Genomic DNA, 576,716 nt, shown 5'->3' with positions numbered 1-576,716 from the left:
CATGGGGGTGGAAACATCATGCTTTGGGGCTGTTTTTCTGCAAAGGGACCAGGACGACTGATCTGTGTAAAGGAAAGAATGAATGGGGCCATGTATTGAGAGATTTTGAGTGAAAATCTCCTTCCATCAGCAAGGGCATTCAAGATGAGACGTGGCTGGGTCTTTCAGCATGACAATGATCCCAAACACACAGCCAGGGCAACAAAGGAGTGGCTTCGTAAGAAGCATTAAGGTCCTGGAGTGGTCTAGCCAGTCCCCAGATCTCAACCCCATAGAAAATCTGTGGAGGGAGTTGAAAGTCCATATTGCCAAACGACAGCTCCAAAACATCACTGCTCTAGAGGAGATCTGCATAGAGGAATGGGCCAAAATACCAGCAACAGTGTGTGAAAAGCTTGTGAAGAGTTGCAGAAAACGTTTGGCCTCCGTTATTGCCAACAAAGGGTACATAACAAAGTATTGAGCTGAACTTTTGGTATTGACCAAATACTTATTTTCCACCATGATTTGCAAATAAATTCTTTAAAAATCAAACAATGTGATTTTCTGGTTTTTTTTCCCCTACATTCTGTCTCTATTGGTTTAGGTTTACCCATGTTGACAATTACAGGCCTCTCTAATATTTTCAAGGGGAGAACTTGCACACTTAGTGGTTGACTAAATACTTATTTGCCCCACTGTGTGCTTATGGGAGTGATGTCATGTCATTGCCTGCCAGTGTTACCTGGTGTTTTGACGCCCCCTGTCTGCCCTGTCTGTCTACTTTTGAAAATTTCCAGCAATTTCTACTGACGTAGTCATACGTCGACATGAGCTTATTGCGAATAGAGAGCGCTAAATGGACGCGCTAACGTCTGCAGACAATGTACCATAGCAGTTCTTGCCATCTCCCTACGTTATTTGTGGCTTATACAAGCATAGCTTTTAAGTTATATTCTACCTTTGTTTTATATTCATGACGTTGTGTAGTACATTAGAGATGTGTATATTTTTTTTTGTTTGTATTTGTGGTAAAATGTGCTTACATTATTTCATTGGTTGCAAGCTGTACTACAACCTGCTTTTCAGATTGACACGTGGTGTATAGTTTGCTTTATTTGTGACCTTATTTCATCTTTTTGGCACAATGTTATTTTAGTTTTTAAAAAAAAGTACCAGTGTTCTTGTCAAGGGAAAGATGACCACAGTAAAGCTAATTCAACTTTACTCCAGCGTCTGACTTGTCTGTCGATTTGTGTACCCATACACACATTGAAGATAGACTTAGTGCCTTATTAGCACTTTCCACCGCACTTGATCCAAACAACTGATGTTTGCACTATTTTGATTTCAACAATATATGTGGTGGCGCTATATAGGCACTTTTTCTGATAACTTCAGTTGAAGTGGTTCTCTTATTTTTAACAGAATGTTTATTTGGATAACCTTGAAGTTGTTATATTTATCATTACTAAAGCATCCAAGGGGGCATCACAATACAAATAACCATATTATGTTAAGTCTCCACAACCGTATTTTTGGAGTTGGACAAAATTGAGATATGTGTTAAACAGTGATTATCAGACAACGCTACTAAATATGTCACAGCGCATCACCAGACAAAAAATGTCACAAAAATGTATACAGAGCAAGCTGTAAATTTAAAAACTTGTGAAAAAATTTATGTTAGAAAATTAATTGTATTCATGCTCTCCAAAGGTCCATAGGGAACCGGAAACCAAAATAACATCACAAATTTGTAATTTGGGCCGTGCATGGTGTCAAATTCCAATGAACATGTTGTGATTTCCTAGAAAAAAAAAAAAAAATGAAGCTAGGCGCCATTCTTTCTCTCAGCCTTTGTTCCAATGGATCTACTGATACCGTCACTCCCACAACATGAAACTAAAGAATTATGGACCATCGATCGGAGGCAGCAGTATTCAAAAGAGGTGAGCCGCTGCCAAAATGATGAGTTCACACATTTTTCGATGGGTCAGACAGTATCTGGTGGTGCTGTTCTATTTGGAAGCCACTTAAAAGCTGCGGGGGACTTTCTCAGAGAGGAGACTATTGATTGAAACAAGACGACAAAAGGACGTTTGGATGCCAACATGATGGAGTGTAACGTTAAAAGCATCTGCTGATAGGAGGGATCTGCTAACATATAAACAGACATTTTGGTGCTGTACAAGCCATATAATTTTTGGATTCTGGATTATTTTACATCTTTCTTATCTCTATTGGGTCATGATATGAGCACAATTTCTTCTATGACAAAGCTCATAACGTGAATGTGCTTTATCATGAATGTACACTACAGTATTATTTCCTTAAGAAATAATTAAATTCCAGTTAATGTGTGCAACACTTCCCATGATCCCCCTATGCTTTTCCTAAATTATAATTCAATGGCATCATTTTTTTTCAGTTAAATAATCTGAAAAATAAATAAAAAGTATAAAATCAATGTTATTTATATTCAAGCACTTGCGGACCGCGGTCCATGACAGGACCACGGCACACCTCTCTGCGGATCCAGAGCAAATGGCACATAAAAAAAAAAAAAAAAAAAAAAAAAAAAACTTTTTTTAAAATTATATTTTTATGAATCGCCAATCTATCGCTATGTGCTACTATTCTGTCGCTAAATTCTGTTTCATCTTTTGTCAAATATCTTTCACATTCCCACTTCTGTTGTTATCTCTATGACAACGATGCGCTGATTGGTTGAGAGAGCCTGATTGGATGCGCTGATTGGCTGAGAGAGCGTGCATGGATGTGCTGATTGGCTGAGAGAGTCTGCATGTGGCAAGCTAGAGTTGACAGACCGCAGCAGTTTGAAACACAAGTCGTACCCGGCACTTTGCAATCTGTTTATATGCCACCAGTAGAAGACCGAATCTAACAAAATGTCGTGCTCAAAGTTGACCAAGAGGAGAAAAGCGGAAAACGAAAATCGCTGTTTCAATGAGGAATGGACTGACAAATATGCGTCCATTTTACCAACTGCTAGTACCAAACCTATGTGCTTAATATGCTTAAAGACATTTGTGCTGTTTAAAGTGAAAATGTGAAACACCATTCAGTTAAAGAGCACAGCTCTTTTGAAGTCAAGTTTCCTCCTAAATCTGAATTGAGAAGGCAAGAAATTAACAGGTTGAGGCAGTCATATCAAGAGTCAAGCAAGGTTGTTGTTAAATCTATGACACAACAACAAATTGCAACGGAGTGCTCACTCAGAGTATCGTGGGTGTTGGTCAAACATAAGAAGCTGTTCGCTGATGTAAAAATAATAAAAGAGTGTATAACTGAAGTGATGGCAGCAATGTTTGAAGGAAAAGAAAAGGAGAAAATGACAACAAAAATCAAACAAATCTCACTCCCAGATTCATCAACCACAAGACGCACTGAAGTACTGGCTGATGATGTGAGTAAACAGCTTTGTGATCCTCAAATACCATTTCTCTCATTGAGCAGTGTTTTGCAATTACAGTTACTGTCAATAATTATTATGTTTGCACCTTAATGACAGAGCTTGTCATTTATGTTCTGTACATGTGAACATGTACTGTACTACTTGCACGTTTTCTTTTTTGTCCTGCATTGTTTTACAGTTACAGAATGTACTGTCAATAGTTATTGTTTGTACCTTTATAACAGATCTTGTCAATTATTTAGTGTCCATGTGTAAACTTTGTACTTGCATGTTTTTGTATTTCTATTTTAAGTCAAGAAAATGTTTTGTTAATGTATTTTTATTTAATCAGAATGTGTGTTGTATTTTTATTTGGTCAAAAGAAAACCACCTTTACCACTTTGGACCTGCCTTGTACCTGATATTAATAAACTGACCCATGCTTGTATGAAAAAAACAATTGTGGACCTTCAAGATTTGTATTTGAGGACCCCTGACTTACAGTACGGGCTGGATTCTTGCGATGTAACAAAAGTCCGAGCCAGCTGAGTTATAAAGATCACTAACACGCATATCTTTTCGGATTTTTTATTATTTCTTGCTTTGTCTCAATCCCGACTACTTTTTTCTTATCTTAGGTCACCCTATTGCTGGGGGACATGGTTAATGTTCACTTGTAAGCACAAATGATTTGGATGCACTTTGATGCCCAATCAGACAGGATTTTTTTGATGTGATATGCTCGAATGCCCCCAAGCGGATCGTTGAGACACTTAGGGAGACAAAGCAAGAGAGAGGGTTTTCTGGCACTGGTACTGTATGGTAAAAATTTGCTCACATCAGATTCATTTTCTCTCGTGACATTTCATATTGTGTAAAAAGTGAGATGTTCGGATGATAGGGGTCCACTGTATATACACCTAGTCCTTCTCAAAAAATTAGCATATTGTTGCATAAGGTTCATTATTTTCTGTAATGTACTGATAAACATTAGACTTTCATATATTTTAGAATCATTACACACAACTGAAGTAGCTCAAGCCTTTTATTGTTTTAACATTGATGATTTTGGCAAAAAAGTCAAGAAAAAACAAAAATCCCCATCTCAAAAAAATAGCATATTATGAAAAGGTACTCTAAAGAAGCTACTAACCTAATCATCTGAATCAACAAATTAACTCAAAACCCCTGCTAATCCCTGAGGCTTTCAAAAACTCCCGGCCTGGTTCATTACCCAAAACCGCAGTCATGGGATAGACTGCTGACCTGACTGCTGTCCAGAAGGCCATCACTGACACCCTCAAGCAAGAGGCTAAGACACAGAAAGAAATTTCTCATCGAATAGGCTGTACCACAGCACCTTAGTGGGAAGTCTGTGGGAAGGAAAAAGTGTGGCAGGAAACCCTGCAAAACCAGAAGAGATGACGGCACCCTGAGAAAGATTGTGGAAAACGACCGATTCCAGACCTTGGGGGACCTGCAGAAACAATGGACTGAGTCTGGAGTAGAAACATCCAGAGCCACTGTGCACAGGCATGTGCTAGAAATGGGCTACAGGTGCCGCATTCCCCAGGTCAAGCCACTTTTTAACCTGAAACAGCGGCAGAAGTGCCTGACCTGGGCTACAGAGAAGCAGCACTGGACTGTTGCTCAGTGGTCCAAAGTACTTTTTCAGATGAAAGCAAATTTTGCATGTCATTCGGAAATCCATGTGCCAGAGTTTGGAGGAAGACTGGGGAGAAGGAAATGCTAAAATGCCTGAAGTCCAGTGTCAAATACCCATAGTCAGTGATGGTTTGGGGTGCCATGTCAGCTGCTGGTGTTGGTCTACTGTGTTTTATCATGGGCAGGGTCATTGCAGCTAGCTATCAGGAGATTTTGGAGCACTTCATGCTTTCACCTGCTGAAAAGCTTTATGGAGCTGAAGATTTCATTTTTCAGCACGACCTGGCACCTGCTCACAGTGGTAAATGGTCTACTGACCATGGCATTACTGTGTTCAATTGGCCTGCCAACTCTCCTGACCTGAACCCCATAGAGAATCTGTGGGATATTGTGAAGAGGAAGTTGAGAGACACCAGACCCAACACTGTGGATTAGCTTAAGGCCGCAATGGAAGCATCCTGGGCCTCCATAACACCTCAGCACTGCCACAGGCTGATTGCCTCCATGCCACACCGCATTGAAACAATCATTTCTGCAAAAGGATTCCCAACCAAGTATTGAGCGCATAGCTGATATAATTAATTGAAGGTTGACTTTTTTTATAAAAAACAAAACACTTTTTTGTATTGGTCGGATGAAATATGCTATTTTTTTGAGATAGGGATTTTTGGTTTTTCTTGACTTTTTTGCCAAAACCATCAATATTAAAACAATAAAATGCTTGAACTACTTCTGTTGTGTGTAATGAATCTAAAATATATGAAAGTCTAAGGTTTATCTGTACATTACAGAAAATAATGAACTTTATCACAAAATGATAAGTTTTTGAGAAGGACTAGTATTATGAGCAAGAATGGGGTGGAAGAGTGGTTAGTACTGTATGTCCGCCTCACAGTTCTGAGATTTTTGGTGCAATCTCGGCCTCCCTATGTGGAGTTTGTATGTTCGTCCCATGTCTGCGTGGGTTCTCTCCGGGTACTCCGGCTTCCTCCCGCATCCCAAAAACATACATGGCATGATTGAACACTTCAAATTGTCCATAGGTGTGAATGTGTGCATGGATGGTCTCTATGTGCCCTGCGACTGGCCGGCAACCAGTTCAGGGTATACCCTGTTAGCTGGGATGGGTGCATCCCTTGTGAAGATAAGCAGTTCAGAAGATGAATGAATGACCAAGAATGCTCTGAATTTCCTTGAATCTGGTGGTTGTATCTAATGTTTCTGTTCATTTCACTATTGGGTTAGTGATTATCATCTGAAACTTGTAAGGAACGAAGGATCAAGATTAAATAATGTCATGTCATTCTGTTTGTATCTATTCGTCATGTTGGCAGTTTCTCATAACGTTGCAGTTAAGGAGAAATCCCCAGAGTGGAAAGTGAATTGATCACATTGATGAACACATGGACTTTCTTGACTCTGAAGAGCTATATTTATTTATATGGTGGATTTCATATTAATTTTCAAGTCAATGTGTTTATGTCTATAGTGCTAGGTGGTATGTATCGATTGACAACAATCTTTTTTTTTTTTAACCTCATTCTATCTGTTTGGCAGCTAAGAACACACCCAAAAAAGTAGCCTCACACCTGTCGGTAATCTTTACAGCCAATCTTCGCTTCAATCCAATCCAACGACAGGCTGCCAATCTCGCCGCGTGCTGGATTTTAAGCGTCGGGAAAGGTCGGGTAGATGGACGTGATTCATACGATGCGCTGGGAAACGTTCACTTGTTATTAGGAAGGACACGGTGGAGGAGGCGGCCGAGGAGGAAGAGGCGGGAATGTCGGCCAAGCCAGATTGTGTGGTCTGAGTGGCTATTAAAAGTGACAGCACTGAGGCCTTGGAGTCGGCGAGGCGCCTGATTACACCTCACCTCCCCTCACCCCCCACCAACCCTCCTATTGACTGTGCTTAGGATGTAGCTTTCCATTTCCTGCCCAAATAAATTGAAAGTCAGAAGTAATTTGCCTGATGGGGGGGTGCAGGTGTGTTTGCTACCCCACCACCATCCCCCACTTATTTGATCTTCAAAGTTGCTGAATAAAAAGAAAAAAAAAGAAAGAAATCCCCCAGCCTTGGAAATCAATTGAACCCGTGGCTCTTTGATAAGGACGGGCCTTATTCTCAGGCTGCTGACACTTTTGTGGTGGGCAAAAGCACAAAAAAAGGTCGTGATTTGATTAAAGGGGAGATAGGCGCAGATTGAGGTCTTGTTATTTGCCTCAGGACAGATCAAACCCAGCGATTGCTGCTGCTACATGGCGGCCTCCCACGCCCATCGCGCACACATTACTACACACAAATGCATGCAATGTAGCCACATTTGATAACTTTTTTAACCACTTTTTACCTGAAATAACTTGCAAGGTGCTATGAGAGTGACTATGTCCAGAGGTGGATAGAATGGCCAAGAAAGAGTAGTGTTACTTTAAATTAGATTCAATTCAATAAACTTTATTTATGCCTTGTGTAGGCCCTATCTATACCCCTCTGTATGTACAACAAGCTGCAATCTAGGTTCGGCTTATTGGTTTTGATACGATGACCACTATAAACATCAGGTTTAGGCAAGTGGAACTTTTTTTGTATATTTTTAATGAAAAAAAAAAAAAAAAAAAACAATTAACACAATGAACTATTAATAACACACTATAAAATTAACAACAAGAAAAAAATAGTCGTGTTGGGTCTCAGTCAATTATTCGTCAAAGTCAAAATTGCCCCTTATTAGTTGCAATGGCAACCAATTAAATGTCTCAAGTTTTACTTTTGAAATAGTTTTCCCAGTTCGTTGGAGTGCCCTCTTTGGAAGAAAAAAAAATAAAAATGTAGGTATCAGTCCAATGACGGATACAATCCTACCACACAGACAGTCTGTCTGTTATTCCAGAATTTTACGATGTTCTTGGTCCCTCAAATCACTCTGGGTTAGCTCTAGAGCTGGGAATCTTTGGGCACCCAACGATTCAATTACGATTCAGAGGCTCCGATTCGATTATAAAACGATTATTGATGCACCCCCCTCCTTTAAAATTTTTTTTTTTTTTTTAATGTTTTGTACATTAGTTCCAAAATTGTTCAAAAATACTCTCAGGCTAAACCAAACTACTATTTCAGTATCAAGTTAACATATAGCAGTAAACACATATACAAAAATAACAGTAAATAAAAAACTCCAGTCCCCGTTCTGTATCAGCAGCTTTAAACTACATTCAATTAATTTAATGTTGTGAATCAACTGTTAAAGTTGTTAAAGTTGCTCCCGTTATTCCATAATTTCCCTTTTGTCTACTTTCGACATGTGAAAGTTTTAAAACTATTTTAAAGATAGATTCAAGTCAATATTTTACCGATTTGGGAGTATTTTAGATAAAAAGTTAATTAGGTCCGCTACAACAGCCTTGCAGGAAAGTGTACTGCTTTAAGATGGCGGCCGTTTACTAACGCCCGCATCTAGCTTTTTGTAGATGTGCTGCTAACGCTATCAAATCTATAATGCATCTAGTCCTATACAAATGATATCTACCGTAACATTATGCGGATGTACTTTGTAGCAGCTTTTCGGCAGCAGTCAGGTATGTTGTTGTGTTTTTTATCTCGTGGCATGAGTTGAGCTACAGCCATGAGTTGAGCATTGGCATTACCCGAGGGGCCGGGTAATGAGAAGCATGATGTTTAGCTACTCTCGCTCCGTTCTTCATTGTGCCGAAGACCGCGCGGCGCGCTGAGTGTGTTGTACTTTCGCTTTACTTGGCATATTTCAATAATCGGAATTTGGATGTTTGTGAATCGTTCTCGAATCTTCCACGGCCGAATCGCGAATAATCTAAGAATCGGAAATTTTGCACACCTCTAGTTAGCCATCGTTGAATCCAATCTGATGATCTCTTTTTTTCCAATCAGAAAAAAAAAAAAAAGCGAGCTGTATTTAACACAGGTCCTGCGTTACAATCTTTTCAGTTTCAGTGTTCCAGTTTCATTTACAGGGTGACCCAAAAAAAAGTTTACACTCAGTTGACCGCTTGTTTAAAAGCCATTGAAACATATCTAAATAGGTTGACATGCTTAAGTGATTCATTAAGGTCACTCATTGCAGCTGGTAATCTCTCGTCTCCACAATTCCTGTGCTTCTGCTGAAAATGAAGAAAACTTTAGCTGTACCTGAATTGCTGCGTGTCGGTCTGACACCTACTGAGATTGCAGCAAATCTGTGAATATCCAGATGTGCAGTCTACAAAGTTAAAAAGAAGCTGAAGATACTGGAACAGCCTCACGAAAACCTGGGTCTGGAAGTGCCGATCTGTGCGGACCAAAAAGTTGATTGACAAGGTGATATGTGGCCACCCCAGAGTCCAGATCTCAATCCCCTGGATTATAGCATATGGGCAACTGTGGAGGACAGTGCCTGTAAGAAGCCACAAACTTCTGTGGCAGCCTTGGAGAGGTCCATTGTTAGATCTTGGGAAAAGATGACAGCATCCTACATAAAGAAGACCTGTCAAGCGTTCCACAGGCGCCTGGAGGCTGTTGTGACACTTAAGGGAGGACACATTGAAAAATAGAGTGTACTGTACATGTTCTTTACAATAATGTATAATTTGTGATTAAATTCTAATTCTAAGATGAATAAACATGGCATTTAAGTTGTATTATGGCAGTGTAAACTTTTTTTTGGGTCACCCTGTATGTTGTCCAGCTTTTTCAAACATTACTCAGTAATCACTCAAAACTATTATTCATTCCTAAGCATTTTGTCAGTAATAAATGACATTTTCATTACAAAAATGTTAATTACGCTTCCAAAAGCATTTTTTCATGCAATACTGTAGATGCTACATTTTCCATAAGCAAAAACATAAATTACATCTCTTTTCCTTTCAAATGGAAAATATATTTTATAACATCTCAAACAGCAGTGAATCTTAACAAAAATATCTCATCGAACAGTCCTAACTGATGACCCCTGGTCCTCTTTCTCTCACACAAGGCTTTTGGCCTGCATGAATAAGGAGCTAACAGTTAGCCATAAATGTAGATTTAGCTTTAGCGAATTTGCGAAGTGTATTTCCACATCTTACCGAGTGGTCTCCGTTCAATATTTCCACCACGCGACTGTCTGAATTCGCTTTAAGCAACAGACGCCACACAGCAGTGGTTGTTGCATTCGTCAATTTGCTTTTCTTTATCATTTTTTATTTCTTTCTGGGGTGAACAAAACTTTTCCCCCTCAGTAAGAGAGGCCAACGTTCCAAAAGGAAGTGTGCATGTGCTGACGTCACAGTTGTGAGTCTCTGTCTTCCTTCAAATGTCGCTCTTGCCCTCTAGTGTTGTTATTGGGTATAATGCGTCAATATTTTCCTCTGATCTACACTTGGAAGACTTCCCTCAGGGAAATTAGTTTCCAGTACGTTAAAGTTGTCATCCCGAAAATTTACTCAAGAGCAGGTAAAAAGTATTTGGTGAAATAATACTCACTGAGTAAGATTGTGAGTAACTGCCTACAATGTAAATATTTTCATAAACAACGTATTTTTTTTCGGTATGCAGAGTTCAAGCTAGGCACTTACGCGTACTCTTACACTGCCGTCCTGCCTGCCGCTCTCGCCCTTTGCTGGCGTAATTGTTGCATGAATCCTGATTTGGGGGACTTGACAGTTCAGACCACCGCCACATTCTGGAAAAATGTGGCCCAGATCGAATTTAAACCGCATATGAAAGGCTAGGTTCATACTACAGGTCTTAATGCACAAATCTGATTTTTTTCGTCATATCTGTTATTTTTTCGGTGTGCCCGTTCAGACAGCCTTTGTCCATTGACACCGTTCAAGTATCACACATGCGCACTAATTCGCAGGCCGACACGTGCTCAGCAGAGACCCGCATGCGCAGAAGCATCATAACAAATTACACATGCTAGCTGTATGTCATTCCTGAGTGATCATATTTTGATGTCCAAAAAGAGGACACAAATAACAGACATTAATATTCCCCATTTACGCTTTCAAATTCATATTCAAAGTTTATATGGACTGATAGAATGCATACACGCACACACATGAGCCTTGACGTGTGTGCGTGAAATGACGTCAGTGCGTCAGTATGCCCCAACTCGGCCATGTGTGCAATAATGAAATATTGCTTGTTCGGCGCACACAATGAAAATCGAAAATTGTAAAGCTTATTCTTTCCTTCATTTTATTTTTTTATGACTGTGGTCAAGCCCGCTTCGTTCTTAAAAGCAGAATTAAAACTGGGCGCTAATGCCTACATGGCTGACGTCCTTCGTGCCTCTTGCTCTTTGCTGACGTAATTGCTGCATGAATTCTGATTTGGGAGTCCTGACGGTTCAGACCGCCAGTCACGTTCTGAAAAAATGTGGCCCGGATCAGATTTGAACCATATACGAAAGTGACTCAGATCGGATTTGAAATGGTCCATTTCTACGCGACTTGTCCAGTTCAGACCATCAAGTTAATGCCTGACTCAAGTCGGAAAAACACGAAAAAATCGGATTCGTGCATTAAGACCTGTAGTATGAACCTAGCCAAATTGACCCAGATCGGATTTGAAATGGTCCACTTCTATGCGACTTTTCACTTTCAGACCGTCAAGTTAATGCCTCACTTGAGTCGGAAAAACACGAACAAACCGGATTCGTGCATTAAGACCTGCGGTCTGAACCTAGCCTTAGTTACGTGCGGTATTACCGGGAGAGCACGCTAATGCCACCGCTGCTGCTGGGTTGATGGTTACTCCGGAGCGAATCAAAAATGCGACATTCATTTAAAGTTATCGTGTGTGCAAATGCTTTTGCATATTAGTAGTTTTTCCTCCTTTTGAAGAAATCTCCACTTTGCAAGTATTCCAAGTTGCCCTATTGTCATCCTTTCTAGTATATAGCCAAACTTTGGAGCGTTTGTGCCGCTTACGCGCCATGTTTCCTGTTGTTTGCACGGGTAAATGATGTCACTACGCATGTTGTGTAGCTTGCATAGTTTTCGTAATTTATGCACTGTGTGTGGTGACGTCATTTGCGCCGATGGGAATCGATGTGGGCATCGTTTGCAAAATGGAATGAAACAATGGGAACCGATTCTCAACAAGAACAGTTTTTCGATTTCCATCCCTAACTAAAATCGATTACATGACCATATTAGGCAAAAAAATACACAAAAATCACTAAATTCCGACAAGAAAAATCTACAGAAATGAAACATCACCCACCAGAGACCATGAGAGCCCTCTTGTGGAGAAGACATATTTCCTATTATTGATTTAAAAACAAGAATATCTCTGGTTTTCCATGTTTTATCGGTGGCAAATAAAAATGGGGACAGTGATTGAAATCCAGGCTTTCGAGTAAAGTTAACGCCAGTTCTCTATGTTCTTTACGGTGCTTTTAAGACATCACGTGTTCGTACAGGCCGGCGTGATCATAGAACTGAGCGACTGCAAGCTTGAGTGTGGTCATGTAGCTGTATTGTTACCTCTGATTGATATAATTGAGTCATGTGATTATTGTTGCGATGTCTCATTGGTGAAACTGGTAGAGCCATTGTGGGCATCTCTGGCAAAAAAATTCTTTTTCAAAGAGGACAAATGTAACGACTCTAGTGTAGCTCAAAGTAGTGTAGTTAAGAGTAGCGTTTCTTCACAAATCAACTCAAGTAATCAACTCAATAAAAAGTATGGCACAGTGAAACTACACTTAAAAGAGCATTTTTCGCAAAATGTTACTCAAGTAAATGTAACTGAGTAAACGTAACATGTTACTATCCACCTCTGTCTATGGCACACTGTTTGTTTCTATTGTACAAGGTAGAAGGCAGCGAGTCACAGTTTTCAGTACATCTGACACTTGTGCAAATATTGGCATATCCTGATTTTGTGCTTGTGCAATCTGGTAGACCGGTCTGTGCCCAGCTGGGAATTCCAGAACAACAAGGGTGTTTCCTTGGAAAGTTGGTGTAAACATTTGCCTGCTCAAACCAAAAAGTGTCTAAATATGAGCCATTCTGATTCTCGCTAACTTAGATTGGTTGTGAACACCCTATTGAGGTACAGCCCCCCTACCTACTGATCCGCAGAGCAGCACTCATTCAAGACCTAACCTGCCTCGACATAGAATTATACCACCCGCTGCGCGAGATTTATGCCAGTCGCGAAAATAGACCGCCATGAATCTGAAAGTCTTATATGACCGCAACTCTAAAGTTCGATTTTAAATAGCAAATAATCACTTTTAAATAATCCTTGGAAAGAGTCACACTAAAAATGAAGTAGGCTGCTAGTATTAGAGGAGTGAAGGTGAGACTGGGGTCTGTCTGTTCCCCAGTAGGAGCTGTCAGCCATCAAAAAAAAAAGACTTCAAACAAAAGCATGTTTCCATGCTTAACAAGCGCAACAGGACATTCAACGGCGAGACAAGTAAATGGCTCGCTCTGCATGAGTCTGGAGGTTTAGAGGGGGTAAGTGGTTGGCATCAATCAGTCAGACGTCTTGGCAAGGACACATCTAAGTTGTGCCTTGCACTATAATAAATGCACTTCCAGTAAGATTCCCATTCAAATTGTATGGTTGCACGAATCAATTTTCATTGTGTCTTATAAATAACACATGCCTTCTCCTTTCGTGGTGACATTTGTCAAAACGGTAGCTTACAGTATCTGCTGATTACTGACTTACTCATCATCAGAGTGGCCTGCTCTGTGTTTAGCCACATGAGCTAAGCTAGTAGGCAGGCGAATATCGTTTTGTGAATGGAAGAAGATGAGTTGCCAATGCCAGCAAAGAATATCATGACTGGTTAGTACAGTTCAAAACCTATGTAACTCAACCACAAGCCACAGTATTTGCTTGCTTCAGTGCTAGATGGTAACAACTCTTCAGCTCTTCAATGGGCAGAGACGCCAGCAACCCCAACAGTATAATCAACCCAACATTTTAGATCTACCGTAATTTTCAGATTATAAGCCGTTGTTTTTTCCCTTCATTTTGAATCCTGTGGCTTTATAGTCCAGTGGGGCTTATTTGTTGATTTATTTGGGTTAATTGGTAACACTTTATTTGACAGCGGCGTCAGACAGACACATCATTTCCATTCCATTCAAAAGTGAGATAATTTGCCGGTAACATTAAATGCTATCTGTCATAAGCATTTAAAAAAAAAAAAAATTATTTATATAGCCCTTTATCAAACCCGAAAGGTCCCCAAAGTGCTTTACAACAAAGACAAACATGTCTCATAGTAAATAAAAGGCAGGAAAGTATTATACAATGACATTAAGAAAGAAAAAAGAAACAAAACAACACATCACGATAAAAGTCAGACAGAAAATAAAACATAAAACAGATAAAATCTGAAAACATTAAAAAACATTAAGAAATAAAACCAGGCTACACTAATCTGGGGGAAGGGCGAATGTAAAAAGATGTGTCTTTAACAGAGATTTAAAAAGGCCTAAATTTGGAAGACTATTTCACAACCTGCGGGAAGCAACCGCAAAACATCGGTCTACCCACTGTTTGGGTTTGGACCTCGGAACGTGCAAATGAAGTTGGCTGGTAGAACGAAGAGTCCTGCCAGAATTACGGATGGTTAAAAATTCCAATAAGTATGAAGAAGCCTGGCCATTCATAGAATTAAAACAAACAGTAAAAGTTTGAAATCAATTCAAAATAGACTGAAAGCTAGTGGACCGATGATAGCACGGGGGTAATATGTTCACGTCTAGGTGTATCTGTTAAAAATCAAGCAGCAGCATTTTGAACAAGTTGGAGACGAGAAATAGAGGACTTGGGAAGATCAACATAAAGTGCGTTGCAGTAGTCCAGCCTTGAGCTTATAAAAGCGTGAATAGCTTTTTCAGGGTCGTGGCGACTAAGAAAAGGCTTCACTTTGGCCAAGAGATGGAGCTGGAAAAAACTTGCTCTTACAACAGAACTAATCTGTTTTTCAAAGTTGAGCTTGCTATCAAATATCACTCCAAGATTTTTAACATGTGTCTTAAAAAAGGGAGCCAGAGCGCCAGAGTTGGGCTCAAGGGCATTCAACATAGGTGTGCCAAAAGTAATATATTCAGTTTTGCTTTCGTTAAGATAAGCATTCATTAATGCTCATTACAGTCTTATGTCATAATTATGATGACATATTATGAGAGTCGTATAGCGCCACTGCCAAATAAAGTGTTACCAAATACCGTAACTAGCAATTAATGAAACAACTGGAACAGTAACTGAAGAAATAATTAGCACAGAACATGAATTTTGATTGTCATTTACATCTGTAGCGCTGCAATCATAGGCGGAGTTTGACTTTTGGGGCAGTAGGAGCACAACAAGTTGATGACCCCAAAACGCAGTGTCAGCAATAAAATTAACTTACAAGAATAGTTATAATAATAAGTTGACAATGAGCGTTTTTTGTTTCCCATCATTCTTGAGGGGAATTCTAAATCAGGCTGCTAGGCAATACTTTACGCCAAGATTATCATCCATTGAGTAGGGTACGCCCGCCAGTATCGTGCCAATGTAGTTACCCCAGTCAAAAATTGTATCCCCTGGGCAGAGCCATATGAAGGTAGATTTGTGTCTTTATTATTCAATCAAGAAAAAGTTGCTTCAATTAAAAAAAAAAAAAAAAAAAAAAGTTGCTTCAATCAAAATATATATTTTCAACCCCCCAAAAAAGTTGCTTTAATAAAAAAAAAAAAAAAAAAAAAAAAACAGGTGTTTGAATGCAAAAATAAATTTGAAACACAAAAACCCCAAAAATGCACGTGAAAGCTATTTTTCTTTGATTATTATTTATGTATTTATTTTATTTTATTGAAGCAACTTTTTGATTGAAGTAATGTTGATTTGTGTTTGGGCCACATTTTGGCTAGGCCGTTTTTTTCTTTATTATTCAATCGAAAAATAAGTTGGTTAAAAAAAATATAGGTTTTCAAAAAGAAAAATCACTTCAGTCAAAAAGAGAAAAATTGCAATCATAGAAAAAAAGTTTTTGAATGTGAAAAGATATTTGAGATTTAAAAATTTGCATTTGAACACTTAATTTTTCATTTAAAAAGTTTCCTTTGATTGAAGCAATCCTTTTTTTATTTGGGCCATATTATGATAAGTACATTTGTTTCTAAATCATTTAATCCCCCCAGAAAAGTTGCTTCAATCAAAAAAATATATATTTTCAATCAAAGAAAAAAATCATTTAAAAAAAATATTTTTTTCTCTAATATGTGTATTTTTTTCAAATTATATGCAAAGCAATTGACTGCCTAAGGTTCTCGACAAAAAAAAATATTTTCAAGAAAAAAACACTTAATTTTTTTTTTCTCTAATATATGTATTTTTTTCAAATTATATGCAAAGCAATTGACTGTCTAAGGTGCTCGATAAATAATTTCGACCCATTATAAAAATGTTTTTTTGTTCATTTCATTCATTTTTGTTGCAGTTTTATTGTTTTACATCTTATATATATATATATATATATATATATATATATATATATATATATATATATATATATATATATATGTATATGTATATACAGGAAAGTCAATTAGATGCAGTGACACTTTTCGGCCACCAGGCCCCCCCCTTAAAATCTGCTTATGGCTGCAATGCTTGCCATGTGGCATGTTGGACAACAACAGTGCTAACAACAGGTGGCAGCAGAGGTTGACTGTCTCCCCCTAGGGAGCAGTGATGGCCAAATGAAGCTTCTTGAAGCAATGAAGCTTTGCAGCCAATTGCTTCAAAGCTTCATGGTGGTTCATTTGGTCTAATGACAGTCGTATGATGCCGCTGTCAAATAAAGTGATACCAGTTAATATCTTTTGTTGTAAATATCCCATAATACAGTGAGGACAGCTGCGGCCTGTGGTCCATTGCGTTTATCTATGAAAAAATGCTGTTTTCGTGTCAAATTTAAAATTACGATACTCTTCCCACAATACACAAAATGATCTACAGTATAGTACACTGAAAGTTGTATAATTTGCAGACATAATCCTGGTTGCATGCAGTTAATAGATCGGTTTCCACTTCTGTTTGCCTTCATAATCAAGTTTTCACCCACTTTTACATGCAAAAAAAAAAAAAAAAAAATCTTGAGTAGGCCTAAATAAGACCATTATGTGTCAGTATACCAGAGCCATATATCAAATTTCGCCATATGAATGTTAGGTGACTAATCCAGTGCATGCAATATGTCCTTGTCGCTCAATTTGTTCGAACGCATGCTATGTGGCCTAGTCACGTAATTTGGTCGATTATTTTCTATGTGGCTGGTTCAATGTATGGCATGCTATACGGAACGTACGTCTCACTTTACTTTTGTTTGCAATTTTGTTCTTGAAGAGCTGTCATTATGTTGTGCCGTGTGTAACACTTGTTTGTCAACGTCTGTCCTGTTTATGCTTTGATCAACATAGATAGCATCACTCGGTGGAGGAAGTGCGACGTATGATGAAAGTGTCACAAAGTAGTTCCAGCATCTCCCCCGTGCAGCTTAAAATAATCACTCCATGTCTTCCACCCCCGCACGTGTCACCGCACACTCTCATTGTCTCCCCCCCGTTGATTTTCTCCTGACAAGCGACAAAATGGCTTACAATCGCACAATAAAAACCTCTTATACGACCGCGGGTAATTTACACGCGTCGACGTCCTGTGATCAGTGTTTGATCTGGCATGTACCACACTGATCAGTCACTTTGTGTGCGTCTTACAAGTCAACTTTTTACAATCAACGTGCATGTGTCGCCGCTGGCGTGAGAAGGCCCACTTAAACGTTCATGTGAAATGTGTCACTCTACTGTATGAATACAGTAGGCTACTTGTGTTTGTCTTTACAACTGTATTTTTTAAAAGCAGAATGATTAATGAAATAGGCTTATATTTTACATTACTTTCCTCATCTTATAAAACATTCATTGTTAACTTTGTGACAGTTTTTTCCATTACGCTATTGTGCAGTCTGCCTTTCCTGGGATGCAACCATGTCACTTGTTCAACTACTATAGGCGGATCCATTCATGTTGTGTTTATATCACTCAAATGGGGCTATTTGGCTAATCTATGAAGCATACCTCAAATAGAACATTCATGCAGGCAAACAAACTGAATGAGACATGAATTTAAACACATGAGGTAATCAGGGCTAACGAGATGCAGGTGAGAGAATGCGCAATCAGGAGCAGGTGAGCACAAGACAGGGCCTTTAGGCTGTGTTCAGACTGCAGCCATATCTGATTCCAATCGGATTCCTTTCCAAGTTAGGTTTTTATTGCTGACTGTTTACACTATTTTTAAGTGAATTCTCAAATCGGATCTGGACCTGTTCAGACAGGGCAGCATTATTGACAAATTATCTGACAGCTTGCTTTGGCAACAATCCAGCAGAGAGTGGCATCCCTGACATTCAAAACTACTCTTAGGTGTTCAGACAGAGAAGCTTCTTGTCCATATTGAATATGAAACCACTCACACCCTTGTTTGTGGTTTCAATACGTCTCGGATTTTTGTGTTTTTTTTACTATTACAAATACGAAAGCGCCATCCAGCCATCTGGATGGGCTAAAAATCAGATTTTGGCTGACAGTCTGAACAAGACCTCATAAAATCCAAAAAATACAACAGAATGACTCAAAATATAATCAACAGGGTTAAGACCAGTACATGCCAAGTCCAGTCATAAAATGTACCATCAGTATTAATGCAAATGATCCAGTCACTTGCCACGTTTACATGGAGCCAAATATTCCAATTACAATCGGAATATTTGTTCAAACCGAATAAATGTGTTCCATATAAACACCTCATTCGGAATGAACAGGCCCAAACCGAATGGAATTTCATTCCGATTCACAGGGGTGGAATATTCCTTTTCCCAAACCGATTAGAAGTAAAATTATATCATGTAAACAGGGAAGCGGAATGGTGTCTGGTTGCGTTCTTTCTGCGCATGCTCCGTACTGACGTGGTGACGTCACTCGGTGACGTAAGTAACGTCACTTGCAACATGGCTTCCAAGCACACGCACAGCGCACCCACACAACTTTTTAAATGAACGGCGTATCATTCTGAAGTTTTGTTTCCACTCGAAAAGTTAAAACAGCAGCTGATCTGACGATCGAGCTCCATGTTTTGCAACGTGACGCTTTGTTTTGATTAATCAGCGCATGTCAGACGGCAGTTGTCAAACGTCCTTTCGGAATAAAGGCAGTCACATGTAAACGCTGGATCGGAATAGATGAAGTGACATGTAAACAGCTGATGTGAAATTTCCATTCGGAATGATTTGAATCGGTATGAATAAAAGTCAGCATGTAAACGTGGCTACTGATATAATGATAGTGACATGAGATTATTCACATTGACATATGATTCTGATCAAAGCAAACGAAAAATGTATTCATTCATTCATTTTCCATGCTGCTTATCCTCACGAGGGTCGCAGAACAAAACATTTTAAATAACAATTTAAATGCAATGCAAAGAGAACGGACATTCACAAATTCACAAAATAGATATGCAAAATACTCATAAAACTTACTCAGACTTCGGTCAGACTCTGTTTAACATTTTAGCAATTTGTTTAGCTCAACAAATACACTGGATGGCAATATTTAGTCACAATGTACAAACTATGATGCTAGGAGCCATTATCAGGATTCTTGTTTGTTGTGAAGACAACACTCAAATGAACGTAAATCACAATGGGTCACAATGGGCCCGCACTAAACAGGAAACAACGGCGTCAGTCGAGGGACAAAACGCAATCATTTGCTTGATCTCTTATTAATTTAAAACTCACCATTGACAGCTTATGGTGTATTTAGATCACTACCTTACATAGTTAAAGAGTGACACTGTGAAGTACGGTTGCATGGCTATGTGACGTCACCGCTGACGTCAACAACAATGGCGAGTTACTAGATTTTTTTAACCCTATATTGCCAAATGTATCACATTTGGTACACCTAAAATTTCATGATTTTGAGACATTCAGAATTTTGACATATCTTTTTGGAAAAATAAAATGATGGCTGCAAGTCAACACATGCATCTGCAAGTTCAGGATTTAGCAAGGGTTATAGATATCTGAGCACTTGTTACACATATTCATTTTGACTTTTCTTTTTACAAATTTGAAAAAAAAAGTTTTATTAGGACCTTATTTTTCAAAGTTTGGGATTCTCTGATAATTGCTTCAGATTGCTGGCATTAAAGGGTTAATAAAAATGTTACAAATTTTATTAAAATGAAAACATTAACGGGGTTTGAATAGCAAATTATTATAACTCGTGCTATCAATTATCTTTTAAGAACTACATGTCTGTCTATCCGTGGTACCCTTTTAATGAACATCTTGTGAATGAGCTTTAATTGTCACTCTCGCTACCAACACTAGCACGCTAATCTAATTAAAGTGCTTTGCTTTAGGTAAAGCCATATTTCTCATGCTTCATGTTAGCATGTGTTTGACCACAGGCATGTTCTTGCCGTAATGTAAACACTTTTTGTTTTTTTTTACTGGTGGTCATGAGATAATTATGATGATTTTCTAATGTTGGTTATAAAACAGGGTATTTAATGAACGCCACTGTTAGAGAATGGGGAGCAAAATCCGAAGAGTAACTGTCCCAATTGCTATCTGGTCTGTCTTTTGCATATGTTATTTAGCTTGATCAAAAGCAATCCATGCAGCCTATAGTCACCGAATTTGACTCTGTATTCTCAAAATGTGGTTCAGGTAACGGTAACACTTATGGTACACACTAGTGGTAAGCTACAGAAGACTGTGACTAGATAGCCTTAAAAATTCCATTTGAAAATACTTGTCGTTTTAAGGGTTGAGTCTTGTATATAGCACTTTTATTTACATACTAGAAGATAAAGGAGCGAAAATCAGTACCTTTCTTGACCAATCTCAACAGAAATTCATGGTTCCAGTAATCCATGTGCTTTGTTGACATGTCTTCAGCAAAAATTTTGCGGGCTTTCTTGTGTACCGTCTTCAGGAGGGGCTTCCTCCTGGGGTGACAGCCATGCACACCAATTTGATGTAGAGTGCGGCGTATGGTCAGAGCACTAACAGGCTAACCCCCCACCTCTTCAATCTCTGCAGCAATGCTGACAACATTCCTGTAACGAGGCACATGACATTTTGGAGGGAAAATGACAAGCAGTACTCAATTTGGACATTTAGGGATGTATGTAGTTTCTATGGGGTGTACTCACTTTTGTTGCCAGGGGTTTAGATATTAACTTGATTATATAAGCTGCACAAACACTACTTCTCAATGTGTCAAAGTGTCATTTTGTCAGTGTTGTCCCATGAAAAGATATATTTAAATATCTGCAGAAATGCGACGGGTGTACTCACTTTTGTTATACACTGTATTTGAGGCACTGTCTGTGGAAGGCATCCAGCTTAGTGGTGATCCTGGCTGTCTCATCCACGTCTTGCAGGCGAAGGTCACTGAAGGAATGACCACTGACCTATACAGGCGCAGCTTTGATAGATTTTGATAACCACATGTTCCGGAGGCATTGGAAGATTCCTTCGCCTATGATGCAAATTTGTTGAATGTAGCCTAATTGCTTACATTTTTAAACATTTTTAGAATTTGGCTGGGGAAATTCATACTCTATAACTGAGGCACTTAGCTTGCTCAAATCCTCGTTATGTGGGCAGGTTAAATGTACCTTATTTACCAAATTTGATTTCTATTCTGTTTAGACTCTCCTGTAGAGCATTTCTTTGAACACGTTTTGACAAGCAGCGGTAACCGTCAGTTTGACTGTGTACTCTGCAGGCAAGAGTGACACTGACTTAACAAATGAACTCAACTTTAATATTGCCATTCTCTTCGCTGTCATACTTGCTTTACAGGCAAATTAGTTCCATTAAAAACACAACAACAGCAGCAAGCTGCCTTCGTTTAGCAGTTAATGCACATGCTAAATAAGTTGAATTGATTCCAGTTGTGGGAGAGAATCGAGTCGAGTGAGTTTGGGGAGTTCGTTCGTGAAATGAGTCTTCTCACTGACATGGTAGTTATTAAAAAATCTGATGAGTAGCTAATCTGCCGTTCAGTCTCTCTCTGTGTTCTGGGAGCAGCACCTGCTAAAAGTGCCTTGCGCATCTCGATCTTATCACGAGTACACCTAGAGACATTTTAATTCATTTTTAATACTCCGGACCAATCCCAGTACAGCTTAAAACTGATGCGAATCAAAGACAAACTAAGTGTAGCTCTTGTCCAGTATCTTAATCATGCTATTTTAATCTTGTCAACACTTCACATCACTATGGAGAATGTGCATGTTCACTTCTATGGTACTCGGATTCCCCATATCATAAATATCATGGACAAGTATGAATTAAATGATGTGAAATGCAGTTGCATAGGAATAAAAACCTTGTAAGAGCATATATACGTATGTATAGATATATATTATACCCAGCACATTTATACCTCTAACATATTAAGCCACAAAAAATGGCAAAATATTAAAGCACCCCAGAAGACTTTCACTGTGCAATTTTGTTAGCAGCTCAACCTAATCAAGTCTGCCTCTGTCGTACGACGATCCCCATGGAAATATGGAGATTCATCATCTTTTATGCTCCACGCTCTACTGTCCCCGAGTACGAGGAAATAATTTCAATTTCTCCCCTTGATGAGCTTCGACTGCTGGGCAATTATGTGTGCACAATAGACAGCACCTGGGTGAACAATTTGGCGGCTGCCGGCCGGCCGCAAAATGATGCAGATGGCCGACAGCAAAGGAAAAAGCTTGTAAGTGGCTAGAGGTCTGCCGAGGGAGCTCCAAGACTTTGCAGAAACATGACTGAACCACAAGTAGGACACACTTCAGTGCAACTATCACACAATATAAGACTAAAAAGACACAAACCCTCCACCATTTAGGTGATAAATTCCCAACCTAATGTACCGTATTTTTCGGACTATAAGTCGCAGTTTTTTTCATAGTTTGGCTGGGGGTGCACGACTTATACTCAGGAGCGACTTATGTGTGAAATTATTAACACATTATGATATCATTTCACATGTTATTTTGGTGTTTTGGAGTGACACTGATGGTTTGGTAAACTTGTTAGCATGTTCTATATGCTATAGTTATCTGAATAACTCTTAATAGCAATGGCCACGTTCGCGTTCTGCCTTTGGCAATGTGTGTTCAATTGTATTATTGACTTTTTTTGGGCCCGAGCACCAACATGGTGCGAAGGCCCTATTGTTATGCTAAAGACTATTATTATTCTTTTTTTTTCATGGCAAATGAAAATCGCTCATTTGGAGGTCTTAACATGCTCAAAAACTCACCAAAATTTGCACAAACATGCGGATTCACGAAAATTTAGATAATTTGGCAACGTTGTGAAAAAATATGAAAAAATGGCTCAGTGGTGCACCCTGTAATTTTAAAAAAAGGACTATTCATTTAGGTTTTTTCAACGTAGAGCAATGAAATTTGGGGAGTCGATACCTTGTGTAAAAATGCTTCAAAAAGTCTCTTGCACCCATATTCCAAACCCAAAAGGAAATCGGGTATTTTGGATTGAACATAGAAAAACTTCAATTTTTGTCGAAAACCAGGGTGCACGTTTGAGGCCATTGTGCCGAGGCAGTTAGTTGGATCCTCCTCAAAATTGGTGAGACTCTTCATGAGACAAATGAGATGTTAAGTTATCAACATGGTGAGTTTTCATTCACGGGCCTGACCTGGGCGGAGTACCAAAGTCGGGCTCATTTGGGGATTAGGGTTAGGATTTAGGGTTAGGGCTTCTTCAGGGCAAATGAAAATGGCCAATTTGAAGTTCTGAACATGCTCGAAAACTCACCAAAATTTGCACATATGAAAATGGTGACTTTTCATTCACGGGCCTGAACTGTGTGGGGCGTTTTTTTTTTTTTTTTTTTTTTTTTTTGTGTTAGGGTTTAGGGATAGGTTTCACACTCTGCTACTTCTTTTGTGTTAGGGTTAGGGTTTAGGGTTAGGTTTCACACTCTGCTACTTCTGTGGAAGGAAAAGATACTATGTATTTTTTGATTAAATATTTGAGGGATAAAACTACTTCTTCTGTGGGAGAAAAAAAATACTATGTACTTTTCACTGAAATATATTAGGGATAAATTGGGTGATCTGATGACAGCAGCGAAGAACTGCTTTGACTCATTAAGGCTGTTACTTTACACTCTGCTACTTCATCTGTAGGAGAAAAAAAGATACAATGTATTTTTCATCGTGCCAAAGTCGATGGGGTTCCAAAGTCGTACATTTTTTTGACAAAACTCCAAATTCAGAAAATGACTAATAACTCCCCGATACAACGTTCAATCTATTTCATATTTGGCATGTACGTGATGTATCCCAGCCTGAACTCAACTTCATTGAAATATCACCCATTCGGCCTGGCGCCCTCTGCTGGGAACAGGAAATGTCCTTTTTTACGAGACCGACTCCTCCTGGAAGGGAAGAAAAACCTAATAAGCCCCAAAAAAATTACCGAAAAGAAATTGGAGAAATTATTATTATTATTATTAAGTGGTTGACATGTCTTATTTTCTTGTATTATTCTTTTTTCATGGCCTACATTCATTGTTTATGCTTGTAAAATATCTCTACAGAGGCAACGCCTGTGTGTATCATCTTTTCTGTTGTTGTTGTGTGTTTTCCACCCGCGATCGGACACTTAAAGCCAGTTGTGTGGTTGTTTGAACGATGTGCTAATGCTAGCGAACGTATGCTAACCGTTTGTGTCATTGCTGTAACAGCACCTAATTATCATTTATTTATGTTGATGCGAACCTGTTTGGTATCTACGACGAAATTGATTCCGCAAATTATACGGATGTCAAGCATCATCATTTGGGAGTTTAGCTCGCTGTATAGCCAGGACCGAGCCGTCGCGTCCTGGTGAGGACGGTATATTTGAATTTCGTTGTTTATGCACTGTACACTTATTCAGCATGTTGTTCTTTATTGTATTTTTATATTAAATTGCCTTTAAAGATGACAGATCTGTTCTATGTGTTGGATTTTATTAAGTAAATTTCCCCCAAAATGCGACATATAATCCGGTGCGATTTATATACAGTATGTTTTTTTTCTCTTCGTTGGGCATTTTATGGCTGGTGCGACTTATACTGAGGTGCGAGTTGTAGTCCGAAAAATACGGTAACTTTAAAGCATCGTTTAAAAGCAAACATATACATTTCAGCCACAATATCATGTCGCTGGGCAACACAGAACTTGTTATGCTATAGCTTCGATTAAAATACGTCCAGAACTTAGAATTTATGTGGGAAGTACGTGCAAGTTTTCATAATTTTTCACAATTTTTTTCTGATTTTGGATTTAAACACCATCAAATTATAGCTAAAAGTCAATAGTTTAGTATCGCATTTTGGTCATTTAATTTCAAAACCTTTGTGGTGATGTTTGAAGCCAAAAATATGATCATTGTCACAATATTTATGGAACCAATTATAATTATTGTTTAATGCTGGTAGTGGTGTCTTGTTGTAGACATGTATTGCTGACAATGGAGTTGGTCCCCTTATAAATATTGATGACGTGACTAACCATGGCATCAGAATTCATTCTGATGTGTTTTGGGCTATATCATCCGCTAATGTTCAGCCCCCCAAAAATCTGAATTCACTGGATGGCACTTTGCGGTACACAAGGTCAATGACCCAAAGCTTACTGGAAAAGTAGCCAGTTTTAAGGCAAAGAAGTGCTCTGTTATGCAATGTCCAAGTCATCTACCTTGAATCTGACTGAGCATGCATTTCACTGTTCAGGACAAAACTAAAAGAAAAATACCCCACAAACAAGCAGAAACCGAAGACAGTTGCGCCAGAGGCCTGACAGTGTATCACCAGGCATGAAAGCCATATGTGAACTCACAAGTGCGAGCCTTAGAATGTTCCAAAATGGTTTAATGTGTGAGGATAGGACTTTCAGCTCCAGTTGGCCATGTACCATGCAGTTCTTGATCACATTTGCAAATATTTTGGTTTAGTATTTTTGTGATTGACTGTCACACTTTTTTGTTTGTTTGTTTTGTCACTTCACTCCGGTAGCAGCACATACACTGGTGGCCAAAAGTATTGACACCCCTCCAATTCTGTCAGATAATGCTTTTCTCCCAGAAAATTATTGCAACTACAAATGCTTTGGTAGTAATACCTTCATTTATTTTGCTTGCAATGAAAAAACACAAACGAGAAAAAAATAAATAAATAGATAATAATGATCATTTTACGCAAAACTCAAAAAATTGGCCGGACAAAAGTATTGACATCCTCAGCCTAATACGTGGTAGCACAACCTATAGACAAAATAACTGCGAACAACCACTTCCGGAATCCATCAATGAGATTCTTACAAAGCTCTGTTGGAATTTTAGACCATTCTTCTATGGCCAAATGCTCCAGGTCTGTGAGATTTGAAGGGTGCCTTCTACAAAATGCCATTTTCAGATAAATCCGAAGGTGTTTTATGGGATTCAGGTCTGGACTCATTGCTGGCCTTTTTAGAAGTCTCCAGTGCTTTCTCTCAAACCATTTTCTAGTGCTTTTTGAAGTGTGTTTGGGGTCATTGTCCTGCTGGAAGACCCATGACACCTGAAGAAGACCCAGCTTTCTCACACTGGGCCCTACATAACGCTGCAAAATTTGTTGGTAGTATTCAGACTTCATAATGCCACGCACATGGTCAAGCAGTCCAGTGCCAGAGGGAGCAAAACAACCCCAAAACATCAGGAAACCTCCGCCATGTTTGACTGTGAGGACCGTGTTCTTTTCTTTGAAGGCCTCGTTTTTCTCCCCTGTTAACTCAATGTTGATGCCTTTTCGCAAAAAGCTCCATGTTTGCCTCATCTGACCAGAGAACATTCTTCCAAAACGTTTTTGGCTTTGGCTCTGGGTCAGAAGTGGGGTTTTCCTGGGAATCCTACCTTATAGTCCCTTTTTATTCAGACGCCGACGGATAGTACAGGTTGACACTGCTATACCCTCGGACTGCAGGACAGCTTGTACTTGTTTGGATGTTAGTCGAGGTTCTTTATCCACCATCCGCACAATCTTTTGTTGAGACCTCTCGTCAATTTTTCTTTTCCGTTCACATCTAGGGAGGTTACCCACAGTGCTATGGGCTTTACACTTATTGATGACCAGTGTTGGGAGTAACGCCGTTATAAATAACGCCGTTACATAACGGTGTTATTTTTTTCAGTAACGGGGTAATCCAACTAATTACTTTTTCCGCCGTTACAACACCGTTATCGTTGCTGACGGTCAAAAGCGGTGCGTTACTTACTCTGAATAAATTGAAGAAACTACCAGCCGTGTCGAGTCGACTCTCTGCTCTGTTGATTTGTCATCCAAGACTTGGGGTGCGTTCAGGTTCGAGAAGAGCGCATGTACTTCTGACTCCAAGCTGTTTGTCCCTGCTCATTCAATTAGACAATGCTTTCCAAAGTTTGGTAACGTTTCTGTGTTTGCTATACCTGATGCTAGCCTCGTTCCCATCTCCCACTGTCAGCCAGCAATAATTCTGCTTCCATCTTGAGGACGGCAGACGCTTTGAAGGTGACGTGAATTGTCGGGAAACGAGCCTACCTGAATGCTGCCCCTCGAGAGATGCGATGGAAGTGATTGTGATTGGCTGAAGGTTAGAGTCATGTGTTGTGGTAAGCCAATCAGAGCCGGTGATTTCACAAGCAAACCGGAACAGCGCGTGCGGCAAACACACACACGCAAAACAGATGCAAAGGGTCGGGATGGCAGAGCATTCAGAAGAAAAATTGTCCTTTAAGAGGTGGAGATATAGACACTATTTCAAGTTTGTCGAAATTTAAGGAAAGAACCTGCATGTAATGTGTAATTTATGTCCCGGGGCAAAGCTTTTGTCGCCATCTGTGGTAAACAATTAAATCTGCTGAAGCACCTAATAAGTTAACTACCTGTCTGTTCTTCTCTATTCCACTGACTCGAATACTGCTCAGAAAATGTCAAATTCTTTGACATACAATAAGTTCTTTTTAAAGTAATGGAAATTGTTATTTCCCTGGTAACTAGTTACTTTTACTATAGAGTAATTCAGTTACTCAGTTACTTTTTGGAAGTAGTGAGTAATGTAACTAATTTTTTAAAGTAACGTGCCCAACACTGTTGATGACACTGCGCATGCTAGAAACAGGAACATTCAGGTCTTTGAAGATTGGCTTATAGCCTTGAGGTTGCCCATGCTTTCTCACAATTTTGCTTCTCAAGTGCTCAGACAGTTCTTCTTTCTTTTCTCCATGCTCAATGTGGTACACACAAGGACATATGACAGCGGTTGAGTCAACTTTAATCCATTTTAACTGGCCGCAAGTGTGATTTAGTTATTGCCACCACCTTTTATGTGCCATAGGTAATTAACAGGTGCTGTTAATTACATAAATTAGAGAAGCATCACATGATTTTTCAAAGACTGCTAATACTTTGTCCGGCCCAAGTTTTGTGTAAAATGATAATCATTTAATTTTTTTCCCCCATTCTCTTTTGAGTTTTTTAATTGCAAGCAAAATAAACGAAGATATTACTAACAAAGCATTTGTAATTGCAATAATTTTCTGGTAGAAATGGAACATTATCTGACAGAATTGCAGGGGTGCCAATACTTTTGGCCAGCAGTGTACTATGCTTTCTCAAACTAAGAAACCCATCAATAACAGCTTGTTGTTCAGAACTATATTAGTAAAAGACAAAGAATGTGTATCATACTGTACAGTGTACTGTTAATGAAAATATCAGCATAGATTATTAGATGAAGACACACTTTGACAGTTGGTAGAGGATAGATGTGATTGTGCAACACACTTGTTTTTTAATATTATTATTTTTATCGAGCGATCCGTCCCATCACCAGTTGGGTGTCAAAAGAGCATATGATTATTTTGTTGTGTGACAAAGCCATTCGCCAAAGGGGGACAGTAATTACATCGTTGTCTGCTTTCCAGTCGACTCGCAGCATGGGAATTATTGGTAATCATCCATGTAATGCTCTGCCACTCAGCTTTTGACAGCTGAGTGGAGCGGATGGCGGAGAACCCGCAAGCAACGGCGTGACTCCATCTGCTCCTCGCGCCGTTTGCTGTGTTTGATGTCCCCCGGAGCGGCAGGACGACACGAGGACGAGCATTTCTACTGTTCCGGCAGCAAGGACGGTTTGTCGACAACTGGCAACAAACAACAAGAAACTACATCTTGAAAAGAATCTCACATCACTGGTTTTGTTGTCAAAATCAATAAATATGGTTCGTTTTATGCTAATGCTAAATAAGTAACATTTAGCTTGCTCTACAGTATGTTGGGACATGATAATGTGCTTGTTGTCTATGTTGACCAGGGTTAAATCAATCAAAGCTTATGTCTTTTTTTTTTTACACTGACCCTTTTGTTCTTACCGACCAATTCCTACCTACTACTACCTTTGCAAATGTCTACCGATCTAGCTACAAACCCAACAAACAATGACAAAACCTACCCTCTTTACTTACTTAATCTTTCCACCCACCTACCGACCTACCTACAGTGGGGCAAATAAGTATTTAGACAACCACTAATTTTGCAAGTTCTCCCACTTGAAATTATTAGAGAGGCCTGTAATTGTTAACATGGGTAAACCTCAACCATGGGAGACAGAATGTGGAAAAAAAACCCAGAAAATCACATTGTTTGATTTTTAAAGAATTGGTTTGCAAATCATGGTGGAAAATAAGTATTTGGTCATTACCAAAAGTTTATCTCAATACTTTGTTGTGTACCCTTTGGTGGCAATAACGGAGGCCAAACATTTTCTGTAACTCTTCACAAGCTTTTCACACACTGTTGCTGGTATTTTGGCCCATTCCTCCATGCAGATCTCCTCTAGCGCAGTGATGTTTTGGGGCTGTCGTTGGGCAACACGGACTTTCAACTCCCTCCACAGATTTACTATGGGGTTGAGATCTGGAGACTGGCTAGGCAACTCTAGGACCTTGAAATGCTTCTTACGAAACCACTCCTTTGTTGCCCTGGCTGTGTGTTTGGGATCATTGTCATGCTAAAAGACCCAGCCACGTCTCATTTTCAATGCCCTTGCTGATGGAAAGAGATTTTCACTCAAAATCTCTCGATACATGGGCCCATTCATTCTTTCCTTTACACAGATCAGTCGTCCTGGTCCCTTTGCACAAAAACAGCCCCAAAGCATGATGTTTCCACCCCCATGGTTCACAGTCACTCTTTCCCATTTTCAGGATATTTACAGGTCACTTTCTGTTCATTTTATGGCATTTACAGGTCACTGTGTTGAATTTGAGTCGCTGCCTATTCATTCCTGGGTCACATCTTGTTCTGTAACGCAAAATCAACAGGAAGTGACTCACAAAATGCCCCAAAATCAAAAGGAATGACCCATAAAATTACCCAAAATCAACAGGTAATGACCTAAAAATGCCCAAAATGACCTCGTTGCCTGGCATTGGCTGCCACTAATGGCCATAGTGGGAGGGGCCCGTTTGAAGAGGCCGGGGGTTCATTCACTGCCACCCTCCCAGTTCAAAAAGATTGGACGTCTACTAGTGATAAACCTACAGCAATAAGATGAAGAAAGCTTGTTTTTCTGTTTATTAGTTGTTTTGTACAATATCCTAGAATTATCTCCTAACCAATGTATCGATAATTGTTGTTTCGCCATATCGTGAGATGATCGTTACTGTGAGCTTTTTATCGCGTATCGTATTGTAAGGTACCAAGAGGTTCCTACCCCTGAGTTCCAGGCAGTTTGTGCCGCATTCACTTTTTTAACAACAGCGGAGCCTTGGTGGGGGTTGCAGGCAGTCTGGCGGCCTCCCGAAATGAAGCATTCGACGGATCGCAAAGGGTTTGGAGCAAGGGCGTAGGTTTGATCTCAACATTGGTAGGGACAATATAACAGCATAATCTGCATGTACACTTTTTGCTGGGGACAGGACATTAATAAGACCAAAATGATTGGGTGAATGGGGGTCAGGGCTACATTTCTCATGAATATCAACCTAATTAATTGATAGGCTAAATTATCAATGCAAAATAAATCTGTTTGACTTATGCTAACTTTCAAATGTATTGGTTCAGGTGATAAACGGTTCAATTCAAACCTTTGTTTTTAAAAACTACTAAAGAAACATTTTGAAAACATAAATGTCTGAATTTATAATGAATTTATTAGCAAATTTAAATTGCAATATTTGAACATAAATTGCATTGACATACACAATAAATACAAAATTGTTAACAATCTGTTAACTATCCAGAAATGCAAAAAAAATAAACATTTGTCTTAAGACCACTCAACATTGTCTGTCTCCATAAATTAATGAAATATAACTGAAAAAAACTTCTTAGTCAGAGAATAACGAAAATAAATAAAATGGAGCCTTCCTTCAGATAAAACACTATTGCTTTTGTCTACAAACAGCCAAACTCAACAGAAAATGAAAGCTCCTTTGGGCTGCTTTCAGGCCACATAAATAAAACAAAAAGGACGATTAGGGAGAAGTGAGTAAACCTCGGTTCACTACATTTCTCACAGTTTAAGGAGAAAACACATACAGGAGGACACCTCTCTAATTAGCTTCCTACCCGAGTTTTTCAGGTTAGCACATTCACACAATTGAATGTTAAGCTAACTCTGATGCATGTCGGCTTTTCAATTGCAAAAATTTGGAGTGTGTTTCCCACCTCCACAACATTGACATCTTTTTACATTACTTACAGTGGCTGCTGGTGCTGCTGGCTGAAAAAAAACTTCTAATATCCCTCCTCTTTGAAGGGGGCGGAGGAGGCGGCATGTTGTCAACATGTTGTATAAGTAATCAACCAATCAAACATGCGTTTAAGGGGAAAAAATGGGCTGGCACATTTAGCAGGTGAAAAGGGGTACATTTAAGTCTGAACATAATGAAAATAATTCACTTAATAATGGTAGGGTCAATTCTATCCTTACGGCATATGGGAAGACAATCTAAATGACCTATATAACTGAAGTCATTATATAATGCAAATAAGGTTGCTTAAAAGTTGGTGGGGACAATGTGATCATCCAAAAAAGTTGGTAGTGTTATGTCCCTACCGTCCCTATGCAAACCTACGCTCTTGGTTTGGAGATATTTCAAGACTTACACATGTGTAGGAACACGGAGGTCGAGAACCTGTCCAGAGGGCCACCAATCAGCCACCACTTCGGATCACTTTGTCGGTTCATTGTGGGAACGCAAAATGAGATTACAATCATGGAGGACGCGAACAGCAATTGCATACCGAATGGCACCAAACTTCACACAGATGTTTTGTACCTAAAGATGGACAAAAATAGCCTTGTGGAGGAGAAATTCAAAACTTTGAAAAAATAACCAGTATCTGATGGACCGGTCTAGTACACACACTAGATAGATAGGTAACAAAACCGCCTGCTTTCACTCGAATAATAAGTTTAGAAAGAAAGGTAGCGTGAGGATGTACGCATTGCGTAAACCCTTCCAGACTCTCAAACACTGCTGGGCTTTAGTGATTTGGTTTGAGTTGGATTTGGCACAGGATCACAGGGGAGCTGACATCCAATTCTCTTTTTCTTAACACATTGAAGGTGAGTGGGGAGAAAATGGGCCGTCAACAGGTGCTCAACTTGTCATAAAAGCAAGTTTGGATTGGTAAACAACCTGACAGGATCGTACCATCTTTATTCTGGTGCGGGGGGATGCATACTTGCTTCCTTTCATTACCATTTCAAAGAACCTTTGGTGTTTTTTTTTAAAAAAAATTTAATCTTTTTTTATTTTTATTTTTAATGTTTATTTACAATTTTTTTCAATGAACAACAAACAACAAACAGTGACTACCAATTTCTATCAGTTGTTGGCATATTCTACTATCACCTTGACATACAGGAGATGAGATACACACATACATAAATAAAAAATAAACTACAAAAAGAAACAAAACAAAAAAATTCACCACATGAAGAAATGTATATCAAACTGTACAACTGTATACACGTGTACATTTCCCCAAAAATGTGTGCTATATACAGTATATTGCAATACATACACACAAAAACACAAACACCTTGAAGTACTCATCTTTTCTTTTTTTGTTTTTAACCATAGTCTACTTATACATCAAATGAACACAGGAGGAGAGGAGTAGGGGTCTACTATAAATTCAAGTGTTCAAAAATTGGTTGCCATACAATAAGGAACGTTTGAGGATTGCCTGATACCTCGTATCTTAGTTTTTCTATGTGTAAAACTCCTGTAAATTCCCTGAACCAGGTTTCAAAGTGGGGTGGGACATCAGACTTTCATAATTTTAGGATACACCTTATGGCTATTATCATGCCGTAAGCAACCACAAAGTCCTATCACGACCCAATTTTTGCAACGTTTCAGAGAACCCAAATAGAGCAATTATGGGGTCAGGATCAATTGGTGTTTTGAATACTTGTGAGTACTGTTTAAATATTTAAAACCAGAAATCTTGAATCCTTGGGCAGAGCTAAAATTGATGTGCTAACGTGCTATCCATTATCTTAAATCTTTTACACAAAGGTGATGTTTGTGGGAATATTTTGTTGAACCTCACCTTTGAATAATGTAACCTAAGAACTACTTTATACCGAATTATATCTGTAGCCTGGAGTTAACAGAACATTTTTGAATGTCACTCAGCGCTTTCTGCCATATATCCTCCCTGATTGTAATATTGAAATCCTTTCCCATTTTTCTTTTGTCAAAGATGTGGAACGATTATATTTACTCAAAAACATTTTTACTCATGAAGAGAAATGTTTAGATTCTGGGGGCCCCATTAAGATTTGAAACACGCTTCTCCCGCCCTGCAGCTGGTGGTTCTGGTGGACGGGGCCACGCCCGCAGGAGCCTGCCTCTTAACTCACGCACTTCTCACTTCGTCACTGTAAATATCTTTCACTCGGGCATTTACATGCTCATACATTTCTCCGGGGAGAGTTGGGACGGGACTTTACAGTCCTAGCCCGGCTCCCCCCTGGTTTTAATGCACCACACACCAAGGTTGTGGGATGGTTGGGACCTGTTGGGGGGGGGGGGGGGTACCTCACGGTTGCCCCCTCACGACAGGTCCCACCATCCCTGCACCTTTTTTAAATGCACCACACACATCATACTCCACAGGAGAGCTCTGGCAAAGGGCGGTGGGACGGGCGGCTGGGCAGAAATTCCATGCGGCGGTCCCACTGCCCCAAGCCAAGCTCTCCTATTTTAATGCATACATTGCACTACCCTCCCCTCACAATCCCATCACGGTGCTTGGTGATGACTGCCAGCCGGGAACCTGGCAGCCACAGTAATAGGGTGGTAGGTGGGTCCCACACTTTTTCCTCATGGCGTGGCTCCTGGGGTGCGGCCTCCCCTCTGCCTGGGCTGCCGGCCGCGGGAGTGGGGTGGGGGGTTGGGGCTTCAATCTTGCATCGCCCCATTACAGTTCCTCGGCGTTCTCCTGCCTCCGCCTTCCCCTCTTCTCTGACTGGACATCCGCCCTGCGCTCCGTCGCGGGTTGCTGGCTGGGCGCCGGTGTATCAGCAGGGTGTTGCCTGCACCGGCGGGGGGCCCTGTCCTGCCTTGGGCTTAGTGGGCCGCTGGGGTTCCCGTGGCGTGCCGTGCCGGTTGGGGGGCTGCGGCTGTGGATCGTGGCCAGGGGTAGACGTGGGGTTGGTGGTGCGTCCCCTCCTGCCATCTCTGAAGGCCGGTTGATGGGTGCGCGGGTGGCCCGGGGGACCACCCTGGATCGGGGGGGGTGGATGGCTCCTTTGCTGGGCTGCGGGAGGAGGCTGCGCTTGACTCCCCGGCCCCCCGACCACCCTCCCTTCCCGGACTGGCTGGGTGGGGGCCGTGGCCCTGGGTTGGCTCCCGCGCGGCTTCTCCGCCTGTCTGCGTGGCTGTCGCGCGTCCGGTGGGGCTCGCGTGCTGCTGGATGCGGTTGGGCATGCTCGGGTTGGGGGTCCTGGTGCCGGGACTGGCGATGGGGTGGCGTAGTGTTGGTCGCCAACGGGCTTACATTCATAAGAGATTCACATGATTACTGGGTTCTAGATCACAGAACTGATTTGTGTACAGCCTACCTCCTTCAATCACTGAGCGTATAGACACCCCCACCCCCGTCCCCCTCTTTCACTGGCCAATAGGCCCCCACATGGTGTAAACTGGAAATACATCTCGCTGACGATGGCACCAGCATATTAATAATTAGTCTAGATGTTCTATGTATTTCTTGTTGTTGTTTGTGTATGTGTTTCTTTTCTTTCTTCTCTTGTGTTGCTTTTCTTCTGTCCCCCCATAATCCCTTCCTGTTCGCTGCTTTGTCATAATAAAAAGGTATTTTGAATGATCACAATGGGAGTATATCAGACTCTCAATGTGAAACATTAAAACTGTTCAGACAACCCGGGCACTTAGACTTCCATTGTCTGCGTCAAACAGCTGAACAGGACAGGTTAAAAAAAAAAAAAAAAAAAAGATTTGAAACAAATCATTTCCCAAAGGGAGACAGTTAAATATTGGGATATTTTGTTTGACATAACTCCTCACTTGTAAAAATCTTTAAAAAATGACCTTTAGGCAAATTACATTTTATTTGTAATTGTTCAAATGAACATAATTTGTTGTCAATGTATACATTTTTAATTGACTCTATACCAATCTGACTCCATTCCCTAAAAACCGGATCCGTAAATGAGGGCGCGAAAGCATGATTATGCCAACAATGGAGCATGTGCAGCCATAATGGGGAGATTGCAAAATTTTTGAATCTGCAACCAGGGTTTCTGAGCGTGCAGCATAATAAAATGTTCTCCTCTCTGAGATGACAATCGTCTAGGCGAGGATAAAAAGAATTGCCCGGAGAGATGTTTTTGGGACTAAACTATGTTCTATTGTCAACCAAGAGGGAGGATTCTCTAACGACACCAAGTAAGGATTAATTTGCCAATACACCATGACTCTTACATTGGCGGCCCAATAGTAGTGCAAGAAACATGGTAGGCCGAGACCTCCACATTCTTTGGCTTGTTGGAGGTATTGCTTTGCAATTCTATGCGCCTTATACCCCCAAATGAAAGGCAAAATAACCAAACCGAACCAACCAAATATACCTTTTGGGGATGTATACAGGAATGTTCTGAAATAGGAAATCTTAGTAGGGAGACCATCTTAACTGTATTTGTCTACCAATCATAGATAAAGGTAGCATTCTCCACTTTTCTATGTTCTCCTTTAGGGCATTTAATCTTTTTGTAAAATTTTGTTTAAATAGAGAGTTTGAAATTTTTGTAACCTAGAGAGAACCTAGAAGGAACCTTAGGTGTTTGATTCATTTTTAGTGGCAGCTTGTTCAGTTCGCACACTTCACCATGCCTAAGTAGTACTTACTGTATCAGACTGGTGCAAAAACTGATTTGACCCAGGGCAGATTGGGATGGACATCTGGTACACTCGTTAGGGGCTGCCCTGCTTCTCCTTTTCAAATGAGGGGTCTTAATGATTTATCGATGTTTTCTTTAAAAAGTCATCTGCATTAATCCCATGGCTCATTAGGCATTTAATTAAAATTAAATTCTTTGTGTTAGGATTCCACAAGATGGAGTGTTTTTCCTGCTGGCGTGAGGCTGTCGATTTGCCCTTGTTTTCCTTCGGAAGTACTATATTTTGAAACCCCACACAGGTCTGGATATTGTAATTGTAAGACAGAACGCTGGCTTTAAAGACCAAATGTGAAGTAATTTCATAAAATGCCAAACAGGGTCATGATTTAAGTAATTAAACATTGCACAACAAATAAAGCATGACAAAAATCATTTATATGTTGTATAATTGACAAAATAATCGCGTTTCCAAAGTTCGAGCCTGAAAGGGGATAAACCCGGAAGTGATACGTCACACAGAGAAGAGAGATGGCTGCACTCCATACGACTGCCATACAAAGCCCTTCAAACAATGATTCAAACAGCGATATAAGCGATAGATCGAGCGCAAGTGAGGAGATCCAAATTTTTGAAGTTTTGGGGGAGGTTGGAATTTTATGTTGGACCTTACATGTATTAGCCAGATGCTAATCAGGATGCGAACAATGTGCCCAGAGACTACCTGACACCTCTGACAAAGGCGGAAGTGTTCGCCGAAACATATCAGGTAAATAAACCACCTACTATTACCTGGGATAAAAGTTTTGACGAATCCCCGATCATGTTGTGGAATGAACAGTAGAAGCTAGCGACGTTAGCTTTCATTTACCTGACATGTTTCGGCGAACACTTCCGCCTTCGGAACCTCTGAAGAAGGTGGAAGTGTTCGCTGAAACATGTCAGGTAAATAAACCACCTACTATTGCCTGGGATAAAAGAAAAGTTTTGACGAATCCCCGATCATGTTGCGGAATTAACAGTAGAAGCTAGCGACGTTAGCTGTTATTTACCTGACATGTTTCGGTGAACACTTCCGCCTTCGGACCCTCTGACGAAGGTGGAAGTGTTTGCCAAAACATGTCAGGTAAATAAACCTCCTACTATTGCCTGGGATAAAAGAAAAGTTTTGACGAATCCCCGATCATTTTGTGGAATGAACAGTAGAAGCTAGCGACGTTAGCTTTTATTTACCTGACATGTTTCGGCGAACACTTCCGCCTTCAGACCCTCTGACGAAGGCGGAAGGGTTCGCCGAAACATGTCAGGTAAATAAACCACCTACTATTGCCTGGGATAAAAGAAAAGTTTTGATGAATTTATAAGTGTAGGCAAAATGAGCTCAATACAACTATGATCGGGGATTGCCAAGAGTTAGCTTTCGGCTAACGTCGCTAGCTTCTACTGTTCATTCCACAACAGTTGGCAGCTCTGCTTTGACAAAGTCATCAGTCATCTATTCAAAAATCACACTTACTTTTTTGCAAATCCTTGATCATAAGCAGACCAGTTGAGGAAGCAGGAATCTTCGAAGTGTTTGTAGCAGAAACGCAACTCGATGATGGCGTGAAATTCATTCGCTTCGTGCGAACGAAATATGTCCATTACTGCAATCCTTTGGCCACTCATACAACTTTTCTTTAGATTGAGAACAACACATCGCCACACACCGCCGTGGCATCTTACCGAGAAGCAATGCAACAATATTGTTCTATGGCGGACTTCCCTCACAGTTCTCTGTGTGAGGTCATTTCCGAAGACTGTCGAAGAAAAGCATTTTCGTTGTCAAGGGCGTTGCTATGGGTTAACCCTTTAACACCGAACGTGTCGGCAGCGACGCGATTACGCATATCGTCTTTGAAGCTTCGTCATGCTGTAATTATGTCACCCACGTGCCGGTGGTTGGTCTCGTTTGAAAGTGTGGAAGTTGATGTCCACACCAGTTTTTTTTTTTAAGTCAATCGGCCAAGAAAAACGGGAGATAATGTCATTTGAGTTTTATAGTTTTATTGCACTCATAAATATGCATCAAAACGCTGCATGGACCATATATCCATCTCCATATTTCCATCATTTCTTGTCCTTTTTCAAAACCGAAAGAAGCACAAAAGACTACATATCCCAAGAGCCGTTGTGATGTCAAGAAGGATGAACCGAATGTGATCATTTTTAATAAATTTTTGAGCGAGGCGCCAACTATTGAAAGGGAGGCATGCGAAGCAAGCAACGGCTGGTTGGTTTGCGCGAGCGACTTTGAAACGTGCAGTATGAATGTAAAACTACATTTAGCGCAAGCTCATGCATTATTTCATTAACTCAAGGAAGAAGATGAGCCGTATTTGTCGTTGTTTTCTTGGGATGAGTCGGTGTCTCGGCGAGTAGAAGTGACAGCAGCGCGCAAACGGCGAAAGAGTAGGCTATGTGACGTTGTGTGTGACGCAGCTCCGTGACCTGTTCAAGAAGAAGCTTTATTGAGTGCGCAAAAAAAAGGAAAAAAAAAGAAACTTTATTGGGTCGCATGCCTGAAAAATTTGAATTGAACTGAACTACTTGTCAATATTTTTTAAAATACTTTTTTTCAATGTTATATATATTTTTTCTTCACTATAATCTTTTCAATTTTTATGTAGATGTGTGTTGGAGAAGCTTGATTGCATGTACGTATATACTTTTGATAAGGTGATGGGTACAAAACCTAACTTCACAAAGAGATATCCTCCAAACCCTTTTTGTTTTAGATGATATATATAATTTTTTTCTCACTATTTTGAACTGTATATAACCTGTTTTGACCATAGTATGTGTTAAGGCCAAAAACGCCTATGACCATACCTGCTGTTTGTGTTGAATTGTCAAACATAAAACTATTCAATCTTATTTTTTTCTATTGAATGTTTATCCTAACAAGTTGAATAAATATTATCAAGCTTCAAAACGGTTGGTCGAGCATGTTTGGCTGTCAATGGGACATCAGCATTACAAATTTTGAAAAAAATTTTTTTTGTCTTTTTGGGTCCAAAATGTGGATTATAAATGGGCAGTGAAGAAAACAGTTCAGACATGAAGTTCAAGGTGTCCTGACAAAAGGGACCCAACTTGGCCATTGTAAACAATTTTTTCTTTGAAATATAAAGGCAACATAAAATGCATGCAAATTCGACCAAAATAGGCTTAGGTGTTAAAGGGTTAAACAAAGAATCTGGAAGGGTTGCGTTAAAAAAATAACGAAAATATGCTTATAATTGTTTAGCCATTGATATTATTCAAAAACAAGGTTGGCCAACCTTACTTCACATTCGAAACCCTAAACATTATTTTTAAACCCATCCCATCATGAAAGTCTAATTTGGAATCCTAAACCGGTGTTGTCCAAATTGTAGTCTGTATGAAAATTAACCTTCAGTGATCAGGGTGGTCCCCTCACATGACCAAGTTCATGAAATTTGGCCATTGGGTCTTCTTACATCACAAATGTCAACCTTCCACCATGCAAACCTGGTCTTAAAAACCCCAGGCGGGGAAAATACGGTTTGCGGGCCATGTTCTTTTTAATACATTCCAACCACGGGCTGCAAAAAAGGATGGTGGACAGGCCATAGTTTGAACTTTAAATGTTTTGGGGTTTTTTGTTATTGTTTTTTGGAGGGTTGGTAATAAACGATCACATTCTCACTTAAGCATCCTTGCCTCCATAGTCTTTGTGCAGTGACCACCATTTACGAAGTGCTTGAACAAAGCTGTGTGATACAACGCAATTAAGAGGCACTTCATCACGACGTGGCATGAGGATGTGTGTACTCATCTAAATGGCTTTCTAAATGCGTCTGTTACCCAATAGGTGCTTTCAACCTTACAAAATCAACTTAGTGGGACAGTGAAAAAGATTGATTGTAATGCAACCCCATTTACTTTTCTCTGCTGGATTCTTCACCATTTTAAAATAGCCATACAAATACACAAGCATGTATGCACTTTACAGGAGAAGGTGGGCTCTAAAAGTGCTGGGAATTGAAAGCGGGTCAAAAGGATTAACATCTCTGCAGGAAATAAGCATTTCTACAGGAAGTGTTCTTCTTCACAACCTACGTATGTAAGCTGAGATACATACTAAATGCACCGAGACCCAAATTTTAGCTAGTAATTTAAATCCATCACATTTTTCCAACCCGAGCCCTAGCTTTAAATTCTAATTCGTAACTCTAACCCAAGCTTGAAAGCTTAATTTTCCAATTTAACCCTCAATTTGTATGTGGAACCTTACTTTGAAGCCGTAGTGTGATCTTTACTCACTCATTAAGAAATAATACTCTGCTTTGAAGAAATACTTTTTAACCCTTGCTTTTTCTTTTAATTATACTATTCTTTGAAAAGCCAATCTGCTAAAAATCGCATTTTAAAAGTCTAGTGACGTCACGAGGTGTGCCGAGTCTTCGAAGCGTGTGTCGAGTAATGAAGGGACTTTTCTGCGAAGCGCGTGCCGAGGCTCGCTTCATTAAGGGGAGGTTCCGAAAATGATGACGTCCGAAGCCTCGCTGCCAAGCTGCACCACATGATCGCTTCATGGAGTGCTTTAGATTTGCTGCGCGGTATGACAGCTCGCTTCCGTCTATCAACACCTCTGCCTGCATTCAAAATGTGGGTGTTAGCAGGAGAGTTATGATCAGGCAAGAGTTTGGATAATTTGGAGAGTAAAAGGTTTAAGTGAGTTGAAAGAAGGATACAGTATAGTTGATAGTAGGATGAAGCCAGCAAGAAAGAGGACTTTTTCTCTGTGGGAAAAAAAAAAAAAAAAAAATAGTAAAACAATGAACATCCACACCATCCTGTCACTACATCAACCTTTTTCATGTTACACGAACATGTTTACTGTTCTCTCTGATTACGTGTAATGGGTTCACGCAAGTCCATTGTGTCGAAACCTCCCTTTCCTCATGAGACAAAATGGGTAGCCCGGGCTCCTGGCTTGGTGGTCGGAGCATTTGCCTACCGTACTGGACACGTCGTGCGAGTGAGTTCGAATTCTGTCCTGGGTACGGATTGCGTCGCGCGGCCCGGATCCATGCAACACCGGCGACATACGCACGTGTCATTATCAGAAAAAATAACATTGCACAATCTACCATAGTGCTGCAACGATTAATCGATTAACTCGAGTATTCAATTAGCAAAAAATATTCGAATTAAATTATGTTGCTTCGAGTATTCGTTTAATTAAAGTGGCGTTGTAATGGTTTATTTTGAAAGTGTTTGCATTTAGTTTTATTGATTAGGGAGGAAACACTGCCCTCTGGTCTGCCTCTCTTCACATGGCTGAATCCAACTGCTCCCTGTTAAGACCAACGTAAGCTTTAAGTTTTTGTTTGAGCTATTGTTTTTTTTAATGCTTTCATAATTTAGTTTATAGGTATATTTAGCCGTTTTTTGTGGGAATATGTGTCTGAACCATTTGTTAAGAGCATTGTTAAAAAAAAAAAAAAAAAAAAAAAACTAGCATTTTATAGCATTTAAGCTAGTGGACTTTTTTTTTATGTAAATTAGCCAATTGTTCTTTTGTTGTACATAGATCGTCATTAAAAAAAAAAATAATAATACAGTTTGGGGCTCAGCTCAGGTATTTTAATTTTTCACGTCCCTTATCCGATTACTCGATTATTCGAACGAACTAGTACATTGATTAATCGACTGCTAAAATATTTGATAGCTGCAGCCCTAATCTACCACTTTATTACAATGCCATTTATGAAATTATTTTCACACATACACAGACTACATTAATAATGTATTCATATAGGTTTTACTTCATGAGTGACATTTGAGACTGTGACTGTATGTGGCAACTCCTCTTACTGGACCCAAAATTTCAAATGATTATATGTGTAATTTGTTGTACGTTGATTTTTGGGGAGCTGCTTGGCACTGCTGACCTACAGGAGACATCATATATTTTATATGACTCTGAGGTGCTGTTTGTGCGTGCATTTTGGTTTCATATGTATAGGTCTTTTATTTTTTTAATATATGACTCAGGGGGTACTGATCCCCCCCATCACCCTATACACCCTATACATCATTGTCACTCAGGTTATGAGTTTGATCCCATTGCTGAAGATGTATGCCAAATTTAACTTCTGTGACTGGAAAACAATGAAAAGAAAGTTGAAGAAAAAATATACTATACATTATACTTATGTGATAATCTATGTACATCGAGGATTCGGTCAGACAATATTTTGCAAAATAATACCTTCCCAACAGACACACACACAAAAATTAACGAATCCCTCATGTGTTTGGGAGACAAATGATTGTGATTATACAGTTAGCCAGTAGGTGGTTCCGTGGACACATGAAGCTCCAAGAAATGAACCCTTTCTTGAACCAATTGGCTCAAGTGGTGCGATGCCTCATGAGGCTTCCTCTCACCATCAGGGGTCGCGTTAACCGAATATTTTCCGTCGTTGACCGGTTTTTTAAAACGGTGACGGAAAAAACTGAAGTCCATCTATCATTTTGACAGGTTGCAATTCACACCCCAGACCACAGGGTGGCGAGTGACTATATTAATTCGCTATTGTCTCTCTTGATGCATGACGTCGTTGGCTTTACTCCGAAAAATGTCAAGGCAACTGAGTGTCCGAGGTTTCTTCAAAAAGCCCCAAAACGACGATGGTGTTGATAAAAGAGGTGAAAAAAGAGGGACTGATGCAGTGGAGGATGAATGATGACAACGAATCAAGTGAATCGCCGGTTCACTCCTCACTGCGGCGAGCAGTTGAAAATGCTGCCAATTATCAAGAAGGGCAGAATTGGTAACACGGTGAAAGCGGCATAAAGCCAAAAAAGCGGACCAGACTAGCCAGAGCCTGAAATTATTTCAAGGAAAATATGGAGGGTGCCACCACTGTGTGTACTCTTTTTGCTAAGCTGAGCTCGCATACCACGGTAGCACGTCGGCTATAAACGAACACTTGACGTGCCGTCACCCAGGTGTATTTCGGAAGACAGCAGGAAACAACAAGCTAGCGGACAACTTTGTAACGATTTTTTAAAAAATTGAAGTTTCCTTTATGTGCGTCGTATCAACGTGCATTTTTCTTTAATAATAATAATAAAAAATGTAAATATATATATATATAAAATGGAATTATATAATATTTTATTATTATTAAATGTATTAGGATCATGGAAGGTCCCACTTTGGGGGGGTATATATCCTGTATATACATAATATAATAAAAATATATATTGAAACACAGCACTGGCCTGCTTACTGTAATCCATGACTGCAGTAATGTTAGTTACTCTATATTATAAAGTATTATTGTATTATTGTGTATATACATATAGTGACTGCATCAAGATATAGTCATTTTAAAAATTTAAGTGACGGGTAAAAATAGATTATGACCGGATTTTTATGATCCTGTCAGTCAAAATGACAGACAACGAAAAAGTCTAGCGCAACCTCTGCTCACCATCAATACTTGAAACCTTGGTTTAAAAATAAAATGTGGTGGTCCTAGCCCAGACTCCCCTGTACTTATTTATTGTTGTGAACCTTCCTGTTTTGACATGTTGCATGAGTTCAACCTTGGCAGGCTGGGTGTGGCAGACCTGGGAGTGCACCTGCAGCTCATCAGCAATCACCAATGTATTTAAGGAGGGGCCTGGGCAGCAAGCAGGTGCCAGATGATTCTGCCTTTTCCAAGCGGTACTTTGGTCAACTAAGCCTTGATATTTTTGTGAACTATTGGTTTTTGTAGTGTTACCTTGTTTCAGTTTTTGCCATCAGGAAATCCACCCTGCTATTGAGCAATCAACCCGCCAGCCGTTCAACACCTTGCCTTTGCTTAATAAAATGTCTTCACTCTACATCTGTTTCCTTGTCGCACTTTGGTACCCATCGGCTTCACCTACCTTTCCATAACAGAAAATCCCTTATTTGAAACTCCAACTCTGACGTGGCTTCACATCAGATTTATAAGGCTTCTTACTTTAAATTCTAACCAAGGCCTAAAAAATATACTTATCTAACAATGTAACTTTACATAAACTCTAATCCTACCGCCCCCCTCCCCCCACCCCCCTTCTGAGCATTCACCCAGACATGGAACACTAGTTTTAAATCCTAATTCTCAGTTTGAAACAAACTCAAGTTTGATACCCTACAATTAAAAACTACTACGACTTGAAACTTCCACCTAATCATGAAACCAACATTTTAAATTGTAATGTGATACATTAACTGAAGCTGTAAACCAGGGGTGCCCAAACTTTTTCCTGTGAGGGCCACATAACTTTTCCCTTCTCTGATGGGGGGCCGGGGTCAGTCTGTAACAGAAAAGGTGTGATGATTGCAGGAGTGCCTAAATGTAAATATGTATTGTTTTTAAGAAAGCTACAATCAAATAACCCTTTCTGGATTCTTCACGGAACAAAAGTAAATAAAATAAAAATAATAATAATATAATATAATATAATAATAAAACTATTAATTAAATAGATAATAACCAAATAACCCTCTCTGGGTTCTTCACAGAAAAAAAGCCAGGAAATAGATAACACTATTGAAAAAAAAAAAACAATTTTTTTTTTTTTTGTTCAGGGGGCCGGACCGAACGTGGCCACAGGCCGTAGTTTGGGGACCCCTGCTGTAAACCCTAATCGTAAATTCCAACATGAATAAACTTCCTTTGAATTTGGAATTTAAAGTTGGTCAAAACAATAAATTCAGGTCATACACTTCATAATGATATTGACCAGACACTGGGCGCAGGGCCGATTTAATAGGGGGCCTGCATTGCTGGTGTGGCCGTTAAAGCTGACCGAGAGGAATCAAAGACAGAGCTTTTTTTCGTTGAAAATTCTTGTGAATAAATGCTTAAGTCCCTTAATTCTTTATAGATGTGGATGTAAAACGGTCTCAATTATTGGTTAGAAGCAGAAAAAAACTGTCAGCAACAGTCAGCATTTATTTTACGTAAATATGTTGAAATGCGATGATAGTCTGTTAATCAATGTGGCGGCCGCTATATGTAAACAGAGCTTTTCCGGTGAAAATTCTTGTGAATAAATGCTTAAATCCCTGAATTCTTTATAGATATGGACATAAAACAATTTGATTCTTGGTTCACTCATTCACTCCCAGCCATTTTCACCAGAGCGATGCCCTTTTTAGGCCGTTTTACTGGATTTTGACTGATTTTGCAAGGCCCACAGAAAATTATTTTCTATTGCTATATAAACGTGGAACTCACCAAAAGAAAGATTACTCTCTTCTTTAAGCAGAAAAAAAAGTTAGTTCATATTTTTTTCTTTGGAAATAAGCATTAGAAAGTAGCTTAGTTTGAGCAATTTTCCAATTTCTGATGAAAAAACACAGTAATTGAGCTTTTTGTGAAACTTAACTTTGACTTTAACACAGCTATTTTTCGCTTATGTGACATACCAAACATCTGAATGTTTTCGTTCTACAAAATAACAAACAACAAGACAAAAAGAGCTTTTCATCGCAAAGTAACAATTTATTTACACATAACTAATGTATTGAACTGTTGAACTATTTGCGCACATAACAACGGGGAAGGCTCTTGGCTGCTCCCGGTTGAATGAGGTGGCTCCCAGTACGGTAATCGGATGAGTCCAGATCAAGATCGGTCTCACTTTTTTCATCATCTTCATCGTTGGCTTCAAACTCTGGCTAAAAAGTAACACAACGTTAGCTCCACAGAATGCTTGTGGAACCTGACGCTGTTGTGAACGTCACTGTCTGGCTCAAGATAGATTTTTTTTTTTTTTTAATCGTTCTTTGACGATGGTTTCGTTTTCTTTTCAAAACACTCCTCCAGTGTTGTTTGCCTTTTTTCCCCGATCGTTCTCCACATTTTTCTCAAAATTCTCACGCGTCTTCACAAGATCCCTCCAACTTCCGTTTTCCTGACTACCTTTCTTCACTTCCTTTCTTGGCCCGAGATGAGTTCTCACCAAATGCGTTACTGACCCCCAGTGGCCAGTTTTGTTGCTTTAAAATGGGTTTTGAGCTTTGTGCACTGTATCTTAGATACATCAGAACCAATAGATGTCTTTTATTAAAAAAATATGTTTTTGGGACAATGAAGCAATTAAAAATAGAACGTATTCATACGTTTTTGGGACACTGAAGCAATTAAAAATAGAACGTATTCATACGTTTTTGGGAGCAATTCAGTTAAAAGCAAAAAAATAAATAAAAAAATGCAGTTAGCATTTATTTTAATGTAAATATGTCGCAGTACGATGCTAGTCTGTTAGTCAATGTGGCGGCAGCCTTACAATAAAGAGCTTTTGACATTGAAAATTTTGGTGAATAAATGCTTAAATCCCTGAATTCTTTATAAATATGAACATAACAGTTTTGATTCTTTGTTAATATAGCAAAAAAAAAAAAAACGGGCAGTTAGCATTTATTTCATGTAAATATGTTGAAGAATAATGTTTGTCTGTTAGAAAATGTGGCGGCAGCCTCACAATAAAGAGCTTTATACGTTGAAAATTCTTGTTAAAAAATGAAAAATACGAGGGGTATTCAAAAAGTAATGCACCTACATTTATTATGTACAAACAAATTATAATAGCAACATGTAGTATACATCAAAATAAAGGTACAAGTGTGAGGATTACATTTTTACTCCTCCACATAGTCTCCACCTCGCTCAAGAGCTACAGTCCACCTTTGAACGAGGGCATGTATACCAGTGTTGTAGAACTCAGCCGGTTGATCTCTAAGCCAATTCTTGAAAGCAGTTTTCACTTCATCGTCATTGCCATATCGGTTGCCCTGGAGTCCTTCTTTCATTGGACCAAAGAGGTGGTAGTCTGACGGTGCTAAATCAGGAGAATATGGCGGATGTGGTATCGCAGTCCATCCAAATGAAGTGATGACCTCCATGGTCCTGATGCTTGTGTGAGGACGTGCATTGTCATGCTGGAGGAGCACGTTTGCCATGTCCAAGTTGGGCCGAACACGTCGAATTCTTGCTCTGAGCTTCCTAAGAGTCTCAATGTATACCTCCACAAACCCTAACCCTCAGAGGGGTTTCTCCCTCTGCAACAAGGAATTTGATTACAGCTCTTTGTTTCTGACGAGCTTCAAGAGGGGCAGCCATTTTGAAAGCTAGTTTAAACTCTAAAAATCTGAAAATAAGAAAAACACATATAACAATCGCAAAAAGGTGTCTCCTATCATGCTTGTGACAGCTTTCGTACTTTTTCAACCTAAATCTGGTGTTGGATCGGTGCATGTGTCGCTGCGACTGACTGCGAATAACTGAAGCGGATTATGGGATGGCCCCCCACTTGAAGGCGTGGCACAGTGAATGTCGAATCTGACCCGTCAATATTATTATGAAGTCTATGTTCAGGTGTTCAGGAATTCTGCATTATGGTGATCTGCTCACATCTCACTACTTTGTTTGTGTCGCATAGGAAACTGAACTCTTATCCCCGCTTAACACTTGAGATATGGTCCATAAGGCTAGTGTATTTACAAGCTCACTCATTCAAAATGCCATAAAAGTCAAACGGTGAGTGGCATGCCGCAGGAACAGAGTGTTGCATAGGTACAAGACAAGATGACATTTCCAGCACTTTAAACACATCCACAATGTTTTGTTCAAGTGCTGTTGTACAAGCATCAAGGATAACACAGCAAAACTGATGCATAGCACAAGTGCGAGGAGTACTTTTATTTGACCTTTGCAATAATATGTGGGATTTACACAAGTCTTGTTTTGAAGTCAAAACATTTGAAGGGATTTATGGTAGTCTTGTTTCAACAAGAGCAACTACTTGCTTTTAGATAGGCAAGTAGTAGTGATACTAGTTTTATTTCGTCTTGCACATTTTGAGTTGGATTTATAGTGGTCTAATTTTTATTTGCGCAATATTTGGGAGTTTTAAACTAGGTTCATACCGCAGGTCTTAATGCACAAATATGATTTTTTTTTTTTTTTTTTGACTCGAGTGAGGCATTTACCGTTTCGGCCTGAATATAAGACGACCCTGATTATAAGACGACTCCCTCTTTTTCAAGACTCAAGCTTGAAAAACTTTTTGAACACCAAATTAATTTTTATACAGAAAATAATTACAGTACATCCGAAACAAAATATTTGAGGAAAAAAAACATGTTATTTTGCCTTATTCAAATCTTAATATCTGAACATTTAAATATGTAAACTAAAGTGCAATCACATTCGTAAATGAAAGGCTTCTGGGTTTTGAAATGTAAATAAACCAATCTAATTGTGATAAAACAACAAAATTGCAATAACTGCATTAACCATCAAAGTGAAGTCTAACTGTAACTGTCGTCTTAAAACAAATCTGAATAAGGAAAACATTGCAATAAAATAATGCAAACTGGTTAAACTTGAGAGTAGCTGAGATCTGTCATGACAGAACGTTGCTTCAATGATATCTGGCACCATCTAGCATCAAGAATGGGAAGAGTAGCTGAGATCAGTCATGACAAAACGTCGCTTCAATGATATGTGGCGCCATCTAGCGTCGTGAATTGGTATAATGTTTAGACCGCGAATATAAGACGACCCCTTCTTTTTCAGTCTTATTTCAATGCAAAAAACACTGTCTTATATTCGGGCCAATACTTGACTGTCTGAACGGGACAATCCACATAAAAGTGGACCATTATAAATCCGATTTAGGTCATTTTCATTTGTGGTTTTAAATCTGGGCCACATTTTTCAAGAATATGGCTGAAGTTTAAACTCTCAAGTCACCCAAATCGGAATTCTGGCAACACTAATGACAATACTTTCTGTTGCTTAGTGTTGAGATAATTATCGGGGTTTGATTTATTAAATGTTTGCTTGATTGGTTGATTGAATATTTGCTTATGCTCATATATACCATGAATAATACATATTGCCATATTTTTCTTACGTATATAACCAGTAAATGATTATTGCTTGCTATACCAGATTGTAGTATAATGCTTAAGTGTTACAAAGTGTAGAAGAGGGTCGGGGTGGCTTCATGGCCGCGTCGTTGCGTAACTAGACCTTCCAGGCATCCTCAGCACCTGGGGTTTGGACTTTCGCCTAGCCCTTCGAGGACGATTTTCTATCCGAGGACATCTTCCAGGGCCACAGCGGTGCATAGCTGGAAGTGTTTGGACTATTTTGCTGATTGTTTTAACGTTGCATAACTAAAAGTGTCCGCATTATTTTGACGGTTTATATATTATTTTGACTGTTTATATGATTGTTTTGATTGTTTACATAAGCTCTTGCTCCACACACGTGTATCACTTAATTCCACCTACATGCAAACACATATCCAATAAAAAACCACATGGGTGTCGCCAGCTTGCTTTTCCCTTCCCCATTAGGACGGCATCCATCTTGTTTAGGGAAAACCCCTAAATAAAAGGACCAAGGAGGTTTTTTGTCCTTTAGATCAATCTTGGTGGCTCATGAGTCACATGTTTGACCTCCTTGGCCAAGAAAACTGAGTGTCTTCTCTCCTTATTTTTGGGCAATTTTACAATGTCTACCTAAGGATCTAATTTTGAACTTGACACTTAGCAACAGGTGATTTCACGCGATGAAGTAGTGCGGGAAATAAAAACAAACATTGAGGGCGGAATGGACACAGATGCCAATGCTCCACAAAATGATACGAAAAAAAGTTTGACTCTTTTTCTCCTACTCCCAGACATCTGTGCAAGCATTCGGCTAATTCCATAACTCAAGAGTTTCAACATAAATCCATTAACAGTGACACTACAGACCTTCATGTTAATTGTGCTAGCATGTTGGCGCTTCTTTCTTGTAATGCATTTTTCAACATGTGTACCTTCGGGACACTTTACACGATTTTGTGACCTGTCTATTATTGGTCTTTTATGCATGCGCAAGATTTTTCGGGCCACGTTTGAAAATGGTAGTCTGAAGGGGCATAAAGACCAGATGCTGTATGACAAAAAAGTCAGATTTGGGCATTTAGACCTGTGTTATGAATAGGGCTGTGAAAATTATCGCGTTAACTGGCGGGAATTAATTTTTTAAATTAATCACGTTAAAATATTTGACGCAATTAACGCGCATGCCCCGCTCAAACAGATTAAAATGACAGCACAGGGTCATGTGCACTTGTTACTTGTGTTTTTTGGAGTTTTGTCGCCCTCTTCTGGCGCTTGGGTGTGACTAATTTTATGGGTTCAGTACCATGAGAATTGTGTAATTATTGACATCAACAATGGCGAGCTACTAGTTTATTTTTTGATTGAAAATTTTACACATTTTATTAAAACGAAAACATTAAGAGGGGTTTTAATATAAAATTTCTATAACTTGTACTAACATTTATCTTTTAAGAACTACAAGTCTTTCTATCCATGGATTGATTTAACAGAATATTAATGTGAATGCCATCTTGTTGATTTATTGTTATAATAAACACAGTACTTCTGTACAGTATGTTGAATGTATATATCCGTCTTGTCTTATCTTTCCATTCCAACAATAATTTACAGAAAAATATGGCATATTTTATAGAAGGTTTGAATTGTGATTAATTGCGATTAATTACAATTAATTAATTTTTAAGCTGTGATTAACTCGATTAAAAATTTTCACCGTTTGACAGCCCTAGTTATGAACCTAATCTTATACCCCTTTCCCACTGGCCAAAACACCCATGTCAACCCACTAACAATCGGCTTTTGGTGGCAGTGGTGGGGCGACCCGCTTCGACCCGTGTCAATCAACCCGCCAAGCGACCTGCGTTAAAATCACCTTGGCTCTGACCGTCATGCAGTGTGAAAGCAAAACCCCAGGTCAACAGTCAACACCCTAATCTACGTGGTGACGTTGGCTCTTACGTGATGCGTCATAACAATTTCGACCATTTTGAGGGCAATAAAAAGCATGAAAACGGATAACACAAACGGAAAGGAGGCTTCCATGTTGCTCTGCATTGTTTACTTCCTTAAACTGAATGAATTCGGTTGCACTTGTGTCGACGTACATCTTAGTGTGGTGACGTTACATAACCTTACGCATGGCTGAGGAGGGGTGGGTGGTTAGACGGGTGAAAAAAAAAAAAAAAGACGTAGCTTTTTTTTGTCAATGGGAAAGGTGCCAAATGCTAATTGCTAGTGGGTCGCATCGGCTTCGAAAAAACGCGCGTTGACCGACTAGTTTCAATGGGAAAGGGGCATCTGTGTAAACAGTTTAACCGGTACAAATTGACATTGCACATTTTGCAAGATTTAAGTCTCACAATATACGATGTGTTATGGCAGGCTTTTATTTATTGTCCTTTGGGTTTGCATTGATATTCCTTTTTGATATCTATAGCATACAGTTGCAATTTTTTTTTTTTTCTTCCAACTATTGTCATTTGTGTGACTTGCTGGTAAACGTCACTGATGGAAACCTGGCCTCCTGAGCAAACTTCACCTTGACAGGTTCACACATTTCTTGCTAACAGGCAAGATTGGCACATGGTGCCACATCAATATCCCAAGTAGCCACCAGAGCCTCCAAGTGGTTGTGGTGGTGGTGGTGGTGGTGGTGGTGGTGGTGGGTGAGTGAGTGAGGGGATAGAGGCTACAGTAGCAGCTGGCAAGACGATATGAGGCTTTCCACAATTTGCCGAGGGGCTTTAGATTCATTTAAATGATAGAGATTACTTTAAAGCACTACACACATTAATTGATGTTGAGAAGAGGCGTCAGAGATGGTGGCTGGAGGATATCTGTGAGCTGCGATGAGAACACCAATGGCTTTGTCTGCTCTCTTTGTTTTACTGTGACTAACAGTCGTAGATCGTGTCCACATACTCACATGCACACGCACACACACACCCACTCGCCACGGGAAAAGAAATCTCAAGGACATTTTGCCGCACCTCTTAACATCCATCAAGATAAACAGTGATCCTCAAATGTTCTGCGAGGAGGTTTTCTGAACCCTTCATCTCTTGACTGTCGGAGGAATTTTATTCATTGGTGTGCTTTGGGCAAAGCGACCATGTAAGCATTGTAGTCAACCAGCCTCACTCTGTCTGGCCCCTCATTAAAATTCTTCGCGGGCCCGAGAGGTGCTGCTACCTCCCCGAGGAGGCTGCTGGCTGCCGCTCAGAAGCCCTTTGAGCTGCCAAATCAGCGGAGGCTGCCAGTGGCCCGACGCGCGTTCCCCCGCTCGGGCACTGGCCCATTGATTTAGTGCCGTGGGCTAGAAAGCTCTCCGAGGAGTGCTAGCCATCCTGACTGGAATCTTATTTATTCCCGCGATGCGTTTGGCCAGCCGGCCTATCTTGGCCCTCCTTGAAATGCATCACGGCGAGACAAAACAAAATGAAGACTATCAAAAACTGTGACGCAATTTTCGTGAGGGATGACTGAATAAGACCACCCCCGCCAAAGCAAATCTATACCATGTTTCAGCTGCACTATTTTCTTATTTGTACTGAAGGAGTTTGTACCGTTTCCTGTAGGCACCATCTAACTGTTTGCATGACTCCAACACACTTAATATAATCAATCAGGGAATAATATCATTTTTCATATATACTGTAGGACTGCTTGTATTACTCTGACACACCTAATATAAAATAAATAGCACTTAAACAATAGTTTAATGAAAACAAGCAGAATATAGGGAATAAAAGATACACAACGCCATCTTAGCACAGAAGCCCAACATGTGCGTCATGAGCAAGACTGACTCACCAACTCTCGCAATCAGTTCTTCCGGGCACTCCAGGACAAAAAGCGGGGCGTTCTGTCCTAAAACAAGTAGCATCGGAGAACGCCCGATATCCAACTGATAACACAACTGACAAGACTCCAAGAGCCCCATTTGATGCTGAGGTGGCAGAATCCACATCCTCGTTGCCCGGACAACAGTTACTCCCGAATCCTCCAGTCCAATCCATAAAAGACAATAATCCCAAACACAACCTTCTTCTTCCTTCTTCACACCCTTCTTCCTGCTCACAGCTCGCCCGCGAGAGCTTTAAAAAGACTGAACATTTAGATAACAACTGTCGCTTCTCGGTGACATTTCGATGTATCTGTTGTTTTGCTGACCCTGAATCCAGTATTGCCTCTCCGTCGTCTGTTTTGCCTTGTTTTTTGATCACTGTCGACGAATAAATTGTCGACCTGGCGCCCGAGATCCCGGAAATCTAGCATATTGTGTGCGTCACGTCACAACAAGGAAACAACCGGCTCAGTGCTTAGTACTGAATGGCGGCGATGATGGCGGACAATTTTGTTTCTAGTTGCAGCGATGAATCCGACGTGACGAATGTTCTTCTAATGGTGACGAGGAGAGTTATGAACCTTTCTTTGGTGTTTTGGGTTATCAATTTGAGCCCAAACAAAAGCGAATGCAGCTTAATGAAAGGCTCATTGAGGGGAGCAATCACACTGATGAAACACCGGCAACAGATCGTGTGGGAAACACCGAATGGTTTGTTTTGCATTTCTTTTTGTGAAGCTGATACACCGTGACCGCAAAATAAAGTAATATATAGAATAATTATCATTTATCATAGGTTTTCGCTCTGCCAACAGACACAAATACGAATGGGATTAGAGGATTTGTTCTATATATTTTACGAGCGATAATTTGTACATGTGTCCAGTCGATATATCCAATGCGTAATATGTTTTTTATTATAAAAGAGTACTCTGGCCATTTCGAGCTTGGCTGCTTCGCTCCTTTGGTTAGCCTGGGGTGGTGGGGTGGTCTCATCAGAGCCAGTCATCGTCCTCTTTCTTGATATCTCGGGACTTTTAGGTGACTGCGCGTGTATGGTGGGCACCGCATCTGCTTTCAGCAGCAATTTCTTAACAAAACCTGATTTCATTTGTCGATAGTTCGAATAGCTTTCAGGTGTAAAATGCGCACCACACAAAACCGTGCCGGAGGCTGGGTCTGCAAAATTAGCCCGCTTAGCAACGAACTTTACTCATTGTCTGCGTAGTCCAGCTCTTTTTCTCGCGTTCGGGAACTCATGGGTACTACATTGTGACAAATGGCTATTTGTACACCACATACAGTGCCTTGCAAAAGTATTCGGCCCCCTTGAACCTTGCAACCTTTCGCCACATTTCAGGCTTCAAACATAAAGATATAAAATTTTAATTTTTTGTCAAGAATCAACAACAAGTGGGACACAATCGTGAAGTGGAACAAAATTTATTGGCTAATTTAAACTTTTTTAACAAATAAAAAACTGAAAAGTGGGGCGTGCAATATTATTCGGCCCCCTTGCGTTAATACTTTGTAGCACCACCTTTTGCTCCAATTACAGCCGCAAGTCGCTTGGGGTACGTTTCTATCAGTTTTGCACATCGAGAGACTGACATTCTTGCCCATTCTTCCTTGCAAAACAGCTGGAGCTCAGTGAGGTTGGATGGAGAGTGTTTGTGAACAGCAGTCTTCAGCTCTTTCCACAGATTCTTGATTGGATTCAGGTCTGGACTTTGACTTGGCCATTCTAACACCTGGATACGTTTATTTTTGAACCATTCTATTGTAGATTTGGCTTTATGTTTTGGATCATTGTCCTGTTGGAAGATAAATCTCCGTCCCAGTCTCAGGTCTTGTGCAGACTAACAGGTTTTCTTCCAGAATGTTCCTGTATTTGGCTGCATACATCTTCCCGTCAATTTTAACCATCTTCCCTGTCCCTGCTGAAGAAAAGCAGGCCCAAACCATGATGCTGCCACCACCATGTTTGACAGTGGGGATGGTGTGTTCAGGGTGATGAGCTGTGTTGCTTTTACGCCAAACATTGTTTTGCATTGTGGCCAAAAAGTTCAATTTTGGTTTCATCTGACCAGAGCACCTTCTTCCACATGTTTGGTGTGTCTCCCAGGTGGCTTGTGGCAAACTTTAAACGAGACTTTTTATGGATATCTTTGATAAATGGCTTTCTTCTTGCCACTCTTCCATAAAGGTCAGATTTGTACAGTGTACGACTTATTGTTGTCCTATGGACAGACTCTCCCACCTCAGCTGTAGATCTCTGCAGTTCATCCAGAGTGATCATGGGCCTCTTGGCTGCTTCTCTGATCAGTTTTCTCCTTGTTTGAGAAGAAAGTTTGGAAGGACGGCCGGGTCTTGGTAGATTTGCAGTGGTCTGATGCTCCTTCCATTTCAATATGATGGCTTGCACAGTGCTCCTTGAGATGTTTAAAGCTTGGGAAATCTTTTTGTATCCAAATCCGGCTTTAAACTTCTCCACAACAGTATCTCGGACCTGCCTGGTGTGTTCCTTGGTTTTCATAATACTCTCTGCACTTTAAACAGAACCCTGAGACTATCACAGAGCAGGTGCATTTATACGGAGACTTGATTACACACAGGTGGATTCTATTTATCATCATCGGTCATTTAGGACAACATTGGATCATTCAGAGATCCTCACTGAACTTCTGGAGTGAGTTTGCTGCACTGAAAGTAAAGGAGCCGAATAATATTGCACGCCCCACTTTTCAGTTTTTTATTTGTTAAAAAAGTTTAAATTATCCAATAAATGTTGTTCCACTTCACGATTGTGTCCCACTTGTTGTTGGTTCTTGACAAAAAAATTAAATTTCATATCTTTATGTTTGAAGCCTGAAATGTGGCGAAAAGTTGCAAGATTCAAGGGGGCCGAATACTTTTGCAAGGCACTGTAGCATGACAGGTTTGATTTTAGCGTTTTTTTTTTTTTTTTTTTTAAACACAAACGCAACTCTCTCGTCGATAAACAACGATGGCACCTGCCTCGACCTTTTGTTTCCTTGTTGTGACGTCTCCGCCCCATTCGGCTGTTTCCGGAATACTTTCGGAAATGTTCGTAATTTTTGATAATTGCTCATGAATGTGATTTATTTTTTTGTTAACTTTATTAGTATTTGTTATTTTGCCACATAACGGTTCTATTGATATCTCACAGCCACTTAGTATTATAATACCCTTTAAACCGTTCAAAATGGAGTCAGTACAAAGGGTTAACACCAGAGAGGACGCACGGAGTTTGGCCGCCCCGGCCAACTTGCTGGAGCTGCGCCAGCGGAATGCCTCCTGGTTCGGCTGTCGCTGTTCCGGCGGCTTGGCTGGGAGGCTGAATTCCTTCAGTACCTGGACTGCTCAGATGTATGAAAATACAAAATGATAATTTTTTCACCCTTTTTTTAAAATCTGGAACAGTTTTGCTGGGAAACAGTGACATTAAAAAAAATCTCTGTGTGATAATTTTTGTGATGTTTAATGAAAATTTAGCTGAACAGAAAAGGATCTGAGAGAACAGAGAAAATTATGTTAAAGAAAGACTTGGGGAATAGGAGTACATCCAGGTTTAGTAATGTTAGAAATGAATCAGGTTCTTATTTGTAAACGGAAGAGATTGCAACAACCAGGAAAGATGTGGGAGGACAGGAAATAAGTTAGAATAGAATTGGGAATCTTGAACAACAAAGTGCTACTAATGTGTTCTGGAGTACTTTTTTGTAGTGTCTGAGCATCTCCAAGATTCAAAGAGTATGCTGTTGCTGTGCCAACACTCTGAGGGGAGGTGATTCAGCACCACCCACCTGCAAGAGGAGCTAAGGCTAGGATACTGTATGCATCTATTCCATGGAGGATCAAGTCAAAGCGATACCACCCACACCCTGGGACCCGGAGTGGTCCCTTGGCCCCACTATCACCTACAAAGAAACACCCAGCCCATCCAACCTCTACCACCCCCCCAGAAGAGCAGGGGGGCCCAGCCAACCACAGGGCCTAAAGTGAGGGACTAATTATTGTACATGGGAAGGTGACTCCCCACCTCCAGTGAGCACACGCCACCCACCAACTGTAATTAAGGAAAGGCAAAGGCACCATGGGAGTGGTAACTGAGGCGGTGAGCACAGAGGGCCGCCTCAGGATGGGGACAGGGCTTCCTATCTACCTGTAATCAGCCAACCAAAGGGAGGGAGAGGGTGGCAGGCCCTAAGATTCAAGCCACGAGTCATGTGAATACTATGGTTACACGGTCCCCAACTAACAACCCGCAGGGTGCACGAAAGAGTAAAAAGTCCCAGACTTGACTTTCTCTTTTGACAAATTCTTTTAAATTCTGTTATGTAAATGAAAAGATGAAGACACACAATCCAGAGCAACAGAGAAAACAATAACTTATATATTTTTCTGTACACGTTTTATAAAATATTTATCATAGACTTCACTATCACTTGATATTATAGCCTCCCACAGACGGTACGACACGGCTTCCCATAGGCGGCAGGGCTGGCTATAGTGTGGTGACAGCTTTCACTGTGACCAACTCAAACACGCTGCGTTCTAACGCCGGATTTAGGTGGAAACAAGACGAAAGTTTTAGTGCATACAAACAGGCAGGAGTGTCTCAAGAATGATTTGGTCAAGGATTTAAGGTAATTATTGAATAAAATAGCACCATGCATTCATTTTGAAACGTTGTGAAAAAAATGAAATGAATGGAAAAAATTAGCGTAACTCTAGCTTGAAATATTTATGTAAAATTAGTGATAATTGCCCGCTTTTAACCAAGAATTTAGACTGTTTTACATTCAAATTTATAGAAATTATGTGCTTTATGCATTTATTTACAAGATTTTTCAACTTAAAGCTCTTTGCTTTGTGATGGCCCACATGTTGGATTTCTATCCACAATAGCGTAACTTTAAATTCAAATAATCAGATAATTTTTGGCCAGCTGCCCGTTTTTTGGCAAAAAAAAACCAAAACAGTAATTTAGACATTTCTGCATACATAAAAGAAAAAAATGTAACATTTCAAATCTAAATTTGACGGGGGCCAGATAGCTGGCAATACGTGCTGAGGAAATAGTGACATTGGAATTTAAATAAGTTGTGATTGTATCTAGAAAAATGCTAAATTTGCATTTGTTGAGTAAAATTAAGATGATTCTGAATGCTTTCCTCAATTATTAACCCTTAAATGCCTGCAACATGAGGCAATTATCAGAGAATCCCAAAATTTGAAAAATAAAGTCCTATGAAACTTTTTTTTCAAATTTGTAAAAATAAAAGTCAAAATGAATATGTGTAATAAGCACTCTAATATCTATAACCCTTGCTAAATCCTGTTTAATTTTCTCATGGAACCTGCAGATGCATGTGTTGACTTGCATCCATCTTTTTCTTTTTTTCAAAAAGAAATGTCGAAATTCTGAATTAGGCTCAAAATCAAGAAATTTTAGGTGTATCAAGTGTGATACATTTGGCAATAAAGGGTTAAGATTCTGATGTGAAAAGTGAGTAATTTATTAGTTGTTGAAAACGTGAAAATTGCACACACAAAAAATGAAGTCTCTTTTTCAGGCAAAAACTTCTATGATATGTTAAATATCGCTATTGATCACGAAAATGTAGGTGATTATCTCTGCATTTGATGAATTTTGTGCATCTAGCGTAAAATCTGAGAATTTTATAACCATTTTAAGTTTTGTTATACTAATATAAAAAACAATCTGGATTTTATTAGGGAACAACTTTGAATTTTTTGATGTTGCTTCTCATGGAGACTCATATATGCCTAAGGGAGGTGCCTGTTTTTGTTTTTTTTTTAGGTCACAAGCGGCCTTGGATTTGAAAATGTTTGAATTTTAAGTTTTTGGAAAATAGGCACCCTACGGATCAGCCCCGCGCCCAGTTTCCCGTCAACTGATAGTGAAGTCTATGTGTGTGTATATATAATATATAGAAAAAGTCAAGAAAATGTCCATTGTACTATGAGGAAGTTCATCCCAGCCTAAATGGAATCGCATACAGTAGAAAAAAAAGTAAACAATAAATTCCTATGTCGTCTTATTACAGTTTTGAAGAGGAGAGTTAAAATGTTTACAGAGAAGGGTGCAGCTACTTTATTGACTAAAATGTATAATTATACATGATTATGTGAAAATATATTCCTTCAGCATCTACCGTCAACTAAAATTATAACTCGCTCAATGATCACCTCCACAGAAGCAAGTTCATTTTTATCACTTTGGGGATAACTTATTTTAAACTGCATGCCTTTTGAGCTATTTAGCTTTGCTTATTTTTAACCTGTGCAACTTTGAGATTCATTTATTGTGGTTGAAGTTTAAACAGCACAACCTTTGTGAGATTTACAATAGTTTTATTTCAACCTACACAATGTTTACTCTTGACTTAGCAAGTTCAACAGTGACATTCTAATCAAGTGAGGGTGAGGCAGAGCCTCAACTGCACCTTGTGAAAAATTGGCTTTCCCTTCCTTAATTTTTTGAGAAAATGTACTTCTAAGAGTAGTTTTACTCACCCATACTTTTTACTTTCACTTGAGTAGACTTGTGAAGAAAAAATTCTACTCTTACTCTGCTACAAAAGAGTTGTTACGTTTTTCCTCTTCATTCTGCATATTAGATTTATTTATTTTTTGCTCGCGATGCTATTGCCAAGAGTAGCGCTACTAATTTCACCAATGAGACATCGCAACAATAATCACATGACTCCGTTACACCAATCAGACGCAAGCTTGGCTTTCTATGATCACGCTAGCCTGTTCAATCACGCGTCTTTAAAGCACCGTAACACATGAAGTATTTGACATAGAGCGCTGCCCTCAACATGAATCGAAAGTACGGATTTAAAACTCTCTACCAGTTTTTATTTGGCACCTAATGACCACTGAAAACCGGAGATATGATCCTTTTAATTTCATAATAGTAACTATAAAGGAACTACTGTATTCACTATTCGAACAAGGAACTATTTTCTCCACTAGAGGGCTGGGCACTCATGCTCTTGGGACGGATAATGGTTCATTACTGTTTTTTTTTCTCGACTTAATATGGTTATGTAATGGGTTATTGTACAGTATCATTATAACAAACGTTCATATAGATTGTGCTGAGAGAAAAAAAATCAAACAAAAATAAGCAGTTACTCAAAATGTTACTCATTGAGTATTCACTGGATACGTTTTTACTTGAGTACGTTTTTTGACTACTTTTACTCGAATAATAATATTTTGAAGTAACGCTTTTCCTACTTGAGTAAAATTTTTGGGTACTCTACGCACCTTTGGAGGTCGCAACAATAATGACATGATTATAGTATACCAATCAGACTAAAACTTGCCATTCTATGAACACGCCGGCCTATTCAATCATGTGGTGTCCTTAAAGCACCGTAAAAAATTTGACATAGAGTGCTGCCCTCAACATGACGCGAAAGCTTCTCTCCCTGTTTTTATTTGGCACCGATTGACCACGGACTAGAGGGCACTCATGCTCTTTGGACGATTGCTGCTTCAGTTCTGCAGATTTTTATTTATTTGATTTTTTTTTGCATTTCTTTAGGTTAGTGCAATTATGTAATAAGTTATAGTACAGTACTATATTAACAGTGCATATAGATAACTTTCTGCTGAGAAAAAACATGTCCAAAAAATTCATTTTACATTGTAAGTAGTTACAATGTTACTCATTACTTGAGTGTTCTTTCACCAAATACTTTTTTACTTCTACTTAAATAATACAAAATAAGCAGTTCCTCAAAATGTTACTCATTGAGTATTCTTTTCACTTGATACCTTTTTTACTTGAGTACATTTTTGGATGACTACTTTTACTTGAGTAATAATATTTTTGAAGTAACGCTCTTACTTGAGTAAAATTTTTGGCTACTCTACCCACCTCTGGATTTTACATAGGAGAGCAACCTTGCAAAATATTGTTGGGTGATGGTTACGGCAGTCATATCAAAAAACCTGTTGAACATTTTGGGGATATAACGTCAGCTCATTTTATTACCAAATATAAATCCCCAAATGCAAATACAGGCAGCCATCTTTCCACTCCACTGTTTTTCAGCCCGACTGCCTCGTGCCTCGGCCGGGGGGACGCGAGCACCGCAGTTGAGTGGCAGCATTTTGTTTTTGCATTTGTCTCCAAACAGACGCGTAGCTGTCATTCAAGGTCCCGCAGAAGATTGCCATCAAATGTAATCGCTTCAAAGCTTATTCCCACGGACGCGTGCTTACAAATACGGCTGTTTCAGGTGTCTGTCAAAGAGAGGTCACAGAGGGCTGTGCGGCGAAAAAAAAAAAAAGTTCAAATATAAAAATGTAAATATAGTTGGGACACGGGGCATTAAGATTCACGGCAGGCGCTCCTAAAGCAACCTAACACTTTGGTGTCATTGCATTTGTAGCCACAGTGCTCCATTATTAAAGACTTTTTGGGTTTGACTGAACTAAACAGGTGAAACATGGCCACGGTGGATCGGTTTCGTCAACTCCATCTTGAAGTGCGTCATGTTGATTTACATTCTGCTCAGCAATGGAAGTCAAAGCAGTTGAAAACAAATGGTTTGAGAAATTGTTAGAGGTTATTTTGAAGGGTGGATATTAGTGCTGCAACGATTTATCGATTAACTCGAGTATTCGATAAGCAAAAAATAGTCGAATTAAATTGTGCTGCTTCGAGTGTTTATTTAAAGTGGCGTTGTGATGGTTTATTTTGAAAGTGTTTACATTTAGTTTTATTGATTAGGGTGGATACACTGTCCTCTGGTCTGCCTCAATTCACACAGCTGAATTACAACTGCTCCCTGTTAAGACCAACATAAGCAAAGTTTTTGTTTGGGCTAATATTTTTTTTAATGCATTCGTGATCTTTTTAGGTAGATTGAGTGTTTTTTCTTTGTAAGAATATGAGTCTGAACCATTTGTTAAGAGCATTGTAAAAACAAAAAAACAAAACAAAACAAAAAAAAAAAACAACGTTAGCACTTTATAGCATTTAAGCTAGCGGACTTTTCCTATGTAAGTTAGCCAGTTGTTCTTTTATTGTACATTTATTTGTTTTTTTATACCGTTTGAGGCTCATCCCAGGTATTTTAATTTTTCATGTTCCTAATCCGATTAAATGGTTAAACCATGAAAATTAGAGGAAAACTTTGCATGTCGAGTTACATGTGCACCCCTAAAAGTTTAAGTTAGGAGGCACTGTGCTCCTAGTAAAAAATGTTAGTCTTTGGTAGGGTTGCCACCTTTCAGAAATAGAAATAAGGGACGCCCACCTCGCGCCCAAAGCCGTACAGGTGACGAAAAAAAGGGAGATCCCCAAAACTCCTCAAGTGTATAGAAATGTATCTTTTTATATATGGCGGAAAAAACAGACAAGGCTGAAAAAGCAGTTTTTGTCTTGAACCCCTCTTTAAAATAAACTGATGTACTTGAAGCCAAAAGAACTTTTGTGTTTGATTGAACAGTATGTCTATATGCTGCCATAGCAGATTCATGGTGCATTAAGTCCCCAAACTATTTGTAATTTGTCCGTTTTACCCTGGAAACCCACGTTTACAGACGTCGCACCACCGCTTTTGTTCCAACCCAGCCATAAAACGAAGGTAATTAAATACATTTATTATTCAAAATGTCTGTCATTTTTAGCTTAGAATCATTCATTTTTAAACAAATTTTGTCACAATGAAAAAAATGGCATCTGTAAAAAAAGTCTACCTCATACTGTAACTATTGTTTTTTTTTTTTTTGTTACTGTCGCATTTTTTCGATATGTTAGATAATTAATAAATGATCCAAACAAAGAAAAAAAAAAAAAAAAAATCTCGACCACTCCTTGATGTCTGCGATTTCTGCATCACGACCCTTTTTATATCACGATGTTTGACCCATAAAATCCCAAAAGAATCTAGCTGTGGCCATTCACAGCTGTGTCTTGACACTCTGTGATACATGCTACATGGAGTTTTTGAATCGAAAGAAAGTAAGTACGCGATAATATCTCGTTAAAGTCATGGCTTCTGTAATTCTGCTCTCGCGTGCTCTCGCCTCCAGATAGTTTTGCTGTTTTTTTTTTTTTTTTTTTTTTTAAATGCACTCCTGTTCAAAATTTTTCTTCCCCCAGAAAATTGAGATTTTAAGCTTTCCAGTGATGTATCAGCAGTGTTGGGAGTAACGCCGTTATAAATAACACCGTTACGTAACGGGGTTATTTTTTCAGTAACTGGGTAATCTAACTAATTACTTTTTCCGCCGTTACAACGCCGTTACCGTTACTGACGGTCAAAAGCGGTGCATTACTTACTCTGAATAAATTGAAGAAACTACCAGCCGTTTCGAGTCGACTCTCTGCTCTGTTGATTTGTCATCCAAGACTTGGGGTGCGTTCAGGTTCGAGAATAGCGCATGTACTTTTGACTCCAAGCTGTTTGTCCCTGCTCATTCAATTAGACAATGCTTTCCAAAGTTTAGTAACGTTTCTGTGTTTGCTACACCTGATGCTAGCCTCGTTCCCATCTCCCACTGTCAGCCAGCAATAATTCTGCTTCCATCTTGAGGAAGGCAGACGCTTTGAAGGTGACATGAATTGTCGGGAAACCAGCCTACCTGAATGCAGCCCCCTCGAGAGATGCGATGGAAGTGATTGTGATTGGCTGAGGGTCATGTGTCGTAGTAAGCCTATCAGAGCCAGTGATTTCACAAGCAAACCGGAACAGCGCGTGCGGCAAACACAAACACGCAAAACAGATGCACCGGGTCGGGATGGCAGAGCATTCAGAAGAAAAGTTGTCCTTTAAGAGGTGGAGATATAGACACTATTTCAAGTTTGTCAAAATTAAATGAAAGAACCTGCATGTAATTTGTAATTCATGTCCCGGGGCAAAGCTTTTGTCGACATCTGTGGTAAGCAATTCAAATCTGCTGAAGCACCTAACAAGTTAACTACCTGTCTGTTCTTCTATATTCCACTGACTCGAATACTGCTCAGAAAATTTCAAATTCTTTGACATACAACAAGTTCTTTTTAAAGTAACGGAAATAGTTACTTTCCCTGGTAACTAGTTACTTTTTCAATAGAGTAATTCAGTTACTAACTCAGTTACTTTTTGGAAGAAGTAGAGAGTAATGTAATTACTTTTTTAAAGCAACATGCCCAACACTGTGTATCACACATGTACTGTATATCGGACAATTTTGAAATTTGGCCAAATTGGGGGTCTAAGAGCGGAACTTCAAGTCACCTGAGTGTTTTCAGCCATATATTCCGTATTGGTTCAATACGGAACGCAAATTTTAATTCCTAATTAGGAACAATTCCTTATTTCAAGGGATGGGTGGCGAGCCTAGTCTGGGGCCCTGTTCACTTTTCATACTCGACTAAATATAAACTTGTCTTTGCTTTAGAGCTGTCTCAAATTGCTGGAAATAAGACTGTCTCTTTAGGAAACTCTCCCATTCCCCCTCTACAAGGTTTACTTTCATTTTTACTGTCCAGCCATTTCTGACAAAGTGCACCATTCTTTTGGAAGTGTAAATAGAGGATACTCTCCTTTGCATCCAAAAATACATTTCCTCTTTGACATTTTGGAAATTTATAAGATTAAAAAAGCTGGCGCGTGCGTATTTGCTCCCACTTGTAGTCTGCCTAAGCGCTAAGTGTTAGCTAAGCTGTAGCATTATTAGCTACTTGTCTTGAGGGAAATGGGAGGCAAAGCACGGGGGAGTTGAACGGTGCGGCACACCTCAGAGCAGAGGAGTAAAGAAGGTACCACTAAGCGTTTTGGGATTTGGAAGGAAACCGGAGGGGGGAGACCATGCAAACTCCACACAGGAAGGCCAGAACCCGGGATTGAAGCCTTGATCTCAGAACGATGAGGCAAATGTGCTAAACACTCTTCCCCGTGGCTCTTGCCGCCCTATGTTTTGACTTTTTAAGAAGGGATAATGGGTGGAGGGATATTATATAAAAGTATTATTACTAGAATAAAAGTACTGTATTGTTTTCTTTAATTATTGTTTCTCCCTCTAATCTATGTAAGATTGCACTTTTCTTTTGGAAGGCTTGCAAATCAATTACATGCGAACCCGGTGCTCAGCATTTGTAATACTTGGAATCAATCAGCTGGTGGCTTTGTATAGATTTACAAGAGTGCACCCTTCAGTCCCCTTAAGAGCAACGCTGGGCTTTCAATCATAGCCTGCCATCACCTCAGGCTGCAAAAAAACACTGAATCTGAAGATGTTGCCATTTAAAAACAATCACGTTCTAAAGTGCAGCAGATAAAGAAAATTGTTTTAAGGTCAAGGCTGGCATATAAAAAGCATGTCGACAAAGAGGGCGAGATGTGAAATGCCTGATAACCGGGTGAAATTACGCCAGGGCGAGCATGTGTGTATGAAAACACGAGAAGCTAGATGGGCCTGTCATCTAGCAACTTTTCGAGTTCATGTCACTATGTGAGTCTGGGCTGTGATTACCCGCAATTGACAGTGTGGCAATCAACACAATGGTTGGATATGACTGAAATTACCATTGATCCCTTTAAAAAAATTCATGTTTGATTTCCTAACAGGTATTGAGGCTTGACTAAAGTTGAACTAGAACTGTTTATAATTGTTGGAATTAGTTTTGAACCCTTTCATGCAAGAATTTTTATTTAACCTTTACAGGTCACTCAATTACTCATTGGCTGTCACTGATGGTGTTAGGCTTCCAATCCAGACTTGGCACTAATTGGACGTCTAGCGCCGTCAATGACACTGAAATGTGAGCATTCAGAGCCACTCTTTCCAGTTTAAATGGCATTGGACGGTGAGTTAAATACTATGAATAAAAAAATAAAAAAAATCTTCAAAGTGTTACTTGGAGCTGTACCTAGTGTGTTTTCTTTGCTTTTATTAATTTTCTTTTTTTTACTTAGTTTTTATAAATTAATGTTAATGAAAACTATCAAAATACAACAATGATGAATCATTTAAAAATATATAAAAATGATTGCTAATATTTAATTAAAAAAAAATAGTCACTTGATCTGTAAAGGGTGACAAGTCTTACGTACTGTAAATGTCAACTTCTGAATAGCTGTCTAGCAGTGTTATTTTTGACCGCCCTTTTAATTTTTGTCTTAGTCTTTTGGACGATAATATTTATTAGTCATAGAAATATTTTATTATTATCATTCATCTCACAATGTGTTTGACTTCCTCTAGTTTTTGTTGACGAAAACTCACGTTATGTTAAAAAAGTAATTAGTTATAGTAACTCATTACTTCTTTCAAAAAGTAACTGAGTTAGTAACTGAATTACTCTATAGTAAAAGTAGCTAGTTACCAGGGAAAGTAATTATTTCCGTTACTTTAAAAAGAAGTTGTTGTATGTCAAAGAATTTGAAATTTTCTGAGCAGTATTTGAGTCAGTTGAATACAGAAGAACAGACAGGTAGTTCTGTTATAGAACCTTGTAATATATATTGCACCTCACCAGCAAAAGATTTATCCTACACTTGAAGTGCAACAAAAAATAAACAGTAAACAATATTATAAGATAGCAATCAGCAGTAAACAATATAAAGTGAGTTTAATCAATTAAATCTAACTCTCATAACCTGAGACAACTGGTCAAGTAGACATAGCCTACTGTACTTCAAGTATTTTGACTTAAAATAGTGTTTACATCTCCACCTCGTAAAGGACAAATTTTCCTCTAAATGGTCTGCCATCATATCCCCCTGCATCTGTTTTGCATGTGTGTGTTTGCCGCACGCGCTGTTCCGGTTTGTGTGTGAAAACACCGGCTCTGATTGGCTTACCATGACACATGACACTAACCCTCAGCCTATCACAATCACTTCCATTGCATCTATCCAGGTGGTGCATTCAGGTAGCCTCGTCCCCCTACTCCTCCCGTCACCCTCAAAGCGTCTGACGTCCTCAAGATGGAAGCAGCATTCTTGCTGGCTGACAGTGGGGGATGGGAACGAGGCTAGCATTCAGCTGTAGCAAAAACAGAAACGTTAGCAAGCTTTGGAAAGCATTGTCTAATTGAATGAGCAGGGACAAACAGCCTGGAGTCATAAGAAGTATGTGCTGTAATATTCTGATGCAGAATTATCCGAGGCACCCTGAAGTGCACACGGCGCCAATATTGTTTTGCTCACATGATGCGGGAGTGAGTTAGAGACACGGCCTGCCGAGAGCCATACGTTTGTGTTAATGTTGAAGTTATATGTGCTATTAAAGAAACAGAGTGCCAGCACGTCCTGTGTGATATATCTTTGCTAAGAAAAAGCACAAAACAAAACATGCGTGCTATTCTCGAACGTGAACGCACCCCAAGTCTTGGATGACAAATAAACAGAGCAGAGTAGACTCGCTACGGCTGGTAGTTTCTTCAATTTATTCAGAGTAAGTAACGCACCACTTTTGACCGTCAGTAACGGTAACTGCAGAAAAAATAATTAGTTAAATTATTTTTTTAAATTATTAATAACGCTGTTATGTAACAGCGTTAATTATATCGGCGTTATTCCCAGCAATGCTCAAGACTAATTTTGTCTAGTTTTAGTCGACATTTACTAAAAATGTTTTCGTTTGTAAAATTGAAAAAAATTCCAAAAATGAATAAATAAAAGTTTCCATCTATTTTGAATGAAAGGATGACATATGATAGCGTCTACATTACGAGGACAATGCCAACTTGGTGATGATAATACACACTCACCCGTAAAACTCTACATTATTTTCCAATGCATTATACCCACCTGAACACCTCGAACTGTATGTAAAAAAAAAAGTTCTCCGAGAGTTTAAGAGGATGCTCTATGCTATGCTAATGCTATGAGTTACATTTAGTGTGTGGTGATCACACAACACTGACCTTTAAAGGCTAAAGCAACAATGCACATTCTCTATGGCCAAGATAAGAAAGCAAATCTTACCTTGTGTACGTGTGTGTACGCCTGGAGACCTGGGAGCAGCAGCACGTCACATGAGTAACACAACCAGACACTGCTACAATGCAGGCTAACAACATAAAATGTCACACATTGTGTGTATTGCGCGTTTTCATCTCGTTCTCGTTTTGTGAGACGAAAACTGGCATTAGTCATGTTATGTTATGTATCTCCCAAAACATGTTCTTAGCTCGTTATCGTCTCATTGTCATATAAAAATTGTTCTTGGACGAAATATTTTCGTTATAGTTATCGTTGGCGAAAACAACTTTTCTGTCTAGTGACCAGTGACCACTGTCCATGAAAGGGTTCAAAATTTAAGAATAATTTTTGATAAGGGCCCAGTCACTATCACTTTTGTTCAAAGTGCATAGGACTGTGGTCTTTGTATTTCTTTTTTTTAAAGAAAGATTCTATATACAGTGGGGCAAATAAGTATTTCGTCAACCACTAATTGTGCAAGTTCTCCCACTTGAAAATATTAGAGAGGCCTGTAATTGTCAACATGGGTAAACCTCAACCATGAGAGACAGAATGTGGAAAAAAAAAACAGGAAATCACATTGTTTGATTTTTAAAGAATTGATTATTTTTTTTTATTATTCATTCTTTCCTTTACACAGATCAGTCGTCCTGGTCCCTTTGCAGAAAAACAGCCCCAAAGCATGATGTTTCCACCCCCATGCTTCACAGTGGGTATGGTGTTCTTCGGATGCAATTAAGTATTCTTTCTCCTCCAAACACGAGAACCTGTGTTTCGACCAAAAAGTTCTATTTTGGTTTCATCTGACCATAACACATTCTCTCAGTCCTCTTCTGGATCATCTAAATACTCTCTAGCGAACCGCAGACGTGCCTGGACGTGTACTGGCTTCAGCAGGGGGACACGTCTGGCAGTGCAGGATTTGAGTCTGTGGCTGCGCATTGTGTTACTGATAGTAGCCTTTGTTACTGTGGTCCCAGCTCTCTGTAGGTCATTCACTAGGCCCCCCCGTGTGGTTCTGGGATTTTTGCTCACCGTTCTTGTTATCATTTTGACGCCACGGGGTGAGATCTTGCATGGAGCCCCAGATCGAGGCAGATTATCAGTGGTCTTGTATGTCTTCCATTTTCTAATAATTGCTCCCACAGTTCATTTCTTTACAGCAAGAGTTTTACCTACTGCAGATTCAGTCATCCCAGCCTGGCGCAGGTCTACAATTTTGTCTGGTGTCCTTCGACAGCTCTGTAGTCTTGGCCATAGTGGAGTTTGGAGTGTGACTGACTGAGGGTTGTGGACAGGTGTCTTTTATACCGATAATGAGTTAAAACAGGTGCCATTAATACAGGTAACGAGTGGAACCTCGTTAGAAGAAGTTAGACCTCTTTGACAGCCAGAAATCTTGCTTGTTTTTAGGTGACCAAATACTTATTTTCCACTCTAATTTGGAAATAAATTCTTTAAAAATCAAACAATGTCATTTTCATTTGTTGTTTTTTTTTTCCACATTCTGTCTCTCATGGTTGAGGTTTACCCATATTGACAATTACAGGCCTCTGTAATCATTTCAAGTAGGAGAACTTATTTGGTGGTTGACTAAATACTTATTTACCCCACTGTACCTGTGCATTTCTGTCTTCTTTAAATCTCTCACAAAATCATGACAATACTGAAAAAGATGGTCATCTTGGCAATGATAAATGCTGTATGGAATGTTCATTTCATTTCATATCTAATGCTCTATCACAGGGGCGTAAATTGCATGGAAGCATAAAGCCTTCTTTTTTTTCTCAGACGCGTGTAAGTCATCACAAATGCATTGCCCGAACACTTCCATGCATTTCTAAAGAGCCGTGCCTCACGAGGGACGAGCGTGATCAACAAGTCATTCCGAGCCTGAAGCGACTCCTTCGTCTATAGAAGACGGCTGGGCAGCTGCATTCCCGAGACGCTTGCTGCTCTCAGTCCAAAAAATGTCACATTGATGTGTTGTAACCCATGTTATTGTCATGACAATGTTGGCCTCGGCTGGTCAAGAAGTACCCCTGCAACCTTTCTACTTTGCTTGGCTCGTCACACTGGGCCACCCTGAAGGGGCTAATGCTGTATTAGCATTTTTTGATGTGGAGTAGAAATAGACAGTGTCAAAGTGAATGCCGGAAGTTTTACTTATCTTACTTAATTCATTCTCTTATTTAGGCCAGTGGTCGGCTGGATTCATTCAGGTTTTAAATGGTTCCCCAAAAAAACTTTTAGAAATTCCAACCTAATTGTTTCCCTGATATCATAAATCATGCCATCATTGTTTTCCTCTTTGATCAATGAGTTTTTATAAATATCTAAACAGCGGTCCTTATCATTACACCTTTAAAACTATCTTGAACTAGTTAAGAGTCAGAGGTGGGTAGAGTAGCCAAAAATTTTACTTAAGTAAGAGTCGCGTTAGTCAGAATAATTTTACTCAAGTAAAAGTAGTCATCCAAAAAAATGTACTCAAATAAAAGTAAAAAAGTATTCGGTGAAAAAGAATGTTTTGTAATGAGTAACATTATGCGTAACTGTTTGCAATGTCTGATTTTTTTTTTTTTTTTAAACAATGTTATTTTTCTCACCACGTGATAATTGTGAACTCGTATTTCTATACTGTAGTAGAAGCTATTGCATGGACATATTAAACCAAAAAAGACACAAAAATCCTTATCCCTATCCATATTAGGTAAAAAAAAAAAAAATCATCAAATTACGACTCGCAAAATCTACAGAATGAGACATCACCCATCTAAAGAGCATGGGTGCCCTCTTGTGGAGAAAATATGTTTCCTATCATGGAATTAAAAAACAATCATATCCCTGGTTTTCCGTAGTCTATTGGTGGTACTATTAAGGGTGGCACTCCATGTGAAATTAGTTATTTTTTACGGTGCTTTAAAGACACCGCATAATCGAACAGGCCGGCGTGATAATAGGACTTCCGACTGCATGTGTCATGGTTTGTGTTGCGTTCTTTCAAGTTTTTGCCCTAGTGTGTCTTGTTCTTGTGATCTCCAATTGATGTCGTTGCCTGCTCCTTGTGTGTCGACCAATCAGCTGCCTCTCGTGTCACCCACTTGTTCCTCATTGTCACGTTACTCCATGTTTGTGTATATAAACTCCCCATGTTTAGTTCCTTGCACATTCCTTGTTGCGTCAATGTCCTTTCCGTTTTCTATCGGTGACAAATAAAAACTGGGACAGGGGTTGAAATCCACGCTTTCAATTCATCTTGACGGAAGCACTCTATGTGAAATTGTTTATTTCTTACAGTGCTTTAAAGATGCTATGTGACTGAACACGCCGGCGTGATCACAGGACTTCCGACTGCAAGCTTTTGTGTGGTCATGTAACATTTGATTGGTATAATGCTGCCAGGTAATTATTGTTGTGACGTCCCATTGGTTAAGCTAGTAGAGTCACTGTGGGCATCTTTTGCAAAAATACAGTCAAATCTAATCTGTATAACAAAAAGGAAAAATGGAATGACTCTATTATAGCCCATAGTATCAGAGTAAGAGTAGCATTTCTTCCCAAGCCTACTCAAGTAAAAGTGAAAAGTAAAGATGTCCCGATCGATCGGGTCCGATCACGTCATTTTCAAAGTATCGGAATCGGCGATAGAATATCGGACAAGCCTTTTTTTAATATATAGATACTTTTTAATTAAATCGTTTTCTAATTGTATTTCACGTTACAGACAGAATGTCTTACGCACATCCAGAGTCTTTAGTTTTGGCTTAAAGTAGGACTGTCAAATTTATCGCATTAACAGCGTTATTTAATTTTTTAAAAAATTAATCACGTTTAAATATTTAATGCAATTAACGCATGCGCTGCACGACCCACTCACGCATTGTCGCGTTCAATCTATAAAGGTGCCGTTTTACCTATATATAGAGCTAAAAGGCAGTATAAAATGAGTAGATTAAATTTAGGCAGTCTTTGGAGCCTTTATTTAATTGGCTAAAGCCTTAAAATCCCCCTCTTAACAATTAAAAATATCGTGGGAAGCTATGTGGGGAAGAAAGGTAGTAGTTGATCTTTTTCTTAACACCATATGTTATTTCTCAACGCAGAGATGATATATCAATTGGTGTCACTACGCACAGTCATGGTTGCACTTCCCATCATGCATTTGGGCAGAACAGTTAAATGGCTACAGTATAATTTACTGAAAGCTCAACAAATACACTAGATGGCAATATTTAGTCACAATATACAAAGTCACATTTATCCTTTAAGAATTACAAGTCTTTCTATCCGTGGATCCCTCTCACAGAAAGAATGTTAATAATGTAAATGCCATCTTGAGGATTTATTGTCATAATAAACAATTACAGTACTTATGTACTGTATGTTGAATGTATATATTCGTCCAAGTTTTATTCATTTTTTTCTTAATGCATTGCCAAAATGTATATGATCGGGGAAAATTATCGGGAATGATTGGAATTGAATCAGGAGCAAAAAAAAAAAAGCAATCGGATCGGGAAATATCGGGATCGGCAGATACTCAAACTAAAACGATCGGGATCAGATTGGGAGCAAAAAAACATGTTCGGAACAACCCTAGTGAAAAGTATGGTGTGGTAAAACTAGTTTGGGAGGTACATTTTTCTCAAAAAGTTACCCAATTAAATGTAATGGAGTAAATCAGAGGTGTCAAAACCGGTCCTTACGGGCCACTGTGGGTGTTGTTTTTTGTCCCTACTGACTGAGCATGGACCGTTTAACCAATGTGGTTTCTGCTAAAACAAGCACAACCTGATTACAATCAACTGATGATACTTGTAAGACACCAGATTGGTGCGAAGGTGTCGTCCTGTTTTGTTGAAAATAAATCCTGCACCGACTGCAACTGCACCCGATGTGGTACAGTTTGGGAACCCCTGGAGTAAATGTAACGCAATACTACCCACCTCTGATAACAGTATAACTAAATTGTTCACACTCTCCTCCTTGCTGCCGTGCTCTATTTCTATAGAATTGAATGTTACTCCTTATTGTAGATTCACTTCCTAATTAGCAAATACAGATATGTTGAAGTTCTATATGTGTGTAATCAGTACGCACTGCATGGACCTTAAAGTAGACGTGCAAATCGAGCTTGTCTGACAAAGTAATTGCGCAGCGGAAAAATATTGTAACCTAATTAACACCGGACTGTGGCCTTTTGCCGCATCCCCCATCCAGCTTTGATATTTTTCGTGATGCGTTCTGACACCGTCGTTAGGGGAGTCGCTTCTGTGCACATGGTGGTATGAGCAGCGTAATTGCACTTTAGGGTTCAGACTTATTGCATTATGTAAATGACTTGCGGAGTCGTGCCGCGGATAACTTAATGATGTCCCTAACCAGTTGTACTTAGCGTGATAGAGGGGAGTTTTTAAGGTTTAAGCGTTGGATAATATTGCCTTTCCCGCAAGGAATTGTAGCTCAGAAGAACAGTTGGTTGGGATGTTTTGTCTTGCTTTTAAATGGAGCCATTTTGTTTTGAGAATAGCTGGACTATGAGGAGAAATAACAAACCGAACTTCCCGTTTAGGTTATATTTGCTATATAGACGTTTCTTCATTGTGTTAAAGTGATGCTCGATCTTTAAGACAAGTAATTCTTAAAAGATAAATGTTAGGATGAGTTATAATAATTTGATATTAAAACCCTTTTAATGTTTTCGTTTTAACAAAGTTTGTAAAATTATTTGAAGTGATAGGTCGCCATTTTTGTTACGTCGCAGTACGTGACGTTGCTTGGCCCGTTGCTGAACTTTCAGCGTGTCACTCTTAGCTACCCTAACATGTCGTCGGTTCTGCCCTTCCAATTTGAACCAGATCAGAAAAGTGAAGAGCAGGACAGCACTGTCGGTCGTTCACAAGATGAGCAGCAAAGCCTAAATGAGAGCAGGAAATACAGTACCTGATAAGACGAGTTGGGAAAAACTGGTGATGCAAGTGCGTCTAAATGACAATGGAGCTAGAGTGTGTATGCTGTTGAGAACACTGGTTTATGTTCCTCAAGGTAAGCTATTGCGTTTTCAAACTTATCCCAGTATAATTATGTAGATTTTTAGCATCCAGAGCTGTCGTGTGCTAACTGTCCTCATTAAATTCGTCATATGACGGGAACAAATCCTGGAATCGAGTGTAATCCATGTCTTGTACATTGTAACGCGTGATAGGTAGGATACGTGAATAAAAGTACCAAAAGGGGGAGACGCTTCCATTTATGGACATTTATTCACAAAAAATAATATTTTGACCTTGACCACTCGTCACTCGGGAGCTCAGCGGTACACACACACACACACACACACACACACACACACACACACACACACACACACACACACACACACACACACACGTGTTCCCAGACGAACTCCAACATAAAAGTAATGTCCATGTCAGAGTCACTGTCATCACTAGCGTGCCATAGCACTTTAATTACAGTGCCTTGCAAAAGTTTTCGGCCCCCTTGAACCTTGCAACCTTTCACCACATTTCAGGCTTCAAACATAAAGACATAAAATTTTAATTTTTTTGTCAAGAATCAACAACAAGTGGGACACAATCGTGAAGTGGAACAAAATTTATTGGCTAATTTAAACTTTTTTAACAAATAAAAAACTGAAAAGTGGGGCATGCAATATTATTCGGCCCCCTTGCGTTAATACTTTGTAGCGCCACCTTTTGCTCCAATTACAGCTGCAAGTCGCTTGGGGTATGTTTCTATCAGTTTTGCACATCGAGAGACTGACATTCTTGCCCATTCTTCCTTGCAAAACAGCTCGAGCTCAGTGAGGTTGGATGGAGAGTGTTTGTGAACAGCAGTCTTCAGCTCTTTCCACAGATTCTCGATTGGATTCAGGTCTGGACTTTGACTTGGCCATTCTAACACCTGGATACGTTTATTTTTGAACCATTCCATTGTAGATTTGGCTTTATGTTTTGGATCATTGTCCTGTTGGAAGATAAATCTCCGTCCCAGTCTCAGGTCTTGTGCAGATACCATCAGGTTTTCTTCCAGAATGTTCCTGTATTTGGCTGCATCCATCTTCCCGTCAATTTTAACCATCTTCCCTGTCCCTGCTGAAGAAAAGCAGGCCCAAACCATGATGCTGCCACCACCATGTTTGACAGAGGGGATGGTGTGTTCAGGGTGATGAGCTGTGTTGCTTTTACGCCAAACATATCGTTTTGCATTGTGGCCAAAAAGTTCAATCTTGGTTTCATCTGACCAGAGCACCTTCTTCCACATGTTTGGTGTGTCTCCCAGGTGGCTTGTGGCAAACTTTAAACGAGACTTTTTATGGATATCTTTGAGAAATGGCTTTCTTCTTGCCACTCTTCCATAAAGGCCAGATTTGTGCAGTGTACGACTGATTGTTGTCCTATTGACAGACTCTCCCACCTCAGCTGTAGATCTCTGCAGTTCATCCAGAGTGATCATGGGCCTCTTGGCTGCATCTCTGATCAGTTTTCTCCTTGTCTGAGAAGAAAGTTTGGAAGGACGGCCGGGTCTTGGTAGATTTGCAGTGGTCTGATGCTCCTTCCATTTCAATATGATGGCTTGCACAGTGCTCCTTGAGATGTTTAAAGCTTGGGAAATCTTTTTGTATCCAAATTCAGCTTTAAACTTCTCCACAACAGTATCTCGGACCTGCCTGGTGTGTTCCTTGGTTTTCATAATGCTCTCTGCACTTTAAACAGAACCCTGAGACCATCACAGAGCAGGTGCATTTATACGGAGACTTGATTACACACAGGTGGATTCTTTTTATCATCATCGGTCATTTAGGACAACATTGGATCATTCAGAGATCCTCACTGAACTTCTGGAGTGAGTTTGCTGCACTGAAAGTAAAGGGGCCGAATAATATTGCACGCCCCACTTTTTAGTTTTTTATTTGTTAAAAAAGTTTAAATTATCCAATAAATGTTGTTCCACTCCACGATTGTGTCCCACTTGTTGTTGATTCTTGACAAAAAAATTAAATTTCATATCTTTATGTTTGAAGCCTGAAATGTGGCGAAAGGTTGCAAGATTCAAGGGGGCCGAATACTTTTGCAAGGCACTGTATTTGTTATGATGTGGGGAAAACTCCCATGAAGAATAGTCAACAAGAAAGATAACAATAGTAATCCAAATCCGCGTTTTTTTCACTCTATCGAAGATCCAGGAATTAGACCAATCCCATGATAACGTTGCAGCCGCGATCAGGCCGTCGAATTCACAAAATAGACGGATCCGAAAATCCGCAGTGGGACCGTCGAATCCAGAAAATAAATAGACAGATCCGAAACCAATATTGCAGCCGCGGTGGGCCTGTCGCATCCAGAAAATAGACTGATCCCTTACTTGACTAAGGATCCAGGGAAAATGTTCGTGCGCTAGTTGTAACGCGCGGTAGGTAGGATACGTGCATACAGGGACCAAAAAGGGGAGAAGCTTCCACTTATGCACATTTATTCACCAAAGATAATAATTCCACCTTGACCACTCGCGTCACTCCCCTTGTTTCAATTTGACTGGAATTTGCATTCAAAAGCAGCACATCGTGGTATTTTACTTCGCGAGTTTAGGCAGCAATACGCAATTGTTGTATACGCTACACATTTGGAAAGATCCCCTTTACGTCATCACTGCGAGCCCGCAAGACATGGCGCCAACTATCGGTCAAAATGTGTTCTAAATATTATAAAATATTGCCATTGATTTAAGATTTTATGTGTTTCTAACAATATATTTTAGTAAAAGAGAACAATTGTGGTTAATTAGAGCCTACATGTATTTAAGGTAGAGGATCACTTTAAGATTTTTAAATCAGTCTATCACTCCTAATTATCTGTCATTATTGTACAACATTTAGAAGTGAATTTCTCTGTAGAGTCTTGCCTTGACTGTTCCAAAAAAATCTCCAAATTTCTAGTGGAAATAATTGCCGGCATACCGAGGGGAAAATGTGAGATCACTTGTGATTTCTCAGAGAGATGAGAGTGAATACATGTTTCTAAAATTTACCTCCTTGGCTGTCGTGAGCGCTCTCCCAGTCTGCAGCCTGACAGAGGTCAGGCTTATGAACTTTGGCGTTTGAGGCACAGTAAAGAGCACTGCCGTATGCACTCCCTCCCACTCTGTCCCGTGCTATTACCGCCGCTGCATGGCGGACCCTCCGCCTACATTTACATCAAGCTCTGTCTGATGAGAACAGCTGCTCTCAGCCATGGTCAACTTGAGGATTTTTTTCCGTGTCTGTCGAGGTCCTTATGCCGGCTGGCAGATGTTCATTAACCAACCAGCCTTTCATCTTGGTATGGAAAACAATTGCCTGGCACTCTTTTGTGCTCTTTCATGGGCTAATAAGGCATCATATGTGACCTCAGACCAGGCAGTGGTCCAGTCTGCAGAGAACACCTGCAGAAATTTCATCACGGCCGTCAGTAAAACCTGGGCAACAGTTTGTCAGCAGAGATTGTGGGATTTCTGTATAGTAGCTAAGGTGATAACTCGTTTTTTTTTTTTTTTTAAGTTTTCCATCAAAACTTGATAGGAATTTCAGTAAAATAGATTGACTAATAATTTAATGTCCAACCTTTTTTTTTTTTAATTTCTTTTACGGCTGTCAAACGTTTAGAATTTTTAATCGAGTTAATTACAGCTTAAAAATTAATTAATCGTAATTAAGCAATTCAAACCATCTATAAAATATGCTATATTTTTCTGAAAATTATCTTTGGAATGGAAAGATAAGACACAAGACGGATATATACATTCAACATACGGTACATAAGTACTGTATTTGTTTATTATAACAATAAATCAACAAGATGGCTTTACATTATTAACATTCTGTTAAAGCGATCCATGGATAGAAAGACTTGTAGTTCTTAAAAGATAAATGTTATTACAAGTTATTGAAATTTTACATTAAAACCCCTCTTAATGTTTTTGTTTTAATAAAGTTTGTAACACTTTCAATCAAAAAATAAACTAGTAGCCCACCATTGTTGATGTCAATAATTACTTACACAATGCTCATGGGTGCTGAAGCCTATAAAATCAGTCGCACCCAAGCGCCAGCATAGGGCGGCAAAACTCCATAAAACAATTAACAAGTGGGCATTTCGGTGTACTGTCATTGAAATCTGTCTGAGCATGGCATGTGCTTTAATTGCGTCAAATATTTTAACGTGATTAGTTTAGAAAATTAATTACCTCCCGTTAACGCGATAATTTTGACAGCCCTAATTAAAACCCTCTTAATGTTTCTGTTTTAATAAAATTTGTAAAAATTTTCAATCAAAAAATAAACTAGTAGCTCGCTATTGTTGATGTCAATAATTACTCAACACTCATGTGGTGCTGAAACCCATAAAATCAGTCGCACCCAAGCGCCAGCAGAGGGCGACAAAACACAAAAAAAACACAAGTCACAAGTTGACATTACACTGTGCTGTCATTTTAATCTGTTTGAGCGGGGCATGTGCGTTAAATGCGTCAAATAGGTTAACGTGATTAATTAAAAAAATTAATTACTGCCCGTTAATGCGATAATTTTGACAGCCCTAATTTCTTTATATACTTATTTATTTTTACAGAGCACTGGCGCATAGGGAAACTTGTTGAGTACAAGCATTCACGAAGTTGTCAAAATTGGTGAAACTAAGGCCCTTAGTGGTTCAATACATAACTTTTTATGACTACCCCATCATGCCAGCACACCATGTCTTTGAGTGAATATGACACATTGATGTGAATGGTTGTGGGTGGGTACGGACTTTAAGTAATAATGCAGCACAATGGATGTGTGGATATTTGACGTTTTAGACCGCAGAGGACGGCTGCTCGGAGCGTGAAATATTGCGTTGTGCTGCGGGTATGCTTGCCTGCAGTCGTGACCCCTCTCTCAGCCCAGAGGCAATTACAATGGTTGACAATATTAATCCCCCATCAACTATCGCCCATCTCCCACATGAAAAAGCTTCCTGCTCTAACGACACAATAAGGGTTGAGTTCTGATTCCACCTGTGTATTGAAAACAGATTCTAACCTCCAAAGTGCCCTACTTTACATGGCATGTGCTCAACTGAATCCCAGCTTACTCTTTTGGGTGCTTGTTTCAATAAAAAGGAGGCGTGCTGGAGCACAATTTGAACAATAAACTGCACTGATGCAAATGGCAGGCTTTGTAGTAACTCATAGTTTAGTTGGTCCTGTTTTTCGTTTCTTTTGTAAACTTACTCGTGATTTGAAAATTAATTGCAACTTACATCCTGGCATGTGACATACTAATTGGGCCTCACACATTTCTCGCGTTCTGTCAAGGACTTATGCCAATGAAAAGTGGACGCCAGACAGCTTAATAACATGGTTATGGCTAAGGAAAGTCAAATGAAGCTCACCTGTCAGGGTCTTCAATATATGTTTTAATGTTAAAGGGAACCTTGTACTTAAAGACTTGTGGGCTCTAATAAGCCATAATTGTTCTCTTTTACTAAAATATGTTATTAGAAACACATAAAATATTGCCATTGATTTAAAAATCTATGATATTTAGTACATGTTTTGACCTACGGAGGGTGCCATGTTTTATGTGCGCAATGGACGCTCGGGGTGATGACTTAGTTTGTCACTGTCACTAGACGAACACTACCGGTGTACTGCAATTCCTTTTACGCGGTGAGACGTCCAACACATGCGCACATCGATTAAAAGCAGCAAGTACTTACTATTAGAGCAGGGCGGTAAACCGAAAATTTACCGTCACCGAAATTCTTAACGATGACCGACGTAATTTTGACCATGTCGGTAAATTCGGTAAATTAATAAAACAAGAAAATATAGTCTTTTCATCCCGCTTTGATTCTGTGTTGTTCGTCTATGTTCATTCCCCTTTAAGAAAGCAGTGAATGTGCTTACGTAGGGAGTCACGTGATCATCAGGAAGCCAATCAAACAAAAGCCCGGTAAGCTAACGCTAGCAGCTAACGCTACAAGCAAGACGTGATGGAGTGTGGCTTAAGGGAGGTTCACCAAACTTTCAACCGACATTTAATAGACTCTTGGTGGCATCCAGACGGGCTTTCACCCGCTGTCCTCCTTTGTTCTCACGATTTCCGGAGATGGTGCTTTCAGTGCTTTCTACTGGTAGCGAGGCTAACGCTAGCTAGCGGCTAACGCTACAAATGAACGTTATGGAGTCGGATAGCGGCTCTAACATTGTCGAAACCGCTGAACTTAATGAGTGGATTGGGCACGGACTGCATCTAGCAATTACTATGTGGCGTTATTTTGTATCTGTCTGTGTGTGATTCCTCTGATAGCTTTTGTGATGGTAAAGCATTCAGCATAAAGTAGAATCCAACGGCAAAACTTATAATGACCGAGAAATGGCCCCAGCTATTTTTATTGTGCGTGCATTTATTAAAAAATGCACTGGGGGGGGGGGGGGGGGGTGACCCTTAAACCATAAAGTAAACACTTGTATTTAATAATTATGTCACAGCAGCCATTAACAATAAGTTGTCTTTTTGAAGTGTACTGTTCAAGCTGCAAGTCATTTGTGTTACAATTACATGTTTGCACAGGCATATTGATTTTGACAATGTACATTGTTCAAGTCATACATGCTGTTATAAATGCTCATACTTGAATTCTTATTGCTTACAATACATTTTTATAAACTTAATGTTTAGACTGCATGTACAATTGTTAAATACAGTATATCAAATTGAATACTGGTAAATAAATCAACAAGAAATAGTTAATCTGTATTTCATGCATTGATTCAGATTTTCAAATTATATAACAGTCCGCTTGGGCGAATTTATCGGCATTTATCGTTATCGAGATAAATCTGCTCAGTTTATCGTGATACATGTTTAAGGCCATATCGCCCAGCCCTACTTACTATTTGTGTTTTTATTGAGTCTTTTATTACCTTTTATCTTATATTACCTTGTCATTGCCTCAAAGTACTTTTTTGCCTTTGTTTCCCTCCCATACTTTTAAGCATTGTGTTTTCTGGTTTAAAGCAGATTGTTGATCTGTTGACCACATTAGTCACGTAACGTATTTAAACCGCCCATATTTGATATTACAACGTTTAAGTATTTTCTTAAGGCATCTTTCATATGTTCTGTATGTATGTATTTAAACAAAACAAGCTGAAATGGTACTTTGGGTGTCAAATTTGCCTCATGTTTCGCCGGTGGAGAACATTTTGGCAGAACACTGGTTTTGGTCACACTCTCGTCTCATCTCATCTCGTCTTTCCTGTTCATTTTGCTTTTACTGCTCGTTTTGTGAAATATCGAAATTGCTGTCATGCTTATTACTGTTCCTCTCGTGTACAAATTGAAAGGGTTGTAGAATAGAACTTTGTTGCCATTGTCAGCAAGAAGATGACATGTTTATGTCGCTAGAGTCTTACTCTGGAAGCCCGGCAGCGTAACCATTTGACGTCACTGCCCAGCGACGTCAACAACAATGGCGACCTACTAGTGAACTAATTTTATAAATTGTATAAAAACGAAACATCAAGAGGGGTTTTCATATCAAATTATTTTACCTCATAACGTTTATCTTTTAAGAACAATAAGTCTTTCTATCCGTGGATCCCTTTAAGAACAAGTCAACAAATCTTGTATATAATGGTACTGTTTATTGAAAACTAAATATCGTGATTAAGTCAGTGCCCATTGTGGTGGTCCTAGCCCAGACTCCCCTCAACTTTGACTTTTATTTTTGTGATCTTTCCTGTTTTGAAATGTGGCATGAGTTCAACCTTGGTAGGTTGGGTGTGGCAGACCTGGGAGTGCACCTGCAGCTTATCAGCAATCACCACTGCTTTTAAGGAGGCCGCTGCCTGTTACAAGTGGTACTTTGGTCGACTGAAGCCCAAAGTATATCGGATGCAGTCGCGGTCTGGCAAGCTATAGCGCCGGAGCCAATCAGTTTTGAAGTCAGTATGCATCTCACCTAATGCAATCATGTCCATAAATGGAGTTGTTTTTCACAGAAAACTGCTGACAGTTAGTTTTGCCTCAGATAATCATGGACTTTTAACAGCCAACCAGCAAGGCTCATGACCTATTTTGCATGATCAATTAATCACCAAACAGACACACATTCTTTTAAGTACAGCATTTAAGCAACGCCGAGCTCACTGTTTGGTGTGCATTTATATACACAGCTTTGTTCTGTCATTGAATGCTCCCAGAAATTTCTGAAATTAAAACTGCGCAGTAATGATCTCTTGCCTCCAGTCTTTTATTCAACAATCCAGTCTAGCCGTCTCACCTGAATTGGAAACGAACACGCGGAGGACCTGAAAGACTGCCTCCAACAGTTTCCATTCTATCCTATTGTTCAAAATATACCAGCCGCGTCAGTGCTCCGGATTGACTGCGGACCATCTCCGGCGTGCAATGTTATTGTTATTGCAGTGTTTTTCCTTATTCAGATTTCTTTCAAGACTACAGTTACAGTAAGACTTCACTTTGATGGTTAATGCAGTTATTGTAATTTTGTTGTTTTATCCCAATAGATTGGTTTATTTACACTTCAAAAACTTGAAGCCATTCATTTACGAATGTGATTGCACTTTAGTTTACATATTTAAATGTTCAGATATTAAGATTTGAATGAGGCAAAATAACATGCTTTTTCTCTCAAATATATTGTTATAATCATTTTTTTCGGATGTACTGGAATTATTTTCTGTATAAAAATTAATTTGGTGTTCAAAAAGTCTTTTTTCAAACTTGAGTCTTGAAAAACAGGAGGTCGTCTTATATTCGGGCCCATACGGTAGCCCGCAGCCGTTTTGCCAATTTTGGACGTATTGCGAAGCACGCACTCAAAAAAGAGCTGTGCCGCACCCGGACCGCATCCGCGTCCGGTATACTTTGGGTGTAAGCCTTCTTGACGTTGAAGAGAAATTTGATTTTTGAAACATTGCTTCTTTTCTGTTTTTGCTATCAGGACACCCAACCAGTAAAGCCCTCGAAGCTACCTGCCATAGACGGAACCTCAACACCTTACCTTGATTAAATAAAACCCCTTCACTCCACATCTGATTCCTGATCAGTTTGTTCCACATTAGCTTTGCCTTCATCAAACTTGTATTTGTACATCACAAGAAGATTGGGAAGATGAGGAAAATGCCACGGACAAAACTGATTATCCACTGGCCAAGTTAACATGACGGCAGAATGTCGCACCTGCCCTCCTCTCTCAGGGGGTGTCGGTTAGGGACTGGCGACATTTGTGGGTTACAATATGGCGTCAGGCAAGGAGGTAATTAAATCCACTCGAGCAACATCGCCTTCTTTTCCAAATCTAAATGAGCCACGGATAGTCATTATGTTTGCAAGATGGGAACATGTTGGCAAAGTCCGTTACAAATTTGGGGCGGATGAAGAAACAAAGCTCTCCATACACAGACACAAAAGAAACAAAACAAAATAAATCTGTGTTGGCTTTTTGCTCGTGATTAGAATGTAAAAATAACTTTTCAAGAATCACTGAAAATCCAACGAGCAGGCCGATACAATTGGGAACATTTCATTAGGTGCACCATTACCCTCAAATGCATTTGTTCTCAAAATGTAGTTTATGAGTCCACATAATAATGTGCAAAAAATTATTATTACAGGAAGTTGCGAATTTGTAAAAAGCAAACACAAGGAGCACAAAGTTTTCCGATCAACATGGCAGCTGCAGTCACACAAACCATAAACTGGACTGTGACCTCATCGCTGAATTTTGGACAGTTACTTGGGACGAAGAGTCCAAAAATAACCTCGAACAATGAACCACATGCGGCTTCACCATCTGATCACACATCTCAGTCTGTTCTCGTAAATTAGTCAGAATTAGAAAGGGCTCAGAGAACTTTGCCTGGCAGCTTTATCCAGAGCTGAGAAATTCAAATAATACTAAACTGCAGCTACAAATAAAATGATATAAGACTCAACAAATATTGCTGTCAAAAAAAGTACAAACTTCTGTATTTGACTTTCTCCCAAGTTCAAAGACACTGTGAAGTCATGTTTATCATTTGTGTCTGCATGAAATACATTTGAAAATTGCTTCTGACAACATATTAGTTCTGAATTGCTGAAATATATCTATAAACTCTTCTTCACCTTCTCACTTGGTCAGGTTTTTTTGGGTGGGGCTTAATGTGGGCTAGATCAACAACGTCAAACTCATTTTGGTTTGCATGCCACATTTAGGCATTTAGAGCTCATGTCGGCCGGACCAGTGTACAGTTGTGGTCAAAAGTTTACATACACTTGTGAAGAACTTAATGTCATGGCTCTCTTGAGTTTCCAGTTATTTCTACAACTCTGAGTTTTCTCTGGTAGAGTGATTGGAACAGATACTTCTTTGTCACAAAAAACATTCTTGAAGTTTGGTTCTTTCATGACTTTATTATGGGTGAACAGAAAAAAAGTGATCAAATCTGCTGGGTCAAAAATATACATACAGCAGCGCTAATATTTGGTAACATGTCCCTTGGCCATTTTCACTTCAATTAGGTGCTTTTGATAGCCATCCACAAGCTTCTGGCAAGCTTCTGGTTGAATCTTTGACCACTCCTCTTGACAGAATTGGTGCAGTTCAGTTAAATTTGATGGCTTTCTGACATGGACTTGTTTCTTCAGCATTGTCCACAAGTTCTCAATGGGGTTTAAGTCAGGACTTTGGGAAGGCCATTTGAAAACCTTAATTCTAGCCTGATTTAGCCATTCCATTACCACTTTTGATGTGTGTTTGGGGTCATTGTCCTATTGGAACACCCAACTGCTCCCAAGATCCAATCTTCGGGCTGATGACGTTAGGTTATCTTGAAGAATTTGAAGGTAATCCTCCTTCTTCATTATCCCATTTACTGGACTGTCTCAGGAAATTAGAATACACAATATTCTAATTTTCTGAGACAGTCCTGTATATTGTTCTATGTAAAGGACGTCAGCCAAGGTCGGCCCCCCACATTTTTACCACGCCAAATCTGGTCCCCTTTGCAAAAAGTTTGGACACCCCTGCTTTAAATGGTGGATTAATGTACAGGACTGTCTCAGAAAATTAGAATATTGTGTATTCTAATTTTCTGAGACAGTCCAGTACACTCTGTAAAGCACCAGTTCCATTGGCAGCAAAACAGCCCCACAGCATAATACTACCACCACCGTGCTTGACGGTAGGCATGGTGTACTTGGGGTTAAAGGCCTCACCTTTTCTCCTCCAAACATATTGCTGGGCATTGTGGCCAAACAGCTTGATTTTTGTTTCGTCTGACCATAGAACTTTCCTCCAGAAGGTCTTATCTTTGTCCATGTGATCAGCAGCAAACTTCAGTCGAGCCTTAAGGTGCCACTTTTGGATCAAGGGCTTCCTTCTTGCACGGCAGCCTCTCAGTCCATGGAGATGCAAAACACGCTTGACTGTGGACACTGACACCTGTATTCCAGCAGCTACTAATTCTTGGCAGATCTGCTTTTTGGTGATTCTCGGTTGAATCTTCACCCTCATGACCAATTTTCTCTCAGCAGCAGGTGATAGCTTGCGTTTTCTTCCTGATCGTGGCAGTGACAAAACAGTGCCATGCACTTTATACTTACAAACAATTGTTGTCACTGTTGCTCTTGGGACCCTTCAGCTGCTTTGAAATGGTTCCAAGTGACTTTCCTGACTTCTTCAAGTCAATGATTTGCTTTTCAGATCCATGTATGCATATTTTTGACCCAGCAGGTTTGATCACTTTTTTTGTTAACCCATAATAAAGTCATATAAGAACCAAACTTCATGAATGTTTTTTTGTGACAAAGAAGTTGTTGCTGTTCCAATCACTCTATCGGAGAAAAATCAGAGTTGTAGAAATAACTGGAAACTCAAGAGAGCCATGACATTATGTTCTTCACAAGTGTATGTAAACTTTTGACCACAACTGTATTTTGGGCCAAATAAGTTAACTCACTGGCTACCATTGCCTGTATTAGACGTCCAATCTATTTTGACTAAGAAGGGCCCCCCCTCCCAGTCAAAATGGATTGGACATCTACCACCGTTATCAATATGAGCCTGTCTTTACAGTTTAAGTGAATTGGACGTCTGTTGTTTTCAGTGGAATTTTTGGGTCACTTTTTTGTCATATTTGGCTAATATGGGTCAATTCCTGTATATTTTTTGGCATTCCGAATCATTTCCTGTATATTTAGGGGCATTTCCAGGTTACTTCCTATTGATTTGGGGTCACTTCCTGTTCATTATGGGGCATGTTTGGCATGTTTACTTGTTGATTCAATGGCAGCCATTGCCTGGGAGATGGTTAACAAATGTGACTGCACTGCAAATTTATAATGTCTTAATCAGATTATTTTTCTTAAATCTACTCAAATAATTTTCTCCGTCTTGTTTTGAGTGGGAAAGAACATTTAACAGATGAATGTGTCATATTATTCAAATTACCTTAGGTAAGTATTACTATTTTTACTTAAGCCCATGCATCTTGCAAGTTGGTCATTTTTCACCTAAATCAAGAAAAAGTCGGTTTAAATAATGTTTAAATCAATATATAATATTGAATTAAGAACATTCCAACATTTCAAAGCTTTTTTTAAAAAAAGATTGAATATACTAATTTATTGCTATAAATATGTCTGTTAAAGGGTATTACAACACCTGGGGAAATGCTAATATTCCATCATTTATCCATAAGCGCAGGCCTTTTGGATTCATATCATGGCACTTTGTGTAATTACACACATCGCAACACCAAGAAAATGATAGAAATTTGAATCGATTGACAAGCTAAAACGACCGGTGCCCGAGAACCCGGAAATCTAGCATGTTGCATGCGTGATGTCGCAACAAGGAAACAACTCAGTGCTTAGTACTGAATGGCAGCGATGATGGCGGACAATTTTGTTTCTTGTTGCAGCGACGAATCCGACGTAACGAACGTTCTTCTAATGGTGACGAGGAGTGTTACGAACCTTTCTTTGGTGTTTTGGGTTATCAATTTGAGCCCAAACGAAAGCCAAGCAACCTAATGAAAGGATCATTGAGGGGAGCAATCACACTGATGAAACACCGGCAACAGATCGTGTGGGAAACACCGAATGGTTTGTTTTGCATTTCTTTTTGTGAAGCTGATACACCGTGACCGCAAAATAAAGTAATGTATAGAATAATTATCATTTATTGTGCTATCATAGGTTTTCGCTCTGCCAACAGACACAAATATGAATGGGATTGGAGGATTTGTTCTATATATTTTACGAATGATAATTCATACATGTGTCCAGTCCTATATCGAATGTGTGATATGTTTTTTATTATAAAAGAGTACTCACTCAGGCCATTTCGAGCTTGGCTGCTCCGCTCCTTTGGTTAGCCTGGGATGGTCTCATCAGAGCCAGTCATCGTCCTCTTTCTTGATATCTCGGGACATTTAGGTGGCTGCGTGTGTATGGTGGGCACCGCATCTACTTTCAGCAGCGATTTCTTAGCAAAACCTGGTTTCATTTGTCCATAGTTCGAATAGCTTTCAGGTGTAAAATGTGCACCACACAAAACCGCGCCGGAGGCTGGGTCTGCAAAATTAGCCCTCTTAACATGGACGACCTTTACTCATTGTCTGCATAGTCCAGCTCTTTTTCCCACGTTCGGGAACTCATGGGTACTACATTGCGACAAATGGCTATTTGTACACCACATAGCATGACAGGTTTGAACCATTTTAGCGATTTTTTTGATAAAACACGAACGCAACTCTCTTGTCGATAAACAACGATGGCACCTGCCTCGACATTTTGTTTCCTTGTTGTGACATCTCCGCCCCATTTTGCTGTTTCCGGAATACTTTCGGAAATGTTCGTAATTTTCGATCTGTTTTCGATAATTGCTCATGAATGTGGTTTATTTTTTGTTAACTTTATTAATATTGGTTATCTTGCCACATAACGGTTCTATTGATATCTCACAGCCTCGTCTGACAAAGTTGTCAATCACTTTTACACACTCCTCTTTCGGGATGGCTCTTATTTTTGCTGTGATGGCAGTTTTCAGTTCCTCAATTGTTTGTGGATTTCCCTGGTATACATTGTCTTTGAGGAAACCCCACAGATAAAAATCTGGGGGGTTAAGATCTGGTGAGTGCGGGGCCCATTCCACATCGCATCTTCTGCTTATGAGTCTCTCTTCGAACCTCTGCCTCAACCAAGCAATGGTTTCGTTGGCTGTATGAGGTGGTGCCCCGTCTTGCTGAAACCATTGTGAAGCTCTCACAACCCTTCCCAACCCGAAAGAGGAGTGTGTAAAAGTGATTGACAACTTTGTCAGACGAGTACAGGTTTGCTTGCAACGGAATGGTGGACATTTGGAACACATCTTGGGAAAGCCATAAATTGACTAAAAATTGACAGAAATAGCTGAAACTCTGGTGAATGGTCTTCCATAAACTGAATAATGTGTGGTTGTAATTTGAAATAAATAGCTTTTTAATCAAAGTCACAATTGAAATTTTCATGGGTACGCATCTTTTTGGGTCACCCTTGTATATACACGGTGATTTTCTGGATTTTTTTTTTAGATTGTCTCTCACAGCGGAAAAGCACCAACCATGAACATTTCAAACCCGCCCATCATTTCTAAGTGGGAGAACTTGCATTATCGCAGGGTGTTCAAATACTTATTTTTCTCACTGTAGATATACACTGAATATGCTTTGTTTTTAACTCCCTTGATCATTTGTTGATGGCGTGCAGCAACGCTATGGAGGTTTTAGAAAGAGGCAAAATATAAACATCAGTGTTCTGAGACTGTTCAACATGCAAATGTTCAAAAGAGTAGTAGTTTGCTTACATCAAAACAGAGATGATTGTATATAATTATTCAATTATTCTAACATTTGTTGTAAATCCACCGTGCATTTTCCTGACACTGTTCCTCCTAGTGACAGTGCTGCCGCTAAAATTGGTAATTACAATGACAGGGGAGCTTTTTGTTGTCGTTTTATCTTTTCCTCTTTTTTTCCCCCCACTATTTAGACTTTGAAGGCGAGGACGAGCATAATGCCAGTGTTTTAAGTGTGGGTGAAAAAAAATCTCCAAAATATGGAGACGTCCAATGTCATATGAGAGTGTTAAGAATGAGTGACTCCCAGGGAGACAAATAGAGAAAAACGTGTTCAGCCCCCCCCAGGTATGCTGTTGCTTTGTTGCTCATTAAACCCGTACGTTGTTTGAAGTGTTTAGCCGGCGAGTGCGTACCGCAAACAAGTTCTACTGCCAAGCAGGAGCTGGTAATGAGGCCGCGGGAAAATGTAAAGCAGGCAACGATGAAACAGACTGTGTGATCCATCAGCTGTTCGGCCACGTGAAGTCCTAACAGCACCTCGATGCCTCCGGGAGTGGTCTCGAGACGACTTTCAAGGAAGCTCGATTGACTCAATTTAAGTACAACAGTTGTTTACTTTTATGTTTGATTCTAAATATCGCTAAAGGGATTTCAACTGGGGTCATGAAACTAACAGGTGTGATTTTTAAAAATTTTAAATTTAAATTAAACCAATAAATAATTACTTAACTCACTGACCAAGTTAAATACGTGCATTCAAAATTTAACAAAGATCCAATGTATGAAGCCTGGCCGCTAATAAAATGAACATGATAAACTAATTTCTGCACCGCATTTTTGCATTAGGCTAATTAAGAGTTCTTAAATTATAATGACATATCAGATACACTGTATCACAAAAGTGAGTACACCCCTTGCATTTCTGCAGATATTTAAGTATATCTTTTCATGGGACAACACTGACAAAATAACACTTTGACACAATGAAAAGTAGTCTGCGTGCATCTTATGTAATAGAGTTAATTTATTTTCCCCTCAAAATAACTCAAAATATAGCCATTAATATTTAAACCCCTGGTAACAAAAGTGAGTACACCCCATAGAAACTAGGTACATCCCTAAATGTCCAAATTGAGTACTGCTTGTCATTTTACCTCCAAAATGTCATGTGACTCGTTACAAGAGTGCTGTCAGCATTGCTGCAGAGATTGAAGAGGTGGGGGATCAGCCTGTTAGTGCTCAGACCATACGTCGCACTCCACATCAAATTGGTGTGCATGGCTGTCACCCCCGAGAAAGCCTCTTCTGAAGACCGTACACAAGAAAGCCAACCCGTCTAATCAGACCATAGGACATGGTTCCAGTAATTTTGTTGAAATGTGTTCAGCAAACAGTTTGCGGGCTTTCTTTTAAAGAATGAAAAGATATACTTAAATATCTGCAGAAATGCGAGGGGTGTACTCACTTTTGTGATACACTGTAAATCAGGGGTCCCCAAACTACGGCCCGCAGGCCAGATACGGCCCAACTCCACATTTAGTCTGGCCCTCTGAACAATACCAGAGAGCATTTTAACTTTTTTTTTTTTTTTTCCCCAATAGTGTTATCTATTTTCTGGCTTTTTTTCTGTGAGGAACCCAGAGAGGGTTATTTGGTTATTTATTTAATTAATAGTGTTATTATTATTTATTATATATTATTTAATATATTATGTTTTTAGGGGTGTCAAAATTATCGCGTTAATGGGCGGTAATTAATTATTTTAATTAATCACGTTAAAATATTTGACACAATTAACGCACAAATGCCCCGCTCAAACAGATTAAAATTACAGGACAGTGAAATGTGTACTTGTGTTTTTCAGAGTTTTGGCGCCCTCTGCTGACGCTTGGGTGTGACTGATTTTATAGGCTTCAGCACCATGAGCATTGTGTAAGTAATTATTGACATCAACAATGGCGGGCTACTAGTTTATTTTTTGATTGAAAATTTTACAAATTTTATTAAAACGAAAACATGAAGAGGGTTTTTAATATAAAATTTCTATAAATTGTACTAACATTTATCTTTTAAGAACTACAAGTCTTTCTATCCAAGGATCGCTTTCACAGAATGTTTTTAATGGTAATGCCATCTTGTTGATTTATTGGTATAATAAAGATACAGTACTTATGTACTGTATGTTGAATGGATATATCCATCTTGTGTCTTATCTTTCCATTCCAACAATAATATACAGAAAAATCTAGCATATTTTATAGATGGTTTGAATTGCGATTAATTACAATTACTTAATTTTTAAGCTGTAATTAACTCGATTAAAAATTTTAATTGTTTGACACCCCTAATTATATTATATTATATTATTTACTTTTGTTCCGTGAAGAATCCAGAAAGGGTTATTTGATTGTGGCTGTATGAAAAACAATATTTTTTTACATTTAGGCAGTCCAGCAATTGTCACACTTTTTCTGTTACAAACTGACCCCGGCCCCTCATCAGAGAAGGGAAAAGTTATGTGGCCCTCACAGAAAAAAGTTTGAGGACCCCTGCTGTAAGTTGTGGTCATGGTTACTCACTGGCTTAGGTCTTGGCAAGTGCCCTACCGTGGTTAACTTGTGAGCTGACACCAGCTCCAAAAAAGGTCTCAAAACAACGTATCTTAAAATTAGAACTTTTCTACAGTATATTGCTAAGGAATTTTAGGTTCCACATGGGAATAATTTGCATGTAGATATTAAGGAGAGTGCTCTTTGAAAAATAAGGGGGTCACTGAACTCAAAACGTTTGAGGAGCCCTGATGTAACATACATGCCAACACCATCATGTTGAGGATTAGGACTGGCTCGCCAGTAGATCCGCTCTATTTGCCGTGCAAGTTTCTTGATGATAACTGCAGGGCCTCCCCCGCCCAAAGGCAGACTCTGGGAATTGATTTCTGACAAGTCGAGATTCACTGGGAGGCAGAGCCAGACAGCTCTGCTAGTCACACTCCATACAAACATCCATTAGTCCTCCCGATAGCTCTTTTTGTCTTCTGCACGGCTTCGCTTTAGAAGGCAAGCAGCGGGAAGGTGAAGGCGTAAGAGCAGACAAATTACAGGGAAATTAAAGCTGCACTGAAAAGCTGATGAACTGGCCTTGGCCTGCCTGTTTTCAGGGCAAATTGTCAAACTAACAATCAAACTTTGATGCAATGCTGTGCCTGTGCCTATAAAATGGTGGGGGTTTGCCAAAATAGGGAGCACAAGGTTATTATACTTTAATTAACAAAAATATTTCAGAAAGGGAAGGGGAAAAACAAAAGTTAATAATTTAAAACATTGTCCAGGGAGCTCTACGGTGTCTGGGAAGTATCAAGGAAATTCCAAACGCTTTGCAAAACAAAACAAAAAAAGGTCTATTAGTAAGTAACTGTAAAGCCCATTTCAGACTTACTGTATATTCCAGTAAATAAAATGTAAGGTGATCTGGGATTTACCCGTGTCATTGTTCTCAGATATGGGGAAATGTCCCAGGTTGGACACTTTCAGACTTGTCCCATGTTGGCGACCCGACGCTCTCGACGGTATTTTATAACCCAGACATTACGTTATTATAAACCACACATATCCGAAGATGGATGATGGACTCTCTCTTCCTCGGCTCGAGTAAATTTATTTCATTATGTTTCCAGTTTAATTTCTCTGTTTTCATTTTGTCATGTCGATAATTGCGATGTTTGTTTACAACTTTTCATCTTACTGCGAAGAAAGAGGAAATGACGATCAGCCAGTCATGATATTTACGTCATCAGCTATCGCGCTGTGATCCGGGAATAAAACGGTTGCTTTCACACATACCACGTCCGGGTAAGTCCCGTACATTATACTAGGACGCGACCTGGTTAATGTCTGTGTCATCTCCATGTCAGTTGACCCAGGAAATTGCTTTCAGACATAAAGGCTACCCGTTTAATTCCCGGTAATAAATGGAATTCAGCATACAGTGGGGAATATAAGTATTTAGTCAGCCACTAATTGTGCAAGTTCTCCCCCTTGAAAATATTAGAGAGGCCTGTAATTGTCAACATGGGTAAACCTCAACCATGAGAGACAGAATGTGGAAAAAACAAAAACAGAAAATCATTTTTAAAGAATTTATTTGCAAATCATGGTGGAAAATAAGTATTTGGTCAATACCATAAGTTCATCTCAATACTTTGATATGTACCCTTTGTTGGCAATAACGGAGGCCAAACATTTTCAGTAGCTCTTCACAGGCTTTTCACACACTGTTGCTGGTATTTTGGCCCATTCCTCCATGCAGATCTACTCTAGACCAGTTATGTTTTTGGGGCTGTCGTTGGGCAACACGGACTTTCAACTCCCTCCACAGATTTTCTATGGGGTTGAGATCTGGAGACTGGCAAGGCCACTCCAGCAACTTGAAATGCTTCTTACGAAGCCACTCCTTTGTTGCCCTGGCTGTGTGTATGGTATCATTGTCAGGCTGAAAGCATGATGTTTCCACCCCCATGCTTCAGAGTGGGTATGGTGTTCTTCAGATGCTATTCAGTATTCTTTCACCTCCAAACACGAGAACCTGTGTTTCTACTAAAAGGTTCTATTTTGGTTTCATCTGACCATAACACATTCTCCCAGTCTTCTTCTGGATCATCCAAATGCTCTCTAGCGAACCGTAGACGGGACTGGACGTGCACTTTCTTCAGGAGGGGGACACGTCTGGCAGTGCAGGATTTGAGTCCCTGGCGGCGCATTGTGTTACTGATAATAGCCTTTGTTACTGTGGTCCCAGCTCTATGTAGGTCATTCACTAGGTCCCCTCCGTGTGGTTCTGGGATTTTTGCTCAACGTTTTTGTTATCATTTTTACGCCACGGGGTTAGATCTTGCATGGAGCCCCAGATCGAGGGAGATTATCAGTGGTCTTGTATGTCTTCCATTTTCTAATAATTGCTCCCACAGTTGATTTCTTTACACCAAGCGTTTTACCTATTGCAGATTCAGTCTTCCCAGCCTGGTGCAGGTCTACAATTTTGTCTCTGGTGTCCTTCGACTGCTCTTTGGTCTTGGCCATAGTGGAGTTTGGAAAGTGACTGACTGAATGAAGTGGACAGGTGTCTTTTATACCGATAATGAGTTAAAACAGGTGCCATTAATACAGATAACGAGTGGAGCCTCGTTAGACCTCGTTAGAAGAAGTTAGACCTCTTTGACAGCCAGAAATTTTGCTTGTTTGTAGGTGACCAAATACTTATTTTCCACTCTAATTTGGAAATAAATTCTTCAAAAATCAAACAATGTGGTTTTCTGTTTTTTTTTTTCCCACATTGTCTCTCATGGTTGAGATTTACCCATGTTGACAATTACAGGCCTCTCTAATCTTTTCAAGTAGGAGAACTTGCACAATTGGTGGTTGAATAAATACTTATTTGCCCCACTGTATGTCTGTAAGGGACTTAAGGCAATTACGTCTGTTATGGTCATTTTCTATTCGTGTTACGGCTATTTGTGTTGTGGCTAATGTCCGTTTTTCTTTTGTAATTTGGTCTCTGCAAATGGCCTGTCACTCAACCACTTGTGTCCTGTCCAAGTGTTGATCATTGTCAAATTACTTTGAAAACGTGCTAGGAATTACAATAAAACAGTCTATCATATACTAGTCCTTCTCAAAAAATTAGCATATTGTGATAAAGTTCATTATTTTCTGTAATGTACTTATAATCATTACACACAACTGAAGTACTTCAAGCCTTTTATTGTTTTAATATTAATGATTTTGGCAAAAAAAAGTCAAGAAAAACTGAAAAATCCCTATCTAAAAAAAATAGCATATTTCATCCGACCAATACAAAAAAAGTGTTGTTTTTAATACAAAAACGTCAACCTTCATTTAATTATATCTGCTATGCACTCAATACTTGGTCGGGAATCCTTTTGCAGAAATGACTGCTTCAATGTGACGTGTCATGGGGGCAATCAGCCTGTGATTCTGCTGAGGTGTTATGGAGGCCCAGGATGCTTCGACAGCGGACTTAAGCTCATCCTCAGTGTTGGGTCTGATGTCTCTCAACTTCTTCTTCACAATATCCCACAGATTCTCTATGGGCTTCAGTTCAGGAGAGTAGGCAGCCCAATTAAGCACAGTAATGCCATTGTCAGTAAACCATTTACCAGTAGTTTTGGCACTGTGAGCAGGTGCCAGGTTGTGCTGAAAGATGAAATCTTCATCTCCATAAATCTTTTCAGCAGATGGAAGCATGAAGTGCTCCAAAATCTCCTGATAGCTAGCTGCATTGACCCTGCCCTTGATGCAACACAGTAGAGCAACACCGGCAGCTGACATGGCACCCCAGACCATCACTGACTGTGGGTACTTGACACTGGACTTCAGGCATTTTGGCATTTCCTTCTCCCCAGTTTTCCTCCAAACTCCGGCACCTTGATTTCCAATTGACATGCAAAATTTGCTTTCATCTGAAAAAAGTACTTTGGGCCACTTAGCAACAGTTCAGTGCTGCTTCTCTGTAGCCCAGGTCAGGTGTTTCTGCTGCTGTTTCAGGTTCAAAAGTGGCTTGACCTGGGGAATGCAGCACCTGTAGCCAATTTCCAGGTTTCTGCCGGTCCCCCAAGGTCTGGAATTGGCCCTTCTCCACAATCTTTCTCATGGTGCGGTCACCTCTTCTGGTTTTGCAGCGTTTCCTGCCACACTTTTTCCTTCCCACAGAATTCCCACTGAGGTGCCTTGATACAGCACTCTGGGAACAGACTATTCGCTCAGAAATTTCTCTCTGTGTCTTAGCCTCTTGCTTGAGGGTGTCAATGATGGCCTTCTGGACAGCAATCAGGTCGGCAGTCTTGCCCATGATTGTGGTTTTGAGTAATGAACCAGGCTGGGAGTTTTTAAAAGCCTCGGGAATCTTTTGCAGGTGTTTTGAGTTAATTCGTTGATTCAGATGATTGGGTTAGTCGCTTCTTTAGAGTACCTTTTCATGATATGCTAATTTTTTGAGATTTTTGGGATTTTTGGTTTTTCTTGACTTTTTTTGCCAAAATCATTAATATTAAAACAATAAAAGGCTTGAACTACTTTAGTTGTGTGTAATGAATCTAAAAATATATGAACGTCTAATGTTTATTAGTACATTACAGAAAATAATAACTATCACAATATGCTAGTTTTTTTTAGAAGGACTAGTGTTTTCTTTTCAAAGTAATCCCTGGTGTTTTCCTTTTCTTTTGTTTTTACTTTGGTATTTTCAACTTGGTTTTAAATTAGTTTTTTGTTTACACCTTGTTTGTTTTGGTATTTCTCAGTTGTTTGGTATTTTCTCTTTAGGTTTTACCTTCCCCCTGTGCCTTGTCTGTCTTTACTCCGACCATTGGGTCCGCACTCACGCTTCACACCGTGACAAGTCTTGAGTTAGTCCAGCCATAAAATTCGCCAAAAATTGCAGGTCCAAGTTCAAATGGCCAACTTCCTGATTGATTTCAGCCTTGAAAAGTTGAGGATTTTATTGTATTAATAGACATGTTCACTCAATTATACAGTATGTTAATTAGTCAAACTAACGTCAAAGAAAATCTTTTTTCAGTGAGGGCTACTGTGTATTTATTTATTTATTTATTTTTTTAAATAATGTTGATAATGATGCATGCTTTTATTTTGGCGCAGGAAGCATTAGCATCTAGTACTTTATCATGCGAGGAAGAGCGCATGCGCACACACAAGGAAGAGTGCATTTGCTCCCACAAAGCACTCGCGCAGCTGAGAGAGTGAGATAGGGGAAAGATTACAGCTCCAAGCCTGTGTGCACATTTGTTTCTTGTGAAGCATCCACAGAGGCAACACCTGTATATAACACCTTTTGTACTGTTTATTGTGTGTTTTCAATTGTGGTCAAAGACTTGGGGCGAGTTTATGTCAGGGTCCGCAAACACGGAAACAAAGCTTGACCTCACAACATACAACAAACAACTCAGGGATGCTTACAAGGGTTTATTAAATACAAAACAAAACAACACGCGATTGATGAAAAAAGTTAACATAACAAAACGGTTCCATGACCGAAGGTTTTTTTTTTTTTGCTCCCGATTCAATTCCAATCATTCCCGATAATTTTTCCCGATCATATACATTTTGGCAATGCATTAAGAAAAAAATTAATAAAAGTCGGATGAATATATACATTCAACATACAGTACATAAGTACTGTATTTGTTTATTATGACAATAAATCCTCAAGATGGCATTTACATTATTAACATTCTTTCTGTGAGAGGGAGCCACGGAAAGAAAGACTTATGACTAAATATTGCCATCTAGTCTATTTGTTGAGCTTTCAGTAAATTATACTGTAGTCATGCCCAAATGCATGATGGCAAGTGGAACCATGACTGTGCGTAGTGCTACCAATTGATATATCTTCTCTGCGTTGGGAAATAACATAAGGTGTTAAGAAAAAGATCACTTGCTACCTTGCTTCCCATGATATTTCTAATCGTAGGGAGAGGGATTGTAAGGTTTTAGCCAATTAAAAAAAAGGCTGCCAAAATTCACTCTACTCATTTTACGCTGCCTTTCATCTCTCCATATAGGTAAAACGGCGCCATTACAGATTGAGCGCGACAATGCGTGAGTGGGTCATGCAGTGCATGCATTAATTGGTTAAATATTTTAACGTGATACATTTTTTTAAAAGTTAATTACTGCCATTATCGGGATAAATTTGATAACCCTAGCTTAAGTCTAAACTAAAGACTTTGGATGAGTGTAACATATTATGTCTGTAACGCTAAATACAATTAGAAAACAATTTAATTAAAATATATATATATATATATTAAAAAAGGCATGGCCGATATTTTTTTGCCGATTCCGATACTTTGAAAATGACGTGATTGGACCCGATCGATCGGGACATCTCTACTCACCTGTACAAGGTAGACAAATACAAAACTTAAAACGACACCCATAGCAAAAATTTTCTACTCATTTGTTGCTTAATCTCGTCTCGTGAGACAAATCTGATCATCTCAAATTTATCTCATTCTCTGCTTATTCGTTTCTGAGTTTGTGCTCCTAAGGCAGTGCTTCTCAATTATTTTCTGTCACGCCCCCCCAAGGAAGACGTAAATGTTTCGCGCCCCCCCCAAACTCTCTGCCGCCACTGTAAATAGTATCATTTGTCTATAAAATTACTATTATAAATACGCATCTGCCTAACATTGTGTCCCTTTTTTCTAATAAAGAAAAAAAGTAACATAGATCAACTTATAATAAAGTATAACTTTATTATAAACATTGTTTTGTTTGTAACAGAGAAGACTTGATGTGCATCAATTTGCCTGAATTTAAAAAAAAAAATCACATCCAAACTAAAAAATACACTCAAGGTACATTTTTGACCATTTGATACAGAAAAATAAAATGTCATAAAATCAGTAAATAATACCAAATTAAAATTGATTAGAAACATTCACTCATGAGGACAATGTGCCAAAAAATTTGACCGAAAAAACAAATCTGAATAAAAAAAAAAATGGTCTTGGACAGGACAGTTTTTATTTTTGCTGCTCACAGTATTTGCCTCCTTTGCAATGATGTGGAGTTATTTTTCAATTAACATGCTAACAATGCTCACTGGCTGACTGATATAACACTGACAAAGCAGGACGATTGTTGGCAATATTCGGCACGTTTTCACTGAAAAAATCAAGCGGCTTAACAATGAGATTGGGGTCTAATGTCTTTAAGTGGCGTCTTAATTGATTTGGCTTCTTGCTGTCTGCTATAATTATTTTTAGACACAGTAAACAGTGGTCTTTCATCATCACCCACTGTATTAAGCTAAAAGGCAAACGGCACGAAAAAAGCGCATTCACGGCGGCCGAGGTAGAACCGTAGGTGAGGGCAGTCGTCGTGACGATCCCAAGCCGAAAATGGCACTTCTCGGGCGGCGACGTGAGAACCGGACAAGACAGTGGGTCGCTGCGTGAGTGAGTCCGGTCGGAAAACGGCTTTCGAAAACGGCGGTGGCACACTGCTCTTCATATCTGTTGTCTGTGTGTGCTGAGTGCTTTTCCTTAGTTCAAAAATACTGCGCGCACTCTGAAAATGAGAGCGCCACTGCCACCTACTGAGTGGATGTGCAAGTACACTTTATTCCAGTACGGCAAAAAAAAAAAAAAAAAAACACATAAAACATGTTCCCCGATGTCACATGCGCCCCCCCCTGGCATTGCTCTGCGCCCCCCCAGGGGGGCGCGCCCCACTATTTGAGAAGTACTGTCCTAAGGGTACCCTTACGAGTAAGTGATGAGTCAAACTGAGCAAAGACATCATTGAGAAAAAGGAGTTTGATTTGAGAAAACCAGATTTGAGCAATAATTGAGAAGAGAAATTCTCTTGATTGAAAATTGAGTTATTCATGTACAGCACCTTTTGGGCACTCAATGCGCATTGACACTATATACTCATCTAGCTGCTGGTGACGCTTTAATGTGGGGTTCAGTGTCTTGCTCAAGGATACTTAGATGAATTCATCTGGAGAGAGAGTTGAACTCACAACCTCTGGGTTGGGGATCGACTTCTCTACCACTGAGCCACGCACAGGCTCAGATGCACTGTGCTCGATGTGACGCGGCACATCAATAGAAAGCAACTTCAGAAACGGCGTGTAGCAGCGATGAAGAAAATATATTATATTTTGGTTCTTTTAATAATTTATATATTTCTTTGATAATTAAAAAAAACTTCTGAATCGCAGACATGTTGCCTGTGAGCTAGTAGTTTTGGCGAGACAACGCCAGCCAGTGTGTTGCCTGTTTTGATTTCGTCATCAAAAAGAGGACTAAGGTTCTTCACACTATTTTGTGGTAAACTTTTGGTCTTCAAAACCAAAAACCGATAATGCATTTGTAGCGGGCGATAGTTTTCGGCGCTGAATTTTCGATCACATCTCTAATTTTTACATTGAACAAGATGGACCAAATGAACCAGATGTTATTTAATTATTTGACCAATTATAATATTTCTCGGATTTTGGCATGAGATGAATTAAGATGTGAATGGACATGTCATAGCAGACACTACTCTTTCTTACAATGAATGAATCTTGAAAACCCAAAATGAAAAATTACAGACTGGAAGGAGATCAAATTGAGAAATATTTGTGACACAATATAAGGATGTCCACGAGATCAGTAAAAGAGGCAGCTTTTAGCTAAGTTGAAGAAATAAAATACTTTGCTCATCCATATCTTTTACTGAGACATTACTGAGATCGTGACTACAAGTAAGGAAATAAATTGAGACGCATTTGAGATTGTCACAAGTACTCATAGTTGTCTCATGGTGAGATCTTGAAAGGAGACAACTATGAGACTTTCTGCAAAAATCGTGCCAGTAGAACTATTCTCAAGACCTTCTCATGTAATGCTCACTATGAGACTTACTTCTCATGAGACAAATTTGAGAAAACTGAGAAAACCACTCTGGTCTCGATTATTGCTGATTCATTTCTCAGAGATGTAAATGAGACATGAACAAGATCTCATCTTCAATTTTGCTTTGCTATGGGCAGACGACCAAAACCAAAGGCGGGGTGAAATTACAATATACAAAGGTACTCGAAAGTTCAAGATGTCGAATTGCGACCAGCGAGGTAATAGCTCGGCATCCTTCTCGTGGATTGCCTGCGTCTTTATACAGTTGTTGATGAGCAGGAATCAGCTGCAGGTGCAATGTTGGGAACGCTCCCACAGCCGGCTCTGTAACAACAAAAAATCTGACGAGCAGCAGAACGTGACAGTTTATGTGATTGTTTTTGATGATGTGTGGACGCTAACTGATACATGCTAATCGTTTGTGTAACCCGGTGGTTAACAAGTGACAAAGTTTTCCTTGTACCACTTTACGATGTCTGATTATAACTTGTCTATTTATTGGACCAGTGCATTAGAAGTTAGACTCGACTCACAGGAGACAGCGTGCACCCGGCAGAAGCAAATAAAACTCAAGACACAGATAATTGTGGGTTTTTTGTGTGTAATTAAAAAAAAAACAAAAAAAAACAATAATATTCAACTATTTACAATATGTAAATTGAAAAGAAAACCATTTAAATGCATGAAACAAATGCTCAATTTATCCCAAAACTGTTACTTTACACACCCTAACTTTACTATGTGCACTTAGTGTTTTTCCCTTTAACGTCTTATTGCAGTCCCAAAATGCTATTTGAGCTCACATGTGAATCACTGTTGAATATTATGGGAAGTTCCTACCAGATTCCCAGCTGAAACAAAAAAAGGTGTCCAGTTCAGGTTCGAAAATTGGGTTAGCTCGCCACCGAGCTCCCCTTTGACAACCACTCCTGTGGTTCGACAGGTCGAGAGCGGAAAAATAAAAGGAAGCGATCTCCCACGATGTCCTCAATGAAAGAAAGGCGACTCCCGCTTAAAAGACCCGGCCTAAACAGGCCAAGCTAGTATTAACATGATGCATATGAAAACTCACCAGAACAAGGTGATGACGGCACGCAGCTAACGTTTGTTAGCTAATCTACGCTGTCACAAATTGCCTTTCTAACGCGCAGTTTGCGGTGATGAAATAGCAAACATTAAATTAATATTAATATTCATCCTTTTGCTTCATAAAATGTCATATAAAACACTGACCAGAACAAGGTGATGACGGCACGCAGTCTTCGGTTGTTGGCCAATCTGCGCTGTCACAAACTGCCCTCCTAACGGCCGTTTTCGGCGATGACGTAGCAAACATCAAATTAAGAGTAATATGATCCCACTAAATTAGTGGCGATGCAATCGATTTTACTTACACTTTCAATAATGCACAAAGACTACGGTTGAATCCAGGTTTTTTTCGCAGTATGTTTGTAACTGTCAGACAAACCAAATAAGCTGCGTTTTCACTAACTCGCAATGAGAAAGCAAAAGTGAGAGAGAAGACCGGTTCTCCTGTCATTCTACCATCGGCCTAGAACCTGCTCACTCACTGGTTAAGGGAGAGTAATATCGCGACTTCCCATTGGCTTTTAGGTCGTTGACTTTTAAAAAGTAATTAAATCAAACGATTATTTTTTTTTCTAATAACCTATTTTTTCCCTCACTAATTTGATGTCATCAACTTTGTTTGAGTTAATATTTCTTATTATAATTCCTGGCTCACTAAATTTCCATATGAATCATGTTTAATGTTCTCCATCATCGTAACGTGGGTTACACCTGTGTGGTTTATTATTGCTGTATCAGCAGCTAGTTAAACGCAAATTTAAATTGCTGTTATTGAAGATTTAATTCCATATTTATTTTAGTTTCATTCTGCAATTGTTGATGTCATATGGAGCTGAATAATGTCAGCAAACCTGTCTGACATCGTCATTTCGGAATCTAGCTTGCAGTCTAGCTAGGACTTGGATACAATGTCTTAGCGAGGACAGTACAAGGATGTATAATAAATGTTTTTGGATAGTTATTTTGAGATTGGGGGGATATTTAGGGGTTATTAAAGAGTTCATTCCAACTTCCACGGAAATTGGGGTAACGTTGCCAGAGTAGGAACTAGTTCGTAACCCAGGGACTACCTGTATTGGAAAAATAAAATGTTTCACGAGAACATATGAGGCGATAAAATTCTAAAAACCATTTAAGACGAAAATGTGAAAAATTATATGTGTAGACCACTTGTAGCTTATCACTGATCATTGTCATTGATTGAGTCATATCAGCCAATTGTAAGACTAGACAGAAAAACAGCAAAACTGTCTTATCGTAAACTTGCTCAGATAAATGCGCTCTAATTGCCATTCATTTTTCTCCAAGCTGACTTCAGTTTATCTTGAATCACAGCATAAAACAAAGCAACACAATCCAGATCACAATCTCATGTTTTTCCCTACGTGCTAACGCTCTTGATAACGAGCCCCATCCGATGTTGTACGGCGGCAGCATTTTGTCAATCAGACACAGAATTTGTACTAGCGCCTACTCTTATTTGACAGCAAGTGTGTCAAAGACAGAAGGTGCAAAAAGTACTCACGCTCTGTTCTTTTTGAGACCGAGACTTACCAGCGCTGGTCAAGGGACATCGTGATGGATAAACATTGGGGTGATGACAAGTCTCCCTGCCTCTGGTTCAGCCCTGTGTGTATCTGACATAGTCATTCCGTGTCACGCGGCGTGACAAACGAGCCGGTCTGCGACACGCCAGCCCGCCATGAGGCCACACTTTATAAAAGGGGAACAGTGCACTCGAGGGGGGATTCCACTGGAGGGTTATGGCTTCTCCAGTACATCTCTGATAGATTGCACTAATATAACCTCAATAAAATAGTTTGAAAACAACTTTATGGATGTTTCCCATCTTTTGTCACCTCGTCCTCTCCACCTCCCACCCCTCTTTTCATCTCCTTGCATTTATTTTCCGTGGCACTCTGCCAGACTGTCACTCATGTCGTCGCAATGCATTAGTCGCAGGATGACAACTGCGGAGGGTTTCATCCCAAGTTTCACAAGGAGAACCTGGAGCAGCTCATTTTTGTTTGTTTTTGTTTTGGTTTTTTTTTAAACTTGAAGACACAGTGAATAAACGTACGTTCCTAAAAGAACCACCGCTTGGATTCCTGAGGGCTTTCTTCTCGGATCCAATATCAGCTGGAATTACTTCTCATAACAACATGCATAATATTTGAATAAAGCCGTCTGTTTCGCTTTGCTAGTACAGAGAAACATGCTGGAAAACGCATAAAAAACGAAAGGTAATTAATTCACTTGACATAAAAACACTATGAAAAATTCACTTTAACGTAATTTGTAGGGATTTGGTAATAACATTTAAATCACTCGTAGAAGATGAAAAGTGGTGTGTCTGAAAAAAAAAAAAAAATCCTGAATGAAATGTGTAATAACTAAGGGTGTAACGGTAGATGTATTTGTTTTGAACCGTTTCGGTACGTGGTGCTCGGTTCGGAACGGATGCATACCGAACGAGTTTCTGACTTAATGTAACCCTTACTTTTTGAGGCTTTGAGTTGATCGGGTTACAGTTTCTTTGTGTTGAAGGGAAAAGATACCGTCATCGCACACACCATATAATTGTTTGCATTAGTCTAACACATTCATCTGGCTATTGTTTGGGCGGACTCCACTACGTGCCCTTTGACACAGTGGGGTGAATCACCTTATCCGGGCTAATGAGGGGGAGATGAGAAAAATGGTACAGGTTCTCGTAGGCACCGTCTAACTGTTTGCATTACTCAAACACACGTAATATAATTAATCAGGAAATTATGGTAGGACTGCACTACTGATATAAAATAAATAGCACACTATAGTTTAATGAGAAGAAATAGAAGAGATACACAATGCCGTCTTATCACAGAAGCCCAACGCGTGCGTCACGAACAAGATTGACACACCAACTCTAACAATCAGCTCTCCCAGCAAACTCCAAGGACAAAGCGCTTTGTCCTAAAACAAGTACAGCCAGCCCGGACAGCAAAGTTGATAGCGGGCGTCCCATCCGCGCACGAACCTAAGCCGCCCAAAACCGGCCACAGAGGGGAAGACCCAAAAGCAACGCCCAGACACACCTTCGGACACGCCTTTGACACGGCCCGCTTCACCAAAGACTTAAAAAAGACTGGACACTGAGATAACACAAATTTTTGCTGCTCGGAAACATGTAGCCTTGTTTTGGATCCAGAATTGTCCCTCGGTCGTCTGTTTTTGCCTTGTTTTTTACCATTGTCGACGAATAAATTGTCAACCTGTTTTCGGTGAGTGTTCTTCAAACTTTTGAAACACGGAGTCAGTACAAAGGGTTAAAAATAAGAAGAGAACACGCAAAGTTCTGCCTTCCCGGTTGGCGCGCGTGGGGGCAGCATCGGCCGAGCGGCACTTGTTTTGGCTGTCGCTGTTTCCGTTCCGTTCCCGTCTTGGCCGGGGGGGCGAATTTCAACAGTGTAGATTATATTTACTCCGTCTTCTCTACTATAAAGAGGACCAACACGGTAGGACAGTATAACCCAGAAACATCAACGGCACGACAACGTGGCCGCCGCGAGAACGCAGTGAAATCCGGGCGTTAAAGTCAATCAGCCAATCCACACCAGCCGCAGTGCGGCCACGTGTTAGACTCATCCCAGATGCGGCTCAACACGACGCACGCGAAAAGAACAGCAGAGTTTATTAATTGACACGAGACGCGACCCTAGGATCGGGCAGACCGGAAGTCACTCGTGTAAAAATACGGTGGATTCGGTCGATTTTCAAACTAATATGCAATCGTAACCCACTTTTTGAGTCCATCAGATCTCTTGAGTGGTTGATCGGGCACAGTTGACTTGTCTTTTGTTGATTTACCGCTGTCTTCTCTGCTATAATAATAACCAACATGGCCCCGTGTTCAATACAAAACCCTCCTACCACAACAAAACAAGTAGGAACTAAAGTTATACAACATAAATGAATACTACATCACATTTATAAAGCATAAACACACAATAAAATAAAAAAATAACCCATTTAAATAGAAGAAATTGAAATGAGCTATGAATGAGCTAATGAACACCTGTAATTAAATAAAAAGAATAATACACAGATCCTGCTTACACAATTACATTTATTAATTTCTGTGTGGCGCTTTAACTTGAGAAAATCCACCAATAAAGCTTTTGAAAACCGTTCATAAGAAAAAAAATGTCTCACTGAGGCATTTCATTTGTAAAATACATGTTAAAATCTTTGTCATTGGGATTGCTTTTCTCTTTAGCACAGGACTTCTTCTTTCTTTCAGAAAGAAAGCTGACCAATATGTGGGGTCTGAAAGGCATATTGTTGTTGGATTATTTTTAAATACCCGCTACTTTCTGAGCAGAATTCTAGCTTTGTATAGGCTAATGTTCCTATTGTTGAAAGCACAAAGGTATGTAATAAACAACTAGCACATTTATATTTTGCATTTTGTTTTCTTACTGTACCGAAAATGAACCGAACCGTGACCTCAAAACAGAGTTACGTACCGAACCGAGATTTTTGTGTACAGTTACACCCCTAGTAATAACAGTACAAGGTAGTGCCTAATCGACATGGAAAGCTGAAGACAGCTGCAGTCTTCAACCTTGAATGAAAATCAACATGTGGTGATTTCGATACATTTAAGACTTGAAACTGCAATTGACCTTTCCCAAACTCCGCCTCCTAAACGGCCATTGACCAATCATAAGTCCTAGAGACCGTTGTGAAGGGAGCATGTCCGACACACTCTGGATGCCCCAATATCTGATTGATGTGGTGGATTTGTATGGAGGACCAAATGGGACAAAATAAAATATATAAATGCATCTTTAAATAAATACTTAAATTTGTCATCACGGCAACACTAACTCTTCAGTTTTGGTCGATTTTAGCGACGCCAATGGACAAAAGCGGTAGTGTTTTGCCTTAAGGAATACTGCTTTTCCCATGAAGACCAGCGGGCACCCACACAGTGTTGTAAAATCGTGATCTCTTGATCGCCTGCGGATGGGTTAAATGACATTTCTGTTTCCAGCAGTTCTGTGAAATGTGAATAGTAATAAGATACTGAATCCAGTTGTAGCTAAACAATAGTTTATGCAGGTTAGCAACCATGTGGCATTGTGTGGCTAACCCCCTCACCTCACCCGAACTCGTCAGCGTTGACGAGTTTGATTGGGAGGGTTGGATTGTCACGCCAGTGAGTGAAAGCTTTGCTGTAAGTGTTGTACCTGTTCTTTTGCCACAATAGTTTTATTATTGTTTTATATATATTTTTTCAATATAACCCTCGGCTGCATATATAAACCCTTTTGCCTCTATCTGAAGGACATAGCACTTGTGTTGTGCCACACTAAGCCATATGGTTGCTAACCTTCATCAACTATTGTTTAGCTACAACTGGATTCAGTATCTTATTACTATTCACACTTCACAGAAATGTCATTTAATCCATCCGCAGGAGATCATGATTTTACAACACTGTGTGGGTGCACACTGTTCTTCATGGGAAAAGCAGTATTCCTTAAGGCAAAACACTACCGCTTTTGTCCACCGGCGTCGCTAAAATCGACCAAAACTGAAGAGTTAGTGTTGCTGTGATGACAAATTTAAGTATTTATTTAAAGATGTATTTATATATTTTATTTTGTCCCATTTGGTCACCGTACAAATCCACCACATCAATCAGACATTGGGGCATCCAGAGTTTGTCGGACATGTTCCCTTCCCAACGGTCATGTGACTACCAACTTAGACGGTCATTTGCTTTGCATATATTTTTCAAAAAAAAAAAATAAGGGAGGGCAATTATATTTTTCAAATGATTTTTTTTCTTTGATTAAAGCAACTTTTAGGGGGATTAAATGATTTAGACACAGATTTCCTACACATAATATTGCCCAAACACAAAAAGGACTGCTTCAATCAAAGAAAACTTTTTAAATGAAAAATTAAGTGTTCAAATACAATTTTTTTCAATCTCAAATATTTTTTCGAATTCAAAAACTTTTTCTATGATTGAAGTGATTTTTTTTGAAAAAAAAAAAAATTTTTAAGCAACTTATTTTTAGATATGAATAATAAAGACAAACATGTCCCAGGCAAAATGTGGCTCAAACACAAATCAACATTATTTCAATCAAAAAAAGTTGCTTCAATCAAAAAAAAAAAAAATCAATCAAAGAAAAATAGATAGAAAAATAGCATTTTTTGTTTCTTTCAAATTTTTGCATTCAAACACATTTTTTTTTATTGAAACAACTTTTTTTTTATTGAATAATAAAGACACAAATCTACCGCCTTAAGGCTCCACCCAGGGGATACAATTTTTGCCTGGGGTAACTACATTGGCACGACACCAGCGGGCGTACCATTCAATGGATGACGATCTTGGCAAAAGGTATTGCCTCAGCAGCCTGATTTAGAATTCCACTCAAGAATGATGGGAAACAAAAAACGCTCAGTGTCAACTTTTTATTATAAATATTCTTGTAAATTAATTTTATTGCTGACACTGCGTTTTGGGGTCATCAACATGCTGTGCCCCCCCGCCCCAAAAGTCAAACTCCGCCCCTGCCGATAAGTGGATAAAATAAATTCAGAATTCATGTTTTTTTTCCAGCTGTAACATCATTCATAAATATAAGAGAACCAGTTCATATGATCTTGGCAGAACTGAGCGGCAATACTGCTGTAATTCCTACACCGCTCACCTGATTTAGATTTATACTCCCACAAATTAAACAACATATTCATACTTTCATTTCAATTCCATTGTAGTAGTCCTTGGAGAAAAAAAAAGAGAATTCAGGTCAAAGTTCTAATAAATGTGGAAATAAGGAATGGAAACAAAGTGTGTCAAGGTGAGCAGTGTCTCTGATTTGAATCTTGCGGATTTCCACAAAATGTCTGTAGATATTCTTTATTTTTCATCTATCGACTGCAGTTCAAGCTGCTACCCGGAGTTCTGTCTTCTTTCGAATCGACGACCATGCCACACAACCCCCACCCTCCATCGTCCTCTCCTCTCTCCTGCATCATTGTCCCTTGCTGCCCCCGTTCAATCACCTTCGACCCAGTGTCCCTTTAATGGTGTCTAGACTTTTCGAGGTGCACCTGCGCTCCATAAAAAGGCCCTTTGCTTCACCCTCACCACATCCCCTATCCTCCGAGACCTTGAACGGTTTTTGGGTTTGTTTATGAGCTCGTGTTGGGAGCGTCCGGAGGAGTAAGAGGCGTGTGCCAGGAAAAGCATATGGCACTGCTGGGATGCACACACCTGCCTTTGGAGCTCATCAGAGAGCACTCTCTCCGAATCATCAGGAATTAAAGCAATTTAATCACTTCACAGGCAATGCAAATTCATTTCCTTGGTGGTTTCTTTTTTTAACGCCCGAGTGGGTGACTTATCGCCGTTGTAATGAATCCCGCCTCGCCTCCAACAACCTCGACAACATCCCCTTCGATGCTATGAAACAACTGCAAAATTCACAACACTCCATGTCCCAGTACTCCCCAACTACTCTTAACTCTCCCGACGTCTGTAGATTGCCACAATCTATGATGCAGGGGAGAAATAAACAATGTCAACACATAGTTAGCACAAAACACTGATGTAATGGCTTCTCAGCGTGAATGGTCTGAGCCTGTGGAGGTTGAGCAACAGAAGCCTCATTTGACAGGCAAGGGATTTTTATGCTGCTAGCAATCGTGATCTTTGGGAAAACAGCACAAAAATGTTTTCAGTGAATAGCTGGGGATAAGGTGGTCTAATTGATAATATGAACATGGTTCTTACTTGACCATACCTCCCAGAAAGAAAGTTTGCTTCAGATTGGTTAAATGGGAAATATCATGAATAATTGAATTTTTGTTTATAGAGAAATTCTTGGAATTCCCGTCTCAAACATCATGTCAAATTGTGTATTTTTAAGACTAAAACTACAATACCACCATTGAATTTGAGGTACTATACGGAATTTTTAGTTTTTTTTTTTCTCGATGCATGCTCCACCAGTGCCCTGATAAGTACACAGAGCCGTGCCTTTTTAACTGAGACTGCCCCCAAAAGCCCTTTTTCTTCCCTTTAATAAGGAGTGGTCGGGCCGAACGCCCTGTGAAAACACGTGCCTGTGCACATCCACGCATGTCCCTGTAGCAGCAGCACTGTTTCACCGAGCCTCCACCTAGTCTCCGCTTTGCAAAAACACTTTTCTAGCCCACTTAAAGGGGAAGTTCAGATTTTTTTTTTTTTTACATTAGGCTTAACTCTTAAAGACCTGCAATATGAAGCAATTATCAGAGAATCCCAAAATTTGAAAAATAAGGTCATAATGAAACCTTTTTTTCAAATTGGTAAAAAGAAATGTCAAAATAAACTCCAATATCTATAACCCTAGCTAAATCCATTTTTTCCCCCTCATGGAACCTGCAGATGCATGTGTTAGCTTGCATCTATTTTATTTATTTATTTATTTTTCCAAAGAGAAATTTTTGGTGTATCAAATATGATACATTTGGCAATAAAGGGTTAACCTACCAGTTGGCGAGGGTTTAATTAAACGGTGGAGTTGATTTCAACAAATTCCGTGCAGTTTATCAGTTATTTGTTAGTATGAGGGCTCTGGAATGGCTAAGCTAGCGCCAGTCAATAGTCCAGTATTAGCATGCCAGTGAAAAAACAACATACAGTGGGCCAAATAAGTATTTAGTCAACCACCACCAATTGTGCAAGTTCTGCTACTTGGAAAGATTAGAGAGGCCTGTAAATGTCAACATGGGTAAACCTCAACCATGAGAGACATAATGTGTGAAAAAAAAAAAAAAAACTGAAAATAACATTGATTTTTAAAGAATTTATTTCCAAATTAGAGTGGAAATTAAGTATTTGGTCACCTACAAACAAGCAAGATTTTTGGCTGTCAAAGACGTCTAACTTCTAACGAGGTCTAACAAGGCTCCAGTCGTTACCTGTATTAATGGCACCTGTTTTAACTCATTATCGGTATAAAAGACACCTGTCCAAAAATTCAGTCAGTCACACTCCAAACTCCACTATGGCCATGACCAAAGAGCTGTCGAAGGACACCAGAGACAAAATTGTAGACCTGCACCAGGCAAAATGCTTGGTGTAAAAAAAATCAACTGTGGGAGCAATTATTAGAAAATGGAAGACATACAAGACCACTGATAATCTCCCTCAATCTGGGGCTCCATGCAAGATCTCACCCCGTGGCATCAAAATGATAACAAGAACGGTGAGAAAAAAATCGCAGACCCACACGGGGGACCTAGTGAATGACCTACAGAGAGCTAGGACCACAGTAACAAAGGCTACCATCCGTAACACAATGCGCCGCCAGGGACTCAAATCCTACCACTGCCAGATGTGTCCCCCTGCTGAAGCCAGTACACGTCCAGGCCCATCTGCGGTTCCCTAGAGAGCATTTGGATGATCCAGAAGAGGACTAGGAGAATGTGTTATGGTCAGATGAAACCAAAATACAACTTTTTGGTAGAAACACAGGTTCTTGTGTTTGGAGGAGAAAGAATACTGAATTGCATCCGAAGAACACCATACCCACTCTGACGCATGTGGGTGGAAACATCATGCTTTTGGGCATGACAATTATCCCAAACACACAGCCAGGGCAACAAAGGACTGGCTTCGTAAGAAGCATTTCAAGGTCCTGTAGTGGCCTAGCCAGTCTACAGATCTCAACCCCATAGAAAATCTCTGGAGGGAGTTGAAAGTCTGCGTTGCCCAACGACAGCCCCAAAACATCACTGCTCTAGAGGAGATCTGGATGGAGGAATGGGCCAAAATACCAGCAACAGTGTGTGAAAAGCTTGTGAAGAGTTACAGAAAAAGTTTGGCCTCCGTTATTGCCAACAAATGGTATATAACAAAGTATTGAGATGAACTTTTGGTATTGACCAAATACTTATTTTCCACCATAATTTGCAAATAAATTCTTTAAAAATCAAACAATGAGATGTTCTGTTTTTTTCCCCCACATTCTGTCTCTCATGGTTGAGGTTTACCCATGTTGACAATTACAGGCATCTCTAATATTTTCAAGTGGGAGAACTTGCACAATTAGTAGTTGACTAAATACTTATTTGCCCCACTGTATATCACAAAGTGTTCTTTTGTGTGTGTGTTTTTTTTCTGCCATTGTGTGGTTTTTTTTCTGCCATATTTTTGCATATGATGTGTTTTTTTTAAGACTAAAACTAAAATATCACCATTGAATTTGAGGTACTATACGGAATTTTTAGTGGTTTTTTTTTTTCTTTACTCCATGCATGCTCCACCAATGCTCTGATAAGTACACAGAGCCCTGCTTTTTTACCTGAGACTGCCCCCAAAAGCCCTTTTTCTTTCCTTCAATAAGGAGTATTCAGGTCGAACGCACTGTGCAAACATGTGCCCGTGCACATCCACGCACGTCCCTGCAGCAGCAACGCTGTTTCACCGAGCCTCTACCTAGTCTCCGCTTTGCTGAAACGCTTTTCTAGCACACTTAAAGGGGAATTTCAGATTTTTCTTTACATTAGGCTTAACCCTTAAAGACCTGCAACGTGACGCAATTATCAGAGACTCCCAAAATTTGAAAAATAAGGTCATAATGAAACCTTTTTTTCAAATTTGTAAAAAGAAATGTCAAAATGAACGGTCTAATATCTATAACCCTAGCTAAACCTGTTTTTTTCTCTCATGGAACCTGCAGATGCATGTGTTGACTTGCATCCATTTTTTTTTCCCAAAAAGAATTACTCTCAAAATCATGAAATTTTTGTTGTATCAAATGTGATGTATTTGGCAATAAAGGGTTAACCTACCAGTTGGCGAGGGTTTAATTAGAAGGTGGAGTTGATTTTAACAAATTCCGTGCAGTTTGTCAGTTATTTGTTCGTTTCAGGGGTCTGGAATGGCTAAGGTAGCGCCAGTCAATAGTCCTATATTAGCATGCCAGTAAAAAAACAACATATGCACGCATGAGAATCACCATTCTTATGTTTTAAGGATAACATTATTGAAACTTACCATTGCATGTCAATAATAGTATGGACAGCAACATTTGTAATCCAGCACCTCTGCAGGGAACAGGCTGCAGAGCAGAGTGATTTGTTTTCCACAGGTGTGTTTATGCCGTAGCCGGTAGCAAGTAACCACAGTTTTGATTGTTCCTGGTTCTTCATAGGGAATTTGTGGAAACTTTCATTTGGCCATTTCTTCTGTTTCCACAGCCTCTAAATGCACATTTCACCATGTTGCAGTTCAGTGTCATGAACTTTCTTATTCAATTTTTTTACATTTTTGAAAGTGTCATAACCAGCTAAAGTTGAAGCATTTAATTTTTTTATTAATCCAGCAGAGAGAGGATATAAAAGTTTGCGGATGCAAGATGGCGGCCGATGACGCGAACTTTGACTGGATTCTTTCAGTCGCGTCGGGCAAACTCATTTAGTAACGATGCGACAGTGCTGCCATTTGGTGTTGAATGAAACAGCTGCCATTGTTCTATATACTGGCCAAAAATTACGTCTTCATGACAACTACAACAGACATTATGGCCCACAGATATCAAGGGGACGCCGGCGTCCCCAAATGTACAGTGCAGAGTGTTATAGGTTAATATCGTTTTTTTTCATGATTGCTAAAATGGGATCATTGATTCGCGCTAGCTTAGCCACTCTGGAGCCCTGAAACTAACAAATAACTGACAAAATGCACGGAATTTGTTGAAATGAACTCCACCGTCTAATTAAACCCCCGCTAATTTTAAGATTAAGGCTAATGTCAAAAATTCTGACTCCCGCTTTAAGACTTGCTCCTAATGGTAAACAATCACGTTCATTATGATAAGAGGTGCTTGGAGTGCTGCTGGGTGTACAAAGTATACTTCTGGTGCTCTTCGGTGTGGGGATCAAAAAAGCTAATAATTCAAAAAACCGAGGCACTCAAGAAGTACAAAAATAAAAAGCCTTTATTTAGTCATGGCTTTGTATAAATTAAAAAATGCTGACATGTTTCGGCCGTGCAGGCCTTCATCAAGACAAACAGTAGCCATGTTTACATGCTGACTTTTATTCATACCGATTCAAATAATTCCGAATGGAAATTTCAGATCAGCTGTTTACATGTCACTTCATCTATTCCGATCCAGCGTTTACAAATGTCTGCCTTTATTCCGAAAGGACGTTTGACAACTGCCGTCTGACATGCGCAGATTAATCAAAACAAAGCGTCACGTTGCAAAACATGGAGATCGATCGTCAGATCAGCTGCTGTTTTAACATTTCGAGTGGAAACAAAACTTCAGAATGACACGCCGTTCATTTAAAAAGTTGTGTGGGATGGTGGAGGGATTCATGGATATAAACTTTCCGCCGGACTCCAATTAGGTGTGCTGTGCTTGGAAGCCATGTTGCAAGTGACGTTACTTACGTCACCAAGTGACGTCACCACGTCAGTGCGGAGCATGTGCAGAAAGAACGCAACCAGACACCATTCCACATCCCTGTTTACATGATATAATTTTACTTCTAATCGGTTTGGGAAAAGGAATATTCCACCCCTGTGAATCGGAATGAAATTCCATTCGGTTTGGGCCTGTTCATTCCGAATGAGGTGTTTATATGGAACACATTTATGCGGTTTGTGGCAAGTGACTCTGCTCTGACCACCTCTTAAAACTAGTGAACAATAAACAAGTTCAGCATATCACTTGATTGGGGTCAAAGGGCAGATCAGCTAGGAGCAGCAGAGAAAAAACATCCCAATAGCAGACCATCACAAATAGGAAAAGGAGGGTAGAAAATAAAAAACAAGCAAATTTTTACATACAACCAAGGACCTTTAAAGATGACTTCTCAAAAAAAATTTCTGCTGGTTCAACTTGAAATATCATCAAAGGCCATAAAGCAGAAAAACAACAATAATAATTCATCGTTAACTTTAAACTGGCTTTTCAAAATCTAACATATATCTATCAAGACTATGTTCTCAAAGACCTCTTTCAAACTTTTAAATGACTTTAACGTACGTATATTATTTTTAATAGCAAGAAGAGATAAGACACACTAAAAATTTATAGTGCATTGAGGGAAAAAAACAAAGGGCAATAAGCATAATACAATGAGCCCCAACACTTTACAAAAAAGGAGAAAAGTCCAATTCTGCATTTAAACCAGGATATTGGGTCGCTTTTAATGTATATATCCAAAAAGATTCTCTCTGTAGGAGCTTTTTCAATCTATCACCACCTCTTATGGAGTTTTCGATGTGTTCAATGCCAAAAATCTTTAAAGAATCGCACCTGCATGGTTAGCTTCTTTATAATGTAGAGCCATAGGATATAATGGATTAACAGTTCTTATGGCATGTTTGTGTTCAGCGAATCTGGCCTTCAATTTGCGTTTAGTTCTTCCAACATAAAAACGACCACATAGACACTCGAGTCTGTAAACAACAAAAGAGGTATTGCAATTAATGAATGACTTAATATTATATTTACGCCCTGATGAAACATCTGTGAAAAAAAATAGTTTTTGTCATGTTACTGCAATGATTGCAGTTACCGCACTTGTGGTTTCCTGATCTAATACTCAACCAGGTTTTCTGTTGTACAGGGGGGAGATGGCTCTTTACAAGCTTATCGTTAAGTGTTGGAGCTCTCCTCAAACTAATAATTGGAAGATCTGGAAGTGCCTCTCTGAGTAAACTATCATATTTCCTTTGCTTTGTTGCTATATTGTGTCACAAAATACACATGATTGGAACTTTCTTGTTGCCTCTGTTTTTAACCAGTAGATGTTCTCTCGTGACACTAATCACGTTCACTGTATTTAATTTTCTGTACCTGATTTAACGGGCCAAACGATGGTTGTTTTATGTTCCTGCTCATACAAGCATGCGCGCCATGCACAAGCTTAACACAGGCTGGTGTTACAAATTAGGCCAGAGGTGGCAGTAGCGAGTAAAAAGTGACAAACTCTATACCAACCTTTTTTGCACCACGGACCGGTGTTATTTGGGTCTTTTTTTTTTCACGGAACGGTGTTCTGACAAATTTTTCAACCCATCAAAAATTGCAACGATGCGGTTCTGCGCATCCGCGTAACGTTAAACATAGCCGCAAAATGCGCAAATGCAGCGATTCCAAAGTAAACACTACAAACTTTCTTGAAAGAAAGGAATATTAACTTACATTTGATCATGGAAGGACTTGTAGAAAAGTTCTCCTCAGGTTCATCCTGCCATGTAAGCTTCACACAACAGCTGCACACCGCGCTCACCATTAACGACTTCGCCTTGTCGTTAAACATTAATTAAGAAGCCCGCTTCACAAAGATACGATGTTGGAAATTGTAGCAAGGTTTTCAACGCTCTTGTTGCGATGTCAGGATATTCCAGAATGACTTTAATCCAGAACCTCAGTAGATTTGTTGTCTCAAATGTACGTTTAATAAGGTCGCCGTCATTTGCGATCTCTCTGTTTATTCACAAACGGGTCACGAATCCACTCCTTCGCAGTTCGTGGGTCTTTGAGGTTGTAGGCTCGTCAGGTGCCCTTTTCGCCGTAAAAATATCCTTTTTGCCGTAAAAATATTTCCAAAGACGTCTGTTTTCCTGTTATCTTCGCTCATGTGGGGGCTAATTATTTCCGGTAACAAATGTGCTGCGCCGCGGCGTAGTAATACGCTATTATCGAGGACAAGCGCACATAGATATATTATATACACAAACAAGGTGTACTGCTAGCAGTCCAATCAATGGACTTCTATGACAACATTGTAATCTATCCCGTAGTATTATATCTAGAGTAGACAGATATATTGGTGTGTTAAGCAGGGGCACAGGGTTAATTCGGCCAGAATGCGGTCGTTATTAAATTATTTTTTTCTTTGCGGCCCGGTCGCAAATGCGCCACGGACCGGTACCAGTCCGCGGCCCGGCAGATGGGGACCCCTGCTCTATAGCACATTTAACTGATTAAAACTTTTTAAGTATTTGTGGACTAAAAGAATCAAATTTAGAAACGACTAAAATATGTCTGTGAGTTAATTCACACTTTACTTGACAGCTAGGCTGCAAATGCAATTTGTGTAGAAATTTGGCGCGCAAGATAAGATCTGCAAATAGAACAGCCCCCCGACAACTAAAAAATGGAGTCAACTTATATGTAAATTTTAAATAAATAAATGAAACCATTCTAATGTTTAAGCATGTCTCACAAATGGCGGACCAGCAGTGCCAGACAAAACCACAGAGAGACATAGGTTATGTAAAATCACAGGGGTGAGGTTTCATTAGTGCAAGTCCAAGCAGGAGTGACAATGTAAAAACAATTTGTGGCTGTGCAGCACAGACGGTTGTTGTGAAACAGAAGGGGTAGTTGATAATGGATTGAATATTCATGTAGGCTCAGGAGGAGCCACTTACGATCAGGTCCTAATTAAATAAAGGTCAGATGCTCAAGTTTGGTTTATTGAAACTGCATTGTTTCCTGAAGCGAGGCACAGTGAATCACCTCACAAATACAAAACTTATTTTTCTCCTGGGGAAAACAATGAAATCATCCAAAGATTTCACTAATTATGTCCAGATTTCCAAGTAACTGATCAATGCCCTTTTGTTGTTCATAAACTCAATGACAACACTCCACAACAGTATTTTCTGGTAAACCCCTTGATGACTTTTATCCCAAATTAATGACATTCCAGATCAAAGCAGTCCTAATGCCTTTTTACTATACAGTGTAAAAAACAAGCTATAGAATTTACTCAATAAAATTGAGGTAACAATTTACACTCTGTTTGATTGTGTAAATTTTAACCAATTTTACTTAGTAAATATTACCTAAATGCGTTACTAATAATATACTCAAATAATTTGGGTAAGCTTTAATTAACCTTTTGAAACAGACTATATCACCTAATACCTTAAGTCATTTTTAATCATGATTGTAGCATATTTGTATTGTATATTCCACTAAATGTTTTTTAATTAGGGCTTTCAAACGATTAAAATTTTTAATCGAGTTAATTACAGCTTAAAAATTAATTAATCGTAATTAATCGCAATTCAAACCATCTATAAAATACGCCATATTTTTCTGTAAATTATTGTTGTAATGGAAAGATAAGACACAAAATTGATATATACATTCAACATACGGTACATAAGGACTGTATTTGTTTATTATAACAATAAATCAACAAGATGGCATTAACATTATTAATATTCTGTTAAAGCGATCCATGGATAGAAAGACTTATAGTCCTTAAAAGATAAATGTTAGTACAAGTTATAGACATTTTATGTTAAAACCCCTCTTAATGTTTTCGTTTTAATAAAATTTGTAAAATTTCAATAAAAAAATAAACTAGTAGCCCGCCATTGTTGATGTCAATGATTACTTACATAATGCTCATTGGTGCTGAAGCCTATAAAATCAGTCGCACCGAAGCGCCAGCAGATGGCGACAAAACTCCACAAAACACAATTAACAAGTGGGCATGTCACTGTACTGTCATTTAAATCTGTCTGAGCGGGGCATGTGCGTTAATTGCGTCAAATATTTTAACGTGATTAATTAAAAAGAAAAAATTACCGCCCGTTACCGCGATAATTTTGACAGCCCTATTTTTAATAAATATTAATTAAAATATCAACTTAATTACCATATTGGCCCGAATATAAGATGGCCCTGATTATAAGACGACCCCTCTTTTTCAAGACTCAAGTTTAAAAGAAGACTTTTTAAGCGAGCTTGTGGCGAGAGACGTGGGGAAGAATTACAGGAGATGATCTTTTTCTTAACACCCTGTATTGAACACAACGCTGAGAAGATATACCATTTGCAGCCACCACTGACAGTCATGGTTGCCCAACTTCCCATCATGCATTTGGGTGGAACAGTTAAGTGACTACAGTATCATTTACTGAAATCACAACAAAAATAATATTCCTATCTCTCAAAAAAAATAATGTTCACAAAAGTAAAAGCGCACAATGTAAAGAGAACTGGCATTAATAATCAAAATGGCTATGCAAAATAATATTCAGACTTTGGTCAAATTCTATTCAAACATTTCGTTTAGCTCAACAAATACACTAGATAGCAATATTTAGTCACTATATACAAACTATCAGAGGTCTCGTATGTTATGAAGTCAACATTTAAATGAACGTAAGGTACAACTAACCTGGAAACTATTTCGTCAGTCAAGGGACAAAACGCACAAGAAAAACTTTGCTACATCTCTAAGTAATTTAAAACTCCCCCTTGACACCTTGTGGTGTATTTTAATCACTACCTTCCACAATGGTGAGCTATTAGTTTGTAAAATGTTCAATCAAAAAAATACATTTTATTTAAACGAAAACATACAGAGGGGTTTTAATATAAAATTACTTGTATTCACATTTATCTTTTAAGAATTACAAGTCTTTCTATCGGTGGATCCCTGTCACAAAAAGAATGTTAATAATGTTAATGCCATCTTGTGGATTTATTATTATAATAAACAAATACAGTACTTATGTACGGTATGTCGAATGTATATATCCGTCTTGTCTCATTTTTCCATTCCAACAAAAATTTACAGAAAAATATGGGATATTTTACAGAGGGTTTGAATTGCGATTAATTACGATTAATTAATTTTTAAGCTGTGATTTACTCGATTAAAAATGTTAATCGTTTGACGGCCCTAATTTTGATTAATTTCTCAACTTAATGTAGCATCTATTTGAAAGCAAAAACATAGGTGACAGATTTTTTTAGTTTTAACTCATTCACTCCCATTTTCAGTGATCGACATTGAATCCATTTTAACTGGGATGGCTGGCATCAAGTCATCAAGCGCTGCTAGCCCCCCAGTCAAATTGGATTGGATGGTTATCCCTGTCAATGGCAGCCAATGAGTATATTTGATACATTTTGGTTTGAATGGTTTAAATGTACATTTCATAGTTATAGTTCATAGTGTACTCCAAATTGTGTTTCCAGTTAGAATGACTCAAAGTGTCTCATATTCGGCATTTATTCAAGGTTCTTTCTAAAAGAACTCGACTATGCATCTTAAGGCAATTAATAGCGGGGTGGATTATTATTTTTTTTTTTTTTGGGCGTCTGATGAGGATCAGCGCCTTATTTTTCTTAAGTGAGCACTTCTTTGCGTCATGAAGAGACGTGATGTAGCGTAGCGTTGCCTCCTCTTTTAAGTGCTCTCCTTCTCTTCTTGGAGTGTATAAAACTGATTCTTGATTAACAATTGTAATCAATGCCAGGCTGTCTCAAGTCCACTCTCGCCGGGAGCCAATCGAGATGGCCAAGAATACCCGCCGCCGCCACAAGCATTTGGCACCAATCACATGAAGGGTCATGGAGCTTGAATAGAGATAATCAGCAAAGTAAGGAATGCTATCTTGGGATCTTTGGACACTTATACTTCTGATTTTAAAGTTTTAGTTGAGTGAACTTTAGATAAGATTCATTCCTAGTGGTAGTATTACATCATGTATTTGATCACACTTTTCTGCGAAGGAGCTTTGGTGGGAGGTTATTTAGATTTTATTTTTATCTATACGTTACTGTGTTCCTGTTAATATTTTATTTTGACTACATAAATTTCAAAATATGTTATATCTATTTCATCTATCCCTCCATGTACATCATATAAAAAATGCAGTGCAGTCCATGACCCTATTTAAGATATCTTTTTTTGAATTTTAATTGTGTTGAAAAAAAGCAATATATTTCTGGCATTTAGATTAAATTGGTCTAGATTGACAGAACACTTACTGGTATGAAAAATGTTTTGTTGCCAGCTAATTACGATTATCAATGTGTCGCTTAGTTTGAGGAACCTAGCAATTCATTTACAGTGGGAGAAAAAAACATAATTCAAACAACATAAGTACTTGAAAACATTTTTTTATATGAGTACAAATAACTCTCATATCTATCATTAGTGTAAATATGGAACTTTTTCAACAATTCATTTGCAAGGTAGCTCTCCAACCGGACCCGGGTCCTCTAGTCCTCTAGTGTGAAAGCATCCTAAGTAACACAAATGAATTTACTGAAAGCTTTCTCTGCACTTGTTTGCCTACTAAACTTAGCACAATGTCACTTACAGCTACAAATCAAGTCAGAAACCTTGGCGTAATTATTGATTCAGACCTAAAATTTGATAGCCATCCAAAGTCCGTCACTAAATCCGCTTATTACCACCTAAAAAATATAACCAGAATTAAGGGGCTTCTGACTCAACAAGACATGGAAAAACTTATGCATGCATTCATTTTCAGCAGATTGGACTATTGCAACGGTATATTTACAGGTCTTGATAAAAAATCAGTCAGGAAGCTGCAGCTAGTACAGAATGCTGCAGCCAGAGTCCTCACAAATACAAGAAAGCTGGACCACATTACACTGGTTTTGAAATCGCTACACTGGCTTCCAGTGAGTCAAAGGATAGACTATAAAATACTACCGCTCATCTACAAAACACTTAATGGCTTTGGACCAAAATACATGCTTGACTTGTTAGATTCCTATGAGACATCTAGACCCCTAAGGTCGTCTGGAACCGGTCTTCTGCATGTTCCAAGAACAAGAACAAAGCAGGGTGAGGCAGCATTTAGTTATTATGCTCCTCACCTCTGGAACAAGTTACCTGAACGTCTGAAGTATGCTCAAACTGTTAGCTCTTTTAAATCAGGGCTAAAAACGCTTTTGTTGAGCACTGCATATCCATAACTGGCTATATATTTCAATCTACCTGTTTTCTATTCCTCTTGTGCTTATCTCCATTGCTGATTTCAATTATTATTAGTAGTAGTAGTTTTTGTTTTATTTTTATTTCGGTTTTATTTTTATTTATTTATTTTTATTCTATTTGTGATTAAATGCGATCTTTTGTCTTGGTTTTTACGTTGTATTGATTTAAATGTGATTTTTATGATCTTCATGTGATGTAAAGCACTTTGAATTGCCTTGTGTTGAATTGTGCTATATAAATACATTTGCCTTGCCTTGCCTTGCCTTGCCTTGCCTAATACTTAAAACTCTTAAACTGTCTTTAGAACATTCACCTTCTCATGACAAAGCATCAGATGCCTTTAGGTTTTAGTACCTTAAGGACAGTTCAACATGGTCTCAAAGACTAAGGGTCTAAACCACAACCTAAATGTAGTCTTAAGAGCCGAGTTATTACCCAAAATGAGTTTGGTTAATTTTTGGTAAGGAGCTTTTCTAACTGTATCACAGGTTTAATTTATATGCACAGTTCCCCATTATCCTCTCATAACTTAGCTTGAAGCAAAACTGTGTGCTATGATTTCTTTTCAGTATGAGCATGATGCAAGGTAATAAAAGAAAGGGGAAAATTGTGTCAGGAGAAGGGTTTTTCTTCAATGTGAAATTTCTTAAATCAGGGGTGTCAAACTCATTTTGGTCCACAGGCCACATTGAAGGCAATTGGATCTAATATGGACTAGTTTATTTTTGGCCAAATTAGGAACTGAGTGGCAGCCATTGATGGCACTAGATGGGACCAGTCAAAATGGATTGGATGTTTAGTGCCGTCATTGGCACTGAAAGATGACCATTCACAGCCCGTCCTTCCAGTTTAAGTGAATTGGACCTCTAACATTTTCAATGTCAGGCAATGAGTTAATTTTGCGTCCCTTCCTCGTAATTTTAAGATACTTAAGGGTTACTTCCTGTAAATTTTCGATCATTTCCTGTTGATTTTTCAGGAATTTTCCAGGGTAGTTTCTGATTATTTGGTGTCACTTCCTGTTGGTTTTGGGGCATCCTTGGCTCATTGGCTGCCATTGACAGTGTTAGCGTCCAGTCCATTTTGACTGGGAGGTGGGAATGAATGAATGTAACTTCGGACACAAAAGTGTGCAGTATTGCTCGCTCGATCACAAAAAAAAAAAATCACATATCTACAGTTTTACGGCGCCAATGTCAAAATAAAACCATTTGATTTTATATTGTAGAGATTTCCATATATTTGTTCATTTTACTAGAAATTTTCCTTTTTATATTGTTTGCTCTTCTTTCTGACTTCATTTGGATAAGACGAGCAGCTTTCTGTCAGGCTGTGATGACGAGGCGGACTCAGTTGCGGAGGTTCAGGCAAAAACTTATTTTGAAAACAGAGGCCGTTCTTCCGCTGACATGCGGGGATGAGAAAAAAGTACAAACCAAAAGCTCTCCAACTGAGGAATAAGTCAGGGCAACCACAATCAATGTTTAAAAAAAAATGCGCTCCAAAAGGGAGGAAAGGCAAAAACACAAAACACTCCAAATGGAGGAAAAAGTCAAGATGGCTAAGATCAAAAAGGTTCAAACACAAAGCGCTCCAAATGGAGGATAATATTCAGTAAAACTAGTGATGTCACGAGGTGCGCCGAGTCTTTGAAGCGTGTGTCGAGTAATGAAGGGACTTTTCTGCGTAGCGCGTATCGAGGCTCGCTTCTTTAAGGGGAGGTTCAGAAAATGATGACGTCCGAAGCCTCACTGCCAAGCTGTACCACGTGAACGCTTCATGGAGTGCTTTAGATTTGCTGCGCGGTTTGACAGGTCGCCTCCGTCTATCAACACCTCTGCCTGCATTCAAAATGTGGGTGTTAGCAGGAGAGTTGTGATCAGGGGAGAGTTTGGATAATTTGGAGGTGGTTTGGAGAGTAAAAATTTTAAGTGAGTTGAAAGAAGGATACAGTATAGTTGATACTAGGATGAAGCCAGCAAGAAAGAGGACTTTCTCTCTGTGGAAAAAAAAAATAAAATAAATAAATAAAACAATGAAAATCCCAAACATCCTGTCGCTACATCAATGTCCAAATTGCACAAACATCATCAGTCACCTTTTTCATGTTACACGAACATGTTTACTGTTCTCTCTGATTACGTGTAACGGGTTCACGCAAGTCCGTTGTGTCGAAACCTCCCTTCCCTCATGAGGGTGCGCTGGCAGGCAAAGTGGGTAGCCTGGGCTCCTGGCTTGGTGGACAGAGCATCCGCCTACCGTGCTGGACACGTCGTGCGTGCGAGTGAGTTCGAGTTCTGTCCTGGGTACGGATTGCGTCGCGCGGCCCGGATCCATGCAACACCGGCAACATACGCACGTGTCAGTATCAGAAAAAATAACATTGCACAATCGACCACTTTAATATAATGCAATTTATGAAATTATTTTCACACATACACAGACTACATTAAAAATATATATACTCTACGTATAGGTTTTACTTCATGAGTGACATATGAGACTGTGACTGCATGTGGCAACTCCTCTTACTGGACCCAAAATTTCAAATGTGTATATGTATAATTTGTTTTACATTGATTTTTGGGGAGCTGCTTGGCACTGCTGACCTACAGGAGACATCATATATTTTATATGACTCTGAGGTGCTGATTATGTGTGCGTTTTGGTTTCATATGTATAGGCCCTTTTATTTATTTATTTATTTATTCATTTATTTATTTTTTCTTTTCTTTTTTTGTGATTCAGAGGGTACTGCTCCCCCCCTCCCCTATACATCATGGTCACTCCGGTTATTAGTTTGATCCCATTGCTGAAGCTATATGCCAAATTTAACTTCTGTGACTGGAAAACAATGACAAGAAAGTTGAAGAAAAAACATATACATTATACTTATGTGATAATCTATGTACACTGAGGATTTCGTCAGACAATATTTTGCTAAATAATACCTTCCCAACAGACACACACACAAAAATTAACGAATCCCTCATGTGGTTGGGAGACAAATGATTGTGATTATACAGTTAGCCAGTAGGTGGTTCCGTGGACACAAGAAGCTCCAAGAAATGAACCCTTTCTCGAACCAATTGGCTCAAGTGGTGCAATGCCTCATGAGGCTTCATCTCACCATCACTAAGTATAACTAAGACAGGCTATGGCAAGAGGCTGACGTGACTGACCTTGGAAGAAAGACACTTCTGGACTAGACAGGGGAAACGAGGGCATTATATACACACACAAGGTAATGGGGAGGAATGGGCCAAAATACCAGCAACAGTGTGTAAAAAGCTTGTGAAGAGTTACAGAAAACGTTTGGCCTCCGTTATTGCCAACAAAGGGTACATCACAAAGTATTGAGATGAACTTTTGGTATTGACCAAATACTTATTTTCCACCATGATTTGCAAATAAATTCTTTCAAAATCAAACAATGTGATTTTCTGTTATTTTTTTCCACATTCTGTTTCTCATGGTTGAGGTTTACCCATGTTGACAATTACAGGCCTCTACAATATTTTCTGGTGGGAGAACTTGCACAATTAGTGGCTGACTAAATACTTATTTATACCACTACATATTGAGGTAACACTGTATTTTGGGTAGATGATTATTGCTTTCTTCTTGTTTCTAAATTCTGTGTCGTCATCTCCTGTTCATTAAAAGAATGAAAGAATATGTGAAAATAATATATATGTGTAGTATGTATAGTATGAGCTACAACATGCCTGTCATGCAACAACCCTTTGGGCCAGATTAGATCCGCTGGCGTTTCGCTTCCGGCCCACGGTCCTTAAATTTGACACCGCTGCCTTTAATTCAATTTTCGATTTGACTTAATTAAAAGTGTTTGAAGCATATGCTCATTTACAATGTGTGTTGATGTTTGCGTTTAATTTTGCCTACCGACCAAGTGTTAATGAGGACAGATTATCAATACCATACTTGACACCTTTTGTGTTTAAATCATGCAGCGGCGCAAGGATTGCATCTTACGGTTCTTTCATCTCTCGACTAAATTGACAGGTGGTACTTTTAAGCCTGCAATAAATCAAAAGGCATACGACACAGTGAGCTAGTTATTCCCAAGGTTTTTAGGATTCGTGCTTGCCATCTTTACGCATGCCCAAATATTTGCACAGCGGCCAGATTTCCTTTGACTTTATGGCCACAAACATTCTGCGTGTGCAAACAAATCGCATTTGCAGTACCAAAAAAAGCCCATCGAAATGTTGTCAGGACATAGCTTCCCCAAAGTTACCTGTACGACACAAAGTAGGCCGTAAATGGTAGATTAATTATGTCATACCTTCAAACGCAAGCCGCAGTGTTGCAGTGATACAGTATATAGTTGATGGCCTGAGGCTTGCCAGAGGGCAATTAGTCTCTTGAGATTTAATTTAAAGCTAAATCTATTTCAGAATATTTCCCATGCAAAAACCTTATTAACTGCTATTTCAGTGCTAGAACCTAAATGCCAGCCTCGGGCTGATTTAATAGCGTACAACCTGTCCAAGTCCAAATGATGAAGACATGTCAGTGGAAACATTGCTATTCATCCAATGAAAAAAAAAAAAAAAATGAATATGTCCTTTGACATTGGCAACTTCAGCCACCTGGAAGCAGAAATTCTAAAGAAGAAGCTTTAATCATCCCTGAGAGTGAACTTTTAATATAGTATATACATGAACTATTGGGTTTCCTAACCTTTTTTACCAATGGATGTGAAAGAAATTTGAGCACAAAAGGATGAAAAAAGTGTGCAAAATCTCACCCAGCATGCATACAAATGAAGCTCCCCTTTTGGTGCATCCTTCCTCCTCCCATCACCCTCAGCAACCTTTTGTCGTCTTTGCCATCTAAACATTTCACTTACATTTTGTTTGCGAGAGAGGTCGAAAAATCCCATTAATCGAGGCGGCGCGGCAGAAACTAAAGACGAGCGGGTCTATTTATTCATTTATTTTCTGGCTCGTTACAAATGAGTCTCAAGGATTGCCTAAGATTTGCCTTCAGAGGTGGCGTGCGCCCTTGGCAGCAACTAAGGTTCGGGCCGCTTTATCTTATGTACCTTCAATTACAATGTGTCAGAGCGAGTACGTGAATATTTTGCTTAACAGTGGCTTACAATGGAAAAACTCGGCAGTGTGTTGCGTTCATTTTTGCTTTTAACCGTGGTTGAGACGCTACCAGAGGTGGGTAGTAAATGTGTTGCATTTCCTCTGCTCAATTTACTTGAGGATTTTTATTTCTCTATTTTTTAAATGAACTTCTAAAAAGAAATGCGCTCCGCTACTTTGAGCTACACTTGATTCATTACTTTTGTCGTCTTTATTCTAAATATTAGATTTTACTTTACTTTTTCCACAGAAGCTCACAGCGGCTCTACCAGTTTCACCTATGAGATGTGTCAACAATGATCAATACTCCTTTATACCAATCTGGGTTTCCCCTATATAAAAAAAGATTGTGGCGCAAGGACCCACCAAAATAAAAGCCGCTACGCATTGCAAAAGAGATGTTTTTTTTTTTTTTTTAAGGCCGTTTTAAACTAGCAGCAGCCTAGTGTGAAAGGTTCACCGACAACCTATTCATTGTGTATTTTAATGTCCGTAACTAAGCGTGGCCCCCTTAAGAGACGATCAGACTGGGGAGCTGTGAGGTAGAACAGAGCGAGAAGGAGAACGGGCCGCTGTTATTTTGTTATTGTTTTTCTTTATAATTGTTGCCACAATAAAGTGGGTAAGCCAATACTGACTGCACTCTTTCTTCCCCACATCCGGGGCATTACAGTATTTTGAATCGGATTTTTCAGCAAAAGTGAGCGGTGGACGGCCGTATTGTTTGAATGAAATTGCGTCGTGAGGCGGGGCCCAAAATGTTCGGAGTGCCGCCGTGCTACCGTCAGCAACGCATTCAATAGCAGAGGGGCAGTCATACTTACATCTGTGCTATCAGGCTGTTTCGGCTGACGGATATGCACAATCATGGCTGACGAAACCTTGATAAAAGCGATTTTTTTTTTTCAAGTTTTGCGAGCTCTGGGACACTCGAAAAACGACTCTCATACCTCTCCTTGCTAGGCTAAATGGTACCTCGATGTGCGTTTGTGTGGAAAAAAAATATTCACCTTCTCACCAAAACTAGTAAAACTCCTTGCACGGCTATTAGAATTTCCCCCAACTCCTTGAAATGGGTCCATTACAAGGGAGTAGTTTTGGTCTCAATATTGGTAGGGATGATATAACAGCACAACCTGCATGAACACTTTTTTCTGAGGACGGGACAATAAGACCAAACAGATTGGGTGAACGGGGGTCAGGGCTACATTTCTCACCGATATGAACCTAATTAATTGATAAGCTAAATGACCCATACAAAAATAAATCTGTCTTGGCTTGTACTTTCACACTGCAAATTTATAACGTTTTAATCTGATGATTTTTCTTAAATCAATTCGAATGATTTTCTCCATCTTGTTTTGAGCGTTAAAGACTAGTTAACAGATTAATGGGTCAAATTTTTCCAATTTACTCCAGGTAAATATTACTAGTTCTTATTAAGCCCATACATCTGAAAGTTGGTCATTTTTCACCAAAATCAAGGGTAAAAATTCTTTCAAATATTGTTTTGAACAATATAAATTCTTGAATTAAGAACATTTCTGATGAAAAATGTTTTTTATATTTATATTAGATATACTCACTTTTTGCTTAAAATAAGTGTGTTAAGAAAAATAGTTAGCTGAAAATAATCTTATTTCAAGAAATATGAGTAAAATTTACTCGAAGCACTGGCAGATAATTTTACTTATGTCTATTAGATTTACACTGAAAACAAGGGAATTTAACAGTCGTTAGCCAATCGAACGTTTTAGGGAAAAAATGGTGTCAGTGTAAGTCTGAACATAATGAAAGTAATTCATTTAATAATGGTAGGGTCAGTTCTATCCTTACAAAATATGTGAAGACAATCTAAATGACCTCTATAACTGAACTCATTATATAATGCAAATAAGGTTGCTTAAACGTTGGTGGGGACAATTTGAGCATCCTGAAAAATTGCTAGTGTTATGTCCCTAACGTCCCTATGCCAACCTATTCCATTGTTCCATTAATAGAAGGACTATTATTGTTGCGGTAATGTAGTACGTATTAGGGCCAAATATAAGGAAAAAGAAGGACTATGAGATGTAAGTCTGGAGACTGGCTAGGCCCCTCCAGAACCTTAATATACTTTAAACGAAGCCACTCCTTGGTTATTCTGGCTGTTATTCTGGGCCATTGTCATGCTGGAAAACCCAGTCACGACCCATTTTCAATGCTCTAACTGAGGGGAGGAGGTTATTCCCCAAAACCTCACAATACATGGCCCTGGTCATCCTCTCCTTAACACAGTGCAGCCATCCAGTCCCATGTCCAGAAAAACACACTCAAAGCATGATATTACCACCACCATGCTTCACAGTGGGGATGGTGTTCCTGGGATGGTCCTCAGTATTCTTCTTCCTCCAAACACTATGAGTGTAATAAATATCAAAAAGTTCCATTTTGACCTCAAATGACCACATGACTTTCTCCCATGTCTCCTCTGGATCATCCAAATGGTCATTGGCAATCTTAAAACAAGCATGTGCTGGTTTAGGCTGGGGAACCTTTCGTGCCATGCATAATTTTAAACCATGACGTCTTTGTGTATTAACAACTGTAACCTTGGAAATGGTGGTCTCAGTTTTTTTCAGGCTATTGACCAGCCCCACCTGTGTAGTTCTTTGCTGATTCCTCACCTTTCTTAGGATCATTGAATCCCTACGTGGTAGATCTTGCATGGAGCCACAGTCCGAAGGATATTGACAGTGATGTTTAGCTTATTCCATTTTCTAATAATTGCTCCAACGGTGGATCTTATATCACCAAGCTGCTTGGGAATTGCCCCGTCACTCTTTCCAGCATTGTAGAGGTCTGCAATCCTGTCTCTGGTGTTGTTGGACAGCTCTTTGGGGTGTATGGGATGGACAGGTGTTTATATGCAGCTAACCGCTCAAGCAGGTCAAAAAAGTCCACCTTCGCTCCACATATTCAGGAGAACAAGCGGAGTGGAGGTGGACTTATTATTGGTGACAAGTCTTTGAGACTCAAAATTTTAGCTAACAGACAAGAGGTCAAATACGTATTTGCTGCAGTATAATACAAATAAATTGTTAAAAAAGTCAAATACTATGATTTCTGGATTTTTTTTTAGATTGTCTCTCACAGTGGATAAGCACCTACCATGGAAATTTCAAACCCGCCCATCATTTCTAAGTGGGAGAACTTGCAAAATTTCAGGGTGTTCAAATACCTACAGTATTTTTCATCAATGTATTTACTACTTTGCAGCAAGAGATGCCATCTTGTGGTGCAAAATAATAACTACATGAGGCAACATATTTGCAGCTCTGGCTTGCGAAAGTCAGCAATGTTCACCCCGCAATTTTGCAACGTTGGCGCTCAAAGGGTTAGGAGTATTTTAGTGGAGAAAATGGGGTTGGTGCTGCATCCCCTCTTCCCATCCCTGAAGGCCGGTTGGCCCGGGGGACCACGCTGGATTCTGGGGGGGTTACGATGGCTCCTTTGCTTGGCCGCGGGAAGAGGGATGGGCTGCGCTGCGCCCCCACCACCCCCCCGCCTCCCTCCCCGGGCTGGCTGGGTGAGGGCCTTGGCTCTGGGTTGGCGCCTCCGCTGTGTCTCCGATCGTCTGCGTGGCTGTCGCGTGTTTGGTGGGGCTTGCATGCGGCTAGATGTGGTTGGGCGCGCTCGGGTGGGGGGTCTCGGTGCTGGAACTGGCAGAGGGGCGGCGTTGGGTCGGTTGCCAACGGGCTTACACTCACAAGGGGTTCACACGATTCCTGGGTCCTAGATCACTGGGGTGATTTGTCTACACTCTACCCCTCCCAATTACTTAGCTTATAGACTTCCCCACGCCCTCCCTTTCTTTCCCTGGTCAACAGGCACCCCACATGGTGTCAACCGGAAACACATCTAGCTGACGATAGCACCAACACATTAATAGTTAGTGTAGGCGTTCAATGTATTTCTTGTTGTTGTTTGTTTCTTTTCTTTCTTTTCTTGTGTTTTCTTCTGTCCCCCCATAACCCCTTCCTGTTCGCTGCTTTGTCATAATAAACAAGATATGTTGAGTGATCACTATGGGAGTCAGTCATACTCTCAATGTGAAACATTGAAACGGTTCGGACCAACCGGACACTTAGACTTCCATTCTCCGTGTGAAATAGCTGAACAGGACAGGTTTAAAAATAATAATAATAATAATAATAAAATAATAATAAATTTCCACCTATTTGGCTATCCTCATGTTTCCATCGCCCTAGTAAACGGCAAGTGAAAGACCATACTATAATGAACTTACATACTGAAACGACAAAGTGTTTTCCAAATTATTTTGTAACATATTTAAGTTTTATCTCCACCACCTATCCTCACGAACATGAGTCTAACTTAAAGGTTAATCATATTTAAAGGTTAATCATATTTGAAAATGGTTACACTTCATCCCTAGGATTATGTACTGTGTCAATTTTATCTTGCCAGCTCACATCTTACAAGTCCCACTTATAACTGAAAAGTTATCTCCAAACATAGTAACCAGCAGAGATCTTGTGGGTGGAATCATGGCATTGACGTTCCTTTGGGATCCAAGTGTTTGGCTCGTGGCATAATGACAGAGTTGCGTGCTTTCTCTTGACTTGGACTGTTGCTCTCATTCGTATATTTTCCGCAACGTGTTGGCAGTCCCTGGAGTAAGGGGGAGAATTATCTCACTCCACTTGTCTGCAGATGTGATATGCGAGGAGTAAGTCAAGGCCAGCTAATTGATTTAGCTTGTTTCCCTTGGGTTTCTGTTTATCTTGAAAATGTTGTCCTTTAGGATGCCGGCATGGAGTCAGGCAGCTGCGGTGCTGATGTTACAGGTGTTTCCGTAAATCATCGGGACACATATGTCCGGCTGTCTCGGGGTTCCTTCTGGCAGTTTGGGCTCAGGTGGTGCAGACCAGTGCAATTCAACCAAGACAATTACCTCAAAAACCTGTCCCAGGCTCTGCATTGCTTCAGCAACAGCTTCTGCCTCGCAAAAAAAAGCAGATGAGTTCAATGGCCTGTAAGATAATTAATTAACGAACAGAGCGTCTGTATCCGATGCCCTTGGTTGTCGTTCAGTTTTGCGGTGTTTGACACGACATCCCAAAACAAAAACCTGGCTCAGGTTTCTTTCCCATCTGGGGAGAAAGGTGTGATTGGCACAGTTTAATTCTCACCAAGGTCTGCACAAAGCTGAGTGGCACTCTTGTAATTATGTTTGCAAATATCTTGGTCGCAAAGTCAAGCTTCTCGACAAGCAGAGGAAGTTCACACTTGGCCAGGGATGACAAAAGATGCTCGAGATGTTATTGCAATATCTTTTTAGTATTTCTCGACCTTATTGTTTGTTGGTTTGAGGTTCACCGGGTTAATGGATGGTCAACAAGGACATGGCAGATTGAAGTTAAATAAAGAGAATGAAGACATTTTCATCCAGAGCGATAAAAAGGTGCTCATGGTGAGATAAAGGGTGCTCATAGTTTGACAAATGTGAATAAATAACTGTGAATTTTTATGTTAGCATTTTAACAGTTTTCTTCTAATCATTTGGCCGTAGGTAATTGACTATAACCACATAGGATAACTGTAAACTTGTTGGATGAATGAATCTTAATATCTGGTGTTTAAAATTACTCTAAATAAATTCTGACATTGTAAACAGATACTTATGAATTGAATATTCTTTGTACCGAGTACGTTTTTACTTTTATTTGAGTAAATTTTTTGGATGACGACTTTTACTGGAGTATCGTATTGGCCCGAATATAAGATAATGTTTTTCACAGTGAAATAAGACTGAAAAAGTGGGAGTCGTCTTATATCCGGGGTCTAGACATTATACCTATTCACGACGCTAGATGGCGCCATATATCATTGAAGCGATGTTCTGTTATGATAGATCGCAGCTACTCTCAAGTTTAACCAGTTTGCATTATTTTATTGCAATCTTTTTCCTTATTCAGATTTGTTTCAAGACTACAGTTACAGTTAGACCTCACTTTGATGGTTAATGCAGTTATTGCAATTTTGTTGTTTTATCACAATAGACTGGTTTATTTACATTTCAAAAAACCAGAAGCAGATTGCACTTTAGTTTACACATTTAAATGTTCAGATATTAAGATTTGAATGAGGCAAAATAACATGCTTTTTCTCTCAAATATTGTTATAATCATTTGTTTCTGATGAACTGTAATTATTTTCTGTATAAAAATTGATTTGGTGTTCAAAAAGTCTTTTTTCAAACTTGAGTCTTGAAAAACTTATAATCAGGGCCGTTTTATATTCTGGCCAATACGGTAATATATATATATTTTTAAGTAACCTTACACTTGAGTAAATTATTTGGCGACACTACTAGGGGTGGGAACCTCTTGGTATCTCACAATTACGATATTACTTGCGATACTCAGCGCACGATAACGATGATCTCACGATATGGCGATGAAATGATTATCGATAAATTGGTCAAGAAATTATTGGAGGATATTCTACAAAACAACTAATAAACAGAAAAACAAGCTACAGTGATACCTCAGCTCACGAACATAATTGGTTCCCAGAAAGTGTGTGTAAGGCGAAAAGTTCGTCTTCCGTACATTTATTTCCCATAAGAAACCATTAAAATGAGAATAATCCGTTCCCAGGTCACCATAAAACATAATTTTCTACCAAATAAGCCTTAAAACTACACAAAAATATACCTTATTTTCTTTAATGTCTTCTTAGGCTTAACACTAGCCTGTGGTGGGGTCTTTTTCGGTCCCATAATAGCAAAAGTACACTCAATATGGTCCAAAATGTCTATCAAACACAAACCACGTCCGCACTCAACGAAAGGGAGGGGACGAACTGGGACGCCGTGAGCGTGCGTCAGCTTCTCGTGGCGCTGTTCGACCGCGTGGTTTGGTTCGTCTGCCGAAAAGTAGTTCGTCAGCAGAGACAATATGCTCGCGAATTTAATGTTCTGGAGGCGAAAAGTTCGTGAGCTTAAGCGTTCGTGAGCTGAGGTATCACTGTATCTTCATCCTTCTCCTGTAAATTTATACTAGTAGACATCCAATTCACTTTAACTGGGAGGTGGCAGCGAATGAACCCCTCCCACTTCAAACGGCCCCTTCCACTTTTATGGCCATCAGTGCCAGCCAATGCTAGGCAACGGGGTAATTTTGGGCCATTCCAGGTCATTAGCTATTGATATTCAGTCACTTCCTGTAGATTTTGGGGAATTTCAGGGTCACTTCCTGTTGATTTTGGGGCATTTTATGGAACACTTCTTGTTGATTTTGTATTGCAGAGCAGGAAGTGACCTGGGAATCTCCCAAATGAATGAAAATCAGAAAGAGTGACCGTGAATACTCTTGTTTCGAATAAACGTCATTCGCCCTTCCCAGTCTTAATGAATTGGGCATTGAGCACAGTCATTAGCAGCCAGAGAGTGAACTGAGACACTATTAAGGTTGAAGATTCTGGTAGCAACTTGTTGGTTCCTTATTTATTTATTTTTTTAAACATTGACACCTTTTTAAAATGATATCTCGATTCTAGGCATTAGCGTAGTGATGACCTTTCGGGATGCAAAGTATCACGACATATCACGACTCAGAAACCTTGCAGTTGTCACCTGAACTAAAAACTGTATTGCAAATATTTAAGCGGTGTTTAAAGTACTTACAGTGCCTTGCAAAAGTATTCGGCCCCCTTGAACCTTGCAACCTTTCGCCACATTTCAGGCTTCAAACATAAAGATATAAAATTTTAATTTTTTGTCAAGAATCAACAACAAGTGGGACACAATCGTGAAGTGGAAAAAATTTTATTGGATAATTTAAACTTTTTTAACAAATAAAAAACTGAAAAGTGGGGCGTGCAATATTATTCGGCCCCCTTGCGTTAATACTTTGTAGCGCCACCTTTTGCTCCAATTACAGCTGCAAGTCGCTTGGGGTATGTTTCTATCAGTTTTGCACATCGACAGACTGACATTCTTGCCCATTCTTCCTTGCAAAACAGCTCGAGCTCAGTGAGGTTGGATGGAGAGTGTTTGTGAGCAGCAGTCTTCAGCTCTTTCCACAGATTCTCGATTGGATTCAGGTCTGGACTTTGACTTGGCCATTCTAACACCTGGATACGTTTATTTTTGAACCATTCCATTGTAGTTTTGGCTTTATGTTTTGGATCATTGTCCTGTTGGAAGATAAATCTCCGTCCCAGTCTCAGGTCTTGTGCAGATACCAACAGGTTTTCTTCCAGAATGTTCCTGTATTTGGCTGCATCCATCTTCCCGTCAATTTTAACCATCTTCCCTGTCCCTGCTGAAGAAAAGCAGGCCCAAACCATGATGCTGCCACCACCATGTTTGACAGTGAGGATTGTGTGTTCAGGGTGATGAGCTGTGTTGCTTTTACGCCAAACATATCGTTTTGCATTGTGGCCAAAAAGTTCAATTTTGGTTTCATCTGACCAGAGCACCTTCTTCCACATGTTTGGTGTGTCTCCCAGGTGGCTTGTGGCAAACTTTAAACGAGACTTTTTATGGATATCTTTGAGAAATGGCTTTCTTCTTGCCACTCTTCCAAAAAGGCCAGCTTTGTGCAGTGTACGACTGATTGTTGTCCTATGGACAGACTCTCCCACCTCAGCTGTAGATCTCTGCAGTTCATCCAGAGTGATCATGGGCCTCTTGGCTGCATCTCTGATCAGTTTTCTCCTTGTTTGAGAAGAAAGTTTGGAAGGACGGCCGGGTCTTGGTAGATTTGCAGTGGTCTGATGCTCCTTCCATTTCAATATGATGGCTTGCACAGTGCTCCTTGAGATGTTTAAAGCTTGGGAAATCTTTTTGTATCCAAATCCGGCTTTAAACTTCTCCACAACAGTATCTCGGACCTGCCTGGTGTGTTCCTTGGTTTTCATAATGCTCTCTGCACTTTAAACAGAACCCTGAGACTATCACAGAGCAGGTGCATTTATACGGAGACTTGATTACACACAGGTGGATTATTCAACATTGGATCATTCAGAGATCCTCACTGAACTTCTGGAGTGAGTTTGTTGCACTGAAAGTAAAGGGGCCGAATAATATTGCAAGCCCCACTTTTCAGTTTTTTATTTGTTAAAAAAGTTTAAATTATCCAATAAATGTCGTTCCACTTCACGATTGTGTCCCACTTGTTGTTGATTCTTGACAAAAAAATTAAATTTCATATATTTATGTTTGAAGCCTGAAATGTGGCGAAAGGTTGCAAGATTCAAGGGGGCCGAATACTTTTGCAAGGCACTGTAATATCATGAATGCAGATGTGTTTTTTTTTTTTTTTTTTTTTTAGAACGTGAATGCCGGATGAGTAAACAGCTCGGCCAAAACCTTTTTCTCACAAGTGACTTGACTTAACCTGATAGCAGTGACATCGGATTGATGCTTAGTATTTTAGTTTCAGTGTTTTTTCCCCATGTCAATTTTCAGAGGCAATCAATGGACCTTCAAGTGAACAGAGAAGCAAATGCAAGCAAGAAATACAGAAAATAATAGGTGAAGCAATTTGTCCCGCCATCCTGATTGCCTGTTTACTTTTGTAGATGACACATACAGTGGGGCAAATAAGTATTTAGTCAACCACCTATTGTGCAAGTTCTTTTACTTGAAAAAATTAAGAGAGGCCTGTAATTGTCAACATGGGTAAACCTCAACCATCAGAGACACAATGTGGAGAAAAAAACTGAAAATCACTTTGTTTGATTTTTAAATAATTTATTTCCAAATTAGAGTGGAAATCAGTATTTGGTCACCTACAGACAAGCAAGATTTCTGGCTGTCAAAGAGGTCTAACTTCTTCTAACGAGATCTAATGAGGCTCCACTCTTTACCTGTAATAATGGCACCTGTTTTAACTCATTATCGGTATAAAAGACACCTGTCCACAAACTCAGTCAGTCAAACGCCAAACTCAACTATGGCCAAGACCAAAGAGCTGTCGAAGGACAGCAGAGACAAAATTGTAGACCTGCACAAGGCTGGGAAGACTGAATCTGCAATAGGTAAAACGCTTGGTGTAAAGAAATCAACTATGGGAGAATTATTAGAAAATGGAAGACATACAAGATCACTGATAAACTCTCTCGATCTGGGGCTCCATGCAAGATCTCACCCCATGCGTCAAAATGATAACAAGAACGGAGAGCAAAAATCCCAGAACTACACGGGGGGACCTAGTGAATGACTTACAGAGAGCTGGGACCAGAGTAACAAAGGTTACTATCAGTAACACAATGCGCCGCCAGGGACTCAAATCCTGCACTGCCAGACGTGTCCCCCTGCTGAAGCCAGTACACGTCCAAGCCCGTCTGCGGTTCGCTAGAGAGCATTTGGATGATCCAGAAGAGGACTGGGAGAATGTGTTATGGTCAGATGAAACCAAAATAGAACTTTTTGGTAGAAACACAGGTTCTCGTGTTTGGAGGAGAAAGAATAATGAATTGCATCCGAAGAACACCATACCCACTGTGAAGCATGGGGGTGGAAACATCATGCTTTGGTGCTGCTTTTCTGTAAAGGGACCAGGACGACTGATCCATGTAAAGGAAAGAATGAATGGGGCCATGTATCGAGAGATTTTGAGTGAAAATCTCTTTCCATCAGCAAGCGCATTGAAGATGAGACGTGGCTGGGTCTTTCAGCATGACAATGATCCCAAACACACAGCCAGGGCAACAAAGGAGTGGCTTCGTAAGAAGCATTTTAAGGTCCTGGAGTGGCCTAGCCAGTCTCCGGATCTAAACCCCATAGAAAATCTGTGGAGGGAGTTGAAAGTCTGTGTTGCCCAACGACAGCCCCATAACATCACTGCTCTAGAGGAGATCTGCATGGAGGAATGGGCCAAAATACCAGCAACAGTGTGTGAAAAGCTTGTGAAGAGTTACAGAAAACGTTTGGCCTCCGTTATTGCCAGCAAAGGGTACATAACAAAGTATTGAGATGAAATTTTGGTATTGACCAAATACTTATTTTCCACCATGATTTGCAAATAAATTCTTTAAAAATCAAACAATGTGATTTCTGTTTTTTTTTTTGTCTACATTTTGTCTCTCATGGTTTAGGTTTACCCATGTTGACAATTACAGGCCTCTCTAATATTTTCAAGTGGGAGAACTTGCACAATTAGTGGTTGACTAAATACTTATTTGCCCCACTGTATTTAGTTCTTCTCCGATTAATCCATATGAACAAATCTTGTATGTATTGTTTTAAACCATCAAAATCAATAGGATTTAAGGGAAATCAATGTCCAATCAAATATTCGAGGTTAGTAGTCAGGGTTTATTGAACTGCAAATATGATTTGACCATAATCAGCCCATAACTAGCGCAATATATTTTTTTCTACCCGCAACTTCTCTGTTGCTCTCTTAACTTTAGCCAATCTATCTGAGCTTAAGAATGAATCAATGCATTCCTAATGACCTTGGAGCCCCGTGGCGTCTCTGGCGGCGGTGCAACCAAATAGGATGCAAAGCTGTGATCCTCAAAGAATTTCCATCACAGAAATAATGCGCTCCCCAAAGGCACTGCCGCAAACGCTCCGCCCCAAGCACCGGGCCCAGATAATTTAAACACATAAGCAGGTTCTTAGCACACCTTTAATCAATGCCAACGGTGCCTTTTGGTCGGGAGGGAGGGGCGAGGCAATGAAAAGATAAAGCTGGTGTAACCCGGGGACTCGCTGCAGAGGAAACACGGGGCAGCAAAACCCTCTGGGTAATAAGAAACAAAACTCCTGACAAAGACTTCCCTTACCAGAGTTTGCTGCAGTAAAGTCAACTAATGAGCAAGATGTTTTGTTGGATGCATTTCCAAAAAGTTTGTAAAAAGCACAGCAAGTGGTTGGCTGACAACGACATGAACAGTTACATAAAGCTTCCACCCCCGAATGTCACTGAAATGTCACTTTAGCAGTCTCTAGGATGGATCCTTTGGACTTTTCAATCTATATTCATCTTTGCACTATAGCATTCTTTGGATTATTTCAGTTTTTGCCCAACTTTAGCAATAGAAAGTATTACAGTTGTTTTAAGATTGTGTAAGACTTCAAATTAAAACGTGTATCAGTCTCAACTTTGTGTCGATGGATCATAATCTTTATCTGTCATTAAAACTGATTGGAATTAGAATAGGAGTCAGCAACTCTGTACTGCTTATCTTCACTAGTTTGCAGCTTATCCTACCAGACATTTGTGAAAAGACTGTGGACTAAGAACAGTTGTATGAAAAAGTATCTGAACATTTTGGAATTTCTCAAGTTTCTGCATAAAATCACAATCAAATGTGATCTGATCTTTGTCAAACTCACACAGATGTAAAAACAGTGTCTGCCTTAACTAAAACGACCCAAACATTTCTAGGTTTTCATATTTTAATGAAGATAGCATGCAAACAATGACAGAAGGGAAAAAAAGGAAGTGAACCCTTTGCCTAAAGAAAATTAAAGAGCAATTGAAACCAATTTTTAACAAACAATTAAAGTCAGGTATGTGCCCAATCACTGATGAGAGGTTAAAAGCTACCCTGGCCACTATAAAACACACTTGTTAAGAATTGTCTTGATGAGAAGCATTGTCTGATGTGCATCATGGCTCGGTCAGAAGAGCTGTCTGAAAGACCTGCGATCAAGGATTGTTGATTTGTATAAAGCTGGGAAAGGATACATAACCATTTGTAAAAGTCCAGATGTTAATCAGTCGACAGACAGAGAAGTTCTTTACAAATGGAGAGAATTTGGCACTGTTGCTTCTCTCCTAAGGAGTGGCCGTCCACCAAAGATTACGCCACGTGTTCAGCACAGAATACTCAGATAGTTAAAAAAAGAACCCTAGAGTGTCTGATAGACTTACAGAAATCAATGGCACAGTCCAATATCTCTGTGCACACATCAAATATAGGTAAAACTATGACCAAGAATGTTGTTTCATGGGAGGACTCCACAGAGGAAGCCATTGCTGTCTGAAAAAAACATTGTTGCCCGTTTAATGTTCACAAAAAGGCACCTGGACACTCCACAGAAGTTTCGGCAAAATATTTTGTGGACTGATGAAACCAAAGTTGAATTGTTAGGGACTGATACACAACGTCATGTGTGGAGGAAAAAGGGAACAGCTCACCAACATCAGCACCTCATCCCCAGCGTGAAGTATGGTGGAGGGAGCATCATGATTTGGGGCTGTTGTGCTACCTCAGGGCCTGGACAACTCTCAATCATTAACGGAAGAATGAATTCAAAAGTTTATCAGGAGGTTTTGCAGGAAAACCTGAGGCCGTCTGTAAGACAGTTGAAGCTAAAAATAGGGTGGATGCCGCAAAAAAACAAATACAAAAAACAAAAATACACGTTCTGGAGTGGCCAAGTCGAAGTCCAGACATGAACTCCACTGAGATGCTGTCACATGACCCAAAGACACAGATTCATGCTAGACATCCCAGGAATCTGACCGAAGTACAGCAGTTTTTTAGAGAAGAATGGGCCAAGATTAATCCTGATCGATGTGTCAGACGGATCTGAAGCTAATGTGAAGGTTCACTTTTTTTCCCCCTTCTGTCATTGTTTGCATACTATCCTCATTAAAATGTAAAAAACTATAAATGTTTGGTTGGTTTTAGTTAAAGCAGACATAATTTTTTCATCTGTACGATTTTAACAAAGATCAAATCACATTTGATGGTTATTTTATGCCGAAATGTGAGAAATTCCAAAAGGTTCAGATACTATTTCATAGCACTCTCCAAGTCTTATTTTTGTATCAAGCTTCATAGAAAGCATTTTTTTTGCATTTATCAAGTTGTGATCTTGCATGTTATTCTCTGTCTAAATAGTCTGTATAAAGGTGCAGCTCATTTACGCCCAGATGTATGGCTTTTTATTATATTGTTTACAATAATGACCCATAAATGCTTTTTGTATAAACATTTGCAGTAATTATGACACTAGTAATGCATTAGGTTTATTTATTTCATGAAAAAAAACCCTTGAGATGTTTCAAATAAAAGCAGTTTATAATATTGTATGATAAATCCAAAAAAAGTCGAACACATTTAAACCCAATACATTTCTCACTTCAAGCATAATCACTATCACACACATTTCTGATGGACTGACCTGTGGTCAAATTTGGATGACATCAGCACCTCAACCATAGGGGCGAACCACTATTCTAAACCGAAAACCCCATCTTTAGTCAAGATTGTGTCAGTATCAGTGTCTTTTTACTACATATATTATACATCAATTGGCTATATCAGTCATTAGCAATATTAGATCACATCATTTTTAAATGAGTCTTTAAACTCTAAGTCTTCCTCGACTCTTTATGGTTTAATATGATTCGAATTACATTCATCTTACTACATTAGGCAGTAGCAATTTAGGGATCAGTCTTTAGGTAGTCTATAATTTAAAGCTGGCTATCTTTATTGGCCATCGGACAATATCACTCTTTCAACCAAAGTGGACAGTCCCAGTGTTCATTGTTTCGACTATAAAGGAGTTTTTTTTTTTTTTTTTGACATGTTGGGATTCAAAGTACATAAATGATCTGCGAGGGTGATTGTTTTTTATTTCCGGGGGCATTCTCAACTCTTACATACTCTCTTAGGTAGTTGACTTCCAAGTTTAGCTGAGTTAAGTAAGTTTAACAACACTGCAAGTAAAAAAAATAATCAGTTACGGTTACGAATTACCGTAATTTTCAGACTATAAGGCCCACCTGACTATAAGCGGCCACCCATCAAATATTACACGAAAACAGCATTTGTTCATAGATAAATCGCACCGGACTATAAGCTTCAGTTGTCCTCACTGTATTAAGGGATATTATGCTTATGACAGATGTTATTAAGTATCATCCGGCAAATTTTGTCACTAACTCTATTTATTTCCAGCTCGGCTCATTCACATTCATTTAAAAGTGAGATAATTTGCCGGATTCAACCGAGTTTAACCAATGAGGGGCCCGGGGAAACAAGAAGCACCTGACTGCAATCAACTGATTGTACTTGTAAAACACCAGATTGGTGAAAAAGTGTCCTCTTGATGGATTGAAACGAAAACCCGCACCCACTGCCACCCTTTGTGGAATAGTTTGCCGACTACTGCTGTCGTTGTTTTGATTTAAAAAAAACATCGCACAAGTTGGATGGATGGATGGATACATCATTCAAGAAAAGTTTAGGGCAAGGGACATTTATTACAGTATAGACCCGAATATAAGGCGGTGTTTTTTGCATTGAAATAAGAGAGAGAAAAAAGAAGGGGTCATCTTATATTCGCGGTCTAGACATTATACCCATTCACAACGCTAGATGGCGCCAGATATCATTGAAGCGATGTTCTGTCATGACAGATCTCAGCTACTCTCAAGTTTAACCAGTTTGTATTATTTCATTGCAATGTTTTTCCTCATTCAGATTTGTTTCAAGACCACAGTTATAGTTAGACTTCACTTTGATGGTTAATGCAGTTAATGCGCAGCCCATCCCTCCTCCCGCAGCCCAGCAAAGGGAGCCATCGTCCCCCCTGGGATCCAGGGTGGTCCCCCGGGTCACCCGCCACCCATCAACCGGCCTTCAGGGATGGCAGGAGGGGACGCACCACCAACTCCACGTCTACCCACACCCCTGCCCGCCCACCCGGGCCACAAGCCACAGCCGCAGCCCCCCAACCGGCACGGCACGCCACGGGACCCCCAGCGACCCACCAAGCCCAAGGCAGGGCAGGGTCCCCCTGCCGGTGCAGGCAACACCCTGCTGATACACTGGCGCCCAGCCAACGACCCGCGACGGAGCGCAGGGCGGATGTCCAGTCAGAGAAGAGAGGGGAAGGCGGAGGCAGGAAAATGCCGAGGAACTGCCACGGGGCGATGCAAGATAGGAGCTCCGACCCCCCACCCCACTCCCGCGGCCGGCAGCCAAGGCAGAGGGGAGGCCACACCCCAGGAGCCACGCCAAAAGGAAAAAGTGTGGGACCCAACTACCACCCTATTACTGTGGCTGCCAGGTTCCAGCCATTACCCAGCACCGTGATGTGATTGTGAGGGAAGGGTAGTGCAATGTATGCATTAAAATAGGAGAGCTTGGCTTGGTGGAGTGGGACCGCAGCATGGAGTTTCTGCCCAGCCGCCCGTCCCACCGCTCTTTGCCGGAGCTCTCCTGTGGAGTATGATGTGTGTGCTGCATTTAAAAAAGGTGCAGGGATGGTGGGGCTTGTCGTGAGGAGGCAACCGTGACAACCGTACAACTGGTCCCAACCATCCCACAACCTTGGTGTGTGGTGCATTAAAAACAGGGCCCCGATCAATCCCAGCCCCAGACCACCCACCGAGCCCCCACCCCGCACTCCGAGCCGGGACAGACCAAGGGGATGGAAGCACACCCCCACAACCCACCCCCGGGCCAGGAGGGGCGCGCGGTATGACACCAGAGGGCACCTCCACGGCACCCGGTACAGGGAGACAGGGCTCAGGCCGGGCAGACACGGAAGGGAACCATGGCCGCCGCATACACCCCCCGCCCCCACCCCAACTCCACCCCACCCCGGCCGGGGAAGGGCCACGGCCCCGGACCGGCACCCGCGCGGCACCCCCACCCACCCACGACAGCAGCGCGCGCCCGACGGGACCCCCACACAGCCAGACGCAACCAGACAAACCCCGGCCGAAAATCCCGGGGGACAAGACAGGCGACGGGACGGCCCAGGGCAGGACGCCAACAAACTTCACCTGTAAAGCTGACAGAAGAAGAGGTTTATCAAACACCATTAGATGTATGCCAAGGACCAGTGAAGTGTATTATTTTAGCATAATTCCTTAATTGTTCCAAGTCTGATAAGTAACATAATCATTTTTTTCAGATGTACTGTAATTATTTTCTGTATAAAAATTAATTTGTTGTTCAAAAAGTCTTTTTTCAAACTTGAGTCTTGAAAAAGAGGGGGTTGTCTTATAATCAGGGCCGTCTTATATTCGGGCCAATACGGTATTACTAATAATAATTATTATATTGTAGCAGCTACAAAGACAATGCCAACTTGGTGATGATAATGCACACTCAGCAGGAAAACAGTACATTACTTTAAATTAATTGTACCCAGCTAGATGCTACGAACTGTATGTTAAAAAAAATTGGCCAAGAGTTTAAGCTCCGTTATTAACAACACTTAGTACAGGATCACAGGAACCGTACAATTACTACCTTTTAAAAACTGAGTGGAGTGATACTGAGGAAAAATACACTTCACAAAAGTAACAACTCAAATTTTAATGGAATTCCCTTTTTTGATAAGGCTGTGCTTGATCTGATTCTGCTCATGTTATGTGTTCTTAAGATGAACTAAAAGCTGTAGTCCAGGGGTCGCCAACCTGCAGCTCTTTGAACCCTCTGATGCTGCTCAGATGAATATTGAATATATTTAATTCAAATTTATTCTTGTGCTACTGAAGTTTAACAAAGCTTCACTTTCCTTTGGTAGGTAGGCATATCAAGTCAAGCTCACTATTTAGTGTGTTTGTAGACAAAACACTCACACAGGTCATTTTTACCAACTATTTAATTTACCAACTATGTAAAGTCACGGTTACTTCCTAGAAGGCATACCCTCATCTGCTTGTGCCATTCACTGGTGCAAAGACTTGTGGGTGCACAATCTGAATAGCAAACTTGACTTTTTGTAGTTCAGTCACGCAAGTCGTGAATTCACCAGCTGTTAAGTAACGGTTTCCACTCGGAAAGTGTACCCACAAATCTTTGCGTAATTCACAGGCAAAAAGACACACTTTCTGAGTTGCGACTGTGACTTTACATAGTTGGTGAATTCATGAATTACTTGAGTGTTCTGTGGTTGAAAGCGTTTAAAAAATGAGCACTTAATTTGCTTACTAAAAGGAGTCTAATGCAGTGTAATCTTTTTAAAAATAGTTGCTAGTGGCACGAGTATTCTCCCTGAGATTAAAAGTGCTGTTCTTTTGTAAACTAGAACCTATTTGGGTGAGAACTGAACATAAATGGGATGAAATACAGAAGCATTAAATGTATTATTCAAATAATCCAGAGCTATGAATATGAATGTACAACTGGAATCAATCACCTAGAGTCCTAGACCTTCACCAATCACCATTTTGCACTGATTTTTCAAACTTGCTCAAACTTAAAAACCTTAGCAGCTTCACACCAAAGCAGGTGAAAGTTCCTCAGTGGTTTTCGGTCCACGGGTCCCCACCTCACCCTGTTTCTCCCATGAAACTGATAGATGAAACCATTTCCTCTGAACCAAACATGCCTGGAAACATTACGAGTGCCATTTCCTCTTCTCGTATGAGGCCGAGCAGTCGTGAAGGCAGCTCGTGGAGGGCCTTTCTAGGTGATGAAGTGCCTTCCCTCAGTTGCTCTTTCTCACATATCACTGTAGAAATGTGCAAGATATATCAGCATTGGCCCTCCTGAGAGCTCACATGCTTTTTTTTTTTTTTTTTCTTTTTATCCGGGAGCAGGTGTACCGCCGCTGTGTTGGTGCTTTGAATTAAATTAAATCCTTGATAGCATTGTCAGAAAACCCAAAATGAGAGATGGATAACTTGAGAGGCGCAGATGTGACAGTGTATAAATAGTTGACAGGATGAGTTGTATCTTTAGCACGACTCTATAGATATTAGTAGTGTGGAAACGAGACAAAATAAGAGCTGCCTGGCATAGTGGGTGGTGTCTCAAAATGCCTTAACCTTTTAGGAGCAGCTGTTTGTAACGATACCCCCGGCATGTCTGAGATTAAACTCGGTGTTTGTTTTTTGCTGCTTAATGACAAGCTCCACGTCGCAGCATGTGCTAAACTAGGCTAGCAGGGACTTGTACTAATAGGCAAGCAAGGGTGTAGGTTTGGTCTCAACATTGGTATGGACGATATAACAGCATAACCTGCATGTACACATTAATAAGACCAAACAGATCGGGTGAACGGGGGGTCAGAGCCACATTTCTTAAGACTATGAACCTAATCAATTGATAGGCTAAATGATCAATGCAAAATGAATCTGTATTGACTTATACTAAATTTTATGTGAATTTTTCAGGTCATATATCGTTCAATTCAAACCTTTGTTTCAGAAACTAAAGAAACATTTTGAAAACTTCCAGAAAAATTGTCTGGATTTTTTCTTTAGCAAATTTATTGCAATATTTGAACATAACTATTATATTAACATACACAATAAATACAAACCTGTTAAGAATCTCTAAAAAATTTGGGCATGCAAAAAAAAAAAAAAAAAAATTCTTAGGACTAGTCAACATTATCTGTCTAAATAAATACATTAAATATGATTGAAAAACTTCTCTGTCAGGGAATAACAAAAACAAGTAAAAATGGAACCTTCCTTCCAATAAAACACTACTGCTTTTGTCCACAAAAAAATAAAGGCTCCTTCGGGTTGCTTTCCGACCAAATACAGTGGTATGAGAAAGTATCTGAACCTTTTTGGAATTTCTCACATTTCTACATAAAATCACCATTGTCAAAATCACACAGATGAAAATACAGTGTCTGCTTTTACTAAATCCACACAAACATATATAGGTTGTCGTATTTTAATGATGATAGCATGCAGACAATGACAGAAGGGGGCAAATAAGTAAGGGAACCCTGTGCCTATGGAGACCTAAAGAACAATTGAAACCAATTTCAAAACCAAAATCAAAAGCTGTGCTGCTCAGTATAAAACACACACCTGGTAAGAAATGTCCTAATGAGAAGCATTGTCTTATGTGCATCATGGCTTGGTCAAAAGAGCTGTCTGAAGACCTGCGATCAAAGATTGTTGATTTGCAAAAAGCTGGGAAAGGATACAAAACCATCCCGAAAAGTCTGGATGTTCATCAATCAACAGTCAGTGAAGTTGTCTACAAATGGAGAGAGTTTGGAACACTTGCTTCTCTCCCAAGGAGTAGCCGTCCACCAAAGATGACGCCAAGAGTTCAGCGCAGAATACTTGGAGAGGTAAAAAAGAACCCTAGAGCGTCTACTAAAGACTTACAGAAATAACTGGCACAGTCCAATATCTCTGTGCACACATCAACTATATGTAAAACTATGGCCAAGAATGGTGTTCATGGGAGGACTCCAAGGAGGAAGCCACTGCTGTCTAACAAAAAAAAAAAAAAAAAAAAAAACAATGTTGCTAGTTTAATGTTCGCAAAAAGGCACTAGGACTCTCCACAGAAGTTTTGGCAAAATATTTTGTGAACTGATGAAACCAAAGTTGAATTGTTACTGAGTAACACACACCGTCATGGGTGTGGAGGAAAAAGGGAACAGCTCACTAACATCAATACCTCATCGCCACTATGAGGTATGGTGGAGGGAGCATCAGTATTTGGGGCTGTTTTGCTTACTCAGGGCCGGGACAACTTGCAATCATTACTGGAACAATAATTCAAAAGTTTATCAGGATGTTTTGCAGGAAAATCTGAGGCCATCTGTCAGACAGTTGAAGCTAAAAAGAGGATGGATGCTGCAATAAGACAATGATCCAATAAACAGAAGTAAATCAACTTCAGAATGGTTTCAGAAGAACAAAATACATGTTCTGGAGTAGCCAAGTCAAAGTCCAGACTTGAACTCCATTGTGGCATGACCTAAAGACAGCGATTCATGCCAGACATCCCAGGAATCTGACTGAACTACAGCAGTTTTTTTAGAGAAGAATGGGCCAAGATTATTCCTGATCGATGTGCCAGACTGATCTGCAGGTACAGGAAGCGTCTGGTTGAAAATATTGCTGCCAAAGGGGGTGCCACAAAATATTAAATGCGATTTCACTTATTTTTTCCCCCTTCTGTCATTATTTATATGTTGTCCTGATTAAAATATGAAAATATATCAATGTTTGGGTGGTTTCAGTTAAAGCAAACGCTGTTTATTCTTCTGTGTGATTTTGACAAAGGTCCGATCACATTTGATGACGATTTTATGCAGAAATTTGAGAAATTCCAAAAGGTTCAGATACGTTATCATACCAATTTAAATAAAATATATATAATTGAAAATTTACTGACACACACAGACTTGTGAGCAAGAAGTTGCTAAGAGAGAGGTCCAATTTTTCTGGATTTATAGTTTCCAGATTTCACTACATTTCTCATAGTTTACATGTTAACAGTTGAAAACATATACAGGAGGACACTTCTCTCTAAGCAGCTTCCTACTTGAGTTATGCTAACTCTGGTGCAGGTCGGACTTTCAGTGGCAAAGTTAGTGGTGTGCTCCTAACCTCCACAACATTGACGTCTTTTCACATTACTTACAGTGGCTGCTGCTGTTGCTGGCCAAAAAAAAAACTTCTAATATCTCTTTTCGAATCGGGCGGAGGAGGTGACATGACATTATTCTGTCAGGGCTGTGCTTGTGTGGGGGCATTAGGGTGGTTCCAAGTCATCAGCCAATCAAACGTGCGTTTGAGGAGGAAAAAAATGGACTGGCACATTCAGCAAGTGAAAAGGGGGAAATGTAAGTCTGAACATAAGGAAAATAATTCACTTAATAATGGTAAGGTCGTTTCTGTCCTTACAATATACAGTATGTGAAGACAATCTAAATTACCTATATAACTGAACTCATGATATAATGCAAATAAGGTGGCTTAAAAGTTGGTGGGGACAATTTGAGCATCCCAAAAAGTTGTGTTGTGTCGGTACCGTCCCAATACAAACCTTAACTCCTGCCTTCAAGCATCTGGGTCTGACCTGTTGGGGCTTTGCATTTGCACAAGACATGCAATGGCAAGGCAAGGCAAGGGCAAGGCAAATTTATTTATATAGCACAATTCAACACAAGGCAATTCAAAGTGCTTTACATCACATGAAGATCATAAAAATCACATTTAAATCAATACAACGTAAAAACCAAGACAAAAGATCGCATTTAATCACAAATAGAATAAAAATAAATAAATAAAAATAACTGCGATTGGCTGGCAACCAGTTCAGGGTGTCCCCTGCCTACTGCCCGTTGTTAGCTGGGATAGGCTCCAGCACCTCCGCGACCCTCGTGAGGAATAAGCGGCATGGAAAATGAATGAATGAATTAATAAATAAAAATAAAATAAAAATAAAACAAAAACTACTACTAATAATAATAATTGAAATCAGCAATGGAGATAAGCACAAGAGGAATAGAAAGCAAGTAGATTGAAATATATACACAGTTATGGATATGCAGTGCTAAACAAAAGTATTTTTAGCCCTGATTTAAAAGAGCTAACAGTTTGAGCATACTTCAGACGTTCAGGTAACTTGTTCCAGAGGTGAGGAGCATAATAACTAAATGCTGCCTCACCCTGCTTGGTTCTTGTTCTTGGAACATGCAGAAGACCGGTTCCAGACGACCTTAGGGGTCTAGATGTCTCATAGGAATCTAACAAGTCAAGCATGTATTTTGGTCCAAGGCCATTAAGTGTTTTGTAGACGAGCAGTAGTGTTTTATAGTCTATCCTTTGACTCACTGGAACCCAGTATAGCGATTTCAAAACCGGTGTAATGTGGTCCAGCTTCCTTGTATTTGTGAGGACTCTGGACAATGAAAGTCAGACAGTCCTTTTCAGATAAAACATGGTTTAATTTTGAAATTTTGGAACACAAACTCACCGAAATATGTGTTGCTTTTAAAAAAGGGTTTAGCTTCATCCATGCCCAGTGGGTGTTAGCTCTTTTTTGGTAAAGTGGTCAGGACTAGAGACACCTGGATGAATACCTCATTGCCAACCAGACTCCCCAGTTCAAATGGAAATGACGTCTAATAATGACAAACTCATTTTAATTTGCAGCAGAAAGAGGAAAACAGCTACATTGATTGGACGTCTCTCATCAATGACACTGTAAGGGTTAGATTTAATGTCAAAATGCTTGCCATGGCTTTGAAGCATCCTTTGAAGGTGTCCTAAATGCATGGATGGATTTTTGCCACACCATCTGATGCGATCAGAGCATACTGTCAAAACCTGATCGCGTTAAGCAAAAAGTTGAGCTTTTAATTGCTTTTATTTCTCGAATGACATCACATGTGATGATGTCAGGGCAGACTGGACTTTAAAGTTGTTCCATAGCAAAAGGAGGTGGAAATGCACTAAGATGCAATGAGCAAAAGGTTGTGCAGTGTCGACCGGATCAATATGCCACCTCCTCAGGGACTAATATGGCCAAACTGTGAAAATTGAGTAATATTAGCAGCCAGTCTATATAGCAAGCCTGCATCGACCTTGTGGTCAATATCAAAGAGCAAATATCTGAGGGTTGCAATCGAGTGCTCGCTCAGTGACGCTTGCTCGCCCTTTACCTAGCGAGTGCTCACATGGAAAGAATAGTGATCATAGAGTCTTTGTGTTTACTGTAAAGCTTACATTCATAACAGAATAACCTGCACAACAGTGTGGCACATTCATCAGAAAAGATTACATAATTTAATTCTAGTGTTAATAACATTACTATCCTGTCAAAGTCTGTTATAGAATACATTCATAATACAACAATGTTCACAGTTTTCATACATTCTGCTTTTGACAGTACTCATGTCATACACTTGAGCTTTATCCTGAGCAAGATCAGGCCCACAGTGTGTTGGTTCGGCGTCTTCACGCCTCCTAGGCAATCGCCGTTGGATGCTTGACTTCCGCCTCCTCCGTCAGTCAAATGTCTGCCAAGGGAGTTTTTAAAGCCCCCACATTCCTCTTCTGACTGACAAATTCCAGCAGCAAGAATGACTATGTTTAGAAGAACGTAGGCTGGCCGCGTCAGGAGAGGGCTTTAAATTCATGCTACGTCACAAGGGAAAATAACATTAATCTTTTTCTCCTGCCCTTCACGTATTGGGTTATATCGTCCCTCTAGCGATGCAGTTAGCTCATGAACCGGCGACAGGTTCATGTGGTTTGCCGTCCAGAGGTTGGTAGAGTAGCCAAAATTTTTACCCAAATAAGAGTAGCGTTACTTCTCAATAATATTACCCAATCAAAACTAAAAGTAGTCATCAAAAAATGTACTCAAGTACTGCACCTTTTTTTAACGCACCACACATATCATACTCCACAGGAGAGCTCTGGCAAAGGGCGGTGGAACGGGCAGCTGAGCTGAATTTCCATGCTGCGGTCCCACTGCCCCAAGTCAAGATCTCCTATTTTAATGCATACATTGCACTACCCTCCCCTCACAATCCCATCACGGTGCTGGGTTATGGCTGCCAGCCGGGAACCTGGCAGCCACAGTTATAGGGTGGTAGGTGGGTCCCACACTTTTTTTCTATGGCATGGCTCCCGAGGCGTGGCCTCCTCTCTGCCTGGGCTGCCGGCCGCGGAAGTGGGGGGAGGTCGGGGCTCTGGTCTCGCGTCGCCCCATGGCGGCTCTTCGGCGTTCTCCTGCCTCCGCCTTCCCCTCTCTTCTCTGACTGGGTATCAGCCCTGTGCTCCGCCACGGATCGCTGGCTGGGCAGCGGTGTATCGGCAGGATGTTGCCTGCTACGGCGGGGGACCCTGCCCTGCCCTGGGCGTGGTGGGCCGCTGGGGGCCCTGTTGTGGCGTGCCGTGTCGGCTGGGGGGTTGCGGCGGCGGTTCGTGGCCCGGGTGGGCGGACAGGGTTGGGGATGGGCGTGGGGTTGGTGGTGCGTCCCCTCTTGCCATCTCCGAAGGCCGGTAGATGGGCACGCGGGTGCCCCGGGGGACCACCCTGGATTCCGGGGGGGGGGGGGGGGGGGGGGGTCGAAGGCTCCTTTGCTGGGCTGCAGGAGGAGGGATGGGCTGCGCTACCCCCCCCCAGGGTCCGCCCTCCCTCCCGGGGCTGGCTGGGTGGGGGCCGTGGCCCTGTGCGGCTGGATGTTATTGGGCCCGCTCGGGCGGGGGGTCGGTTGGTGACGGGGCGGTGTAGGGTCGGTCGCCAACGGGCTTACACTCACCAGGGACTCACACGATTACTGGGTTCTAAATCACAGAGATGATATGTGTACACTCTACCCCTTTCTATCACTTAGCTTATAGACTCCCCCACCTTCTTCCCCATCTTTCCCTGGTCAACAGGCCCCCCACATGGTGTCAACTGGAAATACATTTAGCTGACGATATCACCAACATACAGTATTAGTAGTTAGTGTAGTTAGGCGTTTAATGTATTTCTTGTTGTTTGTGTTTCTTCTCTTTCTTCTCTTGTGTTTCTTTTCTTCTGTTCCCCCATAACCCCTTCCTGTTCGCTGTTTTGTCATAATAAATGAGGTATGTTGAATGATCACAAAGGGAGTATGTCAGACTCTTAATGTGAAACATTCAAACTGTTCAGACTACACTTAGACTTCCATTCTCCGTGTCAAACAGCTGAACAGCACAGGTTTAAAAAGAAAAAAAAAAAATGTACTCAAGTAAAACACGATTACAAACTATAATTATTTTATGTTACGTCCCAAATCGAAGCCCAGGCCAAAACAACAAAAAAAAGAAACTACTCTTAATCCTTACCCGCTAACGAATCGTAAAAAAAACAAAAAAAACAATCATAACAAAAAGACAGCCACTACCCTGGCTTCCTACAATAAACAAAACAGGAGAAAACGGGTTGAACAAAAATGGCAGCTTACCACTACAGCTGCGGTGCTCTCATGTACAGTGCTGAACAAAAACGATCCAATAAGGAACAAATAAAAAAGACCTCACCGAAAAAGTGGGAGTATAACAAGCAAGCGATCGAGTGCAAAGGCGGATGTATGTCGAGCAAACAGCTGGCGAGGAGTTACGCGGCACGAATGCTATCAAATGCGACCTCCATTCAAGCCCTGTTGGCAGGCAGGTTACCAAACAAACGGCACTTTGGTGCAAGTCAAACGCTCTAGCGGCTAGCCTAGATGAAATATAACACTTAATTGAATTCAAATGTACTCATTTTTTGCTCTCAGCCATACACATGAAATCCTGGACGCCACAAACTATATGTAAAAAAATACAAAAATGTCCGACAGTTCAAGAGGACTTTATGTTAGCATTAGCCTAATGTTAATGCGAAGGCTCTGCTAACGCTCCATTCAGGGCCGAGTTATGCTTCCGCGTCAGACCTGCGCCGTCAAGGAAGACCCAATTTACGACCCTGCGCCGTAGCCTGACGTGTTCCTATTGATTTTTCAAACCCTAGCGTCATGTCAACGCGTGTGACGTGGCATAAATGGACTGTGATTGGGCCGCTCAGACTGTTGTTTCCGGTTCAGCGCTAAATCACCGCCATTGTAAAACATTTTTTTTCTACATGCAAAAATGGACCAAGCTGACGGGAGTATCATCGAAGAGCAAAGTGTGTTCGGAATCGAATGGCCACACGGAGTGGTCGGCCAAAAACTGCCAGCTTTTTATCACTTTATGTCGTATTTTTGGTTGGTGCACTTCACCATTTATTGTGTACATATGTTTGCTGTGAGTCCGTGACTTATTTTCGTGTCACATTTCAAGTATATGAAGAATAAAGCACAGGTTTGGTGTAAAAACTGTTGTTTTGATGTTTAATTCTCAACAACAGACAGTTCACACACGATACATCATCACTGATAGAGAGTGCCTCGGTACTTTTATCTTAAGGTTAACACCAAGGCTTTCAACGCAGTTTTGGAAGTTCGATAGACGCCAGAAATCTGCTATGGCTTCCCATTGGCTGCTTGTAGAACAGTCAAACAAATTGGGCTGGAGGGCTTTGCAGACCTCGTACAAAACGCTGGACGAAGTGCTCGATGCCAGTTTGAAGCTAGCCGCCACAGCTAGCTGGTTTTCACCCGAGGCTAGAACTCTATGCGGCGTCAAAAGTTTGACAGACCGCCTCGAAACCATCTTCTGCGTCGCCTGCGCCTCAACATTTGTATGATCAACATTTATTCAATGTTGATGAGCTGAAGATCCACATTCAAGTGTTCCCTCTTGCATTGTTTATTTTTTTCTCCGTTAAACTAGACAAGAGGAAGTCAACAAACATGCCCCAAAACTGCACAAACATAACGCAACACCACTCTAGTGGCTTGGTGGTGAATTACAGAGCAACGCGTCACCTGGCCGGAGAACCATCGAATGTCGAGTGACGCCGTAGTCGCTGCGCCATCACCGCAACATGGGAGCATAACTCAGGCTTCAGTGTGTGTTCATCACTCAGCAAAGACCTTTAAAGGCTTAAGCAACATTGCATATTCTCTCTGGCCATGTTTAGAAAACAAACCTCACCATGTGTGCGTGGGCGCAAGCCTTGAGACTGTAGAGGACACTGCACTGGTGAGTGGGGGGGTGCAGCATGTCACATGAGTGACGCAACCAGACACTGCTACGATGCAGAATAACTACACATAAAATATCACACAATGTGAGTATGTGATGAAGACTATTGCGCATTTTCGTCTGGTTCTCGACGGACGAAAACTGGTATTCATCTCGTTATGTTTTAATCTCCCAAAACACGTTTTTAGTTTGTTATCATGTCGTCATTCTCTTTAACTCATTCATTCTCAGCCATTTTCACTGGTGCAAACCCCTTCGCTCCCGGCCGTTTTACTGGATTTTGACTGATTTTGCAAGGCCCACAGAAAATTATGTTCTATTGCTATATAAACATGGAACCCACCAAAAGAAAGATTAGACTGTCTTCTTTCAGCAGGAAAACAAAGTAAGTTCATATCTTTTTCCATTCTTTAGAAATCAGCATTGGAAAATAGCTTAGTTTGAGCAATTTTCCAATTTCTAATGAAAAAACAGAGAAATTGAGCTTTTTGTGAAAGCATACATTTCAAACATTCACATTCACATCAACATTTCAACCTTTGAATTTTACACAGCTATTTTTTGCTTTTGTGACATCCCAAACACCTGAATAATGTTTTCCTTTTACAAAATAACATAAACAACAAGACAAATAGAGCTTTTGATAGCAAAGCAACAATTTATTTACACATAACTAACTGAGAGATGATGCTGTTGTGGCTGCGACAGCCGTGTAAACTTTTGCCTCATCGCCGCCTCTCTCATAAAGATGGATTTTTTAGAGTCTCTGCGGGGTCTGCTCAGCGAGCAGCACGGACTCAACAGCATCGTCGCTGCACTGGTGGTCCTGGTCGTTCTGCTCTGTCGTCCAGCGCCCGGCATCCCGGGCGTCCTCTAGGTTGTTCTGCTCGGTCGTCCGCCGCCTGGCATCCTGGACGCCATTCGGTCGTCTTCCGCCGGCGCCCTGGCCATCGTTGCCATTGAATCGGGTTGCGGGTCTTACCAAGTGCGCTACTGCCCTCCAGTGGCTAGTTTTACTGCTTTTAAATGGATTTTCAGCTTTGTGCATTGGAGCTAAATTGAATCAGAACCCAGATATGTCTCTTGTAAAAAAAAAAAAAAAAAAAAAAAACATAAAAGATGTATAAACACGTCTTTGGGATACTGAAACAATTAAAAATAGAACGTATTTATACATTTTTGGGAGCAAATGAGTTAAAAAAGTGTTAGTTGACGAAATATTTCCGTTACCGTCATTGTTGACGAAAACAACACTGAGCAATATAAATCAACGTCATCAGCAGTCGCCCAAATTCCGATATGAGAGACTTGAGAGTTCAGATCGCAGCAACATTCCGGAAAAACGTGGCCCAGATCGTATTTAAAACCACAAATGAAAGTGATCGGATTTGAAATGGTCCACTTCTATGCGACTTGTCCCATTCAGACAGTCAAGTTAATCCCTCACTCGAGTCGTAAAAACACAAAAAATGTGTGTGTCTCTGTGTCTGTGTGTGCTTGAGATGTTATGTTTTGAGTCAAAATCTGCTTTTACGCTATCCTAGGTTGTAAACAAACTTTATATGTGTTGAAAGGACCTCCTAGGAAATGGCAGGAGGCATCTGAAGGAGCTCTCTGTAGAGAAAATAATCAACTACAGGAAAGATGTTTTTTTTTTTTCTCCCAGGTTGTCAATCTTGCTAGAATGCTGGATGCAATACTGGTAGAAATGGGTCAAGTTATTACTACTAAGTAACTCAGAATTGTGGCTGATAACCGCTGATGGAAGTAGGCTAACAGTATTTATTGTATATTGTGTGGTCGAAATCAAAACACCGCACCCAGGCTTGAGTTTAGACAAGACCCCAAAATCCGGACAAATAGAATTGTAAAAAGCGGTTTAGCAATCATCTTCAAACAAAACAAGCAAAAAAGAAAAAAACAAACCAATGACTTCTCTTCCCAAGGTCTTCAAGTTCTATTACTAGTATATTGGACAGTCATACACTGTAATAGCATAAAATTAGAGATCTGCTTTGATCATATCTGATGTTGGAAGTAATTTAAAATAAAACAGGTTCTTGCTCGAAAATACACGAAAAGAACGGAAAACTAACTTTTGAAAGCTCTGACAAGAACTACAGTTTCTCCATATCCTTGTAATCTTGTTTTACCATAACAATATTTTTTCTCTTTTGCAGTCATTCCACAAAGGTGTTTCGCAGTCAAGGAAACCAGTCGCAATAAAAGACTTATTCTTACACCACGATAGAGCTTTCTTCCATCATACACTCTCACTCCCTTTGCAGAACCTCATTATTGAAGCACTTTAGGAACTTATAGGAAACAGTCTATTGTGAAGACTCAATCACCCTTCAATTCATGGCGTTTTCTTGTTGAAAGGGATCTTTCAGCCTTATCCTTCTCAAGATTTCATTCACCTTTCTTGTTGGCACATTGTTTGGGGATTTCCGTATTGTCTGAGTGACTGCTTATCCTTCAGATTCAAACCTTTTTTTTTTACCCTGGGACTGGGAGGGCACTCACTTAACGCATTGGCTGCCATTGAAAGCGCACAACAACATTCGTTCAATGGCACTGAAATATGCGTATTTAGAAATAGCCTTCCTAGTTTAAATGAATTGGATGTTTATTACTATCAATGGAATACAATTACTAAATACTACCGTGGTATGAAAAGTAGCTGAACCTTTTGGAATTACTCTCATTTCTTCATAAAAACACCATCAAATGTGATCTGATCTTTTTCAAAATCACACAGATGAAAAAAGTTTTTTCCTTAACTAAAAAGACCCAAACATTTATAGGTTTTCATATTTTAATGAGGATAGTATGCGAACAATGACAAAAGGGGGAAACATTATTAAGTGAACCCTCTGCCTAAGGAGACTTAAAGAGCAATTGAAACCAATTTTTACCAAACATTTTAAGTCAAGTGTGTGCCCAATCAATGATGAGTAGTTTAAAGCTGCCCTGCCCACTATAAAACACACATCTGTTAATAAATGTCTTGATGAGAAGCATTGTCTGATGTGCATCATGGCTCGGACAAAAGAGCTGTCTGAAGGCCTGCGATCAAGGATTGTTGATTTGTATTAAGCTGGGAAAGGATACAAAACCATCTATAAAAGACTGGATGTTCATTAGTTGACAGTCAGAGAAATTGTCTACAAATGAAGAGAGTTTGGCACTGTTGCTTCCCTCCCAAGGACTGGCCTTCCACCAAAGATTAGGCCAAGAGTTCAGCGCAGAGTACTCAGAGATGTAAAAAAGAACCCTAGAGTGTCTGCTAAAGACTTACAGAAATCACTGGCACATTACTATATGTAAAACTACGCCCAATAATGGTGTTCATGGGAGGACCCCACGGAAGAAGCCACTGCTTTCTAAAAAAAAAAAAAAAAAAAAAATCATTGTTGCTCGTTGAATGTTCGCAAAAAGGCACTTGGACACTCCACAGAAGTTTTGGCAAAATATTTTGAGGACTGACGAAACCAAAGTTGAATTGTTTGGGTGTATCTCACAATGTCATGTGTGGAGGAAAAATAGAACAGCTCACCAACATCAACACCTCATCCCCCACGTGAAGTGTGGTGAAGGGACATCAAGATTTGGGGCTGGTTGCTTCCTCAGGGCATGGACAAATTGCAGTCATTAATGGAAGAATGAATTCAAAGTTTATGAGGATGTTTTTCAGGAAAACCTGAGGCCTCTTGTCGGACAGTTAAAGCTAAAAAGAGGATGGATGCTGCAACAAGACAATGATTCAAAATACAGAAGTAAATCAACTTCAGAATGGTTTCAAAAGAACAAAATGCACATTCTGGAGTTGCCAAGTCAAAGTCCAGACTTGGACCCCATTAAGATGCTGAGATGAGAGTCCTGATGGATGTGCCAAACTGATCTGCAGCTACAGGAAGTGTCTGGTCGAAGTTATTGCTGCCAAAGGGGGGGCACAAAATATTAAATGTGATGTTTCACTTACTTATTTTTCCTCCTTTTGTCATTGTTTGCATACTATCCTCATTAAAAAAATGAAAGCCTTTAAATATTTTTGTGGTTTTAGTTGAACCAGAGACTGTCTTTTCATCTGTGTGATTTTGACAAATATCAGATCACATTTGATGGTGATTTTATACAGAAATGTGAGAAATTCCAAAAGGTTCGGATATTTTTTCACACCCACTGTCTTTTCATCCGTGTGATTTTGATAAAGATCAGATCACATTTGATGGTGATTTTATGCAGAAATGTGAGAAATTACAAAAGGTTCGGATATTTTTATACACCACTGTATAAAAAAAGGGCCCATGACCAGTAGAGGTGTGCAAAATTTCCGATTCTTAGATTATTCGCGATTCGGCCGTGGAAGATTCGAGAACGATTCACAAACATCCAAATTCCGATTATTGAAATATGGCAAGTATACACACTCAGCGCGCCGCGCGGTCTTCGGTACGCAATTAGGGACGGAGTGAGAGTAGCTAAACATCATGCTTCTCATTACCCGGCCCCTCGGGTAACGCCAATGCTCAACTCACGGCTCTAGCTCAACTCATGCCACGAGATAAAAAAAACAACAACATACCTGACTGCTGCCGAAAAGCTGCTACAAAGTACATCCACATTATGTTAAGGTAGATATCATTTATATACGACCAAATGCAATATAAATTCGGTATCGTTAGCAGCACATCTACAAAAAGGTAGATGCAGGCGTTCGTAAACGGCCGCCATCTTAAAGCAGTATACTTCCCTGCAAGGCTGTTGTAGCGAACCTTCCAAGCGAACCTAATTAACTTTTTATCTAAAATACTCCTAAATCGGTAAAATATTGACTTGAATCTATCTTTAAAATACTTTTAAAACTTTCACATGTCGAAAGTAGACAAAAGAGAAATTATGGAAAAACAGGAGCAATTTTAACAACTTTAACAGTTGATTCACAACATTAAATTAATTGAAAGTAGTTTAAAGCTGCTGATACAGAATGGGGACGGGAGTTTTTTATTTGCTGTTATTTTTGTATATTTGTTTACTGCTATATGTTAACTTGATACTGAAATAGTAGTTTGGTTTAGCCTGAGAATATTTTTGAACAATTTTGGAACTAATGTACAAAAAAAAAAAAAAAAAAAAAAAAAAAAAAAAAAAAGGAGGGGGGTGCATCAATAATCGTTTTATAATCGAATTGGAGCCTCTGAATCGTAATCGTAATCGAATCGTTAGGTGCCCAAAGATTCCCAGTTCTAATGACCAGTGTGTATTTCTGTTTTTATTCATTTAAATTTGATCAACTTAATTTTTATTATTGTTGTATTCATTTATATGTGTTTATTTTGTAGGGAAAATAAAATATAAAATTTAATAATGATTAATAATTTTTAAAAAATAATGTTTTTTTAAATCACCAAAAGTAGTCACTTATCCTATATAGGGTTAAATGTCTTAACTTTTGAATAGCTGTCCACTGAAGTGACCATGAAAAGGTTCAATTAAATTTGGCAATCATGCTGATCATAAGTAGCCCCACAAAAAAAGTCAATTATGGAGGAAATTTGGGGTAATTTTTGCAAAAGATTTGATAGTTTGTGGGGAAAAAAACAACAACTATGGATAGCAGTTGGATAAATAATGCTAAATTGTCAAAAATTAGCATTTATGTCATTGCGCCTGGGCATAGTGTGTTTGATGACTCGCTATATACCGCGAAAGTCTAATAACTCAACTCAACAAGATCAGACGGAACAGTAATAAAGAGGTTTACTTACCACAAAATGTTGTCAAACGTTCACTTTTAATTTAGCACGGTGGAATAAATTGAACTATAAAATGCAAACAAGTAAAGCACCTGGATGCAAACGTTTTGATTATACGCACAGCGCGAAGTAATGTAGTTTTCTGGGAAGAGGAGGCACTTAAATATTAGTAAATTGGCGGGATGGCCTTATCCGTGGCAGCCCAAATGAGAAGGCAAACACAGAAAATTAAATTACCCAATGTAGGTTTTTGTCTTTATTTCCATAATGTGGCCCTTTAATGGAATTACTCCGCTAAGCACTGGATTTCCATTCATCATTTGAAATTCAGATAGGCGCATTATGGCAGACCTGCTGACAAAAAATGAAACACACTAAAGTGAAACGCGGAACTGCTTTGCTTGCATTTAATTACACAAAGAGAGCAAGTGACAGGATGGATATTTAATATTCTGCCACATCATTAAAGAAAAGAGTGATTATTAAGACAAAGTGCTGTGCTCTGTCTCTGTTATGTTGTCATTATTAATGTCGGGACAAAGTCAGCTTGCAGGAAAATGCAGCGACTATGAAGGCCAGCGCTTTAATTAAGAGTTAATGTATTGTCTTCTTTGCCATATTTTTGTTCATTTGCACATTTTATGAGTCTGATTTTAGAGGGCCCTGCATGCAAATTACTCATTTGTAGCATTTTATTCAGTTGAAATAGACTGGGTTATTTTTCATCGTGGGAGCTGATGTTCTCTCTGATGAGCTGCACTACAACGTACACTTCAAAACATAATGGCAGATATCTTTGTATTTTGCCGTATGGCTTCACAACATTTGTGTTTCTACTCATCATAGATATACGTACAATTGTGTTTCATTCATTTCAGCTGTATTTTCAAATCATTCTGTGAGGTGCCAAGTTGTTAAATGTTTTTAATATTAAGACCGTCTTCATTTGTCGTCTTGGTCTGAACACACGCTATGCACAAAACAAATCAAATAAATCATAAATACAAATCGGAATAATAATATAATACGGGTAATAATAATAACAAATTAACATAATGAATCGGGTTCTAATGTGGCAGTTGTGTTTTGCATGCTGTTCCTGAACACACCGTGTGACTGACGAAAGAGAGGTATTGTAGAGTGTGAAGTTCTTACTTTTGCTTTTAATGTTCTGTTGTTCTTGGTGGGAGTGGAGGGGACCGGTGAGCCGTGTTCTCTTGCCAGTTCACTTAAACACTCACCACACTCATATTTTTCTATCATTTTCTTCTTTACTTCTTTACACTTTTAACGCCAACCTTCTTGGAACTTATGGTGATTTCTCTCACAAGAAAATCCACCGTGCGTCTCTCTTGCGGGAAAACAATGAAATTGCAAAAAAAATCGTATTTTGAGTATGCATCATATGTCAAGACAAATGGCAAGTCAAATTTTACGTCAGATGTCGAAAGGTTCATATGTCAAAGTAGCACTGTTTATATGTACAGTTGTGGTCAAAAGTTTACATACACTTGTGAAGAACATAATGTCATGGCTCTCTTGAGTTTCCAGTTATTTCTACAACTCTGATTTTTATCGGATAGTGATTGGAACAGATACTTCTTTGTCACAAAAAACATTCATGAAGTTTGGTTCTTTTATGACTTTATTATAGGTTAACAGAAAAAGTGATCAAATCTGCTGGGTCAAAAATATACATACATGGATCTGAAAAAGCGAATCATTGACTTGAACAAGTCAGGAAAGTCACTTGGAGCCATTTCAAAGCAGCTGCAGGTCCCAAGAGCAACAGTGCAAACAATTGTTTGTAAGTATAAAGTGCATGGCACTGTTTTGTCACTGCCACGATCAGGAAGAAAACGTAAGCTATCACCTGCTGCTGAGAGAAAATTGGTCAGGAGGGTGAAGATTCAACCGAGAATCACCAAAAAGCAGATCTGCCAAGAATTAAAAGCTGCTGGAACACAGGTGTCAGTGTCCACAGTCAAGCGTGTTTTGCATCTCCATGGACTGAGAGGCTGCTGTGCAAGAAGGAAGCCCTTGCTCCAAAAGCGGCACCTTAAGGCTCGACTGAAGTTTGCTGCTGATCACATGGACAATAGACATGGACATAGATAAGACCTTCTGGAGGAAGGTTCTGTGGTCAGACGAAACAAAAATCGAACTGTTTGGCCACAACGCCCAGCAATATGTTTGGAGGAAAAAAAGATGAGGCCTTTAACCCCAAGTACACCATGCCTACCGTCAAGCACGGTGGTGGTAGTATTATGCTGTGGGGCTGTTTTGCTGCCAGTGGAACTGGTGCTTTACAGAGAGTAAATGGGATAATGAAGACGGAGGATTTCCTTCAAATTCTTCAAGATAACCTAATGTCATCAGCCCGAAGATTGGGTCTTGGGCGCAGTTGGGTGTTCCAACAGGACAATGACCCCAAACACACATCAAAAGTGGTAATGGAATGGCTAAATCAGGCTAGAATTAAGGTTTTCGAATGGCCTTCCCAAAGTCCTGACTTAATCCCCATTGAGAACTTGTAGACAATGCTGAAGAAACAAGTCCATGTCAGAAAGCCATCAAATTTAACTGAACTGCACCAATTCTGTCAAGAGGAGTGGTCAAAGATTCAACCAGAAGCTTGCCAGAAGCTTGTGGATGGCTACCAAAAGCGCCTAATTGAAGTTAAAATGGCCAAGGGACATGTTACCAAATATTAGCGCTGCTGTATAAATATTTTTGACCCATCAGATTTGATGACTTTTTTCTGTTCACCCATAATAAAGTCATAAAAGAACCTAACTTCATGAATGTTTTTTGTGACAAAGAAGTATGTGTTCCAATCATTCTATCAGAGACAATTCAGAGTTGTAGAAATAACTGGAAACTCAAGAGAGCCATGACATTATGTTCTTCACAAGTGTATGTAAACTTTTGACCACAACTGTATGTATGTATACACAGTAGGGCAAATAAGTATTTAGTCAACCACTAATTGTGCAAGTTCTCCCACTTGAAAATATTAGAGAGGCCTGTAATTGTCAGCATGGGTAAACCTCAACCAAGAGAGACAGAATGTTTCAAAAAAACAGAAAATCTCATTGTTTGATTTTTAAAGAATTTATTTGCAAATCATGGTGGAAAATAAGTATTTGGTCAATACCAAAAGTTCATCTCAATACTTTGTTATGTACCCTTTGTTGGCAATAACGGAGGCCAAATGTTTTCTGTAACTCTTCACAAGCTTTTCACACACTGTTGCTGGTATTTTGCCCAATCCTCCATGCAGATCTCCTCTAGAGCAAGTGATGTTTTGGGGCTGTCGTTGGGCAACACGGACTTTCAACTCCCTCCACAGATTTTCTATGGGGTTGAGATCTAGAGACTGGCTAGTGCACTCCAGGACCTTGAAATGTTTTTTACGAAGCCAGTCCTTTGTTGCCCTGGCTGTGTTTGGAATTATTGTCATGCTGAAAGACCCAGCCATGTCTCATCTTCAATGCCCTTGGTGATGACGGAACATTTTCACTCAAAATCTCTCCATACATGCCCCATTCATTCTTTCTTTTACACAGATCAGTCGTCCTGGTCCCTTTGCAGAAAAACTGCCCCAAAGCATGACGTTTCAACCCCCATGCTTCACAGTGGGTATGGTGTTCTTCGGATGCAATTCAGTATTCTTTCTCCTACAAACACGAGAACCTGTGTTTCTACCAAAAAGTTCTATTTCGGTTTCATCTGACCATAATACATTCTCCCAGTCCTCTTCTGGATCATTCAAATGCTCTCTAGCGAACCGCATACGGGCCTGGACGTGCACTGGCTTCAGCAGGGGGACACGTCTGGCAGTGCAGGATTGTGTTACTGATAGTAGCCTATGTAACTGTGGTCCCAGCTCTCTGTGGGTCATTCACTAGGTCCCCCCGTTTGGTTCTGGGATTTTTGCTCTCCGTTCTGTTATCATTTTGACGCCACTTGTTTGTCTCCCATTTTCTAAAATTTGCTCCCACAGTTGATTTCTTTACACCAAGCGTTTTACCTATTGCAGATTCAGTCTTCCCAGCCTGATGCAGGTCTACAATTTTATCTCTGGTGTCCTTCGACAGTTCTTTGGTCTTGGCCATAGGTGAGTTTGGAGTGTGACTGACTTAGTTTGTGGACAGGTGTCTATTATACCGATAGTGAGTTAAAACAGGTGACATTAATACAGGTAACGAGTGGAGCCTCGTTAGAAGTTAGACCTCTTTGACAGCCAGAAATCTTGCTTGTTTGTAGGTGACCAAATCCTTATTTTCCACTCTAATTTGTAAATAAAATTCTTTAAAAATCAAACAATGTGATTTTCTGTTTTTTTTTGTCCACATTCTGTCTCTCATGGTTGAGGTTTACCCATGTTGACAATTACAGGCCTCTCTAATCTTTTCAAGTAGGAGAACCTGCAGAATTGGTGGTTGACTAAATACTTATTTGCCCCACTGTATACAAAACGAATTTGGCACTGAAATCTGGATTTTTTAAAAAAACATTTAATTTTTATTCCACACAAAACAATGCATCAAGGAACGTTCACTTTTTTCAGCTATTCTTATTGTGACAGCACAACCAGAATTGATGCTCATATCTAGCTTTCGAGTGCTGTGCTAGCTAGTACATGTTGACAGAGTAACAGAACAGTCACAAGCGAATAAATAGAAAGTCAGTGGATAGCTTGTTAGCAGACTGCAAAAATCTGCATTTCATTCTAGGTGTGACATCATCTTTTGTTTGGATATTTTTTGTAAGTGAGGCCATGGATTACACTCGATTTCAGGATTTGTTCGCGTCAGATGACGAATTTAATGAGGACAGTCAGCCATGACACGACTCCGATCCTGACTATCACACGTGTGCATTCATAGTTTTATTACCTTCAGCGAGAGTTTATAATGTCAATAGTCAAGAAAATAAAAATTCACGAATGACAAGGTGTGTTCAAACTTTTGGCCTGTACTGTATGTAAAGCACATGACAGCTCTGGATGCTAACAATCTACATATTTATACTGGGATAAGTTTGAAAACGCAATAGCTTACCTTGAAGATCTGCTAACAAAAACCGGAGTTCTCAACAGCATACGCTCTCTCGCTTTGTTGTCATTGAGACGCACTTGCCGCAAGTACATCACCAGTTTTGCCCAACTCTTGTCTTATCAGGTATTTCCTGCTCTGCATTTTGCCTTTGCTGCTCGTCTTGTAAACGACCAACAGTGCTGTCCTGCTCTTCACTTTTCGGATCTGGTTCAAATTGGAAGGGCGGAACCGACGACATGTTGGGATATCTAAGAGTGACACGCTGGAAGTTTGGCAACGGGCCCGGCGATGTCACGCACTGCGACGTAACAAGAATGGCGACCTATCACTTAAAATAATTTTACAAAATTTATTAAAACGAAAACATTGAGAGGGGTTTCAATATCAAATTATTATAACTCATACTAACATTTATCTTTTAAGAATTACTTGTCTTAAAGACTGAGGGTCCCTTTAAGATGGAAGGACCTTTGAATACCTCAGTATAACCACAATTTATTTTAAACTAATGTCATTTTTGTCTGTTTTTTTTTTTTTTTTTTTTTTTTTCAAGAAAGGCCTACTCATAAGAGTTCAAGATGTCAACCTGGTTTTAAAGACCAGTTTTTCTAAATATTCCATTGGGAGTAAAATACCTTTTAGGACAATACCAGGACCGATTTCAAATTTAAATCTTTAACATTGCTTCATGTGGTAAAGTGGATGGGTGGTCTTTCCAATGGTCAAGGAGTGAAACAAATTCAAAAGGGGCTTTTTGGGGCAGAAAGTGGTCTGTCATTTGATGAAAAAAGGAGGTGAAATCACAAAAAGTTGTGGAGCAGTGGAGATGATAGCTCTCGTACGGATAGGTCTTTATCCATAAAGAGGCTAATGATTGGACTTGAAGTACAACCTCTTTGCTAATATGAACATGTAACTCTTCACCACTTTGTGAAACCCATCTCTTTTGCGTCATGTTTGTATGTATGGATCAGCGTCTTGTAGACTGGAACTGGTTGCTTGGAGGCAAATTCATCAAAAGCTCCCATGTATTTCCTTGTTAAGCGCAGAAAGCATGATGAAAGCTCCGCAGAAGAGGAATCGTACATCTGCTGTATAAACCATCCTCGTATGTTTCGTCTTCCTGCTTAACAAAATGAAAGATTCATCAAGCGGTTTGGTCCCAGCACACCCGCTGCGCGTCAGCGCAGTAGCTTCCCGCCATTTGCCAGCTCACCGGGGGTGCCTTTAGATCCCGCTCCCGGTGGCCATCTTGTAGGATATCATCTCTGGAATGGTAGCATCTTTTGAGATATGTTTCAATAAAACATGGTGACGTTTGATGGGAGTCATCAAACTGACTAAGAATAGGAGAACCCTCTTCAGACTGTCTCATAAGAGGGTGTCAAGGGGACTAAGGTCTTTTCCCCTATGACTCACACATCCCTAGTCAATGTGTGCATTGCCCATCGGTGGGTAGGGTAGCCAAAAATTGTACTCAAGTAAGAGTACCGTTACTTCAAATGATATTAGTCAAGTAAAAGTTGTCATCCGAAAAATCTACTCAAGTACAAGTAAAAGAGTATTTGTCGAAAAGAATTGGCAACTGCTTACAATGACTATAATAGGCCCAATAAATACAAAAAAAAAAATCAACAAATTCAGACTACAAAAATCTACAGAAATTAAACGTCATCTGTCAAAAGAGCATGAGTGCCTTCCAGTGGAGAAAACATGATTGTTTTATTTATTTATTTATTTTTCTAATTTCTTTTTCAGGCATGGACAGGCAACAATCCAAACGTACAGCATTCATTTGTGTTTACATTCAATTAAACCCGAAAAGAATAAGGCTGACGGGAGAAGCCGAAGATTATTAGATCCCGTCCCCAGTATACCATAGGACTCAAATTATCGAATAACAATTTTGACATTTGACATGATAATTACAAGTTTTTTTTAATTAAAAAAAATAATAATAAAAAATTAGGCTCCAGCACCTCTGCGACCCTCGTGAGGAAAAGCGGCATGGAAAATGAATGAATGAATGAATAATAATAAAAAATTCCCGGCCCCTTTATAGTGTAAATGTTCATCTTCCCTTCATCTTTCTTTTCATCCGCTTGGGGGGACGCACCCCACTATTTAAGAAGTAATGTTCTAGTGTAGCCCAAAGTAGCTGAGTAAGGGTAGAGTAAAAGTAAAAAGCATGGTGTGGTATCACTACTCATAGAAGTACATTTTTCTCATAATGTTTCTCAAGTAAATGTAACACGTTAATATCCATCTCTGGCATTGACCTGTTAATGGGGGAACACGTCCCCCTTTCAGTCTAGAATTGATTGTATATAGTGTTATAGTATATAGTTTTGTGTTTTAAAGAACAATATAGTCGCTTTTTATTCTTTTTGGCTGGCTATAGAGATTTTTTTCATCAATAAAGATACAGTGGGGCAAATAAGTATTTAGTCAAACACCAATTGTACAAGTTTTCCTACTTGAAATGATTAGAGAGGCCTGTAATCGTCAACATGGGTAAACCTCAACCATGAGAGACAGAATGTGGAAAAAAAAAACAGAAAATCACATTGTTTGATTTTTAAATAATTTATTTCCACATTAGAGTGGTAAATAAGTATTTGGTCACCTACGAACAAGCAAGATTTCTGGCTGTCAAAGAGGTCTAACTTCTTTTAACGAGGTCTAACAAGGCTTCACTCATTACCTGTATTAATGGCACTATCGGTATAAAAGACACCTGTCCACAATCTCAGTCAGTCAAACTCCAAACTCAACTATGGCCAAGACCAAAGAGCTGTCGAAGGACACCAGAGACATAATTTTAGACCTGCACCAGGCTGGGAAGACTGAATCTGCAATAGGTAAAATGCTTGGTGTAAAGAAATCAACTGTGGGAGCAATTATTAGAAAATGGAAGACATACAAGACCACTGATAATCTCCCTCGATCTGGGGCTCCATGCAAGATCTCACCCCGTGGCGTCAAAATGATAACAAGAACGGTGAGCAAAAATCCCAGAACCACATGGGGGGACCTAGTGAATGACCTACAGAGAGCTGGGACCACAGTAACGAAGGCTACTATCAGTAACACAATGTGCCGCCAGGGACTCAATTCCTGCACTATCAGACATGTGTCCCTGCTGAAAAAAGTACACGTCCAGGCCCGTCTGCGGTTCGCTAGAGAGCATATGGATGATCCATAAGAGGACTGGGAGAATGTGTTATGGTCAGATGAAACCAAAATAGAACTTTTTGGTAGAAACACAGGTTCTCGTGTTTGGAGGAAAAAAAATTCTGAATTGCATCCGAAGAACACCATACCCACTGTGAAGCATGGGGGTGGAATAATCATGCTTTGGGGCTGTTTTTCTGCAAAGGGACCAGGACGACTGATCTGTGTAAAGGAAATAATGAATGGGGCCATTTATCGAGAGATTTTGAGTGAAAATCTCCCTCCATCAGCAAGGGAATTGAAGATGAGACGTGGCTGGGTCTTTCAGCATGACAATGATCCCAAACACACAGCCAGGGCAAGATAGGAGTGGCTTCGTAAGAAGCATTTCAAGGTCCTGGAGTGGCCTAGCCAGTCTCCAGATCTCAACCCCATAGAAAATCTGTGGAGGGAGTTGAAAGTCTGTGTTGCCCAACGGCAGCCCCAAAACATCACTGCTCTAGAGGAGATCTGCATGGAGGATTGGGCCAAAATACCAGCAATAGTGTGTGAAAAGCTTGTGAAGAGTTACAGAAAACATTTGGCCTCCGTTATTGCCAACAAATGATACATAACAAAGTATTAAGATGAACTTTTGGTATTGACCAAATACTTATTTTCCACCATGATTTGCGAATAAATTCTTTAAAAATCAAGCAATGTGATTTTCTTTTTTTTTTTTTCCACATTCTGTCTCTCATGGTTGAGGTTTACCCATGTTGACAATTACTGACCTCTCTAATATTTTCAAGTGGGAGAACTTGCACAATTAGTGGTTGACTAAATACTTATTTTCCCCACTGTATAAGAAAGCAACTGTTGAAAGTGCAAGCCATCTTTTCCCAATTAACAGTACATTTTCTGGTCTTTTTATTGTTGAATAAATGAGAGTATTACTGTTAACCGTCTGAGGTCTTTTTGTGGCTTTACTAATTAGCTTTAATGATTAAATCCGGCCTAAAAGAAAAACGGTAATTAGTAACACTCTTGTCACCGCCGCAACGCTAAATAATGAAACATGATTCATCTCGCCTTAATTCTCATTTAAGTAATTAGCTTGAATGATTCAATGTGACAATTAGAGTACTATTCAAATGGACTTTTTTCGTGTTTTAGTTTTTTTTTTTTTTTTTTTTTGCATAAAGTATCAGTTTGTGTTATAGGTTTTGTTTGAAAGGAAACAATCCTTAGTCTTTAGAAAGTTATCAAATCTCACTTTGTCAGGATGGAAAAAGACTCGACAAGGACACCAAAGCCCCTCTTTTTCCAAATTATGATTGTGTATTGATCGTCTGTGCCTCATTAGGTAAATGGGTCTCGATCAAAGGAGCGCGTGCAACTTATGTGAGATAACAATGCAAAATAGAGCGTTAAAAGTAAATAATGATAATAATAAAAAATAACCCGCACAATTAATCACACTTTTCTCAAGGCCTTCATTCCTGGCACACTGGCTTTTTCCACTTTGCTGTGTAGGACACTGATTTGGGTTGAAGGTGACCCACTAATTTTCCTACTATTATCAAATGATCACAATATACAGTACACTTAATTCTGACACTCATGAGGTATTTTTCACAGCATAGGAAGACTGTACAGTGGTACCTCAAGACTCAAAATTAATTTGTTCCAGGGTGGCTTTCGTATCATCATTTTTTTATCGTACACTGAATCGCGTTTCACATGTCAGTTAGCTAAATTATTCCAAGCTCTACCAAATCAAATCATATATTAGTAAAACCAGAATAAAACAACAACTAAACACATTTGAATCATGCACCTAACCTAACCTTTATTAACTGTATTGAAGTAATAATAGTAGTAATAGTACATTGCCCCCTCGTGGCACTAAAATGTAACTAGTTTGTTAGGTTCCAGCTCGTTCTACAGATGTTATCACATGACTACTCAAACTCATAGCAAACACAGAGTGCTAAAAGATGAGCTAACTCCAGCAGTCATTGGTTACTATTTAATCTAGCTGTTTGTGCCTTGAAAAAGCATCACTAATATTAGAAGTTATATTCTTCTTGTTTTATATACAAACACATTGTAGTGTGTATATTTAGTTTGTTTACATTTATAGTAAAACATAGTTACATAAGTGCATTGCTGAGAGCAGGAAGTATCTAATACAGTACGTTTTCTTTCGAATGATGAATATTTTTCCGTAGTATTAAATGAACAAATCTTCATCTTTTCGTAAAATGAATTCTGCTGAAGTGTTTGTGTCTCAACTTTCAAGGTACCAATGTACATGATTTGTTGATGATAATTGACTAATAAGGTGAAGTCCTTGTCATAATAAGCCTGATCAGTGAGAAAGTTATAGTCAGAGGTGGGTAGAGTAGCCAAATATTTTAGTCAAGTGAGAGTGCGCTACTTAAAAATAATATTTCTCATTTCTCAAGTAAAAGTATAGTCGTCTAAAAAGAATTACCGAGGTACAGGTTAAAAAAAAAAGTATTCAGTGAAACAAATATTCAGGTAATTAGTTACTGTTTACAATGTTTGATCTATTTTTTTTTAAACAATGGTGCAATTTCTTCAGCACAACATCATACATATGAACAGTTATTATTACACGATATTTTAAATTATTACATGAACGTATTAGTCCAAAACAATAAACAAAAATTATCTAATACCGACAAGAAAAATCTACAGAAATGAAACGTCACCTGCCCAAAGATCATTAACGCCCTCTAGTGGAGAAAGTATTATTATTACAATGTGCTTTAACCTATTACATGACCAAATTAGGCAACAACAAAAAAACACACAAAAATCTTTGAGTTTCAACAATTAAAATCTAGAGAAATGGAACATCACCGATGCAAAGAGCATTAGTATCCTCTAGTGGAGAAAATATTTCCCGACCATGAATTGAAAACCGCTTTTCTGTGGTCCATCAGTGTCAAATAAAAACATGGAGAGAGGTTGAAATCCGATCTTTTGGATCATATTGACTCTGCTTTAAAGACACAACATGATTGAAGAGGCTGGCGTGATAATAGGACTTCCTACTGTAAGCTTGTGTGTCATCATGTGACTATGTGGATTAATGCGATTATTGTTGTGATGTCTCATTTTTGGAACTGGTAGAGTCACTGTCGGCATCTCTGGCAAAATCAAAAAAAGCAAAAAAATGTAATGAGTCTAGTGTAGCCCAAAGTAGTGGAGGAAGAGTAGTGTTTCTTCTTTACAAGTCTACTCAAATAAAAGCAGGGGCACTGTAAGTCACTCACAGCAGGGGGTGCTGAGGATCATTTTTAGGGGCCGTTTACATGGTGACTCTCCAAGAATACGAAAAATGTCAAATTTGCATTTGCATTTGCGTCTCCATTTGAACAATGTCGCGATTCCGCATGAAAACGATGTAGTATTCATGCCAGGCCCTAGGGGGCAGTGCAGATTTTCTGAGCGACAGAGAATGATGCACTTTGACCCCACCAAGTTCCCTCAGCTCGGGAAAAAAAATATGCCCGCCCACTCGAAGCAATGTCGTTTTTCTTTTGCTCAAAAAGGAGCAAACATTGAAATGTTCAACATATTTAATTTAAAATATTATATAAACAGTAAATTAAAGCCGACATTCCGCCATATTTGCTGTTTTTAATGTTTAGGAGCACCGCTGCGCACGCCGAATGTGACGTGTACGAGTGCTGACGTTAACGACGCGGTCTCGCGCCGCAGGAGCCTTTGATATGCATGCCGAGACAGCCCCCCTCAACCCCCCGCAATCGGATTCTTCCACTTTGGAGGCAGGATTCAGAATTTTTCGTCTTCGCCGACACCATATGCACGCGAGGCGAGTCCGCAACTCAGTCATTGCGTCTTTGTGTCGCAGAGTCTCCATGTAAACTGCCCCTTAGTTTTTACCATCCAAAAACAGCCATTTCGGTCCGAATTTGTCATGCTCGCTCGTTTTCTACCATCCAAAAACAGCCATTTCGGTCCAAGTTTTTCATCCTCGCTCGTTTTCCGCATTGCAAGGTGTGCACAATGGCAGTACACACGCATGCTGGATAGTTTACATACTACTACTTGTCTACAACAAAGACAGCATTTTATTTCACCTACAGTGTGTGTTGGAGTTTTTGTATTGGAAATAAAAATGCCCGTGTATTAAAATGCAAATCCCTGCAGCTTGATAGCACAATGACACACGACCACATTTGATAACTAAAAGGACCATTAAGCCTCAGTTTAACGCCCCCTTTTCTGAACACTATAATACTGTAAATTGCACATGAATAGCCAAAAGTGCTCTGCACTGCGGCAGCTCACCAGCAAGAACAAACAATAATATAGCTACAACGCAAGCATGTCTTACCTATTTGAAATCACCAAAGGATAATCATCTTCATTTTTGACCTCAAAATTAATTTTTAGAAAATGTCGCTGTTTTTGTAAAGAAAAAAATGCTAATTTGTTTTGTGCCATGTTAACACCTCCTCTGTCAACAGTTTACTTTTCCGTTCCAATAGCGCCTTACTCACCTTGACCCAGTAGCAAGCAAGGTGTCAGGTGGTGTTATTCACAAAAAACTTATTCAACATATACATTGAGGCAAATAAGTATTTAGTCAACCACCAATTGTGCAAGTTCTCCCACTTGAAAAGATTTGAGAGGCCTGTAATTGTCAACATGGGTAAACCTTAACCATGAGAGACAGAATGTGGAAAAAAAAACAACAGAAAATCACATTGTTTGATTTTTAAAGAATTTATTTCCAAATTAGAGTGGAAAATAAGTATTTGGTCACCTACAAACAAGCAAGATTTCTGGCTGTCAAAGAGGTCGAACTTCTTGTAACGATCTTTACCTGTATTAATGGCACCTGTTTTAACTCATTATCAGTATAAAAGACACCTGTCCACAAACTCAGTCAGTCACACTCCAAACTTCACTATGGCCAAGACCAAAGAGCTGTCAAAGGACACCAGAGACAAAATTGTAGACCTGCACCAGGCTGGGAAGACTAAATCTGCAATAAGTAAAACTCTTGGTGTAAAGAAATCAACATGGGAGCAATTATTAGAAAATGGAAGACATACAAGACCACTGATAATCTACCTCGATCTGGGGCTCCATGCAAGAACTCACCCCGTGGCGTCAAAATGATAACAAGAACGGTGAGCAAAAATCCTAGAACCACAGTGAATCCCAGGACCTAGTGAATGACCTACAGAGAGCTGGGACCACAGTAACAAAGGCCACTATCAGTAACACAATCCACCGCCAGGGACTCAAATCCTGCACTGCCAGACATGTCCCCCTGCTGAAGTCAGTACACGTCCAGGCCCGTCTGCGGTTCGCTAGAGAGCAGTTGGATGATCCAGAAGAGGACTGGGAGAATGTGTTTTAGTCAGATGAAACCAAAATAGAGTGTTTGGTAGAAACACAGGTTCTCATGTTTGGAGGAGAAAGAATACTGAATGGCATCCGAAAAACACCATACCCACTGTGAAGCATGGCGGTGCAAACATCATGCTTTGGGGCTGTTTTTCTGCAAAGGGACCAGGACGACTGATCTGTGTAAAGGAAAGGATGAATGGGGCCATGTATCGAGAGATTTTGAGTGAAAATGTTCCGTCATCAGCAAGGGCATTGAAGATGAGACGTGGCTGGGTCTTTCAGCATGACAATGATCCCAAACACAAAGCCAGGGCAACAAAGGAGTGGCTTCATAAGAAGCATTTCAAGGTCCTGGAGTGGCCTAGCCAGTCTCCAGATCTCACCCTCATAGAAAATCTGTGGAGGGAGTTGAAAGTCCGTGTTGCCCAACGGCAGCCCCAAAACAGCATTGCTCTAGAGGAGATCTGAATGGAGGAATGGGCCAAAATACCAGCAACAGTGTGTGAAAAGCTTGTGAAGAATTACAGAAAACGTTTGGCCTCCGTTATTGCCAACAAAGGGTACATAACAAAGTATTGAGATAAACTTTTGGTATTGCCAAATACTTATTTTCCACTATGATTTGCAAATAAATTAAAATTCAAACAATGTGATTTTTTTTTTTTTTTTTCACATTCTGTCTCTCATGGTTGAGGTTTACCCATGTTGACAATTACAGGCCTCTCTAATATTTTCAAGTGGGAGAACTTTTCAACAATTAGTGGTTAACTAAATACTTATTTGCCCCACTGTATATTTAATACCCAAAGTTAAATACGCTATTGTTTCAATGTTTCATTTATTTATTTCTGTATTTATTTTTAACACACACAAAATAAAAGAATGTACCAAAACACTTTTTTTCTCCCGAACACCAGGGGGTGCTGCAGCACCCTCAGCACCCCACTTCACGCGCCACTGAGTAAAAGTAAACATTATGGCATTGTAAAACTACACTTAGAAAAAAATGGTTCTCTATAAATTACTCAAATAAATGTAAGTTAGTACTAACCTATGCAATTTCCCTCACCTTATAAAGCCTAAAATTCTGAGAACTTTTCTTGTTGATATAGTGTTCTTCCTTTCTTGTTGAAGATGTTGAGTTTAGCATGAAATATTATTATTTTAATCTCTCTGTGATTCACATTTACCGCCACCGTGCAAATATGTTGTTGAACAAACATCTCTAAATACTTTGATGTCAGTCATAGTCTAAATGTGTCATTTTGGCCTTCAGCAAAGAGGCAGTTTTTGTATTTCAAGTGCATCAGTTTTGTCCTTTTTTGGCTTCAAATGATTCTAAAGTAGGACAAACACTAATACTGACGTGTTATTATTTGGATTAAAGGGGTTTTGTACATCAGATTAGCAAAGATACCAGCACTTATGTTCAACATAAAAGGATGGTGATAGCCAGGATTTTGGTGCAAACTCATACTTACTATTTGCAAGCAAATTTAGCATTAAATGTCAAAGTTTGCTGAGCTCTTGCCTTAAAATCAGTTTTGAAACTTTGTCAAAGCTCGCAGCTTTAATGTTGTTTGTTTGTAAACCCGAATGTCCTACAATTCACAATATTCAGCGCGTGTTCTACAAGGTTTGCATACAATGAAACAAGTTAATTAGCCTCCACCAGCTAATAAATTAAAAAACCTGCGTACTGATTTACGTCAACAAAACCTCTTTCTTACCTTTTCAGCATAATAATAACATCCCAGCAGAATTCTCAAATAAACCCCCCGACTGTTCTATATCCCTCATTACGATTGAACTTATTCAAGCAAGCTAACCTTCACGCTGGAATTCATCAGTGTTTGCGTGTCTAAATTGGTCCACTTTGATCTTTGCAGGAGAAACAGAAATATCACGGTAAACAATGGGATCAGGTGCGCTCCATTCGAAGAAGAAAGTTTGCTCCCATGGAGTGGACGGAGTTGTTGCGCCCTGCTTACTTACTTCCTCGGGCTCATATACACTAAAAAAAAATGACTCCAGTAGGTTGTAAAGTTTATGAAAAGACAATGTGCATCTCCAGCAAGAACACATCATGTTTCCAAGGTGAGCATGATTAAATCATGCAGTCCATACATATACGCGAACAATGAATGAGTAGCTAGATTAGATCATGTTGATGCAACATAATGTTAACTTGCCATTTCAAACAATTGCAAAAGTCTAGTCATTTCTCGTGAGATTTAAAAGTAGGGTTGCCAACTCCCTGAAAAAATAAGTGACACCTCATTGGTAGAGCCGGCCGGTCCAATAACCGTCACCATTTAATTATTATTTTGTTTGTAAAAAGTGATTTTTTTTATTAGATGGGGCTTTGCAAGGCACAGACCCAGCTAGTAAAATTCCTCAACTTTATTTTTATTTCTTTCTTTCATAATCTTATTATCCATGTTTTTTCAGCGCACTGGAGACTCCAAACCGTTTGACCAACCGGCACCGTTTAAATATCAAAATGACCGGAATTCCATTCATTTTTAATGGCAAGCATTTTCCCTTCATTTTCAATGACAGGAAAACATAGGAGGTTGTGATTTTTGACCACTTACCATTACAGCCCATTGACATTGAACTGGCACCTAAGTAAGTCAATACCACTCACAGCTATGTACGTCCATGCCATTGAGTATCATGAATGTCGCTACTATTGATGCCAATGTACTGGATTCCATTGAGGCATATATATTGTAAATTGATGCCATTGGCGGCCATTTACGTTAAAATTAGGGCTGTCAAACGATTAAAATTTTTAATCGAGTTAATAACAGCTTAGAAATTAATTCACCGCAATCAATCGCAATTCAAACAATCTCTAAAATGTACCATATTTTTCAGTAAATTATTGTTGGAATGGAAAGATAAGACAAAACGGATATATACATTCAACATACTGTACATAAGTACTGTATTTGTTTATTATAACAGTAAATCCACAAGAGGGCATTAACATTATTAACATTCTTTCTGTGAAAGGGATCCACGGATAGATTCTTAAAGGATAAATGTGAGTTTGAATATTGTGACTAAATATTGCTATCTAGTGTATTTGTTGAGCTTTCAGTAAATGATACTGTAGTGACTAAACTGTTCTGCCCAAATGCATGATGGGAAATGAAATCTTACAACCATGACTGTGAGCGGGGGCTGCAAATGCTATATCTTCTCTGCATTGTGTACAATGCAGGGTGTTAAGAAAAAGCTCGCTCGCTTCAATAGTAATAATTGTTGTGGGAGAGATGTCAAAGCTTTTGCCAATTAAAAGCACGGTCCAAACGAATGCCTGTATCCACTCCACTCACTTGTCACTGCCTCTTAGCTCTGTATATACGTTAAACGGCGCCATTGTCGTCTGTTTGCGGCAATGCGTGAGTGGGTCGTTTCAGGCATGCGTCAAATATTTTAACGTGATTCATTTTTTAAAAAATGATTACCGCCCGTTAACCCTATAAATTTGACAGCCCTAGTTGTGCCTTATGTTGGCTCAACATGTGTGCTTTATGCTAAAAGAACACAATCGCTAAATACTGAAGGAAAGCAATTTAATCAGGTGCAAATTATGTATTTCTTTAAAGTCGGTTCAACATGTATTTTGGGGTGAACATGAGTGCCTTATGTTGGCTCAACAAGAGTGCGTTATGTTCGCGAAACATGAGTGCCTAATGTTGGCTCGACATGTGTGCTTTATGTTAAATGAACACAATTGCTAAATGCTGACGGAAAGCAATATTATCAGGTGCAAATTATTTCCATAATTTTTTTATGTCAGTTCAACACCCCATTTTTTTGAGTGATATACGTCAATTTTTCACAGTCAATTCAAGTCCCATGTTAGGTATTGTTTATATTTTTGGTAAATGTTGGTCAATAGAAATCAAAGGAACAATGACAAATAATCTTAATTTGCAAATATTCCAAGATACACATTTTTTTTTTTTTTTTTTTTTTAACCATTACAGGGCACTCTTTAACGTTCATTCGTCCCTCCTATTAGTCACAATGGATGAGACGTCTAGTGCCATCAATGGCACTGAAAGATGAGCATTCACAGCCACTCCTCCCAGTTCAATTGAATTGGACGTCGATGGTTGTCAATGGCAGGAGATGAGTTCATTTTGGGTCACTTCTTTGTTAATTTTAGGGTACTTCCTTTTGATTTTGGGTTTTCACTGGTAATATCAGTGCATTCTATGGTCACTTCCTGTACATTTTGGATCATTCAATGTTGAATTTCCAGGTCACATTCTGTGAATTGATTACTTTTTGTTGATTTTAAGGAATTTCTGGGTCACTTCTAGTTAATTTTGGGGCATTCCGGGGTCGCATCCTATACATTTTGCATCATTCCCTGTTTATTTCCGTGCATTTTCGGGTCACTTCATGTTCATTGGTCACTTTCTGTTGATTTTAGGGCGTTTCTAGCCTGGTACACCAGACTCACCGCTGTTCCAGCTATTGAGTCTGGCCACCATTCAGCGGATAAAATTTCCAGGGCGGAGCAAGCCACAGCAAACAGACAGCGGAGTGGACCAATCAGCGACGGGCGGATATGACGTTAGAAACGCGACGAGGGACTTGCACGCGGAAGTAAACATACAAAGGGAGCGGAGTTTATTCAACATGGCTAGCGCGAGACAGACTGTTGTCGAAGACTTGTGTCGATGTGTTTTTGGTAATTTAAAACTGATTTTACCGTGGATTGGAACATATTCTCGGCTCTCCTGTTCACCATCTGTGTTGTTGTGGAGACGACTTCCGACGCGGAAGAGTGACGTTGCTCCTTAAGAACACGTCACACAAATAAACGAATCTGATTGGACGGTAGATTTTGTCCTTTGTCCAGACTATTCTCACAGTGTTTGAAAAATACAGGGAGAAATATCTGGCCGTGCCAGGCAAGGGCGTTTCTGTTTCACTGCCTGGTAATTTTTGGGTCACTATGATAATTTGGGTCATTGTCTGTTCATTTCCTGTTTTTAGTGAAATTTAAATTTCATCATTTAAATTTAATAAATTCTCATCAATAAAATATAAAAATACAAAAAATATTAATATTTACAAAAAATATATAATAATAATTAAAGTGGAGAAAATGAGTATTTGCTATTTTACAAGTTCTCCCACTTAGAAATCATTGAAGCGCCTGAATTTTTCATCTTAGGTGCATGTCCACTGTGAGGAAAATAATCTAAAAAGAAAAAATCAGAAATCACAATGCATGATTTTTTTAACAATTTTTTGTGTGATACAGCTGCAAATAAGTATTTTAACACCTGTTTATCAGCTAGAATTCTGACCCTGAAAGGCATTTTAGTCTGCCAATTAAAAGTCCACCTCCACTTTATTTATTGTCTTGAATCAGATGCACTTGTTTGAGTTCGATGGCAGCATAAAGAAACATCTCCACCCCATACAATCAGTAGGACTCAAACTTGTAACATGGTCAAGATACAAGAGCTGTCCAAAGACACTGGAGATAAAATTGTTCACCTCCACAAGGCTGGAAAGGGCTCCAGAGAACTTGCCGAGCAGCTTGCTTAAAAAAAAAGTCCACTGTTGGAGCAATCATGAGAAAATGGAAGAAGCAAAACATGACTGTCAATCTCAATCAGAGTGTGCCCCATGTGATATATCACCTCGTGGGGTCTCAATGATCCTAAGGCAAGTGATGAATCAGCCCAGAACTATAACACCACCCCTACTGTGAAGCATAGGGGTGGTAGCATTAAACTTTGGGGGTGTTTTTCTGCACACGGCAGAGGATGAGTGCACTGTATTAGAGAGAGGATGACTGGGGCCCTCTATTGTGAGAGTTTGGGGAACAACCTACTTCCTTCATTCAGAGCATTGATAATGGGTCTTGCCTGTCAATCTCATTTGGGTTGGAGCCCCATGTAAGATATTACCTCGTGGGGTCTCAATGATCCTAAGACAAGTGATGAATCAGCCCAGAACTACATGTCAGAAGTTGGTCAGTGACTTGAAAAGAGCTGATTACTGTTGGTAATACTCTAACATGTCATGGTTTGAAATCATGCATGGCACAGAAGGTTCCTATGCTTAAACCAGCACATCTCAAGGCCCATCTTAAGTTGGCCTATGACCATTTGGATGATGCACATGAGTCATGGGAGCAAGCTTTGTGGTCAGATGCGAGTTAAACAGAACTTTTTGGTCATAATTCAACTAACCGTGTTTGGTGGAAGAAGAATGATGAGTACTATTTGAAGAACACCATCCCTACTGTGAAGCATTGGGGTGGTAGCATCATGCATTGGTGGTGTTTTTCTGTGCACGGGACAGGACCAGTGCACAGTATTAAAGAGAGGATGACTGGGGCCCTGTATTGTGAGATTTTGGGGAACAACCTACGTCCTTCAGTCAGCGCATTGAAGATGGGTCGTGCCTGGGTCTTCCAACATGACAATGACCCGAAGCACACAGCTAGGAAAACTAAGGAGTGGCTCCGTGAAAAGCATAACAAGGTTCTAGCATGGTCTAGCCGGTCTCCAGAACTAAATCTAGTAGCCCTCCCTGCCTTTGGAGGGAGCTCAAACTTTGTGTTTCTCAGCGACAGCCCAGAAACCTGACTGATGTGTGGGCCAAGATCGCTTCTGCAGTGTGTGCAAACCTGGTGAAAACCTACAGGAAACATTTGACCTCTGTAATTGCAAACAAAGGCTACTGTACCAAATGTTAACATTCATTTTCTCAGTTGTTTAAATACTTATTTGCAGCTGAATCACACAAATGAATTGTTAAAAAAGCATACAATGTGATATCTGGATTTTTCTTTTTAGAATATCTCCCTCAATTTCAGAACCCACCATCGTTTCTAAGAGGGAGAACTTGCAAAATAGCAGGGTGTTAAAATACTTATTTTTCCTCATTGTACTAATATATATGGCGGAAAACACTCAGGTGACTTGAAGTTCAGCCCTGAGACACCAATTTGGCCAAATTTCAAAACTGTCCGATATGCATGTGTGATACATCATTGGAAAGCTTAAAATCTCAATTTTCTAGGGGAACAAACATTTTGAACAGGAGGGCATTTTCAAAAAAAAAAAAAAATTTTTTTTTTAAAAAAAGCAAAACCCTAATTGGAGGCGAGCGCACGCGAGAGCAGAATTAAAGACGCCACGATTTTAACGAGATATTATCTCGTACTTACCTTGTTTCGATCCAAAACTCCATGTAGCATTTATCACCGAGTGTCAAGACACAGCTGTGAATGGCCACAGCCGGATTTATTTTATTTTATGAGTGAAACATGCTGATATAACAAGGGTCGCGATGCAGAAATCACAGACAACAAGGAATGCCTGAGATTTTCTTTTTCATACAGTTACCCTTTTAAACGTTATTTTTCAATTTTTTTTGTTTGGATCGAATATTTATCATCTAAGATATCGGGGAAAATGTGACAGTAACAAAAAAAAATACAATTAAGTGATAGTTATGAGGTACAGTGCCTTGCAAAAGTATTCGGCCCCCTTGAATCTTGCAACCTTTCGCCATATTTCAGGCTTCAAACATAAAGATATGAAATTTAATTTTTTTGTCAACAATCAACAACAAGTGGGACACAATCGTGAAGTGGAACAACATTTATTGGATATTTTAAACTTTTTTAACAAATAAAAAACTGAAAAGTGGGGCGTGCAATATTATTCGGCCCCTTTACTTTCAGTGCAGCAAACTCACTCCAGAAGTTCAGTGAGGATCTCTGAATGACCCAATGTTGTCCTAAATGACCGATGATGATAAATAGAATCCACCTGTGTGTAATCAAGTCTCCGTATAAATGCACCTGCTCTGTGATAGTCTCAGGGTTCTGTTTAAAGTGCAGAGAGCATTATGAAAACCAAGGAACACACCAGGCAGGTCCGAGATACTGTTGTGGAGAAGTTTAAAGCCGGATTTGGATACAACAAGATTTCCCAAGCTTTAAACATCTCAAGGAGCACTGTGCAAGCCATCATATTGAAATGGAAGGAGCATCAGACCACTGCAAATCTACCAAGACCCGGCCGTCCTTCCAAACTTTCTTCTCAAACAAGGAGAAAACTGATCAGAGATGCAGCCAAGAGGCCCATGATCACTCTGGATGAACTGCAGAGATCTACAGCTGAGGTGGGAGAGTCTGTCCATAGGACAACAATCAGTCGTACACTGCACAAATCTGGCCTTTATGGAAGAGTGGCAAGAAGAAAGCCATTTCTCAAAGATATCCATAAAAAGTCTCGTTTAAAGTTTGCCACAAGCCACCTGGGAGACACACCAAACATGTGGAAGAAGGTGCTCTAGTCAGATGAAACCAAAATTGAACTTTTGGCGTAAAAGCAACACAGCTCATCACCCTGAACACACCATCCCCACTGTCAAACATGGTGGTGGCAGCATCATGGTTTGGGCCTGCTTTTCTTCAGCAGGGACAGGGAAGATGGTTAAAATTGACGGGAGGATGGATGCAGCCAAATACAGGAACATTCTGGAAGAAAACCTGTTGGTATCTGCACAAGACCTGAGACTGGGATGGAGATTTATCTTCCAACAGGACAATGATCCAAAACATAAAGCCAAATCTACAATGGAATGGTTAAAAAATAAACGTATCCAGGTATTAGAATGGCCAAGTCAAAGTCCAGACCTGAATCCAATCGAGAATCTGTGGAAAGAGCTGAAGACTGCTGTTCACAAACACTCTCCATCCAACCTCACTGAGCTCGAGCTGTTTTGCAAGGAAGAATGGGCAAGAATGTCAGTCTCTCGATGTGCAAAACTGATAGAAACATACCCCAAGCGACTTGCAGCTGTAATTGGAGCAAAAGGTGGCGCTACAAAGTATTAACGCAAGGGGGCCGAATAATATTGCACGCCCCACTTTTCAGTTTTTAATAAGTTTAAATGATCCAATAAATGTTATTCCACTTCACGATTGTGTCCCACTTGTTGTTGATTCTTGACAAAAAATTAAAATTTTATATCTTTATGTTTGAAGCCTGAAATGTGGTGAAAGGTTGCAAGGTTCAAGGGGGGTTTGCAAGGCACTGTAGATATCTGTGACTTTTTTACAGACGCCAAATTTTTCATTGTGACATAATTTGTTTAAAAGTTTAAAATATGCGAGTGAATAATTTTTTTAAAGTCTTTTTTTTTTTTTTTTTTTTACTAAATATTAGACCAATTAATGATTCTAAGCTAAAAATCACAGACATTTTGAATAATAAATATAATTACCTTCTTTTTATGGCTAGGTTGAAACAAAAGCGGTTGTGCAACGTCTGTAAACGGGGGTTTTCAGGGTAAAATGGACAGATTAGAAATAGTTCGGAGGCTAAGTGCGCCATGAATCTGCTATGGCAGCATATAGACATATTGTTCTATCAAACACAACAGTTCTTTTGGCTTAAAATACAGCAGTTTCTTTTAAAGAGGAGTGCAAGAGCAGAAACTGCTTTTTCAGTCTTGTCTGTGTTTTCCGCCTTATATTTTTAATAACCAAAAGAAGGGTTTAAAGGTCTTAAGGTGTCAACCTTTGAATAGCTGTCCGCAGTAGAGACCACTGTCCCTGAAAGAGGAAAGACAATCATACTGTTTTGGGCCCAATTTTGCCCTTTCTTTACTAAGAATCACAAATGCCAGATTATCTAATATCATAACTGCCACATTGTCTAATAGAAGCCAACAGAATGACCGCAAATAATAGATAATGTTAAAAAAAAGGCCTATTGCTAAAAGGTTTTTTTTTGTGATCAGTTTGATAGCTCCCTTCAACACAATGATTATGGCCATCTTGTGCAACAGATAAGACAGAACAATACAAGTAATCGATGGAGTGAATTTAAAGTTGACAACACACACACTGCTGTTGTTGTGGTAGTTTTACTTTAATATGATTAAAGCGAAGGCCACTGTTGCGCCTTCCTACGTAACCACCCCTATGCACAACAGAAATTAGCAGGACTTACGTGCATAGGCCTAACTGACTGACAGTAATGGTCAAAGTGGAAATGAAAGGGTGACATTATTGTTCCTTTAATTCTCATCACAGGCAAGAAAAGCTTTGTATAATTAATCAGAATGGTAATATTGTGTTACAGTACAACTCATCACCCATCCTATTTACTTTTCTGTGAGAAGAGGAGATTAGATATGATGCAATTTCCCCTGACTTACTTTTTTTCTGTTGTCATTTTTTTTTTTTTTCATTTGATTTCTATTTCTGAGCATGGTCTTGCCTCCCCACTAATCTTGTCAGGAGATTAGACTTTGTTGGCCTTTATCTGATTCTCAGCATTCTCATAAATAACAAAAGCTTCTGATGTTATCCATTACTGGCACACAGAATGGCTGCATGTGTGCTTATAATGGGCGAACGCACACACACGCAGACAGATGCGTGCACATGCACTTTTTTCCCCACAGTTTTTAAACATATGAACACAGCACATATTTGTTATCCATCTCAATGAGGCAAGGTTTTTCTTTCCTCAGTGAAAATGGGTACAAACTAGAAATAATCTGTTGGTCAAATGGTGTCCATAATAGACTTGGATTCCCCACAGTGAACTGGCAGCAGCATTAAGGCTAAACATCTAGGAATTAGTTGTGATATTACATCGTATGCCCACGTGTCCGCGTGTGGTGTAGACTTATTCCTCCGTAGTTTATTTCTTGCCCATTTCTTTCATTAATTGATTTATATATAGTACAGTATATGTATGTTTTTTGTGTATGCTGGCCATTATGAATTACTGTATTATGGAGGCAGATTAGGGCCACTGAAGAAAAAAAAGGTGGGCAAGATTCTGGGCGTATTCAAACTTGTTATGACCCTGTTGGTCAGTTGTTTTTGTGTAATCAACTGCTCTGTGTATGTATGTGAGTGTTGGGGGTGAGTTGATTTCCTGATTGAATGAATTAGCACCAGCCACAGGGATAGAACAATTTGTAGTTCTTTAAAGATAAACGTTAAAACGAGTTAAAATAATCTGATATTCAAACCCCTCTTGAAGTTTTCGTTTTTATACAATTTGCAAAATTAGTTTAACTAGTCGGTCGACATTGTTTTTGACGTCGCAGGGCGGTGACGTCACTTGGCTACGCTGTCTAGCTTGTCTAGCGATATTTACAGTGGGGCAAATAAGTATTTAGTCAACCACCAATTGTGCAAGTCCTCCTACTTGAAAAGATTAGAGAGGCCTGTAATAGTCAACATGGGTAAACCTCAACCATGAGAGACAGAATGAGGAAAAAAAAAAAAAACAGAAAATCATATTGTTTGATTTTAAAAGAATTGATTTCCAAATTAGAGTGGAAAATAAGTATTTGGTCACCTACAAAGAAGCAAGATTTCTGGCTGTCAAAGAGGTCTAACGTCTTCTAACGAGGTCTAACTCGTTACCTGTATTAATGGCACCTGTTTTAACTCATTTGCAAATAAATTCTTTAAAAATCAATGTGATTTTCTTTTTTTTTTTTTCCACATTGATTGATTGATTGATTGAACACATTTATTTTGAATACTTAATACATAGGTACCGAAAATCGGTGACAATAATGAAAAATAAGAAAAACAAAATGAGTATTCGAAAATGAGTGAGAAGAAGTAAAAACTTATTTACTCCCACCCCTTGTCCTTAAGTCCTGACATATCAGTTCCATTCCTTACATTTAAAAATATACATTCTTCTTCAACACATATACAATCTCACCATATAACCCTGCATATGACCTATACACAAATGTTGCAAAAGCCCAGTCCATTAAACAGCCCAGAAAACATAAATAAATGAATAAATGACCACAATGTCCCATATCCCAATAACCACAACACCCTAGTTGTTATCCATATTTCCATCATCCTTATATATTTTTTTTAAATCATATCTTTATACAGTTTCTTAAATTGTCCAATATTTATACATTGTTTTAAATCCACACGAAATTTCTTCAGTAGTCTCACCCCACATACTGATATGGTGTTATGGTGTTACACTTATATAGCGCTTTTCCATCTTTCAAGGCGCTCAAAGCGCTTTACACTATCTCACCATCCACCTACTGGTGACGCAGCACCATGCAAAAAACCTTTTCCTTGTCGTCCGAAATCTGGGTTCTTTGAAGTCCCAATATCCCCGTAAATTGTAACTTTTTTCGTAGTTTGCAAACAGCTGCTGAATATTTTGAGGTAATAAATTTCTTATAGCTTTGAACATTATTTGTGCTGTTTGGTATTGTACGATATCCGAAAGCTTGAGCAATTTTGACTTATGAAATAGTGTGTTTGTATGATCCTGATAACCAGCTTTGTGTATGATCTGTAATGCCCTTTTCTGCAGTACATTGACTGAATATAGCAAAGTTTTGTAATTATTGCCCCATACTTCGGCACTGTATTTGCCTGGTACACCAGACTCACCGCTGTTCCAGCTATTGAGTCTGGCCACATTTCAAGCGGATACAATTTCCAGGACGGAGCAAGCCACAGCAAACAGACAGCGGAGTGGACCAATCGACGACGGGCAGACGTGACATTAGTAAACTGACGAGGGAAGGACGAGGGACTTGCGCGCGGAAGTAAACATACGAAGAGAGCGGAGTTTATTCAACATGGCTAGCGCGAGACAGACTGTTGTCAATGACTCGTGTCGATGTGTTTTTGGTAATTTAAAACTGATTTTACCGTGGATTGGAACATATTCTCGGCTCTCCCGTTGACCATCTGTGTTGTGGAGACGACTTTCGATGCGCAAGAGTGACGTTGCTCGTTAAGAACACGTCACGCAAATAAACGAATCTGATTTGTCGATTGATTTTGTACCTGCTCGAGAGGCCGTTAATGGGATGGTTCCCAGACTATTTCTCTCAGTGTTTGAAAAATACAGGGAGAATAGTCTGGCAGAGCCAGGCAACCACTGTATTGCAAGTAAGGAGAGACTAGTGAACCAAATAGAGTGTGGAGTGATTTGGAATCTAATACCCACTTTGCTTTATTTATTATTGCAATATTCCATGAAATTTTGCCCTGTATGTGTTTGATATGTTTGATCCTGTCTGTTTCATTCGGTCTCTCATGGTTGAGGTTTACCCATGTTGACAATTACAGGCCTCTCTAATATTTTCAAGTGGGAGAACTTGCACAATTAGTTGTTGACTAAATACTTATTTGCCCCACTGTATGAAAAATCTTGGCGAAATCTTCCATCGTTTATGTGCTGCTTCTCTGACAGTCAATCTAGCAAAATGTGAATTTGGTAAAGCAACTATTACCTATCTGGGGGAAAAAAGGTCGGCCAGGGTTTGCTCTGTACTTACTGGCAAACGTTCAAGCCATTGTTCATTTTTCAGCTCCCCAAAACCACCGTGACCTCCAACATTTTTTGGGAATGGCTGGTTATTATTGGGCGTTCTGTAAAAACTTTGCTGTTTTTGGCCGCCTACTCGTTTGACAAGCACCAAATCACCTTTTTTTTTTTTTTTTTTTTTTGTCCAATAACTGTCAACTCGCGTTTGAAGCCACGAGAGTCCTCCTCTGACTCGGATTAGACCCCTGCTCATCCATGTCGAGAGAAGCGATTGAGGTGGTTCGGACATCTGGTTATGATACCCCCTGGACGCTTCTCTCTGGAGGTGTTTCAGGCATGTCCGACTGGTAGGAACCGACCCAGGGCAAGCTGGAAGGATTATATCTCTCGGCTGCCCTGGGAACGCCTTGGGATTCTCCCAGACGAGCTGGTGGAAGTGGCTTGGGAGAGGCCTGTCCGGGCCTCTTTGCTGCTGCCCCCGCAACCCGGATTCGAATAGTGGAATAGCAGTTTCCAAATTCATACCGGGGAGAAACTTAAAAGATATGCTCTGCATGCAAAAGGACAAGCTTAGTAACCTTTGAGTTGTCCTTCATCTTATGCAGCACATGCTCTGACTTCCCTGTAAATGCTTCATAATGTCAACCAGATAAAAAAAAAAAAAATCCATACAGGTAATAACTTGGAGGCATGAAAGACTCGCTCTGTGTCAGACATTTACTGGTTTTGCTTAGTGTCCAAGTGATAAGCTTTTTGAATATTTTTTTTCACAATCACATTTTTATTTGTGCAAAGCTGTAATCATAGAATGTCAAGTCAAGTGGATGAAAAGTCCAATTGGCTATTGTATATGTGGTATGAAAAAAATGATTTTTCAGATAATGTTTTTGTACATTTCTGTTATAATTTGTCATAAATATACTTAATGTCAAAGGTACTGTATATGGATATAATGTACATTAAGATGTATTAATATTTATATCCAATAATGAAAGTGGGCCAGAACGGTCAGGAACGCAGTTCCGGTATAAGATTCTGGACCAGAACGCAGCTCCATAAGATTCAGGATTGGAATGCTGTTCCGGTATAAGATTCAGGGCCGGAATGCTGTTCCAGTAAACGGTGCGAATCCGAAAATATGACTGCAATTGTCAGAACGCTATGTTAAAAAAAAAAAAAATGCTAAGCTGCCACACATGCATTTCATCTCCAAGAGAAAAAAATCTACCAAAATCAGATTTACATACACAAGTGTTAACAGCAAACGTAATAAAGTGCTTGTGTAGCGTAATCCGTTTCCACCTATATTTATTATTTATTTTATTCCACGGAGGGCATGGAGGTTTCCCCAGCTGCTGTTGAACTGATGCGACAAAAAAAGGGCAATGCAACATAAAATGGATCAAATCTTTAAGAGCAACGAAACAGTTGAGGAGGCTTATTGATCATATTTAGTTTCATTTGCTCTGATGGGGAGGTTCAGAACATCTTAGCTAGCAATGTGAACTTTGGACTTATATTTGTTCATTTATGTTAGGCTACCTATTCATTTACTTATGATTTAAAAAGTCAATATTTGCACGATCTTCAAAATATATTCCATTTCAAGTCATTTGTACTTATTTTTCAGAATTTATGCTACTTTTATGTTTATTATTAAAAAAAAAAAAAAAAGTTAATGTTTACATTAACTTCAATTTTAATATACATCCTATGTTCTATAATATACATTCTATGTTCTTAAGTCGTTAAAATTGAGATTTGGCATTTAGTATGTGAGGAAATTAGGGAAAATAAAAATTAGGAGATGGAGGTTGAGGTTATTGCTGTTTTTTGTTAACTGTTAACTTTGAATGAAAATCAGTTTTTGTAAGTGTTATAGAAATAACTGTGCTAAAACAAGTTTTCTTTGCATTTCAGTAGTTTAAGAGGTTTGACCCCCCCAAAAAAAGAAAAAAAAAAAGAAATAACATTTCTGGCTCCATGGCGACCTTCACATCGGGGAGTTCCGGTAAGAAATTCTAGCCATTTTCACCCCTGTTTAGTGGCAGTGCCTGTCGACGTACCCGCTTTTGCTGACGCTGTACAGAGATTTGTGTGTATATATATGTCAGGTTATTTTTCTAAGTTTTGACACATCTCCCTGAAGACTTTTTAAACAGTGTCACTGGCCCAAAAATGTATCAGCCCACCGGGAAGTGCCTGGGACCCCCGATGGCCAGTTCACCTCTGCCTATAGGGAAATCCCTCTCGACATACAGTGGTATGAAAAAAAAAAACTGAAACTATTAGAATTTCTCACATTTCTGCATAAAATCCCGATAAAATGTGATCTGACCTTTGTCAAAACCACACAGATGAAAAAAACAGTGTCTGCTATAACTTAAACCACCTAAAAATGTATATATATTTGCATATTTTTCTTATTTTAACGAGAATAATATGCAAACAGTGACAGAAGGAGGAAAAATAATTAAGTGAACCATCACATTTAATTTAGGCAAAACAGCCCCATATCATGATGCTCCCTCAACTATGCTTCGCGGTAGGGATGAGTTGTTGATGTTGGTGAGCTGTTCCATTTTTCCTCCACAAATGACCTTGTGTATTACTCCCAAACAATTGAAATTTGGTTTCATCAGTCCACAAAATATTTTGCCAAAACTTCTGTGGAGTGTCCAAGTGCTTTTTTGTGAACATTAAACGAGCAACAATGTTTTTTTTAGACAGCAGTGGCTTCCTCCGTGGAGTCATCCCATGAACACAATTATTGGCCATAGTTTTATATATAGTTGATGTGTGCACAGAGATATTGGACTGTGCCAGTGATTTCTGTAAGTCTATAGCAGACACTCTAGGGTTCTTTTTTACCTCTCTGAGTATTCTGCGCTAAACTCTTGGCGTCATCTTTAGTGGACGGCCGCTCCTTGGGAGAGAAGCAACACTTCCAAACACTCCATTTTTAGACAACTTCTCTGACTGTCGATTGATGAACATCCAGAATTTTGGAGATGGTTTTGTATCCTTTCTCAGCTTTATACAAAACAACAATCCTTGATCACAGGTCTTCAGACAGCTCTTTTGACAGAGCCCTGATGCACATCAGACAATGCTTAACATTAAGAATTCTTACCGGGTGTGTGTTTTATAGCGGGCAGGGCAGCTTTAAACCACTCATCAGTGATTGGGCACACACCTGACTTAAAATGTTTGGTAAAAATTGGTTTCAATTTCTCTTTACGTCTCCTTAAGCAGAGGGTTCACTTATTTATTTGCCCCTTTTCTGTCATAGTTTGCATGCTATCATCATTAAAATATGAAAACCTATAAATGTTTGAGTCGTTTTAGTTAAAGCTGAGTTTTTACATCTGTGTGAGTTTGACAAAGATCAGATCACATTTGATGGTGATTTTATGCAGAAATGTGAGAAATTCCAAAAGGTTCAGATACTTTTTCCTACCACTGTACGGCCATTTCGACATACAAAACAGATCCTGGTACGATTTAAATTTCTATGTTGAGGTACCACTATATAACAATTAAAGAAAATGTTTAAGTTTTTAAGTCTATGCTATATTGAACTTTAATATTAATTCTGATATTTTTTTTGCCATTTTGTTAATACTGTGTAGTGTTATTCAAACTGGCAAGAAAGCAATATTTAATAATCCCATATTTAAATTGTACAAGTGGCTTTTTCTGTGCACAAAACAGACTTTCCATCCATTATTTCTCCTCATTTTTTCCATTTCTATTATTCAAGGTAGCTGGGAGGAAGAATCATTATATTAACAATACTTAAACTGCAAGTGCGCTCAGGCCGTGGATTGTATTTTACAGTTATTTTTTTTTTTTTCAAGGGGATTTATTTCAATCGCATTTATCATTAATAACTGAATAACTTTTAGAGGAGCGATTACTCCATGATTGTACGTGTGTGTCCATGCGTGACATTGACTTTTTTTCCTGGCCATTTACTGTGGTGTGCATATTTCTATTGTGCACTGTGGTTAGCACCGCGAGTCGAGTTTTTCAAAACCATTTTTTTCTTTGTTAGCACACAGAAGGAAGGCAATCTGACATTTATAGCGGTGAGAGAGGCACATAAAAACTAAAGTTGGTGAGTAAGTGAAGAGCGGCACAGGAAATAGGAAGCTACAGGGCCGCTTATCCTGCTGTTAGATGATGCATAAACCTGCCACTAGTCTTCTTATAACAGATTTAACAGGACTGGTCAGTCTACCCTGTTGTTTCTTTCAACTCCAAGCTTTTAAATCACACGCTTGCGGCTGTTACAGGCTTTCTCGGGACTTTATTTTCTGATGAAATGTTCCAATTTTATTTTTTTTCTCTTACCCCTGTCTCATTCACAAAGTCTGACTTCTTTCTGCTTTTCAAGATTGGAGGAAACGAGAACGTCACCTAGGAATGGAATTGCTTTGGAACTGCAAGGTAAACTGCAAGGGTTTTTTTAAAGGCAACAGAAGCACAGTGGTACCTCAAGATATGAAATTAATTCGTTCCGAGTGGCTTTCGCATCCTGATTTTTTGAAAAACTAATGAACTGCACTTTACATGTAAATCGCCTAATTCGTTCCATGCTCTATTAAAACACCACATTAAATTTATAATAAGGGTAAAGCCAGAATAAAATACGAGGCAAATACTGTACATTTGAATCATTCAGTACACCTAACCTAATCGTTGATACCTGTAATGAAGTAGATAATATATCATAAGGCAAAATTAACAACTTACCTTTAGAGTGAGGACATGTCCGAAATTGAAAGTGATACCAAAGTAGAGGACGGCGTGAGACCGTTGGAAAACTTTTCGTGAGACAAAAATGAGAGATTTGTGCTCTTTTGGTGAAGATGTCTGCCCGCTACAAAAACAAAGTCACACCTGTGCACGTCATCACACTGCGTAACCCAAATTGAAACGTCATCGACAATAGGCCAATAGAGCACAATCATGTTACTGGGAAAGATTCTGACTAATGGGGCAGCAGGATCCTGTTACTAAGCATGATGAGAAAGATTCTGAACAATAGCTTAGCAGGATCTTAGAATGTTTAAAGCACGACTTTTAAAAAATTTTCTGCAAACAGGAATTCCCGTAATTTTCGGACTATAAACCGCTACTTTTTTCCTTCATTTTGAATCCTGTGGCTTATAGACCCTACTAACATGATGTCACAACCACGCCTCCGCGCCATATTGTCCGTCAACTTGTCGTGTTGACGTATTACCGCTACGTAAATTCCTCCTATTATGGCGTGTTTTTTCTGCTCATTAACATTAATAATCAAAATGGTGAAGGCGTGTGTGGCGGTTGGTTGCAATAACAGAGAAGATAGACGGAGAGACTTGAAGTTCTACCGTATTCCGAGAGACCCGGAGAGGAGAGTGAGATGGACTGCTGCAATTCGACGAGAAAACTGGGCTCCAAACGATTACCACGGATTATGTAGTAGTCATTTTATATCTGGTAAGATGCATTTAATATATATTTAGAGGGTTTGGGGCTGACAAGCACAATTAAGATCATTGCGAGGCTAATCGCCGACAACATACAGTTTCAAATTCAAGATGTTTATTTCTTCCGCCATCATTATTTTTTGAATAATATTTAGCTGGTACCAAGTGAAAGAAGCTGGCCTCGTCTCCGGATCATCAGTTAAACAGGTGTGTCCAAACGAACTCTCAAACGAATCGAACTCTTTGAAAACAGCAACTGTCTCTTTGCAAATGAGGCAGACACAGTTGTTGCGTATTTTATTGAAAAAAATAGTCCAATATCCACCTATCCTTGAAGCGTCGGCCATCGCAGTCAACTTTTTTTTTTTTTTTTTGATTGTCGGCATTTAGAAAATTGGAAGTAAAGGGTCACACGGGGTAATGTTGCTTAGAGTGCTGCTCTTAAAGTTTTTCAAAGTTTCGTGAGAATAGGCTGAGTTTCTGTGGACAAGATAGTTGTAGATACCAGGGTAGCAGATGTCAGGCAGAGACGGCGAAGACAGCGGGTCGAAAAATATCGATTTAGGCATCAAATATGGATCTGGCGAATGGATAGACTGGAGCTTTTCCACATAATGCCTTTTATGCAACGCATCCAATGAGTTTGCAGCGTCTGAAAGCACCGGGGCTTCCATGAATTGCACTATAAATTGCACAACAAATTGAAACCATTGAGAATACGGATAAACAATTACGGACAATATGGTGGCCGGATACAGCGACACGTCATTCTGTGATGTTGGTGAGTAGGGTCTATAAGCCACAGGATTCAAAATGAAGGGAAAATGTAGCGGTATATAGTCCGAAAATTACGGAAATTCCTGTTTGCAGAAAATTTTTAAAAGTCGTGCTTTAAACATGCTAAGATCCTGCTAAACTATTGTTCAGAATCTTTCTCATCAGGCTTATTTGTTGATTTATTTGGGTTAACAGGTAACACTTTTTTGACACTATCATGGGCATCACTAAATGCTTATGACAGATGTCATTAAGTGTCATCTGGCAAATTATGTCACTAACTCCATTTATGTCCAGCTCGGTTCTTTTACATCCATTCAAAAGTGAGATAATTTGCCGGATGACAGTAAATGATATCTGTTATACAGTGTTGTTAATCTTACTTTAACTATATTGCCAAATGTATAACATTTGATACACCTAAAATGTCATGATTTTGAGACTAATTCAGAATTTTGACATTTCTTTTGGGGAAAAAAAATGATGGATGCAAGTCAACACATGCATCTGCAGGTTCCATGAGAAAAACAAAGAGGATTTAGCTAGGGTTATAGATATCTGAGCGCTTATTACACATATTCATTTTGACTTTTCTTTTTACAAATTTGAAAAAAAGGTTTCATTAGGACCTTATTTTTCAAATTTTGGGATTCTCTGATAACTGCTTCATATTGCTGGGAATAAAGGGTTAAAAATGTAATTAATTACAGTTACAAATTACTTCTCCCAAAAAGTAATTTTGTTAGTAACTCAGTTACCTGAATGTAAGAGTAATTAGTTACTTGGCAAAGTAACTGGTGATAATTTTCATGTTTTTTGTTTTTGTTTTTGTTTTTTTCTCAAAAAAAAAAAAAAAAAAAAAAAATCTGGTCACACAATGTGGTTTAAAGGGTTTTTGGGACAATTGGCCTTAGACCAATTCATTACCCTAAACTTAACTAGACACAGGGGTATTGCGGATATTGCGATAAATAGATAGTAACCTTTGCTATGTATGGAAGTCATTTAATGTTGTGAATCAACCGTTAAAGTTGTTAAAATTGCTCTTCTTATTGCATTAGTTCCCTTCTGTCTATTTTCGACATGTGTATGTTTTAAAACTGTTTCATCATTTAAAGATAGAGTTAAGTTTTGCCGATTTAGGAGCGTTTTAGATAAAAAGTTACTTAGGTTCGCTCGGAAGGTTCTCTACAACAGCGCCATCCTGAGAAGTCTACTGCTTTAAGATGGCGGCTGTGTACTAACGCATCTAGTTCTTTATTATACATGTTGCTATTGCCGCAGTGTCTGTCATTTGCATCTAGTTCTGTATATATGTGATATCTATCGAAGCATCATGTGGGCATAGTTTGTAGGCTATCGGCTACAGTCAGGTATTGTTGGAGCCACCTAGCATAGTAGCATCGCGTTTGCAATGGCGTCACACTCCCTTGCCTCCTCCCCACTGCTGCTCTGCTCTCTCGTCTCCGTGAGTCCGTCTTTTTCAGACTTTTCTCGCGTCAGTCAACCAACATCGTAACGTGACTAGTAACGCACGCCTTTCCCGCCTCAGTAACGGTAACGGCGTTGCCAAGATGAGAAAAGTAATTAATTAGATTACTCACTACTGAGGAAAATAATGCCGTTAGTAACGCAGTTATATTCTAATGCCGTTATTAACAACACTGCTGTTATAAGCATTCATTAATGCTCATGACAGCGTCATATCAGAATTATGATTGTCTAATGACAGTCTTATGGTGCCACTGTCAAATAAAGTGTTAACAAATACCAAAACTTGCAATTAATGAAACAACTGGAACAGTAACTGAAGAAATAATTAGCACAGAACATGAATTTTAATTGTTATTTACATCTGTAGCACTGCAATGCATGCTAGTAGGCATGTTGGACAACAACAATGTTGACAGCAGGTGGCAGCAGAGGTTGATTGTCTCCCCCGGGGGAGCAGTGATGGCCAAACGAAGCTTCTTGAAGCAATGAAGCTTCATGGTGGTTCATTTGGTCTGATGACAGTCTTATGATGCGGCTGTCAAATAAAGTGTTACCGGTTAATATATTTTGGTGTGAATATCCCATAATACAGTGAGGACAGCTGCGGCTTATAGTTCAGTGTGGCATACTGTATCTATGAACAAATGTCATTTTCGTGTCAAATTTGGTAGGTGGCTGCTTACAGTCTGGTGTGCCTAATAGTGCGAAAATTACGGTACAAGGGTCATTCAATAAATAAGGTGTATTTTACAGTATAAGGACTTGTAATACAGATACAAGTTATTTTTCCCCTGTTTTACTTCTTTTTCACATGGATTTAATTTCTTTTGCAGATTGAAAAAAAAAAACTTTGGGCAATTAACAAAGATGGCCGATCAAGATGCATGCTCAAGGATTGAACAGAGATCAGTTTTCAAGTTTTTGGTAGCTGAAGGATGCAAACTAGTTAAATTCATAGGAGAATGTTAACAGGGCACGTTTCAGCCGAAAAAAATACCTAAAAAAACGGCATAAAGTTTGAAAGTGACGATGAAGTCAAAAGTTGTGAGCCACTGGCTAAGACAACAGTCCGAAAAAATTTTTCTGAGGGAATACAGAAGCTTGTGCAGGGATGGGAAAAGTGTGTGACAGTGCTGGGAGACTACTGATTTATTTATTTATTTTTTAAATAATCTTCTATAGTATCTGTATTAGAAGTGTCATGCCTTGAGTTGTGTTAGCTTTGTGCCCTAGTGTGTCTTGTCATGCATATCCATTGATTTCAACTGTAGTGGCCTGCTCCTTGTGTGTTGACCAATCCGGTGCCTCTTGTGTCACCCACCTGCGGCTCATTGTCTCGTTACCCCATGTCTGTATTTAAGTTCCCCATGTGCTGTCTATTCTCTTTCGGTCATTGTTTTTCCGACTGTCGCTTTCATGTTTATCCCAGTTTCGATGTCCAAGCCCCTGTGTGTATTCTTCCCAAAGTAAGTTTGATTCCTGTTTTTTTCTGTTCTCCTTGAGTTCGGTTTGTGCTTTGCTTTTTGGCTAACTAACATAAAATTGTTTTTGAGTTCACCGCTGCCCTCTCTTGCCTCCTTTGTTGTTTTCCCTGCTTTTTTGGTCTTCCATTCCCCCATGTCGTGACGAGAAGTCCCTATACTGAAAAAGTCACCTTATTTATTGAATGACCCTTGAACGTGTTTCCTAGTGCATATTAACTTTCGTTTGATGAATGATTTTTCATAATATGAAGTGATATAAAGCTTAGAAAAACCTTTCGTATAATGAATTTTTCGTACCACTGTGGATAAATGTTTACCACATTACCCATAAACCCTTACTTTCACTACGTTCTTCAGTTAGAGGAATTACTCTGTAAGGTTATGAAACCCCTTACGTTGTTGGCTTTTGGATATGATAACAGGAAAATTGTGTCAACAACCAAACCCTTACTCTAAGGCAGTGCTTTTCAACCTTTTCTGAGTCACGGCACGTTTTTGCATTGGGAAAAATCTCGCGGCACACCACACTAAAGTGTTCCAAAATTACTTTCTGTACAGTATATTTAATTATAAAATAATTTCTCAGTATTTATACTTGCTCAGTGTGAAACTTGAGCCTGTTAAGATGAACACAAAGCCGAAAAACTGGCAGGAATCTTCTTCAACAGTTCTCAGTCTCTTTCTGTTTTTCATTTTATTTAGCAGCTGGGCTTCAAAAACTCATTATCAGACAGGGGGACTTTAACAATGTCTTTAACCACATCAGGGCTGGTCATCTCGCTGACAAAGGCTTTGATGGCAGGTAGTATTAACGTCTCTGCCACAGTTTGGGACTTTTTGGATTTAGCAACAAGTTCAGCAACAAAGTAACTGGCTATCAGGTCTTTCCTATTTACCTTTGTAGTTTTTCTCAGAAAAGTTGCATATTTCTCTGTGTTTTCACAAAGGCGAACAAAATAGTTTGTCGACTTGTTTTGAAGCGATCGGTGTTTCGTTTGGCGATGACGTTTGAGCTTGCTTAGCACCATAGTGCTAAACAGCTGTTCTTGTTGCGTTCAAGAACTGCTCGGATTTCTAGCCATCTAACACCTTGCTGTCCTCGATAATGTGTTGGGAATATAACACAGGGGGAGGATTGAGGGTTGTCACATATGGATACAATGGAAAGGACACTTTTGTGTACATATATTGACAAGGGCTGTCAAAATTATCGCGTTAACGGTCGGTATTTAATTTTTTAAATTAATTACGTTAAAATATTTGACGCATTTAAAGCACATGCCCTGCTCAAACAGATTAAAATGACAGCACAGTGTAATGTCCACTTGTTACTTGTGTTTTTTGGTGTTTTGTTGCGGTCTGCTGGCGCTTGGGTGCGATTGATATTATGGGTTTCAGCACCATGAGCAATGTGTAATTATTGACATCAACAATGGCGAGCTACTGGTTTATTTTTTGTTTGAAAATTTTACAAATTTTATCAAAACGAAAACATTAAGAGGGGTTTTAATATAACATTTCTATAACTTGCACTAACATTTATCTTTTAAGAACTACAAGTCTTTCTATCCATGGATCGCTTTAACAGAATGTTAATAATGTTAATGCCATCTTGTTGATTTATTGTTATAATAAACAAATACAGTACTTATGTACCGTATGTTGAATGTATATATCCATCTTGTGTCTTATCTTTCCGTTCCAACAATAATTTACAGAAAATATGGCATATTTTATAGATGGTTTGAATTGCGATTAATTACGATTAATTAATTTTTAAGCTGTAATTAACTCGATTAAAAATTTTAATCGTTTAACAGCCCTAATATTGACATTTGACAAGTCTAATCAAATGATGTACAGAAGACGTGCTGGGGTCCACATTGTCCCGGACAGCAAGGTGGCTGATGGCTAGAAATCCGAGCAGTTCTTGAACGCAACACGAGCAATACCTCGCTCATCTGCACACAACTGAGAACTTTCTGCGTACTCCGTCCTTTCTAATGCAACTCTGCCCGACGACGTTTAAAAAAAAAAACAAAAACAAAAAAAACATTGGATAATTTCTTGCTGCACACCTGACGATCTCTCATGGCACACTGGTTGAAAAATGACTGCTCTAAGATTTATTAGATTTATTAATCTATAAATCTTTTCTGCTCTGTAAAACAGATTCAAAAGGTTGCAGTAGCTAGCAAACAAACCAACAAACAAACCAAAACCTCCTGTTCTCCGAGTCCATCATCTCTGGTAAACTCGTCTTCCCACTAAATTAGCAGACAGAACCCATTCAGCGCTATTTATAAAAATATATTTGACAAAGTAGTAAACAATACAGGGTAATCTGGAGAGATACCAGTACAGAGGAGTAAATAATTGAACATACACACTGATAAGCATTGAAAGCACAGTAGAAAAAGTGAGCAGAAGGTAGAACGCACGTTGAGTCAACTGTCTTGTTATGCTTCGTAAATTTTCTACCAGCCTTGACTAAAGCTAATGACGTTAGCAATAATGCTATGTACAGCAAAAGCCTTTTTTTCTTCACTTGTATCATACAGTGTACGCATAATATGCACACAGGCTGGGTATGTGTATTTTTCTTTTTGGCGAATCGGACGTTGAGTTAGCGTGTAGCAGAAAGACGCTAGCACTGGAACTAGTCTACATCTTGGTTTTAGCCCGCTTGTGGAGTGCGTGAGAAGGATAAGATGTACAAAAATTCAAGAAAAATAATGAAGAATCAACACAAAAAAAAAACAAACAACAAAACATTAGGTTACAATGGAACTTGCTTCCGTAAAAAGAAGGCCTCAGAGTTTCTACATATTTTTTGTTGTTGTCTTCACATTGTCTTTTTATAGGCTAGCGCAATGGCAACATGGCCACCTGTAGCATGTAAATACAAAGAGTTGTATAAAGCGTACTTTATAAATGTGGCCACCAGAGAGAGAGAACATATCAAATGATAACAAAGTCACTTTTTTTCAAAGCCAACACTGTTTAGTCTTTTTTTGTTGTTGTATTCCTCACATACATTCATTGTTGTAAAGTAGACCACGTATTGCTTTAAAGTCCATTCAAGATCCTCATACTGGACGGGGCCTACCGGCTTTCTGCTACTGGAAGTCACGGCCAATGACTAACACCCAAAACACTGCTAGATACTCCACAACGGAATCTAATAGTTTTTACACTCCACAAGAATCTCCTAGTAAAAACACGGTTGGTTTCGGCTCGACAATTACGATGTGGATGACTGCTATACCTCAACTCTAGGAAGAATACAAAAAAAGTGGCCTGTGTATTTTTTTTCTTGTTTTCTGTTTCTAAAAGCCGATAGAGCTCTAGCGCTTAATACACACGTGGACAGAAGAGAAAAGAAAATTTATAGAGTCTTGTTTTGTTTTATTCAGGTCAGGTCTCGCGGTCGCTCTCGCCCACTGAGTAGAGTTCCCCAAGTCTCCTGAAGCGAGGACCCCACTCCCTGAGGTAGTCATAGTTCTGATCTGAATCGGAAGACGCGGTCTCCAACGAGCTGAGGGAGCCTGCGATCGACCCCCGGCCTTCGTAGCCGTAGATCTGGATGGAGTCGTACGGCGGAGCCGTGGGATCGTTGTCGGCCTCGTGCAACCGTACGTTGATGAACTCGTCCACGTCCACTCCGTTGGGACCTGAGTGGTGGCCGGCACGCGGCATGAACTGCAGGTCAGGTTTGATGTCCTTGCGTGGCAGGTAGCCGTTGACGCCATCCGGGTTCTGCAGCGTGGCGATGTCAAAAGCCTCCGTGTCCTCCTCGCCGCCACCCTCGTCGTCGTAGCGGATGATGTTCTCACGCACATCCTCGTCGTCCTTGATGATGAGCGGCTCATTCTTATGCCGCCTCAAGGTCACAAAAAGCACCACTATTACTGTCCAAAAAAGACACGAGGCACAAGGGGAAGAGACACAGTGGAAGAAACAAGGTCAAGTTTCTTTATCGGAAAGGTTAATTTTTCAGTGAGTGGCATCATTCTAGCAACCGTGGACTAAGGCTTCGTCTACACTAGGACCAGTGTTGTTAATCTTACTTAAAAAATGAATTAATTACAGTTACATATTGCTTCTCCCAAAAAGTAATTGCGTGAGTAACTCTTTACCTGAATGTAAGAGTACAGTGGGGCAAATAACTATTTAGTCAACCACCAATTGTGCAAGTTCTCCTACTTGAAAAGATTGGAGAGGCCTGTAATTGTCAACATGGGTAAACCTCACCCATGACAGAAAGAATGTGGAAAAAAAAAAAAACAGAAAATCACATTGTTTGATTTTTAAATAATTTATTTCCAAATTAGAGTGGAAAGTAAGTATGTGGTCACCTACAAACAAGCAAGATTTCTGGCTGTCAAAGAGGTCTAACTTCTTCTAACGAGGTCTAACGAGGCTGCACTTGTTACCTGTATTAATAGCACCTGTTTTAACTCATTATCGGTATAACCGACACCTGTCCACAATCTCAGTCAGTCACAATCCAAACTCCACTATGGCCAAAACCAAAGAGCTGTCGAAGGAGACAAAATTGTAGAACTGCACCAGACTGGGAAGACTGCATCTGCAATAGGTAAAACACTTGGTGTAAAGAAATCAACTGTGGGAGCAATTAGACATACAAGACCACTGATAATCTCCCTCGATCTGGGGCTCCATGCAAGATCTCACCCCGTGGCGTCAAAATGATAACAAGAATGGTGAGCAAAAATCCCAGAACCACACGGGGGGACCTAGTGAATGACCTACAGAGAGCTGGGACTACAGTATGAAAGGCTAATATCAGTAACACAATGCACCGCCAGGGACTCAAATCCTGCACTGCCAGACGTGTCCCCCTGCTGAAGAAAGTACACGTCCAGGCCTGTGTGCAGTTCGCTAGAGAGCATTTGGATGATCCAGAAGAGGACTGGGAGAATGTGTTATGGTCAGATGAAACCAAAATAGAACTTTTTGGTAGAAACACAGGTTGTCGTGTTTGGAGGAGAAAGACTACTGAATTGCATCCGAAGAACACCATACCCACTGTAAAGCATGGTAGTGGAAACATCATGCTTTGGGGCTGTTTTTCTGTAAAGGGACCAGGACGACTGATCTGTGTAAAGGAAAAAATGAATGGGGCCATGTATCGAGAGATTTTGAATGATTATCTCCTTGCATCAGCAAGGGCATTGAAGATGAGATGTGGCTGGTTCTTTCAGCATGACAATGATCCCAAACACACAGCCAGGGCAACAAAGGAGTTGCTTTGTAGGAAGCATTTCAAGGTCCTGGAGTGGCCTAGCCAGTCTCCAGATCTCAACCCCATAGAAAATCTGTGGACTGAGTTGAAAGTCTGTGTTGCCCAACGACAGCCCCAAAACATCACTGCTCTAGAGGAGAAAGCTGCATGGAGGAATGGGTCAAAATACCAGCAACAGTGTGTGAAAAGCTTGTGAAGTGTTACAGAAAACGTTTGGCCTCCGTTATTGCCAACAAAGGGTACATAACAAAGTATTGGGATGAACTTTTGGTATTGACCAAATACTTATTTTCCACCATGATTTGCAAATAAATTCTTTAAAAATCAAACAATGTGATTTTCTGTTTTTTTTCCACATTCTGTCTCTAATGGTTGAGGTTTGCACATGTTGACAATTACAGGCCTCTCATATTTTTCAAGTGGGAGAACTTGCACAATTAGTGGCTGACTAAATACTTATTTGCCCCACTGTAGATTGGGTGGACGGGGGTCAGGGCTACATTTCTCACCAATATCAACCTAATTAATTTATAGGCTAAATGATTAATGCAAAAATAAATCTGTATTGACTTGTTTTTTAACATCTTAATCTGATCATTTTCCTTAAATCTAGTCGGATAATTTTCTCCATCTTATTTTGAGTGCTAAAGACTGGTTAACAGATTAATGAGTCAGATTCTTCCATTTACTTTAAGTAAATATTACTATTTATTCTTGTTAAGCCCATACATCTTAAAGTTGGTCATTTCTCACCTAATTCAAGAAAAATGCTTTCAAAGAAGGTTTTGGACAGTATTCATTCTTGAATTAAAGAACATTTCTGACAAGGTATTTTTTTCAAGATTAAATATGCAAACTTTTTGCTTAAAATAAGTCTGCTACACTTAGTTTCAGCTATTTTCCTATTTCAAGAAATCTGAGTAAAATTTACTTGAAGCACTGGCGGATAATTTTACTTATTAGTAGATTTGCACTGAAAACAGTGGAATTAGCCCCCCCCCCCCCCCCCCCCAGTTTTAAGGAAGTGGGTTTTTTCTAAATTACCTTTATAACTGAAGTCATTATATCATGCAAATGAAGTTGCTGAAAAGTTGGTGGGGACAATTTCAGCATCCTGAAAAGTTGGTAGTGTTATGTCCCTACTGTCCCTATGCAAACCTTCGCCCTTGGTATTTACAGTATGTGCCAGCAAAGAAACAAGCTACTCAAGTTTTGGAATATGTCTGACTTGCCTGCGACAAAATATTTTATTTATTTATTGATTGATTGATTTATTTAATAGGGACAGTGCACATTGATGAACATCTAAAAAGATGTAAATATGCCAGATTGTAGCAAGAATATGCTAATTTACATCTGTAGTCCCTAAACAACTGACATAGATGTACCAGCAAGGCGAGTGTTTTAGTGACAATTTCATAGACAAACATACGTGCGTTTACTACGTTGCAAACGAGGGGGTCTAAGTTTCTGTCCAACGCAGACTGCTGGTCTTACGCATTGGACATTGATGTGTTTCATTCATAAAATCGTAGGACTAACAAAATCAATTTTGCCTTTACATCACAACAACGTTGTAAATCACTCCAGGCATGACTAATCTATTTATGATCATCCAGCAGTGACACGAATGTAACAGGAGTTCAATAACGGTCTCTGCAGTGTGCGTATTTATCAAAAAAATATGAGTTTGTGACCATATAAATCGATATTGAATTGGATTCTCAAGAACCAAACTTGAATTAATCTGTGGCTACAAATCGATGTTGGTAACTGTAGTGCCCAAGGATCAAATTAAACTTCCCGTTAACTGTCTAGGAATTTGTTTAAAAGTACAAAAAGGATCACTTATGTAAACATACCCATACACAGAATAGGCCCTGTGAAAAACTGCGTAACCTCACCTAAGAGCAAGATAATGCAGGCCAGGATGGCGATGAGAGCGCCCATGCTGAGGCCGATGGGCAGAACGTAAGCCTCCACATTGCAGGACTGCACGATCCCATCCTTGCTGCATCCGCACACCCGAATGGTCAGGGTGTTGGTGCTGCTCATGGGTGGGTTGCCGTTGTCCGTCACCACAATGGGCAGGAAGTACATCTCCTGCTTTTGCCGCCGGAATGTGTCGTGCTTCGCCAGGACACTAATGGAGTTGTCTGCAAAGAAAGAGGAGGAGGTGTGAGAGGACGAGTAGAGAGAACTAATTTCACATCAGTCGCCGCCTTGCTTGTCTCTTGTTGATGGATTTCAACGATTTTGCTCAACTGCACAATTTCGGCAAGGCGATGGGAGGCAAAGCGATGGCGTGTTGTTACGGGAAAGGTGCCGACTGCTCTTTTGATGCCGTTCACCAGAAGCCGCCTGCTCATTAGACTCCTCTCGTTATTAAATGCACGGCTTCGTCTCATGAAAACTTGTGAAAGTGTAACCTTTGCCTCTCTCGCTGCAGGGTGGGAACAACACAGCTGAGCGGCGGATGCAAACTTGATCAAAAAGATGCTCTGCAGGGAGGATGATTTGAGTAATTGATGCCAACATATCTCACATTTAGCGACTCGCAAGTGGCGGGAGGAAACAGAGAACACACAGCTTCCTGAGCGCCGGAATGTCCCATCTCATTTGGATTGTTCAACACTTTCCTGTTAGATGTATTGGTTTATATATTTTTTTGTCAAGTGACGTGGGTCACTTTCCAAACATTCTTTGATTGTAAAAATAGAAGTAAACACACGGCCCACAATGAATAACCCTCAAGCAGAGCATTCATTTCATACAGCTTATTTTGTTGACGGTTGTGGAGAAACTGCAGTCTATCACAACTAAGTGACCAAATGCAACCTGGTGTTGCTGCCAGTCATTTACAGGGTACATAAAGTAAGAAAGAAATGGCTGGAGATTAATGGAATGGAAGTCAGAAAGAAAGATAAACGAACTTGTATACTGTTCAATGGAAATTGAAGAATGATATAACATTACAAATACATGAAATGGAAATCCAAAGGGTAAGAGAAACCAGAGTTTTAGGAATCATGATTGACGGATTCTTACCTGGAAGTCAAAAATTTAAATTACGAAGTAAAATACACAATAAAACAAAAACAAAAATAATGTTTTTAGTATTATAGTCCAAAGTATATGTAATTTTCTTTGTATGTCTTTAGATTTACAGTTTAGCCTACCCTAGAAAATTCTTAACATTAAGGTACTAGCCAAAAACTGCCCACCCTAGTCAAAATGCATATTCGTTCATCCATCCATTTATAAAAGTTATTTAGCTTTACTTTAGTACGCAGAATAAGTCTTTGAATAAGACTTTTTATACAGTTTTATGAACAAAACACTCACACATGTCAAAAATTCATCAACTATGTACAGTGACCGTTTCACTCGAAAGTTGTACCCACAAATCTTTGTTTTTTACACACTAATGGCGCCTCCAGCTACGAGCTTTGAAGGCTGTGTCGCTTTGCGAGAGACACTGCTCGTCCTCCAGCCTACTTTTTGGCGCCATTAGTGTGACTAGCGCGAAGGTTTATGGGTGCAACTCTCGAGCGAAACTATGTCTGCACATAGTTGGTGAAATCATGACATCCGTGAGTGCTAATAAATGTTAATAAAGACATTAAAAAAGGTAACAGTGACTTAAAGCTGGTTCATACCTCACGCATTGAACGTTCCGCACAGAAACGAGACACACCGAGTTGATCCAGCATGTTTTTCAGAATAATCTGCTGCTCCGCGCAGTCTTTGTGGCTAGCCTCAGTGGAGAACCTGATATTCTCCCTGACTACAGGGGGCAGCAAAAAGTGTGTCTTCTTCATACAAACAACTTCATACTATAATAGAAGTAGAAATTCAATTTTTCTCCTACATGGAAAAGGACGAGGAACAACATATTTGTTATGTTGCTCATACAAATGTTTGTATTTGCGAACTGTTGCTATAGCGTACCGCACGAATGTTATTTTAAGACCGTGATGTCGCCATCGTAACGCGGAAGTGGGTCATTATAGACAGGCCCTTGAATAAAATCCATCTTATTTCTACTGGTTTTCTCCGGTAATGTTTAAAAAATGAACATGCCGACCAAACACTGCTGCTATGAAACTTGTATTAATGACTCTAGACATTATGACATATAAAGGATGCTTTCTTCATACATTTCCCCGACACAAAAAACTTGGAGGAAGAAATGTGAAGAATGGATCAACTTGCCCTGATATCTAAAAGACCAGTTTAACGCCAGCAAGGTGATGCCATTCACATTTCATATGCAGTAAACATTTTGTTGGGGGCCAGGGTTCTACAGAGGACGACGCGGTAAGCCATTATGATATTTTTACTTATTTTTTAGCGTGGCGTTTTGCCGTGCTGTTTCTGTCTGACAATGCCACTGTTACATTTTCGGTTTTAAAAAAGCAACTTTAGTATGGGGGAAGTGTAACCAAATTATAAAATTAAGATTTGTTATTAATGATAAAATTAAAAGTGTTCATTGACTGTCACTGAATAGAATTTGAGATCACTACACAAAAATAGCAATGTAAATTACCACCAAGAACAGTCAGAGACGTAAGACAACCAGAAGATATAATATAAAAGAAAGACAGGGCATATGGTGGTAAAGGATAGATTGTTGAAACAGGAGAATGTCATTGTCAGTGGCATAAGGCAATGCACACAAGAAAAAGGTGTCGATAAAAAAGCTCACTCTGTATCAAGTCAGCTTATTTTGCTGTCTTTTTCAGCCCTTGACACTCAAGCCATCTCTTTAACTGAACATTTGTATGTTCTTCCACATCTTTACCTGTGAATTTGGCACCAGGGACATCATTTTCGGACAGAATTGGTACGTTTAGCTCAGTAAACATCTCGTTCGTACACTATTTCCAAGCATTTACTATTAGGGACAAACGGGAGGTTGACCCGCCTAGCAACAATTGCTAGCGTCATGAATATTAATGAGCAAAAGTGATGTGTTGCTTGCGGTACGCCATTAGTAGTTTGTCCGCCATGTTTTTCCACAGGAGTTGATCAATCCCATCCGCCCCTCAACTAATAGCAAATCATACGCCGTGTGTCTCCGTGTGGAAACGTCCACACGGTGCGGAAATCTGACTCATTTGTGCACCACGCGAAAAAACGCTATCGCTGACACGGCGTTATTTTTCCGCGTGAAGCCTTGCGGACCACGTGGATGCGTCAAGGAAAAACCAGCCTTTAGTCTGCTTACCAAATGGAGGCTGATTTCCTTGTTAAATCTTATATACCACAATATATTTTAATCAAATACTCATTCGTAGTTTTCTAAAAACTGAGAGCGGGTTGTCGATTACTTCTCCCAAAAAGTGAGTACAGTAATTTTCAGACTATAAGGCGCACCTGACTATAAGCCGCCACCCACCAAATTTGACACAAAAACGGCATTTCTTCATAGATAAGCCGCACTGGACTATAAGCCTCAGTCGTCCTCACTGTATTATGAGTGTCTATCATAAGACCAAATGAACCACCATGAAACTTTGAACCAATTTGCTCCAAAACTTCATTGCTTCAAAATGTTTCATTTGGCCATAACAGTCAACCTCTGCTGCCACCTACTGGCAATACTGCTGTTGTCCAACATGCGTCCTAGCATGCATTGCAGTGCTACATATGTAAATTACAATCAAAATTCATGTTCTAATTATTGCTGCGGTTATTGTTCCAGTTGTTTCATTAATTGCTAGTTATGGTATTTGGTTACACATTTTTTGACAGTGGTGCCAAAAGACTGTCATTAGACAATCATAATTATGACGCTGTCATGAGCATTAATGAATGCTTATAACATATGTCATTTAGTGTTATCCCAAAAATTATCTCACTTTTGAACGGATGTAAAAGATCCAGCCTGGACATAAACGTTAGTGTTAGTGACATAGTGTTAGTTAGTGACATAATTTGCTAGATGACACTTAATGACATCTGTCATAAGCAATCAGTAATGCCCATGATAGTGTTATTTCATAATTATGACAGTCTTATTACAGTTTTATGACGCCACTTTTAAGTGTTACCCATTAACCCAAATAAATCAACAAATAAGCCGCACTGGACTATAAGCTGCAGGGTTCAAAGTGAAGGAAAAAAGTAGCGGCTTATAGTCCGAAAATTACGGTAAGTAACTCAGTTACCTGAATGTAAGAGTAATTAGTTACTTGGCAAAGGAACTGGTGTTACCTTTCATGTTTTTTTTCTTTTTCTTTTTCATTTTAAAAAATAAATAAATAAATAACATCGTAACCTTTGTTATGTTTGGAAGTCATTTAATGTCGTGAATCAACCGTTAAATTTGTTAAGGTTGCTCCCATTTTTGCATTAGTTCCATTTTGTCTAGTTTCGACATGTGAAAGTTTTAAAACTTGCATCATTTAAAGATAGATTCAAATCAAGATTTTGCCGATTTAGGAGTATTTTAGATAAAAAGTTATTTAGCTTTGCTAGGAAGGTTCACCATAACAGAGCCTTTCTGAGAAGTATACTGCTTTAAGATGGCGGCTGTTTACTAACACCGCCGAGTCTGTCATTTCGCATCTAGTTCTATATGCATGTGATATCTAGTGTAGCATCAAGTGGGCGTAGTCTGGCTATCGGCTACAGTCAGAAAATATTGGAGCCACCTAGCCTAGCATCGTGTTTGCAACAGTGTCACAACACTCTTCCCTCCTTCCCACTCCCGCTCTTCTCTCTCCGTGTCTCTGACTTTTCTCGCGTCATTCAATCAACATCGTAACGCATAGTAAAAAAAAGAGAAAAAAAAAACGTAATGCACAAAAAACGTACAGATTTAGAGCGTACGGCGTACACATTTAAAAATCAGTGCTCACTTGTACAAATTACGCTGAAACGGTACAACTTGACAGGTATGGGAACGCTCTCGCTCTGATGACGTCAGCACTAGCACACAGTCACCGTCACATGTCACTTTGGGCATGAGCAGGCGCTGCTAGCAAACATTCAAAACAACAGACATTTATAATATATGTAATTAAAATATATTTGATTTTTGCATTTTTGTGCCCTATGAAGCATAAGAAAAAAAATAGTGGGCGGGTATGTTGACTTCCAGGCTGCAGAGATTGTTGTCAAGGAAGTGAATCATTGTCTGTTGCCTTTTCACGCGGAATTGCGACATTGTTCGAATGGAGACGGAACCATGTAAATGCAAACGTGAAATTTGTTGTCACCATGTACATGGCCCGAGTGCACTCTGTAGGGACTTGCTTTGCATTAGTTAACACCCGCGGTATTACGACTACGTCGTAAATCGGGGGCTTATAAACAACGTCATTGATCAAAGGGAGTCTGGATTTACTTTATGATCGTTCAGGTATGCCTGGAGGAGTCTGGATCCTGGTTGCACCATTGACATGACCTAAAGATATATTAGATATAACATTCACACATAATTTACTTTTTTTTTTTTAGAGAAATGACATCTAAATGGTTTTCTCGTTCCAAGCAATTGTTGCTAACCTCAATCTCAGGACTGCAATATGAGCTTTTCATTTTATTGACAGATCGAACCAGTCAATAGCGAGCACTTTAAGTTCAATCTGTTGAAGCATTTTTTTCCCCTTGTGTGTGGGCAGTTCCCGTGATTACACTCATCATCCCAAACAAAAGCGGCACACGGGGGCCCGACTGACACTCATCAGTCAAGTGTCTGCCGCCACCTCCGCCAGACAGAAATAGACGCTAGAGTGGCGATGGCGGGCCCCTTTCAGTCGCAAAAGACAAGTGGCTGGTGCAGCGTGTATTATATAGAGGAAGAAAGCGTGCATATTTGCTTTGATTCCTGCTAGGGTTACATTGTGTGTGAGAACAAATGTTACCCTCGACTTCACGGAGGAGCGAGCAAGACAAAGAAGGAAAGAATAACGGTGGTTGTTTTGATCCAATGTGTCGCCTTGAGAGAAGAAAGAAAAGCTGGTAAAAGAGCGCAACCTTCATGACTCACATTTGATCCGGAGTTGTGTAGGTTAACATTGACCCAAGTCATGGTAAAGAATAAAATAATAAACGGAACTAACTCCCCCAACCTATTGTAAGTTTGTGCTACTACACTTCTATATTTAATATTGTAATATGTAGTATGAATTGAGTAATTAATAAACTTATGCAGTGACCATACAGACCAGGGGTGTAAGTATATATATTACAGGGAGTCCCTGGTTTACGAACGAGTTCCGTTCCTGAGCTGGCGAAGTACGGATGTGGCGGATTTCCGCGTAGATCAGAATAAACCCTTTAAATACCTCTAGACACCCTCTAAATAAAAAACACAAAAAACTATTGTGTATGTAATGGCATTTTACTGTTCTTGCCATGACGTTGATAGATAGCAAGCTAAGCTCCAAAATAACTATGTCAGACGTCCGTGTGGTTTGCTGACTTTATTCAGGTGCTCATGACATCAACACTTGCAATATGAAACCAAATCGAAATTAAATCAGTCTCATCTTCTATAACAACAATTTCAATTTGTGTTTACAAGTAGCTACTGAGACAGTAGTATCAGATAGCGTCCGCACATCACAAAAACAATAAATCCACAAGATGGCATTAACATTATTAACATTCTTTCTGTTAAAGGGATCCACGGATAGAAAGACTTGTAGTTCTTAAAAGATAAATGTTAGTACAAGTTATAGTAATTTTATATTAAAACCCCTCTTAATGTTTTCGTTTTAATCAAATTTGTAAAATTTTCAATCAAAAATAAACTAGTAGCTTGTTGACGTCACCGAGCGGTGATGTCACATTGACTCCCTTCCGTTTTTCCACAGTGTCTTTAACTATGTAACTGAGTGATAGAAATACACCACAAGGTGTCAATGGCGAGTTTTGAATTACTTAGAAATCAAGTCAATGAGTGTGTTTAGTCCCTCGACTGACGCCGTAGTTCCCTGTTGACTGGAACTACATTGTACTTCACGGTCATTTGAGTGCTGGCTTCACAACGTAGGAGACCTCTGATAGTTTGTATATTGTGACTAAATATTGCCATCCAGTGTATTTGTTGAGCTAAACGAAATGTTCGAATAGAGTCTGACCAAAGTCTGATTAAGTTTTTTGTGAATTTTGCATAGCTATTTTGATTGGGAATGCCAGTTCTCTATGCATTGCTGTGTGAGAATAGAGCCTCATTAATACAGATTGAAGCGCTTTTCTTTTTGTGAACATTTTATTATTATTTTTTTTTGAGAGATAGGTATATTATTTTTGTTGTGCTTTCACTAAATGATACTTATGTTTGTTGTGAAGGAGTTGCTGAAGCCTATGCCAATAAACGGCGCGGTCCAATGAACACCTGTGTCCACTTGCCTTTCTCTTCCTCTTAGCTTTCAATGTGCAAAAAACGGCATCATTGTAATCTCTTTGAGGCAATGCATGAGCGGGTCATTCAGCACATGCGTTAAATGTGTCAAATATTTTAATTTTAATTTAAAAATTAAATTAAATTAAATTAAATTAAAAAAAATAAAATAATTACCGCCCGTTAACGCAATACATTTGCACTGCACTAATTGAGATCAGTTTTTCATTGTCATTTTTGGGCCAATATGCATTTTGGCCATGCTGTCATGTGCACATATTGCCTGCCTTAGTTTCTGGTGCTTTGTCGCCCCCTGATGGCAATTAGGTGTAATTATTTTTGATAAGTTCCAGCACTTTCTGCTGATCATATGTTGATGTGAGCTCATTGCAAATAAAGACAGCTAAATATATGAGCTAACATCTGCAGCAAATGTACCGTAGCAGTTCTTGCCATCTCACCACATTGTTTGTGCATAGTTATAGCTATAAAACACAACAGGTTTTACACAAGCATTAGTCTACTGCGTTCTCATGTATGCCTTATTACAGTAAAACTGATTATCATTCAAAATTGTATTAAATCAATGATGTGCAAAATCACAGTACACAGTCCACCAGTAACCCCAACGTCCATTTCCTAATATTATTTTCCCTCATTTCCTTACATATAAATGCAAAACCTCAATTTAAACTACTTTGTAACATAATTTAAGAACATCAGCAGTACATTAAAATTGAAGATGAACACAAACATGGACTTTTTTTTTTTAATAATTATAAGGAAATAAATAAGTAGCCTAACATACCATATTGGCCCGAATATAAGACGGCCCTAATTATAAGACAACCCCCTCTTTTTCAAGACTCAAGTTTGAAAAAAGACTTTTTGAACACCAAATTAATTTTTATTCAGAAAATAATTACAGTACAATCAAAGTGAGGTCTAACTGTAGCTGTAGTCTTGAAACAAATCTGAATAAGGAAGAACATTGAAATACAATAATGCAAACTGGTTAAACTTGAGAGTAGCTGAGATCTGTCATGACAGAACAATACTCCTCAAGTTCAGCATTCGCTTCAATGATATCTGGTGCCATCTAGCTTCGTGAATGGGTATAATGTCTAGACCCCGAATATAAGACGACTCCCACTTTTTCAGTCTTATTTCAATGCAAAAAACACCGTCTTATATTCGGGCCAATACGGTAAATGAGCAAAAACAGGTACAAATGTGAACATTAACACGAAAGATTTTCTGAACCTGAAAATTCCTTTCTCTTCAAGATCTGATCAATTTTCAATGGATTGTCCCCTTTTTTAATCACATTAATTCAACAAACTGTCAGTTACCTCTCTGGTTTATTTATTTATTTTTTCTTTTTTGTTTTTCCAGAAAACAAATGGATTTGAACCAATCTGAGCTAACTATCCATGCTGAACACATGTCAGTCTGTCAGCCACTTGAGTGGGCAACTGAGTACAGGGAGGTTTGCTGCGTGTATGCTCACATCAATGCGACCCGTTAGATACACTGAGACTGAGCCAGTGTACAGAAGTCTGTCGAATAAATAAATAATGAATATCGGTGGAAACGGATTACCACACAAGCACTTTATTAAGCTTGTTTTTAGTATTTGTGTATATAAATCTGACTTAAGTAGATTTTTTTTCTTCTTGAAGATGTGTGTGTGGCAGCCTGGCAAGTTTTTTATAATGTGGATTTTACAGTTGCCGTCATATTTTCGGGAACAAAGCAAGGTACCGGATCATTCCGGCCTACTTTCACCCCTGGCGCTTGGTTCATTGAAGTATCTCTTCGTTATTTTTCCTTGTAGCCCACGTTCTCTTTCTGTCGCAACCCACATTGTCCTTGACTCAGTCTTTTTATCATTTTAGAAATAGCGATATACAGCAACATACTGTAAGTGAAGACTCAAATGCCTGCAGTGCATCCATTGATCAAATCGCTCAATATACTGTACACGGTGATGCCACCGACATGTTTTATTTTTTTTTTTTACAAGTATCAGGTCAGAGTCAGGTTTTTATAAAATTAAAACCCCATATCACAAAGCTAAACTAAAATATCATAAGAAAACCTTCAGCATGATTTTCAGGCTTGGAGCAGAACAGTTGTGGAAAAACAAACAAAATTTTAGGCAACAAATGAAAAATGACACCCACTGAGTTCTTCTACAGCTTCTCCATCACCTGAGTGCTAAACGCCTCAGGTGCTGTAACAAGAAGTAGAGGCAGGGCGATCCTCGTGGTGACCTGAGAAATTGACGGTGCCATGGACACTTTTAAGATTATACACAGACTTAAATCGAAAACTATTTTTCGTAATAATTAACCTTTTATAGGGCACTCATTTAACTCATTGGCTGCCATTGATGATGGTAGACGTCTAATGTATTTTGACTGGAAGTGTTTGGCAACATGAGCATTTGCCCACAGTCCTCCAAGTTTAAAGGAATTGGACATTTCTCATTGTCAGTGGCAGACAATGAGTTGGACAAACTAAAAATTCTTATATTTATTTGATTGTATTTATTAAAATGATTTAAATAGGAATAAAAAGGATAAAACTGCAATTATTATATTATTATCATTTATTCATTATAATTTTTTTATTTCGAAAAAATTCCAATGTTTTTAAAAAGTTATTTTTTATTAACGTTATTTATGATTTATCAACTTTAGAGTGTTACTGAGGGCCATAACCAGAGTGTATTTCTTTTGGTAATTAATATAAGTAAAACATTATTTAAAAATAATGTTTAATACCATACTGGCCCGGATATAAGACGGCCCTGATTATAAGACGACCCCCTCTTTTTCAAGACTCAAGTTTGAAAGACTTTTTGATCACCAAATTAATTTTTATACAGAAAATAATTACAGAACATCTGAAACAAATGATTATAACAATATATTTGAGAGAAAAAGCATGTTATTTTGCCTCATTCAAATCTTAATATCTGAACATTTAAATATGTAAACTAAAGTGCAATCACATTTATGAATGAATGGCTTCTGGTTTTTGAAATGTAAATAAACCAATCTATTGCGATAAAACAACAAAATTGCAATAACTGCATTTACCATCAAAGTGAAGTCTAACTGTAACTGTAGTCTTGAAAGAAATCTGAATAAGGAAAAACATTGCAATAAAATAATGCAAACTGGTTAAATTGAGTAGCTGAGATCTGTCATGACAGAACATCGTGGCAATGATATCTGGCGCCATCTAGCATTGTGAATGGGTATAACGTCGACCCCCACTTTTTCAGTCTTATTTCAATGCAAAAAACACCGTCTTATATTGGCCAATACGGAAACTAAAATAATATTATCATAATTGAGACCTAGTGTGCACATTTGTGGACAGCACATTTTGGGTCATGTTGCAGTGACCCAAAATGTGTTTTTTTTATTTTATTGTTTTTTTGTTTTGTTTTGTTTTGTTTTGTTAAACTATCAAAAATAGTCACTTGCCATATAAAAGGTTAAAAGGTTAAACTCGTCAATCTAAAAAAATAATAACAGTAGCAATAAATAAGCACGGTGAAGTAATAAAAGTCTTTAGCAGTAGGATTAGCAATTTAGAAGCGTCCTTGTTATTTAGAATATTTGCCATCACCAAACTAAGATAAACAACACTTTTTTTATTATTATTCTTAACTTTTTTGGTTTGTTATATTTTAAAGGAGGTAGAGACTAAAACAGAAATAGTTTTTTTTTTTTTCCCCCTCATCAATACGGCCTGGTTTTGATGCCCTTTTTGAGCCGTCAGAGGCGGGCTACAATATATTAGCTTGGAGCCTGTATGTCCACAAAGAAGGCTGCTACCATATCAATAGATTTTTGCCCTGAGCTGAAAACACTACACGTAACAGTAAACACAGCTTTTTCGCCGCTACTTTGGACTGGTATAAACGGGAAAAAAAGAGTAGATTATACAAACAAACAAAAAAAAGCAATGAGCGTATTGTGTAGATAAACATGGCAACATCTGGCACTTTACAGCCAGGAAGTCACCCTACATTGAGCGGCAAAACTAAGCAGGAAGATCCCATTTGGATCTTGTTTTGTTTACCTTCGCTCACAGTGTGCTGGTGTCCGACGTCTGTAAAGTGGGTTCTAAACTTCAGCACAATTCATGGTGTCAAACTACAATGTTACTGTTTTTAAAGTTGCACAGATTTTGGATTGATTGGCATGAATTATCAAATTATTAATACTGTGCTCGTGTGGTGCTTTTTTTTGGGTCGTGCGGGGGTGAAGCGACAGTTTCATTGTATTCAACATTTACTTTCTTTGGGAATTGCTGTGTAATGTGTGATAACTTTATCTTTTTGACCAGAGATTTCAGCAAACAGTGAATCATGACATATGTATTCTTCAAAAAAATTGTTTGTAATTTTGTGCTTTCAAGATGATGCCAAAACCACTGCCATTACTTTTTAGGAGGGTTACCACTCATTGTTGTTTTCGTCAACAAAGATAATAACAAAAATATTTTGTCGACGAACAATTTTTTTGTTGACGATGACGAGACGATAACATGCTAAAAACGTGTCTTGGAAGAAAACATAACGTGACGAATGACCGTTTTTGTTTGACGATGAGACAAAAATGCGCCATAACTTCTGTCAAATGTGTGACTTTAAAAAAATTTTTTTTTTTTTTTTTTATGTGTGTTAGCCTGCATTGTAGCGGTGTTTGGGTGTGTCACTCATGTAACGTGCTGCACCCATCCTCATTCGTCGGTGTCCTCTTCAGGCTTTACTTTCTTGTTCTGAAACGCATGGAACATTTTTTTTTTTTTTTTTGGCAAGAGAGAATATGCAATATTGCTTTGGCCTTTAAAGGTTTGTGCTGAGTGATCATCACACACTCGACGTAACTCGGAGCGTTAGCATAGCATTCACGTTCTTGTCGGTATTAGCATTTAGCGTGGCGAGTGTCAAACTATCCAGGAGGATGTAATCAAGGGGGGGGGGGGCAACCGGGTAGGTTTTTCCAGGCCTCAGGACCATAGGGGCCCCTGAATGACCCTTAAATTATTTTACATTCACATTTCTTTTTAATTTAAAGCATTGTCTGATTAAATATTATGTTCTACTTGATATATGCTTTAAAACTTTAACATATTAAATATTTCAAATATATATTTTTTCCTTTTTTGTACAACGCCCCCACCCCCTATGTCTTAGCAGAGAATGGTTTGACCCCGCTCTGACACACACAAGGCTACACTACGTACGTAGTAGCCTATTGAGCTGCGGTATGACAAGACATGTCATGTACGGAAGTACACTGGTTGGCTGTTTGCCCTCTGCTAGCTCTCTGATTGGTTGGCTTCGTGACACATTAGTAGCGTGTGCTCAACTGAGCGCGCAGAGAAAAAAAACTGACGAGCGCAGGAGCGGAGAAATTGAGCGAGAACAGAAGCAGTGTTATCTGTGCTCAAAATCCTATTATTGGTCGCTCAGAATAGAGGCAGCAATATAACGCATTATTGCCAGTGACTGTAGCTGGAGGAGAGATAGCCTTCAGTAAAAAAAAATGAAAAAAATTAAAAACTACCTACGCTCCACCATACCACAGGGCAGGCTTAACAACCAAGCCATGCTCTTCATTAAGCGTGAGCTTGCTAAAAAACTGGATTTCACTGATGTTATGAATGACTTTGCTGTCAAAAAAAATCTAGGTGCATCACTGTTTGAGGGCTTGATAACCCCAGGGATGTGGAGGGGCAGGCACAGGATGTTTAGTTAGACTGTTTTGTTGCTTAGCAGGCAGGCATAGCACACTCAGTTGTATTGTAATGTAGCCTACATGGGACAATAGATGGACAATGTTTGTTTACATTGTGTTACATCACATTACGGTGTGTTAAATTTAAACTGTCCATCTCAAATTAAATCATTTGAAAATTTACACTGTCATTGCTTGCAAAGCGTTAAAAGTACTGCGTATGTTGTCGTGACAAGCCGGTGCCAGGGTTGGGGTGGGTGGCCCTATAATGGTCTCTTGTCCCCGGGTCCCTGCAAGTCTGTTGACAGCCCTGGGTATAATTAATTGTAAATAATATACTGTTTTCCTGCTGAGTGTACAGTGTGGCAAATAAGTATTTAGTCAACCACCAATTTTGCAAGTTCTCCTAATTGAGAAGATTAGAGAGGCCTTTAATTGTCAACATGGGTAAACCTCAACCATGAGAGACAGAATGTGGAAAAAAAACAGAAAATCACATTGTTTGATTTTAAAAGAATTTATTTCCAAATTAAAGTGGAAAATAAGTATTTGGTCACCTACAAAGAAGCAAGATTTCTGGCTGTCAAAGAGGTCTAACTTCTTCTAACGAGGTCTAATGAGGCTCCACTCGTTACCTGTATTAATGGCACCTGTTTTAACTCATTATCGGTATAAAAGACACCTGTCCACAACCCTCAGTCAGTCCCACTCCAAACTCCACTATGGCCAAGGCCAAAGAGGTGTCGTAGGACACCAGAGACAAAATTGTAGACCTGCACCAGGCTGGGAAGACTGAATCTGCAATAGGTAAAACACGTTGTGTAAAGAAATCAACTGTGGGAGCAATTATTAGAAAATGGAAGACATGGAAGACCACTGATAATCTCCCTCGATCTGGGGCTCCATGCAAGATCTCACCCTGTGGCGTGAAAAATGATAACAAGAACGGTGAGCAAAAATCCCAGAACCACACGGGGGGCCCTAGTGAATGACCTACAGAGAGCTGGGACCACAGTAACAAAAGCTACTATCAATAACACAATGCGCCGCCAGGGACTCAAATCCTGCACTGCCAGAGGTGTCCCCCTGCTGAAGCCAGTACACGTCCAGGCCCGTCTGCGGTTCGCTAGAGAGCATTTGGATGATCCAGAAGAGGACTGGGAGAATGTGTTATGGTCAGATGAAACCAAAATAGAACTTTTTGGTAGAAAAACAGGTTCTCTTGTTTGGAGGAGAAAGAATACTGAATTGCATCCGAAGAACACCATACACACTGTGAAGCATGGGTGTGTAAACATAATGCTTTGGGGCTGTTTTTCTGCAAATGGGCCAGTGTGTAAAGGAAAGAAAGAGTGGGGCCATGTATCGAGAGATTTTGAGTGAAATGCTCCTTCCATCAGCAAGGCATTGAAGATGAGACGTGGCTGGGTCTTTCAGCATGACAATGATCCCAAACCAGAGGTTGCGCTAGACATTTTCGTTGTCTGTCATTTTGACTGACAGGGTCATAAAAATCCGGTCATAATCTATTTTTACCCGTCACTTAAATTTTTAAAATGATAATGATGACATATTCAATAGTATTTAGTTTTCATTCATTTTTAATTAATATTGTACCGCTTGCTTGGCGGCGAAAAATTAGACACGGAAGTCGTGGTATTTTTCTCCCTCTTTTTACTCTGCTTACTATCCACTCGCTCTCGCTATATGATTGGCCGAAGAGTCGAAATGCTCTCCCGTGATTGGCCAAAGAGTCGAAATGCTCTCCCGTGAAATGCCTGTTTAAAAATGTTCCTGTTGTTACTTCTTGCGTTCGCTTAAAAGTGCTCATTTAAAAAGGAAAATCGATGGATGATACTACACACAGAGCGTATTATTAACAAATGCTAAAGTTGTATATTCATATAGCGAGAATAAGGAACGTCAATGACAAGCGCAGGCCCCCGCGAGTGGATAGTGAGGGGAATAGGATAGTGCGCCTACGCCCCCAAAGAAAAAGAAGGCAACTATATAGACCCCAATCACCAACGTCACACAATGATCTTAATTGTGGTTGTCAGCCCCAAATCTTCTAAATATATATTAAATGCATCTTACCTGGCACACCGGGTGCATCAATAAGAACCTCGCGTTGATGTGTCAATCACGGTCCCGCCGCCAGACCCCGGTGACGCTACAATATTCTGACAGAATAGCCAACGACGTCATGCATTAAGAGAGACAATAGCTAATTAATATGATCACTCGCCACCCTGTGGTCTGGGTTGTGAATTGCAACCTGTCAAAATGACGGATGGACTTCAGTTTTTTCCGTGACCGTTTTAAAAAAACGGTCAACGACGGAAAATATTCGGTTAACGCGACCCCTGTCCCAAACACACAGCCAGGGCAACAAAGGGGTGGCTTCGTAAGAAGCATTTCAAGGTCCTGGAGAGGCCTAGCCAGTCTCCAGATCTCAACCCCATAGAAAAAAAAGGAGTTGAAAGTCCGTGTTGCCCAATGGCAGCCCCAAAACATCACTGCTCTAGAGGAGATCTGCATGGAGGAATGGGGCAGAATACCAGCAACAGTGTGTGAAAAGCTTGTGAAGAGTTACAGAAAACATTTGGCCTCCGTTATTGCCAACAAAGGTTACATTACAAAGTATTGAGATGAACTTTTGGTATTGACCAAATATCTATTTTCCACCATGATTTGCAAATAAATTCTTTAAAAATCAAACTATGTGATGTTCTGTTTTTTTTTCCACATTCTGTCTCTCATGGTTGAGGTTTGCACATGTTGACAATTACAGGCCTCTAATATTTTCAAGGGGGAGAACTTGCACAATTAGTGGTTGACTAAATACTTATTTGCCCCACTGTATATTATCATCACAGAGTTGGCGTTGTCCTTGCAGATGCTACAAAATGTGTTCGCCTGTTAATCTTTGTCACAAATTATTGGAAGCCTTTATTTATTTTTCATTTTTGGATTAAACTTGTTAATTTTGCAGACAATAACATTTTGGGTATTTCACGACTAAAGCTAGACAAAATTTGTCTGAGTATTCGTTAACGAAAATGAGATGAACACATTTAGAAATGACTTAAATATGAGACTAATAAGTATTTTTTTACAAAAGACTATGACTAAAACGAAAAGTAGAAGGGATGCCAAAAACAGCACTTGTTCGTCCTAATTTTAGGTTGTGCAAACTGTTGACAAGTGCAATAATTACTCAACAAAAGCACAGTATAAACATCTCTGATAATCCGATGCCAAAAACTGAGCTGCATTGTTACAAATAGTGGCTAATGCATGACACAGTTACATTTTTTAGTTTGCAGCGTTTCAATGATTTCCCAGGGAACCATTTTTAAGTCAAAGGATCCCAATGTACTATAATGTATTCATGTTTAGTTTTCAATTGCTCACCTTGATTGTTCTTAATTGTGAAGTTGGGATTGTTGAGCATCTCGGGCACCAGACGGTACTCAAAGTAGTGGCCCTGGATTGGATCATCCCTATCGACGGCACTGACCGTTTGGATCACCTGTGTTAGGATAGAAAAAAAGGATAGATAGTAATCGCATGTGATGAAATATTTGCTGTTCACCACTCGGAGATTTGGATTCTTATCATCAAGGTTCTTTCCGGTCCAGCTCAAGCATCTCAGCTCTATCTGCTTATCTGTCATCAGTGTTCTTATCGCACAGTCGGATTGATTGGGAATTAGAATTTGAGGGCCCTCGGGATAGTTTGGGCTATTTTTCACCTCCGTCCAATAAAAGTGAATCCGACACATGTAGCTACCCTGAATAAGGTCTATTGATGAGAAGACAGGTAGGGGAATGCTAAGCACCAATCTGATACTCTTGGCAGGGCGATGTATTGTGCCATCTGGTGGGTCCACATGAAAGACATTCTCGAATGACCATGCGTTGATCAATCTTGACGACTATGCTCCCTCCTCCTTCTTTTCCCAGTACCCGATCCTCGACCTGGGAGGCTTCCCAGCGAAATAATTAAGGCCATAACTCACCACGACTAATCATTAAAGGGGAGAAAAGCGAGTGGTGGATGGATGCTTTGATGAACGAGTGTCTTTTTTATACTTTTCCCTTACCTGTCCGGGTTTTCCATTTTCACACAAGAAGGCTTCATACTCTGTAGCAAACTCTGGGGCATTGTCGTTTATGTCCATGACCCGGATCGCCACCACCGCTCGAGATATCTGACTGTGGTTACCTAGGAGACAGATGGATAGAAGACAGAAGATTTTGGTACTAAAATACAAAACAAAGCAGCAGGTGCATGAAAATGCCAGAAACTGTACATTACATGACATAGTTTTAATTTCCTTTGTTTTTCTGTTCATAATCCTCCCTTCATTTCCGGAGCTGAAAGAAGGGACGCATGATATGCAGCATCAATCTCCCTTTCAGTGATGCAAAAAAAATAATACAAAAGACACAATTCTATGTTGATTTTGTAAACCCCCTATTTATCTCACTTACGTCCCTTATGTCTAAAACATTTGGGTTTAAAGCTTTATAAAGGCACTCATTGAATTCATTAGCCGCCATTGACGATGCTAGACGTCCAATCCATTTTGACTGGGAATTTGGTTAATTTATTAAAAAATTATATTAGAAAAAAAAGATTCATATTTCAAAAATAATAGTATCAATTAATAATTGAGATCTGGTGTCACTTTTTGGGTTATGTACAGTGCATCACAAAAGTGAGTACACCCCTCACATTTCTGCATATATTTAAGTAGATCTTTTCATGGGACAACACTGACAAAATTAAACTTTGACTCATTACAGGAGTGCTGTAGGCATTGCTGCAGAGATTGCAGAGGTGGGAGGTCAGCCTGTTAGTGCTCAGACCATACGCCGTACTCTACATCAAATTGGTGTGCAAGGCTGTCACCCCAGGAGGAAGCTTCTTCTGAAGACGGTACACAAGAAAGCCCGCAAACAGTTTGCGAAGACATGTCAACTAGAGCTGAAACGAATACTCGAGCAACTCGAGTAACTCGAGTTTAAAAACTGATCCGAGTAATTTTATTCACCTCGAGTAATCGTTTATTTTGACAGCTCTAAGCACCACATTTTGCTCGGACTACTTTTAATGTGGGACAACGCGCTGATGTCACGTGCGGAGAGGAAGAAGGAAAAAAAAAAAAAGAAAAAAAAAACCTTACTGCAGCCGAAAGCCGAAACAAACAAGGCCGACGTTGTTAAATACTAGCCCGCACGATGCTACATTGGTAGCAGGTAGCGTCTGCTGTGTCTCATAGAGATCACATGTATGTTGAACTAGATGTGAAATGACAGACTCGGCCGCGTTTGGCCAGTGTTAGTTAACAGCCGCCATCTTAAAGCAGTATAGTGCTAAGCGCTAATAAAGAGCGCTAAGCGCTAATAAATAAGATTAACGTTACTGTCACTACTAGCTCACGTAACGTTAGCCCTGCGGAGGGCTAGGTTTCTATTAATTATGACCACTGTCGATGCGTGGCTACCGTGTCTTACATACAGGCTTTAACATAACATAGCGTTGTGGAGTGATGAGGGTGTAAAATAAAAACTTAATAATGCTAACTATCAATTTTAGCTCAGTAGTCATTGCTGGATAAAACACCAAGTAGCACTGGTCCCTAATGTGCTCCAATACAGCCTGTATCATACATTTATTTTGAACACTGCAAAGACTCCAAATCAGTATAGACTAACTTAAAACTTAACTAGAACTTAAAAATGGCTTGACACCAATAGAAATTCAATTGAAACATGTGGGAAAAAATCCTAACTTTTAAGTGATGTGTGTTATCAAGCGTGCCGGCATTTTTAGGTAAGATATATTTACGTGTATATATATATATATATATATATATATATATATATATATATATATATATATATATATATATATATATATATATATATATATATATATTATATATATATATATATATATATATATATATATATATATATATATATATTAATAAGATCTAAAAGTTTTTTGAGTGAAAGCAGTGAATTAGTCTTTTTTTAAATTCTAGTTACAGTTTGAGATGCAATTGTTGGCTGTTTTCAACAATATACATCGAAAATAAAGACACTGATTGACTGAAAATGGTTCAAGATTAGATGAAATGTCTTGTTTTCTCATGTATATTTATAATTGCTCTTCACCTAAAAATATATTTGTTTTATCCGTGTTTTATTTTTTCAGTCGATTACTCGATTACTAAAATATTCGATAGCTACAGCCCTAATGTCAACAAAGCAAATAGATTTCTGGAACCATGTCCAACGGTCTGATGAGACGGGCGTGTTAATATCGTGTAAAATTAATCATGCACTTTCAAGAGATTTTTCAGACGTTTCGGGTTCCAAATACAGTAGAACCTCGACATACGCTCGCATCGGCATACCATCATTTCGACATCTGACGTAAAATTTGACTCATTTGTCTCGACATGACAACATGCTCGAAATACGATGATTTATGACAGTATCACAATTTTAGTGTTTTCCCGCAAGGCGGACGCACGGCGGAGTTTCTTGTGAGAGAAATCATCATGGGTCCCAACAAGGTTAGTGCAGGCAGTGAAAAAATTTGACATTTGCCATTGACATTAAGAAGGAAATGATAGAAAGATATGAGCGAACTGGCTCGACAATATGGCCGGTCTCCTCAGACCTCCATTTGACAGTCTCTATAAATTAAGGTGACAATGAACGCTTTATTTATTTCCGATTTATTATTATTGACTCAATGAAACATCGGCAAGGAAGTCAGCAGCTTCGTCAGATTTTTAATCCTTTGTTTCAGAACTTTTGCAACACAACATGGCTACTGTCCGCAGAAGCTGACGCCAACAACAACATGAAAAAAAGCAAAAACCTCCCACTCTCCCGCACCTCTCGCTCTCTTGTCAGTCACATGGTGTGTTCAGGAACAGCATGCAAAACACAACCGCCACATTAGAACCCGATTCGCTACATTATTATTATCATCATATAATTATTATTTCAATTTGTATTTATATTTGTGCTGTTGTTGTTGTGTAATTCCTATGTGAAATTGTGCCAGCAGTACTTCTTAAGAATTTAGCGTAGGTACCACTATATGTTACTAGAACACAATGGAAACATTTTTTTCAAATGTTAATGCCCTAAGACATGACACAGTCACATGATAATTTCTTCGTACGCAAAATGTTTTGTGTATTCATCTTCCTTCAGTGAAATCTCACAGGATGAAACTCTGAGATGTTGAGGCTCTTTCGGAAAACCAGTTGCAGTTATTCTCTGATGACATTTTTGAAATATCACTTGTATTTAAAGAATAAATAAATAAATAATGGGAACTCAGCTAATGAGAATGACAGAGCAGAGAAATCCTCACACTCTAGTTTAAAACACAAGACTTTACATTCTTGCAGTGTCCTTGCCCCATCTGTTATCCTAAACTTCAGAACATGAATTCTCAAGCAGTTATGCATCTTAGCTAAACCTAACCTTCAGAACAGTATTTTTTTTTTTTTTTAAACTGTGGTTCTATCCTGTAAAGAAGAACTGGACATAGTACTGGTGATGTCACCCATAGTGTTCGTCTGCTCCCATTTGAAGCTAAGTCAAGAGGACATTGACACGAACTGTTCGTTCTGTGGAGATCATCCAGAGACAGTTCAGCACCTTTTTTGGACTTGCTCTTTTTCCAACAAATTTTGGAAAGATTTTGTAAGTTTGCTGACAGGAATCTACATGTGGACTTCAAGTTAAAATGGGAAAATGTCATTTTTTGTTTTTATAAAAAAATCAGGAATGAAGATATTTTTATTATTAATCTACTTCTTTTGTTGTCGAAATTCTACATCCACAAATGTAAGTTCAGCAAGCTGTTACCATCTTTTTCTCACTTCCACAATGAAACGGTATGCTACATAAATGTTTTAAAAAATCAAAGAATAGGAAAGCGGAAAGAAATAATTGATATTTGTGAAAAGCTGCGACTGTTTTGTGAATAGTTGCTTATAGTATTATTCATTCTTTTTTTCTTCTCTGATGTGTAATGTTTGGTATTTTTATACCCCCTGGCATATTTGTGTTTGTATTCTTTTGTTTTTTGGTCATATGATTGATTATTTTCTGTGTATTTTTGTGTTGGTATTGTTGTTTATTCTGTCGTGTTGTTGTTAATAAACAAAAATAAATAAATAAATGAAAATAAATAAATAAATTTGAAGCTAAGTTTTTACTCGTCAGGGCTCCGCCATGTTTTGGTTTCAACATTTGGGAAGCCCATATTTGGGGTATCTGGGCAATATGTGTTCTCTATATTAAGGAACCCCAATGTGGCTACTGTGTAAAGATTCCGAGAAGATCCCAGAAATACAAGTGGACCTCACCCCATCATTTTTTTCTAGATTACTACTATTGTGGTACCAAAAAAAAAAAAAAAACATCACTCCCCCTCATGCAATTTTCATGATAGACGATTTTAACCAGAATTTGGGCAGTTTAAAATAGTGTCAATGTAAACTGCTCCTTCCTGAAACCAGAATAGCTGGACATAGTGACTAAAATCGGCAGATTTTTGCAAACACTTCTGGGACTTTTGAAAGACGGGAGTTAGGCCTTTGCTATACTATCACCCGTAACCCATGAAGAACGCTAAGAATAGCTATTAAAAAAAGAGTACGAAAGGTGCATGGGATGTGCTCAATAATTTAATTAGGAAAGGTCCTACTAAATCATCATATCCGGATTATTTTATTGGCAAAAATGGCAAACAACATAATATGAACAATATAGTAAATAGTTTCAATGATTCTTTTGTAAATATTGGCCCAGAGTTGGCTTTTGATATTCCGGATCATGGAGGAGGTGAAGGATGCGTAAAAATTGTACCAAATTTATACTCATTCTTCCTCTCAGCAACAGACGAGCAGGAAGTGATAAATACTGTCCTCAAGTGTAAAAGTAAGCGATCTACTGATTGTCACGACATTGACATGACGTTGGTTAAGAGAGTCATCTTTAATATCGCAAAACCATTAACTTATATCTTCAACTTATCATTTCAATCTGGGTGTTTTCCTGAACAAATGAAAATTGCAAAAGTGATACCGTTATTTAAAAGTGGCGATAAATATAGTTTTATCAATTACAGACCAATATCTCTGTTGCCTCAGTTCTCTAAAATTCTTGAAAAACTTTTTTAATTCTCGTCTAGATAAATTTGTTGAGAAACATAACATAATAAATGAATGCCAGTATGGCTTTAGAACTGGAAGAACAACTTCTATGGCTATGATTGAAGCTATTGAAGAAATCACAAATGCCCTGGATCAAAAAAAATATGCAATTGCTATTTTCTGTGATCTTAAAAAGTCATTTGATACAATCAATCACCAAATTCTAATTCATAAACTGGAAAAATATGGAATCCGCGGGATTGCAGGGGATTGGTTAAAAGGTTATTTAAGCGAAAGGGTGCAGTATGTCAAAATGGGACAGTATACATCAAAACAACTTGGTATTGCTTGTGGTGTTCCTCAGGGGTCTGTGTTGGGGCCAAAACTTTTAAATCTATACATAAATGATATTTTTGATGCATCTCAATCCCTAAAATCCATTCATTTTGCAGATGACACCAATGTATTCTATAGTAGTAATAATTATAATGAGTTGATAAAGGTCGTGAACAAGGAGCCAATTACAATTAAAAAATAGATGGATATAAATAAATTGTCGTTAAATTTGAGTAAAACCAAAGCTATGATGTTTGGTAGCGTTAAAACTAATTCTGATTTGCATTTAATTATTGATGGTATCCAAATTGCAAATGTAGATGTGAATACATTTTTAGGTGTCAAAATTGACAGTAAACTGACATGGAAACCCCACATCAGACATATAAAAACAAAAATTTCCAAGAGTCTCTCAATTATAAACAAAGCTAAACAATTCCTTGACGAGAACGCACTCCGCACTTTATACTGCTCTTTGGTTCTTCCATACTTCTCATATTGTGTTGAAGTCTGGGGAAACACCTATCAAAGCACGATAAATCCTTTAGTCACCTTACAGAAACGGGCTGTGCGAATCATCCATAAGGTCAGGTTTCTGGAGCACACACATAATTTGTTTATTTACTCAAAGCTGATAAAATTTAACGATCTTGTAAAGTATAATACCTCAATAATCCTCTATAAAGCATTCAATAAATTATTACCAATTAAATTGCAAAACTTTTTTTTACAATGAGAGAGATAACTCATAACTTGAGAAGATATGGAGACTTTAAAATACCAAAAATTCGAACAACTCGTAAAAGTTTTTGTGTGTCTGTGTGTGGAGTGAAACTTTGGAATAATTTGGGAATGCAACACAAGCGATGCCAAGCTATCTACAGATTTAAACGGTTATACAAACTTATGGTCTGGTCACAGTATACTGATATAAGATCTTAATTACATCAATAAGTTGTCTTGGTATGAGTACTGGTTGTTTCTTACCATTTCTGGTATATTGCCCGTTACCATTGTTGGTATAGTTATTGTTGCCATTTATAATTTGTTTGTCCTGTGTTTGTGGCCTTTACCATAGTTGGTATGGTTTTACTTTCATTACCATGTTGGTATGAAATTGTTTTTTGCTTTGGGTGTTACCTGTGGTAACTTCATGTCAAGGGACAACATTTGTTACAAAAATGAAATTGTACATATCTGTTTGAACTGATTTTGGTTGCCTACATTTTTGGAAGGAAGTAGCAAGATTTTTTTGTTCCTAATTAGCTGAGAATAGGGGTGGGATTAAATAAATTTTCTTCTTCCCACTCCTTTTCAGGCATGTAGTTGATGTTGCTATGCCACTTAATTCTGCTGCTCTTTTTGTTATATGTTTATATGAGCTGTATATACTTGCTGTCTTGACAAGGAAAATCATGGCCTGAAATAAACAAATGAATGAATGAATGAATGAAAGGTAAGTCAAATGGCGATGGTTCACTATTTTTTTCCCAGTACTGTGCATTAGGTTAACATTGAACACTGTACCAAGAACAATTAGCATTTAAGCCATGGATTCATTAAAGCACTCTCATTTGCTGAGTTTTGATTGAATTAAAACAGCTCACTAGTCAGTTTGGACAAGGACATTAACACATATCAAGTAAACACATTTTTTTTCAACTGACACGCCTTACAGATTAAAGAACATCTGCAAAGCAGAAAAAAACTTACTGACGAGGTGGAAAATCTTTGCCGGCAGAGCTACAAACAGCTTTAGCCCGTACGCAAGGCTTTTATTTGCATACAGATTGTTTCAGGGGGGCTGTATGTCGCGATAAAGCTTAATGTAGCCCTTAAAGCTACTGGAACAGAAATTTACACCGCTTGTAACTTGTCTGTCTCCACCTCCTCGCGCTTAATCAAAGGAGGTGCACGTTAATTGCCAGACTAAATGAAAGTTGTCGCAATGCTTTTTTCTCAGGAAGGTTTGTCCCGCCGGCGTGAGGAATTGAACGTCTTGTTCTGATAAGCCGCCACCGCTGTTGTCGTGGTCTCGTCTGGCAGGCGTCGAGCTTGCCTGCTGGCTAAGTGACTGCGGGCTGAAGATATCGGTGGCTCACAACAACATCTCATTGGAAGTTTGCAGGGATTAATGCCACTGGGGGGAAGAGAGGTGGGTAATGCGGCAGCTTTGAGTGAAAGGGGCTAAACATAGAAGGTAGATGGGTAGTAGAAATAGTAGTAGTACATTTCAATTTTCCTCCATTTAGGGGACACCATTAACCACTTTAACACCAAATTGGCACATCTGAGGCGTAACGGTAGAGTCGGCATTTATTCGCTTGTGTCTTCTAGCCAGAACAGAGCTGCCCGTAGAGATGCCGTATGACTAATCGCATTCTATTCCCTGAGTGGTGCTGTAGGGGGGAAGAGTCACAAGTAGGATTGGGGTTCTAGAAAGGGCTGTTCGTCCGTGCCCTTAATCCATCCATCACTGTCGCACTTCACTTGAGCCTTTCTTTACAATTTACCTTTCTCATCCTTACATTACAATGGACCAAATGCACAGAAAAACATAATGCAATTCTAATGGAAAGACTCGGGGAGTTAGAGTTTTTTAGGTGTCCATTTATTTCAAGTTACTAGGAACGCCATCAGTTGGAAAAAATACTTCAATCCTGAAATGTGTCAGAATGTGCAGTTGTTTACCGTCAATAGTTTAGTGCTGTTACCTTTTGAAGATGAAATGTGAACAAATATTTTTAATTTTTAAAGATAAAGGGATACGGTGTATGTCTTTAAAACAACACTTGGTAGCTTTTCAGTTTTGGTCAATATTAGCGATGCCGGTGGACGAATGCGGTAGTGTTTTGTGTTAAAGTGCGTACGACAGGATAAAAAAAAGTCTTAAATAGCATTATTATGTGAATTAAAATAATATTTTTAGACGATTTGACTATAAACAACAATTTGGCAAAGCGCAGATGACGAGAAATTAGTGTCTTAATCCGCCATCTAGCCACGCCTACCATTATAGGGCTCTAGCGTCCCCAACAGGTGGATGACATCAGCGGGAGAATGGTTTCATCTGATTTAGTATGCAGCCCATTGAGGGGGAATTTATTGATAACGAGGAAAATGCGACGAACAGAGCCGCAAAATGTTAGTGTTTCAGTCTCTTTACTCCAATATTTTTAAATGATACCGTAATTTCCCGAATATAACGCGCACTAGTGTATAACCCGCACCCCAACTTTACCTGTAAAATCTAGGGAAAATTCTTGTACCCGTGTATAAAGCGCACCCCAATTTTAGCACCAATAAATATGAATCTCATGTCTCCAACTTTTATAAAGTAAGCGGTTGCAACATTTTTTAATCCTTTTGTCAAATATATATTTTTTAAAAAATAGAATATGAATTTTCTGTGGTAAAATTGCTCACAGTATACGATAATAATTTTCACAAACTAAGGAGTTGTAGCAAGTTTTAACAGAATTCACCAGCGGAACTTATGTTGGCAAGTTGTGTAGTTCCCGGGGAGAAAAGTTTAGTTAAGGGAACAGGCGGAAGTAAACAAATGTCCCGCGATTTGCGTTCAAGACGTACGTTGTTACTTTGTAAGTTTCAATGTAAATAAAACAACACAGTTTGGCTCAGTGGTTCGACACTCTTCCTCAGACTCCTGTTCTAGCTCACCACACAGTCAACATTTATACGAAATGGATCGCGGTATATGTTCTCTTCAAGACAACATTGCCAAGTGTCGGTATGTTGCAACGATAAGGTAAGAAAAATGGACCGGTAAATAATAAACGAATAGTACAAAATTTTTTAAAAATGTTATTAGATGTGAAAAATATAATGAAAACAATTATTTACCACATGAAACTTGATTATTATATCACTGACATTCGGATTAGGTAATATTGTGCTGGTCCATGCTTACAATGGAACATGAATCATGATTAATTTTTTTCTGTCTCCGTCCCTGTACCCGTGAATAACGGGCACCCATGATTTTATGAGTACATTTTGGGAAAAAAAGGTGCGCGTTATATTTGGGAAATTACGGTATTTTTTTATCGATTTTTTTCCAATTGGTAAATAAATGGTATGGTCATGACATATTACAGTCTTGTGCTAAATGGAATATAAAAATACTAAAAATGCATTTATTCAGTACAACATGGCAAAATTACTCCAAAATGGTCAAAACTGTAGACTTCACCTCCAGAACTCTATATTATGCCGCCTTAGTTAGTAAGGCTTTTGACATTTCCCTGACCCCCGGCTTCGGAGAATGTAAAAAAACCAAGAGGTGTGACAGATAGCCAACATGCTAACCCAAAACGAGTGACGTCTCAAAGTCTTATTTCCACTTTTCCGAGCGAAAAATCACACAAAATTAGCCCGGATCATGTCACACTGCCGCGGGGTTGTCGATTGTCTTCGCCGATCGGCAACCCGCCCGACAGAGAGCAAGTTACAGCTCGTTCGCCTGTTACTACGGACAGGAGAGCTCGCCGGGGAAGCAGCTGGAGAGTACTGCCGGACAAACTGGCCGATGTCGGAGGGACGCGTAGCTGCCCCATGGTCTACATGAATATGATGAAAAATCATGCTTAACTATACGGCGACGATGTAAACAAACAGCAGCGTGCAGTTGTTGTGCAGCTAACATGACAGACAGAATGTCTTAGGAGATCTTTTCTACCTGCCCATCCATGAAGAAACTTAAGTAAGTAGTACTTTATTTAAAGACAGTTTGTAGTGTTTACTTTGTAATCGCTGTATTCGCGGCTATTTTTAACACAAAGTTGCAATTTCTGATCGGGTGGGAAATTTGACAGACCACCGGGCACATGTAGAGGGCAATACACCGAGTTTAGTGCTCTCCCGGCGGGGGAATGTGCGACAAGCCGCCGGTGTCTTCGGCCGAATGGAGAAGGAGCATTTCAGCCACAAAATGCAAGCAACCTACGTATTAAAATGATCCCAGCATTTGACATAATACAAAACACGATGTTTACTCACTTCCTCGTAAGTCCAACAATAGTAGGGCTTGTTTTGGCCAATATCTACCGTTGAATGGGAACCTTTTGAAACCCCAAAAAGGCTCACGCCTCTACCTGGTGCGGCAAATTTTTTCTGCAGCTGTTTGGCTGGCGTGATGCGAAAAATATACGTATTAATCCGCAAAATCAGCTGAATCCTTAGTCCTTCTCATACAACAGTACGGCTGGATAGTGAGAGGACTCCTTCTGCCATACATGTCACAGCGCCCTCTTTCTCAACTCGAGACTGGAGCCGGAAGTCACTCATTTTCATGGCACGGGTTTAAAAAAACTAAATAGATATAGCGATCGCTTCCACACACATTCAAGTGGTCCATTTCATTCAGAAGCATAAAATACCGCGGAAAATATGAAAAAAAAAAAACATGATTTTTGCTGTCATAGGCGCTTTAAGGAAGACTGCGTTTCCCATGAGGACCAGCGCACGCCCACGCAGTGTCATCAATCAATCAAAAATCAATCTCCATGAATTAACAATTTTGTTTCCAGCGGCTGTATGAAGGATGAATAGTAATCAGGTAATGAATCCATGAGATGCAGTCGGACATCCGGGCATTTAATGACGTCACCAGCCACAACAAAGCGTCGCCATATTGACAATGGGGTAAAAGACCAGTCACTTATAATAGAAACGCATTGAACTTGTTTTATTTGCCGTCTTTTTTCCGTCGGAATGGCTAAAAGTTGCCGTGTTGCAGGTTGTCACACAAGGAAGCGTTCGGAGCTGCATTTGAAGTTCTTCATTCTTCCACGTGAGGAAAAAAAGGAGTAACAAATGGCTGAGCGCAATTAATCGAGGAACAGTAAAAGAAGACAGTTCTGTGGACTATTTTCGCCCGTGGGAACCTAAATACAAGCACATTTACGTTTGCAGGCGACATTTTATTACTGGTGAGTTTAATCGATTATTTTTTGCCCCAATTAGCTGCTACGATTCAATAGACTAGGCAATGGTTATTTTTACCTTAACCGCCAACTCGCAAAGCGTTTTTTTTCTTTTGCCGTGAACTGCTCTGATGAGTCAATCGGTATATTATTGGCCTGGTGGGAATTGTTTTTTATTTGCCGTGACGTGTTGACGGCTAAATAAAGCTTGGAGGCGAATATCCGGTAACGTATATACTACCAATTTTCTCAGTTCCACAAAGTAAATATTCCACGTAAATGATAAAGGTCAACTTACTGGGTGACTTTATGAGGTAGTTGTAGATGTTTCCGAACTCCACTGCAGGTCATTCCTTTGTTTATCCAGCTATCAGCTGTGACTTTGCTGCGTCACGCCAGCAAGTGAAAGCCGGGCCAATGTTTATTCTGTATATCCTGATAGCCTCTCTTTTTTTTCCTCCTCAGACAATTTTCTCATTTGTTGCTCTGCCATCTCTGCAGAATTCGCGGGAAAGCGTTCACATCAACGTCCGTCTTTATAATGAATGATGAAAGGGGGAAGTGACGTACAGTGGAGAGAACAAGTATTTGATACACTGCCAATTTTGCTGGTTTTCCCACTTGCAAGCCATGTAGAGGTCTGTAATTTGTATCATAAGTTCTCTTCAACTGTGAGGGACGGAATCTAATACAAAAATCCAGAAAATCACATTGTATAATTTTTAAATAATAAATTTGTATTTAACTGCATGAAATAAGTATTTGATACATTACCAACTAGTAAATGTTTCGGCTCTTAGTTCTTTTTTTAAGAACCCCTCCTGTTCTCCACTCATTACCGGAAGTAACTGCACCTGTTTTGAACTTGTTACCTGTATAGAAGACACCTGTTCACATGCTCAAACAAACAAACTCCAACCTCTCCACAATGGCCAAGACCAAAGAGCTGTGTAAGGACATCAGGGATAAAATAATAGACCTGCACAAGGCTGGGATGGGCTACAGGAAAATAAGCAAGCAGCTTGGTGAGAAGGTAACAACTGTTGGAGCGATTATTAGAAAATGGAAGAAGTTAAAGTTGACGGTCAGTCTGCCTCGTTCTGGGGTTCCATGCAAGATCTCACCTCGTGGGGCACCACTGATCATGAGCAAGGTGAGGGATAAGCCCAGAACTACACGGCAGGACCTGGTCAATGACCTGAAGAGAGCTGGAACCACAGTCTCGAAGAAAACCATCGGAAACACATTACGCGGTCATGGATTAAAATCCTACAGCGCATGCAAGGTCCCGCTGCTGAAGCCACTGCATGTCCAGACAAGTCTGAAGTTTGCCACTGACCATCTGGATGATCCAGAGGAGCAATGGGAGAAGGTCATGTGGTCGGATGAGACCAAAATTGAACTTTTTGGTCTAAACTCGGCTCGTCGTGTTTGGAGGAAAAAGAAGGATGAGTACAACCCCAAGAACACCATCCCAACCGTGAAACATGGAGGAGGAAACATCATTTTTTGGGGCTGCTTCTCTGCCAAGGGTACAGGACGACTGCACCGTATTGAGGGAAGGATGGATGGGGCTATGTATCGCCAGATCTTGGCTGACAACCTCCTTCCTTCAGTGAGAGCCCTGAAGATGGGTCGTGGCTGGGTCTTCCAGCATGACGACGACCCAAAGCACACAGCCAAGGCAACTAAAGAGTGGCTCCGTAAGAAGCATCTTAAGGTCCTGGAGTGGCCTAGCCAGTTACCGGATCTGAACCCGATAGAAAATCTATGGAGGGAGCTGAAAGTCCGTGTTGCCCGGCAGCAGCCCCGAAACCTGAAGGCTCTGGAGAAGATCTGCATGGAGGAGTGGGCCAAAATCCCTGCTGCAGTGTGTGCAGACCTTGTCAAGGACTACAGGAAACGTTTGGTATCTGTAATAGCAAAAAAAGGTTTCTGTACCAAATATTAAGTTCAGTTTTTGTGATGTATCAAATACTTATTTCATGCAATTAAATGCAGATTTATTATTTAAAAATCATACAACGTGATTTTCTGTTTTTTTTGTATTAGATTCCGTCCCTCACAGTTGAAGAGAACTTATGATATAAATTACAGACCTCTACATGCTTTGCAAGTGGGAAAACCAGCAAAATTGGCAGTGCATCAAATACTTGTTATCCCCACTGTATGTCGTAAAGCATTTAGCACATTTGCAGTTTTTTTTTTGTGTGTGTGTGTGTGGCAGGGTTCCTGTCGCTCTCCTCAAAGTTAATTAGTGCTGGTGAAAGCGATACTTACCCCCTCGAAATATTAAAAAGAGTCATTCAATTAGTTGTCAGTCGACATATTATCACAATGTTATGAAAATGTTTTACAAAGGTTGAAAAGTTACCTAGTGTCGCTTAAAGCCAACGCTACATGCCACCCATTAGCATTTTATTTTAAGACGTTTAACAGTGACCTGAACTCAACAGATACCAGACAGAAAATTAATATTTGCACCATTCGCAAGTTTTTCAATAAAAAATAACTAGCGGCACATAATTAGTATATGTGGATATTTTCTAGGAAGACAATAGGGGCTTAAAAACAAACAAAGAAACATTTTAACACGACACTTCCGATCAACGTCAAAGTTTAGCCTTTTTTTCCAACAGAGGTGGAATATTGGTGATGCAATATTTTCACGGTAGGACATCATCACGAGAGAAAATGCAAGCAAGTTTTAAACGTTCCGGTATAATGTAGAAAAGCCTCTCTATCACTTGGCGTGTCCGTGCGGCATCCTGCCGAGTGGCATGCGAGCTTTCTCTTTGCTTTGTCTCCCCAAGTGTCTCAGCGTCCCGCTTATGGACATACGAGAATCTCGCATTAACAGAATAAACCATCTAACAACCAGCTGCTCATCCTTGTTGTCTCCTGTGATGGAATTTGTATCGAAGTGCATCCGAATCATTTGTGCTTACAAGTGAACATTAACTATGTCCTTTAGTTTACTTAAGCCAGAAATATTATTTTGTTCATGTTATGCTGTCCTCTATTTTAATATTACGGCGTACTTATTAGGGGTGCAACGGTTCAGTTAGCCCACGGTTCGGTTTGAACCTCGGTTTTGGAATCATGGTTTCGGTTCAGTTTCGGTTTGCGTTTTGCATTTTTTTTTTTTTAAACTGCCTTTATTTTGCTTTTTAAAAAAATGAAATACATATTTAAAATGTAAACATTTTCGACTGTTAAAATGCCTCTTAGCTCTTTGGCTAGTGTAGTGACTGACTACTGTTATACACACACAGTAGTAAAAAAGTTACTTGGCAAAGTAACTGGTGATACCTTTCATGTTTTTTTTCATTAAAAAAAACAAAAAACAAAAACATAGTAACCTTTGCTATGTTTGGAAGTAATTTAATGTTGTGAATCAACCGTTAAAGTTGATAAAATTGCTCCCGATTTTGCATTAGTTCCCTTCTGTCTACTTTCGACACGTGAACATTTTAAAACTATTTCATCCCTTAAAGACAGACTCAAATCAAGATTTTGCCGATTTAGGAGTATTTTAGATAAAAAGTTACTTAGGTTTGCTAGGAAGGTTCACTGCAACAGAGCCTTTCTGAGAAGTTTACTGCTCTAAAATGGCGGCCGTTTACTAACGCTAGCGAGTCTGTCATTTCGCATGTAGTTCTATATGCACGAGATATCTAAGCGTAGGTTGTAGGCTGTCGGCTACAGTCAGGAAATATTGGAGCCACCTAGCTTAGCATCGTGTTTGCTACAGTGTCTCAAACACTCTTCCCTCTCCGTGTCTCTGACTTTTCTCGCGTCATACGTATTAACGCACATTGTCTCGTTGCCGAAACGGTGACCAAATCCGAACGGATGAAAATAAAAAAAACAATGCACGAAAAACGTACAGATTTTGAACGTAACGTACGGCGTACACATTTAAAAATCAGTGCTCACTTGTACAAATTACGCCGAGACCGTACAACTTGACAGGTATGAATTATAGTGGACCGTCACAGTTAGGTAGTAGCACTCTGTAGCACGGGACGTCCAACTATATCAGTGGTCAGGGCGAAACTATGTGCTTTAGCAAAATCATCTTCGATGGCTTTGCGTGCCATTTCTTAAATGTCGGGGATTACGTTGTTGGAGGAATATGTACGCGAGGGAACAATGTAACGCGGGTCAAGCGTTGCAAATAAATTAACGAAGCCCGCCGTGTGTTTTCACTGGTGTCATCTTCGGGATTGTCCTGCTCTGAGAAATTGATATCTGTGGGTGATGCCAGCTGAGGTGCCAGAGTCATGTTATAAAAGTGTTGCCATTAGAATAGGGAACAAGCGCTGAGCAATGCTGGCAAATTGTTGTTTTTTTTTTTTTCAATGTTTTCTCTCACTCCGCATTGTAGTCCATGGGGAAACCGAAATGTTGCCACACCGCAGATTTGAAAGAAGCTGGAGCTTCCTCAAAATTCGGTCTCTCCACTCCTCCGCTCGCCATAGCTATTTGTTTTCTTTCTTGTTTCACTTTCACTTCACTCGTACGCGAGAGAGGGCGTTACTCGGCTTCTTTTACACAGGTGTTTGACAGCGATCGGACATTTACTTGCGGGGCGGGAATTTCTCCACAGCGGTGCTTCATGTCACACACAGGCACACAGAGCTTGACCAATTCATTCCACAAGCGTTCGGAATAAATTAATTGCAAAACCGAAAAGGCGCGGTTCATAAAGGCGTATTGAACCGTACAGGGCGAACCGTACGGTTCGGCTTTGAACCGCAAACCGTTGCACTGCTAGTATGTATGGCTGCCCATTCTCTCTAAGCTGGATTGCACTTCCGTTACGTCTCTAGACTTCAGCCCCCATGGTAAGTGCTTGTACTAGTATATGAATAACATGGTTTATATACTTTCAAATTCCTTTTTCAGAATATTTGAGGCCTTAAAACATTATTTAAGGATAACATGGGAGGTCATGGGGGCATGCATTGACTGGAATTCAGATTTTTCATAAGGATAAAAATCAATTCATGACACAAGCACATCCATGTTACAAGCTTGGTCGTGCAATGGACTGTGCACGTATCATGAGGGGGACCACTCTTTCATATAACCATTGTCTCACATCCGATATGACCTCAAAAGCTGAAAGAAATGTACACTTAATGTTCTGTCTGAAAAAGGCAAGAAAATCCATGTTTGCCCGACTGTTATACTTTAACGTGCCAACTTGTTAAAAATGTACTATAAAAAGAGCTAACGGTGAAGCCACAGAGGAAAAAAATAACTCAAAAGAGGTTTGGACTTCAATCCAATTTATTTTGTGTTGGTTCATTTGATGGAGAACACCGATACAGGTGTGTGTGTGTGTGTGTGTGTGTGTGTGTGGGGTGGGTTTGGGGGGCAGGAAAAAGCATGATTTTGACTCGGAGTTTAAATTATATCTGATAGCGATGATTCTCAATAACACACTTACGGACTTCAGTAGCAGTGACAGTAATGTTGTGCCACATATCAGTCTCTCGGTCCAGCGGTTTGGCCAGTGTGATCTTGCCGTCATCAACATTAATGTTGAATTGCCTCTCCAGGTCTGTGTGCCGGTCGATAAAGTACCTGTGTGAAGGGGAAAAAACGTTATTTCAACCAAAACACAACAGCACGGGTGAAGGAATTCAAACAAATGCCTGTTGAAGTCGTTGAAAATCAATAATTATCGCTTGAAGAATAATTACACAAGCAGCAGGGCTTGGGGCATTAAAGATTACTCGGGTCGAGCAGAACATCGTCATTTGCCCCACCATTAACACCATTTGGGGTCTGTCAACAATCAATGACTCCAAAAAGAGATATAGATTAAAAAAACAAATAAAAATTCTACACAATAGGCTTCATTGAACAAAAGTACACTTGTTTATCGTGACAGTATGCACAAGAGTCTCAAGGACCCATGCACCAAGCTCCCAAACAGGTCAGCCATTTTGTCAGAAGATTAGAAGCATTATAAAAGAAAAAACATGTTTTGGTCTGTTACATCCTGTTGATTTGAAATTTGAAACACAAACCGACCTAAAACAATAATTTTAAAACCCTAGTCTGGCTGAAACCATATTGTACAAAAAACTCTGCTTTAAAACCTAAACCACAGTAGGCCCCTTTGGCCACGTGTGAAAGGAGAAAGAAATAATAAAAGCAGTGGCCCAGATTCCAATTGTTGGAGAGAAGTAGCGAGCCGTGACATTTCCATTTTTTATTTTAAATTTATTTATTTTTAGACGAAATGGTGTAAACTCCTCGAGACACCATGCAAGGAGAGATGTCCACTAGGACCTCCGAAGAAACTGCACTCCCCCCTGTCCTCTTTTCCCTTCCCTGGCCCCCCACAAGAGCACTTTCAAGACAGGCCGACAGCAGCAAACCACTTGGGAGCGCAGCAGTAGCAACAGAATCTCTTCTCCAGCTTCTTGACAGCCTCACGCCCGAGCGACGAGACACACAGCCTGAAATGTTCTGCCACCTGTCACTCAAACTGACAGCTCGCTGAGAGAAAGAATTAAAAGCAAATAAAAAAAAAAAAAAATCGTATCCAGCTTTGCCATTTTTTTCCCAGAGTGTGATGATGTGAACCGCGAAGGTTTAACAGTAGAAGCGTGACCTCACTCTTAGCGAGTCGTCGTCATATAAAAGAATGTTCTGACTCGTATTTCAAGTGTTGGCTTCATTTTGCTTCTTGTTGCCGTAAAACTCTCAGTGGCAAACCCCTGGCAGATCAGCCGTCAATCATTGTGTGCAAAGCATCTTTGTGTATGTTTGTTACCTGCTTATATGAGCATTTGTTTTGTAGCTGCTGTTTGCTTGGATTTCAGCTGAGATACATTTCGACAACAAAGTAAATTGTGTGAAAATTGAAGTAAAAACATCCTAACATTTAGTATTAAAGAGCCTCTAAATTGACAGACTTGGGTCGCTGGCTGAGTGCCGGTGGGTTAGTGGGGTGTCACCTATACGGGTGGGGATCCTGTCCTGCCCCAGGCCTAGTGGGCCATGCGGGACCTGCTGTGTGCCGTGTCGGTTGGGGGGCTGTGGCTGGTGGGCGGGCGGCGGTGGGGGCATTAGCGCGTCTCCTCATCCCTTCTCTGAAGGCCTGTTAAGGGGGTGCGGATGGTCCAAGGACCACCCTGGGTCCCGGGGGGATGGCTGCAGCCCCCTTACTGGAGCTGAGAGCGGAGGGATGGGTTACACTGGCTAACCCCACCTGATTGGCTGGGGAGGGGCTGTGGCCCTGGGGCGGCCCCCACGCAGCATTTCCACTTGTCTACAGGACTATCGCACATCTGATGGGATTCACGCATGACTGGGTGCAATTAAACACACTCTAGTACAGAGAATGTCAGTACCAGGATTGGCAATCAGGCAGCATAGAATAGGATGTCAACATATCCACACGTAAAGGTGATTCACATATTACTGGGTTTTACACCTCATATTGCTGATTTGTGTACGCTCCACTCTGCCTAATCACATCACGTTTTGACTTACCGCCCCTCCTTATTCTCCTCGGCCCCCCGATGGTGTCCAGGGGAAATACAATTAGCTAACAATAGCACTACTATATTCATACGTAGTGCGTTCAACGTATTTCTTGTCGCTGCTTGTCCTTCTCCTCTGTCTCTGTCTCTGCTCTATTTTCCTTTTTGACCCCCAATAACCCCTTCCTGCTCGCTGTTTTCTCCTACGTACAATCACAATGGGAGTATATCATACTCCCATGTGATACATTAAAACTGTTCGAACCATAAGAACATTCAGAATCCCATTCTGCGTGTTAAAGCAGCTGAACAGGACATGTTAAAATAAATAAATTAATTAAAATTAAAAAGTGTCTCTTTTATGAACCTACGACTGATGAGCGACAATAAGCTAGAATTTTCTTTTCGTTTTAGCATAATTTGTTTCGACGCCTGCTCTACGCAGGGGCAAAGGGGCAGTGCTCCCTCAAATCAAGATTTTGCCCCATCAAATCAAAATTTTAGAAGTTGAGAAGCACATTTTTAATATACTCACAAAATTAAAAGGGGAAACGGGACATGAAGTCGATATCGTATCAGGGCAGTTTACATGGCAACTCTGCGACACCAAAACCCAATGACTGAGTAGGAGACTCGCCTCGCGTGCATATGGTGTCGGCGAAGAGGGAAGGCAAAGACGTAAAATTCTGAATCTTGCCTCCAAAGTGGAAGAATCCGATTGCGGGGGATTGAGGGGGGGCTTCCTCGGCATGCATATCAAAGGCTCCCGTAGCGGGAGACCGCGCCGATAACGTTAGCACTCGTGCATGTCACATTGGGCGTGCGCAGCGGTGCTACTAAACATTAACAACAGCAAATATGGCGGAATGTCGGCTTTAATTTACTGTTTTAATAATATTTTTTAAATCAAATATGTTAAATGTTTCCATTTTTGTGCCTTTTTGAACAAAAGAAAAATGCCATTGCTTTGAGTGGGCGTAGTTCCCAGGGTTTCTAAAAGTATAGTAGGAAGTAGAGCCTTTAGCTACCGTCCTGTCTTATGGAATCAGCTTCCAGCTAGTATTAAAGAAGCCGACACAGTCTGTACATTTACATAAGCATAAGCTGACCAAGCTTATCGTCAGGCTAGTTGAAATCGGACTAGACTCACAGTTCAGTCTAAGCTGCACGAGAAGCTATAATGCTGGGGGAAGTATAGCCACTGAGTCCTATCTCCTTTTTCCTCACTCTACCTACCACTTGTCTTACTTTATTTCTCTTTTCTAATTTTAATATCTAGTTGACTAGTCTCTTCATCGCTAGTCACCCGGTGTCCCCTTTCCCCCTCCCGGGGACGGGGGGGTATTTTTCAACCTCAGCCTCCTGACTATCTGGCCCCCTGGGTGGATGGACATCCTTGTTGTCCCCCGTCTCATCTGGCTAGATGGAGATCCTCTTGTTCCCTCACTCTATTGCATCTCTACAAACTGTAACTCCGTCTGCTAATTCCCATTAGCAGTCTTGGTGCATCTTGTCTATCCGTCCTGGGAGTGGATCTTTCCTGATTGTGGTTCTCCCCAAGGTTTCTCATTTTTTCCAAAGGGTTTTTGGAGTTTTTCCTTGCCGACATGGAGGGTCTAAGGATGAGGGATGCCCAGGACTTGGACTAGAACTTTATTTAATTCTACTGTTTCTGACTGTGTATCATATTGCCTCTGCAAAGCCCTTTGAGACAACCTTGTTGCAATATTAGGCTATACAAATACTATACTATACAAATTGAATTGAATTGAATTAGTGTGGTGCTGCTCCTGCCTATAAATATTTTTTTTTCCTCGGTGTCATTATATGTATTGTTATATATGTGCATATGATGACCCCTACACATTTCTGACTGCCCTCTCATACATGCCTGCCTACAACCGGCCCTGGTTTGTTTGCCAACTGCATGATTTTGTGGTAGAAATGGGTAAGTTATTGCTACTAAGGCAGACTGTGTCCTGTGCTACTAGACGTGACACCAAAAATATAGGAAAAAGCAAAATAGTACATTATTTAGTGTTAATCAGAAGCACTTTGCTTTGATTACTTGAAAAGTGGTGGGTATAGACTTCGTATATCCACTTATATGCAGAAAATTGTTCAAATCAATTGGAAATAGAGTACATGCTTTTAATGTATTAGAAGACCTCAATGTACCGTACATCTTTACTATTTTTCAAAAAATTGTTTGGCCTTGATGTTTTTTAGTTAGAGATTTTTACCGTACTAAGTACTGTGCTTGGTATTGACACCATCCATCACTGTCCAGTGAAATACTCACATCCTTCCCTCAATGAAATACATTCAGTGAATACTAAACAAGTGACTTAAGAGTGAATTATTCATTTTTGTCTTTGTTTCTGCTTACGTCCACAACATCATTCTTGACACCGTCCCTATTCGTTATTAAGTCACTTCTTATGTACCAGCTCATAATTTAAACATCACGCAAAGATATTGCCGACGTAATAACTTTTCAGCTCAGTCGGGGTCCCACAGGCAACACGTCAGCTCACACTCTCAAATAAATATTGCGGCTTCTCTAAAGTCAAATAAAATCTTTTCAAAGCTTGTCACAGCCGCCAAATTTGCGAATCGAGTGCAGTCACAGCTCCCCTCCCGAAACCGCGTCAGGCAGCCGGTGAGATGTCACGTTGCGTCTTTTTTGTGATCGCTCAGTTAGAAATAACGGAGCCTCGGCAGTGAGCGAAGCATGGCGGTGGCGGGGAGGGGGGAATTTCGTGGAGTGCACCTGAAACATTGTTTGGATGCATTAAGCCAGGCTGAAGGCCTGTGTATATGCAGTACCCTGAGTGGCTTCTCGCCTGGGTGCTATAGCACTGAAAGCCTCTCTATGGATTTCGAGGGGGTCTGTTTGGCGATGGCGGAAAGAAAATTGTGAGCAGGCTGATCGTCCCTGCATCAGTCAAGAACGGTCAGTGTACTCAAATGACTTCTTGTCAATGTGGCTTTCTAAATTTGGATTGTTTGTAATTTCAATTTTAAACCAACACAAAAAAAATAGGCTTTTCATTGTAATTTACAACTAAATATTAAAATAAAACTCAGTCTTGTATTTAAAACAGGTGCTTCAAGGCTAAATTGTTGTATCACTTAAACAACATTAAGTTAACATTAATTTATACTTTTTTTGTGTATCTGTACTTTACTTGAGTACAAATTTGCCGATTACCGGTTTCAAGGTATACCGTGGTATGAAAACGTTAAGGTTTCAAAACCTCAAACACTTCCCTTCATACCGTCCCTAAGGTATTAGCTATTTTTTTATGTCCCCAAAATACATGGAGAACTCCCTCGCTTGCGGTTGTAAGGCTCAACACTCCCCCACCGGTTGTTGCTCAGTATCAGTGAGTCAGCTGTGCTACACGATGGCTGGAGGAGGTGAAATTCCTTAACTTGTTCCCCCATCGAAGAAAAAAAAAATCGCTCGTATTGGAATATTTGGGCTACAGAAAAGTTACAGACGGCCGCGGCTTAGAGGAGGACAGCCAACTGACATGTAAAACATGTTTGCGGAGGGTGGCTGACGAGGAGGCAATACCTCCAGTATGATTTCACATTTATACAAAATTAGTTAGTGAAAACTGTCATGAACGTTTCCCCGCCAGGTACTAGAGCTAACTCCTGCTCTTGCTTTTCTACACGGTTTTAAAAAAGTGAACAAGAAAATGGTAATATTGTGGGTGCAAATGTACTGTATACAAATTCTCTAAAAACTGACATTTATTTCTGCGTCGGGAGAAAATTCTTTTACTTTTTACTTCTAAAGTAAATTTTAAAGCAAATACTTTGTACTTGCGTAATTTTTGCTTACATACTTGTACTTTTACTTAAGTAATTGTTTTGCCCCGTATCTGTACTTTCACTTTAGTAAAAAAAAAAAAAAGGGAGTACTTCATTCACCAATGGGAAAATGTAATTGTATTTGTTTAGGAAATAAAACTGAACGTTTCGTTGTTGTTTGTATGATGAAAAAAAATTGTCTTTTATGTTTATTCAAAGTAATGTCAATTCTAGTTTTCCATTTAACTATCCTAAATGTATAGAAATCAACAATTTTCTAACATTTTTATGTTACCGATGTTATTAGAAAACTTACCGTACTTACCGTACCGTACATACCGTGATTTTTGGACTATAAGGCGCTACTTTTTTCCCTCATTTTGAATCCTGCAGTTTATAGTCCAGTGTGGCTTATTTGTTGATTTAAAAGGGTTAATATTAACACTTTATTTGACAGCGGTGTCATAAGACTGCCATAAGACCGCCATAATTATGACATGACACTGTCATGGGCATTAATGATTGCCTATAACACATGTCATTAATTGTCACCTGGAAAATTTTGTCAATAAGTCCATTCATGTCCAGTTCGGATCTTTTACATTTATTCAGAAGTGAGATAAATTGCCGGAAAATGACATCTGTCATATGCATTTATTTAAACTAATGGCATTGTCATCTCATAGTTATGATAGTCTTAAGGTGCCACTGTCAAATAAAATGTTACCAAATACCACAACTATCAATTAATGAAACAACTGGGACAGTAAGTGAAGAAATAATTAGCACAGAACATGAATTTTGTTTGTTATTTACATCTGTAGCTGCAATGCATGCTAGGAGGCATGTTGGAGAAAAACAGTGTTGATAGCAGGTGAAGCAGTGATGGCCAAATGAAGCTTTTTGAAGTAATGAAAAATAGCAGCCAATTCGGTCAAAGCTTCATGGTGGTTCATTTGGTCTTATGACAGTCTCACGATGCCGCTGTCAAATAAAATGTTAGCGGTTAATATATTTTGGTGAAAATATCCCATTATATAGTAAGGACAGCTGCTGCTTATACCATCATTTTCGCACTATAAAGCGCACCTGACTATAAGCCGCCCCCTACTAGATTTGGCACAAAAATGGCATTTGTTCATAGATAAGCCGCACTGGACTATAAACCGCAGCGGTCCTCCCTGTATTATGGAATATTTACACCAAAAGATATTAACCGGTAACACTTCATTTGACAGTAGCATCATACGACTGCCATAAGACCAAATGAACCACCATGAAGCTTTGAACCAATTGGCTGCAAAGTTTCATTGCTTCAAGAAGCTTCATTTGGCCATCACTGCTCCCTTGGGGGAGGCAGTCAACCTCTGCTGCCACCTGCAGTCAATGCTGTCGTTGTCCAACATGCCTCCTAGCATGCATTGCAGGACTACAGATGTAAATAACATTCAAAATTCATGTTCTGTGCTAATTATTTCTTCAGTTACTGTACCAGTTGTTTCATTCATTGCTAATTATGGCATTTGGTAACACTAAATTTGACAGTGTCGCCATAAGACTATCATTAGGCAATCCTAATTATGACATGACACTGTCCTGAGAATTAATGAATGCTTATAACATATGTCAATTAGTGTTATCCGTCAAATTATCTCTTTTGAATGGTTGCAAACGATCCAAGCTGGACATAAATAGAGCTAGTGACATAATTTGCTGGATTACACTTAATGACATAAGCATTCAGTAAAGCCCATGATTGTGTCATGTCATAATTATGACAGTCGTATGATTGTGTTATCCCTTAGATGCAAAAGTGGGTCAAAAATGACCCGATGAGGTTGTTTTCTTGAAATATCTTCGGAATGAAAAATTGTTATCAATTCATAATCCAGGTATTCTTAAAAAAAAGATGTTGTTGATATAATGCCATTCAAATTTTTGATGAACTTTTTATACATTTGAACATTTTTGTATTACTACCCTAAGCTTCCACAAGTGGGTCAAAAATGATCCACATGCATTTTCTATGGAATCCAATGGGAATCTTTCATTCTTATCAACTTTGGCTGTCAGGAATACATTTACCGTAGACCACACAGACTAGGTATGTAAAAAGTGACATCCCTTAAGAAGATTATTTTACACAGCAAGAGCTAATAGTAATAATAATGCATTTTATTTATAACGCACTTTACATTTGAAAAACAAATCTCAAAGTGCACATTAGCAAAAAAGAAAATAATAAATACAATGAAAAAGACTAAGAATAAAACAGTAAAAGCAAAACAGACACAAGCACAGATAAAATCAGATACCAATCAGATAAAAGTAAGACAGTCAAATAAAATTAGCTAGAATAAGCTTTTTTAAAAAGGTGAGTTTTTAGTCCTTTTTTAAATGCATCCACCGTCTGCGGGGCTCTGAGATGGTCTGGGAGGGCGTTCCACAGACGGGGAGCAGCAGCTGTAAAGGCCCTGTCGCCCATAGTCTTGAGCCGAGTCCTGGGCGGGAGTAGACGGTACTGTTGGCCTGACCGGGTTCTGTCTGAAGTATGTAATGTGAGGAGTTCGGTGAGGTAGGTGGGGGCTACACCGTGTAGACAGTGATGGGTGTGAAGGAGGATTTTGAATTCAATACGGAGGTGAACAGGGAGCCAGTGTAGGGTGCGGAGGATGAGGGTGATGTGCTCATGTTTACGCACCCTCATCAGGACCCTGGCAGCGCTGTTTTGGACATACTGAAGCCTCTGTAGGCTCTTGCCAGGGATCCCGATGAGGAGTGCATTGCAATAGTCTAACCTGATGAGTCCAACCTGAAGAGCTGATACGTGTACTGTAAGTATTATGTCCATATAGTATTTTGTGTGTGTGTCTTTCATGACTCTTTACTATTATTTATCAACAAATTAACCTACTTCATAACTAGCTAGCTAACTAAGGCTAGGTTCATACCGCATGTCCTACTGCACAATTCCTATTTTTTGTCATATCTGGGTTTTTTTTGGCGAACCCGTTCAGACCGCCTTTGTCCATTGAGCCTGTTCAAGTATCACACACGCGCTCTAATTTGCAGTCAGAGATGCACTGAGCAAACTGGCCCGCATGCGCAGTAGCATTGGAACAGAGAGAAAACCGTGCATTGTCAGGCTCAACTCATTTTATTTTTTTATGACTGTTGTCAAGCCCGCTCCTTCCCCAAAAGCCGCGTTCAAGCTAGGCGCTAACGCTAATGCACAGCTGCACCACTACCATAGCACCCTGTCTCTCTCGCTCTTTGCTGATGTTAATTGCTGCATGAATTCCAATTTGGGGGACTTGACAGTTCGGACCGCAGCCACATTCTGGAAAAATGTGGCCCGGGATTTTAACCACATACGAAAGTGACCTGGATCGAATTTGAAAATGGTCCACTTTTATGCGACTTTTCCCGTTCAGTCGAGTCGGAAAAACACGACAAAAAAAATCGGATGTGTGCCAGATTTACAGCTGAAATGGTCCTTCAGATGTTGGATGATGGAGAGGCAGTGACGGGGTTGGACTCAAGTGTCCGAAATTTCTGATGATGAGGACCCAGACTATTATCCAGGTGGCAGTGGCAGTTGTCCACCTGGAATTCCAACTGAACAGTATCAATCTGACTCATAAGATTCCACTTATGTGTCCTCTGAAGAAGAAAGTGTCCAAATCATGGCCAACAGAATGAGTTGGTCGGGCTCTTACTAGAGAGAATTACCTCCCACCCAGGGCAGAACACAGAGCCACAATATCCTCAGAAATCGGTCAGTGCCTCCACAAGGGCTTAGCACCGCTGTCTCACTAAAGAGATGCATGGGAGCGTTTTATCATTGATGATACAATACAAGGAAGGATAAAGTCTATTGCTGTTGTTGTTGTTGTTGTTTTTTTAATGTTAATTGAATCATAAAGATATTTCAAGCATGAAATCGTTCTTGTGTGGCCCTAAATATCATACTATTTAATATGCAAGTGATTATTCTTCACCAAAATGGCATAAAAACCCATTGGTTCTAAAATGACAACCTGACAACTATACAATAATAAATAAATCTACTGTAATACTTGGGCAAAAGAAGCACTTTCTGATTATATCTTGCAGAGGATGTGATTTGACTGTTTGTGTTCCTATTTTTTAATATTAAAAAATGTCATTTTGACAAATAACACGCAATTATTCAAGTAAAAAGAATAAGTGTATAGAAGAATATCAGAAGCCAGGAGACAAAACCTTATTCCCGCTACTGTCGCTGCTGATTACAAGCCTTAATAGAATTCAGCGCTTTGTGGCTTCGCTCAACATTAATTGGAACACCATGTACTTATGATTGCAAGAGACATAATACAACTGAGGCAACAGTCTTTTGTTTGTCAGTGAGAAAGAACTAAGATCTTGGGGAGCTATACAGTGATAACGCAGCGTACATGGACACAATGCGATTCCATTAAGCTTATATAAATGGCAACTGTATATTCTGTAAAATATAATGTTTAAGGGTGATGTATCACAATGACCCCTCTGTGGGTTTCATGTGGAGCTTCAAAAAAACAGACCACCTGACATCTGCCATATGTTATCTTCATCATCATCACAGACAAAAGTCACTTTTTGATCTCAGAGATGAGATAAGCTGTTCACCACTTTACAGAGAAATGCGCACGACTTTGTAAATGCTATTGTTTTATTTATAGTCAACGATGAAACAAAACAATCCACGTAAATACTGGTATTTTATACACTAGGGGGCAGCGTCAGATGCGTAGGGGCAAACATTCGTGGGCAAAGCTCACCAACCAAACACACACGCATCTGATGGCGTTGCCAGGTGTAAAACATGCTGACTGCTTTCAAATTTGGCCTTCCATTTGACTATGAGATCTCAGAGTACAGGCTCACATTGCTTCATGAAATAAAAAAAAAAAACACTTGGATAAGCTGGCATTTAAGAGACGTAACCGAATTATGGAAAAGTCACTTACAAAAAGCAAAGGCATGCGTTTAGTTTACCTTACAATGCCCACAGGGACATGCCTGTTTATACCGCTTAATGTTGCGCGCGTGTGTGTGTGCATGATTGCGTGCACAAGCGAGAGAATTTCTAGCAACGTGCGCACGTTTTGGTAAAAGAGATGGATTAGTGTATCAGTTGCTGACAGAACTAACATTGCCAAACCGTTATTGAGCCGCAGAATGTACCCCCCATGTTGACCTACTGCTCCCCCTATAATATGTGCTCTGATACCAACACTGCTATGGCGAAAATACCCATTAAGTGCATAACAATAAGCTCATTCACCACACAAGTACTGTGTAGGTATGAACAATAGGACAGCAACACATTTGAAATGCTTTGGGGGCACCTATGAATGAGTGGGGTTATCCTGTGGATTTTCTTTTTGTACATGTATTTTGTATTTTCTGCAATTGAGTGCCATCCATACTGGGTTCCATTTTTAAAAGCAAATAGACACAGTTGTGTTTGTGCTTCTACCCTGAAGTTGTAAAATGATTGCATGACCAGAGCTTTATGAGCACAAAAGTAAAAATTTAAACGGTTTAATGGTTGGGTTTTGTTGTCGAAACACTAAAAAAGGTTTCATGAATTTTTTTGGAGTATGGTTTTCGAGAAATTTTGGCGGGTCTGCTTATGAATAGGAGTGGATAGTAACGAGTTACATTCATGCCATTACATATACTTGAGTGACATTTTGAGAAAAATCTTATTTCTAATTTTACCATCTTTAAAGTACCGTAAAAAAATAAACTACAGTGATCCCTCATTTTTTGCGGTTAATGGCAACCAGAACCCGCCGCGATAAGAGAAACACCACAAAGTTGCGCACCCCCCCACCAAAAAACAAATAAACAAACAAACAAAAAAAAGGTTTTTAAGCACTTCAAATGTAATAATTATGAGTTAAGTTTTAAACATGTTACAGTCCCACCGGATTATTTTTAAACAAGAATAAAGTAGTAGAAAAATGCTTGGATTTAGTAAATGCTTGATTGAATGAGTCCACTCAAATCCACTCAAGCTGCTCGTTTACACAAAGTGAGTTGCCTCAACAACTGTTTAACAAGTTAAACGATGATTGACACATTCAGTGCTTTGAATTTTGTGTCTCTGGCAACATCAAACATCTGTCAATCATCATTAACTTTAATATGCAACAGTGCACGCCTGACGAACAAAGAGCAGGGAGAGGAAGGGAGGGAGGGAGGTTGAGTGAGACTACAGCTCATCGGTATTTTTTTTTTTCTATTGAAAAAACATCAGTGATGGACTGAGGGTGCAAAGTTTGAAGCGCGAAGTTGCGAGGAATCACTGTATTTCACATATAACTTCACTTTTAACTTTACTCCAAATCACAGATTTGAACCTCTCTTCTAGTTTTTATTTGATACTGATTGACCGTGGAAAACCGGCGATATAATAGTTTTAATTTTGTAGGAAATACAATTTTCCACTAGAGGGCACTTATGCTCTTTGGAGTGATGATGTTTCATTTCTGTAGATTTTTCTTTTCGGTGTGCAAGAAAAAAACAATATACCATTGTTTATTAAAAATCTAACATTGTCAGCAGTTCCTCATTACTTGAGTATTTTTTCCACATACCCTATTTATTGGAACCAGATGAAATTTTTTGGATAACTACTTTGACTTTTACTCAGTGGTGGAATGTATATACTGTGTATATATGTATATATATATATATATATATGTATATATATATATATATATATATATATATATATATATATATATATATATATAGCAGTGTCTTGACACTTAGTGATACATGCTACAAAGGGTTTTTGGATCGAAACAAGGTTAGTACATTATAATATCTCATTAAAATCATGCCGTCTTTAATTCTGCTCTCGCGTGCTCTCCCCTCCAGTTAGGATTTTGCTGTTTAATTTTTTTTTTTTTTTTTAAATACCCTCCTGTTCAAAATGTTTTTTCCCCCAGAAAATAGAGATTTCAAGCTTTCCAATGGTGTATCACACATGCATATCGGACCATTTTGAAAGTTGGCCAAATTGGGGGTCTCAGAGAGGAACTTCAAGTCACCTGAGTGTTTTCCGCCATGTATAGTTTTCAATATGCAGGTGAGGCTCTGAATCTCTTCCATCTTCTATCTCTACTCTAATTGTTTTGATTAAAAAAAAAAAAAATCACGCAAGGTTTATGGATACGTCATTCAAGAAAAGTTAGCTAGTGACCATTTTTGGTGATGAAAAACAAAACCAAATTATTATTATATTGTAGCATCTACAAGGACAACATCCACTTGGTGATGATAATGCATACGCAACAGGAAAACAGTCCATTATTTTCAATTAATTGTACCCACCTGAACGCCATGAACAAACAAAAAAAAAAAAGTTGCCCATGAGTTTCAGATGACGCTCGTCACTCTAAATGCTAAAGCTAGCGAGAACCCAAATGCCATGCTAACACTCCAAGCCTCCTAGAATCGCGTTTGCAATGGCGTCATAACCCACTTCCTTCCTCCCTGCTTTCTCCATGTCTCCCGCGGCATTCACCCAAATTGTTGTAAGGCGCGCCTTCACACGCAGGAAGGAACGGGAGAGAAAATCCACGCCCTATTCATGTTCTAGTATGCACCTAGTAGTTGCTTGCAATCCGCCTTAAAGCCTACATTTTGAGCTTGTTAAGCTTCTGTTTATAGTGCAGTCAATTTTATTGCTTATTTTTTTTTTCCATTTTGCATAGTATTTATTAAAATCGAGCAGTCAATGAATTTTCTGGTTCTTTCTTTGCATATTGGCTTACATCTGACATTTTTGCATCGGGAGAAAGCACTTTTACTTTTTACTTGTTAAGTAAATTCTAATGCAAGCACTTTTGTACTTTTGAGTATTTTTTTGCCACTGTATCTCATAGGTGGAATTTGACTTATGGGGCAGGGGGCACAATATGTTGATGACCCCAAAATGCAGTGTCAGCAATAAAAGTAACTTACAAGAATATTTAAAATAATAAGATGACAATTAGTGTTTTTTTGTTTCCCATCATTCTTGAGGGGACTTCTAAATCAGGCTGCTTAGGCAATACTTTTCGCCAAGATCATTATCCATTGAATTTGGTACGCCCGCCGTTGTCTTGCCAATGTAGTTACCCCAGTCAAAAATTGTATCCCCTGGGCTGCACCATATGGAGGTAGATTTGGGTCTTTATTATTCAATCAAAATAAAAAAGTTGCTTCAATTAAAAAAAAAAAAAATTGTTTCAATCAAAATATATATTTTCAACCAAAAAAAAGTCGCTTCCATGTTTGAAATCAAAAATAAATTTGAAACTCAAAAAACTAAAAAAAAATGTACGTGAAAGCTATTTTCTTTCATTATTATTTTTGTTATTTATTTATTTTTTATTTTTTATTTAAGTTTTTTTGGATTGAAGCCACTTTTTGATTGAAGCCACATTTTGGCTAGGACATTTTTCTCTTTATTATTCAATCAAAAGTTAAGTTGCTTCAAAAAAATATAGATTTTAAAAAAAATAATCACTTTAATCAAAAAAAGAAATTTGTTAATCATAGAAAAAAAGTTTTTGAATGTGAAAAAATATTTGAGATTGAAAAATTTGCATTTCAACACTTAAATTTTTCATTGAAAAGGTTTTCTTTGAATGATTGATTGATTGTTTTTGGGCCATATTATGATTACGGCATTTGTGTCTAAATCATTCAATCCCCAAAAAGTTGTTTCAATCAAAAAAGAAAATATTTTCAATCACGAAATAAATCATTTTTAAAAGTATTTTTTTCTCAAAACAAAAAAAAAAAAAAAAAAAAATATATATATATATATATATATATATATATATATATATATATATACAGTACTGTGCAAAAGTTTTAGGCAGGACACCTGCCTAAAACTTTTGCACAGTACTGTATATTTTTATTATATTATGTATTTACAGGATATACTGTATGTATATATTTTCCCCAAGTGGAAGCTTCCATGATCCTAATAAATTTAATAATTAAAAAAAAATATATACAGTACTGTGCAAAAGTTTTAGGCAGGACACCTGCCTAAAACTTTTGCACAGTACTGTATATATATTAAATTATATGCAAAGCAAATTACTGTCTAAGGTGCTCGAAAAATAATTTCGACCCATTATAAAAATATGTTTTTTGTTCATTTCATTCATTTAATTTGCAGTTTTATTGCTTTACAACTTATATATATATATATATATATATGGCGGAAAACACTTAGGTGACTTGAAGTTCCGCTCCGAGACCCCTAATTTGGCCAACTTTCAAAAGTGTCCGAAATGCATGTGTGATACATCATTGGAAAGCTTAAAATCTCAATTTTCTGGGGGAACAAAAATTTTGAACAGGAAGGCATTTTTAAAAAACATTTTTTTTAAACAGCAAAACCCTAATTGGAGGCGAGAGCACGCGAGAGCAGAATTAAAGACGCCACAATTGTAACGAGATATTATCGCGTACTTATCTTGTTTCGATCCCAAAGTTCCATGTAGCATGTATCACTGAGTGTTTTATTTTATTTTATGGGTGAAACATGGTGATTTAACAAGGGTCGAGATGCTGAAATCGCAGACAACAAGGAGTGGTTGAGATTTTCTTTTTCATATAGTTACCCTTTTAAACGTTTTTTTTTTTTTTTTTTTTTTTTTTTTTTGGATTGATTATTTATCATCTAACATATCGGGGAAAATGCAACGTTACAAAAATAATACAATTAAGCGATAGTTATGAGGTAGATATCCGTGACTTTTTTACAGACGCCAAATTTTTCATTGTGATGTAATTCGTTTAAAAGTTTAAAATATGCGAGTGAATAATTTTTTAAAGTCGTTTTTTTTTTTTGTAACTAAAATTTAGACATCAATTAATGATTCTAAGCTAAAAATGACATACATTTTGAATAATAAACGTAATTACTTACCTTCTTTTTATGGCTAGGTTGAAACAAAAGCGGTTGCGCGATGTCTGTAAACGGGGGTTTTCAGGGTAAAACGGACAGATTAAAAATAGTTTGGAGGCTTAGTGCATCATGAATCTGCAATGGCAGCATATACACATTTTGTTCTATCAAACACAACAGTTGTTTTGGCTTAAAATACAGCAGTTTATTTTAAAGAGGAGTGCAAGAGCAGAAACTGCTTTTTCAGTCTTGTCTGTGTTTTCTGCCATATATAGGAAAGTCAATTACATGCAATGACACTTTTCGGCCACCAGGGGGGCCTGCCCCCAGACCCCCCTTAAAATCCGCTTATGCTGTATCTGTACTTAAGTAAAAGTGAGTAACACCATTTACCATTTACCATTTACTTCATCAACCACTGCTTTTACTTGATTAATATTATTTTGAAGTAAAGTGACTCTGACTTGAGTAAAATTTTTGGCTATTCCACCCACATCTGCTCATGAGATATGCCTACCGCATAGATTTCTTATTCCTAATTAAAGTAACTCATGAGGAGGAATTTTCAAATAATGATGTCTCGTTTTGGAATGAGTCACACTATCCTTCGCAAAACATGTGGGCCCTAAAATAGGCAAACCCAATAATGACTTATCATGGATGGTTATGTGAGCATAGATTTGAAATTGCAAATTCACTAAACTGGTTAAATGTTTCTCCCTGGCACCAAAATAGGCCAGGCAAGTCCAAAGGATGCCATTACATGCATTTTTTTTTTCTCACCAAGGGAAAAACATCCCGCAACATCCATTCCTGACTATCTCATCAATAAACATGAGGATGCCACCATGCATGCAGAACAAGAAAAAGTCCAATGTCATTTTTTTTTTTTTCTTTTTTTTTTTTTAACAGCCAATCTATGAAAGGCAGCTCACCGCCACACAATTACTGTACATACAACTTGATGACTTTCGTGTCCTGGAAAAAAAGTCGTCAGGGGAATTCATGAAATGCCAGGACCAATGAAGAGGGGGAGAAATTGCCTATATAACCTATCGTCAAGGTGAACTTGTCGTCGTCGTCATGGGGGAGAAGTTGCAGCAGCTTTAACTCATAATCTACGTTTTTTTGCTACAGTTTCATGCGTTTGTGGAAACGAGAGTCACCCTTAAGTGGTACTTACTGAAAGGTCACATGGATAAGGATGTTTAATTGCCTTCGTGTGAGTTTTTTTCTCTTTTTTTTTAACAACTTGGAGACTGGAAAAAAAAAACGTACCAACCATCTGAAGATTAGCGCCTGTCAAATGATGCTGAATTTTACCAAGAGACAATACTGCCTTGACGTGCAAGTGCTCCTTGTTGTTTGTTTGTTTGTTTGTTTGTTTCTTAATTTAAGAGTCGCTGCATGGTCAATAATGTTTTTATTTTATTTTTTTTTCTATGTGTTGGAAGCCAAATTTTGATGAGCAGTCTCTCAAAGAGTGGTTTTTAACCTTGGTTCGATTGAACCCCAGGGGTTCGGCAAATGCTTCAGGCATCGTTAGATCTGTAAAGACAAAAACATTTAACATACAATTTTGACCTGTTTAAAAACAGAACAGGCTGCCGAAATTAGAAGAAATTTGAAAGGAAATCCACTTGTTCAGTCATTAGCGTGTTAGCATAGTTACATTGGTTTTGAATTTAAACAAATTGCTTTATTATCTAATTCCAAAGGGTTCGGTATCTTTTCAAGGTTAAGAACCGCTGCTGTAGAATCAATACATTTTGGTATTTCTGATGGGAGGAACTTTGTTGAAGTTAAAATGAGGAACTTCAGCCTGCAGCTTTGTGTTATGTGGGGATATATGGACTTTTGGGCAAATCTTAAGAGGGTTTCTGTATATTTGCAAGCCAATAGCAATGTATTCAGGAAAAGTTCAAGGGCTTCTTTTTCTCACTTTGCTAGTTTAGCCTAATGTCCCATTGAATATATTTGAAATAAATTGTGCCCTAAAAACAGCTGCTTTCACTAAAATTGGCAGACTTCCTTCTCATGTCAAGTATTACATTGGCAAAGTTCTTACCACAGGTCTTAATGCACAGATCAGACGTTTTTTGTGTTTTTCCATCTCGAGTGAGGCTTTAATTTGACGGTCTGAATGGGGGAAGTCGCATTCCATGAAAATGAATGAAAATTCCACCAAGTTCCATGCTGCCCAGTGAAATTGTTTTTAATAAAATGTGCAAAATCGACTTAAAGTGGCAACTTTAAACCAAAAAGATACCTTCCTGACTTTTAACACTTTATTTGAGTCTATGTACAAGAGGCATGTCTACTAGTTACACAGTAAAACTGGCTCCTGGGCATAAATGTTTCCATAAAAGTGAACCATAGGGTTGTTGAACTAGCTAAATTGATTTTACTCCACTTAGTGTACTCCCTTCTCACCTGACTTGACTCCCGCTGGAGTCCGGGTCCCTGGCAGCAACGGTGCCAATGACGGTGTTGACCGGCGCATTCTCATTGACCTCTAGTGTGTAGACAGGCTTGGAGAACACAGGTGGTTCGTCTGCATCCTCCACGACGATCTTGACCGTGGCCGTGTCCTTGAAGGGCCCCCCTGCGCTGCCACCAGGGTCCGACTGCACGTTGGCGGCCTCCACTTTGAGCGTGTATGACCTCCTGCTTTCAAAGTCTAACGCCTGCAAGCAAACAAAACAAAAACTGTAAAACATTTTTCTTAAAGTATCTCAGTTCTCGTAGTTTCATACAATGCTCTTTCAGGGGCGCAATCTTAACAATTTAGAATACAAAAAGGAATTTTAACAACACATAAACTAACGTTAGCACATACTGTACAACGAGTGAGGCACAACTTATTGTTACTACTAACTATTCAGCATTTTTAGAATTTGGTATGGTTTGTGTTGTTTTGTTTAAATTAAAAGAGCTTTAAAAAGTGAACTTGTTGTCTGTTTATACCGGGGGTCGGCAACATGTTTTAAGAGCAGCATGCGGCACTTTAGCGCTGCCCTAGTGGCTCGCTGGAGCAGTTTCAAAAATGTTTGAAAATGGAAAAAGATGGGGGAGGGAAATATATTTTTGTTTTGATATGGTTTCTGTAGGAGGACAAAAACGACACAAACATCCTTAATGTTTTCTAATGCAATGTAGAATAAATATTAAATTTCAACATTTCTGTCAACTAAGATTTGCGTCAAAGCCTGCGACACACGTTTCTATCTGCAGGGCGGCATGCCAGGCAGGTGGCTATTGTTAACAAACCGGCGGCTGTGTGATGGGCCATGGATCCGAAAGGGAAAAAGACAAAAATAACTGAGGAGAACAGAGGATTCAACATTTCTTGGACCGAATCATTTCCATTCATTGCCAATGCGGAAGGATTGCCTGAATGTTTACTCTGTTGTTGAAGTTGTCATATAACAAAAAGCGCAATGTGGAAAGACATTTGCAGTCGATTACCCAGTTGGGACTGAGAAAAAAAGTGTGATTTCATTACTTCTGAAGAACTTAGAGGAGCTCAAAAATAGATTTAAGAAGTGGATTGCCTCACCAAACTCCACTACTGCTGCAAGTTTTGTTGCAACCCGGGAGATAATAAAGTGTGGAAAACAGTTCACAGATGGTGAGTACATGAAGGAGACATTCAGCAACATATCAGAGCACGTATTTGCAGACTTCAAAAACAAAACCGAGATAATACAATAAATCAAAGACATGGTCAGATAAGGGGCATGTTATGGACGTTCCATTTTGTTGTTTTTCAAAACCTAAAAATAAAAACGATATCAAAAATCAGATTTCTTTATTGCATGTCTTTTGTATTTTTTTAGGATCCCCATTAGCTGATGAACACATCCGCTACTCTTCTAGGGGTACACACAAAACATAAAACAGACAATACATCAACATATTAATCAACATAGGCTATATATAAACAGAAAAGAAAATAAATCTTAAAAATTTACACACGGAAAAAAGACAAAATTTAACATACTAACAAAAAAATAGAAGAAAGATAGTAAGGAGGTAAATGGACAATATAGACAGTAATATACAGTGGGGCAAATAAGTATTTAGTCAACCACCAAATGTGCAAGTTCTCCTACTTTAAAAGATTAGAGAGGCCTGTAATTGTCAACATGGGTAAACCTCAACCATTAGAGACAGAATGTGGAAAAAAAAAAACAGAAAATCACATTGTGTGATTTTTAAAGAAATTATTTGAAAATTAGAGTGGAAAATAAGTATTTGGTCACCTTCAAACAAGCAAGATTTCTGGCTGTCAAAGATGTCTAACTTCTTCTAACGAGGTCTAACGAGGCTCCACTCGTTACCTGTAATAATGGCACCTGTTTTAACTCATTATCTGTATAAAAGACACCTGTCCACAATCTCAGTCAGTCACACTCCAAACTCCACTATGGCCAAGACCAAAGAGCTGTCGCCGGACACCAGAGACAAAATTGTAGACCCACACCAGGCTGGGAAGACTGAATCTGCAATAGGTAAAACGCTTGGTGTAAAGAAATCGACAGTGGGAGCAATTATTAGAAAATGGAAGACATACAAGACCACTGATAATCTCCCTCGATCTGGGGCTACATGCAAGATCTCACCCCGTGGCGACAAAATGATAACAAGAACGGTGAGCAAAAATCCCAGAACCACACGGGGGGATCTAGTGAATGACTTTCAGAGAGCTGGGACAGTAACAAAGGCTACTATCAGTAACACAATGCGCCGCCAAGGACTCAAATCCTGCACTGCAAGATGTGTCCCCCTGCTAAAGCCAGTCCACGTCCAGGCCCGTCTGCGGTTCGCTAGAGAGCATTTGGATGATCCAGAAGAGGACTGGGAGAATGTGTTATGGTCAGATGAAACCAAAATAAAACTTTTTGGTAGAAACACAGGTTCTCGTGTTTGGAGGAGAAAGAATACTGAATTGCATCCGAAGAACACCATACCCACTGTGAAGCATGGGGGTGGAAACATCATGCTTTGGGGCTGTTTTTCTGCAAAGGGACCAGGACGACTGATCTGTGTAAAGCAGTGGTGTCAAACCGATTCCACAAAGGGCCGCAGTGGGTCCTGGTCTTTGTTCCAACAGATCCAGCACAGACAGTTCAACCAATGAGGTTTCTGCTAAAATAAGCAGCACCTGACTGCAATCAACTGATTACGCTTGTAAAACACCAGATTGGTGAAAAGGTATTCATCTTGTTTGGTTGGAAAGAAATCCAGCACCCACTGCAGCCCTTTGAGGACCGGTTTGACACCTGTGGTGTAAAGGAAATAATGAATGGGGCCATGTATCGAGAGATTTTGAGTGAAAATCTCCTTGCACCAGCAAGGGCATTGAAGATGAGACGTGGCTGGGTCTTTCAGCATGACAATGGTCCCAAACACACAGCCAGGGCAACAAAGGAGTGGCTTCGTAAGAAGCATTTCAAGGTCCTGGAGTGGCCTAGCCAGTCTCCAGATCTCAACCCCATAGCCATGTTGCCCAACGACAGCCGCAAAACATCACTGCTCTAGAGCAGGGGTCCCCAACCTTTTTTGCACCATGGACCGGTGTTCTGACAAATTTTGCAACCCATCAAAAATTGCAACGATGCGTTTCTGCGCATGCGCGCAACGTTTAACATAGTCGCAAAATGCGCAAATGCAGCTATTCCAAAGTAAATACTACAAACTTTCTTGAAAGAAAGGAATATTAACTTACGTTTGATCATGGAAGGACTAGTAGAAAAGGTCTCCTCAGATACATCCCGCCATGTAAGCTGCACACAACAACTGCACACCGCTCTCACCATTAACAACATCGCCTTGTCGTTAAACATTAATTAAGAAGCCCGCTTCACAAAGATACGATGTTGGAAATTGTAGCAACGTTTTCAATGCTCTTGTAGCGATGTAGGATATTCCAGAACGACTTTAATCTAGAACCTCGTTAGAGTTGTTGTCTCATATGTACGTTTAATAAGGTCGCCGTCATTTGTGATCTCTACAAGTTGATCTTCCTTTTGCACAGACATGCTCGAATCACTTGGTTTATTCACAAACGGGTCACGAATCCACTCTTTCGCAGTTCGTGGGTCTTCGAGGTTGTAGCTTTTCAGGTGCCCTTTTCGCCGTAAAAATATCTATTATTTCCGGGAAGAAATGTGCTGCGCCTGCGGCCTAGCAATACGTTATTATCAAGCACAAGCGCACATAGATATATTATATACACAAACAAGATGTACTGCTTGCAGTCCAATCAATGGATTTCTATGACGACATTGTAATCTATTATATCTAGAGTAGACAGGGATATTGGTGTGTTAAGCAGGGGCACAGGGTTAATTCAGACAGAATGCGGTCGCTATTGAATTATTATTTTTATGCGGCCCGGTAGCAAATGCGTCATGGACCGGTAACGGTCCGCCGCCAGGCAGATGGGGACCCCTGCTCTAGAGGAGATCTGCATGGAGGAATGGGCCAAAATACCAGCAACAGTGTGTGAAAAGCTTGTGAAGAGTTACAGAAAATGTTTGGCATCTGTTATTGCCAACAAAGGGTACATAACAAAGTACTGAGATGAACTTTTGGTATTGACCAAATACCTATTTTCCACCATGATTTGCAAATAAATTATTTAAAAATTAAGCAATATGATTTTCTAATTTGTTTTTCCACATTCTGTCTCTCAAGGTTGAGGTTTACCCATGTTAACAATTACAGGCCTCTCTAATATTTTCAAGTTGGAGAACTTGCACAATTAGAGGTTGACTAAATACTTATTTGCCCCGCTGCATGAGTAGAGACCAACATAGAGGATATTATTACAATTTCCATCAGTGATCAAATACAGTTGACGCTAAAATACTGCTTTATTTATTTATTTATTTTGAGTTATTTGTTTGTTTGTTTGTTTGTTTGTTTTTCAATATGGCTGTTTCAACATTTTGGGTTGCTGAGCCCTGGTGTATACTTTATAAACCTTTTACACAATACTGAAAAGTGACCAGATGTTATGTGACTGTAGTCACTTAAAAGGATTTTAGTCACTTAAAATAAGGCATTGGTTATTGTTCCGTCAGAGCAAGAACATAATTGATTTACATTTAGATGTGTCAGGCTTTGTCATGTTACTTTTCAGAAAATGACCCCTTGTCAGGCTGAGGAATTAATCTGTGAATCTCTTTATTTACGCTCTCGCTGACATCACATTATTAGCATGTGTGTGCTCGGCCTGGCTAACACAAAATCAATAATGACAAGAGCTCGGTATCGGCTATCCAGAAAATTCTCCAAAGGGTAGTCAAAAACATCTTGTACTGGGTGTGTCGTCAAAAGCAATCCTGGCCTATGAAATTTTGTTTTTCGGGGGGTAAACATGCAATGGGTCATAGTGTCTCATTTTGAATTTAAAAGGATCTCCAAACTGGTAGACCCAGGCTATTTTCTCTGTGAGGGAGAGAAGAGAGGCAAAGTCTTGTGGAGCTTCGTTTCTCCACAGCTTGAGGAACTATTTGGAACACTTTCATCCTACCCCTTTTCTCTCTCTCTGATCCATATGCAGCGAGAGAGGGAGACCACCAGCCAGTGGATAACACTTTAATTCAAAGGTTAGCAATGGGAAAGAAGACTGTGTAAGGCTGCGCATGGATGGTCAGAGAGATTATATAGAAATGGAGAGAGGTAAGCTTTTGATAACTTTTATTCACTGAGCCAAATATTGCTTTAATCATTCGAGATGGTCTACTAACATGTATGAAAGGCACTTAGAGATACACGGATATACCATGATGAAATAATTGTATAGTTGAGAGCACACAGATTAGTGTCAGATTGGTGCTTTTACTTTGTGTTGTCTTTTTGAGTTACCTTTTTTCTTCATTTTCTCTCTCATTTATCTCCTATGTCCCCAAACAGGTTCAACATGCTGTTGTCTTTTGCTGTGTTATGCCCTCTCTTGTGGGCTGGTTTAGTTCATATTTTCAACTGGTGTTGCTCTTTTTATTGTTGGCTTTTATCCGTGTTCTATCATGTAGGTGCAGTGACCGTATGGACAGGAAGAAGGGAAACAAGGCAGGGGAGCTGGTGCAAACAAACATGGCGGTCCTAGCTGCCCGGTTCTAGGTTGTCGTTAAACTGATGTACTAATGTTGGATTTATGCTTTTTTTTGTGTTCCGTTTTCAAAAGTTGCTCTCTTTTCACTCTTTATTCATCCCCAGATGACTGACCATATTTCAAAAGGGATCGTGTTTTTTTTGTTTGTTTGTTTGTTGCTGCTGTTTTGATTCTTCAATCCTCTATCATACCCCCAAATGCTTTTGTACCCTTTGAGTTTGGCTCACATTTTTCCCGACCTGATATAAATGATTGCTTTTCGTGTCTTCTTTTAATGCTTGTCCTTCTTTTTATCCTGTGTTTCCAACAGGGGTTTCTATCTCTTTTCGCAAGTGAGCACACATATTATTGTTTGTTTTTAAAGGAGGCCATTTGAAGGATAGCATTAGCATGTTTTCTTGTGGGTTTTGACCTTCAGGAGAGCGTGGGTATTAAAGTACTCAGCGGTAAATTCCCAAGCAATTCAAGTAGCTTCACACACTATCAACTCAATTTTATTTATACAGCACTTTCAGAGTAACTGCACCCGCATCAAACTGTTGCCTACAAATGCAACTTTCAAGATCGCACACTAAATTAATATAGCAATGCACCACATCACAGCACAGTTAAGTGATAGTTACAGAGTAGACTAAATGTAGCTTGTTAAGCTTACTACCTATCTTAACCTATCTATCTATCTATCTATCTATCTATCTATCTATCTGAAAAAAAAAAACAGGCTCAGTAAAACTAGGGTGACCATATTTTGATTTCCAAAAAACAAAAGGACACTCAGCCCAGCCTCAAGATACTTGAATTTTACTCAAAGTTCACTCAAAGATGCCTATATCACTTTAACTCATTCACTCCAAGCCATTTTCACCGGAGCAAGGCCTTTCGCTCCCAGCCGTTTTATTGGATTTTGACTGATTTTGCAAGGCCCACAGAAAATTCAGTTCTATTGCTATATAAACATGGAACCCACCAAAAGAAAGATGAGACTTTCTTCTTTCATCAGAAAAAAAGTTAGTTCATATATTTTCCTATTCTTTAGAAATCAGCATTAGAAAAAAACTTAGTTTGAGCAATTTTCCAATTTCTGATTAAAAAAAAAAAAAAAACTGAGAAATTGAGCTTTTTGTGAAAGCATACATTTCAAACATATCTTTGACTTATACACAACTATTTTTTTCTTTAGTTACATCCCAAACATCTGAATAACGTTTTTCTTTCACAAAATAAGATAAACAACAAGAAAAATAGAGCTTTTGATAGCAAAGTAACAATTTATTTACACATAACTAACTGAAAGATGACGCTGTTCTGGCCGCGACAGCCGGTTAAATTTTCCCTCATCGCCGTCTGTCTCATAAAGATGAATTTTTTGAGTCTCTGCGGGCTCTGCTCGCGAGCAGCATGGACTCAAATCGTCCGCTGCACGAGTGGTCCCGGTCGTTCTGCTCGGTCATCCAGCGCCTGGCATCCCGGGCGTCCTACCGGTTGTTCTGCTTGGTCGTCCGCCGCCTGGCATCCATTCGGTCGTCTTCCGCCGGCGCCCGGCAGTGCGGATTGGCCGTTCGTTGCCGTTGAATCGGGTTGCGGGTCTTACCAAATGCGCTACTGCCCTCCAGTGGCCAGTTTTATTGCTTTAAAATGGATTTTTAGTTTTGTGCTTTGGAGATAAATTGAATCAGAACCAAAATATGTCTTTTAGAAAAAAAAAACATACAAGACGTATAAATACACCTTTGGGACACTCAAAAAATTAAAATTAGAACGTATTTATACGTTTTTGGGAGCAAATTAGTTAATATGTTTAAAGTGCGCCTCTTCCATCTGGTTTTATAAAAAAATGTAGAAAAAAAAATAGCTACCGTATTTTTGGACTATAAGTCGCACCAGCCATAAAATGCCCAACGAAGAGGAAAAAAACATACATAAGTCGCACCGGAGTATAAGTCACATTTTTGGGGGAAATTTACTTGATAAAACCAGCACAAAGAAAAGATATGTCATCTTGAAAGGCAATTTAAAATAAAAATACAGTAGAGAACAACATGCTGAATAAGTGTATTGTATGATAATGTTACATCATTCATGAAGAACGAAATGCGAACGTGGCTGGTATGTTAACGTAACATAGCTATTAAGAGTTATTCAGACAACAATAGCATAAAGAACATGCTAACAAGTTTACCAAACCATCAGTCAAAACACCAAAATAAAATGTGAAATGATGCAATAATGTGTTAATAATGTTACACATAAGTCGCACCCCCAGCCACACTATGAAAAAAACTGTGACTTATAGTCCGAAAAATACGGTATTTAGTATTAAAGATGCACCGATACCGATACTAGTATCGGCAGGGGGCGCCGATCCGGCCCAAAATAGTGGTATCGGTATCGGCGAGTACCAACAAAGACGGCGCCGATACCATTTACCGGTCCATTATTATAACATTTGACCGCAGCCTTTTTTTTTTTCTCCTGGTGCTCACTACACTTTGTCTCTGTGTTGTGTGATGACACGTGAACACCAAGCAGCTATCTCTATTGGCCTGCTCCAGACCAATGAGAACGGGCCAATAGCCACTCCTGACCAATGACAAGGCCGCTATGTCGGCGCCGCCAACATGGCGGCGGTCGGGAAATATTTCAAAATAGAAATCCCGTCAATTAAAATCAATGGCTGCATGCAAGATTTGCGGCCTGAAAGTTTCGAGATGTGGAGTTAAATCGGCCAGTTTCAATACCTCGAACCTGATAAAACATTTGAAGACAAAACGTGAACGAACACAACGAGTTTGAGCCTGCAAGAGCAGGACTGCTATCCAGAGGACGGGCGCTGGACGGGTGCAACAATCTCTGGTCAGTTCACTACGTAAACTTTGTCTTTTACTTAAAGAAATGCTGCAGTAATTTGGGAACTGTTTCCAAAGTAGGGTTGCCACCTTTCAGAAATAGAAATAAGGGACCCCCCCCCCCCCCCCCTGAAAAAAGGAGACGGGATGCTGTGGTCAATTATTATTACTTATAATTGTTAGCGTCCGCAAATGCAGAAACAAGGTTGGACCTCGAAGCGGACAACAAGCGGGGGATACGTACAAGGGTTTAATTGCAAACAAAAAATTACACGCGATCACGGGATAGTAGAAATAACAAAAGGAGTCCGTGACAGCAGGTCAACGGAGCTCAGTACTACAAACTCGAAGGTTACTAAGATGATAGGCAGCGAGCCAAAAAGCCAAAATAAAAACATTCAAATACCTGCACAGGGTAGAGGTTACAAACGAGTGCAGCACACTAACAGAAAAAACCCAATGCAGGGGCGTAACAAGCAAATGTAGCGAGACCATAGTGCGAGATGTCAAATGGCGATCAGCAAAGCAAATATCTCGGCACCCGTGCTTAAATGCTGCGTTGATGAGCCCGCATTGGATTCAGGTGCGACGTCAGGAACGCCGCCACTAACAGCCCAGTAACAAAACACAATCTAACCAGCAGCAGAATGTGACAATAATTTCATGAAAGTTGCACTGTTTGGCCTTTGAGAGGTTTAAAAAAAGTTCATTCAGAGTCTTTTTCCTATTTTGCAAAGGTAAGCAACAGCCTGACAAAGATTTGATAGCAATGATTTCACCTCCAATTATGTAGCTCTTTGGGGGGGAAAAAATTATATATATATATATATATATATATATATATATATATATATATATATATATATATATATATATATATATATACTGCACAGCCAGGTATCGATATCGGGGCCAAAAAATGTTATCTGTGCAACACTATTCAGTATATAACCGAAGACACAAATTCTCAGAGATTACTCAACAGGCTTTATTACTCCAAAAAATTAATTGAACAATAAAAACTCACACACAAAAAAACGCAAAAAAATATGAAATGGAATTAAATAATGATTTAAAAAAAATAATAATAGTATAATGCAAACCCAATGGAAATGTAGTCCAGTCAATATACACACACAGTAGGCTATGTGCCAGCTAAACATTTTCATAAATTACTAGCACTACAATTGTCGTTGACAAATTGTTATTCCCACTCAATTGTTATCCTCATTCAATGTTTTCAATTGCACGCAACCAATAACCAAAATAAACTGACAATCGATTAAGCCAGCATGTTTCCAAAAGCAGCAGTTTAAAACTACAGTACATTTCCAATAATGCCTAGAGAGGCTTAGCTCACTGACAGCCACCCTAATAGCGAGCACCGGTGTTCTGCAATTCCTTGCTAAGCGGCGAGACATCCTACACAATGCTCAGTGCGCTTGCGCAAGCATCCGAACGCATGCCCACATTGGTTAAAAGGGGCGAGAACTCACTATTTTTGTTTTTTATTAACCTTTTCATGCCTCAACAATACTTATTGCATGTATTTCCCTCTCATACTTTTAACTCATTTACTCCCTGCCATTTTCACCAGTGCAACCCCCTTCGCTCCCGGCCGATTTACTGGATTTTGACTGATTTTGCAAGGCCCACAGAAATTTTGTTCTACTGCTATATAAACATGGAACCCAATAAAAGAAAGATTAGACTCTTTTCTTTCAGCAAGAAAAAAAAGTTCATATCTTTTTCCATTCTTTAAAAATTAGCATTAGAAAATAGCTTAGTTTGAGCAATTTTCCAATTTCTGATGAAAAATCAAAGAAATAGAGCTTTTTGTGAAAGCATACATTTCAAACATAACTTTGATTTTAACACAGCTATTTTTTGCATTAGTTCCATCCCAAACATCTGAATAATGTATTCCTTTTACAAAATAACATAAACAACCAGACAAATAGAGCTTTTGATAGCAAAGTATCAATTTATTTACACATAACTAACTGAGAGATGACACTGTTGTGGCCGCGACAGCCGGGAAAACTTTTCCCTCATCGCCGCCTGTGTCATAAAGATGGATTATTTTGAGTCTCTGCGGGGTCTGCTCGGCGAGCAGCACGGACTCAACAGCATTGTCTGCTGCACTGGTGGTCCCGGTCGTTCTGCTCGGTTGTCCAGCGACTGGCATCCCGGGCGTCCTTTAGGTTGTTCTGCTCGGTCGTCCACCGCCTGACATCCTGGACGCCATTCGGTTGTCTTCCGCTGGCGCCCCAGCCGTGCGGCCCGGCCATTCGTTGCCTTTGAATCGGGTTGCGGGTCATCCTAAATGCACTACTGCCCTCCAGTGGCCAGTTTTATTGCTTTAAAATGGATTTTCCGCTTTGTGCTTTGGAGCTAAATTGAATCAGAACCCAGAGATGTCTCTTGTAAAAAAAAAAAAATTAAAAAAAAAACGTAAAAGACGTATAAATACGTCTTTGGGACACTGAAACAATTAAAAATAGAACTTATTTATATGTTTTTGGGAGCAACCCATTGTGTTTTCTTTAAAGCAGAGTGTTGATCTCTTGAACACATTAGTCATGTGGTGTATTTATTATAGGTAGATTTAAGTATTTTCTTATGATATTTTTTAGTACGTTCCGCCTGTATGCATCTAATCAAAACAAGTTGAAAGCGCACGGTAGTACTTTGGGTGTCAAATTGGCCTCTTGTAGAGCGTTTCGCCAATGTAGGACAATATGGAATAACACCTGTAACCGAGGCAAAATCAAACACTGCTATAAAACAGGATTTTACAGATCACACCAGTACAAAGCTCTGACAGAAGTCAAAAGTTGCCGAAAAGTAGGTTTAGCAAGTCTACATACCGATAGCATGTTAGCCTCTGTCGTGACGAAGGTTTGTTTGTGAATGAGAATTGACTGTTGACACCATGATAAAAATTTGACTGACAAACTGCACACGCATGCGCAAATTTGTATCCAAAGTAGAATAAAGGTATTTTCGTCTTAATTACTCTTTTGGGTACATGAGCATTTGATTATATACGTATTGATCATAATAAAAGACCGGGCAGGATCTCTGGGAACACCTCACAGTCAGCAGAGTAACGTAGTATTCTGTGCAAAGTGTCAGTCAATTTCAACACACGCCAATTGGTCCCATGAAAAATAAGGAAAACCGGGCATTTTCATGAATTTATAAAACCCCGCCGGACACCCCGGACAGGATGTGAAAAGTGGGCATTTCCGGGCAAAAGAGGATGTTTGGTCACCCTAAGTAAAACATAGCTTAACCAAAGATGCCCTTGCAGTTGAGGATATTTTTTTTTAAAGATCACTGTTTGGTCCATATTGTATTTTCAGTCTTAAACCTTATTTTTTTGAACTAATCCAGTCAACATGTGCTCGCAATTGAACAACAGGTGAATTTTAGCTTCTGCCCTAATGTGTCAACTCCAGCCGTGGTATCACAAGCAGAACAGGGAGAGACTTTTAAGTTCACTGCAGGCAGTAGGGGTGAAAGCTCAGCATTCCACTACCTTTGATGCCTGAGGGCAGACCGACAAAATTCTTACATTTTTTTTTTTTTTTAAGTCTCAAAAGGCAAACACCCACCCAAAATTACCATTCTACTTCCAACTAGTCAGCTAAAGACCTCCTTCGACCCAAAAGCTTGATCGATAAATGTTAACTTCGCTGCAAAAGGGGTTTTTAACGAGCGCCAGAAGGCACTTTGAGATGATGGCATGTGTCAGGAGGAGTCTCTTTAGTCTGTCGCCATGCTCCTTCCTCAGACCAGCAGAAGTGCACTTGCGGAGGAGCCCACATCCCCTCACATCAGCATCATTTCCTTCCTCCCCTGAGGGCGTTCGCACCAGCCGAACAAGTGTGGTCAAAGTACAGAGGCGCGTGATGTGTTTCATTGTGGACTGAGACCATGTACATGCTGGAAAGGATTTCATTCTCCAAGTTCATTTTGTGGTGTATACTTGTACTATAGGCTCAATTTGCAGCATAGGACTTTTAAGGAAACTAGTCATAGTCGTCTAGTCGTGTTGGTAGACGTATTCACAAATGCGAAGATGATTAATCCCATTTTAGCACTGCCTAGCGACCATAGGTGGTGAAATCTAGTAGCAATGAAACAAGGGCGTAGGTTTGCATAGGGAAGGTAGGGACATAGCACCACCAACATTTCAGGATGCTCAAAATGTCCCCACCACCACCCACTGAGAAGTCTAATGCTTTAAGATGGTGGCTGTTTACTACTGATGAACGATAATTATTGGTCCGATAATAGGAATTATGGTGTCATCCCAATAAATCCAATAACATAGTTAATAGGACCGATAATAATATGAACTGTGCTCGCTGGCTGGGAAATCAGTTGACCATTTGCGGGGCATTGCTGCCACCTGCCGGTCAGAATAATTCGCTGCATCTATAATTTGGCCCACAAACTCATTCTCTTTACACAGTGCTATGTCTAGCGTTAGCATTGACAATCGTGAATGCTTTCTGTTACTTACATTTCCGCCTTGGAAATATGTATAAGTATTTATGTTTACTATAACATATGGATGTGCAATACATGTTTACTTCGGTGGTGAAGGGTCATATGTACAGAACTTCATAAGTTGTTGTGTTATAGAAGCCAGCCAATGCTTAAGGCTAGTAGCTGAAGCTAGTGTGCTATGCTATACATACAAATAATCGTTGTCGTGTAATGTTAGTCCTGTCAGCATGCTTGGAAGGATTTTATACTATGCAGACAATAAACCTCATGTTTTATTGAATATGGGTTCACTCACTGCCGTTTATATTGATTATTATAAGGCAAGCCATTAATCCTTTTTGTTCTACCATATTTTTGTTATGAGGAATGAGTGATAAACCTTATTATATAATGTTTACAGTGTTATAAGTTAGTAAGTTATTGAGAGGCCTTTTGGTTATTGATAGGCTTGCTGTCCTAACCTGTCTCCCAGGTTAAGAAAGTTGTTTCATGGGCCAAGACCACAACAGTCTCCTCTCCTGTAGAACCAAATATTTTTATCTGATGACAAAGCACAATACCTGTTGGGTTTATGTTTTAGTTCAGTGTTCATTGTTCAGGAAACACATCTTCAATTATAGTGACTAATTGATTGTGATTGACTCAAATTATATTTGAAAAAAAAAAGCGGCATGGAAAATGAATGAATGAATGAATGAATGAATGAATGAAAATAAATATTGGCACTTTATCTAAAGTCAAGACTGTTCTTGTCTTTGTTTTGTTCATGATAATAATGTTCATGTCATTATGAAAATTCTGGTGAGATCATGGACAAATTTATGTTGAATCCACCATTATTATTATTTTTTCTAAACCTCCAGGTGTTCAAAAACTCGGGTGAATATACATTTAAAAAATTATATATTTATTATCGGTTATCAATATCGGTATCGGCTTTGAGGAGCTGGAAGTTATCGATATCGGTATCGGTTTCAAAAACTGGATATCGTGCACCCCTACTGTTTACTAACGCAGCGAGTCTGTCATTTTGCATCTAGCTGTATATTCATCTGCTAACGCAGCCGAATCTGACACATCATTTCTTGAGGTAAAAGTCAACAACTTGGCATATTTCCACTTTTTATTCATCATAACTGACCAAGGAAAATAAAGTGGAGAGAAAGTGGAGTGATAATTCATCAAAGTACCCACGTTTCTGAAGGCAGCATCATTTGGGCTTGCTTTGATAGGCTTTTGTTTCATTTCTTTTTTTTGTTAATGTCATTGTATAATACTTTCCTGCCTTTTATTTATCTTGAGCCATGTTTTGTTGTAAAGCACTTTGAGGGCCTTTCGGGTTTTGTAAAGGGCTATATAAATAAATTTGATTGATTGATTGATTCATTCATTGATTGATTGATTGATTGAAGAGTCGTTTTGAGTTAAAGATAAAGCCCCCCCCCATCTTAGCATTACTTTAACTACAGGTATCAAGAAAATAAAGTGGAGAGAGAGTGGAGTGATAATTCATCAAAGTACCCACGTTCCTGAAGGCAGCATCATTTGGGGTTGCTTTGAAAGGCTGTCTCACAAGTCAACACGCCTCTTGTCGAGGCCTTAAAACACGGCAAAAAGTTTTGAAAATGAAAAAAAAAAAAAAAAGATCTCAAAGCGAAAAAAAAGATTTGAAACTGAAAAACTAAGACCTGAAAGTGAAAAAACATCTCTGAACCTTAAAATATCAATTTTGTAACTGAAAACATCAACATTTTTCTTCACTTTTGAAAGATTCAAGAATAAAACTTAAACATTCAGTGAGAAAATGTTTGTTTTCAATCGTTTCTTTTTTTCAGATTACAATACTTTTAGCCTTGATTTGACACCATAAACTTCAGTTTTGTTTGCCCATCCTAAGACACAGTCTTCACAGGAAATTTATTTTTAAAGAACATCTGGAACAGCCACAACAACCAGAAAACAGGACTAAATGGCAAACTTCTAGAGACATTTTGTACGTCCTCCCAGGATGGACTTGGCAATCAAACCTAACAAACACTAGTGTTATGCATACATTTTCACAAACCCACATTGTCCGCCCACACGCAAGATTTTCTGAAAAAATACGACAGCTGCTCTCGTACTTATACTAAAGATAAACAACCTTACGATCACTAAGATGCATTTGTTTAAGTTACTGAGGCGACAAACAAATTTAAGCATCACTGAGCCTAAAGATGGCACGTTTCAAGTTGTTGTGTAGGCCGCAACTCGTAGAACTGAAAAACAAGACAATGAAAGTCTTCTGAAATCTCTTCCACACCAAGAAAGGAAGTGCAAGTTGCCTAATAAAACACAGACACACATAACAATTGCTTTGTCACCAGTTGGCACTTTTATGACTAATGTGTTTTTCGTTGTCCCATCGAATTGCACACTGCACAGCTTGCTTATCATTGTTCACACTCTTAAGTAAGTGGCACCACACATCCTAGGGATCTTGTGAGTTTGCGTCACATTAAAGGAATAACAGCTGCAAGAAGCAATAAATGGGCTTTTACATCGAGGGCTTTTTTTTTTTTTTTAATATGATTGTCAAAAACTTTTAAAATAAGATTTTTAAATAATCAAATCTTCGGTACTGGCTTTCAAGTGTGTTACTGAACACTGGAGTTTGCTCAAGATGACTACTTCAAGCCATAGACTTCGCAATGATATTTACGGGTCACATACGTCATACATTGCGCCTCGCCTTCAAGTACGTGGTCTGCCCACATCAAGAGGAGTTATTCTCAAACACATGCACGCAGAGATCTAACGCCGGATTTAGGTTGAAAACATACGAAAGCTATACCACATACAAACAGGAAGGATTGTCTCAGGAGTGATTTGTTCGAGGATTCAAGGTAATTATTATATTTTTCGTACCATGCATGCATTTTGAAACGTGAAGAAAATCAATGGGTGAAATTACCGTATTGGCCCGAATATAAGACAGTGTTTTCTGCATTGAAATAAGACCGAAAAAGTGGGAGTCGTCTTATATTCGGGGTCTAGACATTATACTCATTCACGACGCCAGATGGCGCCAGATATCATTAAAGAGATGTTCTGTCATGATAGATCTCAGCTACTCTCAAGTTTAACCAGTCCTTAACCAATCTTTTTCCTGATTCAGATTTGTTTCAAGACTACAGTTACACTTCAATGTGATGGTTAATGCAGTTATTGCAATTTTGTTGTTTTATCACAATAGATTGGTTTATTTACATTTCAAAAACCAGAAGCGATTCATTTACGAATGTAATTGCACTTTAGTTTACATATTTAAATGTTCAGATATTAAAATTTGAATGAGGCAAAATAACATGCTTTTTCACTCAAATATATCGTTGTAACCATTTGTTTCGGATGTACTGTAATTATTTTCTGTATAAAAATTAATTTGGTGTTCAAAAAGTCTTTTTTTCAAACTTGAGTCTTGAAAAAGAGGGGGTCGTCTTATAATCAGGGCTGTCTTATATTCGGGCCAATACGGTAGCAGCTACGGCGTTGGCGTCATAGTTCACAATATTTACATAAAATAAATGTTAACTGCACTTTTTTTTTAACCAAATATCGAGACTGTTTTACGTTCATGTCTATAAAGAATTCAGAGATTTAAGAGATTTATTTATTCACAAGAATTTTCAACAGAAAAAGCTCTTTATTTTCATAAGGCACCTGCGGCACATTCAACATGTTAACTGCCCGGTTCTTTGCTCTTTAATAAAGAATCAAGACTGTTTTACCTCCATATCTATAAAGAGTTCAGGGATTTAAGCATTCATTCACAAGAATTTAATTTAAAGTGTACGGTCAAAAATCACAGCCACATGTTTTTCTGCCATTTAAAATGAAAGTAAAAGGACGTGCAGTCGTCAATGGCATGGACTTGTATAGCTTGCAAAAGTCATATACCCCAAAAAATGCCAGATACACCCCCCCAACAACCAAAATGCATTTTGTCACATACCAAAAAAAGGCCAAATTTGCCACATGGCCCAAAAAAATTGCCACATGGCAAAAGAATTTTGCCACATGGCAAAAAAACATGCCACATGGCAAAAATGTTTTTGCCACATGGCAAATAATAATGCCGCATGGCAAAATTTTTTGCCACATGGCAAAAAAAATGCCACCTGGCAAAATTCATTTTGCCACATGGCAAAATCCATTTTGCCACATGGCAAAAAAATGCCACATGGCAAAAATTTTTTGTCACATGGCAAAATCCATTTTGCCACATGGCAAATAGCACTTTTGGTTCTCGCTGTCTCTCGAATTTTCAACGGAAAAAGCTCTTTGTGATGATAAGGCGGCGCTACAGTGGCTTGAAGACTAGCAGCACATTCGACATATTTATGTAAAATAAATGCTAACTACCCGGTTCTTTGCTCTTTTAAAAAAGATTTGAAACTGTTTTACGTCCATATCTATAAAGAATTGAGGGATTCACATATTTATTCACAAGAATTTTCAACGTAAAAAGCTTTTGTCCGTGTTTCCACTTGGTCAGCTTTGACGAAGATAGGCCCCCTATTAATGGGCCCCGCGCCCCCTGTCCGGTCAATAGAAATATGAAGTCTATGTTGTTCAATGTATTTCTAGTTGTTGTTTGTGTATGTGTTTCTTTTCCTTCTTCTCTTGTATTTCTTTTCTTCTGTCCCCCCATAATCCCTTCCTGTCCGCTGCTTTGTCATAATAAAAAGGTATTTTGAATGATCACAATGGGAGTATGTCAGACTCTCAATGTGAAACATTAAAACTGTTCAGAATCCGGGCACTTGGACTTCCATTCTCTGTGTCAAACAGCTGAACAGGACAGGTTTAAAAAAAAAAAATTAAAAAAAAAAGAAATATAAGGTCTATGTTCAAGCTAAAATTGACAACTTATTGTAAAATGTAGGGTGTGTCATGCCATGATGGACATACAATAGCATATTAAAATGGCCTGTTAATCTTTTGTGGAGACATTGAAATAAGATTTAATAGCAGCCGTCTATGAATCAGGCACAGCATAGGGAATACTGTTCAAATCTAAATAGGCTGCAATCACTTGATAGAAAATCATCTCCATCTGCAGACGCCCTTGAACTCGTCGTCTGTATTAGGTTGCTCACAGGTCACACGGCATGATTAGAATATGTGGAGGCTTGCAAATGTAAATTTCACACACTCAATCCAGAATGCACCAGATACTCGAGTTGGGTGTTCTAATTATGTTTAAAGGCATGCAATGAAAACCGGGGCTGGGTTCTCAGTTGCCTTTTTATCTGAATGGAAATATATAGCCAGTGTCTTTTAAAGAGGATTTCAGGAATCAGATGTCGTCTTAATGAATGTCAGCTTCACTGATAGGTACATCACGATTTCTACAACAACAATGAAAACACTGCTGACGAACAGGTTAGCTATTTTTAAATATACTGTAAATAAAATGTTCCTTTCGTATTCAAGATCAACCATTTGTGAATGTACCGATTCACATATTTTTTTGGGGAGTGGAACCTAGTCTCTATTATTGGCTGACAAACTAATCTATTTGCTATTCATGCGCACAAACCAAAACACACCAAAGTATTGTGTTGGTTTATGGCACCTCGGTTCAAAGGATTATGTTGAATTGAGGAAAGTAGCTTTATTTACAGTGGGGCAAAGTATTTAGTCAACCACCAATTGTTCTCCAACTTGAATGGATTAGAGAGGCCTGTAATTGTCAACATGGGTAAACCTCAACCATGAGAGACAATGTGGAAAAAAAAAACAAACTCACATTGTTTGATTTCTAAAGAATTTATCTCCAAATTAGAGTGGAAAATAAGTATTTGGTCACCTACAAACAAGCAAGATTTCTGGCTGTCAAAGAGGTCTAACTTCTAATGAGGTCTAACGAGGCTCCACTCGTTACCTGTATTAATGGTAGTACACGTCCAGGCGCGTCTGCGGTTCACTAGAGAGCATTTGAATGATCCAGAAGAGGACTGGGAGAATGTGTTATGATGAAACCAAAATAGAACTTTTTGGTAGAAACACAGGTTCTCGTGTTTGGAGGAGAAAGAATACTGAATTGCATTCGAAGAACACCACACCCACTGTGAAGCATGGGGGTGGAAACATCATGCTTTGGGGCTGTTTTTCTGCAAAGGGACCAGGACGACTGATCTGTGTAAAGGAAAGAATGAATGGGGTCATATATTGAGAGATTCTGAGTGAAAATCTCCTTCCATCAGCAAGGGCATTGAAGATGAGTCATGGCTGGGCTTTTCAGTATGACAATGGTCCCAAACACACAGCCAGGGCAACAAAGGAGTGGCTTCGTAAGAAGCATTTCAAGGTCCTGGAGTGGCCTAGCCAGTCTCCAGATCTCAACCCCATAAAAAATTTGTAGAGGGAGTTGAAAGTCCGTGTTACCCAACGACAGCCCAAAAACATCAATGCTCTAGAGGAGATCTGCATGAAGGAATGAGCCAAAATACCAGCAACAGTGTGTGAAAAGTTGTGAAGAGTTACAGAGTTACAGAAAACGTTTGGCCTCCGTTATTGCCAAAAAAGGGTACATAACAAAGTATTGAGATGAACTTTTGGTATTGACCAAATACTTATTTTCCACCATGATTTGCAAATAAATTATTTTAAAATCAAACAATGTGATTTTCTGTTTTGTTTTTTTCCACATTCTGTCACTCATGGTTGAGGTTTAACCATGTTGACAATTACAGGCCTCTCTAATATTTTAAGTGGGAGAACTTACACAATTAGTGGTTGACTAAATACTTATTTTCCCCACTGTATGTGTATATAAATCTATATATATATATATATATATATATATATATATATATATATATATATGTATATATATATATATATATATATATATATATATATATATATATATATATATATATATATATATATATATATATATATATATATACAGTGCTGCTCAAAAGTTTGTGAACCCCCTCAACATTTTGGAATTTTCTATTATTTCAACCTGATTTCCTAATCAATCAATTCAGTAGTTTTTTTTTTGTTTTTTTAACAGTTGTGTTGTCCAGACTAAATTAAAAAGAGTTTTCATCAACTGATGTAGGTGCAAAATTGAACTGTTTGGTCACAACCAAAACCGCCATGTCTGGCGAAAAGTCAACACTGCATACCACCAAAAGAACCTTCTCCCAACAGTGAAGCATGGAGGTGGGAATGTCAAGATCTGGGCTTGCTTTTCATCCTCAGGACCTGGACAACTCCACATAGTCCAGGGAATCATGAATTCTGAGGAATATTGTCAAATCCTAGAACATAACCTGACGCCATCTGTTTTGAAGTTAAAGCTTGGCAGAAGGTGGATCATGCAACATGATAATGATCCAAAGCATTCCAGCAATACAACCAAGGAATGGCTGAAAAAGAAGAAGATTCGTGTTCTGGACTGGCCCAGTCAAAGTCCTGACCTAAATCCCATTGAAATGCTGTGGCGGGACCTGAAGCGAGCAGTTCATGCCAGACGCCCATCAAACCTCTCTCAACTGACTGCGTTCTGCAAGGAAGAATGGGCAAAAATCCCCCAAAGTAGATGTGAGAGGCTGATTAGTCACTACAGAAATCGTTTGGTTGAGGTAATCTCTGCAAAAGGAGGCGCAATATCCTATTAACTGAAGGGGTTCACATACTTTTGCACACATGATATCTGAGTTTTTCTTAAATCAACCACTTTTGTTAAATAAAGAATGACAATATAACTATTTCTTTTGTTTCAGTCCATTATTTGGAATGTCAGTATTGTGGATTTGGGTATAACTTAACATTTAATAAGGTTATTTTAGTTTTTTTTACAAAAAATCTGACCATCGCTGTGGGGTTCACAAACTTTATATATATATATATATATATATATATATTTAGGCCTACCGTAATTTCTAAACTGTAAGGTGCAACTGACTAAAAGCTGCCACCCACCAAATTTGACACGAAAACGGCATTTGTTCATAGATAAGCCTCACTGGACAATAAGCCACAGGAAAACGGCATTTGTTCATAGATAAGCTGCACTGGACAATAAGACATAGCTGTTCTAACTGTATTATGGGATATTTACACCAAAAGATATTAACCGGTAACACTTTGACAGTGGCATCACAAGACTGTCATAAGACCAAATGAACCTCCATTGCCTCAAGAAGCTTTATTTGGCCATCAAGGCTCCCTTGGGGGAGACAGTATACCTCTGCTGCCACCTGCTGTCAACACTGTTATCGTCCAACATGCCTCCTAGCATGCAGCGCTACAGATGTAAATAACAATAAAAATTAATATTTTGTGCTAATTATTTCTTCAGTTACTCTTCCAGTTGTTTCATTAATGGCTATTTGGTAACACTTTATTTGACATTGGTGCCATTAAACTGTCATAAGGCCATCATAATTATGACATGACACTGCCATGAGAATTAATGAATGCTTATGACAGATGTCATTTTGTGTCATCCGGCAAATTTTCTCAGTTTTGCATAGATGTAAAAAAATCAGAGCTGGACACAAATGGAGTGTTGCCGACATAATTTGCTAGATGATACGTTATGACATTCATTCATGGATCAATGCCTATGATGGTGTCATAATCATGTCATAATTATGACGGTCTTATTGCAGTTTTATGATGCTGCTGTCAAATAAAGTGTTACCTATTAACCCAAATAAAGCAATAAATAAGCCGCACTGGACTATACACCACAGGATTCAAAATGAGGGAAAAAAGCAGAGGCTTACAGTCCGAAAATTACGGTAATATACAGTATATATGTATATTACATTTTTGTACTTTTACTTGAGTAATTTTTGGGGGGATACTTTTACTTAATTAAAAAAAAAAAAAAAAAAAAAATTGAGGACTTCATCCACCACTGTCCCCGATGCATTCTTGAGAGTGTAATAACTTTGAAATGTTAAAAAAACAGCCAGATTTGAGTGCCAAATTAATTTTCTACATGTAAAAATTACATTAGTGCAGTCATTTTCATTTCTTAGCACCTTAGCAGAGAAAGCAAAAAAAAAAAAAAAAAAAAAAAATATATATATATATATATATATATATATATATATATATATATATATATATATATATATATATACAGGGGTGCAAATATTTTTTTTGCCCAGGTTCTCAGAGGAGGACCTGGAGATGTGACTTGGTCCTCATTGAGCTTGAGAGCCGACCCACCTGATGCGATAAAATTATGACAAGCTTTACTTACAGTCAATTAACTTTAGTTAATTACATTAACAATTAATGTTTGATTAACATCAACTGGCACAACAAAATTGCCATTACTTTAAAGTGAAATGTAAAGAAATAAACATAAAAGCACTAATCCAAAACAAAGGGCATTATGCGGCTACCACATTAACTCCAAGCCTTTGTAAAAGTGGGATGTCCTCCTCATAAGACCTCATTGAACGTGCATGTTTAGCTTTGTAAAATGCGAACAAAAACACGTTTGTCAGTGCATGGCGCTGTTTTCATTACCTTTATTCCACCACTTGTCCATAGGGCGAGTGGGGTCCTGTCTGACATCGATAGTTTGCTTAATTGCCACATGCTCTGTTTTTTTCGTGCTTTTCAAAGTTTGGATGGCTGAAATTCTTTGACACTACATAAAATGCGCTGCTCTTATCAGTGACATTGGGATTCTCACGGCACATTCTGTACCGCATTTCCGTGCGAGCATCATTTACTTCTAGCCATGGTACCTCCTGCAGCCAATGGGAAAACCCATTGACAGGGTATCAAATACTTGTTCTCCCCACTTTGATAGCACTCCAACCAAATCCTATCGCCAAGTTAATCTTTCAATGGAGATTTATGGCATGGCAAACAAAGACTTTTTTTTTTTTGTATTTCTTTTTATTTTTTGGGTCTTTTTTGATAGACATTGCTGCTAAATTGTATGTTGCCAAGTTATTTTGGTTGGTGTATGTTCACATTCATTTGGAATCTAGGAAGTTATCAAAATGGTGAAAACTTCACGTTGCATGGTATCCATTAAACATTTTTTTCCAGTCCTAAGGAATTTGTGCTGCAGCTCTTTTAGGCAGAAAACGCCAGTTTTAATGCCAGTGTCATATCGACGGGATGTTTTTTTTTTTTTTTTTCCCTTTCCAACTTTATACAGCAGCCAGCTTTATGTGGCTATCTCATTTTGCATTGACGAGGATCATAGTAGTCATAGAATGTGTGTGTGTTTTTCTTTCATGGTATTTCATTCTGTAATTACAAACTGATAGAAAATGAAGAGGTTTGAAGCCAGTCTCATATCTAAGTGAATAATTATGGATTTCCACACAGGGTGAGCGCTTACCTTTTTAAGTCGCAGAATCCCTTCCTGTGTTTGAGAGTCCGTGACGATCTCGAACACGCCTTGCTCGTCTCCTTCAATGATGTTGTACGTAGATCGGGCATTTTCGCCGATGTCCCGGTCATTTGCCTTTACTTTGCCTCCAGTCTGCCCAATTGGCAGGTTTTCAGGGATCACAAACTCGTACAAATCTTTTGAAATGCAAAAACACATTAGAAACACCAATTACAGTATATGCTGATTTTTAAAAAAATTTTTTTTTCGGGGGCTCACTTTTTGAGAACTTGGGTGGGTTGTCGTTGATGTCGGTGAGCGTGACGGTGACAGTGGTGGTTCCCGACAAGCCACCCATGTGACCACCCATGTCTTTGGCCTGGATGACCACCAGGTACTCTTCCCGCATCTCGCGGTCCATCCCGTGGAGAGCGATTTTGATGGTGGCTGGAGGGTGTAAAACATAAAAGTCGATGTAAATACACATATAATTTGAACCTTTGCCCATCAATTCCAGAGGTGGGTGGTAACAATGACTTACAATTTATTTTATTAGAATAGTTTTAGCGTGCCAAACTTTTTACTTTTACTTGAGTAGATTTGTGAAGAAGAAACACTACTCTTACTCTGCTGCTTTGGGCAACGCTAGAGTCGTTACATTTTTCCTCTTTATTCTACATCTTAAGATTTTACTTTATTTTGCCAGAGATGCTCACAGTTGCTGACATAACAATACAGTAACAAGTTTGCAGTTGATCTATTCAATAACATGGTGTCTTAAAGCACAATAAAAAAATAAACTACAGTTGTCCCTCGCTAATTCTGGGTTCAAACTTCGCGCCCTCAGTCCATCGGAGATTGTTTTTTCAATTAAAAAAATTAATAAATAAATACAGATGAGCTGTACCGAGCCGATCGCGTTGTCTCTCTCCCTGCTCTTTGTTGGTCAGGCAGTGCACTGGAGTTGCTTTTTAAAGTTAACGATGGTTGACAGACGTTTGGGTTTGATCTTTCCAGAGACGTGAACTTCAAAGCACTGCATGCGTCAATCATCGTTTCACTTGTTAAACAGTTGCTGTGGCAACTCATTGTGTGTAAGTGAGCAGCTTGAGCAGATTTGAGTGGACTCACTCAATGAAGCATTTAATAAAATATTTTTCTACTTTATTTTTGTTTAAAAATAATTTGGTGGGACAGTAAAGTGTTTAAAACTTATCATAATTATTACAGTGAAAGTGCTTAAAAAACATTTATTAAAATATATATATACATAAAAGTTATTTTTTTTTCAAATTATACTTTGGGAAAAGAGGAAAAAAACATGTTCTTCAATGTATCTCTTTCCAATGCTAAATCTGAATAAATACGATGAATACAAAAGAAAAAAGTGTTTTTTTTTTTTGGGGGGGGGGGGGGGCTGGGGGATGCTACTTGGTGGTTTTTCACTTATTGCGGCGTGATCTGGTCCCCATTAACCGCGAAAAATGAGGGATCACACTATTTGGCATAGAGCATTGCTGTCAACATTACCCAAAAGCGCTGATTTCAAGCTCTCCCCCTGCTTTTATTTGGCACCAGTAGACCATGGAAAACCGGATATATGATCATTTTAACTTCATTGTAGGAAGTATTTTTCTCCAGTAGAGGGCACTTATGCTCTTTAGACAAGTGATGTTTCATTTCTGTAGATTTTTCTATTCGGAATGTAATGATTTTTGTGTAAAATGAGCCAGAATTTTCTCCAGTTAAATGTGGAGAAAACAGAGGTGATCATTTTTGGGCCAAAAAAGGAAAGGTCAAAGATAAGCAGCCAACTTAGCACAATGTCACTTACAGCTACAAATCAAGTCAGAAACCTTGGCGTAATTATTGACTCAGACCTAAAATTTGATAGCCATCTAAAGTCCGTCACTAAATCCGCTTATTACCACCTAAAAAATATAACCAGAATTAAGGGGCTTCTGACTCAACAAGACATGGAAAAACTTATGCATGCATTCGTTTTCAGCAGATTGGACTACTGCAACGGTATATTTACAGGTCTTGATAAAAAATCAGTCAGGAAGCTGCAGCTAGTACAGAATGCTGCAGCCAGAGTCCTCACAAATACAAGGAAGCTGGACCACATTACACCGGTTTTGAAATCGCTACACTGGCTTCCAGTGAGTCAAAGGATAGACTATAAAATACTACTGCTCGTCTACAAAACACTTAATGGCCTTGGACCAAAATACATGCTTGACTTGTTAGATTCCTATGAGACATCTAGACCCTTAAGGTCGTCTGGAACGGGTCTTCTGCATGTTCCAAGAACAAGAACCAAGCAGGGTGAGGCAGCATTTAGTTATTATGCTCCTCACCTCTGGAACAAGTTACCCGAAGGTCTGAAGTATGCTCAAACCGTTAGCTCATTTAAATCAGGGCTAAAAACGCTTTTGTTTAGCACTGCATATCCATAACTGTCTATATATTTCAATCTACCTGCCTTCTATTCCTCTTGTGCTTATCTCCATTGCTGATTTCAATGATTATTAGTAGTAGAAGTTTTTGCTTTATTTCTATTTTTGTTTTATTTTTATTTATTTATTTTTATTCTGTGATTAAATGCGATCTTTTGTCTTGGTTTTTACGTTGTGTTGATTTAAATGTGATTTTTATGGTTTTCATGTGATGTAAAGCACTTTGAATTGCCTTGTGTTGAATTGTGCTATATAAATAAATTTGCCTTGCCTTGCCTTGCCTAAAATATACCATTGTTTACAAAAAACAGTCTGACATTATAAGGATACTCATTACCGGATTTTTTCACATATTATATATTATTTATTATTTATATATCGTATTGGCCTAAATATAGGACGGCCCTGATTATAAGACGACACCCTCTTTTTCAAGACTCAAGTTTGAAAAAAGACTTTTTGAACACCAAATTAATTTTTATACAGAAAATAATTACAGTACATCCCAAACAAATGATTATAACAATATATTTGAGAGAAAAAGCATGTTATTTAGCTTCATTCGAATCTTAATATCTGAACATTTAAATATGTAAACTAAAGTGCAATCACATTCGTAAATGAATGGGTTCTGGGTTTTGAAATGTAAATAAACCAATCTATTGTGATAAAACAACAAAATTGCAATAACTGCATTAACCATCAAAGTGAAGTCTGTAACTTTAGTCTTGAAACAAATCTGAATAAGGAAAAACATTACAATAAAATAATGCAAACTGGTTAAACTTAAGAGTAGCTGAAATCTGTCATGACAGAACATCGCTTCAATGATATCTGGCACCATCTCGCGTCGTGAATGGGGAGAGTCGCTGAGATCTGTCATGACAGAACATCGCTTCAATGATATCTGGTGCCATCTAGCGTCGTGAATGGTTATAATGTCTAGACCGCGAATATAAGACAACCCCCTCTTTTTCAGTTTTATTTCAATGCAAAAAACATTGTCTTATATTCGGGCCAATACGGTATATGTATTATTTCACATGTTATTTTAGTGTTATGGAGTGACACTGATTGTTTGGTAAACTTGTTAGAATGTTCTTTTTGCTATAGTTACCTGAAAAACTCTGAATAGCTATGTTATGTTAACATATCGGCCACGTTCGCATTTTGTTGTTCATGCATCATGTAACACTATTATACTGTACACTTATTCAGCATGTTGTTCTCTATTGTATTTTTATTTTAAAATGCCTTTCAAGATGATATATCTGTTCTATGTGTTGGATTTTATCAAGTAAACTTCCCCCAAAAATGCGACTTATATATGTTTTTTTTCCTCTTGGTTGGGCATTTTATCGCTGGTGCGACTTATACTCAGGTGCGACTTATAGTCCAAAAAATACGATACTATTATTATTTTATTTATAGTATTATTTATTTTCTACTTGTGTACATTTTTGGATGACTACTTTGACTTTTACTTCAGTAATATTTTACAGTGACACCACTCTTCCTTGAGTAAAATGTTTGGCTACTATTCCCACCTCTGATCAATTCATACATACACATACTGCTAAAATATCTCTTCGCACTCATATTGTACAAACAATAGAAACATCACTATGCCATTCACATATGGAAATCTCTATTCCTTTACACATATTATGAATTTACCTGAAATGTGTTAACTTACTTTTTCAGATCTGTCACTCAATTTACCATAAAAAAAAAAATAATAAAATTTAAAAAAAACATAAAACCACAACTGTTTTATATTAAACTGTACAGCAGTGGTCTCAAACCGGTCCTCAAAGGGCCGCAGGGGGTACTGGATTTCATTCCAACCAAACGAGACAAATACCTTTTCACCAATCTGGTTTCTTACAAGTGTAATCAGTTGATTGCAATCAGGTGCTGCTTATGTTAGTACAAACCTCATTGGTTGAACTGTTTGTGCTGGATCTGTTGGAACAAAAACCAGGACCCACTGCGGCCCTTTGTGGAGTCGGTTTGAGACCGCTGCTGTACAGTATATGTAAAATTGCACAATGCTATAACCTTCATGCCAACCTTACTTGACAATTTGTTGACGCACATTATTTCAGAACAACGACTTTTAGCAAAGCATAGAGGTGAAGAATTCCCTGCAGGTATATAGTGTATTTTTTTCTGCCTCATAAATAAAAATCAGCCACTTGTTTTCCGCAGTCTTCCATCATTTGTATTCGGATTGAGTCCAAATGATGTTGTCTGTTGTGTATAATCTGGGATACTGTATGCGGAATGGACTTTATTGACTGTGCCACAAGCGTAGAATATAAAAAGGAGCTCAACGGCGGCATCTCAGGATAATCCACTAAGGAAACAGAGACCCGCAGGATCATCAAATGAATATGAAATTGAGGCTCTTTTGGCATGACACCCCCTAAAGCCCACATTCTACACCTTGCAAAATGAGAGTTGGTCCAAAAAAAAAAAAAAGAAGAAAAAAAAAACATCGAGGTTGAGGCTTGAAAAACTGAGAAACCGGAGATGGAGTACCACAGGGGGCAGATTTCCTTTTTTGATGTCACAGTGAGAGGTGAGGCTGAATCACATTCGTGCAATTTCTAAGTCTTAACATCCAAAAAAGTTACTTTGCCAAAAAATCTGGCATGTTAAGCCCCCACTAAGAGAAGAAGAGCCCAGTCGTTCCAAACATTGAGCAAGTTGTACAAGCTGTAACGATTAAACGATTAAATAGAGTACAGTGTAACCTCAACCACATCGACATACGATTTTTTTGACATCCGACGAAAAAATTTGACTTGTCATTAGTCTCGACATTTGACGGAATCCTCAAAATACGAGAATTTATGACGGCGTCGCAATTTCATTGGCGGCACAATTTCATCGGCAGCACGGCGGATTTTCTTGTGAGAGGAATCAACATGGGTTCCTTAACCAAAAATGTTCTCCCTCGGAACATCAATAACCGTAACTATAGTTCCGTGTAAAAACATCTACAAGGTGACAATAAAACATTCGGGTTTATCATGATTATTCCGATTTGTATAAATAACTAATTTTTTAATGATGTGTAATTGCTATTTGTAATTGTACCTGCAATATTTATAAAGAATTTATTGTGGGTTTTTGGGCTGTGGAACAAATTAATCCAATTATAACGTATTCTTATGGGAAAATCCTGCTTGACATGTGACCATTTCGACTTACATACCAGGTCTTGGAATGAATTAAATTTCTATGTAGAGGTACCACTGTAAAAACTTTGAAAAAAAGCTTCAAATTCAATTTTGCTGCTTCGATGATTCATTTCATTAAGTGCCGTAATGGTTTGTTTTGAAAGCGGTGTATTTAGTTTTAATTAATTTGGGAGGAAACACTGCCCTCTGGTGTCAACGATGAATATGACAGAACCCAGCTGCTCCCTGTTAAGGCCAACATCAGACTGTTTTTTTGTTAGAGCTAATATGCATGTTAAGCAACTGCAATTCAGTTTATAGGTATATTTAAAAGTGTTATAAAATGTTGGCATTTTATAGCATTTAACCCCTTTAGACCTGAGCATGCTGCTGAAGGACATTACTCGTTTGTGTCTGTAAATCAATAAATACACTGAATTTAGGTACTATTGCCACTTCTGGGAGAGGACTGGATCAAATTTTACCCATCGAAATCAAATCGTGAGGTTTAGCACGCCCTCTTTGCTATTTTTTGGCTCTTTGAAAATGGCTGAGATAAAACGCAACTTCAAAAAGGCAAACGTATGTGCTCATTTCTCATCCAAAACCATTGGCGGAGTTTGAATTTTGGGGCGGGGGGGGGGGCACAACATGTTGATGACCCCGAAACACAGTGTCAGCAATAAAATTAACTTACAAGAATATTTATGATAATAAGTTGAAAATGAGCGTTTTTTTGTTTCCCATCATTCTTGAGGGGAATTCCAAATCAGGCTGCTTAGGCTATACTTTTCGCCAAGATCGCCATTCATTGAATATGGTACGCCCATCGGTGTCGTGCCAATGCAGTTACCTCAGTCAATAATTGTATCCCCCAGGCGCAGCCACTGCGCTGCACTGAATTCCGTCTTTTGATGATGTAGTTATCTACGAGGTTTTAAAGCATGGCCCATCCATGCTTTAAAAAATAAAATAAAATTTAAAAAAAAAAAGTTTGTTCTGTCATATAACCTAACAAACGTACTGAACGTAAAAAAGGCAATTTTTGACTTTTATTCGTAGGATGACCTATAACTGTTATTACTGTAATTCAAGTCCTATATAGAGATTTTCCAGTTTAATAAACATCAATGTCCAAAAAATATAACTGTGGTTCTTTTCTGGCTTCAAGTAATTGTTTAAGTCGACATAACTCATAACTAATGCGTGTGTGTGCGCTCCCGCGGGCAGGGGACACAATTTTTGACGGGGGTAACAACGTTGGCAAGACACCGGAGGTGGCTCAGTTGTACAATTAGCGTCTTTAGTGGGGCAAATTGAAAATCCGCTCACCATTTTGACGGTGGTCTCTAGCGTTTAATGGTCCACAATTTCAATCATTGGTTCTTGCTCAGTAGTTGTTGTCGCTTTTGAAAGCTGAGGTTTGGAAAAAATGACGTATATGCATTTTGCCTCTTCTGTCCTCGGGTGGTTTTGGCTAAGCAAAGCAATGACCGTCTAAGGTGCTAGTCACATGATCTGTTCGAAAAATAATTTTGACCCATTATAAAAATATCTTTTTTTGTTCATTTCATTAATTTTTGCTATTTGTTTGATTGCTTTACAACATTTATAGACAATATTTTACTGGAAAATTACTAATTCTAAAATCATACTGTATAGGAAAGTCAATTACATGCAATTACACTTTTCGGACACCAGGGGGGGCCCTAGCCTCCCAGGCCTTCCCTGAAAATCCGCTTATGTCCAAAACAATGTAACAGTAACATTAAAAATAACCAATAAAAGCATGCAATTTCCACGACCCAAAAAATTGTACTTTGTTCTGGTCATAAAGTAGATTAAAAATCAGCGAAGATTTTCTTTTCTTTGCCCAGCAGAAAAAATGTGGGTCTGAATGGGTTAAGATAGCAGATTTTTTGCTCTACAAATCTGGTTAATCTCCTCTACTAAAATCGAGTAAGATTATTTAAACTCAAATTGTTTTGTGTTAAGTGTTTTACGCTCGAAATTTGTGTAATTTTGCTCATAGTTGTACATGTCTTTGTCCATTCATCCATTTTTTTCTGCTTATCCGAGATCGTCTAACAGCTAAATAATCACATTTAGTTGCAAGGACGGAACAGGCGTATCAAAATAACCGAGTTTTTATTTTGATCTGATAACATACAGTAATAGATAACATTTTCTATAGATGCTGAGCTGTGAGTCATTGCAACACCTTTTCACAGACGAAATTCCAACAGTGAATGTTACACTTCCGAGCAGGCAACAACTTTCTCAACAGTATCTAACCCAGGCAGCCAATTTGAGACCAACTGTTGCGTCCCATTATTGTATGATATTATTGTCCCATTAAACGGTACTTGAGCATAAAGCTCTTATAATGGGATGCATTCACAGCACATACAGTATAATGCAAATATCTCTTAATCAATTCACCGATACACAATGTAAATCTGCAGTTGCCATTCAAATAGACTAAACATCGCTCAGTCTACTCACATCGGTAAAGCGTGGTTAGAAAAGACAGAACCTTACCTACTTAATTATGTTTCCTGTGCTTCCTGTACAAATATGGTGGTAGGATGGTTCGTGCGGCAGCAACAACCAGCCTCATCTCAGGTTGTGCAATTGCTTACAAATAGTAGGAATAGTACATTTAATCGTCACCATCTTCTGATAAAATTGTATTAATATAGAGGAAAGCACTTGACAAGTGCTTCTCTCTAAGATGTTGCTCTTCATGTCTCCAACATAATGTTTTCAGACTTGTATGTCCTTTCACACGTTACACATCTTGACTTTGACTTTTTGTTCAACTGTATCTTCAAAAATTGTTTTGATGAATTTTGTTCCCTTCAAAAGTGATGAAAAATGTCAATACATTGTCAAGACATTTTTTTTACTTGCAGTAACTGTTTTTCCTAGAACAGTTTCGGCTCTATACAGAAATACAGATCCTTGACTCATGGCTGCAAGCAGGAATCAAACAACAAACTCCCACTGCCTTGAATGCTGTTTTAGTCAGCCTCATATAACCTACTTTAATAATGTATACAGTGTATTTGAATAAATGCTGATGCTCTTTCGCTTAACTGTAACTGAAAATACTAGGAAAAAAATATTATTAAACTTTCACATACCGGTTGTCACAATGGGGAAGGCTCAAGCCAACAAACTTTGAGTTTGGGAGGTTGGGAGACGACTCTTAGCATCTGCGCCATTAACTTACACAAGTGATTCATACATATTACACATCTGTCTTTCCCTGCGCATATGATATCAACATCTCATGCCTAATCACGATATACAGTGGGGCAAATAAGTATTTAGTCAACCACTAATTGTGCAAGTTCTCCCACTTGAAAATATTAGAGAGGCCTGTAATTGTCAACATGGGTAAACCTCATACACGACAGACAGAATGTGGAAAAAAAAAAAAAAACAGAAAATCACATTGTTTGATTTTTAAAGAATTTATTTGCAAATCATGGTGGAAAATAAGTATTTGGTCAATACCAAAAGTTCATCTCAATACTTTGTTATGTACCCTTAATTGGCAATAACAGAGGCCAAACGTGTTCTGTAACTCTTCACAAGCTTTTCACACTCTGTTGCTGGTATTTTGGCCCATTCCTCCATGCAGAGCTCCTCTAGAGCAGTGATGTTTTGGGGCTGTAGTTGGGCAACACGGACTTTTAACTCCCTCCTCACCCCATGGTGTTAAAATGATAACAAGAACGGGGAGCAAGAATCCCAGAACCACACGGGGGGACCTAGTGAATGACCTACAGAGAGCTGGGACCACAGTAACAAAGGCTACTATCAGTAACACAAAGCGCCGCCAGGGACTCAAAATCCTGCACTGCCAGACGTGTCACCCTGCTGAAGAAAGTACACGTCCAGGCCTGTCTGCGGCTTGCTAGAGAGCATTTGGATGATCCAGAAGAGGACTGGGAGAATGTGTTATGGTCAGATGAAACCAAAATAGAACTTTTTGGTAGAAACACAGATTGTCTTGTTTGGAGGAAAAAGAATACTGAATTGCACCATACCCACTGTGAAGCACGGGGGTGGAAATATCATGCTTTGGGGCTGTTTTTCTGCAAAGGGACCAGGACGACTGATGTAAAGGAAAAAATGAATGGGGCCATGTATCGAGAGATTTTGAGTGAAAATCTCCTTCCATCAGCAAGGGCATTGAAAATGAGATGTGGCTGGGTCTTTCAGCATGACTATGATCCCAAACACACAGCCAGAGCAACAAAGGAGTGCCTTCGTAAGAAGCATTTCAAGGTCCTGGAGTGGCCTAGCCAGTCTCCAGGTCTCAACCCCATAGAAAATCTGCGTAGAGAGTTGAAAGTCCGTGTTGCCCAACGACAGCCCCAAAATACACTGCTCTAGAGGAGATCTGCATGGAGGAATGGGCCAAAATACCAGCAACAGTGTGTGAAAAGCTTGTGAAGAGGTACAGAAAACGTTTGGCCTCCGTTACTGCCAACAAAGGGTACATAACAAAGTATTGAGATGAACTTTTGGTATTGACCAAATATTTATTTTCCACCATGATTTGCAAATAAATTATTTAAAAATCAAACAATGTGATATTCTGTTTTTTTTCCACATTCTGTCTCTCATGGTTGAGGTTTACCCATGTTGACAATTACAGGCCTCTCTAATATTTGCACAATTAGTGGTTGACTAAATAATTATTTGCCCCACTGTATGTCCCATTACAAATACATATGATGTTAACTTCTCTTTATCCAAACTACCATGCAAAGAAACACAGTATACAGAAAATCAACCATAAACAATGTTTAAAGTGCATACAACAAGATAAAAAAAAGTCTTAAATAGGATTATTGTGCGAATTAAAATCTTATTTTGAGACGATTCGACTATATACAACAATTTAGCAAAGTGCAGATGACGAGAAACTAGTCTTTTAATCGGCCGGTTAGCCATGCCTGCCATTATAGGGCTCTAGCGTCCCCAACAGGTGGATGACGTCAGCGGAGTCACAATTTCATCTGATTTAGTATACAGCCCATTGAGGGGGAATTATTCACAACGAGGAAAACACGACGGAGAGAGCCACAAAATGTCATTGTTTCAGTCTCTCTGCTCCAATATTTTTACAGGACATTCTTTTAATCCAAGTATTTTTCCCCAATAGCTAAATAAATGGCATGGTCATGACAAATAACAGTCTTGTGCTAAATGGAATATGAAATAATAAAAATGCATTTATTCAGGACGACATGGCTAAATTACTCCATAATGGTCAAAACTGTCGACTTCACCTTTACTGTCGCACCTCCCGAATGATATTTTATGCCACCTAAATTGGGCTTATGTCATTTCCCTTCCCCCGCTTTGGAGAATGTAAACAAACCAAGAGGCGTGACAGCTAGCCGAAATGCTAACCCAAACCGAGTGATGTTTCAAAGTCTTCGAAGCGGAAAATCACACATAACTAGCCAGGATTCTTTCACATGATGACTGGGTTGTCGATTGTCTTTGCCGATTGGCAAACCGCCTGGCAGAGAGCAATTTACAGCTCGTTCCCCTGTTACTACGGACAGTAAAGCTCACAGGGGAAGCAGCTGGACAATGACCGCTGAACAAACCGGCCGACGTCGGAGGAGCGTGTAGCTGCCAAATGGTCAACATGAATATGGCAAAATAAAGCTTTACTGCACAGCGAAGTCGTAAACAGCGAGAGGAGGGCGGCTGCATTTGCTGTGCAGCTAACATGTGCAGCTAATGTGTATGAGGATAGCTTTTTACGGTACATGCCCATTCATGATCAAACGTAAGTAGTCCTTTATTTAAAGAAAGTTTGTAGTGTTTACTTTGCAATCGCTGTATTCGCTGTTATTTTTAACTCAAAGTTGCAATTTCTGATCGGTCGGAAAATTTGACAGAACACCGGGCACGTGAAAAGGGGAATAAGCCAAGTATAGGGCTCTCCCGGCGGGGGGATGTGCGACAAGCCACCATTCGTTGGCCGAGGGGACAAAGAGCATGTCAGCCACAAAATGCAAGCCACCTACATATTAAAATGATCCCAGTATTTGACATAATACAAAACACAATGTTTACGCACTTCCTCGTAAGTCCCATGGTCCCACAGTAGTAGGGCTTGTTTTGGCTAATATCCAACCTTTTGAAACCCCAAAAATGCGCACACGCCTCTCCCTCGTGACAGCAAGATTTTTCTGCAGCCGTTCAGCTGGCGTGATGCGAAAAATAAACGTATTAATCCGCAAAATCAGTTGAATCCTTAGTTCTTCTCATTCAACAGTACGGCTGTATAGTGAAGAGGACTCCTTCCTCCGTACACGTCACAGCGCCCTCTTTCTCAACTCGAGACTGCTGCCGGAAGTCACTCATTTTCATGGTGCGGGATTCGAAAAACTAAATAAATATAGCGATCGCTTCCACACACATCCAAGCGGTCCATTTCATTCAGGAGCATAAAATACCGCGTGTATGATGAAATAAACATGCTTTTTCGTGTCACAGGCACTTTAAATGTTTAATATTGCCTTCACATAGATCGCATACTGTGGTAAATATCAATACAGTAAATAGTATGTTTTAAAGATACACGATAATATCGGTCACCGATAATTATCGGCCGATAATGGCAATTATGACGTCACACAGATAATCCAGATAATAAAAAAATTCAACCGATAATGCAATCCGATAATTATATACTTGATTTTGCCTCCAAACGTGCTCAACCGAAGAATAACATTCTTAGATAACATTCTTTCACGCGCCGAAATCCACACAATGTGAGGTGACAGGTGATCACCATAGCATTTTGTGGCCGCTTTGTACTGTAGTCTGTACTGCATTTGCGTGTGCAGCTGAAACAAAAGTAAATATTTTAATTACATAGTATTTTTTTTTTTTTGTTAACATTTTTTTTTGTGCTAATTTATCGTTACCTGGGCATATTGAATTGCATCATTTCATGATTTTAACGATCTTCCCATCCCTAGTAAATAAGGGTGTAACGGTACATGTATTGTATTGAACCGTTTCGGTATGTGGTGCTTGGTTCGGAACGGAGGCGTACCGAACGAGTTTCTGACGTAATGTAACTAGAGATGTCCCGATCCGATATTTGGATCGGATCGGATGCTGATATGGGCAAAAAAATGCGCATCGGTATCGGATCGGCCGACACGGAAAAAATCCGATCCAGACTTCCAATCCAGTTTTTTTTTCAAAGTCCGGTCCGGGTTTTCAGCGTACCGATTTACATAATCCATTCCAGTTTTTGCTTCGGTTTCCCTAAAATCCGGTCCGCATTTTACGGCACACCTTCAACACACTACATTCCCGTCTCCCAATTTACTGAGAGAATTTATCGGTAAAAATGTCGGCTGTTTGGGATCATTTCACCTTAAAGGACGACAAAGACGAAGAGGCAGAGTGCAACATATGCCACAATAAAGTCAAGCGTGGTGGTAAAGCTGTAAGAAGTTTTAATAGGCAAGGCAAGGCAAATTTATTTATATACAGTGCCTTGCAAAAGTATTCGGCCCCCTTGAACCTTGCAACCTTTCGCCACATTTCAGGCTTCAAACATAAAGATATAAAATTTTATTTTTTTGTCAAGAATCAACAACAAGTGGGACACAATCGTGAAGTGGAACAAAATTTATTGGATAATTTAAACTTTTTTAACAAATAAAAAACTGAAAAGTGGGGCGTGCAATATTATTCGGCCCCCTTGCGTTAATACTTTGTAGCGCCACCTTTTGCTCCAATTACAGCTGCAAGTCGCTTGGGGTATGTTTCTATCAGTTTTGAACATCGAGAGACTGACATTCTTGCCCATTCTTCCTTGCAAAACAGCTCGAGCTCAATGAGGTTGGATGGAGAGTGTTTGTGAACAGCAGTCTTCAGCTCTTTCCACAGATTCTCGATTGGATTCAGGTCTGGACTTTGACTTGGCCATTCTAACACCTGGATACGTTTATTTTTGAACCATTCCATTGTAGATTTGGCTTTATGTTTTGGATCATTGTCCTGTTGGAAGATAAATCTCCGTCCCAGTCTCAGGTCTTGTGCAGATACCAACAGGTTTTCTTCCAGATTGTTCCTGTATTTGGCTGCATCCATCTTCCCGTCAATTTTAACCATCTTCCCTGTCCCTGCTGAAGAAAAGCAGGCCCAAACCATGATGCTGCCACCACCATGTTTGACAGTGGGGATGGTGTGTTCAGGGTGATGAGCTGTGTTGCTTTTACGCCAAACATATCGTTTTGCATTGTGGCCAAATAGTTCCATTTTGGTTTCATCTGACCAGAGCACCTTCTTCCGCATGTTTGGTGTGTCTCCCAGGTGGCTTGTGGCAAACTTTAAACGAGACTTTTTATGGATATCTTTGAGAAATGGCTTTCTTCTTGCCACTCTTCCATAAAGGCCGGATTTGTGCAGTGTACGACTGATTGTTGTCCTATGGACAGACTCTCCCACCTCAGCTGTAGATCTCTGCAGTTCATCCAGAGTGATCATGGGCCTCTTGGCTACATCTCTGATCAGTTTTCTCCTTGTTTGAGAAGAAAGTTTGGAGGACGGCCGGGTCTTGGAAGATTTGCAGTGGTCTGATGCTCCTTCAATTTCGATATGATGGCTTGCACAGTACTCCTTGAGATGTTTAAAGCTTGGGAAATCTTTTTGTATCCAAATCCGGCTTTAAACTTCTCCACAACAGTATCTCGGACCTGCCTGGTGTGTTCCTTGGTTTTCATAATGCTCTCTGCACTTTAAACAGAACCCTGAGACTATCACAGAGCAGGTGCATTTATACGGAGACTTGATTACACACAGGTGGATTCTATTTATCATCATCGGTCATTTAGGACAACATTGGATCATTCAGAGATCCTCACTGAACTTCTGGAGTGAGTTTGCTGCACTGAAAGTAAAGGGGCCAAATAATATTGCACGCCCCACTTTTCAGTTTTTTATTTGTTAAAAAAGTTTAAATTATCCAATAAATGTTGTTCCACTTCACGATTGTGTCCCACTTGTTGTTGATTCTTGACAAAAAAATTAAATTTCATATCTTTATGTTTGAAGCCTGAAATGTGGCGAAAGGTTGCAAGATTCAAGGGGGCCGAATACTTTTGCAAGGCACTGTAGCACAATTCAACACAAGGCAATTCAAAGTGCTTTCCATCACATGAAGATAATACAACCAACCTAATCAAGCATTTAGCGAAATAACACCACAAACAATATAAGGAGTATGTTAAGAAAACCGAAGACACAAAGAAAGGTCCTACGCATCTAACACTGGCAGAAACTTTTGCTATGCGTGACAAACTGGCACTCGACAGTCCCAAAGCCCAGGGATTAACAAGAGTCATTGCCGAAGAATTAATTCTGGATGACGAGCCATTGTCTCTCGTGAGTAAAGACGCACCATCCAACACTTAGAAACACGGTACAAAATGCCCAGCCGTCATTACATCCTTGAGCGATTCGGCCGTGGAAGATTCGAGAACGATTCACAAACATCCAAATTCCGATAATTGAAATACTATATGTCAAGTAAAACGGAACTAATACACAGCGCGGTCTTCGGGACGCAATGAGAAACGGACTGCATTGCGCCCCGAGAGTAAACCTCATGCTTGTCATAGACCCGGGTAATGCCAATGCTTGACTCACGGCTTTAGCTCAACTCATGCCGCTGGATAAAAAAACACAAGAATACCTGACTGCTGCTGACAGCCGCTACAAACTACGTCAACATCGTTTTACTGTAGATAATAGATATCATATGTATATAGAACTAGATGCAAGATGACAGACTCGACGGCGTTAGCAACATTGAAGTATGGAACTATATGTGTTAGTAAACAGCCACCGTCTTAAAGTAGGAGACTTCCCTAGTAGGCTGTTGTGAACCTTCCAAGTGAACCTAAGTAACTTTTTTATGTAAAAAACTCCTAAATCGGCAAAATATTGACTTGAATCTATCTTCAAAACAGTTTTAAAAATTTAACATGTCGAAAGTAGACAGACGGGAAATTATGGAATAACGGGAGCAATTTTAAAACCTTTAACTGTTGATTCGCAAAATTAAATGAGTTGAATGTAGTTTAAAGCTGCTGGTACAGAATGGGGACTTGAGTATTTTATTTACTGTTTTAAAATGTTTAAAATTTTCCACTGAGGTTGTGTGTTTTGCTTTTTTAAGACAGTTTACAATATTATTTGCACATTTTACCGACAGACTATGCCATTTCTGTTTGTTATTTATAATGTTTTGTGTTTGTCACTGAATAAACAGGTCAGTTTCTTGTTACCAACCGTTGTGTGTTATTCAAACTCACCTAATTCAGCTGGCTCGTTGTTATCAAGAGTCCTAAAACCCTTTTCAACATGAGTCTGACAACTAAGTAAGGAAGCTAATTAACTTTAAACTTTAACACATACTCAGATAGGCCGGTATCGGTATTGGCCGGTATCGGTATTGGCCAGTATCGGTATCGGATCGGAAGTGCAAAACAATATCGGTATCGGATCGGAAGTGCAAAAACCTGGATCGGGACATCCCTAAATGTAACCCTTACTTTTCGAGGCTGTGAGTCTATCAGGTTACAGTTTCTTTGTGTAGATTATATTTACTCCGTGTTCTCTACTATAATGAGGACCAACACGGAAGGACAGTATAACCAATAAACGTCAATGGCGCGACAACGTGGCCGCCGCGAGAACGCAGTGAAACGCGGGCGTTAAAGTCAATCAGCCAATGCACACCAGTCGCAGTGCGGCCCCGTGTTAGACGCGTCCCATAAGCGGCTCAACACGACGCTCGCGAAAAGAACGGCAGAGTTTATTATTTGACGCGAGACGCGACCCTCCTGCGTCAACTACCGATACTAGGATCGGGCAGACCGGAAGTCACTTGTGTAAAATACGGTGGAACCGGTCAATTTTCAAACTAATATGCAATCGTAACCCACTTTTTGTGTCCATCAGATCTCTTGAGTGGTGGATTGGGGCACAGTTGACTTGTCTTGATTGATTTACTACTGTCTTCTCTGCTATAATAATCAGTAATAATCAACACAGCCCCGTGTTCAATACAAAACCCTCCTACCACAACAAAACAAGTAGGAACTAATATTCACATATGAACTAAAGTTATACAACATAAAATATACAATGTAAATGAATACTACATCACATTTGTAAAATATAAACACATAATAAAATAAATAATAGCCCATTTTAATAAAATAAATTAAAATAAGCTAAAACACCTGTAATTAACCCTTTCACACCCAACGTGTCGGCAGCGACGCGTTTACGCATGTCGTCTTTGAAGCTTCGTCACTCTGTAATTACGTCATCCACGTGCCGCTGGTTGGTCTCATTTGAAAGTGCGAAAGTTGATGTCCACACCAGTTTTTATTTGAAGTCAATCGACGAAGAAAAACAGGAGATAATGTCATTTGAGTTTTATAGTTTTATTGCACTCATAAATATGCATTAAAACTCTGCATGGACCATGTATCTATCTCCATATGTCCATCATTTCTTGTCCTTTTTCAAAACCGAAAGCAGCACAAAAGACTACGTATCCCAAGAGCCGTTGTGATGTCAAAAAGGACGAACCGAATGTGGACATTTTTAATAAATTTCCGAGCGAGGCGCCAACTAACGAAAAGGAGGCATAAGAAGCAAGCAAATGCCAGTGTTGTACCGGTTGGATTGGGCGAGTAACTTTGAAACGTGCAGAATGAATCTAAAACTAAATTTAGCGCAAGCTAATGCATTATTTCATTAACTCAAGGAAGAAGATGAGCCGTATTTGTCGTTGTTTTCCTGGGATGAGTCGGCGTCTCGGCGAGTAGAAGTGACAGCAGCGCGCAAATGGGGAAAGAGTAGGCTGTGTGACGTTGTGTGTGACGCAGCTCCGTGACCTGTTCATGCAGAAGCTTTATTGAGTGCGCAAAAAAAAATTAAAATATTTGGTCGTATGCCAGAAAAATTTGAATTGAACTACTTGTCAATATTTTTGAAAATACTTTTTTTTCAATGTTATATATATTTTTTCTTCACTATAATCTTTTAAATTTTTATAAAGATGAGTGTTCGAGAAGCTTGATTGCATGTATGTATATACTTTAGATATGGGGATGGGTATAATACCTAACTTCACAAAGAGATATCCTCCAAACCCTTTTTTGTGTTAGATGATATATATTGTTTTTTCTCACTATTTTGCACTGTATATAACCTGTTTTGACCATAGTATGTGTAAAGGCCAAAAACGCCTATGACCATACTTGCTGTTTGTGTTGAATTGTCAAACATAAAACTATTCAATCTTATCTTTTTATATTGAATGTTTATCCTAATAAGTTCAATAAATATTATCAAGCTTCAAAACAGTTGGTCGAGCACGTTTGGTTGTCAATGGGACATCAACATTACAAATTTTGAAAAAATATTTTGGGATTTTTTTTGTCTTTTTGGGTCCAAAATGTGGATTATAATTGGTCAGTGAAGAAAACAACAGTTTGGACATGAAGTTCAAGATGTACTTAAAAAAGTTACCCAACTTGGCCATTGTGAACAATTTTTTCTTTGAAATATAAAGGCAACATCAAATGCATGCAAATTCGGCCAAAATAGGCTTAGGAGTTAAAGGGTTAAAAATAAGAATAATACATAGATCCTGCTTACACAATTAAATGTATTAATTTCTGTGTGGCGCTTTATCTTGAGAAAATCCACCAATAAAGCTTTTGAAAACCGTTCATAAGAAAAAAAAACATTCATAGAGGCATTTCATTTGTAAAATACATGTTAAAATATTTGTCAATCGGATTGCTTTTCTCTTTAGCACAGGACTTCCTTTTTTCTTCTTTCTTTCAGAAAGAAAGCTGACCGATATGCAGGGTCTGAAAGGCAAATTGTTGTTGGATTATCTTTAAATACCCGCTACTTTTTGAGCACAATTCTAGCTTTGTATAGGCTTATGTTCCTGTTGTTGAAAGGTGTGTAATAAACAACTAGCACATTTATATTTTGCATTTTGTTTTCTTACTGTACCGAAAATGAACCAAACCGTGACCTCAAAACCGAGGTACGTACCGAACCGAGATTTTTGTGTACCGTTACACCCCTACTAGTAAATAAAAATTACACACTAACATATGTATGTACATTAACGTAAAAACAATATTTAAACATTAATCTAATCAAATTAATCAAATCTGTCTTTACTCATCTGCCCTCTCACACAGACACACATGCACATTAAATATGAGGTGCACCATCTACTGGACATAGGAAGCTTCAGTAGATATCTGAAGGACAAAAAGCATATAGGGGGAGGACTTGAATATTCCATAAATATTACATTAGAAGCCATTATATTCCCTCTATATCAGCTCAAATATTCCAAAGTATCGTTAACTCCTCGTTCTGCCCGAGGAAAGTTTTGTGATTCCTTTGTGTGCGTCTGTGTGCGTGTGCGCGCTCACGCATGTGTGTGTATGTGTAATAGGCATCTGATTTGAAGGTAGGCCAGCTCAGGCAACAGGCAACAAGCAACAAACAAACCCCAAAATAAGACAAACACTTCCGTCATTGGTGCGCTCCTCATCTCTCGAGTTGATCATGGTTAATTATTCAAATTAATTCCTAATCACTCAAAATGGCAGGATAGACAAACACTCATTTCCATAGCTGATCTTCCCCCCACCCACCTAGCTCACTGATAAAGTGGGCCGCGATGTTTATTTATTGATTTATTCATCCGCAGCTTTCCATTTCTAAGTGTCAAACACTCCTTAATCATCACTTACCGTTTTTATTTTTCATTAACATTCATTAAAACATCTGCCGTACGTGAAGGAGCCATCTGCGCGCACCACTAGCATGGAATGCTAATCCTCCGCGGTATCATGTCCGATCTTTTTCCCAATGCAGGTGCTGTGAGACCGCGACGGTGGCACGCACAAGGCCGGCTCCGCTCTGACTCGGTTTGGACCCAATTTCTGGCTAATTATGCACATAAATATTCCCATCCTCCCCCTTTCTCGCTTTTCTCCAGCTTGTTTACAGATTTTTGTCTCATCTGTTATTAATGTAATTCATGTAACCCTATCGCTTATGGACAGATACATATTAAAAACGTAGCGCTACAACTAGTGTTGCACCGATACCATTTTTTGGCCCCGATACCTATACTTGGCTGTGCAGTATCGGCCGATACCGATACCATACCGATACCACCCCGATTATATATATATATATATATATATATATATATATATGTATATATATACAGGGGTGCACATAAGTGGTCCGTATGCGCGCATGCGTACTGGACGTAGACAAATGCGCTGGCCCTCAACGGCTTCCATACGCTTTTGCGTACCGATGGCTGACCGCTGTATTTGCGGCGGACACGAGAAAATAACTTCTCAAAATTTTGAAGAGGCAGGCCACACTGAGTAATACTTCCGTGTTCCCCCACCCCCGTCAAAATACAGACAGACGACAGAGACGTCACCGGAGCTACCGAAAAAAAGGACTTTTGCTGAAAAATGGCTACAGGAGGTACCATGGCTAGAAGCAAATGATGCTCGCACGGAAATGCGGTACAAAATGTGCCGTGAGAATCCCAATGTCGCCGATAAGGGCAGCGCATTTTATGTAGGGTCAAAGAATTTCAGCCATCCAAACTTTGAAAAGCACGAAAAAAACAGAGCATGTGGCAATTAAGCAAACTATCGATGTCAAACAGGACCCCACTCGCCCTATGGACAAGTGGTGGAATGAAGGTAATGAACAGCGACATGCACTGACAAACGTGTTTTTGCTCGCATTTTACAAAGCTAAACATGCACGTTCAATGAGGTCTTATGAGAAGGACATCCCACTTTTAAAAAGGCTTGGAGTTAATGTGGGAGCCGCATAATGCCCTTTATTTTGAATTGGTGCTTTTTATTTCTTTACATTTCACTTCAAAGTAAGGGCAATTTTGTTGTGCCAGTTGATGTTAATCAAGCATTAATTGTTAATATAATTAATTAAAAATAATTGGCTCTAAGTAAAGCTTGTCATAAATTTATCGCATCAGGCGGGTCGGCTCTCAAGCTCAATGAGGACCAAGTCACATCTCCAGGTCCTCCTCTGAGAACCTCGGCAAAAAAAATTATGTGCACCCCTGTATATATATATATATATATATATATATATATATATATATATATATATATTTTTTTTTTTTTCTTCTCAAAGAGCTACATAATTGGATGTGAAATCATTGCTATCAAGGCTTTATCAGGCTGTTGCTTACCTTTGCAAAATAGGAAAAAGACTAGTACAAAGTATAATACTAGCCCAACAGTAAGAAAGTAAAAATAGGTTCATAATAATAAAGTCTGAATGAACTGAGTAAACTTTTTTTAAACCTCTCAAAGGCCAAACAGTGCAACTTTCATGAAATTATTGTCACATTCTGCTGCTGGTTAGATTGTGTTTTGTTGCTGGGCTGTTAGTGGGGGCGTTCCTGACGTCACACCTGAATCCAATGCAGGCTCATCAACGCAGCATTTAAGCACGGGTGAGCTCAGAGAAAGCTGCCGAGATATTTGCTTTGCTGATCACCATTTGACATCTCGCACTATAGTCTCGCTACATTTGCTTGTTACGCCCCTGCATTGGGTTTTTTCTGGTAGTGTGCTGCACTCGTTTGTAACCTCTACCCTGTGCAGGTATTTGAGTGTTTTTATTTTGGCTTTTTGGCTCGCTGCCTATCGTCTTAGTTATTAAATCTTCGAGTTTGTAGTATTGAGCTCCGTCGACCTGCTGTCACGGACTCCTTTTGTTATTTCTACTATCCCGCGATTGCGTGTTATTTTTTGTTCGCTTGTTGTCCGCATTTGCGGACGCTCACAAATTATAAGTTATAATAATTGACCACAGCATCCCGTCTCTCTATTAGCCTCGTTTTTTTGGGAGGGGGTGGGTCCCTTATTTCTATTTCTGAAAGGTGGCAACCCTACTTTGGAAACAGTTTCCAAATTACTGCAGCATTTCTTTCAGTAAAAGACAATAAAAGTTAAGTAGACGTAGTGAACTGACCAGAGATTGTTGCACCTGTCACAAACTCGTTGTGTTCGTTCACGTTTCGTCTTCACATGTTTTATCAGGTTCGAGGTATTGAAACTGGCCGATTTAACTCCACATCTCGAAACTTTCAGGCCGCAAATCTTGCACGCAGCCATTGATTTTAATTGACGGGATTTCTATTTTGAAATATTTCCCGACTGCCGCCATGCCGCCATGTCGGCCATGTCATTGGTCAGAAGTGGCTATTGGCCCGTTCTCATTGGTCTGGAGCAGGCCAATAGCAATAGCTGTTTGGTGGTCACGTGTCATCACACAACACAGAGACAAAGTATAGTGAGCACCAGGAGGAAAAAAAAAGGGTGCGGTCAAATGTTATAATAATGGACCGGTAAATGGTATCGGCGCCGTCTTTGTTGGTACTCGCCGATACCGATACCACCATTTTGGGCTGGATCGGCGCCCCCTGCCGATACTAGTATCGGTATCGGTGCATCTTTAGCTGCAACAACGATCAATCGATTAAATCAAGTATTTCGATTACAAATGCTTTGATGATTTGTTTAAGTCCAGTTGCTTACTTGTTAGCAGAGGTGGGTAGAGTAGCCAAAAGTTGTACTCAAGTAAGAGTAGCGTTACTTCAAAATAATATTACTCAAGTAAAAGGAGTCATCCAAAAAATGTACTCAAGTACAAGTAAAAAAGTAAGCAGTGAAAATAATTCTCAAGTAATGAGTAACATTGTGAGTAACATTGCTTTTTAACAATGGTATTCTTTTCTCGCACAAACTTATTTATATGAACTGTTGTTATAATGATAATAATCACCCATTACAGAAATACAAAAAAAAAAAAAAAAAAAACATTGAATTCTGGCAAGAAAAAAAAAATGCAGAAATGAAGCATTATTTGTACAAAAAGCATGAGTGCCCTCTAGTGGAGAAAATACTTCTTAGGTGCCACTACAAACTACGTGACGTGTAAAATAAAAAAGGCGCGGGAGCAGTAGAGAACTGCAGTGACTCATGGGTGAATGGTAATCTAAAATGGGTCATCTAAAAACAATCCATTGACTTTCTTAATGACGGAATTAATGCTGTTTAAAAAAAAGTCGGATGGTATTAGGAGTTATTCTACAGAAGTGCAACGGGATTTTTGACTCAGCCCTAAGATTGGGATGAAATGGGAATTTTTCTCTGGGGGCGGGAGGGAACGGGAGTAAAAATCCACTCCCGATTCATGCTCTAATGGGCACGTCAGTATTATTACTGCTGCCATCCATATGAATTCATAACAATGCGACAGCGTTGCATTAAGGACAGCCAGTCGTTAGATAGGCTCTTGCTTACAAATCCTACAATTATCTGAATTTAATAAGTCCCTTGATGCTGCTTATTGTCCAGGCACGCAATATATCACAGATGATCGCTTGACCTGGCTAAATCCCGCACAAACAAGGATGGAGAAAAGCGCCGATGTGTCCAACTGATATCAGGGGCGCCCGCCTTTTGTCCTTTTCTATTCAGCGGCGGTGGCCATTATATGGTTCACAGTCATGTGTGCCACGCTGATAATACTTTCCATTTGTGCTGTCATTAACTTTTGAAGCCACGGTGAGATCCCTGCCGAAGATCGCAGATGTCGCTTCATTAAAACTCATCTGAGGCTACTGACACAGCACCGCGTGTTATAGCAATGGCCTTTTTTGTTCCTTATTCAACCTAATTATGGTTTTCAGATTTTAGTCAAAGATTTGCTGTCAGAATCAGTCGGCGAGGATGTAGTCAGCAGGATCATTTGAGGGACTTTGAGAAAGGCAAACAAGAATAACGGAAGTATCTTCTTTGCAGCAATTTAAAGTGTTCAACTAGGATTGTTGTTTTCAATTGTGAATTATCTAAAAATAATAATAATAATAGGAAAGTACTAAGGCTGTCAAACGATTAAAATTCTTAATCGAGTTAATCACAGCTTAAAAATTTATTAATCGTTATTAATCGCAATTCAAACCATCTATAAAATATGCCCTATTTTTCTGTAAATGATTGTTGGAATGGAAAGATAAGACACAAGACGGATATATACATTCAACATACTGTACATAAGTACTGTATTTGTTTATTATAACAATAAATCAACAAGATGGCATTAACATTCTGTTAAAGCGATCCATGGATAGAAAGACTTGTAGTTCTTAGAAGATAAATGTTAGTACAAGTTATAGAAATGTTATATTAAAACCCCTCTGAATGTTTTCGTTTTAATAAAATTTGTAACATTTTCAATCAAAAAATAAACTAGTAGCTCGCCATTGTTGATGTCAATAATTACACAATGCCCATGGTGCTGAAACCCATAAAATCAGTCGGACCCAAGCCCCAGCAGAGGGTGACAAAACACCAAAAAACACAAGTAGCAAGTGGACATGACACTGTGCTGTCATTTTAATCTGTTCGAGCGGGGCAAGTGCGTTAATTGCGACAAATATTTTAATGTGATTAATTTAAAAAAAAGAAAATTACAGCCCGTTAACACGATAATTTTGACAGCCCTAGAAAGTACAATAAGGAGTTGATCAAAAAATGATTAGTTTGTACTTATAATGGACGTTTGAAACCAAGATGGTGGATCTACTGTTAAATGACCGGCATGAAGTACTTGAGACTTTTACATAGGCCTACATTCTCCTTTTTTAAACATGACCACCAAATTTTGTGTGAATCTACAAAATTGGTGGAAAGGACTATTTTTCTAACAATTGGAGAAGAATGACTTATTCACGAACAATCTCACTTTATTGCAAATGAAACTGATATTGTGAATAACACCAATCTTTTTTACATAATTTTGTTTTTAAACTATTCAAATTGGTCAATATTGCATAAAAACAAGCGACAAAGGGGCTTCAGTTTGACATAAGGGAAAGCTTAAGATGAATCAAATGAATTCTCAATCATAGTCCTTCTGAGGGTTTTTTTTCTTCTTTTTCAGCCATGTTTTTTATTTACCACTATTAAAAAAAAAATCTTGCCTTACAGAGGCCCTTTAAAATGGTATTCCAATATCCTTGCAAGCCAGACAGTGTTTCCTGATTCATTGATTCATCATGTAGTTCTGTCTTGCAAACCTCAACTGTCCAACCACTTCTCTGGTCATCTGATATTCAAGCCAATCAGGATAAAGATGCGGGAGCTGTAGAAGTGACCAGGAAGCAACTATCTGGTTGAATTTAATGTCGTAGTGAAAAAGCGTTTGATCCTATGAGCAATGTTGTCTGGGGCTTTATGTCCCTGCCAGGGTCACCCATGGCAAACAGGTCCTAAAGTGAAGGACCAGACAAAGCATGGCTGCAAAGACCCTTATGCGAACGAAAATGGAGTTAGTTCTACCTAGCCCAGACTCGGGTTACCAGGGCCCCTCTATGGGGCCAGGCCTGGAGGCGGGGCTCAAAGGCGAGCGTCTGGATGCCAGGCTTGTATCCATAGGGCCATAGGGCCCTTCCCATGGGCTCACCACCTGTGGGAGGGGCCAGAGAGGTCGGGTGCGCTGTGAGTTGGCCGGCGGGCAAAGGCGGGGCCTTGGCAGTCCGACCCCCAGCTATCGAAGCTAAATCTTGGGACATGAGATGGCACCTCTCCAGCAGGGAAGGAGCCAGAGCTGGTGTGCGAGGTAGAGACGTTCTTACTGATATACAGTCCCTGACAAAAGTCTTGTCGCTAATCCATTTTGTAGAAACAATTGCTAATAACCTGACTTTTAATTATTCAATTGGTTTCAGAAAGGGCTCATATGAAAGCTAAGACCCTCCCAAATGATGTTGAATGTACAAAAATATATTTGTTTCACTGAAAAAGATTTATCATTTAATGAAGACATAAAGGTCAAATTTTGGCAAGACAAAAGTTTTGTCGCCTACAGAAAGTAGTGTGAAAATTGAACAAAAAATGTATTTCAAATACAAAAGTATGTTACATAACTTAAGCGAATTAAGTAGTGGTGTTGTGAGATCCAAATTTAATATTTTGTATGACTTGCATGGGCATCGGCAAGGATTCATACAATTTATTGATGAAGTCATCAGGAACATCAAAGAAAGCAGTCTTGCATGCCTCTGAGAGTTCATCAACATTCTTGGGTTTCGTCTTCCATGCTTCCTCTTTCATCCTACCCCAGACGTGCTCACTGATGTTCATGTCTTGTGACTGGGCTGGCAAGTCCTGGAGGATCTTGATCGTCTTTGCCTTGAGAAACTTTGAGTTAGAGATTGAAGTATGCGATGGAGCACCATCCTGCTGCAAAATGTGTCCCTTTTTATGGTTAGGAATGTAAGAGGTAGCTAAGATTTGTTGATATTTCAGACTATCTCTCAGGGTGCAGGCAATTAAAAAAATATGTGGCATTTGCCAAGGCCCACAGCCTGTGAAAAGGATGGACGCTGGAAAGGTGGCAAAAGGTGGATTTTTCAGATGAATCTTCAATTGGATTACACCACAGTCGCCGCAAATATTGCAGGAGACCCACTGGAGCCTGCATCGATCCGAGATTCACTCAGAAAACAGTGAAGTTTTGTGGTGGCAAAATCATGGTCTGGGGTTACATAACATGGGGGTGTGCGAGAGATCTGTAGAAACGAAGGCAACATAAATAGTTTGTTAGCTGCTTCTTACATTCCTAACCATAAAAGGGGGCAAATTCTGCAGCAGGATGGTGCTGTATCGCATACTTTAATCTATACCTCAAAGTTCCTCAAGGCAAAGAAGATCAAGATCCTCCAGGACTGGCCAGCCCAGTCACCAGACATGAACATCATTGAGCATGTCTGGGGTAGGATGAAAGAGGAAGCATGGAAGACGAAACCCAAGAATGTTGATGAACTCTAGGAGGCATGCAAGACTGCTTTCTTTGATGTTCCTGATGACTTCATCAATAAATTGTATGAATCCTTGCCGATGCCCATGCAAGACATACAAAATATTAAATTTGGATCTCACAACACCACTACTTAATTCGCTTAAGTTATGTAACATACTTTTGTATTTGAAATACATTTTTTGTTCAATTTTCACACTACTTTCTGTAGGCGACAAAATTTTGTCTTGCCAAAATTTGACCTTTATGTCTACATTAAATTTTTTTTTTTTTTTTTTTTTTTCAGTGAAACAAATATATTTTTGTACATTCATCATCATTTGGGAGGGTCTTAACTTTCATATGAGCCATTTCTGAAACCAAGTGATAATGAAAAGTCAGGTTATTAGCAATCGTTTCAACAAAATTTATTTGTCAGGGACTGTAGTCTGACTCGAGTCCACACACATTGCGGGTTCTGGTACCAATCCTCTCGAGAGGTGTTGGACTCTCTTCCACTCTGGAGTTGCCCATGGGGTGCAGAGCTGGTGCGGGCATACTTATTGCCCCCCGGCTTGGCGCCTGTACGTTGGGGTTTACCCCAATAGACGAGAGGGTACCCTTCCTCTGGCTTTGGATGGGGGGATAGGACTGTTGTTTTTGCCTATGCACCAAACAGCAACTCAGAGTACCCACCTTGCCCCAAGTGGAGGAGTTTAAGTATCTTGGAGTCTTGTTATTCAGTCAGGGTAGGAGGAAGCGGGAGATCGACAGCGGATCGGTACAGCGTCCACAGTGATGCGGACTCTGTTCCTGACTCTTTTACACTTTGATATGTGCAGTGGGGGTTCTAGAATTTTTCTGAAACAGGGGCCAAGAAGGGGTCACATCTCACCCTCAGGGGCCAAGTGTCACTATCATCTTTGTTCAGTGTTTGTTTTGGTCAACAAGGCAATATGCATATTATCCTGCGTGTGATGGTAAAAACATATTTGCTTGACAGTGCAAAGATTGACCTGTAAAGTGTTTACTATCCATCAGTCCATCCATCATCTATTTGTATTTAATCATACTGTGATATAATCCATTGAAGAATAATTTTAAATCACTTTTTGAAAAGCCATATTAAACACGAAAAGAAGCATTAATATATAACATGAGGAAAAGCGGCATGGAAAACGAATGAATGAATACTCTAGAAACAACATTATCTCGTTCTCTGGCACCTCAGAAAAGAGGGATCTGGTAATCGCCAAGTTTTGTGCTAAAACGGGAACAGAGGCACTTCAGGGGTCATTCAAATTAGAGGTGGGGCACCTATGACCCCACCTCTGCAACTCCCATTGGATATGTGGAATATATTCGCAGTGGATATATAGAACAATCAATCTGACGTAGTTTAGTATTCCAACATTGCCAACATACTTTGCCCGCATTGAACAGTAAAGGCAAAAATGTCCGTCAAACCCTTTCTTTTATCCCAGGCAATAGTAGGTGGTTTTATTTACCTGACATGTTCCGGCGGGAACTTCCGCCTTCGTCAGAGGGTCACTGATGTTGGTGTGACGCATCTTTATCAGCTGATGGATGAAGGCGTGACTCGCCTGTCAGAATGACAGGCGAGTCACGCCCTCTGCTGCCCATTCACTCTTCCAAGATGCTGTTCCAGGTCATAGAGAGCATGTATGCCCCCTCGTCCCTGTTGATGGTCTTCGGGCCCCGCTTGCGTATCTCAATGGCCTCCCTGATCCAGCGCTGATGTTTGTTTTCTTCGGTGCGGATGACTCTGGCCTTTTCCCAGTCCATGATGTGGTTTTCCCTTTTGCAGTGATCAGTGATGGCTGATTTGTGATGTTTTTGTTGTGATTGTACTTTTATTGCCCTTGTTTGTCTCGTTGTTGTCTCCTTTTCACATTCCTTCTTGTGTTCTGTTTTTCTTGTAATGAAGCTCCTCCCTGTCTCCCCGATGTATGATTTATTGCATGATTTGCATGGAATTTCATATAGTGAGTTGCATTTGTTTTCTGGATGGATTTTGTCCTTTGGGTGGACCAATATCTGGCGGAGTGTTGTGTGTGGTTTGACCGGTGTGTTTATGTTGTATTTTTTCAAAAATACAACATAAACACACATTGTATTTTTTTCAAAAATACACTATTTTTTGAAAAAATACAACATAAACACACCGGTCAAACCACACACAACACTCCGCCAGATATTGGTCCACCCAAAGGACAAAATCCAAAATTTTTGAAAATAAAAAAAACACCTACTATTGCCTGGGATAAAAAAAAAAAAGGGTTTGACGAATATATAAGTGTAGGCAAAATGAACTCTATACAACCAGGCAAAAATGTGCTCAAGTCCTTAGGAAATATTCTTGCATCCCTTTATCATAGACATATCCAAAACTATTTCAAGTTGATCAATGAAACTTGTGTCAGGCTCTACCATGACATCCTACCCCAAATTGTACTGTATTCATTAAAGTAGTAGTAGTTTCGAGATAGCATCGAGATAGCAGTTTCACGAGGGTTTTAAAACCATTTAGTGTTCTTGCTTTAAATCATAAAATAAAACATAATATCCTCACACATGACCTCAGCTTACACTGTGAGCCAGTTTATCTGCGTATCAGCAACTAATGAAAAGCGACAATGTCTAAATACTAAAAGAGTTCCTGCCCCATTGAAATAATCCAATAAGATGCTATCTCCACCTCCTGGTGAAGCCTATCTCACTCTCATTGTGGCCTGCTATGGGCGTGGCGGCGTTCATTCACCCACCGTTTTGTTCGACACCGTGTCAACTTGGAAGCAATGAAAAGGATTGGCGCACCGTATTAAAAGCGGCCATTAAATTTAATGAGCCATCTTTCAGGGATCAGATCGAGGCTAAACAATGGGGAAGTGAACAAAAAGGAGCTTTTTCACACTGAAGCAAAGTAGCTTCTTAGCACAAGGGTGTACATTTTACTTTTTGGGCTGTAAAGAAATACTAATACTTTATACTGTACTTAGGCCATTGGTGTCCAAAATGTGGCCTATGGGCCATTTTGCAGCTCATATGACATGTACTTGAAAAACAACATTTAACACAGCCCACAACCAAATTTTTTCAACACCACAGTATAAAGAAAGCAGTAAAATTTTGCACTCTTTCGGGCGGTTTCTGTGTCTGCAAACTAGGCATGTGCCGGTATGACAGTATGATAACCTTAAGTAAAAATATCACGGTATTGCAATTACAGCTCTAAAATGTGTTACTTTAGAGATATCTGGGTTAATAAAAAAACTTATTTTAACTGAACAGGATTTTTGTTTTTCAAAAGATATTAGCAAATTGGAACAAAGGTGTAATGTTAAGTTAAAATAAAAAAAATATATATATATTGGGGCTGTCAAAATTATTGCGTTAACGCGCGGTAATTAATTTTTTTAAATTAATCACGTTAAAATATTTGACGCAATTAACGCACATGTCCCGCTCAGAAAGTATTCTGCCTTTTGGTAAGTTTTACAGCAAGGCTTTTTGTGCTGTCCAACAGCGAACTCTTGTGGTCGCTTTGCGACATGGTTTATTGTTTTCTTGCCAGTTCATTATGGCTGCACGACGTCTCGGGCTGATAATGTTGTACTTATATGATCCATGGACAAGATTTGTCCGTAAGTATGGTTGTTGTAAAGAATGTACATATTATGTTAGTAAGCGAAATGTTATATTTTTTGTGTGAGACGCTTTTTGTTTATGTTTAGTGAACCTGTATAGCGTGCTAAGCTAACGTTGTTGCTAATGCAATGCTTGTGTACTTTTTTTTTTGTAGTTTTACGACGGTCTAAAGAGGACAATGGTTTGAGGCCATTTTATTAATAAATCAGATGAAAAAGGAAGAAGTCTAATTATTAAGGCGTCGTTCACTAGCTGTCTAGCTTTGGAAAAAGTAGACGCTTCAGAGTGAGGACAGCATAGACAGATTTAAATGACAGTAGAGTGAAATGCCCACTACAGTCCTTATGTACCGTATGTTGAATGTATATATATCCATCTTGTGTCTTATCTTTCCATTCCAACAATTTATTTTACAGAATATATATATATAATTTACAGAAAAATATGGCATATTTTATAGATGGTTTGAATTGCGATTAATTGCGATTAATTACGATTAATTAATTTTTAAGCTGTAATTAACTCGATTAAAAATTTTAATCGTTTGACAGCCCTAATATATATTCTAAATAAAATTAAAATAAATGCAGTCCTCTAGGTGAGCGTGAACCCACAGCCACAGCTCAACATTTATTACCATCGGAACAAAACCCTAACCCTTTCCATAAAAGGCACGTGTGAATGGCTCGTATCAAGTTTGCATTAAACACACACATACTTTCTTTCTCAATACAGACAGTTGCCATAGAGAAAAAAAAAAAACACATTTATTACCACCGCTAGACACACTAAACACGCTGGAGTTAACTCGTAGCAGGTGGAAAACGTACATGATAGTGTTTACTAACTTTAATTTTGTATAAATGTGAAATGATATTAGCAGTATCGCTTCCTCAGCAGACAATGTATTACAGGTCGGTTGGCCCTCTGCCTCTAAATCGGGGCCATCTGAAATTTTTCTGTAGCTGAAGTATTCCCATACCAGCGATTTCGTTTTCTTCGATGGGGGAAAAAGTTCAGGAGTTTCACCTCCTCTATCATCGTGTAGAACAGCTGACTCACTGACAGTGAGCAACAACCAGTGGAGGCTTTCAGCTGCAAGCGAGGGATTTCTCCCTGCATTTCTGGTACATAAAAAATAGCTAGTACCTTGGGAACGGTATGATGGAAAATTTTTGCGGTTTTGAAACCTTGACGTTTTTATACCACCGTAAACCTTGAAACCCGTTATCGGCACATGCCTACTGCAAACCGAATGAGTAATGTAAACACATCAACACAGAAGGCCAGGTATGCCGAATATGTGGTGGCATGATACAAACTTGGATGCCCATTAAAACTTTCCTACCTTGAAAAGTACTTTATTTTTTGAAAGCCAACACACACTGAATGGTGTGGTCTAGCAAAAAGTGTGTTTCACTTAAGAAAAAATGCCCTTCAGTACATTTGAAAAGTCAGTATCTAAATGTAATATCATTCAAGTAGATCAAACACATACCATTTTCTCCACTGTTTCCGATGTATATGTAGTCGAGCTCAAACAGGATCCCCTACGTGAACTTGACCATACACAATGTCCTGTATTTGCTACTTTAAGGCCAAGCATCTGAGTGTTCCTTCATTGGAATCTGCTAAAGTTCCTACAGATTTGTATCTGGGCTGTTAAGACATCTGCTTAAACCAAAGGGTTTGTTATAGCTTCGCTATGTCTGTTTACTAAATTGACAGTGTTAGCGGTCCAGGAATGTACATTTATACATAGATCTCTGTGCCTAACTATGGCGTGTACTGTAGCTTAGTGATGCCCAACCAAATATACCAAGGCCTTTCAAACTTTTACATGGGTGCCCAACTGATTCCACGAAGACCTGCAGATGGGTGCAGATTGTTTCATTACAGTCGATAAAGAAGACACTTTTTTCACTAATCTGGTGTTTTACGAGTGTAACCAGTTGATTACAAGCAAGTGCTGTTTGTTCCAGCAGAAATGTCATTGGTTGAAATGAACACCTGCACCCACTGCTGTCCTTTGTGGAATCAGTTGGACACCTATGCCATCCAACTCACATATTTGCTGTCTCAGATCACTCAAACATGATTAAAATTTATCCACCAAGAATCCGAGGGCACTCTGATGTCATGCTTTAATGTGGGCGAGTTAAATTTCAGTCAGTTTTTGAACAGGAAATGGAAAGATCACCTGAGTTTGGTTCCACAGAAAAGTAGGGCTGTCCCTCCAGGATGCTGTAGACCAGCTTGGCGCTATTGCCGTATACAGGGTCGTCGGCATCGGTGGCAGTCACTCGGGTCACCGGGGTACCTGCCAAGGTAAAGTGTAGGTTAAATATTTTTTGAATTTTTTATACACACGTTCTTAGTGTTATATGTACTTTAGTTAGCACAGTACTTCTCAATTATTTTCTGTTATACCCCCCCAGGAAGACGTAAATGTTCCGCGCCCCCCAACTCTCTGCCGCTACTGTAAATATACTGTAGTATCACTTGTATATAAAATTCTTATTATTAGAGGTACACATCTGCATAACATTGTGTTCTCTTCAATATTAAAGAAAAAAGTAATATAGATCAACTTAAAAAACTGTAAAAAAAAAAAAAAAAAAAAAAAAAAAAAAGACAACACATCCATACTGTACAAATACACTCAAGATACATTTTTTGTGTAAAAAAAATAAATAAATAAATCAAATTTATTAGCAACATTAACTCACGAGGACAATATGCCAAACAATTAGAACGAAAAGACAGAAATTAATAGAACAAAAACGACAAATGTCATTGGACAGAGGTACAGTTTTTATTTTTGCTGCAAACAGTATCAGCTCCTTTCCTATGATGTGGGGTTATTTTGCACTGAGCAACTTGGTATGCCATTTTAAATGATGTTGACAGTGCTCGCTGGTTTACTGATGTAACACTGACAAAGCGGGAGGATTGTTGGCAATATTAGGCACATTTTTGCTGAAAAAAATCATTTCTGCTGTCCGCTGCAAACATTTTTAGACAAAGTAAACAGACTGGCCTTTTTCCATTTCCCACTGTTCTAAAAGTCAAAGCCAAAAGCCAAATGTTACATACGCTTCGTCATATTTCCTTGTCTTAGCTTTTCATATCTCCAGTGCTCTTTGCTGTGTGCTCTCGTTTGGTTAAAAAATATTGCGCACAAGCTGAAAATGAGAGCGGAACTGCCACCCACTGAGTGGATGTGCAATTACACCGTATTCTAGTACCATAAAAAAGTATGTTCCCCAAGGTCACATGCGCCACCCCTAGCATTGCTCTGCACCCCCCTGGGGGGGCCCGCCCCACTATTTGAGAAGTACTGAGTTAGCACCAGGGGTGAAAGTGGTTAGAATTTCTTGCCGGAACTCCCCAAAGTTAAAGTCGCCGAGGAGCCAGAAATGTTATTATTTATTTGTTTGTTTGTTTATTTGTTGTTGTTTTTTTTTGGGGGGGGGGGGGTCAAAACTACTGAAATGAAAAAAAAAAACTTTTGGTCAGATATTTCTATAACACATACAAAAACTGATTTTCCTTCAACACTGTATTTTTTTCAATGATTTGCAAAATAAAAGTTGACAAAAACTGCTAAAACCTCAACCTCCATCTCCTAATTCTTATTTTCCTTCATTTCATCACATACTAAATGCCAAATCTCAATTTTAACTACTTAAGAACATAGGATGTATATTAAAATTGAAGATAAAGTAAACATTTACTTTTTGTTGTGTTTTTTTAATAATAAAGATATAAGTAACATACATTCAGAAAAATAAGTACAAATGACTTTTACGCAGAATGAAATGGAATATATTTTGAAGATCGCACAAACATTGACTTTCTTAAATCATAAGGAAATGAATAAGTAGCCTAACATAAATGAACAAATATAAGTCCAAAGTGCACATTGACAGCTAAGATGTCCTCCCCATCAGAGCAAATAAAACTAAATATGATAAATAAGCCACCTTAACTCTTTTGTTGCTCTTAAAGATTTGATGCATTTTCTGCCGCATTGCCCTTTTTTTTTCTTTTTTTCTTTTTTTTTTTTTTTTTGCTGTTTCAGAAAACATGCACATTTGAACCAATCAGAGCGAATTATCTCTGGTGATCACATGTCAGTATGTCAGCCAAATGAACGGATAAATGAGTCTAGGCGTTTTGCTTTGCTGCGTGCATTCGCACATTGACGTGACTCGTCATCATCAGACTCAGATAACTGCAGCAGCTCGGGAAACCTCCATGCCGTCTGTGGAATAAAATAAACAATAAATATCGGTGGAAACGGATTACGCTACACAAGCAATTTATTATGCTTGTTGTTTACACTTGTGTATGTAAATCTGATGTTGGTAGATTGATTTCTTCTTGGAGATGAAATGCATGTGTAGCAGCTTTGTATTTTTTTATTTTTTTTTTTACATAGTGTTTTGACAGTTGCCGTCATATTTTCGGAATCAAAGCACCGTATACCGGCTCTGAATCTTATACCGGAACTGCGTTCCAGCCCTGAATCTTATACCGGAACTGCGTTCCTGACCGTTCCAGCCCACTTCCACCCCTGGTTAGCACATTCAAGAGCAGGGGCGGACTGGGACTAAAAAGCAGCCCTGGACTTTGACTCAGCCCAGCCCATAAGAATCGCTATACGAAGGGAAACACAGACCCATAGGGGGGTCCGGGAACATGCCCCTCCCGGGAGAATTTTTTTTTTTTTTTTTACATTTTATTGTAAAATGCACCAATTTCGGGCACTTTGAGAGAAAAATGAAGAAAATGTGTCTAGACTGTGACTGTCTGACTACGGGCACTCAAAGTACTGCAAGGCTGAACTGGAGTTGGATTCATTTTCTGTACTAGCTCTATGATCAACCTGAATAAACAAATGAAAGAATTTATTTTTCAAAGCAAGTTTTACGTATCCAATTGATTATAATATATCTCTATAGATCTCTGTCTATAAAATGACTTCATTGTTTATGCCATAATTCAGTGGTCTCCAAACTATTCCACATAGGGCTGCGGCGGGCGCAGGATTTCATTCCAACAAAACAAGACAAAACCTCTGCACCAATCTGGTGTCCTACAAGTGCAATCAGTTGATTGCAGTCAGGTGCTGCTTGTTTTAGCAGAAACTTCATTGGTTAAACTGTCGGTACTCGATCGGTTAAAACAAAAAACAGGCCCCACAGCGGCCCTTGAGGACCGGTTTGGAGACCCCTGCCATAATTAATCTTGCCATACAAATAATAAATTTCAATGAAAATACAATACACATTTCAAGACAAATCCTGTATACATAAACTTCATTGGAAAGTATTAACCAGAAAACAAAACAATATATAAATGATTAATAATGTATATAACATCAATTTAACTACCTAAACTTTAAAGTAAAACCATTCATTTTATTAATATTTTGTTATATTTCTTCTGAATTAATATTGCTATGCTGCGTGTGCATACATTGTTTTACGGCTAAAATATTTTTTCTTAGGAGAGGGATAGTAGGACTAGCATACTGTAACTTGACACGATTGCAAACGGGTACATCGACTAGCTGGCACTAACCCTTAAATTGTCATTTATTTGATTTAAAATGTAGCTACCTGATGGATAACAATTGCCAGTTTACAGAGCAAGTAACCCTCTTCATCCCAATTTACTTGCCCTGCGCTTGTCTGGGGAACTTCCAACAGTTTATCGTTGCCCCCTCCCTCTTCTTTTCTCTCTCCCAGCACCGTCTGCACGTCAGAGCGGCTGCAGCTCCCTCTCACCATCGCCGGGAGCTGAGCTGTTGTTACCCGACGTGGCCGTTGCAGCCAGACTGCTGCTTGCGAAAATATTTGTCGATTTATGACATTTTAATGCTTCACTCTCCAGTTTCTTTAATTTTTTCTCTCTAACCTTCTCCGCGCCACCCTGCTCTTTTCAGTTTTTTTGCCACCACCATCCATATTGTGCATTAACACTCGTCGCTATTTTGCTTCCACAAGGAAGGAACCAATGAAGGCTACTCTGTACTTTCGTCGTTCCTAGTCTATCAGATTGGCGGTGAAAAACCAGGCGCATTGCTGCCACCTGTCGGATTGGATGCGAACTGTAGATAATCAGAGGATAGGGGGGATAAAAACAGTGATGCATAATGAATGGCGGCCGCCGGCCGTCCAGGGCACCGGCCGTTCTGTGATCCTCCAGAACCCACAGATTACCAGTCCGCCCCTGTTCAAGAGCATCCGACAGAGAAGGAGTAAGCCCAGAAACAGCAGTTTTAGTGATTGCGACCTTTTTCTTATTTGTTTTTCTGTACATCTGCAAACAAAACAGATTAGTTGGAAGCAGCCACTTTTGGTTGTTTCCAATATCCGTGCTATGACAAACTCCAAACAGGGATTTCACCTAAATGAAATCCAAACAAACAAGTGTCTGATACAGATGATGTAACAGACTCATACCTCCATGTGTATGTTTTTTTTCTTTTTTTTCTGGCATTGTCATTTAAAAATCACGACATGTGACATGGCCCCACTTGAGACTACTCATGATGAGTGTTAAGCTTTCTTGAGCGTCCTGTGTTGATTAGCCGTCTCGCTAGCTTCCAGCTCAAGTGATGGATGTGCAATGTATTAATAGACGCCTTACAGAGGAGGTAATTAGTCAACTAGAAGCCAAATTACGTTCGTTTTTGTCTCTGATGTTTAGTAACTGTTGACTTTTAGGGCAAATGTTAGCTCACCTGGAAAAATGTTAATCAGACAGCTTTTACACGCAACCTCGAGGGAAAATCTCCAAATAGATTGGCCACCATTCAATCTATTGAAAAACGCACTGAAAAACATACTATTACAGAGTTAATAAAGCAATTAAACTCATTCAGGCTTAGGCATGGAGAGCGAGGCCCTTGTAGTGTAGGGCTCTGTACAGGAGCGGGAACAGGGGAAAAAAAACACAAACTGGCTGGAAGCTTCAAATACTAGTGTAAATAGCTCCTGTGAAAGATGCTTAAAAGGTAGGCTGGCTACAAAAACCAAGTGATGCCTCGCTGAGGCACAGATCGACTATTTTTATTTATTTATTTGCCCTTGACACAGTTTTCAAAGGTTCCGGAAAGATGAAAAAAATCTTTCGGCTGATATGATACGGAAATGCAAAAAAAAAAACTGCAAAGTTAACAGAATGATCGCCAACAGGCTGACATTTGTGCTGTGACGTGTAGTGTGACCAAACCAGTCGAGTTTGATTTCTACTGCATTTTAAACTGCCACCCAAAACAGAATAAGTTGTATAAATGAATAAACAGATCAATAGTCCAATTATTTGACCCTGTGACTGGAGATTTTCAGTCAATGTTTGTCTATGAGTCATGCTTGGCAGGCAACCAGTGTAGTCTGCTCTTCCGCTAAAGTCACCAGGACCTGACTACTAAAAAGATTGAAGCCCCTTTCAGAGTTCTATCCCGCTACATTCCCGTGTAAAATGACGAGGGATTTACCCGTGTCATGGGTTTCAGACATGGGGAGATGTACCGGGAATTACCCGGGTTAGATACTTTCAGACTTATCCCGTTCTCTGTGGAGGGAGGGTGGGGGATGGGATTTTATAACCTGGACATTACGTCCTTTTTGGTCGGCATCGGCAACAAAATAAACCACACATTTCCAAAGATGGACGATGGACCGTCTCTTCCTCGGCTTCAAGATCCAGTAGCCATTTAATTTCATTATGTTTCCAGTTTAATTTTGTTATCTTTCCAGTTCGCCATGCTGATAATTCCGATGTTTGTTTACCGCTTTTTGTCTCAATGCAAAGAAATAGGAATCGTCAGTCTTTGCGGCGTGACCCGGGAATTAAACGGTTGCTTTCACACACACCGCGTCCCGGGTAAATCCCGGACATTAAACTAGGATGCGACCCAGTTAGTGTCTGTGTCATCTCCGAGTCAGTCGACCCTGAAAATTGCTTTCAGACATAAGGACTACCTGTTTAAATCCTTGGATTTAACCAGAGTTCAGTGTATGTCTGAAAGGCACTTGACAGTCAACCAGGTCATAGTAATCCACCAAGGTTGAATAAAGGCTATTGGACTTCCCTGTTTGTTTGTCGCTTAATCTTAAATTTAAGTCTTCTCACACAATGTTTTAATTTTTAACTCATTTCATCCATTTTATAAGATAAGCTAAATAGGCTTGAAATCCTTGAAAATGCTTGGATTTTACTGTCATTTTTTCAAGATTTACTAAAATGCTTGAATTTTGCGTATTTCTCAGCACCTAAAAATAAAAATAAAAATAAAAATATAAAAATATAAAAATATAAGAAATAAAAAATAAAAATATAAAAATAAATAAAAATAAAAATACAAAATATAAATTATTTAAAATACTACAAAACTAAAAATATAAATTATTAAATGGAGGAAAATAAAATAAATGTACTTAGTCACTGTAGTACACGCTTGTTCTGAAGTTGTTCTGAGGTTGCTTTCCCTTAAAGTCCCGCATCACATCAAGAGAGTACAGTGCATTTGAGTAGTTTGGTATTTAATCAAGCACACAGTACACAAACAGACTAAATGCAAATATGTGCATTTGCTGTGGTTTAGTGCAATACTTTTATCGCACGAGCAGTTCTTTTTTTTCCGCAAAATTTTGTTTCGCAACTGCCACACCGACTCTGCCAAATGCCATTTAATCTAGCTCGGCTTGGTCGCCGCTAGGACTCGCCCTACTCGCCTGGCTCTCAATTGACTCCCCTTGTTGCAAAAAAAAAAAAAAAAAAGCCACTTATGTTATTTTAAAGAGTAAGAGAGTGTAGGACGGAATAGTTTTGTTGTTGATGTGATATCATTTAGCTTAGCAATTGGAGGAGTGAGAGCCATTTAGAGAGTGTCCCAAACTTCAAGAAAGCACAGTTATCAAGGTTTCCTCGGCCATGACTTATGTGTCCACTGAACAACATGCTATCTCTACGGCAGCACCTCTGCTATTGTTCAGAATCTGCCACAAAACGCTCACTGCCACCGGGAATGCACCCTCCTAAGGGGATTCAGAATCGGCACCTATCAAACTAAATTTCTCAAACCCCTGGTTTAATATATCAATTTGGAGTACATTTATGTACTTGTGAGAAGGCACCATATTATATTTCCCCCTCATTGTAAATTAAAAAAAAGTAAAAAAAACATTGGGATAACGTTAAAAGGTACTGGAAAAACTGGAAATTTGGTCTTGAAAGTCCTTAAAAAGTGCTTGAATTTGGACATGAAAATTTTTTTTAACAAAACCTGTGATTGGAATTGAGATATAAGACAGCAACGCACTTTCACTGGACGTTGATATAATGACCTCATAAGTATGCAAACACAATGAAATAAAGGTCATTTGAGGGGGTTGAAAGAGGTGTAACAAGCTATTTCTGTCAAACTAGAAACACAGGGGGTTTGATCCAACAGCTATCATCTGCCTACGATGAATGCAGGACACCTGCAGGTAGCCACATCAGCCACACATTCCACTAACAGTTGCACACTCTGGCATTGATAAAAAAGGTTAATGATATAAAATTCTGGCAATATATAGGAGTTGTGCTTTTTCAAACAAAGAAACTAAAAACTTGGGGGAAAAAACGTCACAGCTGCTTAGAGCCATTTTCTTTGTCATGAGCCAATTATTTCACAATGAAAGGGTGGTCATCTGAGACAGAGGCTCTCCACTAAATCGCTCTGTGAAATTGTATACTGCACTTGCTGCTGCCTGCTACACCTCCCATAGTGATTGTGTTGCAGACAAACAAGCTGTTGTTTGTGTCGTAAGCGCGCAAAAATCAGCATTAAACACACACTGCATTGTATATATTCTTCTATGAGGAAGGCCGCTGTTAGCCTAAAACAATTCAATGATGACAGAAGTCTGTAAACAATAACAGTAAGTTCTGAAGAACCTGTAAATATTGATTGTCTGTATGTAGGTGTTAGCTGTTATACAGCTTATGAATGTTTTCTGCGTCATATCCTTACACTATTACAAAACAATATGTCAGGGTCACAACAACAGTCAAAAATATAAAACTGAAATATAAAAAAAAATCTTGGTGGTTTTAAGTTATGGGCCTCCCAAACTTGCTGGAGATATTTTATACTGTAGTAGATATGGAGCCATATAGATAATTATGCTCTAGTTATAGTTAATCTTGATTTCAAGAAAACACCTTAAGATCAAAATTTACAAGTGATAAGGTTATACAGTAGGTCTAACTCAAGGCCTAAACCTACCACCAAATCCTGACATACTGCCAACAAGATTTTGGATTTTTAGGTTATTCATTCATTTTCTTATCCAAGGTTGGTTTGTATGGCCAGCAGCTGCACTTGGTCCAGCTCTTCCAGGAGTATCCCAAAGCGTTTCCAGGCCAGCCGGGAGACATGGTCTCCCCAGCGTGTCCTGGGTCAGCCCGCGGTCTCCTCCCAGTGGGATGTGCCCGGAGCACCTTACCAGGGAGGCATCCAGGGGTCATCCTAATCAGATGCCCGAGGTACCCTATCTGGGTCCCGATGTTGGGGAGCAGCGACTCTACCCCGAGCCCCTCATCCCTTCTCTCAGGGACAGCCTGGACGACCTGTGGAGGAAACTCGTTTGGGCTGCCTGTATCCAGGATCTTGTTCTTTCAGTCACAACCCAAAGCTCATGACCATAATGAGGGTAGGGATGTACAGTACTAGTCCTTCTAAAAAATAACATATTGTGCTAAAGTTCATTATTATCTGTAATGTACTGATAAACATTAGATTTTCATATATTTTAGATTCATTACACACAACTCAAGTAGTTCAAGCCTTTTATTGTTTTAATATTGAGGATTTTGACAAAAAGTAAAAAAAAAAAAAAAAAAAAAAAAAAAACCTCCCTATCTCAAAAAATTAACATATTTCATCCAACCAATTCAAAAACGTGTTTTAATACAAAAAAAGTCAACCTTCAATTAATTATATCAGTCATGCACTCAATATTTGGTCGGGAATCCTTTTGCAGAAATGACTGCTTCAATGTGGCGTGTTATGGAGGCAATCAGTTTGTGGCACTGCTGAGGTGTTGTAGAGGCCCAGGATGCTTCAATAGCGACCTTAAGCTCATCAACAGTGTTGGGTCTGGTGTCTCTCAACTTCCTCTTCACAATATCCCGCAGATTCAGGTCAGGAGAAATGGCAGGCCAATTGAGCACAGAAATGCTATGGTCAGTAAACCATTTACCAGGTTTTGGCACTGTGAGCAGGTGCCAGGTCGTGCTGAAAAATGAAATCTTCATCTACGTAAAGCTTTTCAGCAGATGGAAGCATGAAGTGCTCCAAAATCTCCTAATAGCTAGCTGCATTGACCCTGCCCTTGATAAAACACAGTAGAGCAACACCAGCAGCTGACATGGCACCCCAGACCATCACTGACTGTGGGTACTTGACACTGGACTGCAGGCATTTTGGCATTTCCTTCTCTCCAGCCTTCCTCCAAACTCTGGCACCTTGATTTCCGAATGACATGCAAAATTTGCTTTCATCTGAAAAAAGTACTTTGGACCACCGAGCACCAGTTCAGTGCTGCTTCTCTGTGGCCCAGATCAGGCGCTTCTACCGCTGATTTAGGTTCAAAAGTGGCTTGACCTGGGGAATGTGGCACCTGGAGCCCATTTCCAGCACACGCCTGTGCACGGTGGCTCTGGATGTTTCTACTCCGGACTCGGTCCACTGTTTCTGCAGGTCCCCAGGGTCTGGAATCGGCCCTTCTCCACAATCTTTCTCAGGGTGCGGTTACCTCTTCTGGTTGTGCAACGTTTCCTACCACACTTTTTCCTTCCCACAGACTTCCCACTGAGGTGCCTTGATACAGCACTCTGGCAACAGTCTATTCACACAGAAATTTCTTTCTGTGTCTTAGCCTCTTGCTTGAGGGTGTCAAAGATGGCTTTCTGGACAGCAGTTAGGTCGGCAGTCTTGCCCATGATTGCAGTTTTGAGTAATGAACCAGGCTGGGAGTTTTTAAAACCCTCAGGAATCTTTCGCAGGGGTTTTAAGTTAATTTGTTGATTCAGATGATTAGGTTAGTAGCTTCTTTAGAGTACCTTTTCATGATATGCTATTTTTTTTAGATAGGGATTTTTGTTTTTTCTTGACTTTTTTTTGCCAAAATCATCAATATTAAAAAAATAAAAGGCTTGAACTACTTCAGTTGTGTGTAATGAATCTAAAATATATGAAAGTGTAATGTTTATCAGTACATTACAAAAAAGAATGAACTTTATCACAATATGCAAATTATTTGAGAAGAACCAGTATATCGAGTTCTTCAGCTCAGCTCCTTCTTCACTACGATAGACAGCCTCACTGTAGACACCGCCCCGAACCACCTGCCAGTCTCCCGCTCCATTCTACCCTCATTGATTAACAAAACCCCAAGACTTAAAACATTCCACTAGGGCAAGGACCTAATCCCTGTTCCGGAGAGGGCATTCCACCTTTTTCCACCTGTGGACCATGGTCTCAGATTTGGAGGTGCTGATACTCATTCTGACTGCTTCACACTCAGTTGTGAAGTGCTCCAGTGAGAGTTAAGATGGTGGCCTGATGAAGCAAATAGGACGATGTCATCTGCAAAAAGCAGAGATGCAATACTGAGGCCGCCAAACCAGACCCCCTCAACACCCCGGCTGTGCATGGATATTCTGTCCATAAAAGTTATGAACGGAATCATTGACATAGGGCAGCCTTGGCGGAGTCCAACCCTCACTGGTAACTGATCCCACTTACTTTCCGACTATGCGGACCAAACTCTGACACCAGTCATCCAGGGACTGGACCGCCCGTATCAGGGTTTAGGTACTATTTACTCCGGAGCAACCCCCCTAGACTGGTTGGCCGAACTCCCACAATCCCCCAGAACCCTGCTAAGGGTATTTACTGTAGGTAAACCACTCTTCCGTGGTCAGGACTTAAACCAGACTTCGACTTCACAATGTTTTTGTGTTATCACCACATATTCTGAGAAGAACGAAAATGTATCTTTAACATACCACAACAAGTTCTCCCTCAAACAAGCTTGAGGGCTTTCCAATTCTTGAATTTTATTTCTAATAGAATTGCACAGTAACCTCACATTAAAGCTCTTGGCAAGGGATTTTCATTACTTTTCATTTCTTATGTGATTACACAGTGACCATGACATTTTTTTTTTGGCTTGAAAAGAATACCACTCATTCCTCCTCCAAGGTAAAAACATTTTTAGCTCAATTCACATCTCAAATTGAACCCCCGGAGGAGGGCTTTCAAAATATGCAACTTTTTTGCCACAAGTCTCCTATTTGATGACTCGTTAACAAAATAAAATTTTCCACTTGAGAATGTCAAATGTCAACAAATAATATTCATATGAGAAAAACTGCAAAGGACAGGCCTACTGTAATTTTAGAAAGCCTTAGAACTATCACAGAAACCTGTTGGGTGAATAACTAGGAAATCAAACACATTTTTTGACAGAACGCATGAGAAGTTTAGCAGGCAGTGTGGCGCTTACTATCATTAAAATCGGGCTACTCGTGAGGCCTTGTGGAGGAGCAAATTAGATCCTGTGTGGCTGTGATGTTTGCCAATTGTCAAATGAATAACAGGAAAGACAGCTAGGGAAATTGCACCTTCTCCCGGAGATGCCACGTCTTATCTTTGCTCAAGTTAAATTACTGCCACTCGAGCGAGAGAAGGCAGCCAGCAACACACACATACTCACACACATGCCTAATTATGAAAAGTACCTTTGTCCTTCTAAAAGGTGTCTGACTATTGCAAACAGGCTTTATAAATCCCGGAGAGGGGGACATCGATGGTGTAGTGGTTCATAAAAAACGGTGGGAGCGGCGAGGCATGAAATAGCTCCATCTTTCTTTCTGCACCACACTGCTCTTGGATTTAAAATAAAAAAAGTGAGGGATTAGAATGGTATTGTTTTTTTTCTTTCTTTTTTTGGTTTTGTTTCAAATCAGAAGATTAGCTTTCCCAAAACATTTTGGCATGCAGATGTTGGACCCTGCCGAGCGTTCGCCGCTGGAGGAGGGGACATTTTCTCCGCCTTGACATTATGGAGATTACAATGCCGACTTCAAACTTCTGGTGTGAAGGCCTCAAAAAACGAAAAAGAGAGGAAAAAAACAGAGGGGGATTATCCGTGTTAAAAGCCCACAATGGAAAATGTAATATGCCAGAATGAGTGAGCATAATGACTCACGGGCGTGTAAACACCAACACGTACGATATAGGGTATTGAATATGTAGTACACTTTGTTTCTACGTTTACTCTATAATGACCAGTGAAGTGAAGGACAAAACATGTTTTTCCCGCGAGAGTAAATGGATTGGAATGGAAAGCAAAAAGCATTGACAGCTTAATGATCTGTGAAAAACTGCTATTGTTGTTGTTTGTGAATAACATCGATAAAAAAAATGCCAAATTTGTCTTCTATAATTATTATGACATTGTCTGCTAATTGAGTTTATCAATGACTGCTAAAAAGCAAACTAAATGTACGACCTTCATCAGAAACCTCCAACAACTCATGAACCCAGTCTGATCATGGTTCTTCTGTTCAATTCCTCACTTGCTACTAGGCATGTGCCTGTATGAGATTCTAACGGTATGATAACCTAAAGCAAAAATATCACGGTTTCACGGTATCACAGTATTGCAATTACAGCTTTAAAATGTGTTACTTTGAGATATCTGGGTTTAAAAAAAGTATTTTTTTCCCCATTGAAGAGGATTTTATTTCTCAAAACATATTAGCAAATTGGAACATAAGGATAATGCCGGGATTGGCGATGGGGCGGTGTAGGGTCGGTCACCAACGGGCTTACACTAACAAGGGATTCACTTGATTACTGGGTTCTAAATCACAGAGCTGATTTGTGTACACTCTACACCTTTCAACTCCCCCATCCCCGTCCCCCTCTTTCCCTGGTCAACAGGCACCCCCACATGGTTTCAACCGGAAATACATCTATCTAGCTAACAATAACACCAACATATTAGTAGTTAGTGTAGACGTTCAATGTATTTCTTGTTGTTGTCTGTGTTTCTTTTCTTTCTTCTCTTGTGTTCCTTTTCTTCTGTTCCCCCATAACCCCTTCCTGTTCGCTGCTTTGTCCTAATAAACGAGGTATGTTGAATGATCACAATGGGAGTATGTCATACTTGTGAAACATTAAAACTGTTCAGACCAACCGGGCGCTTAGGCTTCCATTCTCCGTGTCAAACAGCTGAACAGGAAGGTTAAAGAAAAAAAAAAAAAAAAAAAAAAAAAAGGAACATAAGTATAATGTAAAGTAAAAAAAAAAATAAATAAATAAAAAATAAAAGAAAATAACTTAAATTTTCTAATGAAAATAAATGCAGTTCTTTCGGTGAGCGTAAACCCACAGCCACAGCTCAACATTATTACCATCACAACAAAAATAATTGAACTATTTTCCATAAAAAAACACGTGTGTATGACTCGTATTATGTTTACATAATGCACACACTCTCTTTCTCAACAGAGACAGTTGCCAGAGAGAAAAAAAACACGTTTTACCACCGCTAGACACACTAAACATGCTGGAGTTAATTCTCGTAGCTGGTGGGAAACGTTCATGAAAGTGTTCACTAACCTATAACTTTGTATAAATGCGAAATCATGCTATAAGTATTGCGTCCTCAGCAGCCACCCTCCTCCAACATGTTTTACATGTCATTTGGCCTTCCTCCTCTAAGCCGCGGCCGTCTGTAACTTATCTGTAGTTGAAGTATTCCCATACCAGCGATTTCGTTTTCTTCGATGAGGGGAAAAAGTTCAGGAGTTTCACCTCCCCGGCCGTCGTGTAGCACAGCTGACTCACTGACATACGCAGAGTTTAAGGGGGGGGGGGGGGGGGGGCGCTTGTGTCATTGCATGTAATGGACTTTCCTATACATGATTTTAAAATTAAGATTTTTCCGGTAAAATATTGTCTATAAAAGTTGTAAAGCAATAAAACAAACAAGAAAATTGAATGAAATGAAAAAAATAGATATTTTTATAATGGGTCAAAATTATTTTTCGAACAGATCATGTGACAAGCACCTTAGACGGTGATTTGCTTTGCTTAACCAAAACCACCCGAAGACCGAAAAGGCAAAATGGATATATGTACGTAATTTTTTCAAACCTAAGCTTTCAAAAGTGACAACTACTACTGAGTAAGAACCGGTGTCTTGCCAATGCAGTTACACCCGTCAAAAATTGTATCCCCTGGCCACGGTAGCGCACACACACACACATTAGTTATGAGTTATATCGACTTAAACAATTAATTGAAGCTAGAAAAGAACCACAGTTATATATTTTGGACGTTTATTTAACTGGAGAAACTCCATAAAAGACTTGAATTACAGAAATAACAGTTATAGGTCATCCTGCAAGTAAAACAGTAAAAAATTGCCTTTTTTTTAAGTTCAGTATGTATGTTACGTTATACGACAGAATTTTTTATTAATAGGCCATGTTTTGAAACCTCGTAGATAACTACAGGATCAAAATACGGAAACCAAGCAAATCAGTGCAGTGCAGTGGCTCCGCCTAGGGGATACAATTTTTGACGGGGGGAACTACATTGGCGCGACACCGGCGGGCGTACTATATTCAGTGGATGACGATCTTGGCGAAAAGTATAGCTGTACTAACCAGCCTGATTTAGAATTCCCCTCAAGAATGATGGAAAACAAAAAACGCTCATTACCAACGTATTATTATAAATACACTTGTAAGTTAATCTTATTGCTGACACTGGTTTTTTGGTGTCATCAACATGTTGTGCCCCCCCCCGCCCCAAAAGTCAAACCCCACCTATGCTCACTGACACTGAGCAAGAAACGGTAAGGGAGGGTTGATCCTTGCATTTTTGGGACATAAAAAATAGCTAATACCATAGGGACGGTATGACGGAAAATGTTTGCAGTGTTAAAACCGTGAGGTTTTCATACTACGGTATACCTTGAAGCCGGTAATCGGCACATGTCTACTTGCTACATATACATACATTAGGAATCTAGTTTAACATCTCACGTTTGACACTCACATCACTACGCTTCTCTCAAAATGTAAAAGCATATTAGACTCTCTATAGTAAAATATTTACTATCAAATTCTCCTGAATGTTTTTCTTCTCGTCTTAATTACATTTAATATTTTGACATACCAAGCAAACAGTATTGCATTTAGTGAGTTAAAGCAGCCACTCATGTCCCCTGTTCTTTTAAGGACTTTTTTTCTGCCTCAAAATGTTTAACTTACCCAAACAGTCAATATGTTGACTAATTCAACTTGATTTAAGTTGGAGAACAAAGCCACACTTCAATTGTTCTTCTAATTACCTGTCAAGTTAACAAATAAAGTACTGGACCTGCCTCCCTAGAGCTACTACAGTCCTCTGCTTTTACTTTTGTGCCAGTCTTCAATCATGCCAGCCTCACTCTTTCTGGCCATGTTTTATTATTGTGAAAAATGGGTTTTTCAATAAACCTTCACTTGTTATTGCAAATAAATAATAAAAGCACTATTTACTACCTATACATCCATTTTCAGTACTGTTTTCCTAAATGGGTGCTGGAGTCTATCTTAGCTGGCTGTGCGAGAGATGGGGTATACCCTGAACTGGTCGCCAGTCAATCTTTATATCACATAGTTTAGGAAAACAAACATTTAGAATCATGCAAAAACAAGTTCTGACTTGCTGCCATTTGTTTTAATTAAAGTCGGGACACCAGCAAGGGTGGGTAAGAGGCTAAAAGGGCTCTGACATTAGTCGTGGCAAATGTGGTTGTTAGCAAATGTGTTCTTTGCAGACGTCAAAGGTAGTTTGATGAAAGCATGTGTATTTTGATGAACACCAAAACAATTTTGCGCATCTCGCATTTCAATGAACAAAGTTTCCACAATGACATCAGTTCTTAAAGGAACAATATGAATAATATGAATCTGTGAATGAATGAATTTGAGCATCTGAAAAGTTGGTAGTGTTATTTCAATACTATCCCTATGCAAACCTATGCCCTTGATTGAAGGTAAGAAAAAGGGCTTTTCAGGCTACGTCTACACTGGGACCGAGAATGGCCTTAAACGTGTAATTAGTTAGACTATACGGCATGTCGGCTACACTAATGTGCCTCTTATCCATACAAGAACTTACACGGATAAGTTAGCTGGCTAATATTACCCGCCGCTTAATATAGACGAGTGTTCCTGTACAACAATCAGATACAAAGGAAGTGAGCTCCTTGCCATCGTCATGGAGGCGGACGATCAATACGTGGCATTCCTGCTCCTCTTTTCTTTTCCACAGTCATTGTTTACGGTTTATCATCTAGAGTGTAGAACAGGTGACAGGAACATATGTCTTCAGGAGTCATTTCTGCCTCTTTTGATGAGTACATATGCCTCTCCGCCAACCCTAATTTTAAATATGTTACCGGGCGGCTCGCTCGACTTGAACAAGCTGTGATGAGCTGATAATGCATTCACACATTTTTCTTGAACCTTCAAACGTACGTCACAATAATATGCTTCAATTCAGTGCCCATTGGTGGTCCTCCCATCGCGGATTACACGGAGATGAGTGTTTTATTACTTAGCTCATCTCTCGCGTTAAGTCTCCGATCAGCCAGCTGCGGGGCTGGCTCCTCCCAACTCAGTGCCGACCGAGCTAGAGTACAGTATGTAAAAATGAGTAGGGGAAAATTAAACCACGAAAAGTGAACTGCGTGGTAACCCCAGTTCCAAAGGCACGCAATAAGTTTTTTTCATGACATTTCCACATCAAAACAGCCGCCACTTCCAGGATCACAATTGCTATGCACAAGCACTCCTGGTTGTGATTTCCACTTCCAGAAAATATACGCAGCGCCACACCTTATGTTCCTATTTGCTATTTTCCAAGAGGTGAGTGCGCAACTAAGAATCGATTGTAACATCCCAAGTAACCATGTCAGGCTTTCGTTGTTGTTTTCTAATATTTATTTCAATCACAACTCAGCCACTGCTCGTAGAAGTCAAGTGTGCTCTCACTTCCTTCCCTCTAACTCCCGCGTGATGCGTTCACAAAAAAAAAAAAAACAGTCATCACAAAACCGAGTTCCCGACCTCTGGTCTTGAAGGTGTAGAAATTTCAAAATTTCCAGCCGGCAAGTAACAAGTTTCCGGTCAGAGGTAAAGTAGCGGATGATGACATAAAACATGAGGCTGTTCCTTTATACACATGCGTAGTTGTTCGCAAATGCAGGCGTACCTTGCAGGGGGGTTGGGTGCTTAAACGCACCTGAAACGTAGTACGGACAAAAAATACAGTGGGGCAAATACGTATTTAGTCAACCACCAATTGTGCAAGTTCTCCTACTTGAAAAGATTAGAGAGGCCTGTAATTGTCAACATGGGTAAAACTCAACCATGAGAGATAGAATATGGAAAAAACAACATAAAATCACATTGTTTGATTTTTAAAGAATTTATTTCCAAATTAGAGTGGAAAAAAAGGATTTGGTCACCTACAAACAAGCAAGATTCCTGGCTGTCAAAGAGATCTAACATCTTCTAACGAGGTCTAACAAGGCTCCACTTGTTACCTGTATTAATAGCACCTGTTTTAACTCATTATCGAAATAAAAGACACCTGTCCACAACTTCAGGCAGTGACACTCCAAACTCCACTATGACCAAGACCAAAGAGCTGTCAAAGGACACCAGAGACAAAATTGTAGACCTGCACCAGGCTGGGAAGACTGAATCTGCAATAGGTAAAACACTTGGTGTAAAGAAATCAACTGTGGGAGCAATTATTAGAAAACGGAAGACATACAAGACCACTGATAATCTCCCTCGATCTGGGGCTTCATGCAAGATCTCAGCCCGTGGCTATAAAATACATAACAAGAACGGTGAGCAAAATCCCAGAACCACACGGGAGGACCTAGTAAATGACCTACATAGAGCTGGGACCACAGTAACAAAGGCTAGTATCAGTAACACAATGCGCCGCCAGGGACTCAAATCCTGCACTGCCAGACATGTCCCCCTGCTGAAGCCAGTACACGTCCAAGCCCGTTTGCGGTTCACTAGAGAGCATTTGGATGATCTAGAAGAGGACTGGGAGAATGTGTTATGGTCAGATGAAAAAAAATTGAACTTTTTGGTAGAAACGCAGGTTCTCATGTACCCACTGTGAAGCATGGGGGTGGAAACATCATGCTTTGGGGCTGTTTTTCTGCATAGGGACCAGGACGACTGACCTGTGTAAAGGAAAGAATGAATGGGGCCATGTGTCGAGAGATTTTGAGTGAAAATCTTCCATCAGCAAGGGCATTGAAGATGAGACATAGCTGGGTCTTTCAGCATGACAATGATCCCAACACACAGCCGGGGCAACAAAGGAGTGGCTTCATAAGAAGCATTTCAAGGTCCTGGAGTGGCCTAGCCAGTCTCCAGATCTCACCCCATAGAAAATCTGTGGAGGGAGTTGAAAGTCCGTGTTGCCGAACGACAGCCCCAAAACATCACTGCTCTAGAGGAGATCTGCATGGGGGAATGGGCCAAAATACCAGCAACAGTGTGTGAAAAGCTTGTGAAGAGTTACAGAATACGTTTGGCCTCCGTTATTGCCAACAAAGGGTACATAACAAAGTATTGAGATGAACTTTTGGTATTGACCAAATACTTATTTTCCACCATGATTTGCAAATAAATTCTTTAAAAATCAAACAATGTGATTTTCTGTTTTTTTTTTTTTTTTTTTTTTCACATTCTGTGTCTCATGGATGATGTTTACCCATTTTGACAATTTTACAGGCCTCTCTAATATTTTCAAGTGGGAGAACTTGCACAATTAGTGGTTGACTAAATACTATTTTGCCTGACTGTATCTGTCCTAATGTAGATGTAACCTTAGGGAAGTCTCAGTAAAAATGTCAGGGATCTGTACTCATGAGGGCTTGGATAGAGTAGAAAAGTTTTTTTAAAGCAACACTAAAAATTCCCTTATAATACCTTTAAATGGAAAGCCTATACTTTGTGTGACTGCTGAAAACAAGTTTTCAGTGGACTGAGCGAGAAGCTTTTAGAGAATGTATTCATTAATGACTGTGATTTCCATGGAATTAGCAACAATTTCTTTTTTAAATGAGCCCAGTTTATGTTTTTCATAAACATAAAAGAAAATCAGGTTTTAGATAAACCCGTATAACATGTTATTAAACACAGAGGATTATTTCATGTTTGTTTGTTTGTTTCAACTAAAATCATACAAAGCAGCAACACAACCTGATGTTTTTGCCTGAGCGTTTTTCACCACAGGGGAGGAATTCCACTAAAACCATTTTTTTTTTAAGCTGCCAGCTGGATGACAAAAGTATGCAAATAAGTTGCATGCTAAAATAAAAAACCTGTAATATTTCTTTTTGTATACAACAAATCTTCAGTAGGCCACCGTTATGATGAACAACTGGAACACTCATGTTCACTTTCTGCCCATCTTTATTCATTCCAGTCTCCGTGCCACCCCTATCTGTGGTCCCCTGGGGCGTGCAGCCAGTCAGACATAAACACTATTGTTTTAGGAGGGCTCGTGCTCTCAGCAGGATGCCATTAGCCCCCCGACACTCTCTACTCTCTTGGTCCTCCTCGCCTTGCCTCAGCGAAATCCCTCTGCATGGCTCACTGACTGCATGCATATGAATGCCGTGTGACTGCCCTTCACGCTTCTGTTCCACATCACCTGACTACCGTGTTTTCGCTTTTTCCACGGTGGACCACGATGACACAGGTTGTGCAAAGCATGCCGGGCAATGGTGTCGCTTTTAAAAATGATTTGTCGAATGCCTTTAAGCATCTGTTGATCTTCAGCAGTTATAATGTGAAGTGAATCCATTAAAACTTCTTATTTAGTCAGTCTGTTTGTATTGTATGTGTAAATAAAATGTAACTACTTTGTAAATGTAATTCTAATATACTTCTTATGTGGTATGTGTGTATTCTCTGTTCTGTTCTGTTTTTTTCCCGCTCTCTGTTCATCCCCTCAAGCCCTTTCTTAGTCCGGCCGCATTTTCAATAAACATCACAACACAAAAAAACACAGAGGGAGTATTTCAAGCTCCCCTGTTTCAAGGCAAAACTGTGTACAAATCCACCATTCTGGATGACAATTCAGCTTAAAAGACATGTAAAAAATATACCGTAATTGTCAGACTATAAGCCGCTACTTTTTTCCCTCATTTTGAATACTGCGTCTTATAGTCCAGGGCAGTTTATTTGTTGATTTATAGGTGATGCTTTATCCGACAGTGGCCTCATAGGACTGCCATAAGACCGTCATAATTATGACATTACACTATTATGGGCATTACCGATTGCTTATGACAGATGTCATTAAGTGTAATCAGGCAAATCAGGCAGGATAGACATCAATAGCCCTCCTACTCAAAGTGGATTGGACGTCTATGGCATCCAATGGGGTTTAAAAAAAGAGTGTTGATTTAAAACATCACTGCCCTCCCTTCCCAGGCTGGCTGGGTGGGGGTCGTGGCCCTGGGGTGGTGCCCGCGCGGCATCTCCGCTCATCTGCGTGGCTGTCACGTGTTTGGTGGGGTTCGTGCGCGGCTGGATATGATTGGGCGCGCTCGGGTGGGGGGCCCTGGTGGATTGGCGATGGGGTCGGTTGCCGACGGGCTTACACTCATAAGGGATTCACACGACTACTGGTTTCTATATCACAGAGCTGATTTGTGTACACTCCACCCCTCCCAATCACTTAGCTTATAGACTCCTCCTCCTCTTCTTTCCCTAGTCAACAGCCCCCCCCACATGGTGTCAACCGGAAATATATTTAGTAGGGGTGTCAAACGATAAAAAATTCTAATCGAGTTAATTACAGCTTATAAATTAATTAATCACAATTAATCGCAATTCAAACCATCTATAAAATATGCCATATTTTTCTGTAAATGTTTGTTGGAATGGAAAGATGAGACACAAGATGGATATATACATTCAACATACGGTACATAAGTACTGTATTTGTTTATTATAACAATAAATCAACAAGATGGCATTACCATTATTAACATTCTGTTAAAGCGATCCATGGAAAGAAAGACTTGTAGTTCTTAAAAGATAAATGTTAGTACAAGTTATAGAAATTTTACATTAAAACCACTCTTAATGTTTTCGTTTTAATAAAATTTGTAAAATTTTCAATCAAAAAATAAACTAGTAGCCCGCCATTTTTTATGCCAATAATTACTTACACAATGCTCATGGGTGCTGAAGCCTATAAACTCAGTCGCACCCAAGCGCCAGCAGAGGGCGACAAAACTCCGAAAAACACAACAAGTACACATTTCACTGTGGTGTCATTTTAATGTTTGAGCGGGGCATGTGCGTTAACTGCGTCAGATATTTTAACGTGATTAATTAAAAAATAATAATTACAGCCCGTTAACGCGATAATTTGGACAGCCCTAATATTTAGCTGACGATAGCACCAAAATATTCATAGTCAGTGTAGGGGTTCAATGTATTTCTTGTTGTTGTTTGTGTTTCTTTTCTTTCTTTTCTTCTGTTCCCCCATAACCTCTTCCTGTTCGCTGCTTTGTATAAAGAAGGTATGTTGAATGATCACAATGGGAGTATGTCATACTCTCAATGTGAAACATTAAAACTGTTCAGACCAACCGGGCACTTAGACTTCCATTCGCCGTGTCAAACAGCTGAATAGGACAAGTTTAAAACATCAAATATGAGCTAATCTTACACTTTTTCATTACCGTACCTTGGCGTACATGTTTTTCAAATAGATCAAAACACCAGCCTAGCTTTTCATTTTCATGAACACTGAGAACAGTTTTTGAAATTGATACAATGTCATAATATCAGTGCAGCTGACAGGAGGTCCTTTGCAGAGTCATAAAAATGTGACATATTGAAAGTCAATAATTTCCTGGCAAATAATAAATGGTTGTTGCAGAAATCGATTGTGTTTGCTTATTGTCTAAAAAGTTGCTCTTTACAACCAATCGATTAGGTAGCAGACAACTATTAAACGAACGGATTGAAAAAACTTTATCATTCACTTGTGTTTTTTTTTTATATATAAGCCCAGTCAATATTTGCCACTCTTTTCATTGCATACTGTAAAAACTACGTTTGAAGAGTATCAAAACAAGCGATACTTCTCGGAGGTTGTGCATTTTTGTATTTTTCTTCTAAAAAAAGTGGCCAACCTTCCTGACCTTGGACGTGTTGGTCACCCTTGAAAAAAATAAGCAGACGGTACAGATGAAGCTGTCGCTAATGCTGTTTGGCCCAAATGAGCTGCGATGTGCTTGTGCAGCCTTTGTGTGTCACATCAGGGGCAGCGTCCACCAATTTATGCCCCTCACCGCTTCTAGGAAGATTCCTATTGATTTCCTATCTCACAGAGTAAATAGGAAGTGCGAGGCCCATTTTTTCTCAGCAAGACTGGCCAGCATGTCTTTATTCAACAAAAATCCTGCAACCCGACACATGTGATCCCGGGGCACGGAGTTATTAGCGTAGTATATAACAGCACTATGACTAATGCGATTACACTTGGCGTGAGGGTATAATCATAATTACTGACAGTAAATGTCAGCCTGAAGGCTGAAAAGACAGAAGGTTTACATCTATAGATCTAGGCTTTAATGGAAAGATGATGTAGTGGTTGAGAAAATGTACGGTACGTTTGGTTCACTGGGAAAATCCTCTTAGTGACTGAGTGTTTCTTGCTATTTATGAACAGAACATTGCAAGTTCGTGTCGCAAAATAATATTCCCAACATTAGGGAATACAGTTTGTTCTTTCTCCAAACTTATTGCCATTATTTTTCCTTGACTCCTCAGTGTAGATGCTATACCCTTTTAATTTGGTGACATGTGTCAAGGTAACAAAGGACTCTTTAATTATTTTGTTCCTACTTCTATTGACTCATGCAGAAGAGGATGTCAGAAACAGACAAGGACATGAAAAAGCAGAATCACCGTCACACGCCCACCTTCATCATCCTCTTCTTCCTCGCGCTCTGTCTTATAAAAGACTCGTAATTGCACTACAACAATAACAGTGTCAGTGTTAAGTGTGACGATCCCTTTCCTCTTCACAAGCGTGGCGTCCCTTATCCATCATTGGCTCTGGGGAGCAATTTCTGGGACGCTGACAAGCATATCTCATCTTTGGAGATGTTTTTTTTTTCCTTCTTCTGGACGAACCACAATCCTCTGGCCTGTGTCAACAGTGTCAAATTACAACCTTGTACTGTATATCAGGGGTGTCAAACTGGCAGCCCAGGGGCAGATTTGTCATCATCATTTTGTGTGGCCCGTGATTGTAAATTGAACATTGACTTCCAAGTTTTTCCATAAAAATAAAATGCATGTGAAAATTCCGTAGTCTAGAAATTAGAGAATGTTTACGTTTTTGTTTTGTTTTGTTTTATTTGTGTATTGAGAAATTTAAAATATGTATTATTAAATAAAGAGTATTTACTGTGAAAATGTGTTCATTCGCTCTTAATGGCAGCCAATGAGTTAATATGTACAGTGGGGCAAATAAGTATTTAGTCAACCACCAATTGTGCAAGTTCTCCTACTTGAAAAGATTAGAGAGGCTAGTAATTGTCAACAAGAGTAAACCTCAACCATAAGAGACAGAATGTGGGGAAAAAAAACCCAGAAAATCACATTGTTTGATTTTTAAAGAATTTATTTCCAAATTAGAGTGGAAAATAAGTGTTTGGTCACCTACAAACAAGCAAGATTTCTGGCTGCCAAAGAGGTCTAACTTCTTCTAACAAGGTCTAACAAGGCTTCACTCGTTACCTGTATTAATGGCACCTGTTTTAACTCATTATCAGTATAAAAGACACCTGTCCACAACCCTCAGTCAGTCACACTCCAAACTCCACTATGGCCAAGACCAAAGAGCTGTCGTAGGACACCAGAGAAAAAATTGTAGACCTGCACCAGGCTGGGAAGACTGAATCTGCAATAGGTAAAACGCTTGGTGTAAAGAAATCAACTGTGGGAGCAATTATTAGAAAATGGAAGACATACAAGAACACTGATAATCTCCCTCGATCTGGGGCTCCATGCAAGATCTCACCCCGTGGCGTCAAAATGATAAGAATGGTGAACAAAAAATCCCAGAACCACACGGGGGGACCTAGTGAATGACCTACAGAGAGCTGGGACCACATTAAAAAAGGCTACTATCAGTAACACAACGCGCCGCCAGGGACTCAAATCCTGCACTGCCAGACGTGTCCCCCTGCTGAAGAAAGTAAACGGCCAGGCCTGTCTGCGGTTCGCTAGAGAGCATTTGGATGATCCAGAAGAGGACTGGGAGAATGTGTTATGGTCAGATGAAACCAAAACAGAACTTCTTGGTAGAAACACAGGTTCTTATGCTTGGAGGAGAAAGAATACTGAATTGCATCCGAAGAACACCATACCCACTGTGAAGCATGGGGGTGGAAACATCATGCTTTGGGGCTTCACTTCCTCTCATTAATATTCATGACGTTAGCTAATGTTGCTAAGGGGGGGGGGGGGGAGGCAAATGGCAGCTTGTCCCCAATAGTAAATGAATGGAAATAGTGTACGAAGGAGATTTTTACAGAGCTAAACCTACCAATTCTGTCCGAAAATGATGTCCCTGGTGGCAAATTCATTGGTAAAGATGTGGAAGAACATACAAATGTTTCGTTAAAGCAGATGGCTTGAGTGTCGAGGGCTGATAAACAGCCGAGCTGACTTAGCCTAGCCTTATCTTTTTTTATGCCTTACGCCACTGAGAATGACATTCTCCTGTTTTAAAAATCTATCCTTTACCACCATATGCCCTGTCTAGCTTATATATTATATCCTCGGGTTGTCTTTCGTCTCTGACCGTTGTTTCTGGCAATTTACATTGCTATTTTTGTGTAGCGATCGCAAATGCTACTCGTTGACAGCCATCGAAACACTTTTAATTTTTTCATTAATAACAAATCTTAATTCTATAATTTATTAACACTTTCCCCACACTAAAGTTGTTGTTGTTTTTTTTTTTTACAACAGAAACGGTAACAGTGGCAGTCAGATACCATTTTAATTATTTTCAGGTCATTCATTGTCAGACAGTGTTTATGGCATATGAAATGTGAATAGCTTCACCTTGCTTGCTTTAAACATCCGCCTAAATTGATTAATTCTTCACAGTATTTCCTCAGAATTTTTGGTTTCGGGCAACGTATGAAGAAAACATCCTTTATATGTCGTAATGCCTAGAGTCGTTTCTACAAGTTCCATAGAAGCAGTGTTTGATCGGCATGTTTGTTTTTGAAAGATTACCGGAGAAAAGTAGCAGAAATTACATGGTTTGTATGCGAGGGCGGCTCTATAATGTCCCACATCCGCTTTAGTTCCGCTTTACAATGTAACTTCACAGTCTAAAAATAACCTCTGTGCGGTACGCTATTGTGTTTTCAGTTTTATTCTATTGCACCTTAAAGAAGCAACTGTAAACATTGTCTGAATATCTGCATAAAGTCGAATACAGAAAGCATCTGCTGATGCGTTCTTAATGTCAGGCCCTGGGCTGAGCATGTGTGCGTGTGTCCACCATCTCATTACAGGACCAACACCTGACGGGTGGAGCAACAGCAGGTGTCAGCAATCATCATCTGCCTACATAAGCCAGACAGAACTCCAGCATGTCGCTGCATCGTCTCTTTCAGTTCACTGTTAGTGCTTTCTCGCGTTGTGAATATTCCTGAGTGTACTCATCTGATCATCGACCTTTTTCGCTTTGTCCTAGGATCTCGCCTACGCCTCTCGTCTGTTGGTACCTTCGCCCAGGCTGTCTACGCCAAGGACCCCACAGTTTTGTATTAAATTAACAGTTTGACTTCCTGCCCTAGCCATCTCACGTGCTCTTTTTGGGGTTCTCTCCCCACGAAGATAACAAATGAGGATGAAGAAGACATTGGGCGACAGGACTCACTAAAACAATTTCCATCATGTACGGTATATTTTTAACCAAAATATGTGTCCTACTCTAAAATTAATCACAGGAAAAATGAAGGCTGTCACTCTCTCTGTCTGATCATCGTCATCCTTCTCACAGCTTAGAAACAGCAATACCATCATCACCACCATACAAGCAATTTTTACTAGAGAACCACAGTTGAATCTAATTGTTCTACATTCACAGTAGACCTTTTTGTCAAAGGTATCTGTATTTTTATTACAAAGTAAATAGAGAGTACCTTTTGTTATTGTTTGTTGTCAGTGATTTACTTTAATTATTCATGCGTGTGAAATGCGCAGAATTCTAAAGTTTGCAAGGACGGAAAATCGGGGGCACCCCTTTTGGCTGTGTTTAATTGCTCCCGAGGCGAGGTAATAACAAAGCCTAACGGCCGAGCTGTGTTGTGTAATGAACAACTTCATCAAAAGTAGAAGTGCCAAATGTTTCTTAATTTGAGAGCAAGCTGCCACCGGGGCCCGCGTGTTTAAAGTGAATTATTTCTCAGAAAAAAGGGGGAAAAACAAGATTCAGCATAATGCAAATGCAGTGGAGGGGGTGGATGTTGCAGTTTAATACCATACTATGTGCTTTACTGCCACCCCCCAGAGTGGAGACCTCTGATCAAAATTTCTGCTAAATACGAGAAATGTATTATTTATGTACAAGCAGACACCAAACGTGTCCTTAATGGTGCGTGCAGGACGAAGCTGCTCTGTGGCCAACAGATAATAACCAATTTAGGGCTGCAGCTATTGAATATTTTAGTAATCAAGTAATCAACTGAAAATTCTATCGATTAATCGAGTAATCGGATAAAACATTTTTTTTTCAGGTAAAGAGCAATTATTAATATACATGAGAAAAAAAGACATTTCTTCTAATATTGAACCATTTTCACTCAATCAATGTCTTTATTTTCTATGTACATTGTTGAAAACAGCCAACAATTGCATCTGAGATGTGACTAGAATAAAAAGACTAATCCACTGCTTTCACATAAACACTTCTAGATCTTATAAAAATTTTTAAGTTCTAGTTAAGTTTTAAGTTAGTCTAAACTGTAAATCCTGATAGGATTTTCAGTTTTTGCAGTGTTCAAAATAAATGTATGTATGATACCTGCTGTATTGGAGCATAATAGGGACCAGTGCTACTTGGTGTTTTATCCCGCAATGACTACTGAGCTAAAATTGACAGCATTATTTTTTTATTTTACACCATAATCACTGTACAGCGCTATGTTTTCACAGATTAAATAAAGCCTGTATGTAAAACACGTTAGCCACGCATCGACAGTGGTCATAATTAATAGAAAACTAGCACTCCGTAGGGCTAACGTTACGTGAGCTAGTGACAGTAACGTTAAATTTATTTATTAGTGCTATGTAGTGTACTGCTTTAAGATGGCGGCTGTTTACTAACGCCGCTCTGTCTGTCATTTCGCATCTAGTTCTACTTACATATGATATCTACTGTATGAGACGCATCAGAACTTAGCTACCTGCTACCACCGTAGCATCATGCGGGCGTAGTTTTTAGCAACGTTGGCGTAGCTTGTAGCGGCTGTCGCATGCAGTGTTTTTTTTTTTTTTTATTGGTTCTTCCTCTACGCGCGTTGTCCTGCATTAAAAGTACTCCGGGCAAAACGTGATGCTTAGAGATGGCAAAATTAAACGATTCCTCGAGGTGTATAAAATTACTCGGATCAGTTTTTTAACTCGAGTTACTCGGTTGCTCGAGTATTCGTTTCAACTCCAAACCAATTTGTGAATTTTGTGTATTTCTGTTAACCCGGCATGCAAGATGGATTGTTCCATATTAGTGTTGCAACGATTGATCGATTAACTCGAGTAATATGATTAGAAAAGAGATTCGAATTAAATTTTGCAGCTTTGAGTATTCGTTTAATTAAAGTGGCGTTGTAATGGTTTGTTTTGAAAGCATTTGCATTTAGTTTTACAGATTTAGGTGGATATACTGTCCTCTAGTGGCAAAAGTTAATATTATATAACTCATTTCACATGGCTGAATCCAGCTGATCCCTGTTAAGAATAACATAAGCTTTTGTCTGAGCTAATGTTTTAATTTTTGAAGTATTTGTAATTTTGTCCATAGGCATATTTAGCATTCTTTTTTTTTTTTTGTGGGAATGTGTTTGGATCATTTGGTAAGAGCATTGAAAAATAAATAGCATTTTATAGCATTTAAGCTAGCGGACTTTTACTATGCAAGTTAGCCAATTGTTCTTTTGTTGTACTTCGATCCATATATATATTTTTTTTTATAGAGTTTAAGGCTCATCTCAGGTATTTTAATTGTTTATGTTCCTTATACAATTACGTGAACTAACTAGTTCATCAATTAATCGACTACGAAAATAATCGATAGCTGCAGCCCTATTCCATATATCGGCCACATATCAATCTGGGAAAGATCCAATCGAGACCTGCTTTATGGGAGGAAGCTTAAAAAAATATACGGCTCCTGATTGGACGATGGCTTTTCCCATGCTGCTCGAGAAAACATCGTTTTCCCCTCAAAAAAGCTTTAGTGATGTTTTTTGCTCTTCTTTTAATGAGGAAATTAGGGGTATTCAAGACAAAACTTGGGAAATTGACCTATCTACAAAAAATGCTTTGAATTCCGCCATTGTATACAAGCAGATAATCGCTTCCTGGCACGTCCTTAGCTCCCGCCTCGCCATCAGAAAGTGACCAATCCAAATGACGCCACAGTATGATGTATTAGCAAAAGAGCAAAAACATTGTTTCCCTGTCAAGAAATGCCGTGATTTTGTGATGTTCTTTCCTCGTCTTTTAATGAGGAAATGAAGTGTATTTCCAAGAAAACGTCCGAAATTGAAGTATCTATAATAACCGCTTTGCACTCCAGCATTGTTCTCAAGTCCTTGCTTCCTGATCCAAAGAAATACCAATTTTTAAAAAATACTATACACTAGTATAGTGTTTTTATTCTTCAATAAGTTAATATATACATTTTTAATGTGAAGTATGTTATAGTACAGTGTATGAAAGTGTATCTGAACCTTTTGGAATTTCTCACATTCCTGCATAAAATCACCATCAAATGTGATCTGATCGATATCAAAATCACACAGATGAAAAAACTGTCTGCTTTAACTAAAACCACCCAAACATTTATAGGTTTTCATATTTCAATGAGGATAGTATGCAAACAATGACAGAAGGGGGAAAAATAAGTAAAGTGAACCATCACATTTAATATTTCAACTTTGCTTTCATGTCCACAAAATAGTTTGCCAAAACCTCTGTGGAGTGTCCAATTGCCTCTTTGTGAACACTAAACGAGCAACAATGTTGTTTTAGACAGCAGTGGATTCTTCCCATGAACACCATTCTTGGCCATAGTATTACATATAGTCGATGTGTGCACAGAGATATTGGACTGTGCCAGTGATTTCTGTAAGTCTTTAGCAGACACTCTAGGGTTCTATGTTACCTCTCTGAGTATTCTGCGCTTAACTCCTGGCGTCATCTTTGGTGGACGGCCACTCCTTGGTAGAGAAGCAACAGTGCCAAACTCTCTCCATTTGTAGACAACTTCTTTGACTGTCGATTGATGAACATCCAGACTTTTAGAGATGGTTATGTATTCTTTCCCAGCTTCATACAAATCAATAGTCCTTGATTGCAGGTCTTCAGAGAGCTCCTTTGGCCGAGCCATGATGCACATCAGACAATGCTTCTCATCAAGACATTTCTTCCCAGGTGTGTGTTTTATAGTGGGCAGGGCAGCTTTAAATCACTCAACAGTGATTGGGCACACCCATGATTTAAAAAGTTTGGTTAAAATTGGTTTCAATTGCTCTTCAAGTCTCCTTAGGAAGAGGGTTCATGTACTTATTTTCCCTCTTCTGTCATTGTTTGCATGCTATCATCATTAAAATATGAAAACCTACAAATGTTTGGGTGGTTTTAGTGAAAGCAGACACTGTATTTTCATCTGTGTGATTTTGGCAAAGATACGATCGCATTGAATGTTGATTTTATGCAGAAATGTGAGAAATTCCAAAAGATTCAGATACTTTTTCATACATGAAAAGTAACGATAGTTACGTTGCTGAGTAACTAATTTACTCTTACAAGGAGGTAACTGAGTTACAACCTCAATTAGTTTTTGGGAGATGTAATTTGTGACTGTAACTAAGTACGTTTTTAGTGTAAGATTAACAACACAGCAGCCCTTGAGGACAGGTTTGTACACCCCTGACCTAAAGGCTCATGAGCATAAAACTAAACTTAAAGCCTAAACTGAACGTGGAATTTCAGTACGTTAGATTATACTGGTTTTGGAGGGCGAGGAATGGTTTCATAGACTGTAGACGGCTGCAGAGAGGAGCACGTTGTAATAGAACAAACATACAGAGACAGCGTTGGAGGCAAAAAGCTCTGCATGAGCATCAACACCCCCAGGTTGCTGCATGGTGCAAGATGTTCTGAGTCAATTTTTCCATTTTTAAATCCTCGCAACAGTCAAACAAAAATAAAGCAAAACAAACCCAAGGCCCTGCGGCTGACACTGCTAGCGCTAGGTCTGTCAATAGGGCCGTCGTCAGAATGTGACAGCAGTCCTTCCGCCTCCCACACTCCTGTATCCAGCAGGTTTGGCAGCTCCTAAGCAGCGTCGGCTTGTCACCTGACAGCCGTGTCGGAGCGAGCGGGTTAAAAGCGTTTTCCACCCCAGAAGGGCGTCAAGAAGCGTACGTGACCGGTGACTCAATGTGACCGTCAGCACTTGCGAGCTCCGCCTGGCTGCTGTCTGACAAACTAATCCATCACTGAGAACATACACACATGCACAAGGACGACTGACTGCTGTGTTAAAATTTTGTAGAAAACCGCATGAAAAGTTAACTTGGTCACATTGAGCGTTCATTTACATTTTCCACTTCCCAATATTTGCGTCTCAGATACATTACACGAAGATTATTGCTTGTCTTTGTAAGGCCACAATGTCTAAATTGAGACAGTGTGAGTCTGTGCCATGCAAAGAAGTGTCTGAGACCAAGTTTTGGTAATTTCCTGTTGAGGCACAAGCATGATCTTTGGAAAGGTGCATACCTGTCAACCCAAGGCCATTGGCAATCTTACAAATAGTGACGTATGCCCTTACAAATTGGTGACTAATCTTACAAAGTTCTATATAGCGTGCAATATGAAACAAAAATAAAACTCAATTTTTTAAATAATATGAATTTATTGGTAATATTGTAACGTATAATATCTTCAGCTACATCATGATTACTAAAATTTAACAGTGGCTTTTGTTATAATTGTATGTAGCACTTTTGGCAATTTCTATTCAGTCTTGATGGCTGCACTTCATGGCACTTCAGCTCGCAATTCAGTTTGATTTGAAGGTAGTTCGTTAGTGTGTCCAATTATAGATTAAAAAGGTCAATTGATGATATTAATTTACCGATGCAATTTTTGAGTCAGAGAACATTTCTTTTGCTAATTCTGAGAAGTGATCAGCAATAATTGCAGACAAATTTTGTTCGGCAACAAATTGGCAGAATAAAATCTCCGCTTTCGTCACTTTTCATTCTGCAAACTTCATCTTTAGGACCAGTGTTGTTAATCTTACTTTTAGTTACCTGAAGGTTGGAGTAATTAGTTGCCTGGCAAAGTAATTGCTGTTACCTTTCATGTACCTTTCATACCTTTCTTTTTTTTTTTTTTTTTTTTTTAAACATAGTAACCTTTGCTGTGTTTGGAAACCGTTTAATATTGTGAATCAACTGTTAAAGTTGTTAAAAATTGCTACCGTTTTTGCATTAGTTCCCTTCTGTCTACTTTCGACATGTTAAAGTTTTAAAACTGTTTCATTATTTAAAGATACATTCAAGTCAAGATTTTGCCGATTTAGGAGTATTTTAGATAAAAAGTTCGCCAGGAACGTTCACGACAACACAGCCTTTCTGAGAAGTCTACTGCTTCAAAATGGCGACTGTTTATTAACGCCGCCGTCTGTCATTTCGCATGTAGTTCTATAAGCATTTGATATCTTGGCGTAGGTTGTAGGCTGTCGGCTAAGGTCAGGAAATATTGGAGCCATCTCACCTAGCATAGCGTTTGCTACAGCGTCACAACACTCTTCACTCTCAGTGTCTCTGACTTTTTTCGCGTCATTCAACCAACGTAGTAACGCACATTGTCTTGTTCCCGAAACGGTAACAAAATCCGAACGGAGAAAAAAAAAGTAATGTACAAAAAACGTACAGATTTTGAACGTACGGCGTACACATTTAAAAATCGGTGCTCACTTGTACAAATTACGCCGAAACCGTACAACTTGACAGGTATGAATGTGTCAGTTATAGGCGTTAACATTGCTGAATCACACAATAAAAAGCTGTTTTTTTTTAAAAATTTCCTATAGCCTAAACAACAGCCATTACTTTGTGCTGTTTGTACACTACATGACAAAAGAATAAACTTTTTAGCTCAGCAGTCACATATCAGCATAGTTGCGTATCTCTGCCTGCATCTTATTTGGAAGACTGGAACCTATTTGGCTTAGTGACTTCTAAAGAGACAAAATTTTTAAACCTCCACTCGTTTTATTAAAACACTGAAATACCGCCACAAAACTCAGATTTTTATATCACAATTTATCACCCGAAAATCAGTTATTCGATGTTCAATACTGAACAATTTGTTCAGATCGTGCACACAGCAAGAAAAATAGGTCCACCACAGAACATTTGTTAGTCCTTATATAGAATAATGTACAAGAGAAAACTCTCCTAAAAATCTTGTCGTGGCGCTGCTGCAGACCAAAATTGAAACAAAAAAGCCTTCAAACTGTATTGTTTCTTCCTCCGTGATGATACTTGACTGCTTGTCTGGAAGTGCTAATGCTTTCTCTGCTATGACCAAATGAAATCAATCTGTCAAGGTTTTAGAGGTTCATCTTTCAGTCTAGGGCTGAAACGATTACTCGAGTAATTCGAGTAACCTTATTTTAAAAATTCATCGAGGAATTTTCTCCGCCTCGAGAAATGGTTTAATTTTGCCAGCTCTAAGCATGATGTTTTGCCCGGACTACTTTTAATGCGGCACAACGCACTGACATTACGTGCGAACAGGAAGAAGAGGCAGCGGATATATTTGATTTCAACCAGGATGGAATATAGAGGTTACGTCAAAGACACGGACCAAAGCAAAGAGAAAGGCACCAAGAGGAGGCAAAAAATGTCAAAAGTGTGGAAGCATATCAGGCTGGACACCAAGGCGAACACAGTTTCATTTATTCACTACAGGACAATGCTTGCGTAACACTACTGCACGTCTTCAATGCTGGAGTGCCACCGAGAGCACCCCGTTTACTCCGATATATATATATATATTTTTTAATTAAATCGTTTTCTAATTGTATTTAACGTTGCAGACAAAATGTCTTACACTCATCCAGAGTCTTTAGTTTTGGCTTAAAGTGGGGCTGTCAAATTTATCGCGTCAACGGTGGTTATAACATTAAAATATTTAACGCATTTAACGCGCGCGCTGCACTACCCACTTACACAATGTTGCGTTCAATCTATAATGGCACCGTGTTACGTATTCATAGAACTAAAAGGCAACGTGAAATGAGTAAAGAGAATTTTGGCAGCCTTTGAAGCCTTTTTTTAATTGGCTAAAGCCTTACAATCCCTCTCTCTACGACCCCACGAGAAATATCGTGGGAAGCAATGTGGGGAAGAAAGGTAGTAGTTGATTTTTTTCTTAACACCCTATTTTATTTCCCAACGCTGAGAAGATATATCAATTGGTACCATTACGCACAGTCATGGTTGCACTTCCCATCATGCATTTGGGCAGAAGTTAAATGGCTGAATTATCATTTACTGAAAGCTCATAAAAATCCACTAGATGGCAATATTTAGTCACAATATACAAAGTCACATTTGTCCTTTAAGAATTAAAAGTCTTTCTATCCGTGGATCCCTCTCACAGAAAGAATGTTAATAATGTAAATGCCATCTTGAGGATTTATTGTCCTAATAAACAAATACAGTACTTATGTACTGTATGTTGAATGTATATATTCGTCCGAGTTTAATTCATTTTTTTCTTAATGCATTGCCAAAATGTATATGATCGGGAAAAAATATCGGGAATGATTGGAATTGAATTGGGAGCAAAAAAAAAGCAATCGGATCGGGAAATATCGGGATCGGCAGATACTCAAACTAAAACGATCGGGATCGGATCGGGAGCAAAAAAACATGATCGGAACAACCCTAATTATCAGCATATTTTCGTTTTTCTTTTTTTTTTAACGCAACCCTTCCAGATTCTTTGTTTAACCCATAGCAACACCCTTGACAACAAAAATGCTTTTCTTCGACAATCTTCGGAAATCTTCGGAATTGACGTCACACCGAGAACTGCGAGGGAAGTCCGCCATACACACAGTATTGTTGCATTGCTTCTCGGAAAGATGCCACGGCGGTGTGTGGCGATGTATTGTTCTCACTCCAAAGAAAAGTTGTATGAATGGCTGAAGGATAGCAGGGCACGTAAATGGACATCTTTTGTTCGCACTAATTGAATAAATTTCACGCCATCATCGAGTCGTGTTCTCTGCTACAAGGACTTCGAAGATGCCTGCTTCCTCAACCGGTCTGCTTATGATCAAGGATTTGCAAAAAAGTAAGTGTGATTTTTGGATAGATGACTGATGACATTGTCAAAGCAGAGCTGCCAACTGTTATGGAACAGTGCTTAATTTGTAAATCATAAGGTGCTGGAACGCAAAGTACATATGACAGCGCAGGGATGACGGCATGTGGACAGGTCCCGGAACATATTGTAATAGCCCGAATAGGGAAATAGAAAGGAGAGGAGTGAATGATGGCTTCCTTCACTTTATTGTGGCAACAGTTAAATAACATAACAAAAATTGCAGCGGACTGCTGCAACATACGACCGCCAACTTTGCTCTCACGCCGCACTCTTTCCTCACTTCCCGCTACGTCACCACTCTGCTGTCCGATGACCCCTTCACGGGCCCGCTCGCAGTTACGGACATTACATTATGCAGAAAATGGTGCTGAAAACAAAACGCAAATGCCCACTTGCCATGCTGTGGGACTTTCCTTTTTTTCTTTCTTTTTTTCTATGTGCTTTTCTGACTCGTTTTGAACCATCTTCCTTCTTTTTGAAAAAGACAGTAAATGCAAGTCTTTTTGGCATGATGAAATACCATTTGATTCTGGCTGCTTGCTCCCAAGATGCCGCAAATTTCAAGTTTTTTTTTTTTTAAATGTCAGGAGTGTGATTTGTTGGTCCAGCTTCTCAGTGCACCATTATTATTTTATTTTATACTGTAACGTCTTAACTGCGTGTAATATTCTGATATGTTTTTCGAGGTACCCTGAAGTACACGCAACGTTACTCTTGTTTTGGTCACGTGACGCGGGAGTGTGATAGAGAGGCACAGGCTCTATCTATCGCTCTGCACAGCCTGCCGAGAGCCCCAAGCTGTGTTCGTACTGTTAGCTCCATGTGTTAATAAAGAAACAAAGTTGTCAGCACGTCGTGTGTTCGATACCTTTGTCAACAAAAAGCTCATAACAAGACACTATGCACGATCCGTTTAAGAGACGCTGGGACTAGAGAGCTGTGTGTAGTAGGACGTGAGGGGGAGATGAGCGAGAAGCAAAACTTTGCGGGCGAATGTGGCGGCAGTCCGGTTTTATTTTGTTTTCTTATTGTTGCCACAATAAAGTGCAGAAAGCCATCAACGACTCATCTCCTTCTTTCCCCCAACGTTTTTATATTATTATTTTATATGCACGAGAGCTGCCGGATCTGCCAAAATGAACATGAAGTCTGATTATTATTATTTTTTAAACAATGTCATCAGATAGACAAAAGCATAAAATTATGTGCAAATGCCTGCATCTTGAAATCATGAAAATAATAACAGCCTATATGTTACCAATCTTGTAATCTTGATGGGTCTTGTCTCCATTCCATGTCAGGTAGTCCAGGCACATTGTTTGCATCCTGATTAGCGTCTGGCTAATACATGTTAGGTCCAACATAAAATTCCAACCTCCTCTTCTTCCTCCAACTCTTCAAAAACTTGGATCTCCTCCCTTGCCCTCAATCTATCGCCTATATCGCTGTTAATCATTGTTTGAAGGGCTTTGTATGGCGGATGTATGGAGCGCTGCCATCACTGTTCTCAGTGTGACGTATCACTTCCAGGTTCGTCCCCTTTCAGGCTCGAACTTCGGAAATGCGATTATTTTGTCAAATATACAACATATAAATGATTTTTTCATGCTTTATTTGTTGGACAATGTTTAATTACCTTAATTGCGACCCTATTTGGCATGTTATGAAATTACTTCACATTTGGTCTGAAAGCAGTAATTTTTTTTTTACCTAGTCACATCTGAGATCCAATTTTTGTCTGTTTTCAACAATGTACATTGAAAATAAAGACACTGATTGTCTAAAAATTGTTCAGTATTAGGTGAAATGTCTTTTTTTCTCATGTATATTTATTAGGGATGGGAATCGAAATCCGATTCCAATTCAGAACCGGTTCCTTGTGTTTCGAGGCCTCGACATAACAATGAAAAAGCCTGAACAATCCCTTTAACGATTCCTAAAGACGCATATTGCGTTGTGACGTGTCTTGTTGTCCAGACGCATCAAACTAGCATGGCGCCAAGAACCACCCGCTCCAAAGTTTGGCTACACTTCACCAGGAAAGAGGGTGGAAATGAAAGGTTACGATGGTTTAGCACGAGCATTGCAGCCGTAAACATAACAATGACAGCACGTAGGTTCAAACGATCGAAAGTGTGTCTTTACTTCACGAGGAAAAATTACAACAAAACGACTTGCAGTCTTGCAAGGTGGATATAATTGCATCGGGAGGGAAGGTGGAGATGACTGCATCGGGAGGGAATAAGACTGCACTGTCCTCACAGAGACGCTAAGGCTTAGTCTTGGCTATATAGCTAGCTAAACTCCCAAATGAGGATACAGAAGACGTTGGTATAATTTGCTGACTTTATTCAACCAGCACTTCAAGAGTGAAACTAAAAATAGAAATGAAACAAATCAATTTCGTCCCCAATAACAAACAGGTTTGCATCAACGTAAATCAGCGATGATTAGCTGCTAATACAGCTAAACGCTTAGCATGCGTTCGCTAGCATCAGCACATCGTTCAAACTACTGCACAACTGGATTTAAGTGTCCGATCGCGAGTGGAAGCACACAACAACAACACAAAAGACAATACATACAGGGGTTGCCTCTGTAGATATTTTACAAACATTAAAAAAGAACGTAGGCTCGTAGCAGTGTTTCCCCTCTCTCACTAACTCGCTCACTCGCTTGGATGCGGCATTTCTTCTTCGTGTGTAAGCGCGCTCTTCTTCACGTGAGCGCGTTCTTCTTCGCGTGAGGAAGCGCAAGGGCATGAGCATGAAAGCGCCATAAAAAGTAATGCATTTCAATATAATGGTAAATAACACAGTTTAACAGGGGTCCCCAAACTACGGCCCGCGGGCCGGACACACCCCGCCCCCACATTTGGTCCGGCCCCTGAACAATACCAGCAAGCATTATTTCATTTTATTTTATTTTTCTTAATAGTGTTATTTATTTTCTGACCTTTTTCTGTCAAGAACTCAGAGAGGGTTATTTGGTTATTATCTATTTGATTAATAGTGTTATTATTATTTATTTATTATTATATTATATTATTATTTTTATTTTATTTACTTGTGTTCTGTAAAGAATCCAGAAAGGTTATTTGATTGCGGCTTTCTGAAAAGGAATATTTTTTTACATTTCGGAACTCCTGCAATCGTCACACTTTTTCTGTGTTCTGTTCAAACTTAACTGATGAGGGGCCGGGGTCAAAGTTATGTGGACCTCACAGGAAAATGTTTGGGGACCCCTGCTTTAACACATATTGCCAACGGCAGAACAACAACCTATATGCCAATATTCATTCATTCATTTTCATATTTTTTATTTCTATTAGAAAAATGTTTCTGAAAAATGTTACACATTCTTGTGCATTTGCCACTTATTGCCACAGTTAATATTAAGGCTTTGGGCCTCTTTTGACCTCGTTGTGAGTTTGTAAGGTTGTGACTTCTGATTAAACTCGATGCCTATCAAAACGTTTGTTCTTCTTTTTCCCCAAATTAGAATCGATAAGATAATCAATAAAGAATCAAATCGTTAAGCAATATCGATAATGGAATCGGAATCGTAAAAATCCTATCAATTCCCATCCCTAATATTTATAGTTGCTCTTTACCTAAAAAATATGTTTTATCCGATTACTCGATTAATCGATGGAATTTTCAATCGAATTCTCGATTACTAAAATATTCAACAGCTGCAGCCCTACTTCAGTCACTAAATCTATCCATTTTCCATTTAATTCAATCTTTTTTTGTGTAAATATTTCCACAAAAAAACATTTTTTTTTTTTTAACAAAAGGAAAAGTCTGGAAAGTCTCCCGTTATTGTTGCTGTCTATTTGAATTTCTCTTGTTTGACGGAGGGAAGTAAAGACGTGGGCCCGGATAAACTAGCTTCCATTGGCTGCCACTTATAACTTGTCGAACAAAAGATGGTTTTATGTCTCTGCTTCTACGTGTACAACAGCAAATAATGCTAAAATGCGTCTGTATTTTACACCTCAGCTAACCCTGAGCTGTGTTTACACTCCCACCAGCGTTGTGATTTTTTTTTTTTTTTTTTTTTAAGGGCCATCGTTGCAGCGTGCTGGTGACAGAGTTCGGCCAATTACGTGGTGGCCCCCGGTGTGACATCGCTAACCTGCAGTAGGATAGACTATAAGAGCCCACATGACATTGTGTGTGTGTTGTGAAAGCCCAGACTGACTAAACCCATACTGCAGTGTCAGGAGCGACACAACTGCCAAACTCTACGCCAAGAGAAAAGAACCAAAGCTATGAGTGATCACTTGTTGCTAGGGAAGAGTTCATATGCCGACAATGAGTTGTATGCTCCCAAACATGAACAAATGTGGCATGGGTTTTTTTTTTTTTTTGGTCTGAGGTTTATTTCTAGTCCATCTGCAAGGTGATGGTTATCATCCTTTTTGCCTTAGATGCATATGGCGGAAAACACTCAAGTGACTTGAAGTTCAGCTCTGAGACCCCCAATTTGGCAAAATTTCAAAAATGTCCGATATGCATGTGTGATACATCAATGGAAAGCTTAAAATCTCAATTTTCTGAGGGAAGAAACATTTTGAACAGGAGAGCATTAAAAAAAAAAAAAAAAAATATATATATATATATATATATATATATATATATATATATATATATATATATATATATATATATATATATATATATATTTTTTTTTTTTTTTTTTTTTTTTTTTTTAACCAGCAAAACCCTAACGGGAGGCGAGAGCACGCGAGAGCAGAATTAAAGACGCCATGATTTTAACGAGATATTATCGCGTACTTACCTGGTTTGGATCCAAAAACTCCATGTAGCATGTATCATCGAGTGTCAAGAAACAGATGTGAAAGGCCACAGCCGGATTTTTGGGGGATTTTATGGGTGAAACACGGTAATATAACAAGGGTCGTGATGCAGAAATCGCAGACATCAAGGAGTGGTCGAGATGTTCTTTTTCATATATTTACCCTTTTAAACTTTTTTTTTTTTTTCAATTTTTCTTTGTTTGGATTGATTATTTATCCCCTAACATATTGAGGAAAATGTGACAGTAACAAAAAAAAAAAAATACTTTTAATCAATAGTTATGAGGTAGATATCCATTACTTTATTCCCAGGCTCCATTTTTTTCATTGTGATGTAATTTGTTTAAAAGTTCAAAATATGCGAGTGAAAAATGATTTAAAGTATTTTTTTTAAACGAAATATTAAACATCAATTAATGATTCTAAGATAAAAACAACAGACATGTTTATTAATAAATGTAATTATTTATAGAGATGTCCCGATCGATCGGGTCCAATCACGTCATTTTCAAAGTATCGGAATCGACAAAAAAATATCGGACATGCCTTTTTTTAATATATATATATTTTTTAAAATTAAATTGTTTTCTAATTGTATTTAAAGTTACAGACATAATATGTTACACTCATCCAGAGTCTTTAGTTTAGGCTTAAGGTAGGGTTATCAAATTTATCCCGTTAACGGCGGTAATGAATTTTTTAATAAATTTATCATGTTAAAATATTTAACGCAATTAACGCATGCTCTGCTCGACCTATTCACGCATTGTCGCGTTCAATCGTTCCTTCAATCAATCAATTAGCTCTATATGTAGGTAAAACGGTGCCATTATAGATTGAACGCGACAATGTGTGAGTAGGTCATGCAGCGCATGCGTTAATTGCATTAAATATTTTAACGTGATTAATTAAAAAAACAAAATTACCGCCGTTAACGCGATTAATTTCATAGCCCTACTTTAAGCCAAAACTAAAGACGCTGGATGAGTGTAAGACATTTTGTCTGTAAAGTTAAATACAATTAGAAAACGATTTAATAAAAAAAATTATATATATATTAAAAAAAGTCATGTCCGATATTTTTTTGCCGATTCCGATACTTTGAAAATGACGTGATCGGACCCGATCGATCGGCAACCCTAATGTGCTCCAATACAGCAGGTATCATACATTTATTTTGAACACTGCAAAAACTCAAAATCCTATCAGTACTTACAGTTTCGACTAACTTAAAACTTAACTAGAACATAAAAATAGCTTGACACAAATGGAAATTCAATTGAAACACGTGGGAAAAACACGTACTGTAGCTTTCAAGTGATGTGTGTTATCAAGTGTAATTACATTTTTAGGTAAGAAATATGTTTATTTTATAAGATCTAGAAGTTTTTTGAGTGAAAGCAGTGAATTTTTTTTTCTAGTCACATTTTAGATGCAATTGTTGGCTTTTTTTAACAAATCAAAAATAAAGACACTGATCGACTGAAAATGGTTCAATATTGGATTAAATATTTTTTTTTCTCATGTATAGTTATAATTGCTCTTTAGCCCCCAAAAAATGTTTTATCCGATTACTCGATAAATTGATAGAATTTTCAGTCGATTACTGAAATATTCGATTGCTGCAGCCCTACTTCACAGGCAATCACATTTTTTTTTTTTGGTCCCGGACTCGCTGCTGGCCTATGGTTTAACTGGGCGGGGGCTTCTTGCGCCTATTTGCATATGACAGAACACCTAAAAATTGGGTAATTTTAATTTTTTTTTTTTTTTTTTTTTTTGCGTTTTGTAGTACAATTTCAATAAATGTTTTATGCAACCACATTGAAGCAACACCCTCACACTCACACGCTCAACATGGACCTACAAAACATCCACCTGCCCACATCAACACAAGCACACACGCATCTATGCATACTTTCACACCCCATCTAGATAAACATCCACCTGCACCCACACACCCACATACTGTCGACCACACAAATCAAAACCATCACAGTCAAATTCATATTCTGCCTCCACCCACAAGCACACCCACACATACAGTAACACCCGACACCCTCCCAACCCCCACCATACACACAGTTACAATATTTACCAAACATTAGTCAACATTTTACCCTCTTTCCACTGCTGTCTAATTGAATTTACACATCTTTTTTTTCAGCAGAAGAACAAACTTTAAATAGTGTCAGCATTGCTTTTCATTCGGAGCTGCAGTCAGCAGTGTAAGGTTGCCCGAAGCCCTCAGAGCGAACCATGCTTTGCTCTGTGGCATGCAGACAATTAATAATGCAGACATGTGAGGATGAGAGGAGAAGGGGATCCTGCTCAAATTCTGTAAAAGCACCCTAAGCGTGACGGGCGGATGCTCAGAGGCGTTAACAAAAACTCGTATTATGCTTTTTTTTTTTTTTTTTTTTTTTTTTTTTTAAAGGCATGTGAATTAAGACTTGCGGGGATAGGATATGGCCACTATATAAAAAATAAATGGGAATATTTAATATTGACCGTCACATGATTTTGGACACTTGTGGATTACATACACTGCAACCCACATACCAAAGACTAAGTTGATAATCAAATGAATATTTGTACTGTTTTAATCTACGGCACTATAAGGACAAATAAGAGTATTGTAACGACTTTATTGTATAACGCTCCCCAAATATGATATTCATTTTCTGTCACGCTTTTACTGATTCTCACTGTACCAACTTTGATATGTTCCAAAAATTCATGAGATGCTCAATTCATTTCTAATGACAAAAACATTTAACATTTTAAAATTCATCTTTACATCTTTTATCCAACTGAAATAATTTACACATTAAAAAAATCTGGAAATCAAGGCGCAAAAAGTTGTATAAATTTCAAGCTGACATTGTCCATCAACCAAAATTTGAGAAAAATATCATTTACTCCAAATGTCCCAGTTCATTTCCAATGGTGAAAAATCACCCGATATTGAAAGGAAGTGACCTGAAAAGCCCCTAATCTTCAGGAAATAATCCCAAAACTCTCTAGAATGCTTCACATTCTGGAGGACGTGACCCAAAATCAACAGGACATGTAAATGTCCAAAATTGAACGCCATGGACAACGGTTATTTAAACTGATAACAATGGCAATGAATGATCATGAACATTTATTTGCCGCTCTCAGTCAGAAGGAATTGGATGTCTAGCACCTTCAATGGCAGCTTGTGAGTTTACAAGAGCCCTAAAGTCTACAGGAAATGATCCAAAATGCACAGGAAGTGACCACGGATTGCCCCAAAATCAACAGGAAGAGACCTATAATTACTGTAAAATTAACAAGGAAGTCCCCCAAAATTAACTCATTCCCACCAATGACAACGGTAGAGGTCCATTTCCATATGCCGTACACTGGGAGGACTGGCAATGAATGATCATGTTTGAGTGCCATTCACGGCGCAAGATGTCCAATCCATTTTGACTGGGAGGGGCGATGGTCTAGCATCGTCAATGGCAGCCAATGAGTTAACAAGGAAGTGACCAAAAAAAAGCCCCAAAATGAATAGGAAGCGACCGGAAATCTACAGGAAGTGATCGTCATGCAAGTTCTTCAGAATTTGCATTTTCTAGTTGTTAAATGTTTTACTTGTTAAACTTATATTATGATTAGATTGTTAGTTGTTAAAAATGCATGATTATAAAGTAAAAAGACAGGGTCCCTCCTGGGCTCACACGTCAAAGGTAAACATTTCGAGATTCCTACATCATTAACGGCAGGATCATAAATAAAAATGTAATCTTTTCACAGCAGCAGCAGCGGTAGCAGCAGGCGGTTCGTCAAATCTCTGACGCTGCCGGAAATGTTTTCATGTAAAGTCGGAGAAAATCACTTTAAAGCTGCTCCACATAGAAAATGACGTCACTCCACAGCAGCCGGGGGTCTAATGAATGTTACATTGTGAGAATTAAGTTCCACCAAGTGTACCTGCACTGGAGAAAAAGCTAAAAATGACTCTGAAAAAGAATCCTAGAGAATAGAAATAGCTGTGGAATGACTTAGTGTTCAAATCTACAAATTCTGAACTTTCAATCAAATATATAAAAAATGATAATAATTTAAAGACTCTGATAATACATTTTTAACAAATAACCTATATACTGATGTTGTCCATCTCCAAAAATCCGATATCGATATCAAACCGATGCCGATATATGTGGTCGTGGATGATTGCTAATTGTATTATGATGCCCCGCTGGATACTTTAATGATGATAAATATAACAACTTTTCTCAATGGCGTACCGCAAGCAACACGTCACTTCCGCTCATTAATATTCATGACATTAGCTACTGTTGCTAAGTAGGGACAAGCCACCGTTTGTCCCTAATAGGAAATGAATGGAAATCGTGTATGAAGGAGATGTTTACAGAGCTAAACCTACCAATTCTCTCTGAAAATGATGTGCCAGGTGCCAAATTGACTGGAAAAGATGTGGAAGAACATAAAAATGTTTAGTTAAAGAGATGGCTTTAGTGTTGAAGGCTGAAAAAGACGAAAACAACGAGCCGACCTAAGCATAGCTTTAGCTTTTTTATCGACGCGACTGACAATGACATTATCCTGTTGCAACAAGCACCATCAGCCCTGTCTTTCTTATATATCCTCTGGTTGTCTCTTACCATTCTTCGGGGTAATTTAGTTAGCTTTGTGTAGCGATCGCAAATGCTACTCAGTGACAGCCAACGAACACTTTTATATCTATCTATATATATATATATATATATATATATATATATGTATATATATACTGGACTGTCTCAGGAAATTAGAATACACAATATTCTAATTTTTTGAGACAGTCCTGTGTATATATACAGGACTGTCTCAGGAAATTAGAATACACAATATTCTAATTTCCTGAGACAGTCAGGAACAACTTCAACTGAAGCTATGGAAAATGTGCCAATAGTGCACCACTAGTAGCGATGGTAAACTAAAGTCTAATTATTTGAATGTTACATTTGCTTGCATCACGTTTGTAAATAAATGTATAATAATGCTTTCCATGCATGCGTTATTATGCATGGACGCATAATAATAAATAATTTCCCATAAAAATAAAAAAAATTGAATTGAGCCGAAATTTCCATTAATTAATAAACGGAATAACCTAACCCTAACCCTTCATAAATAAATCACGTTTACATTAGTTAACCCAAATCGCCATTAGTTAGCAATCATAGGCCCAGAGTCCAGACAGTGCTAATGAGTGACAATTCCCAAGTTGCATTTGCTGGGATTTTGCACAGATTTTTAATCATAAATTATGTGTTTTATCAACTTTCTGAGTGACTCCTTTTTTTTCGTGACACATTAGTTATATGTGATGAGTTGATAAATCATTATTTTTTCATTTATGGTTGTTTTTATCTGTTCACCATGAAGGCAAATGATCTTTGCATCTTGGTTTGGAGAAATCTGGAGGTCATTCCACCATAGCTGCTGTGACCAGCCCATGTGCAAAGACTGCACGCTTGTACATTAACTATAAAGCCAAAAAGGAGTGTAACGGTACACAAAAATCTCTGTTCAGTACGTACCTTGGCTTTGAGGTCACTGTTCGGTTCATTTTCAGTACAGTAAGAAAACGAAATGCAAAATATAAATGTGCTAGTTGTTTATAACACACATTTGTGCTTTCAACAATAGGAACATTAGCCTATACAAAGATAGAATTCTGCTCAAAAAGTAGCAAGTATTAAAAGATAATCCAACAACAATTTGCCTTTCAGACCCCGCGTATTGGTCAGCTTTCTTTCTGAAAGAAAGAAGGTAAAAAAAGAAGTCCTGTGCTAAAGAGAAAAGCAATCCCAATGACAAAGATTTTAACTGGTATTTTACAAATGAAAGGCCTCAATGAATCTTTTTTTTTTTTTTCCTTTCTTATGAACAGTTTTCAAAAGCTTTATTGGTGGATTTTCTCAAGTTAAAGCGCCACACTGAAATTAATAAATTTAATTGTGTAAAGCAGGATTTGTGTATTATTCTTATTATTTAATTACAGGTGTTTTAGCTCATTTCAATTTATTATATTTAAATGGGCTATTATTTATTTTACTATGTGTTTATATTTTAAAAATGTGATGTAATATTCAGTTATATTGTATATTTTATGTTGTATAACTTTAGTTCCTATGTGAATATTAGTTCCTACTTGTTTTGTTGTGGTAGGAGGGTTTTGTATTGAACACGGGGCCGTGTTGGGTTTTATTATAGAAGACAAGACAGCGGTAAATCAACAAAGACAAGTCAACTGTGCCCCGATCTACCACTTAAGAGATCTGATGGACTCAAAAAGTGGGTTACGATTGCGTATTAGTTTGAAAATCGACCGGATCCACCATATTTTTACACGAGTGACTTCCGGTCTGCCCGATCCTAGCTACCGGTAGTAGTATTGATGCAGGAGGGTCGCGTCTCGCGTCAAATAATAAATTCTGCCTTTCTTTTCGCGTGCGTGGTGTTGAGCCGCTTCTGGGATGCATCTAAAACACGCGGCCACACTGCGACTGGTGTGCATTGGCTGATTGACTTTAACGTTGTCGCGCCATTGACGTTTTTGGGTTATACTGTCCTACCGTGTTGGTCCTCATTATAGTAGAGAAGACGGAGTAAATATAATCTACACAAAGAAACTGTAACCCGATCGACTCACAGCCTCGAAAAGTAAGGGTTACATTACGTCAGAAACTCGTTCGGTACGCCTCCGTTCCGAACCGAGCACCACGTACCGAAACGGTTCAATACAAATACATGTACCGTTACACCCTTAAAAGCCAACATACTGTAGATATTGACGCCAAACCTACATCGAAATTTTCCGATGTAATTTAACATGCTTTCATCGGCTCATATTATCAGACACCAGATAACATCGGACAGCTCTTATTTTAAATTAATCTCTTTCAAATTATTCTCCAATTCAGAAACACAATGGAAGTGTTAACTTCTATATAAAGTTTGTATTTGTATTGAACTTTGTTGGTTTTAAATAAGATGCAGCCAAGGCAAGTTATTTATTTTTTTTTTTTTTTCCCAACCAGTCATAGAGTGCAAATGATCTTACTTTTGGCTATTTATTTTTCATAAACAAGAACTCCGGTGACCCACGGTTTGATAGTTTTTGCTTTGTTTGTTTTTACCTGCTCCCCTGAAGAACTATAAATAAAATATAGCCTCAGCAAAGGTGCCAAATCAGACCGTTGACACTTCATCTGCAGTAGCTACAGGCAAGAGCAGTGAAGACAAATGGCCAATCAAAACAGAGAAAAATAAAAACAAGCAGCTGGGTTGCTGACAGCCAGGTGACGCATATGGCGATCACACAATTGGTTAGACGCAAAATCCAAGTTAGGTGAGATATATATAGATAGCGATATGAAACTGTATGAAAATGTCACGTCACGATGTAAGTGAGTAAAAGATCTCTTTTTTTCTTCACATATTTCATTACTCAACGAAATGTCAGGAATTTGGTAGGAGTAGCGGCACAGCTCAAAAGATTAGGTGCACTTGAAAGAGGAGCAAAGCAATCGGGCTAAAAATATTATGCAAAAATACCTCAGAAATATTAAAAGTTAACCAAAAGACCGAAACCACAAACATGTATAATATATGAAACATTTGTAGAATAAAACATTTTTCAGACCAAATTCAACACTCTGGTGCATAGTGTTCACTACAGCAGACAGCTACCAAAAAAACATTTTTCTGTTGTCCTAAAAAGAAAAACACATCAGAAAAAATCATGACCAAGGATTTCATCATTTATGCATCAGAAGGTAAATACTTTTTAGCAAGTATGTACAGTTTCTATTTCTATGTCTTTTTGATGAAAATACCTATTAGTCATATTTTGGTCATTTCTAAATGTTTTCGTCTTCGACTAGTTTTAGTCGAAAAATCAAAAACAAATTTCGTCTAGTTTTAGTCGACAGTTACTAAAAATGTTTTAGTCCAAAAAAAAAAAAAGGTTTTCAACAATTTCGAATGAACATAGGCAAACACATTGTAGCGTCTACAAGCACAACACCAACTTTGCGATGATAATACACACTCACCAGGAAAGGCAGGACAATATTTTCAATTAAACCTACCTAGAAGCCATGTATGTTAAAGTATATTAAAAAAATAAAGTCCGAGCGTTTAACATCCTCTAGACTTACTGACCAGAAAAACCAAGTGGCTCTGCTTTAGACTGGCCGGAGGAGGCTCACCATTCTGAAGCTAATGCTAACTCAAACGCGAATGCTACACTAAAGCTAGGAGTTACATTTAGCGTCTGATGATCACTCAGCACAGGCCTTTAAAATCTAAAGCAACATTGCATATTCTCTCTTGCGAAAAAAAGAAAACAAATCTTACTGCGTTTCATATCAAGCCAGTTGGAGTGCAGCCTAGCTTGAGATCAGTATTGTCAGTAACACGTTAATAAGTAACGCGTTACTGTAATCTGATTACTTACTTCAGTAACGAGTAATCTAACGCGTTCATTTTTCCAAGCCAGTAATCCAATTAAAGTTAGTTTCCCTAGTGCCTGTGCGTTACTATTTTGTTTTCGCCTCATAATGTATGTAGAATGAAGATTACTGTAGTCATGTACGAAGAGCATTTCTCATCGGGGGGGGGAACGGGTCACGTGTTTTACGATGCTATTTGAGGCTGTCTGCCACGGCGGTCAACAACATAGCCTTCTGACGAGGCAGCGAGGCTAACAGTGAAAGGCAGGATATGTACCGCAAATGGATGCCTTTGCTCACTGGAAATACAGCCATTACTTCACATTTCTTTCCAGTAAAGATGACAAAAATATCTCTGTGCGTTGCAAACTTTACGCTGGCTGAAAAAGACAGTCGTCCGCTAAAATCTCTACATTCAATTCAACAAGGAAGCACTTGGAATTACAGGACAATGCGACAAAACTCCAAACAAAGCCTACAGGTAATAAGACAGCCAGCACTTCTACAGTTTGCAACCAGCCTTTATGCACATTTTATTGTCAGTGTTTGTAACCTTAGGTGGAGTTTAATATTTGTGGGGCTGGGGGCAAAGCATGTTGATGACTGAAACAAAAGTCAAAGGTTTGGACACACCTAAACATTTTTACGTTTTGCTGTCTAACTAATCGTGATGCGATGGTTCGTTTTTTTTTTGTTTTTTTTTTTCTTCCTAATGTCATTGTATAACACTTTCCTGCCTTTTATTTACTATGTGCCATGTTTGTCTTTGTTGTAAAGCACTTTGGGGACCTTTCGGGTTTTGTAAAGGGCTATATAAATAAATTTGATTTGATTTATATATTTTCACTACTATTGTATCCTCTCTGAATACATCAAAACTATGAACGAACATGTGGAATGGCAAAAAAAAAAAAGTGAAATAACTGAAAACAGGTTTTATATTCTACATTCTTCAAAGTATCCACCTTTGAAGTGTCGCCAAACTTTTGGCCAATACTGTATAGATACATATATATAAAACTGTTCAAGCTCAGTTGTTGTTGGTTGCGTTTGAAAGCTTAGGTTTACAGAAATTCTAAATACCCATCTTGCCTCCACAGGTGTAGTTTTGGCTTAGCAAAGCAAAACCTAGTGTCTTAGGTGCTAGTCACATGATCTGCTCGAAAAATGATTTTGACCCATTATGAAATACGTTGTAGGATTCTTGTTCATTTCATTAATTTTTGTTGTTTGTTTTATTACTTTACAACTTTTATAGACAATATTTTAACAGCTAGGTCTTGATTTTAAAGGGGAAGGTCAGAATTTTTGACATTAGGCTTTAACTTGGAGTTAGCGGGGGTTTATTTAGTCGTTGGAGTTGATTTGAAAAAATTTCGTGCAGTTTGTCAGTTATTTGTTAGTTTCAGGGCTCCGGGGTGGCTAAGCTAGCGCGAGTCAATGGTGGTTGAAATCAACTCCATCGACTAATTAAACCCCCGCTAACTCAAAGATTAAGCCTTATGTGAAAAATTCAATTACATGCGATGACAATTTTTTGTTGTCATTTTTATGTTGAGGCAGCAAAAGGAGAAAAATTGGTAAAAAGTAACTGATAAGTTACTTTTAAAGTAACTTAGTTATTTTGATAATAAAGTAATCGGTAAAGTAACTAGATTACTTTTTTGAGGTGTAATCAGTAATTAAATTACTTTTTTAAGTAATCTGTGACAACACTGCTTGAGATACATCCTAAACTCCTTTGACATCTCACATGAGTGACATGACCCAAAGAGTGCTACAATGCAAGCTGACGCCCTCCACGTACAATACGAAAATGTCACGCATTGTGAACATATGGCAGAAAACACAAGACAGAAAAAGCAGTTTCTTCCCTTGCATCCCTCTTTGAAATAAACTGCTGTATTTTAGGCCAAAAGAACTGTTATGTTTGATAGAACATTATTTCTATATGCTGCCATTGCAGATTCATAGTGCATTATGCCCCCAAACTATTTTTAATTTGTCCGTTTTACGTTGGCAACCACCATTTACAGACGTCGTGCAACCGCTTTTGTTTCAACCCAGCCATAAAAAAGATGATTAATAATTTATTATAAAAAAAAAAAAAAAAAAGACTTGAAAAAATTATTCACTCGCATATTTTAAACTTTCAAACAAATTACATCGCAATGAAAAAAATAGCATCTGTAAATAAGTCACGGATAGCTTCCTCATAAATATCCCCTAATTGTAATTTTTTTTGTTACTGTCACATTTTCTCTGATATTTTAGATGATAAATAATCGATCCAAACAAAGAAATTTTTTTTTTTTTTTTAATTAAAAAGTGTGAATAAACTGTATATTAAAAAGAAAATCTCGACCACTCCTTGATGTCTGCGATTTCTGCATCGCTACTCTTGTTTATTACCATGTTTCACCCATAAAATCTGCCAAAAATCAATCTGTGGCCATTCATAGCAGTGTCTTGACACTCGGTGATACATGCTACATGGAGTTTTTGGATCGAAAAGAGGTAAGTACGCGACAATATCTCGTTAAAATCATGGCGTTTTTAATTGTGCCCTTTCATGCTCTCACCTCCATTAGGGTTTTTCTGTTCAATTTTTTTATCTATTTTTTTTTAAATCCCCTGCTGTTCAAAATTTTTCTTCCCCAGAAAATTGAGATTTTAAGCTTACCAGTGATGTATCACACATGCATATCGGACAATTTTGAAATTTGGCCAAATTGGGGGTCTCAGAGCGGAACTTCAAGTCACCAGAGGGTTTTCCGCTATATGACAGAAATGATGTTGCATTTCCATCTCATTGTCATCTCGTTGTTTTCTAGTCTCCCAAGCCACATTTTTAGCTCGTCATCGTCATGAAAAAAATTGTTCGTCGACAAAATATTTTTGTTAATATCATTGTTGATGAAAAAAAACACTGGCAGAGATTGTAGGAACGCTTAATGGTCAGTTTCCCGGTATCAGTAGGACATCGACGAGCAGCATTCTGCATCAGTTGCTACCGTTTTTTAATTTCTTTAGTCAGTCTACTGAAAATGAATTTGTGAACCAGCTTTTCGGTATCTTGTTTGGAGAGATGATCTTTGATCCCGGAGTTGTCCTTCGGGTTCTAATAAGCAGACAGCCTTCCAAACTATTTCTTCCCTAGGTACAAGTTGCAAATTATTTACACACAAACTCCAGCATGTCAGTTGAAGGCCTCTGAGGCCTGGCTGAGCTACATTCACACCGACTCACACACAAAGGCCACTGAGCAAGTCCAAGCTTTTGGCCCAGTTCTAACCCTCTCAACCTACTGATGCCAGCCACCGCTGCACCCCCCTGGCTGATCAGATGTGCCCTTGCCCAGATGCCCACTGTGTTAAAGGGCCAGTGGCCCCCTGCCACCGACTTCATCTGTCAAGCTGCCGCACCACACAATCCAGGACCAGCAGCCACACTTGCTTTTTATAACTTCTTTATTCGCGTGACCTGGAAAAATTGCAAGATTATCATTACTGTATAAGTTAAAGTGCATTTAATAATCCCCCGACTTCCGGAGATATGATCATCACTTCCTGCATGGGAAGATAATATTTTTCAAAAGAACATCTGGGCCAAGTAGAGCGTGAAATGCCCTTTAAAATGGCTTCGCTTTTTTCATGGATCTGAAAGATAAATAGATGGTGGGAGACGACCACAATGGATTACCATCAGGCATTGTCCAAAACAGTCAGATTCTTATAATGAGGTCAATGAATCTATGATAATGAAGCTCAGTGTCATACTAACTTCAAAGTGCAATTATTTGTTCATTTAGTCAACTAAACTGCATCAGTTTCGATTCCATCAAGATATTCATCCTGTTGAAATATACATACTACTAATATATATATATGTAGCTTATATTTTTGTATTCAGTGATCCCTCACTTTTTTAATCTTGTGTTAAGTATCTTGTTATACGAATAATAGAGTTCTAAAAACATATTTACATACACTTTATTTACAATACGTATGTATGTACACTTACACACATACACAGACGTATCATAGAAGTGAGAGTGAGAGAGTGAATGTACAGTACATATCACTTGGGATTGCTACATCTAACGCTACTGCTGTCTTCTGATGTTTATCCACCACCACTATCTCGGGCTGGTTGGCCATCACCAGTTTGTCTGTCTGGCCATATACGGTGGGGCAAATAAGTATTTAGTCAACCACTAATTGAGCAAGTTCTCCCACTTGAAATTATTAGAGAGGCCTGTAATTGTCAACATGGGTAAACCTCAACCATGATAGACAGAATGTGAAAAAAAAAAAAAACAGAAAATCACTTTGTTTGATTTTTTTAAAGAATTTGTTTGCAAATCATGGTGGAAAATAAGTATTTGGTCAATACCAAAAGTTCATCTCAATACTTTCTTATGTACCCTTTGTTGGCAATAACGGAGGCCAAATGTTTTCTGTAACTCTTCACAAGCTTTTCACACACTGTTGCTGGTATTTTGGCTCATTCCTTCATGCAGATCTCCTCTAGAGCAGTGATGTTTTGGGGCTGTTGTTAGGCAACACGGACTTTCAACTCCCTCCACAGATTTTCTATGGGGTTACGATCTGGAGACTGGCTAGGCCACTCCAGGACCTTGAAAAGTTTCTTACGAAGCCACGTCCCTTTGTTGCCCTGGCTGTTTGTTTGGGATCATTGTCATGCTGAAAGATCTAGCCATGTCTCATCTTTAATGCCTTTGCTGATGGAAGGAGATTTTCACTCAAAATCTCTCAAAACATGGCCCCATTCATTCTTTCCTTTACACAGATCAGTCATCCTGGTCCCTTTACAGAAAAACAGCCCCAAAGCATGATGTTTCCACCCCCATGCCCCACAGTGGGTATGGTGTTCTTCGGATGCAATTCAGCATTATTTCTCCTCCAAACACGAGAACCTGTGTTTCTACCATAAAGTTCTATTTTGGTTTCATCTGACAATAACACATTCTCCCAGTCCTCTTCTGGATCATCCAAATGCTCTCTAGCGAACTGCAGACGGGCCTGGACGTGTACTGGCTTTAGCAGGGGGACATGTCTGGCAGTGCGGGATTTGAGTCCCTGGCGGCGCATTGTGTTACTGATAGTGGCCTTTGTTACTGTGGTCCCAGTTCTCTGTAGGTCATTCACTAGGTCCCCATGTGTGGTTCTGGGATTTTTGCTCAACGTTCTTGTCATTATTTTGACGCCACGGGGATAGATCTTGCATGGAGCCCCAGATCGAGGGAGATTATCAGTGGTCTTGTATGTCTTCCATTTTCTAATAATTGCTCCCACAGTTGATTTCTTTACACCAAGCGTTTTACCTATTGCAGATTCAGTCTTCCCAGCCTGGTATATGTCTACAATTTATTCTCTGGTGTCCTTCGACAGCTCTTTGATCTTGGCAATAGTGGAGTTTGGAGTGTTACTGACAGTGGACAGGTGTCTTTTATACGATAATGAGTTAAAACAGGTGCCATTACTACAGGTGATGAGTGGAGCCTCATTAGACCTTGTTAGAAGAAGTTAGACCTCTTTGACAGCCAGAAATATTGCTTGTTTGTAGGTGACCAAATACTAAGGATGGAGGATGCCCAGGACTTGAATTTTATTTATTCATCTTTGTTTCTTCATTTGCTGTTTCTGATTGTGTATCATATTGCCTCTGCAAAGCCCTTTGAGACAGCCTTGTTGTGATTTAGGGCTATACAAATAAAATTGAATTGAATTGAATTTTCTGTTTTTTTTTTTCCACATTCTGTCTCTCATGGTTGAGGTTTACCCATGTTGACAATTACAGGCCTCTCTAATCTTTTCAAGTTGGAGAACCTGCACAATTGGTGGTTGACTAAATACTTATTTGCCCCACTGTATATATATACAGTATATAAATATTAATTTTTTTTTTTTTAAATATATATAATGATAATTAGTAATATTTAAGATTTTTTCGAAATGATCGAAAATAGTAACTTGCCTTATAATGGTTTAAAGCCAAGGTCTTAAGTCTTAAGTCTCAACTTTTGAATAGCTGTCCACTGTAGTGACAATTGTCCCTGAAAAGCTTTTTTAAAAAAAAGTAAATAAAAAAAACCAAACAAACATGCAAAGACATACCACACAGTTTGTTCAACTGCAATCATATTTGAATGACATATCATCCACAGTTGGCCAGAGTTGACTGAAGAAAGTTTTTCGATTGTTTAGTTAAATTGATGGGAGACTCCATCGGCATTTGGTGAAGTCATTGGCCATTTTTCTTACATAGTATGTCAATTAAAAACATGAAAAACACTATTGTTTGCATGGTATTAGTTTCGGTAGACAGTGATTATACACGACTTCGATAAATTTCAGATTAAAAATATATGACAGTTTTACACAGAAATGCAAGTAATACTGCAGGGTTCGCATGCCTTTTCTTGCAACTGTAGGTGGGACATGGCAGCTCATTTTTCTGCATCTTGCCTGTGATAAAATTTGTTTGCATGGTGACAAGCCTTGGTGTAATCAGAAATATCGCTACGTTGCCACACGTTGCCCCTGCCGCACTTTCCTTAACAAGTTGAAAATGCAAATAAGCTCTAGGAAATCTATAACTCAGCTTAGATGGACACATTTTTGGCACTGTTGCCTTCCTACAGGTGATCAAGTAGCAAGTTTTTTTTCCCTACCCATCTGGCTGCACCAGCCTGTTTATTAACCGCGGCGATAATGACACACCTGAGGGCCATACCTCACATCAGCATGCTGGAACTTTGGGTGCTTTCTACGACAATTTAGCAAAAGGGAAAGAAGCATAAGGCCACCTCCTGATTAAGCCTCACTCGAGCTGACTTAGTCGTTTTCAATAGAGTCGCCGCCCTGCTGTTATCTACTGGAGAACTTTGGCGCCTGCCGACACCGGCATATGGCCGTGACAATGCGTGCCGAGGAAAATTTGTCAGCTTGTAAGTGGCCTTAAAGTCGAAGGCCCCATTACGAGGGAAAAACAAGACCGGCTAATCCTGCGAGATCTGTGCAATCCACACAAATTAATTAACATTCTAATTGTGCTTGAGCCTGCACAAATAGAGCAAAATGAGTACTTTTAATTAAACGCAGTGCTGTGATGAACGCACTTGTGGATCAGGGACGACAGCGCAGAGCTTTTTTGAGGCAGTAAAAATACTTGATAAGAAGGAAATTTCTTTAATTTGGCTCCTGAATAGAAAAACAAGAAAATGAGGTCAACAATGCTTTCGCCATTCTCACGATGTTAAAGAAAATGAAGGGGAAAAAAAAAAAAATGCTTCAATGGTTAAACCAATGGTTCTCAACTTGGGTTTGGTGAGTAAGCCTCAGGAGTTCGGTGAAGGTTACGCAACGCAGTACCCTATTTTGTATGTTGACTAAATCTAGGCAAAGTGGGATTTTAGAGCAGGTTTTGGACTAGTTTGCCCTCAATTTACAGGCATTATTCAATTTCTTCAGCCCTCTATCAAATGGATGGACAAATCGGTTTGCTCAGTGGAAGGTTGACATGCACTTGGTACTGTATGAGGAAGTATAAAATACCTACAGACAGCGTGAACTGTGTAGATAATTTAAAAAATATTGCGTAATTTTACGCCATGAAAATAGTATGAGGTGCAAGGATGCGACAATAAAATGAGAATGTAGCAATGGAAACAAAAAAACGAACTGTCGAATGAAATGAGCTTAGTTTCATTTACCAATGTGAAAATCAACAGCGAAAGGCAAAATTATTTGTAGTAAATTTGAAATCTGGAAGAAATTTGAAAAGGAATTCACTAAAATGTTAGCTTGCTAGGTTATGAATTAGTTAAAAATGGCTTTATTATGAAACTCCGAAGGGTTCGGGGAATGCAAATGTGAAACTCATGGGGTTTGGTACCTGTAGGAAGGTTAAGAACCACTGGGTTAAACCTATTAGGGGGGGGGGGGGGGGGGGGGGCAGACTAATGAGAGTGGCACAAGACAATTTTTGAGACTCTTGCAATATTTGCGACCAAAAAAACAAAAGAAGAAATGAACACATCAGAAATATTAACAAAACTAGAAAATACAATTTCTGGAGGAATTGCGATGGTAGCTTTGCTGTGTCGGTTGGTTTATCAGGTCATTTTCTGTTGATATGGGGGGATTTCAGGGTAATTTACTGGTGATAATTAGGTCACTTCCTGTTGATTTTGGGGCATTTAGAGATCACTTCCTGTTATTGGCATTGATATACATGGGCGTCAATGGAATCAACGTAGTACATAAGTGTGATTGGCATGGACGTTTATGGCTGTCATTGGATTGGGCATGCAGGGAGGTCAATGGCATTGTCAGTTGAATGTCAATTGTCTATTATAGAATATTTTTTGGTGAAAAATCACACCTACCAATAGAAATATGTTTTGTGGTGTGCCAGTGTAGAATTGCAGGTCTGGATTGGAAATCAATAGGAGTGAATAGAAGTTTCTGTGCCATTGAAATAAATGGCGAATAGTGGCATTGGAAATGAATAGGAAAGTTTGTGGCAAATTTTGGCTGAACATTTTTGAGATTTCAGATTTCAGAGATTTTATTTGTCATTGACACCAGCTCTAACAAGATCCGTTTGATGACTGAGCATCGAGCCGCTGCAGATTGTTCCGCGCCGCCATTTCTCTCTCTTATTCAGAAATTACAGAGCAAGTTACAAGTAGACACACATATATCATACAACATAGCAGGGGTATGACACGACGCACAGGTCACGTGCAGGGATTTTTTGTACAAAAAAAAAAGGAAAACAACCAATCATGGCTGGAGGGAGGGGGGGTGATAGCAAGAAAAAGGCGGGGGCGGATTGAAGAGGGGTGGTTGTGTGTGGGTGTGCAAGTGTATCAGTATTTGTACATGTCTGTAGACAAAATAAGAGTCACAGAGCCCTGTGACCGGCCTTGGGAACAGATCATGGACAAAATATATAAATGTCTGCGCAGCTTTTCCCAGGAGAAGGGAGTGGGGGAGATAAGGGGTGTTTGGGAAAGGAAAATTATAATCAAATTAAGCAGAATAAGTAATTTAACTCATTCACTCCCAGACTCACCAGAGCAAGGCCCTTCGTTCCCGGCCGTTTTTCTGGATTTTGACTGATTTTGCAAGGCCCACAGAAAATTCTGTTCTATTGCTATATAAACAAGGTACCCACCAAAATAAAGATTAGACTCTCTTCTTTCAGCAGAAAAAAAAGTAAGTTCATATCGTTTTCCATTCTTTAGAAATTAGCATTAGAAAATAGCTTAGTTAGAGCAATTTTCCAATTTCTGATGAAAAAAACTGAGAAAATTAGCTTTTTGTAAACGCATACATTTCAAACATAACTTTGACTTTAACACAGCTATTTTTTTGCATTAGTTACACCCAAACATCTGAATAATGTTTTCTTTTTACAAAATATTATAATGACCAAGACAAAAAATACAGCTTTTGATAGCAAAGTAACAATTTGTTTACACATGACTACTGAGAGATGACGCCTGTTGTCGCCGAGATGCGGAATTGTCGTCGCGTCTGCCTCATCGCTGTCTGTCTCACAAAGATGGATTATTTTTTAATCTCTGCGGGGTCTGCTTGGCGAGCCCGCTGCACGGTGGTCTCAGTCGTTTTGCTCCGTCGTCCAGCGTCTGGCATTCCAGGCGTCCTCTCGGTTGTTTTGTTCAGTCGTCCTTCTCCTCGTATACTACCGCCAGCGCTCCGACCGTGCTGCCCGGCCTTTCATTGCTCGTAAATCGGGTTGCGGGTCTTTACTAAATGTGCTACTGCCCTCAAGTTGCCTGTTTTATTGCTTTAAAATGGGTTTGGAGCCTTGTTTTTTGCTTCTCAGATAGATCGCAAGCTATAGATTATTCTTAAAATAAATACGTTTTTGGGACAATGAGGCGTTTAAAAATAGAATGTATTTATACGTTTCTGGGAGCAAATGAGTTAATATGCCCAAATACTGTTGGTCTTCAGTCAAATTCGCACTCCTCATGGCATAGGCGAGATCTCAGGTCCCTTAAATCATTGCCATTAGTTGCGGTCTGCCTCGACAGTTCCGTCACCTGGCGCAAGATAGTATCCACTTTTCTCCATCCTCCCTCGGACCGAACCGTGAGTCCACATAGCTACAGTAGTTTTTGGTCTGAGCCTCGACGCGATCTTCCAATGCCTTAAATCGCACTGTTTGATCCGTGGTCAGTTTGTTCATTTCCTTGAAAGCTGCCGTCTTGGAAACTTTCCGGTTGAGTAGGGCACCTCCTAAGCCAAGCAGAAGTAACCCCACAACCGTCACGCCAAACAGCCAAATATCCTCGATATCTTCCACGGACAGGACAGTAAGACGCTGGTTTCCAATGATCCCATGAATCTGTCACGTAAGTAGCGGCAAAGGTGCCGTCTAACAAGATGGCTCTCCTGGAGCACCGTGTCTTGTTGAAAAAATCTGGTCAATTGCGCTGATAGACCAACTAATCAGATCCATTTTTGTATGAGAGACCAGCGCGGTTGATCCACAGAGGAAAAAAATGCAAACAGACTGACTGACGAAGATAAGAGCAAGCAGCAGCTCGGAGGAAAAACACGTCCGCCCTTGTCGAAGATAGGATGAAGAAGCTTTTTTGGCAAAAACTATATGCAGGTTTTGTGCCACTTAGCATCTAGTGTTTTTTATGTGTAATTTATGTGATTTGGACAACAATTGTCGGAAGTATCGTTTTGAAATTTAATTTTTCTCCCCCTAAAAAACAGTTTTTGGGCAAACGGTAATTTTTGGAATGTCAAACAAAAAAAAAGCCTGCATCGCATGGGATTTATGATTGTTTTGATGTTTGAACTGTGTTGGTGGGTCGTTTTGGCTGGGCAGTGCGTCAAAAAAAGGCCATAAAAAGGGGAACATTATAGCTGATATATTGATTTTATAATGCTTTTGCATTACATGCAAAGCTACTATCAATAATACACTGATATAACTGAAAATATATAACGATACATGGAATGGAATAGATCCAGCAGGTGTAAATTGGAAGATTTTTCCCATCTGCAGTTAGCAGCTCCGGTGTCGGTGGAGAAGATGAGAAACAAAAGAGCGAGCAAAGAGTCGCTGTGTAAACACGAAACATCGGTGAACTGATGCTCGGTATCATTCTCTGAGGGTTCTTTTTTGAGGCAAAGTCGTACTTGACATAACTCTGCAACTTTCCATTTGGGACTAATGCATAAGAAATGGAAATCGGCATCTCTTTGTTGACTGTTGTTCCCTTTTGTCGTGACTGATTAATTAAACATTCGGGAAGGCTCAGTTGTTTGCTTGAAAGGCTTTTCGCTGTCACTCTCTTCCCGACTCAACGACTTTGCCGCCACAGTTTTCCTCAATCGCGCCGTGTGGAAAAACCCGAAACAATAGAGCATTGCAATGGAACTGAATTGAACATGAAACGCAAGGTTAAAGAACCTTTGCTAATAAACATGCCAGAAAAAAGTACAAATGGTTTTGATCATTTTATAGATTGACAACATTACATCATGTGAAATGCCACTTAAGCAGTTTCTGAGGATGACCTGATGCCTTTGGGCACCCAAAAATTTTGTCATCCAAAAAAATTTACTCAAGAACAAATAAAAATATTCAGTGAAAAGACTATTCAAGTGATGAGTAACATTGTGAGTAAATGCTTACAATATCTGATGTTATTTTTTTCTCAGCACATCATCTATATGAACATATTATTATAATGTACTAAAGCCTATTACATGGCCATATTAGGCCAACAAATAAACATCAAAATAATCAAATTCAGACTAGAAACGTGACAATTCCAAGGAGCATGAGTGAGTTCTAGTGGAGAAAAAATTATTTCCAACCATGAAATTCAAACGATCATATCTCCTGTTTTCCGTAGTGTATCGGTGCCAACTGAAAAACCGGGAGAGAAGTTGAAATCAACACTTTCGCCTAATGTTGACTCTGTGTCAAATAGTTGAATTTTTACGGCACTTTAAATACACTACGTGACTGAACAGTCCGGCGTAAACGGAGGATTTGCGACTGGAAGCTTGTTTGTAGTCGTGCGACCGTTACATCTGATTAGTATAATGGATTCATGTGATTATTGTTGCAGCGTCTCATTGGTGAAACTGGTAGAGCCATTGTGGGCACCTCTGGTAAAAATAAAATCAAATCTAATATGTAAAATAAAGATGGAAAAACTTAACGACTCTGGTGTAGTCCGAAGTAGCGGAATAGGAATAGCGTTTGTTCTTCACAAATCTACACAAAAGTAAAATGTATGGCATGCTAAAACTACTTTTAGGACTAGATTATTCTCAAAAACATACTCAAGTAAATGTAACACGCTACTACCCATCCCTGAAAATTTGTCTTCATATGTTTAATGAATACACATTAAAAAATGTTTGAAGTTGCCATTGTAGGGTTATTTCCAAAACACTCAATCATTGGAAAATTTCAAACAAAAACTGAAAACTCAATTTTTTATTTGGTTTTGTTCAGGGAGGATAACCCCAAATAAGTGCTATGATATTTCCATGAACTATCAAAAAATTCACCCTTGATGCCAGTTTCACTTAGACTAGGTTCATACCGCAGGTCTTATTGCCATAATCTGATTTTTTCGGGTTTTTCCGACTCGAGTGTGGCATTAACTTTACGATCTGAACGGGACAAGTCGCATGAAAGCGGACCATTTCAAATCCGATCAAAGTCACTTTCGTATGTGGTTAAAATCCGATCTGGGCCACATTTTTCCAGAATTTGGCTGCGGTCTGAACTGTAAAGTCTCGCAAATCGGAATTCATGCAGAAATAACACCAGCAAAGAGCGAGAGGGACAGAGCGCTACGGTAGCGATTAGGGATGGGAATTTATTTTTACGATTCCGATTCCATTATCAATACTGCTTAACGATTCGATTCTTTATGGATTCCCATATCGATTCTAATTTGGACTAATGGACTGTATCAGGTTCTGGGTTCAATATGTTTTGTGGTTCATTCGCCTCGGCGTGTCAGTTAGAACACAAGGAGCGGAGAGTGGAGTTGGTCTTTGGCACTTTTTATCCAACTTTGCAACAGGCACAACTATATACAGGCAATGGCACTTGATATGACAATCACCCAATGAGCAGATGAGAGCATACGTGGAAAGATGTTGATGTATTTGTATGTGTGTGGAAGAAGACTGGAATGTGACGGTATATGAGTGGTTCTGAAAGGACAGAAAATTCCATTATGTTAGTGCTGATGCAATAAACAATGCATATTGACTGTGAAAAGGTCCATAACACACATACATGACTCGTAATATTATAATGACACAAAGGTGGGGGGGCGCGAGCGCCCGCGCACAACTAGGTAGCACGCAGCGTGCACGTGTGGTTATGTTGGCCATAAAAGTGCCGAAAACGAAGCACTTTACACTCATATGGCTGTACAACATCATTTTAAGATGCTAAACTAACACATTCCCTCTTAACACAAATGTGCAACGCGAATATAATGTAAAGAACGTTCTCCTCGACGCAGCGAGAACGAGCGGGAGCAACCAGCCGATGTAACAGTAAAAACACGTGATGGCCGCGCTGATAACGGCTCTAACTTATCATAAGAACTTTAAGTAGTCTCATGAATAATGATATGGCCTGTAAAAGTCAGGCACCAACTTTCTCCAGTCTACACTTGATGAGACGTCTCGCCATTGGTAAATATGTTGCCGTGCTTGCCGTTACAAAAGTGTGTAACATGCGCAAACTTTAAAACGTTAATCGTGCTGGTTGGAATCGATAAGAGAATCGTTAGATAAATTGCCAAACGATTCCATGGAACTGGAACAGTCAATTCACGTCCCTAGTAGCGATGCAGCTGTGCATTAGCGTTAGCGCCTAGCTTGAACGCAGCTTTTAGGGAAGAAGCGAGCTTGACAACAGTCATAAAAAAAAATAAAATGCGAGGAGGATACGCCTGAGAATGCTCTATTTTCTTTCTGTGCTCCAAATGAGCAAGATTTCAAGATTGCTTACACGGCCGAGAGTTGTGGCAAACAGTCCCTCAGTGTGCGTCATGCACACACAGTGCGAGCATGCTATCAATCCTTATAAACTTTGAATATAGGACTAAAAAAAATATTATTTACCGTCAGTGAAGTTCAATTTTGAACCCCAAGACAGGTAGCAATCGATAGCTCAAATAAGAGAAGAGAATCAGACCCAGCCAAGGATTGCCTGCTTCGAAGACTTTATAAACAAGATATATATCAAGGGTACAAATGGTGTGTTCCAGCCTAGAGCTGTGACCACGCAGAAGTACAGTGAGACTAAATGAGCCAAGTTCCTTTATAATATTGAAAGGGCGTTACCTAAGGATGCTTACTGTGAAACAGAAATTAAACTTATTACAGCCCAACTTGGGGATTTTCCACTAAAAAACATCCCAAGTATGGACCTTGAGTGTTAGCCGTAGCTGGTACGAGATGGAGTCAAATCCGATAAGGCAGTCCACAGAAACCCATTGTAATATGTTCAAAGAACTAGATAGAGCACACGAACATTGTATCATGCTATAATGCAGTCTCACAAGTAAGCATAACAACGTATGATTTCACAGCAGTTAATGATTGTGTTTTTATAAGCATGAATAAAATATTCTTTCACATTTACAACTCTTATTTGTGTCCTCTTTTTGGAAATCAAAATATTAGCACCCTAGAATGACTTACAACCAGCGTTTGTCTTAATGCTCCAGCGCATGCGGGTCAGTTTGCTCAGCGCATCTCGGACTGCGAATTGGTGCGCATGCATGATACTTGAACTGGCTCAATGGGCAAAGGCAGTCTGAACAGGCACACCAAACAAAAAAAACAAAAAAAAAAAAAAACGTGACAAAAAAAATCGCAGTTGTGCATTAAGACCTGCAGTATGAACCTAGCCTTAGGGGCAGTTTACATGGCGACTCTGCGACACAAAGACGCAATGACTGAGTTGCGGACTCGCCTCACGTGCATATGGTGTCTGCGAAGACGGAAGGCGAAGACGAAAAATTCTGAATCCTACCTCCAAAGTGGAAGAATCCGATTGCGGGGGTTGAGGGGGGCTTCCTCGACATGAATATCAAAGGCTCCTGCGGCGCGAGACTGCGTCGTTAACGTCGGCACCCGTACACGTCACATTCGGCGTGCGCAGCGGTGCTACTAAACATTAAAAACAGCATATATGGCGGAATGTCGGCTTTAATTTACTGTTTTAATAATATTTTAAAATTAAATATGTTGAACATTTCAATTTTTGTGCCTTTTTGAACAAAAGAAAAATGACATTGCTTCGAGTGGGCGGGCATATTTTTTTCCAGGCTGATGGAGTTTGGTGGGGTCGAAGTGCATCATTCTCTGTCGCCCAGTCTGCACTGCCCCCTAGGGCCTGGCATGAATACTACATCGTTTTCACGCGGAATCGCGACATTGTTCAAATGGAGACGCAAATGCAAATTTGACATTTTTCGTATTCTCGGAGAGTCACCATGTAAACGGCCCCTTAGTGTCGCAGCATGACATTTGATAAGCGTGTCTATCATGAGACGATTAAAAAAACAAATGCGTCAAAAAGTTAGAGGGAAAAGAAAACATTATTGTTTTGTCTGGTGGATCTATTTGACTACTTTCCCACTTGCCATTGATGCAAAAAGGCCACTGAGTGCCAAATAAAGTCCACAGGAAGAATGGGGAGTAAGTAAAGTGCCTGCTGATGAAGTCGAGCTCATCTCTGCGGCGTCTCCATGCTGAGCAGCATTACAATGTAATTATGGCGCGGCTCTAACGAGATGCCATCACAGACATAGCCGTCCTTGCCGCCATGTTCCCTGCTGTGCACGAAGCCACCTGTGTTGAACAATCAGACGTCTAATCGGAACCGCTGAAAAAGGCTGCCTCTCACGTCCCCGATGACGCTGCATCGCCTGTGAGTTCTTCTCCAGACCTCATCAGCGCGGCGGCCTCGCCAGGCATCAAGCGTATCTGCTCGCTATCAGCCATCGTACTGACAAACGGACTACAACACTTGGCTTTTATCCGTCGAGCACTAAAGCCATATAGCAAATCCCCCCTCATTGAATGTCACCGTCTCCCCTCGTCGCTTCCCCCGACCACGCAGGAAGCGCTCATCCCCGGTGCCGGATGAGATATGTGACACAGGGCGGCGAGGTGGCCATGTTTCCTGTACGCCGAGGAGTATGGGGGTTAATGGGAAATGAAGGAGAAAGACCTTTTGTTCTTCCTTCTAAAAGGCGCGCTCGGATAAGACGTGTGACTTTTCTCTGACTTTCATTTTTCCTTTCACAGCGGCCATTTTAATTGCTATGCAACAATAGACTGAAGTTGAGGGCGAAGGTAAGGTAGAAACGCCTTCGAGGATCTAAGTAGACAGGTTGAGTCTGGTTTGTGAATAGGGGGAATTACGCATTTAAATGGGCATTAATTACCCAATTGGAAGGGTTTTCAATACTCACTGGAATTGCTTTTAAATTTAGCCCTTGAGGCAAGTTTCACTTAGCAAGAGAAATTTGGGAATGGACCCACAAAAAAGTCTCAAGAAGACATGGCTGAAACCCGTTTACATGGTGACGCTGCACCGATTGTGTTGCGGATTGGCCTTGGACTCATTTTAGGCATTTGCAGTCACTGTTGATCATGGCTCAGTGTTGTTTTTGGCGAGCCCTTTTAAATTTTGTCTTAGTATTTTGGATGTAAACACATTTTATTCTTAGTTTAGTCATTTCAAGATGTATTCACCTTTGTCTACTTTTAGTCAACAGTTAATCAAAATGTTTTGGTCTGTAAAATTCAAAAGTTATTTTCGAATGAAGACAAGTACAACGCCAAATTCGTGAAGATAGCACACACTCAGCAGAAAAAGCAGGACATCATTTTCAATTAAACTCATCTACAGTGCCCTCCATAATTATTGGCACCCCTGAAAAAGATGTGTTTTTTAGCTTCTAATTTTTTTTTATCCAAATAATATGGGACCTTAATGGAAAAATGAAAAAATCCAACCTTCAATACAAGTGCATTCATTCAGTGGGGGGAAAAAAATCCTACATAAAGAAAAAATTATTTGACATCAAATAATTTGTGTCACAATTATTAGCACCCCTGTTGTTAATACTTTGTACAACCCCCTTTTGCCAACAAAAATACACACGGTCCCAGGCTTCAACTGGGACTGTGTGCTTTGGTCAGATGAGACCAAGATTGAGCTTTTGGGCAACAAACACTCTAAGTGGGTCTGGCATGCTACGAAAGATGTGCATGCTGAAAAGCACCTCATACCCACTGTGAAGTATGGGGGTGGGTCAGTGATGCTGTGGGGCTGTTAAGCTTCCAAAGGCCCTGGGAACCTTGTTAGGGTGCATGGCATCATGAATGCTTTGAAATACCAGGACATTTTAAATCAAAATCTGTTGCCCTCTGCCCGAAAGCTGAAGATGGCTCGTCACTGGGTCTTTCAGCAAGACAATGACCCTAAACATATGGCCAAATCTACACAGAAATGGTTCACTGGACACAAAATCAAGCTCCTCCTATGGCCATCTCAGTCCCCAGACCTTGTTTTGTTGGCAAAGGGGGGGTTGTACAAAGTATTAACACCAGGGGTGCTAATAATTGTGACACACATTATTTGTTGTCAAATATTTTTTTCTTTATGTGGGATTTTTTCCCCACTGAATGAATGCACTTGTATTGAAGGTTGGATTTTTCTCTTTTTTTTCCCACTGAATGAATGCACTTGTATTGAAGGTTGGATTTTTCTCTTTTTTTCCATTAGGGTCCCATATTATTTGAGCCAAAAAACATCTTTTTCAGGGGTGCCAATAATTATGGAGGGCACAGTAGAAGCCTCGAACTGTATGTAAAAAAAAAAAAAAAAATTACGAGCAGTTAAGAGGATGCTCTCCACACTAAAGTTGATGCTAATGCTAACGTGAATGCTACGCTAAGGCGACAAGTTTCATTTAGTTAGTGTGGTGATCATTTAGCACAGACCTTTAACTCATTTGCTCCCAAAAATCTATAAATACGTTCTATTTTTAATTGTTTCGGTGTCCCAAAGACATATTTATACGTCTTTTACGTTTTTTTTTTTTTTTTTTTTTTTTTTTTTTTTTTTTTAATAATAAGAGACATCTCTGGGTTCTGATTCAACTGAGCTCTTAAGCACAAAGCTGAAAATCCATTTTAAAGCAAGAAAACTGTCCACTGGAGGGCAGTGGCGCGTTTGGTTAGACCCGCAACCCGATTCAACTGCAACGAACGGCCAGGCAGCACGGACGGGGCAACGACGGGAGGATGCCATGCGGCGGACGACCAAGCAGAACAACCGAGAGGACGCCCGGGATGCCAGGCGCTAGATGACCGAGCAGAACGACCGGGACCACCAGTGCAGCGGACGATGTCGTTGAGTCCGTGCTGCTCGCCGAGCAGACCCCGCAGGGACTCAAAAAAATCCATCTTTATAAGTAGTTTACGTGGCTGTCGCGGCAACAACAGCATCATCTCTCAGTTAGTTATGTGTAAATAAATTGTTACTTTGCTATCAAAAGCTCCATTTGTCTTGTTGTTTATGTTATTTTGTAAAAGGAAAATACTATTCAGATGTTTGGGATGTAACTAAAGTAAAAAATAGCTGTATTAAAGTCAAAGTTATGTTTGAAATGTATGCTTTCACAAAAAGCTCAATTTTTCTGTTTTTTCATCAGAAATTGGAAAATTGCTCAAACTAAGCTATTTTCTAATGCTGATTTCTAAAGAATGGAAAAAGATATGAACTAAGATTTTTTCCTGCTGAAAGAAGAGAGTCTAATCTTTCTTTTGGTGGGTTCCATGTTTATATAGCAATAGAACAGAATTTGCTGTGGGCCTTGCAAAATCAGTCAAAATCCAGTAAAACGGCCTGGGACCGTGAAAATGGCTGGGAGTGAATGAGTTAAGGGCTAAAGCAACATTGCATATTCTCTCTTGTCAAGAGAAGAAAACAAATCTTACCCTATGTTTCTAAAAAATAAGATGGAGCTTGAAACACATCCTAAACTCTGAGGAGCGTAAAGGGCAGGCGTAGTGCATCTCACATGAGTGACACCAGTGATCCCCAACCATTAGGCCAGGGACCGGCCTAATGGTTCTCTCTAAAGGGAGAGAGTTCAACAGCCTAACGGCCTGGTGGATGAAGCTATTTGTGAGTCTAGTGGTTCTGGACCAGAGGCTCCTATACCTCCTTCCAGAGGGCAGCAAGTTGAAAAAGTTGTGCGCTGGTGTGTAATATCTCTCACAATGGTGATAATGAGAGTAGAAATTTTTGTACGTCACCCCCGAGTGGTTGGCCTGCCATTGCTGGGGTGTTTGCAAACCTACAGCAGCCCAGCGTCAGTCAATGTGAACAGTAACGTTAGCTGCTGTTGATTATGTGCTGTGGGCGCCGATGTCTTTGGACAGAATTTTTATGGGGAAAAGGCCACCTGCTGAGCAAGAAGAGGAGCCTACAACCAACTCCATTCTTCATAATATGTGACTAAAAGCTAGCAAACGAGGCAACAAAAGTGAATGTATTGAGAGCATCATACCTTATGGTGAACCATAAAGTTAAAGCCAAGAAATCTTTCACGAGTGGAAAAGAACTCATTATGTCTGTGACCAAGGATATTGGTCACAGACATGGAAAAAGGTTGATTTAGCATATGGTGAGTTACATTTTCCTTGCACTTAAAGTTTGTTTTTAGCCCCATCATGTCATTTTGTATTTACTGTATTTTCTGCCACACATTGCCTGTCCATGAAAAAAAAGCCCATATTACACCAGTCTGTGGTGCAAAAAAGGTTGGGGACCACTGACTGATACGACCCAAACACTTCTACGATGCAATCTTACGTACTCCACGCACAACTTGAAAATGTCACGCATTGTGAACATATGACTGAAAGTATGTCACATTTTCATCTGGTTGTTGTCCTGTCAGACGAAAACTGGCATTCGTCTTCTTATGTTCTAGTCTCCCATGCCACATTTTTAGCTCGTCATCGTCACGTCATCGTCATGAAAAATTGTTCGTTGATGAAATATTTTCGTTATAGTCATTGTTGACGATCCCTTCCCTTTCTTCAACCTTTTATTCATGTCGTTTTGTATTTTATAACATTAACAACATGTTGTCAGTGGAGAAACATTAAATATATGTGAAAATAATCAAACTATAAGGTGGTTCACGCGATCAGCAAGCCTTTTTCGAGACATATAACTACTGTCGACGGGCAGGTCCACCTTGCTTTGCGCAGCATGTGTAACAGAGTTATTATGGATATGTGGGATTCCACTTGTCCACTTTAGAAGGCATAATAGCGCCCCCAATTCATGTGGTGACTATAAATAGCTGGGCGCATTGCAGATGGCGCCATATTTTGTCATCAGCAAAGGTGAGTTGGATAGCATAGCTAACCATTTCAATTGTTCTTTAGCACGTTGTGGTGAGGCCTGTTAGAGTGAGCAGCTCGCATCGTGTGCGTGTGTTATGCAGAGGTAGACAATAAAAAGTCAAAACCATACACGTCTCCTGGAACTATTTTAAAACAACACAACGCAGAGTCCAGGAGTTCGATGCTCCAAATCGCAGCAGACAAAGGAAAAGGGGTTACACGTGCTTGGTAACAAACCCTCAACTTCGCTTAGCCGCGTTGCTCAGTCGCGGTGTTGCAAGGGCTAACACTTATTTCCTGGGAGTTCTCCTCTCCCCACTTCAGCTCTGTGGTTGTACTCGTTGATTTCCACATCCTCTTTTGATCCAAAACGCTGTTTCTTTTCTGGTAAAATGTTCACTTCTTTTCACAGCAGGCAGTGAAACAAAGTTGAATTAAAAAAAATTGCACGGAGAAGTTTTGAATGTCAACAGAGTATTTAGTGAGTCTTTCAGAAGCCTTTTTGGAAAAAAAATATATGGCGGAAAACACTAAGGTGACTTGAAGTTCCGTTCTGAGACCCCCAGTTTGGCCAAATTTCAAATTTGTCCTATATGCATGTGTGATACATCATTGGAAAGCTTAAAATCTCAATTTTCTGGAGAAAGAAAATTTTTCAACAGGAGGGCATTTAAAAAAATAAAATAAATATTTAAACAGCAAAACCCTAACTGGAGGCGGGAGCAGGCGAGAGCAGAATTAAAAACGCCACAATTTTAATGAGATATTATCGCATACTTACCTTGTTTCGATCCAAAAACTCCATGTAGCATGTATCACCGAGTGTCATGACACAGCTATGAATGGCCACAGCCGGATTTTTTGGTGATTTTATGAGTGAAACATGGTGATATAACAAGGATCGCGATGCAGAAATCGCAGACAACAAGGAGTGGTCGAGATTTTCTTTTTCATATATTTACCCTTTTAAACGTTAGTTTTCAATTTTTCTTTGTTTGGATCGATTATTTATCATCTAACATATCGGGGAAAATGTAACAGTAACAAAAAAAAAATACAATTAAGCGATAGTTATGAGGTAGATATCTGTGACTTTTTTACAGACGCCAATATTCATTGTGACATAATTTGTTTAAGAGTTTAAAATATGTGAGTGAATAATTTTCTCAAATCATTTTTTTTTAACGAAATATGAGACATCAATTAATGATTGTAAGCTAAAAATGCCAGACAATTCCAACAACAAATACCTTAAAACTTACCCTCTTTTTAAGACTGGGTTGAAATAAAAGTGGTTGCGCGACGGGGGTTTTCAGGGTAAAACGGACAAATTAAAAATAGTTTGGGGGCTTAATGCGCCATGAATCTGCTATGGCAGTAAATAGACATATTGTTCTATCAAATACAACAGTTGTTTTGGCTTAAAACACAGCAGTTTCTTTTAAAGAGGAGTGCAAGAGCACTGTCTGTGTTTTCCGCCATACAGTGGGGCAAATAAGTATTTAGTCAACCACTAATTGTGCAAGTTCTCCAACTTGAAAATATTAGAGAGGCCTGTAATTGTCAACATGGGTACACCTAAACCATGAGAGACAGAATGTGGAAAAAATAAAAATAAAAAATTAACTGAAAATCACATTGTTTGATTTTTAAAGAATTTATTTGTAAATCATGGTGGAAAATAAGTATTTGGTCAATACGATAAGTTCATCTTAATACTTTGTTATGTACCATTTATTGGCAATAATGGAGGCCAAACATTTTCTTTAACTCTTCACAAGCTTTTCACACACTGTTGGTGGTATTTTGGCCCATTCCTCCATGCAGACCTCCTCTAGAGCAGTGATGGTTTGGGGCTGTCATTGGGCAACATGGACTTTCAACTCCCTCCACAGATTTTCAATGGGGTTGAGATCTGGAGACTGGCTAGGCCACTCCAGGACTTTGAAATGCTCCTTACGAAGCCACTCCTTTGTTGCACTGGCTGTTTGTTTGGGATTATTGTCATGCTGAAAGACCTAGCCACGTCTCATCTTCAGTGCCCTTGCTGATGGAAGGAGATTGTCACTCAAAATATCTCGATACATGGCCCCATTCATTCTTTACTTTACACAGATCAGTCGTCCTGGTCCCTCTGCAGAAAAACAGCCCCAAGGCATGATGTTTCCACCCCCATGCTTCACAGTGGGTATGGTGTCCTTCTGATGCAATTCAGTATCCTTTCTCCTCCAAACACGAGAACCTGTGTTTCTACCAAAAAATTCTATTTTGGTTTCATCTGACCATAACACATTCTCCCAGTCCTCTTCTGGATCATCCAAATGCTCTCTAGCAAACCACAGACGGGCCTGGACGTGTACTGGCTTCAGCAGGGGGACACGTCTGGCAGTGTGGGATTTGAGTCCTGGCGGCGCAATGTGTTAATGATAGAAGCCTTTGTTACTGTGGTCCCAGCTCACTGTAGGTCATTCACTAGGTTCCCCCATGTGGTTCTGGGGTTTTTGCTCACCGTTCTTGGTATCATTTTGACGCCACGGGGTGAGATCTTGCATGGAGCCCCAGATCGATAGAGATTATCAGTGCTCTTGTATGTCTTCAATTTTGTAATAGTTGCTTCCACAGTTGATTTCTTCACACCAAGTGCAGATTCAGTCTTTCCAGCCTGATGCAGGTCTACAATTTTGTCTCTGGTGTCCTTCGACAGCTCTTTGGTCTTGGCCATAGTGGAGTTTGGTGTGTGACTGACCGAGGGTTGTGGACAGGTGTCTTTTATACCGATAATGAGTTAAAACAGTTGCCATTAATACAGGTAACGTGTGGAGCCTAGTTAGACCTGGTTAGAAGAAGTCTTTGACAGCCAGAAATTTTGCTTGTGTGTAGGTGACCAAATACTTATTTTCCACTCAAATTTGGATTTTTTTTTTTTTTTTTTTTTTTTAAATCAAACAATGTTATTTTCTGTTTTTTTCCACATTCTGTCTCTCATGGTTGAGGTTTACCCATGTTGAAAATTACAGGCCTCTCTAATCTTTTCAAGTAGGAGAACTTACACAATTGGTGGTTGACTAAATACTTATTTGCCCCACTGTATATATTAGCAAGGTGTTTTTCGACCTCTCGAACTCGAGAAAATAGTTTTCTTCTAACATCATGTTTACACTAACTAATGAGCTCTTTACAAGACATATTAATGGGAATGAAAAGAGCCACTGAATGAAGTTAGTGGTGCTCTTCTCTCATACAGTGCATCTCACATTCTTACGTGTGTCTGTGGCATTACCTTTCTGCACAGTGTTGTGTTACATCCAGGCATATTGCCACCCCAGATGAAAATGAGCCCTATGTTTTATTTTGCACTTCTTGCTACACAGAGTTCAGAAAGTTCCACTGTGGCAGTTTTCTGGACGGCAGAATAACACAAGGAGGCTCAAACAAGGAAATGCGACACTTGGCAACGGCGTCCTCGGTTGACTTGTCCGATGTCAAAGCTGTATAACGATGCTCTGATCTCCTTCTGAAGGAGACCCCCTGCAGCTCGCGAGTCCGTGAGGCAGCAGACTGAGACACTGGCGGGGGCCTTTGTCAGTCTCATACATGCATTAGAATTGTGTGATCACGCCAATGCGCTCCTTTGAATGCATGACCGCGAATGAGAATATGAATCTATGAATATATTAGCATTGAATGAGACGAGGATTGCGTGCTCGGCTTGCGGCCCTGCAAGAACATTAGCTCCTGGCAATTAGCATCCTTCAGTGCCGTTATCACAAATGACAGCGTGGTCTGTTTTTGGGGGGAGATGTGCCGCTCATACCAAAATATTCTAGGTGAGGCCGACACATATGCAGGTATCTGACGGACATAAATATTCCCGGTGATCAACAGCGCAGAACCTTTTCAGGCCAAAGTGCCAGGTTGGTCAGGGAAAGAGATAACATGGCTAGGTTAGGGTGAAAAGCTTTGAAAATGTGTTGCCTAGATAGGCCTGGATGATTGGAAAGAATACTGTATTTTTCGGACTGTAAGTCACAGTTTTTTTTCATAGTTTGGCTGGGAGTGCGACTTATACTCAGGAGCGACTTATGTGTGAAAATATTAACACATTATGATATCATTTCACATTTTATTTTGGTGTTTTTGAGTGACACTGATGTTTTGGTAAACTTGTTAGCATGTTCTTTATGCTATAGTTATCTGAATAACTCTTAATACCTATGGCCACGTTCTGCCTTTGGCAATGTGTGTTCAATTGTATTCTTGACCTTTTTATATTGAAATGCATGCTTTTAGTTTGTGGCTCTTTCACGCCCATGTGGGGGCGCACTTGTTTACGCGAAGAAGAGCGGTCACACGCCAAAAGAAGACGGACAGCTACGCAGCGTCTCTGAGCGAGTGGGCGAGAGAGTGAGAGAGAGAGAGAGAGAGAGAGAGAGAGAGAGAGAGAGAGAGAGAGAGAGAGAGAGAGAGAGAAAGAGAGAGACGGCTGCGAACCTACATTGTTTATGCTTGCAAAATATCTCTACAGAGGCAACGTCTGTGTGTATAATCTTTTCTGTTTTTGTTGCGTGTTTTCCACCCGCGATCGGACACTTAGAGCCAGTTGTGTGGTTGTTTGAACGATGTGCTAATGCTAGCGAACGCATGCTAACCGGTTGTGTCATTGCTGAAATAGCACCGAATTATCATTTATTTACGTTGATGCGAACCTGTTTGGTATCGAGGACGAAATTGATTCAGCAAATTATACGGACGTCCAGCATCATCATTTGGGAGTTTAGCTCGCTGTATTGCCAGGACTGAGCCGTAGCGTCCTGGTGAGGACAGTATATTCGCATTTCGTTGTTCATGCATCATGTAACATCATACTGTACACTTATTCAGCATGTTGTTCTCTATTGTATTTTTATATTAATTTGCCTTTCAAGATGACATATGAGTTCTATGTGTTGGATTTTATCAAGTAAATTTCCCCCCAAAATGCGACTTATACTCCGGTTCGACTTATATATGTTTTTTGCCTCTTCGTTGGGCATTTCATGGCTGGTGCGACTTATACTCAGGTGCGACTTATAGTCCGAAAAAGTATGGTACATACTTTTAGGAGCTAATGAATGAGGAAAATGAGACTAACAAGAGTAAGGGCAGTTGCGGAGAACCAGAGAGTTGCACTAATTAGTAAGAGGGAGTAAAAAGGTACTACAGAAGATAAAAAATGATAAGGCATTTTGTTCTGATGACATGCGATACCTATATCTAAGGAGGTGAGTATAGGTTTTAGGGCAGGGGTTTTCAACCCAGTCCTCAAGGCACACTGTGGGTCCTGGTTTTTGTTCCAGCCGATCCAGCAGAGACAGTTGAACCAATGAGGCTTCTGCTAAAACAAGCCACACCTGACTGCAATCAACTGATTGCACTTGTAAAACACCAGATTGGGGAAAAAGTGTTGTCATCTTGTTTGGTAAGAATGAAATCCTGCACCCACAGTGTGCCTTAGTGGAATAGGTTGGGGACCCCTGTTTTAGGGAATAAAATTCAAGAGTCACAGGCGCGACAAATTTAGTTAAGTGGGGTGCTGGATTCAGGAAGGAAGTGAGTATTCATGAGCACTTTTCGCCAAGATCGTCAACCATTGAATATTGTACGCCTGCCGGTGTTGTGCCAATGTAGTTACTCCAGTCAAAAATTGTATCCCCTAGGCGGAGCCACATGGAGGTAGATTTGTGTCTTTATTATTCAATCAAAATATAATATTTTCAATTAAAAAATGTCGCTTCAATCAAAAACAAATGTGTTTGAATGCAAAAATAAATTTGAAACTAAAAAAAATGCATGTGAAAGCTATTTTTTTTTTTTTTTGATTGAATTTTTTTTTTTAGATTGGAGATTGAAGGGGTTTTTTTTGGATTGAAAACACTTTTTTGTTTGAAGTAATGTTGATTTGTGTTTGGGCCACATTTTTTTGTCTTTTTTATTCAATCAAAAAAATAAGTTGCTTCAAAAAGAAAAATCACTTTAATCAAAAAAAGAAAAAAATCTATCATAGAAAACGTTTTGAATGTGAAAAAATATTTGAGATTTAAAAATTTGCATTTTAACACTTAATTTTTCATTGAAAAAGTTTTCTTTGATTGAACCAATCCTTTTTGTGTTTGGGCCATTTATGGGGAGGACATTTGTGTCTAAATCATTCAATCCTCAAAAAAAGTTTCTTCAATCAAAAAAAAAAAAAAAAAATTCAATCAAAGAAAAAAATCCTTTGAATAATAAAATTGCCCTCCCCTAATTTTTTTAAGCAAATGAACATCTAAGGTGCTAGTCACATGATCTGTTCAAAAAATAATTTGACCCTTTATAAAAATATATATATTTTTTTCATTTCATTCTATTTTTTTTTTGCAGTTTTATTGCTTTACAACTTATATATATAGGAAAGGCAATTTCATGCAATGACACTTTTCCGCCACCAGGAGTGGCCTGACCCCCCCCCCCCTTAAAATCCGCTTATGTTTGTGAGCACAAGTATGACTTCAGACCATGAGTGTAGTATAAAAGTATAGGATGTATGAAGGAAAACAGTGGTGATGTGACATGGGAGTTTAAGGTGGAGGTGGGACTCCATCAGGGATCAGCTCTGACCCTTTCCTCTTTGCAGTAGTGATGGCTAAGCTGACAGATGAGGTTAGAAAGGAATCCCCATGGACCGTGATGTTCACAGATGACATTGTGATATGTAATAAAAGCAGGAAGCTGGGAGAGGAATATACTGTATAGAATGCATGCACAGAAAAGGAGTTACAAAGGTTAGCCGCAGTAATTACTATCATCATTATTTTTTCTTTTTTATTTATGAAAGTAAAATATAATTGAAAATTGTTGTATTAAAAGAAACCAAAAAAAAATTGTCCTTACTAATGACTTTTGGTCCCGCTTCCTCTTGCAAAGGGCCGAAATGCAACGTTTTCACAAAAGAAAACGTCTTCATCTATTAAACATTACATCCTGCTTTTTTTGTTTCTCATCCATCCACAAATATCTAATTAGTGCACTCGCTAGCTTACTGTATATATATGCAGTATCACATGACTCACTGAACACATATTATAAGAGTTACTGGTTATTATACTTTTTCATTTATTTTATTTTTTTTTGCCTGTCAGGCTGCTGCAGTTGCATATGCTGATGTCTCCAAAAATGTTAAGTTATTAGTTTTTTAACTCGATTCATGATTTAATGTGATTTTTATGTATAATTTCATTTCCTGTTTCAATTGTCTTTGTTTCAACTTTCTTTTGATCTAATGTGATTTTTACGAATCATTTTCCTCTGCTCGCGGATCTTTGCGGATGTAAAGCACTTTGAAATGCCTTGTGTTGAATTGTGCTATACAAATAAATTTGCCTTGCCTTTATTACTACACTGAAAATCCATAAAACTGCATCCTTATGTGCATTTGTAGTTATTAATTTGTGTCTTTTAAACTTTGTTTAGGTATTTAATAATAGTACGATTTGCTTTTTTTTGGCATATCTATAATGAATGGATGTAACTGTTCAAGTATGTTCCTTAAAGTGATATAAAACTACAAAATAAAGATGTCCTGATCGATCGGGATGCCGATCATTTTCAAAGTATCGGAATTGGCAAAAAAATATCGGACATGCCTTTTTTTAATTTTAATTTTTTTTTTTTTTTTTTATCGTTTTCTAATTGTATTTAACGTTACAGACAAAATGTCTTACACTCATCCAGAGTAGTTTTGGCTTAAAATAGGGCTATCAAATTTATTGCGTTAACGGCGGTAATTTTTTTAAAAAATTAATTACGTTAAATAATTAACGCATGCGCTGCACGACCCATTCACACATTGTCGCGTTCAATCTAAAAAGACACCGTTTTACCTATAGATAGCGCAAAAAGGCAGCATATAATGAATAGAGATAATTTTGACAGCCTTTGGAGCCATTTTTTATGTGGCTAAAGCCTTACAATACCTCTCTCAGCAATTAAAAATAATGTGGGAGGCAATGTGGGGAAGAAAGGTAGTAGTTAATCATTTTCTTAACACCCTATGTTCTTTCCCAATGCAGAGAAGATATATCAATTGGTGCCCCTACGCACAGTCATGGTTGCACTTCCCATCATGCATTTGGGCAGAAGTTAAATGGCTGCAGTATCATTTACTGGAAGCTCAACAAATACACTAGATGGCAATATTTTGTCTCAATATACAAAGTCACATTTATCCTTTAAGAATTACAAGTCTTTCTATCCGTGGATCCCTCTCACAGAAAGAATGTTTATAATGTAAATGCCATCTTGAGGATTTATCGTCATAATAAACAAATACAGTACTTATGTACTTTATGTTGAATGTATATATTCGTCCGAGTTGTATTCATTTTTTTCTTAATGCATTACCAAAATGTATATGATCGGGAAAAATTATCGGGAATGATTGGAATTGAATCGGGAGCAAAAAAAAAAGCAATCGGATCGGGAAATATCAGGATCGGCAGATACTCAAACTAAAACGATCGGGATCGGATCGGGAGCAAAAAAACGTGATCGGAACAACCCTACTACAAAACTGATGTTATGTTTTTTATTGCTCATCAATGTTGTTTTGTATTGTTTGTTAGCATTATGGTACACAGTTGTTTGAAGAAAATTCCTACAGGTAGTCCTCGAGTTACGACGTAACTGACGTGATTTCGACTTTGCGAGTCTCGTCTGCCATTTTCTCTCTCGTCGGTTTAAAAAATATATATATATTTATATAAACCGTATATGGCGGAAAACAGACAAGACTGAAAAAGCAGTTTCTGCTCTTGCACCCCTCTTTAAAATAAACTGCTGTATTTTAAGCCAAAAGAACTGTTGTGTTTGATAAAACAATACGTCTATATGGCGCATTAACCCCCTGAACTATTTTTAATTTGTCCGTTTTACACTGGAAACCCCCGCTTACAGACGTCGCGCAAACGCTTTTGTTTCAGCCCAGCCATAAAAAGAAGGTAAGTAGTTATATTTATTATTCAAAATCTCTGTCATTTTTTGCTAAGAATCATTAATTGATGTCTAATATTTCATGAAAAAAAAAAAAAAAAAAAACTTTAAAACAATTTTCACTCGCATGTTTTCACAATGAAAAAAATGGTATCTGTAAATAGGTCACGGATATCTACCTCATAACTATGGCTTAATTTTATTCATTTTTTGTTACTATCGCATTTTCCCCGATATGTTAGATGATAAATAATCCATCCAAACAAATAAAAACTGAAAAAAAAAACGTTTAAAGGGGTAAATATATGAAAAAGAACATCTCGACCACTCCTTGATGTCTACGATTTCTGCAAAGCGACCCTTGTTATATTACCGTGTTTCACCCATAAAATCCCCAAAAAATCTCCGGCTCTGATCATTCACATCTGTGTCTTGACACTCGATGAAACATGCTACATGGAGTTTTTGGATCGAAATAAGGTAAGTTCGTGATGATGTCTCGTTAAAATCATGGCGTCTTTAATAATGCTCTCGCGTGCACTCACCTCTGTTAGGTTTTGTGTTGGTTTTCTCCTAGTGTGACTTGTCCCTGTGATTGCCCATTGATTTCACCTGCCGTTACTCCTAGTGTATCCTCCAATCTGCATCCTCCTGTGCTCACCTGTGCCTCGTTGTGTCATTACCCCTTGTCTGTGTGTGTATACAAGCTCCCAGTTTCTTTTCTCTCCTTGTTAATTGTCAATGTCCATTTGCACATCCGAACCTGTTCTCATCAGTTCCCTCCAAGCCCTCGTGTTCACCTCAGTAAGTTTTTGATACCCAGCCTTTTGTTAGTGACCTGAGTTTTGTTTGCTGCATTTTTTGGGATCTCCACATTATTTGTTGATACTTTGTTTTTTGCACCGTCTACCTGCCTCGCCTCCCTTTCCCTGCATTTGTGTCCACACGCCACCTGCCTGCCCGCGTTTTCCGTGACAACCTCCAGTTAGGGTTTTGCTGTTTATTTTATTTTTTTAAATGCCCTCCTGTTAAAATTTCTTCTTCCTCCAGAAAATAGAGATTTCAAGCTTTCCAATGATGTATCACACATGCATATAGGACAATTTTGAAATTTGGCCAAATTGGGGGTCTCAGAGCGGAACTTCAAGTCAACTGAGCTTTTTCCGCCATTTATATACAGTATATGTTTATATGATGTTGACTTTTGTTTTGTGATGCATGCTTTTATTTATCTTTTTAAATAAGTGCAGAACAGTTAGTTCCACACACGAGTAAGAGTGCATGTACACATGAAGAAGAATGCACGCGCACACACGAGGAATAGCACATTCACATCCAAGAAGAAGTGGGTGAGAGACGAGTGAGAGAGAGAGGGGATAGTTTACAGCTGCAAACATGCACGCACATGTGTTGCAACGCCTGTACTGTATATAACACATTTTATACTGTTAACTGTGTATTTTCAGTTGAGGTCGAATAGTTGGGCAGGTTGATGTGTTTGTTTTTGATGATGTGCTGACGCTAACTGATACATGCTAATCGCTTGTGTGGATTGTTATTGCTGTATCAGCAGCTAGTTATAAATGCAAATTTCAATTGTTTTTGTAGATGAAACTGATTTAATTTCCTTTTTATTTTTATTTCATTCTGCAAGTATTGATATCATGACTAGCTGAATAAAGTCAGCAAACCACAGAGACGTCATTTTGGAGCTTAGCTCGCTGTCTAGCTAGGACGTAGCGCCAACGTCTTGGCGAGGACAGCACTATGACTTAGAATAACTGTTTTGGGATAGTTATTTTGAGATTTAGGGGTAGTTAGAGGGTTCATTCCGACTTAAGTGGAAATTACGGTTACGTCGCCATCGTAGGAACGGAACTCATTCGTAACCCAGGGACTACCTGTACCTCTAGTCTTAAGACTTTTTACTCATAACATGGAAATTAGACACTGAAACATTCAATGTTCCAAAAGGTATCGCAGTGGCATATAGAATGTGTGAGCGGGTGTATGTGAGCCTTTATAAAGCTCTTTGAGCACTGAAACGGTGTAGATAAATGCTCCATATAAGTCATCTACATTAACAATTATAGAATGAGCACAGATTGGCGAGATTTTAAAGACTACGTGGGGGATTTTCTACTCAGGGGGAATCAAAAGGATGGGGAGTGATCTTCTATTGTGAAAGTCAAATTAAAATATAAACCAACATACTCCATTCTCATAAACATGTTTGGAAACATCTAAAGCCATGCTACTGTGCATAAATTTGATTTATTTTGTCCTCATCTACAAATCATATCAGTTTTCTTGCAAATAGCCACGTCCCAGTGCTCTTGTGCTCATTATTTTGATTCTGCAGCCACACATTGGGTCGGTTTGTGACTCACCGACGGCCGACATCTCCGCAACGGACGCCCGATAAGGGCCTTCGATGAACTGGGGAGGGTTGTCATTGATGTCTTGCACTTTGATGATGAACTCGGATGGCGGCTCCAGCGGCTGATCTGTGTCTGCATTAATAACCTGGGCCGTGAGCGTGTACTCGGCCTTCTCCTCGCGGTCCAGTCTCTTCATGGCGTGGATGTCACCAGTCAGCTCATTGATAGCGAAAATGGTGCCAGCCCCTTCACCAGCCAGCACATACTTAATGCGCTTGCCACCTACGTCCAAGTCCGTGTGGAGCTGTTGAAAAAATGAGAAAATATTCAAAATAGGGCTGTCAAACGATTAACATTTTTAATCGTGTTAATCACAGCTTAAAAATGAATTAATCGTAATTAATCGCAATTCAAACCATTTTTAAAATATGCCATATTTTTCTGTGAATTATTGTTAGAATGGAAAGATAAGACACAAGACGGACATAAACATTCAACATACTGTAAATAAGTACTGTATTTGTTAATTATAACAATACATCCACAAGATGGCATTAACATTAACATTCTTTCTGATAAAGGGATTAAAAGTAGTGATTGAAATACACGACAAGGTGTCAATGGCGAGTTTTGAATTAGAGATTTAGCCAAGGCAAAGTCTGAGTACGTTTTATGTGTATTTTGCATAGCTATTTTGATTGGGAATGCCACTTCTCTTTGCACTGAGCGCTTTTTCTTTTGTGAACATTTTTTTTTTGAGCGATAAGAATATTATTTTTGTTGTGCTTTCACTAAATTAAACTGTAGTGACTGTTCCGCCCAAATGCATGATGGGAAGTTGGGCAACCTGTCAGTGGTGGCTGCAAATAGTATACAGTATCTTCAGCGTTGTATTCAATTAAGCATGTTAAGAAAACTATCGTCGCCTGTCATTCTTCCCTGCGTCATTCGCCACAATACTTATATTTTGTTGTGAAAGAGATGCCAAAGCTAAAGCCAATAAAAGGGGCGGTCCAATGAACGCCTGTGTCCACTTGCATTCCTCTGTCTTTTTGCTCTCAATGTGCTAGAAAGGCGTCAGTGTAAACTGTTTGAGGCAACGCATGAACGGGTCATTCCATGCATTCGTTAATTGTGTCAAATATTTTAACGTGATTAATTTAAAAAAATAATTACCGCACGTTAACGCGATAAATTTGACAGCTAGTTCAAAGATGAGCTACTGAGCTAACAGGATGCTAGTTATATATATATATATATATATATATATATATATATATATATATATATATATATATATATATATATATATATATATATATATATATATTAGGGGTGTGCAACGATTAAAATTTTTAATCGCGTTAATTACAGCTTAAAAATTAATTAATCGTAATTAATCGCAATTAATCGCAATTCAAACCATCTACAAAATATGCCATATTTTTCTGTAAATTATTGTTGGAATGGAAAGATAAGACACAAGATGGATATATACATTCATCATACGATACATAAGTACTGTATTTCTTTATTATAACAATAAATCAACAAGATGGCATTACCATTATTAACATTCTGTTAAAGTGATCCATGGATAGAAAGACTTGTAGTTCTTAAAAGATAAATGTTAGTACAAGTTATAGAAATTTTATATTAAAACCCCTCTTAATGTTTTCGTTTTAATAAAATTTTCAATCAAAAAATAAACTAGTAGCCCGCCATTGTTGATGTCAATAATTACTTACACAATGCTCATGGGTGCTGAAGCCTATAAAATCAGTCGCACCCAAGCGGCAGCAGAGGGCGACAAAACTCCGAAAAACACAAGTACACATTTCGATGTGCTGTCATTTTAATCTGTTTGAGCGGGGCATTTATGCGTTAATTGCGTCAAATATTCTAACGTGATTAATTTTAAAAAATTAATTACCGCCCGTTGACGCGATAATTTTGACAGCCCTAATGTATATATGTATATTTGGTCCACTAAAGACTTAAAAATATGGAGAAAATATTAAAATTGGGCTCATTAAATCCTTAAAATGCAGTATTTTAGATGCTCAAGAGAGTACAAGCCTGTATGATCATTCTGTACCTTTCAATGCTAAAAATTCCAGTGCTGGTGCGACAAACTGAAAAGGTTAGTTGCACCTATGCAAATATCAGTGTAAAGTCACGCAAAAATCATGATAAATAAAGAATAAACTGCAATTCAGTCTTGACAAAAAAAGCAAAACAAATTAACTGAAGACTGAATGGTCTGATGTTGATAAAATATCAACAGTAACACAGACAAAACTAAAAATTTGGCTCCGTACATCTTAATGCTAAAATTATTTTAGACCGAATAGCATGATAGAAGAGGTGGGTTTGACTTGGTCGCCATGCTAAAACAAGATCTGACGGGTAACCTAAGTAGCACCGACCCCATTGTTACACCTCAGACGAGCAACAACCCAATATGAAATGTGCGCCTTTACCCCTAAGAAAAGTAGCCCAACAGACCTTCAGACCCTGCATGAAAAATTCACGAGCGTACACAATGATCGCTGTACAAATGACCAGACCTGAAATAGCCACAGTGAAATGCATGCTGCTCGTTATTTTTTGGGATAATTATACCCTCATCTTTTGTGCTAAAGCCACATTATCCCGACGACAGTATTCGGCTCACGCAACAATGAGTAGAACTAATGAGTCTGACAATGCAATGCTTGCTTTGGATGGATGAGCAGTCAGTAAAGAAAAAAAAGTAAATGTTGATTGTCTGGGCTCTTTCTGAAAGTGGCATGTTGGGTCCAGTGGAGATTGTGAATTTTCTTTAATGTTTAGAAGAAGGTAAACACTGACACTGAATTTTATTTGCTTTGGTCAAATTTAGATTAACGCACAGCTTTATTTTACGCCGTGTACTAGTCATTTGATGGACATGCACCTTTAAAAGAGGTAAGAATGTGCTACCGTATAGACATAATAGCAATGTCGCCTACCCCTTTCACATCAATGAGCAGGCCTCTTGCATACCCTTTATCTCATTTGCTCCCAAAAACGTATAAATATGTTCTATTTTTAATTGTTTCAGTGTCCCAAAGATGTATTTATACGTCTTTTACGTTTTTGTTCATTGGAGACATCTCTTGGTTCTGATTCAACTGAGCTCCAAAGCACAAAGCTGAAAATCCATTTTAAAGCAATAAAACTGGCCACTGGAGGGCAGTAGCGCATTTGGTAAGACACGCAACCTGATTCAACGGCAACAAACAGCCGGGCCGCACGGTCGGAGCGCCAGCGGAAGGATGCCAGGCGGCGGACGACCGAGCAGAACAACCGAGAGGACGATCGGGATGCCAGGCGCTGGATGACCGAACAGAACGACCGGGACCACCAGTGCAGCGGAAGATGCCATTAAGTCTGTGCTGCTTGCCGAGCAGACCCCGCAGAGACTAAAAAAAAAATCCATCTTTATGAGACAGGAGGCGATGAGGGAAAATTTTACCCGGCTGTCGCGGCGACAACGGTGTCATCTCTCAGTTAGTTATGTGTAAATAAATTGTTACTTTGCTATCAAATGCTCTATTTGTCTTGTTGTCTAGGTTATTTTGTGAAAGGAAAACATTCAGCTGTTTGGGATGTCACAAAAGCAAAAAAATTGCTGTGTTAAAGTCAAAGTTATGTTTGAAATGTATGCTTTCACAAAAAGCTCAATTTCTCTGTTTTTCCATCAGAAATTGGAAAACTGCTCAAACTAAGCTATTTTCTAAAGAATGGAAAAAGATATGATCTTACTCTTTTTTTCTTACTGAAAGTAGAGAGTCTATCTTTCTTTTGGTGAGTTCCATGTTTATATAGCAATAGAACAGAATTTTCTGTGGGCCTTGCAAAATCAGTCAAAATCCAGTAAAACGGCCGGGAGCGAAGGGCTTTGCTCCGGTGAAAATGGCTGGGAGTGAAAGAGTTAAGTGTGCCGATCTCATGGAGCACTGCTGGATCAGATGATAGGGAAGAGCAAACTAGGTTGCTTGGCGATACATGAGCAATTGTAAAAACCAACCAAGGAAAACACACACCAAAAGTTTTTTGAGGCAATGGAAAGGTAAAAAAAGACTCAATAAAAATGAAAATAGTAAGTACTCGCTGATTATGAAAACGTCACGGTTTCAAAACCGCGAAAAATTTCTGTCATACTGTCTCTACCGTATTAGCTATTTTTTTATGTCGCCAAAATGCAGGGAGAAATCCCTTGCTTGCAGCTGCAAGGCTCAACCCTCCCCTACCGGTTGTTGCTCAGTGTCAGTGATTCAGCTGTGCTACACGAAGGCTGGAGGAGGTGAAACGCCTGAATTTTTCCCTCCATCGAAGAAAACGAAATCAATGGTATGGGACTATTTCGGCTACAGAAAAGTTACAGACGGCCACGGCTTAGAAGATGAGGGCCAACCGACATGTAAAACATGTTTGCGGAGGGTGAATGCCGAGGAGGCAATACCTCCAGTATGATTTCGCATTCATACAAAAAAAAAGGTTAGTAAGTACTGCCATGAAAGTTTCTTACCAGCTATGAGCGTTAACTCCAGCATGTTTAGTGTGTCTTGCCGTCCCCAAATGCCATTTTGTGTTTACATCGATGCTGCCAAATTTGAAGTCCACGTACCCCGAACAACTTCGCTTCACGTAACGTAAAAATAAGAAATATAACAACTTTGATCTCGATATTCACGATTGTTTTCCCCCTAATATTAATCTCCTAATGTTACGCCAAAAATAGATTTATGTTAATAAAAACCCTGACAGTGGTAAAAGTCTCAGCCTGTAAAACCAGACTTCCGGTTCACGTGACGTTAAAAATTAGCAACAAAACAACTTTAATCTCGTTATAAAAAATTCGATTTTAATCTCATAATATTACTGTGGAATGATTTACAATTACAACAACTTAGGCACTTACAATGTATGAATTCATTCTCGTAGTATTGCGACTTCAGTCAAAATAATTGAAAGGCTATTCTCGTAGTCCGACTTTCTTTTATTTTGTTTGGACTTTTGCTGACTGGAAGTTGAGGAACGTTCTTGGCTTACATGAATGAGAAAACATTTTTGATTGGCTGCCTCTTTGTCGTCACTGAAATCTCAACTTGCCCATCTTCATCGAGAAAAAAAAATGTACGACATCGCCGGGCATGGTCTATCTGGTCAAACTGACGGCACCATGTTGTGCCTGACATATGTCACCAGTCGTGAAGCTGCCTGTCCACACGCAATTGCATCGACTTTGTATGCAAACGTAATGCTCGACGTGGAAAAAACACGGCCTGTCTGAATGTAACATAATGTTGACATTAGGGGCATTGACAGATCGGCGCTGATATGGGTACTTGGAGACAACCCAGTTCGTTGAGGTCTATGAGCTCACATTGGGTTTATTAAAGCCAAAATTGCATTTAATGTTAAAAATGACATCATATGTTAATTACGTAGACTTAATTGTCTCTTCTGTTTATTAAGAAAAATGTAACTTTAATTAATTACTGTAGTTAAATCATTGTGGACTCCAAACTCATGGTCAGTAACCTTTTTCAGACCGAGAACTTGTACTGATTCATGAGTACTGATTAATATTAAGGTTTATCTGTTTGATAAATATTGTATAAAACGTTAAAAGTCAAGCTATTTTAAACACATTTGGTGTCGTTAAGTAATTACACTGTTTTCACCTCAGAAACACTGACTACGCCATTGATTCAATGTAATCAATAATTAACAAGGACTTTAACAAAGTAAGGAGGGAAATTACCATTGACGCATGCAGGCTTCTCATATACCGGTAGTCTTTAAGTGAAACCAACTGGCAACAGTTTTGTGACCGCTTCTCTAGAATCTCTTTATTTTCTTGCAAAGGAAGTTATAGAGGTGAAAAAGACACACAGGAATTTGATCTGACTGTGACTCTTCCTCTTTCTCAATAATATGAAAAGGTGCGTAATGTTCAAAGAGAAGCAGTAGAGAGAGACACCACGGAGGATTTTTTACACTCTGACAATGTTCTGCGCCGTTTGTTGTTAATAGAGCCGCCCTGGCCACAGGAGCACGGTGGACCAATGGATTTCGCTTCTGCCTTTGGGTTTCTTCATGTATTTTTTTCCAAATAGAAAAAAGATGAGATTCTAAACTTTTTTCAAACACTTAAAGGGGCTGTCTGAAGGGACTTGCAATGTTTATTAAAACTCAAAAGCAACGTGAACTGAAGACGACTGGCGCAGTGCTGCTGACTAGCTAGCTAGCTAGCTAGCCGCTCAGTTGCCTTTTATGTTTTTATGTACAAAATGGCAACATTAGGTTTCGGAAAGATTACTTCTACCAAATTGGAAATGCTGTTGATCGATGTGCCAAGTCACGTCATCTTTTGCATCTTCACAGAGGTGGGTAAAGTAGCCAAAAATTGTACTCAAATAAGAGCCGCGTTACTTAAAAATGATATTACTCAAGCAAAAGTAGCCTCCCAAAAAATTTACTCAAGTACAAGTAAAAAAGTATTTGTTGTAACGAATACTCAAGTCATAAGTAACATTGTAACTGCTTAAAAATTTGATTGTTTTTCTTAGCTCAAAGTTATTTATATGAACTTTTGTTACAATGAAACTGTACAATAACCCATTACATAACCAAATAAAGCCAAATAAGTAAATAATTTTTTTTTTTTTAAATCATTGAATACCAACAAGAGAAAAAAATGACAGAAATGAAGCATTATTTGTCCAAAGAGCATGAGTGCCCTCTAGTGGACAAAATAGTTCCTAGTTTTAATAGTGAATAGTTTCTTCATAGTTACTACCGTATTTTTCGGACTAGAAGTCGCAGTTTTTTTCATAGTTGGCTGGGGGTGCGATTTATACTCTGAAATGACTTATGTGTAAAATTATTAACACATTATTATATCATTTTACATGTTATTTTGGTGTTTTGGCGTGACACTGATGGTTTGGTAAATTTGTTAGCATGTTCTTTATGCTATAGTCATCTGAATAACTCTTAATAGCAATGTTACGTTAACATACCGGCCACGTTTTCATTATGTTGTTCATGCATCATGTAACATTATCATACTGCACACCTATTCAGTATGTTGTTCTCTATTGTATTTTTATTTTAAATTGCCTCTCAAGATGACATATCTGTTCTATGTGTTGGATTTTATCAAGTATATTTCCCCCAAAAATGCCGCTTATACTTCGGTGCGACTTATATATGCTTTTTTTCCTCTTCGTTGGGCATTTAATGGCTGGTGCGACATATACTTAGGTGCGACTTAGTCTGAAAAATACGGTATTATGAAATTAAAAGGATCATATCTCCGGTTTTCCGTGGTCAATCGACACCAAATAATGACTGGGAGAGAGGTTAAAATCTGCGCCACGTGATTGAACAGGCTGACGTGACAATAGAACTGCTAGCTTGCATCAGATTGGTGTAATGGATTCATGTGATTATTGTTGCGACATTTCATTGGTGATATCGGTAGAACTCGGCATCTTTCTCAAAAAAAATAAATAAATCTAATACGTAGAATAGAGGAAAATGTAACGACTCTTGTGTAGCGGAGTAAGAGTAGCATTTTTTCTCCACTAATCTCTTCAAGTAAAAGTAAAAAGCCTGTAGATCTGTTATACTTCCGCAAACCAAGCGTGAGTCAACCTCCCACCAAGCAACCGATTCCTCCTCCCATTAGATAGAGGGCTAGCAGTTGAAAGAAATGGAATAAAGCCTGTAAATCTGATTGAACCCCTGTTAAGAACCACTGCTCTAGATTAATTTTTAGTTTGTACCCCTCATCTCATTCACCTCCATTGGTAGTGATGTACTTTAGGTTTATTTTAACTGGGAAGCCTGGTGATCATGTTTCACTTCCATTGATGGTGATAAGTGTATATTTCAATTTGACTGGGCAGCTGGCAGCGATTGGTCCTAGCATACCTGTCAAGTTGTACACTTTCGGCGTAATTTTTACAAGTGAGCACTGATTTTTAAATGTGTATGCCATACGTTCCATATTTGTACGTTTTTTTTTCTCCGTTCAGATTTTGTCACCGTTTCAGCAACGAGACAATGTGCGTTATTATATGTTACTAAGTTGGTTGAATGACGCGACAAAAGTCAGAGGCACGGAAAGAGAAGAGTCTTTGCTGTGACTGTGAAGCAAACGTGATGCTAGGCTAGGTGGCTTCAATATTTCCTGACTAGCAGAGAGCCTACAATCTACGCCTAGATATCACTTGCATATAGAACTACATGCGAAATGACAGACTCGGCGGCGTTAGTAAACAGCCGCCATTTTAAAGCAGTAGATTTCTCAGAAAGGCTCTGTTGTAGTAAACCTTCCTAGCGAACCTAAGTAACTTTTTATCTAAAATACTCCTATTTTGGCAAAATCTTGACTTGAATTTGTCTTTAAATGATGAAACAGTTTTAAAACGTTCACATGTCGAAAGTAGACAGAAGGGAACTAATGCAAAAACGGGAGCAATTTTAACAAGTTTAACAGTTGATTCACAACATTACATGACTTCCAAACATAGCAAAGGTTACTATGTTTTTTTGTTTTTGTTTTCTTTTTTTGAAAAAAAAAACAAAAACAAAAACCATTAAAGTTTGCCAAGTAACTAATTACTCTTACATTCAGGTAACTGAGTTACTAACTCAATTACTTTTTGGGAGAAGTAATTTGTTACCGTAATAAATTACCGTATTGGCCCGATTATAAGACGACCCCCTCTTTTTCAAGACTCAAGTTTGAAAAAAGACTTTTTGAACACCAAATTATTTTTTATACAGAAAATAATTACAGTATATCCGAAACAAATGATTATAACAATATATTTGAGAGAAAAAGCATGTTATTTTTTCCTCATTCAAGTCTTAATATCTGAACATTTAAATATGTAAACCAAAGTGCAATCACATTCGTAAATGAATGGCTTCTGGTTTTTGAAAAGTAAATAAACCAATGTATTGTGATAAAACAACAAAATTGCAATAACTGCATTAACCATCAAAGTGAAGTCTAACTGCACCTGTAGTTTGAAAAAAATCTGAATAAGGAAAAACATTGCAATAAAATAATGCAAACTGGTTAAACTTGAGAGTAGCTGAGATCTGTCATGACAGAACATCGCTTCAATGATATCTGGCGCCATCTAGCGTTGTGAATGGGTATAATTCTAGACCGTGAATATAAGATGACCACCTCTTTTTCAGTCTTATTTCAATGCAAAAAACACCGTCTTATATTCGGACCAATACGGTACTTTTTAAAAGTAAGATTAACAACACTGGTCATAAAGATGAAGTCTGCAGAATGAAAAGTGACAAAAGTGGAGATTTTATTCTGCCAATTTGTTGCCGAACACAATTTGCCTGCAACTATTGCTGATCACTACTCAGAAATGTTCCTTGACTCAAACATTGCAGTGGTAAGTTAATTTTATCAAATGACCTTTTTAATTTATAATTGGACACACTAACGAACTACCTTCAAGTCAAACTGAATTGTGAGCTGAAGTGCCATGCACGCTATATACGACGTTGAAAGATTAGTCACCAGTTTGTCACGTCACTATTTGTAAGATTGCCAACTGCCTCGGGTTGACAGGTATGTCCTAGTCAAGATAGATTGGTTGTCTATTGCCGTCAATGGCAACCAATGAGTTAATACTGAAAAATAAATGAATACATTATGAAAATCTTTTTAACCTGTGACTAGGACATCCCTAACACATATATTAGTTTCATTAAATACTGAATTACATGCTATCAAATGAATAGTAACTGGCTTAAAAAGTATTTTTGCAAATACGTGCAAATTTAGCAGGAATATATGGTTCAGTGGAAGAGTGCAGACCTTATCATACGGTGTTTGCATTGACTGCAATAATACAGCATGTTTTGGCCAGCAAAGAACAAAAGCTCTCAGGAACGCATGAAAAAACATCAACATTCAGCAGCTTTAATTGAATTTCCTGCACAGCGTTTTCAACGTCAGCTCTAGCACGGGAACCGGTCATGCTGCAAGATGACTTGGACCCCCCCAAAAATAAATAAAACAGTGACCTCTAACGCCAGCCCACTGAAATCCGCTTTGCCTCGGGGGCGCCATTTTTTTTTCAGACACTTGACAAAGCAACATTCACTTTAATTGTCACACCTTGCACTTTTTGTTTGCCTAATTATGCCATCATTCTGGATGAACAATGTGGCTCATTAGCAGAAAAACGCCTCGCCACATCCCGCATGCTGAGAAACTCTTTAAATGGACGCAAATTAATGACAGCCTGTTGTCTTTTTTCGGGATTTTTTTTTTTTTTTTTTTTAGTATTATATTTTCGTAAGTAAATAATTTTTTTGTAAACGGTGTGCATGCCACTTCCTGGGAGAGACAATTGACTATTTTAGCAAACGTATTAGAGCCTTGAGAACTCATGCAGAACTGGCAATTGTGGTGAAATTGTCTTCATTAACGCCTGATTATTGTCTTTTGTGTTTGCAAAAAAAAAAAAAGAAAAATAGCACACGCTCCTTGGTTTTACTCACACTAAATAGTCTTTGATATACTTTGTCAAAAACACATACATTAGGTTCTTAATAGTTGAAGTTGATTGGGCGAAATGTTCTTCATTGAAGACACAATCTTTTTTGATGGTATAAAAACATGATTCAAATAGTGTTCATTGAAATCAAAAACTGCAAAGTTTCCCAAATAAGATCAGGTATGCGAAGTTATTTGCATTTTCAGTTGTCTTTGATATTTAAAAATGTACATACAGTGAGGAGCAGAAGTATTTGAACTCCTTGTGATTTTGCAAGTTAATTTAGACAATAGAACAATCATAGATGCATATCCACCTATACTGACATAATCTAAAAAGAAAAATAAACAAAAATAAAAAATATAAAAATGGAACATACATTGTAGGATTTTTCAAAATAATTTATTTGTAATTTACTGAGGTTCATAAATATTTGTACCCCTGAGAAAATCATTGCTAATATTTGGTGCAGAAGCCTTGGTTTACAGAGGCTTTATGTGGTTCTTCACCAGGTTTTCACATATGGAAACAGGTACATTGGCCCATTCCTCCACAGAAATCTTTTTTAGATCTGTCAGGTTTCAGAGACGTCATTGAGAAATACGAAACTTGAGTTCCATCCAAAGATTTTCTATTGGCTTGAAGTCCGTAGACTGGCTTGGCCACTCCAGAATATGTCTTTTACGAAGCCACTCCTTGGTCAGCTTGGCTGTGTGCTTCAGATCATTGTCATGCTGGAAGATCCAGCCTATACTCATCTTCAAATCTCTAACTGAAGGAAGGAAGTTGTGGCTCAAAATCTGACGATACATTTCACCACTCATCCTCTGCTTTATACACTCCAGTCGTCCTGTCCCCTTTGCCGAAAATCAGTCCCAAAGTATGAGGTTTCCACCTCCATACTTCACAGTGGGGATGGTGTTCTTGGGATTGTACTCCTTCTTTTTTCTCCACACACGACAAGTAAAGTATGCACCAAAAAGTTCTACTTTGGTCTCATCTGACCAAATGACTTTCTCCCATGAACCCTCTGCATCATTCAGTTGGCAAACCTCAGAAGGGTCTTTACATGTACTGGCTTAAAAAGGGGAACCTTCTGAACAATGCTTTATTTAAAACCATTGGACCGTACTGTTCTAGTGACGGTAGCCTTTGAAACTGTGCATCCAGCCCTCATCAGGTCATTGACTAGCTCCTGCTGTGTAGTTCTAGGCTGAGCGCTCAATTTTCTCACCATTGGTGATGCCACACGAGAAGGTTTTACATGGAGCCCCAGTCCAAGGTTGATTGTCAGTCATGTTTAGCCTTTTCCATGTTCTAACAATTGCTGCAACTGTTGATTTATTCTCACCAAGCTGCTTTCCAATTGTCCCATAGCCTTTTCCAGCTTTGTGGAGCTCAACAGTTTTTTTCTCTGGTGTCTTTCGAAAGCTCCCTGGTCTTGCCCATGGTAGCAGTTGGATTATGATTGACTGTGGGGTGCATAGGTGGCAAATAGCTGAAATAGGTGGTGGTTGGGTGGTTACTCATGTGGTAAAGGTGGACTTTTTTTTTTTTTTTTTGATGTAGACTGACAACTCTTTGAGTGTCATAATTATTGCTGATTCTAAGGGGTGCAAATCTTTATGAACCCCAGTAAATTAAAAATAAATTATTGAAAAATCATACAATGCGAGTTCTGTATTTTTTTCTTTATAGATTATCTCTCTATAAGTGGAAATGCATCTACAGTGGGGCAAATAAGTATTTAGTCAACTACCGATTGTGCAAGTTCTCCTACTTGAAAAGATTAGAGAGGCCTGTAATTGTCAACATGGGTAAACCTCAACCATGAGAGACAGAATGTAGAGAAAAAAAAAAAAAAAAAAAAAACTGAAAATCACATTGTTTGATTTTTAAAGAATTTAATTGCAAATCATGGTGGAAAATAAGTATTTGGTAAATACCAAAAGTTCATCTCAATACTTTGTTATGTACCCTTTATTGGCAATAACGGAGGCCAAACGTTTTCAGTAACTCTTCACTCTTCGCTTGGTGTAAAGAAATCAACTGTGGGAGCAATTATTAGAAAAATGGAAGACATACAAGACCACTGATAATCTCCCTCGATCTGGGGCTCCATGCAAGATCTCACCTCTTGGCGTCAAAATGATAACAAGAACGGTGAGCAAAAATCCCAGAACCACACGGGGGGACCTAATGAATGACCTACAGAGAACTAGGACCACAGTAACAAAGGCTACTGTCAGTAACACAATGCGCTGCCAGGGACTCAAATCCTGCACTGCCAGAAGTGTCCCCCTGCTGAATCCAGTACACGTCCAGGCCCGTCTGCGGTTCGCTAGCGAGCATTTGGATGATCCAGAAGAGGACTGGGAGAATGTGTTATGGTCAGATGAAACCAAAATAGAACTTTTTGGTAGAAACACAGGTTCTCGTGTTTGGAGGAGAAAGAATACTTAATTGCATCGGAAGAACATACATACCCACATACTCACATACCCACTGTGAAGCATGGGGGTGGAAACATCATGCTTTGGGGCTGTTTTTCTGCAAAGGGACCAGGACGACTGATCTGTGTAAAGGAAAGAATGAATGGGGCCATGTATCGAGAGATCTTGAGTGAAAATCTCCTTCCATCAGCAAGGGCATTGAAGATGAGACGTGGCTGGGTCTTTCAGCATGACAATGATCCCAAACACACAGCCAGGGCAACAAAGGAGTGGCTTCGTAAGAAGCATTTCAAGGTCCTGGAGTGGCCTAGCCAGTCTCCAGATCTCAACCCCATAGAAAATCTGTGGAGGGAGTTGAAAGTCCGTGTTGCCTAACGACAGCCCCAAAACATCACTGCTCTAGAGGAGATCTGCATGAAGGAATGAGCCAAAATACCAGCAACAGTGTGTGAAAAGCTTGTGAAGAGTTACAGAAAATGTTTGGCCTCCATTATTGCCAACAAAGGGTACATAAGAAAGTATTGAGATGAACTTTTGGTATTGACCAAATACTTATTTTCCACCATGATTTGCGAATAAATTTTTAAAAATCAAACAATGTGTTTTTCTGTTTTTTTTTCCACATTCTGTCTCTCATGGTTGAGGTTTACCCACATTGACAATTACAGGCCTCTCGAATATTTTCAAGTGGGAGAACTTGCACAATTAGTGGTTGACTAAATACTTATTTGACCCACTGTATGATTGAAATTTCATACCTCTACCTATTTTCTAAACAAATCTCTTCACAGGCGCTACAGTGGGGGGTGGATCAGGTCCCTCACAGACATGCATGAACTTCGTCTTGGTCCAGCTCACGTGGAGACCAAGCTTTTCTCCTACTTCGCTGTATGTATTCAGAGCGTCCCTCAGAGCTTTGCTTATCTGGGTTCCACGGTGACCGATAACGGGGATCTTAAATCAGAGGTTCTCCGCAGGAGAGCCCTGACAGCCTCTGCCCTGCAGTCTCTCGGGAAACCACTCTGGTGGCACAAAACCATCTAACGGAAGACGAATCTCCAAATTTACAACGCCGCCATACTCTCTATTCTCCTTTTAAACAACACACTGGGCGCAAAAATAGACGGGTTTGACAGCAGGGCGCTCAGAACCATTGAGAACATCAGGTGGTGCCAGCAAATCTCCAACGACACCCTTACTCCGGACAAATCAGCCCAGAGCATCCCGCCTGACTGCACAGCGCCGCATCCGCTTGTTCTGCCATATTCTTCGTCTTCCTCCTGACCACCCTACAAGAGCCATCCTGAAGTTTCACCCAAAGGCTGCAGGCTGGAGACGACCACGAGGAAAGACCTGGTAGCTTGACACTATTGCGGACAACCAACAACACGTTCACTTGAAGGCTGCAAATCTGCTGGCACAAGACCGCCTAGCTCACCTGGTCAGCTCTATGCAATGGGACGGGAAACCAGCCCCAACACAAGAGCCGTGATGATGACGGTGACCTATTTTCTCAGTGGGTGAACTTGCAAAGTTATAAGAGGGGCAAATACGGGATTGGCCCGAATATAAGACGGTGGGTTTTTTTTGCATTGAAATAAGACTGAAAAAGTGGGGGTCGTCTTATATTCGCAGTCTAGACATTATACTCATTCACGATGCTAGATGGCGCCAGATATCAATGAAGCAATGTTTTGTCATGACAGATCTCAGCCACTCTCAAGTTTAACCAGTTTGCATTATTTTATTGCAATGTTTTTCCTTATTCAGATTTGCTTCAAAACTAGTTACAGTTAGACTTCACTTTGATGTTTAATGCAGTTATTGCAATTTTGTGTTTTTATCACAATAGATTGGTTTATTTACATTTCAAAAACCAGAAGCCATTCATTTACGAATGTGATTGCACTTTAGTTTACATATTTAAATGTTCAGATATTAAGATTTGAATGAGGCAAAATAACATGCTTTTTCTCTCAAATATATTGTTATAATCATTTGTTTCAGATGTACTGTAATTATTTTCTGTACAAAAATTAATTTGGTGTTCAAAAAGTCTTTTTTCAAACAAAAAAGAGGGGGTCATCTTATATTCGTCGTCTTATATTAGGGCTAATACGATACTTCTGCTCCTCAATGTACATTTGGTTCTTTGAAAACTAAATATGTTGATGTTTGCCAAACTAATACACAAGGTAATTGGAGACTTCAAAATAATTTTTGATGTTTTGAAGTTGTACATTAAGTTCTTTGAAGATAAAATTGCCTTTGATTTGATCAGAACTACTGATGCTGAAAATAAAACAAGAAAAAAAAACATATGTGATAGGTTTGGTTAGGACTTCATTGAACTACGTTTCTATCTATTTCCTACCACCCACGCATGCGTGCACTTTCGCAATCAAGCCTGCCTGGTACTGCTTATCCTTTCGACAGAAGAGAAGGACAGAAGGAAATGTGTCAGTCCCAGTAAGAGATGAGGTTTTGCTGCAATCACTTGAACAATCACGCTGTCCTAATGAGGAAGATTCTGCAGAGTTTTCATTTTCAGCTTCCCCATCAACCACAAAACACCCAACCACCCACGATCCTGGTTCCTCACGCTTAGATATAAGCTCTCAGAGGGAACTAATGATTGCGCTCTATGTCAGGGCAAATGCGAGCTAGGACGTGTGCTCCTCCCATGTATGTAGCAAGGGGGGAGCGTCAGCATGAAACCAGGAACGCTAGGGCGGAGATGCTGTCACTTGTCATGGTGGAATGTCAGTAGACATCTGTGTGTAGCACTTTGGAGGACTGCATACGGTTATACTACGTCTTCAGTCGAGTGGGTAACGCTCTTGTGCTAAAGTTCGTCTCTTTTTTAGTCTCATACTGCAATGAGTGACAAATTATGTAAATGTGCTAAACGTGCTAAACACATAAATCCTCAATGCTAGCTGGCTCGTTTAAGTCACTAACTGCTTCACATCCAGTTTTTTTTTTTTTTTTTTTTTGTCCATGTAAAATTTGTATGAGGTAGCATTCTTCAGATATTGGGCGTCTGACATAACAATGTTAATTTTGAACCGCAATTCTTTGTTCAAATGGGCCTGATGATTTTATAGTTTTAGAATAGCTGAATATATTTTTATGGACATACAGTCCCTGACAAAAGTCTTGTCGCCTATCCATTCTGTAGAAACAATTGCAAAAAACCTGAATTTTTATTATTCTATTGGTTTCAGAAATGGTTCATATGAAAGCTAAGACCTTCCAAATGAATGTTGAATGTACAAACATGTTTTTGTTTCAATGAAAAAAGATTTATCATTTAATAAAGACATAAAGGACATAATTTTGGCAAGACAAAAGATTTGTTGCCTACAGAAAGTAGAGTGAAAATTGAATAAAAAATGTACTTCAAATCCAGAAATATGTTACATAATATAAGCGAATTAAGTAGTAGTGCTGTGAGATTCAAATTTAATATTTTGTATGACTTCCACGGGCTTGAAGGACTGCATCCATGCGGTCCGGAAAGGATTCATACAATTTATTGATGAAGTCATCAGGAACATCAAAGAAAGCAGTCTTGCATGCCTCCCAGGGGTCAACAACATTCTTGGGTTTCGTCTTCCATGCTTCCCCTTTCATCCTACCCATGTCTGGTGACTGGGCTGGCCAGTCCTGAAGGATCTTGATCTTCTTTGCCTTGAGGAACTTTGAGGTAGAGATTGAAGTATGCGATGGAGCACCATCCTGCTGCAGAATGTGTCCCTTTTTATGGTTTGGAATGTAAGAGGCAGCTAATTGCTAATAACCTGACTTTTAATTATCCAATTGGTTTCAGAAATGGCTCATATGAAAGCTAAGACCCTTGCAAATGATATTGAATGTAAAAAAATATATTTGTTTTACTGAAAAAAGATTTATCATTTAATAAAGACATAAAGGTTAAATTTTGGCAAGAGAAAAGTTTTGTCGCCTACAGAAAGTAGTGTGAAAATTCAACAAAAAATGTTCTATAAAAACAAAAATGTGTTACATAACATAAGCAAATTAAGTAGTGGTGCTGTGAGATTCAAATTCAACCACTAAACCACCAAACTTCAGTTTTCTGAGTGAATCTCGGATCCAAGCAGGCTACAGTAGGTCTCCTACAATATTTGCGGCGACTGTGGTGTAATTCAATGGAGGATTCATCTGAAAAATCCACCTTTTGCCACAAAACAGTGAAGTTTGGTGGTTGCAAAATCATGGTCTGGGGTTACATCCAGTATGGGGGTGTGCGAGAGATCTGCAGGATGGAAGGCAACATAAATAGTCTGAAATATCAACAAATCCTTAGCTGCTTCTTACATTCCTAACCATAAAAACGGACAAATTCTGCAGCAGCACGGTGCTCCATCACATACTTCAATCTCTACCTCAAAGTTCCTCAAGGCAGAGAACATCAAGATCCTCCAGGACTGGCCAACCCAGTCACCAGACATGGGTAGGATGAAAGAGGAAGCATGGAAGATGAAACCCAAGAATGTTGATGAACTCTGGGAGGCATGCAAGACTGCTTTCTTTGATGTTCCTGATGACTTCATTAATAAATTGTATGAATCCTTGCCGAACCGCATGGATGCAGTCCTTCAAGCCCATGGAAGTCATACAAAATATCAAATTTGAATCTCACAGCACTACTACTTAATTCGCTTATGTTATGTAACATATTTTTGTTTTTGAAGTACATTTTTTGTTCAATTTTAACTCTACTTTCTGTAGGCGACAAAACTTTTGTCTTGCCAAAATTTGACTTTTATGTCTTCATTAAATGATAAATCTTTTTTCAGTGAAACAAATATATTTTTGTACATTCAACATCCTATGGGAGGGTCTTAGCTTTCATATAAGCCATTTCTGAAACCATTTGAATAATTAAAAGTCAGGTTATTAGAAATTGTTTCTACAAAATGGATAGGCGACGAGGCTTTTGTCAGGGACTGTAGAGGTGAAAGCAAGTTTATTGAGCTGAGCAGGAGTAAAGCTGTCATTTAAGTACTTCATGGAATGTATGCACTCTGGGTGGAGCAACCCTCGACCAGTCAATTCTCACTTGAACCACTTTATTCCAAAGACTGCATTACTATTTCCCATGCGCACCCTTATTCAGCTCTGTAGGGTATCACCTCAGCCTTAATTTCTGTCAGAATAAACCCCGTCATTACAAACCTCAATGGTTTTATAGAGAAATATCCAGACACTATTCTCCCTGGGAAATATACTGACAATCAAATATCCCTCCCACCTGTGAGAAAAAATTGCTTGTCCTCTCATGAAAATGTCTCAGAAAGTGAACGATATTGCGCGGCAATGCCGCCATGTCTCTACACGGAAATTTCCCATGAGGAAATGTACCCTGAAGCAAATCAATAAAGTATTTACCTAACAATTGAATGTGAAGAGGAAATATCCTCAATAGACAGTTTCCGCTTCCAACAAGCAAATGCTCTACGACGGAAATATATAATCCACAAAAGTGAATTCCGTCAATAAAAAAAATGTGTCCAAACAATTGTACGTCCAAATAAGACAATTTTTTGTCAAGATGTATCGTCTAAAGAAGATTTTCAAGCAATGAAAATGCACCTAACAATTGTTTGCCTCAATAACTTAAAAAAGGTTTTGCAAAGGATTGTGCTCAGAAGGAAAACATTTTGTATCATGGAAATCAATGGTGATAGCTCTAAGGGGAAAAACGCATAGGAGGCAATGAGCGATGGCGAAATGCAAAAGTCATCGCAGTTCAGCTGAAAGCTAACACACGGGGCGCGACGCAAATGCTGCGGCAAGCGACAGCACATCACCCTCTGGCTGTGCGTCATCGCTCGTTTCTGATTGCTATGAATTTGGAGAGCATTTCACAATTTCCAGTCTTTTCTGAGCACCAACAATTCCCCATACTGCTACTTTTTCATTTATGTCCCGGAAATCATGCCGAGAGGTATCATAAAGTATGTGCTGATTGCATCTACACTGCTAAATTGACATGTTCCTCCATTTTTTTTTTTTTTTTTTGACAAGCAATGTTATATTGCCTGGTATACCACACTCACCGCTGTTCCAGCAATTGAGTCTGGCAACCGTCCGGCGGGTCAAATTTTGAGGGCGGAGCAAGCCACAGCAAACAGACAGCGGAGTGGACCAATCAGCGAAGGGTAGACGTGATGTTGTTAAAGCAACAAGTAATTAGCGTGAGCGGAGAATGGAGAAGTTTATTCAACGTGGCTAGCTTGAGCCATGTTGACTGTTGTCAATGACTTGTTTCGATGTGTTTTTGGTCATTTAAAACTGGTTTTACCGCGGATTGGAACATATTCTCGGCTCTCCTGTTCGCCATTTGTGTTGATGTAGACACGACTTTCGGCCCGCAAGAGTGACGTTACTCTTTAAGAACACATCACGCAAATAAACAAATCTGATTGGATGATTGATTTTTTTACCTTGCTCGAGAGGCCATTCATGGGCTGAGTCCCAGACTATTTCTCAGTGTTTGATAAATACAGGGACAATAGTCTGGCTGTGCCAGGCAAAATGTTATACATCATTGAAACTTGTAAAGAACGGCAAACATACAAGAGATACAAGATAAAAATTAAAGATCCATGTTGACAGATTTTAAGTTTTTTTCCCATGTTGACAAAGTGTGATGTGTGGATGTTAATTAGGGTTGGGCATCGTTTGAAATTGAACGATTCTGGTTTAGATTCCGGTTCCAAACGATTCCGATTCTTTTAAGAGGCATGGCCAAAAAAAAAAATGCAGGGTTCAAAAAAGTTTATATTAAAGTCTTAATTTCTCGACGTTATTTTTTAATTAAATGATCTTCTCACAGGGCTAATTGTAACTTGTATATAAATATCAGTCTTTAAACTCGAGCAATTTTTTTCTGCTCGGCGGTCAGGGCATCGAAACAAGGAATCAAAATTTAAAAATTCAAACAATTCCGGGAGGATCGGAGTGTTCCCGACACCCGGTTCCAATCTATGCTCGATGCCCAACCCTAATGTTAATGTCCGGGTTGGCCAGTGTCTTCACAGGTGATTTGTCAATCTATAAATCTGTTGCTGATTAGTAGTAGTGCCAAGCGACAGACACATAATAATTTTCTTAATCGTGTCGCTGTTCCGTGTGTGCACGTTTACGAGCGCAAAATTTCACCTGCTTCGCCACAAGAGGGTTGGCAATTTTCACCTGGTCACGCTTGTTCCATAGAAAATGCATTGAACGTGAGCAATGTTGCCTCCTGTGTATTTTGCTAGCCATGTGTCATCTTTTTGCAAAAAAAATGGCAAATGTCAAATCACATTTTAGAGCTATAATTGCATTACCGTGAAACCGCGGTATTTTGCTTGAAGTGCATGTGACACGAAAAACCATATTTATTCCATAATACACGCGGTAATTTATGCTCCTGAATGATATGGACCGCTTGGATGTGTGTGGAAGCGATCGCTATATTTATTCAATTTTTTGAATCCCGCACCATGAAAATGAGTGACTTCCGGCTTCGGTCTTGCATTAAGGAGGAGGCGCTGTGACGTGTACAGGTGAAGGCGGTCTCTTCACTATACAGCCGTTCTGTTGTGTATGAGGACGAAGGATTCAGCTGATTTTGCGGATTAATACGTTTATTTTTTGCATCACGCCAGCCAAACGGCTGCAGAAAAAAACTTCTGCACCGGGGAGAGGCGTGTGAGCCTTTTTGGGGTTTCAAAAGGTTCCCATTCACTGGTTGATATTGGCCAAAACAAGCTCTACAACTGTGGAACCAGTGGACTTACGAGGAAGTGAGTAAACATCTTGTTTTGTATTATGTCAAATACGAATACAGCGATTGCAAAGTAAACACAACAAACTTTCTTTAAATCCAGGACTACTTATATTTGATCATTGATAGGCATGTAAAAAGCTCTCCTCATGCACATTAGCTGCACGTTAGGTGCACAACAACTGCAGCCGCCCTCCTCGGGGAACGAGCTGTAAACGAGCTGTGGCGGTTTGCCGATCCGCGAAGACAATCGACAACCCAGTCGTCATGTCAAATAATCCGGGCTAGTTATGTGTGATTTTCCGCTTCAAAGACTTTGAAACATCACTCGGTTTGGGTTAGCATGTCGGCTAGCTGTCACGCCTCTTGGCTTGTTTACATTCTCTCAAGCCGGGGAAGGAAAATGACATAAGCCCGATTTAGGTGTCATAAAATATCGTTCGGGAGATGCGACAGTAAAGGTGAAGTCGACAGTTTTGACCATTATGGAGTAATTTTGCCATGTCGTCCTGAATAGGTGCATTTTTATTATTTTATATTCAATTTAGCACAAGACTGTTATTTGTCATGACCATGCCATTTATTTAGCATTTGGGGAAAATACTTGGATAAAAAGAATATCCTGTAAAAATATTGAAGTAAAGAGATAGAAACAATGACATTTTGCAGCTCTCTCCGTCGCGTTTTCCTCGTTATGAATAGTTCCCCCTCGAGGGGCTGACTGGTCCTTCTCAAGCCATTTATTTAGCTATTGGGGAAAAATACTTGGATAAAAAGAATATCCTGTAAAAATATTGGAGTAGAAAGACTGAAACAATGACATTTTGCGGCTCTCTACGTCGCATTTTCCTCGTTCTGCATAATTCCCCCTCAATGGGCTGAATAGTAAAACCGATGAGCCCATTCTCTCGCTGATGTCATCCACCTGTTGGGGACGCTAGAGCCTTACAACGGTAGGCGTGGCTAACCGGCAGATTAAAAGACAAATTTCTCGTCATCTGCACTTTGCTAAATTGTTGTATATAGTCGAATTGTCTCAAAATATGATTCTAATTCACATAATAATGCTATTTAAGACTTTTTTTCTCCTGTCGTATGCTGTTTAAGGTTATCATACCGTCAAAATCTCATGCCGCCACATGCCTAATACAGATTTATTTTGCATTGATCATTTAGCCTATCAACTAATTAGGTTGTTATTCTTGAGAAATGTAGCCCTCACCCCCGTTCCCCCAATCCGTTTAGTCTTATTAATGTCCCCTTCCCATCAAAAAGTGAACATAAAGGTTACGCTGTTATATCGTCCCTGCTAATGTTAAGACCAAACATATTCCCTTGCTTTTATCAATAGAGAATATCCTCAAAATTTAAGTTTAACATGAAAAAGTGATCGCGAGGACAGTTCCTTCCATCCATCTACTTATCATGCGAAGAAGAAGTGTTTAAAACCAGGAAAGGTCATCAGAAGGAAACTCTCTCAGCCCCAAAAACGTCTCAAAGAAGACATGCTCTCCGTGGACCTGTTCTAACAAGGATGTTTCTTAAAAGAAAATGTTTCTCAGAAGTAAATCTGGTCACTTAGAAATGTCCTCCACAGATAAAATGTGTGCAAAGGACAATGAAATGCAGATTTCAAACAACGAAATGTTAGAAAAATGACAAAAATGTCCTTGTATGGAAATATTCGATGATGTCACTACCATTGCCTCCTATAAAATATCTTATAAAAGATGTTTCTTTAGAAACAGTAAATTATCTTTTCAAGATATTTTCTCAAGGAAATGTTCAGGTGAATAAATAATAGGTATGGTGTTTATAATCTCAAGTGAATCATCCAAAGAAATGTCCCCATATGATCAGACAATTGTCTACAATGGATAAACTTCCAACTAACCTTAAAGCTCAAATAAAATTAGTGAGAAACAATTATGAATTCCCTTGGTAGTCTTTCCCACTCCAAAACTGATGTAAAAGTAAGATGCTCCAGCACATTAGCGCCCGGGTGACGACAACGAGGAGTGTGTGATGTCTCGCTGCATTGCCGCTAAATGTCACGATTGGGCTGCGACTCCAATGTGACAAACACGATGTGCTTGTTAAAATGAGGCCACGACCAGACGAGCTGTTGGAGTGGGGGTGAATGTCATGTTAAGCATTAACTATGCAGGAGTTTGCATGTTGTTATGTAAAATGTATTGAAACCCCAAGGCTGTGCGTTCGTATAGTAGTTTACATAATGCTATGGTGAATGCCAGATGTTGACCTCTTTTGGGCCGAGTTGCCATTTTAACCATGTTTTGCCATAGAAACACAATTTAGCTTTAACAGGGTATGCTGACAGGATATGTGATTGATATCTAGCAAACATTATTGCCTGTACTGTGTTAATACTTTAAAGTTTCAAAATGAGGGATCTGACAATTCATCTTAATACAGTGGTGAAAAAAAGGATTTAGTCAACAGATTAGAGAGGCCTGTAATTGTCAACATGGGTAAACATGAGAGACAGAATGTGGAAAAAAAAAAAAAAAAACAGAAAATGTTGTTTGATTTTTAAAGAATTCATTTCCAAATTAGAGTGGAAAATAAGTACTTGGTCACTTACAAACAAGCAAGATTTCTGGTTGTCAAAGAGGTCTAACTTCTTCTAACGAGATCTAACGAAGCTTCACTCGTTACCTGTATTAATGGCACCTGTTTTAACTAATTATCAGTATAAAAGACACCTGTCCACAATCTCAGTCAGTCACACTCCAAACTCCACTATGGCCAAGACCAAAGAGCTGTCGAAGGACACCAGGGAAAAAATTGTAGACCTGCACCAGGCTGGGAAGACTGAATCTGCGATAGGTAAAACGCTTAGTGTAAAGAAATCAACTGTGGGAGCAATTATTAGAAAATGGAAGACATACAAGACCACTGATAATCTCCCTCGATCTGGCGTCAAAATGAAAACAAGAACGGTGAGCAAAAATCCCAGAACATATAGTGAATGACCTACAGAGAGCTGGGACCACAGTAACAAAGGCTACTATCAGTAAAAAAATGCGCCGCCAGGGACTCAAATCCTGCACTGCCAGACATGTCCCCCCTACTGAAGCCAGTACATGTCCAGGCCCGTCTGCGGGTCGCTAGAGAGAATTTGGATGATCCAAAAGAGGACTGGGAGAATGTGTTATGGTCAGATGAAACCAAAATAGAACTTTTTGGTAGAAACACAGGTTCTTGTGTTTGGAAGAGAAAGAATACTGAATTGCATTTGAAGAACACCATACCCACTGTGAAGCACGGGGGTGGAAACATCATGCTTTGGGGCTGTTTTTCTGCAAAGGGACCAGAACCACTGATCTGTGGAAAGGAAAGAATGAATGGGGCCATGTATCGACAGATTTTGAGTGAAAATCTCCTTCCATCAGCAAGAGCATTGAAGATGAAACATGACTGGGTCTTTCAGCATGACAATGATCCCAAACACACAGCCAGTGTAACAAAAGAGTGGCTTCGTAAGAAGCATTTCAAGGTCCTGGAGTGGCCTATCCAGTCTCCAGATCTCAACTCCATAGAAAATCTGTGGAGGGAGTTGAAAGTCCGTGTTGCCCAACAACAGCCCCAAAACATCACTGCTCTCGAGGAGATCTGCAAGGAGGAATGGGCCAAAATACCAGCAACAGTGTGTGAAAAGCTTGTGAAGAGTTACAGAAAACATTTGGCCTCCGTTATTGCCAACAAAAGGTACATAACAAAGTATTGAGAAGAACTTTTGGTATTGACCAAATACTTATTTTCCACCATAATTTGCAAATAAATTCTTTAAAAATCAAATAATGTGATTTTCTGTTGTTGTTTTTTTTCCCACATTCTGTCTCTCATGGTTAGGTTTTACCCATGCTGACAATTACAGGCCTCTCTAATATTTTCAAGTGGGAGAACTTGCACAATTAGTAGTTGACTAAATACTTATTTGCCCCACTGTATATTTATGGCGTATATGGCAGCACTGGAGATGTCAGATGAGAAGATGCCCAGCAAGAAGTTATCAAGACATCACAATGGTCAACTATGGGAGAAGGACTGTTTTTTTTTTTTTTTTTTTTTTTCTTTTTCCCCAAAGACAGAAGTGTTCTAAATAATTCAATGGCTGCTTCATGAGCCACCTACTAAGGCGCCATATGGCATTTAATGCCGACCATCAAGCGCCAGCGCAGTGTTACGTCTACAACAGCAGCTCAAGGGAAAAAAAGTTTTTGCAGCAGATTGATGCCTCAAAGATTACAACGGTATAGTGTGTAAGTAAGGCGCATACAATATGTTCCAGAATAACGGTAGCGGGGATATCAGTTTTCAGTCCATTGCGTGCTTCATGTCAACTAGTAATACATTTTGAATTCTGCCCTCCAATCTCAGAGGACGAATCCCATCCTGTCTTGAATAATAATTCTAATAACTGATAGTAATGGATCACAAATACTGTTAGTGGGGGTTGACTGCATAAAGTATCTTTTGGAATAAAATTGGACTTTTTTTTGTCACAGAGGCAAAACCATGAATGAAACTCTACAATAATAATACAATAATAGCCCTTCCTAGCTTCTTAGCAAACAGAATTATGATGGAAGATTCCATTAGAGGTACAATTGGGAGAGGTTGACCCAAGACAAAACAGTGTAGTTAACTTGTCAAGATGATGCAAATGTAGCAACCCATCCCTATTTGCAGTGGTAAAAGTTAACAATTGATCAGCTGTTAATGGTTCAAATTAAAGATGCCGATCGATCGGGTCCGATCATGTCATTTTCAAAGTATCGGAATCAGCAAAAAAATATCGGACATTCCTTTTTCAATATATATACATATTTTTTTATTTAAATCGTTTTCTAATTGTATTTAACGTTACAGACAAAATGTTTTACACTCATCCAGAGTAGTTTGGGCTTAAAGTAGGGCTATCAAATTTATTGCGTTAACGGCGGTAATTTTTTTTCTTTAATTTATCACGTTAAAAAATTACCGCATGCGCTGCACGACCCACTCACGCATTGTCGCATACAATCTATAAAGATGCCGTTTTACCTATAGATAGCGCTAAAAGGCAGCGTATAATGAGTAGAGAGAATTTTGACAGCCTTTGGAGCCATTTTTTATGTGGTTAAAGCCTTACAATACCTCTCTCAGCAATTAAAAATAATGTGGGAGGCAATGTGGGGAAGAAAGGTAGTAGTTGATCATTTTCTTAACACCCTATGTTCTTTCCTAACGCAGAGAAGATATATCAATTGGTGCCCCTACGCGCAGTCATGGTTGCACATCCCATCGTGCATTTGGGCAGAAGTTAAATGGCTGCAGTATCATTTACTGAAAGCTCAACAAATACACTAGAAGGCAATATTTAGTTACAATATACAAAGCCACATTTATCCTTTAAGAATTACACGTCTCACAGAAAGAATGTTAATAATGTAAATGCCATCTTGAGGATTTATTGTCATAATAAACAAATACAGTAATTATGTACTGTATGTTGAATGTATATATTTGTCCGAGTTTTATTCATTTTTTTCTTAATGCATTGCCAAAATGTATATGATCGGGAAAAATTATCGGGAATGATTGAAATTGAATCAGGAGCAAAAAAAAAGCAATCGGATCGGGAAATATCGGGATCGGCAGATACTCAAACTAAAACGATCGGGATCGGATCGGGAGCAAAAAAACATGATCGGAACAACCGTAGTTCAAATTAAACATTTGAAAACATGTTTAGCGAATCTCATTTTTTAGTCATTTTTCATGGACCTAGAGTATCTTGTAGGGATTTTTTTTCTCTCTCCGTAGAATATGTCCAACGCCGTTTGCCATTTCGAAAACAACGTAAAATTCCACATCACCAAGTTCTGCCTAATGGAAAAGGATTAATTGGTGTCAAGCATGTTTAGATTTTACCATCTTAATTATTTTAAGATATTTGTATGTCAGTGAGGAACTTAAATTAGTCTGGAATAATAGAAATAATTTTCTTCACATGTATGTTTTAGATGTGCAGACTGGCTATTAAAAAGGTCAAGTGACTGCTGACTTTCTTGCCATTTTTACAGTAACTGATTGCATCTTGCGCTTATTTTTTACACATAATTTTCTCTAAATCAAATCACTGTAAGCCATTTTCGTTTAAAATTAATGTCAATTTTATCTTGTGTCTTGACAATTTTTTAGTACATTCTGAGTTTATAGAATATGGGCAATTTTAGGGAGGGGAGCGTCCATTATTTTCACAATTTAGCTCAACCCTACTACGAGCTAGGATTCACTTTATAACCAATAGATCAAAGTACAGGCGAGCAGCGGCAGCTATTTCCTCTGCCAAAAAAAGCTGTAAAATTAGTGCCACCATTTCTCTCCATCTGCAGCCCCTAAGGCCACCGTAGCCTAAATAGTTCTTTCAACTCAAAACATCCCTGGAAATTAATTGTAGCTTTCTCCATCCCTTTTGTTGAATTTGGACTCTGTTAATTACACCTCCATGAATAATCTGTAACTCTAAATATTGCAATAACATTTGGAATCCACAGAGCAGATGGCGCAATGCATGATATATGATAGGCTTTGCTATTTCTGGCAACGTAGCCCCCCTGACCCACCACCAACCACCCACCCCAAGTCTTGTCTCATAGCTTTTTTTAATCATTATTTTAATCAAATTGGATGAAAAAGATCCACACCAGTATGAACTGCAACAGTATTAATTGAAAATTATGTATTCACTGGCAAAATGGTCATTTGATTTAGAACAGAAGTAAATATGCCATTTTTAAAGGGAACCTCGGACTTAATAAGCCACAATTGTTCTCTTTTGCAAAATAAGTCTTTTATTACATTTTCATTACCTTAAAAATACTTTTTTGTGTGTTTTCCTCTCATACTTTCAAGCATTGTGTTTTCTTGTGGTAGTTTTAAAGCAGATTGTTGATCTGTTGACAACATTAGTCTCGTAGCATATCTAAACCACCCGTATTTGGAAATTTGAGTATTTTCTTAAGGCATTTTTAGTATGTTCTGTCTTTATGCATCTAAACAAAACAAGCTGAAAGCGCACAGGAGTACTTTGGGTGTCAAATTTGTCTCTTGTAGGACGTTTTTTCCTACTCTCGTCACGTCTCATCCCGTCTTTCCTGTTCATTTTGCTTATGCTGCTCGTTTTGTGAAATATCGACAGTGCTGTCCAGGGGTCGCGTTAACCGAATATTTTCCATCGTTGACCGGTTTTTTAAAACGGTGACGGAAAAAACTGAAGTCCATCCGTCATTTTGACAGGTTGCAATTCCCCCCCCAAGACCACAGGGTGGCGAGTGAGCATAGTAATTAGCTATTGTCTCTCTTGATGCATGATGTCGTTGGCCTTACTTGGAAAAATGTCAAGGCAACTGAGCGTCCGAACTAAGGCTACGTTCATACTACAAGTCTTAATGCACGAATACGATTTTTTCGTGTTTTTCCGACTCGAGTGAGGCATTAACTTGACGGTCTGAACGTGACAAGTCGCATAAAACGGGACCATTTCAAATCCGATCTGGGTCACTTTCGTATGTGGTCTAAATCAGATCTGGGCCACATTTTTCCAGACTGTCGCGGCGGTCTGTAGTGTCCAGTCCCGCAAATCGGATTTATTGCAGCAATTACGTCTTTAAAAAACGAGAGACGGCACGGTAGCGATGCAGCTGTGTGTTATTAGCGCCTAGCTTGCCTTGAGCACGGCTTTTTAGGAAGGGTCGGACTTGACAACAGTCATAAAAAAATAAAAATAGGTTTGAGGATAAGCCTGAGAATGATCGGTTTTCTCTCTGCTCCATATAAGCAATATTTCAACATTGCTTACACGGCTGACAGTCGGGGCAAACTGCCCGTATGTGTGTGTGACATGCACGAACCATGCGTGCATGCTATCGATCCATATACTTTGAATATAAGCCTAAACGGGGATTATATATGCCTGTTATTTGTGTCCTCTTTTTAACAGCAACAAGCCTATGGCTACGTTCATACTACAGGTCTTGATGCACGAATTCGTTTTTTTGTCATATCTGTTTTTTTGGCGTGCCCGTTCAGACTGCCTTTGTCCATTGAGACCATTCAAGTATTATGCATGCGCACTAATTCGCAGTCCGACATGCGCTGAGCAAGACGACCCCCATGCGCAGAAGCATTAAAACAAATGACCACACATGCTGGCTGTCATCCGTCATTCCAGGGATATGATATTTTGCTTATTAAAAAGAGGACACAAATAACAGGCATAATTAATCCCTGTAAAGGTTTATATTCAAAGTATATGGATTGATAGCATGCATGCACTGGTCGTGCATGTCATACACACATACGAGCAGTTTGCTCCGACTCTCGGCCGTGTAAGCAATGTTGAAATATTGCTTATATGGAGCAGAGAGAAAACCGATCATTCTCAGGCTTATCCTCAAACCCTTTTTTTTTGTTTGTTTGTTTTTTTGTTTTTTTCTCAATGACTTGTCAAGTCTGACCCTTCCTAAAAAGCCGTGTTCAAGGCAAGCTAGGCGCTAATAACGCACAGCTGATTTATGTGTGATGGCGCAGTGTGGATTCTCTGTTAAGCTTGTTCGGACAGAATATTAATTAAAGATGAATGAAAACTAAATACTATTGAATATGTCATTATTAACATTTTAAAAATTTAAGTGACGGGTAAAAATAGATTATGACCGGATTTTTATGACCCTGTCAGTCAAAATGACAGACAACGAAAAAGTCTAGCGCAACCTCTGGTGCTGTCATGCTCATTAATGTTCCTATCGGGTTCAAATTGAAAGGGTTGAACAGATGACATGTTTATGTTGCTAAAAGCCTGCAACGTTGACAACAATGGCAACCTACTTGTTAAATTAATTTTACAAATTGTATAAAAACAAAAACATCAAGAGGGGTTTCAATATCAAATTATTTTAACTCATAATAACATTTGTCTTTTAAGAACTACAAATCTTTCTATCCGTCGATGCCTTAAAGCATTTTTAAGGCCACTCTAGTTCATTAGTAAGCTTGATGAACCCTAAGATTGGCACAAAATGATTGAATCGTTTCTGAGACAAAAGTACAGCTTTTTGGGAAAAGGCATCAACATAGAGTTTACAGGGGAAAAAAACGAAGCCTTCAAAGAAAAGAACACGGCCCCCACAGTTAAACATGGCGGAGGTTCCCTGATGTTTTGGGGTTGCTTTGCTGCCTCTGGCACTGGACTGCTTGACCGTGTGCATGGCATTATAAAGTGTGAAGACCACCAACAAATTTTGCAGCAAAATGTAGGGCTCAGTGTGATAAAGCTTGGTCTCCCTCAGAGGTCATGGGTCTTCTAGAAGGACAATGACCCAAAACACACTTCAAAAAGCACTAGAGAATGATTTGAGAGAAAGCATTGGAGACTTCCAAAGTGGCCAGCAATGAGTCCTGACCTGAATCACATAGAACACCTGTGGAGAGATCTGAATATGGCAGTTTGCAGAAGGCACCCTCTCAGAGACCTGAAGCAGTTGGCCAAAGAAGAATGGTCTAAAATTCCAGCAGAGCATTGTAAGAAACCTATTGATGGATACCGGAAGCGGCTGTTCACAGTTATTTTGTCTAAAGGTTGTGCTACCGAGTATTAGGCTGAGGGTGCCAATAGTTTTGTCTGTCCCATTTTTGGAGTTTTGTATAAAATGATTTATTATTTTTTTCATTTCAAGCAAAATAAATGAAGATATTACTACCAAAGCATTTGCAATTGCAATCATTTTCTGGGAGAAATTGAGCATTATCTGACAGAATTGCAAGGGTGCCAATACTTTTGGCCAGCAGTGTATTTAGCAATCTGAAATGTGCTAGATATGTTAGAAAACATTCGCAAAGCGTAGCAAGAGTATTTATCCCTCCCGAGTATTTTTTTTTTTTTTTTTGTGCCTCCAAAGTTTGGCACCCCCTCCAATAGACGGCCCCCTATGCAACCGCCTAGTTTGGCACTTGTAATTCTGAATACATGCCACAGAATGAACGCTACTGCCATTGTGACAATAAAAAAAGCACGAAAGGGAGCTCATTTCAAAAGATGCCGAGGTATCACTTTAAAAGCCTCAATTACTTTGCCAAATGGCCTATTTGCACAAGTCAGCTCTCCTCTCGCACAAAAGGGAGTGAAGTCTGTTGGGATTCTGGAGCGTCTTTGACACGCAACAATAATCAATACGGCAGCCCAAGGAGGTCAAACGCAGTATCGGTGGAGGCCAATGAGTGCCGCTTGCGAGGCTCACTATTCATTTGTTATCTGCGCACACACTCTTCCATTACCGAGACAATGGGAGGGAGATGGTGTCACTGACCGCATGAATGCAAGGAGGAAAAAGCCTTATAAATGAAGACTGTCTAGAGCAGTGAACGTAATGTGAAGTGTAATCAGGGTCTGTCTTTAAACACAGGGTTTCCACAGAATTATTGAATGCAGCATTATTTACTCAAATTGCACAACACATGTAATGATTTGTTGTTGAATTATGAAAATAATGCGTCAAATATATATTTTACAAGAATAACGTTTAAACAAGGGCGTTTTAGTTATACAGGTAATTTAGATTGTCTTCCCATATGTTGTAAGGGTAGAATTGACCCTACCATTATTAAATGAATTAGTTTCATGACGTTCAGACTTACATTTACCCCTTTTACTTGCTGAATTTGCCAGTCCATTCCCCACCCCTCAAACGCACATTTGATTGGCTAATGACTTGACCCACCACCGCCACATCACACACACGCAAACTCACACAGCCCCAAAAGAAATACATGTCGATTGGTGACATCATGCCGCCTACTCCGCCCACTTTGAAGAGGAGGGGTATTAGAATTGTTTTTTTCGGCCAGCAGCAGCCACTGTAAGTAATGTAAAAAATATGTCAATGTTGTAGAGGTGCTGCATAAGCTCATATGTTGCTCACACAACATAATTAACTATGTATGGGATGGATGGACATTTAAATGGTGCTGCATAACATCATATGTTGCTCACACAACACAACATACACATTACTAGGGATGGGAATTGATAGGATTTTTACGATTCAGATTCCATTATCGATATTGCTTAACGATTCGATTCTTCATCGATTCTCTTATCGATTCTAATTTGGGGAAAAAGAAGAACAAACGTTTTGATTGGCATCGGGTTTGTTTAATCAGAAGTCACAACCTTACAAACTCACAACGAGATCAAAAGAGGCCCAAAGCCTCAATGTTAACTGTGGCAATAAGTGGCAAATACACAAGAATGTGTAACATTTTACTGAAACATTTATCTAATAGAAATAAAAAAATATTGGTATATATTGGCAGATAGGTTTTTGTTCTGCCTTTGGCAATATGTGTTAAAGCAGGGGTCCCCAAACGTTTTCCTGTGAGGGCCACATAACTTTCCCCTTCTCTGATGAGGGGCCGGGGTCAGTTTGTAACAGAAAAAGTGTGACGATTGCAGAAGTCCATAAATGTAAAAAATTATTGTATTTCAGAAAGCCACAATCAAATAACCCTTTCTGGATTCTTTATAATAATAATAATAATAATAATTAATAATAAAAACACTATTAATTAAATAGATAATAACCAAATAACCCTCTCTGAATTCTTCAAGGAAAAGGCCAGAAAATAAATAACACGATTGAGAAAAAAAAAAAATTCAAAATGGCCGGACCAAATGTGGAGGCGGGCCGTATTTGAGCCACGGGCCGCAGCTTGGGGACTGCTGGATTAACGTGTATTATTTTACCATTACATTGAATTGCATGCCTTTTAGTTTTTGTGGCGCTTACACGCTCAAGTGGGGGCGCCCTTGCGCTTCCTCACTTGAAGAAGAACGCGCTCACGTGAAGAAGAGCGCGCTTACACCCAAAGAAGAAATGCCGCATCCAAGCGAGTGGGCGAGTTACTGAGAAAGGGAAACACTTCTACGAACCTATGTTCTTTGTTAATGTTAATATCTACAGAGGCAATGTCTGTATGTATCATCTTTTGTGTTGTTGTTGTTGTGTTTCCACTCGCGATCGGACACTTAAATCCAGTTGTGTAGTGGTTTGAACGATGTGCTAATGCTAGCGAACGAATGCTAACCATACTGTTATTAGCAGCTCATCATCGCTGATTTACGTTGATGCAAACCTGTTTGTTATTGGGGACAAAATTGATTTGTTTCATTTCTATTCTTAGTTTCATTCTTCAAGTGATGGTTGAATAAAGTCAGCAAATTATACCAACGTCTTCTGCATTGTCATTTGGGAGTTTAGCTAGCTGTATAGCCAGATAGCCAGGACTGAGCCTTAGCGTCTCGGTGAGGACATCACAGTCGTATTCCCTCCCGATGCAGTTAGCTCCACCTTGCAATGACTGCAAGTCGCTTTGTTGTAATTTTTCCTCGTGAAGTGAAGACACACTTTCGAGCGTTTGAACCTACGTGCTGTAATTGTTATGTTTATGGCTGCAATGCTCGTGCTTACCCGTCGTAACCTTTCATTTTCACACTCTTTCCTGGTGAAGTGTAGTCAAACTTTGGAGCGAGTGGTTCTTGGCGCCATGCTAGTTTGATGCGTCTGGACAACAAGACACGTCACGACGCAATACGCGTCTTTAGGAATCGTTAAAGGGATCGTTAAGGCTTTTTCATTGTGATGTTGAGGCCTCGAAACACTCGGAACCGGTTCCGAATTGGAATCGGATTTCGATTCCCATCCCTACACATTACATTATCATAATTAACTATGTACATTAAAAAAAAAAAAATTGGTAGCTCGTGAGAGGTTGTCTCCTTGAGAAGTAGATTTTGGAGCAATGCATCCCCAAAAAATATATATTATTGTTTTGTTGTTGTTGGATGCGTTGCGATCGACTGGTTGATCGCGATCAACATAATGAGCAAATCTTATGAAATAAATAATGAGCGAATCTTTTCAATTAGGAGAACTTGCACAGTTGGTGTTTGACTAAATACTTATTTGCCCCACTGTATAGGCGTAAGGTTATTACATCATATTGCTTCATTTGTTTTTTTGATTGGTATTTGATTAATATTTTAAATTTATTTATTCTTGTTCCATCAACAACTAATGTAGCCTTACAACTTCATTCTTGTCTTGTTTAAGGCTTTATTCTCTCAACATTCCAACTTTATTTCTTGGACATTACAATTCTGTTCCAACTACTATTAAGGTTTCTTGTAACATTATAACAACAACAACGACATTCTCATAACTTTACAACTTTTATGACTTTTTACACCCTTTCTCATAAGACCCCACACACACACACACACACACACACACACACACACACACACACACACACACACACACACACACACACACACACACACACACACACACACAGACACACATTTTATCAAAATTTTATCCTTAGGGAATGTCTTTGCAAGTTCATTCCTGTAAGCTTATGATTACCTGGTTGTCACATCCTAACAATCCGACTGAATTTCAAAAGTCTTTTCAGGAGGTTGTTATTTTGGAAAACATCATCACAATTTACTGGTCTACAGAATAGATTGCTGTTTTGTTTTTTTCCTCTAACGAGAGTGCATTAAATAATCGTTTGATTTGACAAACGGCTGTTATGTATTTGAGCAGAGTCCAAGCAAAGTGCTTCAAGTGAACAGACAACACAAGTTAAATACTGACCTTAAAATGTATTTGAATCCATTAGATAAAGATGCCCTGCAAGATAAGTTACTTTTCAAAACATCTGACAATCATTTTGCCACATGTTAAGACTTTAATATTACCAGTATAAAATTGTCATCAACGATTGTGTTAATCACTGCAATACCTGGAGAAATTGCGATGGTAGCTTTGCTGTGGCAGGTAAACCCCTAAGACACTTCCTGTTGATTCTGGGACATTTCATGGTCACGTCCTGATAATTTGGGTGCATTTCAAGGTCACTTCCTGCTGATATCAGATCACTTCGTGTAGATATAAGGCAAGGGCGTAGGTTTGGTCTTAATATTGGTAAGGACGATATAACAGCATAACCTGCATGTACACTTTTTGCCGGGGACGGGACATTAATAAGACCCAACAGATTGGGTGAATAGGGGTCAAAGCTACATTTCTCATCAATACGAACCTAATTATTTGATAGGCTAAATGATTAATGTAAAAATAAATCTGTATTGACTAGGGTTTTTCCGATCATGTTTTTTTGCTCCCGATCCGATCGTTTTAGTTTGAGTATCTGCCGATCCCGATATTTCCCGATCTGATTGCTTTTTTTTTTGTTTTGTTTTGTTTTTTTGCTCCCGATTCAATTCCATTCATTCCCGATAATTGTTCCCGATCATATAGATTTTAGCAATGCATTAAGAAAAAAAAAAATAAAATTCGGACGATTATATACATTCAACATACAGTACATAAGTACTGTATTTGTTTATTATGACAATAAATCCTCAAGATGGCATTTACATTATTAACATTCTTTCTGTGAGAGGGATCCACGGATAGAACGTTTTGTAATTCTTAAAGGATACATGTGACTTTGTATATTGTGACTAAATATTGCCATCTAGTGTATTTGTTGAGCTTTCAGTAAATGATACAGTAGCCATTTAACTGTTCTGCCCAAATGCTTGATGGGAAATGCCACCATGACTGTGCGTAGTGGCACCAGTTAATATACCTTCTCTGCGTTGGGAAATAACATAGGGTGTTAAGAAAAAGATCAACTACTACCTTTCTTCCCCACATTGCTTTTTAGCCAATTAAAAAAAAGCTCCAAAGGCTGCCAAAATTCACTCTACTCATTTTACGCTGCCTTTTAGCTCAATATATAGGTAAAACAGCGCCATTATAGATTGAACGTGACAATGCGTGATAATTGCGTTAAATATTTTAACGTGATTAATTTAAAAAAAATTTAATTACCGCAGTTAACACGATAGATTTGATAGCCCTACTTTAAGCCAAAACTAAAGACTCTGGATGAATGTAAGACATTTTGTCTGTAATGTTAAATACAATTAGAAAACGATTTAAATTAAAAAAATATATACAGTATATTAAAAAAAGGCATGTCCGATATTTTTTTGCCTATTCCGATACTTTGAAAATGAAGTGATCGGACCCGATCGATCGGGATGACATATTTAGTATTGAATTATACTAACTTTTACACTGCAAATTCATAACGTCTTAATCTGATATTTTTTCTAAAATCTAGTCAAATAATTTTCTCCATATTGTTTTGAGTGTTAAAGCCTAGTTTACAGATTAATAGGTCAGACTATATTACTATTTGTTCTTATTAAGCCCATACATCTAAATGTTGTTTTCACCTAAATCAAGAAACAAATGCTTTCAAATAATATTTGGAAAAATATTCTTGAATTAAGAACATTTCTGACATATTTTTTAATTAAATATTCAACCTTTTTGCTTAAAATAAGCCTGTTAAGCTTATTTTCAGCTAGCTATTTTTCATATTTCAAAAAATCTAAGTGAGTAAAATTTTCTTAAAGCACTGGCAGATCATTTTACTTATTTCTAGTAGATTTACACTGAAAACAAGGGAAAGTTTTTTTTTTTTTTTCCAATTCTAAAGAGGTGGGTTTTTGCAGTGCGTATGTCTTGTTTCAGGTGATACACCGCTCGATTCAAACAATTTGAGAATCCTGAAAAGTTGGTACTGTTTAGGGCTGTCCCAAACGACTAATTTTCTCCCGATTAGTCAGCCGACTATTTTTACGATTAGTCGACTAATCTAATAATTAAAAACAATTTTTTGGTTTTTTTTGGTTTTTGTTCACTAATTTAGCAATGAAATTTTTGTTGACGCTTATCAATTCACAAAAAAACATATTGGAACACTTAAATTATTTATTAAAGTACAAATAAACACGTAAATAACAATAATAAATCACAAATAAACAATGAGTTCAAATGCTGATAGAATTAACTAGTGTAGCATCCCGATTGAAAAGGTGGTCTCTTAAACTGATGGTTTACAACTTTTATTCCATCCTTGATGTAATCACACTGTAAGAGCTGCGATGCACACAAATAAAACAACACAATTAGAAATTAACATAAACTTTTTCCTTTTAAACCTTATAGACCCTACCCACCGACGTCACAAAATCACGTGCTCGCTGTATGGTTCCACCCACTTGTCCGTCATTTTGTGTCTGTATTATCAATGGTCTCAATTGATCGAGCAATTTATAATGCATTTCATGGAAGACCCGGTGCTTTCGGATGCTGTAAACTCACTTGATGCGTTGCATAAAAGGCGTTATGTGGAAAAGCTTCAGTTTATCCATTCGCCAGATCCATATTTGATGCCTAAATCGATGTTTTTCGACCCGCTGTCTCCGCCGTATTTGCCTGACATCTGCTAGCTACCCTGAACTTTACAACTATCTTGTCCACACAAAATCAGCCTATTCTCACGAAAGTTTGAAAAACTTTAAGAGCTTGGAGGCTTATAAATACTTCGTTGCTGGTTGGGTGAAACAGGTCCTCGTCCACGAAAATTCGGCAGGAATCTATCTTGTGCTTGGAAAGGTGAGTTACGAAATTTTCAATTCAAAATCTTTTGTTATTGCTAACATCCACTGTCAAGTCTAATGTATTTCATGTCGTTTGTCAATGGAGTTAGGGCTTTTAATGTTTATATGGTTTAGCGATAGCACTCTCACTACATACATACGTGTATGTTATCGGCGATTAGCCTAGCAATGATCTTAATTGTGGTTGTCAGCCCAAAACCCTCTAAATATATATTAAATGCATCTTACCAGATATAAAATGACTACTACATAATCTGTGGTAATCGTTTGGAGCCCAGTTTTCTCGTCGATTTGCAGCAGCCCATCTCACTCTCTTCTCTGCGGGTCTCTCGGAATCCGGTAGAACTTCAAGTCTCTCCGTCTTCTCAGTCTATCTTCTCTGTTATTGCAACCGATTGCCACACACGCCTTCACCATTTTGATTATTAATGTTAACGAGCAGAAAAACACGTCGTAAATAGGAGGAATGTACGTAGCCGTAACAGGGAAACATGATGTGTTGACGGACAATTGGGCTGCACCAGTCAGGAGGAAGGAGTTGTGACGTCACATGGGTAGGGTCTATTTATATAGCAATGAATTGCCTTTACCTTAATTTATTACCTTATCATTGACAATCTCTCCCTTGAGTGCAATTACTGTATGTACTGTATATATTTATGACCTTTTAACCTTATATAATTTTCTATACCATAAAATAAATCATAACATGAAATAAACCTTTCAGTTAGCATTAAGGACAATACTAATAGCACTTATAGGCCCATTGTCAATGAAACATTATTATTCAGTAAGGCGGCAGCACCCTCTGGTGTACAAAAAATGAAGGAAAAAAAAAATTTACAAACTGGGTGACGGCATTTGAGGTGTTTATTCACGGCAGACGTGCAGCCAAGCTTGGCATTGAAGAGACAGGACAGAAGAGTGTACCCTCCGTTGTTTCTTTGAAATAAGTCAATGTTTTGGACACTCTGGTGCGCTTTTTTTTGGCTTTGTGCCGCTTTCCCCGCTTGCATACAGAGCATCCGACATTCTGAACTTTCCACACATATATTTTTTTTAACCCTTCATTAACCGTCGACGGGATGTTGTGCTCGTCGACGGATTTACGTCATCGATGACGTCGACTATGTCGACTAGTCGGGACAGCTCTAGTACTGTTATGTTCCTACCGTCCCTATGTAAGCCTACGCCCTTGATATCAGGTCATTTCTAGTATAAATCTTGCTCTGACAAAAGAATATTGCTCGAAAATTGCCTTTAGTTGTCAAGGGAAGGTTGTGACTGTGAAGCTGTCCGACTCAGTGCCAATGAGTTGTTCTGCAGGGTAACGTCATGCAAAGTGCAAAGTGCAAAGACTGATGGATTTCAAAGGATCATTGCGCAGAAAACACTTTGTTTTGCGTTGAATTGGTATAATCAAAGCTTTTTTATTTAGTTTTTATTTACGTATTTTATTTTTTTGACGGGCTGCAGATGGTTCGCGTAGCACGTCGGAGTGAGATTTCTCAGCCCAGATGGACCTTCTTGGCTTTTGTGAATCATCTTTGAGCATTTCACTCTCACTATCGCCTTCGTCATTTCACTCTCAAGCCGGAACAAACGTCATTGATACATTTGCGGAATATGCGGTCTTGTTAAATGCCATGTGTGACACATAAGTTTGACATACAAGATGAAAGCAAAATGTGAGTTCAATTGTACAGCTCACAAAGAAAAAAATTGCATTGTTCAAATTTAATGCAAAAGTCTGAAGATTAAGTACAAAATTGCAAATTGGTAATGTGGTGTCTTTTTGCTCTGCTGAATGTTTAGTTTAACCCCATTAGCAAACTTTTTCCGATTTGAGAAAATCATATTTCATATTTTGATTGTCTTTCCAAAATTTAACAAAAAATCATCAGCATTTAAGATGAAAATGACTTGTTGATAGGCAGAATCTGTCGGGCTCTGGTTTGGCATGCCGACTTGGCTTTTTCATTGATAATTGTATGTCTACTCTGGTATTCTCTGTAATGTGAAAATACTATTTCAGAGTGCATTTTATAGTAATCTAAGTCATATTCTGAATAAAGTGATGAAATCAAAGTAATTTTATACCTCAAAAAGGCTATAACAAATCAGTACATACAACCAATTTAAAGGAGGGAAAAAAAGTCTGCCCTTATCCATGGTCATTTAGTCTTCTGTGTGCTAGTGTAATAGAAATGATTTCTCTCAGCGAAATGTTAAATAACGCTCGAGAGACAAAGACAAATCAGAGAAAAACATTTTGGAGGGCTTCCGAAATACGTTTGAAGCAGAAAGGATGACAATGTAATGACCTTAAAGGTTTGAATATAAGTAAAATTCATTTCAATTCATCTAATACTTTTTTATGTTAGATAGAAAAATAAAGAGGAAAAAAGAGTGGAACGTGGAGACTACCAGTTAATTAAGGTGAATATAAAGCACTATGTCAATGTGCCACATATGGACAATCCTCCTCTTTTCTATGTACACCCAATCGGATTGTGCACATATTGTATGTACATGAGCATATCTCCGTAATTGGACGGCACATCTTTGGAGCTTATATGCAGATATTCTTCACAGAAGCCTGTTGGGCCTGTCAGAGCCTTTTTTTTTTTAAATTAGCAAGCTTGGGTGCCGTGATGTAAAGTGTTCAGGATTTGTTTTGATCTGTGCATGGTTGAAAACACTAGAGCTCTGTGACCACCTTATGCGACACCACAAACCGATAATACTTGTCATGATTTTGAACATCTATAGTTTCCTTTATTTTGAAATCTAATAGCACCATATGTCAAATAGACATGCAAACTTAGCATTGGTAAAACTGTCAAACTGTTATTTTCCTGTTTGAGGCGGAAAAGGGATATGATGTACTGTAAAAACACATTGTACAAATACACACATAACAAACAGCTTAGCCATATTACAAACTTATTTACTCTTGGTAGAACATAAGAAGAGTATACAGTAAATGTAGCTGCTTTTTTGCAGTAGAATTTGAATATATTGCAAGCAATACAGTAAGCTCATATTTGAACCCATGCTCATGCCATTGCTGAAATAATGCGTTGGATTATAATGACTCAAAATGGCTGAATCAATTCTGAGATATTTTGAGTCATTAAATTGTATTTTTAATTTTTCCATTTTACCCGGGAGACACCCATTTACAGACACCGCGCAACCACTTTTGTTTCAACCCAGCCATAAAAAGAAGGTGAGTAATTATATGTATTGTTTGAAATGTCTATCATTTTTAGCTTGGAATAATTAATTGATGTCTAAAATTTAGTTAAAAAAATAAAATAAAATAAAAGACTTTATAAAATTATTCACTTGCATATTTTGAACTTAATTAACTTAATTATATAATATATATATATATATATATATATATATATATATTAGGGCTGTCAAACGATTAAAATTTTTAATCGAGTTAATCACAGCTTAAAAATTAATCAATCGTAATTAATCACAATGCAAAAAAATCAATAAAATATGCCATATTTTTCTGTAAATTATTGTTGGAATGGAAAGATAAGACACAATACGGATATGTACATTCAACATACTGTACATAAGTACTGTATTTTTTAAATCAACAAGATGGCACTAACATTATTAACATTCTGTTAAAGCGATCCATGGATAGAAAGACTTGCAGTTCTTAAAAGATAAATGTTAGTACAAGTAATACCATTTTTATATTAAAACCCCTCTTAATGTTTTCGTTTTAATAACGTTTGTAAAATTTTCAGTCAAAAAAATAAACTAGCAGCTCGCCATTGTTGGTGTCAATAATAATTATGGTGCTGAAACCCATAAAACCAGTCGCACCCAAGCGCCAGCAGAGGGCGGCAAAACACCAAAAAACACAGGTAACAAGTGGAAATGACACTTTGCTGTCATTTTAATCTGTCTGAGCGGGACATGTGCGTTAAATACGTCAAATATTTTAACGTGATTAAAAAAAATTAACGCCCGTTAACGCGGTAATTTTGACAGCCCCAATACATACATATATATGTGTGTGTATATACATATATATGTGTGTGTATATACATATATATGTGTGTGTATATTATATATATATATATATATATATATATATATATATATATATATATATATATATATATATATATATATACACACATATACATACATACATTCGACCGGTCCATCCCATAATGGTTATTTTTCACATTTTTTGAATTTCTCCTCCACAAAGCTTTTTTTGTTCGTCTATAGGTACAAGACATATGTGTTAAAAACGGTGCCATTTTGTACGCAATTACTATCCGCGCCCTCCCTATTGCTTTCCGGCAATGAACCGAAAAAGTGATCCAAAATGAATAAACCGCGCATTTCTTTGTGTGTTTGTAGGTTGTCAAACCACGTATTTCTGATTTAATTTGATTTACTTAGTTGGGAGTTTTTCGGTTATCCCTCACCCTGGGGAGAGCGGTCACAAGTGGACAACTTGAGGGCTTGGACGCGGACACTAAGTAAAGGACTATGAACGTGAAATGTTGTGTACTTGTTATTGTCTAGGAAAGTGAACAAATATAACATTGTGGAAGAGCAATTTTCCAAAGTTCACTTTTTAGGACCGGTCTAATGTACATACAGTGGTACCTCTACATATGAAGTTAATTTGTTCCAGGACCTTTTTTGTAAGTCGAAATGGTCGTATGTCGAGCAGGATTTTCCCATAGGAGTACATTATAATTCCATTTCACAGCCCAAAAACCTTCACTAAATCCTTAATAAATACTTATGGTACTATTACAAATGGCAATTACACATTGCAAAACAAATAAATTATAAATCAAAATCGGAATAATAATTATAATAATAATAATAATTCCTGTAATAACGTAACGAATCGGGTTCTAATGTGGCGGACGTTTTTTGCTGTCCCTGAACGCACAGCGTGGCTGACGTGACATAGAGAGGGAGCAGTGATGTTAAGTTTACTTTCGTTTTCAATGTTTTCTTGAGAACACCGTCAACTGCGGTAGGCGTTTTGTGTTGAATAAATTGTGAAATAAATGATAGAAACGTGACGAAGCTAGTGATTTCTTTGGCAATGTTACCACAATAACAATTGTCACCTTATAAAGAGTGGCGTACAGTGGTCGGAGGAGGACAGTGGAGATATTGTTGAGCCAGTTCACGGATACGCACCCCACGCTCATATTTCTCTATAATTTGCATCTTCATTTAGAAGGTAAGCGTCACCTTTTTCCTTGTTTCACCACCTGAATTAACCTTTTCTAAACCTGTGTTGATTTCTCACACAAGAAAATCCGCCATGGGTTCGTCTGCGGTGCTGTCATGTCGTCGTATTTCGAGAATGTCGTTGGATGTAGAAACAAATGCCGAGTGAAATTTTACGTCGGATCTCGAAAAAATCGTGTGTCAAAGCGATCGTATGTCGAGGTACCACTGTATAAACATTATAGTTGCAACCGTGACTATACATAGTTGGTGAATATATGACCTGCTTGAGTGAACGATATAAAGTTACTGTTGCTACTCGAAAGGTGTAGCCACAAGTTATGGCACCTGTGAATGGCACAATGACTTGTGGGTATACCTTCCCAGTTCAAATAGGGTTGCGGGTTGTAGACCCCTGTACTGTGCTATAGTCAATGAATGAAGTTATGATTGAGACAATTTCTTATCTAATTCCCAAGTCTGTTTTAGCCAGTTTTTTTTTATAGTATTCCGCCTACGTGAATTAAAATTATTACTGGCAGTACTGATAAAAAAACCCATCCCCATCAATATTCAGATGGAGCCTCAAGTGGCATCAGAGTGGACCAGAAAAAAAAGGTAGATTTGAAGCAGTATTTGCTCAATTCCAAGAACAAAAGGGCGATGGTACACGCAAGCTCCATCGAACATTAATAATCATCTGCGCCTTGTCCTTTGAGAGGGCCCGTGATATGGAGTATCATTAGACATGCAAATAACAGCTCTTCGTCCCTGGGATTAGGAGCGGGGGAAAATGAGCGAGAGACACGACGCTGGCAGAAACAATTAAGCTCTGCAGGCCTGAGCTCTTGGCAGCCGGCGCCAGCCTGGCAAGGCGGCCATGCCGACGTCAACGCCCTCATCAGAGCGAATGTGACATGGCGGCGAGCGTCGCTTAAGAATATGTCACACTGGCTCGCACTGGACGGCAAGACGAGCGCGGGTTCCCTTTCGCCAATGTACCTGTAGGAGTCATCGGATGACTTGCCAACCCACACAGGTGGTTTAAGTTAACAGTACAAGTACACATATTGTACCGTACGAGGTTTTGTGGATAACACATTCAATGCTGTCACACTTACTGTATTATCTTTGAGCCTTGTGACCGCAGACATACAACTACTGGAAACAAACAACACTACTCTATGTCATTCCTCAAAATAACGAGAAGTTGCAGAGAGCAGACAAACAACATGAAATAAGGACTTCCTACTAACAGCACAGCTCTTATCCTAACATGGACACAAACAAACATCACAAATAGTATTCGTTGGCATTTTTTGAGTCTGGGATGTTTTTAAAAGTATACCTGTATGCAAAGACTGCAGAAAGACTTCAGACTAACATAACCAGTGTTGTCAGTGACTCGTTACTAAGTAACGCGGGTAACACTTTACAATAAGGGTCCCTTAATTAACATTAGTTAATGCATTTTGAGACAATAACTAATGTTGAAGTAACATTACAATAATTAATATAATTGCTTATCTAACATTTATTAATATATTAATTAACATGAGTTAATGCACTAGCTAATGCATTAGTTAATGCATTAGGTAATGCATAACCAGACAGTAACTAATAGTTTGGTAAAATTAAAAATATATGTAGGCCTATATAGGGTTAGGGTTTGTTAATTTAGCATTTATAATTTCTTAGCTAAGGGACCCATGTGCTACACTTTACAATAAGGGTCCAAAAATCATTCAGTAATGGTTAATAAAGGTTAAGAGGGGGGAACTTAAGCATTTATAATTTCTTAGTTAAGGGATACATGTGCTACAGTTTACAAGAAGGGTCCACAAAACATTCAGTAATTCACATTACGCTACCCATGATACTCATAGGTAAATTTGTGGTCTGGACCATTGACTCATACTGTACCTGAAGAGGGTGGGGTTGTTACCTACATGTCAAACTCTTACCAAGTCCAGACTGTTTACAACAAAATCAGAATTGGAAAAAAAAAGTTCATTTAAAACAATGATAATAAAACTCAAACAAAGCTCAAGTAAATATACTTTGTTCAACTAAAACCTCCCTCCCATGAGCCAATGATGAATTGCATGGTGGAAATTGCTTCTCATAATCCCTGATTCCCTTGTTACCACAGCCTTTGTTCCCTATTTACTTTGTTTTAATCACGGGCAGAGCTGAGAAAACAATCAAAATATGAAAATAAACCTGGTGTATTTGTGTTAAAAGGTTACCTGGAGCAAAGTAGAAAAGCAGGTTAGGCCCTAAGGGGCATTATCATTGGAATAAAGGTGCTTATTTTAAGAACAGGCAACAACAGATAGTCTCAGTGCGCTGCCTCATAAAAAGAGAAAATCTTTAACAAGCCAAATGAGAAAGAGACAGCGGGGATGAGGCCCACCGAGTCCACTCTGTCATCCACTAAGATAAGCCCCCGAGTCTGGGAAAAAAAGAGCCGACACTAACGTCAAAAGGATTTAATGTTCACACAAGTTCTTGCATGGTATGGAATTTTGGAGACTGTGGATTATTTCTAGTGCTTGAATCAGTGAGAGGTGGCTGTCTTATAAACCTGGTGAGGGAGCTATCATCAACCTTAATGTGGCCATGGATACCATAGACTTTTTGGGGACTGAGTAAGATATTTCAAGTTATTGTGTCGATTTCTAGAGGGTAGTGGGTTGAGTAGCTACTCAGTAGTTACAAATTAGAGTAGCACTACTTCAAAATTAGGGAAATAAAAGTAGTCATCTGAATACTTTACTCAAATACAACTAAAAAAGTATTCCGCAAAAAGAACACTCAAGTAATGACTAACTTATTACAATGTCTGATTTTGTAAACAATGGTAATTGTTTTGTTTTCTCTGCACAACCTCACCAATATGAACTTATTTTTATTCTGTACTACAGTGGTACCTCTACATACGAAGTCAATTTGTTCCATAACCTTGTTTGTAAGCTGACATGGTTGTATGTTAACTTATTTGCTCCCCAAAACGTATAAATATGTTCTATTTTTAATTGCTTCAGTGTCCCAAAAATGTATTTATACGTCTGTTGCGTTTTTTATTTATTAATTAATTATTATTATTATTTTTTTACAAGAGGCAGCTATAGGTTCCTATGTATCTACGATACAATGCACAAAGCTCGAAACCCATTTTAAAACAATAAAACTGGCCACTGGTGGTCAGTAGCACGTTTGGTAAGAACTCATCTCGGGCCAAGAAAGAAAGTGAAGAAAAATAGGAAACGGAAGTTGGAGGGATCTTGTGAAGACGCGTGAGAATTTGAGAAAAATGTGGAGAAGGATCGAAAAAAAAAAGGCAAACGACAGGAGTGTTTTGAAAAAGAAAAAAAAAATAAAATAAAATAAACGAAACCATCGTCAAAGAAGGATTAAAAAAAATCTATCTTGATGAGACAGATGGTGACGTCCACAACAGTGTCAGGTTCCACACGCGTTCTGCGGAGCTCACGTTGAGTTACTCCTTAGCCCGAGGTTGAAACAAACGATGAAGATGATGAAGATGATGAAAAAAGCGAGACCGATCTTGATCCGGACTCATCAGAGCCACCTCATTCAACCGGGAGCAGCCGAGAGCCTTCCCCGTTGTTATGTGCACAAATAGTTCAACAGTTCAATAGTTTAGTTATGTGTATATAAATTGTTACTTTGCGATCAGAAGCTCTATTTGTCTTGTTGATTATCTTATTATGTAAAAGGAATTCAGATGTTTGGGATGTCAAATAAGTGAAAAATAGCTGTGTTAAAGTTGAAGTTATGTTTGAAATGTATGCTTTCACAAAAAGCTCAAATTCTCATTTTTTTCATCAGAAATTGGAAAATTGGTCAAACTAAGCTATGTTCTAATGCTGATTTGTAAAGAATGGAAAAAGATATGAACTTTTACTTACTTACTGCTGAAAGAAGAGAGTCTACTCTTTCTTTCGGTGTGTTCCATGTTTATATAGCAATAGAACAGAATTTTCTGTGGGCCTTGCAAAATCAGTCAAAATCCAGTAAAACGGCCGGGAGTGAATGGCCTTGCTCCGGTAGAAATGGCTGGGAATGAATGAATTAAGCAGGATTTTTCCATTTGAATACATTATAATTCCATGATTTCCTTCAAACGCCTGAAAACCTACACTAAAGCCTTAATAAATGCTGCTGTTGCAAATAGCAATTATACAGAGCAAAACAAATAAATAACGAATAAAAATCATATTGATAATATAATACTGAAGGAGGGGCTAGTCAGAACGATTGCGGAAGCTGTATAGTTTCCCCTCCTTCTCCTCTTGCAAGCCTTTCAACTAAATTTAGTGCCTTCTCTACTTATTTTGGGAAAGATTAATGTTACCTAAGGATTCGTATTTGAACTTGACAATATTAATAATAATAATAATACCTGTGATAATGTAACGAATCGGGTTTTATTGTGGCACATGTGTTTTGCGAGGTATACCTGAACAAACCGCGTGGCTGACCTAACAAAGTGAGAGAGGACTTTTTATTTTTACTTTGCATATTCCGCTGAGGCGGACAGTAGGCATGTTGTGTTGCAAAAGTTCTGAAATAAATGATTAAAAACCTTACAAAGCTGGCGATTTTTGGGTGATCTTACCACAATTATAATTGTCACCTTAACTTATAAAGACTGGCGAACAGAGGTCGGAGGAGGACCGTCAAGATCGTGGACATTCTATGGCCGTATTGTCAAGCCATTTAACAGACGGAAATACCATGCTCATATTGTTCTATCATTTCCATCTTCATTTCAATGGTAAGCCTCCCCTTTTTCCTTTCTTCACAACCTGCACTAACATTCTTGGAACCCATGTTGATTTCTCTCACAAGAAAATCCGCTGTGCGTCAGTCTTGCGGGAAAACAAAGAAACTGCGGCCCTGTCAGAAATCGTCGTATTTTGAGCACGTCGGCGGATGTAGAAACAAATGGCGAGGTAAATTTTACGTCGGATGTCGTAAACATCATGTCGAGGTACCACTATATAACCTATTAACTCATTTGCTCCCAAAAACATTCTATTTTGAATTTTTTCAGTGTCCCAAGAACGTATTTATACGTCTTTTACGTTTTTTTTTTTTTTTTTCCCCAAAAAAGACATTTCTGGGTCCTGATTCAATTTAGCTCCAAAGCACAAAGCTGAAAATCCATTTTAAAGCAATAAAACTGGCCACTGGAGGGCAGTCGTGCATTTGGTAAGACCTGCAACCCCATTCAACGGCAACAAACAGCCAAGCCGCAGAGAGATGAAGCCGCACGGCCAGGCGCAGGCGGAAGACGACCGAATGGATGTCAGGCGGCGGACGACCGAGCAGAACAACCGGTAGGACGCCCGGGATGCCAGGCACCGGACGACCTAGCAGAACGACCGGGACCACTAGATGCCTTTTGAGTCCGTGCTGCTCGTGGGCAGAGCCCGCAGGGACTCAAAAAAAATCTTTATGAGACAGACGGCGATGAGGGAAAAGTTTAACCGGCTGTTCAGTTAGTTATGTGTAAATAAATTATTACTTTGCTATCAAAAGCTCTATTTGTCTTGTTGTTTATATTATTTTGTAAAAGGAAAACATTATTCAGATGTTTGGGATGTAACTAAAGCAAAAAATAGCTGTGTTAAAGTCAAAGTTATGTTTGAAATGTATGCTTTCACAAAAAGCTCAATTTCTCCGTTTTTTCATCAGAAATTGGAAAATTGCTCAAACTAGGCTATTTTCTAATGTTGATTTCTAAAGCATGGAAAAAGATATGAACTAACTTTTTTTTCTGCTGAAAGAAGAGTCTTTCTTTTGGTGGGTTCCATGTTTATATAGCAATAGAACGGAATTTTCTGTGGGCCTTGCAAAATCAGTCAAAATCCAGTAAAACGGCCAGGAGCGAAGGGTCTTGCTCCGGTAAAAACGGTTGGGAGTGAATGAGTTAAATTACAATATTAGAGAAAGAAATACAGAAAAACCATTGAATGACGAGTTGAAAAATTGACAGAAATGATCTCCTGCCTAAAGAGCACCCTATAGTCGTAAAAACTTATTTCCTACCTGTAAATTTAAATGATCCTATCTCCGGTTGTCTGTGGTCGATCGGTGCCCCCCCCAAAAAAACTGGGAGAGAAGGTGAAGTCTGCGCTTTCAAGTAATGTTTACTCTATATCAAATAGTTCAAATTTACGGCACTTTAAAGACGCAACAGGATTGAACAAGTCCATGTGATCATATGACTTCTGACTGCAAGCTTTTGTGTGGTCATATTGTTACATGTTATTGGTATGATGGAGTCCTGATTATTGTTGCGATGTCTTGGTAAAACTGGTAGAGCCACTGTGGCCATTGCTGGCAAAAATAAAGTAAAATCTAATATGTAGAATAAAGAGGGAAAATGTAGGGACGCTAGACGCCCAGAGTAGCCGAGTAAGAGTAATGTTTCTTCTTCACAAATCTACTCAAGTACTGTAATAGTATAGGGTGGTGAAACTACTCTTGAAAATACATTTTTCTCAAAATAATGGAGTAAATGTAATGCGTTACTACCCACTTCTGATTTCTACAGACTTTAAACTTTGAAAGCGCGATGTACTTGAAGCAACGCGAGAGTTAACGTTCCTGGGGTCGAACTTGCAACATTGTGGCGCAGAGACGTAACAGCGCACAAACGGATCGAGCCGACGGCTGCCCCCCCCAAGCTAAGTGAAACATGTCAAGACAGGGCTAACGGGTCGGAAAGCGTTATTTCAGACATGCCATTTGTCTCCCATAATAAGACATGAGGGCTCGCAGACATTTGAAGGAAACAAGTCCTTCCTGGAAAGACGCATTATGCCAGGAATACTCACTGTGTGTGTGCGTGTGTGTGTCCTCCCTATTACAGCTGACTGCGAGATGGATGTTGGCTGTCACACCTGCCTGACTTTGTTCCCGCCAGATGCGGCAGCGGGGTCACCGGGAAAGCGCCCAAACACTCATCAATCTCAAGCGTTGTCCGACGTTTCTTCCAGCTCGGCGGCGGCGGCTTCCAACATCCATTTAGAGGATGGGAAAACAACAAAAACACGCTTACACAGACACACATTGCTCTCTCATATTTCGCACACTCTCTCACAAAGACGCACACATATATAAACATTCTCACTGTAAGGCACTCACTTGCACACATGTCCATTCAAACATGCTCCCACACCAGAGGTGCGGAGAGTAGTGTTACTTCAAAAAAATATTATTTAAATAAAAGTAGTCATCTAAAAAATTTACTCTAGTACAAGTAAAAAAACGGCATTCGGAGAAAAAAAAATACTCAAGTAACTAACATTGAATTAAATGCTTATACGTAGGAACTGTTATTTACCGTATTGGCCCGAGTATAAGACGGCCCTGATTATAAGACGACCCCCTCTTTTTCAAGACTCAAGTTTGAAAAAAATACTTTTTGAACACCAAATTAATTTTTATACAGAAAATAATTACAGTACATCCGAAACAAATGATTATAACTGTATATTTGAGAGGAAAAACATGTTATTTTACCTGATTCAAATCTTAATATCTGAACATTTAAATATGTAAACTAAAGTGCAATCACATTCATAAATGAATGGCTTCTGGTTTTTGAAATGTAAATGAACCAATCTATTGTGATAAAACAACAAAATTGCAATAACTGCATTAACCATCAAAGTGAAGTCTAACTGTAACTGTAGTCTTGAAACAAAACTGAATAAGGAAAAACATTGCAATAAATTAATGCAAACTGGTTAAACTTGAGAGTAGCTGAGATCTGTCGTGACAGAACATCTCTTCAAGATACTTGAACTCCCCCATTTGGGGCAGGATCTCAACCCCAACCCTTTCCAACTGAGGACCATGGTCTTGGATTTGGAGGTGCTGATCTTCCTCCTATTAGCTTCACACTCGACTGCGAACGGCTCCAGTGAGAGTTAGAGGTCACGGCTTCATGAAGCCAACAGCACAACATCATCTGCAAAAAGCAGAGATGCAATGCTGAGGTCACCAAACCCGACCCCTCAACGCTTCGGCTTCGCCTGCTGTAGAAGTTCTGTCCATAAATACTATGAACAGAATCCGTGACAAAGGGCAGCCTTGGCGGAGTCCAACCCTCACTGGGAACGAATTCGACTGACTGCCAGCAATGCGGACCAAACTCTGACACCGGTCATACAGGGACCGAACAGCCCTTCACAAGGGGCTCGGTACCCCTTACTCCAGGAGCACCGCCCACAGGACTCCAGGAGGCACACGGTCGAACGCCTTCTCCAGATCCACAAAGACATGTAGACTGGTTAGGCAAACTCCCATGTACCCTCGAGGACCCTGCCAAGGGTGTAGGGCTGGTCCACTGTTCCACGGCCGGGACGAAAACCACACTGCTCCTCCCAAATCCAAGATTCGACGTCCCGACGGACCCTCCTCTCCGACATCCCTGAATAGACTTTGCAGCGTCTGCAGTAATACGGGCTCTGCACCGGTCCGTGGTGGTGAAAAAGTTCATGTCGACATGTCCATCTACAGTCCTACCCTCACCTATGGTCACGAGCTGTGGGTCGTGACGAGGAGGACAAGATCCCGGATACAATGACATGAGTTTCCTCCGCAGGGTGTCTAAGCTCTCCCTTACAGGGTGACCCAAAAAAAAGTTTACACTCAGTTGACTGCTTGTTTAAAAGCCATTGAAACATATCTAAATAGGTTGTCATGCTTAAGTGATACATTAAGGTCACTCAACGCAGCTGGTAATCTCTCGTCTCTACAATTCCTGTGCTTCTGCTGAAAATGAAGAAAACTTTAGCTGTACCTGAATTGCTGCGTGCTGGTCTGACACCTACTGAGATTGCAGCAAATCTGAGAATATCCAGATGTGCAGTCTACAAAGTTAAAAAGAAGCTGAAAGATACTGGAACAGCCTCACGAAAACCTGGGTCTGGAAAACCCGATCTGTGCGGACCAAAAAGTTGATTGACAAGGTGATATGTGGCCACCCCAGAGTCCAGATCTCAATCCCCTGGATTATAGCATATGGGCAACTGTGGAGGACAGTGCCTGTAAGAAGCCACACCCTTCTGTGGCAGCCTTGGAGAGGTCCATTGTTAGATCTTGGGAAAAGATGACAGCATCCTCCATAAAGAAGCGTTCCGCAGGCGCCTGGAGGCTGTTGTGACACTTAAGGGAGGACACATTGAAAAACAGAGTGTACTGTACATGTTCTTTACAATAATAACAATAATTTGTGATTAAATTCTAATTCTAAGATGAATAAACATGGCATTTAAGTTGTATTATGGCAGTGTAAACTTTTTTTTTTGGGTCACCCTGTAGAGATAGGGTGGGAAGCTCTGTCATCCGCGAGGGACTCGGCGCCAAGCCGCTACTCCTTCGCGTTGAGAGGAGCCAGCTGAGGTGGCTCGGCCATCTGGTTCGGATGCCTCCTGGACGCCTCCCTGGTGAGGTGTTCCGCACATGTCCCACCGGCGGGAGGCCCCGGGGACGAACCAGGCCACGCTGGAGAGAATATGTCTCTCAGCTGGCCTGGGAAGGCCTTGGGATCCTGCCGGAAGAGCTGGTTGAAGTGGCTGGGGAAAGTGAAGTCTGGGCTTCCCTGCTGAAGCTGCTGCACCCGCGACCCGACCCCCGAGCAAGCAGAGGATGGATGGATGGATGGATGGATGGATGGATGGATGGATGGATGGATGGATGGATGGATGGATGGATGGATGGATGGATGGATGGATGGATGGATGGATGGATGGATGGATGGATGGATGGATGGATGGATGGATGGATGGATGGATGGATGGATGGATGGATGGATGGATGGATGGATTCTGACCAGAAAGCTACAGAAATGAAACATCACCAGTCCAAAAATGATGAGTCCCCTTTAGTGGAGAAAACATATTTCCTATCATGAAATTAAAACTATCAAACCTTTGGTTTTTCATGATCTATCGTTGCCAAATAAAAACTGGAAGAGAGCTTGAAATCTGTGCTTTCGAGTAATGTTGATGGCAGTGCGGTATGTCAAATAGCTTATTTTTTTACTGTATTTTAAAGACGCAACATGATTGAACACACTGGTATTATCATAGGATTTCCGGCTGGGAGCTTGTGTAAGGTCATGTGACTCTACTGTTATGTCTGATTGGTATAACGAAGTCATGTGATTATTGTTGCGACATCTCATTGGTGAAACTGGTAGAGCCGTTGATGCCAAAAAAAAAAAAAGTCAAATCTAATATGTAGAATAAAAAGGAAAAATGTAAGGACTCTGGCTTAGCCCAAAATAGCCGAGTACGATGTTCCTTCTACACAAATCTAGTCCAGTAAAAGTAAAAAATATGGCATGGAAAAACTCATAGAAGTATATTTTTCTCAAAAACTTGAAATGTGTTACTACGCACCTCTGTCCCTCACACACTCATTTACACATACACTCTTTCACACACAAGCACTATAACATACTATCATGCACTCTCAGGCATGAGGTAACACTCCCATGCACACCACTCAGTCCCCCGCCCAGTCATCTGTGCACACTCATACTTGATCGCACAAGGTACGGTGTAGTAAGGTTATGACACTCACACCTTATTGTCCTTACTCTAACCTTCTCGCACATAATGCTCATACTCACACACAGACACATACTGACAGTCACGCAATAACACTTAAGTGGTATGGTTGGCAAGGCCTTATTGTATGTTGCTTCATCTAGTTTTATATGATGTCACCTAGCAAAATAGAGTCAGAAAAGGCCTTGTGTCAGTGCGCCCTTAAAGTTTCAATCTATTTGCAGAGTTTGTGAGAGAAAATCTGAGTGTCATGTCGGACTCCCCCCATCTGTGTCCTTTCGACTTTGTGGTGCCGTTGTTATTAAAAAGACGGCAGGCGAGCTGGCTGGGCTGCTGGCACCTTTGTGCACAAGACCTAAATTCAATTACCTTGAATGACGGCAACGACCTCGCCCAAAATCACTTTTAACGCTCGCTCGCTATGTTTTGTTTTTGAAGCGAGGCTTTGGGGCTGCATCACTCTGTGGAGAAGAATATCGGTGTGTGAGTGTGCACGTGTGTGGGCGAGGGTGCTTCCGGACATGCTCGGCGCACACCTGAGTGTCACAACACAAACCGTGACGAACTTCAAAAGTGCCAGGCCACTTCCTCGCACTACGCTGTGTCACACCCCAGGACACACAAACATATAAACAGCATTTTTGCTTCCTACCGTCTTTCTGTGAATTAACACTCAGTGGGAAGGTGTCAAGCAAGTCACCATCTTCCTGAAGCTGCTGATATTTATTCCCCCATGCACTCAGACCTTTTTCACAATTTGAGGATTTCAATTTAAATGATTTTATGAGACGAGTTGAACATGAAATGGACTGTTGATGGTCCTTTCAGTATGTGTTTGACCTAAAACAGCAAGACCCACACTAATTTTATGGCGTTTCAACCCAGGATGGCAATGATATTGTCAAGTGTTGTGGGCGAGTAGGCAAGGAAGAAACAGAATGGAACCAAATGATCGCAAAAATGCTTCACTGAATTAAAGTCCAAACACAAAGTACTAACAAAAGCTCAGTAGGCAAACAAACGACTGGGTAGCAACTTACTAGGAACATGGCTTGGATGGCACATTGGGAATATGCTTGACTTTGACAATGACACAACCAGGAATGACTGAACATGTGGAGCTTCAATACAGATACATGGGGTACAGAGACAATAAGGAACAGGCGGGCGATACGAGAAGCAGCGGATTGGTCGATACACTAGTAGCAGGCAACGGCAGGTGAAATCAATGTGTGAGCACAATGATAAGACCACACCGCAACGCATTACATTTAACTCATTCACTCCCAGCCATTTTCACCGGAGCAAGGCCCTTCGCTCCCGGCCGCTTTACTGGATATTGAATGGTTTTGCAAGGCCGACAGAAAATTCTGTTCTATTGCTATATAAACATGGAATCTACCAAAAGAAAAATTAGTCTCTTCCTTCAGCAGAAAAAAAAGCAAGTTCATATCTTTTCCCATTCATTAGAAATCGGCATTAGAAAATAGCTTAGTTTGAGCAATTTTCCAATTTCTGATGAAAAAACTGAGAAATTGAGCTTTTTGTGAAAGCATACATTTCAAACATAACTTTGACTTTAACACAGCTATTTTTCACTTGTGACATCAAACATCTGAATAATGTTTTCGTTCTACAAAATAACAAAAACAAGACAATTAGAGCTTTTGATCACAAAGTAACAATTTATTTACACATAACTAAACTACTGAACTGTTGAACTATTTGTTTTCTTTTCTTTTCAAAACACTCCTCCAGTGTCATTTGCCTTTTTTTTCCCCAATCGTTCTCCACATTTTTCTCAAATTCCCTCCAACTTCCGTTTCCTGACTATTTTTCTTCACTTCCTTTCTTGGCCCGAGATGAGTTCTTACCAAATGCGCTACTGACCTCCAGTGGCCAGTTTTATTGCTTTAAAATGGATTTTCAGCTTTGTGCATTGTATCTTATATAGATCGGAACCTATAGATGCATCTTGTTAAAAAAAAAAAATGTATAAATACATTTTTGGGACACTGAAGCAATTAAAAATAGAACGTGTTTATAAGTTTATGGTAGCAAATGAGTTAATCTGTTACATTTACTTGAGTAAGTTTTTGGAAAAAAATTACTTTAAGAGTAGTTTTACAATGCCATACTTTTTACTTTTAATTGAGTAGATTTGTGAGGAACAAATGCTGCTCCTATTCCGCTACATTGAACTCATTATGCCTGCGACCAAGGATATTTGCCGTCAAGGTTTAGGAGAAGCCGCTGTTAAAAAAGGTTAATTTACCGTATGGTGAGTTACATTTTCCTTGCTCTTAATGTTCGCTTTTAATCCTGTCGTGTTATTTTATATTTTCTGCCACTCATTGCCGGTCTGTGACAAAAAGGCGCACATCATACCGGTCCGTGGTGCAAAAAAGTTTGGGGACCTCTGCACTAGAGTACAAACTTGAAAGAACCAAACAAACCCTGACAGATATTAATCATGCCCACATTGGTAAAACAAATACTGGTACATGTACATTACAATAATACTGTAATTGTTCTTACAACCATTTCACACTGACACAAGAATCATAGATTTCAGGAAAACTGTGTTAATATCGGTATTATTCATCATTCTGTGCTACCATGCTAATGAGGATGCAGCATTCCAAGGTGTAAACAATGAGCGTCACTCTGCAGCATTGCTCCGTGACGTGAAGATGGAAAAAACGCCAAATGTGTCATGAAAGAAAAGCGACCAACAACACCATCAACCCGCCACCCCCTCTTCCCCCCGAGCGAGCGAGCGACAACAAACGGAATATTCAAGAGCGGGAAGCAAACGATGGCGCGGGATGAAAACGTCTCACCCGCAGAGGATCCCACATTTGCCCGTTTGAAAAGCAGCACGCTTTACAAATCACATTCCAAACCAATTTGCGCTCCTCGGGATTTCCGGCAGAGCTTGTTTTTTTTGTGTGTTTTTTTGTGTCGCCTGAAAATAAGCCTGTGTGCGACCTGACAGAAGACACGCGTACCCTCCCTCCCGTGCATATCGGCGGCCATTAAGGCCTGCGGTATTCTCCTTCAAATGTGGGAGCAACAGAAAAACCTCCTCTGGTGTTACATCTTTTCTACTTTATTACAAGTCTTGTGGGAATAAAAACGGGGGGGCTGCCGCTCTGCAGCGGTGGCTATCTGTTTACATTTTCTTTACAGGACTGTATTGGAATTATAATTGTGTTCTGCGCTACCTTCTTTCTGCACTCGGCTCTGTTTAAAGGTCCTGTGGACCCGCCGAGATGAAGAAAAATAGAGGCCTTTGGAGGGATTCGATTACTGGGGAACAAAATGCAGCTGCACGCCGTCGTTGCCTTCCTCGCTTTTTCCTTCAGGTGCCAATCTCTCGGGACGCTAACATGCCAGGGTCACTGGAAATGTGTTCCTTTTTTGGCTATTACACTGAACGACAAAAGAACATTAATTAAAGCGATGATTTTCATCGCAAAGAAAGCTTCAAAGTTAAGCGTCAAACAACTGCATTGAAATTTGATGGAGTCTCTTAGGCAAGTGAAGAATCCCTAAAATGCTTACAACCTGCTTTGAACCAAAATGGCAGACTTTCTGTGTTGTTTTAGACATGGCTTTTTGTGATTTTGTGTGATTGGTATTCCCACCAAGTTGTATCTTTTATGAGAAAACTGGCTTTGGAGGCTACATTTTGTTTGAATTGGTTGGGGAGACAAGCTTATACAAGTTTCAAGGCAAATCATTCATCTTCAATGCTCTGCACATGCACAATGGTGAAAACTCAAATTTTCCACAGTTAAATATTACGCTTCTGTCTAGTAATCTAATCTAGATTTGCCCATGAAACTTCATGTTTTAAAAGGAAAATGGCTTGTTCCACCACATTCTAGGGGGCAGTAATGTGCATTTAGAGTAAACAGCGAATAGCGTACCACACTAATGCTATTTTTAGACTGCGACGTTGCCATCGTAACGCGGAATTGGGACATTATAGACACACCCTCGCATACAATCCATGTTATTTCTGTTTTCTCCGGTAATCTTTCAAAAAAAGAGCATGCCGATCAAACATTACTGCTATGGAACTTGTAGAAACAACTCTAGACATTATGACGTACGAAGGATGTTTTCTTCATATGTTTCCTGAAACCAAAAACTCAGATGAAAAAATGTGAAGAATGGGTCAACTTGCGCGGAAGTCCAAAACACCAGTTTAACGCCAGCAAGGTGAAGCCATTCACATTTCATATGTAGAAAACATTTTGTTGGGGGCCATGGTCCTAGAGGGGACGAAGAGGTAAGCCATTTTGATATTTTTACTTATTTTTGAGCGTAGCGTTTTGCCGTGCTCCTTCTGTCTGACAATGAATGACCTGAAAAAAATTAAAATGGTATCTGACTGCCACTGTTACCTTTTCTGTTGTAAAAAAAAAAAAAAAAAAAAAAAAAACTATAGTAAGGGGGAAGCGTAAATAAATTGTAGAATTAAGATTTGTAATTAATGAAAAAAAAACTGTTTGTTGGCTGTCACTGAGTAGCATTTGTGATCGCTACACAAAAATAGCAATGTAAATTGCCCCAAAGAACGGTCATATGACAACCAGAGGATATAATATATATGAAAAACAGGGCATATGGTGGTAAAGCATAGATTGTTGAAACAGGAGAATGTCGTTGTCCATGGCGTAAGAAAAAGGTGTGATAAAAAAGGTTGGCTCTTTTTCACGTCCTTTTCAGCCCTCGACACTCAAGCCATCTCTTTAGCTGAACACCACATCTTTACCAGTGGATTTGGCACAAGGGACATCATTTTCAGACAGAATTGGTAGGTTTAGCTCAGTAAACATCTCGTTCGTTCACCATTTCCATTCATTTACTATTAGGGACAAACGGGAGGTTGAGGTTGGCTGTCACTGAGTAGCACTTGCGCTCGCTACACAAAATAGCAATTTAAATTGCACCCAAGAACGGTCAGAGACGTAAGACAACCAGAGGATATAATATATAAGAAAGACAGGGCATATGGTGGTAAAGGATAGATTTTTGAAATAGGAGAATGTCATTGTCAGTGGCGTAAGGCAATGCACTCAAGAAGAAGGTGTCGATAAAAAAGCTAACTCTAGATCAGGTCGGCTCTTTTTCCCATCTTTTTCAGCCCTCGACACTCAAGCCATCTCTTTAGCTCAACACCACATCTTTACCAGTGGATTTGGCACAAGGGACATCATTTTCGGACAGAATTGGTAGGTTTAGCTTAGTAAACATCTCGTTCGTACACTATTTCCATTCATTTACTATTAGGAACAAACGGGAGGTTGACCAGCCAAGCAACAATTGCTAACGTCATAAATATTAATGAGCAAAAGTGACGTGTTGCTTGCGGTACGCCATTCAATCTGAAAGCGCGGCGTATCCCTGTGCAGTTTTTTTTGACTCAAGGTTGTTGTAGGTCACCGAATTGATGCGCTGCCCAAATGCACTTCCTTTGATGCAGATTGTGTAGTGCTCACTTTAAGTGTGGGTTTAAAAGGAGCGCATTAATTTACTGCTGGTTTGAATGCCGTCTTTGATTTATAATTCAGCCGCGGGATCCCTACGTTGGAATACACTATACAGAGGAGGACCTCAAACAAACACCATGGCCATTAGTATAAATAAAAAACTGATTTTTGCCATCAACTTTTACTGCCATGCTCAACCCACAAGTAGTGGAGTGATCTTTCAGAGCTTATAGTAATTCAAGTCAGGTTTATGTGTCGCAACTTATTGTGATTCTGGTCAGGTTTATGTGGTTTCAGATTCGTAGCAGTTAGATAAAATTTCAAGGATCGCATCAAAAGAATCACCTAAGTGAACAAGTAGTTGTGGTTTTAAACCAAAATGGAAAATATAATGTTTTTCAAAGCATTTGTTTTTCGGTTGTGTTGTGATTTTGTTTTGTTTTTTTCTTGTTGTTGTGGTTTTATGTTTTTGTGTTGTGGTTTCGTTGTGTTTGTGTGTGTGTTGTGCAGTGTTGTCACTAGCGCGTTACTGTTATCTGATTACTTTCTTTCAGTAACGACCAGTCTAAAGTGTTCGTTTTTTTTTCAAACCAGTAATCTGATTAAAGTTAGGTTCCTTAGTGTCTGTGCGTTACTATTGTACTACTACTTTACTACTACTGCAGTCATGTACGAAGAGCATTTTGAATAGAAAATGTTGCTTTTCAGTTTGGGTGTGACATCATATGTCACGTTTTCTCAGCGGAGGACAAAAAAAAACAAAACAAAAAAAAACAATCAGGCCATGTGTATTAGCCATTACTTCAGATTTTTGTCCAGCAAAGATGACAAAAATATTTCTGTGCGTTGCAAACTTTACGCTAGCTCAAAAACACTGTTGACCGCTAAAAACTCCACTTCCAATTTAAGGAACAACTTGGAATTACAGCACAGCACGACACAATTCGAACCACTTCCACAGTTTGCTAACCAGTCTTTTTGTACATTTTATAGTTACAGTTTGTAAGCATAGGCGGAGTTTGGGGGGAGGGGGGCAAAGCAATGACCCTGAAACAACCCTGTTGTTTATCTTATTGCTTTACAACTTTCATGGACAATTATAGACAAATTTCACGGCTAGGTCTTTATTTTAAAGGGGAAGTTCAAAATTTTTGACATTAGGTGTAGCGGCAGCCAATGTTCCCTCTAATTTTTCATGTGTCTGAGCAGACACACAAGCTCCCTGAGCACAGTGATGGCCACTGTGAGCAACATCAGATGTGTACGCTGTGGCCACATGCAACAGTATCACGCCTGTTCAAAACCTTGAATCATAGCAAGTTACATGAAATTACAGCAGCAACTTACATTAGTTTACTTTTAATATAATTGATTTGGTCCACTTAACTTTGTTTTTTTTTTTTTATAATTTTGTGTTTTGATGTTGTGTTTTTGTGTTTCCTTTTTTGTTTTGTTTTGTGGTTTAGTATTGTGTTGTAGTTTTGGTGTTTGGTTGTGGTTTTGTGTTTTTGTGTTGTGTTTTTGAATAATCAGAATGTGGGTCCACCACAATACTACCCCAAAAAGACACAAAAAATGGGGATAAGTAGCGGAAAGCCCTATTGTGGCTGTACATATGTGAAAAGCATTAGTATTTGCAAAGAAACAGTAATCGAGCCTATATGCTTTACCAAAGTGACTTAACGTTAAACTTTTTTATGTAATACATCAACGTTAGGGTCATAAAATTGAGACAGTAAAATATGTAGTTGGAAACCCTAAATTTCAAATAAAAGTATATCCATATATGAAACAGTATGTACATTCAATCTCATTGTACTATGTATAATGACAAATTCTATTCTATTCTATATGCTAGATTACCCGAGGAAACAGTTATGATGAGAGGAGAGGGGAAGACGAATGAAAGTTGTCTAATAATGATCCTTTGCTTTACTTGTTTAGTTTATCGTCTAAATAGTTACATGTTATGGGTGCGTGTGATGCCCTGTGACCACAAGGGGGCCCAAAGCAGGGTGCCTCATTTGCTTCTGTAGTCCGGCACAAGGGCGTAGGTTTGGTCTCAAACATTGGTTGGGACGATATTACCGTAATGCACATAATGCAGACTATGATCCAAATAAGGGACGACTAGCTTGACTTTGGTGTTCCTTGTTGAGGCTGGCCAGACCGCAGTAGTTTTGACGGTTAGCAAGTTTAATGTTATGCTAACTGTGGCAGGTCAGACTTTCAGTAGCAAAATTAGTGGTGTTTCCCCCACCTCCACAACATTGACGTCTTTTTACTAGGGCTGTCAAACGATTAAAATTTTTAATCGAGTTAATCACAGCTTAAAAATTAATCGTAATTAATCGCAATTCAAACCATCTATAAAATATGCCATATTTTTCCGTAAATTATTGTTGGAATGGAAAGATAAGACACAAAACGGACATATACATTCAACATATTGTACATAAGTACTGTATTTTTTTATTAAGACAATAAATCAACAAGATGGCATTAACATTATTAACATTCTGTTAAAGCGATCAATGGATAGAAGGACTTGTAGTTCTTAAAAGATAAATGTTAGTACAAGTTATAGAAATGTTATATTAAAACCCCTCTTTATGTTTTCGTTTTAATAAAATATGTAAAATTTTCAATCAAAAAATAAACTAGTAGCTCACCATTGTTGATGTCAATAATTACACAATGCTCATGGTGCTGAAACCCATAAAATCAGTCGCACCCAAGCGCCAGCAGAGGGCAACAAAACACCAGAAAACACAAGTAACAAGTAGACATGACACTGTGCTGTCATTTTAATCTGTTTGAGCGGGGCATGTGCGTTAAATGTGTCAAATATTTTAAAGTGATAAATTTTAAAAAATAATTACCGCCTGTTAACGCGATAATATTGACAGCCCTACTTTTTACATGACTTACAGTGGCTGCTGCTGGACGAAAAAAACCAAAAAAACTTCTAAAATCCCTCCTCTCTGAATGGGGTGGCATGTTGTCCACATGAATCTGTCGGGGTCGTGTGAGTATGTCGGTATGTGTGTCTTTGTGGCGGGACGGGTGGCTTCACGTCATCAGCCAACCAAACGTTCGTTCGAGTGGGAAAAAATTTACCGGCACATTCAGCAAGTGAAAATAAATAAATATAAGTCTGAACATAATGAAAATAATTCACTTAATAATGGTAGGGTCTGTTCCAGGGGTCGGGAACCTTTTTGGCTGAGAGAGCCATGAACAGCACATATTTTTAAATGTAATTCTGTGAGAGCCATACAATATGTTTAAAACAAAAAAATACAAGTAATATGTGCATTTTATGTAATTTCAAAACTTTTAAAGTACAATAAGTCTCAGAATTATTTTTAATAACTTTTATAAATGATAATTAAATAACAATTATTAAATAATATTAAAATAGTTATTTTAATATTTTGTGTCCACAGATAGACTGTTGTACTTACGGTTTTAAACCAGCAGGGGGGAGGCGTTCGCTACTTGGCGTGCATGGGCTATAAATGTTCGCATTTCAGACCAATGTGAGACGGATGTTGTAAACTAGTATTTTTTTCTTGTTTGAGGTGAGAAAAAGAGTATAATTTGACTGTGTATATTAGCGGATTGCTTTATTTTATGATGATTGTGATGTGTGCTGTGTGTTAATATAGTTCAGAAATATGTTAATCGTTAAGTATTGTAATGTCCGTAACTATTTGTGGGCCCTTGAAGAGGCCTTCAGACAGCAGAGTAGTAACGTAGAGGGAAGCCAGGAGGACAGAGCGTACGGCGTGAGAGCGAAGTTAGCATGTTGCGGATGCTGCTGTTATTTTGTTTATTATTTCTATGGTTGCCACAATAAAGTGGGAAAGTCATCACCGACTCCTCTCTTTCCTATTTCCCCATTCTGGGCTATAACAAACTTTTTTTTTTTTTTTGCATAATTGAAGATTTGTCTGCGAGCCAGGTGCAGCCGTCAAAAGAGCCATGTCTGGCTCGCGAGCCATAGGTTCCCGACCCCTGGTCTATTCTATCCTTACAACATATGGTAAGACAATCTAAATTACCTATAGATTTGAGCTCTTTATATGGTGAAATAAGGTTGCTTAAAAGTTGTTGGGGACAATTTGAGCATCCTGAGAAGTTGCTAGTGTTATGTCTTTACTGTCCCTATGCAAACCTACGCCCTTGGTCTGGCAGCACTGCTACTTGTATTGGACATGTTCTCAAATCTCATGTTGCTTAGATAAACTGGTTTAGGAGGCCGATTTCTTTTTTTGCTGTCAGTTTCACCCAATGGATGATTGAGTCTTCTAATCACGATACACACGCTTACTAAACTTCATGTTTCTCAGAGAAAATGACTTTTTTTTTTCTTTGAAGGGGTGAGGTTTTTATTGCAGGCCCGCGGTCCAAGCCAATTGGTCACGTTCCACAAACACAGCATAAATATTGCAACTCAATATGGAAAACTGGCACGATACTTCAACCTCATTTGCCCTCATGGTGCTGTGCGGCCGAGTGTGCGCTTGTAATTCGTATCCCTGACACTTTTTTCTGAATTAATTAAAAAGCCGGCAAGCGAGAGGAAGCACAGGTGGCGCAAGCGAGAGCTGCTCACTCACGTCCATTTCGCTGATGACTTGTAATTGTATCCTTGTTGTTATTTGCAGCAACATTTCAATGAGATGCCTTTGCCTCTTCTATTTTTTTTCCATAATACAATTTCCACTCTAATATGACTCTGTCAATAAGTAATTACTCGCTCGGTAAATTGTGGTGCACAATGTTCATCGGAGGGGAGAAGATCCATATCACTGGTTCATTTGCATAATGCAAATGAATCATTGAAGGAGAAAAAAATAACAACAATTAAAGATGTGCGCAACAACGAACAGGCATGCCCGCCCTCCCTTCCCATGACAAATCCTCAAAATGGTGACATTTTGACACAATGCTCTGCCCAAATTGGATGGAATACACAAATAAACTTCAAAATTTACCAGCACCTGCTTCCACTTGGTGCTCATTTGACAAATTTAAAACTGTTCTCTGGGGTTATATTTTTAAATTGTAAACAGTACGTTGTAGTTAAGCTACAGAGCAGTCGTCTATTCGCTTCAGTCCCGGCTCAGAAATTAGCAGGACTTGCTCGCCCGCTGCTCCATTAAAGTCTCCGCGTTCGAGGAACACCGGCGGCAATTTGGCTGCGCTCGTTTAGTTTCCCGCGCAAGGACTATGCGCCGCCTTTTTGCAACTAATCAACTGATAAGACCAAAGGCCTTTTTGCATGGCCCCCGGAGGATGAAAACCAAATTCCTAATGGTCATTAGGAGCAATTACGTTCAGTAACTGGCGCAGCCTCGTTTTAAGCAAGTGTGCTAGCTGAATGCGGACCCTGAATGCACCACTGGAGCATCTCAGGACACTAACCGAGACCGAGCACATAGCTCTTATTTGATGGCGGATAAGCTTCGTTTCCTGTCTGAATGGGAGTACCGTTGCAATGTGAGGAGGGTGTGCTGCAAGCAAGAAGGCGGTAGTGATGCGTAGCCTTTGTCTAGGTGTAATTTTACCTCACTGGTGGAATGTTTTTAAAACATCTATTGCAAAAACATTGTGAAATGTTTGTCTGTTTCATCGGCAAGAAATCATTTTGGCTAAAAGCAATGTGTTCATTGTCTATGTGTAAATTCTTCAGTATGCTTTTCATAATCAGTATATTTGCAGTAATCCTTGCGCAGCCATGTAAAGCCCAATAACCCTTTTTATCATATTAATATTTTTACTAACCTTGGATTATTCGTTTTCTAACACGAATATCAGGCCACGTATGCGGCGATTGGGGATACCCTTTGAACTGAACATTTTTACTCGCATTTATTTGTTTTGCGCATTCGCCATTCGCAAGGAAGGTCTATCGAGTGCAGGAAGTAGTTGTTGTTGCATAATACATGGCGTAAAGCAACATGAAACACATTTGGAATGAGAAGAAAACTCATGACTTCATTAATGTAGTGAAAGACTCGAATAGTTTATGATTTTTTACTGGCAGTACAAAGTACTGAGACAGCAAGACTTATAAGAAGGCGAGCGAAAAGTTACGAGAAGCAGATTCACGCGCAGTGTAAATGACGAAATTCTGCATCATAACATTCCTTGTTGATTGTACATCGCAGTTTGGATTGGAATATTCCAACTGATTAATCGACCAAGTAAAATGAGAGATAATGTCATTTGAGTTTTATAGTTTTATTGCCCTCATAAATAAGCATTAAACTGCTGCACGGACCATGTGTTTATGTCCATATTTCTAGTCTTTTTTTCAAAACCGAAAGCACCACGAAAGATTACGTATCTCAGGAGCCATTGTGAGATCAACAAGGACGGACGTAATGTGAATATTTTTAGTGAACTGCCAAGTGAGGTGCCACCTAAGGAGAAAGAGGCGAGGTAGAGGGCGACGGCCGTTTGGATTAAGCGAGTGACTTTGTAACGTGCAGAATGAATCAAAAACTAAATTTAGCGCAAGCAAATGCATTGTTTCATCAACTCGGGGAACAGGATGAGCCAGATTTGTCGTTGTTTTCCCCGGATGAGTCGGCAAGAGAAGTGACAGCAGCGCACAATTGGCGGAAGAGTAGGCTGTGTGACAAGTGTGTGACGTAAGATCTGTGTCCTGTTCAAGGGGAAACTGTGTGGCATGCCTGAAAAATTGAACTGAACTAGTCTATTGTCAATATTTTTGAAAATACTTTTTTTTCCACTGTTAGATTTCTTTTTACTATCAATCTTTTCAATTTGTAAATATATATATATATATATATGTGTGTGTTCAAGAAAATCAATTGCATGTATATAGTTTAGATAAGGTGATGGGTACAATACCTGACCTCACAAACAGATATCCTCCAAACCCTTTTTCTGTTAGATGATTATATATATATATCGTGGGGAGAACAAGTATTTGATACTCAGTCAATGGGAAAACCCAATGGCAGTGTATCAAATACTTGTTCTCCCCACTGTGTGTGTGTATATATATATATATATATATATATATATATATATATATATATATATATATATATATATATATATATATATATATATATACACTCTGTAGCATTTTTGGTATACTGCAGGGGTCCCCAAACGTTTTCCTGTGAGGGCCACATAATTTTTTCCTTTTCTGATGAGGGGCCGGGTCAGTTTGTAACCAAAAAAGTCTGACGATTGCAGGAGTGCCTAAATGTAAAAAATTATTGTTTTTCAGAAAGCCACAATAAAATAACCATTTCTGAATTCTTCACGGAACAAAAGTAAATACATTTTCTTTTTAAATGATAATAATAATAATAATAATATAATATAATATATAAGGCTGTCAAAATTATCACGTTAATGGGCGGTAATTAAATTTTTTAATTAATCACGTTAAAATATTTGACGCATTTAACGCACATGCCCCGTTCAAACATATCAAAATGACAGCAGTGTCATGTCCATTTGTTACTTGTGTTTTTTGGTGTTTTGTCACCCTCTGCTGGCACTTGGGTGCGACTGATTTTATGGGTTTCAGCACCATGAGCATTGTGTAGTTATTGACATCAACAATGGCGAGCTACTAGTTCATTTTTTGTTTGAACATTTTACAAATTTTATTAAAACGAAAACATTAAGAGGGGTTTTAATATAAAATTTCTATAACTTGTTCTAGCATTTATCTTTTAAGAACTACACATCTTTCTATCCATGGATCGCTTTAACAGAATGTTAATAATGTTAATGCAATCTTGTTGATTTATTGTTATAGTAAACGAATACAGTACTTATGTACAGTATGTTGAATGTATATATCCATCTTGTGTCTTATTTTTCCATTCCAACAATAATTAATTAATACAGAAAAATATGGCATAATTTGTAGATGGTTTGAATTGCGATTAATTAGGATTAATTAATTTTTTAAGCTGTGATTAACTCGATTAAAAATGTTTGACAACCCAAAATATAATATACTATAATATAATAAATAATAATAACATTATTAATTAGATAGATAATTACCAAATAACCCTCTCTGTGTTCTTCACAGAAAAAAGCCAGGAAATAAATAACACTATTGAAAAAAACAAAATGTTCAGGGGGCCGGACCAAATGTGGAGGCGGGCCGTATCTGGCCCCCGGGCCGTAGTTTGGGGACCCCTGGTCTACTGTATATGACCTGGTTTGTCCATAGTATGTGTAAAGGCCAAAAACACCTATGAGAATACCTGCTGTTTGTGTTGAATTGTCAAATTTAGAAAACTTTTCAGTCTTATTTTTTTCTATCAAATGTTTATCCTTACAATTTGAATAAATATCATCAAGCATCAAAACAGTTCGTCGAGTATGTTTGGTTGTCAATGGTACATCAATATTACAAATTTTGACAAAAGATTTTGGGATTTTCTTTGTCTTTTTGGGTCCAAAATGTTGATTATAATTTGTCAGTGAAGAAAACAACAATTTGGACATGAAAGTTATGGTGTCCTGAAAAAAGGGACCCAACCTGGCCAACATGAACATTTTTTTCTTTGAAATAAAAAGGCAACAACATCAAAGGCATGCAAATTCGGCCAAAATAAGCTTAAGTGTTAAAGGGTTAACTAAAGTAGACAACCTTGTTTTGATCTTGGGTCCTAAAGAATCTTTGTTTGGTAATCATGTTCACCACATTTCATGTGCATCGGTCAAACCTATGTCAGCGGCTGAATTTTTTAAATGCGGTATTACAGAGAAAATTCTTATTTTGGATCATTCAATTTTCAATGCCACCCTGCCTTCACGTTAGATAACAAACTAAATTTTTTTACAGTTCAAGAAACCTATTTATCAAATGTACCTAGTTCTTATTGAGGCAAATAATCTACTAGAAGTTATCTAAAGTGCAAGCCCTTTGAATTTGACCAAACCAAAAATCACTAAATTCCTGTCAAATTTCTGCTAAGCATCCCCAGATTTATTTTATGCTGTGCAATGATGGACATGCAGGCCCAATTTTATATCAATTGGTGAAAATAATACCAAGGGCTAATTTCTAAGGTGGTTCTAGTCCACAAAAAACTAGTGATTGACCTGAGACAACCCTTTCTGAAGATCTTCACAAAAGTGAAGAGGGTCAAATCTGAAAGAATCCTTAGATTGTATCTCAGGTCTCCTGGGAGGACGAGCGTGCTGCCAAATGTCTAGCGTCTCAAAGGGGGCCACTGTGCTATTAGCTGATGAAGACCACCGGCATTGTTGTGTTGAGGCTGCAATATTTTAATGGTGAAGTGGGAGGTGCATCAGGGGGGTGCATCCTTATACCACCGTGGAATCCATCTTAGTATCCAGTCACTGAGTGTCCCGATAAGAAAAGAGGACATGATCTCCTTTGTTGTGGCCGCCCGTCAGCACTCATATTGTGCACCCAGACAAAAGTGTTCATTTCATAGCAGCTCTTGATGTGCTTTACAGCAGCAATACTGTCGCTGTCAGGATGAATAGAAAAAGCTTTCTATTTAAACAGTGATTTGAAGAAGTCCACCAAAATTGCTTTTGTCTAACTTTGAAATTGTTTTCATCAACAATAACGAAAACATTTTGTAGACTAACAATTTTTTCATGACGTGACAATGACGAGGTATAGATGTGTCTTAGGAGACGAAAACATAACGAGACGAATGCTTTCGTTTGACGAGATGAAAAAGCGAGAGGTGGACTTCAAGCTAGACTGCTCTCCAGGCTTGCTTGTTTTGAAACACGTAGTAAAACTAAGATTTGTTCTATTATCTTAGCAGTGAGAATATGCAATGTTGCCTTAGCCCAGTGCTTCTCAATTATTTTCTGTTACATCCTCCCAAGGAAGACGTAAACGTTCCGCGACCCCCCAGCTCTCTGCCGCCAATGTAAATATCCTGTGGTATCATTTCTATATAAAATTCTTATTATTTTAAGTACAACCCTGCATAGCATTGTGTTATTTTCTATATTAAAGAAAAAAGTAATATAGATCAACTTACAATAAGGTCTAAAAATAAATAAATTAATTAATTAAAATAAATAAATTAATTAATTAAAAAAAAAAAACATATCCATTCTGTAAAAATACACTTGATACATTTTTGACCGTTTGATACTGAAAAATAAATTTAGTAAAATCAATAAATAATAATAAATTCAAATTGATTAGCAACATTAACTCATGAGGACAATATTTCAAACAATTAGACCCCCCCAAAAAAACAAAATTAATAGAACAAAAATGAGTGAATGAATGAGTTTTTATTATGTTATTTTTATTTATATATTTTTATCATTTATTAATGAGTTTTTATTTTTGCTGCAGGCAGTATCAGCTCCTATGCTATGGTGTGGGGTTATTTTGCATTGAGCAACTTGGTATGCCACTTTATATAATGCTGACAGTGCTCGCTGGTTTACTGATCTAACACTGACAAAGCGGGAGGAAATGTCAGCAATATTACTCGCTAAAATAATTCCTGCTGTCCGCTGTGAACATTTTTAGACAAAGTAAACAGACTCGTCTTTCCTCGTCATACGCTGTTCTAAAAGTCAAAGCCAAAAGTTAAATGCTACATACGCTTCATCATATTTTCTTGTCTGAGCTTGTCATATCTCCAGTGCTCTTCGCTGTGTGCTCTTGTTTGGTTCACAAATACTGCGCACACGCTAAAAATAAGAGCGGAAGTGCCACCCACTGAGTGGATGTGCAATAACACTTTATTCTAGAACGACAAAGAAGTATGTTCCCCAAGGTCACAGGCGCCACCCCTAGCATTGCTCTGCGCCCCCCACTATTTGAGAAGTACTGCATTAGCCTTTAAAGCTCTGTGCTGAGTGATCACAACACACTAAATGTAACTCGTAGCATTAGCATAGGATTCACGTTAGCATTATTATCAACTTTAGCGTGGCGAGCGTCCTCTTGAAATCTCAGACTTTTTTTACATGCAGTTCGTGGTGTCCAGGCTGGTAAAATTAGTTGAAAATATTGTACTGTTTTCCTGCTGAGTGTGTATTATCATCACGCTACATTATGTCTTTGTCAGTGTTCATTTGAAATTGTTGGAAACCTTTTATTATGTATCTATTCATCTATTCATATTAAACCATTGAATTTTACAGATACATTTTTGGGGAGCATTTGACGAGTAAATCTGGGCATATTTTTTCTGAGTTTTTATTGACGAAAACTAGACGATGGTTTAAAATTACTCAGGTTAAACACTGTTGACAAAAAAAAATATCTCACTTTACTCACACACCCATGCAAGTCTCCTGAATGGATCCACAAACAAGCCGAGTCAGCTAATTGGAAGGAGGCACTGGCTAATGCAATGCATGCTGGGATGGATTTACACCATCCAGGCTTGCATGCTGTGTCCTCAAGATGCCTTTGACCAACACCAAGTCAGTTGGCGAGTAGGCATTTTTGAAGTCAGCTAAACACTTCCTTTTGTTAGTGCTGTTTGTTCTCGGTACCAGTTGCTCATGTGTCCTTTTGTTATTGCTCCTATTATCAGTCATCTCAGAAACCACAGAGTGAACCCCCGCATGTTTAAGATTCAGCACTGTTTAGCGATGTGAGCTACTCTTTCACTGCCATTGATAAAGATAGGCATCCAATCATGTGGCTCTTTTCATCCTTCTGCTGTGAATTGAATTGAGTTTACCACTAGTAGAGGTCTGATTCATTTGAAATGGGAGGGTGGCAGCTTCATTCCCTGCCACTTCAAATGGATCGAACATCTAGTGTTTTCATTGGCAGCCAGTGAGTTAATCTGGTCAAGAGGAGGATATGTTTTTGGCGCAATTTGGGACCAAAAAAAGTTTATAATGGAAATTCAATTATCGAATTAAAGTTGTTATTTTTCATACAAACTCACACGGTGGAATCCATAGTCATATTGTCATATTGCAAGTGAGTGGGGGATAAAGTAAATCAGACGAGGACCGCGACTTTTGGCAGCAAACAAGCTGGTGGAGGTGCCTGTTGGACGGCGAGGAGCGTGGAACAGGAAAAAACATCGAACAAGATCCATATGAAGAGGCTGATTTTGGCAGCGAACGTGGTGCTTCTCAGCCAGGTAAACGGCGGAGAGCATTGTGGGATGGAGGGACGATTAAAGTCGATCCCAGACAAGACGAGGAAGGCAACTTAACACTGGTGAAGGTGCCTCTGAGCTTGGTAAATGGCGGAGAGTGCCACGGTATGGGGTAGTGGCGGGAAAAGTGACAAAGACAGCAATTTGTCATGCGACTTAAGCATTCCAGTACATCAGGGGAGTCAAACTCAATTTTGTTCGCAGGCCACATTGATGGCAATTAGATCTCATAAGGGCCAGACCGGTTCATTTTTCACCAAATAAGTTAACTGACAGGCTGACATTGACGGGGCTAAATGTTCAATCCATTTTTACTAGTAGGGGGCAATGAGTCCAAATGGATTAGTGCCGTCAATAGCACTGAAATATGAACATTCAGAGGCAGTTCTCCCAGTTTAAGTCAACTGGATATCTATTGCTGTCATTGGAAGCCAAAGAGCAAATTTTGGATCATATTTAGGGTACTTAACCCTTAAAAGTCGTGGGACGCACCAAGCGTCCTGCGTGAATGTCATCTTTGAAACTTCGTCACGTTATAATTACGCCACCCACGTGCAGCTGGTTGGTCTTGTTTGAAAGTGTGGAAGTTGAGGTTTACCATCTTTTATACATGAAGCCAATCGACCAAGTATAATGGGAAATAATGTCATTTGAGTTTTCCGTTTTATTGCCCTAATAAATAAACATTAAAACGCTGCATGGACCGTATGTTTATCACCATATTTCCATCATTTTTCTTCCTTTTTCAAAACCGAAAGCACCACAAAAGACTACGTATCCAGGGAGCCATTGTGAGGTCACAAAGGACGGATGTAATGTGAACATTTTTTCATAAATTGCTGAGCGAAGCGCTACCTAAATAGAGGGAGGCGAGGTAGTGAGCAACGACTGGTTGGATTCAGCGAGCGACTCGAAAACTAAATTTAGCGCAAGATAATGCATTATTTCATCAACTCGAGGAAGAGGATAGGCCAGATTTATTGCTTTTATCTTCGGATGAGTCGGCGAGTGAGAAGACAGCAGTGCTTAAACGGCGGAAGAGTGGGCTGTGTGACGTAGTGTGTGACATAGCCCGCTGTCTTTGTTCAAGAGGAAACTGAGTGGCATGCCTGAAAAAATGGGTGAAACATGGTAATATAACAATGGTCGCGATGCAGAAATCGCAGACATCAAGGAGTGGTCGAGATTTTCATTTTCATATATTTACCCTTTTAAACGTTTATTTGTTTTTTTTAATTTTTCTTTGTTTGGATCTAATATTTATCATCTAAATCTAAAATATTGGGGAAAAAGTAAAAGTTGCAAAAAAAAAAACAAAAAAAAAAAAACAAATACAATTAAGCGATAATTATGAGGTAGATATCCGTGACTTTTTTACAGACACCAATTTTTTCATTGTAACGTAATTTGTTTAAAAGTTTAAAATATGCGAGTGAATAATATTTTAAAGTTTTTTTTTTTTTTTTTTCAAAATAAATATTAGACATCAAATAATGATTCCAAGCTAAAAATGACAGACATTTCGAATAATAATTAAGATTATATACCTTTTTATGGCTAGGTTGAAACAAAAGCGGTTGCGCGACGTCTGTAAACGGGGCTTCCAGAGTAATACGGACAAATTAAAGATAGTTCAGGGACTTAATGCGCCATGAATATAGACATATTGTTCTATCAAACAACAGTTCTTTTGGTTTAAAATACAGAAGTTTATTTTAAAGAGGGGTGCAAGAGGAGAAACTGCTTTTTCAGCCTTGTCTGTGTTTTCCGCCATATGCTTTTTATAAGGCGATGGTTTTTGTGTTAAATGGTATATATATATATATATATATATATATATATATATATATATATATATGTATATATATATATATATTTTTTTTTCCCCTGACTATTTTGCACTGTTGGTCTACCGAATATAACCTGTTTTGACCATATTATGTGTAAAGGCCAAAACACTGATATTCATACCTGTTTCTTCTGTTAAATTATTAAATATAAAATTATTCAGTCTTATTTTTTACATTGGATGTTCGTCCTAACAAGTCGAATAAATATTATGAAGCTTCAAAACAGTTCGTCGAGCATGTTTGTCAATTGGACGTCAATATTACAAATGTTGACAGTAAATATTATCAATTTTGACAAAAAAATTTTGGGGGTCCAAAATGTTGATTATAATTGGTTGGTGAAGATAACAACAGTTTGGACCCAAACAAACCATTGTGAACATTTTTTTTAAATTTGAAATATAACGGCAACATCAAAGGCATGTAAAATCGGAAAAAATAGGCCCGGATCTCAAAGGGTTAAAGGTCACTTCCTTTACATTTTGGGGTATCTCGGCAGTCATTTCCTGTACATTTTGGATCATTTCCTGTTGATTATAATGCATTTATGGGTCGCTTCCTCTTTAATTGTCACTTCCTGTTGATTTGGGGGCATTTTTGGGTAACGTCTATGTTAATTCATTGGCTGCCATTGACAGTTATAGACGTCCAATCCATTTTGACTGAATGAACGAATGTAACTGTGAACACAAAAGTGAGCTAAGTGCAGAAAAGCACAAATCTCCAGTTTTACGGTGCCAACGTCAAAATAAAAGCATTTGATTCTATATGTAAGGTATGCATGAGCTACAGCATGCCCGTCAGGCAGAACAACCCCACAGGTCGAATTGGACCCCCCGGCGTGCTGAACATTTAACACCCCTGCACAAACCACAGTAATTAAATAATGTATTATTTATATACTGTATGCAGGAAGTGGTAACCTCCAGACAGCTGAGCGCTCCTGATAATAGTCGGCGTGAAAGCAAAATGAACGAAGCGGGCGGTACTTGCATAAATGTCTAAAATGTGACGTGGGACTTGACACAATATCAAATCCTAACGTCGGCAGTAGGATTTAACTTCCAAACGCAATTGCAATCAAATGACAAAACACTCGGATAACAGACTTCAACCACACTTTCATTTTGACCTATTTTATGCATGAAACAGTTCAAATTATTAGAAACTGAGTAGAGTGAATCTTTAAAGGGTATTATAATACTAAAGGGCTGTGAGATATCAATAGAACCGTTATGTGGCAAGAAAACAAATACTAATAAAGTTAACAAAAAAAGTAAATCACATTCATGAGCAATTATCGAAAATAGCTCGAAAATTACGAACATTTCCGAAAGTATTCCGGAAACAGCCGAATGGGGTGGAGACGTCACAACAAGGAAACAAAAGGTCGAGGCAGGTGTCATCATTGTTTATCAACGAGAGAGTTGCGTTCGTGTTTTATCAAAAAATCGCTAAAATGGTTCAAACCTGTCATGCTATGTGGTGTACAAATAGTAATGTAGCAATGTAGTACCCATGAGTTCCCAAACGCGAGAAAAAGAGCTGAACTACGCAGACAATGAGTAAAGTTCGTCCGTGCTAAGTGGGGTAATTTTGCAGACCCAGCCTCCGGCACGGTTTTGTGTGGTGCGCATTTTACACCTGAAAGCTATTCGAACTGTGGACAAATGAAATCAGGTTTTGCTAAAAAATGGCTGCTGAAAGCAGATGCGGTGCCCACCATACACGCGCAGCTACCTAAATGTCCTGAGATATCAAGAAAGAGGACGATGACTGGCTCTGATGAGACCACCCCACAACCCCAGGCTAACCAAAATAGCGGAGCAGCCAAGCTTGAAATGGCCAGAGTACTCTTTTATAAGAAAAAACATATCACGCATTAATATCAGACTGGACACATGTATAAATTATCGCTCGTAAAATGTATTGAACATATCCTCTAATCCAGGGGTCCCCAACCTTTTTTGCACCATGTACCGGTGTGATTTGGGTCTTTTTTTCACGGACCGATGTCCTGTCAAATTTTGCACCCTTATAAAATTTTGCTCCCAAAGCCCTTGTGGCGGTGAAAAAAGCCCTCTTTTATATTCAGTTGGACTCTCAATGTTATCCAATCGTGCTAAAAAACTATTTACATCACAAACATACATGTGCAACACGGAAATGGCGTAAATTAATGCTTAACGACACGCCGATGTCGTTAAGTGAGAGGGCTACGTGCAGTTGTTGTGTTGCGCCTTACATGGTAAACGTAAGTTAATATTCCTTTCTTTAAAGAAAGTTTGTAGTGTGTACTTAGGAATCGCTGCATTCGCGGTCCTTTTTAACGTTACGCGCATGCCAAATTTGTCAGAACACCGGCAGTGTGCGGCAGAAAAATACAGCAAATATAAAATAGCATTTGGTTTTAGCCTAGTCGTGTTAAGTGCAGGGAAAAAATACAACTCACCCACTGAATCAGTGGGAGGCCTGAGTTTGTTTCGTTGAGACGAGATGGTCCAGAGATGGGAGAGTGAGAGAAGCTAGCATCACAAATACACGATGTTGGAAATTGTAGCAGTTTTCAGCGCGCTCCTAGCGATGTCAGGATATTCCGAAATAACTTTAATCCAGAACTTCGGTAGAGTTGTTGTCTCAAATGTACGTTTAAGTCGCCGTGATTTGCGATCTCTACAAGCTGATATTCCTGTTCCACAGACATGCTCGAATCACTCGATTTATTCACATACGGGTCACGATTTCACTCCTTTGACGTTCGTGGGTCTTTAGTGATTGGGAAGTAGCATAAATTTTGTTTTCTTTTAGGTTGTAGGCACATCTTCTGGCTCCTCAGGTTCCCTTTTCCCCGTAAAAAGTCTGTCCAAAGACATCTGTTATTCAGTCATTCTAGTGTGGGGGCTAATTATTTCTGGGAAGAAATGTGATTGGTGACGACCTACGTCATACGTTATTGTCGAGTCCAAGCGCGCATAGATATACAAAATGAGATTTAGTGCTAACAGCCCAATCAATGCATTTCTATGACGACCTCCTATCCTGTAGTTGTATATCTAGAGTAGACAGGGATATTGGTGTGTTAAGCGGCACAGGCCAAAGTCAATTGGCCAGAATGCAGTCGTTAATAAATGATTTATTATTTCTGCGCGGCCCAGTACCAAATGCGCCACGGACCGATATCGTTCCGCGACCCGGTCGTTGGGGACCCCTGCTCTAATCCCTTTCATATTTGTGTCTGTTGGCAGAGCGAAAACCTATGATAGCACAATAAATGATAATTTTTCTATACATTACTTTATTTTGTGGTCACGGTGTATCAGCTTCACAAAAAGAAATGCAAAACAAACCATTCAGCGTTTCCCACACGATCTGTTGCCGGTGTTTCATCAGTGTGAATGCTCCCCTCAATGATCCTTTCATTAGACTGCATTGGCTTTCGTTTGGGCTCAAACTGATAACCCAAAACACCAAAGAAAGGTTCATAACTCTCCTCATCACCATTAGAAGAACGTTCGTTACGTCGGATTCGTCGCTGCAACTAGAAACAAAATTGTCCGCCATCATCGCCGCCAATCAGTACGAAGCACTGAGCCGGTTGTTACCTTGTTGCGACGTCACGCACACAATATGCTAGATTTCCGGGATCTCGGGCGCCGGTCGTTTTAGCTTGACAATCGATCCAAATTTCTATCATTTTCTTGGTGTTGCGATGTGTGTAATTACACAAAGTGGCATGATATGTGTTTTCCGAAATTTCTAGGTTCGCGCTGAGTCAGCAATAGCCAAACACTTTTGCTCAATAGACGATGTTTATTGATTAGAAAATGCAGAATAAATGAATAAATGAGATTTATTGATTACAATCCCACAAAAGCACGCATCAACAGGTCAAACCTGCATTATCAAAACAGGTCAGACATGCAAACAAGTAGTAACGGGTCGCTAGATTTGGGTTTGTCAGTCTCAGATCCTCGCGTTACCGTTACAGCTCAACCAAGTTGTCCCTTAGAAATGCAAATCACTTACCGCGACAAAATGAGTGGGAAGCCAGCAACACTCCAGTAAGGCGAAAAAAAAGGGACACGCTGCGCGATGGGTACCAGATCCGCCAGCAGACTTCAGGGAGGCAGAGGTATCTCACGACTCTTAGAGGCGCGTCTGACGTGAGAGCGCGGGCGGCCACTCCTCGAGATCGTGAGAGTCCCCCCCGTAAGGGTATGAGAATCACCCCAGTTGAGGCTCCCAGCGGTTAAAGTCAAAACAAGTTATCTCGTGAGAGTCTATGGGACCCAGGCGTGTAAGCAAAACAATACTATGGTGCAAAAACAATACTATGGTGCAAATCCCTTCTAAACAAGTTATTTCTTGTGAATCCCTTCTAGCTATGGGAATAAAACAATCAAAACAAGTTATTTCGTGTGAATCCCTTCTAGCTATGGGAATACCATGGGTTATCTCGTGTGAATCCCTTCTAGCTAACGTTAGGGCATCTAGGTCACATTTATAATGTGCACGGAATATTTTCCCACATCAATATGAATCCAAAAGGCATGCGTTTATGGATAAATGATGGAATATTAGCATTTCCCCAGGTGTTGTAATACCCTTTAAGAGAATAGAAAATGCTTTGCCACCATCCTGTTCCATTGACAAGCAATTCCAAACAGCTTTTAGGGTGGCCAGCAGCTAGTCACTGTTTTCCGCTATTATCGACAATGCCTATTCCCTGAACACTCTTTTTGTAGCAGATGTAATTGTTGTTCTTTGTTATTGATGTTCGTCCTCTACAGGTTTATCCTCTGTTACTCTTTCTGTTACCTCCAAGAGCACATATTAGCAGCTGTTTTCCTGTTCCTAAACAGCATATTAGCATATGTTGTTGTTTTTATTATTTCCGCTCCTCTCTTCTTCTCTACAATTCCATTCCCATAAAAGTCACTTATGGGCTTGTGTGACATCACCGCCGGCACCAAGATCCCTCCTCCCTTATCACAGCGGTCCATTCGGCCTTCCTCCATGATGTTACTTAAATCGCTCTTTCTATTATTCATAAGAATGGGAAGTCTTTCTTGGAGCTCAATATTTCATTAAATGCCAATAAAAGTGTGAGCAAAAAAGAGGAGGGCCCGGCATCACCAAAGATTTGTGAATATTTAAGCGCAGAGAGACGCTCAGCACGGGCCTCACCACAACAACTAAAACAACAAGCGTTTGTGGCAAAGATGAAGGCAATTAGCGCCACTTAAATAACAGTTAAAAGCTTCTCACATGTTGCTGGCGTCGAGCACTCGCTGTCCCTCAGCACCTCGTTACCAGCGTGGAGGAGGAGGGAACGGGGGAGCAAAATACGCCACGGCCCGTGTTGTGAATGCGGCCCTGGCAGACAATGCTAGCGCCCGGCGCCAGGATACTTGCAGAACAATTTCAACATGCACACACGCTGGCTCGGCCACCGTCCTCATTAAGCATTCATGATTCATCTGGATTTTGTATTATAAGCGTTTGAATTTTTCATGCATTTCTTCCCTCCCTGATTCAACACACACACACAAATCACAGCACGCACACACACAGATTTAATCAAACACCGCAGGAGAAGAGAAAGTGTCACTTTCACACAGGAGGAGGCTTCAATCATAGCGCCGTACTCAGACACAAAAAGCAGCAGCTTTGTCCGAAGAATGCTGGTGTACGCACTGTTCTATGTGTGAGTTAATCTTGAAGGTGATAGAGCATCATGATATAATTGAATGAATCACCTTTTGGTGGGGTCTCCATATGTCTGTAAACTCACCTAAAATAAATGTACCCCAGACAGCAGTTTCTATGATTGACACGACATTGGATGGTCTGTCATAACTAGGGCTGTCAAAATTATCGCGTTAATTAATCACGTTAAAATATTTGACGCATTTAACTAGGGCTGCAGCTATCGAATATTTCAGTAGTCGATTAATCGATGGACTAGTTAGTTCGAATAATTGAGTAATCGGATAAGGAACATGAAAAATTCAAATACATGAGCTGAGTCTCAAAAGGTATATATATATTTTTTTCTAAATGATCTATATACAAGAAAAAAACAATTGGCTAACTTACATAGAAAACGTTCACTAGCTTAAATGCTATAAAATGCTAAAGTTTTTTTTTTTTACATTCCAATAACAAATTTTTCAGACACTTATTCCCGCAAAAAACAGTTCAATATACCTATAAACTAAATTACGAATGCAATAAAAAAAAACATTAGCTCAAACAAAAACTTAGCTTACTTTGGTCTTAACAGGGAGCAGTTGGCTCATTTGTTCAGCCATGTGAAAAGAGGCAGACCAGAGGGCAGTGAATCCACCCTAATTAATAAAACTGAATGCAAACACTTTCAAAATAAAACATTACAACGCCACTTTAAATAAACGAATACTCGAAGCAACAAAATTTAATTCGAAGATTTTTTTCTAATCGAATACTTGAGTTAAATCGATTAATCATTGCAGCACTAGTCCATATACAACAAAAGAACAATTGGCTAACCTACATAGCAAAAGTCCGCTAGCCTAAATGCTATTTTTTTTTTCCCCGCAATGCTCTTAACATATGGTTGAGACACATATTCGCACAAAAAACGGCTAAATATATCTATAAACAATTTATGATTGCATTAAAAAACATTAGCTCAAACAAAAACCTATCTTACGTTGTTCTTGACAGGGAGCAGCTGGATTCAGCACTGTGAAACGAGGCAGACCAGAGGCCAGTGTATCCACCCTAATCAATAAAACGAAATGAAAACAGTTTCAAAATAAACCATTACAATGCCACTTTAATTAAACGAATACCCGAATCAACAAAATTTAATTTGAATATTTTTTTCCAATCGAATACTCGAGTTAATCGATTAATCGTTGCAGCACTACATTTAATGCACATGCCCCACTCAAACAGATTAAAATGACAACACAGTGTCATATCCACTTGTTACTTGTGTTTTGTCGCCCTCTGCTGGTGCTTGGGTCCGACTGATTTTATGGGTTTCAGCACCATGAGTGAGCATTGTGTAATTATTGACATCAACAATGGTGAGTTACTAGTTTATTGATTGAAATTTTTACAAATTTTATTAAAACGAAAACATAAAGAGGGGTTTTAATATAAAATTTCTATAACTTGTACTAACATTTATCTTTTAAGAACTACAAGTCCTTCTATCCATGGATCGCTTTAAGAGAATGTTAATAATGATAATGCCATCTTGTTTATTGTTATAATAAGCAAATACAGTACTTATGTACCGTATGTTGAATGTATATATCCGTCTTGTGTCTTATCTTTCCATTCCAACAATAATTTACAGAAAAATATGGCATATTTTATAGATGGTTTGAATTGCGATTAATTACGATTAATTAATTTTTGAGCTGTATTAACTCGATTAAAAATTTCAATCGTTTGACAGCCCTAATCATAACACAACAACAAAAAACAACTCTTAGGATGGAGACCCAATAAAGCCGTACTGTACGCAACATGTCACTTTTGCTCATTAATATTCATGACGTTAACAATTATAGCTAGGCGGGTCAACCTCCCGTTTGTCCCTAATAGTAAATGAATGGAAATAGTGTACGACTGAGATGTTTACTGATCTAATAAACAAGCTAACAAACTATATGTTTATATAGTATTTGTAATTAAGTTTACATTTAGAGTTTGTGGAGTTATGTGTGAGTGATTCGCTATAAAAATTGTAAATATGTTGGCATTCGTAGCATTTAATCTAGCAGACTGTTGCCAGGCAAGTGGCGTACCGCACGCAACACGTCACTTTTGCTCATTAATATTCATGGCCTTAGCAACTGTTGCTAGGTGGGTCAAGCTCGTGTTTGTCCCTATGCTAAATGCATGTAAATAGTGTACGAACGAGATGTTTATTGAGCTACAGTAAACCAACCAATTCTGCCCGAAAATGATGTCCCTGGTGCCAAATTCACTGGTAAAGATGTGGAAGAATATACAAATGTTCAGTTAAAAAGATGGCTTGACTGTCGAGGCTGAAAAAGACGAGCTGACCTGATCCAGAGTTAGCTTTTTTATCCACAACTTTTTCTTGTGTGCATTGCCTTACTCCACTGACAATGACATTCTCTTGTTTCAACAATCTATCCTTTGCCACCGTATGCCCTGTCTTGCCTATATATTATATCCTCTGGTTGTCTCACATCTCTGACCGTTCTTGGGGGCAATTTACATTGCTATTGTTGTGTAGCGATCACAAATGCTACTCAGTGAAACCCAAAGAACACTTTTAATTTTTTTCATTAATAACAAATCTTAATTCTATAATTTATTTACACTTCTCCCTGACTATAGTTGAAAAGGTAGAAAATATAGAAAAGGTAACAGTGGCAGTCAGATACCATTTTAATTTTTTTTCAGGTCATTTATTGTCAGACAGAAGCAGCACGGCAAAACTCTATGCTAAAAAATAAGTAAATATCAAAAAGGCTTACCTCTTCGTCCTTGAAGGACCATTGCCCTCAACAAAATGATTACTGCATATGATATGGCTTCACCTCGCTGGCGTTAAACTGCTCTTTTGGACATCCGTGCAAGTTGATCCATTCTTCTCATTATTTCCTCAGAGTTTTTGGATTCGGGAAACGTATGAAGAAAACATCCTTCATATGTCGTAATGTCTGGAGTCGTTTTACAAGTTCCATAGCAGCATTGTTTGATTGACATGTTCTTTTTTGAAAGATTACCGGGAAAAAACAAGCATGATTTGTATGCGAATACGTGTCTATAATTTCCCACTTCCGTGTTACGATGGCGACGTCACGGTCTAAACATAGCATTCGTGCAGTACGCCATTGAACAGCACGTCATCCATATTTACAGAACCGCCCTCTCCCCCCTTTCAGGTGCCAGGGTAGAAAGAAATATTTTCATAGCTTATCTGTACCAACACATTAAACTGTAACCCACATATTACTTAACTATACCCACATATTGTGGGACTCTACCCACAGATTACTAAACTATGGGTAAAATTTAGTAATTTGTGGATTACTAAACTATGGGTATACACTATTATTACTTGATTTAACTATCTAATCGTATGTTTATTTGCATTGTTAAACAGAATAAAAGAGCTCCAGGGATGCTAGATGCTCTATTTATCTTTTATAGGGCAAGCCACTGTTTTTGGTTATTAAAAAAAAAAATATATATATATATATATATATATATATATATATATATATATATATATATATATATATATATATATAAAGATAACAATACTGACCCCGTAAAGACCTGGTGACCACATACAGGACAAAATAATGGGAACATCTAACATTTTTGCAACATAATCATTGGACATACAGTAATTGTTAAAGAATGTGATGAGGAACATTCTAATGAAGTTTGGCTGGCACAATCCCCAGACCTCAACATTATTGAGCGTTTATGGTCAGTTTTAGAGATTCAATTAAGACGTCGATTTCCAACGCCATTGCCTCTAAAAGAGTTAGAGGGTACTCTAACTGAAGAATGTCTTAAAAGTCATTTGGAAACAATTCACAAGTAGTATGAATCAATAACTAGGAGAATTGAGGCTGTAATTGCCGCAATAGGCGGACCGATTTGTTTTTGTTGATTTTTAAAAGATGTATCCATTATTTTCTTCAACCCCTGTATGTGGACATTACATTTTGGGTCATGTACTGTAGTTCATTCAAATATCTGAATTACATGACCCAAAATATGATGTCTACATGTGTGAACATCTGGTCTTTATTTTTAACATCTTAAACAATGGTAGTAATTCATGTAATGCAAAATCTACCATCTATGTTGTTCTTTTTTGTATTTTTTGAATGGCATTTTTTTGACATCGACACCGTTCGAATACTGAAATGACCGCAATTCTCATGCAACACAGGGAATTTTTCGAATGACTCCCCCCCCCCCAAAAAAGAAAAAAATGTTCGTTCCAATCTCCGCCAAAAACTTTCACATGCGTTTGTAATTGGATGGCATTGCCATGTATGCCGTTCCAGTCATTTCTATTGGCCAAAATTCCCCTTCATTTTCAATGGCAGAAAAAACATGGGTGGCTGTGATTTTTGACCAAAAACAAACATTACAGACCATTGACATTCCACTGGCGCCCGAGTAAGTCGATGCCATTGACAGCCATGCATGTCTATGGCACTGACTGCCATGTACGTCCTTGCCAATGACAGCCATGCATGTCAATTCTATTGATGCCAGTGTACTTCGATTCCATTGACAGCCATCGAAATCCATGCCATTGACACCAATGAACGTCCATGCCATTGATGGCCATGTATGTCCAGGCCATTGACGGCCATGTACGTCCTTGCCATCGATGGCCATGTACGGCCATGCAATTGATGGCCATATATGTCGATTCATTTGATGCCAATGTACTTATAATATGTAAGTCAATGCCATTGATGGCCATGTACGTCAAAATATCAACAGGGAGTGACTCTAAAATGTCCCCAAATCAACAGAAGCTGACCCTGAAATTAACCCAAATCAAAGTAAGTGACCTGAAATTAGCAGGATGTGACCGCAAGGGGTTTACCTATGAAAGCAAAGCTACCATCGCAATTTCTCCAGAAATTTTCTAGTTCTTATCATATTATTGATTTGATTATTAATCACTATTTGTTTATATTTGTATGAATAATTACAAATATAAATAAAATGCTAATGCTAAAAAATAATCAGATGAAAATTTTTGGCCAGCAAAAACCCTCAAAAGTTTGTTTTTTTAATATTTTTAATTCATAGAATTTAACTCATTGTCTGCCATTGACAGATGTATGCAGAGTCGGCAAATATTTTACCGTAGTAACAGTAGCAAAATTCAAAATTCAAAATTATATTACTCAAGTAAAAGTATTCATCCAAAATTTTACTGAAGTAGAAGGAAAAAAAGTAGTCATAATAAAGAACACTTAAGTGATAAGTGACATTGTGAGTAACTGCTTACAATGTCCGAATGTTTTTTTTTTTTTTTTAAATGGTATGATTTTTTTTCTCAGCACGTAGTCTGTATGAAATGTTATTATAATATTGTCCTATAACTAATTGCATGACTATGTTAAGCAAAAAAATACAAAAAAATCATTGAATTTCAACTAGAAATGGGTACAGAAATGAAACATTCCTTTCCAAAGTGCATGAGTGAACCCCTCTGGTGGATAAAATATATTTCCTACCATAAAAATATCCTGTTTTCCATTTCCATGGTCTATTGGTGCCAAAAAAAAAGTGGGAGAGAGTTTGAAATCCACGCTTTCGAGGAATGTTGATGGCATATTTTATTTTTGATGATGCTTTAAAGATGCAATGTAATTGAACAGGCCGGTGTGATCATAGGACTACCGACTACAAAATTGTGTGTGGTGTATTGCCACTTCTGATTGGTATAATAGAGTGATGTGATTATTTTTGCAATGTCTCACTGCTGAAACTGGTAGAGCCATTGTAAACATCTTTGGCAAAAAATAAATAAAGTCAAATCTAATATGTAAAACAGGCAAAATATATTGACTCTAGTGTAGCCCAAAGTAGCTGATTAAGGGTTGTGTTTGTTCTTCACAGATCTACTCAAGTAATAGTAAAAAGTATGGCATTGTAAAACTCCTCTTTGAAATGCATTTTTCCTAAAAGGTTACCCAAGTAAATGCAACAGAGTAAATAAATGTGTTACTTCTGATCTCTGGCTATTAACAATAATAGACGTGCAATTCTTTTATGACTGCACATGTTTCAGTGCCATTGACAGCGCTAGCCTTCCAGTCAGATGAATTGGACGTCTGGCATTGTCAATGGCACCCAATGAGTGGTTAATGGCAGTTAGACTCGGTGTCATGTATTTGTCTAGTGATGTATATTTGCCCAAACATGTTGTATAAGAGCCAACCCAGGAGTGTGCGTGGGCAGAGCCCCTCTTTCACCATTATTTCGGCTGGCCTTCTCTTCGCGTCATTAAAGTGAAATAATTCATCCACACGAAAAGGTCACCAGCGCGTTAAGACAGCAGAGAGTGAGGCCTGATGAAGAAGAGCAGGAAAAAAAGACGATGAGAAGGTGGAAGTGAGCATCAGTGATTGAGGTGAGCGACCCTCAGCGGTGATGATCATCATCATCTTTAATCGCAGGCCAGCGTGCTGATCTTCAATGAAATGTCACACATGCCACTGCACTTTGCTTGCCGCTGTGAATAACATACTCCCTCACAACAGTCATCCCGCCCTCAATACATATTTTCTCCCACATGTGCAACTAGCTAAACAAACAACAACAACAACAACATGCGTTATGGGGCAGAGAAATCCACAAATGAGACTGCCGCGACGAGACACCGATCAGCATAAGAACAGGACCGTAGCCAATTAGAATGTTTCAGATAATGATAATCTCCATTTGAATTATCACATGTGAGCCATTAGGGCCTTTTGAAATTGCTTCATCTGCTCGCCCCTGTTTGTTCATTTTTTTTCTACCGCAGTCCTCAGGGACAGTTTCACTTAGCCACTTTAATTTTGTAAGTGGACTCACAACAAAGTCTAAAGAAACCACGCCCAGTCTACTAGGTTGGTATAAAGAAAACAATTGTGCATCATACTGCCTACTGACGCCCAAATTAGCTAAAAATTAACTTCCCAATACCAATTTTATTTTCTAACACGACATTTGATGGAAATTTTTGGGTGGAACCCAAAGAGCTGGAACAGAAAATACACAAGACACTTCCCATTCATATCTGAAGGTGCTGTTTTAGTTCCACTTTGATTAGACTAAAAAAATTAGCTTGTTTTAGCAATTCTAGATGTGACTATCCTCATTTTTTTTGTTTCTTTATCTTGTTTTAATGTAGTTCTCAAGAACTCTTTCGCAAATATAACCGTGAAGTCTCTATTTTGGCCACACAAAAAATTCAGCTCTGACAAAAAATATTTAAGGAGTGGTGAGAGAGTGGCAGGAAAATGAACATGGGAAATATTTTATGATGGTATAATACATCATCAATTATTTGGACAATGATACGATATTCTACCACAATTCGATTCAATGGCCTTCAATCGATTGAATACAAAATTATGGAGACATTTAACACAATCAGCTTCAAGTCACCCAACGTAATAAAAAATACAAATAAGTTTTGATGTGTATGACAGTTTTGTTCTCCAAACACTAGATTTTTTTAACAAAGGGCCGTATAGAAATTATATTGTAAGTGTATTGCATTTTGATCGAATTACATTCAACTAGGGCTGCAGCTATCGAATATTTTAGTAGTCAATTAATCGATGGAGTAGAAATATGACAAATTAAAATACCTGAGCTGAGCCTCGAACAATACATTTTTTTTTTTAATGAGGATCTATGCACAATAAAAGAACAATTGGCTAACTTGCATTGAAAAAGTCAGCTAGCTTAAATGCTATTAAATGGTAAAGTTTTTTTTTTTTTTTTTTTTTTTTCTACAATTCTCCTAACAAATGGTTCAAACACATATCCCACAAAAAATGGCTAAATATACCAAACTAAATTATGAATGCATTTAAAAACATTAGCTCAAACAAAATCTTAGCTTAAGTTGGTCTTAACAGAGAGCATTTGGATTAAGCCATGTGAAAAGAGGCAGACCAGAGGGCAGTGTATCCACTCTAATCAATAAAACTGTAAACACTATCAAAATAAACCATTACAACGCCACTTTAATTAAACGAATACTCGAAGCAACAAAATTTAATTTGAATATTTTTTTCTAATCGAATACTCGAGTTAATCGATTAATGGTTGCAGCACTACATTCAACTGTGCTTAACGAATTGATATACAGGTAGTCCTCGGGTTACGAGCAAGTTTTGTCCCTGCGCTGGCGACATAACTGGAATTTCCGCGTAAGTCGGAATTAACCCTTTAAAAAAAAAAAAAAACTATCCAAAAAGTCCATAAGTATTTTATTTTGTTTAATGATGTGGGATACACTGCCCTCTGGTGGCAGCAGTGGGTGTGGCTGGACTGTCGCCTTGGTTTCTATGACTGAGTAGGAGGCTTGTCTGACACGGATATACAGTAGGACATCTGCCCTCTCGTTTGGCCCACACAAGACTGTAAGCTTCTTCAGCTTATATTTATTTATGTATGCATTTGTAATTAAGTTTACAGCTACAGTTTGTGGAGTTATGAGTGAGCGATTTGCTGTAAAAATTATTAAATATGTTAGCATTCGTAGCATTTAAGCTAGCAGACTTTTGCTAGGCAAAATAGGCTATTTTAATCTACTATATTTACATTTTGATCAGACGAGATGGACGTTTGAACACCAATTGTTTTGTGTCATTTGTTTTATTGTTAAAATGTGTCTTGTTTTGAACATAGGTGTATATAAGTGTGCTATAGCTTTACAAATTGTCAAAAGTGAAGGAAGGATAAAGCTTCAAAAACCACATTTGCCTTGTTTGCTGTCTGTCAAGCTGATAACTTCACATTTAGTGAGGACAGAAAACGTCAAGTTAAATAAAGTTAAAAATAAGTGTAGTGAGAGACAACTGGAGACAACGGCGGACGAGACTCCGGCGTCGTAAAGTTGAAACAATTAAGTCGAGTCCATTGTTACCCAGGGACTACAAAAAGGTACAAGTGACATTTGCTAACTTAATTCCATACAATCTTATTTATTACTATTATGACTATAATTACCGTATTGGCCCAAATATAAGACTGTATTTTTTTGCATTGAAATAAGACTGAAAAAGTTGGGGTCGTCTTATATTCGCGGTCTACACATTATACCCATTCACGATGCTAGATGGCGCCAGATATCATTGAAGCGATGTTCTGTCATGACCGACCTCAGCTACTCTCAAGTTTAACCAGTTTGCATTATTTTATTGCAATGTTTTTCCTTATTCAGATTTGTTTCAAGACTACAGTTACAGTTTGACACTTTGATGGTTAATGCAGTTATTGCAATTTTGTTGTTTTATCACAATTGATTGGTTTATTTACATTTCAAAAACCAGAAACCATTCATTTATGAATGTGATTGCACTTTAGTTGACATATTTAAATGTTCAGATATTAAGATTTGAATGAGGCAAAATAGCATGCTTTTTTTCTCAAATATATTGTTATTAGGGGTGTGACAAAATATCTAAATGGTGATATATCATGATACTTTATCGATATGCACCTGCCAAGAATCGAGATATCGTTTTAAAAAGGTGTCAATGTTAAAAAAAAAAAAAAAAAAGGGAACCAACCAGTTGCTATCAAAATCTTCAAACATAATAGTGTCTCAGTTAACTCTATGGTTGCCATTGATGGCGCTCAACACCCAATCCATTTAGACTGGGCGGGTCGAACGAACGTTCATTGATTCGAAACCAGAGCATTCACAGTCACTCTTTCTGATTTCCAGGCCATTTACAAGTCAATTTCTTTTCATTTTAGTGCATTTACAGGTCGCTTCCCATTGAGTTTGAGTCACTGCCTATTCATTTGGAAGATTCCTGGGCCACTTCCTGTTCCGTAACCCAAAATCAAAAGGAAGTGACTCAAAATCATTAAAGTAAGGATCTGAAATGCTCCAAAATTACCTCGTTGCCTTGGCATTGGCTGCCACTGATGGCCATAGACGTTCAATCCGTTTGAAGTGGGAGGGTTGGCAGCGAATGAACGAATGTTCATTCGCTGCCAACCCTCCCAGTTCAAATGGATTGGATGTCTACTAGTGGTAAACTCATTCCAATTCACAACAGAAGCTTATTTTCCTGTTTATTAGTCATTTTGTAAAATATCTTAGGTTGATTTCCTGACCAATGTATCGATAATCATTGTATGGCCATATCGTGAGATCATCGTTATCGTAAGCTTTGTATCGCAAATCGTATCATATCGTGAGGCACCAAGAGGTTCCCACTCCTAATTGTTATATTCATGTTTAAGATGTACCGTAATTATTTTCAGTTTAAAAATTAATTTGGTGTTCAAAAAGTCTTTTTTCAAACTTGAGTCTTGAAAAAGAGGGGGTCGTCTTATAATCAGGGCCGTCTTATATTCGGCCCAATTTGGTATAAAGATACCCACTGACACCTCTAGTTAATCCTGTCTTTTTGGGTGACAGTTGCCACTCCGTGCCACTCTGGTGGATCCGCCTCTGCCCCAGAGCTATTTTTTGTCAGAAACAAAACATTCGGTAGGCTTGTACATGATGAGTACATCCAGAAAAAAAAAAGAACCCATGCATGTAAAGATAAAGGAAGTTTGAAAGAGTCATTTTTAACCTATTTGGCACGATAGAAAACCCAGTACATATTAAATAAATATACATACACACACACACACACACATATATATATATATATATATTAGGGCTGTCAAAATTATCGCGTGAACGTAATTAAATTTTTTTAATTAATCATGTTAAAATATTTGACGCAATTAACGCACATGTCCCGCTCAGACAGTATTCTGCCTTTTGGTAAGTTTTACAGCAAGGTTTGTTGTGCTGTCTAACAGCGAACTCTTGTGGTCGCTTTGCGACATGGTTTATTGCTTTCTTGCCAGTTCAATATGACTGCACGACGTCTCGGGCTGATGCCTACGTTGTAATGTTGTGCTTATATGATCCTTGGACAAGATTTGTCCGTAAGTATGGTTGTTGTAAAGAATGTACATATTATGTTAGTAAGCGAAATGTTATATTTTTTGTTTGAGACGCTTTTTGTTTATGTTTAGTGAACCTGTATAGCGTGCTAAGCTAACGTTGTTGCTAATGCAATGCTTGTGTACTTTTTTTTTGTAGTAAGAGGACAGTGGTTTGAGGCCATTTTATTAATAAATCAGATGAAAAAGAAAGAAGTCTCATTATTAAGGCGTCGTTCACTAGCTGTCTAGCTTTGGAAAAAGTAGACGCTTCGGAGTGAGGACAGCATAGACAGGTTTAAATGACAGTAGAGTGAAAGGCCCATTACAGTCCTTATGTACTGTATGTTGAATGTATATATCCATCTTGTGTCTTATCTTTCCATTCCAACAAATTATTTTACAGAATATATATATAATTTACAGAAAAATATGGCATATTTTATAGATGGTTTGAATTGTGATTAATTGCGATCAATTACAATTAATTAATTTTTAATCGTTTGACAGCCCTAATTATATATATATATATATATATATATACATATATATACAGTGCCTTGCAAAAGTATTCGGCCCCCTTGAACCTTGCAACCTTTCGCCACATTTCAGGCTTCAAACATAAAGATATAAAATTTTGATTTTTTTGTCAAGAATCAACAACAAGTGGGACACAATCGTGAAGTGGAACAAAATTTATTGGATAATTTAAACTATACAGCTGCAAGTCGCTTGGGGTATGTTTCTATCAGTTTTGCACATCGAGAGACTGACATTCTTGCCCATTCTTCCTTGCAAAACAGCTCGAGCTCAGTGAGGTTGGATGGAGAGTGTTTGTGAACAGCAGTCTTCAGCTCTTTCCACAGATTCTCGATTGGATTCAGGTCTGGACTTTGACTTGGCCATTCTAACACCTGGATACGTTTATTTTTGAACCATTCCATTGTAGATTTGGCTTTATGTTTTGGATCATTGTCCTGTTGGAAGATAAATCTCCGTCCCAGTCTCAGGTCTTGTGCAGAAACCAACAGGTTCAAGGGGGCCGAATACTTTTGCAAGGCACTGTATGCAACCTTTCGCCACATTTCAGGCTTCAAACATAAAGATATGAAATTTAATTTTTTTGTCAAGAATCAACAACAAGTGGGACACAATCGTGAAGTGGAACAACATTTATTGGATAATTTAAACTTTTTTAACAAATAAAAAACTGAAAAGTGGGGCGTGCAATATTATTCGGCCCCTTTACTTTCAGTGCAGCAAACTCACTCCAGAAGTTCAGTGAGGATCTCTGAATGATCCAATGTTGTCCTAAATGACCGATGATGATAAATAGAATCCACCTATGTGTAATCAAGTCTCCGTATAAATGCACCTGCTCTGTTATAGTCTCAGGGTTCTGTTTAAAGTGCAGAGAGCATTATGAAAACCAAGGACCACACCAGGCAGGTCCAAGATACTGTTGTGGAGAAGTTTAAAGCCGGATTTGGATACAAAAAGATTTCCCAAGCTTTAAACATCTCAAGGAGACCTGAGACTGGGACGGAGATTTATCTTCCAAAAGGACAATGATCCAAAACATAAAGCCAAATCTACAATGGAATGGTTCAAAAATAAACATATCCAGGTGTTAGAATGGCCAAGTCAAAGTCCAGACCTGAATCCAATCGAGAATCTGTGGAAAGAGCTGAAGACTGCTGTTCACAAACACTCTCCATCCAACCTCACTGAGCTCGAGCTGTTTTGCAAGGAAGAATGGGCAAGAATGTCAGTCTCTCCATGTGCAAAACTGATAGAAACATACCAAGCGACTTGCAGCTGTAATTGGAGCAAAAGGTGGCACTACAAAGTATTAACGCAAGGGGGCCGAATAATATTGCACGCCCCATTTTTCAGTTTTTTATTTGTTAAAAAAGTTTAAATTATCCAATAAATTTTGTTCCACTTCACCATTGTGTCCCACTTGTTGTTGATTCTTGACAAAAACTTAAAATTTTATATCTTTATGTTTGAAGCCTGAAATGTGGCGAAAGGTTGCAAGGTTCAAGGGGGCCGAATACTTTTGCAAGGCACTGTATATATATATATATATATATATATATATATATATATATATATATATATATATATATATATATATATATATATATATACACATATACATACATATGAAGAACCCACCCTCAAAAACCCAAAAAAATTTTGGTCCTAAATTTCTACATTAGGAACTCAAGCACTGATATAATATTGCTCCGTTGTCAGCTGTGATTTGAATCTTCCTCTTTTACACCATTTTGGCAAGACTGAATAAATACCTCATAGCCCGGACAATACATTTTGAAAATTCTTCTCCATAGCCAATTATACTCTGCAATTTAATATTTTTTAGCCATGCTGATCATGAATAGACCCTCAAACAAAGTTTCAAGACCCCATTCTTGATTGGAAAAAAGAAGCTATTTCGGTACTACGGGTTTTTGCTCAACAGACAGATGGATAGTACACAGTAAATAAAGTCCAATTTGCCACAAGAGTAGCCAGACAAACAGTGCATAAGGGGAGTATTGCAGTGACAGTGACTATATAATGCCATGTTGATGAATTTAATAAATCCAGTTATAATTCATGCTATTTGGCCAGCAATTTAGATGGCAGATTCTTAAACAAGCAGAAAAAGTGCACAATGTTTATTTTTCATGCTCTCAGTCACATCACTTTAGACATATAATTACAGCCAGTTGTTCATTTTCAGCGAGTACTTGAAGAGGGTTTAAGTCGTGCTAAATGCATCTTTGGAAGCTTCTGAGAGCATATCATGCAAACAAAGACACAGCCGTGATTACCTCTGCCAAGGAAGAAGGGGTTTTAGTCGCCTTGTTTGTTTGTTCGCTATACTGTATTGCAGGATTATAAGGGAGGGAAAAAATGCTCCACCGATTTTGACCTAAGTTTTTGTGCCAGGAACTGATTAAACTTTGAGTCCAACTGTGCCAATTTTGAGATCACAATGGTTTACATGGCAGTGTCAAGGAACATGAAGTGTACATTAACGTTTTTTATTGGTCGATAGACCTGTCAGGGTGTCATTGTGTGCAGAGTGAACTATATGCTGCTACAAATGATTGCTCCCCTGTCATTATTACCCACACCGTCATACTTTAATGTTATTGCCCACACATTTTGTGTCCTGTGGCAGCCATTCTTTAACACCGTGAGGGGTGCGCTTGCATTGCTCTACTTGCACGACTCATAACTCTAAGCATTGTTATGCATAGAGAATTTTTATGTACACATGACACGTGCAGTCAAGTAGCAAAATGACTCACAATGAGTAATTAAGTTGGAGTTCAAATGCTTGTGTTAAAGAAATAATCTGAGCATAGTAGACAATAGGGCTACAGCTATCAAATATTTTAGTAGTCAATTAATCGATGGACTATTTAGTTCGAATAATCGAGTAATTGGATAAGGAACATAATAAATTAAAATACCTGAGATGAGCCTCAAACGGTATAGATATTTTTTTTAAATGAGGATCTATGTACAACAAAAGAACAATTGGCTAATTTACAAAGAAAAAGTCTGCTAGCTTGAATGCTATAAAATGCTAAAGTTTTTGTTTTTTCTTTCACTGCTCTTGACAAATGATTCAGACACATATTCCCACAAAAAAACAGCTAAATATACCTATAAACTAAATTATGAATGCATTAAAAAACATTAGCTCAAACAAAAACTTAGCTCATGTTGGTCTTAACAGGGAGCATTTGGATTCAGCCATGTGAAAAGATGCAGACCAGAGAGCAGTATGTCCACCCTAATCAATAAAACTAAATGCAAACACTTTCAAAATAAACCATTACAACGCCACTTTAAACGAATAATCTAAGCAACAAAATTTAATTTGAATATTTTTTTTCTAATCGAATACTCGAGTTAATCGATTAATCGTTGCAGCACTAGTAGATATATAGATTTAACACCTTACTTATGAGTAAAAACAAGTACCGCAGAGGCGATTGTTTTAAGACTGCAAGGAAAGTTTCCCCTAAAATGTCAAGTGATCAAATGTATATTGTTGTGTGTACATGTCATTGACCAAATATGCGCTACTATGTGCTCAACTTTTGTTCAGAATCTGCTTCATATTACTGACGCGCACGCACATGCAAGGAGTGGGGGGGGGGCGTAGGGTGCTTGAGTGCCTGCCCCTTTGCCCCTACATGCCAAAAGTGCCTCTTTTGACTTGGCTTTTTTCTGTCAAAATACATTTTGCCATGTGGCAAAATGTATTTCGACTTGTGGCATTATTTTTTGGTATGTGGCAAAATGGATTTTGGTTTGTGGCATTTTTTTTTTTTGTTATGTGGCTTTTTTTTTTTTCCGGGTATAAGGCATTTTTGCAGGCCATAGACGTCCATGCACATCCAAATTTTCCATTCATTTTAAATGGCAGAAAAACATGTGGCTATGATTTTTGACCATACACTTTTTACACCATACACCATTACAGTGCAATGACATTTAACTGGCACCCATTGACGGATGTGAACGTTCAAAAAAATCACAGCCACACGTTTTTCTGCAATTTAATATGAACGGAAAATTTGGATCCGCATAGCCATCAATGGCATGGTCGTGCATGGCTTGCAAAAATGCGGTATACCCCACAAAAAATGCCACATACAAAAAACAAAAACAAAAAAAAAGAAAAGAAAAAAAGCCGCTCACCAAAAACCATTTTGCCACATCCCCCCAAAAATATAACATGTCAAAATACATTTTGCCACATGGCAAAAAATGCCACATGGCAAAAAAAATGCCACATGGCAAAATCCATTTTGCCATGTGCTAAATACCATTTTTGGTTCTCGCTGTCACTCCATTTTCAACAGTTTTGGTACAACAGAAATCCCAGTATATTTTGAAAAGAGCCAGTTTTACTTTGCAACATGTTCTGAACCGGTTCATGAGAATTTCCACAAAAATATCAAGAACGCATCCACAAAACACAACAAAAAGTCTGCCATTTTATTCCTAAATTTCTACATTAGGAACTCAAGCGCTGATATAATATTGCTCCATCGTCAGCTGTGATTTGAATCTTGTTTTGACTCGGCTTTTTTTTTTTTTATTATTAAAAAAAAAAAAAAAAAAAACATTTTGTACTGGCCGACTGTGCAGGCACCCCACCGAGTACTTTATTTGAACACCAAAAACACCTTCAAAAAAAGAATACATTTTTTAAAAAGCCATCTGTGTGCCGCTACGCTGGCGCATAATCCCCTCCCCCCCGCCCCGCCCCTGTACGCTGTTCCTCTGTGACCTGGGTGTGTGGTGAGGAGTCTGACGACATCTGGTAGTTGAAAAAAAACGTTGTTACCCTATTAAACCGTGTTGAGCAAGTACTGTAGTCAAAATTCGAACACCAGGTTTATTGTGGGATTTGAAAAAAATAATATGTAATTTTCTCTTATATAGTTTTCTACTTCTTCTATCTACTAATAATGAATCACCCCCCCCCCCCCCACTCTCTATAGGCAACCATATTTGTCCATTCTCTTCACAAATTATCTAGAGAGGTAAACATCTTTAAGTTCTCTAATAATAAAATAATACTTTTGAAAAAAACTGCTGTTGGTGGCTCAGTGAACATCTAATTTGGTTTGTTCTCAGAGGAACAACAAGTAGAGTAAGGAAGTTTTGATCTAGAGGTTGAAGGAAGAAAAGAGGCAAAGAATGACTGAGTCACAGCTAGAAAGTGTTGATGACAGTGTTGATTTCTATTCAGTGTTCCCCCCTTCCATTTAAAGTATGTCAAAGTCACAGCCAAGTATACTGTAAAGCTGGTTAAACAGGAAATTATGTTGTTGTAAATTTTTGTTCATGTGCACCTTTTGATCTATGAGCACCTGCCCCATCGGTCTCTGCACAGCCCTGCTGATGCGGGTTTGGTTTTATTCTTTTGTGCAGCTTCAGAGCGCTTTAAACTAGGGTTGTCCTATATTCGCCAATAATATCGGCCGATAAAAGCATTTTAAAATGATATCAGTTAATATCAGCAGTGGTTATTCATGATCTATTTTGAGCCAATATGCACATGCCAGTGCTGTCATGTCCACTTCGTGCCCGCCTTTGATTCTAGTGTTTTGACTCCCCCCAGCTGGCGCTTAGATGTAATTACATTTGATAATCCCAGCTGATGTAATCATATGTCGACGCGAGCTCATTGCAAATAGAGAGAGCTAAATAGACGAGCCAACGTCTGCAGGCAGTGGAAAATAGCTGCTCTTGGCATCTCGCCACGTTGTTTGTGCCTTATACAAGCATCGTTTGTAAGTTATATTCTTCCTTTGTTTTATATTCATGAGCGTTGTGTAGTATATTGGAGATGTGTATATTTCGTTGTGTTTGCATTTGTGGTAAAATGTAGTAAAATTATTTTATCGACTCGTGGTGTATGGTTTGTTTTATTTGTGACTTTATATAATATTATTGACGCAATATTTTGTTGTTTTTAGTTTTGCAAAAAAGTATCAGTGCCCTTGTCAATATCAAGATGACCACAGTAAAGCCAGTTCAACTTTACTCCAGCGTCTGACTTCTGTTTAGAGCCTGATTTGTTCGCTCTGTCGATTTGTGTACCCACATATATACTGAGGACAGAATAAGTGCCTTATTGGCACTTTGTACTTGATCCAAATAACTTATGTTTGCACTATTTTGAGTTCAACAATAAATATAAGCTGCTTTCGGACTCTAGCAACCTGAGTACTTAGTTCCTATAACTATAGGCCTCTCCACTCCAGTAGTTATAGGAACTATCCTTCACCAGGCAGCTGTGTTTGCATATGGGCACTGCGCTTGATACAAAGTTTGTTAACGCAGACCCGATTTACGACTCTACACCGTAGCCTGACGTGCACCTCCAAAAATCCTAACTACACGTCACGTCAGTGCTCGTGACGTGAACATCGAAGAATTGTGATTGGTCCGCTCAGAACATTGTTTCCAGTTTAGCACAACAACACCAACGTTTATAAACATTCGCAAATGTCTTCTGTGTCGCCGACGCTTCAACATTTGTATAATCAACATTTGTTGTTCAATATTGATTAGCTGCAGCTGCAAATACACACATTCCATCTCCGTTGCCATTACTTTCAATGACCAGAGGAAAACTATAGGAATTCGACAAGAGTCCCTCAAAACCGTACAAAGACAAAGCCACACCCCTCTAGTGGCATGGCAGTGAATTACAGAGCAATATGTTCCCTTGACGCAGAACTTCGAATGTGCATTGACTGCGCTGGGTCTACACCATCACTGGAACGCAGAAGCAGAAATTAGCCTTTACAGTAAAAGCAAGTACCGGTATGCACCATTAAATGTAATTCATTAACTCATTTGCTCTCAAAAACATATAAATACGTTCTATTTTTTATTGTTTGTGTCCCAAAGACGTATTTAAATGTCTTTTACGTTTTTTTTTTGTTTTTTATATATATGAGACATCTCTGGGTTCTGATTCAACTGAGCTCCAAAGCACAAAGCTGAAAATCCATTTTAAAGCTATAAAACTGCCCACTGGAGGACGGTAGCCCATTTGGTAAGACCCGCAACCCGATTCAATGGCAACGAACGGCTGGGTCACACGGCCGGGGCGCCGGCTGAAGGATGCCAGGCGGCGGACTACCGAGCAGAAAAACCGAAAGGAAGCCCGGGATGCCAGGTGCTGGACAACAGAGCAGAACGACCGGGACCACCAGTGCAGCAGACGACGTTGTTGAGTCCGTGCTGCTCGCCAAGCAGACCCCGCAGAGACTCAAAAAAATCCATCTTTTTGAGACAGGCGGCGATGAGGGAAAAGTTGACCCGGCTGTCACGGCCACAACAGTGTCATCTCTCAGTTACCATATTGGCCCGAATATAAGACGGCCCTGATTATAAGACGACCCCCTTTTTCAAGACTCAAGTTTGAAAAAACGACTTTTTGAACACCAAATTAATTTTTATAGAGAAACAATTACAGTACATCCGAAACAAATAAGTAAAACAATATACAGTGGTACCTCTACATACGAATTTAATTCGTTCCAGGACCTTGTTTGTAAGTCGAAATGGTCGTATGTCGAGCAGGATTTTCCCATAGGAATACATTATAATTCCATTAATTCGTTCCAAAGCCTAAAAACATACACTAAATTCTTAATAAATACTGCTGGCACTGTTACAAATGGCAATTAAACATAGAAAAACAAATAAGTTATAAATAAATAAGTCAGAATAATATAATAATAATAAGAATAATTAATAATTATTCCTGTAAATAATGTAACGAATTGGATTCTAATATGGCGGACACTTTTTACTGTCCCTGAACGCACCGCGAAGCTGACGTCACGGTGAGATAGGTCGGTGCGGTAGAGATAATACTTTCGTTTTCTTGAGAGCAGTCAACTGCTTAAGACAATGGGCGTTTTGTGTTGGATAAGTTCTTAAATAAATGATAAAAACGTGACGAAGCTGGCGATTTCCTTGGCAATGTTACCACAATAATAATTGTCACCTTAACTTATAAATAGTGGCGAACGGTGGTCGGAAGAGGACCATGGAACTGTATTGTTGAGCCAGTTCAGGGACGCGCACACCAAGCTCATATTTTTCTATAACTTGCATCTTCATTTGCATCACTTTTTTCCTTGTTTCTCCAACTGTATCAACTTTTTTTGAAAACTGTGTTGATTTCTCACACAAGAAAATCCACCGTGCGTTCGTTTGCAGTGCTGTCATGTCGTCGTATTTCGAGCAACTCGTCGGATGTAGAAACAAATGGCGGCTCAAATTTTACGTCGGATGTCGAAAAGATCGTGTGTCGAAGTGATCGTATGTAGAGGTACCACTGTATTTGAGAGAAAAAGCATGTTATTTTGCCTCATTCATATCTTAAAATCTGAACATTTAAATATGTAAACTAAAGTGCACTCACATTCGTAAATGAATGGCTTCTGTTTTTTCAAATGTTAATAAACCAATCTATTGTTATGAAACAACAAAATTGCAATAACTGCATTAACCATCAAAGTGAAGTCTACCTGTAACTGTAGACGCTTCAATGATATCTGGCGCCATTTAGCGTCGTGAATGGGGAGCGTAGCTAAGATCTGTCATGAAAGAACATCGCGTCAATGATATCTGGCGCCATCTAGTGTCGTGAATAGGTATGACGTCTGGACCGCGAATATAAGACGACCCCCCTTTTTAATTCTTAATTCAATGCAAAAAACACCATGTTATATTCAGGCCAATATAGTAGTTATGTGTAAATGACTTGTTACTTTTCTATCAAAAGCTCTATTTGTCTTGTTGTTCATGTTATTTTGGAAAAGGAAAACATTAATCAGATGTTTGGGATGTAACTAAAGCAAAAAATAGCTGTGTTAAAGTCAAAGTTATGTTTGAAATGTATAGTTTCACAAAAAGCTCATTTTTTTCTGTTTTTTCATCAGGAATTGCTCAAACTAAACTATTTTCTAATGCTGTTTTCTAAAGAATGGGAAAAAAAATAAGAAACTTACTTTTTTTCCTGCTGAAAGAAGAGAATCTACCATAATTTCCCGAATACAAGGTGCACCCGTGTATAATGCGCACCCCAAATTTACTTGTAAAATCTAGGGGAAATTATTGTACCCGTTTATAACGCGCACCTTAATTTTAGCACCAATAAATAGAAGAATACAAGAAAACAGAGCTCATGTACAGATACAGAAATGTCATTTTACTGACTGGTGAAACACAGCACAAGCATAGCACATTGGTAGTTCAAAACATTACCAAAACTGACAATATTTAAGGTAATATTATGATTTGACAACTTCTCCAACGTACCAGAATCTAGGCGAAAACAAAACAGATGTGACTTTTCTTTTAAAGGCTGCTGTATAACTTGCTCGTTTCATCATGATGAATAAATGTTTCTTCCATGGATTGATATAAAATGAAAGTGAGAACATAAGTCAGAAATCCGTGAGAGCTCATTGCCGTCAACACGACAGTAACAATAGGAACTATTGTTATTTGGGTTCGAGTTTCCCAAGGGACAGATATAGTTGACGGACACACACAGGAAGTCTGTTGTTACGTTTGTTATGGTCCAAGTTGCGGAGCTTTAATAAACGTTGACTCAAATGAGTTCAAGAAACTAAATTCTGTGCTTTATGAAGAGTGAAAAAAAAGCAGAATTTAACACAGACGAAATCATTCGGCCGATTAGAGTGAAGTATTACCGAAACAAAATGGTGACGTCACGTACCGTAATGGTCGGCAGAGGGTCGCCGCATACGTTTCTTCAACACAACGTGACCATGTCAATAAAAAAAAAAAAAAATCCATATATATATGTATATATATGTAATATATATATATTCCTCTCTCCATCCATGTACCCGTTTATAATGCGCACCATGATTTTACAAGTTAATTTTAGGGAAAAAAAGTGTGCGTTATATTTGGGAAAATACGGTAATCTCTTTTTTTGTGGATTCCATGTTTATATAACAATAGAACAGAATGTTCTGTGGGCCTTGCAAAATGAGTCAAAATCCAGTAAAACGGCCGGGAGCGAAGGAGGTGAAAATGGCTGGGAGTGAATGAGTTAAAAAAGTAAACATGTTTACTCTCAATCATACACATCTAAATGTTTAATAACAATTTCAGGCTGGCCATAAGTAATGAGTGCTGAAGCTTCATGTATAACCACCATTTCCTCCTTAACTCACTGATAGCCATTGTCAGGGATAGATGTCTAATCAATCCGAACTGGGAGGGGCTGGCATTGAATGATCACTGCCAGCCCCTCCCAGTTCAAATTGATAGGCATGCCTATTGCCATGTATGGCACTGCAGTAATTGTATTTTTATATTTCTCATGACTATATCAAAGGCACTGCAAAAAAACATAGAGACCTTTTTTTTTTTCCAAAGAGTGAAAATCGTGTTTCTGGGGTGGCATATCGCAAGGCCTTGTCGTGGCCGCCAGCTCTCTTGTGTGTGCATCAGTTGCAATAATAATTTAACAAGAAAGCACAGCCATTCACACAGCTCTGAAGTCCCCAAGCCAAATAATAAGCTTGCCTCTATTACTCACATCTGCGGCCCGGGGTGATTAAATCCAGGTTGTCACACTGGGTTGGATCGGTGGGGGGGTCGTCAGTTCCCTACGGCATTGCTAATTCATAAGGCGCGGTCTCGTCGGACGCATCCTCGCGATTAGCTCTATGCCATGTTTAGCGTTTGACAACTCCTCATCCACCCCAACTTACCGCCTACCATCTAAACTACTGGGCTGTGTGGGGGTGGATCACTTAGCCTGCTAAATCATCTGGCACTCTGCCTTGAACTTTGCTCTGACTAATTTATAGGAATTAAAGCAGCTCACCTCACACGCTCGCCTGGCGCATCGCTTTGCCTAAATGAGGTTGCTTTTATTGTGTATTTGCTGCAGTGCAGGCCAACAACAAGGCTAAAGCAATCCTATGGTTAGCAGCACCCTCATACACATGTACCGTATACACTCAGAAGGTATGATCTTGTCGAGTGGAGATATTTTAGTTCAGGTCAGGGGTGCCCAAGTCCGGTCCTCAAGAGTCTATATCCAGTTGTTTTCCATGTCTCCATTTTAACACACCTGGATCAAATAGCTCATTAGTAAGCAGTGCAGGAGCCTGATAACGATCTTGATTATTTGATTCAGGTGTGTTGGACGAGGGAAACTAGGAGATCCTAAACGCGAAGTCGGGGGGAAAAAAACTGTACCACTTCACGAGTTGCTTTAATCTGATGGCGCTCAAGACAACATATTGATGACACAATAATGAAGTTAAATTAAGTTTGTTTGAGGTGCCATGTATTTTTTTTTCTCATACGTTAAATTAGCTTAATGAATTGATATTTTTTATATTGCCTTTCAGCAAGGATGTAACTGAAGAAGGCAGTTACAGTGTGTGCAATTTATGTCAGCTGTAATTTTTCGTCCGCTTTTCAATCGCTTATGAAAAGACAGGTTTGCTGGAGGTCAAAATGTCCTTAAATGGTCAAAATAAAAGACAATTAATTGTCGCTATTAACCATCTTCGTTGTTTACATTCGCTGGGAACGCTTCGAGGTCGCAACTGGGACAATCTGAGTGAGATAAGTGCGATTTCCCACCGTCCTCAAATGCAGCAAAAGTGTTCGGGTTGGTTTTTCTGTTGTGTCAATAATGGACGATTTATATGAAGAAAATGTTTATTATTTAAAGAAAGGAACATACAACATCAGTACTGATGTTAAAAGTAAGCATGCAAAGGATAAAAAAAGATTAATAAATAAAAAAATAAAATAAAATAACAAGCCATAAGACATTAAAAGGCTTGAGTCTGACTCAGGGTTAAAAGCCTGGGAATAAAACTGTTTTAAAATAATAATAATAATAATAATTTAATGTCTGAGCGACAGGTGTGCGCGCACGTTTGCTGTTTTTTTAACTTTTCACATTTAATTGTTAATAATCATCTCTGTGTGTGATATCATCAATCGCTTTACCGATGCATTTTTAAACTTGCACTTTTAAGCGAACGCATTACTACGACTCTTAAGAACAACTGTAACACTTTTAAACAAGCATTTTACAGGAGAGCACGGCTCTGAGCGTGTATTTCGACTCTTCGGCCAATCATATCGCGAGAATAACCTAACGTTACTGTCAAGCGCATGCCCCCCGAACACATTATGCACCCGAGTTGATAGTGCACCTACACTGGACTTGAGCATCCCTGGTTAAGGTTAATGTGGCAAGCAGGGGCAGTGCATTGGTGAGGTGGGGCGGGGACGGACTGTGTGCTAGCACCCAGACCCAGGCCTCCCGGGGCCCGGTTTTGGGGCATAAATGGGGTCTGAGTCGGCAAGGGTATGGTTTAGAAATAAATGGTAAATGGAGTTACACTTGTACAGCGCCTTTCCACCTTTCAAGGCACTTTTCGGATTCAGATCGCAAATCATTTCCAAATTCATTTAAAATGTCCACTTCTAAGAAAATGGATGGCTGTTTTTTTTCGTGGTTTGACTCTTGATAAACATGCCAACCAAATTTCATGCTGCTATGATGTCAAACTGACCCCAAGAACTAATTTTCAAAATCTGAAAATGCTGATGTTAAAAACATAACTCTTAAAAACAGTTAAAAACAGTCCCTCATTCACTATTAAAAATACCAGGAAGGCACACCTGCAAAAAGTTATGACTAGGGCAGTGTTTTTTTTGGCAGCCATTTTAATTTTTATCTTAGTCTTAGTTTTTTGGACGAAAATACTTGTTAGTCTTAGTCGTATTTTAGTCATTTAAAAATGTATTCGTCTTCCTCTAGTTTTAGTCAACGAAAACTCAGACAAATTTATTGTAGTTTTAGTCAACAATTCTAAAAATGTTCTCGTCCATAAACTTCAAAAGTTGTAGTCCATAAATAAATAAACTCAGCTGGATGCCACGGACTGTATATAAAATAGTTTCCAAGACTTTAAAAAGACACTAAGTCACCCCGCTAAATGCGAACGCTAATGCTAACACAAATGCAATGCAAATTCGTATGCTATGCTAACGCTACAGGTTAGTTTAGTGTGTGATGATCACTCAGCACAGAACTTTAAAGGTGACAACAACATGTCATATCTAGCCAAGATAGGAAGAAAAAGCCTACCAAGGAGCACCTGACACATATGTTTCACAAAAGGAGCCTGGAACCAGGGGCGGACTGGTAATCTGTAGCTTCTGGAGGATCACAGAATGGCCGGTGGCCGCCATACATACGACACTGTTTTTATCCCCGCTATCCTCTATGATTATCTACAGTTCGCATCCAATCCGACAGGTGGCAGCAATGCGCCTGGCTGTTAACTGGAAGTTCCCCAGACAAACGCAGGGCAAGTAAGTAAGGATGAAGAGGGTTACTTGCTAGGTATATTGGCAATTGTTATCCACCAGGTATCTACATTTTAAATGAAATAAATGACAATTAAAGGGTTAGTGCCAGCTAGTCCATGTCCCCGTTTGCAATCGTGTCAAGTTACAGTATGCTAGTCTTACTATGCCTCTCCTATGAAAAAATATTTTAGCTGTAAAACAACGTATGCACACGCAGCAGCAATATTAATTCAGAAGAAATATAGTCTCCTGCCTTTTTCTGGTTCTACATAGAGATCCTGAGAGTGTTCTGTTGATTTCTCAGTGAGTATCCAAGTTAAAATGTATAACTGCAGCCTCTTTTCATTGTGATTTATCATACATCATACCGTGTTTTCTTTGTGCTTCAGGCAGTCTCCTGCCTTTTCTAGTTCTACATTAAGACCTGGACTGTGCTGTTAATTTCTCAGTGAGTATTCAAGTTAAAATGTATAATAATGCAACTTCATAGCCGCTTCATTTTTCTTTCAAAGTGCGCGAAATTGATGCATTTTACTTTAAAATGTAAAAAAAAAAATCCTCCCGGGGGGGCATACCCCTGGGGCTCCCTAGAGGGTCTGTGTTTCACTTCGTACAGTGATTCTTGTAGGCTGGGCTGAGTCAAAGTCCAAGGCTGCTTTTTAGTCCCGGTCCGCCCCTGCATGGAACGGTCCAGGCTTTCTCACCGGCCGGTGAGTAAGCGTGTGTGTGGGGGTGGGGTGGTTGGGAGGGAGGGAGGGAGGGAGGTGCAGCACGTCACATGAGTGACACGACCAAGATTGCTAAACGTGTGCTAACTACACACACAATAAGAAAATATCACATTTTGTGAATTCATGATGGGAACTATCAACAATTTTTCATCTCGTTCTCATGTCGTTAGACTACAACTGGCATCCATCTCGTAATGTTTTAGTCTCCTAAGACACATTTTCAGCGCATCATCGTGACGTCATCATCAAGAAAAAAATTGTTGGTTGACGGAATATTTTTCATTGACGAAAACAACACTGGAGTAGCGGAAATAAAAAATATGGCAATTTAGACTAATCAAACAGAAATGACAGACCGTCCAATTACTTCCAGGCATCGGTTTTTCAAATATAATGTTGCTGAGTGAAACTGACTTCACAGGATGTTCCCTCTTCTACCCATTCTTCTCCAATGTTCTCAATGAATAGTATAATGGAAATTCACCAAACAGTCATGTTTTTGTATTTTGTGAAACTAGTGAAACGGCATTCAGCAATTTATTTTTGAGTATGTTTTTCCAAGTAACTGTAATCAATAATGTTTGTGATTGCAAGGCGGCTCGTGTTTGAGCCGAGGTGTGACAGGATCTTCTGTATTCACCACAAGACCTTGTCCACCACATTCACACTAATCTGGTCCCAACAGCTCAATCCTAGCCTGTGTTTTATGACACTTTGCTGATATAATGGACCCCCGGCGGTATGGGCAATAGGCCACACAGCCTCGGGGAAAAAGAAGGCAGAGGATCGAGGAGGTTATTTCCCTTTAAATCACACAAGAGGTGGGAATGAAGATCTAAGGCAGCGGATACAGAGATTACACAGCTGGGCGCTAAAAAAAGGTCTTGTGGATGTGAGAAAGCCAACGCAGGAAAAACAACAAAACCAAAAAATGAATAGCATTCTGACAAACACTGATGGGATTCACCCACCTGCATTAAAAAAAAAAAAACAATAAAAAGGGAGACAAGCCTCCGGAGAACATGCGCCTATGATCCAAAGGACATTACATCCCTGGCCAAGGCTGCGCTAATTTGTGTGTCATAATGACTATCAATCATCGGTGATAATACTAATCATCTCCTTAACTCCTACGCACGCATCCATCAATCACACACGGAAGATAAAAGCGCAAAGCTTACGTCAAATCCACCATGGCTGCAGTAATACAGATTAGAAGGTGGTTTTAAAATCCTCATGATGACAAACATACAATTATTCATTGATAGTGGTAACAGAGTGTACCTTGAGAATAATAGGGCTGTGAGCCACTTACTACTTTACCAAAAGTCTACAGACACTGTATTTATAGACTTGGCGTCCTACATCTTGGTTTCCGGGCGTGTGAAGTCTGCTCGAGGCAAAGATAAGCAACAAAGAGCCTCCAAATGTTGACTTTTATCTCAGCGAGTCATTAAGATCTCTTCGAAAAGGGAACATCTGTTAAATATGAATAAATAGCACAGAAAGGAAAGCGATAAATCCTGACTGTGATCTCTTATCACCTGATCACCGCGGCCGGATTGGACAATGGGAGACAAAGCAGAACAAGAGAGGATGAAAATGGCTTTGGCATAGCAAGGTGGTCACAGTAGGGATACAAATGTACTTTAGAGGCTGTTCGTTGGAAAAGTGTGCTGTTTAACTAAATTTTTTTTAAGTGTTTTCTGTTCGTAAAGGGAAACTCGGACTTAAAGACTTCTAGGCTCTAATAAGCCACAATTGTCTTTTACTAAAATATGTTAATACAAACACAAAAAATTGCCATTGATTTAAAAAAACTATAATATTTAGTACATGTTTTGACCATATTTTATGCACGCAATGGACGCTCTGGGCGATGACGTAAATCGTCACCTCGACAAATACTTCCGGGTTACTGCAATTCCTTTAACGCGGCGAGATGTCCAACACATGCGCTCATCGGTTAAAAACATCACGTACTTACTATTTGTGTTTTTATTGAGTCTTGTATTACCTTTTCATTGCCTCAGAATACTTTTTGCATGTGTTTCTCGCTCATATTTTTAAGCATTGTGTTTTCTTGTGGTAGCTTAAAAGCAGATTGTTGATCTGTTGACCACATTAGTCACAAAGCATATTTAAACCACCCTTATTTAAAATTACGACTTTTAAGTATTTTCTTGAAGCATCTTTGGTATATTCTGTCTGTATCCATCTGGTTCCGCTCCTAGCTCACCGACTGACAACAATTCATCACCATCAATCACTGCACATCCCCTTCTGTTCCCCTACAACAAGGTGTCCCCCAAGGTTCACTTCTTGGACCCCTCCTCTTCATTCTTTACATCCTCCCCCTTGGTCGGATCACCCGATAATTTGGACTCCTATTTTACTGCTACGCTGACGACATCCAAATTAACATCTCAAAACAAATTGTGCACAGCACCGAATCCACACTTCACAACTGCCTCAGTGAAATAAAATCATGGATGCAAGCAAACTATCCTAAACTTAACAGTAACAAATCGGACGTCATCGTCATCGACCCTGCAGCTCACATCAAAGACTGTCAATTTTCCCTCACCATCAACAACTGCACCCTGCCTCTCTCAACACATTCCCGCAACCCAGGTATCATTTTTGATAATAAACTAAGATTCGACCAGCACATCAACCATATCACCAGAACTGCCTTCTTCCACCTCAAGAACATAGCCTGTCTTCACCCCTCCCTCACCTTCTCTGCTGCTGAAACCCTCATCCATGCGTTCATGACCTCCAGACTTGACTACTGCAACAGTATTCTTTTCGTTTCTCAATCCATACTCCTCAATAAACTACAATATATCCAAAACTCCACTGTACGCCATCTCACCCATACCCCCTATAGGATTCACATTACCCCCGTCCTCCACAAACCGCACTGGCTTCCTATTTTATTCAGGATACAGTTCAAAATCATCCGTCTTTCTTACAAAGCACTCAACAACTTGGCCCATCCCTACCTCACAGACCTTCTCTATCCATGCACCCCCTCCCGTCACCTCCGCTCTTCTAATGGAAACATCCTCGCACTGCCCAAACAAAGAATACACCAAACTTGGGGGGACAGAGCCTTCTCCGTTGCTGCTCCCTCCCTTCTGAACTCACTCCCTAAACCCATCCGTACCTGTTCAGACCTTCCTACATCTAAAAAAATGGTTAAAAACTTTTTAAACTAGCTTTTAACTTATAATTATTTTCTTTATTGTTTTGTTCTGCTCACATTGTTTGCTGTTTTTATTTGTTTCAACTGTAAAGCGTCTTTGAGCGTTGGTAAAAGCACTCTACAAATAAAATGTATTATTATTAGGGCTGTCAAAATTATCGCGTTAACGGGCGTTAATTAATTTTTTTAATTAATCACGTTAAAATATTTGACGCAATTAACGCAGATGTCCCGCTCAGACAGATTTAAATGACAGTACACTGAAACGCTCACTTGTTGTTATGGAGTTTTGCCGCCCTCTGCTGGCGCTTGGGTGAATGACCATCTCGCATATTGCCTCAAACAGATTATTACAATGAGGCCGTTTATGGACATTAAGAGTGAAGAGAATGCCACCGGCCGCTTGGGGGCAGCGCCGTTCCATACTCATGTTATTTCTTCTAAACGTGGGAGAATTAGTAGTTGTGAGACATTTATGCTGTATTCACAATGCAATGCAAATTGCTATTTGTGCTCCACACATATTTCGGTAAGTTTTCTTTCTTTTAGTGGCAATTATGTGTCTCTTGTTGTATTTTGGGTAAGATATGTACAGATACTGTAAGTATCGTTTAGTGAAAGCACAACAAAAATAGTATTCCTATCTCTCCCAAAAAAAAATAATGTTCACAAAAAGAAAAGCACTTCACTCTATAGTAATGAGGCCCTATTCTGACACACAGTTAAACAATAATGCAAAATGAACTGGCATTCCATATCAAAATAGCTATGCAAAATACACGTAAAACTTAGACTTTGGTCACTCTATTTTTATTATTTTTATTTTTATTATTATATTAGCTCTACTTTTGATTGAAAATTTTACAAATTTTATTAAAACGAAAACATGAAGAGGGGTTTTAATATAAAATTACTATAACTTGTAACTATAACATTTATCGTTTAAGAACTACAAGTCTTTCTACCCGTGGATCACTTTAACAGAAAGAATGTTAATGCCATTTGTGGATTTGTTGTTACAATAAACAAATACAGTACTTATGTACAGTATATTGTATGTATATATCCGTCGTGTGTCTTATCTTTCCATTCCAACAATAATTTACAAAAAAATATGGCATATTTTAGAGATGGTTTGAATTGCGATTAATTGCGATTAATTACGATTAATTAATTTTTAAGCTGTAATTATCTCGATTAAAAATTTTAATCGTTTGACAGCCCTAATTATTATTATTATTATTATTATCTAAACCAGTGGTCTCCAACCTATTCCACATAGGGCCGCAGTGGGTGCAGGATTTCACTCCAACAAAACAAGGCCACACCTTTTCACCAATCTGGTGTTTTATAAGTGTAATCATTTCATTGCAGTCAGGTGCTGCTTGTTTTAGTAAAAGCCACATTGGTTAAAAGGTCTGTGCTTGATCGTTATGAACAAAAATCAGGACCCACAGCAGGCCTCAACGACCGGTTTGGAGACCCCTAATCTAAACAAAACAAGCTAAAGTGCACGGTAGTACGTTAGGTGTCAAATTCAACTCTTGTAGACGTTTCGCCAGTGTAGCACAATTTGGCAAAACACCATTTTTTTCCCTACTCTTGCCTCGTCTCATCCCGTCTTTCCTGTTCATTTTGCCTTTGCTGGTCGTTTTGTGAAATATTGACAGCGCTGACGTGCTTATTAATGTTCCTCTTGGGTTGAACAGATGATGATTATGTCGCTGGAGTCATACTCTGGAAGCCTGGCAGCATAAACACGCGTCACCGCCTTGTGACGTCAACAGCAATGGTGACCTACTAGTTAAGCTAATTTTACAAATTGTATAAAAACGAAAACATCAAGAAGGGGTTTCAATATCAAATTATTTTAACTCATAATAACGTTTATCTTTGAAGTTTCGTTGTGCTTTTTATAACAATGACAATAAATATTCTGAATCTGAATCTGAGCTACAAGTCTCTCTAACCTGAATCCCTTTAAATGAGTACTTTCTTTTGTTTAAATACGGAATCTTGTTGTTTAAGTTTACTGTCTAAATCAAATGGTGCTTGTTTTCATTCTTTTTTTAACATGGCTTTTGCATTGCTTTTACATTGCTTACATGATCTACGTTATGGGTTGTCAAACTCATTTTTGTTCACGGGCCGCATTTATGGCTACTACATCTCAGGTGGGCCGGACTAGTAGATTTTTGGCCAAATAAGTTAATTTTTGGATTGGACATCTAGCGGCGCAATGGCACTGAAAGATGAGCATTCACAGACAAGCCTTCCAGTTTAAGTGAATTGGATGTCTATAGTTGTCAATAACAAACAATTAAATAATTTTGTGTGTACTTCCCGGTACTTTTAATAGAGGTGCACGACAATTATCGGTCCGTTAATAGGAATTATGACGTCATCCAAATAAATCCGATAACATAATATATTATCGGCCCTATTAATAATATTTTTGGCACGGTGTCGGTATGGGATTTGTGCGTTTGTTTCCACTCCTGTTTTTCCAGTATGCAAAGTTTTGTTACTGTCTTTGTTTTGTTCATTATAATAATGTTCATGTCATCATGAAAATTCTGGTTCGGACAAAGGCAAATCTACGCTGAATCAAGCACTAGTATTTTTGACCTACAAGTGTTCAAAAACTCAGTTGAATATACATTGAAAAATTATATATATATTATCGGTTATCGTATCGGTATCGGCCTTGAGGAGCAGCAAGTTATCGGTATCGGTTTCAAAAAATGGATATCGTGCACCCCTAACTTTTAGGATACTTGTGGGTCACTTCCACTAAATTTTGGATCATTTCCTGTTGATTTTGGGGCACTTCCAGGTTACTTCTTGTTGATTTGGTGTCACTTCCTGTTGGTTTTGGTGAATTTTTGGGTCACTGCCTTGTTAATTCATTGGCTGACGGCACTAGACATCCAATCCATTTTGATTGGGAGAGGGCAAACAAACGAATGCAAACGCGGACCCGAAAGTGAGCCCAGTGCAGTTAGTGCACGCACGCGATCACACAAATCACAAATCCACAGTTTTATGGCTCCAACATCAAAATAAAAGATGTGATTTTGTCTGATGTCGCACATGGGGCATTTTTTTTTATCTTGACCCATCAATTGAGTCGTTTTTTGCTTTGTCTAAACAAAGAATTTAAGTTCACAAAAGTTTTTTTCAAACTGGTTTGGACTTTCTTTCACCAGGGAAGCTCTGTCAACTAGCTCATTTCTGCTCCCAAAAGAACACTATATCACGCTATGCACACTTCTCAGCAGGATCGATAATCAAAGCCGTATTGCCGTCAAGCTCGAATTGATGAATGCTAATGGTTGATTATCAGCGGCGGATGAAAGGCCTGAACGATGTGCTCCGCACAACTCGGCAGACTGAGTCGCAATCATTATCAATCCTCCCTCGCTAAAGCGATGGTTCACTGAATGTGCATTGAAGGAGACTTGGAGAAAAAGTTGTGTGAAATATTTGCACGCCAGCCGCCATTAATTGGCAACAAAGAGAACACAAACCAGATTTGTCTTTGCTGCAAACGCTGCAATTTACTCGCTGTTTGTCTTTTTGTTCCGAGGCGAGTGTCGACATTTAATGGCCGAACGACACGCGCCTGCATGCGTATTGTGAAAGAAGCTTTGATTGAGCGCGTAGAAAAATTGGGCTACGAGTGGTTTAAACACTTTGTAAGTCTTGTTTTAGTTGAAAAAAAAATGTAGCATGGCTATACGTGAATAAATCAAGATACTGTTTTGTTTAAAAAACAGTAAGACGATTCTTTCTCTTAAGAACTGCTGCTAGATGTCCAGTCCATTTTGACTTGGAAAGGCTGGCAGCGTGATTGCTGCTAGCCCTCCCAGAACTAAAACTTGAGCATTCACTTCCAGTCCTTTCAATTCCAATACATTGGAATTATTGCCGTCATTGGAGGGTAATAAGTTAAAGCTCATAAAAAGAAATGCACAGGGTTGACTCTAAACAACTTATGTGCAATATGATTACTCAGACGTCTCCCAAAAAGTTTGAAAATTCAAGAAAATACCATTTTTGGCACTTTTAAACCACTCTAAAAATTGATTTCTGAGAACGATGCAACAATTTGGCAAACAACTCTAGCGTAACACATCAAGATACAAACATACTATCACTTTGACACACAGTCTTTTCCACATCTGACGTAAAATTTGACTCGCCATTTGTTTGTACATGCGACGACATGCTCGAAATACTACGATTTATGAAGGGCCGCAGTTTCTTTGTTTTCCCGCAAGACGGACGCACAGCGGATTTTCTTGTGAGAGAAATCAACATGGGTTACAAGAATGCAAGTGCAGGTGGTGAAAAAAAGAAAAAGGTGAGGCTTACCATTGAAATGAAGATGGAAATGATAGAAAAATATGAGAGTGATGTGGGCGTCCCTGAATTGGCTTGACAATATGGCCGTAGAATGTCTACGATCTCGACAGTCTTCTTCCGACCTCCGCTCGCCAGTCTTTATAAGTTAAGGTGACAATTACTATTGTGAAAATATCGCCAAAGAAATTGCAAGCTTCGCCAGGTTTCTAATCATTCATTCCATCAACTTGTGCAACACAACACGTCTACTGTCATTCATTCATTTTCCATGCCACTTTTACTCACGAGGGTCGCGGAGGTGCTGGACCCTATCTCAGCTAACTATGGGCAGTATGCAGGGTACACCCTGATCTGGTTGCCAGCCAATCACAGGGCACAAGGAGACATACAACCATTCACGCACACACTCATACTTTGGACAATTTAGAGTGTTCAATCAGCCTAACACGCATGTTTTTGGAATGTGGGAGGAAACCGGAGTTCCCGGAGAAAACCCACGTAGGCACGGGGAGAATGTGCAAACTCCACACAGGAAGGCCTGAGCCCGGGATTGAACCCTTGATCTTAAACACGCCTACTGTCCTTTTTTTTTCTTTTTCTTTTGTTTTTGTTTTTGATTTTTAAAAATGTTTTAAACCTGTCCTTTTCAGATGTTTGACACGGAGAATGGAAGTCTAAGTGTCCGGTTGGTCTGAACAGTTTTAATGTTTTACATTGAGAGTAGGGCTGCAGCTATCGATTATTTTAGTAGTTGATTAATCGATGTGCTAGTTAGTTCGATTAATCGAGTAATCAGATAAGGAACATAAAAAATTAAAATACCTGAGCTGAGCCTCAAACGGTATAAAAAAAAAAAAAAAATGAGGATCTATGTACAATAAAAGAACATTTGGCTAACTTACATAGTAAAAGGCCGCTAGCTTAAATGCTATAAAACGCAATTTTTTTTTTTTTCTTTTTTTTACACAATGCTCTTAACAAATGGTTCAGACACATATTCCCACAAAAAACGGCTAAATATACCTATAAACTACTTTACGAATGCATTAAAAAACATTAGCTCAAACAAAAACTTCGCTTATGTTGGTCTTGACAAGGAGCAGCTGGATTTAGTCACGTGAAATGAGGCAGACTAGAGGGCAGTGTATCCACCCAAATCAATTAAACTAAATGCAAACACTTTCAAAACAAACCATTACAACACCACTTTAATTAAACGAATACTCGAAGCAGCAAAATTTAATTCGAATATTTTTTTTCTAATCGAATACTCAAGTTAATCGATTAATCGTTCCAGCACTAATTGAGAGTATGACATAGTCCCATTGTGATCATTCAACATACCTCATTTATTATGACAAAGCAGTGAACAGGAAGGAGTTATGGGGGAACAGAAGAATAGAAAAGAAACACAAGAAAGACAAGAAAAACAAACAACAACAACAAATACATTGACAGCCTACACTAACTATGAATATGTTAGTTCTATCATCAGCTAGATGTATTTCCGGTTGACACCATATGAGTGGCCTGTTGACCAGGGAAAGAAATGGAGGGGGGTGGGGGAGTCTATAGGCTAAGTGATTGGGAGGGGTGGAGTGTACTCAAATAAGCTGTTGATCCAGAAACCAGTAATCGTGTGAATCCCTTGTGAGTGTAAGCCCGTCGGCAACCAACCCTACGCTGCCCCATTGCCACTCCCAGCCCTGGGGCCCCCCACCCCTCCGTGCAATCACATCCAGCTGCGCGTGAGCCCCACCAAACACGCGACAGCCATGCCCCCGCCCGGCCAGCCCGCCTACTGTCTACCGCCTACACGCCTACTGTCCGCCGCAGTTGACACCAGCAACAACACATTTAAAGAGAAGGTATTCTCTATCTCACTTTCACGTCAGTCACGCGGTGCGTTCAGGTACAGCGCGCAAAAAACGTTTGCCACATTAGAACCCAATTTGTTACATTATTACAGGAATGATTATTATTATTATATTATTCCGATTTTTATTTGTAATTTATTTGTTTTGCAATGTGTAATTGCCATTTGTAACAGTACCAGCAGTATTTATTAAGGATTTAGTGTAGGTTTTCAGGCTGTGGAACGATTTAATGGAATTATAATGTATTTTTATGGGAAAATCCTGATCGACATAGGTTAATTTTGACTTACAAACAATATCCTGTAGCGAATTAACTTCATATGTCGAGGTACCACTGTATTCCTTTATATTACTGCAATAACACGTGACCATTGGGCAATATTTAGCCAATCAAAATTAAGTAATTCCTAAATTAAGTGTGACAGTACCCTCTATGTCGCACTATAAGGTGCATTGGAATATAAGGTGCACCTTCAATGAATTGCCTTTTTTCATATATATAGGGCGCACCACATTATAAGGCACAGTAGTAGTAGTAGTAGTAGTAATAATAGAAGTGGTTGGGGTTGTGTTCTGCATCCACTAGATAAAGCTGTGCTATAGGGAATTTTATACAACAAATAATCAATATTGATCAATATATAAGGTGCATTTAATTTTAAGTCGACTGTCGGCTTTGAAGAAAATTGAAGGCTTTTAGGTGCCCCTTTTTGTACAGAAAATACGGTATTATAATCTCTATCCTAGGTCTCTAGTATTGCCAATCAGGAATCATTTCAGGAAACACAGTTTTTTTTACCATGTATCAAATACTTTTGCAACAATGTAATTATTCTGAAAAAAAAAGCAGTATTATACGGGATCTCTTTCGCTACCTCCATCCCTCTCTCACATACCTGCTCGCTTTTTTTTTCTTGCTCCTTCTCTCTCTTTGCCTCCCAACCACTCTCTCTCTTTCTCTCTCTTTGCCTCCCAACCACTCTCTCTTTCTCTCTCTTTTGTTCTTCTTGTCCCCGCCTTACTCTCTTCACTCTCTCCCTCTCCCAAACACACATTCTCGCATTGTCTGTCTGTCTTTCTGTCTTCCCTGAAAAGAAGTACCAATCCAAATCGGCCTCACACACCGTATCACAATGTCAGAAATATGGAGAGCTGAAGAAGAACATCGGCAAGGAGACGGGGGTAGGTATGAGTGTGGGGAGGGGGGGTGTCACGCTTCGCGGCCGTCCTTCTCACTTGTCTACACACCTACACATACACACACATCTGCCCCCCACTGCATTTATGCTAATAGTCTGCGCAGGGTGAGAAGGCTGTGAATGACACACAGCTAGAAATCGATGGCGCCCAATCTCCTGCACAGCCGCCATGATGATGTCGCAAGAGCAGACAGGGGGAATGCATGTGTAATTAAAGCTCAGCCCAGTGCAGTGCGTTTTATTACCTCCGCAAAGGCCTAGCAGGGAAAGAGTGCTCTGTGTGTGTGTGTGTGTGCTGAGAGGATTACATTGCTGTTCAAATCTAGATATCGCAAAGCAATCAACATTTGAGTTGTACTAAACTCTGCTGTCACCACACCAGCATGCAAATTGGAGTGTTGTAATATTAGTGATGGGATGATTCACCTAAAGTCATGATACGATGAACCTCATTATGCCAGAGTCATAATACAATACCTCATAATGCGATATCAAATAATGTTTAAAAAAAAAAAAAAAATGTAATTAAAACCCATATATTTTTTGTTTCACACTGTGGGAAAGCCATTATTTCTCAATGAAAATCATTTTTTTTAAACTATCCTCATAGCAATTGTTGCATTTTGTACATACAGTAATACAAGCACATTCATACTTTCATAAACAAATAGCTGAAGAATTCTCAACAATGTCGGCCTGTTGGGCTTCAAGACCACCATGAAGAAGCTACATTTGGCCATCACTGCTCAATCTCTCACTTCCCTTGTGAGAGACAGACAACCTCTGCTGCCAACACTGTTGATGTCCCAAAATATTGCAACTCATGCCTCCTGGCATGCAATGCGGCGCTGAGGATATACCGTATTGGCCCGAATATAAGACGGTGTTTTTTGCATTGAAATAAAACTGAAAAAGAGGGGGTCGTCTTATATCCACGGTCTAGACATCATACCCATTCACGACTCCAGATGGCGCCAGATATCATTGAAGTGATGTTCTGTCATGACAGATCTCAGCTACTATCGAGTTTAACCAGTTTGCATTACTTGATTGCAATGTTTTTCCTTATTCAGATTTGTTTCAAGACTACAGTTACAGTTAGACTTCACTTTGATGGTTAATGCAGTTATTGCAATTTTGTTGTTTTATCGCAATGAATTGGTTTATTTACATTTCAAAAACCAACCATTCATTTATGAATGTGAATGCACTGTAGTGTACATATTTAAATGTTCAGATATTAAGATTTGAATGAGGCAAAATAACATGCTTTTTCTCTCAAATGTATTGTTATAGTCATTTGTTTCGATGTACTGTAATTATTTTCTGTATAAAAATTTGGTGTTCAAAAAGTCTTTTTTTCAAACTTGAGTCTTGAAAAAGAGGGGGTCGTCTTATAACCAGGGCCGTCTTATATTCGGGCCAATATGGTAAATAACTTTCAAAGTTCATGTTCTGTGCTAATTTATTTTTTCAGTCACTGTTTCAGTTGTTTCAATAATTTCTATTCATGCTTTTTAGTTTGTTATTACGCGATCATTATAGTTTTGTTTTGAAACTGAATTTGAATGACTTTTGATTTAATTATCTGATTTCACTTGTGTATCGTTGCAAAGTGGATTCTGATGACTCCTTATGAGCACCACAAAATAGTTAGTGGCAATTCGTGGAAAGGTTGCTTGGTCAGTATTGTGATTTAACTAAAGAACCTCTGGTGAATACTGCTCAAATCTTGCACTCAAATCAGTGCATCTAGTCAGCACATCGAGATTTTTTGCATTTCGCTATATTGGCACATGATATTTTGTCCCAAATCTACCGATCATCCTCATTGACTATAGAAGTGGAAAACGAACTGACATACTGTATGGCTAAAATATCTATCGCAGTGCTTCTATTTTTTCCACACATTTATACTTATTTATTCATAATATAATTACAGTAATTTTCAGACTATAAGCTGCTACTTTTTCCTTTATTTTGAATAATGCAACTTATAGTCCAGTGCGGCTTATTTGTTGATTTATTTGTGTTAATAGGTAAAACTCTTATAACTATTATTCTACAGCTGCGTCAAAAGACCATCATAATTATGACATAACACTATAATGGGCATTACTGAATGCTTATGACAGAAATTACGTCATTAACTTTAATCATGTCTAGCTCGGATCGGTAACACTTTATAATAACTATCCGTTTTACTAGTTAATAGATCATTAGTAAACTGTTGATAAATGATTTATTGTTGATTTGTGAAGTATTTGTTAACAGTTTGTTAAGCATTTACAGGGTGTTCCAATATGGTTGACCCCATTCTAAATACCCATGCTCTTTGATGGATCTTAATAAAACTATATACACTTTATGTTGAAGGTCATAAGTTTTATTGGTTAAATATACAAAGAAAAGTACAAATATTTGTTGGTTCTATGGCAGATTTTCATAAATGTGCAACATGAGCGCTGCCTTCAAAATGCCTTTTCTTTTTAAGTGAACGGCACTTCTTAACCTGAAAAGATAGACATGCCAAACGTTATACACAAAAACTTGAACCGTTTCCACACAAACTGTGTTTCAGGTTAAGAACACCTTTTAAATGCTTAACAAACTGTTAAATACTTCACAAATTAACAATAAATCATTTTTCAACAGTTTACTAATGATCTATTAACTGGTAAAATGGATAGTTATTATAAAGTTACCTCGGATCTTTTACATCTAGTCAAAAGTGAGATAATTTGCCTGATACCACTAAATTACATCTGTTATAAGCATTCATGAATGCTCATGACAGTGTCATTCATAATTATGATTGTCTATTATAGTCTTATGGCGCCACTGTCAAACAAAGAGTTACCTAATACCATAACTAGATATTAATGAATCAACTGGAACAGTAACTGAAGAAATAATTAGCGCGGAACATGAATTTTGATTGTTATTTACATATGTAGCGCTGCAATGCATGCTAGGAGGCATGTTGGACAACAACAAGGTTGACAGCAGGTGGCACCAGAGGATGAATGTATCCCCCAAGGGAGCAGTGATGGCCAAATGAAGCTTCTTGAAGCAATGACATAATTGGTTCAATGCTTCAAAGCTTCATGGTGGTTCATTTGGTCTTATGACAGTGTATGATGCCGCTGTCAAATAAAGTTACCGGTTAATGTGTTTTGGTTTAAATATCCCATAATACAGTGAGGACAGCTTCGGCTTATAGTCCAGTGCGGTTTATCTATGAACAAAGTCCTTTTTCGTGTCAAATTTGGTCAGGTGCACCTTATAGTACGAAAACTACGTTAATGCTTTATTTATGTTTCATTTATATGAAAGGCAAACATTTTTGTGCTCATCTGGCAATTAAATTTACCACAAATTGACTCAAATGAACCTGAAGAAAATCTTCTGGATGATTTATGGGGAAAACTTCACCTGAGCTGAATTTTGAACTTCATGTGAATTCTTATGAAGATGTAATTTCACACATACATCCACGAGTAAGTGTGACCACACATTATTATCCCGTTCCTCGGTCTTCTCATGGGACACACTGCCAATTGCAAAAACTCTTTTTTTCCCCCACTCTTATGAAAACTCAGTGGAGGTCTGCACTCCGCTGAGTGCTATTCTATTTCAGTCTTAATTGAGCGTGAGCGTCACTGAAGTGTGAGGTAAAATAGTCTTAAACCAAAATGCAGCGTCGGCCAGCTCGGCTTTTCAATACTCAAGTTAGCCGTGATGAGCACTTCACCTTGCTCTTAATCATCGTCATTATCACCTTGCAAAAAAGTATAAAGAAAACGTATTTTTCGGTCCACTTACACGCATCAGTTCTTGCTGGGTCCTGTTGAATGTTTAATGCCAAAGCCTGGAGACTTTAAAACAGCCGAGATGACTACCAATGCACTTTTTTATTTTTTTTTTATTTTTATTTTTTTTTTTTTTTTTTTTTTACACCCCCTCTTCAAAGTCTGCAGAGAATTTCACGCCACAGCCAACAAACGTTAGTAAAGCGCACTTATCAAGCTCTTCATTGTGTCCTCCTACATGCGGTACCCTGCAAAATCTTAGTCCAGTCAGTGTGTAGGTGGGGTGTAGTCAGCATGTACGTGGATGACGTGCACTCATCCAGTCTAGTCAGCCAGTAGAAATTGTGTGGGTTTGTGTTATGTAGTTGGTATATAGGTATATATTTGGTGTATATTCAATGAGTAGGTAGCATTTAGTTAGTAGGTTGGTTGGTTGGTTGGTCTTCTGGGTAGTCGGTTAGTAAGTGGTACTGAAGACGGAATTTAGTGCGCTCAGTCTCGCCCGTTCGGCCACACCAGTATGGTAACACACAAATTTACGACGTTGGCGCTACTGAGTAGAAAATGCATATTTCCATAGACCTCATAATGACATTGACAGGTCAAATCCTCGTACGCTGCGCCTCACCTTCAAGTAGGGGGCCTCCCCACATCTAGTGGAGTTATTCTTAAACACGCAGCAATCTAACGCCGGATTTAGTTTGAAAAAGTACGAAAGCTGTACCGCATACAAACAGGAAGGATTGTCTCAGGAATGATTTGTTCGAGGATTCAAGGCAATTATTATAATTTTCGTACCATGCATGGATTTTGAAACGTTGTGAAAAAAATCAGTGGGAGAAATTAGCCGCAACGGCACTGGCGTCGTAGTTCGCAATATTTATGTAAAATAAATGCTAACTGCATGTTTTATTTGCTTTTAACCAGGAATCGAGACTGTTTTACGTCCATACTGTATCTATAAGGAATTCAGGGATTTAAGCATTTATTCACAAGAATTTTCAATGGAAAAAGCTTTTTTTTTTTTACATATGGCAGCCACAGCAGAGTCGACTTATTTACGTAAAATAAATGGTAACTGCCCGGTTCTTTGCTGTTAACACAAAGAATCGAGACTGTTTTCGTCCATATCTATAATGAATTCAGGGATTTACGCATTTATTCACAAGATATTCAACGTAAAAAGCTCTTTTTTTTGTGTTGAGGCAGCGCCACAGTGACTTAAAAACTAGCAGCACATTCGACATATTTACGTAAAATAAATGCTAACTGCTCTTTTTTTTTTTTTTTGCTTTTAACCAATAATCGAGACTGTTTTACGTCTACATCTATCAAGAATTCAGGGATTTAAGCATTTATTCACAAGAATTTCAATGTCAAAAGCTCTTTTTTGTGGTAAGGCGGCGCCACAGTGACTTAAAGACTAGCAGCACATTCGACATATTTACGTAAAACAAATGCTACCTGCCTTTTTTGTTTTTTTGCCTTTAACCAAGAATTGAGACTGTTTTACGTCTATATATTTATAAAGAATTCAGGGATTTAAGCATTTATTCACAAGAATGTCAACGTAAAAAGCTCTTTGTGTAGTAACGCGGCGCCACAGTGACTTAAAGACTAGCAGCACATTCAACATATTTACGTAAAATAAATTCTAACTACCCTTTTTTTTTTTTTTTTTTTTTGCTTTTAACCAATAATTCAAGCTGTTTAACGTCCATATTTATAAAGAATTCAGGAATTTAAGCATTTATTCACAGGAATTTCAACGTAAAAAGCTCTTTGTTGTGGTAAGGCGGCGCCACAGTGACTTAAAGACTAGCAGCACATTCGACATATTTACGTAAAATAAATGCTAACTGCTCGTTTTTTTTTTTTTTTTTTTTACTGCTTTTAATCAAGAATCCAGACTGTTTTAGGTCTATATCTATAAAAAAAAAAAAAATTCAGAGATTTAAGCATTTATTCACAAGAATTTCAACGTCTAAAGCTCTTTTTTTTGTGTTGAGGCAGCGCCACAGTGACTTAAAAACTAGCAGCACATTCGACATATTTACGTAAAATAAATGCTAACTACCCGTTTTGGTTTTTTTTTGCTTTTAACCAAGAAAGCAAAGACTGTTTTACGTCCGTAACTATCAATAATTCAGGGATTTTAGCATTTATTCACAAGAATCTCAACGTAAAAGCTCTTTGTGTGGTAAGGCGGTGCGACAGTGACTTAAAGACTAGCAGCACATTCGACATATTTTCGTAAAATGAATGCTAACTGCCCGGTTCTTTGCTCTTTTAACAAAGAATCGAGACTGTTTTACGTCCATATCTATAAATAGACGGATTTACACATTTATTCACAAGAATTTTCAACGTAAAAAGCTGTTTTTTTGTGTTTCCACTCGGTCAGCTGTGACAGAGAAAGGCCCCCTATTAATCAATCTATGATACTGCAAAATCACTTCGTTGATTTTTCTTGATAAGCCGTCATATTTCTAAGCAATTTGATGGATTTGAGGCAATTTCTTTTTGTTATAATCACTTATCCAAAACGTAGGTCATTTTTTCAATCAATGGGGTTTGGTTTTGTGAATGATTTACCTAAACATTTTACTGATTCTCAGTAAAGTATGATGATGAAGAAGGCATGTAGTATGGTCAGTCATTTGTGAGTACGTATGTAGCATTTAGCAAGTCATCTTGCAAAGCCTTGGAGCTCTTCAGCCCGTTTGAGTCTGCTGCCTTATCCTTGTAATGACGTACGTTAACTTCACTTGAGGATAGTAAACAAGTTCATCAAAATAATGATAAACTAACAAATGTAGGACAGTCTGGCACCATCAAACACTCCTAGTGCTTAAATGAGTTTGTTTGTTAGTTTCGTCCTTGTGACGAGCAGTCATTGTCAAATCCATCCGAGGCTTCCTAATTGACTCGTCCTAAAAAATTAATGTGCCACTTAACAGCATTTTTGTGTTTGTGTTTGTTTAAAGGGTAACTCAAATACACCGATGTAAATCCCGCCCGGTGGCCAATGTTTAATTGATGCGACCATATGACGACGCTGCGGAAAAGGAACACAGAATGCGAACGGAAGGCCGAAGGGCGAAAGAGCAGTTTGAAAGGTAGTAAAAAGGAGAAAAAAATGGAGGCCACCAGTTATGCTCAACAACGCTGGCCAAATGGAATGCTACGTGCCAGCCGGGCCGACTCACCCCGCAGGTGAGGCCCAGAAACGAGCTGTGAACAAGCTGCTTTGGCCGGCCTGGCACCTCTCGATGGGCCAAGGAACAGGTGGCCTGAACTGCAGGATTAGCCCACGGTTCTGCCTGCAACCACCACCCTGGAACTTTACCGGACAATGGCAGGTACATTTCAACCAATTGAACATCAGATGAAAAGAAATCGTATTTTTCGGACTGTGAGACAATTTTTTTTCCATTTTTTGGCAGGGGGTGCGACTTATACTCTGGAGAGAATTATGTGAGAAATTATTAACACATAATTATATCATTTCACTTATTATATCATTTCATTTCAATTGTCTGAATAACTCTTAATAGCTAGGTTACAATTATATATAGTGGGCACATTCTCAGTTCATTGTTTATGCATCATCATAGACTTCACTATTAGTTGACGAAACAGCTCAGACAGACATTGTGCCATGCCTTCCCGTGGAGGGCCGGGCCAGGCAGAGCATCATGGAAGCTTTCACTGCGATAAACTTAAACACGCTGGGTTCTAATGCCGGATTTAGGTGGATACAGGACGTAAGTTTTACTGCATTCAAGCATGTAGGAGTGTCTCAAGAGTGATTTAGTCGAGGATTCAAGGTAATTATTATATAAAATAGCACCATGCATGTACCGTATTGGCCCGAATATAAGACGGCACAGATTATAAGACGACCCCCTCTTTTTCAAGACTCAAGTTTGAAAAAAGACTTTTTGGACACCAAATTAATTTTTATACAGAACTACAGTACATCTGAAAGAAATGATTATTACAATATATTTGAGAGAAAAAGCATGTTATTTTGCCTCATTCAAATCTTAATATCTGAACATATAAATATGTAAACTAAAGTGCAATCACATTGGTAAATGAATGGCTTCTGGTTTTTGAAATGTAAATAAACCAATCTATTGTGATAAAACAACAAAATTGCAATAACTGCATTAGCCATCAAAGTGAAGTCCAAGTGTAACTGTAGTCTTGAAACAAATCTGAATAAGGAAAAACGATGCAATAAAATAATGCCAACTGGTTAAACTTGAGAGTAGCTGAGATCTGTCATGACAGAACATCCCTTCAATGATATATGGCGCCATCTAGCGTGGTGAATGGGGAGCATAGATGAGATCTGTAATGACAGTATATCGCTTCAATGATATCTGCCGCCATCAAGCGTTGTGAATGGGTATAATGTCTAGACTGGGAATATAAGCGAATATCTTTTTCAGTCTTATTTCAGTGCAAAAAACACCGTCTAATATTCGGGCCAATATGGTACTTTGAAATGTGAAAAAAATGAAATAAATGGTAAAAATTTGCATATCTAACTTGAAATATTTACGTAAAATGAATGATAACTGCCTGGTTTTTTGTTTTTAACCAAGAATCTCGACTGTTTTACATTCCTATCTATGGAAATTCCAGGATTTACACATTTATTTACAAGAATTTTCAACTTAAAAAGCTCTTTGTATTGTGATGGCCGCCATGATGGATTTTGTATCAATACACAATAGAGTAACTGCCCGTTTTTTTGGCAAACAACTATTCAATCAGCTTTCAAATTTTTTATTTTATTTAAAATTTTAATCTAAAATTGATCAGGGCCATTTATTGCACTAAATTAAAAAATAATAATAATAATAAGTCACTATTTCAGGCAAAAACTTACATGATATGTTAAATGTTGCTATTGACCATAAATTTATACTTTATAAGTTTTGTTATATAATAAACAATTAATCGGGATGTGTGTGTTGGATTTTATCAAATAAATTTCCGTCAAAAATTCCACTTATACTCTGGTGCGACTTATGTTTTTTTCCTCTTCCTTGGGCATTTTTTGACTGGTGCGACTTAAACTCAGGTGTGACTTATATTCCAAAAAATACAGTGAATAAGTAATCAAATTATACTAAAATTGAAGTAAATCACCTTTTGGGAGACTTTTCCTTTCATTTTCTTTTTGGGTACATAAACCAACATTTTAAGCAATTTACTTTTTGGGAGCAATAAACCAAACTATTTTTTTTTCAGCATTTTAATGACACAAAACAAGATATAAAGGTGCTACGGAGTTGCTCAAACGGAGTTGCTCAAACGGAGTTGCTCAAATATTTGCTCACGACTGCCACCTGGGGCCTAAAGCACAATGCACCCTGCGTTAAGTTCGTGCATGGAACGCATGCTTGTACAAGCACGGACATAAAACAGTGAGCGTTTGGCCCATCGAATCAACACCAGAAACGTAAAAACAGCAAATGTGATTGTCTACTGTTAGTAGCAGGTCTTAAGTGGGTTCGAAATGTGTTTTTGCCAAGAGAAGACAAGGCCAACCAAACTTGGCTTCGTTCTTCTTGAGTTCACGAATGTGAAACCGCCTTAGCAACATTTTAATTTTGGGACCACAGCCAAACTTAGACACTGTATGATTCCTGATGTTTATTAATTTGTCAAAAATGAAAGACACCCTTAGTTTAGCTTCTCAACAACATAAGAAAACCTTACTTTAAGAATGAAAATTAACATTTTAATTACTTGTTGGAACATCAGTCAGTAACGTAAGTAATCATTTGTAATTTTAGTCACTTGTTGGAAAATTTAATCCAACCCTAATAAAGTAATAGGAACAAGACAGTAACGCAACTCAATTATGCTGTACTCACTTGTTGGAAATGTAAACAATCCTAAGCTACGCTTTAAGGCTAGCCTATTGTTCACTTACAGTATTATGAAGGACATGGCGGGGTGTTTATTCATCGCCAAGAAGCATTTAAGCTCTTTCCATATCTTGGCTTCCCCATGACAACCAGAAATTCTCCCTGCGTCCGCCGGGAGACGAAGGGAGGGAGGGCATTCAAACGTCCGAATTAATGTTCCCGCACGATAAGCGAGCTTAATATAAACGACGACAAAGGCCGCCACTCACCCTGCCAACCAGGATTGGGTCGGGTCCAGAAAATTCCTCCAGCACAAACATTTGGTTCCAAACCCATCCTCTCTTGGCTCGGCTCAGCAGTCGCTGTCCTTCTCCGGGATCGGCCTCGGTATCGGCGCCTCCGATGGGGATCGTTGACACGCATGAAAGCAAAGTAATCCACACCAACAGCAAGGACATCCACACATCCTTCGGCATCTCCTCGGACCTCCTCCACATCTTCGACAGTTGTTTGTGTTTTGTTGTTTTGACAGCAGATACTCTTTCCAAGCGATGGACGGCTCCTCAGATGTTCAACAAAAGGTTACTAGCACGAAAGGTCATTCGGTGGGGCCTTCCATAGAGCGAGGCATCCAGCGCAGTGTCCATTTGGCCTTAATCTGAGCGGGAGACCTAAAACAGAGGGAGAATCATTAAGGATTTTTGTTTTCTATTTTTTAACAAGAACGCCGGGTGCCGTGTTGCCATCAATGTAAGTTTTTTTTTTTTGTCGTTGTTATTATTGATACTCTATGCTTTATAATAGTATGATAATAATAATAATTAGGGCTGTCAAAATGATCGCGTTATCGGGCGTTAATTAATTTTTTTCAATTAATCACGTTAAAATATTTGACGCATTTAACGCACAAATACCCTGCACAAAGAGATTACAATGACAGCACAGTGAAACGTGTACTTGTGTTTTTCGGAGTTTTGGCTCCCTCTGCTGGCGCTTGGGTACGACTGATTTTATAGGCTTCAGCAACCATGAGCATTGGGTAAGTAATTATTGACATCAATAATGGCGGGCTACTAGTTTATTTTTTGATTGAAAATTTTACAAATTTTATTAAAACGAAAACATGAAGAGGGGTTTTAATATAAAATTTCTATAACTTGTACTAACAGTTTTCTTTTAAGAACTACAAGTCTTTCTATCCATGGATCGCTTTAACAGAATGTTAATAATGGTAATGCCATCTTGTTGATTTATTGTAATAATAAAGAAATACAGTACTTATGTACCGTATGTTGAATGGATATATCCATCTTGTGTCTTATCTTTCCATTCCATCAATAATTTATTGAAAAATATGGCATATTTTATAGATGGTTTGAATTGCGATTAATTGCGATTAATTACGATTAATTGATTTTTAAGCTGTAATTAACTTGGTTAAACATTTTAATCGTTTGACACCCCTAATAATAATATCTTTAAAAATCTACAATATTAAAAGTGCAATACTAAATAATTACATGAAAATAAAGAAAATTTAATGAAATTACACAAACTGATATGATTAAACATTATATATTAACATTGGTATTAAGGCTGTCAAAATTATCGCGTTAATGGGTGATAATTAATATTTTAATTAATCACGTTAAAATATTTGATGCATTTAACGCACATGCCCCGCTCAAACAGATTAAAATGACAGCACAGTGTCATGTCCACTTGTTACATGTGGTTTTTGGTGTTTTGTCGCACTCTGCTGGCGCTTGGGTGCGACTGATTTCATGGGTTTCAGCACCATGAGCATTGTGTAATTATTGACATCAACAATGGCGAGCTACTAGTTTTTTTTTTTTTTTTTTTTTTAATTTTACAAATTGTATTAAAACGAAAACATTTAGAGGGGTTTTAATATAAAATTTATATAACTTGTACTAACATTTATCTTTTAAGAACTACAATTCTTTCTGTCCATGGATAGCTTTAACAGAATGTTAATAATGTTAATGTCTTGTTGATTTATTGTTATAATAAACAAATGCCGTATTTATGGGCAGTATGTTGAATGTATATATCCGTCTTGTGTCTTATCTTTCCATTCCAATAATAATTTACAGATAAATATGGCATATTTTATAGATGGTTTGAATTGCGATTAATTACGATTAATTATCTTTTAAGCTATGATTAACTCGATTAACCATTTTAATCGTTTGACAGCCTATATATATACTACAAACTATTGCCGAGGTCCCCTTTAGCAGGGCACTGAATACTATCCCCGACCACCATCTCTCTCCAATCTCTCCTAACAAGCATGCATGGTTTGCTTCATTGTGTAGCGTGCAACACAAAATCTATATAGTAAACAACAGTCTAAAATGAATTTGCCCTTGAGGGCTCATAAAGAGTTTAATATATTTTTTTAAATGTGCGTTATAAAAGGTACTACCTCATACATTATATTTTATAAGCTTCACTGTAACGGTCCCTTTGGTTATCATTACAAATGCTTAAAAGGCCTCCTAAGGTTTAAAGACTGAACAGAATAACAACGTTGCTTGATTTGACCAAATAGCTAGCCGTCACTTTGATTGATGTTGATCACGGTCAGCAATTGTTTTTAAAAGGATTTATGAAGTACAGTGTACTTTGAATAGTATTGCATATTTAACTTGATATGTGAAAAAAAAAGTTGATCAAAGATGAACACTTATGGAGGATTTCACTGTTTTATGGGGATTTACAGTGTTTCAAAAGGACTGCTGTCACTTTTGTTTAGCACTGTCAAAAAGTGATCCGTAGCGGGAGTCTAAAACAGGGGCGGGCAAACTATTCCACAAAGGGCCGCAGTCAAAGGGGGACTGGCATAAGGAATACCGGGGATTTAGCCGGTGGGCCGGTGTCGGGAGAAATAAGTAGGGTCCTAAAACTGTGGTCAAGGCAGCGGACGTTCATGCTACCGTGGTCAAATGAGCGGACCTAAAAATTTGTGCACTGCGTACTCCAAGCATTACGGTAAATTCATACCGACTGAGCGGCAAGTTAGTTGACATCTGTGTGCTCGTGTTGTTCCCAAGCTATAATGCCACCATTGCCATCATTTAAAGTCGCCTGATCTTAAAACCGCTCCATTTACATGAGCGATACATGTGCTGTCACATTAGTAAAGTCTTATGTGATTCTCTTGAGCAGCGGGTCATTTTAGTAGTTAGGTAGTGTCACGGAACGCGGGCAGGCTGGTGGTGTGGACCCAAATGCAGGGAAACAAAAGGCAGCAAGGCAGGTGGCGGTGAACTCAAAAAACGTTTTAATAATAACTAACAAAAACACAAAGTACAACCAAAAGGACTGGGGATCAAAAAGACAATGTTCAAACCAAACTTACTTTATCGGAGGGACTAGTACACGAGGGCTTGGACAGGACTTCGACTTTGACACTGACAATGACGCAACAGGGAGTGCAAATAAACCAGGAGATTATATAACCACACAAATGAGGGGTAACAACTAGGGCTGTCAAAATTATCGCGTTAACGCGCGGTAATTATTTTTTTTAATTAATCACGTTAAAATATTTGACGCAATTAACGCACATGTCCCGCTCAGACAGTATTCTGCCTTTTGGTATATTTTACAGCAAGGTTTTTTGTGCTGTCTAACAGCGAACTCTTGTGGTCGCTTTGCGACATGGTTTATTGCTTTCTTGCCAGTTCAATATGGCTGCACGACATCTTGGGCTGACGCCTACGTTGTAATGTTGTGCTTATATGATCCTTGGACAAGATTTGTCCGTAAGTATGGTTGTTGTAAAGAATGTACACATTATGTTAGTAAGCGAAATGTTATATTTTTTGTATGAGACACTTTTTGTTTATGTTTAGTGAACCTGTATAGCGTGCTAAGCTAACGTTGTTGCTAATGCAATGCTTGTGTACTTTTTTTTTGTAGTTTTACTAGGGTCTAAAGAGGACAATGTTTTGAGGCCATTTTATTAATAAATCAGATGAAAAAGGAAGAAGTCTGATTATTAAGGCGTCGTTCACTAGCTGTCTAGCTTTGGAAAAAGTAGACGCTTCGGAGTGAGGACAGCATAGACATATTTAAATGACAGTAGAGTGAAATGCCCACTACAGTCCTTATGTACCGTATGTTGAATGTATATATCCATCTTATCATCATGTCTTATCTTTCCATTCCAACAATTTATTTTACAGAATATATATATAATTTACAGAAAAATATGGCATATTTTATAGATGGTTTGAATTGCGATTAATTGCGATTAATTACGATTAATTAATTTTTAAGCTGTAATTAACTCGATTAAAAATTTTAATCGTTTGACAGCCCTAGTAACAACACAACGAGGAACAGGTGAGCACAGGAGGATGCAGGTTGGAGACTCTTCTGAAGACAGTACACAAGAAAGCCCGTCCGTCTCAGACCATAGGTCATGGTTTCAGTACTCCATGTGGTTTGTTGACATGTCTTCAGCAAACTGTTCGAGGGCTTTCTTGTGTACCGTCTTCAGAAGAGGCTTCCCCCTGGGGTGACAGCCATGCACACCAATTTGATGTAGAGTGCAGCGTATGGTGTGACAATGACAGGCTGTACTCAATTTGGACATTTAGGGATGTACGTATTTACTAAGGGGTGTACTCACTTTTGTTGCCAGGGGTTTAGATATCAACGGCTGTATTTTGAGTTATTTTGAGGGGAATATAAATTAACTCTATTCTATAAACTGCACACAGACTACTTTTTATTGTGTCAAAATTTCATTTTGTCTGTGTTGTCCCATGAAAAGATATACTTAAATATCTGCAGAAATGCGAGGGGTGTACTCACTTTTGTGATACACTTTATAGGTACAGGTATGTGTGTTGCTGGCTGGATGGCTTTCAATACATTCCATGAAGTGGGCAGGTCTTTCAATGACTCCCGGGCAACTCCCCCGCCCCAGTCTGCCCCTGGCCGCAGTGGGTGCGGGTTTTCGTTGCAACCCATCAACAGGACACCTATTCACCAATCTGGTGTCTTTTAAGTGCAATTAGTTAATTGCAGTCAAGTGTTTCTTGTTTTCCTGGACCCCTCATTGGTTAAAATGCCTGTGCTGGATCAGTTGTAACAAAGACCAAGACCCGCTGCAGGCCCTGTGGACCGGTTTGCCCACCCTTGATCTAAAACATCATGTATTTGTGAGGGACTGTGCTACAAATGCAAGAAAACAAGTTTACTATTAGTCATTTATCCAAAACAATTGAGCAACATTTGTAAACAAATTTACATCCTTTTTATGTGCATGTGTGGGTACTGCTCACTATTTGGCAGACATGAACTTTTCTTATGTAAAAGGGAGCCTTGTAGAATATCTAAAGTGATTTTATTCATTTACAAACTTCACCACTCGATACCAATCAGTTTTTCTTCTGAAGGTAAACTCAATATTTGGCAAGCACTCACATCATTTTTGGCATTCCAGTCGAACAAGCTTGTCCTTGTGTGCTTAACATCTGTTGAATTGTGTTATTACATTTGTTTGAATACATGATATTCTTTATTAAACAACAAGACAACTAAATCATGCAGGCATGCAAAGCGCTCAATAATTTGACGGTTTGCTCAAGGGTGCCTTCGACAGCCGCTGAAACCAAGATAAGAATCTTTCCAAATTGTCATTTTAGCGTTTCAGTGGTGGAATTTAACCAAGTAAAAGTATTTTGTTTTCTGTTTTTTTTTTTGTGTGTGTGTGTGTTTGTTTTGTGTGTGTACTTTGCTTGGGTACAAATATGAAGTCGTACTTTTACTTTACTGTATTTCCAGCACGTATCTGTACTTTTTACTCCATTACTTTTCAAATTGCCGCCTGTGATACACGTTACGTTTGTTTGTTTTTTAGTTTTTTCCCATTGTAAATTGATAGTTAGATTTTCATACCTCCGACGCAATCGATAAGCCCAACCCCATGCAACTATACCGTAATCCAGCACTAGAGATAGCAACACGCGTGCAAGCAAGATTAGGCAGGTGAACAAGATATTAACCAATGAAAACCAACAACAATTTTAAGTAAAAATTTGAATTTTCTAGTTCTTTTTTTTGAATATTGGCTCAGATCTCTGTAACATATACTAGTGTGCATACATATATATATATATATATATATATATATATATATGGCGGAAAACAGAGACAAGGCTGAAAAAGCAGGTTCTGCTCTTGCACCCCTCTTTAAAATAAACTGCTGTATTTTAAGCCAAAACAACTGTTGTGTTTGATAGAACAATATGTCTATAAGCTGCAATAGCAGATTTATGGCGCATTAAGCCCCCAAACTATTTTTAATTTGTCCATTTTACCCTGGAAACCCTCATTTACAGACGTAGCGCAACTGCTTTTTTTTTCAACCCAGCCATAAAACAAAAGTAATTAATTATAATTATTATTCAAAATATCTGTCATTTTTAGCTTAGAATCATTAATTGATGTCTAATATTTCGTTTAAAAAAAAAAAAGATTAGAAAAGAAATTATTCACATGTATGTTTTAAACTTTTAAACAAATTACGTCACAATGAAAAAAATTACATCTGTAAAAAAGTCACGGATATCCACCTCTTATATATCACTTAATTCTATTTTTTTTTTTTTTGTTAGTGTCACATTTTCTCCAATATGTTAGATGATAAATAATTGATCCAAAAAAAAAAAAAAAATGCCGGTGTTAGTAAACTGCCGCCATCTTAAAGCAGTAGACTTCTCAGAAAAGCTCTATTGTAGAGAGCCTTCCTAGCGAACCTAAGAAACTTTTTTATCTAAAATACTCATAAATCGGCAACATCTTGACTTGAATCTATCTTTAAATGATGAAACAGTTTTAAAACGTTCACACATCTAAAGTAGACAGAAGGGATTTATTGCAATAACGGGAGCAATTTAACAACTTTAAGAATTGTTTTTTTTTTTTTTTTTTTTTTTAGGAATAAAAAAAAACATTAAAGGTAACACCAGTTACTTTGTCAAGTAACTGATTATGCTTACATTCAGGTAGTTACTACTGAGTTACTAATTCAATTACTTTTTGGGAGAAGTAAATTGTAACTGTAATTAATTACTTTTTAAATTATTATTAACAACACTGGAAATCAGCGCAGTAAAACCGTAGATTTGTGACTTGTGTCATCGACAGTGTTGGGCACGTTACTTTAAAAAAGTAATTAGTTACATTACTCACTACTTCTTCCAAAAAGTAACTGAGTTAGTAACTGAATTACTCTATAGTAAAAGTAACTAGTTACCAGGGAAAGTAACTATTTCCGTTACTTTATAAAGAACTTGTTGTATGTCAAAGAATTAGAAATTTTCTGAGCAGTATTCGAGTCAGTGGAATAGGGAAGAACAGACAGGTAGTTAACTTGTTAGGTGCTTCAGCAGATTTGAATTGCTTACCACAGATGTCAACAAAAGCTTTGCCCCGGGACATAAATTACACATTACATGCAGGTTCTTTCCTTTAATTTCGACAAACTTGAAATAGTGTCTATAACTCCACCTCTTAAAGGACCATTTTTCTTCTGAATGCTCTGCCATCCCGGCCCTGTGCATCTGTTTTGCGTGTGTGTGTTTGCCGCACGCGCTGTTCCGGTTTGCTTGTGAAATCACCGGCTCAGATTGGCTTACCACGACACATGACTCTAACCCTCAGCCAATCACAATCACTTCCATCGCATTTCTCGAGGGGATGCATTCAGGTAGGCTCGTTTCCCGACAATTCACGTCACCTTCAAAGCGTCTGCCGTCCTCAAGATGGAAGCAGAATTATTGCTGGCTAACAGTGGGAGATGGGAACGAGGCTAGCATCAGGTGTAGCAAACACAGAAACGTTACCAAACTTTGGACAGCATTGTCTAATTGAATGAGCAGGGACAAACAGCTTGGAGTCAGAAGTACGTGCGCTATTCTCGAACCTGAACGCACCCAAAGTCTTGGATGACAAATTAACAGAGCAGAGAGTCGACTCGACACGGCTGGTAGTTTCTTCAATTTATTCAGCGTAAGTAACGCACCGCTTTTGACCGTCAGTAACTGTAACGGCGTTGTAACGGCGTAAAAAGTAATTAGTTAGATTACCCCGTTACTGAAAAAATAACGCCGTTACGTAATGGCATTATTTACGCCGTTACTCCCACCACTGGTCATCGAGTGCATGCACTGCTGCACTCGGTTCACTTTCGTGTCCGCAGTCACATTTGTTCATTCGCCCCCTCCCAGTCAAGATGGATTGGATATCTATCACCGTTAAAGGCAGCCATTGAGTTAACAAGGAAGTGATACCAAATCATCGGAAGCATCCCATAAATGACCAAAGAATAAGAAGGAAAGCTAAAAAAAAATTACAGGAAGTGACCTGAAAAGACCTTAAAATTACAAGGAAGTGGCGTAAAAAGAACTCATTTCCTGGCATTGACAGCAATAGATGTCCAATTCACTTCGACTGGGAGGGGCGAATTGTTCATTAGCCCCTCCCAGTCAATGGAAGCCAGTGGGTTGAATTATTTGGCCAGAAGTAAACACACGTGAAGTGCAATTGCCTTGAATGTTGCCTGCCTACCAAAATTAGTTTGACACTCCTGCTCTATACAAAGGAAAGCATTAGAGATAAAGGCAAGCTCAATATTTAGCAAGCACGAGATCTCTTTTCCAATGGGTTTCGCCTTGTGCGCTTAGCATTCGGTGAATAAAGTTGGTTTACGTAATTCCAGTGCATTTATAAAGAACTTATCAAGCAATTTGAGAGTGGGCTCACTATTTGGCTACAGCCTTATGTAACCCTTTTTCGTTTAAGGGAGTCCAAATGAGAGTCTAAAACAACTATATCATGATTTATTCATTAGATACTCCGCTACGTGTAGCAGGCAAAGCATTGCAGCTGAACGCAGGGTCTATTTTGTGGTGAGACTTTCTTATCAAATAAGCTCTCGCGGGTTTATTAGCATTTTTTTTTTTTTTTTTTTATACGGCGTTAAACTAATTAACAACCAATTTACAAAGGCTTCACACGGGGCCGCTCTTATTGTAAAGAGGCAGTCGTAATACACTGGCGACTGGAATACAGTTTTTATAAACATGCTTCTAAAACAATGCATGTTTTTCTCCATCAGAAGCACTTGAATGTCTTATTAACGCGACGGATTTAATCAGCAGCATCTCTCAAATGTCACTTTTATTATTTGGTTTCTCTAACTTGATGTGAGGTGTGTTGGGAGGGGGTGTGACGCATGGGGTTACTATTAGATCTGCTAACTCCCATATCACAACCGCACACAGACATACACACGCGGAATGCATGTCACTGCTTTGGGGAGTAATACACCTCTCTGCAGCGAGGCACTTTCAAAGACAATAAGTGGCAGCCTACTGCACCTCCAGCCAACTGCAATATCGTAAAGCGTGGAGTGATCCATGCTGCTACAGCCTGGAGATGGATGGGGCGCACGATAACGGAGGGGTTAACCCTTTAGAGGGTACTCATTTAACTAAGCGGATGCCAATGACGACGGCGCTAGATGTCCAATCCAATCGCTGCCAGCCCTCCCAGTCAAAATGGATTGGACATCTTTCTCCATCAATAGCATTGGAAAATGAGAATTCACAAAGGTCCTTTCAGTTTAACCCTTGTATTCTGTTCGAGTGAAAACTGACCAGTGTTCAAGTTTGGGTATGCCAAAAAATCAATGGTACTTTTTCATATCATTAGCCTCATAGTATAATTGCCTAAATAATATTTCACTCATTTTGGAAAACAAACAAAAAAAGCCTACTTGTCCGAAAACAAACTGGCCTTTTTTTTATTGTTTTGTTTTCTAAAAAGTAGTGTGATTTTCCAAGGGTATAAGCAGAAAGGCAGGATCACACCGAATTGAAATGAACATAAAATTAGGCAGATATCACAATTTGGCCAAAAAAATGACTATACGACTTGAAAATGGCTCAATCTTGATCCAAAAACAATTTTGCAAAGGCTTCATATTTTCCAGCAGATATCACAATATGGCCAAAAAAATGACTATATGACTTGAAAATGGCTCAATCTTGGTCCAAAAACAATTTTGCAAAGGTTTAATATTTTCCAGATGAGTTAAAATGCAGATCAAATTTAATCTACTAGCAAAAACGTGGGCAGATTTTGGACACAAAACAATCCAAGGGTTAACTGAATTGAAGTATATTGTTGTGAATGGCAGAGAATGGTTCAAATACTATGAAATTACAAAAAAAAATTACGATTGTTATTGGGGCTCGCAACCAGAGTGTATTTGTGTTTAAGTAACATTTAATTTATAGTTTATTTATTCATCAAAGATTTTATCAAAAAAATATTGTGAAAATCATTTCATTCATTTTCCCAGCCTCTTATCCTAATAATGTTCGCAGCCTATCTCAACTAACTATAGGCAGTAGGCGGGGTACATCCTGAATTGGTTGCCAATCAATCGCCGGGTGCAAGGAGACAAACAACCATTCACGCACACACTCATACTTAGAGAAAATTTAGATTGTTCAATCAGCCTTCCATGCATGGTTTTGGGATGTGGGAGGAAACTGAGAACCATTGATCTTAGAACTGGAGGGCGGACGTGCTAGAAAAGATAATTATTGAGTAGCTTAACACGATCAAATGTTTAAACTTAATAATAACTCAACTTTAGAGTGTTATTAGGGGTCATAGCCAATATGTGAATATCACATTCCTGGTCATGGAGGCCACATTTGAATACGAAATGTAAAAAAAATTTTTTTTTTTTTTAAATTACAAAAAATATAAAGGGTTAATAAGAGTGGGAGCTGATGAGTGAACTTGTGGGGAAGAGATGTATAGATGCTCTATGCAGGAAAATGGGGTGCCGGGTACTAAGTAAAAATCGAGACAAATACAGGGAAAACATACTGGGGCAGAATATGGAATGAAGGATACTAAGAAATTTGCGGGATGGATTACAATATAGGCACATGAAACTAGGAAATTTTAATGATGCAGGAGTTACAATATGGCACACAGATATTTGGGTGCAGCATACTGGGAAAAGAATGGTACTGCAAGCAGAAATTAGGATGCAACAAAGTATTGTACATAAGAAAAGGTAATATAACAAAACAAAATCAAACCATATAATGGAATAAATTAGAGAAATTAATACAAAAACTATAATCGTACTGTAGTAAAGAATGAATGCGGAAGAATGCGTGGCTTGTGGAAATACTTAAGTTTGCTTGGAACGGGATTTTGGGAATAGGCGCATGATTTATTGCTTAGCAGGAAACGGAGAGTGGATGTAAATATAAGGAATAGATGCAGGTGAATATAATGGTGATGGATGATACGGGAGCCGGGGACTGGGGTGGTTTAGGGATAGAAGAATTCGGGGAATGTTGCCGGACAAGTGTTAAAAAAGAAAGGGCGCGATGCAGGGAAGACGGTAGATAACGATAATTGTTTAGGATTATGGAATGATTTTTGAAATAGGGACAGTTTGGCAAAAGCGGGATTCCTGGGAATGGGGAAAAATACATTGACAGAAGACACTTGGGAGTATTGATGTTGCAGGGTTTGCGCGATAAGCACAAGTTTCTGTAAAGCAGTGAAATAGACTAAATGTCACATGATGTACTGAGAACAGGTCGAAATAAACAGGGAGTGATGTGTATACCATAGTCAGAAGACAATTTCAGGCACTAAAAATTGAATTCAAGACAGCGAAATGCTTTAGGTATAGGAAAGGCTTTTTGGAAATGAGAATATTTCACCTGAGTTAGGCTGCAGTCATGTGGGTATGATGGACAATGAATATTTTTGAGTGAAAGTGGGGAACCTGGAAAGAGTGATAGGGAAGGATTTTGGAAAAAATAATGAATCGCCTGAAAAACTGGAGGTTGAGAACTAAAGATTGGAGAAAAAAAATAATAAATAAACATTAAAATAAAAAGAATATGGGATTGATGTACAGTATAAAAGTAAAAATAGATGTTGGGAGCGCTTGAAATGTATGGTAATTGGGAAGAATTGCTGAGAAGTGGCGCACGTCTGGATCTCGAGTAAAAAGGATAGCGGAAAAATGTAGAGTGACATGTGGTATCTAGCACAATACTTTTGCGATCGGGATAGATTTCGAAAACAGGCATGAGTTCCCTACATCATGTACAAAGCAATAAATGAAAAATACTAGAAAGCATCGCGGGATATTAAAGCCGGAGTGGATATGGGACACTGAACGCTAGAATATTTCACTCTGAAAAAATTGAATCTTCAGTAAACTGGATATTGCATATCGGCGAATAAGTTATGAAAAAAAAATACTAGAAAGTGAAGCGGTATACTATGGAAGGGAGCCATTCCGGACTCTAGGAACAGATGCAGGGCAGATAATGGGCACAGGTTGCTGGAAAATGGTGTTGGGGGTGGTGAAAGAAGCCTGAATGGAGGACTCGGCGAATGGAAGTAAAATCCTGGTAAGTGGTATCACATCAAATTGAAGGCATCAGGATACAGCCATGCAGGACACTTTAACGGCGGATAAATCTCCTGTTGGATACTTTGAATGCCAGACAGAGGGAATGAATGAAAGGAAAGGAAAGGAAGTTGCCAATATAACTGGATTAAACCAAAATGTTGCGGTTCCTAATTTCTTTCTCAGTGAGTGAGCGGATCACTTTCAGCACCACGGAGACCGAACAGCTCCCCTGCCGAGTCGGGCAGCTGTCCAAGGTATCCGCGCACTGAAGCCCGTTTGTCTTTAGGCATGGAGAAACCTGGCACATTGCTCGGATATAAAGTTGTTTCTCCTAATTGGCGTGAAATAAATCGGCGTGTCTTTAGGCGCTCGTGCAAATTGCCTGACGTGAAGTTTGAGGCAGTTGCGGAGCACATCTCATGTCAGGGAAAGCAGCAGGTGCACTCGGCGCGCGCGCAACGAGATCATCCAAGTTGCAGCTGTCTAAATCTCATAGACGGTTTTACTTACTGGTGACACTTGCATTTTCCTTCTCTGCTGCGTCATTTTTCGCCCCTTTCCGTGAAATAGAAACTCCAATGTGAACGAGATGGCAGGCAAATGAACAATTTGCCGTTGCCCCAAGACCTCCCTCCAAGAATGAAGAAATCCTTTGCGCTGCTCGTAAAGCTCCGACAGGCTCACTGGTCGGGTGGAGGAGTGAAGAAGAGGAGTGATGAAGAAGAGAAGAGAGATCCGAGAGAGAGGGAGAGCGAGATAGACCCCCCCACCTACCCCTCCCAAACGCTGCTCATTGGGTCAACAGGCGCGCAAATGAACGCGCAGAGGTGGTGTTGATCAAAACCGAGCGCTTTTAGGACATCAAAACGCACCGTGCACTTCAATGCTTGTCCTTATTTATTGGGGACACGCTCAGTTTGAAGGGGGGTAATTAGTGGTGCACGAACATGAGCCTAGTTGTCATGTGATAGGGTAAGAGAAAACACGCACGCACATACTAAAAAGATGACTGGAATGCAGGTCGTGTACGGGGATAGCTGAAAAACTATTAAGATTTCAAATTAAAAGTATTGTGCTTGCAGCGTGTAAGGTGCCAAACAAGTGAATTACTCGTTAGCAGTAAGAATTGCAGAATGTTATTACTTACATATCATTTATAATTTATATCATAATATAATAATAATTAGCACTATTAATAATGTTCTTCTTATTATTATTATTATTTACTAAGTATTTATTTCCCCTGCTCTGCTTGGATTTTTGTGCGTCTTATTATTATAATTATTGTATATTGTTGCATTGGTGTAGTAAAAAATGCTACATATACAATCAATGATATTTATACTATAAGCTATTATTCATGTTGTAATAAAAACGTGTACTCCTTTAAGACATTAAAAATGTCCCATTGTGTCTTTTAAATCACTTAACGGAAAGGTCATGCTCATCTTGTCTGTAAATGAGCCAGTGTGTGTGCGTGCGTGTGACAGAGAGAGAGAGAACAAGAGAGAAAGAGTGCTGTTTTGCGCGTCCTCTAGCGGCAACTGGTGACAAAACAGCAACGTGTGGGATGGGGGTGGTTTCAGTGTTGTTCAGAGGAGGTAAAAAGTGGATTTTGCAGTCACTATTGTTACAGTGAGTTGCCTGTCTGACACACGGGCCCTAAATCAGTGCACTGATCTTAAAAAAACACACACACAAAAACCTGTCATTACCCGCCTGCTGTTCCAATCATTTTTGGACATTAAGTTGCATTATTTGTCGTCAGCGGCAGCTGCAGCCACACATGGGAGTACTGCAGTGACAGAAATCCTGCTGATTTTAAAGGAATGCCATTCATTCAAATCTCAGATGAAAAAGGCAAGGTCCCCTGCATTGGCATACAAGCATGAAATGAAGTTAATCATTGACATTTAGAAGTCCAAAATTTTTATGGCAAAAGTGTGTCGCAGACAAGTTAAAAAATAGTTAACGATGGCATTTTTACAAACAAGAAACTGTACCCGTGCACTTGCTCACTTATTCTCTGAACCCCTGATAGACACGTTTCCCAGGTACTTGCGCTTTACTTCCACATGTATGCTCGCAACTTCTGTTTTAGAATTTCTCCATCCAAAACAACAGTGGAGGTAGAGTAACTTTACTCATCAAAATCCCATAAAAAAGACAATTTGGAAATACCGCATCCATCTGCTATCATCACGACAGGAGAGGACAACATGTTCGTGAAGGCAGATGTGGAAACAAACTCGTGCCACCACAAAGACCGGTTGTTTTTGTAGCCATGTTGCCGCTGTGTGATGGAAGGAATGTTTTTCCTATCCCTGCATTTTCTTGTGTCCAGTGCTCAAAAAATACTACAGCTAAAATCGACTTGTTGCCTTTCATATTGTTATTACGATGATGATTGTTATTATGATGATCTTTAATATTATTTACTACAACTACTGTATCTGTTGCTAGCCTGTTGCTAATCAGTACGTGTTGGATGGCACAATTATGTCAATGCATAAATGCAAGTGTTACAAGTTTTTTGTTTGTTTACAGGTGGAAAACGGTGTTAGGAAAGGGAAGATAAGTTGATGTGCCTCACAACAACAATTACTGTACGTTGATGGATACAAGCCCGTCAACAGGGGTGGGCAACCGAGTATGTAGTCCCAGGCCTCAGGACCATAGGGGCCCCTAAATGACCAACAATTTATTTTACTTCACATTCACATATTTCTCATCAAATCATTGTCTGATTAAATTTTATGTTCTACTCAAGACATGGCGGAAAACACAGAGAAGACTGAAAAAGCAGTTTCTGCTCTTGCACTGTATTTTAAGCCAAAACAACTTTTGTGCTTGATAGAGCAATATATCTATATGCTTCCATAGCAGATTCATGGTGCACTAAGCCTGCGAACTATTTTTAATTTGTCCGTTTTACACCAAAAACCCCCGTTTACAGACGTCGCGCAACTGCTTTTGTTTCAACCTAGCCATAAAAAGAAGTAATTATATTTATTATTCAAAATGTTTGTCATTTTTAGCTTAGAATCATTAATTGATGTATACATTTAAAAAAAAAAACAACTTTAAAAAATTATTCACTCGCATATTTTAGACTTTTAAACGAATTACGTCACAATGAAAAATTTGGTGTCTGTAAAAAAGTCAGGGATATCTACCTCATAACTATCGCTTATTATTATTTTTTTTTTTTTTTGTTACTGTCGGATTTTCCCCGATATGTTAGATGATAAATAATCGATCCAAACCAAAAAAATTGAAAAATAACGTTTAAAAGGATAACTATATGAAAAAGAAAATCTCAACCACTCCTTGTTGTCTGCGATTTCTGCATCGCAACCCTTGTTATATCAACTTGTTTTACCCATGAAATTTAAAAAAAATCCGGCTGTGGCCATTCACAGCCGTGTCTTGACACTCGGTGATACATGCTACATGGAGTTTTTGGATCGAAACAAGGTAAGTACGCGATAATATCTCGTTAAAATCGTGGCGTCTTTAATTCTGCTATCACTTGTTCTCGCCTCCAATTAGGGTTTTGCTGTTTTTTACAAATGCCTTCCTGTTCAAAATTTTTGTTCCCCCAGAAAATTGAAATTTTAAGCTTTCCAATGATATATCACACATGCATTTCGGACAATTTTGAAAGTTGGCCAAATTGAGGGTCTCAGAGCGGAACTTCAAGTCACCTGAGTGTTTACCGCCATATACTTAAAAACGTGTTAAATATTTCAAATACTGTACCTGTATATATTTTTTCCTTTTTATGCACAACGCCCCCTTAAGGCGGGGTTCTTAGCACAAAATGGTTTGACCCCGCTCTGGCGCACTCAAGTGCTGCGTATTTTCTTGTCTTTGCCAGTGACTGTAGCTGGAGGAGAGCGAGCCTTCAGTAAAACGAAAATAATTAAAAACTACCTACGCTCCACCATATCACACGGTAGGCTTAACAACCTAGCCATGGTTACCAAAGTTGCGGTGCTCTCAACTCCGCACCGTAGTGTGGAGTGGACGGGTGGACTGCTCGTTTGTCGTCAGTTTGTCCGGGTTTTCCTTCAGGAAGGTGGCGATGTGCATAAAAATGCAGAGACACAACGGATGGCTTTTTACTGGAACTTTTATTAACAATGAAGGACTCACAGCCACTCAACTCAACAACTTTGAACAACTCCTATCTCACCCCCTTACGCTTGCCGACCTCTTCATCTGCGCCAAATTGGTAAAGCCGGTCATATTGTAGGGGACAGCGGCCCCTTGGTGATGCCGGTAACACCAGGTTGCTCAAAAACTGGATTTCACTGATGTTATAAATGACTTTCCTGTCAAAAAAATCTAGGCGCATCACTGTTTGAGGGCTTTAAAACCCCACGGATGTGGAGGGGGCAGGCACAGGATGTTTAATTATACTGTTTTGTTGCTTAGCAAGCAGGCATAGCACTCTCAGCTGTATTGTATTGTGCCCTACATGGGACAATAGATGGAAATTGTTTGTTTATATTTTTTCACATCACATTGCAGTCTGTTAAATTTAACTGTCCATCTCAAATAATTTGAAAATTTACACTGTCATTGCTTGCAAAGCGTTAAAGTACTGCGTATGTTGTCATGACAAGCCGGTGGCAGGGGTGGGGTAGGGGGGCCCTATAATGGTCTCTTGTCCCCGGGCCCCTTCAAGTCTGTTGACAGCCCTGGATGGACATATATTGAGACTACGTGGAGGCGGTGGCGGTCAGCTCGATTCCGAGATACTACTACAAGCTTTTTAACTGCATCAACTTTGAGATACGCTACTGGAGCTGGAATTACCGAGGACAGTGAGAGAAAGCCCGCTATGAGGCCATAATTTTGGGTGAAAGTTTGGCGAGGTTCCGGAGCTCTGCTGTCTGACATCACATTCACGTATGCTATTTTTCTAATCATTTTAAAATGATTTATTGACCTGTTTTGCACATGCACTAATCGTTTTAAATGAAACATGAAATGGAATCATGTCCAAATGTTTTATTGCAATCAATATCTGCAATAAAAAATAATGACATACTATTTGTGTTTATATGTACATACCTTATAGCATTTGTAACAACAAAATCCGTGTCAGCCCTTCTGCATTCGGTAAATGTAATATTATTTGTAATGTCACCTCATTTTGGTCACTCAAGTGGACGGCGTTTCAATCTACACCTCACATCAACACAGGCTGACAGGTTGTGATAATTTTGCCCACGAATGATCAACGGAGAGTTCAAGCACAGCACAGAACGTCTCGGAGTCTCATCTACATCATGCTGAATACATTTTTGGAAATTCCGTGGGTTCCTCTGGTTTGATTTTGCATTTTTAACTTTGTCAATACACTGCTTACTTCAACTCCAATTCATGTTGTTCTTTCTAAAACGGAAGTTCGGAGCAGACATTTTCCTAGATGGCACCACCCATATTTCGCTCGGGAAACTTGTCTATACTCACGAGAGTCGCAAGTGTGCCAGTTGACTGTGGGAAAGGGGATGAGTACAACATGTACTGGCCATTTTCTTGGCGTACATAGACAAATGAGGGTGTAAAAAAGTCTGCAGGCTCAGTAGCACTCTCTTTTTGGGCTCCCGTACTCTGGCACGACTGTATCAATGGAAAGTAGAGCAGCTACCTCAGTCGAAAAAAATAATCTCACTAAGAATTACCTTTACATTCTGGCATTTAGTGACAGTAAAATCGCAAGTAGGACACTTTAGCTGCCGCACCCCCACCTCCTGCTGGGTGTGGGGGCTAGGTGGCGACGACCAAAGATGCTGTATTGACTCTGCACCAACCAACCGACCAAACCAAGGTTGGAAATGGATTTCTGCCCAGGACACGTAGGTGTAGAGAGTCCCTCCTCCCCTATCTGTGGTCCCTTCCCAAGGTTTCTTTAACACAGTGAGTGTAAAAAGTATACCGCTGACTACAAACTCATTCACTCCCAGCATTTTCTTCTTTCAATTGGCACAGAATATTGAGTTCTATAGCTTTGTGAGCACAGGATTTACAAAATGAAAGATTATATTCCCATCTTTCATCATAAATAAAAGCTTTTATTCTACCCATTTGTGTTCTTTAATTATGTGCAGTTGAATATCATAAACAAAACAAAAAAAATATTATGAACACATTGGTTGCCATTGATGGTGCAACATCGGATATCAGACGATTAACCCAAAAAAATAAATAAATAAATAATAGGATAAAAAAGAATTTTGATCAAGCATCTGTGTGGGCAACTGGGGCCCCCAGCCAGCAGGGGCCCCCAGAGGGCCAACAGATTTAGCCCACGCAGCTTTACTGCACTGTTGCAGCGACAAGTGTAGGGAGTGTTTCAATATCATGGAATCACTTGGAAGATTATCTAACGATTCTGTTATCAATCCCAATCAGCACTAAACATGTCACGTAGATTATACATGGTTAAGAAAGTTCAATCAGCTATTAATACCACATGATTGTTTAAAGAGTGACTCACCAAGTACTCTCTGGTAAGTCTTTGCAGAGTTGTTTTGCTTTGATTTTCACAGGCCACCTCATTATTCATGTGACTACTTAAAGAAATGGTGATTTCCAAAAAAGTCTATTAATGGGTCTATTGTATTCCTTGTCGAATACTCTATATGAAAAATATAACATATTTGCATCTTAAATAATGCTAAACGACTTTATTAGCAATTTTAATACTCCTTTTAGCAAGGTTCCTTGGGTATGCGTACGTTCCCATAGCAACCAGTCCTATTATTGTCCTACGTCACAAGCGGTGCGTATTCTGGGAGCGAGAATAGGCGTAAGGTGCGGATTTCAAGCAGAGGACAGCCACCTGTTAAAATGTAAGTACATCTAAGTACATCCATATGAGTCAGTGTAAAGTGCTTAGTTTTCGCCACTTTTATGGCCAAGATGACCGCATGTGCACGCAACGCGCACTCGCACCCCCCGACCTTTGTGTTCATTATACTGCGCGAGTATGTATGTGTGTCACCTGACTCAGAAGGGCCCTATGTTGCTTGTTGCCTGGGGCCCACAGGGACCCATGCTACGCCTCTGGCTACAGGTAAGCTTCAGGCTTGCTTTTTTTCTAAATATAAGATTTTTTTTTAATCTTGCATGATAGAATATGCAACGTTGCTTTAGTCTTTTAAGGTGTTTGCTGAGTGATCCTTACACTCTAAATGTAACTCGTAGCATTAGCGTAGCATTCATTTAGAAAAAAAAAATAGTATAGCGGCCTTAAATATTGGCTTACAAAATTGATTTTGGATATCGGCAATCTGCTAAAAAAAAATTTAAATATCAGTACCGGCATTAGCCTTTGAAAATCCCATATCGTTCAACTTCTACTACTGTAGACGTCTAATCCATTCGAATTGGGAGGGTTGGGAGCAAATTGTTTCACCCTCCCAGTTAAAATGGATTGGACATCTACTAGTGATGAAGTCATTTATATTCCCAGCAGGACATTCATTCGCTGTCAGACCTTCGATTTCAAATGGATTGGACGTTTTAAAAATATATTTTCATATAATTATGTCAAATCATACATATGTGTTCTTTTCTGTTTTATCACTGTTTTCAAGAATATTCACAAGGTGTCTGTGCTTTTTTCTGTAAACATCTGAGTTCTCAAAGCCATGATTAGAAGCCATAGGAATAGTGTACTGCACGAATGCTGTTTTTAGTCCGTGACATCGCCATCGTAACCCGTAAGTGGGTCAACATGGACATGCCCTTGCATACAATCCATGATATTACTGCTTTTTTTCTGCCGGTAATCTTTCAAAAAAAGAACATGCCGAGTAAATACTGCTGCTATGGAACTTGTAGAAACGACATTACAATATATGATGGATGTTTTCTTCATACGTTTCCCGAAGACAAAAACTCGGAGAAAAAATGTGAAGAATGGATCAACTTGCGCAGACGTCCAAAAGACCAGTTTAACGCCAGCCATTCTCATTTCATATGCAGTAAACACTTTGTCGGGGGCCATGGTTCTACAGAGGACGAAGAGGTAAGCCATTTTGATACTTTTAATTATTTTTTAGTGTGGCGTTTTGCCTTGCTGCATTTGTCTGACAATGAATGACCTGAAAAAAAATAATATGGTATCTGACTGCCACTGTTGTTACCTTTTCTGTTGTAAAAACATCTATAGTAAGGGAGAAGTGTAAATAAATTATAGAATTAAGATTTGTTATCAATGAAAAAAAAATAAAATTGTTCGTTGGCTGTCACTGAGTAGCATTTGCATTTGCTATAGCAACGTAAATCACCCCCAAGAACGGTCAGAGACGTAAGACAACCAGAGGATATAATATATATAAGAAAGACAGGGCATATGGTGGTAAAGGACAGATTGTTGAAACAGGAGAATGCCATTGTCAGTGGCGTAAGGCAATGCACACAAGAAAAAGGTGTCAATAAAAAGCTACCTCTGCATCACGTCGGCTCTTTTTCAGCACTCGACAGTCAAGCCATCTCTTTAACTGAATATTTGTATGTTCTTCCACATCTTTACCAGTGACTTTGGCACCAGGGACATCATTTTCGGACAGAGTTGGTAGGTTTAGCTCAGTAAACATCTCGTTCTTACACTATTTTCACGCATTTAGCTTTAGGGACAAACACGAGCTTGACCCGCCTAGCAACAATTGCTAACGTCAATATTAATAATGAGCAAAAGTGACGTGTTGCATGCGGTACACCATTTCTTTTGTAATTTATTCATTCATTCCATCATTCATTCATTCTTCTTCTGAACCACTTGTGAGGTTCATGGAGGCGCTGGAGCCTATCCTAACATACAACAATTGTACTTTTTTTCACGCATTATTAGTTATTCATATTATCGTTTGTTATGTTTTCACACGTCGTCTTGTTACAAAACTTGCACCTTCCTCTGTCCTGTAGAATAAAAGATACATGCTGTCGAGGAATTCGGCTCTTTGTTTGGCCTTTATTGAATCAACTACCTGATTTCTAAATTCTATGCAAAATCCCAAATACTTTTAAGTGATGTCCCAGCCAAATAATTGGATCCAGTTTTTCAAGCGGTGACATTGCTAATGCTTTTTTAAGCATGGTATTATTTTAGAGAATGGTCAAAAAGACCTCTATTGACGTTATCAGACACCAACTCATCATTTCAAATCACCTATCTTGGAAAGCTGATGTGGGGCAAATTAAAAGGTCATCGCATTAAACAGGAGAGCAATTTAGCCACCGTGACCACCCCGCCATTCACTCGCCACACTCCACCTTCATAATCAGACAGTGTTAAAGTTAGCGGTGAGGAGACAGTCTTGAGGAGCGAAGGAATCGTCAATCGATCATCGGTCACGGCGCTTTGTCAGTGGCATTAATCACATCGCTGTCGTCTGGCGAAACCCAAGTAAAAGTCATGTTAGTTTGAGCCTCACAGTTTTTAATTAAGCAGTAATTAATTAGTTAAGAATGACACTAGAAAATATTTCCATTTAGCACTCACAAATAAAAATGAAATGGAGTTCATTTGAATATGTGAGATTATATATAAATGATCAAAACTCGGATGTGGCCATCATTTTAGTAGTGCAGCAACAGAAAACAGTGGTTTTTAATCCTTTAAGGTCCGGGCGTATTTTGTCCGATTTTGCATGCCTCTGATGTTGTCTTTATATATCAAAGAAAAAATATTCACAATGGCCTGGTTGGGTCCCTTTTTTTCAGGACACCAAAACCAACCTTCATGTCCAAATGCTGTTTTATTCACTAATTATAACCAACATTTGGGACTCAAAAAGACAAAAAATCCCCCAAAATGTTGTCAGAATTTGTAAGATTGATGTCCTAGTGACAAGAAAAAATGCTAAATGAACTGTTTTCAAGCTTGATAATATTTATTCAACTTGGTAGATAAACATTCAACAGAGAAAATGAGACTGAAAATTTTATATTTGATGATTTAACAGAAACAGCAGGTATGGTCATACGCATTTTGGTCCTTTATGCATACTATGGTCAAAACAGGTTATACAAATACAGTAGACCAGCAGTATCTCCAGTGGGGCAAATAATTATTTAGTCCACCACCAATTGTGCAATTTCTCCTGCTTGAAAAGATTAAAGAGGCCTTTAATTGTCAACATGGGTAAACCTCAACCCTGAGAGACAGAATGTGGAGAAAAAAAAAATCATATTGTTTGATTTTTACAGAATTTATTTCCAAATCAGAGTGGAAAATAAGTATTTGGTCACCTACAAACAAGCAAGATTTCTGGCTGTCAAAGAGGTCTAACTTCTTCTAACGAGGTCTAACGAGGCTCCACTCGTTACCTGTATTAATGGCACCTGTTTTAACTAATTATCGGTATAAAAGACACGTGTCGAAGGACACCAGAGACAAAATTGTAGACTTGCACCAGGCTGGGAAGACTGAATCTGCAATGGGTAAAACGCTTGGTGTAAAGAAATCAACTGTGGGAGTAATTATTAGAAAATGGAAGACATACGAGACCACTGATAATCTCCCTCGATCTGGGCTCCATGCAAGATCTCACCCCGTGGCGTCAAAATGATAACAAGAACGGTGAGCGAAAATCCACCACACGGGGAAACCTAGTGAATGACCTACAGAGAGCTGGGACCACAGTAACAAAGGCTACTATCAGTAACACAATGTGCCGCCAGGGACTCAAATCCTGCACTGCCAGACGTGTCCCCCTGCTGAAGACAGTACACGTCCAGGCCCGTCTGCGGTTCGCTAGAGAGCATTTGGATGATCCAGAAGAGGACGGGGAGAATGTATTATGGTCAGATGAAACCAAAATAGAACTTTTTGGTAGAAACACAGGTTCTCAAATTTCCCAGTAAAACGATTGACTTTCTGTCGCCACTAGTTGGCGCTGTAGCATTGGTGCAAATAAGCTGTACAGGACCCTTCAGGGTATGACTCTCACCAAGCACGGGAAGTTTGGCGCAGATACGTATGTTTTATGTCTGCCAAGTTGTGACTTTTCAAAATTTGTGGCGGGACAAAATGACAGCGGTCATTTTCACTTTCTTGTTTGGACTCCTCTGTTTCAATGAAACCTCAATATTTTTCATTAGGCACCTGAACACATGTCTTAAGGCTCCCGTGTTGCAGGTTTGAGGTCAATTGATTTTTTTTTCCCTTGGAGAAGGAGCCTGTCTAGTAAAAAAAAGGGTGTTTCCTGTTCCCAGCAGGGAGCACCAGGCCTAATGGGGAATATTTCAATGCAGTCGAGTTCAGGCTGGGATGCTTCATATACATGACAGAGACATGAGTTATTAGTCATTTTCTGAATTTGGTGTTTTTCCAAAACAATGGCCGACTTTTGCACCCCGCCCAGGTCAGACCCATGAATAAAAATGCACCATTTTGAAAACTTAAGATTTCACAAGTCTTCTGAACAGTCTCACCAATTTTGAGGAGGATCCAACCAACTCCCTAGGCGACACAGTCTTAAATGTGCACCCTGGAAATCGACAAATATTTCATATTTGATCTAAAATACCCGATTTCCTGTTCAATTTTCAATATGGGTGCAAGAGACTTTTTGGAGCAGTTTTGCATAGGTATTGACTCCCCAAATTTCATTGCTCTATGTTGAAAAAAAAACTAAATGGAGAGGCCTTTTTGAAAATTTCAGGGGGGCGCTACTGAGCCATTTTGTTACATTTTTTCGTAACATTGCAAAATTATCGAAATTTACGCAAAGCCGCATGTATATGCAATTTTTGGTGAGTTTTCGTGCATTTTCAATTGGCCATTTTCATTTGCCATGAAAATAATATATATAATCCTTTGCATTACAATAGGGCTCTCGCGCCAGTTTGTGCTCGGGTCCTATTAAGGGAAGTTAGTAATTGTGGAATGGAATGAAAATGAAGGTGCATTTTCAGTGGTTTTCAAATGGCCTTAGAGAAAATCTGAAAAGATGAAATTGTAGCTTGAAAAGGTTCGTCTATCTAAGGGTTATTGTTCAAAACCATATTCTTGGTCATTGTTTTATGATGCTATTTACAGACAATTGCACGAGTTTCTATGACCTGAGTCACAAGTAAATCTTACCTGTTGTGGACAAGTCGAGTCGAGTCAAGTCAAAAGGCCTCTAGTCAAGGAGTCTCAAGTCATTGCCTCATGAGTCAAGTCGAGTCAAGTCTTGAGTTATTGCCTCACAAGTAAGTCGAGTCTCGATTCTCAGACCCACCCAGCTCAAGTGAGTCAAGTACGAGTCTGTGTTTTTTTTCTTTAAGTTCAAGACGAGTTGCGAGTCATCAAATTTGCGACTCGAGTCAACTCAAATCAGAGTCCCGGTGACTCGAGTCCAATTGTCTGGCTATTAACTTTTTACTTTCATGAAAAGCTTTTCATTTCAAAAGCAAAACAATGTAAAATGTGGCAGTATGCTTTGAATGGAGAAATGCAGCACCATTAGCTGGTATTCCAAAGGGAAATGTTAACAAGAATTTCATTAGTTTAAAGCAATATAAGTGTGGGATCAAAAAAAAAGAATTAACAGAGAAAGAGCAAGAGGCAATTTATTATCAAAGAACAAAAAAAACATGAGGGTTTACATGTTTGTATTTATCCAGCTGGGACAGAGCATAACAAGTTTTTGCTTCACTTCCATGTTTGGACATAATTGTTATTTTGCTAAAAGCTCACAGGAACACATATCGCTACATGTCGCTGTCGCAATTTTTCCGAATGGAGTTCTTCTGATGCGACTCCCAGAGGATTGTCAGTCGCCTCCAAAGATTCGGGGAGGTGGGGGAGTAGGCGGGGTTGTGCGACTTCAAATAGCACGCACACAAGCACACATGCTAGTTATTAATTAGAAAGCGGGAATCCCGGTGAGGTTTGGTCTTGGTGTGAGAAAAGAAAGAATGCGGCAGTCCCGCGGCTGCCAAAGCTGCGAGCCATTTCAAGTCCGTCTTCAAATGCGCTCTCCCGCTGCCAAGTATCCACATGAGATGTTGGGATGGATCCATCGAAAACATCATCACATCACGCATGTTTACACTGACACACTTTAACCAAACTGCGCTTTAAAAAGCTGTGTGGCGAAATTGTCGCGCTAAACACCAACGTTAGCATCAGCGTGGAAGTATACTGGCTCTTCCAGGACGCCGTGTACCAAGTACGTGTGAAGAACTGTATACTCTACAGTTGTAATGGGATTCTGTAGTTCAACATCAGTGTTGGTAGATCTGGCAGAGCACTTTTTGGGTTTTGTCTTGTTTGTAAAACAATCTTTTTAACTCATTTCAGTCTGGATTTCGGCCACAACACAGCACCGAGACCGTGCTTATCAAAGTCCTAAGTGGTATTCGTCGGAATACCGATGCAGGCAAATCATCTGTTCTGTTACTATTGGATGTCAGCGCCGCATTCGACACGGTTGATCACAACATACGACTCAGCAGATTGGAACAGTGGGTAGGGCTTACTGACACTATTCTTCAGTGGTTCACATCCTATCTACATGATAGGGATTTCTTTGTGTCAATCGGAAACCATCAGTCAGAACGAACCAAATTCACGTGTGGAGTCCCTCAAGGGTCAATTCTTGGACCACTCTTATTTAACATCTATATGCTTCCGTTAGCTCAGATAATGGAACAGTATGACATCTCCTATCACGCCTATGCAGATGACATACAACTGTACATTTCTGTGTCCCCACATGATTATAGTCCCTTAGTCTCCCTGAGTAAATGCGTTCATCAAATCAATGAATGGATGTGCCAGAATTTTCTCCAGTTAAATGTGGAGAAGACAGAGGTGATCATTTTTGGGCCAAAAAAGGAAAGGTCAAAGATAAGCAGGCACCTTAGCACAATGTCACTTACAGCTACAAATCAAGTCAGAAACATTGGCGTAATTATTGACTCAGACCTAAAATTTGATAGCCATCTAAAGTTTGTCACTAAATCCGCTTATTACCACCTGAAAAATATAACCAGAATTAAGGGGTTTCTGACTCAACAAGACATGGAAAAACTTATGCATGCATTCATTTTCAGCAGATTGGACTATTGCAACGGTATATTTACGGGTTTTGATAAAAAATCAGTCAGGAAGCTGCAGCTAGTACAGAATGATGCAGCCAGAGTCCTCACAAATACAAGGAAGCTGTACCACATTACGCCGGTTTTGAAATCGCTACACTGGCTTCCAGTGAGTCAAAGGATAGACTATAAAATACTACTGCTCGTCTACAAAACACTTAATGGCCTTGGACCAAAATACATGCTTGACTTGTTAGATTCCTATGAGACATCTAGACTCCTAAGGTCGTCTGGAACCAGTCTTCTGCGTGTTCCAAGAACAAGAACCAAGCAGGGTGAGGCAGCATTTAGTTATTATGCTCCTCACCCCTGGAACAAGTTACCTGAACGTCTGAAGTATGCTCAAACTGTTAGCTCTTTTAAATCAGGGCTAAAAATGCTTTTGTTTAGCACTGCATATCCATAACTGTCTATATATTTCAATCTACTTGCTTTCTATTCCTCTTGTGCTTATCTCCACTGCTGATTTCAATGATTATTAGTAGTAGTAGTTTTTGTTTTATTTTTATTTATTTATTTTTTGATTGTCTTGGTTTTTACGTTGAATTGATTTAAATGTGATTTTTATGATCTTCATTTGATGTAAAGCGCTTTGAATGGCCTTGTGTTGAATTGTGCTATTTAAATAAATTTGCCTTGCCTTTTGTTAGCATCCATGATTACGGGAGTGAGCATCATAATTGAAGTGATGCTTTTTGATTATCGTCTATAGGTGTCAATTAGCATCGCTTGACTATCCTAGTCAACTGTGTTCTATATAACAGCAAAAATTGTGTTTTTAATCAGGTTATTTTTCTTCAGACATCAGTATAAACTAATGCTGTCAAATTTATCGTGTTAACGGATGGTAATGGTTTTTTAAATTAATCACGTTAAAATTTGACGCATTTAACACATGCGCGGAATGACCCGCTCATGCATTGCCTCAAACAGATTACAATGACTCCGTTTTTTTGCACATTGAGAGCTAAGAGGCAGAGAAATGCGAGTGGACACAGGTGTTCATTGGACCGTGCCGTTTGTCGGCATAAGCTTTGGCAACTCTTTCACAACAAACATCACTATTGTGGCGAGCGACGTGGGGAAGAATGACAGGAGATGATCTTTTTCGTAACATTTACCATTTACATTTACAGCCACAACTGACAATCATGGTTGCCCAACTTCCCATCATGCATTTGGGCGGAACAGTTAAGTTGCTACAGTATAATTTAGTGAAATCACAACAAAAATAATATTCCTATCACTCAAAAAAATAATGTTCACAAAAAGAAAAGCGCTCAATGCAAAGAGAACTGGCATTCCCAATCAACATAGCTATGCAAAATACACATAAAACTTACTCAGACTTTGGTCAAACTCTATTCAAACATTTCGTTTAGCTCAACAAATACACTAGATGGCAATATTTAGTCACAGTATACAAACTATCAGAGGTCTCGTACGTTGTAAAGTCAACACTCAAGTGAACGTAAGGTACAATGAACAGGGAAACTACGGCGGCAAGGGGCAAAACACATTCGTTGGCTAGATCGCTAATTAATTTAAACTCGCCTTTGACACTTTGTGGTGTATTTCAGTCACAACCTTATTAGTAGTTAATGACACTGTGGAAGAACGGCAGGGAGCCGACTTGAAATGACTTATGACTTTGAAATACATGATTTTATTGAAATAACATTTGAAATATGACCAGGAACTCAGGTTTCCTTCCACATCCCAAAAACATGCATGGTATAGGCTGATTGAACACTCTACATTGTCCGTAGGTACGAGTGGGTGCGTGAATGGTTGTATGTCTCCCTGTGCCTTGTGATTGGCTGGCAACCAGTTCAGGGTGTACCCTGCCTACTGCCCGTAGTTAGCTGGGATAGGCTCCACACCTCCGCGACCCTTGTGAGGAAAAGCGGCATGGAAAATGAATGAATGAATGAATGAATGAATGAATGAATGAAATATGACCATATATTCTCGCGCTGTTGCTGCCATTCTTTATCACTTTTGTGTGCACTGTTGCAGGGGATAGCAGGGCATGTGCAGCCCATGTCACATGAGTGAGACAACCAAACAAGGCTAGGATACAGGTTGACTAAATACAAGCACATGCAAATTTCACACACTGTGAACACATGACAGAAACAATGCAGCATTTTCGGCTCATCTTATCATACGTTAACTGGCAATCGTCTCATGTTACAGTCATCCAAGACACAATTTTACCTCATCATCGTTACATCATCGTCATGAAGAAAATGTTCGTCAGCACAATATTTTCTGTTATCATCAATTCGTCATCGTTAACGAAAACGACACCATTTATGACCATTTTTGACTCTGATGTTTTTGTCGCGATATGAAGAAGTGGTGAATGATCATTAGCCAAGTTTATTTTGAATCTCTGTGCTAAGCAACCGAACATTTGTATGTTTGTGGTCAGATAATGCCATGGCCTTAAGACACGGGGAAGCAGCATGTGGCTCATTACTCTAAGTATATTCAAATTTGCATTGCTCTAAATAATATGAAACTACAGTATAAATTCAAACTGAATCAGATTTTTTATTTTATTTTATTTTTTTTTTAAATATGGTGTGAAATATGAAGGACCGAAGTGACAGAAACCAATTATGATCCAATAATGTTAAGTAACACAAAACAATTGTAAGTTGTTGTTGTTGTTTTTTTTCCCCTCAGATAACAATGCCTTTGTTTCAAGACATGGTAAAGCAGGATGTGATTTATTTTGCCAAGGTTATTCTTGCACCCGTTTTTTTCCAAGTGTCTATAAACAATCGGAGGGTTACGATTTGCTCATTTTTAGAAATAAAGAACAAGAGGAAATATGTGGAACGGAACAGCATGGTGCTGTGATGCTGCAAGTAATGTAGCATAGCATTATTTTTACATGTTATAAATGTACAGTACTGTGCAAAAAGTTTTAGGCAGGTGTGAAAAAATGATGTAATCTAAGAATGCTTTCAAAAATATAAACAATGATTGTTTATTTTTATCAATTTACAAAATGCAAAGTGAGTGAACAAAAGAAAATTCCCAAATTTATTCTGCAGCATGACAACGACCCCAAACATACAGCCAATGTCATTAAGAACTATATTCAGCGTAAAGAAGAACACGAAGTCCTGGAAGTGATGGTATGGCCCCCACAGAGCCTTGATCTCAACATCATCGAGTCTGTCTGGGATTTCATGAAGAGACAGAAGGATTTGAGGAAGCCTACATCCACAGAAGATCTGTGGTTAGTTCTCCAAGATGTTTGGAACTACCTACCAGCAGAGTTCCTTCAAAAACTGTGTGCAAGTGGACCTAGAAGAATTGATGCTGTTTTGAAGGCAAAGGGTGGTCACACCAAATATTGATTTGATTTAGATTTCTCTTCTGTTCATTCACTGCATTTTGCTAATTGATGAAAATAAACTATTAACACTTCCATTTTTGAAAGCATTCTTAGTTTACAGCATTTTTTTACACCTGCCTAAAACTTTTGCACAGTACTTGTATATGTTTTTTTTTTTTTTTAATTACTGTCATGCAATGATAATATAACCGTGCATCTGTATGTTTCCATTTTTTGACAACTGTTGAAGCAAAAAGCTTGTACGCATGTCAGTTAAAAATAAATAAATAAAAACATCATATACCATAACATAGCAGTCGCCGCTCGGCCAGGGGTAAGGTCGCTCCCTCCCGACTCAATGCTGAGCAAACTAGAGTATATAAAAAATGCAGAGAGGAAACTTAAACCACAAAAGAGAACCATGTGGTACTCCAAGTCTGTTTGGTTTGGATGCGCGTTCACATTTACAAAACGAAGCCGACCAAAACAGACCAAAAAGTGCTATTGTGAATGCACCCTTGGATTAAAATGTTTTGTTAGCTGGGTCTACTTTAATTTTTCCTTAACTTGAAGACATAGATACTTCCATCATGGCCACACAGGGAAAAGATGGTCTGATAAACCTTTCTGATGCTTCTCGATTCTGTCTTTCAACATGGGCATTTCATTTGTGACTCATCCTCTCACATCGTATTACACGCACCTCCTTAATGAAGCCAAAATGGAATAACTGTTACTTGGCTTAGTTGGAGGGGGATTGTAAGGAGGTGTAGGGGGGTGTTGAGGGGCTACTGTCCTGTATAATTGCCAAGCCAGTGGATGAGCTGTGTGAATTTGAATAAATAAGCCTGACGTAATTAATGGGCGCCAATGATCCGACCGGGCGATAATTAAATCGGCTGTTGTTTTCCAATTTGCATGATTAAGGCGCTAGTTAACGTTTGTGTTGTTGCGCTTGCCCAAATGTCAACATATCACAATTCTCACCACTGCTCTTAATTATATTTCCAATCTGCTAAATCAATTAGCCTTAATCTGCCAATTTGAGACTTGGAATTTTGCATGTCATTGCAATTACATGAGATCATCATAATGCGAGGTCTTCAAGCAGCATGTGTTGCCCAAGTTCATTGTCGAAGTACTTGCTAAAAACCTCTCCTCTGCCTCTTGAACAACGCACCTATCACATACATTTGCACAAGCATCCACACACTATCTTCTTAGGCACCGCGCTTGTGGAGTAGCTACCCCAATAGCAGGTGACTGTGCACCAGATCCGGCGTCAGCTCGCCAGATCCACATAGCAATCACGCCCTCTGAATGTCAATGCACCAGATGCGGTGGGGTTCATCAATCTGACAGTCCAAATTATAGGTACCGCACTGCTCCGGGGCGGACCGAGCAGACCAGACGCAGTAAAAATCTGAAATTTGGCGTGCGACGTCACAACAGCGCGCACCCTGAAGGCAGCCATCCGCTGCGACACCGAGAACACGCGGGATTTAGGACATGTCATTTCGGCGTACGCGAATTTTTATGGTAAGTGCTTTATTCAAAGTTATAATTGCGTTTTGAAGTCACTTCTTGAGTGCTAATCAAGTTATTCAATCGAGCGTGAATAAAATGGCCCATGTATTCAAGTCATCTGCCATGTCTGCAAGTTAAGTAATTAAAAATTTGTCGCATAACAACATATGGAGAGAGAAACTATTTACTATGTTGCTGTAAATGTTTCAATGTTTGAATACAATTACCGTAATTTTCGGACTATAAGCCGCTACTTTTTTCCTTCATTTTGAATTCTGCGGTTTATAGTCCAGTGCGGCTTATTTGCTGATTTTTTGGGGTTAATAGGTAACAATTTATTACAGAGCGGCATCATAACATTGTCATAAGACTGTCATCGATACTTATGACATATCATGGGCATTACTGAATGCTTATGTCGTGAAGTGACATCCGGCAACTAACTCCATTAATGTCCAGCTTGGATCTTTTACAGCCATTCAAAAGTGAGATAATTTGCTGGATAACACAAAATGACATCTGTTATAAGCATTCATGAATGCTCATGACAGTGTCATGTCATAATTATGATTATCTAATGACAGTCATTTGGCGCCACTGTGAATTAAAGTGTTACCAAATACTATTACTAGCAATTAATGAAACAACTGGAACAGTAACTGAAGAAATTATTAGCACAGGACATGAATTTTGTTATTTATATCTGTAGCGCTGCAATGCATGCTAGGAGGCATGTTGGACAACAGCAGTGTTGACAGCAGGTGGCAGCAGAGGTTGACTGTTTGACAGTGATGGCCAAATTAAGCTTCTTGAAGCAATGAAGCTTTGCAGCCAATTGTTTCAAAGTAATTGGTATGATGCCACTGTCAAATAAAGTATTACTACTGGTTAATATCTTTTTCGTGTAAATATCCCATAATACATACTTAATGAGATACATACATACATACATACTACAGCTGCGGCTTATAGTGCAGTGCGGCTTATCTATGAACAAATGCTGTTTTCGTGCCAAATTTGGTGGGTGGCGGCTTATAGTCAGGTGCGCCTTATAGTGCGAAAATTAGGGTATTCAAACTGAGCCCCTCCTCCTTGTGTTTGTGTATTTGTGTCACTGCCTTGATTGCACAAATGGTTGAGCCTGGGACTGATCATCGTCAGCAGCTTACTTAAACCGGTCCTTGGCCTCATATCATCACCAGATTAATAACTCACCTATATGACTTTCAGCAAACAAAGAATCTTGTAATCCTGATACTGAGCTCATGTTTGTTTTGTGTCCCCCTAGAGTCCCCCCTACACCTGCCTGCCCGTTCACCTGTTCTATCACCAAACTGCCCACCGGATTCTTCCGACACTATCTACCACTCTCTTTCATCGTCAATGAACTCTTGTTAAGACAGCCAATTTGGCTCTGTCTCCGCTCTTAGGTCTCCCGGTAGCCCAGAACATTAACAAATACAATATGTTGTTTATAGTCTAAAAATGGGTCATCTTTAATGTGGAGTTGCTGGTTCCAATTAAATTATGTTGTATTATAATGTTGTATGTTAGATTAACTCATTCACTCCCAGCCATTTTCACCAGAGCAAGGCCCTTCGCTCTTGGCCGTTTTACTGGATTTTGACTGATTTTGCAAGCCCCACAGAAAATTCTGTTCTATTGCTATATAAACATGGAACCCACCAAAAGAAAGATTAGACTCTCTTCTTTCAGCAGGAAAAAAACGTTCATATCTGTTTCCATTCTTTAGAAATCAGCATTAGAAAATAGCTTCGTTTGAGCAATTTTCCAATTTCTGATGAAAAAACAGAGAAATTGAGCTTTTTGTAAAAGCATACATTTCAAACATAACTTTGACTTTAACACAGCTATTTTTCGCATTTGTGACATCCCAAACATCTGAATAATTTTTTCATTCTACAAAATAACATAAACAACAAGACAAATAGAGCTTTTGATAGCAAAGTAACAATTTATTTACACATAAGTAAACTATTGAACTGTTGAACTATTTGCGCACATAACAATTTGCTTGAACATAACATCCGGGGAAGGCTCTCGGCTGCTCCCTGTTGAATGAGGTGGCTCCAAGTAATCAGATGAGTCTGGATCAAGATCGGTCTCACTTTTTTCATCACCTTCATCATTGTCATCGTTGGTTTCAACCTCGGGCTCAGGAGTAACGCAACGTGAGCTCCGCAGAACGCGTGTGGAAACTGACGCTGTTGTGGCCGTCTCGGCAGATGGGGTAAACTTCCCTCTCATCACCGTCTACAGTATCTCATCAAGATTTTTTTTAATCCTTCTTTGACGATGGTTTTGTTTTCTTTTCAAAACACACCTCCAGTGTCTGTCTTTTGTTCCCTATCGTTCCCACATTTATCTCACACGTCTTCACAAGATCCCTCCAACTTCCGTTTCCTGACTATTTTTCTTCACTTCCTTTCTTGGCCCGAGATGAGTTCTTACCAAATGTGCTAAATGGTAAATGGTGTTATACTTGTATAGCGCTTTTCCACCTTTCAAGGTGTTCAAAGCGCCCATCTCATTGTGACGCAGCACCAGGAGCAATGGGGGGTTCAGTATCTGTTCATCAGGGCAGAGAATCGAACCCTCAACCTCTGGGTTGGGGGACAACTACTCTACCACTGAGCCACACCATCCACAACTGCCCTCGAGTGGCCAGGTTTATTGCTTTAAAATGGGTTTTGAGCATTGTGCATTGCAGTTTAGTTGCATCAGAACCGTATTTATACATTTTTGGGAGCAAATTAGTTAATGTTAGGATTAATAAATGGCATGAAAAAGAAGTGTTGTCATTATTGCTTTTAATAAACAAATTTAATTTGCAATATGGACCCATTACAGTATGAAACATTGAACAAATTGGACCCTACATTTAATACTGAAAACGGTTTTGATACAAATCTGGCCCAGATTGGGTAAAGTGTGCCAAATCCGGGCCATATTAATGTAGTGTCTGCTACTTTGGACCAGTTCTGGCCCAAATCTGGTTGCTGATCCAGCAGGTAATCCCTACTGAGTTTGGGCTGTTGTTCAAAAAGACACAGGGGCGTATCCATTTTACAAAGTTGGCCCAAATTTGCAGTACATCTGGCTCATGTTCGCTCCAGTTATATTTTACTATCTGGGTAGCCTTGACCACCAGCCTGATAGCATGCAAACTGCAACATGATGGAAGATTCCAGTCGAGGTCCGATTATGTCCTTATTACGTGCCCTCCAGAGCGTCCGGCCGGGTTTCATAGATTCATGAAAATGTCCGGTTTTTATGTTTTTTCACGGGACCAATTTGAAGAGAATCCCTTCAGCCGCTAGGGGGCAGGGCTTGCCTGCATTGACGTGGCTTCTACTAGTAGGGGTGGGAGAAGGAGCAGATCTTCTTCTTCTTTTTTGTTGGCAGTTTACCCTTTCTTTCATTGGGAATTACCACCATCTACTGACGGTTTGGCGAGAGATCAGACTACAGTAAGGAGTTCAATAAGGAGTTCTAAAAGACTTGGCTCCATACACCTTTCTGTAAGTTTATCTCCTGTTAATGTCGATCACGCATCTTCTGTTGTATATAGGATTATATGTGTACACAGAGATGCAGTATATTGTATGAGTCTTGTAATTATTCTGCGTTAGTTTATTTGGTTGAATGCCAGTATTATATTCTAAATAGCTGTGTTTCTTATTACTTTTTTTTACGATAAATACGGATATAATGGCAACTGTTGACTTCTGTCGGAGATTTGTACTGGTTTAATCTGTTGACTGCTGTCAGAGATTTGTACTGGTTTAATCTGTTGACTGCTGTCAGAGATTTGTACTGGTTTAATCTGTAAAATCTCGTAAAATCGTTTGGTGTTGCATCTTTGCGCGGCAGATGATTGTAAACTTTTATAGCAAAGTCTGATTTTGCCTCGGATCCCGTACTTGCTAATAGGGCAATCAGTGAGCGCAGATGCGCTAGGAATTATGGGCAATGTAATTTTGAACTGCTGCGCTTGGAAACGTGCTTGTTGAGTAGCATGTCAGTTTGTTTCGGTTATTGTTTGCGTACAATCTAGAACAGTAATGTCCAAAGTCCGGCCCAGGGGCCAAATGCGGCCCATGGTCAAGTTTCATCCGGCCCCCAGCCTCTGTCATAAAATCAATAACATCTGACCCACACACAGACTTAATAAATTGGTCAGCAGTACTGCTACCAGCATATGAAGTATCTTACACACTAAATGCTGCTCCTCATTTACCCACGAAAAGGCAGCAGCACTCTAAGCAACATTACCCCGTGTGACCCTTTACTCGCAATTTTCTAAAATGGCGACAATCAACAAAAAAAAAAACTAAAATACGCAACTGTCTGCCTTATTTGCAAAGAGACAGTCGCTGTTTTTAAAGACTTCAATGTGAGGTGATATTACTAAACAAGGCACGCTGACATGTACGACAAGATTACAGGCAAGATACGTAGCGAGAAATTGAAGCAACTTGAAGCTAGTTTAATTTCACAGCAGCAGTATTTCGCAAGAGCCCGAGTCGAAAGAGAACGCCACAAAGGCTAGTTGCGAGATTGTTGTAATTATTAATTTAAAAAATAATAATAAAGCAAATGTGACGCACAGAATGGCTTGATAAAATTGCTTAAATATATTGTTCTACATAAAAGACGTCAGCCAAGGTCGGCCCCCCACATTTTTACCACACCAAATCTGGCCCCCTTTGCAAAAAGTTTGGACACCCCTGATCTAGAATATTGAATGAGAATAAAAATTGAGTGGGAATAACAATTTGTCAAAAACAATTGTCGTGACAGTAATTTAAAAAAAAAAAATGGCACAAAGCCTACTGTATGTGTATCGACTGGACCACATTTCCATGGGTCTGCATTATATTACTATTTTTTTTTTTTTTTTCCTTTTTTTATTTATTTATTTTATTTTTTTAGGAAGAATAAAGCCTGTTGAGTAACCAGTTGAGTTAAAAAAAAAAAAGTGGGTGATATAGGCATCTTTCAGTGATCTTCAAGTAAAATTCAAGTATCTCGAGGCCAGGCCGAGTGTCCTCTTTTTTTGGAAATCAAAATATGGTCACCCTAGGTACAGTCATGGCAATAAACACTACTCTAAAAGTACTTTGGGCAATCTTTACTATTAATAAAAACAAACCAAATTTGTTTAAAGGAGACATTTTTATTCACAAATGGCAACGGATGCCAAAGGTCCACTGTAGTACGTTGCATTTTACTGTAAAATATTTTCTAATAAAGGCAAAATTTGCTAGGTCATGTGGCTGTGGCTGGAAGAGGTACGCTATCTTTCCCAACCGTCCACATCTTGTGCTCCAATTTTAAGTTTGCTTTCTTTTATGACCTGAGCGAGGTCATTAGTGATTTGCATATTTTGACATTTGAAACAAGTCGCTGCCTCTGCTCCGTGCTCGCTGACAGTTTTAAAAAGATGGAGACGCTCTGAAAGGAGGAAAAAGTGGCAAATATGAAGAGGGGACGCTCTGCATAAAAAAGAACAATGAGCATGTCAAGTGAAGTCTTTGGAAAAGATAATGGGCCCGATTTTCCTGCGTGGTCAAGAACTAAACCAGCAGAGGTCAGCACGAAGCGAAGGAGTGTTTTAGAGGAGGTTTTGGTATTTTCTGAGGACACATGCAAGCATTGGCTAATATTTTAAGTTTTGAAAACCCCCAATCATTCACACCAATAAAATCATTTGCACCTGTCTAAAAAATTCCAAAACCCTAACCCATGAAAATCCACTTACGTCACGCTGCCTCTGAAAATTGGGCCCAATGAAGACAGCTTAGCAACACAACATTCTCATATGTCTACTCACCCACCTTAACTTCATTGCAAAGGAATGATGTCATCGGTGTGACCACTGAGCGACCCTCGACAGGTCACATCCAAGGCTGGAGGGGAAACTACAGTTGCTGTGCCGCCACTGGGGAAATCTTCACCAAGTATTGCTGCTTATTGTTCCGTTGCCTTTTAAATGGCCGGCAGACGCTTTAGTGCTGAATTCGGTCCGAATTGTTCCCGTCACAGAATGTGATAACTGGACTCGAAATTGTAATTCTCTCAGAATGTGTCCAAGATTCTATCGGTGAAAAAGATGAATGCCGCCTAAAGGAATGAAGTATTTTTCACCACATAAAATGATTAAAAGATAGCCTTCCTGGGGGATCTCAACATTGCCTGAAAACAGATCAATATTCAGCAGTGTTTCTGTCCTGGTGACGATTTTACATATTTTTGGATAGTGAAATGAGAATCCAAATGTCACGCAGTCATTCCCCCTGGAAAATTGAAAAATAGAACTGAAACCATTCCATCCAGCGGCCCTAAAAGTGGTTGGAAATACATTATCTATCAAAACAGGACTTGCAAAAATGTCACTCATGAATTAAATTGAACAGGAGGACAGTCTTCTTGGATAAGTTCAAGGCTTGTTCTTTGAAAAACTACTACTAGAGAATTCTGGAAGCAGGTATTTTAGACAGATTAGTGATGATGAAGTACAGTAAATAAGTAATTATTTGGCACATTTGTGTTCATTGTATTTGGGATTCCTCATGAATGCAGTCGCCTTAAGCAAAGTCAACAGTTTGGAAGTATAATTTCCATTTCAAACAGCAATGCAACACTAAAGACTGTTAACTAACTCTAAAATGACAACAGAGACCCCAGACTCTTCAGCAAGTGAAGTTTTAAATAAAACAAGAATGTGAAAAAAATGAAATCTTCAACAATTAGTGTCCTCAATTTCCAAAATCTTATTGGGTGCCGTTAAAAAAAAGGTAAACATGACCCTGTGACAGCTGTTGGGTAATGTGCTGCTGGCAAAACAAGAAAGTTGATTGGTTTGATCATTAAATATGTTGATTTTGTAGTGTACTTAATTGAATGTATGTTAAAAGGATTAACACATCATTGTAAGCTTATTAGGGCCCCAGCACTAAGAGTGTGAAGGCCCTATTGTTTTATATATATATATATATATATATATATATATATATATATATATATATATATATATATATATTTATTTATTTATTTATTTTATTTTTTTTTTTTTCTCGGCAAATGAAAACATCCAATTTGGAGGCTTCAACATGCTCAAAAACTCACCAAAATTTAAATTTTGATAATTTTACAACGTTGCAAAAAAAAAAAAAAAAATCTATACCTTGTCCAAAACTGCTCCAAAAAAGCATTGGCACCCATATTCCAAACCCAACAGGAAATCGGTTATTTTGGATCGAATGTGAAATTTGTATCGATTTACATGGTGCACATTTGAGAACTTTTCGCCGAGGGAGTTAATTGGATCATTTTTAAAATTGGTGAGACTGTTCAGGAGACATATGAGATCTTAAAGGGTATTATAATGCTAAGGGGCTGTGAGGTCTCAATAGAACCGTTATGTGGCAAGATAACAAATATGAATAAAGTTAACCAAAAAATAAATCACATTCATGAGCAATTATCGAAAATAGATCAAAAATTACGAACATTTCCGAAAGTATTCCGGAAACAGCCGAATGGGGCATTGACGTCACGGCAAGGAAACAAAAGGTCGAGGCAGGTTCCATCGTTGTTTATCGACGAGAGAGTTGCGTTCGTGTTTTATCAAAAAATCGCTAAAATGGTTCAAACCTGTCGTGCTATGTAGTGTACAAATAGCCATTTGTCGCAATTTGGTACCCATGAGTTCCCGAACGCGAGAAAAAGAGCTGGACTACGCAGACAATGAGTAAAGTTCGTCCGTGCTAAGAGGGCTAATTTTGCAGACCCAGCCTCCGGCACGGTTTTGTGTGGTGCACATTTTACACCTGAAAGCTATTCGAGCATTTTGGGCTCAAATTGATAACCCAAAACACAAAAGAAAGGTTCATAACTCTCCTCGTCACCATTAAAAGAACGTTCGTTACGTCGGATTCGTCGCTGCAACTAGAAACAAAATTGTCCGCCATCACCGCTGCTATTCAGTACTAAGCAGTGTTTCCTTGTCGTGACGTCACGCACACAATATGCTAGATTTCCGGGATCTCAGGGGACGGTCCTTTTAGCTTGACAATCGCTCCAAATTTCTATCATTTTCTTGGTGTTGCGATGTGTGTAATTACACGAAGTGTCATGATTTGAATACAAAAGACATGTGTTTATGTCTAAATGATGGAATATTAGCATTTCCCCAGGTGTTGTCATACCCTTTAAGTTTTTAAAATGGTGCGTTTTCATTCATGGGTCTGACCTAGGAATGGTGCCAAAGTCAGCCATTTTTTCGGTAAAATGACAACTTCAGTAAATGACTAATAGCTTCTTGACACAACGTTTAATCTTTTTCATATATGGCATGTATGTGCGGTATCCCACCCTTAACATGAGTGCATTGAAATATTACCCATTAGGCCTAGCGCCCCATAGTGGGAACAGGAAATGCCTTTTTTTTTACGAAACAGGCTCTTCTCCAAGGGAAAAAAATCTATTGACCTTAAACCTGCATCAGGGGGGCCTTAAGACATGTGTTCAGGTGCCTGATGAAAAATATTGAGGTTTGGTTGAAGCAGAAGGGTCCAACAGTGAAAATGAATGTCAACATTTTGTTTCGCCACAAATTTTGAAGTCATAACTCGGCAGATATACAACATATCTGCGCCAAACTTCCCGTGCTTGTTGAGAGTCATACTCTGACAGGTTCTGTAGGGATAATTTGCATCAACCCTACAGTGCCAACTAATGGTGGCAGAAGTTTTAAAAAAGGCCTCTCCTATTAGGTTTTTTCAACATAGAGCAATGAAATTTGGGGAGTCGATACCTTATACAAAACTGCTCCAAAAGGTTTCTTGCACCCATTTTCCAAATCTAACAGGAAATCGGGTATTTTGTATTGAATGTGAAATTTTTATTGATTTATAGTACAGTTTATATTTGGAGGCCTGAAAATGCACGAAAACTGACCAAATTTTGCACGTACTTGCGCCTTTGCGTAAATTTCGATAATCTTGCGACATTACAAAAAAACGTAACAAAATGGCTCAGTGGCGCCCCCTTGAATTGAGGTGAGTTTCGAGCAAGTCAGATTCTCATGAGATTACGAGAGGGGGACAATCTGCCACAACCCTGACCTGCGTGCCGTCCGAGTTTGCATGACGTCCGAGTTACGCCAAACTGCGAGGGCCCGTTCAGTCCTAGTTATTTATTTCTTTTTTTATTGTTTTTATTTTTTTTTTAATCTAAGTGTCCTGATGGTCTAAACAGTTTTTAATGTATCACTTGGGAGTTCTATATATTCCCATTGCGGTTATTCATTCTGTTTTGTTTATCAGGAAAAAGCAGCGAGCAGGAAGTGGTTATGGGGGGACTGACAGGAAGGGAGCAGACAGAAGAGGAGAAAAACAAACAGCAACAAGAAATACATTTTTACATGCCTACAATACTTTTAACATAGTGGGGCTATTGTTAGCTAATTATACTAGTCATTCTCAAAAAATTAGCATATTGTGATGAAGTTCATTATTTTCTGTAATGCACTGATAAACATTAGACGTTCATATATTTTAGATTCATTACACACAACTGAAATAGTTCAAGCCTTTTATTGTTCTAATATTGGTGATTTTGGCAAAAAAGTCATGAAAAACCAAAAATCCCTATCTCAAAAAATTTGCATACTTCATCTGACCAATACAAAAAAGTGTTTTTTAATACAAAAAAAGTCAACCTTCCATTAGTTATATCAGCTATGCACTCAATACTTGGTCGGGAACTCTTTTGCAGAAATGACTGCTTCGATGCGGTGTGGCATGGAGGCAATCAGCCTGTGGCACTCCTGAGGTGTTATGGAGGCCCAGGATGCTTCGATAGCTGTCTTAAACTCATCCACAGTGTTGGGTCTGGTGTCTCTCAACTTCCTCTTCACAATATCCCACAGATTCTCTATGAGGTTCAGATCAGGAGAGTTGGCAGGCCAATTGAGCACAGTAATGCCATTGTCAGTAAACCATTTGCCAGTGGTTTTGGCACTGTGAGCAGGTGCCAAGTCATGCTGAAAAATGAAATCTTCATCTCCATAAAGCTTTTCAGCAGATGGAAGCATGAAGTGCTCCAAAATCTCCTGATAGCTAGCTGCAGTGACCCTGCCCTTGATAAAACACAGTAGACCAACACCAGCAGGTGACATAGCACCCCAGACCATCACTGACTGTGGGTACTTGACACTGGTGGCCCACCTCTTCTCCCACATCTCCGGCAAAGGGGCCACCGCCATCACCCCGGGACCCAGGGCAGTCCCCTGGACCATCAGCACCCCCATTAACCGGCCCTCAGGGAAGGGATGAGGGGACGCTTCACAGTCGCCCACAAGTTTATTCTGGGTTCAGCATTCAACACTGCAAATTTATAATGCCTTAATCTGATTATTTTTCTTTAATCTGGTCAAATAATTATCTTCATCTTATTTTGAGTATTAAAAACGATTTAACAGATTAATGCATCAGATTGTTCCACTTACTTTAAATTAATATTACTATTTGTTCATATTAAGACCATACATCTAAATCTAAATCAAGAAAAAATTGCTTTCAAATAATGTTTTGAACAGTATCTATTCTTAAATTAAGAACATTTATTTCCATTTATGACATTTATGATTTTTATTTTTTTATTTTTTATTAAATATACTAATTTATTGCTTAAAATCTGAAGATTTTTTTCAGTGAGCTATTTTTCGTATTTCAAGAAATCTAAATTCTAAGGAGGGGTATTTTTGAGTGTAGCCAATGTTGCCCATTGTTTATTGTTATATCTTCCATGACTAAATTTAGCCATTAGTTCATGTTAATATAATAATATATAATAATAATAATAATAATATTTCAACTTCATTGAAATACTCTTTAACGTATATGGCAAAACAGATATTGTGGACCTGAACTAGACTTGGGCTTAAAGCAGTAGTTCAGAATTTTTGACATTAGGTTTAATCTTCGAGTTAGCAGGGGTTTAATTACCGTAATTTTCGGACTATAAGCCACTACTTTTATCCCTCATTTTGAGTCCTGTGCCTTATGGTCCAATGCGGTTTATTTGTTGATTTATTTGGGTTAATAGGTAACACTTTGACAGCGGTATCATAACACTGCCATAAGACCCTCATAAGTATGAGGGTCTTATGACCGTCTTACGGCACCACTGTCAAAGAAAGTGTTACCAAATATCATAACTAGCAATTAATGAAACAACTGGAACAGTAACTGAAGACCTAATTAGGACAGAACATGAATTTTGGTAGGTTTTTTTTTACGTCTTTAGCGCTACAATGCATGCTAGGTGGCATGTTGGACGACAACAGTGTTGACAGGAGGTGGCAGCAGAGGTTCACTGTCTCCGCCAAGGGAGCAGTGATGGCCAAATGAAGTTTTTTGAAGCAATGAAATGGTGGTTCATTTGGTCTTATGACAGTCTTATGATGCCGCTGTCAAATAAAGTGTTACCAGTTAATATCCTTTGGTGTAAATGTCCCATAATACAGTGAGGAAAGCTGCGGCTTATTGTCTGGTACGACCATTCTATGAACAAATGCCGTTTTCGTGTCAAATTTGGTGGAGTGTGGCTTATAGTCCGAAAATTACGGTAGTTGGTGTAGTTGATTTCAACCAATTCTGTGCAGTTTGCAAGTTATTTGTTAGTTTCAGGGGTCCAGAGTGGCTGAGCTAGCGCGAGTCAATGGCACCTTCCTAGCATGCCCATAAGCGGAGTTTAAGGAGGGGCCAGGGCCAGGCCCCCCTGGTGGCCGAAAAGTGTCATTGCATGTAATTGACTATCCTATATACAGTATATATATTAAGGTTGTAAAGCATTAAAGCAAACAACAAAAATGAATGAAATAAACAAAAAAAGATGTTTATAATGGGTCAAAATTATTTTTCAAACAGATCATGTGACTAGCACCTTAGACGGTCATTTGCTTTGCATATTATTTACATACAAAAAAAATAAAAAAAAAATAGGAGAAGGCAATTTTATTTTTCAAATGATTTTTTTCTTTGTTTTGATTGAAGCAACTTTTTGGGGGATTGAATGATTTAGACCCAAATGTCCTACCCATAATATGGCCCAAACACAAAAAGTATTGCTAAAATCAAAAATTTTTTAAATTAAAAATTAAGTGTTTAAATGCAAATATTTGCATCTCAAATATTTTTTCGCATTCAAAAACTTTTTCTATGATTGAATTTTTTCTTTTTCTGATTGAAGTTATTTTTCGTTTGAAAATATATTTTTTGTTTGAAGCAACTTATTTTTTTGATTGAATAATAAAGACACAAATGTCCTAGCCAAAATGTGGCCCAAATGCAAAAAAACATTACTTCAATCAAAAAAGTTGCTTCATTCAAAAAAAAAAAAAAAAATCGACTGCAATAAAAAAAAAATAAATAAATAAAAATAAAAAATAAAAAAAAAAACAAAGAAAAATAGCTTTCAGATGCATTTTTTTTAGTTTCAAATTTATTTTTGCATTGAAATAATTTTTTTAGATCGAATAATGACGACACAAATCAACCTCCATATGGCTCCGCCCAGGGGATACAATTTTTGACTGCGGTAACTACATTGGCACGACACCGACAGGCATACCATATTCGATGGATGACGATCTTGGCGAGTATATCTGTCCTAAGCAGCCTGATTTTGAATTCCCCTTAAGAATGATGGGGGGGGGGGGGGGGGGGGACGCTCATTTTCAACTTATTATTATAAATATTCTTGTAAGTTAATTTTATAGCTGACACTGCGTTTTGGGGTCATCAACATGTTGTGCCCCCCCGTCTCAAAAGTCAAACTCCGCCTATGAGCATGCCGATAAAAAACAATACAGATCTACGAAAAAATCTAACATAGTCAAATAAATTCAAAACACAAATCATTGTTCCAAAACACCCATGTGGCCAAAACAAGGTCACACCAAACTGTCATAATTAATTTCATTCTGCAGGACTATTTTTTTAGACGCGTAATACGACCACAAAAGAGAGGAGTGCTTCGGCCACTTGTGCTCACGCTGTATTCGAGGAAGGTTGGAAGTTGGACCAGTTGTGACCTCAAAGCGTTCCAAAAGAATGCAAACAGCAAAGATGGCTGATCACCCAACAGCTGCAACTTGTAAAGCCAATGACACTTGCAAACTGTTATTTTTTTCCCGCCATTCTGAAAAGTACACACATTGATTTTGAAGTGCAAAGACATCCCCGTCTGTCTACATTTTACTTAATGGCTTCTTTGCTGTGATGATGTAACAGATGACTTCATACGGTGAAATATCATCCTGTTCAGTAACAGCTTGCTCCAGCATTGCTTTCATGCATGCAGATGGCTCACATGTTGTTGACACATGTTGACGTTGTTTGCGTCAACTTTTCAAGTTTTTCGTATATACGCTACCTGGAATTTTTTAATTCTCAAGTGTCTCTTTTTTGTTATAGATTCCAATTTTTCATTTCTGTTTGGGTGTGTCAAAGACAGCGACTACTTTGTTGTCTCAAGTGAAATCAATCCTTTCAAAAAGACATTAAACTCCGGCGATATTTCAGATGAAAGCACTCATTTGAGGTGGAATAAAATGCGTGTGAAGACATTTAAGGAGAGATCATGAAAGTAGCTGGGAGAGACAAAGAGACTTGGAGGTGGAATGGAAAAGAAGCAGGGCAAACATGCACCAAGGCTATTGATTTATTGGGTGGTATAGTCTTAGAGACGGGGTGCAAGATTGATCAAATGGAAGGTTATCCTTACTCACAGAGGCAAGCTGTTTGCCAATATCCATCACGGCAAAGTCCAAATGGCTTAAAGGATCCCTGACATTCTCCCCTACTCCAGCAAACAATGGACGGGCCCAACGTCAGGCAAGTCTCTGCAGGGGATGCGATTAGGCGCTGCAAGACGCAACAATACCCTTAATGGACGACACACAGACGCCAACAGCGTCTTTATAGCATCGCACTTGGCTGCTAATATCAAGATGCTTACATCGATAACCTGGCAGATTCCTTCAGAGTTTGCAGGCATTAAAGTGCTCTCATTTTATTAACTATGCAAACATGTAATATGTGTAACACATAACTTGGCTTAGATTCCATTACTGCACATCTATTTGTTTTATCAGAGATGTAGGCTGCAGTGCTTAATGTATATCCAATTTTAATGCAGAGAGCTCTAGGCCAGTAACTCACCTAGTGTGTTATGGGTACCACTGGCGGTACATCAGCTCCATCTAGCTCTATTGATTTGATAAGAAACAATTTCTAAATCCAGTACAGTACATTTGTTCTGTACAGTGGGGCAAATAAGTATTTCTTCATCCACTAATTGTGCAAGTTCTCCCACTTGAAAACATTAGATAGGCCTGTAATTGTCAACATGGGTAAACCTCAACCATGAGAGACAGAATGTGGAAAAAAAACAATGGAAAATCATGTTGTTTGATTTTTAAATTTATTTGCAAATCAAGGTAGAAAATAAGTATTTGGCCAAAAGTTCATCTCAATACTTTGTTATGTACCCTTTGTTGGCAATAACGGAGGCCAAACGTTTTCTGTAACTCTTCACAAGCTTTTCACACACTGTTGCTGGTATTTTGGCCCATTCCTCCATGCAGATCTCCTCTAGAGCAGGGATGTTTGGGGGGGCTGTCGTTTGGCAACACCTCCACAGATTTTCTATGGGGTTGAAATCTGGAGACTGGCTAGGCCACTCCAGGACCTTGAAATGCTTCTTACGAAGCCACTCCTTTGTTGCCTTGGCTGTGTGTTTGGGATCATTGTCATGCTGAAAGACCCAGCCACGGCTCATCTTCAATGCCCTTGCTGATGGAAGGAGATTTTCACTCAAAATCTCTCGACACATGGCCCCATTCATTCTTTCCTTTACACACATCAGTGGTCCTGGTCCCTTTGCAGAAAAACAGCCCAAAAGCATGATGTTTCCACCCCCATGCTTCACAGTGGGTATGGTGTTCTTCGGATGCAATTCAGTATTCTTTCTCCTCCAAACACGAGAACCTGTGTTTCTACCAAAAAGTTCTATTTTGGTTTTATCTGACCATAACACTTTCTCCCAGTCCTCTTCTTGATCGTCCAAATGCTCTCTAGCGAACCGCAGACAGACCTGGACATGTACTGGCTTCAGCAGGGGGACACGTCCGGCAGTGCAGGATTTGAGTCCCTGGCGGCGCATTGTGTTACTGATAGTAGCCTTTGTTACTGTGGTCCCAGTTCTCTGTAGGTCATTCACTAGGTCCCCCCGTGTGGTTCTGGGATTTTTGCTCACCGTTCTTGTTATCATTTTGACGCCACGGGGTGAGATCTTGCATGGAGCCCCAGATCGAATGAGATTATCATTGGTCTTGTATGTCTTCCATTTTCTAATAATTGCTCCCACAGTTGATTTCTTTACACCAAGCGTTTTACCTATTGCAGATTCAGTCCTTCGACAGCTCTTTGGTCTTGGCCATAGTGGAGTTTGGAGTGTGACTGACTGAGCTTGTGGACAGGTGTATTTTATACCGATAATGAGTTAAAACAGGTGCCATTAATACAGGTAACGAGTGGAGCCTCGTTAGACCTCGTTAGAAGAAGTTAGACCTCTTTGACAGCCAGAAATCTTGCTTGTTTGTAGGTGACCAAATACTTATTTTCCACTCTAATTTGCAAATAATTTCTTTAAAAATCACACAATGTGATTTTTTTTTTTTTTTTTCCACATTCTGTCTCTAATGGTTGAGGTTTACCCATGTTGACAATTACAGGCCTCTCTAATCTTTTAAAGTAGGAGAACTTACACAATTGGTGGTTGACTGAATACTTATCTGCCCCACTGTAGTTTGGGGCACTACGAGTGCCTGTCACGCTAAGGATTAGTTTGGGGGTTGTTTTGGGAGCTAGGCTTAGTTGGGGATATTTGGGAATTTTTATTTAGTGTTTGCTACATCGTACAAGGGGTTGAGGTATGTTTGTGTGCTTTGTGCCCATTGCCTAAAGGTTTTTTAATTTTTTTTTTTTTTGTGGCTAAATCTTAAATTTGCACTTTTGATTTTCACTGCCTTCTCCATTCACACCTGCAGTCTCATGTTACGCTCGTGGCCTCTGACCACCAGCAGTAACCGTAACAGGAGGGGTAAGTATTTTTTTAGGTTGTTCTTGTTGAGAAGTTTGTTAACCACTTCTCAAAATGATTTAGTCTTGTCAACCTGAATGAAGAATTTTAAAAGAGAGCTGATGTTTTTAGGCAATAATTTGCAACCCTTACACGATGAGTCAGAACAACTGCAGTTTTATGGGCCATTTACATGGTGACGCTGCGATACTGAGACGAAACAATCTGTCACGGAATGGCGTCGCCTTTACATGGTGAAAACTGAAGGCAAATACGCAAACTTTTGATTCCTGCCTCCAAAGAGGAACAAATCAATTGCGGGGATTGCTCCACACCATATGCATTGAACGCTCTCGCTCTGATGACATCAGCACTTGCTCGTGTCAATTTGGGCGTGCGCAGACGCTGCTAGTAAACATTCAAAACGGCAAACATAGCGGATCGGCTTTTAATTCCTAATTTATTTATACTTTTGCATTTTTGTGCCTTTTAAAGCAAAAGAAAACAAATGGATAGACACCACAGCTTCGATTTTTATTTTTATTTATGTATTTATTTATTTTTTTTTTTTTTGACAAGAAATGTCATATATTCATTTAACTTGTAAAGAACAGCAAACATACAAGACATATGAGAGAAAAATTAAATATACAAGAAAAACAGAATAAAACTGCAAAATAATATGTGGGGGAAAAAATAAATATTCAAGTGGTTGTTGTCACCTTGTAAAACTGCACTGCCCTCCAGGGCGTGGCATGAAAACTACATTGTTTTCACGCGGAATTGTGACATCGTTCGATTGGAGACGGAACCATGTAAGAGCAAACATGAAATTTGTCGTATTCTTGGCAGGGTCACCATGGCCTAGTAAACAGCCCCTTAATGTGTGCCTTTAAGGGGCGTGGCTAATAAAGTGGCATCATAAACTTGGTTTATTAATCTTTATCTGCGCATCCAATAAATTGCTAAGAGTGCATCGTCCTGTCAGCTTCTTCTATCTTATGAGTTTTAGAACATTACAAAAAAAAAAAAAAACACTCGGAAAGTGAGAAAGTAATTTTTATTTTTTATTTTTAACAACAACAAGTGAATTCATGAACACAGAACTTTAAATTTAGCCGGCGCTTTGCATCGCCTTCATTACTAGGCCGCAATATGGCCCCTACCCTTTTTTTTCTGCATCTGCACTCAAAAGTAAACTGTAACTGATGGTATTATCTAAAGCCGTGATTCAATAATCTGGCTAATCCCGCGGGACTTCTTAGGACGGCATCTTGTAGGACTCGAAACGCTCGCTGTGCTCTGGGAAGGCTAAGGCGCCTTAGAGTCATGAGTTGAAAGTTGTGGCGCACCAGGATAAAACTATTTCTGGGATTTAGCACTATTTCATCAGTGGCAAGGGGAGAAATTAATGAACTTTGTTGCCGGGAAACTTTCTTAACCCTCCGCATTGTTGCAGATCAAATAAAATGAAAATATATATAAATATATAAATTTTCAGCTCCAAAGAGAATTTTTTCTTTCATAGATTTTTTTGTACTCGGCATATTTTGACAAGGGACCAAAGCAGGGGAGGAATGTCAAAAGCATTTTGTGGGTTAAACAGGTCAAATTTATGAAAAGGTGGAGTGTTCCAATGGTGGTTAAATTCCAGTTTATAATGTGTAAACAGAGGATTAGGCTTCCAACCGCTTCACACAATGACAAGTAATATCACATTATTAAATCAAAGATCAGTCAAACTCTCGGTCTCAAAACAAAACTACAATTACTAGATAAATAAGTGACTGGAACAGTAACTGAAGAAATAATTAGCATGGATCATGAAATTTGAATGTTATTTAAATCTGTAGCGCCGCAATGCATGCTAGGAGGTATGTTGGACTGCGTTAAAAGCAGGTGGCAGCAGAGCAGTGATGACCAAATGAAACTTCCTATAGCGATGAAGCTTCGCAACCAATTGTTTTGTACATGCTTGAAGCCCAAGAGCTCAACAATGTTGATAATTCTATGGTTATTTATTTAAAAAAAAAAAAAAAAAATGATATGAATGTGTTTGTGTTACTATATGAATAAAATGCAACAAGTGCTATAGATATAATTTGATCTTCATTTTTATTTAGAAATAAAGGCTTTAACCCAAAAACTAGCTTTAAATAGCTTCTTTTTTTGGAAAGTATTTTCACTAGCTTTAGATAGTATACTTTACGGCCCAGACTTACTACTTGTACTTTTTTCTTCAACTCAATTACCATAATTTTCGGACTATAAGCCGCTACTTTTTTCCCTCATTTTGAATCATGCGGCTTATAGTCTCGTGCGGCTTATTTGTTGATGTATTTGCATTAATAGTACAAATTTTGCACAAACTTTCAGCAAATTTTGTCACTAACTCCATTTATGTCCTGCTCAGATCTTTTAAGTCCATTCAAAAGTGAGATAACTTGTCAGATGACACTAAATGTCGTAAGCATCAATTAATGCTTACAACAGTGTCATGCCATAATTATGACAGTCTTATGACAAAGGTGTCAAACAAACTGTTACCAGTTAATATCTTTTGGAGTAAATATCCCATAATACAGCGAGGACAGCTGCAGCTTGTAGTCCGGTGTGGCTTATCGATGACCAAATGTCGTTTTCGTGTCAAATTTGGTGGGTGGCGGCTTATAGTCAGGTGCGCCTTATAATCCGAAAATTACGGTAAATTTGACATATATAGAAGTTTAAAAACAAGTGTGTTATAAGATGAGGAATTTAAAAAATGGGTTTTGAGGTTGTTTGTTTCATATGCAATAGGAGGGAGTTACGTAGTTTTGAAACAGCAGTTGAAAAATCTCCATATCCTCTGAGCTTGCAGTTGGGAATAGGGATTTATGAGGTATATTGATCTGGCTAGCTAGCAACCAGTCCAGGGTATACTCCGCCAAAGCCAGTGGAGTTCACCCGTGACCTCACTGAAAATGAGCTGTTTAGAAAAGTCATGGATGATGCATTACGTATTTGAACACAAACATGGAATATTATGGGCAAAGTGCTTTATTTGTCAATAAATAAACAAACAACAATGACACATCTACCTCTTTTTGACCCTTTATTCCAGTTTGTCGATGCTAAACTATTAGATTTGAAGCTAGGTTTATGTACACCTAGCTTGGCATGAAACCGTTGCGAAACCTATTTTAATACGCTTTTACGAGTTACAGCTCGAAGGAATTTAACCTACACACACATTCATACAACAAAAGCTAAACCTACCTCCCGCTTGATCTTCTGCTGTACTCCGGAAACGCGTCAATCCTTGGACGCCAACAAACCAGAAAAATCACCTCACCTCAGTAAAAAACTTGAAACTTGAATGTGATAAATCTGGTAACACTTTACAATAAGGGTCCCTTAACATTAGTTGATGCATTTTTAGACAATAACTAATGTTTAAGTAACATGACAATAATTAATATAACTGCTTATCTAACATTTAATAATATATTATTTAACACGAGTTAAGGCATGAGTTAATGCATAACCAGACAGTAACTAATAGTTTGGTAATATTAAATATATATACAGTATAGGCCGATATATAGGTTTAGGGTTAGGGTTTGTTAACTTAAACATTTATAATTTCTTAGTTAAGGGACACATGTGGTACACATTACAATAAGGGTCCAAAAAGCATTCACTAATGGTTAATAAAGGTTAAGAGGGTGGAACTTAAGCATTTATCATTTCTTAGTTAAGGGATACGTGTGCTGCACTTTACAATAAGGGTCCTAAAAACATTCAGTAATGGTTAATTAAGGTTAAGTAATACTTATGAGGTACGGTCACATGAAATAATACCATACTTAAGGTTAGCTTATAATATATATAATACATTACTTAACATTAATTCACGTATACATTAGTGCATTAATAAATAGGTATTAATGTATACTGGTACTAGTAAGTGATTATCTTATTTTTAAAATGAGAAACATTGCTCTGTGAGTCCATGGGTGCTGCTAATCTAACCTTAAAGAGTATTACAACACCTGGGGAAATGCTAATATTCCATCATTTATCCATAAACGCATGCCTTTTGGATTCATATCGTGCCACTTCGTGTAATTACACACATCACAACACCAGGAAAATGAAAGAAATTTGGATCGATTGTCAAGCTAAAACGACTGGCGCCCGAGATCCCCGAAACTAGCATATTGTGTGCGTGACGTCACAACTAGGAAACACCCGGCTCAGTGCTTAGTACTGAATGGTGGCAATGATGGCGGACAATTTTATTTCTAGTTGCAGTGACCGATCCGACGTAACGAACGTTCTTCTAATAGTGGCGAGGAGAGTTATGAACCTTTCTTTCATGTTTTGGGTTATCAATTTGAGACCAAACGAAAGCCAATCCAGCCTAATCAAACGATCATTGAGGGCAGCATTCACACTGATTAAAAACACCGGCAACAGATCGTGTGGAAAACACCGAATGGTTTGTTTTGCATTTCTTTTTGTAAAGCTGATACACCGTGACCGCAAAATAAAGTAATGTATAATATAATTATCATTTTTGTGCTATCATAGGTTTTCACTCTGCCAACAGACGTAAATATGAATGCGATAAAAGGATTTGTTGTACATATTTTACGAGCGATAATTTATACATGTGTCCAGTCCTATATCCAATGCGTGATATGTTTTTTGTTCTAAAAGAGTACTCACTCTGGCCATTTCGAGCTTGGCTGCTCCCCTCCTTTGCTTTGCCTGGGTTGGTGGGGTGGTCTCATCAGTGCCAGTCATTGTCTTCTTTCTTGATATCTCGGGACATTTAGGTGGTTGCGCGTGTATGGTGGGCACCGCATCTGCTTTCAGCAGCAATTTATTAGCAAAACCTGATTTCATTTGTCCATAGTTCGAATAGCTTTCAGGTGTAAAATGTGCACCACACAAAACCGTGCCGGAGGCTTGGTCTGCAAAATTAGCCCTTTTAGCACGGACGAACTTTACTCACTGTCTGAGTAGTCCAGCTCTTTTTCTCGCGTTCGGAAACCATGGGTACTACATTGCGACAAATGGCTATTTGTACACCACATAGCACGACAGGTTTCAACCATTTTAGCAATTTTTTTGATAAAACGCGAACGCAACTCTCTCGTCGATAAAAAACAATGGCACCTGTCTCGACCTTTTATTTCCTGGCTGTGACGTCACAGCCCCTTTAGGCTGTTTCCGGGCTACATTCGGAAATGTTCGTAATTTTCAATCTATTTTCGATAATTGCTCATGAATGTGATTTATTTTTTTTGTGAACTTTATTAATATTTATTATCTTGCCACATAACAGATATATTGATATCTCACAGTCCCTTAGTATTATAATTCTCTTTAAGTGTGGTATTATTTAACGTGAACGTACCTCATAAGTATTACTTAACCTTAATTAACCATTACTGAATGCTTTTTGGACCCTTACTATAAAGTGTAGCACGTGTGTCCCTTAACTAAGAAATTATAAATGTTTAAGTTCCCCCCCCTTTACCTTGATTAACCATTACTGAATGCTTTTTGGACCCTTTTTGTAAAGTGTAGCACATGTGTTCCTTAAATAATAAATTATAAATGCTTAATATAACAAACTCTCACCCTCAACCCTAACCCAAACCCTATATAGGCCTATATTTTTTTTTAAATTTTACCAAACCATTAGGTCCATCTGTTTATGCATTAACTAATGCATTAGTTAATGCATTAACTAATGTTAATTAATATATCAATAAATGTAAGATAAGCAATTATATTAATTATTGGAATGTTACTTAAACATTAGTGATTGTTTAAAAATGCATTAACTAATGTTAATTAAGGGACCCTTATTGTAAAGTGTTACCAATAAATTTTGCTGGCTGGCCTCGTCTAGATATGTTTCCCGGCTCGAAAGGACGAAGAAAACAAATTTGAAGCTAGGTTTATGTACACCTAGCTACCCAAAAAGAGCACGCAGGAAGTCGTAGCTTTTGTGGAGGTTGATAGCTGCTCCCCCAGCTGCTGTGATAGCAAACCTATTTAATCAGGGGCAAATAATAGGATGGGAGGGGTCTGGAAAGCAACATAGAACATAGAATAGAATACATAGACTACATGGGGGTCACATGGCCCAGGAAAGGCTGACTAGACAGAAGTTATCATATCAGGTGACTAACTATAAGGAAAGAATAAATGTTAACTGTATGCACAACCATTCCAACTTAAGCACTTTCTAAAAATATGTTTTTTTGTAATGATAAAAGTAGGGTGAACATACACACGCACACAAACTGTTCCACTGCTATTCGGCATGGAGCTATGATTAGAGTAACACTCGGGTCATAAGAAGCTTTCAGGCAGAAACACTCTCACAAACCCACATGTACACCACCTACCCTCCATCCCTCATTCCCGTCACACTTTTCCTGCAAACCTTGCCTTTTTCCGAGTTTTAAAAATAGTATTAAGCCTGTTCTGGCCTGCTCCGTTTGAGTGGCGCTTGTCACAGACAATTTCTATCAAAAAAAAATAAAAAAATCACTACCAAGGAGAGAAAATTCCCTTTGAGGAATCTCTAAATATTACCGGTGCCAAAGAGATCCTGGCAGCTTCATGCAAATAACTCAAACATAACAAAAATGACAGGAATGTGCTTTGATGACCTGCAGCCATCACAGGCAGTTGAACAAGACTGACGACTGGTACATATTTTTTTAAAATTTTTTTTTAGTTATGACTACAGATGTCCGTGATCCGATCACGTGATCGGAAATTGGGCTTCTCATGTCATTTTTCTAAAGGGGTGAAAAATAAATGTATTTATTTATTTATTTTTCTTTAACTTTACAGGCTGCAATGCAACAAAATAATTGGAAGGTACAAGGATTTTGTTAAAAGAAACACAAATATGTCCATTTTACAATTCATAACACAGTTAGGAAAAATGAACCGGACGTAAACACGCCGTGGCTAGGAGGATATTTTCGTAGCTGAGGGAAATGAGGTGGGTAGAGTAGCCAAAATTTTTTCACGCAAGTTAGAATCGCGTTACTTCTAAATAATATTACTCAAGTAAAAATAAAAGTAATCATCCAAAAATGAACTCAAGTACATGTAAAAAAAAAGTATTCGGTGAAAAGAATACTCAAGTGGTGAGTAATATTGTTAGTAACTGCTTACAATGTCAGATTTATTGTTTTTTTTCACAAATCTACTCAAGTAAAAAGGTATTGTGTTGTAACACGACTAAGAAGTAGAGTACACTTTTCTCAAAAAGTTACTCAAGTAAATGCAACGGAGAAAATGTAATGCGTTACTACCCACCTCTGGGTGTCTACAAGTGTGTCATTGTTTACTTTCAAATTAATGTTTTTATTTTTATGTTTTTTCCTTAAAATTGCCTCCATTGCACCTATGTGTATGTGCGCCTATTTTTAAATGTGCAGTAGTCACGAATGGAGTGTGCCAACTAACAGCTAAGGTAAACGCCAGTCGTGACTAACGTCTTGAAAAGCTAGTAAGTTGACTTTTTTACTACAGCTACAAGTTTGTTTTATGTCACGTTAATAATAGTGATTGAAGTACAGAATGTGGTAACGCTATCTTATAACACTGTCTTAGTGCTAGAAGAATACGCTCTGGGTCCTTTGACTATGTTGGCATGTTCATTCACTGGGCTTCTTTTAAGCACCTTAAAAAATGAATAAATTTACCATTACTCAAAAGCGCGGATTTGAAACCCTCTCCCATTTTTTTTCCACCGATAGACCAAGTAAAAACAGGGATATGATTGTTTTAATTTGATGATCGAAAATATTTATTTATCCGTCAATAAGTGAACACTAGAAGGCGAGTGTACTCTTAGGACAAGACTTGATGGCTTTGGCTCAGGGTTAATGAATCAATACTTTTTGATCAGAGCAGTGGATCAGCTCTACACCCTCAACAGGGTTCTCGGGGGGTCATGGGAGTTCGTCCAACCAGTCTCCATGTGCTTTGTGGACTTGGAGGAGGCGTTCAACCGTGTTCCCCGGGGAGTCCTGTGGGGGGTGCTCCGGGAGAATGGAGTATTGGAATTCCTGCTATGGGGGTCCGGTCCTTGTGCCCGGTTGTAAGTCGGACCCGTTTCCAGTGAGGGTTGAACTCCGCCAAGGCTGCCCTATGTCACCAGTTCTGTTCATAACGTTTATGGACAGAACATCTAGGCGCATTCGAAGCGTTGAGGGGCTCAGGTTTGGTGGCCTCAGTATTGCATCTCTCCTTTTTGCAGACGATTTAGTGTTGTTGGCTTGATCAAGCCGTGACCTCCAACCCTCACTGGAACGGTTCGCAGCCGAGTGTGAAGCCGTCGGGATGAGAATCAGCACATCCAAATCCGAGACCGTGGTCCTCAGTCGGAAAAAGGTGGAATGCCCTCTCTGGGTCAGGGATGAGGTCTTTCCCCAAGTGGAGGAGTTCAAGGATCTCTGGGTCTTGCTCATGAGTGATGGAACCGAGATCGACAGGCAGATCGGTGCCGCGTCTGCAGTGATGCGGACTCTTCATCGGTTCGTCGTGGTGAAGAGGAAGCTGAGCAGAAGATGAAGCTCTCTGTTTACCAGTTGATCTACGTTCCTACCCTCACCTATGGTCACGAGCTGTGGGTCATGATCGAAAGAACAAGATCCCGGATACAAGCGGCCGAAATTAGTTTCCTCCGTTGGGTGTCTGAGTTCTCCTTTAGAGATAAGGTGAGAAGCTTTGTCATCCCGGAGGAGCTCAGAGTAGAGCTGCTGCTCCTCTGTATCGAGAGGAGCCAGATGAGGTGGCTTGGGCATCTGATCAGGATGCCTCCTGGGCGCCTCCCTGGTGAGGTGTTCCAGGGCATGTCCCACTGTGAGGAGGCACGCTGGGGAGACTATGTCTCCCGGCTGGCCTGGGATTGGCTTGGGATCACCCAAGAAGAGCTGAATGAAGTGGCTGTGGATATGGAAGTCTGGGCTTCCCTGCTGAAGCTGCTACCTCCCGACCCGATCCAGATAAGCAGGAGGAAATGTATGTATTAGGGCTGTCAAACGATTAAAATTTTTAATCAAGTTAATCACAGCTTAAAAATTAATTAATCGTAATTAATCGCAATTCAAACCATCTATAAAATATTTTTCTGCAAATTATTGTTGGAATGAAAAGACAAGACGAATATATACATTCAACATACTGTACATAAATACTGTATTTTTTCATTATAAATATAAAATCAACATGATGGCATTAACATTAACATTCTGTTAAAGTGATCCATGGATAGAAAGACTTGTAGTTCTTGAAAGATAAATGTTAGTACAAGATATAGAAATGTTATATTAAAACCCCTCTTAATGTTTTCGTTTTAATAAAATTTGTAAAATTTTCAATCAAAAAATAAACTACTAGCTCGCCATTGTTGATGTCAATAATTACACAATGGTCATGGTGCTTAAACCCATAATATCAGTCGCACCCAAGCGCCAGCAGATGGCGACAAAACACCAAAAAACACAAGTAACAAGTGGACATGACACTGTGCTGTCATTTTAATCTGTTTGAGCGGGGCATGTGCGTTAATTGCGTCAAATATTTTAACGTGATTAATTAAAAAAATTAATTACCGGCCGTTAACGCGATAATTTTTGTCATGTACGAGACGGAGGACCCAGTTGCGTATCGCAGACACAGGATTTTATTGATGTTGACAGGCAAGGGAAAACTATCAGGTCAAGCGATAATGGCAAGTTGACATGCAGACATATGTTGAATCGCTGACGACCTGACACTGGATGTTGTCTGCTCGAGGCTTATATAGTGTTCTCAGTTATTCTTTATGACATAATAAAGAGCTTTGTGACGCATGAGTGTGAAGCATTATGATGAAACATTACTAGCTGAAATTACTAGCTGAAACATTACACATGCAAGAAGATGAAACATTAATACGTGGAGCTGGCTGAAGTGGCTGGGGAGAGGGAAGTCTGGGCTTCCCTGCTGAAGCTGCTGCCCCCGCGACCCGACCCCGGAATAAGCGGAAGATAATGGATGGATGGATGACATTAATACGTGACAAATTTTGACAGCCCTAGTATGTATGCATGTATACTTTTAATCTTCAATCAATTTAATGCTTTATGATACAGATGCAACTGTTTTGTTAGTTTCCTTTTGTTTACCAGCTATTGCAATTGAAAATATTCTCAATAACCATACCTGGCTATATGGTGAATGAATAAAAAAACAAAAATATACAACAAAAAGCTTTTTGGCGAAAACATTTTTTTAATGCATTTATTGAATGCAGTGAAATTTTAGAGCTCAAAGGTTAAACCCAGAATATCAACTTGCATTTAATTTGCATCATGTATGAACATTTCAGAAATACTGGTACATGCTGTCGTATTTTTGTTTTCTTTAAGTGCTTTTTATTATCTTTAATACATTGCTGAGTTATCGGATCGGGGCTCGGTATCAGCAGATCCTCAAAATCAGGTACTCAGGTAGAATAATATATGAAAATATTGCAATATGTTTGCATTAAAGTCATATTAAATGCATGATAAGAAAACTAATTTGTATTTTAATACTAAATAATTCAACCCACCCAGAAAAAGCAACTGTTTTGTGTGTCTATTTAGAGCACATGATGTTCTTTGGCTGACAACTAACATACAACAGGGAGCCAAAACGGGGTGTTGATAAGGGCTTACATAAATCCCCTCTGAGGACTCCCCCCAAACCAGTTCCGTTTTGGACCAGTTGCTCCTTGTTAGAGAAGAGACCCTCACTCCTCTTCAACTAATGAAGATGAATATTCAGACGCTTTGCAGGCTCTTGGAAGGCTGCCCAGTTTGCAGCCCAACTGGCAGCAAGGTAAGGGGGGCATTGCCACCCCCACCCCCACCACAACCACACACACACGTATAAATGTTATTAATTCACACACAAAGAAGTCTGATGCAGCATTTCTGAGACTGACAGTTTAAAAAATATAATATGTTCTACAGCAAGGCCTCATTATATGCATTGCCAGAGAGTTACTTTGGGGTATCTGAATGCTCAGTCCGTGCATTAGTTAAAGCAATAAGATAATGGAGATGTATGATGGTGTGCATCGATGTGTTTTTAGCTGTCTAATAATGCTCATTGGACACAATGAACGCGAAGTTCATCTATCATTCTTGGCAAATTCTTCAAGGTACAGTTCGTCTACAGAAGATGATGACATTACAATTTAGATGTCATCTAGGACAGTTGTTCTCGAGCTATTTACAAACCAAAGAAAATGCACTGCTCTCCGAGTACATCATTGCCAAGATTAAAATACAGTAGCGTAATTGGCCCACGTGGTCATTAAAATTTTATTCGTTTATTGTGTACATATGTTTGCTGTGATTCTACTTATTTACGTGTCACACTTCAAGTATATGAAGAATAAAGCACAGGTTTGGTGTCAAAAGAGTTGTTTTGATCTTAAATTTTCAATAACAGACAGTTCACACACGATACATCATCACTGATTGAGATTGCCTCGGTGCTTTTTATGATAACGTTAACATCAAGGCTTCCAACTAGGGCTGCAGCTATCGAATATTTTACTAGTCGATGAATCGATGGACTAGCTAGTTCGAATAATCGATTATTCGGATAAGGAACATGAAAAATTAAAATACCCGAGCTGAGCCTAAAACGGTATAATTCTTTTTTTTTTTTTTAATGAGGATATATGTACAAAAAAAAGAACAATTGGTTAACTTACACAGAAAAAGCCCAGTAGCTTAAATGCTATAAATGCTAGTTCCGATCATGTTTTTTTGCTCCCGATCCAATCCCGATTGTTATTTTTTGAGTATCTGCCGATCCCGATATTTCCCGATTCGATTGCTTTTTTTTTTTTTTTTTTTGCTCCCAATTCAATTCCAATCATTCCCGATAATTTTTCCCGATCATATACATTTTGGCAATGCATTAAGAAAAAAATGAATAAAACTCGGACGAATATATACATTCAACATACAATACATAAGTACTGTATTTGTTTATCATGACAATAAATCCTCAAGAGGGCATTTACATTATTAACATTCTTTATGTGAGAGGGATCCACGGATAGAAAGATTTGTAATTCTTAAAGGATAATTGTGACTTTGTATATTGTGACTAAATATTGCCATCTAGTGTATTTGTTGAGCTTTCAGTAAATTATACTGTAGCCATCTGTTCTGCCCAAATGCATGATGGGAAGTGCAACCATGACTGTGCGTAGGGGCACCAATTGATATATCTTCTCTGCGTTGGGAAATAACATAGGGTGTTAAGAAAATGATCAACTACTATCTTTCTTACCCACATTGCCTCCCACGTTATATTTAATTGCTGAGAGAGGTATTGTAAGGCTTTAGCCGCATAAAAAATGGCTCCCAAGGCTGTCAAAATTCTCTCTACTCATTATACGCTGCCTTTCAGTGCTATCTATAGGTAAAATGGCGTCTTTTTAGATTGAATTAAAAAAAAATTAATTACCGCCGTTAACACAATAAATTTGATAGCCCTACTTTAGGCCAAAACTACTTTGGATGAGTGTAAGACAAAGAAAAAGATCAATATCTACCTTTCTTCCCCACGTTGCTTCCCACGATGTTTCTAATCATAGGGAGAGGGATTGTAAGGCTTTAGCCAATTAAAAAAAGGCTCCAAAGGCTGCCAAAATTCACTCTTCTCATTTTACGCTGCCTCTTAGCTCTATATATAGATAAAACGGCGCCATTACAGATTGAACGCGACAATGCGTGAATAGGCCGTGCAGCGCATGCATTAATTGCGTTAAATATTTTAACGTGATAAAAAATTTTTTTAAATTAATTACCGTCGTTAACGGGATAAATTTGCTAACCCTACCTAAAGCCTAAACTAAGACTCTGGATGAGTGTAACATATTATGTTTGTAACGTTAAATACAATTAGAAAACGATTTATTTTAAAAATATATATATATATATT

General features: G+C 39.0%; 1 protein-coding gene across 4 annotated transcripts; it reads right to left on the bottom strand.

Annotated features, from left to right (window-relative positions):
* Window positions 1–197,551: 197,551 nt before the first annotated feature.
* cdh8 (cadherin 8) lies at window positions 197,552–529,230 on the bottom strand. Of its 4 annotated transcripts, none has more exons than XM_057840449.1 (12): window positions 529,037–529,230; window positions 516,285–516,686; window positions 391,467–391,761; window positions 311,574–311,693; window positions 279,352–279,519; window positions 279,082–279,269; window positions 255,642–255,895; window positions 237,379–237,515; window positions 220,546–220,667; window positions 219,855–219,972; window positions 203,216–203,467; window positions 197,558–199,947 (listed from the first exon to the last, which is right to left on the bottom strand). In XM_057840449.1, exons 2-12 carry the CDS (start codon window positions 516,510–516,512, stop codon window positions 199,460–199,462), a joined length of 2,370 nt encoding a protein of 789 aa, XP_057696432.1. In that variant the 5' UTR covers window positions 516,513–516,686; window positions 529,037–529,230; the 3' UTR covers window positions 197,558–199,459. The 4 variants fall into 4 exon arrangements, with proteins under 4 accessions (XP_057696449.1, XP_057696432.1, XP_057696424.1 ...); XM_057840441.1 differs by having other exon boundaries at window positions 197,559–199,953; XM_057840457.1 differs by lacking the exons at window positions 197,558–199,947; window positions 203,216–203,467 and adding an exon at window positions 211,939–215,475.
* Between the last annotated feature and the right edge of the window lie 47,486 nt (window positions 529,231–576,716).

This window comes from Corythoichthys intestinalis, chromosome 1 (genome assembly GCF_030265065.1).
Source record: "Corythoichthys intestinalis isolate RoL2023-P3 chromosome 1, ASM3026506v1, whole genome shotgun sequence".
NCBI classification, from domain to species: domain Eukaryota; kingdom Metazoa; phylum Chordata; class Actinopteri; order Syngnathiformes; family Syngnathidae; genus Corythoichthys; species Corythoichthys intestinalis.
The sequence above is the reverse complement of the archived record's forward strand: the minus strand, read 5'-3'. Positions and strand labels throughout refer to the sequence as shown.

Coding starts and splice junctions, on each gene's coding strand:
- cdh8 (XM_057840441.1), bottom strand. CDS start 516,512: ATGTGGAGGAGGTCCGAGGAGATGCCGAAGGATGTGTGGATGTCCTTG. Junction 220,668..237,378: donor TGTCACTGCTACTGAAGTCC/GTAAGTGTGTTA, acceptor TCTGTCTCCTAG/GTAACCACAGTCAGATATCT. Junction 199,954..203,215: donor CTGCATTATCTTGCTCTTAG/GTGAGGTTACGC, acceptor TTTTTTGGACAG/TAATAGTGGTGCTTTTTGTG.